At 51.3% G+C, this 519,829-nt stretch overlaps 9 protein-coding genes, 1 long non-coding RNA gene and 1 other non-coding gene across 13 annotated transcripts; 4 read left to right on the top strand and 7 right to left on the bottom strand.

The window, feature by feature from the left end:
- The first annotated feature begins 2,342 nt into the window (after positions 1 to 2,342).
- LOC141984051 (interferon-induced very large GTPase 1-like) lies at positions 2,343 to 9,663 on the top strand. Its single transcript, XM_074946991.1, is given in 7 exon segments — positions 2,343 to 2,834; positions 2,836 to 3,573; positions 3,575 to 4,379; positions 4,382 to 5,139; positions 5,141 to 7,441; positions 7,443 to 7,571; positions 7,573 to 9,663. Coding segments are annotated over 7 exon segments (7,314 nt in total).
- Positions 9,664 to 27,778: 18,115 nt separating this feature from the next.
- LOC141984348 (uncharacterized) lies at positions 27,779 to 30,867 on the bottom strand. Its single transcript, XM_074947336.1, has 4 exons — positions 30,479 to 30,867; positions 30,303 to 30,309; positions 29,044 to 29,194; positions 27,779 to 27,944 (listed from the first exon to the last, which is right to left on the bottom strand). The coding sequence occupies exons 1-4, from the start codon at positions 30,865 to 30,867 to the stop codon at positions 27,811 to 27,813; spliced, it is 681 nt and encodes a 226-aa protein (XP_074803437.1). The 3' UTR covers positions 27,779 to 27,810.
- Positions 30,868 to 31,457: 590 nt separating this feature from the next.
- LOC141983721 (interferon-induced very large GTPase 1-like) lies at positions 31,458 to 64,222 on the top strand. Its single transcript, XM_074946747.1, has 2 exons — positions 31,458 to 31,524; positions 55,901 to 64,222. The coding sequence occupies exon 2, from the start codon at positions 55,960 to 55,962 to the stop codon at positions 63,229 to 63,231; it is 7,272 nt and encodes a 2,423-aa protein (XP_074802848.1). The 5' UTR covers positions 31,458 to 31,524; positions 55,901 to 55,959; the 3' UTR covers positions 63,232 to 64,222.
- Positions 64,223 to 78,105: 13,883 nt separating this feature from the next.
- Positions 78,106 to 247,723, bottom strand: LOC141984047 (exostosin-1-like). Its single transcript, XM_074946986.1, has 11 exons — positions 246,960 to 247,723; positions 95,213 to 95,306; positions 94,911 to 95,018; positions 93,297 to 93,416; positions 88,714 to 88,846; positions 86,457 to 86,575; positions 85,568 to 85,663; positions 83,872 to 83,961; positions 82,429 to 82,589; positions 81,627 to 81,798; positions 78,106 to 79,471 (listed from the first exon to the last, which is right to left on the bottom strand). The coding sequence occupies exons 1-11, from the start codon at positions 247,721 to 247,723 to the stop codon at positions 79,286 to 79,288; spliced, it is 2,043 nt and encodes a 680-aa protein (XP_074803087.1). The 3' UTR covers positions 78,106 to 79,285.
- Positions 247,724 to 265,276: 17,553 nt separating this feature from the next.
- Positions 265,277 to 271,233, bottom strand: LOC141984040 (uncharacterized). Its single transcript, XM_074946982.1, has 3 exons — positions 271,156 to 271,233; positions 267,239 to 267,539; positions 265,277 to 265,575 (listed from the first exon to the last, which is right to left on the bottom strand). The coding sequence occupies exons 1-3, from the start codon at positions 271,231 to 271,233 to the stop codon at positions 265,277 to 265,279; spliced, it is 678 nt and encodes a 225-aa protein (XP_074803083.1).
- Positions 271,234 to 282,815: 11,582 nt separating this feature from the next.
- HADHB (hydroxyacyl-CoA dehydrogenase trifunctional multienzyme complex subunit beta) lies at positions 282,816 to 302,979 on the bottom strand. The gene is made up of 16 exons (XM_074947320.1): positions 302,860 to 302,979; positions 301,358 to 301,432; positions 300,957 to 300,998; positions 297,550 to 297,646; positions 296,291 to 296,335; positions 294,410 to 294,509; positions 292,976 to 293,063; positions 292,144 to 292,331; positions 289,364 to 289,544; positions 288,518 to 288,639; positions 287,170 to 287,249; positions 287,036 to 287,083; positions 286,051 to 286,138; positions 284,997 to 285,071; positions 284,278 to 284,442; positions 282,816 to 283,376 (listed from the first exon to the last, which is right to left on the bottom strand). The coding sequence occupies exons 2-16, from the start codon at positions 301,422 to 301,424 to the stop codon at positions 283,341 to 283,343; spliced, it is 1,422 nt and encodes a 473-aa protein (XP_074803421.1). The 5' UTR covers positions 301,425 to 301,432; positions 302,860 to 302,979; the 3' UTR covers positions 282,816 to 283,340.
- Positions 302,980 to 303,194: 215 nt separating this feature from the next.
- Positions 303,195 to 343,205, top strand: HADHA (hydroxyacyl-CoA dehydrogenase trifunctional multienzyme complex subunit alpha). 2 transcript variants are annotated; one of them, XM_074947318.1, is made up of 21 exons: positions 303,195 to 303,356; positions 305,679 to 305,764; positions 309,271 to 309,312; positions 309,407 to 309,477; positions 310,465 to 310,598; positions 313,833 to 313,971; positions 315,112 to 315,231; positions 315,308 to 315,410; positions 320,650 to 320,772; positions 321,581 to 321,699; positions 322,713 to 322,769; positions 326,381 to 326,490; positions 329,661 to 329,795; positions 331,466 to 331,637; positions 332,486 to 332,572; positions 335,784 to 335,924; positions 337,326 to 337,394; positions 338,921 to 339,116; positions 340,082 to 340,196; positions 340,885 to 341,030; positions 342,690 to 343,205. In XM_074947318.1, the coding sequence occupies exons 1-21, from the start codon at positions 303,199 to 303,201 to the stop codon at positions 342,833 to 342,835; spliced, it is 2,469 nt and encodes an 822-aa protein (XP_074803419.1). In that variant the 5' UTR covers positions 303,195 to 303,198; the 3' UTR covers positions 342,836 to 343,205. The 2 variants fall into 2 exon arrangements, with proteins under 2 accessions (XP_074803419.1, XP_074803420.1); XM_074947319.1 differs by lacking the exon at positions 305,679 to 305,764 and having other exon boundaries at positions 303,230 to 303,356.
- A 5,332-nt stretch (positions 343,206 to 348,537) lies between these two features.
- Positions 348,538 to 385,620, bottom strand: GAREM2 (GRB2 associated regulator of MAPK1 subtype 2). The gene is made up of 6 exons (XM_074946746.1): positions 385,478 to 385,620; positions 373,199 to 373,339; positions 356,137 to 356,267; positions 354,420 to 355,571; positions 351,267 to 351,430; positions 348,538 to 350,234 (listed from the first exon to the last, which is right to left on the bottom strand). The coding sequence occupies exons 1-6, from the start codon at positions 385,587 to 385,589 to the stop codon at positions 349,277 to 349,279; spliced, it is 2,658 nt and encodes an 885-aa protein (XP_074802847.1). The 5' UTR covers positions 385,590 to 385,620; the 3' UTR covers positions 348,538 to 349,276.
- A 26,321-nt stretch (positions 385,621 to 411,941) lies between these two features.
- RAB10 (RAB10, member RAS oncogene family) lies at positions 411,942 to 484,595 on the bottom strand. Its single transcript, XM_074947317.1, has 6 exons — positions 484,385 to 484,595; positions 443,597 to 443,657; positions 430,758 to 430,896; positions 418,344 to 418,433; positions 417,586 to 417,687; positions 411,942 to 416,213 (listed from the first exon to the last, which is right to left on the bottom strand). The coding sequence occupies exons 1-6, from the start codon at positions 484,509 to 484,511 to the stop codon at positions 416,130 to 416,132; spliced, it is 603 nt and encodes a 200-aa protein (XP_074803418.1). The 5' UTR covers positions 484,512 to 484,595; the 3' UTR covers positions 411,942 to 416,129.
- TRNAV-AAC (transfer RNA valine (anticodon AAC)) lies at positions 431,987 to 432,059 on the bottom strand. Its single transcript has one exon. It is a non-coding gene; the product is annotated as a tRNA-Val (tRNA).
- Positions 484,066 to 506,812, top strand: LOC141984340 (uncharacterized). Of its 2 annotated transcripts, none has more exons than XR_012638721.1 (3): positions 484,066 to 484,151; positions 503,979 to 504,170; positions 506,581 to 506,812. It is a non-coding gene; the product is annotated as an uncharacterized LOC141984340 (long non-coding RNA). The 2 variants fall into 2 exon arrangements; XR_012638720.1 differs by lacking the exon at positions 484,066 to 484,151 and adding an exon at positions 487,322 to 488,562.
- The last annotated feature ends 13,017 nt before the right edge of the window (positions 506,813 to 519,829 follow it).

Below are 519,829 nucleotides of genomic sequence, written 5' to 3'. Positions count from 1 at the left end.
TACCCCAAATTCGACCAGGCAAGTCCAATTTAAGCGCTAATCCACTTGTCGGGGTGGAGTAAGAAAATCGATTTTAAGAGCCCTTTAAGTCGAAATAAAGGGCTTCATCGTGTGGACAGCTGCAGGTTTACATCAATTTAACGCTGCTAAATTCGACCTAAACTCCTAGTGTAGACCAGGGCTTAGAGAGTTCAGTGTGGGCTCTCCTTCATGGCCAAGGAGTGTTGCTGGCAGATGTGGGCCCACGGCCCTTACCCTCCCCCCCCCCACAAGAGTTGTTACTGCTGTGAGCATTGCTAGCTCCGTGTGCAGTCATTATTTTCAAGTGAGTGCAAGGACTGAAGTTGTGACTGGCTCCTTCCTGCAGGAGCCAGCGGGGAGGGAAGGCTCCTCGCACCATCCATACTTGGGGCAGCTAGATACCCATGTCATTTTAAAGCAACCATTTTCTCCTAGGAGCAGTTTGTACTTGTGTACCTGGTGAGCTTGCTTGTGCCAGTCTGATTTAAGTAATCCTTAACAATTGTGGACCCAACCCTATAAGATATTCAGTGCCTGCTGAGAGGTCCTGAGGGCTGTGTCCTGCTGAAGTAAGGCAGCAGTGGGGTAGGAGACAAGGAGGCGAGAGGCAGGATTTGGTCCTGCTTTTGAGCCTTGATAGAAACAGAACATGGTTCTATGATTTTCTGCACCTGCAGAAGAAGCTTCCGCTGTCAAAAGCTGCTTTAGCCCTTCAACAAACTCTGGTTCCAGGTGCTTAGATAATGATTTGCAGCCATTGAGTGCTTTGACTTTTTTAAAAACGTAGGCAGCGAACGTACTGTTTAACATAATTTAATTTAAAACTCTGTTTAATATATTGCAGTAAGTTTAGGCCTTAACATATATTGTAATACTTTCAAATATAATTTCACGTTGTTTTATTTTTAAAAAGAAAAATATATTTAAATTAAACACAAAAAAATCCTTAATTTTATTTTATTTTTAAGTCATAATTTTTTATCCACCCTGGCTGTGGCAAAGTGTCACAGAGTAGCTCAGTGATACTCAGTCCGCGGCTTGCGAGCCACATATGGCTATTTGAAGCATCGCCTGCGGCTCTTCAAGGCTCCCTCTGAGAGCATCGTGAACAGCTGATTTGTGGCACTCCTGGAGGGAGCAGGGCTGGATTAATGCAGGGGCTTTAGGGGCTGCAGGCCAGGGCCCTGGGCTAAGGGGGGCCAGCAAAAAGCTCTCCGGGCTGCCAAAAGTCCAGATCTTTTTGCTGGGGCCCCCTTAACCCAGGACTACAGACACTAAAGTCCCTGCATTAATCCAGCTGGCCGGGCGCGGGAGGCGGATCCTCGTGCTGCTGTTCCCCCTAGGGTGACTAGACAGCAAATGTGAAAAATTGGGATGGGGTGGGGGGTAATAGGAGCCTATATTAGAAAAAGACCCAAAAATTAGGACTGTCCCTATAAAATTGGGACATCTGGTCACCCTAGTTCCTCCCCCCACCCCCCCGCTGGCCTGGAGCTGCACGGCAATCAGGGGAAGCTCCGATGCTCCGTCTGCTCACTGTCCTCGCTTGTTGGCACTGCCCCCGCAGAGCCCATCAGTTGGGAATTGCGGCCAATGGGAACTGCGGGGGCGGTGCTTGAAGGCAAGGGCAGTGCATGGAGCCACCTGCCCCCCCCCATGCGCCGACTGCTTCCAGGAGTGGCGGGGGGCCAGAGCAGGCAGGGAGCCTGTCTCAGCCCTGCTGCGCCACCAAACGAGAGCTGCCCAAAGTAAGTACGCTGCATCCCAAGCCCCTGCCCCAGCCCTGAGCCCCATCCTGCACCCTAACTCCTGCCCAGACCCTGCACCCCAACCTCCTGCCCCAGCCCTGAGCCCCCTCCTGCACTCCAAACCCCTTGGCCTCAGCCTGGAGCCCCCTCCTGCACCCCAAAACCCTCATCCCCAAGAGCCCCCCCCAGTTGGAGCCCTCACTCCTCCCACACCACAACCCTCTGCCCCAGCCTAGAGCCCCCTCCTGCATTCTGAATCCCTCATGCAATAAATAAGTTAGCTGAACTTAGTTTTCGTTTTATTGAAAATGTATTTGAAAATTTGGTTATATTTATAGTTATATATTTAATATTAGTGTATGCATGTGTTTGGTGGGGTGGTGCGCAGGGCATACAGAAGTCATGTGGCTCTTTTGGTTAATGGTGGTTGCAAATGTGGCTCCCGAATCACATAACTGTGAATACCACTGGTGTAGCCCATTGTATATTATATAAGGCCAGGAGTGAAGCTGGCGGAGGGAGGGAGGGCCATCTTCATCGGAGTGTGATATTTTTCTACTCCATTTCACAGCCATGTCTATGGGAAAGGAAAAACCCAAGAATTCAGCGCAGGGAGATGCTGCCAAGGATGAACTAGCCAAGAGACTGGAAGCAGTGGGTCTGAGTGCAGAGTACTGGCTGCCTAAACTGCACAAACAACTTGGAGTTACCTCTATCCAAGCCTTGAAACACCTGCGATATGAAGACTTCCTAAAGTTAGACATACAGCACACATGGGAAAAGCAGGCCCTCCAAGAGCTACTTAAGACAGACAGCAAGGCAACAATGACACAGCCGCAGGAGCAGCGCTTGGAGATGCTAAAGAAGAGGCAGGAGCAGGCTAAGTCGGCGCTAAAGGAGCTAAAAGAAATGCAGGAGAAAGGCAGGAGCCGCCCTGAGGAAGCTGTGAGAAAGAAAGAGGAGGAGCTGCGGATAGCTATGGACATAGCCCCACAGTACTGGGCACCATCTGAGAAGCCTTTGAAGGAAGTGATCGAGAATGTGCACAAAGAATTAGACCTTCTGGGAGGAGATGGTGTCCCAGAGTGAGAATCTCCCTGACAAGGACCTTTTGAGATGGGCATCAGGAGGGCTGGCCCTGCAGGGCATTTACAAAACCAACAAGCTTGCAGAGATGGTGGAGAAGCGAGAGCAGCTCATAGACATCCCAGAAGGGTTCGAGCTCCTTGGTCCAGAGCAAGGGTCGTTGTTTGAGAAGGAGTTTTCATCTGCCGAAGCAGAATCCACATTCACAAAGGCCATGGAGAAGCTGGGCTTCAACATTAGCACCGCAGCCAAAGGTGGGTTTGGGGGGTTTAGTGCTGAAACCAGCTCAGATTATGGCAAATCTGAAGAATCCAAAAAAAACCACAGGTCCCGCTCTGAACACACCTACATTTGTACCACCAAGTACCGCTACATCCCACTGGCCTCATGCCACTTCCCAAAGGATCAGCTTCGACTTTCCAGTGCAGCGCTGCAAGAGTTAAAAGAGATCGAGCAGCTTTTGAGTCACACCCCAGAGCCGGACAAGCTCAACATGCTGAAGAGCAGGGGCGGGAGATTCTTCAACCGATTCGGGTCTCATGTAAACCAGGGCCCCCTTCAGCTGGGTGGGATATTCTGGTGGAAAGCGTCTTCTGAGGGATTCCGGGCAGAGCAGCTAGACGAGGTGAAGAAACAAACATCTGATGAACTCAGCAATTATGTTGGGGGCAGCTATAGTGGCTTTGGTTGGAGCGTTGCAGCTGGTGTTACTGCATCAAAAATCAGGTTCTGAAGCCTCGATTCAGGGCACAGATAGAAAACAAATACAAACAGAGATTCAGCTGTTTATGACCCAGACAGGCGGCCCACCTGGAGTGGATTCATTCACAGCATGGAAATCTGGGCTACTGGCCAGTAACAAAACCTGGTCTGTTATTGACAGAGGCTCTCAGCTGATTCCAGTGTGGGACATAATCCTGTCCAATCACAGACAAGATTTTAAAGAGGTTTCTCAAATGAGGAGCAGCCTCAAAAGGGCCTATGAAGCCCTAACAAAGCTAAGTGCAAGTACATTGGTTGGGGAGGAGTTAGCCAGTGCAATGGATGAGGCCAGATCGTTCTTAGAGGACATGAAGTCCTGGGAAGTCACTGCGGATGAAAAACAGCTGGTGACACTGATGAACTTCAAACAGAAGCTGAATGAAAAAACAAGAAATCCTAATGTATGGATCAACATTTGCCTATCAGATAAGGTGCTTCAAGATTTCCTGGAAAAAACAGTTTCACGGTGCAAAGATTTATCTGCCCCAAATGAGAAGTACATCAAATCTTTGCTGCACTGCCTTCTGGGTCCTTCTATCTATTCAGTTAAGAACTTCCCCAAATCTTCTTTCATTATGCAATGGATTTTCCAGTCAGCAGAAGAACAAGCAGGACAGATCTGCAGCTCAGATCTTACAGATTTCATTAAAGTTTTACAACAAATGGAAAGTGACATCAGGGAAGCTACCACTGCCTCGATGAATTCTCCAGCAGCAGAGCATGAAGCACAAAGAAAAGCTACTCTGATTCTCAGTTTATCCTTCATTCATTACTGCAGGCTCTGAGACAGAGAGCTGAGACAGAGACTGAGCTGTTATTACTCTCAGTCGCAGCCAGCGCAGGATACCGGGTGGACAGTCACACTTTTCAGAATCTCCTCGGGTGCTCAGAAATTAACTTCATGTTAAAGGAAATGCAAAGGGCACATCAGAGATATTGGACTCTTAGGGGTCAGGATGTTTCCAGAGCTCAGGCTTTCCTCTTATTGACAGGTCTGACAGTAGCAGCTAAATGTAAAGTTATGGCCCCTGAAGAGAAGAAGAAATATTTGACTTTTATTAAAGATCACATGGGCAACTCGCTGTCACAGAAAGTTACTTTTGTCCTTACAAAGCACAGGGCACTCACTGACTGGAAGGCACTGGAAAGAGACTTGAGTTCCCTTGTAAATGGAAATTTTGAAGCCACAAATGATGATCAGCTGAAGGAGTATATAAAGAAAGATCTAGGAAATGTTTTTCAAGAAATCAAGCAGGTAAATTCATCAATGTCAACATCCAAAGAAGTGCAATCCAGAGACACTAAGACATATGGATTTCCCCAAAATTCAGGGTTTCTAAAATTAATTCAGCGACTTAAACTTGAAAATTACTATCCAAATACAATGGGGATGGCAGACTTCCAGAAAATTCACAAAACATCTTTACATGCCAGGCACCCCTGCAATGAAAGTGAGCTGCCATTTTATTTTTTGGATAAGCTGTTGATGATGGACTATAGGGTAAGATATTTGATTTGCAACGGATGACAGTAAAACAAAACAAGGTATAGCCAATACACTGACCACCAGCGATGATGTGAATGAACCCACAGATAATGTAGATGACATTTTTAATGATGATGAGCAGGAATCTAATGAATCTGCTGAAAGTAATGAGGGTCAGGTGCATCCTATGGACATACAGATGGCAATTTTCCACTGTGCAGATGATTTCATGAGGCAATATATTTCAACAAAGCTTTCTTTATGTCAATTTGCACTTCCACTTTTGGTGCCAAATCCCTGCACTTCACAAATAGAATTCCCTCTTTGGTCCTTTGCCCAAGTTAACAAGAAATGGCAGAGTCACAAGAAATTTCAAAACAGGACTGGGATTAGGAAATGTACAGATAAATTGATTTATCAAGCAGATCTACCAGTGGTGTCCTTCATAAGATTTGGTGCATCTTCTTTTTCTAAATCTCAGCTCTTAAATACACTGTTGAGTAAGCAAAAGCATAATATTTTTTTCCATCGTCACTGTAGAAACAGTAGTAAAAACTGCCTCTTGATGGAAGGTGTTGTAGAAATCGCCTGGTATTGTCCAGGTAGAGATGATGATAGTTTTGGCAATTGCATTGCCTTCACTAATCTTCACGGAGATGCAAGAGAACATAAGCAACAAATCAAATTTTTACAGAAAATAACTTCTGTCAATGTGGTGCTTTTGTCAGATACTGATCGGAATGAAACGGGCACAAAGCTTTTACAAGACCTTCTAAAATCCCCCAAACCTATCATCTTTCTCTGTATTGACAAAGAGAGAACAACAGTTAATAAGTATGAAAAGCGAGTAAAAATAGCTGTTAAGAACCAGAATGAGGCAAAATTAATGGAGGAACTGACCACTGCAATTAAATGTGCTGTAGAAACTTCAAATATTCCTTGTAGTCTTGGTAAATGTGCAGACATTGCTCAAAAGCATGGATTCCGTGTTGACGAAGACAAAAGAGAGTGCATGGAAGGCAAAGAACTGGCACAAAAAGTAATGGGTTTTCTGAAACAGACAAATATTTTAGATATTAAGGACAAATTATTACCTCTCCAAGGAGAGTTGTGGCACAAGTGGTGTAAAAAGGATAAAGAACGTACCCGTTTGCAGGACAATGAGAACATGGGCATTGAACAATACCTAAGCCAAATAAAATCAGAAAAGCATGCACTACGACAGGATCAGTTACAGAGAGCGTTCTCCCTGAATGAGCTAATGACGTCAATACTTTCAGCTCTGACTTTACCTTCCCACAAAACCAAAATGTACTTTTTACAGTGGCTGAAAGTATTTATAGCTGATCTGCCTGCTGATCATCTTCCAGAGCTTCACCAAAAATACCATGATTTATGGTCACAAAACCAAAGAGGAGGAAATAATGACTTGCAAAAACAATTAGAAAAATTATCACATAAAATAAATGAATCGACTTTTGGTCTTGAGCATCTTTTGAGAGAGGTGGGTCAGATTTATGAAGCTTTGGATGCACACCCTGAACAGGATAAATGCTATCATGAACTACCAAAAATTGTAGCTGATTTGATGGTTGAAGGGTACCCTATCGAGCTGCTGGATGGTGACACTTCTTATGTGCCATTGAAGTGGGTTGGAGCCATCTTTGACAAGTTAATTGAGAAATTAGGAGACCAAAAGGTGTTTGTTCTTTCTGTACTTGGCATCCAGAGCACTGGAAAATCAACACTGCTAAATGCCATGTTTGGACTTCAGTTTAATGTCAGTGCAGGGAGGTGCACGAGGGGAGCATTTATGCAACTAGTTAAGGTGGATGATGAGCTCAGAAAAGAGCTGAAGTTTGACTTTATGGTGATTATTGACACTGAAGGGCTGCGGGCAATACAGCTAGAAAACAGATCAGCACTCAGCCATGATAACGAGCTAGCCACTTTTGTCATTGGTCTTGGCAACACAACTTTGATCAATATTTTTGGAGAGAACCCTTCTGAAATGCAAGATATCCTACAGATCGCTGTCCAGGCATTTCTGAGGATGAAACAAGTAAATCTCTCCCCAAGCTGTTTGTTTGTGCATCAAAATGTTGGAGACATAACTGCAAATGAAAAGAATATGGAAGGACGAAGACGCCTTCAGGAAAAATTAGATGAAATGGCAGTTACTGCAGCCCAGCAAGAGTCCAATTATGTTACCTGCTTTAATGACGTTATCCAATTTGATGTGAACACCCACATTCATTACTTTCCTCATCTCTGGGAAGGAGACCCACCGATGGCAGCTCCAAACCCCAGTTACAGCCAAAGAGTGCAGGAACTAAAGAGGGAAAATTCTCATGGCTGCCAAAGAAAAATCTGAACATAGGTTTCTAAAACTGTCAGAATTAAAAACACGCACTCAGGACCTGTGGGAGGCTTTGTTAAATGAGAATTTTGTATTCAGCTTTAAAAATTACACAGGAGATTGTTGTATACAGCAGACTGGAAAACAACTATAACAAATGGACCTGGGAACGGAGACATTTCGTGCTTAATCTGCAGAACAAGCTGAACATCCAAATTCAGAATGGGAGAATCTCCAAAATAGATAAAGTAGATCTTGAAAAAAAAGTTCAAGAAAAATATGATGCCACTGAAAAGGACCTTGAAAGGTATTTTAGGGAAGACAAGGACTGTAACATACTGATTCAATGGGAAAAAAATATTAAAACAAAAATGAACTTTTTCAGACAAGAACTGATTGACAAACTGTGTCAAAAGGGTCAAGAACTTATCAATCTAAAGAATTGTCAAAGTAGTTTTGACCAAAGGAAATCAACTTATAAAGAAGACTTGCTTAGAAAAAGCAAGGAGTTGGCCCAACATTTCAGAGATAAGGAATTGAGTGAAAGGGAACTTAGAGATAGCTTTATCAGAATGTGGAATGAATGGGTTACTGAGGTGTCCCCTGCTGCCCCTCGTGTTGAGGAGCCCAATTTTAATGCTGATATGGAGATTTTCCTTTTCAATCATTTTAGATCAGAACACAATATAAGAAACAGGATTACAATATCCTCTGAATGGACTGTTTTTCCTCTGAACCCTACTGAGCACATCTCAATGAAGAGACGATGGTATATGCTGCGGAAGACTACTAAAGAATGTGATGTTGAGAATTTAAAGACAAGGACAGCACACCTAGAGCAGCATATCTATGAATACATTGAGAACAAAGCGAGAGAGATAATGAATTACAGTTCCAGTTACTTTCATGAAATAGTGGAGTTAATAAGCAGAAAGTTGGAATCTGATTCAGAGGATAACAATTTTACATTAACACCCTCATACAAAGTGGATGTATCTCTATATTTATGCCAAATGGCCACAAGAAAATTTAGAGAGACATTCAAAGCATTCCAGAAATCAGATGATCCAGTCCGGTATCTTGAAAGTAAGAGAGAGGAATTCTTTAGCTCTTTTAAAATTGCCTGCCAAGGAGCAACATCCATCACAACTTTTGCTGATATTTTGTGCAGCAATCTTAAATCTGCTATCTGCCATGCAATCTATGACAAGACTGCCGTTGACATAGCAAATGAGATGAGGTCTCACTATCCAGCCTTCAATGGCAATCGAACCAGACTGGAATTGTTCATGCTGGATTGTCTTTTAGAGCAGGAAAATTTTGAAAAATACCAGGAGTTTATTTATAACCCAAGTTACTATATGGAGGATTTTATCAGACGAGAAGTTGATAGGTATTGTTTAGACAAAAAAAATCCAAAATTGAAAAATTTCTTAAATTTAAATCTTGATTCTCTCCAGACTCTTGTTCTTTTGGCAATTGATGAATCAACTAAAGTTGTTAAAGATAAACATGGCAACGTAGCCTCATGGTTGGATGAATTTTGTACCAGGCTTGGAGATGACATGTACCTTCCCAGAAGCAATCTGACAAGCATTGAACATCAAGAGACAAAAGACATACAATTTCTTAAAGAAGAGGTGAGTAAGTCACTGATCCCTGCCTTAGAACAGCTGAAACAAACATTCTCCGAGATTGATACGGATCCGTTTGTCACAAAACCCCATCAACTCCTATTTGAGCAGCTCAGTGGGTGTTTGAAGCAATGTCCCTTTTGCAAGGCTGTCTGCACGAACACAATTCCTGGTCATGATGGAGATCACAGCACTTCTTGTCATCGTCCTCAGGCCCTGGCTGGCATCCAGTGGGAAGGAACAAATCATCTGGTCACTGACATTTGTACCAGCCTTGTAGCAAGTGACTGCAAGATAGTGCTTGATGGAAAAACAATTCTGTGCAAAAATTATCGAGAAGTAGGACCTGACTATGCAAATTGGGACATCAAACCAGATACCTCACAACTGTCTTATTGGAAATGGTTTGTCAGTCATTTCAGATCTGACTTAGAAAAAATCCATAATGGAAAATTTGAAGGCAAGGGGGCAATCCCGACTGATTGGAATGACTTAAACAAGGACAGAGTATTTGATGAGATGTTGTTAATGCTGACCATCTTTGATGGAAGAATCAATCGGATGTGAGAAATTTATGTTTTGAAAAGGATACTGAAAAATATTTGCAATGAATATTGCTTGAATAGCTTTAAGAAGGAACTTTTTCTATCAAAAATAAAGTGAAGTGTGTTGGAGGGTTTGTCATATTTTACTTAAAAAAAACAAAACACAGTATTTTTTGTAGGGCTCAAGGGAGAAGTTGCTGTGAAACTTTCCAAAAGAAACTTCCTGCTTCATAATAGAAATCACCAGTTCCATCATGCTTTGTTTCACTTGGAGAAGCCATTCCTAAAAATTAATTCAAAGGCAGTGGGTCATCTTTGGTAGCAACAATTGCAAGAACACAGAGAGAGTTCAACAGCAGTAAAGGACTCTCGGGTTACACGGCAAGGACACTTAAACTGAGGACAATACCAAATTGATAAGGTCTTTATTAAAATGAATGAAAGAACAACAAATGCTATGAAACACAGAGTTACAAAGCAATAACACAACTCTGTGACTCCTGATGGTAACATCTCTATTATAGAGAACTACTTGGCCTAACATGCTCACACCCTTCCCCGAAGGCCTGGTAGTAGGAGACGGAGGACCAGCCTTGCGCCTGGCATGCCCGATGAATTTGATGGTCCAGGCTTCCCCAGTTGGTAGGGATTTCATTCGAGTGTTGAGTAGCTAGGCTTTATTGCAAAGCTGAGCTAATAGCTTGATAAAAGATAGGAAAAGCAGGGCGAATGAACGACCCTCTTGCACGGTTGTTGACCCCTTTTATAGGGTCCCGGTACTGCTTAATCCAGGCCCAACCTACCATGCCCAAATCTTATTTCCTCACCCTAATAAATCTTCAGGTACACTCATTCCAGAGCTTAACATATTATGACACATATTCATATGTTTTAATATTATTGATTATCTCACTCCCGAAACCTTTACCTTTGTGACTTCCATGTTCTGCGGTGTACCCTGCGGTTACCAATCTGTTCCAGAGCTATGATAAAACATATTCAGTTCCCCAAAGTCAAGAGGGGCAACCGACAGATAAATGACCGATGCCAAAGGTTACAAATACCCATACTAACTTGCTCTAGTTAATCATACAGGATACAGGCCTGCAGTTTGCGTTACAGCCAACTATGAATTACGAATAACCATGGATAACTCTTATGAGTAACATATACTGGAATTTATAAACAACCCCTGAAAGTATGATTCAGCAATAGTAAGATATAACAAAATAGTATGAATCAACCCAATGAAGAAAACACATTATATAATATAGCAGGGTGGCAAACTGATCTTATGGGCTACAGTGTGACCAGACAAGAGAGCTTATTCTCACAGTGAAGCAGTGTAAAAAGCACCCCAGGTTGGAGAACTAAGGGGACACAGCTGTTTAACAGTCCAGATTGTACCCTGGGTAATGTCACATGCACATTGAGATCAGGTCTGAAAATTTAGACCTATTTGTCTCATCCAAGTTAAAATGGTTGTATAAGAGAGAGAGAGAGGAGAAGAAGAAGAGTACCCCAAAAAGAAAAGGAGTACTTGTGGCACCTTAGAGACTAACCAATTTATTTGAGCATAAGCTTTCGTGAGCTACATAAATTGGTTAGTCTCTAAGGTGCCACAAGTACTCCTTTTCTTTTTGCGAATACAGACTAACACGGCTGCCACTCTGAGTACCCCAAAAGACAGACTTTTGCACAATGATTTCAGAGAGTTCATGCCCTACTGTGCTATACCTGAAAAGCAAACTGAGAAGCAACTTTAACCTTGGACCTGGACCAAATCAGCCTGGCTAACAGTCAAAGAAAACAAGACCTGACCAGCCTCAAGGGAGTAGAGAAGGAAATGCAAGAGCCCATGTGTCAGCCCTCATTCAGAGGCCACTCATCTTAGTGCAGACTGTGATGCTTTAAAAATGATCTCAAATAGCTTTTCTTTTTCTAACTGTTAATTCTGTATTAAGATTTTACTGCAATACATTATGTCATTTATAAGGAATAAACAATTTTTTCTGCAAACACAGTGCTACCTACCATTACCTCACGAATGCAATGATGCATACCTATAAGAGATCAGCAAATAAATGCATGTTCAAAATATTTTAAGAGATGTTGCCTGCTTTTCTTTAAAACAGGCGAGTCCACTGTGGGCTCCAGGGGTGCCATCTGGGGAGGCTGGGAGGGGTTCCTCCCCCCATCCCCGGGTTTCATACCAGAGATCTGCTCCCACTGCACACCCTAGACCCAGACGGAGCTCTTAACTGCAACACAGCTTGAGTGTGATCTGTGATGACTTCTGCACTGCTCCCAGCTTCCACCCTTGGGGCAAGGAGTTTGTTTGTAAACAGAGGCAAGGTGATTAAGATAACCAAAGGCTTGTAATTAAATTAAGGATCAGTAGATGATCCTGAAAGCATTGCCAGGCACTCCAGTTAAAAGATAAGGAAACAAAGGGTAGGAATAAACGGTCAGTTTTCACAATGAAGAGAGGTAAATAGTGGTGTCCCCCAGGAGTCTGTACTGGGACTAGTAGAGTTCAACATATTCACAAAGGAACTGGAAAAGGGGGTAAACAGTGAGGTGGCAAAATTTGCAAATGATACATGTCAAGGTTCCTCCCCCACTCTGAACTCTAGGGTACAGATGTGGGGACCTGCATGAAAAACCTCCTAAGCTTATCTTTACCAGCTTAGGTCAAAACTTCCCCAAGGTACAAAATATTCCACCCTTTTGTCCTTGGATTGGCCGCTACCACCACCAAACAAATACTGGTTACTGGGGAAGAGCTGTTTGGACACGTCTTTCCCCCCAAAATACTTCCCAAAAACCTTGCACCCTACTTCCTGGACAAGGTTTGGTAAAAAGCCTCACCAATTTGCCTAGGTGACTACAGACCCAGACCCTTGGATCTTAAGAACAATGAACAATCCTCCCAACACTTGCACCCTCCCTTTCCTGGGAAATGTTGGATAAAAAGCCTCACCAATTGGCATAGGTGACCACAGACCCAAACCCCTGGATCTGAGAACAATGAAAAAGCATTCAGTTTTCTTACAAGAAGACTTTTAATAAAAATAGAAGTAATTAGAAATAAGAAATCCCCCCTGTAAAATCAGGATGGTAAATACCTTACAGGGTAATTAGATTCAAAACATAGAGAACCCCTCTAGGCAAAAACCTTAAGTTACAAAAAAGATACACAGACAGAAATAGTTATTCTATTCAGCACAATTCTTTTCTCAGCCATTTAAAGAAATCATAATCTAACACATACCTAGCTAGATTACTTACTAAAAGTTCTAAGGCTTCATTCCTGGTCTATCCCCGGCAAAGACAAAATGTAGACAGACACACATACCCTTTGTTTCTCTCCCTCCTACCAGCTTTTGAAAGTATCTTGTCTCCTCATTGGTCATTTTGGTCAGGTGCCAGCGAGGTTACCTTTAGCTTCTTAACCCTTTACAGGTGAGAGGAGATTTCCTCTGGCCAGGAGGGATTTTAAAGGGGTTTACCCTTCCCTTTCTATTTATGACAATACATTACTCAAAATAGTTGAGTCCAGAGCAGACTGCGAAGAGTTACAAAGGGATCTCACAAAATTGGGTGAGTGGACGTCAAAATGGCAGATGAAATTCAATGTTGATAACTGCAAAATAATGGCCATTGGAAAACATAATTCCAACTCTACATATAAAATGATTGGGTCTGAATGAGCTGTTACCACTCAAGAAAGAGATCTTGGAGTCATTGTGGATAGTTCTCTGAAAACATCCACTCAATGTGCAGTGGCAGACAAAAAAGCGAACAGAATATTGGGAATCATTAGGAATGGGATGCCCACATCTTCAATACTGTGTGCATATGTGGTCACCCCATCTCAAAAAAGATATTGGAATATGGAAAAGGTACAGAAAATGGCAATAGAATTATTAGGGGAATGGAATAGTTTCCTTATGAGGAGAGATTAAAGACTGGGACTTTTCAGCTTGGAAAAGAGACGACTAAGGTGGTGTGATGGGTTTGGTCACAGAGACTCCCTTGGGACTGTCACCTGATGTATTGAAATTACCTCTGAGCCCACTTTACCTGCCAGCTTGGGCCTCCAGAACCCTGCCTTGTTGAGCCAGACACGCTAGTCTGCTGTAATACAGACCAAGGGTCTGGGCCATGCCCCCAAAACTGTAGGCTTTTACTGAAAACAGCTGAGCAGGTTACCTGTCTCCAGCACTCAGACACCCAGCTTCCAATGGGATCCAAACCCCAAATAAATCTGTTTTACTCTGTATAAAGCTTATACAGGGTAAATTCATAAATTGTCCACCCTCTATATCACTGATAGAGAGATATGAACAGCTGTTTGTCCCCCCCCCCCCCCCCACAGGTAACAACTCCTTACTCTGGGTTTATTAATAAATAAAAGTTATTTTATTAAGTATAAAAAGTAGGATTTAAGTGGTTTCAAGTAATAACAGACAGAACAAAGTAAGTAACCAAGCAAAATAGAGCAAAAACATGCAAGTCTAAGACTAATACATTAAGAAATTGATTACAGGTAATATCTCACCCTCAGAGATGTTCCAATTAGCTTCTTTCTCAGAAGAAACTCCTTTCTAGTCTGGGCCGAATCCTTTCCCCTGGTACAGTCTTTGTTAGTCCCAGCAGATATCTGAGGTGGTAAGCAGGGGTTTTCTCATGACTGACACCCCCTCTTTGTCCTGCTCCACCCCCCTTTTATAGCTTTGGCACAAGGCAAGAATCTTTTGTCTGTCCCTGGTCCCCACCCCTCCTTCTAAATGAAAAAGTACCAGATTTAAGATGGATTCCAGTATCATGTGACATGATCACATGTCTCTGAGACCTCATTCCCCATGGGCTGGCTCACACTACACAGGAAGGCTTTCAGGTAAATAAGGCCATTTACAATCAATTATCTGGGTCAATGGGAGCCATCAAGTTTCTAAACCACCATTAAAGGCCCACACTTTGCATAAGTACAATAGGACCTCAGAGTTATACTTCATATTTCTAGGTTCAGATACAAGAATGATACATGCATACAAATAGGAGGAATATATTCAGTAGGTTATAACCTTTGTTATGATACCTTACAAGAGACCTTTTGCATAAAGCATATTCCAGTTACATCATATTCACATTCATAACCATATTTCCATAAAACATATGGAGTGCAACATCACAGGGGGGATATGATAGAGGTCTATAAAATCATGACTGGTGTGGAGAAAGTAAATAAGGAAGTGTTATTTACTTCTTCACATAACACAGGAACTAGGGGTCATCCAATGAAATTAACAGGCAGCAGATTTAAAACAAACAAAAGGAAGTGTTTCTTCACAGTCAGCCTGTGGAACTCCTTGCCAGGGGATGTTGTGAAGGCCAAAACTATAACAGGGTTCAACAAAAGAACTAAATAAATTCGTGGAGGATACGTTCATCAATGGCTATTAGTCAGGCTGGGCAGGGATGCAAAACCATGTTCTGCATGTCCCTAGCTTCAGGCAACTGGGGATGGATCACTCGATTACTTATTCTGTTTATTCCCTCTGAAGCACCTGGCATTGGCCATTGTTGGAAGACAGGATACTGGGCTAAATGGACCATTGGTCTTATCCAATATGGCCATTCTGATGTTCTTATATATAACCCAGATGTATCTGCCCCCACTGTAACCCACTAGACCCCACTCCTCTCCCAGAGCAGAGATAGAACCCAGGAGTCCTGATGGGGTCTCTCTCTCTCCACAGAGTTAACAAAGTAAGAATATACATTAAAGTTTTAAACCTAACCAGGGTCCCTTAAATGACTTGCCACAATGGCAGAACATGTTAGTATTAGAGCTGAGTGGGTCTAATATTTTACTTAATTTTCCTTTCTTTTATATAGGAATTAGATACCGTGCTCCTGTCAGATAATTGCTAAGTTATCTGCCAAAAACCTGGAGTTTTCAGGTGCCTAAGTAGTCCTTGGTATCACGGTTAAAGTTGCCTCCCCTACCAAAATCTGAAATGGTGCCCCTTGTTACCTAAATTAAGTCACAGTTTTCTATAAGGTCCATCACAGCCTGTCCACTCTGGCAATATGCATTTCTTCACTAACATAACTAGGAGCAGTGCAATGCAGTATGGTGTATAGTCTGGTTTTCACTTTTCGCATGTTTCATTTTGCTTGTATCACCCAGGGTGTAGTCACAGTGACTTTGCAATCTCTGATTCAAACATGGTGCCCATGTTTGTTTATTTTTCCTTTTAAAATGATTAAATATTGCTCAGTGATTCAATTGAAGTGCATTAACAGTCTCCACAGCACAAAACCAGGGCCAAATGAGTTATCCTTGTGGGTCCTCCTCCAGCTGTCTGAAACCCACCCAGGTATCTCACAACATAAATATGTCACGATGCAATATGGAGCTTGTCTAACAGTACCACAGCGTCACTATACTGTACCTCAGCACAAACCCAACGCACCTCCTGGCTCCCCACACTATGTGTGAGCACACAGCCTCATGAATTTCCCTGGCCACCAGGAACCAGGAGCAGTGTGCACATGGGTGAGCTCAGGTTGTCTGTACAGACTTTGCAAAGCAATTCTGTTCTGTGCCCACTTGCTGTGGCAGTATTCCCCACATACGTTATGCAAAGCACAGCAAGCCATGATAATCCAAACCACATTGGCCACACTGGCATCCAGGCAGGTCTGGATGCATCACAAACGGGCTTTTAGATGACCAAGGGTGCATGCCACCACCATTCTGCAGCTACTCAGTCTATTGAATTCCCTTGTTTTTCAGTCAGCGATGTTGGAGCGAGGCTTCATGAGCCATGGTAAGAGCAGCTATGGCGAGTTCCCCCAACATAAATATCAGCACAGAAACACCATGCGCAGCGTAACAGGGTCAGACTCACCACTGTGGCACCTCCTGCTGGTCACTCTGGGAATTAGCTCAATCCAGTCCCTGTGCACCCTCTTCAAGTGGTGTCTCGCCCACTGTCACACTGCTCTCGCCACCTTCCCTGGATCCACGTCGCTTCTGCACCATGGCATCCTCTTCAGGGCATGGCCCTCCAGCTGTTCCCCAACTCCGTTCTCCCCGTTCCGGGGGAACCAGCAGCCCTTCGCCCAGCCCCACAGTGGCGGACTGCAGCCCATAGTCTAGCTCCTCCCTCAGGGGCAAAGTTCAGTCATTTGCTGGCCACTTCCTTCAGAGGCCAGTGGGGCAAGGGGGGGTGGGCGACAGGACCCAGGCCCGCTCACTACTCTGGGCCCCAACCCAGGGAGCCCTCGAGCAATAGCCACCTACTGCCCTCCTCCACTCCCCTGTCCCGCCTGCCGTCCCTGGGCCACTTCCCCATAGCCCTCGCACCCTCTCTGCCCTTTGTATCAGGGGCCCACTCTGGCTGTTATCAGGCTGGAGCTCCCTCTGGGTCCCCTGACTTTGCCCAGCGCTGTTCTGTCCTTGTGCTCCCTAAGGCAGCCAGTCCTTCTCTCTTGCCCTTCAGGGAGAGGTTGCCTTCTGTTTTGCTGAGCAGACCCTTATATCAGGGCTACGGGGCAACCTGCCTCCTGATTGACTCCTAATAAGCCTGTCCCTGATTAGCTGCGTTCTGCACAGGCTTCCTGCAGCCTGCTCTAACCCCTCCTATGCCAAAGTGGGGCAGCTGCCCCACTACACACCCTCCCCCTTAAGACCACTCTCGGGTGGGGGGGGCTCTATCGCCCCAGCTTTTGCCTCAGCAGGGCCTGGAGGCGGTGCTGCTCCTGCTGCAGGCTCTCCAATCTTTGAAGCAACCTGCTTCTCTCTTCAAGGGTTTGGGTCCCCAGTGTAGCCTGCTCTGCTCTTGTGGGGTGTAACAAAGTGGCCTTTGGCAGGACACTACTGAGAGTATCAATTAAGGACAAATTGCTTAGAGCAGGGAAGTCACAGCCCATGGCTGGGGGTCCTTCACTACTAAGGCGCCAAACAGAGAGGACTTCGGTTTCACCCCACTGGCTAACCAGAAGTCACACAAGCAATTCCCTCAGACACTCCAGTTTTCCAGTATCCCCACCAGCACCGCTCCTTATGGGGATGAATGGTTATGAAAACCAATACCCCAGTAAAAGAAAAATGGTTCTCCCGATCCCAAAGGACCAAGCCCCAGACCCAGGTCAATATACACGTCAGCTCTTACCCACAAATCACGCTGTTGCCAATCCTTTAGAATCTAAAATCTAAAGATTTATTCATAAAAAGAAAGAAATATAGATGAGAGTTAAAATTGGTTAAATGGAATCAAATACATACAGTAATGGCAAAGTTCTTAGTTCAGGCTTGTTTCAGGCCTGATGGGACTATTGCTGATTTAAACCAATCAAGTCTCTGGAGTACAAACATCCCAGCTTGGATGGGTCGTTCAGTCCTTTGCTCAGAGCTTCAGTTTATAGCATGGTCCCTCCAGAGTTCAGAAGCAGGATTAAAGAGAAAATGGAGGGGTTTCCAGGGCCTTTTATATCCTCTGCCATGTGGAAGGACCCCTTTGTTCTTACTGTGGAAAATCACAGCAGCAAGATGGAGTTTGGAGTCACATGGGCAAGTCACATGTCCATGCATGACTCAGTTTGCAGGTAGAGCAGCCATTGCTCACATGCTCCCTTGAATGTTCCCAGGAAGGCTCCTCATATGTGGATTGGAGCCTCCCAAGGTCCATAGTCAGTTAAGTGTTTCTTGACTGGGCACTTACTCAGAATAATCTCTTCTCAAGAGGCTGACCAAATGCTTCAGTGATGCCACTTAGAATCAAACACATTGAGATATAAGTACATAGCCAATATTCGTAACTTCAACTACAAAAATGACACACACATACAGACAGCATCATCATAACCAGCAAATTACAGTATTTTCATAGGCACCTTACTTGACCTCCTTTGTACAAGATTTGGCGCAACTATATGACCTTGGTTGCAACAATGATCTATACGGTCACAATTCATGCCGATAATGTCACACCTCAATTTACTAATTTTGGACTGTCCTTCTATAGATTAGCATATCACTGATCTTAACTTATTATTGCATCCATCAATTCATTACCATGACACTCTTGTTGGTTGTTCCTGTGGTCAGAAATTGGCCTTAAACATCCTATTTTCAGCTGCCCCGTGTTCAGCAGACAGCCTATCCATGCACTCCCCAAGCTTGGCAGGAGATAGTTAAATCTTGCCTTGCTGCTGCCCAGGAGTCTGGTGCCAGGCTTCGTGAGCCAGGGGAAAGGGGTAGCCTGGTTGCCTGAGACTCACAGCTGGCATTGGAACCCTATTAATGCCAATAGGCCAGTCCGGGAGAATCGTTCCTGCTTTCAACCTGTCAAGAGGTGCTGTGTTCCTAAAGATAGAATCATAGAATATCAGGGTTGGAAGGGACCTCAGGAGGTCATCTAGTCCAACCCCCTGCTCAAAGCAGGACCAATCCCCAATTTTTGCCCCAGATCCCTAAATGGCCCCCTCAAGGATTGAACTCACAACCCTGGGTTTAGCAGGCCAATGCTCAAACCACTGAGCTATCCCTCCCCCCAAGGACTTACACATGCCAACCAATGTGTCCGTAAATCATCCCTGGTGATCCACCAACACTTGCACAACAATGGAGAAGCCCCCTCAGAGGCAAGTGGGGGGACAGGATCAGGATGTGCAGCCTGTCTATCACCCCCTGCCCAACCAGGGAAGCCCAGTTCATTGACTCCATCAGTTATTTCCTGCACACTGTCCGGTCACACTGCTCCGCAGCTGGACACGTTTACTGGCCTGGCGCATCTGGCTGACGACCACCTCCTTGTGGCTCTTCCCAGCAGCAAACTGCTTGCCTGCCGCCCGATAGCAATGTGGGGCTGCAAGCTCCCACCTGGCTCTCAGCACCCATTTCCTCACAGTCAGGGCAGCTGCCGTCTCAGTGCCTGGGTGCTGCAGGGCTGGGGTGAGCCTGGCACATAGCTCCAGGGATGTGACCTCCCATGTCCAAAAGTTCTGCTGGTCGGCCTAGTTCTGCATCACACCCCAATGCCACCGCTCAGCGCCTGTTGGTCGGCAAATGCTTGTCGCGGCTGGACAATGTCTTTTGCTGCCCACTCATCCTCGGTACCATGTCTCTGAGCACAGTGGGCTTGCAAATGCAAGAGAATGCCTTGTCCCGGCCTTAAAATGGACCCCAGAGCATTGCTGCTCAGTGCTGCGCCCATGGTTTCAGCAGTGCGGCTGAAAACAGAGCAAATAAGAGTAGATTATGGAATAGTACCACGGGATTTATGGGAATTCGACCCCCTGCAGTCACAAATTCCCTGCAAGGAGTGAGGATATCCCATAATACAAAGCAAAAATTCCCCATAAGGCAGTGCATCAGAAGGTTGCGCAAGGGACACCGGGATAGAAGCCCACAGAGCCACATCTTTTGCTGAGGCGATCCGATGCCATGCGGGCCCACTGCATGCCACAGGCAGCCAGCTGGGAACACATCCTTGTACCAGAGAGGCTGGGAGAGGACACCCCGAGTTCTCAAGTAACTATGTAAACGGATTCCTAAGAGATGGTACAGGAACACACCGACCCTTTGTCATATGAGGATGGGATGACAGGATAATGGGTAAGGATGTTTTGTTCGAACAAGCAGGTCCAAGGATAACAGTGGTAACTGAGCATATCTGGAGTGCAAAACTTGTGTCACAGTTTATAAAAAAGAAAAGTCACAGGAGGGTCACCTGTGCGCAGCCTGTGGGGCATCATCCTGGTGTCCTGAATGAACTGGTAGTGCACACATGTGTGAGCGGAGCTGTAGCTACGAAGCCAGGGCACTGGTACCGTGCTTCGTTGGCAATAAACCTGGCCGAGCATCTTCGCCACCAAACCAAGCCTGAGTAACGTCAGGCTCTGCCGGATTAGCAGTCTGCACGCTCTGCTAGCGCTGATAACACTGGAGCTCCAAGAGGAGAAGCACTGAGCAGCTTAGCAGCCTGGACAGTGTTGCCACAGCAACAACATTCTTCAGCACTTAACAACATCCTGTACCATCCTCTCAGGTCAGGAATGTGCTTCCTTGGTGTTAGCTAATATCTAGTGTGTTGTTATTTTGCCAAGCCAGGGCTTACTTTGATGCAGAGCCTTTGGGTCACACGGTTAGTTATGCCTAGGGCTCCCGCAAGGCCCACACAGGGGACCGAGACAACTGAGGAAGAGTTTGAAGATGCCTTCCAGGCACAGGACTACTGAAGAGAGTTGTATTCTGAGAGCTTCCTAACTGCCCCATAATTCATGCCCCTTGGAATATTCCCATTGCCCTTCCATTGTCTGCGCTCAATTAGTTGAATTCATACAGAATACTTTAGGCCATTAAGGAGTCATGACTACAGAGTAGATGGCTACTCTCAAGGATGCAAAGGAATGTGTTTATGCAGGTGCTGTATTTGCTGACAGATGTCTGAGCCTAGAGGGAGGGCTTTAGAGATAATGAAGTCAGTTATAAGCTGAAACAACTAACTGAGCCGGGGCAAGAAGGCTGGAACGCTTGTTTTGAGTGTTATATTTATGGTATTAAATGAGATCCAGAAGAGGAACAGAAGTGTGATTCGATTGATGTGAGCCAGAAGGTCAACTCAGGCAGCAGCAGAGGATCCCAGCAGGCGAACCACTCCCCATGCCACAGAGCAAGGGGAAAAAACACAAAACTACCTGCCAGTCTGACCTGGGGGGAAAACTCCGTCCCGACCCGAGATCTGGTGATCAGTATCACCCGAACAAGAACCAGCCAGATAGTCAGAAAGAGGATTCTCTGTACCATCTCAGAGCTCTGAGTATATCTAAGACTGCATCAAAGACTCCAAGAGATGGTGAGTCCATCATCTCCCCTGGGAAGCTGTTCCCATGTTTACTCACCTTCACTCTGTTGACCCCTGAGCTGATCGTGGAGGTGCTGTATGTTAGAAGAAAATATAATTTATCTGCTAAGCATGCTTATAGACTAATAATGGAAGCTATTGAAGTTGTAACAGTAAGTAGGAGAACAAATCATTGGGTTATTAGGCTTTGCTACAGTTAAAGGCCCGTTTTATTAGTGCAAGGCCTTGTGGAAGTAGTTATGCTAGAAGCTGTGTTTTAGCTGAGAAAAGTGCAGCAGGGCTAAGACAATACCCAGGTCATAAATTCTGCATTCTCTTTTGGTAAAAGAAACAAATAACCACAAAAAAGTACAGTACGCTGCAGAATTCCACAGGAAGGGAGCTTTTGAAATCTGGTTACTAGGCAGCTAGACTACAAAAACCAGTATGAATTATTAGGAAATGAGTGACATGGGTCATTAACATTAATGATTCGAGGCAAGGTTAGAAACACCTGGAATGCCATATATGGATAATTGCCAGGTATTCGTCTTGTTATGGTTGCCAAAATTGATCAAATATGGCTATGTAGTCTATAAGTTACATAAAGAAAGGGTAGAAAAGATCCAGTCTAGTTCCTCATTTTTCAGGTTCACTGGATTTCAGGTTCTATAAACTTCCTTCTGACAGATTCCACTTACTTTTCCTTCTATCTTTCTTTCCAATGGTCTCAGTAAAGTTGTAAGGCAAGATTGTAAGTATAAGCAATGCAGGAAACCACTTTACTGTGCTGATCTTATCTTTATATTTATGTATATTGACTTTTCTATGATTTCAGTTATACTTGTCTGTATAAACTAAAGATCAAAGTTTCTCTGTGTGTTTCACCGAATTTCATCTTCTCAATTAACTCTAAATAGCCGCCTGAAAAAGAACCTGTCATGTATGACAAGTGCATGTTGCATCCCATGAAATAAACCCATGTGTAATAATTGATCAGGCTACAACTGCTAAGAAAGTGCTTCTTATTTCAAGACTGAATTTCTCTAACTTCAACTTCCAGCCTCTGGATCTTGTTATGCCTTTGTCATCAAGGGTGAAAAGTCCCACCACCATCAGATCTCTCGTCCGTACCATTACGCTGTGATCAAGTTACCTCCTATTAACCTTCTCTTCAATAAGCTGAATCCATTGTACTTCTTCAGCCTCACATCATAAGGCTTGTTTTCCAGCCCCTGGAACATTTTTGTGACCCTCAGTCTCTCCGTAGGCAACTCTGGACAGAGATGAGGGTGCCCCTACTTCAGGATACTCCAAACTGACTTGTTACCCTTTTGTTACGAATTAGTTCAGCACCACTGATATACTTCCTAGGCTGCTCCTGGGACAGTAACAATGCCCTGCCCTATATGCATAGCTCGGGGCAACTGGACACACTGCCATCCACCCCCGATCTCTGGCCAAGACAGGGCCCAGCTGCCTCCAACTTCCACCCAGCCCTCAGCCACCTACTTGGCTACTGCCCCCCAGACACCACCCAATTCCCACAAAGCCCACCCTCCCTACCCCCCATCTTCCTCCCAGACCCTCCCCCTCCCCCAAAATCATTTTCTAATCATTCAGTTTACATGTTTACAGTGAAAAAAAATTAAACAAATAAGTCGTTCACATGTTAATGATTAAAAATAAGAGTTTAATCCCAAAATGTAATGTCTGTTGCAGACAGCCATCCGTTATCCATTACCTGTTTATAATTTAGATATACTATTGTAAATAACATTACAAAATTGCAGATCATAATCAGAATGCAAGTCCTAATCAGGCTAATCCATTAAAATGAGACCAATCTGTGTAATTAGATACCTCCTGTGCAATTAAATAGCTCTACGTTTTTTCATCCATAACTGAGGGAAATATCTGTCTGTTTTGAGTAATGGAAATGAAGCCATACAGTGCCTCTCACAATACTGGGCTTCATGCTGTACTAGCATGACCAGATGTCCTGTTTTTATAGGGACAGTCCCGTTTTTGGGGACTTTTTCTTATATAGGTGCCTATTACCTCCCACCCCTTGTCCCTTTTTTTCACAGTTGCTATCTGGTCACCCTGTGCTGTAGCTACCTCAAATTAGAAACCCCTCTGAAGGCAATGGGATCTCTGGAGAAGACGGTGATAGTCTGGCCCCTTCGAAATCATCCGCTTGGAATGACAAATACTCAACACCGCTCAGAAGTGGAATTTTGCATTGACTTCAGTGGGGCCAGGATTTCACTCAGCATGCCGGCAGGACTGGTCCTATAAACCACCGGAACTTGTGCACTTTTGTTGAAAAACAAATGGAACAATAACTGACAAAAAGAAAAAAAAAGTAATTTTACAAGAGTGAAATTCCATGTTACAGCAACACGACAAATGTGATCATCATCATATCACTAAAAAATCTATTATTTGATTGGTTTCTTTTAAATTGTTGCTGTATTCATTCATACATCTGAAATTTTATCCACATTAAACAGGGATTTAATTGAATTTAAGAGACTGATTTTAGTACATATAAAAGCCCAGTTTTCCAGTGTTTTTCATCACATGAAGATCTGGTAATCAATCTAAATGGATTAAACAAGGTAAATAAGAGTAAAATAATTAAGGACAGCCAACATTTGACTGAGGGGAACTGACTCATTACATGGTATGTGCAAATCACTTTTGAATCCACTATGTCATTCGTAAAAACGGTACATCAGTACTTCACTGGAACTTACAAGGTAGTATATGTAATAAAAATTAATAGTTCGGTTGTGTATATCACTTTTCGTGCACAGAGTTCAAAGCCCTTTATGGAGTTTCATAACCATAATCATTCCCATTTTACATATAGGAAAACTGAGGCAGAAAAGGGGACAGTGACTGGGCCCACACCACTCATTCTGAGGCCTCCCTTTGGAAGTATCTGTTAATGTTTATAACAAGAACAAAGTCAGACTGGGTCAGACCAATGGTCCATCCCGCCCAGTATCCTGTCTTCTGACAGTGGCCAATGCCCGAGAAGAGATTTCTCCATTGTGGTTGGGATACTTAGTAACTATTTTCACTGGACCAGACTGGGGCCCACCCTGCAGGCCCATGCGGAGGCATAAGGGGGCGTAAGGCATCCCCTTACCTCCCCTCTGCAGGCTTATCCATACCATGGGGAGCTGCACAGAGAGCAGGCTCCACGGGGTCCCTATAGCCCCCCACCCTGTGCATCTGAGTCGGAATGTGTGGGGAGGGGGCAAACCCCTGGCTCTGTTCCACGTTTGGGGGGGCTCAGGGCTAGGGCACGGGGTTGGGGCTCGGGGTTGGGGCACAGGCTGACCTCAGGGAGCTCCCAGTCAGCGGTGCAGTGGGGCTAAGGCAGGCTCCCTGCCTGTCCTGGCGCCATGCTGTGCCCTGGAAGCGGCTGCCAGGTCCAGCTCCTAGGCGGGGGGGTGGGGGCCACGGGGCTTCATGTGCTGCTCTCGCCCACAGGCACTGCCCCCCCAACTCCCATTATCCATGGTTCCCAGCCAATGGGAGTGCGGAGCCGGGGCTCAGGGCGGGATCAGCGCATGGAGCCCTGTGGCCCCCTCGCCTAGGAGCTGGACCTGGCACTGGGCTGCGCCAGGGCACAGCCCAGTGCCAGCTCAAGTAGGGACTAGCCTTCCTTAGACCCGCAGCACTGCCGACCGGACTTTTAACGGCCCGGTTGGCGGTGCTGACCAGAGCCACCAGGGTCCCTTTTCGACCAGACGTTCTGGTCAAAAAAGGGACACCTGGCAACCCTACATGACTAATGGATGTTGGAACAGACTCTCAAAATGCCACACCACGAGAAGAACCAAATGCAAAGCAGTCTCCTGTTGTCACAAGAAAGAGCTCTGTTTTAGCCATATTGAGATTCAGCTGATGGCTAGACATCACGAGATGTCTGAGGGACGGGCCAAAATTTTGTTTGGATGGAAGGAGACCGCTCTGGAGTTGGGAGGTAGATCTGTGCGTACGTCTACAGTATGAAATTTGGTCGATTATTTAGAAGTCGATTTCTCAAAACAGATTTTGTACAGTCCCTTCGTGCGTCCCCACTACGCGCTTAAATTCGGCGGTGTGGGTCCACAGTACCGAGGCTAGCGTCGACTCGCAGAGCGGTGCACTGTGGGTAGCTATCCCACAGTTCCCACAGTCTCCGCCGGCCATTGGAATTCTGGGTTGAGCTCCCAGTGCCTGATGGGGCAAGAAATTTGTCGCGGGTGGTTTTGGGTACATGTTGTCAGCCGCCCCTCCCTCCGTGAAAGCTACGGCAGACAATCATTTCGCACCCTTTTCCCTCGATTGCCCGAGCAGATGCCATAGCACGGCAAGCCTGGAGCCCGTTCATCTCACCGCAGCCGTTAAGACATTTTAACCACCTCGCGCATGATCATGCAGTTTGTGCAGAACCAGAACCTGCAAATGCAGGCGAGGAGGCGATGGCAGCTCGATGACGAGAGTGATGAGGACATGGACACAGACTTCTCTCAAGGCACGGGCCCCGGCACTTTGGATGTCCTGGTGGCAATGGGGCGGGCTCATGCCATGGACCGCCGATTCTGGGCCCGGGAAACAAGCACAGACTGGTGGGACCGCATCATGTTGCAGGTCTGGGATGATTCCCAGTGGCTGCAAAACTTTTGCATGCATAAGAGCACATTCATGGAACTTTGTGACTTGCTTTCCCCTGCCCTGAAGCGCAAGGATACCAAGATGAGAGCAGCCCTCACAGTTCAGAAGCGAGTGGCGCTAGCCCTCTGGAAGCTTGCAACGCCAGACAGCTATTGGTCAGTCGGGAATCAATTTGGAGTGGGCAAATCCACTGTAGTGGCAGCTGTGATGCAAGTAGCCAACACAATCATTGAGCAGCTGCTATCAAGGGTGGTGACTCTGGGAAATGTGCAGGTCATAGTGGATGGCTTTGCTGCAATGGGATTCCCCAACTGTGGTGGGGCTATAGACGGAACCCATATCCCTATCTTGGCACCGGACCACCAGGGCAGCCAGTACATAAACCGCAAGGGATACATTTCAACGGTGCTGCAAGCTCTGGTGGATCAAAAGGGACGTTTCACCGACATCAACGTGGGATGGCCGGGAAAGGTTCATGACGTCTTCAGGAACTCGGGGCTGGTTAAACACCTGCAGGAAGGGACTTACTTTCCAGACCAGAAAATTACTGCTGGGGATGTAGAAATGCCTATAATTATCCTTGGGGACCCAGCCTACCCCTTAATGCCCTGGCTCATGAAGCCATACACAGGCAGCCTGGACAGTAGTCAGGAGCTGTTCAGCTATAGGCTGAATGTGCAGAATGGTGGTAGAATGTGCATTTGGACGTTTAAAGGCTTGCTGGTGAAGTTTACTGACTCGCTCCGATTTCAGCGAAACCAATATTCCCATTGTTATTGCTGCTTGCCGTGCACTCCACAATCTCTGTCAGAGTAAGGGGGAGACGTTTATGGCAGGGTGGGAGGTTGAGGCAAATCACCTGGCAGCTGGTTACGCGCAGCCAGACACCAGGGTGAGTAACAGAGCACAGAAGGGCGTGGTGCGCATCAGAGAAGCCTTGAAAATCAGTTTCATGACTGGCCAGGGTACAGTATGACAGTTCTGTTTGCTTTCCCTTGATGAAAACCCGCCTCCTTGGTCCACTCCAATTCATTTTAAGCCTACCGCCCTCCCCCCTTACCGCCCTCCCCACTTCGAGCACTGATTGCAGAGGCAATAAAGTCAAAGTTGTTTTAAAATCATGCATTCTTTATTAACTGATGATGACACAAATAGGGGAATAACTGCCAAGGTAGCCCGGGAGGGGTGGAGGATTAGGGAAGCACCGGGTGGGCTGGTGGATGACTGGAGGGGGGAAGGACAAGGCCACATTGGACTTCAAAGCTTTTTGAATGCCAGCCTTCTGTTGGTCGGGCAGTCCTCTGGGGTGGAGTGGTTGGGTGCCTGGAGCCCCACACCCCGAGTTCTTGGGCATCTGGGTTAGGAGGCTATTGAGCTTGGGTAGGAGGGAGGTTGGTTACACAGGGGCTGCAGTGGCTGTCTGTGCTCCTGCTGCCTTTCCTGCAGCTCCACCAGATGCTGGAACATGTCCGTTTGGTCCCCCAGTAGCCGCAGCATTGCCTCCTCTTGTCGCGCTCCCACCGCCTCTCATCTTGCTCCCGCCACCTATCATCTCAATCATCCCTCCTCTGCTCGCGCTCGCCCCTCCTGTCCTCCCGTTCGTTTGCCGCTTGCCTGGACTGAGATATTGATTATCTCCACACATTTTGCTGAGCTCTTTCAGTGCGGGAGGACTGCATGAGCCCAGTGAACATTTCATCGCGTGTGCGGTTTTTTTGCTGCCTTATCTGTGTGAGCCTCTGGGTCGGGGTTGAAACATTGGCAGCTGTGGGAGGAAAGAAAGGGAGAGTACTATTTAAAGAGATACATTTTACAGAACAACGCGTAGACTCTTTCACGGTGAACAAAACTATTCACAGAACATAGCACATGTGCTTTCGGTACAAGGTCGCATTTTGCATCTTATATTGAATGTCAGCGCCCGCAGGTGTGGTGTGAGAGATCCCACATGCTGGGCCGGCCAACAGATTTCGGCTTGCAGGCAGCCATGGTAAGCCCTTCAACCTCCATAACAGCAGCGCCCTCCTTTCCCATAGCAAGCAAAGCCCGTTGAGCTGGCCATTTAAAAGGAGGTGCTGTGGTTTTTGGATTAACGTGCAGCAGAAACCCAGCTAACCCCCCACATCCTTTTGGACAGACAAGCGCAAACAGCTCAGCTTGAACACCACCCCCCGTCCCCCACCGCGTGGCTGGTATCAGGGAAGATCCCAGCGAGGAGCTCAGCGCCACCTTCACCCCCCCGAACGCTTCCCTTTCTCTAGGATGATCGTTTCATCACCCCCTCTCCCTACCACATGGCTGCTTTCAGGGAAAATCCCAGGGAACAGCTCAGCGCCAACGTCCCCTCCCCCCCAAACACTTGCCTAAATGCAGGGATGATTTCTTTTCAGCCACAGGCAAGCAGCACTTTAGGAAGGGCCACCTCTGAATTAAGGGGACCTTAATTAAATTCCCGTATTTCAACCAGGTCACTATGAATGATATCACTCTCCTGAGGATAACACAGAGAGAGAAAGAACGGATGTTGCTTGAATGCCAGCAAACACCGGGGCCATACGCTGCCAGGCTTTGTTATGAAATGATACCAGAGTACTTGCTACTGGCCTGGCGTGGTGAAGTGTCCTACCATGGAGGACGCAATAAGCCTGCTCTCCCCGGAAACCTTCTGCAAAGGCTTTCAGAGTACCTCCAGGAGACCTTCATGGAGATGTCCCTGGAGGATTTCCGCTCCATCCCCAGACACGTTAACAGAGTTTTCCAGTAGCTGTACTGGCTGCGAATGCATCCCAAGTCCTCCGGGCAAATAAATTATTAACAAACGCTTGCTTTTAAACCACGTATTATATATACAAAGGTACACTCACCAGAGGTGCCTTGGCTGGCATCACAGTCTGGGATACGGCCAGTGGAGGGTTGGGAGGGCACTGGCTGCAGGGTTATAAACAGATCCTGGCTGTTGAGGAGAACGGTCTCTCCGCTTCCCCGCGCAGCGCTATCCTCGTCCTTCTCATCTTCCTTGTGTACCCCTTCTGCCTGTCAGAGTTGGCAGCAACAAGGGCCGGGTTCAGTATCTAGGGGATCCATTCCAATAACACAATGCAAAACCGGCTCAAGCCCCCACCCAGTGACCTGGGACAAATATATACCACCCCCGCTGGGCGCCTCCAAGAGGCAATACTTCCCCTCTCGCAAGCACAGAGTCTGAGTGTAACAAATAGCCTTTTAAAAACAGAGAGAAACAACGTGGCATTATGTTGGGGAAACACCACCAACAGGATTCATAACACAACCCATGAGCAAAAAACCCACCCCAAGCAAATTGGGGCATGTCCTTTCCCTTTAGTTCTTGAGTCCAGCAACCCAAAATCACCCAAAGTCCCAAAAGTCCAACGACCCAAAAGTCTCTGTCAGGTTCAAAAAGCAGCCCCAGAGTTCAAAAGTTTATCTGCAGAGTTTTGCCTCCCAACCTGGGTGGAAATTGGGGGGGCAGTTTTAAGGGACACCTTACGTGGTCCAAAGCTGATGGCCCCACCTCTCCATGGGGCTCCGCTCTGCCAGCCACCCCATGGGCTGCTCTAGGCATCCAACAAACTGCTCTGCTCCCCCCAGCCGCTCTGCTCTGCTCGCTGTCCCGCAAACTGCTCTGCTCCACCAGCCGCTCTGCTTGCCATCCCACAATCTGCTCCCCCATATATCTTCAGACTCCCCCACTACTTAACACAACACTCAGTGATTTCAGCTCTTAGTAAGTTTAGCTCTTTTGTGATTTCAGCTCGTAGTAGGGGAGCCTCAGTGCTGGTGCACCATCAGCCCAAAGTGAATGCAGCTCAGCAGCCTGTAACTAGACTCCTAATGGAATCAAAATTAGCTCTGATATTCCACAGTGAAGAAAGTACAATTAGCATGCAAGGCCCTCACAAGGGGGCCCATGCTACCAAGTATTAACACCTATCCCCAGCCTCTCTCTCAATTCACAGAGTTTTGGAACCCATGTCCCTTGCCTAGCAAGTGCTACTTAGTTGATGGTGAGTCCCTCCATCATAACAAAAGGCCAAGTACAGTTCCACCGTCCTTGATTCCCATAATCAGAGTAATAACAATTTATTCTTCCTGCCCTAATAACAGAGTCACTGGGGATCCCACAGCAGCCAAAGTGACCATTTGGGTAGCTATGGGCTCACGCTAGGCAGGGTGGGTGTGCCTATGCAAATTGAGATCAGCCCCTGAAATTCTTTTCCACAACTTGCCACACCTCACCCCCAAATGTCAGGGTGGAGCTCATCCTGACTCTGCTTACACTTGTCCCCAAATTTCCCATCCCCGTGTACTGAGAGTCCTCCAATGCTGGTGTCCATGGACGCGGATGGGGTAGTGGTGGCAGCCCCCGCTAGAATTGCATTAGGCTCTGCATAGAGCCGGCATGTCTGGGGCTCTGACCTGGAGTGACCGTTTGCCTCTTTGGTTTTTTGGTAGGCTTGCCTGAGCTCTTTAATTTTCACGCAGCACTGCTGCGGTTCCCTGTTGTACCCTCTGTCCATCCCGGCCTTGGAGACTTTGCCATACGTATTGGCATTTCGTCTTTTAGACCGTAGCTCTGCCAGCACGAATTCCTCTCCCCATACAGCGATCAAATCCAGCACCTCCCGTTCAGTCCATGCTGGAGCTCGTCTGCGATTCTGGGACTGCATGGTCTCCTGTGCTGCTGGGCTCTGCGTGGTCACCTGTGCAGGGGAGCTCGCCACGCTGGCTAAACAGGAAATTGAAATTCAAAAGTTCCCGGGGCTCTTCCTGTGTACCTGGCCAGTGCATCTGAGTTGAGAGTGCTGTCCAGAGCAGTCACAATGGAGCACTGTGGGATAGCTCCCAAAGGCCAATACCCTCGAATTGCGTCCTCGCTAACTCAAATTCGACCCAGCGATGTCGATTTCAGCGCTAATCCCCTCGCCAGGGAGGAGTACCGAAATCGATGTTAAGAGCCCTTTACGTTGACAGAAATGACTTCGTTGTGAGGACGGGTGCAGGCTTAAATCGAAATAACGTGGCTAAATTCTAACTAAACTTGTAGTGTAGACCAGGGCTGAGAGAGTGTCCCAGACCCTGCCAGGTTTCACTTTGCTCGCTCCGGTCAGAACTTTGCTTAGCCAACAAGTGACTTTTTTCACTCTTTCTAAAAACTCTGTGATTTACAGGAAATTAGGGGAAGTTATTGGCAAGCTACCAAAACGGAAACTGAAACTGAAACTGTGCTGTATAAATAGCCTTGCAGAGTCACCGGCTTGAGACAGAGGAAAAATCGGAGGAACTGCAGAGCAAAGCAGAGAGCCGGAGAACGCTGGCGACATAAGGTACAGGGCTGGCTTTTAGGGACATAGGAATTCTCACATATTGTGGGCACCCTGCAAGATGTGGGCCCCCAGGCAGGGTTTAGATGAGAACAACGACCCACCCGGTTCAGTCTCCTGTCTCTGACAAAAGAAAAGGAGGACTTGTGGCACCTTAGAGACTAACCGATTTATTTGAGCATGAGCTTTCGTGAGCTACAGCTCACTTCATCAGATGCATAGCTTTTCTTTTTACGAATACAGACTAACACGGCTGTTACTCTGAAACCTGTCTCTGACAGTGGCCAGTCAAACCTGCCACCCCTGCCTCTAGCGTAAATTTCTTCCTAATCCCCAGCAAGGCAGTTAGAGGTTGGCTCATGCCTTGACATAGGAGGGTCTTGTCCCTTCCAAACTTTTGTTTTTAAAATCCCTGCTATTGTAACGCTGGAAGTTCTCATCATCCAGATAATTGTCCAGATCTTTTCTGAGTGCTGCTAAGCTCCTGGGGACAGATCTGTCCTGGGGACAGATGCTTAAAGATGCAGATAGATGCGTAGGGGGATTTTCAACAGCGCCGAGGGTTCTGATTGATCTCTGTGTGTTTTGCAATCTGTTTTTTGCCCATCTTTGTTTTTCCCTACTGCAGGGGTGGTAGGTTTGTAGAAATTTTGGTATTGCCCAGAACCTGCCTCTCCCCAAACTCCGCCCCCCACCTGTGCAAGGCTCTAGGAGGGAGTTTGGGTGGGGGAGGAGGTCTGGGGTGCAGGACCTGGACTGGGGCACGGGATTGGGGTGCAGGAGGAGTGCAGGGTGCAGGCTATGGGAGGCAGTTTGGGGATGGGAGGTGCAGAGGGAGGGGGTGCAGGTTCTGGGAGGTAGTTTGGGGATGGGAGGAGGTGCAGGGGTGAGGGTTGTGGGGTGAGGCAGGGGATGGGTTTGGGGTGTGGCTAGGGATGAGGGGTTTGGGGCATGGGAGGGGATTCAGGGCTAGGGCAGAGGGTTGGGGTGTGGGGTGAGGGCTGTGGGGTGGGGCTGGGGATGAGGTGTTCATGATGCAGGAGGGGGCTCAGGGTTGGGGCAGAGAGTTAGGATGCGGGGGGATGAGGGCTCTGTCTAGGGCTGGGGATGAGGGCTTTGGGGTGTGGGAGGGGCTCAGGGTGAGCGTAGGGGTGTGGGGGGATGAGAGCTTTGTCTGGGGCTGGAGATGAGGGGTTGGGGCAGAGAGTTAGGGTGCGGGGAGGTGAAAGCTCTGGCTGGGGGTCTGGGCTCTGGGGTGGGGCAGGGCTGGGGATGAGTTTGGGGTGCAGGCAGGTTGCCCCGGGACTGGAGCCAGAGAGGAGGACTCCCCGCAGCCCTCTCCCTGCTGGCAGCAGCAAGCTCTGGGGTAGGGGACCCCCTCTTCCCCCCTGCAGCACACTCGCCCCCACCACTGTCACTGCACTTGCTGCTAGGGCCCCTCTCAGGTCCAGGAATCTCCCTCGCCTCCCCCGTGGTGGGTGCCAGAGGATGGGGGGGGGCTGCCATCACACGTGCACCTCCTCCCCTGCTTGCTTCTACCCCTCACTGGAGGTGGGGGATTGGGCTGCCCCTTGCCCAGCGTGGGGCAGGAGAGGTGACTGCGGGCAGGGGGGCAGGGACTGTGCTGGTGGAGGGTCCCGCCGGAAAAGGGAAGGGTCTGAGGGGGAAGGGCAGGGGCAGGGGCAGTCTGGATGGGGGGCACTAGGGCACCTGTGATGGGAGTTGCTGCAGGGAGGCAGCATGGAGCTGCAGGGGAGAGGCAGGGATGCTCTGCTCCGGGGAGGTGTGTGCGGGGGCAGCAAGGGGAGGCCGGTGGCCACATGGGGGGAGGCACGTGGGGGCGGCAGGCGGGGCCGGGGGGGGAAGGCCTGGCCCCGAGCATTAGTGGAGCCGGGCCCCCAGGCACTGAATATTGCTGGAGCCTGGGCACCAGGAGCCCATATAACTTGCCTCCACTGCCCCATTGCACGAATGGTTCTGGGGTGCTGGGGCTTTCCCCACATCAGGCAATGCTTGCCGCAGTGTTATCCACTTTCCTGTTGCTTTGCTGATAATGGGCGGCCTGAGTGAAATTAGAGAAGAAAACTATTAAAATCACCCACGGTGTAGTGTGTAAAAGAGAGCAGTGACCTGGGTTCAACAGCTGACCAGGAGGGCCAATGGGAAGATGAGAGTTCAGAGATGATCTGGTCGGGCAAAGGGGGACACCTGGGCTCAGGAGCAGGCTGTGGGTTCAGGATGGTCATGGTGGGGGACCCCTAGTATCTGAACTGGCTGGTGGGTTCAATGGGGAATGGGGAGCCCACATTCCTGAGCAGGCAGGACTGGAATTGGACCTGGGATCAGGCACAGGACAGTAGCCAAAAGTGAGCAGGGGCCCATGATTTCCCAGGGACAATCCTACAACTAAACCAGGTGTTTGTGGGTTATTCAGCCACTGCGGGGGCTGTACAAAATCTAGTGGATTTTAGGTTGTTTTTATATGAATCAGGATTTCATAGAATCATAGAATATCAGAGTTGGAAGGGACCTCAGGAGCTCATCTAGTCCAACCCTCTGCCCAGAGCAGGACCAGTTCCCAACTAAATCATCCCAGCCAGGGCTTTGTCAAGCCTGACCTTAAAAACCTCTAAGGAAGGAGATTCTACCACCTCCCTAGGTAACGCATTCCAGCGTTTCACCACCCTCTTAGTGAAAAAGTTTTTCCTAATATCCAACCTAAATCTCCCCCACTGCAACTTGAGACCATTACTCCTTGTCCTGTCATCTGCTATCACTGAGAATAGTCTAGATCCACCCTCTTTGGAACCCCCTTTCAGGTAGTTGAAAGCAGCTATCATATCCCCCCTCATTCTTCTCTTCTGTAGACTAAACAATCCCAGATCCCTCAGCCAGTCCTCATAAGTCATGTGTTCCAGACCCCTAATCATTTTTGTTGCCCTTCGCTAGACTCTCTCCAATTTTTCCACATCCTTCTTGTAGTGTGGGGCCCAAAACTGGACACAGTACTCCAGATGAGGCCTCACCAGTGTCGAATAGAGGGGAACGATCACATCCCTCGATCTGCTGGCAGTGCCCCTACTTATACACCCCAAAATGCCATTGGCCTTCTTGGCAACAAGGGCACACTGTTGACTCATATCCAGCTTCTCGTCCACTGTAACCCCTAGGTCCTTTTCCGCAGAACTGCTGCCTAGCCATTCGGTCCCTAGTCTGTAGCGGTGCATGGGATTCTTCTGTCCTAAGTGCAGGACCCTGCACTTATCCTTATTGAACCGCATCAGATTTCTTTTGGCCCAGTCCTCCAATTTGTCTAGGTCCTTCTGTATCCTATCCCTCCCCTCCAGCGTATCTACCACTCCTCCCAGTTTAGTGTCATCCGCAAACTTGCTGAGGGTGCAATCCACACCATCCTCCAGATCATTCATGAAGATATTGAACAAAACCGGCCCCAGGACCGACCCTTGGGGCACTCCGCTAGATACCAGCTGCCAACCTGACATGGAGCCATTGATCGCTACCCGTTGAGCCCGACAATCTAGCCAGCTTTCTATCCACCTTATAGTCCATTCATCCAGCCCATACTTCCCTAACTTGCTGACAAGAATACTGGGGGAGACCGTGTCAAAATTTGATAACAGTTATTTCTGCAGCTTGGATAAGCATCCAGAGCTTGTAAGCTTATCAGACTGTATGGGTCCCCTTCCTCTCCCTGTGAGGTTTGAAATGATCCACTGTCACAAAGACCCCACCCCCAACCCTGGCTGTAGGGATTTCTTAGGGGAGGAGGGCAGATCTGTTCCCTCTGGGTGTCTTCAGGGGGGTCCCCCATGTGCTTTTCCTACAAAGTTTTCTTTGGGCCCCTGGTGTCGTGAGCCGCCCGGCTCTGGAGGAGCCACAAATGTAAAGGAGAATCTCAGTTTCATTTTAAAAATCAAAAAGCAGATCCCTGCAAAGAGCCTTGAAAACATAAAGCAAATAAACCAATGCAGAGCAATCACTGGGGCTGCAAGGAACTCGTAGCTGGACTCCGCTTCAGTGGCAGGCAACGGGGCCCTAGAGATCCCACACACAAACACCCCCTGTACTCACTTTCTGTGGGAAATGAGCTGTGTTCCACCATATGACTGATCTTCCCAAAACCCTCAGGCCAGCTCAGGATACAGCAGTCTGATAATCCCGGACAGGAGTCTGCTAAGCTGCAGTGGGGGATGAGGACAAAAATCATTTTGCAGACCTGCTCACAAAATTGTAAGAGGAACTCTGCCTTCTCTCCCTTGTGTCTGAGCTGATACAAACCCTTTGCTGTCTAAATCCTTCACACTCTGCTCTCCCTTCCTATCTGCTCCTGGCTCTTATCGCATTGCCCCTCCCCTCCACTGTGCCAGCAACGGCAAACTCCATCCCCCATCTGTCCAGTTCTCTAACACCTGTTTCTCCACGCTGCCCCTTCCACACGGCATGCCCTGCCTCACCCTACGGCCCTCTCCTCCTTCAGTGCCCTCCTCAAGACTCACCCAGGCCACAACACCCACAAGAGGCTACTCTGGGCTGGGTTGAGGGGCACTTGGGATAGTTGATAGCAAAAACACAGTTTATATTTTCTGGTGGTCGTGTTTTGTTCCCCCCCGGCCCCCAACACACTTTGTCGATTACTTGTCTCCTTAAACTGGAAGTGGGGCAGAGACAGTGTCTTTGTACGTGTGTGGCGAGCACTTGGCACATCGTGGGCACTGTTGGCAGCGCAACTGGTGCCCAGAATGACTGGTGGGGCTGCAGGCTGCCATTGCCTCCCCCCTTGCAGTTTGGCCCCCTTTTCAAAGTGATGAACTGGGACACTGTGGCTGGGGTGTGGAAGGGAGCCGTTCTGATGGCGATTCAGGGAGGTTGGTGGGAAGCAGCAGTGGAGAGGGTGCGTCTCCCATGCTCTCCATTCTGCCTTCCTTTTCAGAAAGGAAACCTGGGACATGTCACTGTAAAGGGCAGGGGATAACAACAGTAATAATTTAACCCTCTGGGACCCTTTCCCTGTGCTCCCCTGATCCCAGCCTCTCCCTCTCCAATGTCTCTCTACCATCCCATCTCCTCCTACCGTCTCTTCCTCCCTCTCCTCCTGCACCACCAGCTATTCACCCACAGCCTCGTTCACATGACTCCATCCCCTCGGCACTAAACCCTGACCACTCAGCCACCTCCTGCCTACCTCAGAACCACCCAAACGTCATCATTCCCTCTGGCTTGTCACACACACTCACACGTCTCTCGCACAGGCTGAGTCCCCCCCTTTGGCTACCCAATCTCCCCACAGCTCACACCCACCCCTCAGCTCTGAGCCATCTCGCACCCAACTCCTCCAGACAAACTACAACCCCCCCACCCTCCAGGCACAGAAAACCCACCCCCAAGTGCAGAACTCTTCCTCTGCCCACCTGACACCCACCACCACCAAGCTCAGAAACCCCCTACTTGTGCTGGCTCTGGGAAAGCAGGAACCGGGGAGGCGTGGGTCTGTGATCTGAGATAGCCCCACAGAAGCTTGAATTCCTTTTTCTGTGCCTGGTCCTTCATTCACAGAGGTGTCCTGCAGCCTCCAGAGCAGCGGTGTCCAGCACGTTCACCACTAGCCACATGTGGCTAATAGGCTATTGAATTGTGGCTAATGCATGTGATTTTTTTATAATGTGGCTTAATGTGGCTTTTTTATAATGTGGCTAATAAGAAAAATTCAAAACCACAAGTGTGGCTGGCATCAAATTTCTATTGGACGCCGCTGCTCCAGAGGCTGGAACAGCTCCAGAGTCCACCAGGCGCTCCGCAGTGGCAGCAGGGGGTACCCCAACCACACTGTACCCCTGAGCTGATATTGGTGGGACGTAGCCCCATTGTTCCCTAAGGACCAGCTGCCCCTGACCACTGAAATACAAATGACAGCGATGGGGACATCAGTAGTGTCTCCACGGTTAGGGCTGTGTTGAGATTTGCATGAAAATCTGTCTGGTTCACACTTAAATGATTGAATTCTGTCTACAAACTTGGCCCTGTGACTCTTCATAGACCAAATTAATTTTCCATGTAATACTTTTAGAAAAACATTGACAAATGGGTGCAGAGGAAACATTTAAAAATTCTCCTTCTTAAAATTTTACTATTTTCCTACCATTCTGTTGGGATCCTGTACAAAATCAGTCACAGTCTCCACAAACTCCAAATGTCGCACACACTTTGATAACATCTCAGAAATAGGCCACTTCTGCGCTATTAAAATTAAATGCATAAAGAGGTTTCCCCCTTCTTTGGGATTCCAAATGATTCTGAATTTTAACTGACAATAGTTAGGCACACGGGGAGTTGAGAACTGCTTCTTCTGGGGGCATCAGTTGCAGCTCCAGAATTGAAGTGAGTTTTGCACTTAAAGCAGGGATTCATCCTTTTTTAATGTATGAAAAAATACATCATATACGCCCCAAACTCATAGCGTTGACTCTGAGTATAGAATGACTTTTACGAGCATATGCAAGTAAAACAATTAATTCATTTCAATTAAAGTAAATGTTAAAGTGAGTCCTTTAAAGACATTACCACCGTGTGGCAGACACATTTGTCCCTAATGTTCTCAGTAACCAAATAATACTGATTCTTTAAACTTCCCATGTAGTTAAAACTTACTGAAATATTATGCATAAGTTACATCTGAAGATTTTATTTTAGATTTAAGGTCATTTTTTGCTATTATATTTCATAAGTGACATTTTCTCCTTCAGCAGGGGCTGGGGAATAATCTTCATTCCACAAGAATTGCCGTCTTTCAAAATGTCGGCCATCAGTTCTTAATTAGACTGAGGCCGCAGGCTTTCCTAAACAAGGAAAGCCACTGCTGCCATTCACCTGAGCCTCATTCCTCTTCACAACATAGGAAGCTACCATCTTCCCTGAGGGCAACTTGAATTCACTACCCTTGGAAACAGTGGAAGCTGGCAATCATTTTGAAAGAGGGCATCTTAAATGTGTGCAGCCAGTAAGCTCAGTGCCACTGGTAACAATGAGAGATGGCAGCCATTTTGCCCTGGATGCATGGGCTTGCACACAGGACTAAAAATAGCAGAGTAGACATTCCCACTTGGGCTGCAGCCTGGGCTCTGAGACCCAGTGAGCGGGGAGTGGAGGGAAACAGGATGTATGGCTGGGAAAGCCCTGGAACCAGGCATATCATGAAGTAGCTTGGGCTAAGCTTTTAGTGTTTGTTGGTGCACTTTGTCCCAGGGCTTTGATAGAAAGTGGTCAACTCTTCATGAGTTTCTTCAGAGACTTTTTAATGCTTTACCCTGGCAACAGATACATTTTCAGTTATGAAAAATGAAGGCCAAAATTACCATTAATCCGAACGATTTCTAAGCAACTCTTTGCACCACATTACTGAACAGAGAGGACAAGAGGGAGGAGGAGAGCAAGAGTGTGTGGGAGGGGGCAGGGGGTTGCATGAGGGAGTGTAAATTTGGGGTGTACCCTCTGGCTGATTTTTGTGGCTCCAGAGCTGCATAAAGCAGCCACGGCATACTGATTAATCTGGCCCTAAACATTTACATTTTTAAAATGACTTCAAATCATTAGAAATATCGCATGGTAGCATTTGCTTTGAGTTTCTTGTTCAATGTTCATGTAGCACGTTTTTAATTAAAAAACAAGGAAATTCCCAGGCAAAATGCACGTTAAAGGGGATTTAAGATTGAGTGTATGTAACACCAACAGACCCCAGTCGTTGGTGGGCGGGATCGAATCTGGGGCCTCTGGAGCTTAGTGCATGAGCCTCTACCGCATGAGCTAAAAGCCAACTCGCTGTTAGCTAAGGCTGTAGAGGAGACTCATTTAACTCTCTCTCTCTCTCTCTAAGTGGTCTCGGGGCCACTAGATGGGACAGAACACCACACCCAAAAGATGTGTGGGTTACATGTACATTACAGGGATGTTATAATTATCCCCACTATAAACCCAGGAAATTCAGAGTTAAGGTTAAAAGAAATCCAAATAAATTGGGTTATGGAAATGCACAATTTGGGGACCCAAACCACCTTATATTTGCCTTTTAGGGATACAGGGAAAGAAAAATAAAGAAAAAAAAGTCTTTACCAATCAGTTTAATCTCACCTGGGGCCACACACATGGAAATACCTTAATTGAAGCCACGCAGTTATTTCATGGTGTCACTAAAGGACAGAAGGGACCTTGTTTGGGTGCCCTCACTGTGCATGTCCTTACCGCAATAAGTTTGGGTTTCTTCTTAGTGTACTTTAATTATGCATGTGTGACTGGGGTCCTAGTGGGGAGCCAGCTGTGGTCTCTCAATTAGGGTGAACTGCAAAGAATGGGGCAGCCAAACCACAAAAAGCTGGTGGATATTCCAATACTTAGATTTACCAAGACAGCATAAAACAGCTTCTTTATTACTGCGCTGGTTACTCAGAAGTCCAAACAACACAGTTCCCTTAAAGTGATCCAGCCTCAGGCCTCCATCGAGGTACCTAAGTCAAATATGATGAAAATTTCTGTAAATTTTATTTCATCCTATAAAAGAAAAGGTTCCACCAATCCCAAAGAATCGGACATGTCACCTCCCAGGTTAGTGAATGGTTCAGATCTTACCCAAATACACGCTACAGCCAGTTCTTATTAACTAAACTAAAATTGATTAAAAAACAAGAGAGCAAGTGTGGTTAAAAGGTCAATGTACAGACAGACATGAGTTCAATTCACTGAGGTTCAGATTCATAGCAGAGATGGTGAGCGTTGTAGTTACAAAGAGTTCTTTCAGAAATAGTTCATAGGTCATAGTCCAATGTCCAAATCTCATATTCAGGGCGTACCAGCATAACTGGGACCTCAGTCTTGCGACTCAAACTTCCCCTGATGAAGTCTAAGCAGATCTGAGATGACAGAACCGGCACCCAAGGGTCTTTTTAATCAGTGTTCTAGCATCCACTTGACCACACAGTCCTGGTTAAACAATAGGCTTTTGCTTTCTAAACACCACCAGTAATTAGTTACACAAATTAACCTAGGGTAATTTGTCCATTAGGCAGTCTATTACAAACTTCAAAGAGACATATAGACGATGACATTATTTTACCCAAAATTCATCCAAATGTTAATATTCCCTTTTGATCTCTGAATCAGTAGTTATAGTGACAGACAGGAGCTGTCTGTTTAGGGGAGCATCTGAGATACACACAATTAGTATTACTTCTAACAATATAGGTTTGCATTTCAAAGTTCTAGCCTATTTAGCATGAATGGCCCTAATTATCATTCCCAGACCTTTTTAACATGACTTTAAAGGTGGGCTTGGGTCATTCAGACTGCAAACTGTTTAACCCTTTCTAGCCACGGATCACTCCCGCAGTGTGAGACTGGTGTTGAAGGGAGAAATTAGAGCTCCTGGATACACCTTAAGAACCTTCCAACATTGATATGAGCTGTGTTTACATTGAATTCTTTGTAAGGCCAAATTATTGAGGCATGCTTTGGCCCCAGCCAAAAACTTAGTCCAAACTTTGTGAAACACTTTAGTGATTCCAGGGTTTGGTCTATGTGTTGACTTAACATAGCCATTAATGTTCTTCAGAGAGCGCTTAGTCCGGTATTCAGCCATGAAGGCTGTGAGGTGTTGTACCTCTGTTTCCCCTTTTGCGCAGCCTTTCAAGCTTGTAGTAGTTTTTCTGCTGTGGAAAGTTTTAGAAATGTGTCTATGCATCAGCTGTGAAACCTCAACATAATGAGGCTTTTTAACACAAAGTGTGTTCTTGTTGAACCAAACGGCATAGTCACGGGGATTTCTATTATGTACCACTCTTAACATGCTCAAGGGCTTTTCCAAAAGGGCATGCACATTGTACAGTCTTACAGTTTTTAGTATCAGCAACAAGTTAGTTACAATCATAACATCAGGTTTATCACATGTGAACGTTTACAATCATTTTTGTCATGCCAAGCCTTTGTTTAGACAAATCATTCTTTAGGTCACCTTGTTCAATAATCCTTTTGAACCTTTGTAGCTTTTTCTTGAACTCAGGGTCTTCCTTAACATAGACTTTTAGTTTAACCACTTCCTTGGGGTTTTGGTATTTTAGAGTTAACCTGTGGCTTTTATTTGCAAGGTTCAGTGCTTCCCTTTCTCTCTGTCCAGTAGGGTCAAAATCTGAACTCTTTTGTGTAACAGAATCCATAGGCTGGCTGGGTGCGTCCTCTTTGCTAATGACTGTGGCAAGTCTTTCTCCCCCCAGTCAGTCAGGTAATTTGCATCAACACAGACATTAGCTTGTTTACTAGTTTTCAAATCCTCAAGCTTTACCAATTCCAAGGCTGGCCTCTGTCTTAAAGAGATACCATCCATTTTCACTAACAAGCTAGACTCAAAGTTCTGTTGTCCTTCCATTACCAACCTCTGCTTCCACATGGAATCAGATGTCAAGTCCACTAAGAGACTACAAGTCATATCCAAAATATCTAGAAATGAGAGTTTACCTGCCATCCCCTATATTCTCAAGAGATTAACTGCACAACTGTTCACCTGCTCTGCAGATTTAGCTGTCCAGTCTTCCCTCTGAACCTGAGATACAGACTGTATACTCAAAGAATCAACATGGAGACAGTCCTGTCCCAACAACATTGTCTCCCCGACAAGCTGGTTAAGCTTATAGGGATGTTTGAACTCCCTAACAATTTGTGTTCCATCTGAAATCTCTTCAAAGGTATCCACACTAGGTCTTTCTAAAGCAACTTCAGTGGATCTATACACTTCACAAAGACTCTGGCAGTTAGGAACTGGAACAAGTCTCCCAAACAAACTGTTGCTTTCTCTATACAGGTTTCAGAGTGGTAACCATGTTAGTCTGTATCAGCAGAAAGAACGAGGAGGACTTGTGGCACCTTAGAGACTAACAAATTTATTTCAGCATAAGCTTTCGTGGGCTACAGCCCACTTCATCAGATGCATGCAGTGGAAAATACAGGAGGAAGATATAGATATAGATATACAGAGAACATGAAAAAATGGGGGTTGCCATACCAATTCTTTAACGAGACCAGTCAATTAAGGTGAGCTATTATCAGCAGGAGAAAAAAAACGTTTGTAGTGATAATCAGGATGGCCCATTTCCAAGAGTTGACAAGAAGGTGTGAGTAACAGTAGGGGGAAAATTAGCATGGGGAAATAATTTTTAGTTAGTGTAATGACTCATCCACTCCCAGTCTTTATTCAAGCCTAATTTAATGGTATCCAGTTTGCAGATTAATTCCAGTTCTGCTGTTTCTCGTTGGAGTCTGTTTTTGAAGTTTTTTTTTGTTGAATAATTGCGACTTTTAGGTCTGTAATTGAGTGTCCAGGGAGGTTGAAGTGTAGCCCACCTTAATCAATTGGTCTTGTTAAAGAGTTGATGTGGCAACCCCCATTTTTTCATGTTGTGTGTGTGTGTGTGTGTATGTGTGTGTGTGTGTCTATATCTTCCAACTGTGTTTTCCACTGCATGCATCTGATGAAGTGGGCTGTAGCCCATGAAAGCTTATGCTGAAATGAATTTGTTAGTCTCTAAGGTGCCACAAGTACTCCTGTTCTTTCTCTATACAGTGATTCACCCTGAGTTAATTCAATCAAATCACTTCCACACCCATCAGTTGCAGCAAACTGCTTGCAAAAACTACCCTTTCTAGCCATAAAAAGAAAAAAGAAAAGGAGTACTTGTGGCACCTTAGAGACTAACCAGTTTATTTGAGCATGAGCTTTCGTGAGCTACAGCTCACTTCATCCGATGAAGTGAGCTGTAGCTCACGAAAGCTCATGCTCAAATAAACTGGTTAGTCTCTAAGGTGCCACAAGTACTCCTTTTCTTTTTTCTTTTTACGAATACAGACTAACACGGCTGTTACTCTGAAACCTTTCTAGCCATGTGTCACAGCATGTTTAGTATATTAGGTTTGGGGATAATTATAATATGTCTGAAAAATATTTAAACCTAAATTACTGCTTGGTACTCTGTACCTTCGCTCTAGAGGGAACCTGTGCCTTCAGATGTAACCAGTACATGTGGTAACTGTGCATTTCCATACCTTGACATGTTTGGATTTCTTTTAAGTTTAACCTTACCTCTGAATTTTCTGGATCTGTAATGCTTCTTTGGGGATCATTAAAACATCGCTATAATGTTCTTTCTGTTAAATTGTTGCATGGTTTTTAAAAAACAAGGAAATTCCCAGATTAAAATTTCCGATGTGAAAATTAAACATGAAACCAAAGAGTCTGAGAGTGAATGAGACTGAATGCCAAACTGTTCTCAGGAAGATGGTGACCTGGCCACATATGCTGTCAGCACGACTATGTTCCCTGAGAACTGCTCGGCTTCCGTCCCACTGAGAATAAGAGATGGCGGCCATTTTGAAAGGGGTCAGTTTGCCATGGAACTATCTGCAGTACATCATCATTCTTCAACCACGGCTGAAGGGGAAAACTTTACTGTGAAGAATGGTAGCAAAAAATGACCATTAATCCTAAAAAAAAAAAAAAAAACCCCAAACCATCAGATGTAACCACTAGATAAATGATTTTGAACTATCCGGTCAGTTTGAAAGGTCTGCACTATTCTATTATTAAGATGATTTGGGACAAAATAAATGTGGACAAGATGATAGTATAGGAAGGAGGGGTGTAGATTTATTAGGAACTGGGGAAACTTTTGGGAAAGGAGGAGCCTATACAGGAAGGATGGGCTCCACCTAAACCAAAATGGAACCAGATTGCTGGCACTTAACTTTAAAAAGGTCGTAGAACAGTTTTTAAACTAAGGGCTGGGGGAAAGCCGACAGGTGTGTAGGAATATGTGGTTTGGACATCCCTTCGGGGAGGATCTATTAATAGAGAATCTCTATGTCCTAGTGAGGACGAGAGGATGGAAAATGATAAAATACAGGCAGGGTCTGATCAGAAACAGTCAAATGAAAAAGAGTCCCATTCAATTACATGGTGTAGCGGCAGACAGCTAAAAGGAGACAAGATTTTAAAGTGCTCATATACCAATGCTAGAAGTCTAAGTAATAAAATGGGTGAACTAGAGAGCCTCGTATTCAATGAGGATATTGATATAATAGGCATCACAGAAACTTGGTGGAATGAGGATAATCAATGGAACACAGTAATACCAGGGTACAAAATATATCGGAAGGACAGAACAGGTCGTGCTGGCGGGGGAGTGGCACTAGATGTGAAAGAAAGCGTAGGATCAAATGATGTAAAAATCACAAATGAACCAAACTTTACCATGGAATCTCTATGGATAGAAATTCAGTGCTCTAATAATAGGACTATAGCAGTGGGGAGATATTACCGACCACCTGACCAGGATGGCGATAGTGACTGTGAAATGCTCAGGGAGATTAGAGAGGCTATTAAAATAAAAAACTCAATAATAATAATCATGGGGGATTTCAATTATCCCCATGTTGAGCGGGTACATGTCACCTCAGGACGGGATGCAGAGATAAAGTTTCTTGATACCTTAAATGACTGCTTCTTGGAGCAGCTGGTCCTGGAACCCACCAGAGGATTTAGTCCTAAGTGGAGCACAGGATCTGGTCCAAGAAGTGAATATAGCTGGACCGCTTGGTAATAGTGACCATAATATAATTAAATTTAATATCCCTGCGGCAGGAAAAACACCACAGCAGCCCAGCGCTGCAGCATTTAATTTCAGAAAGGGGAACTACACAAAAATGAGGTTAGTTCAATAGAAATTAAAGGTACAGTGCCAAAAGTGAAATCTCTGCAAGCTGCGTGGAAACTTTTTAAAGACACCATAATAGAAGCTCAACATAAATGTATACCCCAAATTAAAAAACACAGTAAGAGAACCAAAAAAGAGCACGTGGCTAAACAACAAAGAAAAAGAAGCAGTGAGAGGCAAAAAGGCATCCTTTAAAAAGTGTTAGTTAAATCCTAGTGAGGAAAATAGAAAGGAGCATAAACACTGGCAAATGAAATGTAAAAATACAATCAGGAAGGCCAAAAAAGAATTTGAAGAACAGCTGGCCAAAGGCTCAAAAAATAATAGCAAATTTTTTTTAAGTACATCAGAAGCAGGAAGCCTGCTACCCAACCAGTGGGGCCACTGGACGATCGAGGTGCTGGTAACTGGTTAAAAGATAGGAAATAAAGGGTAGGTATAAATGGTCATTTTTCAGAATGGAGAGAGGTAAATAGTGGTGTCCCTCAGGGGTCTTTGTTCTGGGACCAGTCCTATTCAACATGTTCATAAATGATCTGCAAAAAGGGCTAAACAGTGAGGTGGCAAAATTTGCAGATGATACAAAATTACTAAAGATGGTTAAAACCCAGGCAGACTGCGAAGAGCTACAAAAGGCTCTCTCAAAACTGGGTGACTGGGCAACAAAATGGCAGATGAAGTTTAATGTTGATAAATGCAAAGTAATGCACATTGGAAAGCATAATCCCAACTATACATATAAAATGATGGGGTCGAAATTAGCTGTTACCACTCAAGAAAGAGATCTTGGAGTCATTGTGGACAGTTCTCTGAAAACATCCACTCAATGTGCAGCAGCCGTCAAAAAAGCTAACAGAATGCTGGGAATAATTAAGAAAGGGAGAGATAATAGGACAGAAAATATCATGTTGCCTCTATAAATCCATGGTACGCCCACATCTTGAATACTGTGTGCAGATGTGGTCACCCCATCTCAAAAAAGAGATATTGGAATTGGAAAAGGTTCAGAAAAGGGCAACAAAAATGATTAGGGGTCTGGAACAGCTTCCGTATGAGGAGAGATTAATAAGACTGGGACTTTTCAGCTTGGAAAAGAGACGGCTAAAGGGAGATATGATTGAGGTTTATAAAATCATGACTGGTGTAGACAAAGTAGATAAGGAAGTGTTGTTTACTACTTCTCATAACACAAGAACTAGGGGTCACCAAATGAAATTAATAGGCAGCAGGTTTAAAACAAACAAAAGGCAGTATTTCTTCACACAATGCACAGTCAACCTGTGGAACTCCTTGGCAGAGGATGTTGTGAAGGCCAAGACCATAACAGGGTTCAAAAAAGAAGTAAATAAATTCATGGAGGATAAGTCCATCAATGGCTATTAGCCAGGATGGACAGGAATGGTGTCCCTAGACTCTGTTTACCAGAAGCTCGGAATGAGCGACAGGGGATGGATCACTTGATGATTCCCTGTTCTGGTCATTCCCTCTGGGGCACCTGGCATTGGCCACTGTCAGAAGACAGGATACTGGGCTAGATGGACCTTTGGTCTGACCCAGTAGGGCCATTCTTATGTTCTTAAATATTATGGCACCTGTGCTAAATTTATTTTAGAAAAACATTTTAAAATCAAATTTAACTCATGAACACATTATTCAATTTACTTGTACTTTTTCAGAAAAATTCATTCTGAACTCAACAAGTGGCATAGCTTTGGAGAGCACACACTGTATGTTTCATACATAATCAAGTGAAGGAATCCCTGCTTTAAGTGCAAATCTGAACTCAGCCCTAACTATGGAACTGTAAGAATCCTGGATTAATTGTAAGTGGTGCCTGTGTACCGCAAAACAATGCATCTGGAAGTGAGGGTGGATGTAGTGTTCATATTTTTTTCACAGTTACAAATTATAAAAACATTATTTGGTTAATGGGAGTTGTCCCTTTAAGAACAAGGTGTGGCAGGCTTACACCATATTTGAAACTGAGAGCAACATGTGGAAGAGTTTGCTGCCTTGTTCGGAGAGTGGGAGAAAACTCTGCTTGTGAGCATCAACATGGTCAGAACTTCATTTACTAGACTTCTCTTTCCAGAAAGCAAGTCCCATTCTCACAGGTGTCACATTAATGGTTATGGAGGCTGTCAGTCTGAATCCAGCTCAGCTCAGCAGGAATTATAAAGGGCTTCCACTTAATGGATGTTTGATAGCCCCTCTACATAACCAGTTTGGTGAGTTCCAGGTCCAGCTCCCATGTCACAAACCCATCGTTATTCTTTGCACTGGACTGTAGCTCTTCAGGGTAGGGTAGGGTCGGTCTCTTACTATGTGTTTGTACCGTGCCTACCACAATGGGGCCACGATCTCAGGTGGCTTTGCTAGCAACACCTTGTTCGGCAGGGGACAAAATTGCTTTAAATTTACAGGTTTCAGAGTGGTAGCCGTGTTAGTCTGTTTCAGCAAAAAGAATGAGGAGTACTTGTGGCATCTTAGAGACTAACAAATTTATTTGGTGCCACAAGTGCTCCTCGTTCTTTTTTTTTTAAATTTACAGCAGTCGGCAGGACGAATTGTCACCCACACTTTGGGAGTGGACAGGGGAAGTTCAAAAGTCAGAAGACAGGCCAAAAAAAACCACAACAAAGAAAACCCCACTAGCTGATCATTTTAAACAGTCATGATTACTGGACCCATCACATGACTTTTTGGGATCTCTCTCATGACCTTTTCATTCTTGTGCCTGGCAGGACAGGGCTGAGCACATTCCCAAATCCCTTTACCCCACGAAAGGAGTTGGGCAGGGCCGGAGATGAGCATCTCTTGCCACAGCAGCTCCCCTCATGTCAAGGTTCCTTCCCCACTCTGAACTCTAGGGTATGGACGTGGGGACCTGCATGAAAGACCCCCTAAGCTTATTCTTACCAGCTTAGGTTAAAAACTTCCCCAAGGTACAAACTTTGCCTTGTCCTTGAACCCTATGCTGCCACCACCAAGCGTCTTACACAAAGACCAGGGAAAGAGCCCACTTGGAGATGTCTTCCCCCAAAATATCCCCCCAAGCCCTACACCCCCTTTCCTGGGGAAGGCTTGATAAGAATCCTCACCACTTTGTACAGGTGAACACACACCCAAACCCTTGGATCTTAAGAACAATGAAAAATCAATTAGGTTCTTAAAAGAAGAATTTTAATTAAAGAAAAGGTAAAAGAATCACCTCTGTAAAATCAGGATGGTAAATACCTTACAGGGTAATCAGATTCAAAACACAGAGAATCCCTCTAGGCAAAACCTTAAGTTACAAAAAGACAGAAAAACAGGAATATACATTCCATCCAGCACAGCTTATTTTGCCAGCCATGAAACAAAAGGAAATCTAACGCATTTCTAGCTGGATTACTTACTAACTAACAGTTGTAAGGCTGCATTCCTGATCTGTTCAAAAGCATCACACAGACAGACGAACCCTTTGTCCCCCTCCCCCTCCAGATTTGAAAGTATCTTGTCTCCTCATTGGTCATTTTGGTCAGGTGCCAGCGAGGTTATCCTAGCTTCTTCACCCTTTACAGGTGAAAGGGTTTTGCCTCTGGCCAGGAGGGATTTTATAGCACTGTATACAGAAAGGTGGTTACCCTTCCCTTTAGAGTTATGACACCTCGCAAAGAGCCTTGTGAAAGTGTCTAGCTGGTCCCACACCTCTCAACTTATTATTTATTTTGGTGACATGGCCGTGCCTGAGGGCCAGCTGAGAAAAGGAACCTAGTGTGCCAGCCACTGAACAAAAGAGTAGAAGACAGTCCCTGCCCCGAAGAGCTAACAAGACCAGCCCTGTGGGAACAGGGCAGAACGTACCAGCACAGTGAAGGGCTGCAAATGTCATTAGTGCCACATTTTTTTAAAATTCTTTGGGTGGAATTTAGAGTTGGGGATTCCCTCCGAGACCTTTTCCACTCAGCTTAATCCAGAACACCTCGTCCAGTTCTGGGAGACACTTCGTCCAGCTCTCTGGGATCCAAACCCTCCGTTCAAATGTGGACTTGTCACTGAGGGTTCTTTTTTTGGGCATTTCATAAAGCTACACCTGAGGTGACCAGGCTCAGGGGTAGGGCAGTGGGTTAGGGTGCACCACAACTCCGAAGTACATCATTATCAATCAGATTAGGCCGAGGTGCCGACTTTCTGATTTGCCAGGGGGATGCTCGATCTCTGCTCTGCTCCACCCCAGGCCCTGTCCCCAATCCATGCTTTCTCCCAAATCCCCACCCCCGCCCCTTCCCACCCCATGCCTCCCCCTCCCCAAAGCGTGCTCCACCCACACTCCTCCCCCAGCGCCTCCTGCACGCTGCTGAACAGCTGATCGCGGCGAGTGCGAGATGCTGGGAGGGAGGGGGAGGAGCTGATCACAGGGGCTGCTGGTGGGTGCTGAGCACCCACCAATTTTTGCCCGTGGGTGCTCCAGTCCCGGAGCACCCATGGAGTCGGCACCTGTGAGATTAGGTACATATTCTAAAACACACCAACACACGCACATTACTTTCCACATTGTATCACATGCTTTATGACTGGCTTCTAATCTTGTGACTCAAGCCCTGTATAGATCACAAGCGGTCCATGAGCTACAAAGTGTGCTAGAATACAAAACTACAGCTGCAAACTTATCACACATTACTCTTCTTCTTACTACTTCTTTAGTAAGGGGGGATATGATGGAGTTACAACGCCAAAAGTGAAATCCCTGTAAGCTGCATGGAAACTTTTTAAAGAGACCATAATAGACGCTCAAATTAAATGTATACCCTAAATTGAAAAACATAGTAAGGACCAAAAAAGAGCCACCGTGGCTAAACAACAAAGTAAAAGAAGCAGTGAGAGGCAAAAAGGCATTCTTCAAAAAGTGGAAGTTAAATCCTATTGAGGAAAATAGAAAGGAGCATAAACTCTGGCAACTGAAGTGTAAAAATATAATTATGTAGGCCAAAAAAGAATTTGAAGAACAGCTAGCCAAAGGCTCAAAAAGTAATAGCAAAATTTTTTTAAGTACATCAGAAGCAGGAAGCCTGCTACACAACCAGTGGGGCCACTGGACGATCGAGGTGCAAAAGGAGCACTCAAGGAAGATAAGTCCATTGCGGAGAAACTAAATGAATTCTTTGCATCAGTCTTCACGGCTGAAGATGTGCGGGAGATTCCTAAACCCGAGTCATTCTTTCTAGGTGACAAATCTGAGGAACTATCCCAGATTGAGGTGTCATTAGAGGTGGTTTTGGAACAAAATTATAAATTAAACAGTAATAAGTCACCATGACCAGATGGTATTTATGCAAGAGATCTAAGGGAACTCAAATGTGAAATTGCAGAACTACTAACTGTGGTATGAAACCTATCAATTAAATCAGCTTCTGTAACAGAAGACAAGGATAGCTAATGTGATGCCAATTTTTTTAAAAAGACTCCAGAGGAGATCCTGGCAATTACAGGCTGGTAAGCCTAACTTCAGGCAAATAAATTGAAACTATAAAAAAGAACAGAATTATCTAATATAGATGAACACCATTTGTTGGGGAAGAGTCAACAGGTTTTCTGTAAAGGGAAATCATGTCTCACCAATCTACTAGAATTCTTTGAGGGAGTCAACAAGCATGTGGACAAGTGGATACAGTGTACTTAGGTTTTCAGAAAGCCTTTGACAAGGTCCCTCACCAAAGGCTCTTAAGCAAAGTAAGCTGTCATGGGATAAAAGGAAAGGTTCTCTTCTGGATCAATAACTGGTTAAAAGATAGGAAACAAAGGATACAAATAAATGGTCAGTGTTTGTGCTCCATCCCCGAAGCACCCAGGGAGTCGGTACCTATGGCTGTTACCACTCAAGAAAGAGATCTTGGAGTCACTGTGGATAGTTCTCTGAAAACATCCACTCAATGTGCAGCGGCAGTCAAAAAAGCGAACAGAATGCTGGGAATGATTAAGAATGGGAGAGATGATCAGACAGAAAATATCATGTTGCCTCTATATAAATCCATGGGACGCCCACATCTTTAATACTGCGCGCAGATGTGGTCGCCCCATCTCAAGAAAAAGATATATTGAAATTGGAAAAGGTTCAGAAAAGGGCAACAAAAATTATTAGGGTTATGGAACGGCTTCTGTATGAGGAAAGATGAATAAGACTGGGACTTTTCAGCTTGGAAAAGAGATGACTAAGGGGGCATGTGATAGAGGTCTATAAAATCCTGACTGGTGTGGAGAAAATAAATAAGGGAGTGTTATTTACTCCTTCTCATAACACAAGAACTAGGGGTCACCAGATGAAATTAATAGGCAGCAGATTGAAAACAAACAAAAGGCAGCATTTCTTCACACATCACACAGTTACCCTGTAGCGGTTTGCCAGAGGATGTTGTGAAGGCCAAGACTGTAACAGGGTTCAAAAAAGAACGAGGTGAGTTCATGGAGGATAGGGCCATCAATGGCTATTAGCCAAGATGGACTGGGATGCAAAACAATGATCTGAAGTGTCCCTACCCTCTGTTTGCCAGAAGCTGGGAATGGGCGACAGGAGATGGATCACTTGATGATTCCCTGTTCTGTTCATTCCCTCTGGGGCACCTGGCACTGGCCACTGTTGGAAGACAGGACACTGGGCTAGGTGGACCATTTGTCCAATGCAGTCTGGCCATTCTTAAATTCTTATTTACTAGCTACGTATTATTTACAAGGCCACTTGTGAATTCACACTTTGTCCATTGTTAACCTCTGTTTCCTTACTTCTGTTTTCTTTCCTTGTTCATCCAAGGCCTCCAGTTAGGAGGAAATTAGCTAGATGAAAGGACACAGGAGTGGAAAGGTGATCCAGAAAGGAGAGGGGGAAGGGAAGTAGGGCTGGGGAGAAGAAGCGGAGTTCATGGAAGGCAGGTGGAGTGAGGCTGAGGTGAAGTGACTGGGAGGGACAGGCTGGAGGGGGTTGGTGCAAGAGACTACCAGTCTGATGACATCACTAGTGTCCGAGGGTGCCTGGTTCAAGACCTGCTAAGGCTCTTGATATGTCTGCACCTGCCAGGTTTAGTTTCTCTGGCTTCCAAGGATTGGCTCCTCCCTGAAATTTTAATTCTCCAGCCTTCATCGCTTGGGAGGGAAGAGAAAGGGGGAGGCACTGCAAAGGACACCCTTGCATGGTTCTGGCTCCAGGGGGTGCTGCGAGAAGGGATGACCCAGCTGGGTCCCATCTTTCCTCCTACCCCTGCAATGCTGCAGGAGTCGGACCTGCTGAGGCGGCTTCTGGGTCTACTCCTAATAATTTGAGAGTTCCTGAAACCACAGGCGCCGGCTTCCTCCTTGTGCAGGGGGTGCTCAATCCCCGCTCCGCCCCAGGCCCAGCCCCTACTCCACCCGTTCCCTCAATCCCCCACCCTCCGCCTCTTCCTGCTCCGCTTCTTGCCACCCAGTTCCGCCTCTTCCCCCAGCGTGTCCCATCCCTGCTCCTTCCCCTCCCTCCAGCAGAACAGCTGATCGCAGTGGGTGGGAGGCGCTGGGATGGGGGGAAGGAGCTGATCGGTGGGGCCGCCGGTGGGTGCTAAGGACCCACTAATGTTTTTGGAGCACCCAACAGAGTCGGTGCCTATGTCTGAAACCACCATGGCACAAAAGGGTGACAATGACCCAAAACAAAGGTCATAAAGTATTTCATGGGAAGCTTTAAATGCAGGATTTGTCCTGTACTGTAGATAATTCTTTCTATTACCTCCATCTGATCCTTCATTTCTGATGGGAGTAATTTGCAGCAGAAGTGAGGGGAAGCCAATGCTGTGTGGAACAAAGGCAGTTTTGGGACTAAAATGAGTCATGTCCAAAGCCACAGTTTACTGGTTTGGTTTTTCTGAACAGTTTCCTCATGACAGGCTTTACTTTTATTATTATTTATTAGCTGTGTTATCGTGGTGCCTAGAGCTTTGGGCATGAGCCAGGGCCCCATTGTGCCAGGCATTGTACAGACAGAGAAAAAAGAGTCCCTGCCCCAAACACCTGACAATCTACGTGGAAGACAAGAGACAACAGATGGGCACCGACAGGCTGCCGTGGGAGCACAAGGAAACACAGACAGGCAGCGGTTTCAGCACACCAGCACCCTACCCGTTGTCACGGTTTTTGTGGGCCTCATGGCAAAGGAGGGTTCTGAAGGAGGCTAGTGAGTTAGGTTTGCTGATGTTTACGGGGAACGCTTCCCAAGTGCGTGGGACAGCATGGGGGAAAGCACAGAGGTATTTCAAAATGTAATAAGTGGGTGACAGAGGCTTACTTCATGGTCAGCTGGGGGTGGGATTCAACCTTTTGATACTGAATGAAAGATGATACTTCTCTCCTGCATTTATTTCAGCACCTTCTATACTTACTGCCCATGTAAACCAGTTTCTGGAATGTCTGTGTTTCCCATGGGACTAGAAGGGAAGAGGGGATGTGAGAAATGTGGAACTTTTTGCACCACACTTGTCCCCAGAGAAGAGAAGGAAAGAATGAAGATGGATACAGAATGAGACACAGCAGAATTTGAGTGCCCTGGAAGGAGGGAATAGAGATTGTGGTCCTTTGTGGAAGACAAGGGGACTGATGGAGGTAGAACTAAGGGGGAAGACAGATGAGGGGTGGCCAAGAAACAGAAGAGAATGGGAAAGTGAAAGAGAAATAGAAACACCAGAGACAAAAATAGGAACATAAAAGACCAAATAGAAATTTGTTGGAGGGAGGGGAGGACGGACACGGGCACGCCAGAAAATAAGAAAGAAAGGACAAGTGAGGAATGAAAGGATGAGCTTCTGGTAAAGGTACTAGCATGGGACTTGAGAGTTCTGGGTTTAATTCCTTGTGTGACCGTGGCAGGGGTGAAAGTAACTTAAAGGACTTACCGGTACACTGGAGTCCCGAGCAGTGGGCAGGGCCTCAAGCGGAAGAGGCGGAATCGTTAAATCCCCAGGCCCTTTAAATCAAGATTCCCTGAACACGCGGTGGACTGGCTTTGAGAACCACTGATTTAAAGGGCCCGGGGATTTAAATCAAGATTTAAAGGGCCCGGGGCTCCGGCTGTGGTAGCAGCGGCCGGAGCCCCGGGCCCTTTAAATCAGTGGTTCTCAAAGCCAGTCCCCCACTTGTTCAGGGAAAGCCCCTGGCGCGCCGGACCGGTTTGTTTACCTGCAGCGTCCGCAGGTTCGGCCAATCGTGGCTCCCACTGGGCGGGGTTTGCTGCTCCAGGCCAATGGGGGCTGCGGGAAGCGACGCGGGCCAAGGGACGAGCTGGCCGCCCTTCCCGCAGCCCCCATTGGCCTGGAGCAGCGAACCGCAGCCAGTGGGAGCCACGATCGGCCGAACCTGTGGATGCGGCAGGTAAACAAACTGGTCCGGCGCGCCAGGGGCTTTCCCTGAACAAGCGGTGGACCGGCCTTGAGAACCACTGCTTGAAATCACAGCCCAGCTCCGCTGCCAGAGCCCTCGGGTAGTGGCAGAGGCCCAGGTCTCTGCCAGTGATTTAAAGGGCCAGGGACTCCCAGCCACCACCACCGCAACGGAGCCTAGGGCCCTTTAAATTCCCGCCGGTACCCCAGGGCTTCAGCAGTAGGGCTCTGGCAGCGATTTAAAGGGCCCAGGGCTCCAGCCACTGCCAGGAGCCCCAGGACCTTTAAATCACTGCCTGAGCCCCGGGGCTCCCGGCCCCGCCGCTACCCAGGGGCTCTGGCTGTGGGGTTCTGGCGGCAATTTAAAGGGCCCGGGGCTCCAACCGCTGTCAGGAGCCCCAGGTCCTTTAAATCACCAACCTGGGGAAGCCAGTACGGTCAATGGTGTACCGGCTCTTGCTGATACGCCATGCCGGACCATACCAGCTTACTTTCACCTCTGGACCTTGGGCAAATCATTTAATCTGTCTGTCCCTGAGTTCCACACACAAGCTCTTATCACACTTGGAACCTGAACTTGCTTAGGGCTTCTAGGTACAGTGTAATACAACTTAATAGGAAAATCAAATGAGGGATGGAGAGAGTACTACTTAAAAAAGGAAGGTAACAAAATAGAATAGTGAATTCTTTAAAAAAAATAAAAGGAAAGTCATTAAAAAGGGAGGAAAGAGGGATAAAATAACCAGAAAAAAGAAAATGGAAGTCTAAGGAAAGATTGCATGTTGGAGAAATTAATAAAACAACAGGCATGGGTAGATAGAGCAAAACTATAGACAATTAAGGACCATAGACTTTGCTGAAGAGTAGGGTGACCAGATAGCAAGTGTGAAAAATCAGGACAGGGGATGGGGGGCAATAGGTGCCTATCTAAGACAAAGCCCAGAATATTGGGACTGTCCCTATAAAATCAGGACATCTGGTCACCCTACTGACAAGGAATGGCCAGTCCACCCTTAGTCCTATGGGGCGAGTGCATAGATAGTGGTTTGGATTAGTGCAGTGTGTATTGGGTTTGGGGGATAGGATAGGGATCGCAATATTTTAATTTTTCCAGGGTGAGCGCTGGTAAAATGTCAGAATACTTCAGTACATCAAGATTCAGGATATGATCTGATGGAGGGTAAATGTTTTCATGAAGAAGTGACAGAAATATGTTCCCTATGTTTAAATCCTTCTCTGCAGAGGAGATAAACCATGATGATCCAGTTCAGGGCGCCCCTGTGAAGGAAACACACACCAAGATGGAAGAACTGGGGCAGAGACTCGATGAAGTGCGACTGAGTACACAGTACTGGCTGCCCAAACTACAAGACAAATTGGGGATTACCTCCGCACATGCTTTGAAACACCTAAGATATGAAGACTACTTAAAGCTGGAGTGTGAAGTAGAGCACCCATGGGAAAAGCAGGCTCTCCGAACCCTACTTAACATAGCAGAGAGCAAGACAACAATGAAGCAGCTGCAGGGGGAGCGCTTGGAGATGCTAAAGAAGAAGCAGGAGCAGGCTAAATTGGCACTTCAGGGATTGAAAGAAATGCAGGAGAAAGGCAGAAGCCGCCACGAGGAAGCTGTAAGAAAGAAAGAGGAGGAGCTGCAGGGAGTTATGGACATAGCCCCAGAGTATTGGGCACCACCTGAGAAGTGTTTGAAGGAAGCGATAGAGAATGTGCACAAAGAATTAGACCTCCTGGAGGAGTCAGTGTCCCAGAGTGAGAATCTCCCTGACAAGGACCTTTTGAGATGGGCATCAGGAGGGCTGGCCCTGCAGGGCATTTACAAAACCAACAAGCTTGCAGAGATGGTGGAGAAGCGAGAGCAGCTCATAGACATCCCAGAAGGGTTTGAGCTCTTTGGTCCACAGCAAGGGCCGTTGTTTGAGAAGAAGGAGTTTTCATCTGCTGAAGCAGAGTCCTCGTTCACCAGGACCATGGAAAATCTGGGTTTCAGCATTAGCGTCACAGCCAAGGGTGGATTTTGGGGGTTTAGTGCTGAAACCAGCACAGATTACAGCAGCTCTTCAGGGTCCGAACAAACCCACAGGTCCCGCTCTGAACACACCTACATTTGCACCACCAAGTACAACTACATCCCACTGGCCTCATGCTACTTCCCCAAGGCTCAGCTTCGACTTTCCAGTGCAGCGCTGCAAGAGTTAAAAGAGATCGAGCAGCTTTTGAGTCACACCCCAGAGCCAGACAAGCTCAACATGCTGAAGAGCAGGGGCGGGAGTTTCTTCAACCGATTTGGGTCTCATGTAAACCAGGGCCCCCTTCACCTGGGTGGGATATTCTGGTGGAAAGCGTCTTCTGAGGGATTCCGGGCAGAGCAGCTGGACGAGGTGAAGAAACAAACATCTGATGCGCTCAGCTCTTATGTTGGGGGCAGCTATAGTGGCTTTGGTTGGAGCGTTGCCGCTGGTGTTACTGCATCAAAATCAGGTTCTGAAGCCTCATTTCAGGGCACAGATAGAAAACAAATCCAAACAGAGACTCAGCTGTTTGTGACCAAGACAGGAGGCCCACCTGGAGTGGATTCACTCACAGCATGGAAATCTGGGCTACTGGCCAGTAACAAAACCTGGAGTGTCATTGACCGAGGCTTTCAGCTAATTCCTGTGTGGGAGATAGTCCTGTCCAATCACAGACAAGATTTTAGTGATGTTCATCAAGTCAGCAGCAGCCTCAGAGATGCCTACGAAGTCCTAACTAACCAAAGCGTCGGTACTTTGTTTGGAGAGGGATTAGTCAGTGCAGTGGATGAGGCCAGATCATTCCTAGAGGAAATGAAGACCTGGGAAGTCACTGGGGATGAAGAACAGCTGGTGACACTGAACAATTTCAAACAAAAGCTGACTGCAAAAACTCAGAACTACAGTACATGGATTAACATTTGCCTGTCGGATAAGGTGCTTCAAGATTTCCTGGAAAATACAGTTTCACTGTGCAAAGATTCGCCTGCACAAAATACTGAATACATCAAATCTCTAGTGCGCTGCCTTCTGGACCCTCATGTCTATTCAGTTAAGAATTTCCCCAAATCTTCCTCCATTATGCAGTGGATCTTTCATGAAGAAAAGAAGCAGCAAAAAAATACCTTTCTCTCTGAATTTGCTGATTTTACTCAAGTCCTACAGGAAATGAAGAATTACATACAGGAAGTTACTTATGACCATATGTCCTCTGCAGCAGCAGTGCAAGTAGCAAAGGTAAAGGCCACCTTAAATGTGAGCTTAGCTTTGTCTTCCTTTCTGCAGGCTCTACGGGAGAGAAAGCAGACAGACATAGAGCTGTTATTGCTCTCCATTGCAGCCAGCGCAGGATACCGGGTGGACAGTCACACTTTTCAGTATCTCCTCGGGTGCCCAGAAATTAACTTCATATTGCAGGAAATGCAAACAGCACAGGAGGAATATTTGACGCTTAGGGCTCAGGATGTTTCCAGAGCTCAGGCTTTCCTGCTGTTGGTGGGTCTGACTGTAACATTTGAATGTAAAGACATGTCTCCAGAGGAAAAGAACAGACGTTTAGCTTTTATGAAACATCAAATGGGAAACTCATTGTCCACTGAAATGTCAAATGTCCTTAAAAAGCACAGTGCATGCAGTGATTGGGACATACTGGAAACAGACCTGAATTGCCTCAAAAATGGGGACTTTGAAGCCACAAATGATGAGTTGAAGAAACAGGGTATAATAAAAGAATTAGAAGGCATCTGCCGAGGAACAAAACCTTCAAATCAACCAAAATCAAAACCTGAAGTGAAATCCAGCAATGTTAAAATGTACGAAGCTATTGAAAACCAAGAGTTTCTCAATTTACTGAAGAGACTTGGACTTGAAAGTTGCTATCCAAGGAAAATGGGGACAGCAGACTTCTATGTCATTTACAAGACCTCTTTACATGACAGCCAGCCCAGCACCGAATGTGAGCTGCCATTTTACTTTTTGCAAAAGCTGTTGATGGTGGACTATCGGGTAAGATACCTCATTTACAAAGATGACATAAAATCTAAACAAGGAACAACAAATACACTGACCACCCTAGAAAATGAGAGTGGATCCTCAGATACATTTGATGACTTTTTTAATGATATCAGTCATGCAACCAATGAATCTGTTACAGATCAAGCACACATACACCCAATGGACATCCAGATGGCAATTTTTCATTGTGCAGATGATTTCATGAGACAATATCTTTCAACAAAGCTCGCTTTCTGCCAGTTTGCACTCCCACTTCTGGTGCCAAATCCTTGTACTTCACAAATAGAATTCCCTCTTTGGTCCCTTAGCCAAGTGACAAAGAGCTGGAAGGGTGCTGAGAAATCAGGAAGGGAGACTAGGTTTAAAAATTATAAAAAATTGATTTATCAGGCAGCTATGCCCATGGTGTCCTTCATACGGATTGGTCATTCTTCTTCTTCAAAATCCCAGATCCTGAATGCTCTGCTAAGTAATCACAAACATGACATCTTTTTCCACCGTCATTGTAAAGGCAGCAGCAAAGATTGTCTCCTGATGAAAGGGGTTGTGGAAATCTTCTGGTATTGTCCAGGTGGGAGAGACGATGACAGATTTGACAACTGCGTCGCATTCACTAATCTGCATGGAGATGCAAGGCAGCATGAACAACAGGTCAAATTTTTACAGGAAATTTCTTCTGTTAATGTGGTTCTCATATCAGATGTTGATCAAAATGATAAGAGAGACATGAAAATTATACATGACCTCTGGAAATCTCAAAAACCTTTGATCTGTCTTTTTGCTGAAAAAGAGAACATTGTTGCTGGCAAATCCAGACAGAACATAAAAATAGCCATCAAAAACAGAAATGAAGCAGAATTAATAGATGAACTGATGACAACAATCAGGGATTTACTAGCAGGTTCAAACATAACTTGCAGTCTTGAGAACAGTGCAAATATTGCTCGTCAGCAAGGTTTTGTCATTGATGAAGATGAAGAAGAGTGCACGAAAGCCAAGACAATGGCACAGTTTCTGATGACGCTCTTGAACAAGACTAATTTATATGAGATAAAGTCAAAACTGTTGCCTCTGCAAGGAGAATTGTGGCACAAGTGGTGTCAAAAGGACAAGGAACTTACCCGCTTGCAGGAGAAAAGAAACAGAAGCATTGAGCAGCACCGGAGCCAAGTTGAGTCAGAAAAGCATGCAATACGAAGCAATCAGTTAAAAAGAGCATTCCCTCTCAATGATCTAATGAAGTCAGTGCTTGAATTTCTCCAGTCACATCCAGAAGCCACCAAAAAATATTTCCTACAGTGGATGAAAGTATTTATGGATGACTTGTCCTCTGATTGCCTTGCAGAACTTCACCAAAAATACCACAGATTGTGGTCTCAAATCCTGGAAATAAAGAAAAAAGGAGAAAATGATGACTCGAAAAATGCTTTGCTAAATAAATTAGAAACACTCTCAAATACGATAATTGATTCTACAATTGGCCTTGAACACATTTTGAGAGAGGTAGCTCAGATTTATGAGGCTCTGGATTCAATAAAACAACAGGATGAATGTTTTCTTGCACTACCTCAGATTGCAGCTGACCTGATGGTTTCAGGTTATCCCATTGAGCTGATGGACGGTGATGCGTCATACGTGCCATTAAAATGGGTTGGAGCAGTTTTGGACAAATTAATTGAGAAGTTAGGAGACGAAAAAGTGTTTGTTCTTTCAGTGCTTGGCACCCAGAGCACTGGAAAGTCAACATTGCTAAATGCCATGTTTGGTCTTCAGTTTAGTGTCAGTTCAGGGAGATGCACCAGAGGAGCATTCATGCAACTGATTAAAGTGGAGGAGAACCTCAAACAGGATTTGAACTTTAGTTATATACTAGTCATTGATACAGAAGGGCTCCGGGCTATGGAGATGGCTAATAAACGGTCATTTAATCATGATAACGAGCTAGCCACCTTCGTTATTGGTATTGGTAATATGACTGTGATAAATATTTTTGGTGAAAACCCTTCCGAAATGCAAGATGTCCTGCAGATCGCTGTCCAGGCATTTCTGAGAATGAAGCAAGTAAAGCTCTCCCCAAGCTGTTTGTTTGTGCACCAGAATGTTGGAGAAATAACTGCAAAAGAACAGAATATGGAAGGACAAAGACGCTTTCAGGAAAAACTAGATGAAATGACTGTTACAGCAGCTCAGCAAGAGTTCTGTGATGTAACTTGCTTTAGTGACGTTATCCGATTTGATGTGAACACCCACATTCATTACTTTGCTCACCTCTGGGAAGGGAACCCACCAATGGCACCTCCAAACCCCAGCTACAGCCAAAATGTGCAGGAACTAAAAAGCAAGATTCTCTTGGCTGCCAAAAAAGAATCTCAGGGCAGTGTTTTAAGGCTGTCAGGTTTAAAAGTCCGCATTAGTGATCTGTGGAATGCTTTGTTAAATGAAAATTTTATTTTCAGCTTCAAGAATACACTGGAGATTGCAACGTACAAGAAGCTAGAAATAATGTTTAGCCAATGGACCTGGCAGTTGAGAAGTCACGTACTAGATTTGCAAATGAGACTTACGAATCGAATTAGGAATGGAGAAGTGCACTCAGTCACCAAAGGAAACCTTGAAGAGCAAATTCAAGGAAATTATGGTGTCATAATGGAGGGCCTAGAAAAGTATTTCAGTGAAGACAAAGACTCTGAAATGTTGATTCAGTGGAAAGGAAGTATTGAACTGAAACTGAGAGATCTGAAAGAGTCACTCATTGTTGAAACTAAGAGGAAGTCTGAAGAACTTATAGAACTAAAGAAGAACCAAAGCAAACTGGATGAAAAGAAGTCAGAATATGAAAATGAGCTTCTGACAAGAAGCAAAGAGTTGGCTCTGTCTTTAAAAGGCCAGGAACTAGGTGAAGCAGAACTGAGAGCGAACTTTAACTCGTTGTGGATCGAGTGGGTGACTGAAGTGGCTTCAAATGCTCCACAGGCTGAAGAGTCTGATATTAATGTTGATGTAGAAAATATCCTTCTAGAGCATTTTAAACAGACTAATTTATTAGGAAAAATTAAGGATTTCCCAAAAAAGAATACGTTTTCTGTTGATTTTTCTAAACATATCAGCATGAAGAAAAAAATGTTCCTTTTCAGGCACAATTTAGATGAATGCGACAAAAGCAACATTCGGCAAGTTACCGATAGCATTAGTCAGGCTGTCAAAGCAAACATAGACAAGAAAGAGCAGCAGAAAATGGATTACAATCGAAGTTACATTCATGAAATATTGCGGGAAGTAAGGCGAGGTACAGAATCATCTGCAGCCAATGACTCAAAATACACATTTAATGATGACTACAAGATAGATTTATCCTTGCATCTGTGTAAAATGGCAGCAGAAAGATTTAAAAACATGCACACAGCATTTAAAAAAGCAAATGATCCAACAATCTATCTGGAAAGTAAGAGAGAAGATTTCTTTAAATGTTTTCAGATTTCCTGTCAAGGAGCCACATCCATCACAACATTTGCTGATTTCTTATGCACCAAGCTTTCTAAAGCTCTCCGCCAGGCAGTCTATGACAAGACTGCCATTAATGTAGCCAATGAGATGCGGTCTAACCATCCTGCCCTCAACGCCAATAGATCCAAACTAGAAATCTATATTCTGAAATCCCTGGCAGAGGAAGAAAACTTTGAGAAATACAGGCAATACATTCATTTCCCAAAGAACTTTTTCGAGAACTTTATCAAGAAGTGTGTTGATGATTATTGTTTAGACAAGAAAGATCAAAGATTGAAGGATTTCTTGGATATTTCCCTTGATCATTTCCAGAATCTTGTTCATGCAGCTATTCGTGACTCAACTAAAGTTGTCAAAGATAGAAGTGGCAATGTATCCTTATGGTTAGATGAATTTTGCAGAAGACTGGGAGATGTCTTAGACCTTCCCAGAAGTGATCTGAAAAGCATTGAACATCAGGAGACGACAGATGTAGAATTTCTTAAGGAAGCAATGAGTAAAGCATTGGATCCTGTGCTAGAAAATCTGAAAAAAGACTTTGCTGTCATTGGCATGGAGCCATTTGAAAAAAAACCACACAAAATATTAGCTGAACAGCTCTGTGGGTGCTGGGAGCAGTGTCCCTTTTGCAAAGCTCTTTGCACAAATACCATATTGAACCATGATGGAGATCACAGTCTTTCTTTCCATCGTCCTCAAGCTACAACTGGCATCCAATGGCATAAAACAAATCATCTAGTTACTGACATTTGTTCAAGTCTTGTCGCAAGTGATTGCTTATTGGTGCTGGGTGAAGACCGTAAAATTCCATACAAGAATTATCGGGATGCAGGACCTCGTCATTCCAAATGGAGCATCACACCTGACACCTCTGTGCAGCCTTACTGGAAATGGTTTGTGTGTCATTTCAGGGCAGAGCTAGAGCGTTGGCACTGTGGGAAATTTGAAGGCAAAGGGGAGATCCCTTCTCAGTGGAAACAAATTACGAAAAAGGATGTCCTCTCTGAGCTGGAAAAGGTGTTCTAAATTAGTCAGAATGAAAGATTCAAAGCCTGATAGCAAATTCATTGTTCTAGTTTGAAAGTGTATGAAACAACTGTGTTTTCAAATATTATTCTTGTATTTTGATTTAGGAAGATAATCATCCAAGGTAAACTATATTTAATCTCTCATAGAACTCAGAGAAACATAAGACTATTCATATCAGTGTACAGTAGTGAAGTTGCCTCATTATAACGTCAGAGCCCTGTAGCTTTCCCAACTACAGTGATACAATTCACCTGCCTGTGTGTTAGCGTATAAAGAAAAAAATTCCCTGCTGTGAGCATCTTATGAAAGATTAACTCACTCAGCAAGAAATAGCCAGATGAAGAGCAAAGAAAGGCATTAGTAAATACCATTTTTATAAAAGGTTATGATCTGATGCCAATTTCCCTGTGAGAATTATCTTTGACTTTAACCCAACGAAAGCAGGATATTAAAAAAAAACCTGGAAGACCTAAAACACAATGGTGGGATGGCATCAGACCTGTCCATTACTGGCAGCCTACTTCAGAACGTGCCAGATTTGGTTCACGACAGAACATCATAGAGGCGCATAACACATTTGGTGGGCTCCATCATGCCCAGACACCACGAGAGCTAACTAAAGTGCAGAGGTATTTAATGTACACTGCCATGTTTGATTTTAAATGCACAGTCTGGGTACAGTTACATTATGGTCAACAGTTTTTTTTAATTTTATAATATTCTGGTATCATAGAATCATAGAAGATTAGGGATGGAAGAGACCTCAGGAGGTCATCTAGTCCAATCCCCTGCTCAAAGCCCAACTAAATCATCCCAGCCAGGGCTTTGGTAAGCCAGGCCTTAAAACCTCTAAGGATGGAGATTCCACCACCTCCCTAGGTAACCCATTCCAGTGCTTCACCACCCTCCAAGTGAAATAGTTTTTCCTAATATCCAACCTGGACCTCCCCCACTGCAACTTGAGACCATTGCTCCTTGTTCTGTATATCTGGATAGAGAAGTACTTTGTATGCAAGAACCATTTACTTTAACATTAAATTCCAATTTTTCGTCATTGAAGTATGGGAGTCTTGTTTATCTAAACTTGTAATAGCTGCAGTTAGCAGAAAGTGTGTGTGTCTATTTGTTGACCCGTGACCCTGCCACATCTTGTGAGTGACTTTACGCTTTGCTATAGGCAGAATGACGTGATAGCGGTATAAAATCGATGGGTGTATATTGCTTATTGGCTTGGAATGTGCATTGGGGCAAGTAGGTGAACATAACTGACCGGTTTATTAAGCTTGCGATGCTTACAGGCCTGATGTATTGGTGTGAGGCCTTGTGGCAGTAGTTATGTTAAAGGTGGAATTTTAGATTAAATGAGAACCGCAGAACACAAATTCTGCCCTCTCATTCTGGGAAGTTAAACAAATGATCATGAAAGGGCCAGTACACGGCAGGGAGTTTTGGGGAGCGTTAGCAACCTGGTTGCTGTGCAGTAACTAGGAAGTTGGACTGCATTCATGTATTGGAATTATTACGAGATTATTAAGAAATGAATGAGCTAGCTTATTAATATTAATGATTAAGTTGTAGTTATGAAAACCCAAAAGGCCACATATGGATAATAGGCAGGTATCAATCTTATCTTATTATGGTCACGGAAGGTGGTCAGTATAGTTATATATCCAATAAGTCACAAAAGGTGGAATATAAAAGATCCTGTTTATTGCCCTGTTTTGGGTTCTCTTGGACTCTTGAACTTGTATCAGCTGGATCTGTGGCCTTCTGAGGTGCTCCGCTAACTGATTCTTCATCCCTGTAATCCTAACTTTTAGATTGTACGTATGAAATGTGTTCATTAGCCCTGCAGCTTGGGGTACATGGGTTGCTTATTTCAACAGGCTTGTGCTGACTAGTAATTTTGTGTAGTACAATTATTTGGTGTCTTTGTAAGGTTATAATTGAACGTAGGCAGCTCTACTGCAGATCACATCAATCCCTTAATGAAAGAGAGGAGCTTCTGGGAGAAACTTCTGCATAGCTCATTTTGGGAAAGAACCTGTGTTAATTGTTAAAACATACGCATGACGCTCAATTAAACATTATCAATGTGAAAAAATGATACCGTGTCATCATTTATTAGGGCTACATAGTCATTCTATACAATTTCTCAACCACATGCTTACAAGATAGACAGAAAGAACCGGAAATATGAAAAGCTGTGTTTAGCTAGAAAGACTATCACTACATTTCTGTCTCATACGTTTTCTTCATTCTCCATAAAAATTACATCCTTGAAATAAAAGAGGTTTATATCAAACGGACCTTACCAAAATCCTAGACCTCAAACTCACTTTTCCATTTAATTACAAATAAAATATCCAAACTGCTCTTCGGAGCTACTGACCGCTAGATAGTAGGAGGCTCACACTCATGACCCATCGGATCTCAGTTGCTAGATCCCAAGACAGCCCCTAACTCGGTCACCCATCGTGCCGATTCCCATCAAATCTATCTGAACACCAAGCAAAGGCAGCCGGCTTGCATGGAATGGCCAAATTCTGAGACATGAGGCGCACCTGCAGCGCGCATTGAAATCAATGGCTGGGAGGCTGCGGTTAATAGGAGTTTGACCCTTGTAAAGTGTAAAGACTCTAATGCACCCTGGCAGTATTTGGCACACGTGGCCGTATTTCCAAGGGGGCTCTGGATGCTCAGCTACACCTACGGCCCTGTGCATGACTCACCATGTCAGGTGACATATCACTGGAAAATGCATCCAGTTATTTTCACAACCTTACTGGTTATAGCCCCTTTCACCAGACCTGGGTCTGTAATGTCCCAAGTCACTACATGTAATTTAAAGGACTACAGGAGAGAAATGCCCCACCTCCTAAAATAGGTATGCGGCAACTCTCCAAAAAGGGCCATCGTTTTGGAGTTTAATGTACCCACCATACACACACCCACATCATGTATCATTTGAAAGCTTATTTTATATATGTTCAGATGTAGTTCTCCTGGTCATCACAAACCAAACTATCTATATTTTTAATCATTGAAGCCCCCACTACTATTACCTGTCTCTTCCTAATAACATGGGCCCCCCCTAATAACATGGCCCCCCCCTCAGTGTGAGGCTACCATGTCATCACCTGCAAGGAGGGTCCAAACTATGGGATCATTTTCCTCCTCTCCAGCGTGATGTTCTCCTTCCCCAAAATGTTCATCCTCCTCAACAGCACAGAGGCTGTTAGACCGGGGGTCGGACCACTGTGGTATACCCTGGAAAGTCTCCTCTATGTACAGTCATTGGCGGCATGTAATGTAGGCTGGTAAACCTCGCGTGGCCGGGGGTGGGGAGGCAGCAGCAGATTTGGGGCCCCCAGAAAAATCTCCTCCTGCCACAGCCCTGGGGGTGGAGGAGCTCTCACTCCCTGCCAAGGCTCCAGCTTGTCCGGTCTCGGGGCCGCAGCGGGGGGCTGGGGGAGGTGAAGGAGCTAGCAGGGGAAGAGGTCTCGGGGGAGAAGAGGCGGAGTGGGGGCGGAATGGGGGCAGGGCCATAGGGGAAGGGGCAGAACGGGGACAGGGCCATGGGTGGAATGGGGGTGGCACTGCAGGGGAAGGGAAGGAATGGGGTGGGGCAATGGCTGGGGCCACAGGTGGAAGGGGTAGAACTGGGGAGGGGCTCCAGACTCGGAGCTCCAGCCAGGGCCAAGAGCTCTGCCGCAGTCCCGGTCGAGGCTGAGAGCCTGACTCTGGCTGGGGCCGAGCTCTCAGCCCCCGCCTCCTGCCCCAACCAAGCTCTCAGCCCCGACCCCCCCACCCCAGCCAGGGCCATGGGAGAGAGGAGCCAAGCTGTCAGGCCTCCACTGAGAGCGGCAAGCGGAGGCATGTCCTCAGCCGGAAAGAGGCAGGGCAGGGGGCCAGCCTCCCCAAGGGGAGCTCCACCCTCCACCCCTGCTCTCTGGCTCCCTTCCCTCCACCAGTTCAGCCCCTCTGCTCTCCAGAGCCTGTAGCTGGTTTCTGAGGGCCAGGAGCGGCTTGCACTGAACCTCATAGAGCAGGTAGTCATACACGCTGCACTGGGTGCAATGAACTGGATTCCCCCCCCACACACACACACACACCCCCCAACTTTGCTGCTGGACTTCTGCCAGAATTCGTTTCAGAGTAGCAGCCGTGTTAGTCTGTATTCGCAAAAAGAAAAGGAGGACTTGTGGCACCTTAGAGACTAACCAATTTATTTGAGCATAAGCTTTCATGAGCCACAGCTCACTTCATCGGATGCATACTGTGGAAACTGCAGAAGACATTATATACACAGAGACCATGAAACAATACCTCCTCCCACCCCACTCTCCTGGTGGTAATAGCTTATCTAAAGTGATCATCAAGTTGGGCCATTTCCAGCACAAATCCAGGTTTTCTCACCCTCCGCCCCCCCGACACACAAACTCACTCTCTTGCTGGTAATAGCCCATGCAAAGTGACCACTCTCCTTACAATGTGTATGAAAATCAAGGTGGGCCATTTCCAGCACAAATCCAGGTTTTCTCACCCCCTCCCCCCCCCAAAACACACACACACACACAAACTCACTCTCCTGCTGGTAATAACCAGAATTCATGTTACTCTTGCTGGTTTTTTGTTTGTTTGGTCTTTGTGTGTGTGTGTTTTACTGGGGGGGGAGCAGTTATTGGCATAAATTTAGACAACGTTTATTAGGAATAGCTGGCTCCCGCTCCTGCTCCCGCTCGAAATTCCCTTGCAAAACTCCCCTGTTTGCTGACCCCCCGGTCACGTCACAGGCGGACTTTTTAACCCCCTGTTCACAATGAGTTAGCCCTGCCCCCTCATCAAGGGATCCTAACGGGATTAGCCATCCACCCCAGGCACCCACTGGCCCTGAGCAACTCCTGCCCTCAGGCACCTCCACCCTCCCCTTCAAAGCCCCTTGATCCCCGCAACCTCCTCTCTCTCCCCAGCCCCAAACCCCCTGCTTCCCCGCCTCCTCTCTGCACCTCCCCACCCCTAAAGCCCCCTGCTCTCCCCTCCAGCTTCTTGTTCTCTATTCTCCCCAATCCCAGCCCCGCCCAGCCCCCTGCTCAGCTCCCTCTGCCTCCCTCGCTCTCCCAGCCCTGCCCCGTGACCCCAGCCGGCCCCTCTCTCCCCTCAGCCGGGCACAAGCACCCCCCCGGCCCCGCTGTGGGGCAGGAAGGGATGTGGGGGGGGGGAGCCGGGCAGCCTGTCTTCAAACGAGGGCATCTCATGGTTCAGGCGTGAGCCTTGAGGTGTCTGAAAAGTGCCAGGCTGTGGGGGCAGTGCCGGCGGGCACGAAGGCAGCGCATGGAGCCTCCCTGGCCACCCATGGGCCTCGGGGCTGCAAGGACCTGGCAGCCGCTTACCGGGAGCTGCAGTAAGTGCCACCGGGACCCCTCACCCGCACCCCAGCCCCTTGCCCCAGCCCAGAGTCCCGTCCTGCACCCCAAACCCCTCATCCCTGGCCCCACCCCAGAGCCCGCACCCCCAGCCGGAGTCCTCATCCTCCTCCCGCACCCCAACCCTCTGCCCCAGCCCTGAGCCCCCTCCTGCACCCCAAACCCCTCATCCCTGGCCCCACCCCAGACCCCACACCCACAGCCAGAGTCCTCATCCTCCTCCCGCACCCCAACCCTCTGCCCCAGCCCTGAGCCCCCTCCTGCACCCCAAACCCCTCATCCCTGGCCCCACCCCAGAGCCCGCACCCCCAGCCAGAGTCCTCATCCTCCTCCCGCACCCCAACCCCCTGCCCCAGCCTGGTGAAAGTGAGTGAGGGTGGGGGAGAGCGAGCAATGGTGGAAGGGGGCAGGGGCAGGGCCTCGGAGAAGGGACGGGGCAGGGGTGTTCAGTTTTCTGCTATTAGAAAGTTGGCGACCCTAGAGCCAGGGGTGAGCTAAAGGAGGGAGCTGTGGGGCTAGAGCTGGGATGGCGGGCACCAGCCGTGCCACAAGTAACACTGGACCCGAGCGCGGTGAGCAGCTGGGGAGACCAAGGGGGGCCCTGAGCAGAGGGCCTGGTGCAAGGAGATGTCACCAGACAAGAGAACTTGCAGGCCGGACTCGGAGGGCGGATGCTGGGGAGAAGGGTCCTGACACCTAGAGCCTGAGGGCATGTGGCCGCCAGAGCAGCGTCTGACATGCAGCGTCACCGCAGTCCAACCAGGGCCTGGAAGGGAGGCTGGGATGTGTGAGGAACAGACTGTGAACTTTCCTTATGCCCCAGTGACAGCCAGTTGTGGTGCCCCCGAGCCCGCAGGGCAGGACTACTTGTTTCCTTTAACCCTCTTCCTTTTTTCCCTTATTTTTCTTACAGTTGCTGTCTAATAAATTGTATTTGGCTTGAACTTAATGTAGAGATCAGTGGGTCAGGGAAGCAGCCGGTGCAGAGAGAGTACCCTGGAGTGGGGCCGCTCTAGTCCCTGTCCTAATTGACCATGACAAGACTGTGTTAAGGAATCTTGGGCCCAGCCTTGTCAGGGTTATGAGGACTCTGCTGCATGGGAAAGCAGAAGGGGAGTCCTTGAGGTCAGGCAAGCCTGTGGGTAAAGGTAGCTGGAGCGAGGACTCAGATTCTTTCATTATCTGATTCCACCGATGTACAGAAGCCAGGAAGATTCCCCATAATAGTGGGACCATTCTCCCACTTACACATGTTAAAACTACACCTTGCCTCATCTATACTAGGATTTTTTTACATGAGTTGGCCTCAAGTTTTTAAAATGCATCTGTTTCCTAGTGAACACAAGCTGCAAGAGGCCTAACAGCAAATGCACTTCCAGTGCCCCAAACCACGGCCTGGTTAGCCAGCGCATCCTTAGTCAAACAGAGGCAAGATAGGAGTGGACCAAAACTAATCCCTTTGTGGGACACAGCTTCTGAGCCAGCTTATCCACCCGAAGCATTTCCCTTTAGGTGCAGAATGGAGTTTTCTTATGTATCCCCTCAGCCAGGTGTTGGCATCAAGAAACAGGGCCAAGGCTGGATATCATGGGTTTCCTTCTGAATAATTGACAGTGGCTTGAGCCCCTACCCAGAAGCCTGGGAAAATTAAATACCCCTCTGGGCACCCTAGATAGGCAATGCTACCCCCTCTCACGCACCAAGGCCACAAAACAAAGAACGTTACTGAGAGAAAAGGGGACGCAGAATAGACTTGAGTAAGCCAGCTATAATAAATAATATCTGTACATACAAATAAGTCATATCCCCCCACGAAGTTATCTTGTCACTAGTCAAACTCAGTCCTCATCCTATCAGTGAGTGTCCAGTCAAACAATTTGTTTCTGAAATAGCCACCTCCCTCCTCTGCTGCACCCCCACTCACTGTTTATCATCCAGGGTTAGCAAAGTCTTGAGTTTGGGCAAGTCAATCTCCAGCCCCTAAGGGAAGTACTGCCTGGGCTGGTGCGGGGAGCTCTTCCACCTGACCCAGCTGATTACAAGTTGTAGTACTGGGCAGGAGACCCTCACCTAATCTACAGGCTTCTGGGGCTTACATAAAGGCATTGCTTTGCAAAATCTTCAGAGAAATCAGTAGCATATAGAGCAGAACCCCTACCACCAGGGATACACGCTCCTGAGAAAAAAACAAACACTCTTTTTCTTTCATTTGTTTTTAATTCCACACTCTGCTGACCAACTATACCAGAGTGTGGTATGGTTAGGGTGACCCCACACCCCAGGCATATTTGGTGCAGTTCTCTTGCCCTTTTGTTACCTGACAGGGTAATGATGTTTGATCACTCCTGAACTCTAAACTTAACTGCATATTGACCAAAATGCCCCAAACTGTCACACATCTGAAATGCAAATGAGGCCCAGCCCTTCAGTCTTTTCCTCCTGCTCAGCAGCAGATGGCAGCAAAGAGCTCCATCCCTCAGGGAGCTTCTGTCAAGCTGGGGTTCTGGGCTGCACTTCTCCCTGTTCACCAACAGGTGTCCATAGTGAGCTCCCTGCTCTCTAGGGTATCTTTCCCCAGGGCTTAGACTTCAATACATTCAAGCAAAAATCTCCCACTGAGCCGGGTTTAAGCTTGTTAAATCTGCTACATAAAGGGGAAAATCCAGGCAGGTCAGGGTTTGCAGGGGGAGGGACTCATTTATACTTTCTATGGCACTCATTGCTGCAGTATCTGAGTGTGCTATATCAAACAGATTGCACAGACGATGAGGTAGGGAAGTATTATCCCCTTTATAGTGATAGGGAAACTGAGGCACAGGAAAGCTGTGGCAGAACCAGGAACAGAACCCAGGTCTCCTGAGCCCCTACGCCAGAGTCTTCACCCCAAATCACTGTTTTTATCACCTCTGGAGACAGCTTGGATGGTGGTGCAGCTAGTTTCCTGCTTTCTCAGCTTCTGTGGGCTGTGCGGAGAGAGCTGGGATTCAGACCCTGTCCTTCAGAGCAGGTGGGCCTCACTCCCATGAGCAAGAGATGCATGGAGGAGGAGACACACATGCATGAAAGATATTAGGAGAAGCCCTCACTGGTTTCTCCACCAAGCAAAGGAGAGCTGCATTAACCCAGCTGGCAGGGGCCTGTAGCTTTAGCATGGCAGGAGCTGGCTTGTAGCCCTACAGCGTGTTACATCTGCCTGCACCATGTGGATCTGGGACATCCTCTCGGAGCCTGTAGGAACAGAGCTAAGCTGGTCTCAGTGCGTACTTTACAGCCAGGCTAAAAATGAACCAACATGGAGTGTCCAGGAGAGGGTAAATCCTGGAGTCCTGACCACTGGCTGCAGATTTTGAAAGGAAATCAGGTCACTAAGCCAGGAGACACTCTAGGTAATGAAGGGACTTCACCTGCAGCTGGGCTAATTATTAATTTCAACCCAGAAGAGAAAATCTAAATCATTTGTTGCTTGCTGGCCACCACATGTCACTGGCTGATCTTCACCCCGCCCCCGCCGCCGCCAGCCTGGGCAGCCTTTCCCCCAACAGACCCTCTCTGGATATTTTCCTCCCCTGATCACTGAGCCCTGAAGGCCCACATGGTTTTCTTCTGTTGGAATTGGGTATCCTTTATGACGTTGCAATGAGGCAGCTCATCAGGAGCCAACTAAACTAGCTAAGAAATAAATGTGTGACTGCAGCCTGCGTCCCTCCCCTCTCAATCCCTGGCATAAATATAGAGTGTGGCCTTTGAATGGTCTCCGTTGGGCTCTGTATTAAAGCAGAAGCAGGCAGAAGGTTTGGGGTACTTCAAGGGAGACTGTAACACACTCCACATAAGGGGCTTCAGGCAAGGAGCTGTGTGTCCTGGGGAGAACTTGTGTCAGGCCTAACGGGCCCCCAGGGTATAAAGCTATTTATCGTATGATTCAAATAGCCCCCCATGCAATAGTCTCTGCAGTGAGAATGAATCAGAGACATTTTTTATACACTGCTGCCATCTACTGGGCATTAACAGAAGTGGCAGAGAAACAGAGTTCTGAAATCTGAGCCCATTTGACAGGAGTCCTACAGCAAACCCTAAAACCTGAGGTCACCAGGTGGTATCCTGAGTTCGGCTGAACCCACACAAAGGCTGCGGAATGAGAAGGGCTGCTGGATACTTGACCCCCGCTGCATGAAAGGCTCTGCCCTCTCCCCGGCTTACTGTGGTGAGTTTTATGTAAGCGACCGTATTTCTCCTCGTATTCTTTATCAGAAGTAACTGGAAGGTCCCTTGTGGAGGCCGCAGTTTGGCTAGCGAGGCCACAGGTAACCATACGCTGCTTTTTAACGGAGCAATGCTGTGTGCCTGTTTCTCCTTTGTAAGGCTACGTAGGCTGGCCTAAGAGAACATCACACCATAATGTTCAACACTTGCTTTTGGTGTTTTAACCAAGTCCCTTTCAGATCAAAGACTGGAGAGAGCTGGGACCACATTCACACCTGTGCGTTCGGATTAATCACCTGCCTGAATTCTCTCAGCGCTTGGGAGCCCCAGTCATGGGCCAGGACCCCAGGGTGCCAGGAGCTGTACAAGCACAGAACAAAGACAGCCCCTGCCCCAAAGAGCTTCCAGGCTAAGACAAGAGCATCCCGACTCCTTGGAGACCGACCTAAAGCACGATAAGTGCACTGGAGATCCTAAAGCACTGGTAACTGGTGATGAGTAAACGTAATGAGAAACCTTGGTGATTCCTGTTGCTCTGTGGTGTAACTGCTCGGCCTCAATCCTGTCTGTGTCAGTCGCTTACAAGACAGTATTGTATTGAGTACCCACCTTGCGCCTCTGAACTCTGCACTTGCTCTATAATGCTGCAGATTAGAGACCTCTGTGGGCCTTTGTGAGTTAATACATTTGTTGACTGGTTAAAAACTGAGTGTTTTGGAAAGTGCCGTTCAAGGTACAAGTAGACCTGGAAAGAACCCGGTATTCAGGTTAACAGCTAGTTCTCCCTGGCCTCAATATAGAGGGGTTACCCTAATTAAATTCCATTCCAATACTGGCTATGCCGCTGGCCCCACTGGGAAAGCTAGTTTGTTAAATTTCAGCTTTAAATCTAACTGGCACAGTGGCAAAGTCATAACGTTGACCCCGCCCCTGCCCTGCCATTCATTCTTATATCAAACACAAGTTATTGGGTTAATATTGTGACACTACACCCCATATTCATTATGGGGGTATAACTATGATATGATTAGGATATAATTGTAGTTAGATGAGGCCCTGAATCATAAACCCTTGTATCAGAGGCCCAGTATGAGGCCTAAGGCCTGAGCTAAAAGTAATGTCAAGACTTTGCTAGCATAAAGCAAAGTTAAACTGTGAGCCAGAGGCTCTGGGAGACAATGGGCTATGGGAGAGTTTAGCCTTCCTGTAACGTTTCAGCTAGCCAGTATTGGCTGCTATGACTCAGCAAGGGCATGCGAACAGACCATGTGACGCTGAACACCATTTTGGGTACCTGTATTTTTCCACAAACTGGGCTGGGAACAGTTTTTGGAACAAGGGGTTCCTGCTACATGTTAAAGCTATACAAGGTGAAGTGTGACATCATCTAGTGGCCTCATTCCCCACACAAGGGCACTCCTGGGAACACCTGAGGAAAGAAGACTGAACTGAGGGAAGTGCTGATCCCAGGCTAAAAGGATTTCTACCCTGTGTATGGAAACCCGGGGGACCGCTTGTATCATCAGCCAAAGTGAGAAATTGCTAATTCACAACCAATCTTTCCGATATTTTAGGATTAGTTTGCAGTTTTGTTTATTAGGTTATCTGCTTTGATCTGTTTGCTATCGCTTATAATCTCTTAAAATCTATCATTTTGTAGTTAATAAACTTGGTTTTTGCTTGATCTAAACCACAGTACCTTTGACTGAAGTGTCTGGGGAAAATCTCAGCTTGGTTAACACAGGCTTGTTGCATATCCCTCCCACATTGAGGGGAAAGCGAACGTTATTAATAAGCTTACATTGTACACATCCCTGTGCAGTGCAAGACGGTATAATTTTGGGTTTATACTCGGGGGGGAGAGGGGGAGGTGAGCCCGGGGAGCTGGGAAATTGCCTGGTGTCTGCTGTTTGCATTCAGGTAGCTCAGTTTGGGGGTGTGGTACCACCTACTGTCAGGCTGGGTGATAACAGGGCCTGTGGAGGCCAGCTGTATCTCCAACTAAGCAGTGTGAAAAAGGGCCAGCCCAGCTAGGAGAATGAAGGAGCACAGCAGTCCCCATAGCTCCCAGCCTGCACCCCGGGTGTGACAACCCATCACAAAGATATTGATTCTAAGGCCAGAAGGAACCACTGTGACCATCTAGCCTGACACACACACACACCCCGCCCCGTATAGCACAGGCCAGAGAATGGCCCTGAATTAATTCCTGGTTGAACCAGAACAGATCTTTTAGAAAAACATCTAATCTTTATTTTAAAATGATCAGTGACGGAGAATCCACCACCAGCTTGGTGTCAGGCTTCATGAGCCAGGGGAGCAAAGGGTGGCCCTGATCCCTGAGACTCCAAGTGGGCTTTGGAACCCATTAATGCCAATAGGCCAGTCTGGGAGAATCGACCCTGCTTTCAACCTGTCGAGAGGTGCTGTGTTCCTAAAGATAAAGCACCATGGACCTTCCCACCCCAGCCAAAGTGTCAGTAGCCTAGCCTCTCTTTGCCAGAAGCTGGGAATGGGCGACAGGGGATGGATCACTTGATGATTCCCTGTTCTGTTCATTCCCTCTGGGGCACCTGGCCTTGGCCACTGTGGGAAGACAGGATACTGGGCTGGATGGACCTTTGGTCTGACCCAGTATGGCTGCTCTTATGCTCTGTTCAGTAAATCATCCCTGGTGCTCCACCAAAGCTTGCTCAACCATGGAGGAGTCCCCCTCAAAGGCAAGTAGGGAAGGAGGCAGGATTGGAATGTGCAGTCCGTCTATCACCCCCTGCCCAGCCAGGGAAGCCCATTTCATTGACTCCATCTATGATTTCCTGCACACTGTCCAGTCACATTGCTGTGCAGCTGGACACGTTTACTGGCCTTGCGCACCTGGATGACAATCACCCTCCTTGTGGCTTTTCCCAGCAGCAAACTCCTTGTCTGCTGCCTGATAGCAATGTGGGGCTGCAAGCTCCCACCTGGCTCTCAGCACCCATTTCCTCACAGTCAGGGCAGCTGCCGTCTCAGTGCCTGGGTGCTGCAGGGCCGGGGCGAGCCTGGCACATAGCTCCAGGGATGTGGCCTCCCATGTCCAAAAGTTCTGCTGGTCGGCCTAGTTCTGCATCACGCCCCAATGCCACCGCTCAGCGCCTGTTGGTCGGCAAATGCTTGTCGCGGCTGGACAATGTCTTTTGCTGCCCACTCATCCTCGGTACCATGTCTCTGAGCACGGTGGGCTTGCAAATACAAGAGAATGCCTTGTCCCGGCCTTAAAATGGACCCCAGAGCATTGCTGCTCAGTGCTTCGTCCATGGTTTCAGCAGTGCGGCTGAAAACAGAGCGAATAAGAGTAGATTATGGAATAGTACCACGGGATTTATGGGAATTCGACCCCACAGTCCCAAATTCCCTGTGAGGAGTGCGGATATCCCACAAGACACAGCCAAAATTCCCCACCAGGTGTCAGAAGGTGGCACAGGGGACACTGGGGTGCCAGCCCACGGAGCCACACGTCTTTTGCACCTTCAATCTGATGCCATGTGAACGCCCTCTGCTGAAATAGCCTTGACAGTAGCCCTCTGTCGGCAGAACTGTTGCCATTTAAACTCTCTAGCATACACAAGGCCTAAATCACACAGCGCCCCTGCTGCTGAGCCATGGGGCCCTGCTCAGGGCTGGTTCCTGCAGCCCTTCACCGGGCAGCTCTGCCTAACTACGGACGGCAGGATCTGGGGCTCAACGGCACAGCTAACCTTCACCAGAACCAAGGAAACGTTCAGCTGGCCCCAAGGGCTCAGCTCCGGCCTGTGAGACTCGTGTCTCTTCCCTGCGCTCGTGGAGGGGCTGGGTGGTTCTCTGACGATTGGGGCAGGGCAAGAACCAGGCTAAACTCTGACGTCACTGCTCTGGCCCGAGTCTGCCACTCCCACGCAGCTTCCAGAGGTTTTCGCTGACCAGGGCAATACGGGGCTGGGGTCAAACACACCGTGGCCGTGCCCTGAACAGAAACCACAGCACAGGCCCCTTGACAAAGTCTCGGTTCAGTTTAATTCAACAAATCCTGATACAAAACGGGCATTTACAGGTGTTCCTAGGAGGGGGTTTTACATCTGAGTCGCTATAAAACGTTCTGATTTTGCTGCTGCACAAGACACATTCGAGCAGAGCGTTGGGGCAGGGCGGGGAGCCCGTCGCCTTTCTCAAAGCCCACCTCCAGCCCCCACCTTTGGCTGAACTGGGGCAGGGAGACAGGGCAGCCGGCACCGTGGGCAGGTGGGAACGAGGACACCTGGAGCCAGCCCCTTGCTACTTCCACCCTGACCTGTGAGGATGGCCAGGTAAGTTGAACTAAGATACTTCGACTTCAGCTACGCTATTTGTGTAGCTGAAGTTGAGCATATTAGTTCAAACCCCCCACCCCAAGCGTAGCTCAGGCCTAAGGCTGGTGTTTCACTCTTTATTTGCCACTAAAGAAGATCATTGGAAGTTACCAATGTGTCCCTACAACACTGAACCCATAGGGAATGAGTACAGATTGCTGTTGCTGCTACCTTGTTGATGGAGCCGGGCCGGACAGAGCTGGTGAGAAGGGGAGGGGCAAGTGGCAAGAGGTTTTCCTCCCCCTCTCCTGCAGGCACCTGCGGCCGATTGCTCTCTGGAGGCCTCAGTTATTTCATTGTAACTAACCTGGCGTCTGGCTCCCAGGGCTCTAGCCTGTACTGTCTGACTCTTCATCAGGCGGCTCCCGGGAGGGAGCAGGTCTCACCCCGGCACCTGCCTCCCCGGCCCTCCGGCTCGGTCTCCTTAGCCCGTTGTCATCTCATCGCTGTGCATGCCGGAGGCGGCTGGAGCAACGCCGCCACTGACCTCTGGGGGTGACGATGAGGAGTTCACGCCGGGACCCTGGCGCACGCAGCAGCACGGGCTCCTCCCTGGCTTCGGGACCGACTCGCCGGCCCATCGCTGCCAGCCAGTGACTCGCTCCCTGAACGATGCCTCTGCAGCCCACCCCCGATACAGGGATAAAGCGGCGATGGGGAGGGTTTACACTGGCCCTCGGAGACCACGTGGGACCCCGCACACCCACCGTGGACCCACACCTGTGCCTTAGTGTCCGAGTACGGTCATGGCAAGCCTGCGCTCCAGGCTCTGAGCGAATGTCTGACAGTTCCTCTCCTCTGCACCTCCCTCTGCCCCCGATGAGCTCTGCAGAGAGCCCCCAACCAGCTCTCCCTGCCCCTGATCCAGATCCCCCCACGGAGGGAGGGGCAGCTCCCTGGAGGAGGAGGAAACGAAGCTGACTCACCACGGCTGGGACGATGGGCCCCGTGGAGCTCCCGGCTTCTCTGCAGCTTATCAGAACCTGCTGGGGGCCTCTCACTTCTCTGCCCCCCTCCTCATGCCTGCTCCCACCCTGCCCCCTCAGCAACCTCGCCCTCCCACGCAGACCCCATTCACCCGCCCGCACGCCTGCAGCTCAGCCACCCTCGCCAGCCCTCCTCCCGTCCGTTCCAGGGGAGATTTAGACGGGAGAGCTGGCTCTGGGCTGAAGATCTGCTGGGGGCTGCCGTGGGATCCCCCATGCCCAGGGGCTGGCGGGATGTAGTGGGGACACCTGTTGGAAGGGGGCAGGAGGGGAGATGTCCCCTCTGCCTAGTCCAGACACAGAACGACCTGCCGGGGCTCCGCAGTCAAGCCCTGAGCTGGTGCAGACACGGAGCGGTGTGACTCTTCTCTACCACCCCTGCGAGCGCGGGGCGGGGGATCTGCTGGGGCTGACACCCCTGGGGCTTTGCTCCCTGCCCCCTTCAGTGCGTGGCAGCCCCTTGTGCCCCACTCAGATCTCTCCCTCTTCCACAGGCACGGCGTGGGGACCACAGGGCAGTGCACTCGGCTCTCCCTCGGATTCCCTGGGCTCCCACGCTCGCCCGGCAGGGAGGCTCGGCCCCTGGCCGCTCTCTGACGGGCCAGACCTGCGGATGGGGACGTCGTTGTGTGCGAAGCACCCAGAGGAAAAGGGCTTTGAGCCCTTGCTGGGCAACCAAGGTAAAAGGCAGCTAAAGATAAAATCAGGGAGTGGCTGAGCGGGCGTCTCGGTGCGGCTCCGTCTGCACTCGCAGCTCGCGGGCCCAGAGAGGAGACACGATTCTTGGCTTGGAAGCGGGATCAAACCAGAACCAATCAGCGACAGGAGCCACGGAGCGAGCAGTCACAGAACTGCCCCTGGACTCTGTGCTCTGCATCCCGAGCCTCCGACTGTCCCCAGAGGTTTAACCCCAGAGCCAGGCCCAGCGGCCGTCTCCCTGCTTGTGCCCCACAGCCAGGCCCTGCCCCTCAGGCCAAGCCTCCGTGGCTCCCAAGAGGGAGTCCCTTCTCTGCAGTCTTCTTTGGGGGGGTCCTCACCCCCTTCTCACTCTCCGTCCGGGGCTTCGGCAGCTCTACAGCCTCTCGATGTCCCGGTACTTCTTGCGCAGGATGGAGACCTGGTCTTTGAAGAGGACGGGGTCCAGCCGCATCTGCGAATGGACGAGGGGCATGAAGCCGAACCAGCTGGCGAAGGAGTTCATACAGGCCTGGCGCTGGGCAAAGTGCTCCGGGTCGGCCCAGTGGGACGTCTTAGAGCCCTGGGGAGGGAAGGTGGGAGAGGGTCCCTGAGCGCAAGAGGCGGGAGGTCACCAACCGTGCTGGAGCTCTGGGACGTCACTCAAACGCCCAGGGCACGGCAGCCTTGCAGGAATGACGGAGCCTGTTAGAGGAAGGGTGGCCCAGTGGGGGGCGCTAGACAGGGCCATAGGTGACCCAGCTTTAATTCCCTGTTCTGGTAAGTCTCTCTGCCTCAGTTTCCCCATGTGCACACAAGGGAGAACAGCACTTTCCTACCTCAGGGGGCTGTGGACAGAGATACAGCAAGGAGCTCAGAGGCTGCGGTGAAGGGGCCAGATACGAATCGTATCTAGACAGATTTCACTGCACAGCTGTACAACGCACTGCCCACCACCCCCATCCCAGACACGGGGAACCAGGTGCAGCCAGGTGAGCTCACCAAGCAAACCAGCACCCGCGCTGGGCACAGAACCCAGGCGTCCTGACGACCAGCCCCAAACACATTCAGCACAATGCAGCCTGCCCCTGTCACCCCAGAAATCGGCCCTTCTGTTCAGCCGCGGGCTGCCTGGGCAGTAGCTAATTCACCGGGTCTGAGAGCAGCACAAGTCGGGAAGGGCCGGGAGCTGAGCTGGCTGAGGCTGTGGCCAGTGTTTTCAGCAGCAGCCTCCGATTTGGGGTGCCCGCTGGAGGCACTTAGGCCTGAGCCTCAGGTTCCGGTGGGTGCTCAGCTCCGCTGAGAATCAGGCCCCTGGTGCCCCCAGCCGGCACCCGGAAATCCGAGGCCGCTTTGGAAAACGTAGCGACATTTCGATGTGCCGCAAGCTCCGGCTCCGCAGCGGGCGGTGCAGGGCCGGGCCGGTGCCGCAAGGGGTCAGTGCAGGGACCCGAAAAGTAACGGCAGCAGGGGAGAGCTGGACTCTGAGCCCCGCGCCAGCCCCAAGCCCCTCCCCACCCAGCGAGGGAATCGCCCTCGTCCCAGGGCGCGCCGGGGCAGGGGCCGGGGCAGGGCTCTCTGCTGCACCAGGGAGGTTCCGGCTGGATCCCCTGCGCCAGTCGCCGGCTCCCCAGGCTGGCACCGGCTGAGGGCCACGCCGCAGTCAGCCTACGGGGGATGCGCACCATGCACCAGTGAACCCTCTGGAGGAACAAGCAAGGCCCTAAGGCCAGAGTCTCAGCGGTATTTGGGCAGCTGGCTCTGACAGGCACCACGGGGAGTTAGGCGCCGGGATACCTTGGAGGGGCTGGGCCTGAGGGACTGCCCAGGGCACTGCATTCACAAAGGGGAGCAGGGCTGCGCTGTGCAGTGGGGAGGGCGGATGGGGATCAAAGCAGGGGGCAATGGAGTGACACCAGGGCCCTCGTGTCCTGACGGAGCTGGGGACCCGCTGGGACAGGGCAGGGGGACATAAGGAAGATGGTGGCTCCGCTCTTCACTTCCATCCCACACGCAGAGGGGCGTGAACAGGGACTCCAGCTCCGAACCCCTCTGGGCACTGGGGACGTCAGGACGTTCCTGTTAACTGCTGGAAATGGCCCACCTTGATTATCACTACAAAAGGTTCCCCCCCGCCCCCCCGCTCTCCTGCTGGTAATAGCTCATCTTAAGTGATCACTCTCCTTACAGTGTGTATGGTAAACACCCATTTTTTCATATTCTCTGGGTATAATAAATCTCCTCACTGTATTTTCCACTGCATGCATCCGATGAAGTGAGCTGTAGCTCACGAAAGCTTATGCTCAAATAAATTGATTAGTCTCTAAGATGCCACAAGTCCTCCTTTTCTTTTTGCAAATACTGACTAACATGGCTGCTACTCTGAAACCTGTCACAATGCAGAGTAGACGTACCCTACTCAGCTCCGGGTTGCTCACTGGCCCTTCCCCAGTGGGACTCTCACTCTTCAATGGCACGCTCACTCCAGGTCTGCTCCCCTGACTGTCCACAGGCTGCCCCCATAGCCCAGCCCAGTTCTTAGTCCTACGACGAAGGGGCCAGATACCGATTCTTAGTCCCCTGACCCTCGCAGCCATCCCCTCCACCTGGGGAGGTGGGTGAGGCCTGGCACAGGGGCAGCTGAGCCCCCGGCCCCCTTGAAGGGCCAGGGCTCTCTGTGCCGAGGGCCGTCCCCAATTCCATGCATTCGAGGCAGTCGGAAGAGGTGGGAAGCCAACCTGCTGCATCATGGTCTCCTTGTACTGCTTCTTCTGGGTGACTTTGATGGGCGGGAGCTTGGTGACTGCGGAAACCAGGAAGTTCATCAGGATGTCCTCGCAGTTGGCCATCTGGTCCACCATGCTGTGCAGGCTGCCCGGCAGGTAGAAGGTGTACAGGTAATGATAGTACCTGCCAAAGGAGAGGGCAAACAGGCAGCATTCAGCGAGTGCCAGCGGGGAGGGAGGGGGTTGTGAGACCCCAGGCCAAACTGGCCCTGGTGGGGCTCCTCCCAAGGCAACAGAGATGCGCCAGCGATGGGTCTGGCCCATCGTCTTACCAAGAGTCATTCTGCCCAGAGATGCTCCTGGAGCTGCTAGCACGAGGGTGCAGCACATCAGGGAGACCTGCTCTGAGCGGGGAGAGAGGCGAGACCCGGCAAAGCCCGTGGCCTGTCTGCACCGGGGCTCCCCGTTAGCTGGGCGGGGGTGGCAATGGAGGGACAAGGCTTGCAAAGGGCGGGAGATTACAGAGAAGGCTCTGCTCTCCGCCAGAGCCCTTGTTCGGGAGAGCTGAGGTTGCAGGGGTGTCCCCGGGGAGCCCCGCTAGCACCCCACTGCTTCGCGGTAGTCTCTCTGTACGTTGGCCCCGCTGTACAGCAGCGCTCGTGGCTGGTGCCTGCAGGAGGCTGCCCGGTGCTCTGCCAGGCAGGGCGAACGTCTGTGCCTTGCCTGGCCAGCGGCACGTCGCACGCAGCCCCCAGCGCCATGGGATTTCCTGCCCGGAGCCGGGTTCCCGGCCGCGTGCACCGCCCCAGCTCACCGGTGGTAGAACGCCGCCCCCGTCAGCACCATGGAGTACTCGTTGGTCCACTTAGAGGTGTAGGCCCACCAGCCTTTGCTGCTGTCCCAGTAATGGCTCCGGGCTGGGTAACCCACGATGCGCTCCGGGAAGCTGCACCACACAGTGAAGGCAAAGTCAACCTGGAGGCCCCGATGGCAGGGGGCAGGTTGGGGGGGAGACGGGAAAGGAACGAAACCAGGATTAACAAGCCAGGCTCGGCACAGCAGCCCCAGCACTGACCCTGCCCCACCGTCCGCGGCTAACACAGCTGCGTCCGCCCGGCCCGCAGTGTCCTGGGCCGAACCTCTGGCTGGGGCTCTGCCTAGCCCTGGGGGGCAGTGGCCTGGGAGCCTCAGCCTGCAGCCCCCCCTCCCCAAGCCGCCACATGGTGCCTCCAGGAGGGCGCCCAGCTCCCCTGCCCAGCTCTCGTGCTGGCTGTGACCGAGTCAGCCTGCCCCGGCTCCCCGGCTACAAATGCAGAAGGGGAAACACTGCACCCCCTGCCCCCTATTTCAGGGACCCGGTGTCTCCCCTTCCCCTGGCACACCCAGAGCCGGATCTGCCCCGTGCCCATGACAGGGACAGTCCCCCTGCCACCCTTGGGGAGGTTTGGTGTCTGTAATTCCCCATCGGGTCCGGGAGAGTGCGGGGGGAAACCTGGCCCGTTCTCTTGTGAACCACACACCAGGCTCTATGAAGAACGCCTGACAGCAGTGCCCAGCACACAGGGCCAGCCAGGGGGCAGCTGGGAACCGGGGCTGCATGGAAGCAGCCACGCACCCAGCGCCAACCTCTCCTGCCCCTGAGGGTCCAGGCTGCGTTATTCACCGAGAACCCAGCCAAACGGCACCGGACCCCAACTCTTCTGCTGGGTAAAAAACAGCTGTGTGACCCCCACGGATGGGCCTGATCCGCACGGCCCGTCCCTGGCACAGCGCCCCCTGCTGGAGCGGAGCCGTTTATGCATGGCCAGAGGAGCCCTGCCGCGATCAGCTTTCATAAGGTCGCCCATCACCACGGCATCAGAGCACTTCTCCGGCCCCTGCTTGGGCATGGAGTTGAAATTTCTGCTTTCCCCAGGCCCAGGCCGTTCCCAAATGCCGTTTCCTTTTGCATCCCAGTGTCTGACCTGCTGTGAGTAGCCGATGACCAGCGTGGGACATGGCCAGGTGCAGCTCGGTCAGCTGCTGTGTGAGTGTCCAGTACACGGCTCTGTCGCTGCACCGCAGGGCCCTCCAGACCTACCCCAGCCCCCCCCGCTCCGCCGGTGCCCCTCCTCCCACCTCTCCCGCTCGACTGAAGCTGCCCCCAGCCAGCCCCTGGGGCTATCCGAGCCCTGGACCCTGCCCCCCCAGCTATGAGATGTGCCCCCGTCCTGCAGGGAGGGACAATGGGGATTATTGGACCCCCCGTTGCCCTCACCTCATTGGTTGATAGGACAGTGTCTTCATCCAGGCTCAGCACGGCGTCCGTCCGGATGAGGTCGTAGGGGAAGAAACGGCTGCTCATGGTCTGTGCAAAGAGAAAGCAATTGAACCCCAGCCAGCCACACCCCCCCCCAGCCACTGTGACCACGCCCCCTAATCCCAGCAAGCCACCCCCAAAACACCGGCCACTGCGACCATGCACCCTCACCCCCAAATCCCAGCCACTGCGACCAAACCCCCTAATCCCAGCAAACCACCCCCCAAACACCAGCCACTGCGACCACACACCCCCAAACTCCAGCCAGTGCGACCATGCACCCCCACACCCAAACCCCAGCAGTGAGACCATGCACCCCCACCCCCAAACCCCAGCCACTGTGACCACACCCCCTAATCCCAGCAAGCCACCTCCCAAACACCAGCCACTGCGACCACACACCCCCAAACTCCGGCCACTGCGACCACGCACCCCCACCCCCAAATCCCAGCCACTGCGACCACACCCCCTAATCCCAGCAAGCCACCCCCCAAACACTAGTCACTGCGACCACACACCCCCAAACCCCAGCCAGTGCGACCACACACCCCCACCCCCAAACCGCAGCCACTGTGACCATGCCCCCTAATCCCAGCAAGCCACCCCCCTAACACCGGCCACTGAGACCACACACCCCCAAACTCCGGCCACTGCGACCACGCACCCCCACCCCCAAACCGCAGCCACTGTGACCACGCCCCCTAATCCCAGCAAGCCACCCCCCAAACACCAGCCACTGCGACCACACACCCCCACCCCCAAATCCCAGCCACTGCGACCACACCCCCTAATCCCAGCAAGCCACCCCCAAACACCGGCCACTGTGACCACACCCCCCACCCCCAAACCCCAGCCACTGCGACCACGCCCCCTAATCCCAGCAAGCCACCCCCCAAACACCGGCCACTGAGACCACACACCCCCAAACTCCGGCCACTGCGACCACGCACCCCCACCCCCAAATCCCAGCCACTGCGACCACACCCCCTAATCCCAGCAAGCCACCCCCAAACACCGGCCACTGTGACCACACACCCCCACCCCCAAACCCCAGCCACTGTGACCACACCCCCTAATCCCCAAGCCACCCCCCAAACACCGGCCACTGCGACCACACACCCCCAAACTCCAGCCAGTGCGACCACACACCCCCACCCCCAAACCCCAGCCAGTGCGACCACACCCCCCCACCCCCAAACCGCAACCGCTGTGACCACGCCCCCTAATCCCAGCAAGCCACCCCCCAGACCCCGGCCACTGCGACCACGCACCCTCACCCCCAAACCCCAGCCACTGTGACCACACCCCCTAATCCCAGCAAGCCACCCCCCAAACACCAGCCACTGCGACCACACACCCCCAAACTCCAGCCAGTGCGACCACACACCCCCACACCCAAACCCCAGCAGTGAGACCATGCACCCCCACCCCCAAACCCCAGCCACTGTGACCACACCCCCTAATCCCAGCAAGCCACCTCCCGAACACCAGCCACTGTGACCACACACCCCCAAACCCCAGCCACTGCAACCACACACCCCTACCCCCAAACCCCAGCCACTGCGACCACGCACCCCCACCCCCAAACCCCAGCCACTGCTCCCCTCCCTGCCCTCCCACCTCCAGCAGTGCCGCAGCCCCGGGGCCCCCCTACCTTGTGTTCCCCTTCCACGACGCTGAAGGGCACAGGGACGGACGGCCACCGGCTCCTCGGGGGCGGGGGCTTCTCGCAGCTCCACAGCACCACGATCTGCAGCAGTGACAGGCGGGGCCGGGTTATGGCCCCGACCAGCCCCAGACTCAGACCTTAGCCAACCGTCAGCCACGGCCAGCCAGCACCACCAGCCTCGGCCACCCCAAGGCCAGAGCCGGGGCTACCATCACGCCGGTCAGCACGGTGCATGGCCCGAATAGAGACGCCCATGGGGACAGCACCTCAGCCAGACCCACCCAGGGCCCTGGAGGGACGGGCCCGGACTGACCCTGCCACCCATCCCCCATCCCCGGAACGGCCTTGACCAAACCCACCGCCCATCCCCCATCCCCGGAACGGCCTTGACCGAACCCACCGCCCAGCCCTCATCCCCGGAACGGCCTTGACCGACACCGCCGCCCATCCCCCATCCCCGGAACAGCCCTGACCGACCCCACCGCCCAGCCCCCATCCCTGGAACGGCCTTGACCGACCCCGCCGCCCATCCCCCATCCCCGGAACGGCCTTGACCAAACCCACCGCCCAGCACCCAGCCCCGGAACGGCCTTGACCAACCTCCATCGCCCATCCCCCATCCCCGGTACGGCCCTGACCGAACCCGCCGCCCATCCCCCATCCCCGGTACGGCCTGGACCCATCCCCTACCACTCAGCCTCCATCCCCGGAACGGCCTGGACTCGCTCCCCGTGGTTTCCTCTCCCAGCCCCACCCTGGGGTGCAGAGGCACAGCTCCCACTGTGGCTGGCCAGGGGCTTGTTCAGGGATCAGACCAGAGGCCCAGGCCCAAGGGACCGGGAGGAGGAGCGTCCCCTGGCAGGTGGGCCCGTACCTGGGTACAATACTTGGACTTGGCCACCGCGAGGATGAGTCTGACGATGGGCTGGGACTGCGAGAGCAGCGGCGACGCGGCCTGGATGACGGCGGTGAACTCCTTGGCTGGGCTGCGCCCTGCAACGACACACGGCCCGGCTCGGACTGGCCCGGGCGCTCTCCGGCCAAGCTGAGGGGCAAGGGGCCCACGGCAGCCAGGAGGGGAAGGGGAACAGCCCAGGCGGGGCCAGCAGCTGGGCAGGGCTGGGGCGGAGATGATGCACAGAGGAGTTCATAGCGCTCTCGGGGCCTGGCCGTGGGGACGGGGAATAGCCAAGGGGGCCGCAGCATTGCTGGCTCTGTGCGCTCAGGAGTCAGCCCCCACAATCAGGAGATTGGCTTCAAAATCCCAAGATTTAAAACAATCCTCAGCGCTGGGCTGGGCTCTGCGCCCCCTGCTCTCTCAGACGGAGGGGTCGGGCTGTCAAGCTCTTCTTTCACCCCCCAGGGCGTCTTTACCAGAGGTCACTCTTTACCAGAGACATCCTTTCTCCCAAGTGTTGGCTGGGCAATGGATGGGTGATAAAAACCAAGTCTGGACCAATCCGACTAAAACACCCTTCCCCTCCCAATCACTCGGCTTTCACTCTCCTGTGATGCCCGTAGAGTTCCAGCTAGACAAGACCTGGCTTTCTAGTGGAAACGAAGCAGGAAAAAAGACTTTCTGGTCTTCTTCATATGTCAGCGGAAAAAGGGAAAATTCATAAAATCTGAAAACAAAACTAACCCCCTCCCAGCAAAGGTCTGATTCTGAAAAGGGAGCATGCCAGGGACTCACTGATGTCCAACAGGAATGTCACTAGTGCCATAGATTTTATGTGGAAGGTGCCCAGATACTAGGGTGATGGGCCACACGATTAAACCGTAAGATAGACACAGTACACAAAAAAGGCAGACCCCCTATTTTTGCCTCCCTTTGATGGGCTGGTTTAGAAATAAGGATGGAAATTTTAAGCGGGATCCTGAAACAAACCAGGAGCCTCCATGCTGGGAATCGGAGAGTGACACCAGGCACATCCTGGGTTTGAACCCAGGACCTTCCGCATCAGACCTCTGCCACTTTAGCTAAAGGAGTAACACCATTCACTGGACCGGCAACTCGAGGGGGATTTGGCGCCACTGTACAAGTTCTAACCCCAACCCCGGGGCTGATGCAGGGTTAGGTGCGGCCGGGAGGTCAGTGTCTCTGCAAAGTGCATCAGTGAGCTGGTGGAAGGGCCGATCTCCACCAGGCGGAGACGCCAGCAAACCCTGCTCTCCAGAGATCCCTGCAGGAAACAATCCCCTCCCGTAAATCCGCAGCCTGCCACCAGCTGAGCAGCCCCCACTCCAGGCGGGGATGGCCAGCAGCTGCAGGGTAGGAAGGGAGATAAAGGGAACAGCAAGAAAGGAATGGTAGGAAGGGGAGCAAGTCAGTATGAAGGGCACCTGGGACAGGGGTAGCAGGGGGGATTGAGGGGCATTAGCAGAGCTGGATGTGGGGAGCCCAGGCCTGGGATAGCAGAGGTTGTGGGCCAGGATTGAGGGGCACTGGCAGAGATGGGGGGAGCCCATGGCTGGGATAACATGGGGGGGCTGCGGGTCAGGAATGAGGGGGCCAGCGGAGCTGTGTATGGGGAGCCCAGGGCTGGGATGACTGGGAGGGCGGCACACGGGGACTGAGGGGGCTGGCAGAGCTGGACACTGTAAAATGGGCCAGATCCATTGGCACCGGCACCACGGGGCCCGTGACCGCCCCTCCCACCCGGCACTCTAGGGTGGGGCTAACTGAGGATTGAGTCTCCAGCCGGCTCCTCCCAAGCCATCAGCGGGAAAAGCCTGTTTGCCACAGGCTGGGCTGGAACAGCAGGTTGCAGGTTCAGGATCCCGGAGCAGCGGCAGAGCTGTGTGCGTGACCCACTGGTCTTCCCCCTCCGATGCCCCGTCCTGACCAGCAGCCCCCCCTTCACCCCGCTATCGCTGTCCTGGCCGCTCCCGAGCGAACCCCACCCGCTGTAACTCACTGCACCAAAGCATGAGGGCACCACGGCCCCTCCAGGAGAAATATCCAGGAACCCTGCATATTCTGCCCAGCCCATGGGCTGTTACTCCGTCGGGAGCTCCCAGCCCAGCCTGGGCGACCAGGGACTCCAGGGCCAGCTCCGACGCCTCGCCGGGCCTGAGGCCCCCCGGGGCCCATTCCCAGAGCCTGGCCCCTCCCCATCGCTGCCACCTACCCAGGGCGCAGTAGTAGAAGGGGAAGTCGGCGAGGCTGGTGGAGAACTGGGGGAGCGTGTAGAGCCCGCCCGGCTGCGCGTTCCACATCACGTGGTTCCTGCTGATGTGCGCCTGGATTCGGTCCTGGATGATCTGAAAACGACGAGGGGACCGGGGGAGCCGCGTTACTGACCCTGGGCTGGGCCCTGCGAGGCTCAGCCGTGGATGCTGCACTGCCCCGGCCTCCGGCCCTGCCCCATATACCCCGGGGTGGGAACCAGCAGGTCGGGCCACACACCACAGCAATCTCTGCTAGCGGCTGGAGGGCTGGGCTCCTGCCCCGCACTGGCTTTGTCTAGGTTAGGAGAAGAGGTGGGTTATGCTGGGGCTAGCGAACACGTGTCACCTGGCCCCAGCACAGCCGCGACCTTTCCCCAGTGTAGACGCAGGTTAACCCCTCTTGTCACCAGTCGACTGGGCAAGGTTGATCCTAGAGGGGTCTAGGCTGGAGGGGAGGCCAGCTGGTGCCGATCACCCGCTGGATGCCAAGGGACCGAGTCGGAGCAGCGAGAGTTGGGGATTCAAGGCCCTGCGGAGAGCTGGCAGCAGGCTCTGTGCTCACCATCGTGCCCCGGGGACCAGACACACACCATGAACAATTCAACGTGCCCCATGGCCCGGGACACCTTACCCAGCGCCGCGGAGGGGAGAGTGTCCGGGGCAGCGGGTGAGGCTCCCATGCCAGGGAGCTAGGCTGGGCTCTGCACTGGAGAGAGGCGTCCCCAGCACCCACCCTAACTCTGCGGGGGTTGGGGGAGCTGCTGCATTGCTCCAAGGCATTGCCCCATAATTCTGGGCTCCCCATGCTTTCATTTCGCTCTAACGGGCCTGCAGATGAGTGGCCACCTCACTGCGCCCCCTGGTGGCTGCGCCTCAGTTTCCCTTCGTGGATCCCGAATAAACTCCCGCTGGGGCGTTTCCAGTCCAACCCAACAGCCAGGCTTAGGGGCTGGTTTATCAACTCAACGACCAAAATGAAACAAACGTCTCCTCTCCAGAGCAAACCTGCTCCGTCTGCATGTCAAAGGGGTTTGTTCAGCCTGCCTTGAGCTCCCCAAGACGGCTCCTGCACTGGGTACCTGAGACTCCTCCAGGCAGCAGCACCCCGGGGCAGCAGATGCTGGGCTGAGCCCCCTCATTTGACGTAACAGGCCCAGGCGTTGTTAACAAGCCCCTCTAGAGGTGGGTCCATGCGGCCGGTGTAGCTGTGCCGAGCCAGCTTTCATTAGCCAGCACGGGCAGCAGCAGCAGGGCAGACGTGGTGGCCTGGGCTAGCCGCCGAGTGCCAGCCCACCTGGGACTGATCTGTACACGTCTGTCTTAGGCACTTCCAAGGCGCCCATCACCATGGTATCTGAGCACCTCCCAGCCCCCTATGAGGCAGGACGGCACTATGATCCCCAGCACATGACTGGGCGAGCGTCACAAGTGGAGTCTGGGGCAAAACCCAGGACGCCTGAGCCCCAGGGGCATGCCCTAACCACTGGGCCAGCCTTCCTCTCTTCCTCGGTGGGCTAAGGGACTTGCTGAGGGTCACACTGGGTGGCTGGGGAGCGGGAATCGAACCCGGGTCTCCCAGATCTCCAAACTGCTGCACAGCCACGGTCAGGCTGGCAGCGAGCGACGGTTACTGCTCACTGGGCCACGCTCGCTTGCGCCACTGGGCCCTTGTCGTCCGCCCAGTTCCGGCTGGCCCCGCTCCCTGTTGTGTCTACATGGAGCTCTGTGGGCCTGGGCCTGCGTCTCTCACTGAAAGGTCTGTACCGCACCCGGCACAAGGCCCCAAGCCCCCACTGAGATCTGCCAGTGCAGGGCCCCAGCCGAGCGGGAGCCGTTATACAGGGCCAAGGGCTCTGATGACATCTTGGTGCAGCCGAGACGAACTAGCCGGGATATGGCCGCATGCCAGAATGAGGAGCCCACCCTGAGGCCTGGGCTTGGGGGCCAGAGGTGGCCCTAGCCTGTGACAGGGTGTACCCATGGCAGCTACCAACTAACCAAGGTCCCCCCACCGCCTGGCCCTCTGTGCCGGTTCCTCAGCCTGTCGTGCGGATCCAGCCTGGCCTCTCCCAGCCCGGCGGTAACACCACGGCCTGGTACCCTGATCTCCCTGGGCACCACGATGCTCCAGGCCGTGAACACACCAGCTGGGTTGGCAGCTGCTGGGGACCTTTTCTGCACTGCTGAGAAGCTGCAAAGTTCCTTCCAAGGGCCACTGAGCCCCCGCAGCGCAGCCCGGGCCCCCAACTGCCCGATGAATGAAGCACAGAAATAACCGGCCTGTAGCAGCCTTCGCACTTCCCGAGGAGCCCTCTCCCCTCCCGCCTCGGACCAGACTGCATCCCAGCGAGCCACCGCCGGCCTCACCCGCCTCTCGCTGGGCCAGGGCGAGCTTGGGAGAGGCACAGAACAGCCCAGCAACTCTTCAGAGAGTGCGGGCTGGGCCCAGGGCACTGCCTCTCTCCTGGTTCTGCCGCTGACCCCAGGCGGCCCTGAGCAAGTCACTCTTTGCCTCGGTTTCCCCACCGGCACAATGGGGATGATGAGGAGGCTTTATTCATTCACGTGTGGCAGCACTTGGGATGGGAGAGGTTAGACAAGGGCCTGGCCTCCTAGTCTCCTTTCAGTGCCCTTGCTGGAGAGAACAGCTGCATTTCTGGTGCACCTCTGTGACGTTATTGACTTGAACTGGGACTGTATAGAACATTGTTGCAACCAAGGTCCTGTAGTGGGACCAAATCTTGTATAAAGGGGGTCAAATAAGGTGTCTGAGACGAGGTTATGGTTTGCTGGTTAGGATTATCCTATCTGTTTGCATGTGTCATTTTTGTATTTAAAGTTATAAGTATTGGCTCTAGACTGTCTGTATTTCAAACTTGTGCTGTGCTTCTGGGGGACACCCCAGACAAGTTGGTGTCAGCTCTGCCTAGTCTGCTGGATGGCCCATTAAGGACCATCAGCTACACAACTGACCCTCTGAGAGAAGGCAGACAAGCCTGGGGACTCAGCCAGGTGTTCAGGGACCTGCCTAGGGACCGAACGCTGAGGTGTTTCCAGGCCATGTGAGGGGCAGCTTGTCCTTGGGACAAAGAAAGAGAGGCCACATGGCAAGAGACTATTAAAAGCTGCTGCAGCTCCTCCATCTGGTCTTCAATCCTGCTTCCTACCTCTGGAGGGACTTGGCTACACTGAAGCTCGGAACCAAGGACTGAATGACCCCTCCCAGCTGGGGATGTTCTCCAGAGACTTGATCTGAACCTGCAGCTTATTCCATCACGGCCCCAAGCCTGAACCAAACACTCTGCCATTGCTGTGTGTCAGTGATTCCATTGAACCCATTCTAGCTCTCATCTCTATCTTTTCCTTTTATGAATAAACCTTTAGATTTTAGATTCTAAAGGATTGGCAACAGCGTGATTTGTGGGTAAGATCTGATTTGTTTATTGACCTGGGTCTGGGGCTTGGTCCTTTGGGATCGAGAGAACCTTTTTTCTTTTACTGGGGTATTGGTTTTCATAACTATTCATCCTCATAACGAGTGGCTCTGGTAGTGATTCTGGGAAACTGGAGTGTCTAAGGGAATTGCTTGTGTGACTTGTGGTTAGCCAGTGGGGTGAGACCAAAGTCTGCTCTGTTGGGCTGGTTTGGTTTGCCTTGGTGTGCACAGAAACCCCAGCCTTGGGCTGTAACTGCCCTGCTTCAAGCAATTTGTCCTAAATTGGCACTCTCAGTGGGGTCCCGCCAGAACCAGCCTTGTTACAACCTTCCAGCCCAGAGGATCCCAATGTGCTTTTCAGGCAGCTTGCACTGCTGGGTGTCTGCCAGAAAATCCACAGCAGGGTCTGAGACCTGGCCACCTCTGTCCTGGCTCCCCAAGGCCCTGCCCGAGCCTCCACACCAGGAGCTATGGAGCGGTGCCCTGGGGCAGGGGCACATGGCTGCATGAACTCCCCTGTACGCAGGTGGTGCCTCCAGGGGTTTGGCGTTACTGCTACACAACCTCATCACCGAAACCTCAGCTTGAGCTGTCCCCTGAGCTTGGCTGCTCTAGAATATTTCCCCGCAGGGATCGCCTAGCCCCCCTCCGAGACACTCGACCCATCTGACAGCCAGGGCTGCAGCTCATAGGAGCCACTTGTTCCGACGGCCAGGATGAGTCAGCAGATGAGCTCTGCACCTCCACACAGGTCACAGATCCTGACCTGGGTGGCAGCTCCCTTGACCCAGCAGCACTGTCAGCACTGCCGACCCCTCTTCCCCTCTGAGAGTAAGCTCAGAGGACGTAGGAGAGATGTAAGCAGCGCCTAGGTCTCGGGCAGACCCTAAATGCCTTCCACCATGCTCCAAGGGGAAGGAGCAAGGTGCCGGGACATCCTCTCCTCCCCGCTGAGCGTCTCGTTCTCCCACTCAAGCCAATATCCTGCCCTCCTCCACGATCCGGTGCACCAACCAGACCCTCTGTCTCCCCCACCAGCCCTTCCCCCATCCTGAGTGAGGGGACAATGTCTGTAACCGAGGAGCCCACAAAGCCGGGAGCACTCGCCTCGAGGGTCGTCAGCACGATTTTCTCTACCGAGGAGAAATAGGTCTCCCACAGGAACTGGGTCTGCTGCCGGAGCGCCAGGACTCTGTCGTGGTCTATGGAGCGGGTTATCGACGGGATCTGGAAGAGAGCCGGGGGAGGGGGGGTGAGGGAAGGTCGCTGGTGGGCTAAGATGACCCCCAGAGCCTCCCCGCAGAGCCAGGGACGGGGCCAGCTGGCCGGGGTCTCTCTTGGGTAAGTGCAGCTCTGGGGACACAGGCTGGTGTGGGGTGGGAGGGCTCAGCAGCCAATGCCCCGAGATGGCTAGGGAATCTGACCCCGGCTTGGGGAGCTGAGCCCTTGAAGATCTGGCCCACAGAGTCGACGATCACACTTTGTACCATTCACTAGGTGGCCGCCCACGACTGGTCTTATTGTGCCCATTTCACAGAGAGGAAAAGGGAGGCCCAGGGTGGGCAGGCGCTGAGCGACCTGAACCTGCCCCATGAGTCAGGGGCGGAGATGGGAACAGGACTATCCAGAGCCATGCCCCAGCCCTGGGTCCTGCTGCCCCAGATACATGCCCCGGCTCCGGCAGCAGGCTGGGTTTGGGGTGGGACAGCCGCCCTGCCCCCTATACTGCTCTCGGACCCCCGCATGGCCTGGGGACGGTGCCACATTCCCAGGAGTTCGGGCTGGAATAGTCGCAGGGGCCTGGCAGGGGCCTGAAGGTGGGGAGGGGTGTCCCCCAAGAGAGGGCCCAGCCGGCCAGTGGGGAGGGGCACAACTTCTAAGCCAATGTAAGGGCAGCATTAATCTGGCTGGCCCAATGCAAGCAGGAGCTTGGCATGTTTCACCTGCATGCAGCTCTGCCGGTGCCCCCCAATCCTGACCCATAGCCCTCTGCTACCCCAGCCCTGGGCTCCCCTCCCCCAGCTCTGCCAGTGCCCCCCAATCCCGACCCACAGCTCCCTGCTGCCCCAGCCCTGGGCTCCCCTTCCCCAGATCTGCCGGTGCCCCCAGTCCCACCTCACAGCCCCCTGCTACCCCAGCCCTGGGCCCCCCTCCCCTATCTCTGCCGGTGCCTCTGGGGCAGAGAGCTCAGAGGGCAGAGCTGGGATTGTAGGACCCCTCTGTGCCTTGGTGCCAAGGAAGCTAGAAGCCAGGCCTGGCTGAGTGCCAGTCACTGAGGTGCCCCGCAGGTCCCCATGATGCTGGTCTGGGTGCAAGCCCAGCCTGGCACTGCCCTTTGGCACCAGAGCCAGGTCTCTTTCCCCCAGGGTTGGGGGGATGCACAGCGCCCAATCCTGCCTCCTTCGCACGCTGCTTCTCACTCCTGCTCTCCTCGGAAAGGGTGGGTCCTGAGGAACGGGCAGCTGGGGGCTGCAGTTGATGGGGGTGCTGGGGGGTTTAGGGCTCCCGCTGCAGGGAGGAAGCGGGGGGAGTCTCATTAGTGCCCCATGCAGCTCGCTGTGGTTCTGGTCCCCACCTCACCCCCCCCGGCCAGACCCCGGCGTCAGGCCCACGGAGCCGTGAGCAGGGGCGGCCTTCCTGCCAAGCGGGGGGGGGGTGTCTCAGAGGGGCCGGGGAGTCAGGCGGCCCCCCCAGGATGTGCAGCGAGCACGTGGCCCCTACCTGGAGGAGGAGTCTCTCGTCCCCAATGATGGCAGCTTTGTTCCAGTCGATGACCTCGGAGAAGGGCAGCTCCCAGCCGTTGCTCAGCAGCACGGGGATGCAGGCGGCCTGCGAAGGGGGGACAGGGCGGGGTGAGCCAGGCAGGGGTGTGCGTCCGTCTGTCCGTCCAGCGGCGGGCGCACACAGCAGCCGGGCCAGACGGCACCACGTTTTGCTGGACGCCACGTGGCTGGGCACCGGGGCGGGGGAGCAGCACAGGGGTGTCGGGCAGAGGAGGAGGCCTGGCACGGGGCCTGGCTTACCTGGAGAGCTTCAAGGAACCGGAAGGACCCCAAGCGCCGGCCCCGCGGCACCAGGCAGAAGCTGGAGTTTTGCATCAGCTCCTGGGAATCGTACCTGCGGGGCGGGGAGACAGGAGTCAGGCGCCGGCTGGAGCTGAGCCCACACGCAGGGGTTTGACGAGCTCGGCCGGTCCCAGCTGGCGTGACTCAGGCAGGGCTCCACGTCCTCGTGCTGCCCCCCCAACCCAGAGCCCTCGCACGCTGCCCCCCCAACCCAGAGCCCTTGCACACTGCCCCTGAACCCAGAGCCTTCGCACACTGCCCCCCAAACCAGAGCCCACGCACACTGCCCCCCCAACCCAGAGTCCTTGCACGCTGCCCCCCCAACCCAGAGCCCTTGCACACTGCCCCTGAACCCAGAGCCTTCACACACTGCCCCCCAACCCAGAGCCCACGCACACTGCCCCCCCAACCCAGAGTCCTTGCACGCTGCCCCCCCAACCCAGAGCCCTCACACACTGCCCCTGAACCCAGAGCCCTCGCACGCTGCCCCCCAACCCAGAGCCCTCGCACACTGCCCCTGAACCCAGAGCCCTCGCACGCTGCCCCCCAACCCAGAGACCTTGCACACTGCCCCTGAACCCAGAGCCCTTGCACGCTGCCCCTGAACCCAGAGCCTTCGCACACTGCTCCCCAACCCAGAGTCCTCGCACGCTGCCCCCCAACCCAGAGCCTTCGCACACTGCCCCCCAACCCAGAGCCCTCGCACGCTGCCCCCCAACCCAGAGACCTCGCACACTGCCCCCCAACCCAGAGCCCTTGCACGCTGCCCCCCCAACCCAGATCCCTCGCACGCTGCCCCCTGAACCGGTCCTTGCACGCTGCCCCCGGAACCCAGAGCATTCGCACGCTGCCCCCCGAACCCAGAGCCCTTGCACGCTGCCCCTGAACCCAGAGCCCTCGCACACTGCCCCCTGAACCCAGAGTTCTTGCACGCTGCCACCCTGCCCTGAGCAAAACACCTGCCCCCTGGAGCCCAGCTCCTCTTACTCCCCAGCCCCACGCAGTGGAGGGGCCATGGGGCCCTGGAGACAGTCCAGGTCTGTTTCTCAACCCTGTCGGGGGAGTTCAACTTGCTTTTCTCCTTCCACCATCAACAAGCAGGGGGGCCGGGGCCCAGCCCTTTACACCTGTGACCCCACAGCCGATGGGTGGGAGAGGCCAGCCAGCCGAGTCAGGCGTTTGGGGCATGATGTCACCAACACGAGGGCAGTGGGGGCCGGAGGTTCCAGGGGACTGGGCTGCAGCTGAGCTAAAGAAGTAACTCCCATCAGCTGGCAGCAATAGTGGGCTGTTACCTCCTACTTGAGCCAGCCCCTGGGTTAGGGTACAACATGCACTGGGCAAGTGCGTTACTCTGAGACCTCATCCAAATTCCCCCCGGCAATGGCAATAACAAGCCGCTTCTCTCTTGGGCCCAGCCCGAGGGAGCGGAGGCAGGAGTCACAGAATGAAGCCCCCTGGCCTGTGTGCCATGCTGGAGGTCAGATGGTTCTCAGCCTTCCCAGACTCCTGTCCCCCTTTCAGGAGGCTGATTTGTCTTGTTTACCCCAAGTTTCACCTCACTTAAAAACAACTTGCTCACAAAATGAGACATACAAATACAAAAGTGTCCCAGCCCACTCGTGCTGACAAATTGCCGACTTCCTCATTTGTCTGTAGAACTTTTAGTTTGTCCTGACTTCCCTCGTGCTTTTTATGTAGCCTATTGTAAAGCTAGGCAAATCTCCAGATGAGTTGATGTGCCCCCGGCCGAGCTCTGCGTGTCCTAGGGGTCCACGTACCCCGGTTGAGAACAGCTGGTCTGGATGATCCTTAAACCCTTCTTGCCTGAAACTCAATGACAGACTTGGCCTGTGTTTTATGGAGCCCCCTGCAGAGGCTTCCCAGGTCCTCTCAGCAAGTCTGCAAAGCCTTGTGTTAGCAACACATGATGCAGCCAGGGCAATTTGGATCCCCCCACCCCATTTATTGTTTGCTAAAGAATATGGGCTCCCAGCACCAATGATACCCTTACTGGCTCAGCAGGGCAGTAGCCCAGGGACTAAAGCCCCTCTGTTCCCATTTGCAGAGACCTGTCCCCCCGTGGGCAGCCTCCGCACTTTGGGCCCCCCGGTAATTCAGCCTTAAGTGGGCTAGAAACATCCCTGGGAATTGGGAGCCCAACCCCACCACTGCCCGCAGGCTGCTTTTCTCCAGGCCCACGAGAGAGGCAGCCGAGTCAGTGAGAGGCGGCCCAGGCTAACTTAACAGTGGACGAGAAGCTGGATATGAGTCAGCAGTGTGCCCTTGTTGCCAAGAAGGCCAATGGCATTTTGGGATGTATAAGTAGGGGCATAGCGAGCAGATCGAGGGACGTGATCGTTCCCCTCTATTCGACATTGGTGAGGCCTCATCTGGAGTTCTGTGTCCAGTTTTGGGCCCCACACTACAAGAAGGATGTGGATAAATTGGAGAGAGTCCAGCGAAGGGCAACAAAAATGATTAGGGGTCTGGAACACATGACTTATGAGGAGAGGCTGAGGGAACTGGGATTGTTTAGTCTGCAGAAGAGAAGAATGAGGGGGGATTTGATAGCTGCTTTCAACTACCTGAGAGGTGGTTCCAGAGAGGATGGTTCTAGACTATTCTCAGTGGTAGAAGAGGACAGGACAAGGAGTAATGGTCTCAAGTTGCAGTGGGGGAGGTTTAGGTTGGATATTAGGAAAAACTTTTTCACTAGGAGGGTGGTGAAACACTGGAATGGGTTCCCTAGGGAGGTGGTGGAATCTCCTTCCTTAGAAGTTTTTAAGGTCAGGCTTGACAAAGCCCTGGCTGGGATGATTTAATTGGGGATAGGTCCTGCTTTGAGCAGGGGTTGGACTAGATGACCTCCTGAGGTCCCTTCCAACCCTGATATTCTATGATTCTATGATTCTATGAACAGCGACTCCCCGATCCCATCGGATAGAGGAGGGTTTCCATAGGCAGTGGGGCGATGCTCAGACAAGAGTCATCTCCCACGCAGGGCCAGCGAGAGAGGGAGCAGGCAGAAGGGTGCAGGTTTGCTAGCCAGGCCACCAGCCACCAGGTGATTGTCTCAGGGTCCTGGGACCTCCCCCCTCCCGGGGTTTGACAGGGCCAGGCTCATCTAATCATGTTTCCAAGGCACTTTAGGACCTTCTGCCCCCCTCAAAACCCTCACCCAACGCTTCCGCAGTTTGGCCCACATTGGCCTCACCATGACTCTTCGACCATCCCTGTGAAGGTCATCACCGAACAGGTCACTGACTCCGTTTGAGTCTAACTGATTTATTTGGGCATAAGCTTTCATGGATAAAAAACCCACTTCTTCAGCTGCATCTGAAGAAGTGGGATTTTTATCCACGAAACCTTATGCCCAAATAAATCTGTTAGTCTTTAAGGTGCCTCTGGACTCCGTGTTGTTTTTGTGGATACAGACTAACACGGCTACCCCCTAATACTTGACTCCATTTCGTACCATTCACGCATCAGTCAGACACAAGTTACGGGGCGCAGCACGCATGTAACCGGGTTAGCACCTCTGGCCTGTGCTCTCCAGGCCGTCAGACCGGAGGATCTAAGGATCCTTTCTGGCCTTTCACTCCAGGAAGGGGTAACGATGATCAAACAGGATGAGCAGCATCCGACTTGAGTCCACCAGAGCTGCATGGCTTTCCCGCAGTCCCCTGAGTCCCGGTGGTTTTGCAGGCAGGAGGCACCCGCGTAATAAATAAATGAATGTTGATGAAAATTCCCCGCGCTTCTGACAGAATTATTAAAACCAGCCTGATGGCTTAATGGGCTGTCACTCACGGGGATGCTGCTGCTTGTCGCTGATATGTCAGCGGCCGCATCGTTACTCTTAGACACGCTCCCTCCAGCAGAGATGCCGACGTGACACTTTAATAGGCTGGCGTGGACGTACAGCACGTCTCCAAGCACTTGTTGGCATTCGCCGCGCGCCCGTGTTCTCCATCCTTCCCCGGCGAGCCAGGGTGTTTTTCTTTTCGACTAAAGGGGATTATGTAAATGGGCATGCAAAGCAGCTGGGGCCGCAGGCGCCCGGGGAGATGCTGGCACAGGGCTTAGTTGGGAAGGTCTGTGGGTCCCTGGGCTCAAGATCAGAGGAGGGGTGATGGTCCTGGCTCTAGGATCAGCTGCCTGTCAGAAATCGACTGGAGTTCCAGCCCCACATTTGGGGCCCCATCCGTAAGGACCCTCTTCCGGAGTCATCAGCAGAGATCGAACACAAGACTGTCAGCACAGGCCCACACCTCTCACCCTGGCACCCCCCATAGGGCGGGCCTGCCCCCTTGCCACACTGTCCCCCAGGGCTGGGACCGCAACCCTCACCTTGCAGCCCCCCGTATGGGGCAGGCGCTTACCCCTCGCCCTGCCACCCCAGCAGGCATGGGCCCAGGGAACATGCCCACGACTGGCGGCTGGCCTGTGCTCTGGAAGGGAGCGCTGGCCCACCTTCTCTGCGGAGAGGAGGCTGTGTAGTCGGGATGGCCTCCACCTCAGCAGAAGGGGGATCAACCTCCCAGGGGCAGACTGGCCAGGGTAGTCAGGAGGGGGTGAAAAGAGAGAATAAATGAGCACGCAGCACAGAAACCGAGAGGGTGAGAAGAAAATCAATCAAGGAACCAAAAGGACCTGCAGCGAAGACATTTGCGGATTGCCTCCATCCCACTGTTAGGAGCCTGGGAACAGACAGGAGGACCTGGCGTTGATCACTTATGCCACTCGTTGGTATCACTGAAACCTGGCAGGACTGAATGTTGAAATCAATGGTTATGACCCACTCAGGGCAAGAGGAGAGGGGCACTGTACGTCACAAATAGCGTTCCCTGTTTCCAAGTCACTGTTAACTCAGGTCACAAGCTTCCGGGGGGGTGAACTGGGGCTCACGCCCAGATCTGGAGCACCAGGCCTGCCTGCCGGCTCAACGGGGAACGAACTCTCGGGAGCAACAGGGACATGGACAAGCAGCCGGAGACGCCAGGGGCAGACGACGGGAATGGAAATCCCCAGGCCAAGCGCTGGAAGCCAGAGTCCGCGTGATCCCTCTAGCCTCATGAGCACGGCCAGGGGGGTCAGACCAAAGGTCCATCTCGCCCAGTGTCCTGTCTGCCGACAGTGGCCAGTGCCGGGTGCCCCAGCGGGAATGAACAGACCAGGGAACCATGGAGTGATCCATCCCACCGTTAGGGGGATTGATTTGTTTCGCAGTCAGGAGTGACAGAAGGTGGGTGGGGCACCAGCACTCGAACTGTGGCCCTGCCCCTACCCCACCCCTTTCCCCCAAGGCCTGGCCCCCATGCCGCCCCTTCCCCTGCGGCCCCACCCCCTTGCTCCTCCCCTTCCCTTCCCCCCTGCTGCTCGCTCTTACAGCCATGGCCCCCCGACCCCAGCTGTTCCGGAGCCCCTGGTTGCAGGAGCCCGGGGGGCTCTAGTCCGGGATCAGCAGCCTTTGGTGCTGCACAGACCCATGGAATAAGAGGCAATGTGATGCGCCACAGGTCATGCAGCGGGTCGGAAGCAGGACCCAGGCAGCCTGAGCCCCATGCTCTAACCACTACCCACAGCTGCCTTCTGATGCAATGAGAACTAACCCGGCCGTCCCAAGAGGGTCTAATGCCACCGAATTTTGAACCCGGAGTCTCTCCCCAGTGCCGCAGTGTAAATATGAACCCTGGGAAGGGGAGCGCTCTCATTCCTCCGAGCTGCGGAAAGCCCCCATCCATCCGGGCCGTGGCCCTGAGCCACCGCAGAAGAGATCGATGGTCCAAGTGCCCCCCACCCGCCCACCCCAGGGACACCAGGTGCTCGCTCTGCGTTCAGCCGAACTGCGCAGGGCTTGTGGGCAGGACCTCGGCCGTTTAAAGGGATGGAGCCCTGATGTCTAAGCTGCTCTCCTCCCTCAACAGCATAGATCCAGCCCCTCGGTGCAGGTGGAGTCTGGGGCACTGTCCGATTCGGCTGCTGGAACCCTGACTCGCCTTTCTGGGGGTGGGGAGGGAGAAAGGCCTAGTCATGGTTAAAATACGGGGGGCCAGGAGTAGAGCTCTATTCCTGGCTCTGCTACTGAGCCACGTACCCGCTGTGCCTCAGTTTCCCCACCTGTAGATGAGGCTAAAGCTGACCTGCTTCCCAAGGGGCGAGGGCCTCCTTCCAGTTGCCCCCCCCCAACCCATTGTCTCCCGAGCGGGGAAAGCATTTGGAGATCCTCAGGCTGATGGGGGCTAACAAAGGGCAGAGGATGGAGTTAACAAGTTCTCGGTGGGGGTTACACGTTGGAGCCCCTGAGGGGTTCTGAATTCAGCGGGGAGAGGGTGTGAGCCCCACTGCCCTGGCTAAATTCCTTCGGATCCTGCCAGTCTCCCACTCCAGCTGTCCAGGCAGCTTCAGTTGCAAACAGGATCCATCTACCCTCCTTGTCCGACTCTTTACACGGCAGCCTCTTTCACAGGTGCTGCGCCCCACCCCAGAGGCGGCTGTATGTCCGTGGCGGGCAGCTGTCTGGGCCGTCTGCAGAGCACTTCGGGACCCCTGAGAGGAGGGCAGTCACTGACTTCCGGCTAGGGCAGAGATAGGGAGCAGCTGAGGGCCGGTCACAGGACAGAGACACAGCGGAGGGCCTCTGTGTATTTCTGGGGCCCCCATCACTGCAGCATGCGAGCGCCCCACCAGCATGAACGAACCTGGCCTCACAGCACCCGGGCAGCAGGGAAATATTCCCCCCTTCAGTCACAGAGGGGAGCCGGGGGCCCAGAGAGACTGACCGCTGTGCCAGGGTCACACAGAGCGGGGGACTGGACCCTCCTGATTCCCAGCCCAGTGCCCTGCCCGCACCGATCCCCGCTGCCGAGAATCCTTGGGAATGGCCTGGCCCTAAGGAAACCCCCTGGGCAGCAGCTGGCCCATGAATGAAATACGACCCCCCGCCAGGCCTATCAGCAGGTAGCCGCACGGCTCGGGGCGTGGGCAGCCTCAGGAGAGCAGCAGGGAGTGGCCCCTGCCAGGTGCTGGAGGTCGCCATGCTGGTGGTGGCGTGTTTTCCCGGGGGGGGTGGGGGGGGGTTGCCATTGTATTGCCTTTAGGACGAGCTCTAGAACACTGTCCCGCCACCCTTAACGTTCCCAACCCCTCCCCTCGGACGGTCAGCCACATCCTGTGTCCCTTTGTCCCCAGTTCTCCTGCTGGGAGGCCGTGCTGCGGTGAACAGCTGCTGCGTTCCACCCCAGAGGTGGCTGCATCACAGGAGCGGGGTCTAGCACTTTCTGGGCAGGTTGGGCCCCGTGGGACAAAGTGTGCCCTGGACCCCCAGGCTGGGATTTCAAAGGGCTGTCGGGGAGCCGGCTGCCTGACTCCCACTGAACAGCAGAGAGATCCAAGCCCCTGCCCCCCTTCCCCCCCGGCTCTATAAGTAGATTAACGCCTGCCTCCTACGGGGAGAATCCCTGGCATGAGCCCACTGGGCACCCCGCTAGGGCCAGGAGTGAACGGGGCAGCTGAGCGAGGAGCCCAGCATTTAGGGCAGATTAGTTAATTGTCGTGCTGCTTGGTGTTAATTACCCAAGGTCCAGGGCGTTTTAGGTTGTCAGAGGGATGCTGGAGGGGAAAGGCTGTACAGTAGTGATGAGAGCTGGCAGAGCGCGGGACAGTGACAGATCACAGCGCTGGCTCGCCTCGCTGCCGGACCCCCACAGGCTGGAGCAGCCCGGGTCCGAAGCGAAGGTGGCTTCCAGGCTCTCCTAACGCGCTTCGATGTATTTACGTCACTGTTTGTCTTCTTTGTGCCCATGTTACTGCATTCCAACCCCTGCCCAGCCCTGTCAGAGTCCCACCCCTTCTTCCCAGGGGCAGGCACCAGCTACAATGGCTGGCAACAGCCCGAACCAAGGCTCTGGTCAACCCAGCCGCGCGGTCCGGGCCCACCTTCCAACACAGGGCTCTGTCCGACCACAGTCCGCAAGCAGGGCCCGATTAACACAGGGGCTTTAGGGGCTGCAGCCTAGGGCCTCGGGCTAAGGGGGTCCCTGCAAAAATAAATCCATAATTATATACGATCCAGTGGTCACCAACCCGCTGATCGCGATCGACTGGTCGACCCTGGAGCCTCTGCCAGTCGATCGCAATCTCTGGGCTGCTAAAAGCCCATCGGCACAGCAGGGCTCAGGCAGGCTGCCTGCATGCCATGGCCCCACGCTGCTCCCGGAAGTGGCCGGCTGCGGGGAAGGAGCTTGCAAGTGCAGACAGCGCACAGAGACACGCTGCCCCGCTCCCCAAGGGGCGCCAGAGAAGTGCCAGCAGCCGGCCACTTCCGGGAGCAGCATGGGGCTATGGCAGGAAGGCAGGCAGCCTGCCTGAACTCTGCTGCGCCGGGAGCCACCTGTGGTAAGCGCCTCCTGGCCGGAGCCTGCACCTTGCTCTCAGCCAGTTAAGGGGCTCCTGGGGGACATTAGCAAGGCAATAACTAGGCCTGATTAGAAGGGAAGAAGAAAAGGCCCTAGACCCACCTGCCCCAGCCCCGGTAACGGAGCCAGCATCCCCTGTGTGGCTCTAATTAGCACCTGAAATACTGTTCCGGCTTTTCAGAGCAAGCTGTGAATTAGCCGCAAGGGGCAGGCAGAGAATCTCCCCCTCCTGTTGCGGGCCGGACGTCGGCTTGACTCAGGCGGGAGCAGTGGGAGGCCAAAGCCAGCTTTCTCTGGGCAGCCCCCGACTTTCCCGTCTCTCCCGGTGGGGTGGCCGCGCCCCACGATTCCAAACCAGCCGAGAAGTGCCGTTGGAAGCCCCTTTCCTCTGAGCCCCAATCTCACCTCTAAGCGGATGAGCTGGCAAGCGGCTCCCGCTACCCACCTGTTTTTTGCCTGTGTAACAAGTAAACAAATTAGTTACATTTTTGACGATCGCATTAGGCCGTTTATGCCACGAAGCATGAACAGCGCATCAATCCATTAAGTCATTAAAAGGCAACAGGCAATTTAAAAGTGTATTATCATTGTACTGGGATGACTTCTGGCAACAGCTGCCGCTGAACCAGAGACCCTATTAAGCAGGGGTGAGTGTAGGGAACATGTGTGCAATGAATTATCCCGTGTAAAAGGAGCTGGACAGTGGGGAAAGGTGCAGGGTGTGTGTGTTAAACACCATGACAGTGGAGTTTGCAGCCCTCTTGGAAAGACTGGGACTGTTTGCTGTAGGGCTGAGACACGATGGAGAGCTACAAATTAATGAATGGCGTAGAGCGGGCAACTCCGGCGCTCCAGTTCAGCCTCTCATAATGAAAGAACAAGGGCATGTGCTGAGAAAGGCAGCAAAACAGGATCAACAGAAATACACACAATACACACATAGCCTCTGGAACTCCCTGCCACAAGACAGGGTCGCGGCCGGGAATCCAGCACGATTTGGGAAAGGACTGGACTGCGGTGAAGGAGAACATCTGGAGTTCCAGCAGAAAGGATTTAAGCAAACCAAAGCTAACCTGTTTGGAAGGGAGACACATCTTCGTGCTTCCAGACACAGGGTTTCCTTTGACTGCCGGGGCATTGCCCCTGGGGGAGGTTATTCCATGATGCTGACTGCAGGGTTCTCACATCTTCCCTGTAAGATGAACCCCCGAGTAGCTGCACCCCACAATCCTCCAGCAAAGAGCAGAGAAATTATCATCCTAGATCAGACCCTTGGCCCACCGACTGCAGCCTCCTGGCCAGTGCGAGACTCTGCAGAGGAAGATGTGATTTGGGTCTGTGGCGGGAGCTGCGTCCACACTGCTGGAGGACAGGGCTTGGAGCGGAGTCCCAGCAGGACTCGGGCTCTGACCCGCCCCCCTAGCAGGGGCCGAGGACCCAGGCTGACCAAGTCAGACTCATTGGTGCGCGGACGGAAGGGACGCCTGGGCTCCAATGTGAGCCAGAACCCGGGCTGAGAGCGCAGTGTAGACGTATCCTTAGCGGGGCTGAGCGCTGTAGATTAGACACAGGGCATCCCTCTCTCTCCCTTTCCCTGTCCGTATCCCTCTGTCACGGAGTGCCCGGGCGATGCTCTGGAACTGCTCCCCATGAAGCCAGGCAGGACTCTGGGGCAGTCGCCTTCCGGTGAGCAGCCTGTCCGCAGGGCAAACAGCTCACACGGCTTCCACCTTCCTGGGTCTGACCGCGGAGCATTCCGCATCCTCTGCCCCTCCGTGTGCTTCCCACAGCGAGACCGCTCAGGCGGGGCTCCTGGGGAAGCCAGAGGGTCCTGCACCCCAACTTCGCAGTCAGACGGGACTCTCAGCCAGCCAGTAAAACAGAGGTTTATTAGACGACAGGAACATGGTCTAAAACAGAGCTTGCAGGTGCAGAGAACAGGACCCCTCAGCTGGGTCCATTTTGGGGGCAGTGAGCCAGACAACCACGTCTGCACTTCACTCCATGTCCCAGCCAGCCCCAAACTGAAACTCCCTCCAGCCCCCCCTCCTCTGGGCTTTGTTCCTTTCCCAGGCCAGGAGGTCACCTGATTCCTTTGTTCTCCAACCCTTTAGCTCTCACCTTGCAGGGGGGAAGGGCCCAGGCCATCATTTGCCAGGAAACAGGGTGTCGGCCATTCTCTGTGTCCAGAGCCCTGCACACACCTGCCCTCTAGGGCTCTGCAGTGATCATACACCCTTACCCCACCACCTAGATACTTAAGAACTGCATAAGGGAAATTGAGGCACCCCCACAATATTCGGAGGAACCATTAAGAACAGTCCCACTTCGTCACACCCTCTCTCTCACCCTTCCCACCTCGTCCAAGAACCATGGGCTCCAGGCTGTGCTCGAACAGGCCGATTGCCTAAAGCTCCCTGCCCAGCCCCACAAGAAGAACAAAGGAGAGTGAGACAAGGGGCAGAGCAGCTCGCAATGATCAGAAACGCCTGCCCAGCCTATGCCCTGAGCTCCCATGGACCTGTCTGGGGATGGTGCAGAGCCCAGCCCGTGCTCCAGCTAGCGTGACCCGCTGCTCAAGTGTGTGTCACTTTCCTATCCTGGGGTGTCTCCACAGAGGCCTTGTCTTCGCTCAGATTTTAACACGACCAACTCATGGGAAGAAACCATCGTTTTTCTTAGTGGGGAACCTATGGCGGATACCAGCCTACTACTGCTGCCCGCGAACAGGGTTACTCCTTCAGCTGAAGTGACAGAGGTTGGCGCTGTGGTGCTCCAAGTCCTGTGTTGAAGGCCTGTTGATGGTCCGTGGGAGGGATTGCTACTCTAGTATCTCCGAGCCCTGCCAAACTCTCTCCCTACTGCGTCCCCGGGTATTTATGCTGGGCACAGCACTGGGTATCTGCCCTCCTCACATGCCAGCTCTAACCCTCCAATGACTCCTCAGCACAGTAAGGGCCGTGCAGGGTGACACTCCACCCCAAAAGCAGCTCTCTCAACTTCCACCACTGTTCGCAGGGGCAGCCCAGAGGCAGGCCTATGCCCCAGGGACTGACTCTGGGGAGGAGACATAGTGCTAGGTGGAACAAACACCAACTGTGGTTCTGCTGGCTGTGTAACATGATAGCTAAGGGTGTCACAGCCCCTCTCGTGGCTAGTCCACTATCGGATAATAGTCTACTACTGCTACCAGCTAAAGGAGTCACTCTTGTAGGCCTGGCGGAGGTCTGTGCCGCGGGGCTGGAGATCCTGCTGACAAACCATTGCCCCAAACGCAGAGATGCTGCTGTGTTAAGGCAGCCTTGAAAAACCCTCCCAGCCTTTGTTCCGATGGGAAATTAATATCCATCTGGCTTTCCATCGCCAGCCCCGGGGAAAGGGCCGGCAAAGACACTTTGTCCTGGGCCTGGCACATTTTCACGCTAGTTTTGCAAGGCTGCTCTGTCCGGCCATACACTGCTGCCCCCGGCTGGACAGACTCAGACCTGCTCACGTATCTGGAGGATTGGCAGGATTCAATTTCTATCGGGGAATGTCTGGACACATGGATTTCCCCCCACATCCACAAACCCACGGCAAAAGATTTCCATCAACACTCATTGAAACGTACAGAGGCAACGTAAGGAAGGGCTGCTGGAGCACTTAGGAGCGTTTGCCCTTCGCACATGTACTTGGTCTGGTTTGATATGGGACGTTGGCAGTTTGCGTTTTAACGGCTAGGAAGCTTTGATTTTTGGAATCTCGCCATCTACTGTCATTAAATAATTAAAATCCACAATTCTGCCAACCTGTGAAACTAAATAGCTATAGAACCAAACCGACCCACAACACCAGCCATCAGAACTGCAACAAAATAAACGGCGAATTCTGTCCACCCGACATCTGTGAGCTCGTCCCCTGGTGGCTGGAGGCGGCTCTGAGAAAGACCTACCACCACTGACTCAGTAGCTAAGGGCAATTCTCTCCCGGTCTCTCCTGGTGAAATCCCGTGTTGCTCAGCACAGAGGAGCAAAGATTTCTTCCATCCCGCCACTCCCTAGGTGTGGAGTCCAACCTGCCACGCCCTTTCCTGGCCTGCCCAGTGGCAGTTCTCCCTTCCTGGCAGCTCTGCATCCTACATGAGTCCCTCTCTGCCTCAGTTTCCCCACGGCAAACATGCACATGCCCTTCCCGCTGTGCTGGCCCACGGCGCTGCTTTCTTCTGAGCGCTGCCCCTGCACAGAGACACCAGTCTTCAGCCTGTCCCAGGGGCAGTGACAGCTGGGGTCCCTTCCAACCCTGATCTTCTAGGATTCTCTGATTGATTCTATGACCCCCTGCTCTGCTGTCCAGGGGGCTCTTTCACAGCCTGGCCCCGGGTGGGGCAGACCTCAGCTGGCGGCTTTAATGCAACAAGTCTCCCAGGTGACGGAGGCGCACTGCCTTGTCTACACTAGGTGTTAACACCTTCCTGACCGCAGTCTAGACCAGGCCAAGGAAAGTGGCCTTTGGCAATGGACCAGGCGGGACAATGGCTCACCTGGGGATTCGAACTCCTGCCCCCGTTTTTCACTGCTGGCCTGGGTCAGAGTGAGTCTCCCTTGAAGTCCAAGGCCACATCCATCCCCCGTGCAGCGCTGCAGGAGTTAAACCCGAGGGAGCAGAGCCCTGGGTTTTCGAGCTACCCACAAGTTGCCCGGTGATAAGGCAGCTCTGTGGTGCATGGCTGCAGACCTGCCTATGCCCCTGCTTCAGCGGCTCTTCCCAGACACCTTCCTGCCCCCAGCCCGGGCTCCACGGAGCGAATTAACCGCGGGCTGGGCCGGCAGGGGCGGAGGCGGCATCAGGCGATTGATCGGGGATATTTTTGTCTCACTCGCCCATTCCTTTCCGACAAGCTGCGGCCTCTCCTGGGGGAAGATTTTGTGCTGCTCTTTTAACATTTGCTTCTGGCTTTTCCTGGAACTAGCGGCCGTGTCGGTAATGAGCCGGCAGGATGGCAGCACGCCATTGGCATGGCAGTTCCGGGCCAGACCCGGCGGCTCAGCGCTTACTGCACTGCTGGCTGGATCGCTGAGTGCAAACGCTGAGGATCTTTGCTTCTGTTGGCTCAGGACGGATTAAACAGGCTGTGTTGTCCAGTGGTCAGAGCACAGGACTGGGGCTCAGGACTCCTGGGTTCTGCTTCTGGCTCTGCAACTGATTCAGTGGCAGGACACATAGGCCAAGACGGACAAGAGTGACTCGTGATGTGGGAGGCTGAGACTTTGTGACACGTTAGAGGTCCAGTTTTCACAGGGCGGGTGCTCAGCACTCACTGAAAATCAGGCCCTTTCCTGGTGTCCCAAGCGGGGCCCCCAAGGCCACTAGTCGCTTTGGATCTGAGAGCTGCTGAAATTGGTGGGAGTGGTGGGTGCCTAGACATGCGCTAGAAGCGCAGATTCTGGGGCTGCCCAATGTGACGAAGTAGGACTGTTCTTAATGTTTCCTCTGAATAGTGTGGGGGTGCCTCAGTTTCCCCTAGGCAGTTCTTAAGTATCTAGGTGGTGGGGTAAGGGTGTATGATCATTGCAGAGCCCTAGAGGGCAGGTGTGTGCAGGGGTCTGGACACAGAGAATGGCCGACACCCTGTTTCCTGGCAACTGATGGCCTGGGCCCTTCCCCCCTGCAAGGTGAGAGCTAAAAGGCTGGAGAACAAAGGAATCCGGTGACCTCCTGGCCCGGGAAAGGAACAATGCCCAGAGGAGGAGGGGCTGGAGGGAGTTTCAGTTTGGGGCTGGCTGGGACATGGAGTGAAGTGCAGACATGGTTGTCTGGCTCACTGACCCCCAAAATGGACCCAGCTGAGGGGTCCTGTTCTCTGCACCTGCAAACTCTGTGTTAGACCATGTTCCTGTTGTCTAATAAACCTCTGTTTTACTGGCTGGCTGAGAGTCACATCTGACGGCGGAGTTGGGGGGCAGGACCCTCTGGCTTCCCCAGGACCCCGCCTGGGCGGACTCGCTGTGGGAAGCGCACGGAGGGACAGAGGATGCTGAATGCTCTGAGGTCAGACCTAGGAAGGTGGAAGCCGTGTGAGCTGTGTGTCCTGCAGACAGGCTGCTCACAGAAAGGCGACTGCCGCAGAGTCCTGCCTGGCTTCATGGGGAGCAGTTCCAGAGCATCGCCCAGGGACTCCGTGACACCGAGACGATGTGGCTGCCACGTGACTGCTATCTGCCTGGCCCAGGCATCCTCTTTTGGGGTCGGACATCTGTGCAGAGACGTGACTGCTACCCTGGGGCTCCAGCAGCCCGGCTGGAGAAACAATCCCTGCAAACTTCGGTGAAAGCTTAGGGAGAAAGGTCAAGCTGAGCTTTGCTGCATTATCACTGATCTCCATGTTAATGAAGCCACAGGCAGGAGGCGTGAGGTGGGAGGGGGTTTGATTGGGACTCTCCACAGTGTGGGGACCCTTCCGGTGCAGGTTGGGAAAGGCCCCTGCGGACACCCGCTCACCAAATCGTATTTACTGGGAATCTCTGGTTAACGGAAACCTCCGAATGAAACTGAAAGACGGGTGCAGCCAGACGCCGGCCGCTGCGGGCACGTCCCCCAGCCACACACTGTGCGACGCCCCTGGGGACATAGCGCACAGTCCCCGAGCTATGATCTGAAAACTTACCCCTACGCAGCTGCTTTGGACTGAGCAGCACCGGGCTCTTCTGAACCACCAAGATCAACCTGGGACAAAAACACCTGCCAGCGCACACTCCAGGCTTGGTCCTGTCCTGCCAAGCCCATTAACAGACGGCCCATGGCCTCTCCATTGGCCCTCTCTCTGTTCCAGGTGGAGCCCGCGGCCCCTGACCAAAGCGGTCCCGTCCCTCAAACTTGGCACAGCTGAGGCGGGACCATCTCTTTCCTGTTGCTGGCAGGTGGAGCTGGCCGTGGGTGGCTGAAATGCCAAACCGCAGCTGTTGGGATTTGAAATCGTAACACTTGGCTTCTTTCTGTTCTCCGCAGCCAGTCGCCTCAGCTTCCCCAGCGGGGCAGTGACAGCCAGCGTGAGGCTGATTTTGTGACAAATGACAGGAGGGTGGGGAAGCGCTGGACTGGGTTCCCTAGGGAAGGGGTGGAATCTCTTTCCTTAGAGGTTTTCAAGGTCCGCCTTGACAAAGCCCTGCTGGGATGATTTCGTTGGGGTTGGTCCTGCTTTGAGCAGGGGGTTGGACTAGATGACCTCCTGAGGTCTCTTCCAACCCTAATCTTCTAGGCTTCTACACCGAAGAGAGATGTGAAAACCAGCCAGCAGAAAGCAAGCACCACTCACGAGCACACTCGCTCAGCCAGCGTTGCTGTGGCCTGAGAACTGACGCTGCAAAGCACCCACCATGCTTCGGCCTGACCACAAGAAGCTGATGGCGAAATCCGGGGGCTTTGCAACTGACCACCAGGCAACTTCTGAGATTCGAGGAGTTCTGACGTGGGCCTCAGGCACCGAGGAACAAAGCCTGCTCTCAGCGCCAGTGGTGGGAAGCCAGAGGGGACCAGCACTGGAGTCCGTGTGGTTCCAGCTAATTCCCAGGTGAATGCAGGGCATCCACTTGGATCTGCCAAAACCGTCATGACCTGGGTCCTGGCTACCTTAGAGCTTGCCTCTTCTTGCACTGGTTCCATCAGCTGCGACTCTCACACCGGGAACCTGGCAGCCCTAGTGCATGTGCGGATGCCAGAGGCCTGTGTTTCCCCAAGGGATTTATACACACAGCGGCACATTTTCAACAGTGCCGAATCCCCACTTTCAGAAGTGGCCCAGGAGCCTGATTCGCATTGCCTTTCCCTGGGGCTTAGGTCACCTAAGCGCCTCTGAAGATACCACCCAGCACCTCTCATCCCTGCCGGGCTCTGCTGCCTGCTAGGGCTGTGCGGACAGGCGGCCCCTTGCAGGAGGTGTGTAGCTTAGCACCTGGGGCTACCCCAGCGGGATGCTGGCTCTGCTGAAGGAGTGAAACGGACAGGCCTGACTCACCTAAGCCCTGCAGTCCCAGTACCCATCATCCGTAGCACTTCCAGTGTGATTCCAGCCATCCACAGCAAAGCACAAAGGGGGGGGGGGGCGCTGTCATGGCTCCCATTTTAAAGGAGGAGGAAACTGAGGCATGCAGCAGGTCAGGGGCAGAAGTGGATCCCAGGGCTCCTGGCTCCCAGGCCAGGCGCTTGCCACCAGGCCCTGACACCCGTGCAAAAAACGAGCAAATTCACCCCCCAAACAAGCCAGGTCCATCTCAAGGCGGATTAGCAGCTAGCTCCACAAACATGCTTCCTAAAGGGGAAAGCGTCTCCCAGAGGAGCTGTGTGATCTCCTGCCCGAAGGAGATTCTATGGACCACAGAGATGAAAGAATAATTTCAAACTCTGAAGAGACCTGGAGGGGAATGGCACGGTCGGGGGCTGGCGGTGAGCGAAAGAGAGCGAGATGTTTTGCCAGTACACAGCTCGGAGGTTTATTTTCCATTCATGCCGGGACTTTCTGGCTGTATTTATCTTTCAGCTCCGACAGTGATCTGGCGACCCGGTATAATGCTGCTGACATTATCCTTTAATTAAAGCACTAAAACACGCAGGAGCTACCATGACAAATCACAGAGAGAGAGAGAGACTCCGGGCAGGGTGTCCGCCCGCCCACGCCAGCCGAGCGAGCCCGGAGCGGGCGGCCCATGCGCCATAGCGTCTCTGTCTGAGAGCAGAGTAAACAGGTGATTGAGGCTGAAGTAAAAGCTAGTGCATAAATAACCAGCGGCTCCAGGGCTGCAATAATCCAGACCTCGTGCTGCTGCTACCTGGCAGCATTCCCAAAGGGCGGCTCGCACCACCCCGAGCTCACAGTGCCCTCCTGCTCTCAGGAGCTGGGCAGCCCGGAGGGTGGGAGGGGACACCCCCGGGGGGTGCAACCCAGGGCGTGGGAGGAGACACCCAGGAGGGCTGGGCAGCCCGGAGGGTGGGAGGGGACACCCCCGGGGGGTGCAGCCCAGGGTGTGGGAGGAGATACCCAGGAGGGCTGGGCAGCCCGGAGGGTGGGAGGGGGCACCCCAGGGGGGCTGTGCAGACCAGAGTGTGGGAGGAAGGGAACCTGCTTTCTTGCCCAAGGACAGACGCGAGCGAAGGGTCCCATTTCCAGGCCCAGCATGGGGCTGGATCGTGCAAAGGCTCGGCTGGGGGCTTGACACTGCGCCACCCAGGAGGCAGAGATGAGACGTGACCAGGAGACCGGCCCCCTGCCCAGTGGGTGCTGGGGGTATCTCAGAGGTGACACGTGCCCAGAGAGGCAGCAGACAGCCCGTACTCAGTGTGCTGGGTTTACACATAAGCCGTGACCATGGCTGCGTGTGGGGCCGTCCTTTGGGATCCGGCCCAGACTCCAAGCTGCAGGGCATCTCCCTTCAGCAACCAGGGAGATGACCAGCTACTCCTGGCCTGATCCCCCACTGACCACTCGGCCTCCCCACAAACCCTAAGCCCGTCCTCCCCTGGAGTGACGCCCAGGCAGGGAACAGGGCTGGGTAGTCACAGCAGGCCTAGGGGTTGGGGGGGGGCCAGAGCCGTGAACTGCGGGCAGTCCAGGGACAGATCCGTGCTGGAGCAGCAGAGGGGCATGGGGGTGAGGCTGGGGAAATGGGGGACATATCGCACGCAGTTGCTTAGAGGAGCCAGAGGAAAGAGAATGATCCAGCCACCCCCCCACCCACCCACCCTACCAGTGCATTCTCTGAAGTTTGCAGGGATCGTTTCTCCAGCTCCAGGCTGAGGCAGGGGGTTGGGGTGTGGGAGTGGGTACGGGCTCTGGGCTGGGGGGGTTGGGGGGGGCAGGTTCTGGGGTGGAGCCAGAAATGTGGGGTTCAGGATGCAGGAGGGGGCTCCAGGCTGGGGCAGGGCGTTGGGAGGTTGTGTATGGGGGGGAGGGCTCCGGCTGGGGGTGCGGGCTCTGGTGTGCGGCTGGGGATGAGGGATTTGGGGTGCAGGAGGGAGCTGGGACGGGGGTTGGGGTGAGGGGGTGAGGGCTCTGGCTGGGGGTGCCGGCTCTGGGGTGGGGCTGGGGAGGAGGAGTTTTAACGGCACCGCTAGCCACGCAGCACCAACACCAGACACGGGGGGCACCGGGCCTGCAGGGACGCACAGGGAAAAGACCCCTACCACAGCCCCAATACCACTTCCTGCGGCCCAGCCCCCCAGCCCCCAGCCCCTCCCTCAGGCATTGCCTCCGCGCTGATGGGGAACAGCCCCCCCTGCAGTGTGTTAGGTGATTTGGAAGCTGCTTCCCCACGGCCCCCAGAGATCGCGGGTGTGACGAAGTGGGACTGTTCTTAATGTTTCCTCCGAATATTGTGGGGGTGCCTCAGTTTCCCCTATGCAGTTCTTAAGTATCTAGGTGGTGGGGTAAGGGTGTATGATCACTGCAGAGCCCTAGAGGGCAGGTGTGTGCAGGGGTCTGGACACAGAGAATGGCCGACACCCTGTTTCCTGGCAACTGATGGCCTGGCCCTTCCCCCCTGCAAGGTGGGAGCTAAAGGGTTGGAGAACAAAGGAATCAGGTGACCTCCTGGCCCGGGAAAGGAACAAAGCCCAGAGGAGGAGGGGCTGGAGGGAGTTTCAGTTTGGGGCTGGCTAGGACATGGAGTGAAGTGCAGACGTGGTTGTCTGGCTCACTGCCCTCCAAAATGGACCCAGCTGAGGGGTCCTGTTCTCTGCACCTGCAAGCTCTGTTTTAGACCATGTTCCTGTCGTCTAATAAACCTCTGTTTTACTGGCTGGCTGAGAGTCCCGTCTGACTGTGAAGTTGGGGTGCAGGACCCTCTGGCTTCCCCAGGAGCCCCGCCTGAGCGGTCTCGCTGTGGGAAGCACACGGACGGGCAGAGGATGTTGAATGCTCCGAGGTCAGACCCAGGAAGGTGGAAGCCGTGTGAGCTGTTTGCCCTGCGGACAGGCTGCTCACCGGAAGGCGACTGCCCCAGAGTCCTGACTGGCTTCATGGGGAGCAGTTCCAGAGCATCGCCCGGGCACTCCGTGACAACTGGTGGCAGCGGTGGGATGTACTGCACCCCGTGGATGGCGCTTCCTGCAGTAAGTGACTGGGGAGCAGTAAAACAAAGGGGGATTGAGGGGGACTAGGCGTGCTGAAGATTCAGAGAGAGACGGTTTCAGGGGGCGGTTAACCCCTAGGATTGTGTGACCAGAGAAAAGGACTTTTGCAGTAACAGGGTCCCCCGGGGGACTGCAGCGAGCGGTCCCAGGGGCGGAGGAGTCTGCAGCTCGACCCTGGCAAAGAGGTGGTGACCTCGAGAAGGGCTGGCACACTAGGGGTTCTCCCTGGAAACCGTGGGGAGCTGCGAGCACACAGGCCTGTGAGTCCACAACAACTTGGGAAGAGCGGAGTGATGGCCTGTCACCGTCTCCTGAAGAAGGACATTGTAACCCTGTGCAAAAAGAGAGGGTTGCGCATTGGAAAGTTCACCAAAGCACAGTTAATCGTGCAGCTGGAGGAGGATGACCGCTCTAAGGGACAGATTCCTGACCCCAAATGGGGCTATAGCAGGATCTGGGAGCAGCTGGAGTGGGAGCCAGGCATCGCCAAGACTCCTGTCCCCGACCAGACGAGGGTCTTCACGATCGGGTTCCCCATCCGGGGATCGGAGATGGAAGGGATTGGAGCTGAGTCCGAGAGAGCTAGAGGACCGTGAGAGACAGCGAGAGCCCGAGAAAGAGCTGCAGAAGCAGCAGCAGCATGAGCTGGCGGTGGGGGAGCGGAGAGGCCTAGGGAACCTCCCCGGGGTGAGTGGGGATAGACCCCGGGGGGCCAGTTCCGCAGGGAACCTTGAGACTAAATTGCTGCCCCTGGTTAAGGAGGGGGGGGATGTGGATGCCACCTCACTGCCTTTGAGCAGGCTGGCGATTTGAACCAGGGGGACCCTGCGGAAAAGCCCCGGTGTCTAGCTCCCTTGCTGGGTCCCAAGGCCACAGACTCCGTCAGCCAGATGGGTGGGGAGGTGGACAGGCTCCCACTCCTGACCCCAACCTATATGTCTGTGTGGAGTTTCCTGGGACCAGGCCCCTCGGACCCCCAGTGGGAGCGGAAGGTGATGGTCAATGGGGAGACATTCCTGGGGTGGCGAGATCCTGGGACAGAGAGAACTGTTGTCAGGCCCTGGGTGGTGCAGCCTCAGAGGTTGAGGGGCTGTGTGAGCTGGGTGAGGGTCCCAGGGACGAAGCCCCTCGCCCTGCCTATGGCCCAGATCCCTGTGCAGACCCAGGAGGGGTGGGGCTGGCTGGTCGTTGGGGTGCTCCAGGACACCAGCTGCGAGACCCTGTTGGGGGGTGACTGTGTCTCTTTGGGACAGGATCCAGGCCCTGCTCCTGTAACGGCCAAGGGTTTGAATTTGAATCCAGGGAACCAATCGGTGGAGAGGGAAATGGTCAGTGAAAATGCAGATGACCTGGCTGGCAGCAGGGAGGAGCCGCTAGGCTCAGGCTACCTGCCTGCCTGTAAGCAGACCCCTGGGGCTGGGTGGGACAGAGAGATGCTCCCTGCGCCCTTGCACTCTGGAGAGGGGGCTCAGGCTGGCTCTGTTGCAGTGAGGAAAGCAGCGAGCTCGCTGCCTACCCCCACTGGCACAGGAAGGGCAGCACTGAACACAGTGGGAGCTGAGACCCCAGCTGAGTGGGGGGAGACACAGGCAGGGCAGGGGATCTGTTGGGAGTGGCAAGGTGCTTGGTAAGGAAAGTTTGGATGAGCCTAGGCAGCCTTGTGAGCTGATGGCTGTGTCTAGTCAACAGTGTGGGAAGGCGAGGAGGGTGGAAGATGAGTGTCCCTGGACCTTACCTGTTAAGCTGGGTGGAGAATTGGGACAGTGAAGGAAACATGCCTGTGTCTGTCAGGGGTGTTGACTTGCCTATGGAGGGAGCTACCCCAGTCTCCAAGCAGTTGTCTGTGACCAGCCTTGTGTGCTGGGACAAGGGGAATGAGATCCCAAGCTGTGTGTCCGGTAAAGGAGAAAGTGTGTCCGGCTCTTCTTGGTCTGTGGAGCAGACAGAAGGGGCCTTGCAGCCTGTGATGGTTGAGCGTCATGCAGTTGTCTCAGAGCTGGTTCTGGATTCAGCTAAAGCCCAGGAAGGGAAGGGTCCTAAGTTTGTGTCTGCTCAGGAGAATGGCCCTGTAACTAGGTCGCATCCAGTTAGTGTCTATGTAAAATCCCAGAGACCAGACAATTCTGGTGCTTGTATTTTGCCTGTTGCTCGTGTGTGGTTGGGAAAGGGTGTCGCAACTCTGTCTAATCAGGGTGAGATCCTAGCCAGGGCACAAGGAGAGCGTGAAGGTGATGTGATTGTGTTACCTATGGAGGGTGTGGAAACCTGTAGCAAGAAGGAAAAGATTCCTGAACTTGTGTGTGGCAAAGGGAAGGAGAAGGCTTCTGACCTTTTATCTAGGAAGTCTGTCAGTTTGCCTGAAAGGGGATTGTGTAGGTATCCGCCGGATGGGCCAGAGGTAATTCTGGATGTAAGGGAGACCCAGAAAGAGTCTGTTGTTGCTCAGGAACGTGTTCCTCTAGAGCAAGCCCTAGGTAAAGAGGGTAAGAGCAGAATTTCTGGGAGGGGTGAATTGTTGCATAGAAAAGCCCTAGGGAAAGGAATCCTCATGGAGTCTTTGCAAGCAGTTTACTGCCACTGAAGGGTGTGAAAGTGATTTAATCAAGAAAGTTTCAGTTCCTAACAGCCAGAAATTTTCTGTTGTGAATGGATCCACTGACTGTCCTGTTGAAAGACCCAGTGGGGATAGCTTTGAGAAGGTCTCAGATGGAGTGAAAGCTGTTAAGAAACTTAAACAGTCCTATAACCAAGTGGCTGTGTTTGGCCAGCTTGTTGGGGAGAAGACCCAATCCAAGTTTGACCCCCTGGGGTTTTGGGGTGGCCAAAGGGCACGGGCCGCAGAAAACTTCCCACATGCGGCCTGCGAGTGCTATTGACCACCCCCGACCTAAGGGAGGGCGTGAAACTGGAAGGGTCTGGTGTAACTCCTACCAAGGAATGGCAGAGACGCTGGGGCATCCATGGGAACATTGATGGCTTCGAACTTCCCCAGGTCACCGGCTAAAGTGACCCCGCTCAGTTCGACCTCGAAGGGGGAGAGATGTGACGAAGTGGGACTGTTCTTAATGTTTCCTCCGAATATTGTGGGGGTGCCTCAGTTTCCCCTATGCAGTTCTTAAGTATCTAGGTGGTGGGGTAAGGGTGTATGATCACTGCAGAGCCCTAGAGGGCAGGTGTGTGCAGGGGTCTGGACACAGAGAATGGCCGACACCCTGTTTCCTGGCAACTGATGGCCTGGGCCCTTCCCCCCTGCAAGGTGAGAGCTAAAGGGTTGGAGAACAAAGGAATCAGGTGACCTCCTGGCCCGGGAAAGGAACAAAGCCCAGAGGAGGAGGGGCTGGAGGGAGTTTCAGTTTGGGGCTGGCTAGGACATGGAGTGAAGTGCAGACGTGGTTGTCTGGCTCACTGCCCTCCAAAATGGACCCAGCTGAGGGGTCCTGTTCTCTGCATCTGCAAGCTCTGTTTTAGACCATGTTCCTGTCATCTAATAAACCTCTGTTTTACTGGCTGGCTGAGAGTCCCGTCTGACTGCGGAGTTGGGGGGCAGGACCCTCTGGCTTCCCCAGGAGCCCCGCCTGAGCGGTCTCGCTGTGGGAAGCACACGGACGGGCAGAGGATGTTGAATGCTCCGAGGTCAGACCCAGGAAGGTGGAAGCCGTGTGAGCTGTTTGCCCTGCGGACAGGCTGCTCACCGGAAGGCGACTGCCCCAGAGTCCTGACTGGCTTCATGGGGAGCAGTTCCAGAGCATCGCCCGGGCACTCCGTGACAGCGGGTACCAGGGCAGACTGGCTCCTTGCTGGGCGAGGGAGCGGACTCTGAGAAAGCCGGACCTAGAGTCCTCGGAGCCGCATCGCTCCCGGGGTATTCGAGAGAGACGTGGGGGCGGGGATGTGACACCTCTCCCTGGACCCAGCTCTGCTGGGGAGAGAGAAAGGCTGTCGAGCGTACACAGAGCCCATCTCTCTCGCCCCAACACAAGCTGGGGCAATAAATGCGAATACCTCACCCGCCTTGTCTCTCTGAGAACTCAGGGCGTTTGCCAAGGGACACGGCCCAGCAGCCGCTCCGGGGGGCAGCCAGGAACCTGCCTGCAGCAGCGTCCCAAGCTGGGTTTGGCACGAGCAGGCCGCCCAGCAGGAAAGCCACCTCCGTTTCGGGCGGCGACACGGCCGCTGGAGTCCCAGACGCACAGGTAAAGGAGCCTGTGTGCAGAGGGGACAGGAGATCGGCTCGGTTAGACTGGGGCTCTGTCAGCGCCGAGGGCTGAGCACACGAGACCCAACCTTCCGGGCTGGGAATCAGAATAATCCCCGGCTTGGTTTGTCCGTTTCAGTGGGGCTCTTCAGCTTTTCTGGAGAGGCCCTGGCAGGCTGGGGGACTCCCAGGGCAGGAGAACCCAACAGCGGAACTGACTAGGAACAGACAGCAACGCTGCTCGGGCCAGCTCCGCCGAGACGAGACGGGTGAAAGCAAGGGAGCTAGATTCCAGGGCCAGATGCTGCTAAGCGCTCGCCGTGCCGGCACGAGCCCCAGTCCCAGTGCACGCTGCCCCGAGGAAAGATTTCCAGAGGGGCTGGGCCCGGCTTTTAATGGGAATTGTGGAGAGCTCAGTCCCGCTGGGAATCAGGCCACTTAGATGCCCAAATCTGGCTTTTGGGGCCTAACTGGGAACGTTGGCGAACATCTCCAGGAGATGCTGGTCGGGACAGCGAGCCGGTGCGATCTCGACCTACCCCGCAGCTGTGCCCTAAAAGCACAGCCTAGGCCTTGCAGCCCTTCCCAGGAAGCCTCCAGGAAAGGTTCCTCATGACACTTGTAATTAGCTAGTCAGTGTCTTGTTACTACATCCCCATAGACCCTGGGCCAGGAACAGCCCCCCCGGGGACCCAGGGGAGGGCTCTGCCACTGACGTGAATGGCAATCCAGAAGGGTGCACGCTCGTGAGTCTAACTGCAGGACTGGGGCCCAAGAGGGTTTCATGCAGCTCCTCTCCTGGGGGCATCTAACCTCATAAAACGACAATGACAGATGGGGGGCTAGGAGGCGGGGAAGGGCAGCTGGGCACAGTGGAGGAGGGGGGCAGGATCCAAACCTGAATCCAGAGCTTCACAATTCTCCCACGACGACGGCCCTGCTTGGCTCCTGCTGGTATGACGGGCTGAACCAAAACCCTGCATCCCAACTCGGCAGGGGTCAGCCCTGCTCTCCTGTGGTAGGAAAGAGGGGTCTGAGTTGGCCGATGCGAGGGGCAGGGGAGCCCTCATTAAACCTCAGGGAGAAGAGAGCTGGGCCACGGGACCCTGGCTCCTTGTACAAACTATCTTGAGCTCTCCTCGACTTTGCTCAGGAGTGAAAGCGCCACTTGGAAAATCTGCTGTTTTCAGCAGACACCGAGACACCGAGAAGCCATTTCACCAGCTCCCACAGAGCCTCTTTAAATAGACCAACGTCCCCTAAGAGGATCTTGCAACATTTTCCTTTTGCTGCCCAGGCCCAGCCTGGCTTTAATTACTGAAAGGACTGGCTTCAAATAGCCCTTCGCAGCCACCCTTCCTGGATCTGCTGAGCTGGATCAAAGCAGCCGCAGGTCTGGGAGCTTCGCGCCCAGGGCGATGGGCAGGCACAGAGCACGTGCCATGCCAGCCTAAGCAGGCAGGACACGCCGTGGCCTGAAGAGCCAGGCTCGGATCCATCTGTCGACCTCCACGATGCCAGGCTCAGCCCCCTTCAGGACCTAGGCCCCCACCTCCCTCACAACTCCTGGCTCCGGCCACTGGCTTGTCCCCTGACCACGACTCCAGCTCTGCCCGCTGGTTCTGCTCCGACCACTAGGCCGTGCTCCTCCAGGCCGGTGCGTGACGCCCCGGGGCCCGGGCTCGACACTGCTCAGAGGCAGCACCGCACGCCGGGACGCAGGGTCTCCGTGCATTTGGCTGCGGTTGAGGTGCCGCCCTGGAGGCACTGGGGACCAGGCGCCCCGTGGGGGCAGGCGCGGGTGACACTGGCAGGCCTGTGGTTCGGCCAGCTGTCAGGTCTGGGGAGCGTTTCCTTTGTCACTGAAAAGGCCCCTTTCCACTCCTTCCAGAGATCAAAGCGCTGCTCTGAGGACTCATCCCTCGGCGTGAAAAGCTGCCGGTCCCATTGGCAGCGGCAGGACCCGTCCACACATTCGGGTGCCTCAGATCCTGATTCCACGCTCTGAAAGTGCCACGTTCAGAGAGCGCCAGGCAGCAGCCCCCGCCCGCTTGAGCCGCCTACAGGCCACCAGTGCTCATTTCCGCCCAGCCCCTGGCGCTCAGACCCTGCTGAATTTCTGAGCCGTTCCTTTCAGAGGTGGGATTTTTCTTCAGCACTCGACAACTCACAGCTGCCCCCCGGGACCCCTCACCTGCCTTCTGGCTCCATTTGGGGTGATACCAGCCACAGGTCGGTCATGGAACCACAGCGGGCTCCGGGTGCGGGGTACAGGCAGGTGCTGGACAGGGAGACTGAGCATCCTCGACACATGACAAGGGGGATCTACGTTTTCTTCTAGGTCGTCGATAAAAGTGTTAAATTGCAAAGGGCCAAGAACCGATCCCTGCGGGACCCCAGTAGAAACACCCACTCCGTGAGGATTCCCCATTTACAGTTACATTGTGAGACCTATCAGTTAGCCAGCTTTTAATCCATTTAATGTGTGCCGTGTTCATTTTACACCATCCTGGTCTTTTAATTTAAATGTCTAAATGTCGTGCGGCACCAAGTCAAATGCCTTACAGCAGTTTGCTACATCAACACTATCGCCTGGATCAATCAAACCTGTCACCCCAGCAACAAAAGATCTCAAGCTAGTTTAAGAGGATCTATCTTCCAGAACCCCGCGCTGACTGACAGGAATTACATTACCCTCCTTTCATTCTTTATTAATCAAGTCCCACTTCCCTCTCGCCACTGTCCCTCAGCATTAGATCTCGCCTGGGGGGTTGGGATGAGCCAGGGCCCGGGCCCCTCAGTGGTAGGACTTGTCTATGGTGTCCTGGAGGCTGGGGTCCCAGTGCCGGAGTTCCCACCCTGTCTGATGAGGAAAGAGTCGCACACCAGACTTTCTTGGCACCAGCAATCACCCTAACAAGGCTCGGTGTCTATTCACAGCCTGCTTCCAAAAGCCATCGCTTGGCACCAACATGGCATCATGCAGCCTGGCCTTAAGTAAACCCCGCCAGCAGGCCCGGGCCAGGCTCAGGAGGCCTGAAACCTGGGCAGGGGGCTCCAGAATCCCCTGCCCTCTGGTCAGAGCTGCCCCGTGCTCTGGCAGGGCCCCGTGTGAGCTGCCAGCAATAGCTGATTTCTTAGCAGCGCTGACATGAATCCCTTCAGTGCTTCTCCACACCAGAGAGTCCCCAACAGGGCAGGGGGCGCAAAGGGCAACCCAGAGATGGCGGAAGCCAGCCCTGAGGGCACCACGTGTGATTTCTCCGTGACTGCTCCGCGAGGAACACCCTGACTGAGCCCCCCTGAGCCTGCCTGCTCCCCACTACTGTATTGCAGGGCCTGCCTGAGACACAAAGCCCATGCTACCCTCTCTCTGCCTTCCAGCCAGGGATCGGCAAGTGCTTTACCCACCCCAGGGAGCTCAGCCCCATGACGCCATACTGCTGAGGCAAAGGGACTTGCCCAAGGTCATGCAGGCACGCAGCGGCGGAGCTGGGAGCAGAACCTGGGACTCTCAGACCCTGCATTCACTCCCGGGCTCTGCCATGCAGGTCCTTGCATGAGTCCTTTAGTCTTACTGTGCCTCATTCCCCCGTTCTGCCTTTCTGTCCTGCCTCTTCAAACTGCACGCTCCACAGGGCACAGACAACCTCGTCCCCCGGTTTTGTGCCTCACCTCCTGGCACAACGGGACCCTGATCTCAGCTGGGGCAGCTAGATCCCACAAGCAGGTGGCGAAGCAGAGGGCTGGTTCAGTCTCACAAAGTGAAACATTCACGAACACCTTCCTCTCCCTGCCTGGTTAGCGTTGGAGGGCATTTGGGGAGCAGGCAGCCCGGGGAGGGGAGGAAATGACCTGACCATGACGGACCCCATGGCGCCTAGACACACACCACAACAAGTCAGACTAGGGCAGATTTGGGACGGCAGGGCAGTGCTCTCAGAGGCTGGTACAGAGCCCTGGTTTGCGTTAGTCCGGAAGGTGTTTCTCCAGTTCGCTTTGTTTGAAATGTTCGTTCCCTCTGGACTTTGCTTCAATGGAGCAGGGCCTCCTGGGGAGCCTGCTGCAGCCGTCAGGAAGACCGGCCGTGCTGCCGAGATTTACAACAGCCGTTTGGCCGGGGTGAAGGAGGCAGAGGCCCCTGACGCTGGCTCAATAAATCCGCGCCCAGCTGCTGCGCGGGGCAGGGGCCAGCTGCCGACGCCGGGAGAAGGAGACGCAAACAGCCTGGCTGCGGCAGCTCGGGGGAAGCTGGGCATGCAGACGCCTCACATTATTAATTGGGCTCAACTCCTTTGGAAGATCAAAGAACAGCAACACCCCCAGCCCCGGGCGAGGTGAAGGGGCAGCAGGACCGACATGGCAGCTGGCAGGTACCAGCAATGGGGTCGCTCCCATACTGCAGTAGGTTGGTCGCGCTGCCAGCTGCTCCCAGGACCCTTTCAAAGGAGACTGGTCAGTTTCAGGTCCGGTCGCTCACGGGCGATTACACCCCAAGGCCCGGAACACGTCCCAAGAATCATAGAATATCAGGGTGGGAAGGGACCTGAGGAGGTCATCTAGTCCCACCCCTGCTCAAAGCAGGACCAACCCCAACTAAATCATCCCAGCCAGGGCGTTGTCAAGCCGGGCCTTAAAAACTTCTAAGGAAGGAGATTCCACCCCCTCCCTAGTGAAACCCATTCCAGTGCTTCACCACCCTCCTAGTGAAAAAGTTTTTCCTAATATCCAACCTAGACCTTCCCCACGGCAACTTGAGACCATTGCTCCTCCATCTGCCCTCTGCCACCTACTGAACTCTGGGACAGTTCAGATCCAGATCCCACCTTCCCAGCACCTCTCCCCCTACACTGGAGCTCAGATCCCCGCTCCGTCTGGATGCAGCATCCCCTCATCCCCCACAACTGCTTCCCTGGCGATGGAGAGGCTCTGTAACCCCCAGGACTCAGCCCAGCGGCAGTCCAAGGGGGCTGCACGAATAGCGGAGCAGCACTGACCAGCTCAGGACTGGCCGCGTGGCTCACCCTGAGGGAAACCAGCCACGGGGCTGGGATCCGGAAACACAATGGCTCCTCCGCTCTCTCATTGTCATTAACACAGGGCTGCCTGGCACTGAGGGCCCCCGGCAAGGTCTTCCCAGGGGCTGCATGTTCGGCTCTGGCTGGATTCTGGACCAGCACCATGGCCGCAGACCGTGCCTCCCGCCAGAGAGATTCTCAGGTTCATCGACTGAAATCCCGCTGCTTGGGGCCGTGAGGGGGCCGACGGCGGGAGAGGGGGCTGGGACTCACAAGGGCATTTACGCTCTGTGCGGCCGTTTGTTCGCCAACCTCCCCGGGTGGGCCCATGAGCCAAGTGCAGACAGAGCCAATAATGGTTTTCATCACATTCTAATATAGCTGCAGGGAGTGAATAAGAAATCTCAGTGAACGCTCTCTTTGCTTGGCGAGATGGCAGCCCAGACCTCCCAGAAAGGAGGAGGCAGGACAATCTGCCCATCAGGCTCCCATTGGAGGCAGGTGGCGAAGGGGGAAACTTTCAGAAAACTCCCCTCCTAGCGAGAGAGAGAGAAAGTAAACGTCTCCAGAACCGACCCTCATCAATTCCTCTCTAGTAGGAGCAGAGCAGGAGAGGGCCCTGCAGCTGCCAGCGTGGCTCCTGCACAGAAATGATCAACGCTGTGTGGCCCGTCTGTCTGAGGATCTCAGCTCACAATACCCCTATTCACATCCCCATTTCGCAGACAGGCAAACTGAGGCACAGAAAGGTGAGGCGGATTTTCCTGCCTCAAGCAACGAGACCAAGGAACAGATGCCAGGAGCCTTGGTGCCTGGTCGTCTGCTCTCCCCACTGCCCTCATGGATCAGAGCTCGGTATGGGGCCTGTGCCCAGCTGGCGTGCTTTCGGGGCTTTAACAGAGCGTGGTCGCTCCTTTAGTTAAACCAGCAGGATTAAATCAAGTCTGCAGTGAGCTGCCCTTTTTTTGGGATCCCACAGGGCCAAGCCCTCCGCAAACAGGCAGAGCGGAGTGGGAAGGGCGAGGCAGAGGAGGCCGTGAGGCAGGGGTCTCAAACTCCATTTACCTCCGGGCCAGTGCCAGTCCTCAAATCCTCCCAGCGGGCCAATAATGTCACTCATGCTGCCAGAACCCGCCCCCCCAAACTCTGCCCCCCACCTGTCTAAGGCTCTGGGAGGGCGTTTGGATGGGGGAGGAGGTCTGGGGTAGGGGATTGGGGTGCAGGCTCTGGGAGGGAGTTTGGGTGTAGAAGGGGTGAGAGGTTGGGCTCCGGGAGGGCGTTTGGGTGGGGGAGGGGGTCTGGGGTGCAGGCTCTGGGCTGGGGAAGGGGGTGGGTTGTGCAGGAGGAGGAGGTGGGGGTGCAGGCTCTGGGAGGGAGTTTGGGGGCGGGAGGGGGGTGTGGGAAGGGGGTGGGGGTTCAGGCTCTGGGAGGGAGTCAGGGGGTGGGAGGGGGGTGTGGGAAGGGGTGGGGGTGCAGGCTCTGGGAGGGAGTCAGGGGGTGGGAGGGGGTGTGGGAAGGGGGTGGGGGTGCAGGCTCTGGGAGGGAGTTTGGGGGTGGGAGGCGGGTGTGGGAAGGGGGTGGGGGTGCAGGCTCTGGGAGGGAGTCAGGGGGTGGGAGGGGGGTGTGGGAAGGGGGTGGGGGTACAGGCTCTGGGAGGGAGTTTGGGGGCAGGAGAGGGGTGTGGGAAGGGGGTGCAGGGAGGGAGTTTGGGGGAGGGAGGGGGTTGTGGAAAGGGGGTGGGGGTGCAGGCTCTGGGAGGGAGTTTGGGGGCGGGAGGGGGGTGTGGGAAGGGGGTGCAGGGAGGAAGTTTGGGGGCAGGAGGGGGGTGTGGGAAGGGGGTGCAGGGAGGGAGTTTGGGGGAGGGAGGAGGTTGTGGAAAGGGGGTGGGGGTGCAGGCTCTGGGAGGGAGTTTGGGGGCAGGAGGGGGGTGTGGGAAGGGGGTGGGGGTGCAGGCTCTGGGAGGGAGTTTGGGGGTGGGAGGGGGATGTGGGACGGGGGTGGGGGTGCAGGCTCTGGGAGGGAGTCAGGGGGTGCGGGTGCAGGGAGGGAGTTTGGGGGCGGGAGGGGGATGTGGGAAGGGGGTGGGGGTTCAGGCTCTGGGAGGGAGTCAGGGGGTGGGAGGGGGGTGTGGGAAGGGGTGGGGGTGCAGGCTCTGGGAGGGAGTCAGGGGGTGGGAGGGGGTGTGGGAAGGGGGTGGGGGTACAGGCTCTGGGAGGGAGTCAGGGGGTGGGAGGGGGGTGTGGGAAGTGGGTGGGGGTGCAGGCTCTGGGAGGGAGTCAGGGGGCGGGAGGGGGTGTGGGAAGGGGGTGGGGGTGCAGGCTCTGGGAGGGAGTCAGGGGGTGCGGCGCTTATCTGGGGCTCCTAGGCGGGGCGTGCTGGGGGGGCCTCCACGCGCTGCTGCCCCCAGGCACTTTCCCTGCAGCTTCCCATTGGCCGCAGGGGCACTTGGGGGCGGGGGGGCAGCCTGCAGGGGCACAGCCCCGCCCCGGGGCCACAGGGAGGGGCTGGCAGACCTGTGGCGCGAGCAGGCAGAGCGGGGCCCCGGGCCATTGTAAATCACCTGGGGAAGGCGTGCCGGGGGCGGGGGGAGCGCCCAGGGGCAGCAGGCGGGGCCAAGGGAGAGACCCGGCCCCAAAATTGCTGGAGCCCCATGGGCCACACTGGGGAGGTTCTCGGGCCGCAGATGGCCCGCGGGCCGGGGGGTTTGAGAGCCCTGGCTTCTAGCATCCGCCCCACAAGCGAGACCAGGTCTGCCCAGCCACACAGGTTTGATCCTCCCCCTCTGCAGAGCTGGTGTTCGCCGCCTTCCTTTCTACTGATCTCCTCGTCACCCAGGGGGAGAACTCCCCGCTCTCCCCCTGCTAAGATGGAAACATCCGCCGGCCGGAAACTAATGGCCCCGTCAGCCCATCAGGGTTCACGAGCGGTTCGAGACCAGGGCGAGTCCTGGATGCTGACGGGCCAGATGGGAGAGAGACAATAAACCTACCTCCAGGGCCTGGGATTGGGAACCAGTCGGGCAGCGCGCTTTGTAATGGGGAGATGCTGCTGCAGGACTACCAGGGGGGAGATCGGGGTAGTGCTGTCTAGTGGTTAGAGCAGGGAACTGGCAGATTCTTGGCTCCCAGCTCCTGTTCCTGGCTGTGCCACTGAGTCACTGTGTGTCTCTGGGCAAGTCACTTAGACCTGCATTTTCAAGTGTCCATGATTTGTGGGTGAGCACTGCAGCTGTCATGGAAATGGGTGGGAGTTTGGGCTGAGTAAGAACTGAGTAAGGATCCCGACATTTGGCCCTTTTACATCCTGGGGTTGATTTTCTCCATCTGTGGGTGCAGTGTCAGGGACAAGGAAGAGATCCAGGGGGACAGTAAGCCCTGGGACCCTGCCCCGGCCTAGGGAGTCTGACCGGAGGCCTAGGGGGTGAAGTAGCCACGGGGAGCAGAGGAATCTCCAGTGGGGAAGCAGAGCTCGGCGAGGAGGTAGAGGGGTGCTTGGCGCAGCAGTTCTCCGTGGCGGCCTCTGGACAGCGTACCCCGCGGGATGTTGTCACCCCGGAACGGGGGAAGGGACTAGGGGACTCTATAGAGACCTGGTCGGGGGGCCAAGGCATGAAGAGGGAGCACCCTGAGTCGTGGAGAGAAAAGGGGGCACAGCCCAAGCACCGGGCGGCAGAGGGCGCCAGGTGGGGCAAGAGCTAATTCTCAGGCCCTGCACTGAGTCTCATAAGAGCTTTGGAGGGTAACAGTATCAGCCACGGCAGAGCCTCCAGCCCCTGCCAGCAGCCTACAGTCAGCCCTGGGGACTGACAAGGCTGGCTGGGAACAGGCACCGCATCCAGGGAGCCCCTGTGCCGGGCTGCAGTCCCGCTGGACTGGGAGGAGGGCTTTGCTCGTCTCCCTTGTGTGAGACTGGCCGGTTTCAGCGGCCTGAATGAGTAGCCGGAGGTAGCACGGGCCACACTGGCTCAAGGTCAGAGGGGCGAAGCCTCTGTCTGCACTCTGGGAAAGCTGCCATTAAAAATTAATTACAGCATAAAAATGTGTTGCTAATTAAGCCGGCACTCCCGGACAAGCAGCTTTTGTGCAGCTGCCAGAGCCTGCCGCCCGCTCTCCTCCCGCCCGGAGCTTCTCGGCTCGAGCGGCCCACGTTCAGCCGTGTTCGGGTGATGATACCTTGCTCCCCAGTTATGGCTTTAACAGCAGTGCTGACGCTGTGCGACCTATTGTTAGTGATCATCCAGCCTCATGCTCCAGGGCATCAGCTGATTGCCACAGGGGTCAGGAAGGAGTTCCTCTCCGTGTACAGCAATGCACCATGGCTGAACACAGCATGGAGAGGGGAAAGTTAGACCACCCTTTAGCTCTCTGAGCATCCCACTGTCAGCAGCCAGGGACAGACACCCGGCATCCTACCCTCCCATTTGGAAGGAGCGGAGAGGATTCAAAGGGGTGATCTGGGGGACAGCAGCCCGCACAGGAGGCTGTGTTTACACACCTGGGCAAAAGGGGGGGATGCAGGGGGCTCTGCCCCCTAACCTGCCCCCTGGGACACAGGAACCATGGGAAGAGAGCGCAGCGGTGCATTCCCCTTGGCTGCAGCATGGCACCCGAACGCAGGGAAATTCCCCGAGTGATGCTATTGCAATCAGTCCATGTTACGTGCATTAAGCCGATAGCAGCCCAGCGACATTATCCGGAAGTTCTGCACACCCCAGGGCCTTTCACGTCTGTGCCTTATGTAGGAGGAAACCTACGACGTCCCGGACTCAGGCTCTGCCTGCAGCTGGCTACAGCACAATTCCTCATAGCTGAAATGCAGGAACTAGCATGGCAGATCACTGGGCCTTCGGGTCAGGTGTCCAGCAGGGAAGAGGAAAACTCCCCCTAAGGCAGTTGGCTGCCACTGGATCACTACTGTCCATGGATGGGAGGAGAGACATTCCTTCCTGGCCTCGAAAACCAGGTCCGTTTGGCCATGAAGCATGAGAGCTGCTTACCCCTTAGCTGGGAGGGTTACACCCGCAGAGCCGCAGACGCCATAATCGGTCAGGAAACTACCAGGGGCCTGTTCAGTGCACGGCAGGACGACCCAGGACGACGGCCGGGTAGCCACGACTCCCTGAGTGCTATGAACCAGCTGCCAGTTTTCACGCCATTTCCAACCCCTCCAGGAGCTCACTTACAAGAACAAGGTGACCTCTGCACAGAGTCACCTGCTCATCTCCACTGATTAGCAGAAATACGTCTTTTAATGATCAGAGCCGCAATCATTTGGCCTGAGGCCCAGATGGTGTCGATCAGCACCGCTGCGTGGGGGCCAACGGCGCTCCCCTTAAGCACCCCCCTGAGGATCGGGCGCACTGGGCTCTAATTTAAATAAACATCTCACTCGGTGTTTTATTTCTGCTGAATTCCTTAGGCTCCCTTCCCTTCCTGATGCCCCGGGGGGGACTCCAGGCCAGGCCACTTTCACCCCCTCTCAGGGAGGTCCCGCTGGCTGGCAGTTGAGCTGGTCTGACACTAATTGGCGCCCGGCGAGGCTTGGCAGAACCTGCTCGCGGAAAAACAATCTGCAGGGCGGGAAGGAGCCGGAGCTGCCTGGCATTTTTGCTGTTGCGTGAGCCGATGGTCTGGAAAAGCGTGAAAGGTTTTCACCTCTCTCCAGGTGCCCCAGCTCTTGTCCTTCTCAGAACAAATTATTCCCTGCTGGGAGCCTGAGTCATCTCAGGCCACTGCTCTACAACCCTCCTTCAGCCCAGAGCAGCCCCAGCTGGTGCCGCACGGTGAAGAGTCAGGCAGGTTCTGTCTCAAGCGGCCGTCCTGGGGAGAGCGACGCCTGGCAAGGGGATGAGTCGTGGGGTACTAACAACCATCCCCCAAAACGCTCAGCACTTCCAGGGCGACTCCGGAGCTGGCAGCTGCAAAGCTAGAGCGCCCCCTTTCTTCCGAGCGTGACGCAAACGTTCGCTAGCTCCTCCGTCCTGCGCAGATCCGCTGGAGGGCCGGAGCCACGGAGCAGAGGTAGCCAGCTGTGTGCTCACCGTGAGCTGGAACGCTCTGGGGAGCAGGGACAAGGGCCGTCGATGACATGCTGAGATGCTCGGAGGTGCCCGGGGGTCTTGGGAGCAAGCTTGAGTTCCCCACTATAGCTCACTTAGCGAGGCCCTATGGACAACACAGTGTTGGGTCCCAGGGCTCAGGGGCACAGAGCCTTTCACCACAAGGTCCCTGGTTCAAAGCTAGCCCAGGTCAGTGGTGACCAAGGGCGGCTCCGTGGCCTGCGCAAAATGAACCAATGGGTCTCACTCTAGTTCTGCTCTGACGGATGAAGGCGTCCCTTGAGGCTTGCCCTGCCCCAACCTGTGCTCAATCCAGTGTTGGGCATACCGGGTCCTTTACCCGTCAGCCTGGCACCTTCCACCACCCGCAAACAGACGTGGGACGTTGTTTCAGAAACACCCAATGGCCCGAAGCTCCTGGCCCAGCCTCGGAGCCAGCAGCCAGGCCCCAGCCATGGTTTGCCATTCACTTAACAACGCTGCTCTGGACGACTCAGGCATGGTAACTGTCCCCTGCATTTAACCAGGACTCTTTAATCGCCTGGGGCTCACTGCTCCGCTCTGGGAAGGATTTAATGCTCCTCTCAGGATGTCGCTGTGTTTATTTGCTATGGCCCATTCCCAAAGACGGATGGTCCCTGCATAAGAGCCAGGCCCTGGAGCCTGTTGCCACTGACTTCGACCACAGCCATGCGGCCAGGGGCCGGTCACACGCAGCCCTCTGAGCGTCCTTCCCAGCTCGGGGCGCATTAGATTCCCTCGGTGGTTTGCGAAGATGGTTCCTGGGGCTGGAAAGGCCATAAAGGATGGAGGAGCAGCACCCCTGCCTCGTCTGCCAGCACTGGGCTGAGTCTCCTGGATGCTGGGAAGGGTCTGGGAAGGAAGTGCCCCGTGGATGCGTCAGGCAGAGCGTGCTGCCAGGCAGTACACGGGGGAAATGAGGGAGACGAGCGGGGAGGCCGGGACACAGCCGGTGGACGCTGCCCAGGGTGCTGAACCCACAGGCCTGTGTAGGGACAAGAGTGCATCCCGAATAACAGAGGGAAACCTTCACCCGGTCTGCAGGCTCCCTCCAGGCAATACAAGGCTTTAGCGCCCCAGAGTGCTCAGCTGGCTTCGGGGACCCCTTCTCAGGGATGCCGCCCCCTTTCTGTTCTGACTTTGCCCCCACGTGTCTGCCAGGCCTGAGACAACGGGGAGTGGTCAGCAGCCAGCGATCATCTGCTCAGAGTAAAACACCTCAGGCCGACGGGTTTGTTCAAGCTGGGAGAGGTCACAGCCTCCTCTCACCTGAGGGAGGGCGGCTGGGAGTCCTGGAAGTCCCCAGGAGGAGAACAAAAGGAGGAGGTGAACTGCAGCGGGAGTCTGTAAAGGGACTCAGAGAGGGGCGGGATGGGGAGCCGTTCTGCACCGGGTTAAGATAAAGGAGGCTCCTGTGGGGGGATGGAGGACCCTGCCAGACGGACAGATGACCTCTGGGGTGGTGTTTTGGCAGAGGGGCGTGTTTAAAGTCCAGGGGAGGCTAAGGGATTGTGCCCAGAGGGGTTAGGCAGCCAGCCAGTGGTTCCAGCACTCGGCGGCGAGGGGCAGACGGAAGGTCTGCACTGTGAGAATGTGCCTATGGACCCGGAGATTGGCAAAGCAGCCGGACTCCATCCCTGCTCCAGGAGCCTGAAACCCCCTGGGGATCCAGAGCCCTCCCAGCAGCCCTAGTGGGGGGCCAGGAAAGGACGCTTGCTGGGACCTCTGCCAAGGGGGACCTAGCTCCTCGGCAAGTCACCAGAGCTTCCATTGGCATAGGGAGAGCCACAGCCCAAAATGGGAATCCCGGCCACACGCCCCCAGCCCTGCCCAAAGAGCAGCCGATTCAGCAACACGCCGCTAATATCCCGAGATCCCCCTGTGATGTTACTGACATAACCTGCAACCACAGTTATAGATTTGCAGCAAATGTGGTACAAAGATTGTCGGGTAAATTGTCCATGGAAAGGTTGTGATTTGCTGATTATGATGATGCTATCTGTGTGCATGCATCATTTTTGTAGTTAAAGTTATAAACATTGGCGGTGTACTTGTGTCTCAATGTGTTCTGATTCTAAGAAGCCTTAGTAAAGCATTTGGTCAGCTTCTTGAGAAAGGAATTTGCAAGTTAAGTGCCCAGTCAAGAAACACTTAACTGACAATAGACCTTGGGAGACTCCAATCCACATAAGAAGTCTTCCTGGGGACCTTCAAGATAGCATGTGAGCAATGGCTGCCACCTGTAAAGAACTGCGTCATGCATGGACATGTGACTTGCCCATGTGACTCCAAACTCCATTTTGCTGTAACTTTCCACAGTAAGAACAAAGAGGGGCTCTTACACCTGGAGGAGACCATAAAAGGCTGAGGTCTTATCTCCATCTGGTCTTCAATCCTGCTTCATACCTCTGGAGGGACTTTGCTACAAACGGAAGCTCTGAACCAAGGACTGAATGACCCCTCCCAGCTGGGGATGTTCTCCAGAGACTTGATCTGAACCTGCCGTTTATTCCATCACGGCCGCAAGCCTGAACCAAGAACTTTGCCATTGCTGTGTGTCAGTGATTCCACTGAACCCATTCTAGCTCTCGTCTGTATCTTTTCCTTTTATGAATAAACCTTTAGATTTTAGATTCTAAAGGATTGGCAACAGCGTGATTTGTGTGTAAGATCTGATTTGTATATTGACCTGGGTCTGGGGCTTGGGCCTTTGGGATCGAGGGAACCTTTTTTCTTTTACTGGGGTATTGGTTTTCATACCCATTCGTCCCCATAACGAGGGGCACTGGTGGGGATACTGGGAAACCGGAGTGTCTGAGGGAATTGCTTGTGTGACTTGTGGTTAGCCAGTGGGGTGAGACCGAAGTCCTCTCTGTCTGGCTGGTTTGGTTTGCCTCGGTGTGCACAGAAACCCCAGCCTTGGGCTGTAACTGCCCTGCTGTAAGCAATTTGTCCTGAATTGGCACTCTCCGTGGGGTCCTGCCAGAACCAGCCTCGTTACACCCCCACGCCGAAATTACATTGTATTAAAATTTCTGCCACTAGCTCCACCAGCCCCCGTCAACCCTGCCGTGCAGCGGCACTCAGGAAAACCAGCCTGCAGACTGGAGATGGTTCGAAGCAGCAGATGCCCCGCCTGGCGTGGCGTGGCTGATGGTGCCAACCGCGGACCTGCCTGGGACGGCCGCTGTGAAGCCAGGCCGTATTCGCTCACGCTGACGGGACGATAGTGGTAAGTCGCAGGGTCAGGCAGCTGCTGGCTCCAGGAGTTATTTGGGTGGGAGATTTCTGTGCCCAGCCCCAGGAACAGCTGGTGAAGAGACAAGAGGCGGCTGCGAATGCAGACGCCAGACTCTGCTAGACGCAAATCGAACAGCCCTTGTGCTGGCACTGCCCCACTCCCGGGAATCAACGGCACAACTCCCACTGACTTCACCAGGAGCAGGCTGAGGCCCTCACGCCGTCTGAGAAGCAGTGGACCCAGCCAGCCTGGCAAGGGAGGGCTGAGCTCCACCTGCTCCCCAGGGGCATGGTTTTCTGATGGTGAGCAGAGGGCCCCGTAGCACGCAGAGTCCACATCCGATTCTGGCTCATGTCGGTTACTCCTTGTGGAAGAGCGGGCAGACAAGCGAGCAGGAGAGAGGGCAGACAAGCGAGCGGGAGAGTGGCCAGAAAAGCGAGCGGGAGAGCAGGCAGACAAGCGAGCAGTACACCGGGCAGACAAGCGAGCAGGAGAGCGGGCAGACAAGCGAGCGGTACAGTGGGCAGACAAGCGAGCGGTACAGTGGGCAGACAAGCGAGCAGGAGAGAGGGCAGACAAGCGAGCAGGATAGCGGGCAGAAAAGCAAGCGGGAGAGCGGGCAGACAAGCGAGCAGGAGTGGGCAGACAAGCAAGCGATACACCGGGCAGACAAGCAAGCAATACACCGGGCAGACAAGCGAGCGGGAGAGTGGGCAGACAAGCGAGCGGGAGAGTGGGCAGACAAGCGAGCAGGAGCTACTGAGATAAAGGACTAGTGGGGAGGATTTGGCTCCTATTTAATTCCAGGAACAAGCCCCCCCCACCCCAGCCTGTACAGCTCTCCATCATTCAGAGCGACCCTCTGTGGGGCGCCATCCCGTTCCCAGCAGGGTAGGTGTCCCTGAAACAAACCCACCATCAGGGCTGGCTTGGGACTGGACGGGCCATGATGACTGATTTCCTCCCCCCACACCCCCGCGGAGCTCGGCCACAGCCAGGGCTCAGGCACGTTGCAAAGGGAGCCGGGGGGGACGGGGATGGGGGGGGACCTGCGCAGCTGGGCTAAGTCCCTAGGGCTGTCAACCGGGCACTAACCACCTCCAAAGATCCTCCAGTGGAGTGGGAGAGAAGGGGCCACCTGGCCTGTCTCGACCCCTCCCAGGGGTAAAGGAGCAGCGGGATCGAGTTCAGAGCCTGGTGCTCGGGAGTGCTGTTCCCAGGTCTCCCCCCAGCTAGGGGAAGACACTTTCTCCCCCGGTGCTGCCATCTCCCCCCCCACCCCACCCCACTAAAGTCCTTCTCATCAAACTCCCATCAGCCTGTCCGCCCACTGAAACCCCTTCCCCGCGCAGGGCTGCCCCGATGCCACCTGGAGCCAGCCGAGCACTCAGGAGCTGGGGCTGCTGGGACCATGTGGGTGCAGGCTGGCTCATCGTGCAGAAGAGTTATCTCCTGGCCACAGCCATCGCGTGTCTTGGTAGCAAAGCCATTGACAGTGGGCAATGGGATCTGGGACTCCGGGCTTCCACCTGGGCCCCTCAGCCCAGACTCTTGCTTCAGCGGAAACCCCTGGAGGGTGATTTTCTCACAGTTTCTGGGAGCTGGGGATACCAATGCCAAGAGAACAAACCTATTGTACTCCGACTCCTGGAGGAGAAGATAGGAAAAGCCCATGGAACCGCTCTGTCCCTCAGCACTCAGGACTGAGCACCTCACAGCATTCAGAAATCTGCCCCACAACATCCCTGGCAGCTAGGGAACGGCGATTCTCACCATTTTCTACTCATGGGAAAACTGAGGCACACAGTGATTCCATGACTCGAGCAAGGACCCACCGGGAGACTGTGTCTGAGCTGGGAATTGAGTCCAGATCTTCTGAGTCCCAGCCCAGTGCCTTTCCCATAGGCCCAGCCTTCCTTTGCTGTTCTTTGAAGAGAGTTTGGCCCAAATTCTGCAGCCAGGATCCTGGATTCCCAGGCTCTGCAGCATGGCAGCCTGGCATCTCTGCAGTGAGACTCGAGAGTTTTATTCCTGCGTGTTGTAGGAAGGTGTTGGCAGCAGGTTTCCAGTGCAGGACCATAGAAATGTCAGGCTGGCTTCAGAAGAGGAGAGAGCTGCCCGATCATAAGAACATAAGAACAGCCAGACTGGGTCGGACCAAAGGTCCATCCAGCCCAGTGTCCTGTCTTCCCACAGTGGCCAATGCCAGGTGCCCCAGAGGGAGTGAACCTAACAGGTAATGATCAAGTGATCTTTCTCCTGCCATCCATCTCCACCCTCTGACAAACAGAGGCTAGGGACACCATTCCTTACCCATACTGGCTAATAGCCATTAATGGACTTAACCTCCATGAATGTATCTAGTTCTCTTTTAAACCCTGTTATAGTCCTAGCCTTCACAACCTCCTCAGGCAAGGAGTTCCACAGGTTGACTGTGCGCTGTGTGAAGAAGAACTTCCTCTTATTTGTTTTAAACCTGCTGCCTATTCATTTCACTTGGTGGCCCCTAGTTCTTATATTATGGGAACAAGTCCTCTGCCAATGCCCCCATTCGCACCACGGGGCCGTCCGCTCCTGCTCCAGAACAGGAAATTACAGAGCTTTGAGTGCCCTCGTCTTCTTTCCTACAACTTTCCATCTCCCTCCCCCCTGCCCTTCATTCCACCACCCCCCAACTCGGGGAGAACTGAGTGTGAAAAGCCGCACGGTCCAAAGGCTCCGAAAGGTAAGGGACAGACCCAGACTCACCCCGAGCTGGGGCCAGAGCCCAGGAGCCCAGAACCCCAGTTCCAACCACCAGAGAACACAGTACTTATAAGCTGCTTGAAACTCTCTGAGGAAACTGGTAAGGAAAGTACCCTCGTTATCTGCACCGGGCTGGGCCCTGGGGGGCGGGCGGGGATATGGAGCACACCCCAGGCAAAGCGTTGCCTCCCTCTGGCATGGCCAATGTAGACAGTCAGAACGGGCGCTGCCGTGTTCCTCGGCAGGGGCCCTGGCAGCTCCCAGCTGCACACGTGCTATTCGAAATCCCTGCAGCGCCCGGGCTCCCTTGCCTGGCTCCGTGTCCTGCGTGCGGTGGAGCAGGCGAGCCAGGATGGAGGGCACAGCCTGACGGGCACGTTTGCAGACGTGCCCGGGGCTGAGATGACAGCCTGTCCAAACACCTGCCAACGTGAGGCCGACGGACGCAGCTAATCCGGAGGAGCCCCGCCAGCCGCCCCCCGCCACGCCAGGGAAGCGCTCGGCTTTGCGGGAGGAGAGCTGCATTTCCCAACGCGGACGCCTGGCTCTGCGGTGTGACTTTCAGCCCCGCTGGGCTCCCAGTGAAGGTGGCAGGGGCTGTGGACGCATAAAGCCCCCGGCGATCAGATCAATTTTATGCGGAGGCCTGAATATGGATTTCAGCGCTACCTTTCAGACACGCGGGTTTGCAAACACCAGCCTCTGCTGCTGCGCCTCAGTTTCCCCATGCATATAAGGGGGACGACCGTCTCTGCTCCTGGGGTCCCATGACCCGAGACCCTTTGGGGAGAGGTTATCCTTATCACTGCTGCTGCTGGGATGGTGGCATCCCAGGGCACACCCTGGCAAGGCTGGCAAACAAACTGCTGCCCCCCTGCCCCCTGCTGCCCCTGCTTCTGTGCTACCGTAGCAGGGCTCAAGCAGAAGGGCATCCAGGCTCAGAGCGGGACAGGAAAAGTCGAATGGGTCCCCTCTCCCTGGTGGCCACAGTTTTCTCCACCACACGGCTGCCTCCTAGCTCCCAAACTGCCTCTGAGTTCCAGGCACTATTTGAGGGAGGCCAGCCAGCGCCGGTTAGGGTTGCCAATTTTGGTTGAACAAATTCCTGGAGGTTTCATCACCTGATGTCATCTTGCAATCCTGGAGGGTTGGCAACCCTAGTGCCTGTGGCACACACAGTCCTGGCCCAGGACCCCACTGTGTCAGGTGCTGTACAAACACAGAGCAGACAGCCCCTGCCCCAGTGACCTGCGGGCGCTGAGGAAGGCTGGGGAGTGGTGGCTTGGTGTTGTCCTAAGGAGGTGACAGTCCAGCCTCAGGGCCTATTTGGGCCCAGTGAATCTCACTCGAACCCTCTTTCCCCGGGAGCCACTTCCCCTTCCCCCCAGAAAGTTTCTGCCAACACAGGTGCCAGCTTCCCCGTGCAATCCCAATGGACCCAATGCTCTGCGAAGGGAGGGGGGGATCCTTCAGCCCCCGGAGCCGGGCTGCGTTGACACTTTGATTGCAATTGCTTATTCAAGCAAGTTAAAAATTAATGGTCTGTTTTACAAGACAGCGCTTCCAACCTTTTATGTGTGTCAAAGGAATAAACAGCCGAACGTGTGCAGGAAAGGTGGGGGAGCTCGGGGGCTCTGCGGCTCCTGGTGGAAGGCAGCCGGGCTCCGGGTGGGGATTTGTGCCTCAAGATGGGGTGTGGAGCAGCCTTGTGTTCAGGCATCCGAGCGGCAGCCAAGCGGCAAGTGACCCACGCCGGGGAAATCTACGGCTGTTGTGTGCAGGGGCCCCGAGTCCCATGTCCCACACACACGAGCAGAGATGGGAAAGAGACCCTCGGCAGGTGCTCTGGTCACATGCCCAGCCCAGCACGGAGGCAGGTCGCTGCTCAGAGTTGCAGACATCAGAGGTTTGTCTCAAAAAAGATACATTTGAATTGGAAAAAATATAGAGAAGAGCAACAAAAATCATTAGGGCTATGGAATGGCTTCCATATGAGGAGAGATTAACAGGTAATGATCAAGTGATCTCTCTCCTGCCATCCATCTCCACCCTCTGACAAACAGAGGTAAGGAATGGTGTCCCTATCCACTGTTTGCCAGAAACTGGGAATGGCGACAGGGGATGGATCACTTGACGATTCCCTGTTCTGTTCATTCCCTCTGGGGCACCTGGCATTGGCCACTGTCGGAGGACAGGGTACTGGGCTGGATGGACCTTTGGTCTGACCCAGTATGGCCGTTCTTATGTTCTTATGTAATAAGACTGGGACTTTTCAGCTTTGAAAAGAGACGACTAAGGGGGGATACAATAGAGGTCTATAAAATCATGTCTGGTGTGGAGAAAGTAACTAAGGAAGTGTTATTTACTCCTTCTCATAATACAAAAACCAGGGGTTAGCCGGGGAAATTAATGGGCAGCAGGTTTAAAAAGAACACCAGGAAGTATTTCTTCACCCAATGCACAGTCAACCTGTGGAACTCCTTGCCAGGGGATGGTGTGAAGGTCACAACTATAACGGGGTTCAAAAAAGAACTAGAGATGTTCCTGGAGGACAGGTCCACCAATGGCTGTTAGCAAGCTGCTCAGGGGCACAACCCCTTGCTCTGGGTGTCCCTAAACCTCTGACTGCCGGAAGCTGAGACTGGATGTCAGAGGACAGATCACTCTATAAATTGCCCTGTTCTGTCACTGCCTCTGACGCACCTGGCACTGGCCACTGTTGGAAAACAGGACACTGGGCTAGAGGGGCCATTGGCCTGACCCAGCCTGGCCATTCTTACTTTCTAAGTTTGAATAAGAATCCCAACATGCAGGTCCCTCTGGTGTGGCCCAGCACGAGCATGGCTTGGCACTGCCAGCGTGCATTCCAACAGAGGATCTCAAAGCACTGCCGAGCTGGGTAAGCAGCACCATCACTGTTTGACAGATGGGGAAACCGAGGCACGGAGCGGGGCAGTGATTTGCCCAAGGACACAGCCCATGGCAGAACCAGGAGTAAGAGCCAGTGCCCTGCGACAACCCCTCTACCCCATCCTGTGGGTGCAGGGATAGCAGGGGCAGCTCAATGGCACTGCAGACATTTGCCATCTTTGCATGACCAGAGCTAGCGAAGGGTCAAACCAGAGCATAAGCCCCGGCATTTGAGCAGTGAGCACGGGGGACTCCCACAGGCTGTCATCAGGCAGAGAGAGGCAGAGGGCTAGATCCTGGGGCCTGGCTGAAACGCCCATGGTGCCATGTCTGCGATGGTGGGGCAGAGCTCGCCTTTGCTCTCCTCTGACCCCAGGACTGCTGCGGGCAGGCCAGTCCCCTGGCGGACACTAGAGCCACCTGAGCGCTGCTCTAATTTGTGCCCTCCGTGAAAGGGCCTAGAGCCTGACTGCTCTCTCCACACGGACAGCCGACCACTCAGGATCCTCTCAAAGGGGCTCCCACTGAGTAACCCACCCACGATCTTGCCTCTCGGGTACTTCTATGGCCCCAGCACCTCCCCGTCCTTATGGTCTTTCTCCTCACAACACCCCTGTGAGGCAGGGCAGGGCTGTCACCCCCTTGCACAGCTGGGAAACCGGCTAAGAAATGGAGGAGCAGGCACTTGGAGCCAGGCCTTCCGAGGAGTGGGGAGCTGCCAAAATCTTAACAACCAGTTCCCTATGAAAAGTTCTGGTGTAAGGGATGTGCCCCAGTATGTATTTTTTGTACCAACAGGGTTACCATATGTCCCTATTTTCCCGGGAGGAATTTTTAAAATTTAAAAATTCCTCCCGGATGGCGATTTAAGAACCAAAAGGCCTGACCTGCCCGGGAAAACACGGGTGTGTGTCGACCCTGCCGAAAGTTCTGTTTTAAAAAGATGGGCCTGGGTCGCTCCTTCCCCATGGGGCTGGGAGTCCAGAGAGGGGAGGAGGGTTAGAGAGGGCCCGCATGGGGGTTGGGGGGCTCTGCCTTGCATGCAGCTGGGGAGCCACTGCCGCCCCACCTCTCCCTGAGCTCCGGCTCTGCTGCCAATGGGAACGGTTCCCGATTCCCGGGTCCTGTCTCTCCCCCCCCGCCCCTTCGCTCCTGTTCCCACCGTGCTCCTGTTCCACGCTTGACCCTGGCCTCTGCTCCAGTTCCCGCCTCCAATCCTCAGTGACCTGTCCTGGCTCCAACCCCGGCCTCTGACTTCTGACCCTGACTCCGGCCGGTGTCTGGTATCTGACCTCGGCTCCGATTCCTGGTTCTGACTCTGGTGCCCACCTTCAGCTTCCTTCCGCAACCTGGACGCCTGCTCCACCCACTAGACCTGAATCATAGAATACCAGGGTTGGAAGGGACCTCAGGAGGTGTGACGATGTGACGCAGCAGGGAGGGGGGAGTGTTGACCTGGGAATGTGCCCTGGGGACGGGAGACCTGAGAGCCTGTCACCTGAGCCAGGAGGGGGAGGGGGAGGTGACACCTCTGCCCAGGAATGTGGATGGAGGCTGCAGCAGGGAACCTGCTCGGTGGGTTTAGTTTCAGGTTTGGGCTGGGTGGAGGAACACAGGGAACCCCAGGGCTGGGGTCTAAGCTCCCTGCTCCCCCAGAAGGACTTCACTGAGGGGTCCTGGGTGTACCCACAAGCTCTGTTTTGGACTGTGTTCCTGTTGTCCAATAAACCTTCTGTTTTACTGGCTGGCTGAGAGTCTCAGTGAATCCCAGGAAGAGGGGTGCAGGGCCTGGACTCCCCCACACTCCGTGACAACTGGTGGCAGTGGTGGGATCTACTGCACCCCGTGAACGGCGCTTCCTGCAGTAAGTGACTGGGGAACAGTAAAACGAAGGGGGATTGACGGGGACCAGGCGTGCTGAAGATTCAGAGAGAGACGGTTTCAGGGGGCGGTTAACCCCTGGGAGTGTGTCACCAGAGAGAAGGACTTTTGCAGTAACAGGGTCCCCCGGGGGATTGCAGCGAGCGGTCCCAGGGGCGGAGGAGTCTGCAGCTCGACCCTGGCAAAGAGGTGGTGACCTCAAGAAGGACTGGCACACTAGGGGCTTTTCCTGGAAACCGTGGACAGCTGCCCGGCCTGCGAGTGGCCAGCCGGGAGATGTACGCTAAACGCCTTAAGAGCGACCTGGTGGAGCTGTGCAGGCAGAGGGGGCTGCGCGTCGGGAGGTCCACCAAGGAACAGCTGATTGCCCAGCTGGAGGAGAGGGATCGCTTGGATGACCCGATCCCTGTCCCTGAGGGAAGCCGCCCGGCGGACGCAGCGTGGGCCCTGGGGCCTGACCAGGCTGGGAGGGGTCAGACTGCTGCCCAGGACACCCCGAGACCCTTCCTACCTATGCCTGGGGGAGGGGTTGTGGGAAGCCCAGCGAATACCGAGGGCCCCCTGACCCCAGCAGCCAGCAGGGTATCCTCCCAGCGGAGCTCCCCATCCCTGGAGCGGATGCGGCTGGAATGGGAGAGGGAGAGGAAAATGAGGGAGCTGGAGGATCATGAAAAACAACGTCAACATGAGGAGAAACAACGTCAACATGAGCAGGCGGAGAAGGAGAAACAACGTCAACATGAGCAGGAGGAGAAGGAGAGGGAGCGTCAGGAGAAGGAGAGGGAGCGTCAGGAGAAGGAGAGGGAACGTCAGGAGAAGGAGAGGGAGCGTCAGGAGAAGGAGAGGGAACGTCAACATGAGCAGCAGGAGAAGGAGAAACAAAGACAGCATGAACTGGAGCTGGCCAGGCTGAGGAGCAGTGGGGCCCCGGCTGCGGTGAGTGAGGGGGGACCCAAGACTGCAAGGAGCTTTGATAAGTGCTTCCTGGCCCAGCGGAAGGAGGGGGAGGACATGGATAGCTTCCTGACGGCCTTTGAGAATGCCTGCGAGCTGCACAGGGTTGACCCTGCAGACAGGCTCCAGTTCCTCACCCCCTTACTGGACCCCAAAGCCGTGGAGGTCTACAGCCGGATGACAGGGGCAGAGGCAGGGGACTATGAACTGTTCAAACAGGCCCTGCTCCGTGAGTTTGGGCTGACCCCCGAGATGTACCGGAGAAGGTTCCGGAGTCAGCGTAAAACGCCTGAGGTCACCTACCTACAACTGGTCAACAGGATGCAGGGATATGCCCGCAAGTGGACAGCGGGGGCCCAAACTAAAGAGGACCTGCTTGACCTGTTTGTACTGGAGCACCTGTATGAACAGTGCCCTTCCGACCTGAGGCTGTGGCTGGTGGACAAAAAGCTCGCGAACCCCCAGCATGCAGGGCAGCTGGCCGACGAGTTTGTGAACAGTCGGTCAGGGGGTAGCCGGGAGGAGTCCCAAAAGAACAGGCCCCCCCCGATGCAGCGAGAGAGTCACCATGGGGCCTCCCAGCGGGGAAATAGGGAGAACCCCCTCCAAAGGGGAACGCCTGGTGTCGGGCCCCTCCGACCCGTTCGAGGGGACCAACGTGACCTGAGCTGCTATCACTGTGGCCAGAGAGGCCACGTACGGGCCCAGTGCCCCGGGCTCAGGGACAAACTGAGCAGACCCAACCTACCCAGGGTTAACTGGGTAGGGACTCAGCTGGACGAGGGGCAGGCGACCCAGGAAAGGGGGGCTACCAGTTTGCCACCTGCTCAGGAGGGAAGAGTACCCCCAGCCAGCCCCGCCAGAGGGCTGGAGGCTCTGGACTCAGGGTGCTCGGTTTACAGGGTGGGTGCGGGGCTGTCCCTCCGGAGAGAGTGCCTTGTTCCCCTGGAGGTGGATGGGAGGAAGGTCAATGGATACTGGGATACGGGCGCGGAGGTGACGCTGGCCCGGCCCGAGGTGGTGGCCCCAGATCGGGTGGTGCCCAACACCTACCTGACCCTGACGGGGGTGGGCGGGACCCCATTTAAGGTGCCCGTGGCAAGGGTACACCTGAAATGGGGGACCAAGGAGGGCCCCAAGGATGTGGGGGTACACCACCATTTGCCCACTGAAGTTTTGATGGGGGGGGACCTAGAGGACTGGCCAAGCGACCCCCAGACCGCCCTGGTTGTGACCCGTAGCCAGAGCCGGCGAGGGGCACTGCGACCTGACCCTGGGGAGGGTACCACACTGGAGGCGCGAGACCCTACTCGGGTGGGGAGGGAGCGCCGAGGGGCACGGCTCAGAGAGGCTGCGGCCTCAGACCTGGCCACGGAGGGGGAACCGGGCCCCATCCCTTCCCCAGCCGCTGAGTTCCAGGCCGAGTTGAGGAAAGATCCCTCCTTGCAGAAGCTCAGGGACCTGGCCGACCTCAGTGAGGGACGGACCATGAGGAGAGGCTGCCAGGAGAGGTTCCTGTGGGAGAAGGGGTTCCTGTACCGAGAATGGGCTCCCCCAGGGGAAGGGGAGTCCTGTGGGATCAGGAGGCAGCTGGTGGTCCCCCAGAAGTACCGCCGCAAGCTCCTGTCCCTGGCCCATGACATCCCCCTCGCAGGGCACCAGGGAATCCGGCGCACCCGGCAGAGGTTGCTACAGAACTTTTACTGGCCCGGGGTCTTTACCACCGTCCGGCAGTATTGCCGATCCTGTGACCCCTGTCAGAGGGTGGGGAAGGCCCGGGACAAGGGGAAAGCGGCGTTGAGACCTTTGCCCATCATAGAGGAGCCTTTCCAGAAGGTGGCCATGGACATCGTGGGGCCTCTCAGCAAGACGACCCGGTCGGGGAAGAAATACATTCTGGTGGTGGTAGATTTCGCCACCCGCTACCCCGAGGCAGTGCCCTTAGCTTCCATTGAAGCAGACACCGTGGCAGATGCGCTCCTGACCATTTTCAGCCGAGTGGGGTTCCCCAGGGAAGTCTTGACAGACCAAGGCTCCAACTTCATGTCGGCCCTGCTCCGGTGCTTGTGGGAGAAATGTGGGGTCCGGCATGACTGGGCCTCAGCGTATCACCCCCAGTCCAATGGGCTGGTGGAGAGGTTTAACGGGACGCTAAAGATGATGCTGAAAACCTTTATGAACCAGCACCCGCAGGATTGGGACAAGTACTTACCTCACCTGCTGTTCGCGTACAGGGAGGTGCCCCAGGAGTCTACCGGATTTTCGCCTTTCGAACTGTTATATGGAAGGAGGGTGAGGGGCCCCCTGGACCTGATGAGAGACGAGTGGGAGGGGAAGGCCACTCCCGATGGAGAGTCAGTGGTGGAGTATGTCCTGACCTTCCGAGAGAGACTGGCTGAACTCATGGGCCTGGCCAGGGAGAATCTGGCCAGAGCCCAGAGGAAGCAGAAGGTCTGGTATGACCGCACGGCGCGGGCCCGTGCCTACGCCACCGGGGATCAGGTGATGGTTCTCATCCCCGTGAGAAAGAACAAACTACAGGCCGCCTGGGAGGGCCCGTTCAAGGTCGTCAAGCAGCTCAATGAGGTAAACTATGTGGTGGAGCTGTCGAACCGGGCCCACCACCGCCGGGTGTACCATGTGAATATGATGAAGCCATATTATGCCAGGGGGAATGTGGTGTTAGCTGGGTGTGGTCAGTGGGAGGAGCAGGGAGATGACCCTTTAGTAGATCTATTCCCTGGGACCAGAGCTGGTTCCCCCCTGGAAACAATCCCCCTCTCGGATCAGCTCACCCCTGCCCAGCAAGCCGAGGTCAGGGGGGTGCTGCATCCGTACCGACAGCTGTTTTCCAACCAGCCTGGACGCACTAATCTGACTGTCCACCGGGTGCAGACAGGGTCGCACCCGCCGATAAGATGCTCCCCCTTCCGAGTCACAGGGAAAACTGCTCAGGACCTGGAAAGAGAGGTCCGGGACATGCTGGCTTTGGGGGTGATCCAGCCATCGGCCAGCCCTTGGGCCTCGCCGGTGGTGCTGGTCCCCAAAAAGGATGGGTCAGTCCGGTTCTGTGTGGACTATCGGAAGCTCAATGCCATCACTGTATCGGATGCCTACCCCATGCCCAGGCCGGACGAGCTCCTAGACAAGCTGGGAGGAGCTCGGTACCTTACCACCATGGACCTTACAAAGGGCTACTGGCAGGTGCCGCTGGATGCAGATGCCCGGCTGAAATCGGCCTTTATCACCCCTCTGGGGCTCTATGAGTTTCTGACCCTGCCTTTCGGCCTCAAGGGAGCGCCGGCCACCTTCCAGCGCCTGGTGGACCAGCTCCTGAGGGGGATGGAGAGTTTTGCCGTGGCGTATATTGACGACATCTGTGTCTTTAGCCAGACCTGGGAGGACCACGTGTCCCAGGTTAGACAAGTGCTGGACCGACTCCAGGGGGCTGGGCTGACTGTCAAAGCGGAGAAGTGCAAGGTGGGGATGGCTGAAGTATCTTACCTGGGCCATCGGGTGGGGAGCGGCCGCCTAAAGCCAGAACCGGCCAAGGTGGAGGTGATCAGAAACTGGCCCGCTCCCCACACCAAAAAGCAGGTCCAAGCCTTTATTGGGATGGCAGGATACTACCGAAGATTTGTGCCCCACTTTAGCGCCATAGCCACCCCCATCACTGAGCTATGCAAGAAGGGGAAGCCAGACAAGGTGGTCTGGACCGAGCAGTGCCAGGAGGCTTTCCGGGCGCTGAAGGAGGCTCTGGTCAGTGGCCCAGTTCTAGCAAACCCAGACTTTGACAAGCCCTTTGTGGTGTTCACCGACGCCTCCGACACGGGACTGGGGGCGGTGTTAATGCAGGAGGATGAAAAGGGGGAGAGACACCCCATCGTGTACCTGAGCAAGAAGTTGCTACCCCGGGAGCGACACTACGCGGCCATCGAGAAGGAGTGCCTGGCCATGGTGTGGGCCCTCAAGAAACTAGAGCCCTATCTCTTCGGGCGACACTTCACCGTGTACACCGACCACTCTCCCCTGACCTGGCTGCACCAGATGAAAGGAGCCAACGCCAAGCTCCTGAGGTGGAGCCTGCTCCTGCAGGATTACGACATGGACATGGTCCACGTGAAGGGAAGTGCCAACCTGATAGCGGATGCGCTGTCCCGGAGAGGGGGCCCCGAACTTCCCCAGGTCACTGGTCACAGTGACCCCGCTCAGTTCAGTCTCGAAGGGGGGAGAGATGTGACGATGTGACGCAGCAGGGAGGGGGGAGTGTTGACCTGGGAATGTGCCCTGGGGACGGGAGACCTGAGAGCCTGTCACCTGAGCCAGGAGGGGGAGGGGGAGGTGACACCTCTGCCCAGGAATGTGGATGGAGGCTGCAGCAGGGAACCTGGTCGGTGGGTTTAGTTTCAGGTTTGGGCTGGGTGGAGGAACACAGGGAACCCCAGGGCTGGGGTCTAAGCTCCCTGCTCCCCCAGAAGGACTTCACTGAGGGGTCCTGGGTGTACCCACAAGCTCTGTTTTGGACTGTGTTCCTGTTGTCCAATAAACCTTCTGTTTTACTGGCTGGCTGAGAGTCTCAGTGAATCCCAGGAAGAGGGGTGCAGGGCCTGGTCATCTAGTCCAACCCCCTGCTCAGAGCAGGACCAATCCCCAATTTTTGCCCTGATCCCAAATGGCCCCCTCAAGGTTTGAACTCACAACCCTGGGTTTAGGAGGCCAATGCTCAAACCACTGAGCTACCCCTCCCCTCCTGCTCTGACTACTAGGCCAGACTGCCTGCGTCCCGGTCCCGGACACTCCCTCTCCTCCGCATGGGGTGGTTCGACAGCTGCTGTTAGGATTCGGCTTTGTTCCCAGGTGGTTAAAGGAGAGGTGAATAAAGCAGGCGAGAGAGGAACAAAGCCAGAGGACGTTTTTTTCCTGCCAGACCCCAGCAATCCAAGCACTGAGAAAACACAACTACAAGGAGGGGTGCAGGAGAGTGAGCAGAGCTGCCAAAGGCAGCAGAAAATGTCAGGGGAGTAAATGACAATCATGCCATTAGGTACCAGCCGACGGAAATGCGAAAATCCTCTCATGGTGCCAGCAGGAAAGGAGACAGCAGGACGCTTCCCTTTGCTGCAGGCCTGTGAGCTGGGCATGTTCCATGGAGAACAGAGAGCCACCCGCTGTGATCTCAAAGGGCCGCCCAAGGAAGGGGGAAGGGGCGCTTTTCCCAGGCTGGGATGAGCCCTGGAGCTCCCGCAAGGCAGTCTCAGCCGCTGATTTGCTTTTGGTTCGTTCCAGCTCGCGAGGGATTTAGCGCTCCCAGGCGCAAGGAACGCCCAGAGCCAGGCAAAGTACCAGCATCCCCCCGGGTGAGATTTTCATGCCCACAGCACCCTCTGAGCATGCCAATCCCAACCCGCAGCACCCCCCTGCTCCTCTAGCTCTGGGACCACCCCCGCCAGCTCTGCCAATGTGCCGAGCTGCAATATCCCCTGCTTGTCCGGCCCTGGGCTCCCCACCCAGCTCTGCTGACGCCCCGCAATCCTGAGCTGCAGTCCTGGGCTTCTCCTAAGCACACGGCAAATCATGTAGAATCACAGTCACTTGTGCGGTGGTCTTGTGATGCCGACAAGATGTGTGTGTGTGTGGGAGGGGGAACTATGCCGAGACCGCAACTCTCCTTTAAACTGACAGCCGGAGACGTGAAAGGGCAAACCCTGACATTTCCTACCTAGTCAATGCTCCAGAGAAAAGAAAGCCGGACAACCACTTAGTGTTCTTCCTAAACCGCTGTGATTGGTGCAAAGTGTTCTCGGGAGCCTGAAAATCTCTTAAAACCGAAAAGAGACATCGGGAACCAGCTTCCCCTCCGGAAGGAGAAGTAATGTGTGGCTGGACCCGCACCCTCTGTCCCAACTTTTCACACTTGCTATCTGATCACCCTAGTCGTGGTGGATTCTCCATCGCTGGCGAGTTTTACATCAGGACTGGCCGTTTGTCTAAGCTCTGCTCTAGGAGTTATTGTGGGACAACTATTAATTATTATTATTATTCTCTGGCCTGGGCTGTACAGGGGGTCAGACTAGGTGACCACAATGGTCCCTGCTGGCCTTGGAACCTAGGAATCTCTGGCTCATCTCTCTCAGCCATGAGCAGTGGGGTAAACATCCCCCCAAGGCACAATGGTTCAAAATGCCACATCAGCGCTTAAAACACCCATCGCTGAGTCACAGGGACGAGCCAGCCAAAAGCAGCAATAAACCAGACTGCTCCAGTTCCCAGCCCCACCTACCCCCGTACAGATACCTCACTGCGGGGAGGCGTGCAAAATGCAGCCAGACTCGGCCAGTGCCCAGACACGGGAGGTGGGAACGGGGGGCCCAGGGCCCAGGCCAAACAAGAGGAGTAACCGGCCGTGGCACGCCGGGGCACTGTTAGGGAGGCGTGCAACGCTGAACTTCCACAGGAGGCGGTGACCTCGCGGGGAACAAAATGGCATCCTCGACACGGGTTCGGGGGCCAGTCGGAAAGGTCCTGCAGCCACAGCCGCTGCTGGCCATGCATTGCATACGTAGCACGCCGCTCAGCGTGAGTGAGGATACGCTAAGATCGAGAGGCATTTTCTACTCCAATGTCTGACGTGTCAGGAAGTGAAAGAAAGATATTGCCTTAATTGTCCATTGCGGGGGCCCCGGTCATAGGTGGCACCTTGGTCTCTCCTGTTCTCTGCCCATCACACACAATAGGGGGGATCTCACTAAACTGGGTGACTGAGGAACAAAACAGCAAATGAAATTCAACACAGATAAGTGCCATGTAATGAACACTGGAAAAAAGAATCCCAGCTACACAGATACGGTTTTAAATTAGCTGGACCCACACGAGAGAGAGATCTTGGAGTCACTGGGGATAGTTCTCTGAAAAGTCCAGCTCAATGCACAGCGGCGGTCAAAAAAGCAAACAGAATGCTGGGAACTGTTAGGAAAGGGATAGATAATAAGACAGACACTATCACAATGCTGCAGTAGAAACCCATGGTATGCCCACACTTTGAATACTGTGTCCGGTTCTGGTTGCCCCGTCTCAGAAAGGATATGGCGGAACTGATCAAGGGTACGGAATGGCTTCCATCTGAGGAGAGACTAAAAAGATGAGGGTTGTTCCGCTTAGAAAAGAGACGACTAAGGAGGGATATGACAGAGGTCTATGAAATCATGAACGATGTGGAAAAAGTGAACAGAGACGTGTTATTTACCCTTTCCCACAATACGAAACGTGGGGGTCACCCAATGAAATTAATAGGCAGCAGGTTTAATACAAACAAGAGGAAGTACTTTTTCCACACAATGCAAAAATTAACCTGAGGAACTCATTGCCATTGGATGTTGTGAAGGCCAAAAGTATAACTGGGTTCAAAAAAGAACTGGATACGTTCCTGGAGGATGGGTCCATCAATGGCTATTAGCTGAGATGGTCAGGGATGCAACCCCATGCTCGGGATGATCCTTAACCTCTGACTACCAGAAGGCAGGAGGGGAAAATGGGGTGGATTACTCCATCTGACCTGTTCTGCATACTCCCCCTGACACTCTGGCACTGGCCAGTCGGAAGACAGGACACTGGGTAGATGGGCCATTGGTCTGACCCAGGATGGCAGCTCTTCTGGTCTTACAATCTAGTAGTTTAGTCTCTTGAGGACTGAAATGCTCTGGTTTAACAGAAATCGTTGGCCTCAACACAGCGGTGACTGGGTGAAGCTCTCTGGCCTGTGATATTCTGGAGATCAGACTAGATCATCTAAGGGTCCCTTCTGCCCTGAAACCCTACGAGGCTGTACAATCCTCCGGTAGGATAGAAGCCACCTCACTGAAAAGTGGGGAGGAAGAACCACGCCTGACCCTGGGAAATGAAGAGTGATGGCAGAGGTGATGGCATTGCACAATAGAGCAACCTGCCCCTGGGTCGGGAATGGACAATGCTCACAGTGTGTGACCAGCTCACGGGGGGTTGGACTGGCCCCCGCCAGATCCCCGAGGGCCCTTCGCAGCACTTGGGTAGCTGTCGTGGGGACAGCGTCACGGATTGGTGTGGGCAGAGCTATGCCCAAGGCCTCTGGGGCAAGGGGGTCGGCCTTCCGCTGCTTCAGCTGTGCAGGACACGAGGACCACCCATGTTCTCTCTCTCTTCCTTTCCGTCCTTCCTCCTCCGCTTCTGGGCTGGTCTGTCCAGCTGCGCACGGACCCTTCGTGCATTTCCAGTTCCACAATGGAAAAATCTCTTTGGTAAATGGGGAAATAAAAGGAGAGACCAGAAAATGCCACAGAACACCAGTCCTTCCTCTTCCCTCATTCACATCCCTCCTCACGTCTGCAGCGAAACCCACAAGCAGTGTGCTCGTCACCACGGCCTGGGGAAACTTGTCCTGAAAGACCCCTTGTGCGTTACGAACCCTCTGAGCCCCCTATGATCTGCGGTGTGTCACGCTGCCCACCATCGTGATCACTGCCCGCCAGCGGCACCATCTCATTTGTCTTCCCCGCCTCTGTCTCAAGTTTTGATTGCCAGCTCCCTGGAGAAGGGACCTTCTCTAACTATTTGCCCAGGATGGTGCCGCGCTGGGAGAGCAGCTCAGCTAAATAAATACTCGTCTTCCAACAAACAGCAAAGCCAAGCCATGTGGGCTGTAAGAAATGAACTCTCAGGGGGTGGAAATGCGGAGAAAATCCATTTGAATTTTCTTTGTCAGCTACCTAGGAATCCCGGATTACCCAGCCGCAGAGATACCGGTGCGATGGAAAATACACGGAAGCCCCAGAGGCAGTCGCTGTTGGACGTCTGGGGTTGGTGGCTTACATGAGAAGAGTTGGGTACCTCAGCCTGAGTCTAATGGACCCATGTCCCCAAGATAAGGCCACTGTCCTGAACTGTTGCTGCATTGGCAGCCCCAACAGAGGGACCAAGGACTGACGGAGCGATGAGACCGAACTCCCTTCGCGCTCCTTCCGTCTGAGGTCGGGGTGAGGGCACGCTGACGCGAGCCATTTCCCATAGGGCCTCATTACACAGCAGATCGTGCTCCTTGGCAGTGAACACAAGCAAAAGCCACTGAGGCCTGGAAAAATGGCCCTGGCAGAGAGCTGTTTGTTGCTGAGAACTTTCTGAAAGCGAACATACATTTGTTCTGCACAAAGTGCCCGGGCTAATGGAAAAGCAAATCAGCAGCTTCCTGGATCATTTGTTCAGCCGCTTCGCTCTGACATTAGAACAAAGTGAATCTGGGATCTGGCTAAGCATACGGCAGTCACGCTCCCCTGCCGATGACAAAGAATGGGCCAAGTGCTGGGTCAGTCTCTGCTTTGCCCATAAACCACCCTAATGAACTCGGGCAAGAGAAACCCCGGCCAAACACAGTGATGCCTATGCTGCTTTGAGATCCAAGGGCTTGCAGGGCGAGAACGAGCCTGCGCTCCCATCCGGCTCTGACAACCAGTGCCCCGCACCCTCCCTGGACAAGGAAAGAATCCAGGATCCTCTTTCAAATAAAGCAGGGGCAGATGTGGCAAAAGCAGACGCTCCCAGAGCTTCTCTGCCCTGACCAACTTCTGGGGGTGAGAGCGGAGCTGGGTCCACACTTGGTCTCTCGGCGATAATCAGTGCCAATTGTGACGCAGATTCCCCTCCGACAGGAACTGCTGTTTGACACCAACCCATTTCTATAACTGGCCAAAATTCGGGAAGGGGGGCACAAGAAATTTCAGAATTTTGCAATTTGCTAAAATATCTCATGAACTGAAGCCCCCCGGAAATTCCATTTCGGAAACAGAAAAACTTGGCATTCGCAAAAGAAGTATGTGAAATTCAGAGAGTAGCGGCCAGGAAACTGACGAGAATGTCAATTTCCAACCGGCTCTGCGCAGGTCGCCAAAGAGAAATCGGAGGGCAAAAGGTTCTGGAAGCCACTAGCCAGCTGTACAGCACCCAGCCCCTCCACAACGCTGCACGGCAACACTCAGCCCTTTACAGCGCCCAAAGTGTAAGAACACAACCCCCCACTGACAGCGGTAATAGGAATGCTTTGGGTTGCTACCGCACAGCAGAGAGAGCTGGTGGTGGAGTATGAATTGATGGACCAAGGGGATTAGTGGCGGAATAGCTTCCGTTTAGCAGCTGGCTGCCTCTGCTGTAACATATTTCACCCCCTCAAGCGCTCTCGCGCTCTGAAACCCGGGATTGCTATTACTGCTTCCACCGGGGACAACAGACGTGGAGAGATGCCTCCGGTGAACCACGCTGCAACCGACTCTGAGCAGCTGTCACTCCCTGGAATGCATTAAATGATCCCGCGCCCCAGAATGGAGAATCACCCGTTAGCTGTCACTTTGCAGTGCTGGGGGTTTCACAGTGAACCAACCATGTCCACTAGCCCTGCAAAAGCCCTGGGAATGCTGCCTTGGACTGTCCCGGGGTCACTGCTGCCTTGTCTATGGAGAACCCCCACTGGGCCAGATTCTGCTCACATTTACACCAGCATAACACTCGTCGTTTCAGTGCAGTTATTCCGGATTGACACTGGTGTCACTGATAGCAGGACTGGCCCCCACATCCCAAGCACAAGTGTCCAGGCCTGCGGAGAAAGGTAAGGCAAGTGCCTTCCTTGCAGTCACATCCTCGGCTGAGTAGCTGGAGGGTGGGGAATAGGCCGTCCACTGGAAGCAGCACCAGACAGGCAGTGATTGGGGGTTGGGATCCGACAGCAGGAAATGGGCTGGTGCTAAGATCATGACACTTGCAAGGACTTCCCTAAGCTCCATGGGTGAATCTGACCCCAGGGCAAAGGGCCAGGCACAAGGTTTTTGCATCAGCCCTGGGCTTAAGTAGGACAGGAGATCATAGGCCTTGCACTGGCTCTGCACAGGGTTTCAATTTCACCCTAACATACAAATGTTATATATATATCTACCAATGTGATATATGCCATCATGTGCCAGCAAAGCCCCTCTGCCATGTACATTGGTCAAACTGGACAGTCTCTACGTAAAAGAATAAATGGACACAAATCAGACATCAAGAATTATAACATTCAAAAACCAGTCGGAGAACACTTCAATCTCTCTGGTCACTCGATTACAGACCTAAAAGTGGCAATTCTTCACAAAAAAACTTCAAAAACAGACTCCAGTGAGAGACGGCTGAATTGGAATTAATTTGCAAACTGGATACAGTTAACTTAGGCTTGAATAGAGACTGGGAGTGGATGGGTCATTACACAAAGTAAAACTGTTTCCCCATGTTTATTTCCCCCCCCCCCCACTGTTCCTCAGACATTCTTGTTAACTGCTGAAAATGGCCCACCTTGATTATCTCTACAAAAGCTTTTCTTCCCCCCCCCCCCCCCCGCCCAGGCTCTCCTGCTGGTAATAGCTCACCTTAAGTGATCACTCTGGTTACAGTGTGTATGGTAACACCCATTGTTTCATGTTCTCTATGTATATAAATCTCCCCGCTCTATTTTCCACTGAATGCATCCGATGAAGTGAGCTGTAGCTCATGAAAGCTTCTGCTCAAATAAATTGGTTAGTCTCTAAGGTGCCACAAGTCCTCCTGTTCTTTATACAAAGCAGAGCATCCCAGTCTCTTGGCTAGTCAGCCGGTCCAGCGAGGGCCCAAACTCTCATGAGGAACTTCTATTTATGGAAACCTACCGGCAGAAGATCACGAGTTTCAAAACCTACCTTTTGGTTTCACTTCCGGATCCTCCTTGGGGAGGTTTACATTTGTGGTTCATTTATTTTAGGATTTAATTTAAAAATAGGTGCAATGTAATGAGGCTTAAAATACCCCTTGGGTAATGCTGGCGATCAGATTATACAGCGGGATTAAAAACCCATTGCGATCTCCTTTCCCCTGATTTAAGGACGTATTTACTGTTCCTAGCAGAGATGGAATCAGATCTCTCTCTCTCTCTCACACACACACTTCTCTTAGGTGGAATTTACATTTGCGGGTGGCAGGAAACAGGGAGGGCTCTGGGAGATGAAATCGAAACTCCTAATTAAGAGTGTTAGGATATAGATATTCAGGCCTGTCTGTAAAGGCCTAGACTCTAAGAATGTAGGTGTATTCTTCTCACTTGGCTAGTTCTAGAGGTATAAAAGAAAGAATCAAAACCACTGTCTGCCAGTGTAAGGGCCTTCTCTTACTGTGACAGTCTGAGGCCCTGTTCTTAGGCTGAGATCTCTGGCTAAGCAGCAGAGGCAGCCATAAGCTGGGAAGCGACTGGTCAGATCCTCACATTCCAGACTAGTCACATTGAAAGAAGGTGCTATTGGGCTGTTAGGATACAATCCTGTCCTGATAATGCCTATCGCCTCCAGAGAAAGGGAATTGCCTAGAAGATGTAAAAGGAAACTTAGTTTAGTAGCATCCTGTCTGGCAAGAACTCACTTATCAATAGCTGGGATGTGAAATCCTCATTTCTGTGGAGAATAGCGGAAGGCTACAGAGCCCCTGGTTTTCCAGCCGCAGCAGAAGCAGCTGATGCTCCGAGGACCACAGAGTTGAAGTGTTTGATGAATGTTTTAAGTAACGCCCGCTCAGCTGCCTGCCGGAGTTCCCGGCGCGGATGAAATATGCACAGAACCTGGGTGCTGCATGTTGCGGATTTCACCCGTCACAAAAGTTGTCACAGCCACAGCATGGCTGTGCGAGGCAGCACATCAGCTGGGGAAAAGCATCTTCGGAGCGGGGCGAAGCGCCCTTTGTCAGGGGCTTTTAGCACCGCTAGGATCCAGGTACTGGAGAAAGCTTTATCACGGGCTGCCTCCGTCAGGACAGGGTTATTCACTAGCGCTGCTAACGCAGCTCTCATAAGGTATCTCTGCTGCACCTCGGAGCCAGAGAAAAGGGGAAACAGCCCTAGCCTCAGAGCCAGCAGCTCCACCCAGCCACGCATTCAGGTTGGCATGTTGGCGCAGCACCAAGGAGAACAGAACCATGGCACCTGCCGACTCTCCCGCCCAGTGCCTCGAGGCTAGGAGGACCCAGGGAACCTTGGGGGAGGTGAGATGGGGAGACACACACTTGCTGGGAAAGAAGAAACATACTCGTAATTTATATTGACAATCAAAGCTCTTGGGAGCCGGGAGGGACAACGGCATCAAGTAGGATTTTGCCCCATTCCGTTCCCTTCCAATCATCCTGAACTACCCATCTTGCAGGGACAATCAGGGTTCACCCCTCCCCCGGGGGAGAACAGGAGGTTTACACCCCCCAAAATGTGGTTTCAAAAGGAGGCTGGAGAGCCATCTCTCTGGGATGGTTTAGACACAACATAGAATCATAGAATATCAGGGTTGGAAGAGACCTCAGGAGGGCATCTAGTCCAACCCCCGGCTCAAAGCAGGACCAATCCCCAATCAAATCATGCCAGTCAGGGCTTTGTCAAATCCTGCATCTTGGCAGGGGGTCAGACTAGATGCCCCTTGCGGTCCCTTCTAGCCCTATGGTTCTATGAATGTGACCCATGGTCTATTTCTGCTTAGATGGTCTCCATGCGTCATGTGAAATCAGCCATGCGCAGCCAGTTATATGGCTGTGGGCATCTGCAGCATGTCTGCCTCATGCTGGGTTAGCCAGAGGAACACCTGCGGAAAGCAAGCCATTTTCCCCAGGGCTGCTCCTCTTCAAACTTCCCCCTAGCCCTGCACACTGGGCTGAACTTCCAAGCTGGCAGTGCAGCGGCCTGCAACTTTCATTATTCTCAGGTTCCTGAGACTGCAGAAGGATTCTGTTATGGATGCAATCCCGCTGAACTCCCAGAGATGATCTTCCCCAGACCTCACACAAAATCACCTTCACAGAGTTCTACATATTCATTCCCGCGGCGCCGCTAGGCAACTACAAGATGCAGAGATCGGCCAGCCTCAAAAACCAACCTGGCTGGAGCAAACTGACATGAAGCCTCTCTGTTGAAGTTTAGGAGCTGCGAGCTGCAGGGCACAGCTCTGCCCTTCACGGCTCCTCGTTCTGGGGGTGGTGCTAAGGTCTGGCGATGTATAAATCCCCAGCTCCTGGAGTCATGTGAATACATGTGTAGATCTGCTTTCATTTAAAAACAAGGACTGTTCTAACTCTGGCGGTTGCTGAGAAAAGCTTGAAAACATGATTCCCCGCAAGGCACAAAAGTCAGAAGGTGAATTGCTTCTAAAATCACACAACTTTTTACCTAATCTCATCATTTGGCGGGCCTGACCCATGGCATTTCGAATGTTTGGGGCCGGAAATGCACTTAAGCAATCACACCCCCTGTGGAGTGCAGTACCCACCATGTAGATAAGCTCTCAGGAAAACTAATCAGAATTAACTTAAGAATGGCCATGTTGGATCAGACCAACAGTTCATCTAGCCCAGTATCCTGTTTTTTGACGGTGGCTAACGCCAGATGCTTCAGAGGGAATGAACAGAACAAGGCAATTGAGTGATCCCTGTCACCCACTCCCAGCTTCTGGCAGTCAGAGGATTAGGGATACCCAGAGCATGGGGTAGCATCCCTGACCATCTTGGCTAATAGCCAGTGACAGACCTATCCTCCATAAACTGACCTAGTTCTTTTTTGAAAGCAGATATATTTTTGGCCTTCACAACATCCTACAGCAAGGAGTTCCACAGGTTGACTTTGTGTTGTGTGAGGATGTACTTCCTTATGTTTGTTTTAAACCTGCTGCCTATTAATTTCATTGGGTGACCCCTGGTTCTCGTGTTATGTGAAAGAGTAAATAACACTTCCTTATTCACTTTCTCCACACCAGTCATGATTTTTTCGACCTCTCTCATATCTCCTCTTAGTCGTCTCTTTTCCAAGCTGAAAAGTCCCAGTCTTCTTAATCTCTGCTCATATGGAAACTGTTCTATTTTTGTTGCCTTTCTCTGTACCTTTTCCAACTCTAATATCTCTTTTTTGAGATGGGGTGACCACATCTGCACGCAGTATTCAAGATGTGAACGTACCATGGATTTATATAGAGGCAACATGATATTTTCTGTCTTATTATCTGTCCCTTTCTTAATGATTCCCAACATTCTGTTCACTTTTTTGACTGCCGCTGCACACTGAGTGGATGTTTTCAGAGAACTGTCCACAATGACGCCAAGATCTCTTTCTTGAGTGGAAACAGCTAATTTATACCCCATCATTTTGTATATATAATTGGGATTATGTTTTCCAGTGTGCATTACTTAGCATTTATCAACTTTGAATTCTTTTTTGGCCTACCTAATTATATTTTTACACTTCAGTTGCCAGAGTTTATGCTCCTTTCTATTTTCCTCAATAGGATTTAACTGCGATCTAGTAACTTCTGTGAGTTGCCGGAAGAAAGCCTCGTCCACCTCATCCCCCTGGTCCGGTGGTCTATAGCAGACTCCCACCACAACATCACCACGACATCATCCTCTGCCCAGTCCGTGCACCCGAGCTGAAGGCCAGCTGGTGAGCCGAAAGCCTCATTTCACACAAAGGAGCATGAATCTCTGGGCTGCTTCTCAGCCCCACCAGCTTGTGCTGATGCTGCCCGCCCGGCCCCACAATGCCGCTCTCCACCAGAGAGCCCAGCACGGTGCCACCGCTTGGATTTCGTTCCCGAGATGCCCTGGAGCTGGCACAGGCCTCCTGCTTCACTGCTCATGGACTACAGCAGCTCACCCGGGTTTGCTTTATCGCCTCCGAAAACCAGGAAACCTCCCGCCTCGGTGCAGGGCACTTTATGAAGCAATAAAATAACTTTCTTCCGTTTCATTCGCCAGGATTCTGAAGGGAGCCGCAATGCGGCACCTCAGACCGAACCGGGGGCTCTCGAAAACCTCCACTCCTTGGGGCGGCTCGTCTACCTGCCTGCCTTGGAGTCGCATCCTCTTGACTGGTGGATCCGCAGCAACGCCCCCCTCCCCTTTCCATCACCAAACCTCCAGGACGAGGCAGCGGCCCCAGAACAAACTGCTGAAGACACTAATCCCAGCACCACGGAGACAGATTTATTTTCAGCAAGGTGGTGGGAAATTAGGGGCCAGATTCTAACCTCAGTGATGCCGGTGTGAACCCAATGGAGTCACTCCTGATTTACACCGGTGGGAGAGCAGTGCTGGAGCATCTGGATTTACAGCAGAGAAGCAGATCTCAGGCAGTCCGGGACACTAGAAATACATCTGGTCTCGTTCTGCGAGTGGTGTGCTTTGGGCTATATTGTCTGTGGATGGCCCGGCACACTGTGGGGACAACTGCTTTAGCAAGAGACAGTTCACGGAAAGAAGAAACATGGCAAGAACCCCATCTGACAGCCGCCAGCTTGGGGGACTGAACCTGCGACCTACAGAACTAAATATGTGACCTGCTGCAGCTTGAGGTAAAGAGCCAGGCTCCCTAGCTGGGCCAATGCGGCACGGGGAGAGAACTGTAACAAACAATTGTGGGTTGACTTTGGTCCATTAACTCCCAGTTCGATCTCACCCAAAAGGAAGCCCGGATGCTTTCCGCATTATGCACAAGCCCCCCTGAGACATGGACAGTAGGATGCATTTTATACATCAAAAATAAGATAAATCTTATCACCCACTACTACAATGTAGCCCCCTCTGAGGTGAAAAGTGGCAGCTGATTCACAGTGTAAAGCAACACTTCCCAACAGCTTAGACAGGAGAGCAAATCCTATATCCAAATGGAACCACTTGAGAGTGCAGCCCTGCCTGCAGCATCCAGGTAAGCCGCAGCTCTGCCGAGACGATGGGATCTGTGGAAGGCAGCGGTGACAGGGAAGCAAGTGCGTGAAACAAGACTGGGTTGGAACATGGCCGAGGCAGGGTGGGAAGCTGAGGTGAGTCAGTCAATCTGTTTGCCCGTCAGCCACTCGAGTACTCCATGACTCCAACAATCACCCCCGGCCCGGGGAACGCCATGGCAAGCAGCAGGCCTAGCTCGCGGCCATGTGGCAGGAGACCTGTGTGTGACTCTCGCTGGCAGGGAGGGGCTCCTCTCAGTGCAGGGAGGGGGTGTGCATAGCCTGGCTCAGCCATGACCCCTGCAGGCGCCTAAAGAGAGCTCACCCAGTTCACAAGGGCTACAAAGACAGAGACCGTGGAACGTGGGCGGGCAGGGCAGGGAAAGCAGAGACCCTCCGGGATGCAGAGTCCGGGGGAAGGAAACGGAGGGTGGGACAGTTTGGCTACTGTGGCCCTGCCCCTTTTTCCCCCGTGCCCCTTACCGAATCTTTCTGCTCTAAAGCTCAGCGGGCTCTGAGGATGCGAGTCCTGCAGGGAGGGAGAGGGACACCCCACGGGCAGCGTCCTCCAGGAGATCTGAGGCGATCTAGCGAATACGGGCGGGATATCAGCCCTGAGCCGACAGAGCGTGAATCCAACCCGTCCCCGAGCCAGTTTACCTCAACCCCACTGCTCCTCAAGCAGGTGTCCACGCCAACACCAATCACCGTACCAGCGAGCCTGCTGGGACCACGTGGCTTCTACTCACTGCCCGCCCCTCCCTGCCTGATCTCCCTTCCTGAGCACTAATGGGAGTAACGAGCAGTGTAAATTACAGGGGCCCGGTGAGGAGAACAGGCCAGACCGAGCCAATTAGCGAGAATGGGACTTAATGGATTGATTGACCTTATCAGCCCAGCATGCGCGCTGAGAATTGGGCCCCTGGGTAATAGCCAGGTGTTTCCCATAATGAGATGTCAGACTTGGACGATGTGCGATTGACGAGGGAGGGAGAGATGCATTTCGTGTGAGAGCTGAGGCAATGGGGATGCAGGACAACTTGAAAGCGACCATCTCGGAGCTGGCAGTTTCCCCAGCTAGTTACTTTAGAGGGTCCCTATAAGCAAACCTGGGATCTGGCTACCCTGGACGCTAAGCCTGGGCCCTGACTCCACACACACTCTGACTTGGGTCAGCTGCACTCAGGACCCAGGACCCTGCTGGGGGTGGGGTGGGGTGTCAGAGCCCACGTCCCACTGGGGATCGGGTCCAAGCTCTGTCATTTTGCAGTGTAGATGCAGGGTGAAGCCACGGACCAGAGTCAGGTCAGCATAGAGCAGCACGGACGCATTAGCATGGCTGTGAGGCCCAGGTTTAGGATGCTGTGTGGATGCTCAGCTGTGGGCTTGGACACGCCGAGGCCATGAACCCGGCTCCCACAGACACGGGTTCCCAGTGCAGCGCAAACACACCCACACCGACCCCCTTTTCCTGCCCAGGGCTGTGAGACCAGAGCTGCGTGCCCTAGGGCAGCAGGGTCTGCTCTCAGCCCCCAAAATCTGCGCTGGCCCCCGACCGACAGCTGAGTGGCCGGTCACGTCCCCCTGGGGAGCTCAGTCCCCACCCCTGGGGAGCACAGAACTGGCCAGGCCCTGAGCTTCAGGAGCACAGCCCAAGAGCGGAAATCCAGCAAGAAAGGCCTCGGGAGTCGCACGGGGATCGTCAAAGGGGGAACTTCCATGGAATCATTTTACATATTTAACGAATAGTCGCAGGTGCCTAACTGGTCCCTGGAAGAATTTCGTGTAGTGCAAGCAAGCTGCTGGGAAGAGAGACTGCCAGAGACATTGCTGGTATTTTCCTACATGTGGCAGGAAAGCCAAGCCATTTTGGAAAGACATTTGGAAGGAGGTTCCAGTTCCCGTCGCAGGAAGCGTCTCGTTCTGGTGCCCGCAGTGGAGAAAAGAAAGGCTTGTAAACAAGCAAGATGCATTCATCTCGCCGCCGATGGGAACCACACTGCTTTTGGTGGATGTTTGCTGTTACCCATATTAACAGCGAGGCTCTCGTTTGCACTTTCAAGCCCCAGAGTTTGTCGTCGTCGTTTTGAAAGAAAGAAATGACAGAATCCAGGCTGTTCGTAAAATGTAAAAATAAGATCAACCCCACACTCTGGGTGTCCCTGAGTCTCTGACGGCCAGAGGCTGGGGCTGGACGACAGGGGATGGATCATGCGGTAATTGCCCTGTTCTGTTCATTCCCTCTGGAGCATCTGACACCGATCACTGTTGGAAGATACTGGGCTGGACAGACCATTGGTCTGACCCAGGGTGGCCGTTCTTATCAGTCTGTTTCCTTTCCATTTTTGTTTGTTAATTAATCTACTAAAAGAGACCAAATTCAAAAAAAAAAAAAAAACCAAGCGAATTTGCTTAGTTTTAGGCTGAAGACCGGCTTTTAGGTTGGTCCTAACCCAGTGGTCCCCACATTTATGTTGCACCCGCTCCTTACTTGTAACATAATCTGGCCACCACCACCACCTCCCCCAACCCCCCAGGAGTGGGGCCAGGAGCTGGAGGCCAAGGCCAGGGCCAGGGTGTACCTGGGGCTGGGGCCGAGAACCGGGCTGCAGTCGGGGGCCAAGGCCGGGCTGGGCCACGGTCGGGGCCAGAAGCCGAAGCTGGGGCTGGAGCCAGAGCAGAGCTGGGAGCAGAGCAGGGCTGGGTGGTGCTGCCTGTCCAGGCCCGACGCACCCCCCTCGAATGTTCCTCCGGGCCCCCCTAGGGGTGCGTGCCCCACAGTTTGGGGACCACTGGCTCATGGAGTCAGACTGGGGGCCAGCAGTTGTTAAAAAATAAACCCCTCTGATAATACTCCCCATGGGGAGTGGGATTCCAGTGTGTGTGCACTGGGGCTGGGGGGGAGGGCAGACGCTACCTACCAGGGCTTCAATCGCGATTGCAACTGTCCAGCTGCCATCAGACCGTAACCCCAGGTGGGCTCTGCTTGGTCCCAGCTGAAGGGCACCTCTTCGCACCTATCTCACCGGGGTAACTGAGGCACATGACAGGCAAAGTGGCTTTTCTAAGGTCATGCAGCCAAGGGTTGATGGCTTCTCCCCAGACCCACGCCCCCCTCCTGCCTGGCCCTCTCTGCCCGCTCCGCAGCGTCCTTGATGCTTGTTTCCCTTCTCCCAGGTCGTCTCTTCCCAGGCTCCTCTGCCCACGTGGCCCAGCTGCCTCCCTCTGGACTCCCCTACAGATGTATCTCCTGGCCGGGGCGGACAGCTCCAGCCCCTAGCGGTTCTGGCCCTGGAGAATGGCCCCATGGTGGCTTCTCCTCCTTGTTTCTAGCTACTTGGACTGGGCTTCAGGCTCTACTTCAGAGAAACAGCTGGAAATGAACCAGAGCGCCAGCAAGAGGTGGCTGGGCAGCTCAGCGCAGGCTGCCAGCGAGTGTCCCATCAAGCAGCGGCTCTCAGTCTGTGGTCCGCGGACCCCTGGGGGTACACAGACTCCATCTAAGGGGTCTGTGAAAGACTTGGACTGAAAACGGACTGAACAGAATTCAACTCTCTATACAGACAACAGATTTCCAAAGAGGTCTGCACCTCCATTTGAAATGTTTTAGAGGGTCCACAAATGAAAAAAGATCGAGGACCACTGCCATAGATCGCCCTTGCTCCACAGAGCAGAACTGGGGAACCACTGATCGTGTCGTGCCCATCACCATGGTATCTGGGTGCCAACCGATTTATACACGTACCATTTATACCGTAAGTGTCAATGCTGGTTTGCAGGGGAATTACATTTCCCTAGGATTTCACACAGCTTCAGCACAGAGCCCGTAGCCCTGAGGTTTGCGTCCATGTCTCATGCTTTAGTTTCGAAGGCGAACGCGCTGCTAACTCCCCGAGCATGCGGACACAGTGTTGAAAGCCATTTTATCCGTGTCTCCCGGGTGCATCCTCTGTGCTGCTGAAGGGTTTGCATTGCATGGAAATCGCTCCCACTGCGCCCCATCCAAATTCTTCTCTGACTCAAAACTGGCACGCAGGTTCAGACTCCTCGGGCACAGGAAAAGCAGAGAGGGACCCTTCCCTTCGCGTTCACCCACTGATCGCCACCCTATTGGTAGCGAGCCTGGCACCATGGCTCGGTGTAAAGCCAGCGTCACTGCTCAGCGTGCTAGGAGGGCACAGTCCACCGAAACGCCACCTCCACCGAAACTCCCAGCTGAGAGAGGCCTCTGCTACCAGGCCCATTCAGTCACCCCGATAGCGAACCCCCCAGCTGTCACAGAGGGGGGACAGCCTCCCGCAAAGCAACCGGAGCAACCACAACTGGCAGACGCCCCGGAACAGACAGCGGAGATGCTGCCTCCCCTTCGAAATACGAAACTCCGATTTAAAAAAATCTATTTATTTATTTATTGTGCCGAGGAACAGATCCTGAAGCGCTGCGCTAGCCAGAGCATCGTTTGCTCCCTGGGTGTTCTGGTAGAGGCGATAGTTACCACAACAACAAACCTGCTGCGATGTCAGACGGACGGCTGGCGACGGCTGGATGACAGGCACAAGGCTGGAAAACGTGGAAGTGATGCGACCGCCGGCGATTTCTACGGCGGCGTCCGTCTGCGCCCACGGGCGGCGGGTGTAATGGGCAAGGGGGGGCGTTGCCTCTCTTAGCACAGCCGTCCCTGCCCCCCGGCCCCTGGGCCCTGGTGCCCCCTCCCGGCTCTGACCCTTCCCCGAGGCTCCCACGGCTGGCTGCTGCTGCCTGGAGTCATCCTCCTCTCCTCTCCTCCACCCCACCTCCTTCCCCCTCGGAGGTCCCGCAGCTGCCGGCTGCGTCTCTCCTCACCCCCGCTCCCCGTGGGGGGGGTGCGTGTGAGAGAGAGAAGGCCAGCGGGGAGTCAGTGGCAGACCGGGGGGGAGGGGCGGGAACAGTGAAGAGGTGACAGGTTTCAGAGGTGCTGATAATAGCTCATCTGAAGTGATCACTCTGGTTACAGTGTGTACGGTAACAGCCATTGTTTCGTGTTCTCTGTGTACATAAATCTCCCCACTGTATTTTCCACTGCAGGCATCCGATGAAGTGAGCTGTAGCTCACGAAAGCTGATGCTCAGATACATTGGTTAGTCTCTAAGGTCCCACAAGTCCTCCTGTTCTTTTAGTGAAGAGGTGAGTGGCGAATCAGCGGTAGGTGGGGGCGGGGCCTGTGGCAGAGTGGGCGGGGCTGTGGGCGGAAGAGGCAGGACAAGGAGCTCGCCTCCCCCAGGGGAAGTTTCACCCACCGCCCACGTTTGCGGCCTGGCCTCTCCACGGGGAGAGAGAGAATCCCATTGCTTATTGCCTGGGTTGAGGCACAGCAATGCAAAGTAACACCTAGCGCTTTCGTCCTGCACTGCCCCGCTCAGAGGGCGTCTTCCTGAAAGAGCCCCGTTACAGGAGAGACACACACTGGTCCTTTACCACCGAGCTGGGGGTTCCTGACCCGGCGCGGCGTGCCCTGCTGCTGAGAATGGAAAGAAAGGCGTAAGGGAACAAAAACATTGCCCCCTAGAATCTTCTGAAGCTCGTGATCCAGTCTCAGTGCGCCATGGAGAGGAACGGCTGGACGGGCAGCCAGCACAGGAAGAGCTGCCAAGGCTTATATCGAGCCTTAAACCCACGTGAGAGCTCTGATCATTGATCCTGAGGACTCAGCAGCTCCACATTAAAAAAAAAACCCAAAAATAAATTTTTAAATTCCCCCTTATTTACCCATCGGATATTTACTTCTTTGGAACTATCCGGCCCTGGTATGTGTCTGGAGACTGGAAGGCTGCCTACAAGGCAGCTGGGTGTGGGTAGGATACACAGCCCTTATTGGAAGCCGTTACTGCGGCTTCTCTGCAGAGTTTGAATTGCTCTCGGCTTTGATTATTGTTATTAAATGCAAGAAGTAATTAAAATTGTTTTGCAAACTCAGCTCCGGCAAACTTCCCTTCCTCGTAACGCCCAGCCAGTCTGCATGCGAAAGGGAGATGCTATTATTTGCTGACATGCTCTCAAATTAAAAATGACTAAGGAGAGCTTGGGAGGGAAATTAAACAAACCAAAGCAAAATCAATGGCACAGGCATCAAACGTGCCCGGGGAAAGCCAGCCCTGCAATGCAGCTTTCAACTGGTGAGCAACAGAACGCAGCGTAAACACAGGGCAACCCCACGCATCGCTAGAGCACTAAGCCTTGGGGATCGACAGCTTCTAGTCACCCCAGAGTCAGGCCAGATTCCCACCGTCTGCGGCTGGAGACCCGTGAAAGGTTAGCAAAGCCGGTAACCAGCCACAATGTAGACACCTGCCCGCTACAAACCAGACAGACCAATTAGGTGCTAACACCTTTTGACCATTCCTGACAAAGGCAGGATTTGAACCAGCAATGACAGAGTATATTGACACTTGGTTTTTGACAGAAGGCACCCAGATGCGGGGCAGTACAAACCCTAACATAACCTGACTCCCCCATTCTGTGCTACATATTCCTTCAGAGCGGGGCTTTCGTCTAGACGTCAGAAGCTTAAAAGGGGACAGTCGCGTGAGTCTGAATCATCTCACGTTTATTACAAAGACCAGCACCGGTAATATGGTCTCTTTCCATTTGGGAAAAAATGTCCACTATTCCAGCACCACACACGGCATCGCTGCTTAATTAGAAGCAGTGGCTAATTATGGGAGCTGTCTAATGTACGAGTCTTGTTGCTCTTGGCATTTGGGTTTTTTGGCTGGTTGATTTTCCATCATTGACAAAAGAAAAAATGAGTTCATAAAAGAAAAGCAATAAAGCCCCGGGTCTGAATCCAACTCCTAGATCCAAAGCACTCCTGATCTTTTGGGTATTCCACTTCCAGATCCTAATGTGTCCCGAGCGAGAATAGCTTGTACACAGCATTTCTGTAACTACTTTCTTTAACGGTGAGGGTGATTATCCACTGGAACAAACTAGCCAGGGAAGTGGCGGATTCTCCATCTCCTGATGTCGTCAAATCAAGCCTGGAGCGCTTCTGGAAGATGTGTGTTAGAAGGGCAGCCCCACCTGAAGCGCCCTCTGCTGGCAGGTCACAGCATGGCAGGCACGTCAACCTCAGTTTCCCTCCTCCAGACACCCCAGAAATAATCCAAAGCATCTTCCCAAGTATCAATACAGCCCTTGTGGGGTTGGTTTATTACAAAACTCCTGTGCCCTTAAATCATAACAAGCCCCACAACCACAGTCCAGAAACTCCCCCCCCAGCATAGCCCAGAGTCATGCAACGTACACCCCGACATCTGATGCTGTGCCCCGGCACTCCGGCACAGCCCCGGCTCTCCTCACCTCGCCCTGGCGCAGCCCTCTGCCCCCCTTGTGCCAGGACCCACCCCAGCCCTTCCCAGCAGGAACCTCCGCAGCCTCTCTGCCCTCACTCCCCATGGCCCTCTGTAACGAGGCTGGTTCTGGTGGGACCCAACTGAGAGTGCCAATTCAGGACAAATTGCTTAAAGCAGAGCAGTTACAGCCCAAGGCTGGGGTTTTTCCACCTCTAAGGCAAACCAAACCAGCCAAACAGAGAAGACTTCGGTCTCACCCCACTGGCTAACCACAAGTCACACAAGCAATTCCCTTGGACACTCCAGTTTCCCAGAATCACCACCCGTGCCACTCGTTATGGGGACAAATGGTTATGAAAACCAATACCCCAGTAAAAGAGAAAAGGTTCTCTCGATCCCAAAGGACCAAGCCCCAGACCCAGGTCAATATACAAGTCAGATCTTACCCAAAATCACGCTGTTGCCAATCCTTTAGAATCTAAAATCTAAAGGTTTATTCATAAAAGGAAAAGATATAGATGAGAGCTAGAGTTGGTTCAATGGAATCAATTACACACCGACCGTGACCAAGTCAGCCCTTAACCTTCTCTTTGCTGAGCTAACTAGATCAAGCTCTTTGAGTCTGTCACTACAAGCCAGGTTTTCCAACCTTTTAATCATTCTCGTGGCTCTTCTCTGACCCCTCTCTAATTTATCAGCATCCTCCTTGAGTTGTGGGCACCCAGGATTCCAGCAGCGGTCGCAGCACCGCTAAATACAGAGGTACCACTCCAGATTCCCCAGCACCGCACTAGGAGCTCGTGTTCCGCTGATTATCCACCACGGCCCCTAGAGCTTTTTCAGATTCAAGGTAAAGAAACGAAAAGGATCTAAGCAAAGAAAATTGTCCCATTAGCCAAGCAACCAGAACATACACCACATATATAAAATACACAGAGGTGGGGACGGGACAGCCAGGTATGTCTCACTTTAGCACATCGAACACCGAGGTTTTTCCAACCCAGCCCCTCAAGTATCAAGACAGAGGCTGCACTACCACATAGGGACCTGGAATTCATCCCTTGGGGCTGGTTCCTACCCATGCACAAGAGAACATGCAGATTAGACAGGATTTTAGCACGAGCCTCTTATAGAGGTGTGCGGATTTTGATTACATGCCTGACTGCAAGAGAGAAAACTGACGGCAATGCATATGAGTGTGTGCGAGGGATGTGACAAGGCGCATGCTTCCAGGCAGTCATTAGCAACATGTGAATGTGGGGAAAGCAGCGCAGCTGCACCACACGAGATCTTCTTTCCTCGCCGGGGAGGAGGTGAGAGTCCCAGCCAAGCTCCAAGAGGAGAGAATCAGGGGCTTGTGTCCACCCGTGAGGATAACTGGGCACCAGGGAGAGCCAAGAATGGATCCAGAAGTAAGCACCCTGGAGACTCAGGGCCCCAGGTGTATTAGGTTTAAGGGGAATATTTGAAACCTGTCGATTTGCACAATTCTTTTAGCCCTCCTTTAGGAGGGTAACATTCACACAACGCATCAGCCGTATCTGAACCCTCGACAGTGTCTCTGAAAGCTGGGAACTGAGCCAGGCCTCACCCCGCTGCTGCAGGGGCAGCACTCTCACGTTGCTGGGGGTCACCATTCGCCGGCCATTCGGGTGACGCGATCCTCGGCTCACAACGAGCCAGTCACGTCGTCACTGCAGTGTCCCGACTGCACCGCCACAGAGCCGAGCGAAGTCTGGGATTCTGGTAACCGTCAGCATTCTAGCCTTGCCGGAGAGGGAACGGTCCTGTGTGCATGGGGACGGGTCCCCATCCGGGAGCGGTTGGGCTCTCACAGGCCCCTGAAGTACATGGGCAATCGCCCTGCACATCAGGCATTAAGGCAGAATTGTTACAGTACCAGGTCGCACCCCTTCCAGGTGCAACCCCTGCCATGGAATTATTCTAGATTTACCGCTGGGGAAATGGGACCAGAATCTGGCCCCTTGTCTTTTTCTCTGTATCTGGGCAGCGTCCCGCACAATTTCTAGCAGTGTCACACACACTAATTATAAGCGGCTGCAAGAAGTGACACCTCTAGTTGCTGTTGCCCCACAGTTTCCATTACGAGACCCTGTTTTCCGTTACTTATAACTCTAAAAGAATCTCAGTTTGCACATGCTCAGAAGAGACTTGTTGGGCAGCTAAAATCTCCAAAGATTCCATCTGCACTGGGCATGCTCCATTTCCTCACAGCTGCTACATGGTGACTGGACTACCCACGGCCATCCCCGTGGAGTGACTGAGCATGCTCCATCCCAGAGCTGCAGGGGCTGGGCAGGACTTTCCCTTCAATTCCTCTGCCCTTTTGCAGGAGGATGCTATGGCACCAGACACAGGAACTGAAAGCAAGGAGACTGTCTCCTGGACTCAAGTTGTTCCCCTGAATGAAGCAGGGGCCCATGTAAAAATTAGCAAGTGATCTTGTAATTTAAGACTTTCAGCACCAAAGCAAAGACCTCTACCAGTACAGCTTAAAGAACTAACTCCATTAGCTGGCAGCAGTAGTAGGCTGGTATCCTCTAGTGGAGACACAGCATATACTTTGCAACGTTACACTTTCACTACCTCTGCTTGAGCTGTTGCTAAACAAAATTTCTCCCTAGCTATTTATATGGCCCCATCACTGCACTGTCTCGGAAGCCTCACAAACATGAGTGAATTTATCCTCACGGCTGCCTGGGAGGTAGGGCAGGACGGTTATCCTATCCCTTTTGTACAGATGGGAAACTGAGAAACTGAGACATTGAGTGACTTTCCCAAAATCACGTTGGAAGTGCCTGGCAGAGCTAGGAACTGAGCCCAGGTCTTCTGAGGCTCAGACTGACGCCATGCCCACCAGCCCATCTTTCCTCCCCAGGGTGGCTCCTCCGCCCCTTTCACCAGCTTTCCAGTTAAGGAATTGCCATGGTGATGTCCCAGTGACAGCGTGGAAGATCTGGCAGTCTCAGCAGCTCTCTCAACCACCCCCCCTTGCAGCCTTCTGCTGCCTTTTTATACGAGAATCCCCCGATTCCTCGTCTTCCCAGGGCTGCCTTAGGCTCTCCATCCCCCGGGCAAGCCACCTGTTCCACGAGCCAACTCACTGGCACATGGAAACAACAGTATGTTCCTTACACCAGAGACTCAGCCAGCTCCTCCTACCAGTCACCCGGGCTGTCAAATGCAGCACAATCTCCTGTACATCTTCTGCCGTGATTAACTATGATTAGAAGAAGGCTTAAGGATGCCCTGGGATTTCCTTAATTTACTACGGTCAATAGCGACTAGGAGAAAGTCTGCTGCAACATTAAGTGACAAAGACAAAAACTTGACTAATTTCTATTGAATGAGACAGCAGGTGAAACAAACAACTAACGCGGGCCGATATGTGCGGATACCCATGAATAGGAACAAGAACAGCATGACAAAGGGAACAGGCTGGGGCACAGAGCACGAAAGGGGAGTTAATAATGGATAGAACTCTGAGAAGGCTGAGGTGGTTAATGCCTATTTTGCATCAGTCTTCACTCCAAAGGTTAATGGTAAAGGTTAATGACCAGGTACTCGACACAATAAATACTAGCAAGGGGGAAGGAACGCAAACCAAACTAGGGAAAGAACAGCTTAAAGAATATTGAGGTAAGTTAGATGTATTCAAGTTGGCAGGGCCTGGTGAAATTCATTCCAGGGTATTTAAGGAACCAGCTGAAGCAATCTCAGAATTGTTAGCAATTAGCTTTGAGAACTCCTGGAGGACGGGTGAGATCCCAGAGAACTGGAGAAGGGCAAACACAGGACCTGTCTTTAAAAACAGGAACAGAGAGAACGTGGGGAATTACAGACCAGGCAGTCTGACTTCAACACCTGGAAAGATACTGGAACAAATTATTAAACAATCAATTTGACTTAAATCAAGGTAATTTAAATCACCAAGTGGAAAGCCTCCATTTAAATCATGGATTTTAATCAACTTTTCCTTTTGTACTTCAGTAATTTTCTAAGAAAGGTGCATTCTCCCTGATTGATAGAACTATTAAAACATATCGATTTACAACTAAATAAAGACTTTACACTCGATGTGGTACATCTCTTTGCTACCTAGGAGCGTACACTATAACTATACACACTTATTAAATCAAGTAGATAGCTTTATATTTTCAGATTTGACCTATTAGTACCTGGACTGCTGTGTTCAAACCAAAAGCTCAGAGTGGTACCGTCATGGTACCAGAGAAACAGGTCAAAACTGGCGGGACTGAATCTTAGCTGAGGTACAGAGGGGTTTAGCTTCTAAACAACCCTGTTATAAACAGAGGTGATTCTGAGGGTGTAGCTTTGAAGCACACCTCCTGGGTAAGGTGAACCTGCTGCAAGATAAGAAAGCAGCTGGAAGTTAAGGGTCTATCACAGGGGTGGGTGGGTGAGGTTCTGCAGCCTGCAATGTGCAGGAGATCAGGCTAAATGATCACGATGGTCCCTTCTGGCCTTAGTCTATGAGTCTATGCGCCTCCCGAAAGAAGTGGTATGTGTGTCTCCTTTTCACATTGTTCCACTTTACCTGGAATAATAAATTGGCTATGCATGGTTAGCTGGGCTCTTGCACGTTCTTAATGACAAACCGCAAGTGGAGGATGTGACGAAGTGGGACTGTTCTTAATGTTTCCTCTGAATATTGGGGGGGTGCCGCAGTTTCCCCTATGCAGTTCTTAAGTATCTAGGTGGGGGTATAAGGCTGTACGATCATTGCAGAGCCCTAGAGGGCAGGTGTGTGCAGGGGTCTGGACACAGAGAATGGCCGACACCCTGTTTCCTAGCAACTGATGGCCTGGGCCCTTCCGCCCTGCGAGGTGAGAGCTAAAGGGCTGGAGAACAAAGGAATCAGGTGCCCTCCTGGCCCGGGAAAGGGACAAAGCCCAGAGGAGTGGGGGCTGGAGGGAGTTTCAGTTTGGGGCTGGCTGCGGACATGGAGTGAAGTACAGACGTTGTTGTCTGGCTCACTGCCCCCAAAATGGACCCAGCTGAGGGATCCGGTTCTCTGCACCTACAAGCTCTGTTTTAGACCATGTTCCTGTCGTCTAATAAACCTTCTGTTTTACTGCTGGCTGAGAGTCCCGTCTGACTGCGAAGTTGGGGGGCAGGATCCTCTGGCTTCCCCAGGAGCCCCGCCTGAGCAGACTCGCTGTGGGAAGCTCACGGAGGGGCAGAGGAGGCTGAATGCTCCGAGGTCAGACCCAGGAAGGTGGAGCCGGGTGAGCTGTGTGTCCTGCAGACAGGCTGCTCACAGCAAGGAGACTTCCCCAGAGTCCTGACTGGCTTCATGGGGAGCAGTTCCAGAGCATCGCCTGAGGACTCCGTGACAGAGTCAAACTCTGTTGGTTACACTTTTAGCAATACCCCTTCCTAACCTGTTTTAAATTTAGTTCGGCGGAGGCTTTGTGCCTGGATTTGGGCTCCCCGTGATGTTAACCAGGCTGTTGAAAGCCCTGTTAATACCACCGGGACTCTCTTGTGGCACTGGCTTTGAGCTGTTATGGCAGGCATCACTAGGGGGTGCTGTTACATGCAGACTTCCAAGTTCTTTGCCAGCTTTTTTTTTTTGTCTTGGAAGAAATGCCAGCATCGCTGTTGGGTTGATGATGCAACATTCTCCATGGAGGAAGCTGTTGCAAGCAGCTAGAGGGTTTGTTCTCTTCTAGAGACAGTTCTTGGTGCAGAGTTGCTTCCTGGGAGCCAGTCATTGGCACGTGGGCTGAGATTTCTGGATAAGGGGATTATCTGCATGTGGTTTGTGACCACTTGTGTTCCAGGACTAGAGCATGTGTGTAAATGAAGCACGTTACACTTAGAATATACCCACACTCTCCATCACTCCACTGGGAAACAGACCTGCAAGGCCTCGAACATCTGCTAGTACTCGGCAGAGGATGAACACTGGCGTCAGTAAGAGGACGCTGGTTTCAGAAGAAGATGCAACAGATTCCTTGCTCCTCTCTCAAACCACCTCCATCTTCGCCATCTTTCCACTCAGGAAACATTCAGACCAAAGTGTCTTAATTTGCTGTTAACTTGAAAAAAATCAAGGAGCCCTGCTGCCTGCAATATGCGAGAGAGCAGATCATCAAGTTGGCCTCTGTCCCAGGGTGCATTTGCAGCTCTGGCTTTCTCATTTGTTTAGCACGCCATGGCGAATGCGCTGAACAGCTCACTACACAGAAGGGCTTGTTCTGCCAGCGAAGCAGCAGGGTTTGCAGCAGTTAGCTAAGCAATATTTCATGCTTTGAGAACTGCATATGGAACACCTGATACTTTTAGGCCAAGAATAATGGGGAAAGCAGAAGGCACAGCTGTGCTTACACAATCTCTTTTTTTAAAAATTTGAATACACAATAAATATCACTGGAACCGCAAGTCCGCAGAACAGGGGCCTGTTCCAAGCAAACATCTCGGAGCTTCAGCAATGCCCATTCACCCGAAAGCTCTTTGTTACACAAGCTACCCTCCAACCCTAGCGCTTCCCTCAGGGAGGGGGCAGGCGCCCCACCTCTTCCAGGTCGAAGCCGGTGCGGCAGATACACTGATGACTGGGAAGCACTGTTCATCAAAGGCAGGCTTGTGTCTTGTGTTGCCTTTGATAAGCTCTACCCGGAGCACGATCAGTTATGTCCTTCTGCTCTGCCTTAGTACTTTTTTCAGCCGTCTCCCGTTTGCCTTTCCACGGTTTTAATCAGGACGCCCGCTGCTCCCAGCCTAGTTAGGGCCACAGGTATCCCCCAGAACGCCAAAGGAACAAGTGACTGAGGGCTCGGGTGGTAAGAGGGGAAATGGAGGTCTGAGAGCTTTGTAGGCCAGCAGAGCCCCAAGCAAGACCACTGTATTTTAGAGCCCTGCGTGGGACTGGTTTTTAATCCCGCTCCCGTCTCCCCCCCACAATACCCACTGCCACCCGCTCCCTCCCACATCAGCCATAGAGCCTGCAAATCCCACAAGAGAGAGACATTCCCCTATGTTACTAAAACCAAACCACCTAAAAGTCAGTTTATATAGATATAGAAATGATAGAGAGAGAGAGACGGAATTCAGACAAGTTTTACTACTAAAAGAATAAGACAAACCTTGCTTAACCCATGTAAAATAATACTTGAACTGCTGTCATAATAGACATCAAATCTCTTTCTATCCCTCGCTTAAATTTAAGTATTAAAACCTTTCTTTTTTTAAAAAGAAACGTGCTTTACACTGCTGAAATTCTATTTAGGACAAACTGACAAGCCATTTAGTGTTTTCCCGAAAATTCCCACAGTTCGGTTTTTCTGCCCCCCCAATCCTGCCCCTAACAAAGTACATTTTATCCCGCTCCCGCTGCTAATGGCAGTGGGTCCTGCGGGACCCAGGGGATCCCAGTCCTGCTGCAGAGCAGGTTGCAAGCCCCACCACGTTTCTAGCATGATTTTCAGCAGCCAAAAATGGCAGTGCTGGGTTTTCCCAGCCAAGGAAAGGTGCCATTAGGAGCCCTTCCTTTCCCGTCACACCCGCAGGCAACGCTAGGACTGTATGAGCACTGGGAGCCGGAGGTCAGCAGCTTGATCCTGGGGTGTTTGTGCTCTTTGACAGAAGGGAAGGTCTGCAGTGTAGACATAGCCTGAGGGTATGTCTACACTACCCGCCGGATCGGCAGGCAGCGATCAATCCAGCGGGGATCGACTTATCGCGTCTAGTCTAGACACGATAAATTAACCGCCGAGTGCTCTCCCGCCGACTCCTGGACTCCATCGCCGCGAGAGGTGCAGGAGGAGTCGACAGGGGAGCGGCAGCAGTCGACTCACCGCGGTGGAGACACCGCGGTGAGTCGATCTAAGTACGTCGACTTCAGCTACGTTATTCACGTAGCTGAAGTTGCATAACTTAGATCAATCCCCCCACCTAGTGTAGACATAGCCCAAGTGGTCTGTAGTGTAGACGTGGCCCAAGTGGTCTGTAGTGTAGACAAAGGCTAAGTGGATACAACAAGCAGACAGGGAGAGAACATGTGAACTGCGATCAGATATTTAGGACGAGTGGAATACGAAGCAGCCACAGCTCACCCGCTGCCGAGCTGTTGAGTGTTTTGCGGGTGGGTTATGAGGAGAGATTTAAAGGAGGGTGTCGCAGCCTTGTGGATTTTTACACTAAATTCCTCAATGCGTAAGGGGCAGAACTGGGCTTTCTGGAAGATGCTTTAGTTAAACATAAGACATTGGGCTCAATACAGGGGTAACTGGATGAAATGTTATGACCTGAGCTATATGGGAGGTCAGAGGGGACGATCTAATGGTCACATCTCGCCTTAACATCTATGCAGCTAAGCATGGGAGAAAGCACAAAGGTGCTTGTTGGAAAAACTGACAACTGGGCTGGCATCAAGGCAAATCAGAGATGGGAATCCATGGCTTGATGGGCCATAAGCAGTGAGCAGGTCTAGGCCATGAAGGGCCTTGGAAGTGAAGACAAGTTGTTTGTGCCTGATGCAGGGGAGAAGGGGGAAGCAATGCAGGGATGCAAAGGGGGGTGCTGTGGTCAGAGCAGTAAGCCATGGAGAGGAGTTTTGCAGCAGTGCTTGGACAGGACTGTATGAATTATAATAATAATGCTAATTGATTTCCAGGGGACTCTTGCTCCACAGAGCGGGTTCGATAGCACGCCGCAATGGCTTCCAGCCTCTCTCTTCTTCACTTGTCGCTTCCTTCCCCATGCAGGCCGGCAGCCAGCTGGCTTCCCTCCTATGAACCGAGGAGTCTGGTTTGAGGCCACGGTACTGTCCATCTGTCCATTCGAGAGGGCATCTAGCTGATCTGTGTATGGACCCAATTCCCTGGGCATGCGGACTGAGTTTGGGTTGGGCCATGAAGAGTGGAACCCTGGTTGCTAGGCAATGACCATTCCACTTCTTGTTTGTGGCCATTGGGAAGGTCCGTATTTTTCCTCCGCGCCCGGTCTTCTGCACCCCGCTCTAGCTGTCTGGGGAAGCCCCGGAAAACTCTACTTTGAATCCTTGGTTTTCTGTGATCATTGTTGCTATTATTTTACAGCACCCAAACTGCGCTAGATGCATCACAGAAGATGCAGAAAATCCCCAGCCCTATGAGCCTACAGTCAAAGTTCTGGACGGGACCACCGAGGGAGAGGAAGGGGTGTGAAAGGATGAAGGACACAGCAACTTGGTCACCTGGTAACTCAGCGTAGTCAAGAGAAACCCGCTCGTGTGTGGTTAATGGGGCAGGCACCCCGGCACCTCTGGTAAGCCAGGGCGTTTGAGATATCAGCATATGAGGGGATCTGGCTGGCTCCGAGACCGAAACCCACGGCCATCAGAGGGCTGTCCTGTGGCACAGAGTATGCAAAATGAACTGGCAGTCTCAACGCCTGTTCTTAATGAACAGGTCTACCCCAAAACCCGCAGCCGTGTGACAGCCGAGTTGGTACCCTTAGCATCTTCTCCTAGCACCCTGGGCTCCCTTAGCACTCGCTCAGGGGTTTCAGTGCCCGTGGGCCAGCTCGGAGTCGACGGGCAGTTCTCAGGCAAGGCACCTGGGCTCTCGTGAGCCTACCCACCAACCTACCTAGTTGTCCGGCTTTCCTCCCGGAAAGTAGAACAGGCCCAGGAAGGAAGGAGAGAGACTGGCAGGAGCTGGAGAGTCAGAGCAGGAGAGATCTCTCATCTGGCTCCCCGCTTCTTGGCTGAGAGAGCTGAGGGTTGGCTGCTTGTGAATGCAGAACTGCACCAGTCTGTAAGGGTGGTGGGGGAACACCGTCAATACCTGCACAAGGCGTTGGACCAGGTGGTCTCCCAGAGACAAGGAGTGCTGACGTCCTGTCACAAAAGGTCACCGTGGGTCAGGCCGATGGCCTGTCTAGCCCAGTGTCCTGTCTTCTGACAGTGGCCGGTGCCAGGTGCTTCAGGGAGAATGAACAGAACAGGGCAGCTATCGAGTGATCCAGGCCCGGTCACGCACCCAATGCATTGGGGGGGCCAGGTCTCCGAAACAGAAGAGCACAAGAGCAAAGCAAGAGAGGGTAGGAGACACGCTGTTATTGATGGTACCCAGAATCCTGCATTCCTGCCTCTCACCACACAGCCCCCATTCAGCATTTGAAGATCCCGCGAGAGGTCACAAGTTAATAGTAACAAGCCAGGCTCTCTCTGCGTTAGAAAAGTAACTTCTGTGCTGGGCCCCAAACTAGGATCTCTTCCACAGTGGTGTAAATTTCATCTGTGGGGCCAAGAGAAGCCATGGGCAAATCTCACCCGGCAAAGAACACTGGAGAGAGGCGATGGCAGGAAATTAATCACTGTCCCTTCCTATCAGCGCCATCGTGGCCAGGATGGCACCATGGCCCTCCACCTCTGTCTCACGTCGAGTCCCCCAAAGGGTCTTGTCAACACAGTCTCTCACTCCAGCCTCACAGTGAGACACTGCCGATTGGCACCTTTTGCTGAAACCTAATTACACCAGAACAGGAGCACATGCTGTGAGGCCTGGTGGATCTCACTTTGACCCTGTAAAATTGGCCATTATCTTTGAAAACTCGTGGCGAACGGGGGAAGTCCCGGATGACTGGAAAAAGGCTAATGTAGTGCCAATCTTTAAAAAAGGGAAGAAGGAGGATCCTGGGAACTACAGGCCGGTCAGCCTCACCTCAGTCCCTGGAAAAATCATGGAGCAGGTCCTCAAAGAATCAATCCTGAAGCACTTACATGAGAGGAAAGTGATCAGGAACAGTCAGCATGGATTCACCAAGGGAAGGTCATGCCTGACTAATCTAATCGCCTTTTATGATGAGATTACTGGTTCTGTGGATGAAGGGAAAGCAGTGGATGTATTGTTTCTTGACTTTAGCAAAGCTTTTGACACGGTCTCCCACAGTATTCTTGTCAGCAAGTTAAAGAAGTATGGGCTGGATGAATGCACTATAAGGTGGGTAGAAAGCTGGCTAGATTGTCGGGCTCAACGGGTAGTGATAAATGGCTCCATGTCTAGTTGGCAGCCGGTGTCAAGTGGAGTGCCCCAGGGGTCGGTCCTGGGGCCGGTTTTGTTCAATATCTTCATAAATGATCTGGAGGATGGTGTGGATTGCACTCTCAGCAAATTTGCAGATGATACTAAACTGGGAGGAGTGGTAGATACGCTGGAGGGGAGGGATAGGATACAGAAGGACCTAGACAAATTGGAGGATTGGGCCAAAAGAAATCTGATGAGGTTCAATAAGGATAAGTGCAGGGTCCTGCACTTAGGATGGAAGAATCCAATGCACCGCTACAGACTAGGGACCGAATGGCTAGGCAGCAGTTCTGCGGAAAAGGACCTAGGGGTGACAGTGGACGAGAAGCTGGATATGAGTCAACAGTGTGCCCTTGTTGCCAAGAAGGCCAATGGCATTTTGGGATGTATAAGTAGGGGCATAGCCAGCAGATCGAGGGATGTGATCGTTCCCCTCTATTCATAGAATCATAGAATCATAGAATATCAGGGTTGGAAGGGACCCCAGAAGGTCATCTAGTCCAACCCCCTGCTCGAAGCAGGACCAATTCCCAGTTAAATCATCCCAGCCAGGGCTTTGTCAAGCCTGACCTTAAAAACCTCTAAGGAAGGAGATTCTACCACCTCCCTAGGTAACGCATTCCAGTGTTTCACCACCCTCTTAGTGAAAAAGTTTTTCCTAATATCCAATCTAAACCTCCCCCATTGCAACTTGAGACCATTACTCCTCGTTCTGTCATCTGCTACCATTGAGAACAGTCTAGAGCCATCCTCTTTGGAACCCCCTTTCAGGTAGTTGAAAGCAGCTATCAAATCCCCCCTCATTCTTCTCTTCTGCAGACTAAACAATCCCAGCTCCCTCAGCCTCTCCTCATAAGTCATGTGCTCTAGACCCCTAATCATTTTTGTTGCCCTTCGCTGGACTCTCTCCAATTTATCCACATCCTTCTTGTAGTGTGGGGCCCAAAACTGGACACAGTACTCCAGATGAGGCCTCACCAGTGTCGAAGGGTTTCTTCAGGTATGTTGGCAACAAGAAGAAAGCCAAGGAAAGTGTGGGCCCCTTACTGAATGAGGGAGGCAACCTAGTGACAGAGGATGTGGAAAAAGCTAATGTACTCAATGCTTTTTTTGCCTCTGTTTTCACTAACAAGGTCAGCTCCCAGACTGCTGCGCTGGGCATCACAGAATGGGGAAGAGATGGCCAGCCCTCTGTGGAGATAGAGGTGGTTAGGGACTATTTAGAAAAGCTGGACGTGCACAAGTCCATGGGGCCGGACGAGTTACATCCGAGAGTGCTGAAGGAATTGGCGGCTGTGATTGCAGAGCCCTTGGCCATTATCTTTGAAAACTCGTGGCGAACGGGGGAAGTCCCGGATGACTGGAAAAAGGCTAATGTAGTGCCAATCTTTAAAAAAGGGAAGAAGGAGGATCCTGGGAACTACAGGCCGGTCAGCCTCACCTCAGTCCCTGGAAAAATCATGGAGCAGGTCCTCAAAGAATCAATCCTGAAGCACTTACATGAGAGGAAAGTGATCAGGAACAGTCAGCATGGATTCACCAAGGGAAGGTCATGCCTGACTAATCTAATCGCCTTTTATGATGAGATTACTGGTTCTGTGGATGAAGGGAAAGCAGTGGATGTATTGTTTGTTTGTATTGGACTAGATGACCTTCTGGGGTCCCTTCCAACCCTGATATTCTATGATTCTATGAATTCAATCAGGAGAAGAGAGAAGAAAAAGAGAGGGAGATGTGGAAGCTAATGAGCGCCAGGGACAAGTGCTCAATACAGTGTAACAAACTAGAAGCTCTGGGATCCACTTCTTGAAGCCCCGACTAAAAACAATCATTCTTTCACTATCAAAATGCAAGGTGGGGACATTTCATTATAAGGCAGGACCAGCTCTTCTGACAGAGCCGATCACGGCCAAGTGCTGGAAGGGGAAGTACGGGACAAGGATTGGAGAACAGAAAGGTCATGTTTATAGAAGGCAGGATACAGGAAAACACCAAGTCCAGCTCCTGCTCGGGGAGCAATTTCATTTTAATGAGGCCTCCCACCGCTACGCTGTCTGTACTGTGACCTTATCACAGCTCAGACGCTAAGCGAGTTAGGCCTGGTCAGTAATTGGAAGAACACCCACAGCGCTGCAAGAAGCAGTGTCTCCGATTCAATAGGGGGCATTCCTCTCCTCCCCCCCCCCACCCGGGCTAGCCAACAATTGCACCCACATCTGCGATAGAAGCACACCAGGCTGCTGGAGAGATCACGTCCCAGGACACGGGAACAAGCAAGACCCTTATCACGTAGGGCAATGAAAGATCCCACTTTTGGCAAGAGGAGAGGTGCAAAGCCCCTTGGAGAGAGGAGAGGAACATCCGCCACAGACGTCAGACTCGTCAGTTAGAGGATTTTGGGAAGGTGCTGAAATACCATGGTGATGGGCACAGTATAGGGACCTAGACAGAACAGAAAAATAAAGAGAGAGTCCCAGCAGGGTTTGAAACACTTACCCAACTCCTCCTAGCCCTGCTGAAAATCCCAGAGACTAGCCACACCCTCAAGCCACCCAGGCTGTGCTGTCTAGCACACGCTGTATTCACTGGTGACATTAACATTTTATTTCACCCTTTACATGTCATTTAAACCGCTGGCACTCGGCTAACAGAAAAAAAGCAATTCTTAGCGCTATTATAGGACTGATTTTACAGGTGTACATTAACTGATGTTTTTGCCAAATAGTTCTGGAGCAGCTCCAGCACTGTTTCAAAGCGGCTAAAAAGGATTTGGTGGAGAAAGCGTCAGATGAAGAGCGGTTATGCTTGTTGATTAACATGGACCCAGTTCTGTAACAGGGGAAAAGGGTGAATAAGCTGACAGTGAAACAAGCTAGCTTCTCTTTACATAGCTGGTTTTAAAGAGGTCACGTCTTTCTGGTTTTCCCTGGGCTTTCTTTGGTGGCTTGTAAGTTACTCATTCTGGGGCACTCTGGAAGAGGTGCTATTAAGGTTACTCCAGTTTACGGTTTTCGACGGTTTGTACCTGTGCCCAGAGCACAGGACAGGGCCACTTCAGGAAAAATTCAAAAGAACTGGCTTGAAATATGGAAAGAATCACTCGGCTTTTATTTATTTAGTAATACGTGAGAAATGTTCTGGCCACCCTGAGAACTGGTCTAGCAGCCTCGGCTGTGAAGGACCTACATTGGGCCTGGAGCCAAAAGAATCATAGAATCATAGGACTGGAAGGGACCTCAAGAGGTCATCCAGTCCAGTCCCCTGCACTCAGGGCAGGACTAAGGATTATCTAGGCCATCCCTGGCAGGTGTTTGTCTAACCTGCTCTTAAAAACCTCCAGTGATGGAGATTCCACAACCTCCCTGGGCAATTTATTCCAGTGCTGAACCACCCTGACTGTTAGGAAGGGGCAGCTACGCACAAAGGCACAGATTCATCAAATCTTCACATCCAATCCTTTTGTATGGATCTGAAACATGGACGTTGCTTAAGCCGTCAGGAGGCTGGAGGCATTTCATATGCACTGCCAGCAGTAGCTACTGGCTATAAGATGGTTTGACTTTATCTGCAATAGGGATGTATCATGGAGAACTGGCCTCGAGAGGCCTGAAGTCATCATTGGCCACCACTGGCTGGCCCTTCCTGGGCATGCTGCCCACCCCGGAGACAAAGTCCCCATGCACCGAGTGCTGAAGATCAGGCTGAAGGTCAGGAGGGGACACTGGACTGGCGGTGGTCACGTGGGCGCCTGCGATTAACCTGGCTGCACTAGATCAGTAATAAACCTCTGTGGCTCTTTGACTACGTCTACACTAGTCTGCAATTAAACACCCGCGGCTGGCCCGTGCCAGTTGACTCGGGTTCATGGGGCTCAGGCTAATGGACCAAGTGCGAGCTCCGGGACCCTTCCCCCCCATGGGGTCTTGGAGTCCAGGCTCCAGCCTGAGCCCGAATGTCTACACTGCAGTTAAACAGCCCTGCAGCCCCAGGCCCACAAGCCTGAGTCCGCTGGCGCAGGCCAGCTGGGAGTGTTGAACTGCAGCTAGACACACCTGGAATAAAGCCACACAGTGTGGTCCTGGACGCTCAGCGCTATGGCTCTCCGCTGTCCAGGCATATTGTTGTTTGCTGGGGAAGAAGATAAGAAGAGCGGGCAGAGTCAATCCATCCGTCACCACACGCATGTTTAAGAAAAAAAGCGCGAATGGCAAGGTTCGCAGATGCACTATCCCAACTGGATTTGCGACCCTTGGCTTTGCTGGCTGTCGCAGGTACTTTAGCCACTCGGGGTGCGTCTACACAGCCTGGGCGGGCAGGCAGACATGCACTACCTCAGCTCCGGCTAGCATGCTAAAAATCACAGCGTGGCTACGGCATTGCACCGGCGAGCTGCCCAGTGCAAACCCACTAGACCCCTGGACACACACATGGGCGGCTAGCCCTTGGCTTCGCAGGCACGCTGCTATTTTTAGCACGCTCGCTTGGGCAGAGCTAGCCCACGTCTGTCCAGCTGTGCTGGGAAGGAACCCTCCCATCTGCTGTGTAGACATGCCATGGCAGCTGGCAGCTGCGGGAAGTATTATTTTAACCACGGAGGGAGCGTTCACAGTCCCACCCTCTCCCAGCCTTGACCAGAGACACACTGAAACGGATGAGAAAATGCAGCAGTTCAAAATTTCAATAGAAGGGCTCTCAAGCTGCCGGGGTGAACTCAAGCATTTTGCCATTCGCACCAATGGGGCCAGGATTTCACCCCAAATGTGTCCCCTAAATCCCAGCATTGGGGGCCTCATCCAAAGCCCATTGAAGCCAACGGGATTCTTTCTGCTGATTTTGGTGGGCCTCTGGAATCAGGCAGTTCATGCGCTCAAATCACGACAGCAACGAGGGTCACACAAGAACCTCAGCAGGGGAGCTTGAGATGGAAAGCGTCACGGAGACCAGGCTGGAGTTCCAGGGGCTCTGCTCCCTTAGCTGGGATAAATCAGGAGAGAGCGAGAACTTCCCAATTTTTCGGCAGTACCTAGGTCCAAAGAGGGCACCTATTCAGCGGGCGGGTTTTGTGCAGGCTGTGAAATGACGAGGTCTGTGCAAGCCCATTAAAGGATAAACATAAGCGCTCGGTTTCTTTGGGGCAATAACACAGATTCCTCCCGGCGTCGGTCCTGCAGGAGGGCGGCACAGAACAGCGGCAGATGGCGCGTTGGCACTCAGGCGGTGTAGTTATAATTATCAGGGGAAGGTGCAAACAAATCAGTGTTTACGGACATGGGATTTACTCAGTTGCAGCGTTCTCCTTATTCCAGCTGCCAATGCCGGGTGTCCACCCGCCTGTTGTGCTATATCGGTGCAACTCACCTCTGCAATGCAAGTAATTAAACTGCTTTCCTTCGGTTTCCGTGGCAGCTACATGGGCACAAGGGCACTGTGGCTGCAGCTCTCTTCCCATGCAACTGCAGGGCTCCTCAGCCTGTCTTAGTACGGCACAAGGGGGCCTCTGGGCCCTACTGTGATAGAAATAAGGTGTCACCGCTGTTGGATGCAGAGGTTACTCGCTTTGCCGCTGCTCGCTTCCATCTCCGTGCAGCTCTACAATCCTCTCCGACCTGTTCTTCAGCAGCTCCCTGGTAACGAGCCAGCCTGAAGCTCGGCAAGGCAGCGCCGCGGTTGGTTAAAGCTCCACGTGGCTTTAGGCCCCAGGGCAAAGCGGCACCTTGTACAATGCTCCCTCCTGCCTCTGGGCTTTGGTGCGGCTCAGCCACAGGGCTAACAGCTCTGCCAGCCCTGCCGTAACCCGTACGCGGAGAATGGACACACCACCGAGGAGAGATGTTAACTCGCTCAGCAGGGGCCGGATGCTACGGTGAGGAGGGAGGTGTGAAATCTACACAACAGATTTCACGGGGCGGCCCCTGGCTCTGGTTTAGGGGCAGTGCCTGGGCACAGCACCCAGGAAATGTAAACGAGCCCCTTGGGCTGACTGCTCCTGGGGACGGACGTGGGGAACGGGTGGGGGTGATGCTCGGAGGACTGAAGGCAACTCAATCCCTCAAGCTCCCTTTTCCTCTTAGCTGGGTTATACTGATCCACCCTCACCCCGCCAGGGCACAGTAACCCCCCTCCTGCCCCCGCAGCTCCAACAGGGGAGAGCAGGGCCAGACCACCCTTCCCTGGGGAATAACGCCTGTCGGGAGAGGGAAGCTTGGACCCAGCCGGCTTCCACCTCTTCTCCCCAGCCCCGTTGTGGAGCAGTCCACCAGAACAGTGCAGCACTGAGTCAGCCCACACTCCTCGGCGGGCCTGCTGGGAAGGCTCTGACTCCAGCCGGCACACAGGGCTGGGCAGGGTCCTGGGCAAGGGCTGCACTAGGCCTCTGCCCACCAAGGACCCACACCTGCCTGCTGCTAACCCAGCCGTGCCCCCGGAGCTGCCGCAGGCTGCGTGCCGCGGGCTCCGTTCACGATCGAATTGAGCCACGTTGTATTTGGACGAATTGCTCTCGGAGCCGCTCTGCCCAGGCGAGGGGCGTTCGCCGCAGCCTTGTGCATGGGGATGTGGGGTCACAATACCGGCGCTGGTCCAGATCTGGGGAAAACTGGGGCAAGAGGAGGCAGAATTACAGACTCCACCCCTCGGTAAGGGGAATACTGGGCCCAGACCGTCCCGCCGCATGAGGAGCCCCAGGGAAAGGCCTGCCCCAAACACGCCACGGAGCCGGTACCCCCACATCGGCTCTGGCCCTTGCTGGCCACTCAAGGTCCCTAGACAGCTCCTTTGGAGTCATGACAGGAGCCCTGGACCCTCCACATGCCCTGGGTGGGGGGCTGAGGGACCTGAGAGAAGCCCCCAGCCCATGTCTCGGCCCCCCAGAGTGCACAACCCCGGGGCAGGTGGAGGGTCTGGGGCTCCCCATAGGGGCTTGTGGTCCCTGGGTGGCTCTTCCCATGGCCCAGCTCTGGCTTCCAGCCTGGCCGGGGGCAGGGCCTCAAGGGGATGAGGAGGAGCAGGGGGTGGGGCCTCATGGTGAAGGGGGCTACGACCCACCTCAGCCCCCACTGGGAAGAGGCTGGCACCGCCAGCAGGGGCTCTCCTTTGTGGTGGGGGAGCTGATCACCGTATCAGCTCCGCACCTACCCGAGGCTACCATGCCCATGTTAAAAAGTGGGGAGGCCATGGCCCTCTGGCCTCCCAGTTCCGGTACCCCTGAGTCACAATGCCAGGGATACGCCCCCCCGTCCATGGCAGCCCCAGGGTGGGGTCTCCAAGGAAAAGGTAAGCCCAGGGACCCTGGCTCTGTTACCCTTTGCAAGGAACTTCCATGGGGTGGGAGGAGGAATGAGCAGCATTCCTGGAGTGCCACCCCTCCAGGATCCCGTGCTGCAGAGACCCCCAGGCCTCCCTTGGCTGGAGAAGGTGAGATCTATGCAAGGGTGTCCCTTCTACGGGTGAAGCATGAGCCAGCCCTGTGCACCTTCTTCCCATGGAGGATTAAGAAGAATTTCCTGCAAGCTGCCTGTGCCCGCGATCTCTCCCGACGCAGCACGCGGAGGAGACGGCCCTTTGACGGGAACTGATGGGCTTTTTACGTAAAGGTAAGTTCGAGGCTGTTAACAAAGCACCCTCCCTGCTCCTGCTATCGGCTACAAATTAATAGAGCATTAAACACGTGCTGAATAAATGACCCAGCAAGGCTGCAGGCACTTTGTGGAGGCCGTTCAATTACAGGAGAATCGATGGCCGTGTCGCAGCGCGCTGACAGCCTGGTGGATTTTCAATTGCAGAGCGGAAAGATCCCAGGTCAGAACTATAGATCATTCCCCGGCGCCTGAGCCAGGAGGAGGGGCCGCCCCAGGCCTCTGGCCATCAGCTCAAGGGACTGCTCGAAGAGCACGGCAGATTACCTGCCTTGCAGCGTACAGAAGAAACTAGCAGATCAGCTCAAAGACACAGCCTGGGCAGATGTGCTCCACGGCCACTGGGCCTTCAGAGAGCAACCAGGGCGGTCTAGGGCTAGACTGTCCTTTTAAAGACAGTGGGGCGCTGTTGCGGGGCATTTCAAAGCCATCCCACCCCAAAGGCAGCTCTGGAAGGGGTGATCTCCGGCCCCCGGCCCCAACTCTGTGATTTTGGGGCCGAAATATTTCCCTTCGAAGGGACGTGGTTCCATGAGAAACCCTGTCGCAACGTATTCAGCAATCCATTGTCCAGGTTTGTGGATACACTTCTAGCTGCTGTTTCTGGAGCCCAGCACTGGGCAGGAGTTTAACCGGAAAGCTGCCAATCGGTGCCCACGTAGGGAAAACTGTGCGCGTGGTGGGGCTTGTGTATGCCGCGGTCATGAGCACGGCGGATGACAACCGTTCCGTGGCACGGCAGCTAACAAAGTTTCCACGTTTCTTTTTGTTCTGCGATGGAAAGCAAGGGGAAGCTTACAAACGTTTGGGTGAGAACACGTGCACGCAGGGGGACGAGGCCTGGGTTCAAGGCCCTGGTCTGTCTGATTCAGATCGCTCCAGATCTCTTTGTCTCACACACACACACACACACACTCTCTCTCTCCTCTTCCCTGGCTCCCTCCACAAAAATTTCAGGGAGACAGCTCCATTTCAACACAACAGCGTATTTCAGCAAAACTGCTTTTCTGCAAAAACGCTCCAACCTGCTCTCGTCACAAAATGTACGGCCCCTATGAGCTCTGCGGTTCCTTTCCAGAAGGCGCTGCGGGGTGCGGGGCGTTTTGAGATAACTGATGCAGGAAGTGTTTTTATTTTGGGTCAAAGTCAAAGCTGTCGTGGCGTGATCACATGTGCATTTCTGCGCACTGGGCTAGAGTCGCCGCACCTGCCTGAGTTCTCAGGAGGAGGGAAAGGGGAGGCATTTCCTTGAGCTTAGCACGACTGCGTGACCAGTCTCAGGTGCAAAGAACAGCAGCCCAGAAGCTGTTGTATCTCGCACCAGCTGTCAATAGTCTCCAAGGGCATGGCCATGACAGCAACCAGGAAGCAGGCAGACTGGCACGACAGCAGCTCTGAGGAAACTGAGGGTTCCTCGAGGTAGCGCCGTAGCGGGGAATCCGCAAGTGGCCAGATCTGCTGGTTTTAGGGCTGCTCTGGCCCACAAGAGCAGCAGAAAGCAGATGGGAAGGTCTGGAGAATCAGGGCCAAGGTGTTTATACCTAGCTAGTGGGCGAGGTAAGATTTCAGATTTCCTTAATGATTCGTTTCCTTGCTTACAGACGCTTGGATTTCGTAAATGAGGTGGCAAGTGTAAGGACCCTTAGCAACCTTCACTGGTGTTGTGCATGAGAAAAGGACGACACACGGTTATTAGATGTTCAGTACAGGGAAGGAAGCCTGGGAACTCGGCCTACATCTCCTGCACTCCAGCCTCACACAACATAGAGATGGGCAAGCTCTGGGAACTTGGACAGAGCGGCAGCCCATGGCCGCACCTCCCTCGAGGTGGGCCCGCTCTGGAGTTAACAGAGGTCATGCAGTGCGTATCAAGGGGAAACCGCATGTCGAGAGGGGCCCCCGCTGAGGTATGCTAGACTGAGAATGGGACAGATGTGAGTCATGCTTCAAGCCTTGTAGAGTTAGTGCCAGATATAAGAACTAAGGCCTGGTCTTCACTACCCGGTTAGGTCGACGTAAGCTGCCTTGCATCCACCTAGCTGTGGAAGTGAAGTGTCTTCACTTCAGTTTGGCTCCCGCCGATGCATGTGCCTCTCCAAGCCGATTTAGTCACACCACCTCCCCGAGCGGCGTAGAGTCACGGTCAACGTAGTGAGGTCGACGCAGTGTCAGTGTAGACAGCTGCTTACATCAACCGTGACTGGTTTTTAGGAGCCGTCCCACAATGCCCCCACTGACAATACAATCGATACAAGCGCTCCTGGTGAGGACACGCACCATGGACGCCAGGCGCCCAGTGTGCGCGCTCACACATGATAGAACAACTGCGGTGACCAAAGGCTGACATAAGGTAGGTCGACACAATATTGCAGCGTAACACGGCCTTAGTCGTGGTGCTCCTGGAGGGGAAGAGCAGAGCTCACTTCAGTTCTGGGACACAAAATTTATCTAACAAACCAAAAAAGTGATGGAATTTCTTTTAAAAATACTTGAATTTTGTCTTCCCCAATAAATAGTTACTTCCATGGTGTTTGGGCCAAATTCGGTTCTTGATCGTGCCAGATTTGCGTTTGGGAAGGAATGAACACCAGGCCGACTGGCAGGGACTTGGGGCAGGGGGGTTCACCTTTTTGTAACACATGGGACATGGCTTGCCTGCTGGAATCATCTGGGTACGTGTCACCTACTCAATTCACTGCCACTGCAGGGGCCTTAGTCTCTGCCATTCTCTGCCTGCAGCTCACACCAGTTGAGCCGCCTGAGGGCTGAAACGCTTTGGCTCATCTGAAGTCACTGGGCTCAGCGGAGGGTGGAATGCAATGGCCTGTGATTTGCAGGTGGTCGGATGTGATGTTCTAATGGCCCTTCTGGCCTTAAATACTATGGCACTGAGACAGATGTGAATCTGGAGTAATCCCAGTGCTGTCAGTGCAGGAGCGATGGAAGGTCCCTAAAAGTGTGGGGGGGTCACCGGAGTCCGAACCGTGGCCCCACCCTGTCACGGAGTGTGGGGGAGTCCAGGCCCTGCACCCCTCTTCCTGGGATTCACTGAGACTCTCAGCCAGCCAGTAAAACAGAAGGTTTATTGGACAACAGGAACACAGTCCAAAACAGAGCTTGTGGGTACACCCAGGACCCCTCAGTGAAGTCCTTCTGGGGGAGCAGGGAGCTTAGACCCCAGCCCTGGGGTTCCCTGTGTTCCTCCACCCAGCCCCAAACTGAAAACTAAACCCACCGAGCAGGTTCCCTGCTGCAGCCTCCATCCACATTCCTGGGCAGAGGTGTCACCTCCCCCTCCCCCTCCTGGCTCAGGTGACAGGCTCTCAGGTCTCCCGTCCCCAGGGCACATTCCCAGGTCAACACTCCCCCCTCCCTGCTGCGTCACATCGTCACACACCCCCCATGCTGACCATTCCCCCGAGGCCCCGCCCTGGCCCCGCCCCTTCCCCCAAGGCCCCCTCCCGCAGCACCTCTTCCCCTCAAGACCCCGCCCCCGCTCACTCGTCCCTGCCCCCTCTCCCCCCGTCGTCCACACTTACAGCCAGTAAAAAGGGCTGGGGGCCATGGCCCCCTGGCCCCTCCTGTTCCAGCACCCCTGTGTCAGTGCAGTTACTCTACATTTACACCAATGTCTTTAAAATAATGCGTGAAAAGTCTGAAAACAACTAATTTATTCGTATAGCCATTCTTAAGTAATAAGTTTAACAGAAAGGAATATGAGCTATGAAATTACCCACATGCATTCACATTGCATGAAGTCTAGTGGAAATATTTGTGACTGAGGAACACAATACAATTAACGGTTGTTCTAAATCGGAGTCATGCACCCCAGGACATACACCAATTCTAAACTATCTGGAATGATCAGAGCAGAGAAAATGACACATTCATTTCCAATTGCACCCATTCTAGAATTATCGTAGTGATAACACTTGAGATCCGTTTGGAATTAAGATCCAGGCATCAGACGTGAGGTTAAAAGAATTGGGATTAGATTTCTATGAATGTTTTAAAACCATTAGTGATCTCAGTAAAACTAACTCAATACAAAGGGCTGCCAAGCAGAACAGAAATGAATGCACAGTCGGGAGCAGTTCTGCAGAGCCCCCTCTCCGGGCAGGGCGGAGATGGAGCACTGACTGAACAGGTCTTCTCTAGCTTTAACTTCCACCAAAGGGCAGGCGTTAAGGGAAACCGTTATTGCTTGAACTGTAAAATGCAAAGCCACACGGGGCTGTAGGAGGACTGCAAGAATGTTCAGAGACCTGAGAATCATTCCTGATCGGATCAGTAGAGTACTTAACGCTGACCTCACTGTAGAGCCCATAATATTCCCCATGGAATAGATTTGTACAAATAAGAACGGAGCAAAAATCAGAACCACTAAAAAGTCATCAGAGACTAAGCTACCTTGGACAGAGAGAGGCGCCTCTAGGCAAATGCCAGCTTCAGTGTTTTTACCCCCCTACAACATGCGTTCTCTGCTCATGGGCCAGTCATGTAAAGATGCCAGATTTACTGCAAAAAATCTTCCAGTCACTGCAGCAGAGCCACTGCAGGGAAGAGGTCCTCATGGTCTCTCAAGTTCACACCTGAGAGTTGCCCATTGAGATCCTCTGCTATTTTAACTCATTAGTGATTCTCTTATCCCCGGTACAGTAGCTCTCAACTGGGGGTTTTAAAGTCACATACTCCATCAGCCCTCAGCCCAGCTGAGCGGCCCCAAAACCCAATTTGCTGTACCAAATCCCCTGGCATGTTTATATTTATTAGGCTTTCTCCCTGGCTTCCCCTTCATGCATACACAACTTTGCTGGCTATGCATGTTTTTTTATCCCACAATGCCTTCCTCCAACTTACACCCTGCTGAATTGCATAGGAAGAGTGTTACTGGGGCACTGTGCCAAGCCAAACCCATTCAGAGTGATCAATAACTAGGGCTATAGTGTGCTGGCATAGCACTTCCCTAAAGTCAAAGTGTGAGTCATGCCCATCTACTGGATAATCCACATAGACAAGATCAGCAGCAATCCTACAGTTGAGGAAGAAGGCCATATTGGTTAAAAAACCAAACTGGTTTAGAGGGGAAGTGAAGGCAGCTATAAAAAAATAAAAAATAATATATAACAAAGGGAAGAAAGGGGAAGTTGACAGCAATTCATATAAATCAGAAGCTAGGAATTGTAGAAAATTGACAAGGGAAGTAAAGAGACACACGGCGGAATCTATAGAGGCTCAACTTAAATGTATACCCCAAATTAAAAAACATAGTAAGAGAACCAAAAAAGAGCCACCGTGCTTAAACAACAAAGTAAAAGAAGCAGTGAGAGGCAAAAGGGCATCCTTTAAAAACTGGAAGTTAAATCCTAGTGAGGAAAATAGAAAAGATCATAAACACTGGCAAATGAAGTGTAAAAATACAATTAGGAAGGCCAAAAAAGAATTTGAGGAACAGCTAACCAAAGACTCAAAAAGTAATAGCAAATTTTTTTTAAGTACATCAGAAGCAGGAAACCTGCTAAACAACCAGTGGGGCCACTGGATGATCGAGATGCTAAAGGAGCACTCAAGGATGATAAGGCCATTGCGGAGAAACTAAATGAATTCTTTGCATCAGTCTTCACGGCTGAGGATGTGATGGAGAGTCCCAAACCTGAGCCATTCTTTATGGGTGACAGATCTGAGGAACTGTCCCAGATTGAGGTATCATTAGAGAAGGTTTAGAAATGAATTGATAAATTAAAGAGCAATAAGTCACCAGGACCAGATGGGATTCACCCAGGAGTTCTGAAGGAACTCAAATGTGAAATTGCAGAACTACTAACTGTAGTCTCTAACCTATCATTTAAATCAGCTTCTGTACCAGATGACTGGAGGATAGCTAATGTGACACCAATTTTTAAAAAGGGCTCCAGCGGTGATCCCAGCCATTACAGGCCTGTAACCCTGACTTCAGTACTGGGCAAACTCGTTGAAACCATAATAAAGAACAATATTGTCAGACGCATAGATGAACATAATTTGTTAAGGAAGATTCAACATGGTTTTAGTAAAGGGAAATCACGCCTCACCAATCTACTAGAATTCTTTGAGGGGGTCAACAAGCATGTGGACCAAGGGGATCCAGTGGATATAGTGTACTTAGATTTTAGGAAAGCCTTTGACAAGGTCCCTCACCAAAGGCTCTTCCGCAAAGTAAGCTGCCATGAGATAAGAGGGAAGGTCCTCTCATGGATTGGTAACTGGTTGAAAGATAGGAAACAAAGGGTACGTATAAATGGTCAGTTTTCAGAATGGAGAGAGGTAAATAGTGGTGTCCCCCAGGAGTCTTTGTTCTGGGACCAGTCCTATTCAACATGTTCATAAATGATCTGGAAAAAGGGCTAAACAGTGAGGTGGCAAAATTTGCAGATGATACAAAATTACTAAAGATGGTTAAAACCCAGGCAGACTGCGAAGAGCTACAAAAGGACCTCCCAAAACTGGGTGACTGGTCAACAAAATGGCAGATGAAATTTAATGTTGATAAATGCAAAGGAATGCACACTGGAAAGCATAATCCAAACTATACATATAAAATGATGGGGTCTAAATGAGCTGTTACCACTCAAGAAAGAGATCTTGGAGTCATTGTGGATAGTTCTCTGAAAACATCCACTCAATGTGCAGCGGCAGTCAAAAAAGTGAACAGAATGCTGGGAATAATTAAGAAAAGGATAGATAATAGGACAGAAATCCATGGTACGCCCACATCTTGAATACTGCGTGCAGATGTGGTCGCCCCATCTCAAAAAAGAGATATTGGAATTGGAAAAGGTTCAGAAAAGGGCAACAAAAATGATTAGGGGTATGGAACGGCTTCCGTATGAGGAGAGATTAATAAGACTGAGACTTTTCAGCTTGGAAAAGAGACGGCTAAGGGGAGATATGATTGAGGTTTATAAAATCATGACTGATGTAGAGAAAGTAGATAAGGAAGTGTTGTTTACTACTTCCCCTAACACAAGAACTAGGGGTCATCAAATGAAATTAATAGGCAGCAGGTTTAAAACAAATAAAAGGAAGTATTTCTTCACACAACACACAGCCAACCTGTGGAACTCCTTGCCAGAGGATGTGGTAAAGGCCAAGACAATAACAGGGTTAAAAAAAGAACTAGATAAATTCATGGAGGATAGGTCCATCAATGGCTATTAGCCAGGATGGGCAGGAATGGTGTCCCTAGCCTCTGTTTGCCAGGAGCTGGGAATGAGCGATAGGGGATGGATCACTCAATAATTGCCCTGTTCTGTTCATTCCCTCTGGGGCACCTGGCATTGGCCACTGTTGGAAGACAGGATACTGGGCTAGATGGATCATTAGGCTGACCCAACAGGGCCATTCTTCTGTTCTTAAGTATATAAGGCACAAAAAGAATCCTAACAAAGGTATCAATCCATTACTAGGTGGACATAATAGAATTATCAACAATAATGAAGAAAAGGCAGAAGTGTTCAATAGATATTTCTTTTCTGTATTTGGGGAAAAAACAGATGATGTATTCATACCATAGGATAACACTCTTTTTATTCCACTAGTTCTCAGGAGTATGTTAAACAGCATCTACAAAAGTTATACATTTTTAAATCAGCAGGTCCAGGTAACTTCCCCAGAGAGTTCTAAAACAGCTGGCCGAGTGGCTCACTGGACCATGAATGTTGCTTTTTCGACAGGTCTTGGAACACTGGGGAAATTCCAGAAGACTGGAAGAAAGCTAATGTTTTGCCAACATTTAAAAAGAATAAACAGGATGACCCCAGTAATTATAGGCCTGTCACTCCGACATCCATCTCGGGCAAGATAAAGAAGCAGCTGATACAGAACGCTATAAATAAAGAATTAAAGGACTGTAATATAATTAATGCCAATCAACATGGGGTTATGCAAAATAGATCCCATCAAATTAACTTGATAGCTTTTTTGATGAAATTACAAATTTGGTAGGTAAAGGTAATAGTCTTGATGTAATACACTTAGACTTCTGTAAGTATGTTTGACTTGGTGCCGCCTGACATTTTGATTAAAAACTAGAATATCGAATTAACATGGCACACGTTCAATGGAATTAAAGCTGGCAAACAGGTGCAGCAAACTCACACACACACACACACCAAACAAAAACCCAGCAAGAGCAAAACTAACACAGGCAGAAGTCCAGCAGCAGAGCAGGGGCTATCCAGTTTATTGCACTAAAGGCCGCATATATGATTACCTGCCCTGTGGGCAGGTAGCATATGTGTGCACTCAGTGCAAAGAACTCATGGCCCTCAGAGACTGAGCATGGGCCCTTGAGACCAGAGTGGCTGAATGGGGGGAGGTAAGAGAGACAGAGCAGTACACAGAGGAGACTTTCTGGGACACGGCAGCATGGTCCCACCCCCAGTCTGACAGCCTCTGTGCTGTTGAGGAGGATGAAAGTCTTGGGGAAGGAGAACACCAAGCTGAAGCAGAAGGAAATGATCCCATAGTTGGGACCTTCCTTCCAGGTGATGTCATAGAATCCTAGAATATCAGGGTTGGAAGGGACCTCAGGAGGTCATCTAGTCCAACCCCCTGCTCAAAGCAGGACCAATCCCCAATTTTACCCCAGATCCCTAAGTGGCCCCCGCAAGGACTGAACTCACAACCCTGGGTTTAGCAGGCCAATGCTCAAACCACTGAGCTATCCCTCCCCGCCTCTCGCCCTGAGGATACCCCTCCGGGGGAAGGAACCCCTGTTATTAGGAGGAGGCAGGTAATAGGAATGGGGGATTTGATCATTAGAAATATAGATCGTTCAGGTTTCAGAGTAACAGCCGTGTTAGTCTGTATTCGCAAAAAGAAAAGGAGTACTTGTGGCACCTTAGAGACTAGAGGTTTTCTCCCCCCCCCCCTTGCTGGTGGTGGCTCGTCTTGGGTGATCACTCTCCTTGCAGTGTGTGTGATAACACCCATTTTTTCATGTTCTGTGTGTATATAAATCTCCTCACTGTATTTTCCACTGAATGCATCCGATGAAGTGAGCTGTAGCTCACGAAAGCTTAGGCTCAAATAAATTGGTTAGTCTCTAAGGTGCCACAAGTACTCCTTTTCTTTTTATAGATAGTTCAGTTTGTGATGACCGAGAGAACCATACCATATCATAATGCCACTATATAAAGCTACAGGACACCCACACCTTGAATACTGCAAGCAGTTCTGGTCACCCCATCTCAAAAAAAGATATATTAGAACTGGAAAAGGTACAGAGAAGGGCAACAAAACTGATGAGGGGTATGGAACAGCTTCCATACGAGGAGAGATTGAAGAGACCAAGACAATAACAGGGTTCAAAAAAGAGGCAGATAAGTTCATGGAGGCTAGGTCCACCAATGGCTATTAGCCAAAATGGGCAGGGATGCAACCCCATGCTCTGAGCATCCCTAGCCTCTGTTTGCCAGAAGCTGGGAATGGACGACAGGGGATGGATTGCTTGATGACTGCCTGTTGTGTTCATTCCCTCTGAAGCATCTATGGCCACTTCTGGTGTCTTCCATTCAAGAAAGACGTTGATAAATTGGAGAGGGTTCAGAGAATAGTCACGAGAATGACTAAAGGAATAAAAAACATGACTTACAGTAATAGATTGTTAACCTATATTGACTCAAGGTGCTCAAAGAGACGGTTAAGGGGTGACATGATCACAATTTATAAGTACCCAGATGGGGAACAGACATTTGGTAAGGGGCTCTTCAGTCTAGCAGAAAAGGGTCTAACACAATCCAATGGCTGGACATTGAAGCTACACAAATTCAGACTGGAAATAAGGTGTAAATTTTTAATGGTGAGAATAATTAACCATTGCATCGTGGTGGATTCTGACCACTGACATGTTTTTCAATCACGACTGGATGCTTTTCTAAAAGCTCTGCTCTAGGAATTATTTTGGGGCAGTTCTCTGGCCTGTGCTATCCAGGAGCTCAGACCAGGAGTACAACCTTTCTGGCCTCGGACTCTGTGAATCTACTGCTGCCAGCTGATGGAGCTATTCCTTTAGCCCAAGCAGCAGGAGGTCTCTGCTTTGGTGCTGAAGGTCACAGGATCAAACTCGGATGACAACTCCTGGTGCAGGTCATTACACTGAGTTACTATACAAGTAATCATGTGACACCTCCAGGATGTGCCAATCCATTTTACGATTGCTCGGCTGTGACGTATCTTATCTTGTTGCTTTATTACTCTTTGGGTACCAGCAAACTCAGCTGCGACTATTGCAACTGCTAACCCGTCAGGACTGAGACACGTCTCCGACTGCATTTTTCTTTACATCAAGCATGGCAGGTTGTTTAAATATAAAATTGCCTTGGGACCTTTAAAACCAGCAGGAAACAATGCCAGGGGCTCACTCAGTTCCATTTACAGGTTTGAAAAATTGCACTAAACAAGGATCAATGAGTGATTTACTCACTCTGAACCGATGGAAAGCAGAGAGTTTTCATGCTTGGAGATGACAAAAAAACAGAACTAAACGAAGTGGCCAGCCAGCATATTATCAAATTTTCCATAACAATTCACCTCTGGCCTGAGAACAAGCCTGTCACACCTTAGCGCAGAGGGTAATCCTCCTGGGAAAGTTATAACCACCTGAGAACCGGGGCTTAAAGTGAAATGGCCTCCTCAGTCAGAACTCTTCACACTGTGTGCAGCCTACATGGAAAGCGCCGCTGCCATTCAGTGATGGATCAGAGGGCCTGGTTTTTCTAGTTACAGACTTGGAAGGAAGGCGTCATTCCCGCAAAGCACAGTTTTCATTCTAGTTTACAGGTGAAAACAGGCTTTGCGTTTCTAAGTAATAGAACAAACATTCGTTAAAACCACTGCTTTCCGTCGACTCTCTCCCCTGACAAAATGGTGATTTTTGCAGGTAGAGCAGAAAAATAATTCTCCGTGATCCAAGTTAAACAGCCTCCTTCAGCCTATGAGAGAGACAAGGTGGGGGAGTGAATATCTTTTATTGGACCAGCTTCTGTTGGTGAAAGAGACGAGCTTTCGAACTCCGGAGAGATCTTCCTTGGGGCTGGGAAAGATGCTCAAAGTATCACAGCTAAATACAAGACAGAACAGATTGTTAAGCTTAAGAAGATGATAAGTTGCAAGAAACCATTCCAAATTAGGTGGGCAATTAATACCCCTACAGTCCCAACACAAAGGAGAGCTAGTGGGTTACAGATTGTTGTAAGGAGACATGAAACTGGTGTCTACTGAGTCCACAATTTTGGGTGTCTAGCAGAGTTTTCAGTTTAAGCTTCCAGGCTCGTCTTTTGAAGGTGTTGTGCAGGTTTCCTTCCTTCCTTCCTAAGCCATCAGCTTAAACGTAACAGGGAACTAGTGCACATTCAGAAATCACCGAGTAATACTGGAACTCTAATTGCATTCATTGGTCCCTATTGTATTCAAGTGATGCTCATGGCTCAGAATTCTTCACCAGGCCAAAAGGCTGCCAGCTGCCACCCCATTAATCTGACTGCAGCATGCCTTGATTGGCGTTCCCCAGGGAAGGCCTTCTGTCAGATTCTCTATCCCAGTGGGAAGCAGATGATCCACTTTGGTCTACGACCTGCTCAGATCTCAAGCTAAACAGGGCTGGGCCTGGTTAGTACTTGGATGAGAGACCTCCCACGAAAACTTAGGGATGCTGCATGGAGTGGTAGGTGGGACTGGTTGCAGAGGCACGACTGAAATGATCCTCCAGCTGAGTGTGGTGGGCACCGGGCTGCTAAACATGCTGTTTTCTATTTGATACATAAAACCTAGGTCCTGACAACTCATGGTAATTAAACATCCCCCGGCCCTTGCCACAAGGGTAGAGGTGCAAAGCCTGGCTCCGAATTGCAAACCAAATGACACTCTTCCCGCCGGAGAGGGCATTCTGCACTTCTTGACCTTAGCTATTGGTGGGCATCATTAAACAGTTACTGCATCCCACCACTGCAGAGGGAGGTGAAATGACTCTTACAGTTACGCAAGACCCAACCGAGGCATGACCGAGTCTCTGCTGCCCGTTTCCAGGGGCACAGTCACATTCCAGGTGCCCCACGTGCTACCTAGGGCACCCAGGGGCTGGGGAATAGCATCATGCAGACGCTGAGTAAGGAGTCAGGAAAGAACTGCCCATGGTCCAAGTGATGCCCTCAGGGGGGACCCACAGACACGCTGCCACCCCTAAGCGTCCCCCTGGAGTGACCAGCTCCTGTTCCACTGGACACTCACAGCGATCACAGTTCCACTGCTTCCAAAGAAACATCATCCCAATCTCAGTGACACCTCAGGTCACCGCTCCGTTCCCCACACAGCACTTAGATACATTTACAGTGAAATCACAGATCGGTGTGTTTCACGAAGCACAGAGATTCTACGTGATAGCAAGCAGAAGAATAGAAAACAAATGGTTACATATAAAATCACAACACGCATTCCAGAGACTAGACTTAATTAACAAGATACTCTGGGGTCTAATAAAGTTTGCTCACCAGCGCGATACAGACTGGCTCGCCGTGACCCCACTTTCAGGAGACATAACACGCCGTCAGCTTGTCTAGGGGAAGCGAGGGGCATGCACATCCATGGACCTTTTACACCTCCTTCATCACTGGCATTTGGCCCAAAGACACCCCAGGGGAGATTTCCCAGAGTGCCTCAGGGACCGCTGGGAAAGGGAGGTGCCAAGCCTTCTCTCAATCAGCAGCACCAGCTGAGGGCGGGGGGGGGGGGGCAGCCTTTCCAGAATGTTCTAAGAAAAGGAGTCTTTGTGGCACCTTAGAGACTAACCAATTTATTTGAGCATAAGCTTTTGTGAGCTACAGCTCACTTCATCTGATGCATAAAAGTGGAAAATGCAGTGAGGATGTTTTTATACACACAGACCATGAAAAAATGGGTGTTTATCACTTCAAAAGGTTTTCTCCCCCCATCCCACTCTCCTGCTGGCAGTAGCTTATCTAAAGTGATCACTCTCCTTACAATGTGTATGATAATCAAGGTGGGCCATTTCCAGCACAAATCCAGGGTTTAACAAGAACGTCTGAGGAATGGGGGGCGGGGTTTGGAAAAAACAAGGTGAAATAGGTTACCTTGCATAATGACTTAGCCACTCCCAGTCTCTATTCAAGCCTAAGTTAATTGTATCAAATTTGCAAATGAATTCCAATTCAGCAGTCTCTCACTGGACTCTGGTTTTGAAGTTTTTCTGTTGTAATATTGCAACTTTCATGTCTGTAATCGCGTGACCAGAGAGATTGAAGTGTTCTCCGACTGGTTTATGAATGTTATAATTCTTGACATCTGATTTGCGTCCATTTATTCTTTTACGTAGAGACTGTCCAGTTTGACCAATGTACATGGCAGAGGGGCATTGCTGGCACATGATGGCATATATCACATTGGTGGATGTGCAGGTGAATGAGCCTCTGATAGTGTGGCTGATGTTATTAGGCCCTATGATGGTGTCCCCTGAATAGATATGTGGGCACAGTTGGCAACGGGCTTTGTTGAAAGGATAGGTTCCTGGGTTAGTGGTTCTGTTGTGTGGTATGTGGTTGCTGGTGAGTATTTGCTTCAGGTTGGGGGGCTGTCTGTAGGCAAAGACTGGCCTGTCTCCCAAGATCTGTGAGAGTGATGGGTCATCCTTCAGGATAGGTTGTAGATCCTTAATAATGCGTTGGAGAGGTTTTAGTTGGGGGCTGAAGGTGACGGCTAGTGGCGTTCTGTTATTTTCTTTGTTAGACCTGTCCTGTAGTAGGTGGCTTCTGGGTACTCTTCTGGCTCTATCAATCTGTTTCCTCACTTCAGCAGGTGGATATTGTTGTTGTAAGAATGCTTGATAGAGATCTTGTAGGTGTTTGTCTCTGTCTGAGCGGTTGGAGCAAATGCGGCTGTATCATAGAGCTTGGCTGTAGACGATGGATCGTGTGGTGTGGTCAGGGTGAAAGCTGGAGGCATGTAGGTAGGAATAGCGGTCAGTAGGTTTCCGGTATAGGGAGGTGTTTATGTGACCATCGTTTATTAGCACCGTAGTGTCCAGGAAGTGGATCTCTTGTGTGGACTGGTCCAGGCTGAGGTTGATGGTGGGATGGAAATTGTTGAAATCATGGTGGAATTCCTCAAGGGCTTCTGAGACCCACGGCAAAGTCTGAGCAAAGTGCTTGACACCAGTGGCTCTCGACCTTTCCCAACTACTGTGCCCCTTTCAGGAGGCTGATTAGCCTTGCGGATCCCCACATTTCACCTCACTTAAAAACGACCTGCTTACAAAATCCGACATAAAAACACAAAAGTGTCCCAGCCCACTGTTGCTGACTTTCCCATTTTCCCCATATAATTATAAAATACATCAACTGCAATATAACTCTTGTACTTACATTTCAGGTTACAGTACCCAGAGCAGTACAAACAAGTCATTGTCTGTGTAAGCAGAGTCAGGATGAGCTCCACCCTGACATCTGGTGGTGAGGTGTGGCAAGTTGTGGAAAAGAACTTCAGGGGCTGATCTCATTTGCATAGGCACACCCACCCTGCCTAGCGTGAGCCCATAGCTGCCCAAATGGTCACTTTGGCTGCTGTGGGATCCCCAGTGTCTCTGTTATTGGGGCAGGAAGAATAAATTGTTATTACCCTGATTATGGGAATCAAGGACAGTGGAACTGTACTTGGCCTTTTGTTATGATGGGGGGGGGACTCGCCATCAACTAAGTAGCACTCGCTAGGCAAGGGACATGGGTTCCAAAACTCAGTGAACTGAGAGAGGTTGGGGACAGGTATTAATATCTGGTGGTATGGGCCCCCAGGTGAGGGCCTTACATGCTAATTGCACTTCCTCCTCTGAGTGTTGTGTTAAATAGAGCAGGAGCCTGGAGATATATTGCAGAGCAGTTTGTAGCATGGCTGGAGTGGCTCATGGGGGTGGCTGGCAGAGTGGAGCGATTTGTGGGATGGCTGGTGGAGCAGAGCCCCATGGAGAGGTGGGGCAATTGGCTTTGGACCATGTAAGGTGCCCCTTAACTCTCCACCCAGGTTGGGAGGTAAAACTCTGCAGATAAACTTTTGAACTCTGGTGCTGCACTGACCAGGGACAGAGACTTTTGGGTTGTTGGACTTTGGGGACTTTGGGTGACTTTGCGGGACTCAAGAACCAAAGGGAAAGGACACACCCCAATTTGCTTGGGGTGGGTTTTTTGCTCATAGGTTTTATTATGAATCCTGTTGGTGGTGTTTCCCCAACATAATGCCACATGGTTTCTCTCTGTTATTGAAAGGCTTTTGTTACACTCAGACTCTGTGCTTGCGGGAGGGGAAGTATTGCCTCTTGGAGGCGCCCAGCGGGGGTGGTATATATTTGTCCAAGGTCACTAGGTCAGGGCTTGAGCCAGTTTTGCATTGTCTTATTGGAATGGAACCCCTAGATCCTGAACCCGGCCCTTGTTGCTGCCAACTCTGCTGGGCAGAAGGGTTACATCTGTATGAAATGTTAGTTTGTACTGACTTCGCTAGTGCTTTTTATGTAGCCTGTTGTAAAGCTAGGCAAATCTCTAGACAAGTGGATGTACCCCTGGAAGAGCTCCGTGCACCCCCTGAGGTATGCGTACCCCTGGTTGAGAACTGCTGCTCTATAACAATGATTTGCTGCCTAAGGGACAGTGCTCTGGGGCTCTCCCCGGTCTGTCCCACTCCCATCTAAAGGCCCTGTGTTGCAGTTGGACAGTGCTCCATTCCCGGCCTATCAACTGCGCTCACAGGGAACGCCGCCAAGTGTCACAAGGACCCAGAGCACACGGCTTTCTAAGCGCCCCTAGCTAGAGGCAATGCAAGACTGATGTCGCTGCAGGACCTTGGGACAGTATGATCGGGCTGTTCGGCCCCACTCTGACAACTAAAGCTGCGTTTATGGATGACCTTCACCAGAGCAGTTCAAAGCAGCCAGAGGGAACCGGCGAATCCGGCCACAAAGTTCTATACAGCTGCTAAGTAACAGTACCAGTCAGAGGAATACTAACTGATCTGGGGTGTTATCTGCAGGACCAGAGAGGGGGGAGGGAGGGAGGACCCCCACATACACACATACACACACACCCCATTTTTCATTGGAAGGTTCTCACCAGCACCATAAACAAACACCAAGCTCAGGGCACCATGAGGCTGAGCAGAAGATGAACGAGCAGCCTTAACGCCAAAGCTACTATCTGGCAGAGATTTAAATTGGGCCCTTCGTAAGATTTTCCTGCCATTTCACCGCCCTGATATTTTGGTACATTTTCTCAAATGCCACCGAGCCAAAAGGCCTTTCTCCAAGCAGCGGGGTCATCCCAGGGTGCCCAAATAAGACGCAAAGGTTTTTATTATAAAGTCTCCACAGTGGATTCTAAAACATGCAAGCGAGTAAGTTTCGAAAACAGAAATTCCCCCTTTAAAGGTTGTTTACAGCAGAGCAGATGATGGAATTACAGCCCATAAAAATAACAGATGTGACACAGACAACGAATACGGAACACCGTCATTAACCGTGTGAGGTATTTCTGCAGCCCTCAGCACGTCTTCTATGAGAAATGCCGGTAAACTGTAAATCTTGATCAAACGGGAGTGCTGACATTTCATTTTTGGTCATCCCTACGCTCATTTATCTTTTCCCTGTTTCTTACCCCTATCACACACGGGCAGCTAATCATTAAATGAAAATGGGTTAAAGTGCAATCCCGTTATGGGTAATGTAGAGCGGCTGTAACAGATTCACACTCCTTGCCTGCCAGTGCTGGGACTGTCAGAAAAGGCCCGCGCAAGAAGATGTTTGATTTCCTGGCCATCCCGTAACACCCTGCGTCTGGCTGCTGGTGACCCGTCTGCAACATGCCACGCTCTGACCCCGAAGGGCATGCAGTCTGCACCCGAATACAACTAGGTCAGAAGCGAGCTGAGGAGAGGAAACGTACAAATCCTCCTAAAGGGCGAGCATGTAAAATCCAATAACTCATTAGCTCTGCGTGGCAGAGCGATTGGGTTCGGCGAGTATTATTCCTTCAAGCTGAGTTCAAAGGCAAACACTATATCGATAAATTATTAAAGATTTTCTAAAGCCAGCCTTCAGAAAACCAATTAGCAGTGAGTTACATTCTATTTCAAAGCGTACAGGGATAGCCCCCGGCTGGGTTTAATATCCTTTCTTGCAGAACTGGTGCAGAACCAAAACTAGTCTCACAGGTTCCTTGTGCATTTTACTGCTGAATGGAAAATAAGTAAGTAAATAAATAAAAAAAAGCCCAACAAATGAAGTTCAGCTTTTTCCTGAAAGACTTGATTGGCCATTTTCGGCTGAGCAGAATGGACGTGCTTCGTGAAAATCCATGTCACCTGAAATACAACTGGAAGAGCAGGAAGGTGCTCCAGATTTATTTTCCCTGAGAAAAATACACAAAGTGACTGGGTTGGGATCCATGAAAGCATAGCTCACACATTTGTTAAATGCTTTTTCTGGCACTGCTGTTAAAGCAACAAACAGGGAACTAACGCACTCGCTTTTAATTTTAAAAAATACAGTTTGATGACCAAGTCCTTATGTGGGCACACAGAGCCAGCACAGCCCCAAGGAGTGGGCACAATTCTACACACCAACGCACATGGGGGGCACCCACTGAACATTGCAACGCCCAGTTCCACAGATGCACAGGGCATCGCCACACCATAGACTAAGGCCAGATGGGCCCAGCGTGATCATCTAGTCTTACCTCCTGCACATTGCAGGCCACAGAACCTCACCTGCCCACTCCTGTGATAGGCCCACAACCTCTGGCTGAGTCACTGATGTCCTCAAATCATGATTTAAAGACTTCAAGTTACACAGAATCCACCATTTACACTAGTTTAAACCTACAAGTGACCCATGCCCCATGCTGCAGGGGAAGGCAAAAGAACCAACAACGCAGAGTCTCTACCATTAGACCCAGGGGGAAATTCCTTCTTGACCCCAAATTAGTGATCAATTAGACCCTGAGCATGTGGACAAGACCCTGGGAAAGAATTCACTGTAACAACTCAGAGCTCGACCCATCTAGTGTCCCATCACTGAGCCGTTGGGGACATTTGCTGCTAGCAGTTGCAGAGTGGTTACATGCCATCATAGGCAGTCCCATCGTACCATCCTCTCCATGAACTCATCAAGCTCAGTCTTGAATCCAGTTCGGTGTTTTGCCCCTCACTGCTCCCTTTGGGAGGCTGTTCGAGAACTTCACTCCTCTGGTGGTTAGAAACCTTCGCCTAATCTCAAGCCTAGACTTGTTGATGGCCAGTTTATAGCCATTTGTTCTTGTGTCCACATTGGCGCTTAGCTTAACTCCTCGCCCTCCTGGGTATTTACCCCTCTGATGGATTCATAGAGAGCAGTCGTATCTCCCCTCAGCCTTCATTTGGTTAGGCTAAACAAGCCAAGCTCTTTGAGTCTCCTCTCATGAAGTAGGTTCTCCATTCCTCAGATCATCCTAGTAGCCCTTCTCTGCACCTACTCCAGTCTGAGTTCATCTTTCTTACACATGGCTAGGACCCTACCAAATTCACGTCCACTTTGGTCAATTTCATAGTCACAGGATTTTTTAAATCGTAAATTTCAAGGGGGAGAATCACAAGGCTATTGTAGGGGGGCTGCGGTATTACTACCCTTCCTTCTGTGCGGCTGCCTTCAGAGCTGGGCAGTCGGAGGGCGGCTGCTGGCCGGGCACCCACCTCTGAAGGCAGCGCCACGGCCAGCAGCAGCGCAGAAGTAAGGGTGGCAACACCAGACCATGGAATCATAGAGGATCAGGGCTGGAAGGGACCTCAGGAGGTCTCTAGTCCCACCCCCTGCTCAAAGCAGGACCGATCCCCAACGAAATCGTGCCATGCCATGCTCACTTCTGCACTGCAGCTGGCGTCAGTCAGCGCTGCCTTCAGAGCTGGGCTCCCAGCCAGCAGCTGCTGCTCTCCAGCTGCTCGGCTCTGCCTTCAGGGCAACCCACAGGGGAAAGAGACAATCCAGGGGGAGCAAGGGAAGGGGCAGACACTAGCCAGGTTGAAGCAATACTGAACAGCAGGGGAAGGAGGAGAGGGTACAAGACCTGCTTACGCTCTGAGGGAACTGAAACAACGTGGGAGAAGAATAGCAATATGGCCTTGATTCTGCTCTCCTGACGTCAGCAGAAAACAGGAATAAGGACGCTGAAGTCACTGCAGCTGTATTGGTGGAAGTTCAGAGGCAGGCCACGACTGAGCCTGGCCCTTGCTTTTGACCCCTCTGGGCTCATGTCTTTTATCGTAGAATCATAGCAACGTAGGGCTGGAAGGGACCTGAGAAGTCATCAAGTCCAGCCTCCTGCGTTGTGGCAGGACCAGGGAAACCTACACCCGCCCCGACAGGTGTTTGTCCAGCTGTTCTGAAAATCCTCCAGTGACGAGGATTCCACAGCCTTTCGTGGAAGCCAGTTCCAGAGCTTAACTCCCCTTGGAGTTAGAACGCTTTCCCAAATATCTAACCTGCATCTCCTTTGCCACAGGTTAAGCCCCTGGCTTCTCGTCCTACTGCCAATGGACATGGAGAACAATTGATCGCTGTCGTCTTTATAGAAGCCCTTACACGTATTTGAAGGCTGTTATCCATTCCCCCCCACTCAGTTGTCTTTTCTTAGAACTAAACATGCCCTATTTATTTAACCTTTCCTCATAGATCAGGTTTTCGAAACTTGATCAGTTTTTGTTGCTCTACTCTGGACTCTCTCCAATTTGTCCACATCTTTCATAAAGTGTGGCACCTGGAACTGGACACAGTACTTCAGATGTGGCTCACCAGTGCCGAATAGAACAGGACAATTACCTTACATAGGACACTTTTGAGACACTTCCCTGATGCTGGAATATTTGCAGGTCTCCCAAGGTCAAATGCCCCTTATTTAGGGACATCTTGGAGCTTGTGTGTCTTTGGTATTAATAGGAGCTCTGTAATCCCAGGTGTTAGCTCAGTTTGCAAAATGCAACAGAAACCTGCACAGAAGAGCAAACAGCAGCATTGGCAAAGCCCAGCTGTGTATCACGGGAACCTGTTTCTGCTCTCACACACACAATATAAATCAGGAATTACTCCATGGATTTCTACAGAGGAAGCTGGATCAGCATGAAGCTCTAAGCAACCAGCTAAGAAGGGGAGGAGCTTCATATACAATAATGTTCATATGCACCATAGACGCATCTCTCATTGGCAGGTATCACAGAATGTGGCCCAGATGGAAAAGATCATCCAAATAAGACACTCACTGTAGCTCTAGGGCCTGCTTAATCCTTTTGGGCTCCTCCTCTAGGATGCTGGCGGCAGGAGACTGGTTTGCAAGTCCATGAAAGCGTTACAGATCCATCGCTCCCCTCAAGAAGCAGACAATTAGTCTGACAATGCTGCACACGACACAGGCTACACCTCCCGCGAGAAGGCTGTAGCTCCCCAGGAACACACCACAGGAAATGAGCCATGAAATGTGATGTTCGAGTTATGTTCAAAGCCTGTGCCACATGTCCCTGATGAGACTTTCCAGTCAACGGAGCCTGCCCTCGGGGAACCCGAGTCCCATTGTTCCAGAGACAAGTCATTATTGCACATCTCGGTCCAGGCTGAAGTGGAAGCAGGGTCTGAACAAATGCTTCCCTGACAGCTAACTGGGAGGGGGAGAGACTTGGGTGCATTTATGTAAATACAATTTGCTCCTGCTCTGCTTATATATTCAGCAGATTCAGCAGTGCTAAAGTGATCAACTTTGGCTGGTGTTGGGTACAAATGACCTTAGTACTGAATCCAGGGGTAGTGAAATTTGGTTGCGAATGTTGTAATTATTGTAGGAATACAGGAAAGCAGGATTGTGCTTAACCTGTCCCAAATGAGGGGACCACCTTCAGCTGAAAGAACGTTGTTAAGCCAGGGGCTCGAATGTCAGAGCCCTGTGAAAGTAAGAGTGGTGGGAGCAGGTATACCAGCCAGAAGGCTGCACATGCTCAAGGGTCCTCCCTAGACTGGTTTAACCTGTTCCTCCCCACTGTTCAAAGAATAGAGCTAAACAGGCTTCATTAGGAGCCTCTTTGTTATTTTATTTACTCCATCAGAGCTGAAACCAGTTGTGGTAGGATGGTGTTTCAGCCATGCCTGCCCAGAGCTGAAATCACCTGAGATGGGGCAGTGTCTCTGCCCAGCTGGCAAAGAGCTGAAAATCACTAAGAGACTGATGTGCAGGGGGCACAGCAGAGAGGCAGAAGGCGACTGACACTTGGCTGGTGTGGTGGAGAGGCGCAATGAGAGCAGTGAGTAGGCAGCCAGCAGGGCAGTGGTGAGAGCAGTGAGCAGGTGGACAGGGGAAGCAGCGAGCAGGCAGCCGGCAGGAGCAGCCGGCAAGCAGCTGGCAGGGTGGCACTCTGCAGATGCACCCCTGAACTCTGGGTCTGCACTGACCAAGGACAGCAACTGTGAGTGGGGTGCAGAGAAGGGTCGGGCACGTGAAAGGGACTTTTGGGTTGCTGGACGTAAGAACCTGAGGGGAAAAGGACACTGCCCAGTCTACCTAGGGGGTGGGTTTTTTAAGCGTGGTTTATGTTTATGAACCCTGGTTTCAGTGTGTTCTCAAATTAACGCCGAGTTACCTCCCTCCTTTAATTAAACGTTTCTTTTCAGACTCCATGCTTGTGAGTGGGGACGTATTGCCTCGCAGAGGTGCCCAGGGGTGGTGTGTAAATTTCCCAGGTTACTGTGTGGGGGCTCGAGCCGGTTCTGTGTTGTATCAATGGAAAGGAACCCGGAGCCATTGAACCCGGCCCTGTTTGAGGCTGGGTCCAGCTAGCAGAAGGGTTCCAGAAGGAAGAGGTTGTGGAACCATCTGGGTTGTTTTCTGGGGCAGCAGCCGTTGTCTGGTAGCCTGAAGTACTCTGCAGCCAAGGAATCTGCAATACCTTCAGATCAAGACGAAGACAAGGTCCACCTGCTTGAAACTGATCACAGTACCTCTTCCCGCAACGATCAAATCAAAAACCAAAACCCCAGTGTGCTCCAGTCTGGGATTTCCTGGTCATCAGCAATAAATCATCCGTACCAATGGGCTAATAAGCACATACCCTCTGGCCTGCTGCTGCAAGGATATAAATCTTCCTTGCTATCTACAGTATCTTAGTGGCAACTTTAGGGTATAACTGTTATGCACAGCAATATTTCATCTGCGAACCAGAAGAGTTCAAAGGTTTTAAAAAGCCCCCCTGCAATTCCAGCCCCTGTAACTCCAAATCCAGAACCACTGTTAAAAACATCCATCTTAGGGTCTGTCTGCACTGCAGCTGGAAGGTGCGATTTCCGGGTGGAACAGATGTACCCGCACTTGCTCTGATCCAGCTAGCGTGCTAACGATAGTCGTCAGCCACGGCAGCCGGACGGGCTCAATGCCAGAGCATGTAGTGAGGGTTGTAGCTGGGGCGGTTTGCCCATCCTACTGCTCACACTGCTGCAGCTACACGTCTGGTTTTAGCCCGCTGTAGCGGGGCGGTCACCCAGCTCCAGCTCAGAAGGGGTTAAAACAGCCCTGGGAAAGGGCTGCCCCTGGGAGCCAATAGGCTAGGCTGATTGGGGAAGCGGCCACAGCTGGGGCCACGCCCCAATCAGGCCACAGCTGGCCCTACAAAACGGCTGTGGGCCAGGAGCTCAGGCAGACTCTCTCTCTAGCTTTTGAGAGAGAAGGACTGGCTGCCTGGGAGAAAAGGGTACCTGGAGTGGAGCAGGGCTGGGGAAGACCAGATGAGCTGGGGAGCTCCAGGCTGGAAACCCCGCCGGCCGCAGGCCTTGCTAAAGGCCAGGAAAGGTACTGGGGCTACAGAGGTGCAGCCTGGGAATAGGCAGAGGCCACTGGTCCAACCCCCTTGCCGATGATGAGTGGTTTCCAGACTGCAGTCCACCCCCGTGAGCAGGGGCGAGATGGTGACTGGCAGTAGCCACAGAGGCAAGGTGGGGATAGAGGGTTGGGGGTTCCCCTGGGTGGCGAGACCCAGATTGTGGGTTACTGCTGGGGGCAGAACCCTGATGTAGAGGGGCACTGGGGTCTGGGAGGGACACGGGGGCCAGCAGCAAGCGAGACACCGTCCTGCAGAGGGCGCTCTGGGCTGGAAGAGCTAGTTCCCAGGATGACCAGCAGGAGGCACCGTGCCGGTGAGTCATCACCGGGCCACACATGCTAATTCAATCAGAGCTAGGTGGGTGCATCGACCTGAGGTGGGAGTTACACTTCCAGCTCCAGCATAAATATACCCTGAGTCCAGTGCTTGATTCGTGCCAGGGCTGAGCCCCGGCGGTTCAGAGCCCCAGCGCCTCTGGGCCCTGGCACCTCGGGGCCCGGCGTGTCAGTTACGAAAGTAAACACATTGCTTGAGCCCCAGCGCCCCCTTTCATTCCAAGTTCAGCCCTGCCTGAGTCACACCTAATGCACTCTGCGATCGCTGATGGCCACGGGCCGAGAACAAGCTCTTTTGAACACTTATCTTTCAAGTCTCCTACCACAGGTCCTGGCCCAGTTTTCTATAGTCTCCAGAGCCTCCACCGTTGCTTTCTTATCGCACCCACCACCTCCCACAACAAAGTCAAACTTTAGGAGCCACTTCTAAGCCTCAACTCAGCTGCCCCTCCCAGCGCCTTCAAAGGGCATGTCAGGAACTCACCACACTGGTGTTTTAAAACTGGGGGTGTCACAAGCTGGCTGGCTGGCTCTTTAAGGGGGGGTGGACCCACCCACTATTTTGTCAGATTGGCTACATTCCCCCCTCTCCCCCACTGGTACTGATCAGCTGGGTGACTTCTTCAAAAAGGGCTGAGAACTCAGTTGGAGAGCGGGCCAACAGAGAGCAGGCAGGCAGGCCTCTGGGACAGGAGATTGGGAGGGAATTTCAGGGACGAACCCTGGCGGTCAGGGCTCTGTCCCAGAGACACTGAATGGTAACCCCAAAGGGCCTTGGAACTGAGCCCACCGGGTGGTCTGAAGAGAAGCCCAAGAGGGGAGAAAGTACTTCTGATTTTGTTTAGACTTCTGTAACCCCAAAAGGGGACTGAACTCAGAGTGACCCAGATGGAGGTCTGAGCCACAGAAAACCGTGAGGAGGAGGAAACTGAGGCAGGGAGTACCTGCAGCACCACACTCCACCAGGAGGGGGCACTGCAGGGCAGTTGCGCTCCCGTGATGAGTGGGAAGGCTCAGTAAATCTGGAGGGGAAAAACAACTCCTCTTTATTCATTTTCTAACCTCACCTGTGACCATAACGACCATGCCAGGAAAGCACACTCAGAGCTCAATCTGGGAGTGTCGTCGAACGAAACACCCGGTATTCACAGTGCCGAGCCCACCGTTTCTCCAATGCAGCCACCAGGGGTTCCCTGTGGCCAAGGCAGTTTCCTGGGCAGTTGCCGGGGCGGGGGGGGGAGAGAAGCATCAGCCCTTCCCCTTCCTCCCTGTTGCTCCTGCAGCCTCTCTGGAGACACAGGTGAGACACACAACGCCTAAGGTGAGGAGGTGGGGGGGGGGTGAGCGGCGGGCGGGGGGGAGCCTGGTGGGGGGAGTAAGGAGACGAGCGGTGAGGAGGCAGGCGGGCGGGGGGGTCTGGCTGCAAGCGGGGGAGTGAGGAGGTGAGCAGTGAGCCACCAGCGAGCGGGGTTCTTGCAGCAGGCAGGGGGGTGAGGAGGCGAGCAGCGTGCGCACGGACAGCGGGTGGAGCCCCCCTTTGGGGAGGCTAGCCCCCGACTCCACCCACACACACCCCAGCAGCCGGAGCCCCGAGAGCCCCTGCCCCACCTGCAGCTGGAGCCACAAACCCCCCACCCAGAGAAGCCCCGAGCCCCTCCCCCACCTCGGCCGGAGGAGCCCTGGGCTGGCCGAAGCCCCAAGCCCTCCGCCTGCCCAGAAGAGCCCCGGGCTGGCCACAGCTGTGCCTCCCCTCCCCAGACCAAGCCGCCCAGAGATGTTTTTCGTCATTATTTGGACTTCTGTTATGTCAAAGCATTTTTAAATTTACTTCAGAATTGTTGTACAGACAACCACTTTTACCAAAAAAGCAAAAGAATCCATAATAAAAAAGACAAGACCGTGCAAAGCACTTGATCTGTGTTTCTATTCTGTTAGATCCAGGAAAGAATAGAGAGAACTGTGCATGACTTTTATTATTGAGTCTGCAAAAAAACCCAGAACCTTACGTTAATAAATTACCATGAAAAGAGGGACTCTCTGCCTGAAACAGAGGCCACAAGTTCCCCGAGCGACGACCCAGCGACAAAAAGATAGGGTGAATCGGGCTTTATCAACCTGCACTCTGCCTGCTCCTCCAGGGCTGCAGTCAGGCATTACAGTGCAGAAACGCCCCCAGTCCCCCAGGAGTCTGAACACGAATGAATGTGGGTTTGTTAAGTACTAAACAACTGAAATAAGGATGGCAAGAAGAGCAGGTGGCATGCCCCACGGTGTTTCTACTGAATCTTCCAGGCAGACCCCAGTTTCTCTCTCCCCTTCCGTCCCAGGAAGTCCAAAGGGTTTTCTCCTCCCCACTGAAGAGAGCTGTCAAGGGTTTCTCTTGCAGCTGAGCTCAGATGATGCCGCAAAGCTGCCCTCCCCCCGCTAGCTATTCTGGGACCCCAGAAGTAGACTGTCTACGCGCAAGCCATGCAGTTTACACCACAGACAGAGCTGTGCACATCAGTGCTGGTGAGCCCTGCACCATCCCAGGATCACCACCAATACCTGGAGCCAGTACTCGCTGGTCACATTTATAAGGGGACAGGAAACCCAGGAAAATGAGGACTGTATGAAGCCTGGGTACTACGACTCTAAGTCTTATATCCAGGCTGATGGAGCTTGGTGCAGATATCAACTTAGTTTAGAAAACACTGGTCCAGCGGGACTCTAGACTACAAGTGACTTTTCTGTTTCATCAAACAAACCAGGGAAGCGTAAATCTCAGAACATTGCTCTGCACGGGCCCAAAGAGCAGACAGAAGCCTTGGAAAGCTCTCACTTCAGACCCTCTGCTAACTGCTGACTCACTGAGAATTTCCACACCAGTGGGGGGGGGGGGGGCAGATGTGAGCCCAAAAGGCTCTGAAGAGAAATGAAGACAGAGCTCCTGGGTGCTGACCAGTACGTGGGTTCAATCGCTGTAGGACTGCAGTGGGCATTGCAAAGCAAAAGACGTGACAATGACTTTCTGCTACAGGCACAGACAAGTAAGAAGCACCTCGTAAATCAACAGACGCTAAGAAGGAACATCTTACTTCTGCTGCTGCAATAACACTGTTAGAAGCACAAGCGTCTACCTGGACTTGTTTGTAGCAAGGACCTGGTAGTTGATCCATATAAGATCTTGTATATGCCTGATTCCTCTGGTTTCCCTTTGGGCTAGAAAGTACAGAGAATAAGCTCCCAGCCCTATTTGGGATTCTGGGAGCGGGACCACTGCTTTTCAATCTACCTAATGCTGTACTGAGAGTCACAGTGCTTCCCATTATTGGATGTCTTTTGAAATAGGATATAAGCATCCTTTGAGTAGGAAAGGCTCCAGAAAATAACCTGTCCCGATGGGCAGTGCCCGTTTGTTGTCAGCGTTCTGTTCCCATTGCTTTATGCAGGAAAGCGACCACTGAACGGAAGCAGGAAATCAGTCTCAAAAGTTCTCTCTGGGCTGATGGGAAGAATGGAAAGGAAATGGATTCTCTCTCTCACAAACACATGTCCCCCCACCTGTCCCGTCTAGTGAATAGTTACTGGAATAGCTTCTGATGCACCTGGATTTGTAAAGAAAACCATCTGGAAATATTTTCCCTGAGAAAATCTTGGCTCGGTGAAGTGTGGGTGCCAAGGCATTGCTTCCCGGCTCTCCGAGAGAACTACTCACTGAGCACCCATTTCTTTAAGAATGGCACCCAGCTGCTGCCCCAACAGCTTATGACCCTGGAAGGACAAAGCCATCCATCTCTGCTTCAATGCTAAATCCCCAGTCCAGGGTTTGAGGCACAACGTATGACTTGGTACTCCATTAATAGGGGTGCTCTGGGATAAGATAGAGAACTTCGGTTGCTGTATCACTTAAGATGACAACATCTAGGGGATCGAGTTAAGAGAGGTTTTAGACTTTCTTTTTTTAACCTTGGAGCCTTTAGTAACCTCCCTGAGCCGAGATACAATCAACCAAGCTTTCCAGGTGCTGCGCCCCACTCCTGAGGGCCATCCCGAGGGACCGTCTACAGCCTTCAGGGGATCTGAGAGGCTTTGGAATCAGGGGAGCGTCAAGATTGTCTAATTTTTCCCCTATATTTATGTGACTAGAAAGAGCTTTTGTAGTGCTCAAAAGGGAACGTCAGGGTTAGACTTACTTACCTGTGCCCTCTCCCTGTAAGAACTGAAGGTCTGCTGAGGTGCTGACAAGAGACAACTCTAGCCGCAGCAGAGCTGGATGTGCTCTGAAAGGCCAGAGCAGCAATGGGGCTTGTGCAAGCTGTGTCAGCCTGGGTGGGTTTGTTTTTTCTACGCTAAGCTTAATAAAACTCCAGTTTTAAAACCGTCCCTGTTCTGGTAATGTAACGTTGGCGAGCCAGGCAGGAGAGGCTGAATTGCAATGATCCAATGTCTTCAAAGGACAAACCTACCTAGAAGCTGCTGCAGACTGCTCCAGCAAAAGCTGCCGGGGAAGATTTAACTGTTTGCAAGAAGTAAGCTGCCAGGGACACACCTTAGAAAGCTTGACGGATTACTGGAAATCGAAGATGGGCTTGATCTTAAAGCTGCCAGTGGAACTCAAATCCCTGACAAACGGTGGATTGAAGTCCAGTTCCAATTAGACAAAGAGAATGGCATCTGGACTGCTCCTGTGCTGCTGAGTCCACACAAATTGGGGAACTTGATCATTGACCCCAGTGGCATTGAGGTGATACTCAAACACCATGGCTGCATTCACGGGATGAGGCACCAGCACCTAACCTCATTAATCATATGAAACGTGTATTTCCTCATGTTGGCATGGCAAAAGTGGAAGCTCATGTGAAATTCATCAGAACAATTCAGACAGCCTGGGCATGCTTAAAGTGCAGAGAAGGGATGCAATTGTCCCCCAAGGAAAAACCACCAGTGTAATATGTTGGGCTCACGCAGGCCAGGACACTGAAAGTTTAACAGCAATATTTGAGCCAGATGCCGCTGCTCAGTGGCCTGAAGGTTTAGATATAAAAAAAGCACTTTGTCAAAATACCTAAAGGATCATCTTGCCAGAGAAACATACCTATGAGTACCCATCAGAACATGACATCATTTTGAAAGGATGCACTGTGCAGGGAAATTTGCAGCAGATTAAATCTGAAATTCCAGTGGATACTCAGCAAATAAAATCCACACAGATGGCATCAGTGTCAACAGAGAGAGACGGTCGCACCAAGGATCAAGGACTGAGGGCTGGTTTACACTGGGAACTTACATCAGCATCTCGACATCTCTCTGGTGTGTGAAAAATCCACACCCCTGAGAGACGCAGCTGTACCGACCTGTAGACCGCGCGAGGTCGACGGAAGAATTCGTCCCTCAACCTAGCTATTACCTCTCCGGGAGGTGGATTGCCTATGCTGACGGAAGAACCCCTCCCGTCGGCGTAGATAGCGTCTACACTCAAGTGCTACAGCTGTGCCACTTTAGCGGTTTCAGTGTAGACATACCCTAAGCCAGGGGTAGGCAACCTGCGGCACGCGAGCTGATTTTGAGTGGCACTCACACTGCCTGGGTCCTGGCCACCAGTCCGGGGGGGCTCTGCATTTTACTTTGATTTTAAATGAAGCTTCTTAAAACATTTTTAAAACCTTATTTACTTTTACATACGACAATAGTTTAGTTATATATTAAAGACTTATAGAAAGAGACCTTCTAAAAATGTTAAAATGTATGACTGGCACGCGAAACCTTAAATTAGAGTGAACAAATGAAGACTCGGCCCACCACTTCTGAAAGGTTGCCGACTCCTGCCCTAAGTCAACAAAGTAGAGAACGGCCTTGAAGCATTGAGACCTGTTTGAACCAGCAGTAAACCTGAGCCATTTATCAAAAACGCAAAGGAAAATGGCCCAGCAAATGCTGAAACAGGAGACCAAAGCTTTCTTCAGAGATGATGGAGGCTTGGGACAGATCTCTAGTCTGCAAATGCATATCAAGTTACATGATCTGCAGCCTGTGCAGAAAACTTACATCTCAGGGACTCATCCACCATATAGAGAGATAAAGGAAAGTCTGCAAGGTCTCCTAAACAGGGGAAGGGGTCACAGAGATCCTATTCCTCACCAGTGGTATGTGTCTAGAAGAGAGATAGTAGTCTGTGTAGACGATCAGGAATTGAATTAAAACATGATAATACTTAGTTCTGCCATGAGTGCAGGGGACTGGACTAGATGACCTCTTGAGGTCCCTTCCAGTCCCATGATTCTACTATACCAAAAAGACAACCCATCCCTCGAATCCAAGATGTTCTGAATGGGTTAGGATGGGAATCTTGGTTCTCTGTCTTAGATCCAGGGAAGGACTACCACCAAGGTTTCATGACTGAACAAAGGCGTCACCTCACAACCTTCATCATTCCATGAGGTCTATATGAATGGGTTAGAATCCCATTCACTTTAACAAACGCACCTGCTGCCTTCCAGCAGCATATGGAAGAGCACCTGGCAGAGGTGGACAGTACCCTACCTGGATGATGTCCTTGTGTGCAGAGGAACTTTGGAAGAACACGTGGAGAATGTAGGGAGAACATTGCAACAGTTACAGATGCTTGGAATTAATCCGAAAGCTTCTAAAATGTGACCTCTTTGAGAGACAGACAGACAGACATTACTTGGGAATGACGGAGTCTGCTGAAGGTTATGAGATGTATCCAGTGGATACTATGGCTGTTCATGCTCTTGCACAGAAACCAACCAGAGGAGAACTTTGCAAGCTGCTAGGCTTCTTCATCTACTATCGAGGGTACGTTCAAGAATTTTCCCAAATCGCAAAGCCCTTGTACAACTTCATTTTGCAAGGAAACATCAAATGCACAACTCCAAAACGGGGAATACCTGGCTAGGTGGAAGTACTGCTGAAAAGGATCTGAGGGTTACAGTGGATCGCAAACTGAACTGGAATTATCAATATGATGCAGCTGCAAAAAAGGCAGCATGTGAATCCTTAAAAATAAACCAAGACAGAAGCAGCTCAGGTCTTCCAAGGTGCAGAGAAAGGTATCTAGGGAGTGGGAAGTGCACAAAACCTGTCCCAGAGTGGCAGCTGTACCCACACTGGAGCTCTGGAGGGAATTGCAAAACTGCTGTAAAAGAAAAAAAATAGAAACATTTATCTAACATTTACCTTCATAATAACCATTCTGATGGGCAGCTTCAGACTGAATAGCGAAAGGGGGGGAACCAGCAGCAGAAATGAAATTTCTCTCTACAGACTGAAGGGCAGCTAGACAATCTTTCCAGCCTCAGGCGTGGAGAGATTGCTAGGCATTGTTAATGACCTGCTCGAGGAAAACAAACAGGACTTGTTTTCCCAGAACGTGGAGATCATTATTTCTGCCGGTCTGAGCCATCTACCTTTATATTGCTCTCCGCCAGGAAGACATGACAATCTGCAGATGAACAATTCCAAGCTTAGGTAGAATTGTGAAAACTAAACCTGAGTAGTGAGTCAAGGGACCAAACGAGAGTACCCGAAACCAGGGGGATCAAGCCACGCAGTGTTTGGTTAAAACAAACAGGAACAGAGAGGAGGCGAGCGTGAAGAGAGAGGACAGCACGGAAAGCGTTAAACATACCGAACCGGGGAAGTTATGACCGAAAGAGATTCCCAGGAGGGCGTGGGAAATGCCTTGTTACCATGACCCAGAACATTCCAAAGAGAAATAGGAGCAAGCAGAAGACCAGAGGACAAATGGAGAACAGCAGGTGTGCTCTCCCAGGGAGCATTAGGACTCGGTAACTGAGAGCAGATCCAGAGCTCCTGAGGAGAACAGAGTGGTTTTTACCAGCAATTCTACAAATACTGTGCATCCCCAGAGACAAAAGGGGTGATTGTGTCAGCTTCTGAAATGAGACAGAAAAATGGCAGGAGGGAGAAAAGGAAAAGGGAAGACAGCACAGGAGATACAAGGCAAGCTCCTAGGGCAATGGAATCATAGGGCAGGTGATTGGGACAAAAGGCCCACGGAGTACAGCGGCAGAAATACTGGTGAAACCGATCACAGCAGACATGAGAGGGATGCGAATACTGAGCGCAGGAATTCCTCAGGCGACGTTCTTCCAAATGGGAAAGGAGCGAGGAGAGGCCTGCACTGATGTAGGGTGTCCGCAGTGGAAATTGCCTTGAGCAGAGGCCTATCTGCATGGGGTTGAGCGCTCTCAGGACCAGGGCTGGTGGAATGACCTCCAGGGAAAGGACAACCTGATCCCTAAGCAGCTCCCCATCCCCCTGAGCCTGGGCTGTGCTCCTACCCCCCAACCTCCATCAGTCACAGGGTTCCACACTGGTGCCAGCTCCACCCAAAAGAAGAGAACGTCTGTCCCGTCACAGCCAGATGGGGGAGTTACATTTTAGGATTCAGAACTAGGGTTGCCAACTCTGACTGAAGCTATTCTGGGAGATTTTTTTCCCCCCAACATGACGTAATGTCATTTTCTTGAACTATCCTATTAAAATCTCCTGGATTGCTTTCAGTAGTCGCCGAGAGATCAATGCCAATTGTGGGACACTCCAGGCCAATCCTGGAGGGTTGGCAAAGCTTTGAATCAGAACGAAGAGTCAGGAGGCCAGCGTGGAGCAGATGCTCAGCTGGTGTCAATGGGGCTGTGGCAGCTGACACCAGCTGCAGACTTGCCCCTTGGGTTCCGTGCCGGGATCTGACACAAAAGTCTCACGAGACCTTCAGCACAAGGTGCAACGTTTAAGGGTTTTTTCAACCCAGGAAGTAGAAAGGTATCTACTTCAGGGGCAACTTATCACGTACCTAAAGCCCACTGACATCTTGATTAAAGGGCTTAGTTTTTTAAATTCAGACAATTCAAGCAACCAAGAACGCCCAGGCTTCTGCTAAAACTTTGAAGAAAACGTGCCATCAAAAATTGTTTTTAAAAATGTTACCAGTGTGGCTGTACAATAGCCATCATAGTCAACATTTGTAAACATTTTTACCGATGTCATTTGGGGAGAGGCCATTTCATCGGTCACGCAATGCAGAAATAAAGTTTGCCTTTCTTCCTAGCCGTTACTTTTAAACTGTGTTATCAATTCCTGGTTGGCACAAAAACTAAATGGACGGCTAGCAAGAGCCTGCGAGAGAGGGTGGCCGCAAGAACCTCATAACAAGCATAAAGAAATGAATACCTTGTATTGATCTCACTTAGCAGCAGACCGTGGTCTCACAATCCGCAGGGAACTTAGAGACACGGCCACCACCCCAGTCACAGACACCTGGATTGCTAGCCCACAGGGTCGTAACGAAGGGAAAAAAGGCTTAAAGGACACTGAACAACCAAGAAGTGGGATAATTGTCGTTTTCACTGCAGTAGCATCTGAAGGCCCAAGTCAGGATCCAGGCGCTGTTGTATTAGGCGCTATGCGGACACAGAGTAAGGCGGACTCTATCTAAAGAGCTTTCAGTCGAATGTAAGGTAACACACAAGTGTGAGACCAAAAGGAAGGAAGCAGGGAGGAAAGGAGGCAAAGGAGAAGACTAACAAGTTTGCATAGAGCTCAGATGCTGTGGTGATGAGTGTCATCTGAGAAGCTCTGGAGAATGGAAAAGACTAATAACGGGCCCAAGGCGATAGTCCCAGATCATCTGGGGATTCATGGGACTGGCCCGTGAGCTGTGGAGCTTGCACGGGTTGACAGAGAAGAGCCCCAAACAGTAGCTTGTTTTGCTGGTGCTTATGGGGAGTGCTCCTGGGCAGCGTGTGGCTGCAATTTCAACATACCTAGGCATCTCTAGGCTACCGCAGCCAAGGATAAAAGATATCGGGTGTAGTTCGGATATAGAAGGGAAAGAGAAGTTTCAATTAATGTTGTAACACAGGGTCTATGGGTCTCGGGCCTATAACACCATTAGCTTAGCCAAACAAGGCCTTAGGCCTTGATAGCAACTCACGGCAGCCTAACTGAGGAGTGACCCTATTTCACAAGATTAAGCACGTCCAGTAACAGAAGTGTTTACAAGCTGATGTTTGGGAAATATATATTGCAATGCACCACTTAAAGCTGATGAGGATATTTTGGGGATTTATGCAGACGTAGGGCATCAGCAACGTGCTAACCACAGGTTGTTAGGGTGACCGAGGGCCGTAAATGTTACCGAGCAAGGGGAACGAGTGAGTTCGCCTGTGAAAAACGGGGCACGCCAGACTCGGATACACCAGTCCATCCATTAGGGTATGCCATGCACAGAACTTTTCTTAACAATTACGCCGGTCTATGTTTTCTTGGCAGCTCAGGTCAGCATCTATTTCTTAATGGAGGGCGGTGACTTCTTACACTCCGAGCCAAGGGAGGCAGCTGGATTCAGCGCAGGGCTGGAAGCCAGAGACTCCTGAGGGCTGTGCTCCACCACTGACTAGCTCTGTGGCCGTGGAGAACTCACTTAGGCCTCCAGTTTTACGAGCGAGCTCTAATTAGGGGCACCCACTGGACGTGGCTAAGGCAAGATTTTCATATGGGCCGAGCGCCCACAACTCTGTGTGGGGACTTCCAAAGAGCTGACTCTCCCAGGGTTGTGTTAGTAGAAATCTGTACAACACTTTAAAAGAGCTAGAGTTACCCGCAGCCTGTGTGCTACTGCGGCAGCAAGCTCCGAGGGCGCAGAAGCTCTCCGCTACGGGCGGGCAGGCAGCTAGCTCCCCGGGGGAGTGGGGAGGAAGATGTGTATGCACTGGTATTCAGCCACTCGGTTTGCATTTGAAGGCTGCTACAGGGGGTCTGGCACAGAGGTGCTGGAACGAGGAGGGCTGCCGCACCCCCTGCCTTGAAGTGGTTTCCATTATTTTGGGGGTTGACAGTTTGGTTCAATGGCTCTCAGCACTCCCACTATGAAAATTGTTCCAGCACCCCTGGTCTAGCAGCCTTAAAAACTGAAAGAGGCAAGTCAAAACCTTGGCAAGCCCTCTAACGTATACTCGGTTCCCCACCCGCACCCCTGCCATCTAGCGTTTTCATGTTGAACTGTGGGGGAGGGAGGGGTTCACTGCACAATCGGGGTATCTACCCTGCAGCTGGAGGTGTAATTTCCAGCCTGCCTTGACGTACACATGCTGGCTTTGACTGAGCGAGCGCACCAGAAACAGCAGCGTCGCCACCACGGACTAGCTGCCAGAGTACGATCCCCCCCAAGATCGGCCGCCCACATCACCGTGGCTACATTGCCATCCTTAGCGTGTCAGCTCAGTGAAAACTCGCGCATGAAAACTCCCCGAGCTGGAAATGCCACGTCCAGCTGCAGCACGCACACCCCCTCTGGGTCTTGCTGTGCAGAGCCCCTCGCGCTGCAGCTTGCGACTGTCAGCGGCATGCACTTTCAGTGCTAAAAATCATCATCACTATTATTCTGAACTGTAGCCTCCTCGATTTTCAGTACTCTGTCATCCAAAGGGTGAAGCAACCTTGGTTTGCCTGGAGTGCATGGAGCTTCTGCGCTAACGAAAGACTGTAGAGACAGAAAAACCTTACTAGGTCGTCTTTTCCACCCAGCCAAGGCAAGAATGTTCCCTGTGGTATATTTACCAGCTCTTCCTCCAAGCTAATTTAAATTAAGCACAAGCTTTCAGACAGGCCAGACAGTCTAGAGACCTCTTCATTTAGAAGTGGAGACTGAAACATGTGGAGTTCTCGTAGGAAAAATGAGATGAAGATATGAGAACAGGAACCTGGAAAAACCTGTATAAAACTATGCTTTCTGAACCAGATCCTCGTGGTAAAAACAAAACCACAGCAGGCTGGGATTTGCAGAGTTTGAAAAAACACAGTACCAGCACCCTTCTATTTCTTGTAGACTCTAGGGGTATTGGATCTGGGGAGATGTAGGATCTGTACGAGCGGCACAGACAGATCTGAGTCCCCATGTGAAGCTACTAACCCAATGCAAAAAAGACTTCAGAAACCTGACTTGAAAGCATGTTGCTACTTTCTCTTACAAGCCAAGTTGGTCCCAATGGGCCTGACTCACCAGTATGTTACTCCAGTTTTACCCCATTCCACTGATTTCAACAGAGCTAGACCCACGTAAAATTGGAGTAATGCTCCAGTGAATTACATCCAACAATGTCTCTACAGAATGTGTGACCTGCCACAATGTAGGGTCTGAGTTACTTGTACGACCCACACTTTGAATTCAATTGTATTAAATGCAGTTTCCTTAGGAAACCGGAGAATGGAAAGGCTCAACAAAAAATACTTTGTAACTGTTCTATGTATTTTATAAATATATGCTGTACTGGAAAACCAATCCATTGGTATCCCAGTAATGTACACCGCACTAGGGACTCTTTGATTTGCTTCAATGCTGATTTTACCATTTATATCTTGCTCTGCATAGCTGACCCTGCTGTGTTCAATAGTCAGATGCAAAGGCAAAAACAAAAAGGTAAATTCAGGCTATAGATTACAGAAATCAATCAAAAGAATTGTGCAGAACTGCCTAATCCCAAAATTCAGCGTTACCCCTTTTGTGCTTCATTTGAGACACCAAACTTGGTTAGGCATAAAAGCAAAGCATAAAGATTGCTTCTCTAAGAGCCTACAAGATGTGTCCTGATTCTGTTAAACGAGATCTACCTTTCCCGCCTTCAGCATGACTCACTATCTCCGTATTATTATGGGTTAATCGGACCAGTGCTCTGGAGCAGTGTAGACTGGGGAAAGGTGCATCTTTCTCGTACTGTAACGAGAGTGATCAGGTAAGGTGAGCTATTACCAGCAGGAGAGTGGGAGGGGGAACCTTGATTATCACTACAAAAGGTTCCCTCCCCCCCACTCCCCGCTCTCCTGATCACTCTCGTTACAGTGTGTATGGTAACAGTCATTGTTTCATGTTCTCTGTGTATATAAATCTCCCCACTGTATCTTCCACTGAATGCATCAGATGAAGTGAGCTGTAGCTCACGAAAGCTTATGCTCAAATAAATTGGTTAGTCTCTAAGGTGCCACAAGTCCTCCTTTTCTTTTTGCAAATACAGACTAACACGGCTGCTACTCGGAAACATCTCTAATTCAGGAACCTCAGGAAGAGGCAGCTGAGGAAACCCCATGGGAGCTTTCACCTTCTTCCAAAGAGGAGACTACCTGAGACGAGAAGACAACCTAGTGCTTTTGTCCCCACAGGCAGAGGACCACATGCCGTATATGATTCTGTTGAACATCTTCTGTTTTCATTTGATGGAAGTAGGTGGTATGGAAAATCTACTTAATTTGTTGTTCCCCAGCCAGTAAGATGAATTAGCGCTTCCTCCCTGTACCATTTCAGCAAGCTATTAAGGTCAATTATTGTGACATCCCTTTACATGACTGAGAGTGAATTAAGCTACCATTATCTGCAGCTGTTATTAAAATAAATGAACGGATACAATTTACATTTCTGCTGACAAACGCTGCCCATAAATTCAGCCTACAAAGTTCTATTTATTTACTAAAATTTAGGCTGATGAAAGACCTAAGTGAATTGCTTCACATCTAAATTACGTTATGGTTTATTTGCCTTGGATACTGGGATGGTTTTAATATGCTTTTATGCTAAACAAGGCCGGTGTTTTAAACCCCAGGAAGGCAAATAGCTAGAAAACATAAAACATGCAGAGTCACAGATCCATTCCCTAGGAAGCCCTGCACACTGATGTAACACTCTGGGACACACACTGAGTGGCTGCGTTTGGATTCTGAATACATTAGTCCACACACAGGAGCCAGGAATCTTAATTTCCATTAGCAATGGATGCTCCTGGTGTTAAAGCAAAGTGCATACAATAAACTATAATCTCTGGAGATCTCAGGTTTGACATTTGAAAGACAAGGTGGGTGAAAACATTTTTTATTGGATCGACTCCTGTTGGTGAGAGACACAAGCTTTTGAGCTTACACAGAGCTCTTCTTCAGGCCTGGCGTTTCATTTTCATCCCACTCTGTAACTGCTGTTTTCTCCACAAAGATCTGACGATTTAACAGCAATCAGACGGAAGGAGGAGCACAGCGTTCTTGTAAAATTACACAGAAAGCAAAAGTAATAACTAAGGTTTCAAGGGTCATGGAAGGGGCAGCGCAGCCCTGGTTACACTCTGGTGCTCCAGCTCTACGCTCTGGGTATCTGGAACAGGAGATGGGACGTTTGGAAATGGTCCTTGAGCAGCACCACAAATCCCTCAGTTCTGCTAGCAGAGCAGGTGTGGCAGGAAGGACCGATAAGATAACAGGTTTAACTTCTATTTTTAAACACTTCATATGAATAGAAAATAAGCCACATTTGAAACCGACACTTGGGTGCTTTCGTAAATGTTACCCTGAGCCTTTATTCTTGGAAAGGATCATTTGACAGATAATTGCGGACCGGTGAGGTCTACTAGACGCTCAGTGGATGGGTACGGTGAAACTGCCTGAAGCCGTTGTAAAGCAACCTCGCTGCTGAATGAGGACGGCTTCCTTTTGACACAACGCGGTTTGGATGTCCATCTGCCCTTTCAGAAAGTACCAGAGGAGCCACCTAGATGGATGATTGAGGAGGAGGAGAGGGAGGAAGAAGGGAGGAGCCGGCTTGCCAGTCAGAGGGCAGAGCTACACTCCCAGCTGGAGATGTGAATTCCAGCCCAAGCAGACATCCCTACAAGAGCTCTGGCTGAGCCAGCCTGCTGCAAAGAGCAATGTAGTACAGATGACAGGAGAGGCAAGCCACATGAGTACATAGGTAGGGTCTCCGACGTGTACTCAGGGCGGCTAGCCGCTCGCACCAGCATGGCTACGCTTCTATTTTTAGCAAGCAAGCGGGAATGTGTCTCCTCAAGCTGGAAATTGCATCTCCAGCTCAAAGCACAGACGAGAGAGAGTTCCCCACTTCCTTTTTCTTCTTTCCCGTGTCCATTCTTTCCCATTTCCTTTTGCCCCAGCATGGGACTGCTCTAATTGTGCCAAGTGGTTTGAATGAAAGAGGGAAACACTAATTAAATGGGGAAAGAATTTATACTTGCGGTTTTAATCTCACCTGCCTAATAAAAATACTAAAAGGTTTTAAGAGCAAGATGTGCTGAGTTTAACATACAGGAAAAGCCACAATGTAAATCCAATTTCAGACCCAGTAAAGCATGGCCGACTGGCACCATGGCGTGGCCCCAAATTCATGTTCTCCCACGAGAAGGTGAATCCTCTTTGCCAAGGTCCCCAAGGGATGGAAGACGCTTCCAACTAAATGGATTCTACACTGAAAGAAAGAAAATCTGAACTCCACACCCGTAGAGACAGGGGAAGGAGAAAGCACTAATTACAGACTGCCAGGTCGGGAGGAGGATTGTAATCAGGATGTTGACGACAATCATCTTTCTATCAAGTTTCTTAGATAAATATCTTTCCTCTTTCCCCTGGGTCTTTAATGTAAATGACAGAGGTCAGGAGGGATGACATTTGGGAGACAGAGAAAGGTGAGTGAAAGCGACTGCTGTGTGCATGAGGCACAGTCTCTCTCCTACGTCATCGACTGGTCTTGAAATAGGATAATTGCACCATGACAAAACAATGGCTGAGTATGGCCAGAGGTCACATTAGGCCCTGGACAACGAGCACTCCCCAACTGATTCAGGCCCTCAATGTCCGTATCACAGCTGCTCTTAGCATGGGGACGGAGGCTCCCCTCAGTCAACCAGCGTTCTCATGCAAAGCAGGTACTCCATCCTAGAGACGTGTATGTCAAGGAACCACACATGCAGAGGAACACGTCACCAGCTCAGCTTCGAATGTTTCCTTCGATTTATTTCTTTCACCATATTCACCTCTGCAGGCACCTGATGATGATGGGGGGAGGGATCGCTCAGTGGTTTGAGCATTGGCCTGCTAAACCCAGGACTGTGAGTTCAATCCTTGAGGGGGCCATTTAGGGATCTGGGGCAAAAATTGGGGATTGGTCCTGCTTTGAGCAGGGGGTTGGACTAGATGACCTCCTGAAGTCCCTTCCATAGATATTCTATGCTCCTGAGGAGAGCAATGCCGTAACAGCATTTCAAGTGAAGTTCTAAGTTCTGTATTTGTCACATCACAGATGAGCTGAATTACTGCTGCTTAGCAAGAGCTCACGGAAAGCAAACCAACCCTGGTTCATCCCCTGAGCAACGGACTGACAGACCTGCCCAAGAATCATAGAATCATAGAATATCAGGGTTGGAAGGGACCTCAGGAGGTCATCTAGTCCAACCCCTGCTCAAAGTAGGACCAATCCCCAACTAAATCATCCCAGCCAGGGCTTTGTCAAGCCTGACCTTAGATATTTTTAAGGAGATTTCACCACCTCCCTAGGTAACGCATTCCAGTGTTTCACCACCCTCCTAGTGAAAAAGCTTTTCCTAATATCCAACCTAAACCTCCCCCACTGCAACTTGAGACCATTACTCCCTGTTCTGTCATCAGCTACCACTGAGAACAGTCTAGATCCATCCTCTTTGGAACCCCCTTTCAGGTAGTTGAAAGCAGCTATCAAATCCCCCCTCACTCTTCTCTTCCGCGGACTAAACAACCCCAGTTCCCTCAGCCTCTCCTCATAAGTCATGTGTTCCAGTCCCCTAATCACTTTTGTTGCCCTCCGCTGGACTCTTTCCAATTTTTCCACATCCTTCTTGTAGTGTGGGGCCCAAAACTGGACACAGTACTCCAGATGAGGCCTCACCAATGTCGAATAGAGGGGGACAATCACGTCCCTCGATCTGCTGACAATGCCCCTACATATACATCCCAAAATGCCATTGGCCTTCTTGGCTACAAAGGCACACTGTTGACTCATATCCAGCTTCTCGTCCACTGTAACCCCTAGGTCATAGAATCATAGAATATCAGGGTTGGAAGGGACCTCAGGAGGTCATCTAGTCCAACCCCCTGCTCAAAGCAGGACCAATCCCCAATTAAATCATCCCAGCCAGGGCTTTGTCAAGGTCCTTTTCTGCTGAACTGCTGCCGAGCCATTCGGTCCCTAGTCTGTAGCAGTGCATGGGATTCTTCCATCCTAAGTGCAGGACTCTGCACTTGTCCTTGTTGAACCTCAGATTTCTTTTGGCCCAATCCTCTAATTTGTCTAGGGCCCTCTGTTTCCTATCCCTAGCGCCTTCTGCAGTTCCTTGTTTGAAGTGACTCATTCTGCACCCACCACTCTCCTGCTGGCTTGGAGAAAGAGGAGAATTAGTACTCAGCTCCCTGTCCCATTGAGAGATGAAGCATTGTTGACCTGCTTTCCATGGCATCTGCCAGTTCTACCTCTCAGCTGTTCCAAGTCCCATTCTCTGGAGCCTTAGCTCACCTTGTCAAAGAGACAAACTCCCAGCTGTAGTCTGAGTATCTCAGAGCACAAGTAGGCCCTTATTCCACAGAGACGTATGCACAAGCTTAGCTCTACTTGTGTGCATGGCCCTGCTGAACTCAATGGGACTACTCACACGCGGAAGCCTTTGAAGGATCAGTGCCTTAGTTAGCTAAAGTTAAAGGACCAGATCAGAGGCGACACACAGGGGGAGGAGCATGCAGGGTCACGTGCCTCCCAGATTTGCTGCTTGGCTTGGACTGAGCATGTTCAGTAACATCTGCTGAAACCACTGCCCTATCCCCCATGATCGGCAGGTCCGGGTCATCTCTGGATCAGATTCTAGCTAAAGCATTTACATAGCACCCCTTCACATATTCTCTGGCCATCTCCGGCTTCAGTGGCATTGCTCCAGCTTTACACCAGCGTTACAGAGATCAGAATCTGGCCCAGAACACATACCTAGCAATCAAGTCTCATGGGGAAACGTGTATGATGATATATTGTCATATTAATTTAAAAGTACATGATGAGGTAATTAAAGATCATGGTAAATTCATAGATTCCAAGGCCAGAAGGGACCATTCTGATCAACCAGTCCAACCTCCTATGTAGGACGTAGAATCATACGGGGACCCAGCAACGGTTTCTGATGCAACCTTCACTTGAGCATTTTCTGAATTTTGAGCCAACTTAAAGGTTTTCCTGAGGTACCTTGGAAGCTCTGGACATGTCATCAGCACTAAGGACAGCGCATCACCCTGACAGGCACAGAAAGCAAGGGGCTTGATTTACCCCAGGAGAAGGCACATCTTTCAGGTGCCCTGGCCTCAACTACATTCTGGGAAGCACAGCGAATTCTAGGTAGCCCAATGGAGCGGGAACTCTGGACAACCTACCCCACAGTGACTCAACTGCTAAAGGTCTGTTGGCCACATACCAATGGCAGGAATGAATCTAGCCCAATAAGTTTAGGAGAGCTGGCATACAAGAAAGAGGTAACTTTTATCAGATGGTGTGGCTGAAAAATAAACCCAATTAGCACGGTCATAGCCCTACGAAACAGGGCTAATAGCTTCATATTCCCTCCAATTCCTCAAACGTGTTTTGATGCTTTTTGAACCCATGTGAATGCTGCAACATTTCTTGGTTTGGATGCATCTTGATTCACTTTCGCTTGTGTGCCACGGAACACCCACAAGCGTTCTAAGGAATTAAGTTGAAGGGTTTGGGGTGTTTTTTTTTTTTTTTACAGAACATCTGCAATTAAGTATCAAAATGCTTTCAGTTTCTTAGAAGCATAATCACAACAATCTAAAAATAAGCACTTGAACAACTTAGCCAATTATTTAATTGACAAAGGACTTCATCCGATACAGCAGGAAATTTGCTAGGAAACATGCTGCACTCATTAAAACTGTCACCATCCATAAAGCCTGAAACATGTAACGCCTTCTCCCACCTCTAACGCTGACAATAACAGCCACAAAAGACGAAGAAAGTTGTTTCTACCTTTTATCATCCCCCTGACAATTCCCCATGCCTGACAGAAGCCTGAATGGCAGCATGAAATCTCACAAATGTCAGAAACCCCCGTGAGTTCAGTTACACAACTTGTCATCAGGAAAATGCTGATTTTCCCCCCTTGGGCAGAACGGGGATAAGCGCAGGTATTACCATACATTAGGATACACTACGCTACTCTTAAAATGCTTCACTGCAGCTTAATTTCTTAGCTTTGGCTCCACTGCCTTCAGCAAATGGAACCTCGTTCTTAAAACTTTAAAAGCAACCAACTTTAGAATGCCACAGTTATCGTTATCCTTTTAGGCTGTTTTGTAGATCAAACAACACTGTGTAAGAGACAGATCTTGCGTTTAACTAAACCCTTTAACTCCTCAATAGCTACTTGGCTTCTTTTAGAACTGAGCATAATAAAAATGCTCCATCCCATCTCCTCATTATCCGAAAACGAAGCCATTTTTATAAACCATAATTGTGCCTGTCTTGTTTTGCTTAATGAAAATTATTTTAAATATATTGAAACAGCCTTAATTACACGGTCACAACAAAACTACAGCATACATTAGTGAGCGGTATTGTGCACCGAAAGAGAAAAACCCTGCCAAGGGTTCATTTAAGGGTCAGATTCTCAGACGATCTCTGTTTTTGCATCTGCATTTTGAGATGCAATGGAAGTAATTGCACATCCACGTGGCTTTACCTGCACCGGAAAATAGCGGGTGCAAAAAAGAAGGCGGGGCTAAAACTTTCCCCCTAAGACTGTCTCCCCCACCAGCCTTTTTTCTGAAAAGCACCCCACTGGTGCCTCACTGTGACACTTCACGAATGGCAAGAGTCGAACAAGCATAGTGCAGAGCGGGCCCAAGGCAGCCACCAGCAATTTACTCAGTGCCACCTGCTCCTACTCAGGGCAGCTCTGCCCGGCAATCTCCACTGGCACTTCCACTGTTGCTGCCACGAGCAGCTCTCTCAGGCCAGCTTAGACAGGGTCTTGGAATTTTATGGACATCTCAGACCCTGATCTTAGCTCCTCTCTTTCTGTAAAACACCCATTAGTGGCAAAATTCCCTTCCCCACCACACTCTGCAGTTGCCTCTTGCTTGATTAGTTGCATCTGATTCAAACTTTTGTGCTGCAGTATTTTACAATTTTTTTTGTTAACTGGTTACAATTCCCGCTGCACACACAATGCCACTCAAATGACTCAGGGAGAGCAGGTGTGAGAAAATTCCTGCCATACGGTTTGTCACTATAAAAAAAGGCATATTTGCCTAATTTAATGGGAAGGGAGGACTAGCACCTGACAGGCATCCATCCTATAGCTTGTGGGAGCCTGGGAACACATACAGACACGGGGTGGGGAGGAGAGAAATTCTAGAAAATGGTCTTACAGACAGTCTCCAAAAACAATGAGCATCACTCTTAAAATGACACTTGTCTCCCCAGTTGCAAAAGCATTAAACCTGAACCAGCATCTGCTTAGAGGCCGGCCAGCTAGCCAAGCCGACAGGGTTTGATATTTTGTGGGGCAGGAGTGGGATCTGTGTGCTGGTGAAAGGTACCAAATTGCTTCATTTTTCTGTTGTATCAATCTACAGAGACGACGCCTAGAACTGGTGCAAGCAAGAGCAGCACAAATATCTCCCATCCTGCCCTATCACCTCTGACCCGAAGGGACCACCTGGAGCCAGTCAATGAGCTCGCATTCCAGACCCAGTCAGCCCTTGGCCTCTACGATGAGTCTGCACTAGGACCACACAAATTAATAATAATGGTCACACGTGACACAGATGCCACTAGCAGCTGTACTGAGAACATCGATTCTTTCTACATCCACCTCTAACTAACTGTCGGATAGTAACAATCCGCAGCCAACACTGGATTAGTCCAGATTCAAACCAGTAACTTCAAACTGAAAGGCTTCACTATCACCAATTACAGATCCTCAAAACCAGTGATCCTCACACCTCAGTGGTTCAGGAACCAAATTAGCGATCGACATTACCAAAAGAGCCCCAGGAGCGTGAATTCATTCCTTCGTTTACTACAGTACTATCTAGTCATATTTAAACAGTATGGTGGGAAATATTTAGTTTAATTCTCACCGCGAAATGACCAAGTGTTATTATTTTATCAACTACAACTGGTTGACGACATAGAAGAAGCATCCTGATTGGTTAATAATTCAATCACACCGTGTTTTAATATCTTGTGCTGCAAAGAGCCGCAGGAGAGCCACTTGCGTTAAAGAGCCACTTGCGGCTCGCACAGCTCAGTCTGAGTATCGCTGCTCTAAACCATTGCAGGGTGAAATTCACACCATGCAGAGGGCCAGCAAACCAATTACGCACCACTCAATCGCACCGTAAGTCCTTTAAGGAGAATGCATGTAAGCTTTCAGTATGGGCATGTCAGCATGTGTAAGCCACCACGCCATGCAGTGTGACATCAACTTCCAACAATTTCAGTCACAAAAAAATCTCCTTCTCTCTTATTACTTTGGCACCTGATCATTAGCATCTAGTGCAGTACTCTGATGGGTCTGCACGGCAGGTCAGCATAAACAGAGCCTGCCAAGTTCTCCAGTAATGCGGGACAGAGACCTTGAGACTCAATTATAATTCCATCACACGCAGAAAGTGAACACTGGGTGCAACATTTCAGTGTATCCCCTTTTAAATAGGTTTCAGAGTAGCAGCCATGTTCGTCTGTATCCGTAAAAAGAAAAGGAGGACTTGTGGCACCTTAGAGTCTCTAAGGTGCCACAAGTACTCCTTCCCTTTTAAATATGAACCCTTCTGCCCAAAGAAACTTTAAAACATTATTTAGCACATGCCCACACACCTTATGAGATCGTTGCTAAGCAAGGTGGTGAGCAATCAACTCCACTGATTTAGCACCTCTCAGGAGATAATCATTGCTTATAATACAATTTGCAGTAAAGATTCAAACTTAAGGGCAAGGTGGCTTGGTGGATTATTGAACCCGTCTTTCAAGTCTAACTCATACCTAATAATTTTGTAAAATGAATGTCAGGAAATGGCTCCATCATGTTTTGTCTGGTCAAAAAGACAGTGCGATGTTAACATTTAAAGGTCACCTAACTCACTTAGATTTGTTATAGATCCAGTTGCCTTTTGCTGGTGTCTCAAAAGCCAGAGAATATTTGAAAGGGAGTCTGTGTTAGAGACTTTTCTGTCACTGCAGGCTGATGTCAGGCTATCAGTAGTCACTGATGTCACCTCTCCTCAATAACCTCTTGCCCATCCAAATAACTCCAGGGCAGGACCAGTGCAAAATTTTTGCACCAGCATTTACCACTACCCTTTCTTAAAAACAAATGGAAAATACTGAAGTAAAGAAAAACAAAGTCAAGCACAAAGCATCGTTGGGAAGGGAAGGAGGGAAACATAAATCAGCATTTGCCAAGGGGAAAAGATCAAAACCAAGGAGTGCTACAAACAAGTTAAACAGAGAAGGGGGAAATGGGCTACTTACCAGCAGTAACTCTTCTTCTCCGAGAGTACGGGCTCCACAGAGCCATATTTCAAGTGTCGTGGCTGGCCACGGAATCATTTTTGAGCAAGAAGTGGCAGCTGGGAGTGGGGGTAGGGGGGACACTCACACCTGTTCCCTGATCCTCACACTCCATAGACTGAGGGTAGAAACGCCCCATTTACTCTACCAGCCTCCGAGTTCCTTTCCATCCGCAGAAACCCTGTGAGTAGCTGGCCTCCAAAGTAGAGGGGAGCAGTGAGTGCGACTCTGTGGAGACAACTGATTCAGAGAGCGAGAGCACCTCCCGGTGAGTAACCCTGTTCCTTCCTTCCTGACAGTCTTCATCAAGCCCCAGGGTAGGACACTAGCGAACAGTGACCTCCCTGAAGAGGCGGGCTGAGGAACTCCTCTAGCTGAACAGCGAGTGAAGAACTAGCCCTCCTAGACCCAGCGTCTGGCCTTGATGCAGAGTCGAGAAGACAGTAATTCACAAATTCCACGTAGCAACCCTACGAGGTACAATGTGTACACATGCCATTAAAGCCGAGTTGAGCAAGCACTGAGGCAGTCAAGCACCAAGGTACAAGCTAGCTCAGACCACCAGCAGATGCACAGTTGTAGCCACTGAGATGGCCCTGAGATGACTTGACCCTTAGATTTTCCTTCAAAGGCCATAAATAGTCTGTTTAACTCTCTAAATGGTCCGGGTCCATCTAGGTAGCAGCTAACAGCTCTTAACATCCAGAATATGAAACCTCGCCTCCCCAGAACAGTTATGGGGCCTTGGGGAAAAATCACAAGCGGTGGTATACACTGTCGGAAGTGAAAGTCTGATATACATTGGGTAAGAAATCTGGGGTGAGGCTGAAATACCTCCTAGTCTTTGTGAAATATGCTGGATTAGCCATTAGTTCCTAAAACTTGAGACCCTCCTAGCTGGCGTAATGACCATGAAGAATGAGACGTTTAGCCTAGAGATGGTTTAGAGGCCACGATCTGTCCTGAGAGCCAAAGAGTTCCAGGATGGAAGAGGACAAGCTGAACCCATTAAGGAAAGACATGGGGGAGGGGGAACTGTTTGGTTTTGCTGTCAAGAGAGGAAGCATCAAGTCCTAAATTTGCTGCATCAAGTCCTAAATTCCCACGGTAACTGGAGGGAAAGTGTTCTAAATTTAGAACTACTATCTGTACGAATGTAAAACTGGAAACATTCCCAGGGCCTCATTGGCAGGTGGAGGAAGAATTCTAAACTTTCCCGTTACTAGTTCTTGGCACGGCCGAGACATCAAACAATGAATATAATCATCAGGCATTAACCTTCCTGACTGACGGAGAAATACCAGAATTTCAATCATCTTATAGGAGCCCCAGATAGCTGTGGAAGCTCAGTAAGGTTCTGCTAATGAAAAATGCTTCACATTTTCATCCACGATAGGAAAAAATAAAATCATTTCAGAAAAACACGATTACAAGCTGTAGCTCAATTGGATCAAATTGAAATCAGGGGTTTTAATCCATGTAGCAACATTCATATGCAAACCATATGCTGTTATTTCTGCATTTTTAAAACCAGTGTTAGCTCTATAGACAGCAGAGACTCTACAAATGCAGTCGTTACATTAATGACATTCTGTCTTGGCCATATGGAATTTTAAAACAAGCTTTCCAGCAGACTGGGAGGACAGGATACACTCCATCCCTGCTAGATCATCCATCCCAGTGACCAAAGGTTAGGGCCATCCGATGGCTGCTCAATGGCCTACTTGAAATGAACGGATATTCTCAGTCCAGTTCTTAGCTGACAAGCATCCACGCACCAACCTGCAGAGGCTCACGTTACGTGGCAGTGCCCCTTGTCAGAAGACTCCAAAGAGGTGCCCAGAACTGACTAGGCATGGAAACCAAATCCCCCCTCAGCCCTCCCAGGTCGGGGCTGCCAGCTACTGAGGATGAGGCCATGTGAGGTGAAGTTTGCATTTCCAGTGTCTGTGCTGTACCTCTTCCATGAGCAGAAGGCTTCAGTCTCTTATGATTTCTCAATCCAGCACCTTTCACCACCACTAAATTCAACTGTAAAGTTGTTGGTGCATTTAAGGTTAAATAATAACAACCCTGCCTTTCCGGCTTGGCTGCACACAATTTGTCCACTGATGGAAGTAAACTAGTTTAGAAAACTATTTAGGTTAAATCAGTCCAACCCCCCCCCCCCCCCCCGTGTGGACACACTTAAACTGATTTAAGAGCATCCACACAAAGAACTGCACCAGTTTAACTATATCAGTTTAAAGTCACACTTTTTAATTGGGGCATCTTTGTGTTTAGACCAGGCCTTCTAACTATCTTAGGTGCTTATCTGGCCCGATCACTGTACTATCTGAGCGCTTCACAATATTTAATGAATTTATCGTCACAACACCCCTATTAGGCAGGCAGTGCTATTATCCCCATTGTACAGATGGGAAACTGAGGCACACAGCGGCCAAAGTCACAGTGTAGGTAAAATGGAAATTTTCTTCCCTCCCAAAAATTGATAACCAAAAAAAAAAAAAAAGACTCCCACTTCTGAGACCTTCTTATACTTTAACTTGATTATAAAAGAGCACGATTATATGGTAAATTGTTAGCTTGGAAAAAGTTCATAATAAAATGTGGATACTGATATTTTAAGCTCAGCAATAACTACGTGTATGCACTAAGGTTTTTCCTGACAGAGCTCATTCTTAACATGCAAAAAAGACCGGCATTAAAAATTGTTTACCGAGTTAACACAATTGTTTACCCAGAGTAACTGCCATTTACCAAGCCCATAAACACAGGTTAAATCTCTCATTGTGTGTTCAGCCAGCCCGCTAGGAAAGCTTCAAAGGACGAAGGACTTATGCAGAATGCCACCAATTACCAAACCAGTTACCTGATGGCACGGTAGGCCTGAAGGGGAATTCCCTAAGAGACAAGTGGGGTACAAGATCTCATGCTCCATCAATGCCATGAGACAGCATGAGACACGGATACTTAAAATGGCGATCATACCTTGTGCTCATAGAGGGCTTTATATTTCAAAGCACTTGTTCAAATATTCACTAATGAACTGAGCAATGGTCACAAGAAGAATTTTTCAAAACAAAAGTATTACTCAACGGTAGTTGCCAAATGCCTTTCTAAGGAGCGATCTAGGAACATTTGCCTGTCTAACAAATACATGTAAGAGCATTTTTCTTCTTTGTGCAAGTGGGGTGCATCTGAAAAGGCAACAGGATTCAAAAGTCTGATGGATCGCAAGAAATCCAGATACCTGGGGTTGTAGAACTTCAGAGTTACGAACTCCAGAGTTACGAACTGATCGGTCAACCCCACCCCCCGTTTGGAACCGGAAGCACGCAATCATGCAGCAGTAGAGACGCACACACACACACACACGAGCAAATACAGTGCAGTGCTGTGTTAAATATAAACTACGAACAAAATAAAGGGAAAGTTTAAAAACAAGGATTTGACAAGGGAAGGAAACTGTCTCTGTGCTTGTTTCATTTAAATTCAGATGGTTTAAAAGCAGCATTTTTCTTCTGCACAGTAAAGTTTCAAAGTTGAATTAAGTCACTGTTCAGCTGTAAACTTTTGAAAGAACAGAATTATGGACATTTCAGAGTAATGAACTGTGACGAAGTGGGACTGTTCTTAATGTTTCCTCTGAATAGTGTGGCGTGCCTCAGTTTCCCCTATGCAGTTCTTAAGTATCTAGGGGGTGGGGTAAAGGTGTATGATCACTGCAGAGCCCTAGAGGGCAGGTGTGTGCAGGGGTCTGGACACAGAGAATGGCCGACACCCTGTTTCCTGGCAACTGATGGCCTGGGCCCTTCCCCCCTGCAAGGTGAGAGCTAAAGGGTTGAAGAACAAAGGAATCCGGTGACCTCCTGGCCCGGGAAAGGGACAAAGCCCAGAGGAGGAGGGGCGGGAGAGAGTCAGTTTGGGGGCTGGCTGGGGACATGGAGTGAAGTGCAGACGTGGTTGTCTGGCTCACTGCCCCCAAAATGGACCCAGCTGAGGGGTCTGGTTCTCTGCACCTACAAGCTCTGTTTTAGACCATGTTCCTGTCATCTAATAAACCTCTGTTTTACTGCTGGCTGAGAGTCACGTCTGACTGCGGAGTTGGGGGGCAGGACCCTCTGGCTTCCCCAGGACCCGGCCTGGGGGGACTCCTGTGGGAAGCGCATGGAGGGGCAGAGGAGGCTGAATGCTCCGAGGTCAGACCCAGGAAGGTGGAAGCTGTGTGAGCTGTGTGTCCTGAAGACAGGCTGCTCACAGAAAGGAGACTTCCCCAGAGCCTGCCTGGCTTCATGGGGAGCAGTTCCAGAGCATCGCCCAGGGACTCCGTGACATGAACAACCTCCATTCAAGAGGTGTTCGTAACGCCGAGGTTCTCCTACACATCTCCGATGGTTTTACTAGTGGATCTCTTTCCTCTTCCAGGACATCTTCTCCACAAGAACAGCCTTTCTATCATTCCAGGTGTCCTACAGTAAATAAGACCTACGCTTGGAATGCAATTTTCAATCACAGATGTAATGAAAGCCCCAGGTACAGAATTTATTGTTAAGTGCTCACCTTCAAAGGACCGTAGGCTTTTCAGCAACAGAACCAGTATTATTAGAAACAGATTGGTCTTGTTTCAATATATATTCATGTGCAAGAATGGCTCCATCTTTAACAGGGTTTAATTTTTCCACACTGGAAAACCAATTGTTGAACTCTAAAAAATACACTTACAATAAGGTTGAAGATGCACACAGTGAGAGGACATGGGTAGCATTTTTTGAATGCTTGCCTGTAGTGGGGCAGTTACCCCCCTCCTGAAAGAAAAGAAGACTAGGCTGATTGGGGAAGCAGCCACAGCTGGGGCCAGGCCCCAATCAGGCCACACCTGGCCCTGTTATAAGGGCCCAGGGAGGGGCTGGGAAGAGTCTCTCTCTCTCTCTCCGGAGAGAGATGAACCTAGCTGCCTGGGAGCAAGGTACCTGAAGCGGAGCAGTGCTGGGGAAGGGCAAAGCTGAGTTGGGGAGCTCCAGCCTGGTAAACTCCCAGGCTGGAGGCCTTGGTGAAGGCCTACGAAAGGTACTGGGGCAGCCCGAGAACAGGCAAAGGCAGCAGGTCCTACCCCCTTGCCAGTGATGAGTGGCCATTACAGACTGCAGTCTGCCCCAGGGAGAGGGGGCTAGATGATGACTGGCAGTAGCCACTGAGGCAAGGTGGGGTTAGAGAGTTGGGGGTTCCCCTGGGATGGGAGATCTAGAGCATGGGGGTACTGCTGCGGCAGAACCCTGAGGTAAAGGGGCACCGGGGTCTGGGAGGGACATGGGGCCTGAAGCAGGTGAGACACCAGCAAAAAGGAGGTGCTCTGAGGCTGGAAAGAGCTAATTCCCAGATGACCAGCAGGAGGCGCCATGCCGGTGTGACGATGTGACGCAGCAGGGAGGGGGGAGTGTTGACCTGGGAATGTGCCCTGGGGACGGGAGACCTGAGAGCCTGTCACCTGAGCCAGGAGGGGGAGGAGGAGGTAACACCTCTGCCCAGGAATGTGGATGGAGGCTGCAGCAGGGAACCTGCTCGGTGGGTTTAGTTTCAGTTTGGGGCTGGGTGGAGGAACACAGGGAACCCCAGGGCTGGGGTCTAAGCTCCCTGCTTCCCCAGAAGGACTTCACTGAGGGGTCCTGGGTGTCCCCACAAGCTCTGTTTTGGACTGTGTTCCTGTTGTCCAATAAACCTTCGGTTTTACTGGCTGGCTGAGAGTCTCAGTGAATCCCAGGAAGAGGGGTGCAGGGCCTGGACTCCCCCACACTCCGTGACAACTGGTGGCAGCGGTGGGATCTACTGCACCCCGTGAACGGCGCTTCCTGCAGTAAGTGACTGGGGAACAGTAAAACGAAGGGGGATTGACGGGGACCAGACGTGCTGAAGATTCAGAGAGAGACGGTTTCAGGGGGCGGTTAACCCCTGGGAGTGTGTCACCAGAGAGAAGGACTTTTGCAGTAACAGGGTCCCCCGGGGGATTGCAGCGAGCGGTCCCAGGGGCGGAGGAGTCTGCAGCTCGACCCTGGCAAAGAGGTGGTGACCTCAAGAAGGACTGGCACACTAGGGGCTTTTCCTGGAAACCGTGGACAGCTGCCCGGCCTGCGAGTGGCCAGCCGGGAGATGTACGCTAAATGCCTTAAGAGCGACCTGGTGGAGCTGTGCAGGCAGAGGGGGCTGCGCGTCGGGAGGTCCACCAAGGAACAGCTGATTGCCCAGCTGGAGGAGAGGGATCGCTTGGATGACCCGATCCCTGTCCCTGAGGGAAGCCGCCCGGCGGACGCAGCGTGGGCCCTGGGGCCTGACCAGGCTGGGAGGGGTCAGACTGCTGCCCAGGACACCCCGAGACCCTTCCTACCTATGCCTGGGGGAGGGGTTGTGGGAAGCCCAGCGAATACCGAGGGCCCCCTGACCCCAGCAGCCAGCAGGGGATCCTCCCAGCGGAGCTCCCCATCCCTGGAGCGGATGCGGCTGGAATGGGAGAGGGAGAGGAAAATGAGGGAGCTGGAGGATCATGAAAAACAACGTCAACATGAGGAGAAACAACGTCAACATGAGCAGGAGGAGAAGGAGAAACAACGTCAACATGAGCGTCAGGAGAAGGAGAGGGAGCGTCAGGAGAAGGAGAGGGAGCGTCAACATGAGCAGCAGGAGAAGGAGAAACAAAGACAGCATGAACTGGAGCTGGCCAGGCTGAGGAGCAGTGGGGCCCCGGCTGCGGTGAGTGAGGGGGGACCCAAGACTGCAAGGAGCTTTGATAAGTGCTTCCTGGCCCAGCGGAAGGAGGGGGAGGACATGGATAGCTTCCTGACGGCCTTTGAGAATGCCTGCGAGCTGCACAGGGTTGACCCTGCAGACAGGCTCCAGTTCCTCACCCCCTTACTGGACCCCAAAGCCGTGGAGGTCTACAGCCGGATGACAGGGGCAGAGGCAGGGGACTATGAACTGTTCAAACAGGCCCTGCTCCGTGAGTTTGGGCTGACCCCCGAGATGTACCGGAGAAGGTTCCGGGGTCAGCGTAAAACGCCTGAGGTCACCTACCTACAACTGGTCAACAGGATGCAGGGATATGCCCGCAAGTGGACAGCGGGGGCCCAAACTAAAGAGGACCTGCTTGACCTGTTTGTACTGGAGCACCTGTATGAACAGTGCCCTTCCGACCTGAGGCTGTGGCTGGTGGACAAAAAGCTCGCGAACCCCCAGCATGCAGGGCAGCTGGCCGACGAGTTTGTGAACAGTCGGTCAGGGGGTAGCCGGGAGGAGTCCCAAAAGAACAGGCCCCCCCCCGATGCAGAGAGAGAGTCACCATGGGGCCTCCCAGCGGGGAAATAGGGAGAACCCCCTCCAAAGGGGAACGCCTGGTGTCGGGCCCCTCCGACCCGTTCGAGGGGACCAACGTGACCTGAGCTGCTATCACTGTGGCCAGAGAGGCCACGTACGGGCCCAGTGCCCCGGGCTCCGGGACAAACTGAGCAGACCCAACCTACCCAGGGTTAACTGGGTAGGGACTCAGCTGGACGAGGGGCAGGCGACCCAGGAAAGGGGGGCTACCAGTTTGCCACCTGCTCAGGAGGGAAGAGTACCCCCAGCCAGCCCCGCCAGAGGGCTGGAGGCTCTGGACTCAGGGTGCTCGGTTTACAGGGTGGGTGCGGGGCTGTCCCTCCGGAGAGAGTGCCTTGTTCCCCTGGAGGTGGATGGGAGGAAGGTCAATGGATACTGGGATACGGGCGCGGAGGTGACGCTGGCCCGGCCCGAGGTGGTGGCCCCAGATCGGGTGGTGCCCAACACCTACCTGACCCTGACGGGGGTGGGCGGGACCCCATTTAAGGTGCCCGTGGCAAGGGTACACCTGAAATGGGGGACCAAGGAGGGCCCCAAGGATGTGGGGGTACACCACCATTTGCCCACTGAAGTTTTGATGGGGGGAGACCTAGAGGACTGGCCAAGCGACCCCCAGACCGCCCTGGTTGTGACCCGTAGCCAGAGCCGGCGAGGGGCACTGCGACCTGACCCTGGGGAGGGTACCACACTGGAGGCGCGAGACCCTACTCGGGTGGGGAGGGAGCGCCGAGGGGCACGGCTCAGAGAGGCTGCGGCCTCAGACCTGGCCACGGAGGGGGAACCGGGCCCCATCCCTTCCCCAGCCGCTGAGTTCCAGGCCGAGTTGAGGAAAGATCCCTCCTTGCAGAAGCTCAGGGACCTGGCCGACCTCAGTGAGGGACGGACCGTGAGGAGAGGCTGCCAGGAGAGGTTCCTGTGGGAGAAGGGGTTCCTGTACTGAGAATGGGCTCCCCCAGGGGAAGGGGAGTCCTGTGGGATCAGGAGGCAGCTGGTGGTCCCCCAGAAGTACCGCCGCAAGCTCCTGTCCCTGGCCCATGACATCCCCCTCGCAGGGCACCAAGGAATCCGGCGCACCCGGCAGAGGTTGCTACAGAACTTTTACTGGCCCGGGGTCTTTACCACCGTCCGGCAGTATTGCCGATCCTGTGACCCCTGTCAGAGGGTGGGGAAGGCCCGGGACAAGGGGAAAGCGGCGTTGAGACCTTTGCCCATCATAGAGGAGCCTTTCCAGAAGGTGGCCATGGACATCGTGGGGCCTCTCAGCAAGACGACCCGGTCGGGGAAGAAATACATTCTGGTGGTGGTAGATTTCGCCACCCGCTACCCCGAGGCAGTGCCCTTAGCTTCCATTGAAGCAGACACCGTGGCAGATGCGCTCCTGACCATTTTCAGCCGAGTGGGGTTCCCCAGGGAAGTCTTGACAGACCAAGGCTCCAACTTCATGTTGGCCCTGCTCCGGTGCTTGTGGGAGAAATGTGGGGTCCGGCATGACTGGGCCTCAGCGTATCACCCCCAGTCCAATGGGCTGGTGGAGAGGTTTAACGGGACGCTAAAGATGATGCTGAAAACCTTTATGAACCAGCACCCGCAGGATTGGGACAAGTACTTACCTCACCTGCTGTTCGCGTACAGGGAGGTGCCCCAGGAGTCTACCGGATTTTCGCCTTTCGAACTGTTATATGGAAGGAGGGTGAGGGGCCCCCTGGACCTGATGAGAGACGAGTGGGAGGGGAAGGCCACTCCCGATGGAGAGTCAGTGGTGGAGTATGTCCTGACCTTCCGAGAGAGACTGGCTGAACTCATGGGCCTGGCCAGGGAGAATCTGGCCAGAGCCCAGAGGAAGCAGAAGGTCTGGTATGACCGCACGGCGCGGGCCCGTGCCTACGCCACCGGGGATCAGGTGATGGTTCTCATCCCCGTGAGAAAGAACAAACTACAGGCCGCCTGGGAGGGCCCGTTCAAGGTCGTCAAGCAGCTCAATGAGGTAAACTATGTGGTGGAGCTGTCGAACCGGGCCCACCACCGCCGGGTGTACCATGTGAATATGATGAAGCCATATTATGCCAGGGGGAATGTGGTGTTAGCTGTGTGTGGTCAGTGGGAGGAGCAGGGAGATGACCCTTTAGTAGATCTATTCCCTGGGACCAGAGCTGGTTCCCCCCTGGAAACAATCCCCCTCTCGGATCAGCTCACCCCTGCCCAGCAAGCTGAGGTCGGGGGGTGCTGCATCCGTACCGACAGCTGTTTTCCAACCAGCCTGGACGCACTAATCTGACTGTCCACCGGGTGCAGACAGGGTCGCACCCGCCGATAAGATGCTCCCCCTTCCGAGTCACAGGGAAAACTGCTCAGGACCTGGAAAGAGAGGTCCGGGACATGCTGGCTTTGGGGATGATCCAGCCATCGGCCAGCCCTTGGGCCTCGCCGGTGGTGCTGGTCCCCAAAAAGGATGGGTCAGTCCGGTTCTGTGTGGACTATCGGAAGCTCAATGCCATCACTGTATCGGATGCCTACCCCATGCCCAGGCCGGACGAGCTCCTAGACAAGCTGGGAGGAGCTCGGTACCTCACCACCATGGACCTTACAAAGGGCTACTGGCAAGTGCCGCTGGATGCAGATGCCCGGCTGAAATCGGCCTTTATCACCCCTCTGGGGCTCTATGAGTTTCTGACCCTGCCTTTCGGCCTCAAGGGAGCGCCGGCCACCTTCCAGCGCCTGGTGGACCAGCTCCTGAGGGGGATGGAGAGTTTTGCCGTGGCGTATATTGACGACATCTGTGTCTTTAGCCAGACCTGGGAGGACCACGTGTCCCAGGTTAGACAAGTGCTGGACCGACTCCAGGGGGCTGGGCTGACTGTCAAAGCGGAGAAGTGCAAGGTGGGGATGGCTGAAGTATCTTACCTGGGCCATCGGGTGGGGAGCGGCCGCCTAAAGCCGGAACCGGCCAAGGTGGAGGTGATCAGAGACTGGCCCGCTCCCCACACCAAAAAGCAGGTCCAAGCCTTTATTGGGATGGCAGGATACTACCGAAGATTTGTGCCCCACTTTAGCGCCATAGCCACCCCCATCATTGAGCTATGCAAGAAGGGGAAGCCAGACAAGGTGGTCTGGACTGAGCAGTGCCAGGAGGCTTTCCGGGCGCTGAAGGAGGCTCTGGTCAGTGGCCCAAGTTCTAGCAAACCCAGACTTTGACAAGCCCTTTGTGGTGTTCACCGACGCCTCTGACACGGGACTGGGGGCGGTGTTAATGGAGGAGGATGAAAAGGGGGAGAGACACCCCATCGTGTACCTGAGCAAGAAGTTGCTACCCCGGGAGCAACACTACGCGGCCATCGAGAAGGAGTGCCTGGCCATGGTGTGGGCCCTCAAGAAACTAGAGCCCTATCTCTTCGGGCGACACTTCACCGTCTACACCGACCACTCTCCCCTGACCTGGCTGCACCAGATGAAAGGAGCCAACGCCAAGCTCCTGAGGTGGAGCCTGCTCCTGCAGGATTACGACATGGACGTGGTCCACGTGAAGGGAAGTGCCAACCTGATAGCGGATGCGCTGTCCCGGAGAGGGGGCCCCGAACTTCCCCAGGTCACTGGTCACAGTGACCCCGCTCAGTTCAGTCTCGAAGGGGGGAGAGATGTGACGATGTGACGCAGCAGGGAGGGGGGAGTGTTGACCTGGGAATGTGCCCTGGGGACGGGAGACCTGAGAGCCTGTCACCTGAGCCAGGAGGGGGAGGAGGAGGTAACACCTCTGCCCAGGAATGTGGATGGAGGCTGCAGCAGGGAACCTGCTCGGTGGGTTTAGTTTCAGTTTGGGGCTGGGTGGAGGAACACAGGGAACCCCAGGGCTGGGGTCTAAGCTCCCTGCTTCCCCAGAAGGACTTCACTGAGGGGTCCTGGGTGTCCCCACAAGCTCTGTTTTGGACTGTGTTCCTGTTGTCCAATAAACCTTCGGTTTTACTGGCTGGCTGAGAGTCTCAGTGAATCCCAGGAAGAGGGGTGCAGGGCCTGGACTCCCCCACACTCCGTGACAGCCGGTGAGTCTCAACTCTTCTACAATGCCCAATCTTGTTACTAGGAAAAAAAAATTCTTGTTTTCAGGCAAGTATCTGTATCGCCCCCTCCATACTTTTGTTCCATCTTCATTTCCATGTGTCTCATTTTATTGATAAGAGCAGGTAAAAAGTTAGCCATCCACATTATTTATCAAACTGGCTTTCTGAATTTATAATGGAAAATGTACTATAGAACTGTAATATATATGTACCCAATTTTGCAATCCATTCCTGTTTAAGGCAAATAGGAAACATGTCCACAGCTTTACATATACTAAAAATCAACCTATGAACCTTTATTCTCACCAGACGTGGGAACAACTGGCAAGTCATTTCAAACTCTTCCTAAAGCTATTATTGCCTAGAGTCGCTCTCCTTTTAAGAAGCACAAATTCAGACTGAGTCCTCAACAACAAACAATAAACACTTACTTATTTTCCCCTAAAAAAATATATGTATAATTTCTATCTGTACCCAACTATAAAATAACTGAAAGAATAATTGTCTTTCTGATTTCCATTCAATATAAAATACCAAGTTCATATTTAAAACTATTCAGGAAAAACACTACTATTTAAAGACACTTTTAAAAATTATTGTTGCTAAATGACACCCCCACTTGCTCCAGAGAAATGGGTCTCAAAATCATCACATAAAGAAACTCAAGAAACAGTCAGACATGTCAGTATGCTCACAATATGAATCTACGCACCTAACTTTATCCACATTACTAAACTCGAACACAAGCACCACTAGACAACATGCATATAGTGCATGGACAGTGTCAGCTAGAGAAGGAGAAGTTACTTACTGAAGGCTTGATCCTGCAGTGAGCTCTGAATGGCCAGGTCTCACCACGTGACAGAACTCATTGCAGGATAGGGAACTAACTGATCATCTTTATGCGCGTTGCCCTCATAGACCCCCCACTTTGGGAGACAAACATCTTGCCTCAAGTCCAGGGCCATTTACCAGCAGTGACTGTTGCAGTCATGAGCTACAGCTTACAGAATTTCACATGAGACTACAAAGGATCCCTTGGTGGCACAGTCAGGGACACACTTGTGACCACAAGAAAGCAAGTTGTCCTTTAGTGCGTTAGTGACGGGGTCTGCACTCCTTCCCAGGCCAACTTCTCCAAGGGACCCAAGAGATGGGGCATCAGGCTCAGAAACCGTCCAGAGCCAAAGCCAAGGACTTTGGGTCCATAAGGATGGAGAGGGACAGGGAGATGTTGGATCTATGGGATACAAAGCCCTATCACTACGCAAGTAAGATACAGGACAAAACCCCTCTGTGACACTAAATGCTGATCTGGCACCAATAGCGTACTTGGCTCAGGCCTGTGGGTTTAGAGAGAACTGAAAGCTTCCGGGTACCAGGAGCCTTGAACCTGTTTTGAGAGGATTCCCCAGTTGGGCTCATGTGCCCTTTATCAGCTCCCTTTAGCTATAGGGTCCTGCTGGGGACACAAAGGACTTCTCAGAGGGGAACTACTCTAGATCTCATTGGCAGGCTTTATCCTCCAGTGCCTTTGCAACATAGGCAGAGCAAGGGCTAGCGACTTATCCAGTGGTGAACTGGAGCTGGTTCGCGGGAACCGGTTGTTAAATTTAGAAGTCCTTACAACCTGCCAAAAGTGGCACCTTAGGTGCCGACTCCGTGGGCGCTCTGCGGCTCGAGCACCCATAGGGAAAATTTTGGTGGGTGCAGAGCACCCACCAGCAGCTCCCCACCCGGCCCCAGCTCACCTCTGCTCTGCCTCCACCCCTAAACGGGTTGCCCCGCTCTGCTTCTCTGTGGGCCCCCCCCCCCCCCGGCTTCCTGCGAATCAGCTGTTCGCGTGGGAAGCCTAGGAAGGCTGAGAAGCAGGCGGTGGCTTCCCACTCAGGCCCAGGGAGGCGGAGCAGAGCTGAGCTGGGGCAGGGGGCGCATGAGGAGGGCCACCCATGCCGCAGCAGGTAACCTGGGGGGGGGCGCAGGGGAACCGCTCCCGGCCCCAGCTCACCTCTGCCACCCTCAGCCTGAGTGTGAAGCTGCTGCCTGCTTCTCAGCCCTCCCCGGCTTCCCACGCCAACAGCTGATTCGCGGGAAGCTGGGGGGGGGGGGGGGAGGGTGGCACATTCCGGGGAGGAGGCGGAGCAGAGGTGAGCTGGGGCAAGGAGCTGCTGATGGGGGCTCTGCACCCATCAAATTTTCCCTGTGGGGGCTCCAGCGCCTAAAGCGCCACTTTTGAGGTGATCAGTGGCGGGAGCAGCCACTCCCCCCCAGCTATGCTACCCTGCCCCTAGGAGCCAGAGGGACCTGCCGGATGCTTCCCGGGAGCCGCCCCAGGTAAGCACCACCAGGACTCCCCACCTTGCCCCCTGGCAGGTCCCTCTGGCTCTTAGGGGCAGGGCGGGGTGGGCACCCACTACCGTGGCCCATGAGACTGTGACGAAGTGGGACTGTTCTTAATGTTTCCTCTGAATAGTGTGGGGGTGCCTCAGTTTCCCCTATGAAGTTCTTAAGTATCTAGGTGGTGCGATAAGGGTGTATGATCATTGCAGAGCCCTAGAGGGCAGGTGTGTGCAGGAGTCTGGACACAGAGAATGGCCGACACCCTGTTTCCTGGCAACTGATGGCCTGGGCCCTTCCCCCCTGCGAGGTGAGAGCTAAAGGGTTGGAGAACAAAGGAATCAGGTGACCTCCTGGCCCGGGAAAGGAACAAAGCCCAGAGGAGGAGGGGCTGGAGGGAGTTTCAGTTTGGGGCTGGCTGGGACATGGAGTGAAGGGCAGACATGGTTGTCTGGCTCACTGCCCCCCAAAATGGACCCAGCTGAGGGGTCCTGTTCTCTGCACCTGCAAGCTCTGTGTTAGACCATGTTCCTGTCGTCTAATAAACCTCTGTTTTACTCGCTCACTGAGAGTCACATCTGACTGCAAAGTTGGGGTGCAGGACCCTCTGGCTTCCCCAGGAGCCCCACCTGGGTGGACTCGCTGTGGGAAGCACACGGAGGGGCAGAGGATGCTGAATGCTCCGAGGTCAGACCCAGGAAGGTGGAAGCTGTGTGAGCTGTGTGTCCTGAAGACGGGCTGCTCACCGAAAGGCGACTGCCCCAGAGTCCTGACTGGCTTCATGGGGAGCAGTTCCAGAGCATCACCCGGGGACTCCGTGACAGAGACCCTCCTGCCCGGTTCTGGGGGCAGTCAGAGGACAGGGGTCCCGGGGGGGGGGGGCGGCATCAAGGAACACGGGGGGGTTGGATGGGGCAGGAGTCCCAGGGGGGCGGGCCACTACCCCCTCGTGGGGTGAGGAGGGAACCGGTTGTTCAGATTTTGGCAGCTCATCACTGGGCGTATCCCTCTCCAACCCAGCAGAGGCAGCTAGACCTCCGGTTCCTCCACTGAGAGCGGCATTACAGGACTCCCAAAGCTCGAGTCTGACTCCCAGCGCTCCCCCATACCTGAGACCAGGCTCTGGCAGCCTAATAAACGGCACCAGAGACACCTGACGCTACAAACCACAATTAAACAACACCAGTGCTAGCAGACATGAAAAGTACCTTCAGCAAAGGCCAGTGCAGGACAATCCCGAGCCAGGAGGGGTCGGGCAGTGGAAAGGAATCGATGCGTTTGGGAACCACGCACCCTTTACAGGCATGCAGAGCTCATTGCTCCACTGGCCACTGCTAGCAACCAGGCCACAGATTGCAGCCAGCGGCAGAAAGCCTCTGTGAGGGGAAGTTCTCAAAGAACCACATAATTAGATGACTATTAAAAAAACCCACAAGTGCTCTCAATGTTATTTGCAAGCAACTTTTTGCAAGGACAAGAGCTCTGATCCTTTTACAGCTAACTCTACCTTTGGATATAGCTATAAAGCATTAGACACAGACTGCGTAGACGCTGTGTGTGGCTGTAGACAGACACACTACACAGATCACACTAGAAATTCCGTTTGAATATTCTTTGACCTCTAACCGTTCCCTCTCCCCACCAGTCAGCTTTCTTGATTCCTTTTAAATTTGCCAACACACAGCAGGAGTTTACCAGGGAAATTATCACCAGAGACCACTCAATGAACTAGAAAACTCAACAGGATGGGACACTAAGCATAGAGAGTCTCTACTTTGTAAATTAACACAAATATCAGTGTATCTGTTTAATTCAATGCAATTTCTTTAGACAGCTCTGATGTCAACTTTAGATTCAAACTCAAATCAAAGAACTGCCTAAAGCTCCTGGGTCTCTCATACTAGCGTGTTCGGGAGAGCTTGGCTTTCCAGGTTTATCAGCGCTCCCTTTTAGACATAATGCACCCAGAGAACTTTGAATCTAATAGCGTCCTTCCCTCTCCCCGCAACTCCGGGTTGAGCTTTAACTGAATTTGCGTTGTTGGGGCTTAGAAGCACTGGATCATCGCCACTGTCAGCCATGCAGCTGATCAGGAGAAAAATAACACCTCCCGAAGTGCTCCTTTCACAGGTTTGTTTTCTCAGCCTGCCATGCTCCAAGCCTCCAAGAACACCACCTCGCCTGAGCTGCAAAGAGAAGTGACAGAAATGCCTCACCTGTCTGCAATGGGGGGCATTTAGCAAGATGTTAAACACGATTTTCCCTTGGGGTGGACAAGTCCTGTGGTGTTACAAATAGGTTAGTGGGCAGTGGGATGGAACAATTTTTACAGAGAGGGGCTGAGAGCCACTGAACAAACCTGTGAACCCTGGATAGGATGGCAACCACTTCAAGCCACAGGGTGCGGCAGCCACCCCGGTTCCAGCCCCCTTGCAAGCGGGTGATTGTTAACCATGACTAAACTTAACTTAATAGCGTTTTAAACACAGCTACCCCAAGCTAACCCGTGTTTAAACACCACTTGCCCCATCTACAGAAGCTGCTAAAATGGGCTTAACATGGTGGGGGCTGGTTAAACCTGGTCTGTCAACAACCCTGGCCCGGTGGAGTCCAGGGGGAGCAAATGCCCAGCCAGGCAGAAGGGCCTGCAGGCTTCAGACCAGAAGCCGGTTAGTCTGTTTCAGCAAAAACAAGGAGGAGTCCTTGTAGCACCTTAGAGACGAACACACATTTATCTGAGCATAAGCTTTGGCGGGCTAAACCCCAGCTCTGGAGGGAATTTTAGCCCACCCAAGCTTGTGCCCAAATAAAGGTGTGAGTCTCGAAGGCGCCACGAGGGCTCCTCGTTGCTTGGGCCAGCAGGGAGCGACTCCCCGACGTGGGGAAGCGCGAAGTCGGCGGGGAGCTCGGAGAAAGCCGCCCCGTCCCCGAAGCGCAGCGCAGCGCAGCGCGGGCGGTCCGGCCGGGCAGGGGGCGCTCACCGGGCGTAGTCGGCGGCGGGGCGGTCGCAGCGGGCGCCCGGGCCGGGCCGGCAGGCGGTGAGCAGCAGCAGGTCGCGGCCGTTGTGCAGGTGGCGGGTCTCGGCGCCGAGGCCGCTCGGGGAGCGCTGGCCCTTGAAGACCAGCAGGTAGCGGCGGGGCGCGGGGAAGGGGCCGGCCCGGGCGCCGCCCCGCTGCGGGAGCCGGCGCGGGAAGAGCGGCAGCGAGACATCGAAGCGGGGCCGGAAGCCGGGCGCCCCCAGGCCGGCCCGGGCCAGCAGCGCCTGGCCCGGCTCGAAGCCCAGCGGCCCGTCGCGGTGGAGGCTGAAGAGCAGGTGGTTGCGGCCGCCGTTCCAGTGGGGCGGGCGGGCCGGGGCGTCGGGGCTCCGCGGGTCGCGCTCCAGCGGGAGCACCAAGAGGCAGGCGCGGCCGGGCTCGGGCGTGTAGAAGCGGGAGCCCCGCAGGCTGCGCAGCACCCGGCGCTGGGGCTCCGAGAGGCGGCCGCGGGCCGGGTAGACGTAGACGCCGAAGCCGTGGCGCCGGCAGCGGCTGAAGTCGAAGCAGGTCTCCATGCGGCAGCGCCCGCCCGCCGGCCCCGCGCCGCCCCGCGCCCGCCGCCCCGCCGCCAGGGCGCTGCCCCGGCGCGGCTCCGGCTCCGGCTCCGGCGGGGAGGCGGCTGCCGCCCGCCGGCGCCCCGGCCGCAGGTAGAGCCCCGCCAGCAGGCAGGCGGCCAGCCCCGCCAGCAGGTACCGGCCCCTGGCCTGCATGGGGCCGCCGCTCCCGGCCGGGCTGGCTCAGCGGCGCGCCCCTGCGGGGAGCCGGGTCCCCTGCGCCGCCCGGCTCATCGCCCCGGAGCCGGGGGTCCCGCTGCCTCGGCTCCGCGTCTGGCCCCGCGTCCGTGCCGGAGAGGAGTGAGCCCTGCCCCCGCCTCCCGCGGGGGGTCCCGGGCGCCGGCGGCTCCTCCCTCCTGCCCGCGGCTGGATCCCGGCTGCACGGCGAGCCCCCGGGAGTCGGGGCAGGGGGACCCGCCCGCCCCCTTGTCCGGGGGCCAGGCTCAGCCCGGGCACTGGGGGGTCCCCGCCCGCTGCCCGCACCGGTCTGGGGAGGAAGGGGCGTCAGTGGTCCCTCGGTCTGCCGGGCCGGGAGGGGGATCCCAGAGCCACACAGCCTAGGGGGGGTTTCTCTCCCAAGGGAGCCCTAGGCGGGCAGATCCTACCGGAGCCGCATTCACATCCCACAGCCTAGCTCGGGGGCAGGGGAGCCATCTTCCTCCCCCCACTAATCCCCCCTCTGCCCGTCCTCCTCCCCTCCCCCTTCTCTGCCCGTCCTCTTCTTTCTCCTCCCTCCCCCCTCCCCGTCCCCCCGCTGTAAAACAAGGCTGACACTGGAGACTTGGGCTTCTAGAGGCAGCCCGGCTTCTTCCCCATCCCTGGAGGGACCATGGGGAGGGGGGCTCTGTGCAGCAATGATCCTTCTATGGCCAAGAAAGGGGGTGGGAAGATTAAAGGCCGCAGGGGGCAGCTATTTGTAGGGAGAAAGAGGGCTCCCCTCCTTGGATCTGTTGTGGGGTTCACAGCTCACTCCTGTCCTGCGAGGTGTGGATCAGCCCTCCTCGCCCATAAGGAGGGGAAAACGTTCTTCATACGGAACTTACCCTGCGCAGGTGGGGCAAGTGGGTACAAGGAGGAAGGCCGTGCCCCGCACGTGCACCCCGTCCCTCAGGAGCCCTGTGGATTAGGATGCTGTGGGCCTGGCTAGTAGTCTGCTGCCGCAGCAGGACATTGCAGCTGGCCGGGGCACCTGGCAGTAGGTTCTGGCAGAGGCATTTGTCGCACTTTTCACTAGCAGGTGTGAATAGTACAAGTGTGGGGGGTGACAGTCAGCTTGCTCTTTGCTGGTGATTTGACCCAGAGCCGAAGCGTGAGCCTCACTCTTGCCAGCTCCTGTGGTATTTGGTGTTCTTCTTAAAGCCCCACTTCCTGCAGGCAAATGATTTCCTTAGGATCTCAGCTTTTGTTTTTTGTTTTGTTTTTTTTTAAAGTTTTTAGCCTTGTGTTGTTGTAGCGAAAAGCCTGAAAACGCAAACTACTCCGAGGGCGCCGAAACCAGAAGTCAAAGAAAAAGAACCCAGCAGCTGTTGTTTCTGGAAAATAATATCATGACTTAGACCAGTCGTGATTTTGGGGGGCCAGATTCTTAAAGGCATCTAAAGATGGTAGGTGTTGATCTCATGCTCTGTAGGCCGGTCTCATGACTCTTTGAACCCGTGGGGTTGGCAGTGCTAACGGGCTGAGTGCTCTGTAGGAGAGCTGTACCTGTCTCTCATACATCCTCTGTGGATCCCCAGCTAGAGGGTGCTTGCCCTCCCCCTGGCTACACACGCTTCTCCAGTGGCTCTTATGACATTGCACCTGCATTTCCATTCCCTTCTGTTCAAGTTCTTGTACCATACCCACCCAGTTCCTTGGTTTCTGAGCTTCTCACCCGAGCACCCCGCCAGCACTCCAGGAGCAAGGTCACAGCTGGTCCCTTTAATTTTTTGCTTGTTTAGTCAGGTCGCTGTTTTCGAGCAGGTGGAAGGAGCCAGTCGCTCTAGCTGAGAGAATAACACTGTCTCTTCTTCAGCCCTCACAGAGGAATAATATTTATCGTCCCTTCGACGCTGAAAATATCTCAAAAATCACCCAAAGACTCTACTCTGTAAAAAGAAAGAATGCCAGCTGTCTGGTGGCCAGTCAGAGGGCTCCGTTCAGCTAATGAATGGCCAACGTGTGACATCTTCCAGTCATTAAACACCAATGGAGACTCAGTGGCGTGACAATTAGTTGCCTCTCGTTATTCCCAGTACTGTTACAATTATTATGTCTGAAGTAGAACGGTTTTGCCATGAGCAGCGCAAAGTGCAGCTCCGGTCACGTCTTTTGGACAGCTCGGCAGGGGAAGACAAACTGAGCCATGTCAGGAATTCAGGAGAGGGGCCCCGTTTTATTCTGTGGTGGTAAAAGTCACACTTGCACAGACACACATTTTCACAACAGTCAATGTGAGATGAACGCAGCTTTGGAGCAGGCCGGTGCTGGAAGGATGCAGTGCAATGCAATCAGTCCTAAACATCACCTGGATCACATGCCTAGAAGTGCCAGGTTAGTCCCTTTGTCCTGAGAAGGGAAAGCACATTTACTTCACCGCCATGGCATGAGACAAGCCTGGTGGATTTTGGTGGGTATTATAAAAACGAATGCTGCTTTATTTAGCTTTTGTTTTTCATCTCCACCAAAATGCTTCTAGGTGAAGAGTGTCTGTGGGTCAAAATGAGCATCCTCAAGCATAAATCCATCTCCCCTGGAGCTCCTGTTTGTCACTGGGATCCTATGCTGCAGCTGGAACTCTTCTGTCTCCCATTTCCGTGACAGCAAGCCCACCTCTGCAATGTCACCTCTGTACACCATAGTCTTGTCTCCACCTCTCCTATCGGGAAGTGCATTTTGAGACGTGAATGTAAGACAAGACTATGAAAATGAAAATCCAGAGGCATTTAGGGGAAAAGGTGGCTTTCCAAATGGTTGTACTGTAACAATAATTGCAAGGTTTTCAGCTAAACAAAGAAAATACAGAAGATTGAAACAAGCATTCATTTAACCAATGAAGAGCCAACAGAGTAATTTAATAATGCTATGCCCTTCTCTCACTTCTCATCTAAGGATCTCAAAGGACCTTACCAACTTCCATGAAATAAACCTCCTGATGCCTATGAGATAGGTATTCCTACCCTCATTTTTACAGATGGGGTAGGTAAATTGAGGCATGGGGGTGGGGGAAGTTAACTGATTCACTGACAGTGTCTCACATAACATCTGTGGAAGTTGCAAGACTAGAATCCAGTCGTCCTGCCTCAAAGTCAGCTGCCTGTAACCATGGCAAAAATTCACTACTATGCACTGTTGGCTAGGGAGACCCAATGCAAATTGCTGAACCCTGCAAGTTCAAATGTGAAGTAAATTCAGGTAGCAATGAGAAGGCATGATATGTGCTCTGATCACTTAACTGGCAACCAATTTGGTATTTATTCTAATAATTCGTAGTAAATTGTCTGAAGTATATTTAGTAAAAGTAATGAACGCTTTAGTGATATGAAACCTCACCTCCGCATTCTGCTATTAAGTCTTTTTCTGAGAAACAGGACTGCCTTGGGAAGGGGGATTAGTATTACCCAAGTAGCAAGGTCCTTCTACCCTTTTTTATTAGTTTCTGATTGACAGTCCCTTTTAGCAAAGGTATTTCCTTTCTCAGTGGATCCCCAAAGCAGTATTTTTAGTTATTTCAGTGGCAATGCATGGCTGTACAATGTAGATGCACCTTAAAGAAGGTGCACAGTTATATATAATTTCCGTGTTGTTGTTTAGACAATCATCTCACAACTAAAACACACTGTGTAATATTTGACTAAGAACTTGAATTGCCCATGCAAATATTTGACTGTCCTACAACAACATAATAAAAATACTTTTCTCTAGCAGTTTTTCCCCCCAATAAGCTTTGAGAGGCAGGTTGTAGGCAGCTATAAGCGAAGAGGAAACTTGAGGGCCTCCTAATAAGAAGTTTGAGTGGAATGGGAGCTAAAGTCTGGGTGGATAAACAGAGGTAAGTGGTTCCTTTTGAAGGAAAAAAGGACATTCTGAAAGTCCTTAGCAAAATCCTTTCAGCAGTTTCCTGTTCCCGATCTAGCAGACGCTAACAGCTTCCGACACAGGAAGACACCCCCTCTAAGTAAGAAATAATAACAGAAGAAACCTTGGTCCTGTTTATGAACAAAGACCAAAAGGGGAACATGGGGGCAGAATGGAAACTCGTTTCCATTGCGGAAGGGCTCAGGCAATGGTGTAAATTGCTGAGAGAAATCAAGGGCACCGGACTGGATAGAGCGGGAAGGGTTAGAAGAGAGACCAGACAGGATAGATATGAAGGGGATGGGAAAACGTGGCTTTAAGGAAGACTAGAAGATGTAGGAAAAATACGGACTCCTAGCAGAGCCATTTGACCTACAACAGGACACGGTGGAAGAGAAAAGCCCTGCGAAGATCAGCAGCCCAACCATGAGCAAGGGGCAAGCACTGATGGGGAGCCACCAGAAAAAGCACGAGAAGGTTAGTGATGCTTCGTGCCATCTGCATTTGAGGAATCTGAGCTGAGATGTCCAATATTAATTCAATAAGCCTCAAGAATCGATGCAGGAAAAGTCGGGAGGTAGGTACACTTTTGTTAGGCTCATTTTATGGATGAGTAAACTCATGCACTGATCAGCAACTTTTCCAAGTCATTGTGCTCTTGGGCAACTCGTGATGGTGCTGTACCACGGGGGTTTCTCCAATTGAAAGACAAGCCTTGCAGATAGGTTACCAAAAGGGAAATTCTGCCTGACAGCCCAACCAGCTCTGAGAATGAGAGCTGGTCCACTCCTTCGCTATGAATAATAATTGTTGTGGATTTTGGCTCCTTTGGGTCAAATAATTATTTGGAAATAAAACTTCATTATTTGAGCAGCTCTGCCGAGAACAGCAGAAAGTGCACCGTGGCTACCCCTGCGGGCAGTCGTGGTGCGGAATGTGTTAAACGGGGGTAACCCTGCCCAGCAGCCTGCCGGTGTCGGCGCACTGCATCCGCTCACCACTTAATGCTTTTCTGCAGCCCTTCCTTTCCCTGGAGAGGGTTAGAATGACGCAGCCTGATGTGAGGGCTCACACACCGCCGCACACCCCACTCATGCAGCACCGATTAGCTTATTTGATTTTGGAACCTGGCCCCATTACCATGGGGGCCCTGCTCCACTTGTGAATGTCCTCTTGTCCATACACCTCCAGGGGCACGTGGGAATTGCCATACCAGAAAAGACCCATAAGCAGTCTGTTCTTTTATCCTATCTGTTCTAGTGGTCAGGGCTAGATAATTCAGGGTGAATATGGGTCCAGTTTTGGGCCCCACACTACAAGAAGGATGTGGATAAATTGGAGAGAGTCCAGCGAAGGGCAACAAAAATGATTAGGGGTCTGGAACACATGACTTCTGAGGAGAGGCTGAGGGAACTGGGATTGTTTAGTCTGCAGAAGAGAAGAATGAGGGGGGATTTGATAGCTACTTTCAACTACCTGAGAGGTGGTTCCAGAGAGGATGGTTCTAGACTATTCTCAGTGGTAGAAGATGACAGGACAAGGAGTAATGGTCTCAAGTTGCAGTGGGGGAGGTTTAGGTTGGATATTAGGAAAAACTTTTTCACCAAGAGGGTGGTGAAACACTGGAATGTGTTACCTAGGGAGGTGGTAGAATCTCCTTCCTTGGAAGTTTTTAAGGTCAGGCTTGACCAAGCCCTGGCTGGGATGATTTAATTGGGGATTGGTCCTGCTTTGAGCAGGGGGTTGGACTAGATGACCTCCTGAGGTCCCTTCCAACCCTGATATTCTATGATTCTATGGGGCGGAGGGGGAGCAAATATACCTAATTGTGCAATTCTGTATTATTGGGAGAGGATGCTGTTCTTGACCCAAGCCAGTTATCATTTTATGTCTTAAAATACAAGGACTGATAGCCCTTGTAATATTATTTGCTTCAATACCCTGTAGCAGTGAGTTCCACAAGCTAATTGTTTGTTGTGTTAACTAATATTTCTATTATCAATTTTCACTTTGTGTTTCACTGTGGAGTGCAGTACCTTCTATTCTAGGGCCCAACTGGCCTTCTGTATAACATCAATTATTTCTTTACAAATAGTTTTAATCATTTTAATGTCTCCTTGGGTGTTTTCAATGTAGATCTTCATTTATCTCTTGTAAATACTGCACGTGGGTCTTAGAGGGACTCTTGTAACATTGTTTGCATGACTTGTGGTGATCTACGGATTAGAAACAAGGTTCCTTCAACAGGCATTTCATGTGGGGGGGGGAGGAGAGATTTCTTACTACTTGGGAATATAGACCGCATGCAACAACATGAGTAGCAATAGCCGCAATGCATCAGGCGAGGTATTTCCAGTAGAGATGATGAGGTGTTAGTACCGTTATACAAGGCACTGGTGAGACCTCCCCTGGAATACTGTGTGCAGTTCTGGTCTCCCATTTTAAGAAGGATGAATTCAAACTGGAACAGGTACAGAGAAGGGCTACTAGGATGGTCCGAGGAATGGAAAACCTGTCTTATGAAAGGAGCCTCAAGGAGCTTGGCTTGTTGAGCCTAACTAAAAGAAGGTTGAGGGGAGATATGATTGCTCTCTATAAATATATCAGAGGGATAAATACCGGAGCAGGAGAGGAATTATTTAAGCTCAGTACCAATGTGGACACAAGAACAAATGGATATAAACTGGCCACCAGGAAATTTAGACTAGAAATTAGACGAAGGTTTCTAACCATCAGAGGAGTGAAGTTCTGGAACAGCCTTACAAGGGAAGCAGTGGGGGCAAAAGACCTATCTGACTTCAAGATTAAGCTCAATAAGTTTATGGAGGAGATGATATGATGGGATAACGTCATTTTGGCAATTAATTGATCTTTGACTATTAGTGGTAAATAGGCCCAATGGCCTGGGATGGGATCTTAGATGGGGTAGGATCTGAGTTACTACAGAAAATTCTTTCCTGCGTGTCTGGCTGGTGAGACTTAAACACAAAAAAGAGGCTTACAAGAAGTGGAAGATTGGACAAATGACCAGGGAAGAGTATAAAAATATTGCTCGGGCATGCAGGAGTGAAATCAGGAAGGCCAAATCACACCTGGAGTTGCAGCTAGCAAGAGAAGTTAAGAGTAACAAGAAGGGTTTCTTCAGGTATGTTAGCAACAAGAAGAAAGTCAAGGATAGTGTGGGCCCCTTACTGAATGAGGGAGGCAACCTAGTGACAGAGGATGTGGAAAAGGCTGAAGTACTCAATGCTTTTTTTGCCTCTGTCTTCACGAACAAGGTCAGCTCCCAGACTACTGCACTGGGCAGCACAGCATGGGGAGGAGGTGACCAGCCCTCTGTGGGGAAAGAAGTGGTTCGGGACTATTTAGAAAATCTGGATGAGCACAAGTCCATGGGGCCGGATGCGCTGCATCCGAGAGTGCTAAAGGAATTGGCGGCTGTGATTGCAGAGCCATTGGCCATTATCTTTGAAAACTCATGGCGATCGGGGGAAGTCCCAGACAACTGGAAAAAGGCTAATGTAGTGCCCATCTTTAAAAAAGGGACGGAGGAGGATACTGGGAACTACAGGCCAGTCAGCCTCACCTCAGTCCCTGGAAAAATCATGGAGCAGGTCCTCAAGGAATCAATTCTGAAGCACTTAGAGGAGAGGAAAGTGATCAGGAACAGTCAGCATGGATTCACCAAGGGCAAGTCATGCCTGACTAATCTATGACAAGATAACTGGCTCTGTGGATGAGGGGAAAGCGGTGGACATGTTGTTCCTTGACTTTAGCAAAGCTTTTGACATGGTCTCCCACAGTATTCTTGCCAGCAAGTTAAAGAAGTATGGGCTGGATGAATGGACTATAAGGTGGATAGAAAAGCTGGCTAGATTGTCGGGCTCAACTGGTAGTGATCAATGGCTCCATGTCTAGTTGGCAGCCAGTATCAAGTGGAGTGCCCCAAGGGTCGGTCCTCGGGCCGGTTTTGTTCAATATCTTCATTAATGATCTGGAAGATGGTGTGGATTGCACCCTCAGCAAGTTTGCAGATGACACTAAACTGGGAGGAGAGGTAGATATGCTGGAGTGTAGGGATAGGATACAGAGGGACCTAGACAAATTGGAGGATTGGGCCAAAAGAAATCTGATGAGGTTCAACAAGGACAAGTGCAGAGTCCTGCACTTAGGATGGAAGAATCCCTTGCACAGCTACAGACTAGGGACCGAATGGCTCGGCAGTAATTCTGCAGAAAAGGACCTAGGGGTTACAGTGGACGAGAAGCTGGATATGAGTCAGCAGTGTGCCCTTGTTGCCAAGAAGGCCAATGGCATTTTGGGATGTATATGTAGGGGCATTGCCAGCAGATCGAGGGACGTGATCGTTCCCCTCTATTCGACATTGGTGAGGCCTCATCTGGAGTACTGTGTCCAGTGTTGGGCCCCACACTACAAGAAGGATGTGGAAAAATTGGAAAGAGTCCAGTGGAGGGCAACAAAAATGATTAGGGGACTGGAGCACATGACTTATGAGGAGAGGCTGAGGGAACTGGGATTGTTTAGTCTGCAGAAGAGAAGAATGAGGGGGGATTTGATAGCTGCTTTCAACAACCTGAAAGGGGGTTCCAGAGAGGATGGCTCTAGATTGTTCTCAGTGGTAGTGGATAACAGAATGAGGAGTGATGGTCTCAAGTTGCAGTGGGGGAGGTTTAGGTTGGATATTAGGAAAAGCTTTTTCACTAGGAGGGTGGTGAAACACTGGAATGCATTACCTAGGGAGGTGGTGAAATCTCCTTAAAAATATCTAAGGTCAGGCTTGACAAAGCCCTGGCTGGGATGATTTAGTTGGGGTTGGTCCTGCTTTGAGCAGGGGATTGGACTAGATGACATCCTGAGCTCCCTTCCAACCCTGATATTCTGTGATTCTATGACATGCTCAGGGTTTAGCTGATCGCCATATTTGCGATCGGGAAGGAATTTTCCCTCAGGGCAGATTGGAAGAGGCCCTGGGGTTTTTTTGCCTTCTTCTGCAGCGTGGGGCACAGGTCACTTGCTGGAGGATTCTCTGCACCTTGAAGTCTTTAAACCATGATTTGAGGACTTCAATAGCTCAGACATAAGTTAGGGGTTTGTTACAGGAGTTGGTGGGTGAGACTCTGTGGCCTGCGTTGTGCAGAAGGTCAGACTAGGCGATCATAGTGGTCCCTTCTGACCTTAAAGTCTATGATTCTATGAATTTATCTTGAATCCTGGAAGCTCTTGGGTTAAATATTAAATTAAAAATCTAAGCAGCTTCTGTTTCTTATAACTATAAATTGAAAATACATACTTGGTGGTGAGAGAGCTGCTTTTATAGATCTTACCGTCCTAAAATTTGTTTTAAATTACCCCTGCCCGTTGTAAACGCTTGCCATAATTTGTCATCCTGAGCTTGTTACCGACCCCAACTAGACTGAGAGCAGAGTCTGAATCCCAGGCCCTTTGGTACTGAAAGCACAAGCCTCTGCCACTTGAGCTGAAAGTCTACGAGCCCTAATTAGCCCAGAGCAAGCTCCTTATACAAACCACCCACCCGAGGGGGACAGAGATCCATCCTGCGCTATCAATGGGGCACATTCTCACACCAGTTTTACAGCAGGGCAATTCCACCGAATCCAGCGGAGTTGCTCTTGGTTTATACTGGCGTAGGTGTGATCAGAATCAAACCCTCTGCCATACAAATGCAATGTAGGGCAACGCGATCATTGAAATCACTTCTCGTAGGCGCAGGCTCTGCAGAAGTCAGTTTATTGTTTTATTAGTTTGACAGATCATATCCGTGTTTATTTTTTTGCATTTTTCTATTTGTAATTTATTTAAATTTTCACAGTTGCAGGAAATGGGGGGGAAGATCAGATGATAATTATTTAATGACAGCAGATGGTGAGATTCATAAAGATAAAGCTTTATAGCTGTTAAAACACACATTGACGTCGTCACATGTCAACATATACCAGGTAACTAGCCTGAAATCAAACTATTAATTTCTCAAGCAGAATTTGTCTGTCTTTGCCCTGTATGAACATTTTGATAATTATTGATGGAAATATTTTGTCATCAGTTCATGTGTGTCTGCTGAAATCGACATGTACTGATTAAAAACCCTAAACCCAACCCCTACCCCAACCCCAACCCTTCAAAAGTGACAGTAACTCGGCTCCAGTTAACACAGCCAGGCTGTGGGGGATGAGGGCAAATGGAGTGTCCGGAATATGTTCCTTGCCTCATAGCTTGGAGCTTCAACCTGAAGGGCTGAAATTTACTGGGGCTGCTTCAGTGTAAATGAGGAGTAACTTCAGCTCAGTCAGCGAAGTCACTAGGAGTCTCATGCTGCTCTGTCCTATCGGAAATAATTGTTTGCATGTAACAGCCCCATTACACGAGCAATCACTGGGAGCAGGATAAATACATATTCATGGAGATTGAACAGCTGCAGATCTCTAGATCACTAAATAGGCTTCCATAAGTGGTGTGTATTTAATAGGCACATGACAATTACCCCGTTAATCCCAGGCCCTGGCTTGCAGCAGCCCTCCCCTGATATCCCCCTCCACAAACTCAGCTTTCTGAAGCAGAGGAATAGCCCTTCTCAAACGCCCCCTCTCTATGACAGGGCCTCAGCTCCATCTGGATTGGCTGTGGGACAGCAGCTCACAGACTTCTTCCGTAGCAGGTTGGAAAGCAGGACTCCCGTTCCCAAAGCATGCGGCAGGAGCAAGTAGGCATGCAGATAAACACCATCATTTCCATCAGTACAAGTGAGCACAGGGGCCAGCTAGAAATCGTGGCTTGTGCCTGTGTAAAAGGCTTGGGGAAAGCACTGTGCTAATGCCAGGTGTGCCATATCTTTCCCCTTTCCCGTACCTCAGCTTACTTCTCTGCTGGGGTACAGATCACAGTCTAGTCTTGGTAGGACTTTGCGATACATAGAGAGAGAGAGACAGTGTTAGATCTCTGCTAGGGGAGTGACACCATCTCTAAAAGAAAACGTAGACAATCTTTGTATACGAACGCCGAACAGTTGTTTCAAGCCCCTTGAAACAACTGTGACTCTGGTCAGTAACTATCCCTTTCAGATACCACTGACAGGGCATTGTCCCCACGTTTTAATACTTGTTACTTCTGCAAGTCGAATACAATGTGTAATTCTGAGTATGTACAAACGTACGCTCCCCTAGGGCTCCTCTCTGGGAGGATTTCCCCCTCTCAGGGGAATGGCATCCAGTCTCCCAGCAGGACACGTGGGGTCCTTATGTTGGGAAATAAGTGACTGTCCCCCAGTCTCTACCAAGCTCCCCTGGGGTCTCTGAAAGGACATACCACAATTTGCACAGCCTGCAGAAAGGCTAATCCCCCTTTTCTTCTCCAGTGGGCCAGGGTGGGAGGCAGCCTGCAGTCTAAATCCAACAAAACTGGCAAAGTGCCTGGCACACAGTGCTTGCAGCTGACCCCGCTGGTCCTTGCACTCATCTACCACTGAGTCCTTCAATCGTCTTGTTCCCACTCCGCCTATTTATAAACTCCTCTCCCACCCCTTGAGTTCCCCTTGGTTCCTGTGAGGGACTGGACTAGGCCCAGAGACCCCTGCTGGAGGCCTCAGGGTCCTGCCACACACTTCCCGGGGAACGTAGTGGAGAGGTCCTCCAAGCAGGCTAGAGTGGCTGCAGGGGAAGCAGCCAATCAGAGAGGCTGCAGGGAGCAGCCAATCAGGGCCCAGGAGGGCCCTAATAAAAGGAGCTGCAGGGCCACAGAGGCAGCTCCTTGCTGGAGTCAGTGGTGTGCGGCTGGTGCTTCTGGCTGGCCAAAGGGACCTGCAGCACCACGGACAGCTCAGCGTTAGTAGGGACCGCAGAAGAGCTTCTGGCTGGCTGCTGGACCTGAACTTAGAAGAGCCCTGAGCTAAGGTTAAGGCGGCTGGGTGGTGGAAAAGCGGCCCAGGGAACTGAAGGCAGGTTTGCTAGAGGACCCGATGGTGCACAGCTGCTATTCTTAGGGTCTCTGGGCTGGGACCCGGAGTAGTTGGTGGGCCTGGATTCCCCCTCCTCCCCTTAGGCTACTGGGGAAGGGCCTACAACTGGACAGGAGTAAACCCCTATCCCCAAGGGGACTGAACTGTCAAGTGGCCCAGCTGGAGAGCTGGGGCCAAAACAGACTAAGTGGGCAAAGCCATTGCCCCAAAGAAGGAAGCCCTGGGGGGTTTAGCCCGGTACCGGGGTTGGGACTGTTTAAACACCACGGACACACCTGACCAGAAGGAGGAGCTCGTGAGAGGTGGGTGCCACATCGTTACAATTCCACTCTCAGACAGCCATGCTGCCCAGGTCCTACCAGACTGCTTGCCCATAATGGAAATCACCCACATAGCTCCAAACAGATAAGTATGTCCAGAGCCTGCCATACCCAATGACTGGCACATCCAGCCGTCACTTTACTCCTATCGAGCAAGTCTGCAGTCACAGAATTCTCCCAAAACAAAAACTGTCTCCTTCCCAAATGCCCAATGCTTCTTCCTGTATTTACACCCTAAATGCTGCAATGCAAACACATGGGTCATGCTTGCAAATAAACACAATCACTTTCACACATGCAACTGAAGCTAGAAACCAGGTGTTTCCTTGTTCTAGCTCATCTATCTAAGCTATTGTCCCCAATTGCACATGCAATGTACCCCCTTTCTGCTAAAACCTCCGGGACAAGCTTTTAACCTCACAACTGCGCACAACTCACTGGCCTTGTGTGTGTGTGTGGCCACTGCCCTCTGCAGGATGGAATCAGAACTGGCAAACTGTGCAGCATAAGTAAGGCTAAGACTATGTCACAAAACCTGTGACTTCCAGAGACCTCCATGACGTTTTCTGCTTTGGCGGTGAGGCTGGAGCTGTCAGCCGGAGGGGGCCCCCATGGCTCTGAGCCGGCCGCACCAGAGCTCCCAACCATCGCGGGCAGCAGGAGGCCTCTGGAGCTCAGTGCCGTGATCAGGGGCCCCACAGCTCCCATGGCCCCGGAGCTCTGAGCTGCCATGGGCACCTGGAGGACCCCAGAGCTGCAGCAGCGGTAGGTACTGGACCCCCCCCCCCCTTTTGTCACAGTTATTTTTAGTAAAAGTCAGGGACGGGTTGTCACGGAGTCCCTGGGCGATGCTCTGGAACTGCTCACCACGAAGCCAGTCAGGACTCTGGGGAAGTCTCCTTTCTTTGCGCAGCCTGTCTTCAGGACACACAGCTCATCCGGCTTCCACCTTCCTGGGTCTGACCTCAGAGCATTCAGCATCCTCTGCCCCTCCGTGCGCTTCCCACAGCGAGTCCGACCAGGCGGGGCTCCTGGGGAAGCCAGAGGGTCCTGCCCCCCAACTCCGCAGTCAGACGTGACTCTCAGCCAGCCAGTAAAACGGAAGGTTTATTAGCTTTGTTCCTTTCCTGGGCCAGGAGGGCACCTGATTCCTTTGTTCTCCAACCCTTTAGCTCTCACCTTGCAGGGGGGAAGGGCCCAGGCCATCAGTTGCCAGGAAACAGGGTGTCGGCCATTCTCTGTGTCCAGACTCCTGCACACTCCTGCCCTCTAGGGCTCTGCAATGATCATACACCCTTACCCCACCCCCTAGATACTTAAGAACTGCCTAGGGGAAACTGAGGCACCCCCACACTGTTCAGAGGAAACATTAAGAACAGTCCCACTTCGTCACATGGGTCATGGGCAACAAACAGAAATTCACAGAAGTCGGTGACTTTTACTAAAAATAACTGTGACAAAATCTGCACCTTAATCATAAGCCCTCTACTAATGTAAGTGGCGGGCTTGGGCTCAGTGCTTAATTTTTGCTGTTACGCTTGGCAGTTCGTGGCCCCGGCACCTCTGCCGTGTCAGTTAGGAAAGTAAAAAAAAAAAAAAAAAAAATTGCTCCAGCCCCGGCACCTCTTTCGTTACACATTAAACTGCTGGGGCTGTTGGAGCCGGAGGATCCCAGTTCTAGCCCCACTGTTGCTGTGAAATCCTGCAAGGCCATGGCACGGAGCGACGACAGAACCGCAGCATTCCTAGATGTCCCTGGATCTGTTACCCTCGTGTAACTGATGCCAGGTCCAAAATGCAAATTACCTTGGAAACGAAACCAAGATTCCCTCCTTAGCCCCTCAGGTCTACTTTCTTCTGCCTTGCCCCTCTCCTGGAGTTTAAAACACAAGGTTAGGAGAGCCAGGACACCCTGGGGGTATGTCTACACTGCAAGTAAACATGTCCGGCTGACCCATGTCAGCTGACTCAGGCTCATGGGGGCTCGGGGTGCCAGGCTATAAAATTGCAGTGTAGACATTGGGGCTGGGGCTGGAGCCCAGGCTCTGGGACCCTCCCCCCTCGCAGGGTCCCAGAGCTGGGGCTCCAGCCTGAGCCCAGTGACTACAGCCCCAAAGCCTGACCCCCAGCCAGCTGCCATGCTCCAGCTGTGGGTGTTTAACTGCAGTGTAGACAGGCCCGTTTGCATTTCCAAACCCAGATGCTGCTGTGGCTTAAATGAGCTATTGCTTGGCGTGTGAGGCAGCATCTAGCCACTGACCATTTGCTACGTGAGCACCAGCGGCTGCCTTGTCTGGCTAGCTGCCTCTGTGACCCCCAGCAGCATCCTGTCTGAGCCGCTCAGGAAGCATCCTCACCCGCATCTTACAACTGGGAACTGGGGCACAGAGCAATGACGGGGCAGAGGCATCCTGATTCCACTAGTGGGCAGTGGATCACACTAGCCTGCTCGTTACCATATTACACTGCGGTCTGTATTTTGCTTGAACTGATGGACCTACCCCTGGCCCAGATCCTGCCCCATGTGCAGCCTTGCCAAAGCGAATGGAGTGGGGCATGTATGTGGCAGCAGATCCTGTCAAACATACAGGTCATCGAAAGCCTGGTGGTGATTGTGCACCAGTTGGGGGTGCTCATCCAGGCCTGCTCCTGCACTGGCCAGGAAAGGGGTGTCCCGAGGGAGCTAACCGGCCTCTTTGGTCTGCAAGAAGCGATCTGTTCCAGGAGGAGAAGCTCCCAGAGAGCACGTGCAGAGAGCCTGGGATGGAGCAAAATACAAGCAATCTCCCCTAGATAGTGCTGCCCAAAATCCCAGCATCCCCCTGAGCATCGAGCCAGAGGGCTGTGGTATCCGCTCTGACCTTGACCGCCCCATTGCAAGGTCCCATGTGCTACCCCCAGCTGTCCTTCCTCAAACCCCACTCCGGTTGTGGGGATCCTGTGGCATTGTCACATGGGCACAGGTGGGAATTCTGGTGTCAGGCTAAATTCCAACGCAGTTTGCCTCCAGCAGCTAACACATACACACCCCCGCCGCTTCCAAATGGATGCGGCTTCGTCTTCAGTGTCTATCCTAAACTGTGCTGCGTTGCTGTGGGTGGTTAAACAGCTGCTGTGTTGCGCCCCAGAAGGGGCTGCATTTCACTGCTGTGAGATGGGCTGTAAAGCGCTTGGGGGCTCTGCGGTGGGAGGGAAGACACCACTCCTATAACGCTCTCCTCCCCACAGAGCATGGAGCGGCTAGCTGCGCCGATAGCATTCCCCCGCCAGCCCGGAGTCCATCCGAACCTGGGGCAATGTAACGCGCTGTGTGCGTGCCCCGCTGCCAGCTATGGGACAGGATCAGAACTGTGTGTCACAGACACTGTACTGCTAGCCCCCGGAGAGTCTCGTGGTGCTCGAGTGGCGGACAGGCCCCACAGAGAGGCCGTGAGGATGTGGGTTCTGGCCCAGCTGTTGCTGCCATGTTCTGAACAGCCGTGGTGCGAAGTGTGGGTGCATCAGGAAATGCTGGTGGGTGAGGATTCGCGGGGAAGCACCCAGCCTCTGGCCATGCTACTTGAGCCTTAGACCATGATCCCTGGACTCCGAGGCTTTCACGAGCCATGGGAAAGCTCAGTGCAAAGTGCTGGGAAAGGAGAAGAACGGGCTGCCGGGCGGCGTGGCAAGAACTGGTCGCTAGCCCCTGGGAAAGGTTAACGTGGCACTTTGATGAACGAGGCCTCGCTGAGAGTCATTATTGTTAATGAACTTTCCTGACACTTTAATACACAAAGTAATGAATGTACCAATTAGCTGCTGAGCTCTTGATAATTCCCTGTTCTGTTCATTCCCTCTGGGGCACGTGGCACTGGCCACTGTCGGAAGACAGGATACTGGGCTAGATGGACCTTTGGTCTGACCCCGTCTGGCCGTTTTTATGAGCTCATTGTATAGCTGGGGAGAGGCGCGCGGCCCCGCTGATCCCAGCCCCATGTTCGTACATGTGGAGGGAGACGCCTTAGCATGGGCTGGCTGCAATGGGCCCGCAGGGCTGCAGGACCTGATTCCACTGTCGGTGACACGGGGGGGCACGTTTCCAGCTGTGTGACGTGGGGCAGCGTCTGGCCTCTGGCCTGTGACTTTGTTGAGTTAGCAAATACTGCAGGGGTGGCAGCAGCCTCAGAGACTGTAAGGCCAGAAGGGCCCAGCGTGATCATCTGACCTGACCTCCTGCACATTTCAGGCCACAGAACCTCACCCACCCACTCCTGTAACAGGCCCATCTCCGCTGAGTTCCCTCCCGGGAGGAGGTGAGAGCTGGGCCAATCCTGGATCCCCTGGCGCGAGGGATGGGCTGCTCTTTCCCCCAGGGGATTCCAGTCATGCAGGTGCCCTGATCCAGATCATAGCCCTGGCACCCTGGGCAGTGTGTCATTTGTGCTGGGGCTTGCCAGCGTTGAGCCCTGGCACCTCTGGGCTTGACTCGTCAGTTACTGGTGTGGGCAGCAGGAGGCTCATGCTAGCTGCAGAGCACCCCTGGGGCTGCAGCCGCTTTGCCCACAAGCTCCAGCATGACCAGCTTGCCCCTGTGCAAGGCCAGCAGGACGCTGAGCCTGCCTGATGCCCAGCGGGTGCAGCTGTAGCTAAATCAGCACAAGCTGAGCTCCTGCGTCCTGGGCAGTGAGTCCTTCGGGGCCAGGGACACCACCCCCCAGCCGTGCTTCCAGCAGTGCCGTTGCCCCCCTGGGAGCCCAAGAGGGGCAGAGACTCCCCAGTGCTGGCAGTGACCGGGGAGGTGACCGTGCAGCTGGTGCACAGTGCAGGGCAGGGGCAGCTGGGCACCGGGGCAGGAGGGAAGCTCCGGGAGGTGGTCCTGGCATTGCTGGCAGGGCGCCGCTCGGGGAGGTGGAACAGGTGCACAGAGCAGTCAGAGAGGAGCACACAAGATGCACCAGGCTGCCGCAGCCCCCAGCAGCAGCCATGCTTGGTGTGGGGCGGAGGGGCGCTGCCCGGTCCCCTCTCCTCCCACAGGTGACCCACATCAGGAAGAGGTGAGAGCTGGACCCGAGGGGTGGGGTGTTCTTCCCCCGCCAGGGGATCCAGGCTGGGAGCAGAGCTATTTGGGTTCAGATGTGGGGGCCCGTAGCCCCTTTGTACAGGAATGATGGGTTGGGCGGGGCAGGAAATTCACACACACACACACACACATCGAGAGGGCGATGGGAATGGGGCCGTAGGTGGAAAACCAGGAGCAGCCAAAGGGAGGAGAAGGTTTCAAGGTGAGCGTGGTCCATGGTGGTGAAGGCGGCTGCCGGGTCGAGGAGGATGGAGGACAGGTTCTCGGCTATAGCGAGGAAGAGGTCACTGGAGACTGGGGAGGGCAGTGTCAGTGGACTGCGGCCGTGCTGGAGCCGGGGGGCGCAGGATGGGGTTGGAGGAGAGGAACTTCGGACGGTGATGGTAGACAGCGCTCGATGAGCTTCGAGCTGGAAGGGAGATGGGGCCGTTGGTGGAGAGGCCAGTGGGGTCCGGGTGGGGTGGGTATCCCTTAGACAGGAGGGAGTGGAGCACGTTTGTGTGGTGCGGGCTCCGAGCCAGAGGAGTGAGGTTCAGGAGACGAGCAGGGGGAGGGATGAGGGAGATCAGGAGCTGGGACGGGCCTGGGGCAAGCAGAGGGGTTAGAGGCGAACAGGTGAGGCAGGTGAGGCGCCCCTTGTGAGTAGCAGCCCAGCCCGGCCCGGCCTTCTGGGGTCACTTTCCACTTCCCAGGGCCCTGTCTGCTGGGAGAGGCAGGGCCACGGAGCAGGAGGCGACGGCGCCACCTACTGGCACACGCGGCTGTTCACAGGACCCTGGCAAGCTTCTCTTTAAATTCTTTTTATTAAAATAGCATTAGTGGTTTGTAACGGCCCCTTAGAGGCCGGCCGTTTCCAAAGCAAACCTGGTTGTTACATGTACACGCTTGGTATTGTAGGGTCACCCAGGAGGGCTGGAGAGAGCGCAGTGGTTTCATAGAATCATAGAAGGTCAGGGTTGGAAAAGACCTCAGGAAGTCATCTAGTCCAACCCCCTGCTCAAAGCAGGACCAATCCCCAACAAAATCATCCCAGCCAGGGCTTTGTCAAGCCGGACCTTAAAAACCTCTAAGGAAGGAAATTCCACCACCTCCCTAGGTAACGCATTCCAGTGTTTCACCACCCTCCTAGTGAAAAAGGTTTCAGAGAACAGCCGTGTTAGTCTGTATTCGCAAAAAGAAAAGGAGGACTTGTGGCACCTTAGAGACTAACCAATTTATTTGAGCATGAGCTTTCGTGAGCTACAGCTCACTTCATCGGATGCATTCAGTGGAAACTGCAGAAGACATTATATACACAGAGACCATGAAACAATACCTCCTCCCACCCCACTCTCCTGCTGGTAATAGCTTATATAGCATTATATAGATCCCATGTGCCCCTGGAGAGGCTGCAGCTCCTAGCATGCCTTGATGCTGTGTCGTCCTCTGCAGCCCTGGAGCGTGTACAGCCGGAGAGCAAAGGGCACCTAATGCAGGCAGTGTCTGAGTCCCCTCCAGCGCTCCTGCCATTGCTAACAGGCAACAGCCTGGGCTCTGATCCCAGCTGCCTCATGGTCCTTAGGTAGCCCAGCCGAGCCCTCCGTCCCGGGGACATGACACCACCCCAGTGCCAGGCCACGCATTGAGCCGCTGCTCCTGTCCTGCTCCGCCGGGGCTCGGCTCCTGTGCCCACGGGGCCGCAGACTCGGCTCGTCACTCTGGGGAGAACAAATCCTGCTGCAACGCCACCCAGGCTGTAACCACTGGGGCTGAGGAGGGGCCTCAGGGAGAACCTGCAGTGAGGCTGAGAGCAGGGCACCCCGGGCACAGGCCAGCCAGCCCTGGCACCTCCCCAGCTCAGGGCTATCAGGGTTTTTCCTGAGACGGGCCTGCCAGGAGCTGGGCACAGCCGGCTCTGCCAGCGTCCCCCGCGCACTGCTACGGAGCTAGGCCTCCATGGCGGGGGCAGGGATGGGGACTGTGTGAGAGGTCTCATCTCGCTGGGGCCTTTCCAGGCTCTGGGGGGCCTGCTTCCCCTCACCCACGGCCACTGCCCCCGAGGGCTGGGCTCAGCCCCCCCTCCTCCACAGGGGGACCCCTCCATAGTGCTGGGGTTCAGAGCCCCCCTGCAGGGGAGCCCCTCTCATCAGTGCTGGGGCTCAGACCTCCATCTCCTGCAGGGAGAGCCTCTCCTGTCAGTGCTGGGGCCGAGACCCCCACTGCCTGCAGGGCGGACCCCCCCGCCCCCCGCAAGGGGAGCCCCTCACCATCAGCGATGTCCAGGAGCTCCTGCACCTCCTGCTGTATGCGCAGCTGCAGCGCCTCCTGCAGGAGCTGCCGGCGCAGGCACCCGGGCGCAACTCCCATCCTCTGCAGCGTCCCCTCCGTCAGCCTCAGCAGCGCCCTCCCCGAGATGGCGTGGCTGCGGGCCGCCTGCACCAGTGGGCCCTGCGCCCCCAACGCCCCGCTGCTCAGCCAGGCGCACACCTCGGGCACCGTCCACTGGGCCACCGGCTTCCTGCCCCCGGCCAGCCCGTGGCCCAGGGGCGCTCGGGCCCCCTCTGAGTCCTGCAAAGCACCAGGGAGGGGGTTAGTGCCGTGGGCAGGGACGGGGCCTGCGGGCCGTGACCTCCACATGCCGGAGGGGGATTGGGCACCACACCCCACAGGCTGCGCTCCCCAAGGACACCCCCCAGCCCTGTCCCTTCAGCCCCAGGGTCAAGGAAAGGCTCCTCCATGGCCTGAGCCGGCCCCAGATCTCTCACCCCACCCCCGATCTGGCCTTCCTGTGACTCTTCCCTCCCCACAGCCAACCCCAGTGTCCCCAGGCTACCCACCCGACCCAGCCCTAGCGCGCAGCCCCATAATCCTACCCCCTAGCTGGCCCCCTCTGGAATCTCCCAACCCCTCCTCCCCAGAATCTCCCTGGCCCTCCAGCGGCTGGGCCCCATTCCCATTCCCCCAAGGGGGCTCCCTTGTGCCAGCCTGTCCATGGGTCTCTGGCCAGGGACCACTGCTCACCAGGTCTCTGCCCGTGATGCCCTGGGAGAAGTCAACTGCCCTGGCTCTGCCGTGCTGCCCTTCACATGGGGGGAGCCCATCAAGGGCCTCTAAACTTCCCCCCCCCCCACTCACGGTCTCAGCGAAGGGGGAACCCACGGGCTGTGCCTCTGTGCCATTGTGGGCCCAGCTCTCCATGTGGGGCAGCGGAGACGGGGCCACTTCTGGCCAGACCTGAAACGTGCCAGCCAGTTAACTGGGGAGGCTCTGGGTCGCCAGCCAGACCCCCACAAGGACTGCCAGCCAGACCCCCCACCCCGAGCCACTGGCAGGACCCCACCCCCCAGCAGGACTCCTGGCCAAGAGCTGCCAGCAGGTCCCTCCCTCGGAGCTGCCAGCGACCCCCCATCAGAAGAACCGGCTGGTCTGATATTCAGCCCACTTTTCAGGGTCACTTCCAGATTCAGCACCAGCCCTCAGGGAAATGACAGGCCGCGCCACCCTGGTGCTGATGCGCCCTAGCATAACAGCACTGCAGCTCAGCAAGCTGGCACCACATCGCCAGAGCCCCCCGTTGGCACGAGCCCCCAGACAGGGCATGCCCTGGCACCGCATCACCCTGGCACAACCATGTGGGGACCAGATGTGGGGACGCTGGGGCATGACCGAGCAGCCCATCACCCTCTGTCCTGCCTGTCACTGGGATGGGAGAGCGTGGCAGTGCCATGTCAGTAGGAGGTGCCAGACTGGCGTCCCTGGGTAGCAGGGGGGAAAGATTTCCCCTCGCCCTGGCCTCCCTGCCCACCTGGATGTAAGAGCTGAGCCCGGGAGTGAGGGATCAAGGCCCTCCACATTTCCTTCATGTCAGGGAGCTGGGATCCCCCCCCCCCCCGATGAGCCTGGCACAGGTGCCCAGACAGACAAAGAGCTGGCTGGCAGGCAGGGGCTGGGTAAGGACCTTGCTGGCACAGCCCTGTCCGGCTGGGGCACGGAGCAGGCCGGCCGATCCCACAGCAGGCTGGGCCGTGTCTCGCCCTTGCTGAGCCAGCAATCAGCAATCAAAGCAGCCCTCACCCGCTGCGTGGCACCGGGCGGGCATGCTGCCAGGAGTGGGGAGGACACCGCTGGAAGGAGCTGCTCACCTGTCCGGTTTGCAGGCGGGGGCCTCTCCGGCAGCGGGGAGTGAGGGAGCCGCCAAGGTGCACGCCCCGGGGTGGGCTGTCCCGGCCGGCTGGCCGCACTTTGCTCAGGGGCTGGGCATTACCCGGGCTCTGCCCTGCCAAGGCTCTGCCCCGGGAGAGGCCCCCATGCCCCAGCTCTCCTGGGCCCTGTGCAGTGTCTGAACACACCTGGGAAATGACATCAGCTCCCTGGCTCGCCACCGCCTCCCCCGGCCCTCCCTGCCCCACCCCAGCAGGCCCAGACAGGACGCCCAGCTGGGCCAGGGGCTCCTGCTCTGGGGGCGGGCAGCAGGGCCATGCTGGGTGCCCAGCGGGGGCCCCCCTCCCCACAGCTGTACAGCCCTCCAGTCCCCTCCCCCGCGTGCACTCTGCAGCAGCCCAGCCCCAGGGCTCTCCCCCCTTGGAACCCACCCCCCACTGCTGCTTCCCTGTTACAGCCAGCAGGGCCCCAGCAGAGCCCCACCCGCCCCTTGCTCACCCCCTCACAGCCCCTCACTCTCCCAACCTCTCTCCCCACCCTGTGACAGCCCCACGTCCCTCGCTCACTCCCCTCACTGCCCCTCGCTCCCTGAAAGCCCCACAGCCCCACCGCCCCTTGCTCACCCCCTCACAGCCCCTCACTCTCCCAACCTCTCTCCCCACCCCGCGACAGCCCCACGTCCCTCGCTCACTCCCCTCACTCCCTGACAGCCCCACAGCCCCACCGCCCCTTGCTCACCCCCCTCACAGCCCCTCACTCTCCCAACCTCTCTCCCCACCGCGCGACAGCCCCACGTCCCTCGCTCACTCCCCTCACTGCCCCTCGCTCCCTGACAGCCCCACAGCCCCACCGCCCCTTGGTCACCCCCCTCACAGCCCCTCGCTCCGTGTCCCTCTCCCCTCACCCCTGCCCGACAGCCCCACGTCCCTCGCTCACTCCCCTCACTGCCCCTCGCTCCCTGACAGCCCCACAGCCCCACCGCCTCTTGCTCACCCGCCCCTTGCTCACCCGCTCCATGTCCCTCTCCCCTCATCCCTGCCCGACAGCCCCACGTCCCTCGCTCCCACATCCTTCTCCCCCAATCCCCAACTGTGACGAAGTGGGACTGTTCTTAATGGTTCCTCCGAATATTGTGGGGGTGCCTCAATTTCCCTTATGCAGTTCTTAAGTATCTAGGTGGTGGGGTAAGGGTGTATGATCACTGCAGAGCCCTAGAGGGCAGGTGTGTGCAGGGGTCTGGACACAGAGAATGGCCGACACCCTGTTTCCTGGCAACTGATGGCCTGGACCCTTCCCCCCTGCAAGGTGAGAGCTAAAGGGTTGGAGAACAAAGGAATCAGGTGCCCTCCTGGCCTGGGAAAGGAACAAAGCCCAGAGGAGGGGGGGCTGGAGGGAGTTTCAGTTTGGGGCTGGCTAGGACATGGAGTGAAGGGCAGACGTGGTTGTCTGGCTCACTGCCCTCCAAAATGGACCCAGCTGAGGGGTCCTGTTCTCTGCACCTGCAAGCTCTGTTTTAGACCATGTTCCTGTCGTCTAATAAACCTCTGTTTTACTGGCTGGCTGAGAGTCCCGTCTGACTGCGAAGTTGGGGTGCAGGACCCTCTGGCTTCCCCAGGAGCCCCACCTGGGTGGACTCGCTGTGGGAAGCACACGGAGGGGCAGAGGAGGCTGAATGCTCCGAGGTCAGACCCAGGAAGGTGGAAGCCGTGTGAGCTGTTTGCCCTGCGGACAGGCTGCTCACCGGAAGGCGACTGCCCCAGAGTCCTGACTGGCTTCATGGGGAGCAGTTCCAGAGCATCGCCCGGGCACTCCGTGACACCAACAGCCCCTCATTCCCCCCCCCCAGGCAGCCCCACTGCCTCGCACTCCACCAACCCTCTCCCCACCCCCGACAGCCCCACCGCCTCTCGCTCACTTCCCGCACAGCCCCTCGCTCCGTGTCCCTCTCCCCCTGACAGCCCCGCAGCTCCTCTCCCCACACCCCCTCACAGCCCCTCGTTCCCCCACTCCCTCAACCAGTTACCAGTAATGAACAGACTCCCACGAATCCTGATTCGCCCGGGAAGTTGTTTGCACTGCTAACGTGGGCAGCTGCTTTCATGTTACAGTCTCAGTGGGGCTTGGAATCTGAGCTGGGGCAACCTTGGACGGGGCACCCCCTGGTGGCAGCACCACAGCACGGCTGGGCCGCTTGCCTCAGTTTCCCCTCTCCAGTGCTTTAAAAGACTCCAGCTCACATTCATTAATGGCCAATCTCACCCCTCCCCGGGACTGGTTTGGTGTCCCACACAATGTAAATGGCCCTTACGCGCCCAACCCACAGGTCATACAGAGCCCTGTGGGCTGTTCTTTCCAGGCTTCGCTGGCCCTTTCCTAGGGGTTGACAGGCTCCCAGGTCTTTCTGGGTTCACAGGCGTCTCCCGGGACACCCTCCCTGCTCTCCTCTGAGCTCTGCACACCTGATGTACAGGGAAGGGAACACCTGCCCCCATCAGCTGTACCTGGTTAATGACCAGGCCTGGCTGGCCCCAGGCCAGACCTGGCCCCCCAGTCCCACAGAGGAAGAGATGATTCACCCCTGGTTCCCAACAGCAGCTCACCCCGATCTCTGTGTAAACCGACCCCTGCGGCGTATCCTGTTTGCATCTTGGACTCGCCCCAAGGAAATTTGCACTTCTGAGCCAGATGTCTCAGCCCCAGCTCCCCAGAGGCCATTCTGCCAGGGGAGCCCCACCGCAGACTCATGATGGGCTGCTCTGGCATCCCGCTGCCCTGCCTTCTGGTCCTGGGCCCCAGCCTCCAGCTCCACACGCAGGAAACCCTCGGAGACGCTCCAGCCGCGGTGAGTTCCGCCCTTCTTCTGAGCTCCAGGATCCTCCCCCTCCCCAGGAATCGGGCCCGTCCATAGACCACAGCAGACAGAGAAGCTGGCTGGGGGGCAGGGGGCGCGCCCGACTAGCAATCAGTATTTAAACATCTAGAAAAGTGCCGTGTGCTCTGCCCTTTGGAGAAGTGGGGAAGATGCAGCACGGCACCGCGCACTGAGCCCTGGGCTGAGACTGGCAACGGCACCCCCAGAGGGCAGGGGGTGATGGGAAGGCTGGGATGGCCCCCAACAGCCCTGAGGGTGCCTTTGCCAGCCAACAGGGCTCAGGAGCGAGGGAGCCTGTTGCCTCCGGGTCACCAGTTCACATCTAGTCCAGGGGCCACAACTCGGTCCCGTCGGCTGGGCATGCGGAGGCCTGTGCCGGGGAGGTCAGGGCGCTCACTTCCGTCCCCACTGGAAAAGCCTCGTTTCACAGAAGGGAAACTGAGGCAGGTGCCACATCGGGGTCAGAGCATAGGAACTCCTGGCACCCAGTCCCATACCTGGGGTGCTTTTCACAGAGGAATCCTGGTTACTTCCCCTGGCACATTTTTGGTTTCCTCTATGTCGGGACAGGCTGGATGATGTGAGAGAGGCCTCAGGTACCGGACGGAGCAGAAGCTGCTTCCATCAGGACCGGCTTGGAAATGCCTGGCACCTTGGGGCTAGCCCAGGCCTGTCCCTTTAAGCCCCACAGGTGCTCTGGGTTTCGCCAGGGACCGAGTTTCCCAAGCAGATGAGGTCCTCACCCTCCCCGCAGCTGGAACTGACACATGGAAATGATCGCGGAGAGGATGTTTGCTCCCCAGGGTTTGCACAGCTTGGACGCTGTGTCCTCAGGAGACAGAGCCAGCCTGGCGCCGGGTGTGGTCTGGGAAGGCTCTCTGCTGACGGGCCATTGGCCTCACGTGGGGGTTGCTGGGCCCAGATCTGCTCCAATCTCCTGCCAGCCAGGTCCCTCCATTCTCCTGCCAGCCAGCAGCATGGGCCGTGCACAGAAGCTGCATCAGGATCACCTGATCTTGCCTCCCCTGGCCCTCAAGCCACATAGCACAGGTGTGCCTCTGTGACGAGGTGACTCAGCAGGGAGGGGGGAGTGTTGACCTGGGAATGTGCCCTGGGGAGGGGAGACCTGAGAGCCTGTCACCTGAGCCAGGAGGGGGAGGGGGAGGTGACACCTCTGCCCAGGAATGTGAAGACAGGCTGCAGAAGGGAGCCTGCTCGGTGGGTTTAGTTTCAGTTTGGGGCTGGGTGGAGGAACGCAGGGAACCCCAGGGCTGGGGTCTGAGCTCCCTGCTCCCCCAGAAGGACTTGACTCAGGGGTCCTGGTTGTACCCACAACCTCTGTTTTGGACTGTGTTCCTGTTGTCCAATAAACCTTCTGTTTTACTGGCTGGCTGAGAGTCTCAGTGAATCCCTGGAAGAGGGGTGCAGGGCCCGGACTCCCCCACACTCCGTGACAGCCGCATGCACTGTACTTACAGCTGGAGCACCCATGGGAAAAACGAGTGGGTGCCACCGGCAGCCTTGCAGATCGGCTCCTCCCCCTCCCCCCAGCACCTCCCGCCTGCCGCGATCACCTGCTCAGCGGCGTGCAGGGGGTGCTTACAGGACGGTGGAGGAGCAGGGGCAGGAAGAGGCGGGGTGGGGACTTGGGGGGAGGAGGGGAATGGTGGGGAGGCCAGGGTGGAGCTGGGATTGAGGACCCCCTGGGAAGTTGGTGCCTCTGCCTACACGCTGCACACTCAGACCCCGTATAGCCAAGTGCCGCACCCACGCAGTAGGGTCACGAGCCGCGTGCACCCGGTTTGCAACATCCACGTGACACACACACGGTGCCGGATCACCGTGCCCACACGTGCACCCTCCGTCCTCCGACACACAGCTGCAGCAGTGCCACGCTGGGCGGGCACCTGGGCCAATGGCCCGTCGGCACAGAGCCTTCCCAGACCACGCCCGGTGGGACAGCGTCAGGGAGGAGACAGGGTGCATCTGGTTAGGGAGCGCCCTACTCAAGATCCAAGGGGGGGGAGGTCTCTCTAGAGTGTGTCTATGGCCCCTGCATGGCCTGGTGGCTGGTCTTCCGTGTATTTCTCCAGGGAGGCAGGTGCTGGGGGACTCGCACAGGGCATCTGGCAGAGACAGGAAGTGCCCTGGCTTTGCTATGTCCCTGGTTAATGTGCTAACAGCTGGGCCACCCGATCCTGTGCCCCAGGCCGTCTGCTACACACTGCAAGCCCCACGGGGGGCTGAGGTCCCATGCCCAGGCCAGGGTATCCTTGCTCCACAGGGCCGGTGCCGTGTGACAGTGCACCAGGGCTGGGGTGGGGAAAACCGGGCACCGCCGGGCATCCCGCGCGCCGTGGGGGGGAGCAGAGGCCTCGGGGCAGCGCCCAGCCCCGCACCCAGCCCCCTGCCCAGACAGGTTCGCTCTGGTGTTTCAGGCCTGCTCAGCAGCACTGCCTACATAACGCTGGTGCCGCTCACCCCAGGGACGATGGACGCTGCCCAGGCCACTTGCGGCCTCTGCGGGCAACATCACGGCCCTTGACGTCAGCACTGGTGAGTGGCACGCGGGTCCCCAGCGATGGGCAAGGTCCCTCTCAACCCACACACCCAGCGCCTCTCTCTAACCCCTGCCCCCCAAACTGCCTGACCCGCATCAATCCCCCCAGACCACCTGGCCCGCGTGTGTCCATCCCCCACAGACTGGGCGAGGCATGTCCATCCCGCTCCACCAGCACCTGACTGGCATCCTCCCCTCCCCCCGGAACATCTGACCCCCGGCCATCCCCCCAGGCCACCGGACCCGTTTCCATCTGCCCCCCCAACTCCCCACGGCCTGACCTGCACCCATCCCCTGCTGACGCTCGACTGCCTGCCCCAAGCCCTCACAGCCAGAGCCAAGTTTCCTGGGGGAGGGGGTCTCCCGAGTGCACATGGGCCTGGCTGGGGCCCGGCTGGCAGCCCCGCGGGACGCCCCATGGTTGGCAGCAGTAGCAGAGGGGTCTCTGGAGTGCTCCCGAAAGCCTCTGGCTGGCTCGGCGGCCCCTGGGGGGACCTCAGAGCGGGCACCGAGCCGAGCAGGCTCCCAGCCCGTCCTCGCGGTCTCCTCTCTGCCAGGCTACGAGTGGAACAGCCTCCTCTGCGGCCAGGACGCCACCTGCGGGGTCCTCCTCCTCTCCCCCGGCAGCTGTCTCCGCTGGACAGCCGAGAGTACCGGACACTGACAGCCACCGCACCCCAGCACCACCGGCAAGCTGCCCCTGGCCCCCGGCCCTGTGCCCGAGCCCTGTCCCAGGGCCAGGTGCCATGAGACGCTTGAGGTGGTGGGTGAAATGATCCCTGCAAGTCAGGACTCCTGGGTTCCTATCTGGCTTTGCCAGCCCAGGGGAGGGTTGACTGATGTGGGGGGTCTCAGGCCCAATTCTGCCCGTGGAACAAGTGGGGGGCCCAAGAAATGAGGCACCCAAGCCAGTGCCATGCTGGCAAGGGATCTGCTCACCCTCCTGTCCCTTTCTGGCTCTCACAGTGCCCACCTGCCTCGCTGCGAGCATGGGAGGCTTCCCGGAAGCGCTCCGAGATGCTGGCTTGTGGGTGCGCTGGGCTGGGCTCCGGGAGCCTGACAGCTCCCAGGCATCCTGCCAGTGTATCTGAAGGCTGCTGTCAGCCCCTAGTCCATGGAGAAGGGCCCTGCTTTGGGCTCGCCCGATGGGCGGTGCCTGGAGCGGGCTGCTGTCGGCACCCTGGGCCCGATCCCGTGCCTCTCATTTCAGGCACTGCAAGCCCAACGTCGGGCCCCCAGCTAAACCCAGCAGGGGGCGACCTCACCATCTCCTTCAGCCTGGGGGCGGGGGCCTCCGCCGTGACATGGTACCGGCTCAGCCCCGGCGGGAGCTCGGCGAGGGAGAGCCACAATGGGACACAGACGATGCTGGTAACGACCAGCTCAGCTGCCGTCCTGAGAGTCCGCTCCACCTCCGTGGGCTGGGCAGGTACTCCCCCTTCCTTCTCCCCCCGACGCCCCAGTGGTAGGAGCAGTGCAGCCAGCAGGGGACTGAAGTTCCCAGGCAGTTCTCACCCAGACCGGCTGCTCTCCCAGGCCACCCTTGGGCAGGGCAATCCGGTGACCGGCGCGATCTAGCTGTAACCCCTCCAGGGGGTGCATTAACTCCTGGGCAGCAGACTGACCCTTCCACCCCGTCCCCGGTCCCTCTCTCTGTGAGCCGCTCCGAGACGGACAAGCTTGACCCTTGCATTGGTTGGTCGCCGTGCCACTGAGTCAGCATGAGTCACCGCGAAGGGGTGTCACTCGGGGATCATGTGGGGGATTTCACACTGGCGCCGGGGGCCAGCTCTGAAACCCCACATCCTGGTGCTGCACAGGTGGTGTGAGCTCCACCCACCAACCCTCATCTGGAGGGACACCCCGCCCCCCATGTGATGGGAGGGGAACTCAGTCCCCTTGCTGGGGCATCCAGCTCGGCTGGGTTTCCTCCTGGGTCCATTTGGCAGCAGGGTCTGTTGCTGCTGCAGTGAAGGCTGCTCAGTAACGTAAGGTCACCTCTGTCCTATGTCCGGGGGCTGTGCAGGTTTTCCCCCTCCAAGGCCGATAGGGAGTAGTTGATCAGACCTGGCCTCTGGAGGAAATCTGTCACTCCGCATTGTGGACATCAGCATGGGAAGTCTCTCTCTCAGGCTCTCCCCTGCTTGCCGTCGCTCGTCTCTGGGGTTGGACGGGGCTTTGTAGCTCCATGGTTCCACCGTCCGGTCACTGTCAGGCGAGAGCCTGCCTGGGTTATGCTCACAGCACTGGGTGAGACACCCACTAGCGCTCGCTCTGCATGGGAGTCCCCAGCAGTCCAGCTTGCTGCTGGCACAGACCTGTCCTTCCTGCCCTTATTCGTTGTGCTTTAGGAAGGGCTGATGCCTTCTGACAGCTGGATTTTTATCTGGGTTGGGGTCCCCCTGTATTTCCCATTACTCCCCTTTGAAAGCCTTCCCCCCCCCCATGCCCACAAGCCCTGCATCATGGCCTCTCTCCCACTGAGCCGGGGCTTACTGCTGTGCCCTCCAGATGCCATCACGGCTGCTCTGAGCGCTGGCTGTGGTGGGCGTTCAGATTTTCCTCTTCCCTCCTCTGGGGCCTGGCCTCCTGCCTTTGGTGACCCAGCGAGTGAGGCACCAGGCTGATGTATCAAACGGGACTGACCTCCGCAGGGCAGGAGGAAGGGGCATGAGACAGCTGCGTTTTGGCCATCAACAGGTGACAGTGAGCTTAAAGTTTAGGGACCAAGTTCCCAGGCTCCACACAAGGGCCCTGCCTGTTTGCATGGAAGCGCCAGGCTCCTGTGAGCAGCTGGCTCTTGGCCAGACTGTGCTTTCGGCTGCGCAGACGTGATGTGAGCCTGATGGATCTTCCTCTCTTTGCTCACAGAGAACAAGTGAATAAAGCAGCCTGAGGCCTGTGCATGTGAGTATATGTCTGCTTGGGAGCTCCCTGGGCTTGGACTGAGCTGTCCCATGCTGCAGGGTCATACCCAGCACTTCCTTACGGCCCCATAGTATTTCTGGCCTGTTGGAGGAGGAAAACCTTCCCCACTGTGACCCGATGCAGCACTGTGCGTTTCTCTCCCGCACTGGGAGTCGGCAGGCAGCCTGGAACAAGTGCTGCAAGAGCAGCCACGTGCCTGCCTTCGTCTGCCTGGGCTGGGGGCCGGGGTAGGAGCTACCCATCCGTCCTACAAAGCAGAGCAGCGTTTGGAAAGGGAAGTGGGGGATGCCAGGGTTCATTTGCTCAAACCGCTCGCAGGGCGTGTGTGCAGTGACCAGAACAAACACAAGCCAGCTCTCTGGGGTGGTGTAGACACAACAAAGGCTGCAGCTTGGCAGGGGGTTGGACTAGATGGCCTTTGCGGTCCCTTCTAGGTCTGGATTCTAGTCTAGGATTCCAACCAGCGCCTGACACACAATGCCGGCCGCCAGCACCCAACTCATCGGTTCCTGGCCATGCCAAGGGAGGGGGGAAACAACCAGGGGAGCAGGTGCAGGAAGGAGAGAACCCAGTGCACAGGCAGCTGATCTAATAGGCCATGCAGCCTGGAGGGAATACCACTGCTGAAGTGCCCTGGCCTGCACCTGGTTGCACCTACGAACCCAGAGCCGCCCTGGACCCGGCTGACTGTGGGTCTGTGCGTCCTGCAGCTAGGCCCAGCTCAGGCAGTGGTCGCTCTGATCAAGCTAGCACACTAAAAATAGCAGTGTGGCCGCCTAGGTGGGGGCTCGGCTTAGCCACCCTGGTACAACCCCACCTGAGAGCCTAGGCTTGTGCTCGGACGGCTCGCTCAAGCCGCCATGGCCACACTGCTTGTTAGCACTCTAGCCCACTCACAGCCAGCACCTGGGCTTCTACCAGACTGGGAATCACAGCTCCAGCTTCCCGGGAGATGGCATCTCCCACAACAGCGAGGCAGGGATGTGAAATCCCTCAGGTGCATGACGCATAGAGCGCCAAGGGCTTTCATGCAGCCCCTTTCCTCTGAGGATCTCCAAGCACTGCACATCATGCAACCAAGTGGTAAGAGCACGAACCCTCAAAAAGCTCATTCTGCTCCCCTGCCAGCCCCCAACATTTAGCCCATTAGCAAAGCCCCATCTGACTTGGCGCATGACCTGGGCCACGCTACACCCCCCTAGAGTCTGTACACCCCCCATCTGCACACCAGATATCACAAAACCTCCCTCGCAGGGGGCACTGAGAGAGGTGATTCATATGTGCAAGGTGCTCTGAGATCCGCGGCTGAAAGGCAGCAAACTATATTGGCGACACACCATCATTGGCTGGGAGGATTGGGGCCCGCTCCCCAAATTGCCAAGTGAATGCCCCCACCACATTAAAGAGCCCAATTCTCAGCATTATGGGAATGATTCATTCCTGTTACATAAAGGCAATGCCTGGTTTGAGACCCTCAGCTACTCAGCCATGGTACAAAAGTCACTCCTGTTTGCCAGCAGTCAGCGCTGAGTACTTGAGTATGTACTGATGGATGGTTACAGGCAGGAAAGTGATTCCTGGCTTTTCTCCTGTCCCTTTCTTTTGGGTGCTGTCTACACTAGGAAATACTGGACCCTTAGTTCTCCATGCTTACAGTGTCCCTCATTGTAGCTGTAAGTGCAGACCTTGCAGCAGCTCAGAGAACAGGGGAACAAATAACCTGCATTCTCTCAGTGTCTCCAAGTCAGACCTGGTTAGTTCACCCCTGCAGAGCAAACCAGTGCTCACTGCACAGATCCGTGTGCTGATTTTGTGGAGACATGAGCAGTTCAAGGATTTTTAAGGGGACAAGAAAGGGTTTGGAGAAGCCAGTCCAGGGTATCTCTCTACACAATGACATCCAGTCAGTCCCCAGTAGCATGCCTGGTAAAAGTACCACCCAGAGGAGGCTTCCACTGATGTATACATTGGAAAAACTTATACCAAAGCTATTGAGAGAATTAACATTAATAGGGAGTTGTCATGCATCCGTCTCCTGTTACTTTACAGAAGCGAATGCTTTTGGGAAGAGTAGTTCACTGTGTGTGTAGTTGTCTCTTTTAGGGTAATTAAAAAACTTTGACACAGTCTACTACTACAGGGGACCTTGTTATGCAGTAATTTTTAAAGCCATTTTTCTTGTTTCACAACCCGCCTACCCGACCTCCATGTTGAAAGTGTAGCCTGTGCGTGTAAGCGGCCTGCAGCACTTTGCTGATTATGTAGTTTGATAAACATCAGCTGCCTTATTAATAAAATGGCTTTAATCTTTTAAAAACAGCTTCTAATTATCGCTTTTCTAAATATTTTTCTACTTGGCAGGTTTTTGAAGACAAAAGCGGCTTTCAACTGACTGAGATTCTTCCATATGTTTCTCTTCTTTTCTGCATCATAAAAGCATTTACAGCTTCCGCTGCTGCAGGGCAGGGATGGGGAGACTAAATCTGTAGCTTCATTTTTTACCATGTTTTAGTCCCTTAAAAAAAAAAAATCAATTCTAAGCTGAAGTTGCAAAGATGTTTTACATTTTAAATCCATGCAACCTGCTGCAGCGAGGACACCGTGAAGAACGGCAGCCATCAGCAAAAAGCCAAAATAAAACTTCAGCAAAGGAGCGAATTCCTGTCCATATTTGAATGTATCTCGTAAAAAGAGGATGCTCATAAAATATTGAAGTAGTGTAGCAGCTTGGGTGTGCTGGCGGAAGAGAATAGCTGATAAAGAGTGTGTAGTTTAAATACGAGGCTATAAATACCAGCTTCTGCCTGTTAAATGTCAAGGTGAAGAATGACATTAAAAGTTAAGTAGTGAGAGGACACAGGTGGAACAAATACAAGTATTCCTGAGACCAGTACAACAGCTCAAGATGCTCAAGGAGCAGAGGTTAGCAGCAGCATGCTCCAGTGGATAATACGGCACCAGACCTAGTTTCTAATCCTGGTTCTGTGACCGACCTGCAGTGCAACGTTGATCAAGTCCCCTCTCCAGGCACTCTGTCTTGTCTATTTAGTTCATATGCCCTTTGGGAGCAGGACCAACCATGCTCTTACAGTGTTTGTACAGAGACTGGCAGAGTGGGGGCCTACTTGTATTTGGGCCTCTAGGTATTACTGTAACACAAATCTAATCAAGAACCGTTTAGGAAGGGTAGCCACTGTGACAGCAGATAGTCAAAAGTACTCAGTGCTGTTCATCCACAGCGTTGAGCAGTGGACAAGTAACATGCACCTGCTCTGATGAACAGAGAAAGTGTAGCAGTAAGAGGAGAGTGACTGGCCAAAGGTCACCCAGCAATTCAGCGGCAGAGCTGGGAAAACCACCCGATGACCCAAGCCCTGTGTCCTGGACAACACTGCCTCTCCAGCGCAGCAATTGCCAGCTCTATGGAGAAAGCTGGGGGACCCTTCCCTGGTCTTTAACGAAGTTGTGCCACCTTACAGCCAGAGTTAACTTGACTAACGCCAGCTAGGAGGTTTTAATACCAGCTTTTTAGCAGAGAGAGGAGAAATCCCTTGACTGAAAACACAAATGGATACGTAGCCTCCCAGCATTTACAGCTTGCAGAGGTTCCTATTTTAATCACAGCTGGTTCCTGTGAATGACCCTCCCCTTTTGGTTAGTGATGTCACTGTTGAACTGGTTTTGGAGCCCCCTAAATTCATTCATCTAGAAGGACCCCAAGGAGCGAGCATTTCTGCAGTACATACTCATATACCCTAACCCAAGATTCAGTATAAGTGTTCAAACATTGGGTGATGTTTTCATGGCGCTCTGGGGCTACATCCCCTCCCACTAGGGAACGCAGCTAACGTGGGGTTTATACTAGAGCTGGAATTGCTGGCTGTGGCAGTTCTGCTTGTTTAACCCCCCGTGTCTAAATCCAGATTTAGGGAGCTGAATACGTAGCCCAAGTTTCAGCCACGCTACGCTCCCACTGGAGTTGACAGGAGTTGTGCATCCCCTCTAAGCATCCATGGCGTAGACGTCTAACGTGGCCAGGCGAGCTAGGGACTGACGCTGCACCTGTCAACCTCCTATCACAGTGGGAGGGGACAGTCTGGTTAATAATTTACCAGCAATTAGCTTAACACAGCAGGTTACCTGCCCACCACTTCCATAAGTAAGTTAATTTAACCATAAAATGTAACGGACACTCACGATAAATTTCAGACAAGCAGCGTAGGGAACAGACCTTGGCTCCCCAGCACAGGAACACCGCTCCTTTATACACAGTCTTGGTCGCCCTCGGATGCAGCCTTCCCAGTGCTCGTGGAGCAGCAGCATTATTCATGTCTGATGCGTAAAGGTGAGCCAAAACTACGGCCATTTTGTGACTAGTATTTTAATAACCACTGGTAAACTCTGCCCTTAACCTCAGTTTCCGCCTCCAGTAATCCCATGCATTATGTATTCAAAGTAAGACCTGCCGCGCCCCTTTCCTTTATACAAGGAAACTAGGGAAAATGTCATTGTTTAGTCAAAACTGTTTTAGAAAAGTCTGTGCCCTCACAGTTGCAAACGGAACAAGCCCTGTTCTGTTTAATGACCTGAGAATTTTAAGCATAAGACAGAAAAAACCAAGCCCAAAGTTACAGGTTGATGGGACACATGCAGCGTAGTTCTAGCCATGTCAGTCCCAGCATATTGGAGAGACACGGTGGGGGAGACCACATCTTTTACTGGACCGAGTTTTGTTGCTGCTGAGAGTGACAAGCTTTAGAGCCACACAGGTCTGGGAAAGGTACTCCCAGCGGCCCAGCAAAATCCAGAGTGGAACAGATTATTGTCTGAAGAAGAGCTCTGTGGGGCTGAAAGCTTGTCTCTCTTACCAACAGAAATAGGCTGATGTGAGATGAATCCTCCCATAACCCTGGTTTGGAGAGCGCCGCTCATCTGCATGGCTGACAGCAGACAATGTAACCAAGAAACAATTTGATACTGAATTCAAATTCTTACATCGCTCCTATTTTTTTCCTTCATGGTTCAATGTACTGCAGACTTTTGTATTAAAACATGGAACTAAGCTGCCCTGGGGGAAGCTGGATAGGGACAGTTTCATATAAACATATTCAGTTTCTTTCTTAGCGTTTGATTCTGGAGCACAATTCTGCAGCACAGTGTGGATTCTGGGGCAAATTGTGTGGAGCCCTTTACTCCTATTTTCAAGAGCCCAGAATAGCCTGGTGATGGCTCCAAGCAGACAAGCCTCAGAGTACGTAGTGCTTGAAACCATCAGTGTCAGTGTAAATAAATCAAGGGAAGACAAAAAAAAACCTGCCCAGTCTTCAACTTCTTCTCTGGTTTATTAAGGCTGACAAGTATCTCAAGCAGTTATAGTGACTTCCCAATGCGGTTTGTACTCTGCACCATCCTTTAGAAACACCACCTCATCCAACTCAGATTGCATCTCCTCTTTAATAAGCCACATCCCTAACTGGGCAGTTGAGCCTAAGAGGCTGTAGATGGACACACTAAATACTTGGCAATTCTCTGTTTTAAAACAACTCTTCACATTCCCAGACTGCATTACTCATTTCTTCCATAAGACAAACCCTGTTTATAAAGAGTTACCGTGAAGTTCTGGTTAACTGCAGGACCCCTGACAGGCCTAAGAGCCACGCTAACTGTTTGGTGGTGTATTCGACAGAGCGTTAATTTGTTCCAGATCACTGACGGGGTAACGAGAAGATATTTACAAAGGCCACCAGAAATCCTTTTCAAGAAGGATCACAGATATGTTATTAGTGCATTGAAATGGCATTGCCTGGCACAGGACAGGTCCAATTCCATTCAGCAGTTCCTTGTCCTCTTACTGCGGGTAAAGTTCCACAATCATTGCATGGCCCTGAAATGGAGAAGCAAAGCATGGTTACTTTAGTCTGAAAGGCACTATCTGTAGTAAACATACAAGCCACCAGAAGAGCTTCATTTCCAAAGGATGTTAGTCATATTGTAGGAACTGGAAGAGATTAACAGCAGGCGTTTACTCAGTGGCAGCACGCCACAGACATCGGTTGGATTATCTGGTGCCGTTCCTGAAGCTCTGCACGAGGCAATACTTTCCTTTCAGGGGATGGGATTAGAAAGTATGCCGCAGGCTACTCAGGAGCGTCCTCCTCGCCCAAATTAGAATGATTACGCAGCTCCACAGAGAGTCTCAGCTAGCCCTCTTTAGATTGGTTTACTGAGGATAGGACTGGTCTGGCTGTGACCTCTCAAGTTACTGAGAAACCCAATCTATTGCTGCTAACCACAACTGCCTAACAACAATAGGTGTAATACTTCTCTAGAGCTTTCCAAGTACCACTGGAAAGCAGGTGGTATCTGGCTTTTTCAGACAGAGGTTCTTGTTCCTTACACGGGGAGATGGAACCTAACAAGCCAGACTTCAGTAAGATCCTCAGGGTTCATGAGATAGTGAAAACCACCACCGCCAAAACCACAGCAGAGTAAAGAAGGGTGTTTGAATCATTCCTCCCTTTCATCCTATATCAACAGGGACATGGAGCACCGGCCACCAAATCACGGTCACTCTCAGACAGCACTGAAATGCTGCAAAAGCAAGCCTGGCTGGCTCCTTAGCCCAGCTGCCTGGACAATATTAAGGCCACCTGATGGTAACAAACTTCAAAGCCGCACTGATGTCCGACGTACACAAGACAGGACTTCTTGGTACCAAGAGGAAGAGAGGAATTCTTGCCCTTCCCAGCAGAGGTCACAATGCTAGCAAGCCTATGCAGCGTTACCTGTCCTCCCGCAGCGCAGGCAGCTACCACACCGTACTGCCCTCCTTCCTTCTTCAGCCTGTGAGCCGCAGTCATTACTAACCGGCAGCCAGTGGCACCAAAAGGGTGCCCCAGAGACAGGGAGCCACCCCACTTATTGAACTTCTCCAGAGGCGGGGCTCCAACCTGCAAGAACAAACCAAAGGAACAGGTTTGCCAACCTCTGCCTCCAAGGAGCCTGTCCCGCTCCCTCCGAGTCCTTCCCGCCGCATATGATCAGTCCCTGATCTCCATGTTGGGTCATGTGAAGAGACCTACTAGGCCAGCTAGTCTCTGCTGCTGGCGCGCTCCCTAGAGTTTACATTTGTGTTTCACTGAAATGTAAGCAAATGCGAGGCTTTATGGTGATAGGACGCCATCTACAGCCAGTTAGCTGCGAGAGGACAGTGGTTTCATCTCACCTATCATTTCTACTGAGAAACGTTAGCCGCACAGCTCTAGGGTCTTTGCCTTCTCTTTGTGCTGAAGTGCCAGAGGTCACGTCAGAGTAGCTACAGCTCCTCAAACTAGGAAGAACTGAACCAAATTATTGATTTTTAGGAAACTGAGAATTTCTCCCTTGTATAAACATAATACAGGCCTTAGAACTGCTATGCCGTTCTGATATGTTTTTACAGCAAGGAATTAAAATTACAAAAGCAACACTGACCTTAAAACCTGCTTCCTCATTATGTCCTTACCTTAGACTTTCTGCCCATGTAGTTTTGTGCAAACCAATCCGAATCCATAGCTTTGAAGTTAGCCAAAATCTGCCCCTAGAAGGGAGAGGGGAAAGACTCAAGGACTACAGCAGACATAGAATGAAGTACAGTAAAAGCTGTGTTATCCAGCCTGATACCAACTGGAAAGTTCTATAAACCAGCATTTCTAATCTTCATAGAAAGTCCAGTTTATAGTCTGGCTGGCGCCTGCCTGGCTCCACATGGCTCCCCAGAAGCGGCAACATGTCCCTGCTGCTCCTAGATAGAGGCTCAGCAGGCGGCTCTGCGCACTGCCTCCGCCCACAGGTGCCGCCCCCGCAGCTCCTATTGGCCGTGGTTCCCAGCCAATGGGAGCTGCGGAGCCAGCGTTCGGGGCAGGGGCAGCACCGCCTGCCACGCCTCCGACTAGGAGTGGCAGGGACAGGTCGCTGCTTGTGGGGAGCTGCCCAAGGTGAGTGCCCTCCCCTCTCCTGGATCCGGCACCCTGAAACCCCAACCCCCTGCCTTGAGCCCCCTCCTGCACCCAAACTCCCTCCCTCTTAGTTAAGTAGCATTTTTCACTTACCGGCACCCCCCATTCCCAACTATCCCAACATGCCAGATAGAAAAGCTTTTACTGTATATGGTGGAGCACGAACAAGTTAGGAGTATCTTAGTTTCCTAAAACTAGTCAGTGATCAAGAAGGATCAACACAGCTGGTTGTACACAAAGGGCTCAAAGGAGCATCATTTGCATGAGCCTTGTCCCAGCCAGATGACACCTTAGAGAAAAATGTTGCCTCTGATTAGCTGAATAAGCTGTCTGCACAGAGCACCTCAGCACAGACTAACTGTTCATGTACAAACTCATAGCGTGCACATAGAAAACCCTCCACCCGATGAAGGAAACCGAGTAACAGAGCTCTTTCCACTCCTGATATAAAACCAGAGGAAATATCCTTGCTATAGATCTTACGCAGGAGAACCCAGATCTGCAACCCAAGACACATTGGTGTGTTACCTCTTCCATGCATGTTCCTGTGCAGATACTTACAGCAAAAGCTTCGTGAAATTCAAACACATCAATATCGGCCATTGTTAGACCAGCCCTCTCCAACACCTTGGGAGTACCATACGTTGGCCTAAAGAGTCAGAAAAGCAAGTGACATTAATGCATGTATTCCATGGACTCCTCCCCGCTTCCTTCACTACGATCCCTATTACATCCTCCTCGCTCTCAAAATGGAGCTGCAGCGTTTAAGATGCCAAACAAGTAAGCGCTCACGAAGCTTTCAGCCTCTCCCACTTAAACTGATGTACAACCCAAAAGTCACTACCACCCCATACAGAGATGCGTTAGGCAGGTGAAGATGAGCATTTCACCCCATTTCTAAAGTTAATTGACCTCTTTTGGTTTCGTGTGCAAGTCTGGCAAGTCCAGACATCAAATCCAATTAGCTGGATTTTAATCACATCAAATTCTCCAAGTCTTGAGATGTATGCTAACATCAACACTAATGAATCATCGAATTGTAGGACTGGAAAGGACCTTGAGAGGTCATCTAGTCCAGCCCCCTGCACTCAAGGCAGGACTAAGTATTAGATCATCCCTGACAGGTGTTTGTCTAACCTGCTTTAAAAATCTGTGATGGAGATTCCACAACCTCCCTGGGCAATTTATTCCAGTGCAAAGTCTTGTGACTTGTTTCTTGGATGGCTATGGCAGCTTAATACTGCCACATGTATCAATAACCTGCGGCAACACCGTGCCATACACATGCCTGAGTACCCATATAACTGTATTACTGTAATCCCCGCCTCAGCTCTTCCCTATTCTTAGTCACCTCCATTTGTTGCATCATGTCATGTACTCAGACTTTTCTCAGTGCTTTGAGGCAGGGCCCAGATCTTTGTCTGGCTGTGACGCGCCTAACTAAACGCTCACACATTCTACAGGAAGTGAAGCATTTAGTGATAGTAACTGATAATGTCCAGCAATGCTAAGTGTTTGACTGTGCTGTCCATAAGCCATGACCTACCCCAGCAGGAGCTGGTCCTTTGGATCCTGGGACACGTACACAAAATCCCTGCACAAGAAAAGCACCATTAGTACCAGAACAGAAAACAAAAGCAAGACCAGCTTTCAGAAACCAGATGGAACGGTTCCTTCTACCTTAGGTAGGCCTTTGGTTTATATCCCATCGCCAGAGCCTTCTCCTCAGACATTATCAGAACTGCTGAAGCACCATCCGTCTGAAACAGCCAGACAAACTCAGTTAGGCAATTACTCACAGAGCACCCACACCATGCAAAGGCGGCAAGTCTCTAAGTGTTTGTACAGGGCCCCGGTTGCTGTAGCAGACACTATCATAGTACAAACAAACAAAATACACAAGAGTGTAAATACAAATGCTGCTCTATAAACTTATCTGTAACCATCCACCAGAAAGTTACATTACAAGTCACACGTATCTGCTTCTAATCCATTAGGCTGTGGAACGGACAAGCTCCCAAGAAAACCGGTAGAAGCCCCAACACTTGGGATAAAGAACTAGGTAAAATACACCGTAGGGAGCACTGCAGCACTGGTTGAGGCAGATGGATAAGACGACCTATGAGTGGGCTGGCCAAACCAGTACGGCTGCTGTGATAGCCATAGCATACACAGATGCGGCTCTTTAGTAAATTCATTTTTGGCAGAATGGTGGCCGGTGAATTTTGCGCGTGGGTGCCATTTTGGCAACTACAGTGCTTGCATAGTCTGAGTTTCACAGCACTGTAATTGGTTCATGTTTGCAAAACTAAACACTAATATTTTACAGCACAGTGTCCTTGATGCATCGATTGTATGCGGTCTCAACAGGAGAATGTGTTCCCAAGTTAACCCTCAGCTCTGCTGTATGCAGTGTCCCTTACATGCCAATATTTCAAGCGGGGTCAGTCCTAAAGTACTATCGGACCCCAGCAAGTTCCCGGGAACTCCAGGCAGAAAACGCTGTTGTTACTTGTGAAGCCCCAGCGTTACTTGTAGCACAAAGAAAGGAGCAGTTATTGCAAAACGTGAACAGGATCTAAACACGAGAGCACCTCCTCTGTGCTGCACATGGGGACAGGACACAGACCTCGTGCATTCTGGGGGAGACTTTCAAAGGCATAAAGGGCAGTTTGAATGAAGTCGGGTGCCTAAGTCACTGGGAATTGGGTGTGTAACTCCCATTTGTGCCTTGGGAAATCTTCCCCTGTCCTCTTCTGAGGGCAAGTATAACGAAGCCAACAGGTAAAACAGCCTCAAGTGTTTACAACGAACCTTTTGTTTTTATTTCGGGGGTTTGCTAAATTAAAAGTTGTTTAAGAGAAAATGCAAGTGTCACTTTGCAACTTAAAGTGGATGACATTATAGAAAAGCCAACGAAGTCACAGTAGCGTTAACGTCACAGAAATGTAGTCTAGGTAGCTGCAATAGGTAGAAAAATAGACCAGTCTCACATATTGCTACCCAAATGGATGGCGGTGTACGTTACCAGGAAGGAGGAGTTGGCAGCTGTGACAGTCCCATAAGGTTTGACAAAAGCAGCTTTCAGTTTACCCATCTGCTCCATTGAAGAAGGACGGACTCCATTATCTCTGATGACTGTATCTTTGCCTGTTAAAACACAGCATTAACTTCAGAAGGAAGCCACAAGTCCTCCTTTTCTTTCTAGAAGGAAGTGGGTATCATACCCCACTTTGCAGAAAAGAACTCGAGAGAGAGCGAGTAAGAGCGAGAGAAAGTTCTATTTTCCATGGAAAAAGGAATGCAAGGAAAGAAGGGAGGTGTCATTCATTTTATTTGATTTCTTGCCAAAACAGTTTAGTGTTAAGGGAACAGGTCTTGAGTATTGAAAAAATTCTGCTTCTTTCAAATTGATGATTTTCTGAAATGAGCTTTCTAAGGAGCACAGCTGGCATGTGCTTCATCACACTGGCACTTTTACTAGGCTTGTTTTTAAACTGGACTTGTGATTCCTTGCAAAAACACGCTTCCCTGTGGTGTACCTTGTTGCTTGTTAAGTCTTTGATACAAGGAGCAGGAGGATTCCTCACCTGTGATCTGCCCCGTACTAAGGCAATAATCACCAAATAAGCAGGGATATGGAGTAGGGTGCTTCAAGATTTAGATCACAGACTCAGCAAGGACACATGCTCCTGGATCACTACTTTCTTGTGCAGGGACAGGTTGTAAATTAAAGGTTTTAAATAGACTTGACACTGCTGAGGAGTGAAAGTGTGCTGAGAGATACAGAACTCCATGACCTGGGCCCTGGCCACTTTCCCTTATAAAGGGAGTGGCACTATTTTGGGTCAGCATTAGAACACACGGCTTTTACCTGGCACTTTGAAGGGTATCACATCAGTGAGCAGCCCCTCATCCTGGGCTTTCCTGGCCAAAGTGTGGGAACGGAGGGCGTACTCATCTTGTTCTACACGGGAGACAGCAAAGGCAGCAGCCAACCGGTCTGCTGAGTGTCCCATGGTCTCACTGGTAGAAAACTCTGCTACCGCTGGGAGCTAGAAGAAAAGGAAGCACAAGGTAAGCATATGTAAATACCATCTGTTCCAATGGTGGTTGTGGGCACCAAACTATACTACACCACTGGAATTTAATACTTGGTTACGTTTCACACATGTAAATCCTTGAAGTCCTCCATTTATAAAACAGAGCGATTAACTTTACACAAATAATGAACATTATCCTACTAAGATCCACTAAGATCAAATAAACTAGAGGAATCCCCATTTCTGAACCACAGGAATGCCCAAACTTTGACCGAGTAAAGGCCACTTGCCAGGGGCTTGAGGACTGGTCCCAAGTTGCATACAATGAGGAAGGTAGCAGCTGGCCTTGTATTTAATATAGAGCTGCAGACCAGAGAGACTACAGGCCCCAAAATGAAGCGAGGCCAGGCTGCTCAGAGCAATGCATGCTGGGGCCTGCAGCCTCCGTAGCCCACACCTCCATAGGAAGTAGTATGCTACACAAGTGGGCCAAATTCAAGTCATCCCTTATTTAGGATTTAGTCCTCCTCCATCCTGAGAAAACGGATGACAGCTTCATTCACACACGTGAGCCAAGACTCCCACGCTGCTGGATGTGCTATTTTTAGGGCCCTTCATTTTCAGTTTTTATTTTAATTTTTCCCAGGAATTTATCAGAGTTTATTACCACAACACCACAAACAGGGGAAAATCAGTGCAAAAAACAATTCATAATTTTTCTGGGTAAATATCGGGGTTTGTTTTGGTGGACGGAAAGACGGGGAAGAAAGTATTCAGTGGATTAATGCTTTGAATTTCGTTCAATGCGGTTTGCTGCAGAACTACAACAGCACTCAAAACACGCCACCTCAGAGTTAAGAAAACAATACCTCTCTAATCCCCAAATAAAAGTTTTCATCTGAATAAACAGTTTACTGTTGTAGACTTAGAGTTATTAGCCTGTAAATATTTACATTTAATAACTGAGTCACACCATTTGCAGTGCATTTACTCAACTTCATCCTTTTCTCCTGTTTTTGTTTTTTTAAAAACTTTCAAATACTTCCTTGTGTTCGGAAACGTATTTTGAGACTGATTTTCGTTTTCTTCCCATTTTAGTGGGTCAAATCTTTAAACCGTTATCTGCTAACAGCTTGAAATGCGTACATGGTGGTGTGAGATTCATCCGTACGTTCAGACGCACATGCACTTCAGAGCTTGCGTGCGTGCCTGTTTATTGTGTATCTTCTAGACTAATACAGAGCCGTACTTCAACAGGCAGCTTTGCATATATACACAGACTAATGTATCATCATAATACGTATATCTCATGCCATGTATTGTATTTTCCTAATAAAAAGTTATTTTTATCTATTTGAATGATACAAAAGTAGGGTGAAAAAAATCAGAAAAAGATTGAATAATATTTTTTGTAAAACCCGAGAATTTTTCAGTAAAAATTGGTTTAAACTGCAAACGAAAGGGCTTAGCTATTTTCCCGTTCTGGGAGTCTGCAGCATTCAAACCTGGGTCTCTTATCTCTCAACTGCACTTTGAGTCTCTGCACTTGTACCATTAAATGAAGATAAAGGATTCTCTATTACTAGTATGTGCGCAAAAATAGCCTCTCTGGTGAGGACAGAACTGCAGGAGCCTTCAAATCATTCACTGTGAATAAAACCCTTTTCCACCACTTTACAAGTCACCTTTTCTCCGACCATGAGAGCAGGTGGAGGGGCTCCCTTTACATCACAAAGTGGAGAGAACACTATCTAAATGGGCAGGCTGTCCTTTCTCACCTATTACGAAAGCATTCAGTATCCTGCAGGATTGGGCTCTGGAGAATAAATGGATTTTGTATTTAGGAGGTGTCAGTCAGATGCACAATCCCATCAACAGCGGGAGGGGAATGCTTTCCTCTGTATTCAGTGTGTTGAAAATGCACCCAACGTGTCACTACTAGCTTGAAGAGCAATTCACTTTGTCCCTCAAACTCCAGGTTCTAAGAGTTTCCGAAGGTCAAGACGAACTGCACGGTATTTAGGCTGGTAGGGTAAGTGTCACCGTTACACATTTTAATGTCTTCAGTAAGCCTTCTATGCTACAGTTCAGTGAGTTGGGAAAAGAGGTATTTTGAAGTTTAAATTGGTGAAGCTCACTAAGTGCTAGCCTGACTGTCAGGGAACCATGTAGGCAAAAGCCATACGTAGTTCCTCAAAAAGAAAAGGAGTACTTGTGGCACCTTAGAGACTAACAAATTTATTTGAGCACAAGCTTATGCTCAAATAAATTGGTTAGTCTCTAAGGTGCCACAAGTACTCCTTTTCTTTTTGCGAATACAGACTAACACGGCTGCTACTCTGAAACCTGTAGTTCCTCAAAGAATTTTAGGAGCTATGCTAATTCATTGAAATCTCAGCCTACACCTAGGCAGGTGGCATGATGCAGAAGAACCACAGTCTACACCCCCAATTAACCGTCACCATGTTGAATTCTCCACAGGGGCAAAATTATATTCCTTTCCCCTAGAGTGTGTGTTATTTTACAAGTGGCTATCAAATGGCAAACTACAAAGGAGGACAGAATTGAGAACCCTAGACGCCTACTGAGAGACGGAAAGGAGGAGATTTACCTCTGGGGCAAAGTAATCAGGACGGATTTTAACAACCAGTGCCAGTCTCTGGCCCAAGGTCTTGGCCCTGTTAAGGGAGAGCAAAGTCTTCCTCATCTTCCTGCTGTGACGAATTGGAACATCCGACATTAACTCCACACCACCAGCTACCACCACATCACACTGGCCAGATGCAATCAGACCGACACCTACAGGAAGCGATGGAGAAGATCAGAAGCGTGGGTGGAGTTCTTTAAAAGAAGCTGAAATACTTTCACTTACTGAAGAGAAGCAACAACTAATCAAGGATTTCTCAGGAGCAGATGCAACCAACAGAAACATCTCTAATCAAAGTTTTTCACAAAATGAAACTCCAAAAAACCTTTGTTTCAGGTCTACTGAAATGTTTCATTTCTATAAATTCAAAACTTTTTTTTTTCTGATTTTGACAAAATAAACAATATTCTAAATATTCTCCTGTGTTCTGTAATTTTGCTTCTACTTCCCACTATTTTCATGCAAGAAATTGAGGCAACAATATCGCTCAATTTGGGGTAGAAACCTGGATCTTCAATTTTTGCTCAATTTGGGCTACACTGAAGGTGATGTTAGCATAAAAGGCTACAACTTTGTCAAGTTCAGGTCTTTACCTTTCAGTTTGAAGGCCTGGAACACGTACTTCAAAAATCTCTGCTAAATTTTACTGAACCAGTGGTTCAATAGAGGCCCCCCATCTAAGCCTCCTCCAGACACTTAACTGTGTTCATTAAGATGTGCAGGTAGGACCGGGGAAGAGAAGACAGGCTGCTAATGCCATCTTCTAATCTACTACCTGTTCTTTCAGCCAACATACCTGTGGTCATAGCTTGGTTTGAAGAGATGCAAGCCATAGTGACTGTGTGGGCTGGAGTTTTATCCGAGAAGCCAGCTCCCAAGGCAGCCTATGGGCAACACAAAATAATGATTAAAAAACCCCACCAGCTCGACCTCGCAGTGCGTGCTTCTTGAAACATTAAATGCCAGACATCTTTGCAGAATTTAAGTTGCACACGTGTCAAGTTTCCACCTACACAGCTGAGGTAGGGCATTCTGCACGCGTTCACTATGAGGAATTTTCCTTCTATTGCAAGCAGAGAGCTGGTCTGCTGCCTGTCTCTCAAAGCTCTTTATCAAACTACACAGGCAACCATCGGCAGACCTTAAATGAACAGACAAATTCCTCTTACGCAACACAGCACTGTATTTCTGAAAACTTTTGCTTCACCCTGTCATCTATTATTTATAGATGCAAGAAAATGAATGTAACTTTGTTTGAGAACTTGAATACACTGCAGTAGAATACAAGCTGTAATTTACATACAACTGAACATTAAATGTTTGCGGCAGACCAAGCTTTCCTGAAAGTAAGGATGTATAATGGGAATGACAACAAGCTTTAACAGAGCAGGGAGTGGAGGCCTGTGTCACAAAAGAATAACTATTCTGGAGTACGTGTTGCCATAAGACGACACACCTTAACTGACACATGGCCAACTAGTTTAAAGTTCAAACCTTCTCTGGAAGTTAAAATTAAACCAGTCTCAGCTGACTGACAGGAGGTCAAAGAAAACACTTGCACATACCAAAATAAACTGCTGATTGAATCTGAGCAGCACTGGTAATAACAAGCGCGTTAGGAGAAATTAAGTTTTAGGTGGGATCCTTTTTGGTGGAATGGCACTGACTGCTGTGCAGAACACCAGCTGAGGTTTCAGAAGCTAGGCTGATTAGAGCAGAATCATGTCTAATGTTATGGAGATGGCTTTACAGTACCAGATCTCTACACTCTTTTCCCTGTATTATATATAGTCACTTCTCTCTTTACATCTGCCACCAGGAAAAGCAGCTAAGCTGGCACTCTCCAGAGCACTCAAATGCTGCATCTTGGTTCGACCAGCTTTATTTTTCAAAAAATATTGTAGTGTTATCAAGTATTTCTGGCAAACCAGAGCTTGATCCCAAGTGGACAGTTCAAGCAGAATGATTAATCATCCCTTACCAGGGTCCTGCTTTTCTGGTAATCCCCCGGGAGGGATTTCACAGTGCACACTATTAGAAATGACAGGGTAGATTTATGATTTTAACAGGATGGGAGCGCCATTTAATTACTTGAAGCACAACACAGTGTGACTGGCATATTTTCCCAATCCACAAGGAGCAGTGATGAACTGATTCTTTCATAGGGGTTAGTTCACTCAGGTTAGCTGTTTAAACCAGCTTTACAGAATACCTGCTTCATTTAACCCACCTCTCTAGCAACATTGCTTGTTTTCACCTCCTGGATAACTGTGCCATAAACAATGTAATCAACAACTTCCTTCGGGACGTTGGTCCGGTTCAGCAACCCTCTGAGAGAAGAAGTCAGACAAGAAAATCTGCACTAACGAATAAAGTGGTAACTTTGCCAAGGTCCCCAGGCACCCAATTTCAAAAGCTAACCTGCAAAACAGGGACAACAGCGAGCATGCTTCCCTAATTCAGAGTTGAGGTTGAATATATAGCTGCCCACAGAAAGAGCTGTGATCATCAAGTGGAAATGGATTCAAAATAAAACAGGGAAACTCCACTTCTTCTTCAATAACAGTCGTCCCCATCCCCCCAATGCTCAAGTGGTTACTACCTCTCTTCCTCAGCTTGGGGCAGCCTCAAGTCAAAACTCGGGGAGAGAAGAGGGAGTCAGATGTCAAGCCAGGCTACCCCTCAGTGTCTGAACACCTACTGCTTCTACAGGGATACACAGAAGACAAGCAGCAATTTTTTCATATTTCCATAGAAAATACTGTGTACAAATGCTCCAGGATATCCATACAAACAAGCCTATACACCTCTGCACCCCATTGCAGGGATATATATATAAAACTAAAATAAACACAAATTTGAATTCTGACTTCCTCAAACCATCATGTAAAAGGTAAGAGTAAACATGATGCAGGTAGAGGTCCCTATGGCAACTTACTAATGCTACTACCAAATCCAAGTGCCCAGTGCACACCACTTAACATCAGCCTGCAGTCCGTGAATATAAAGTGCACTGTTTGCACGCTGCCAGTCAATCAGACTGACTATCTGAATGCGGGTTCCAAAGAGGATGGAGCTAGGCTGTTCGGTCATCTGCCACCACTGAGAACAAGGAGCAATGGTCTCAAGTTGCAGTGCGGGAGGTCTTGATTGGATAATAGGAAACACTATTTCACTAGGCAGGTGGTGAAGCACTGGAATGGGTAACCTCTGGAGGGGGTGGAATCTCCATCCTTAGAGGTTTTTAAGGCCTGGCTCGACAAAGCCCTGGCTGGGATGATTTAGTTGGTGTTGGTCCTGCTTTGAGCAGGGGATTGGACTAGATGACCTCCGGAGGACTCTTCCAACCCTAATACTCTATGAATCTCTCCTCTGGCTCCCCCTTGGCTACTGCATCAACCTCACAGCCAAGGCTTGGCATGACTCCAACCTAGCCTTCATCTCGGACCTCAACTCTTTCAGCAGCATGTTCCCACTGCCCATCAACAATGCCAGCCTTGACAAACTCCTCCCCCCATGCCCCAAATTCCTGCCTTCACACCTTCTTCCACGCTGCCCCCAGAGGTAAGTAAGGAATGACCTCCCAAGGTGCCAGAACCCCATCTTCCCTCGTTCAAATCCCTCCTAGTGACCCTCCTTTCCCACAGGACATGCAAACACTGTCAAACTGTAGGCTGGAGAAGGCATCAGAGAGAAGAGGGATGAAATGAGAGAGGAGAAACACACACACTACTAAGGTAGCTTTCCCTGGGTCTCAGTCACTGTCCCAATTTGCTCACCGTTCATTTTTCGTATTATACAGCGCCAAACACATTCAATAGTAGATCATTTGAAGCAGAGTTGGCCAGGAAGATGACACAACGTCCCCCTACCATGCACTTAGACAGTGCCTTCCTTCTCAGTAGTATCACCATTTTGCACATAAGTAACCTGAGGTACAGTGGTGAAATGACTTGTCCTTGGTCACATAGTTGAGTGACAAAGCAGGGAATACAACCTAGGAACCCTGGTTCCCAGCATTATTATCAGCACTAAATCAACCTCCCAGCACAAAACCCCAGGGCCAGCTAGCTTTCTGAGCTCCTCTTCCACTCAATTCTTGTTTACTCACTGCAGCGAGGCTCTGGCCAAGTCATGCGGCATCAGATCTGCATATCTGGAAGTTAAGACAGATAGATTTACAAAATAATCCCTGAAGTTATTTTATCACACCATTCAGAGTATATATTAATAGACCAGACACAGTATGGCAACGGATGAGCAATCATGGAGCCTCTTCACTTAAAAATGGCCATTTCACAGCCTTGGTTTGTGGAGACAAAGGTGTCTATATGTGAAAAATCAACGTACAACTGCTGTATTAAGGAAAATCCTGAAACAAGATATAGCAACAGCAAAAGTCGAAACTCCATCCCCTGTTTACCGTAGGGAAGCGTTAATAATGACCCTGATTCAGCTACGAAGTTAATGGCATTAAGTAACAGGTTTCTAACAATCATCTGATGTAGTTTTTCACTCCTGCTGCTGCTACTGGACTATGCCTGGGTCCTGGAAGCAGTTTTCAATCATAGGCGCAGTAACGTGAATGGCATGTGAAGACAGATCTGTTGGGCTGAACGTTACTTACTGTGAACAGTGGTCATATGTCAAGCCTAGAGAACCAAACATCCCAACCCAGCCCTTACACATCCCAATATACACAGGGTTTTCTTTGTATTATTTAGTAATTCATCCTCAGTTCTCATCAGAATATATTCTCTCCTTTCCCGAGCCAGACTGTCACACTGACTATGCCAGTTTCCTTACAGTTATTACAAAGAAGAGAGGAACCACTAGATCACCTCTGCCTAACATAAGGACCACATGGTTGCAGCTACAGCCTTAGTTGATTGCAATCTTTTAGCTGGTGCTAATCCCTGTCAAGGAACAGTGGAGTTTCAAGATCTGTATTCTAACTCTTGGGGAAAATCAGATAACTTTGGAATGCCCAACCCCTTCAAGTTTGTAATATGTAGCAGGGCTCACATATAGTTTCACCTGTATAACAGCAACCAGTGACCTTGTCAAGATTAAAAACACAATACAAGAAGGAAGGGACCAAAACAAACCACCAAGATGATCAACCCAGTAAAGATCAGAAAAACAAGTTGTTAAACTCTTTGCAGGTATTACATTCATTACTCTTTCCTATTAGGAGTAAGAGTAGCTACAAATGTCCGAACACTGAGCAAGCCAACATCAGGCACTGCATGAAGTGAAAGCAGTTAGAGCAGTACAAATATACCAAGCCCAATGTTTTCCTTTCTGATTCTCCCTGAATCTTTCTATACGATTAACCAAAGCAAAGAGGTATTTTCTTTTCATACTTACGAGGTGCCAGACTGTAAAAATGGAATGCGGACCCCATCGACCACAACAATATTCTTCACACCATTTTTGGCTAAGGTTTTCTTACTCTTGGGCTGGACTGTGAAGAAAATATTTAAACAGCTGTTGGCTAGAATCTGAACAAGTCTGCAGCAAGATTTTATTTAAAAAATAAATACTACTAGAAAGATCGGGTAATGTTCTTCGGTGGTTAAGTCCTACATCAAGTAACTAGGAATCCTGGATTGAATTCTTGTCTCCCCCATGGCATGCAGCCTGATCCTGGGCAAGTCACTTTACTTTGCTGTATCCCAGTTTCCTCATCTGTAAAGTGATTCATTGAAGAGCATGCAGTGAGCCAACAGCAGAGTTGGGAACAAGACATCCAATTCCTGACTCCCGTTCCCAGTTAGCACTAGGGTACTGTGGCAACAGGGTGCCTTTGAAATGCTGGATCACAGTAATCAGAAACAAAAGACACCTACTTGAACACCAAATTCAGCCTTTACCTCCCATCCCTTAGAGTAAGATATTGCAATACAGTAACATCCGACTGATCACTGCCAGGGGGCATTCTGGACTTGGTTCTAGAAATATACAACTAACAAAAAGACACAATGGGTCACATTTCTAGTGCAATCAGGGCTTAAGAGTCTCATGATTTGTTAAAACAACAATATGAAGTGGCTGCATTTAGAAGACCGAGAAGGGCCATGGGATGTAAAAGCTGCTTAAATCCAGCTAAGCATGAGAGCTTAAGCAAGTGAAAGTGCAAGTATGAAGATTCTGCCTAGTACTTATGTTATTATAAGTGGATTATTTGAGTAAAGCCAAGGGCAAGCATGGGCTATTTCCCAAATCAGAGTCACTAGGCCCAAAATGGTTCAGGGGACCACAGACACTGAGGATTAAAACAATCAACAGCTAAATGAAGCAGCACTTGAGAACCCCGGCAGCCATTTTTAGTATCTAACTGCATATACCCACATTAAAGCCTAAGCCCCTTACTCTGTGCCACCAACTGGACCTTATACCCAATACCACAAGTCTTTTCTGGCCAGGGACATCTCTTGGTAGGCAGGAGGGCCTACCAAGCCTAGGCCATTACAGTTTATCCCGTTTTTGTATGGGTCCTCCAAGCTAGGACACCATCTCATCCATTATGGTCTGAGCTTTGGTTCAAGTCTTCTTCTGGGCTGTGGTGAGTCTTTTCTATTGCTTTTCTGCAGCTGTCACTAACAACCTAGTGGGATTCTTAGGGTCCATAGGGCTGCCTACACAAAGACCATCCTACCTCCCAGTACCAGAGCCAGACAAGCTCCGTCAGTTCCCAACCCTAAGGAAGGATGTCTCTCACTTTCTGAATTTCCCTCTGGTTAGATGAGGAAAACCCATTAAAAGTCAGTTTCGCTGTCAGGTTCCCAATGCTGCAATGGAGTTGCAAAAACTCCAGAGGAAGCTTTGTTTTAAAGTCCCAATATATTTCCATTGGTCTTAGGTTTTATAAAATGAACCAAATATTAACTGACCTCCTCTCTTGAATTGTGCACGTTGAGTTCTTCTCCCCTCACCTTTTTTCACATTTTCCACATTCATAGAATCATAGAATATCAGGGTTGGAAGGGACCCCAGAAGGTCATCTAGTCCAACCCCCTGCTCGAAGCAGGACCAATTCCCAGTTAAATCATCCCAGCCAGGGCTTTGTCAAGCCTGACCTTAAAAACCTCTAAGGAAGGAGATTCTACCACCTCCCTAGGTAACGCATTCCAGTGTTTCACCACCCTCTTAGTGAAAAAGTTTTTCCTAATATCCAATCTAAACCTCCCCCATTGCAACTTGAGACCATTACTCCTCGTTCTGTCATCTGCTACCATTGAGAACAGTCTAGAGCCATCCTCTTTGGAACCCCCTTTCAGGTAGTTGAAAGCAGCTATCAAATCCCCCCTCATTCTTCTCTTCCGCAGACTAAACAATCCCAGCTCCCTCAGCCTCTCTTCATAAGTCATGTGCTCTAGACCCCTAATCATTTTTGTTGCCCTTTGCTGGACTCTCTCCAATTTATCCACATCCTTCTTGTAGTGTGGGGCCCAAAATTGGACACAGTACTCCAGATGAGGCCTCACCAGTGTCGAATAGAGGGGAACAATCACGTCCCTCGATCTGCTCGCTATGCCCCTACTTATACATCCCAAAATGCCATTGGCCTTCTTGGCAACAAGGGCACACTGTTGACTCATATCCAGCTTCTCGTCCACTGTCACCCCTAGGTCCTTTTCTGCAGAACTGCTGCCTAGCCATTCGGTCCCTAGTCTGTAGCGGTGCATTGGATTCTTCCATCCTAAGTGCAGGACCCTGCACTTATCCTTATTGAACCTCATCAGATTTCTTTTGGCCCAATCCTCCAATTTGTCTAGGTCCTTCTGTATCCTATCCCTCCCCTCCAGCATATCTACCACTCCTCCCAGTTTAGTATCATGCGCAAATTTGCTGAGAGTGCAATCCACACCATCCTCCAGATCATTTATGAAGATATTGAACAAAACCGGCCCCAGGACCGACCCCTGGGGCACTCCACTTGACACCGGCTGCCAACTAGACATGGAGCCATTGATCACTACCCATTGAGCCCGACAATCTATATCAATAGGATATGGACTATCTTGACATAGCAGGATATATAAACTCTACCGAACATTAGGATGTATCAGATATCAAGGTGTGTCATGCCATTTTATAGTTGCCTGCTACCAACTCTGATAGTCTGCAGCCAATGGTAGGATTTGCACTCCATATCTTCTCAACAAAAGTTGGGACTCATCTCTGACACATTAGAAACATGTGAGATGCAAGGTGTTAGTTTTTAAGACTATTTTAAACACTGACATTTGCTATATGTTGGGAATCGGGAGCCATATCGAATAGCCAAAGAATTAAAGGAATAAGTACACAAATCAGAGACATTAGTTTTGTTTGTCCTCATAAGAAAGGGACTGACAGAAAAGGAATTTTTATCCAGTCTAAAAATAAGGAAGTCCTACAGTCTGAAGGATTGGAGTTTTGTTATTAAAAAAAGGAAAGTCAGGGAACAATTCTTTACAAAGCAACCTCATTGCATAAAGATTAGATTCTCTTTAATAAGGCAATGTAAGATGAGCACCCTTGCTTTATGAAATATGCTTATGTAGAAGAGAAAAATCAGATATTTAGTAGATTTGTTCTTTTCACAGACCAGCTTTGATGTACTGGAAAAATATTTTGGCAACATATTCCTATGTTCATAGTTTTAGAAATGTACTCCGAAAAAAAAAGGAAGATTACACTGTGTTTCTGTATCTGTCTGGGATAGGTGCAGGGATGGGGAGGCACCTTGCAAATTTAATCTTTCAGCAGTGAGATTTTTAGCTCTTTACCTGCAGCATGTGACAGAGGGGAGCAGCTGAAGAATCTTGCAGCTGAAACACAAAACACAGAGGCAAAACAATTACTGACAAAAAAAAATTACCTATAATACTTTAAAATGTGCTACAATAGTAGGAAAAATTTAGACAAGTAATCTATGGTAAGTGCACGTTTAGAGAAAAAAATTGTGTACATTGTGTACAACCAGTTTGTGGGTTTTTCACAGCAACAGGAGAGAAAAACACTTTAAAAATAGGAAAAGTGGTTGTAAAAAAAATCACAGTGTCAAGGAGACTTGGGTGCAGTTGGCACACCTGAATCTACTTTTAACCACTTTTTAAAAACAGCTAAATTGACAGTGTCCTTTTACATGGCATCAACTTAATTTTTTAATAACGGGAAGAAGACTTACAGAATCTGACAGCCCATGTGGAGGTAGCAGGGAGGCTTCTGATAGCAAGGCTCAACATGGAAGTCATTTTGAAATCTAAAGCAGCAGAGGAGGGGAAAGACAACAGTTAGTTTGTTCAGAAGTTTCAGGATGGGCAAGCTACCCCCTTCACACACAGCCAAAGAAAATGGAGATACAGAAGATCCATCAAGGTCAACCTAGTGTCCAGTGGGGGAGGGACTGTCTTGTTGTGGTGGGCTTGTACTGTGCCTAACACTGGAGCTTTAGGTGCGATTGCAAAACAAGTCAATCATAATCATGCCTCTTTTAAGATCAGGGCGGTTCAGTATGTTGCACGGTGTTCTGGGCAGACCCATTTTAAAATGCCCCCCCCGCCCCCTCTTGCTGTTGGTTTGTTCATCCAGGCACTTCATCCCTTCCCGGATTAGTCACAAACAACCCCCGCCCAGTGCGGTGCCTCCTCCCGGAATCCGATCGGTGCAGATGCACGGGCCAGGCAGGACGAGCTGGGGCCGCTGCCCCCTGAGCTCAGCTCCCTGCACCCGTCCTGGGGATCAGCTCCGGGGCAGGAGCACAGGCCACCTGCGCTGCCCAACCCCTGCCCGCAGCTTCCCCCGGCCAGAGAACCCAGCTCTGCCGCCGGCCCCCACCCCTCGCAGCCCGCCACCCTCCTGCAACCAGCCCCCCCCCGCCTCTTCCAGCCAGGACCACCGCCTCCTTCAGCAAGCCCCCCGCAGCCACCCCCTCCCCCCGAGCCGAGCCCAACCCCCAGCCACAGGCCTCCCAAGCTGCTGTCACCGCCCCCCCTTCCCGCCCCCGAGCCCAACCCCCCGCCACAGGCCTCCCAAGCTGCTGCCACCGCCCCCCCTTCCCGCCCCCGAGCCCAACCCACCACCACAGGCCTCCCAAGCTGCTGCCACCGCCCCCCCTTCCCGCCCCCGAGCCCAACCCGCCGCCACAGGCCTCCCAAGCTGCTGCCACCGCCCCCCCTTCCCGCCCCCGAGCCCAACCCCCCGCCACAGGCCTCCCAAGCTGCTGCCACCGCCCCCCCTTCCCGCCCCCGAGCCCAACCCGCCGCCACAGGCCTCCCAAGCTGCTGCCACCGCCCCCCCTTCCCGCCCCCGAGCCCAACCCACCACCACAGGCCTCCCAAGCTGCTGTCATTGCCCCCCCTTCCCGCCCCCGAGCCCAACCCGCCGCCACAGGCCTCCCAAGCTGCTGCCACCGCCCCCCCTTCCCGCCCCCGAGCCCAACCCCCCCGCCACAGGCCTCCCAAGCTGCTGTCATTGCCCCCCCTTCCCGCCCCCGAGCCCAACCCGCCGCCACAGGCCTCCCAAGCTGCTGCCACCGCCCCCCCTTCCTGCCCCCGAGCCCAACCCCCCACCACAGGCCTCCCAAGCTGCTGTCACCGCCCCCGGGGATCCCGGAGCTCCCCCCGCCCAGCGGGTCCCCGGGCGCCCCGTGCGAGGGAGGCGGGGGCTGGGCCTCGCGCCGGGTCCCACCTCAGGGCTCGGGCGCCACCGCTCCCGCCGCGCTGCGCTGGCAGCTCCCTTCTCCCGAACGACGCCCGAGAGCCGCCCCGTCCCTCCCGGCCGCGCCCCGGCTCAGGAAAGACCCCTCCTGCCCCCCCCCATAGCTACCCGCGGCACTGCCTGATGGGAGCCCGCTCCTCCCCCCGTCTGTCTGACCCCCTCGCCCCACCCCACCCCACCCCTCGCCTCCGATGTAACGGGCAGAGGGACGGTTTGGGTGCCTAGTGAGGGGGGCGGGCCAGGGTTCGGGCTCGGCTTGGGGGGTGAGTGAATCAGGCAACGCCAAGGGCAGCCTCGAAGGACCGGCGTATGAAAAGCCCCCGCTCCACCCCCGGGCGGGACCTGGCGCCGCTCCTCTCATTCGACCTCCCTGAGCAAGATGGCGGCGGCGGTGCGGGCGATCGGGAGCCTGACGCGCTTCACGGCAGCTGCCAAGTACTGTCCGCCCCGCCGCGCCGGCCTCGCAGGTGAGGGGCCGCCCGGGGGCAGCCGCGTTTCCCGGGGGGCCAAGTCCCGCTCTCGGGGGTGGGGAGCTGGGGCTGCACCTCTGCCGGGGGGGGGGCAAGTCCCGCTCTCGGGGGTGGGGAGCTGGGGCTGCACCTCTGCCGGGGGGGGGCAAGTCCCGCTCTCGGGGGTGGGGGGGTGGGGCTGCACCTCTGCCGGGGGGGGGGGCGGGGCGGCAAGTCCCGCTCTCGGGGGTGGGGGGGTGGGGAGCTGGGGCTGCACCTCTGCGGGGGGGGGGGGCGGCAAGTCCCGCTCGGGGGGGTGGGGAGCTGGGGCTGCACCTTTGCCGGGGGGGGGGCGGCAAGTCCCGCTCTCGGGGGTGGGGAGCTGGGGCTGCGGCTGCACCTCTGCCGGGGGGGGGGGGCGGCAAGTCCCGCTCTCGGGGGTGGGAGGGGGGGGCTGCACCTCTGCCGGGGGGGGGCAAGTCCCGCTCTTGGGGGTGGGGGGGTGGGGAGCTGGGGCTGCACCTCTGCCGGGGGGGGGGCAAGTCCCGCTCTCGGGGGTGGGGTGGGGGAGCTGGGGCTGCACCTCTGCCGGGGTGGGGGGGCAAGTCCCGCTCTCGGGGGTGGGGGCTGGGGCTGCACCTCTGCCGAGGGGGGGCAAGTCCTGCTCTCGGGGGCGGCGGGGGGAGAGCTGGGGCTGCACCTCTGCCGGGGTGGAGCTGGGGCTGTGCCTTTGCGGGGGGGGGGGGCAAGGCTTGCTCTTTGGGGGGGCAGGGTTGGGCCCACACTTCTGTCTGGTTGGGGTTATGGTGGGGCAAGGCCTGCTGTATGGGGTGGGGGCTGTGCCTCCCCCGGGGCGTTCCCGGCACGTGGTGGGGCCCCCGTTGCCTGCCCCCAGGCTCCCTGTGCCCATGGGGAGGCCGCTGTCTGCAGTGTCTGGGCAAGGAGTCAGTGCTGCCCTGCGGGAGGGAAGGGCAGGGCTCTGTTTAATGTGGAGTGTGGGGCTTGGTCTGCATTGCTTGTTCGAATCCTGCTGCTGTAGGGGCCAGGCAGCATCTATTGACCCCCTGGGGCTGCCTGGGTCCTGGCACTGACCAGTCCTGCCCGGAAAAGGGGGAGCAGGCCTGAGTGTTCCCAACTGACAGGTCTTGGGATCCTCTCCGGCACCTTCCAACCACTCTAGAAGTGTCGCACTCCCCAATATCTGGACCTTACTGAGTTTTAAATCTGCAGCATGGGGGACTCTGAAGTTATAATACACCTCCACTGTTCTTTTTCCCAATGACCTGCTTCACACTGGGGCTTTGGGTGGTGATGGGTTTTAATGAATAGATTAATTTGGTTTAAGATAAATTACAGTTAATGGGCTCTATTCAGGAGTGTGGCTGTCTCAGGGAACTGGGATTCTAATATAAAACCTGTCCCCTGGATTAAGAGCCCACTGAATTTCGCAGAAACCAGCGAACTACAATTGGATCTCAGTTAATTGGGGTGGCTACTGATTTATGCTAGCTTAGTCTCTGATGCATAACTTGCCTAAATCAATAGTCACAGGAACTAATTATTCTGATCATATTTCGCTGGTTTGTGAAATTCAGTGGGTTCTTAATCCAGTGAACCAGTCTTTACATTAGAATCCATCACCCCAGTTGTTATTCGTTTGTTCTCTTCCTGTTACTCTCAGCAGAGGTGCCCAAGACACTGATCTACACCTATTCCTGGAGGGGCTTTCTCCATGTTAGGGTGGAGGGTCATTGGAGGCAGGGTTTCCTTCTGTAAATACACAGATAGTCTGAAGGGAGCTGGGTTCCCATATGAGTTTAGGATTGTAACTTTGTCAAAATGATACATGATCATACAAGCCATGGAGGGGGAGAGCTAAAAAAGGACATGGCACTTTTAATTGCCAGAGGCCTCTCTCTGTCTTTTTAGTTTCTTGTTTTCAGGATTCTCGCTGTGGCTGATAATCTCCTCCCTTAAAAATAGGTGGTGTTTGGACTCCCCTATTCATCATAGTTGAAAGCAGTCTGCCTGGAATAGCCTTGTGTTCTTCACACACCCTAAATCGGTGTTCGCCAAACTGCGGCGGGAGGGGGAGGGCAGGACTTCCACTGGCAGGGCAAAGACTGAGCACAAGAGCAGCACATGAGGAAAGTTACATGATCTTGGAGCCACCCCTATTGCAGACAGATTCCCACAGCTGCTAGTAAAACAGGCAGCTCATTGAAAGTCTTCTATCTTGCATCTCGTGTGGCACCTAGTTCAGCTCACAGGTGTAGGGTGGAAATGTGGGCAACAGCCTGCCATCCCAAGCTTCTCTCTTTCTGCTCCCTTGATGCTCAGCCTAGTTCCAGATCACAAGAGGCCTGGCCCTATGGAGCCACCTGTGGATGCTGTTGTCCCCACCTCAAGCAGCATGCAATCTCCTGGTGAGTCGGGGGGGTAGGGAGGGGAGTACAGGAAAAGAGATCAAAGTAAATAAAATGGTTAGGAGAAAATGAGGCAGCAAATGGTGTGGGGGGTATCATCCATATTCCAATTCATCGAAAGGGATAGTCCACCAAACAGTGGGAGACACTCCCCTAAATAAAAGTTCTGGTGAGCTCAGCACTGTCCTAATACTACTTTGCCCTTATAGTCCTCTCTGTCCAGTGGTTTACAAGGTGGGTAATTTCTCTGCCTCAATATCCCCATCTATAAAAATCCAGTTATGTTCTGCAAAATAATAGCCCTACATAGTTGTGCATCGATCATTTTACAAGTAAATTGGTGTTTCTTCTGGTATCAAAGTGCCTAAGTCCGGCTGGATATTTTCCTCCTTATTCATTCTCACCAGGAGTGAGTCTTGGTCAAATTCTGCCTTCAGTGACTCGTGTGCATCCCCTTTGTGAAGCTGAAATTCATTAATCTCTGTAAAACTTTGCACTCTCCATTATAGGATATCAAGAGTTTTACGGAGGTAGAAATCAATTCCCCTCCACAGTTTGTTTTTTTTGTGGTTTTAAAAAAAGAAAGCTATTGCAAAACCAAACAGTGTTGGAAGTTTTTTTACTAAATTCTTTTTGGCATTGAAGCAGTTCTTAACAAACCTTTCTTTTCCTGCAGTGTTGGAAATCTAGTAAAAGATGGAATTGACTAGAAATGGTCAAAAGAAATGAAACTGACTAATCTCTTTTCATTGTCCAAGCAGGGTTGAAGAATACATCTAGATTTAAGTCTTTCAGTTCCACGATAATTTTGACAATTATATAAGGAATTAAAAAAAAACTAGAGGCCTGCTGGTGTTCCTTTAGAAAGTGCAAGAGGATTTTATCTATAACCTTGATTTGTACAAATTCATGCTGCTAGTTGTAAATGATTTGCAGTTTAAAGTAGCAATGCTGTTACTGTAAACTGCCTCTAAGCTACATTTTACTGTGGTTGAGTTTTAAGCCTGGTTATCGCTTTCCACAAGCGTTCTGGCCTCTGCAACTTTGTAAAGACACATTTTCCAGGATAACAGATATCAAAAGTATTTCACTGCTTTTGCGTAGCTATTTAGGTGTCTTGCGATAATGATAGTGACAAGGTCCCTGCTGCAGAGAGCTTGCAGTCTAAATAGACAATGTGGCGGAGGAAGGGGGAGTGGATATAGTGAAGTTTAGCATGTTTTGTTCCAGATTCTTGGTATCTTTTTAGCTTTGTGTACGTTTAGTATGTTTTGCTGAAACTTCTTAAAAATGGTTGTAGAGAGCTTCCCAGAAAGTGTTTAAGGGGAACTTAAGAGAAGAAGCAAAGGCATGTTAGACCACGGAACTGGGAGGGGGCTAATTCAGCCAATCAGTTACTTGCATAACTTCATGAAATAAGAGATTCTCTATTTTTAAAAAGGTAGCCCTATTAGGTGAAGTTTAGGACACTGTCAACATATCCAATTGCAAACCCTTACTCTGCATATAAAAATGCATCTGTTAGTGACCCATGTCACGCTCCCCAGACTTTCCGATCTGGCTATGACTCTAGTGCAGACTCTTGGGGGTGAGGGGAAGGGGTTGGGGAAGCTACCGGTCCTGGTCTTGTAATTTAGTCTCCATTGTTCATCTCATTTCTCCCTCTTGCTGCCCCTGTTAGTGTGGTGCAACCCAGGGGCTAAATTGAGCAAGTTCTACAAGGCAGCACACTACTGCCCTTTATCACCGGACTGTGGCCTGCAAAAGCCACACTATGAAATGCTGCGTTTTACTCCAAATGACAAGATGGATCATTTTGTGCTGGGGCCTCTAGTCTCAAGTTGCTGCATCCATTACAAAGACGCGGGCAATGTGAGCGCTACATTTGGCTGGCTGGCCTTTCAATTACCGAAGCCTAGGCACTCCCGAGGCTAGAATCTTAAGGCTATCAAAGATTTCACACAGGGTTTGTAATCTGGGCCTCAGACTTGGTCAAAAATCCTCTTAAAAATAGTCTTGAAATCAAAACCAGGAGACTAATTTCTTAAGATGTTGCCGAGAATACATCACTCCCACCATTTCAGAAAGGAATCGAAATGTGACGCACTTTTTCCATTCTCCCACAGCAGTTTACCTTGAGCCTGGGCATGATGACATGTAGGACAAAGGTCACTCCCTCCCTTCAGAGGAGACGACCATTTAGAAATATAGGGGAAAGTGCATGGAGCAGCTCCAAGCCAAGATGACATGGCTGTGGGGGAGGGGATAAGTACTTATTTGTGAAGCAAAGTGCAGGATGGCTGATTAATCATTGTCTGACCCCACTGGCTGGTTGGAGATTCATCCCACCATACTTATTCCCTTTCCTGGATTTCCCAGATTGTTTTGCCTTTGGGATAGGGATGGTCTGCCTCCTGGGTTGGCACCCTGGAAATAAACCAGTGTGGTATCCTGTAATCTAATGGCTGGTTGCTGCCAACGTACCAGTTTGAAGAGCAGCATTTTTGGTGGTTTGACTCTCAATAGCTCATAGCAGTGGCTCCCACAGACGTGGGAAAAGCAGTTGTTCCCTGCTGTAGCTAGGGGCAGCCCAGTGTTGCATTGGAAGAAGCTTTTGTCCAAGGTGAAGGTCACTTGAACAGAAGTGCGAGGGATTTTAGAGTAACAATAGGGATAACTGGAGGCAAAAATGTAAGATGCTAGCTTCAGGGGGCAGGAAAGGGGGTTCTCTTGCTGAGGTTCTGAAGGTCAAAGCTTAAATGTCCCTTTTCACTTATTCCGACTTGTGGGGCCCTCTGACTGCACTCGAAGAGGGCAAGTTTATCTAAAGATTGGCACATGCAATTGTCAGGGGTAGTGACTGAGCTATTTTGTTAGCATTGAGGGCAGGGGGAGAGAAGAAACATGTATTTGTGGGAGCGTCATATGTAGCTTGTCACGCATTCCTTGTAGATTAGACTAATCCCCCCAGGGAAGTAGTGGAAGCCTTCGTCCATATGATATTTAGGACTGTGCTGGAGAATTCATTCTGCTAGGGCAGGTCTGCCATAGCTGAGGAGAAATTTCTAATGTCTGATTTCTGGGCTTGGAACTCTCCAGAATGCACCATGTCCTGGAATCTCTGTAGTCTGAGATGGCTCTTCAGCTTGCTACACATGAACAAACAGATGTTTGCCTTTGCGGTCAGCATGCATAGTTCAACACTCCATTCCACTTGCAGCATCCATGGTTAATACCAAGCTCTATAGGCCTCTTGTGTTGGTATTCATGATGCTGGAAAGTCACCAGTACGAGGTCTGTGGCACGAAGGTCATACAAACAGTGGCCTGCATGACTTCTATGCTCTTACTGAAGAATCTTTGTAGAAGCTATTGACTGTTTGATATGTGGGTGGGGGAGGAACTAAAAATCTCACTCAGTGGCTGCCTTGAGGACAATCTAACTTAAATGTGGCTGCACTAGTTTTTTGGGAAAGCCTGTAACTCCTGTGAACTTCTCTTCCTTAGGTTACGCCTGCCGGAATGTTGCCAGCTCCTCTTCTCTTCAAGGTAAGTGTAAAGAGACTGACTATGGTTTGTGACCTTTTCTGTGAAAATCCAGTAAGAACATAAGTCTGAGAGATATTTTGCCTCTTGTTTACAGCTAGAACTCATGTTAACTATGATGTCAAAGGAGATGTTGCAGTTGTACGTTTCAACTCGCCAGATTCAAAGGTATTGCTTTAATCCCCTATGATTACTAGACATTCCTTTTTCAAAAAGGATAAAGTGAGAACAGAAGTAATAGTTCAGAGAAGGCATTGAAAATTATTAGAGGATACACGGTTTAGGTTGGAGGGGACACAATCTATAACAAGCTATAACAAATGAGAAGGTATGTCAGGTGCCCCTTTTAATCTTTTCTACAAGAGTAAGGGGGTATCTGCTGAAATTGAAGGGAAATGCATTTAAAGCTAACCAAGGGAAATTTCTGTACACAGTAAACTAACCAGCGGAATTCATTGCCACAAGATCTCATTGAGTCCAAGAGCTTACTAGGTTTCAAAACAGATAATCCATTTTTATGTATAATGAAGAACATCCATAGCTATAATATATAGAGCTTAACCGTTTAAAGGGGTCATAAATCCTGATACTCTAGATCACAAACCAACCACTGACTGACGAGTTTTAGGAGGGAACTTCCCCTATGGGCAGGTTATTTCATAATAGCACGTTGTGAGGTTTCGTCTTCGAGGCACCTGGTACTGGCAAGGGTCAAGGACAGGCCCCTGAACTAGATGAATCACTGCAGTCTGCTGTGCAATTCCTGTGTTCCTGTGGCACAGACTCAAGGTATCAGACTTTATAGCAGAACTCTGCCCTGAGTAATTTGGCTGAATACAGCATTATAATTGTACCAGGCGATAGGCTTTCCCTGCTGTCCCGGGAAATTCCCAAGCTATGTATCCTCTGCCCTGCATGAAGTAAGTATATGAAGGTGTCGAACAAGAGGGAGTTACTTGCTCTGGGGAATTTGAAGGAGGGGAAGTAGACTTTTCGATTCCTGCCTGCCACTAAGCTTTGGCTTTTTATAGCGGTTCTTTCTTTTCCCTTGAAGTCTTTTTTGAAAGTGGGGAAACAAAGGCATGCGCTCCATGAGGGGCTGAACTCTGCCTCTGTCTTTATTCTGTATTTACAGTGTTCATTTGTTGTCTGCAGGTCAACACTTTGTCCAAACAACTGCAATCAGAGTTCACAGAGGTAATGAACGAAATCTGGGCCAATGAGGCTGTCAAAAGTGCTGTCCTAATCTCTGCAAAGCCAGGCTGCTTCATTGCTGGGGCTGATATCAAGTAAGTGTTGGGGAGTAAAAGCCACCTGCTGACTGGTGCTTTGTCCACATTGTCTTTGTTAGCGGACAGGACTATTCTCTTATGATCTGGGATCCTGTGTGACATGAGCTTGCTATCTGTGCTTCCTCAATAGTGAGGCAGCAGTCTGATCACCAAATCTATCCCTGTGTATCTTGACAGAGGTTTGCTTAGCAGGACCTGGAGCTGAGATAGCTTGGAATGGTGGATTCCCCATCACTGACAATTTTTTGGATGTCTTTCTAAAAGATCTGTTCTAGGAATTATTTAGGGGAAGTTCTCCGGCCTGTGCTATGCAGGAGGTCAGACTAGGTGATCACAGTGGTCCCTTCTGGCCTTGGAATTTATGGATCATGGCTGGTCAGTGCGGCCCACTAAACTCTAACACATTGCCAGCACTTCCCTGAATGCAGAGGTGCGTTCATGGGGGTGGAAAAACAGTTTCCCAACTGATTACCATGAGCCAAACAGCCTAGCTAGCTTGAGCATTGTATGCTGGGATATGAGCCACACATCAAAGGAAGGTATGTGCTGTAGGCCTGAGGTTCCTTGCATTGGCAAGCTGCTGCTTTTTGCTTACGCAGCGTTTTGGACCTCCCTGCTGTCGGGATGTTTAAACACAAACTGCACACTGGCTTGCTGGTCTGAGGGTTAACAGTGAACTCTGGTTTGCTCTCTGCTAAACTCCGTCTGCTCAGTTGTTAGCACATCTCGACTTCAGAGTGACGTGGGAGACTTCTTTCCATACCCAAGGTTTCATATTGTGGGTTCTCTGGAAATAGCAGTGTAACAATGCTGCCTGTGGTGGGACACTTCTCGGAGTATCAATTCAGGACAAATTACTTAGAGCAGGGCAGTTACAGCTGGGTTCTTTTTGTTTTTTTTTCTATTAAGGCAAATGGAACCAGCCAGACAGAGAGGACTTCGATCTCACCCCACTGGCTAACCACAAGTCACACAAGCAATTCCCTTAGACACTCCAGTTTCCCAGTATCCCCACCAGCGCCACTCGTTATGGGGACGAATGGTTATGAAAACCAATACCCCAGTAAAAGAGAAAAGGTTCTCTCGATCCCAAAGGACCAGACCCAGGTCAATATACAAATCAGATCTTACCCACAAATCACGCTGTTGCCAATCTTTTAGAATCTAAAATCTAAAGGTTTATTCATAAAAGGAAAAGATATAGATGAGAGCTAGAATTGGTTAAATGGAATCAATGACATACAGTAATGGCAAAGTTCTTGGTTCAGGCTTGTAGCAGGGGTGGAATAAACGGCAGGTTCAGATCAAGTCTCTGGAGTACATCCACAGCTGGGATGGGTCATTCAGTCTTTTGTTCAGAGCTTCAGTTTGTAGCAAAGTCCCTCCAGAGGTAAGAAGCAGGATTGAAGGCAAGGTGAAGGTGCTGCAGCAGCCTTTTATAGTCTCTTGCTATGTGGCCTCTCTTTCTTTGTTCCAAAGACAAGCTGTCCAGCATATGGCATGAAAAAAACCTTAGGGTTTGGCTACACTTGCGAGTTAGAGCGCATTAAAGCAGCCCCGGGCACCCTAGCTCACTCCCCGTCCACACTGGCAAGGCACGTAGCACGCTTTGACTCCATGGCTAGAGCGCTCCTGGTACTCCACCTCGGCGAGAAGATTAACGCATGTTGTGCCTTGACTGAAATGCCCGGGCATCAGTGTGAATGAGGGGTTGCATTATTGCGCTCTGATCAGCCTCCGGAAACATCCCATAATCCCCTTAAGTCAAGTGGCCACTCTTCTCTTTGTTTTGAACTCACTGTAGGAATGCGGATATGCCTTTTGAAAGCTCCAATTCTGACAGCCAGCTGCTAATCTGCTCCGAGACAAAGCAACCATTACTGTGGAATGCCCTGTGAGGGAGGGGGAGGGGGGTCTACTACTGTCTAAACTTACAAGACAGTATGCTGACATGCTCTCAGGCCCCCCAAAAAGCTACTCTCTCTCCCCACACATACACACAACACACTCCCTGTCACACTCCACTCCACCCCACCCCCCATTTGAAAAGCACGTTGTAGCCACTTGCATGCTGGGATAGCGACCACAATGCACTGCTCTCCGTGGCTGTTGCAAGAGCTGCTAATGTGGCCACACCCGTGCGCTTGTAGCTGTCAGTGTGGACAGGCTGCAACGCTTTCCCTACTGCGCTCTATGAAGGCTGGTTTAACTCAAAGCGCTCTACATCTGCAAGTGTAGCCATGCCCTCAGAGTTCTGGCCATAGGCAGGTCCCTGTATACCTTGCTGAGTCAAAAGGCGTATCTGCCTTTTCTCAGTGGGTCAGCTGTACAGCTGATGGTCCTTAATGGGCCATCAAGCAGGCTAGGCAGCGCTGACACCAAATTGTCTGGGGTGTCACCCAGAAGCATAGCACAAGTTTGAAATACAGACAGTCTAGAGCCAATACTTATAACTTTAAATACAAAAATGGTACATGCCCAGAGACAGCATAATCCTAACCAGCCAACCATAACCTCGTCTGAGACACCTTATTTGACCCCCTTTATATAAGATTTGGTGCCACTACAGGACCTTGGTTGCAACAATGATCTATACAGTCCCAGTTCATGTCAATAACGTCACAAGCAGCTACTTGGCCAGGGGGCAGCTGTAATCTCTGTGCCCTTCAACAGCTCACTGATCTCCTTGCCCACCCTGGGAAGGGAAGAGACTCTCTATAAAATATGCCTTGGAGGAGGAGGAGACCAGCCAGAGCGAGTATTTTATTTTTATTTTTTGAAAAAAGATAGGTTGAATTCAAAGGCTTCCTTTAGCCTCAGCATGAAGATCCTGCTCTCCTGGCCCTTGCTGGCTGCAGTGTCTGTTCCAAAGGACACTAACCGGCTAGCCGTTTCAAATTGGCTGAGTGTGTGAGATCAGAGTGCTGCTTTACAAATTATCCTACTCTCCTCCACCCTCCTGAAGAGGCAAGTGTTTGCAAAGCCTTTTGTGAGCTCTTTTCCCCCCTGCATTTGATCTGCAGACACTCTCTAATGCAGTGATTCAGCCCACCAGTCTTAGCAGACTTCCTGCATTGCTTGGCCCTGTAGGGCTAGGGGGTTATACTGATCCTGCATCTCTCTTAATAAAGCTGTGTGGGGTAGGAAGCCGTGCCTGAAGCACTCCCCACTTCACTGACGCTGTCTCCACACTGCTATGCACGTCTGATCCGTCTTTCTACCTTGCTGCAGTATGATCGAATCCTGCAAGACCATTCAGGAAGTGACGCAGCTTTCTCAGGAAGGACAGAAGATGTTTGAGAAACTTGAAAAATCTCCAAAGCCTATAGTTGCTGCCATCAGTGGCTCCTGCCTGGGAGGAGGACTAGAGGTACTGTAGGGAGTTTCAGGGCTGCAGGGCAGATGCTGCAGAGGTCTCTGGGCTACTTGGGAGAATTCAGTTCCATTCTTAAGAATATAGAAATGGGATTTCAGGCCTCATGGCAGCCGGCAAACCTGCTGAATTCTGTTTATGGTAAATGACCTGTTTTGTTGCATTTGAGGTCTCTGGCACAGTCATCCTTCTGCTTAGCTTGTGAGACAATCCGATCTAAGTGCAGGGATGGACCAGGCCAGTATTTGGATGGGAGGCCTGCAGGGAGAATACCAGAGCTGCCACAAGAGACATTGGTGTCTTGACAGATGTCCCTCTGTCCCCGTGTTGATCCGCTACCTTAGCACTAGAGGGCATGTTACTGCAGTTGAGAGACACAGTTCAGGTCCTGACCACTTGTGTTCCTTTATAGGCCCTTGTTAGAGTGGGGGGTGTAAAATGGGTCTCTTGGCCAGATCCCACCTTGAGTAATTGTAGCCATCCTATCTACAGTTCCCTTCTAATTTCAGATGGGTACAGTGTTACTTCCTAGTCTGAACTGTTTAGTGTTATGTGCTGTCAAATAGCTACTGCATGCCCCTAGTGAGGATAGGAAGGTGAGAGGATCTTGTCTCGGAGCGTGGTAGGCAGTAAGTAGTTAGCCTGAAAGTTGTAAACTACAAAGCTCTTCTGGTGTCTCTGGATGAAAGGCATTGTTCAAATGCAAGATTGTTATTGCTAGGAATGAAATCTCAAGGCTCATGTGTTGCTTCCCTCGGCCTGTCTCTGTGCTATCTAGACCTCACCGATCTCGTGAAGAGTCTGGGCTTGGTGTCAGCATGGGGGTAAATGCCATCTTCAGAGCCACAGGGTTAATCTGTAAATAAGATTATGCTCTGATTGCACTTAATGAGATTAGCCAGTTAGAACCAGGTGCTTTTTAAAGGACCCTGATTGGGGTGCAGCAGGGATCTGTGTGACCACATATGACCCAATGTCCATCCCCAGAGCTGGAGGAGACAAAGGAGGAGTCCCAGGCAGTTCTGCTCACGTAGAGGGTGGCCATGGGGTGTATTGATGGGCCCTGGAATTTTCCGCAGTGAGATGTTCTGGAAGTGCAAGCAATTCTATTGGATATATTTTTGTCTCCTGTCCAAGGTTGCTGTCTCCTGCCAATACAGAATAGCTACCAAGGACAAGAAGACAGTATTGGGCACACCCGAGGTGTTACTGGGTCTACTGCCAGGTGCAGGGGGCACTCAGAGGCTGCCAAAGATGGTAAGTTAAGAGGATGTGCAGTTCCTTTCCTTCACATCGCTATCTCCAGATCTGACGCCCTCTGTCTGCCTTCCAGGTGGGACTTCCTGCTGCCTTTGATATGATGCTGACTGGGAAGAACATCCGAGCTGACAGAGCAAAGAGGATGGGGCTGGTTGACCAATTGGTTGATCCACTAGGTCAGTGGCTAAGACTCAAGAATTGTCTTAAAACTACTTAAGGGACTAATCTGTTGCCCTTTGGATTAATTCCTCCAATTTGATTAAATGGGTAGAGAAGTCCTTGATGCTGTCATTCATCTAATGGGATATAGGGTTTATCATCTGGGCCGGATGCTTGTTTCCAGAATCTCAGCTTTTGGGGAGGGAACAGGAATTGCAATGCAGTGTATTCAGGGTGCAGAGCATATGTTTTACATAAGCCAAATGAATTTGTCAAGGTTAGAATTTAGAGTGGATCTGTTGCCCTTTTTGTGAGCAGATAAATTTGGATAAGACCTGCATTCTTCATTGATCATGTCTTACTAATTGAGCACATCAAGTGATAAATCCATGGTACGCCCACATCTTGAATATTACATGCAGATGTGGTCGCCCAATCTCAAAGATATATATTGGAAATGTTCAGAAAAGGACAACAAAAATGGATATGGAACAGCTTCTGTATGAGGAGATATTAATAAAATTGGGACTTTGCAGCTTGGAAAAGAGACTACTAAGGGGAGGGATATGGTAGAAGTCTATAAAATCATGACTAGTGTGGAGAAAGTAACTAAGAACGTGTTGTTTACTCCTTCTCAAAACACAAAAACCTAGGGGTCACCAAATGAAATTAATAGGCAGCAGATTTAAAACAAATATAAGGCCGTATTTCTTCACACAATGCAGAGTCAACCTGTGGAACTCTCTGCCAGAGGATGTTGTGAAGGCCACAACTATAACAGGGGTCAAAAAAGCACTAGATAAGTTAATGGAGGACCGGTCCATCAATGGCTATTAGCCAGGATGGGCAGGGATGATGTTCTGAGCCTCTGTTTGCCAGAAGCTGGGAATGGGTGATAGGGGATGGATCACTTGATGATTCCCTGTTCTGTTCATTCCCTCTGGGGCACCTGGCACTGGCCACTGTCAGAAGACAGGACACTGGGCTAGATGGACCTCTGACCCAGTATGGCTGTTCTTATTAAAGGTAATGGATATCCCAAGGCCTGGATTTCAGGGCAGTATCTGTGCTCTGCATAATGATAGGTGATCTGCTGTTTCTCCAGTGACAGGAGAACCCCAGAGCTTTGGGCACTCAAAATTGCTAATTCACTTTCAGTTAGAAGGGGAAAATATCTTGCAAATTGCAGTCATGATCTGAAGTGCTAAATCTGTTGATCTCTGCTATTCCTGCACTGAGGGACCTTTATTGGCCGGTGGCTTATTGGAGAGGGGAAGCTTTAGCCCGAAAGGTGAAAACTCAAGAAAGCTTTTGTTGGATCATATTAAAGAAGTTCTGTATTAAAATCACAAATGAGTTTGATTCCCCATAGTTTAAATTCCAGGGTATTACTAATTAAGAGGTCTCTTGGTTTTTGGTACTGTTTCTCTCCCTCTGTGTGTGAAACTTGCAAGCTGCTAATTGTGTTAGTACATTCTAAGACAGAGTCTGTTCTCCAAGCAATTCACAGAGAGAGAGACTCAAAGCAATACTCTGTAACAACAGAAACAGCACCCAGAGACTCCCCGCCCTTTTGTTGTATTAACAATTGTGATTAAAATAGAGATAGAGGATGTATGTGGATGGATGCTTGGTGTGGATAATAACTGAATGATCAGGGAGGTGCCAGCCTAAGAATCCAGTGTCCATCGGCTGAAGAAGGCGTCAAGTGGAAATAACCAGAGGACCCCCGGCGGGCAGACTGAAATCCACCCAACAGCCTCAAGAATGGGAGAACCAAAGAACAAGATAACAACATCTAGCAGCACGGAGCCGTCAGGAATGTGCCATCTGCTGATTGATTCAGCAACAGGATGATGAAGCAATTCCCACAGACTGGCCTAGGAAGAAATTCCTATAAAAAGAGACTCTAAAAAGTGAGAACTTTGGGGTCTGATTCTGCAAACCAACTTCCAGGAGCATCAGATGAGCATCTGACAAGGCCCTGCTCCCTCCTCATGTCCAGGCCACCTGGCCAGTGGCTTGGCATGAGCAACTTTAAGGCTGGTAACTATGATAACAACCTTGCAGAACCTGTGTGTGTGTATGAATGAATGTGTGAATAAATATGAGATTGAATGGAATGTTATAGCTGTAACTAACTGCTTACTATGATTCTTTCTGAATTCACAATAAATGTGGTATTTTGCCTTTTTCCCTTTAATAAGATCCTGCTGGTTTTTAATTTATTGGTACAACACTTTAAACATCTGAAAATGGGGCTTAGAATGGAAATTATTGTGCACTATTAAGTTCTGGCAGCTGATCCTGCCATAATAGTCAATTACTGTGCTTGTTTCCTTGGGCCAACACCTGCTGAAGGGAGTGTGTAGGCCTTTTAAACTCTCAACTGAAAATGCTGTCTTCCTGTTCTCCAAAAGTGCAATGGATAAGACCCTTGCTTCTTTATCTTGCATCTCTCCATCTTGTCTGGATTAACACGGTCAGCTTTCTTCTAATTCGGTAAATTGACATTTAGAAGTGCCCCAGCATGTCCGTGAGTTTGATGTAAACCCTTTATGGTCACTTACCCAGCATAGCGCTGCACTTCAAAAAGGAGCAAATATTCCTTGCTGTACCTTGGAATCATCTTGGCTTATTATGAAAGTGCCATGAATTTTGAGCAACATAGTTAAGCCAACCTGATCCCCAGTGTTGACAGCACGAGAGCAACGGAAGAATTCTTCCATCGACCTAGCTACTGCCTCTCGAGGAGGTGGATTACCTACGCCAACAGGAGACTCTCCCCTTCGTGTCAGTAGTGTCTATGTGGAAGCACTACAGTAGTGCCACTGTAGCATTTCAAGTGTGGACAAGCCCTCCGAATGTCACCGCTAAATGCAAGGTAGGAGAGGATGGGATGGATTGTTTAGCATAAGTAGTTAACCCCCATTGAAAGGGACTATTCGAGGTGAAGTGGGCAGTTAATGCCTCTGCAGTCATAGGATAAATAGTGGGTTACAGATCGATGTAATAAGCCATAAATCGAGTGTCTTTAAGGGCAAGTCTACACTGAACGTGCTGCATTGGCATAGCTGCGTCGATGCAGCTGCGCCACTGTAGTGCTTGAGTGAAGATGCTCCGACACTGACGGGCGAGAGCTGCTCCTGCCAGCGTAGTCACTCCACCTCCACAAGAGATGATCGCTAGGTCAACAAGAGAAGCTGTCGTGTTGACATAGTGCTGTCGACATGGGAGGTTAACGTCGACATGGCTGTCGCTCAGGCGTGTGGATTTTCACACCTCGAGCGACGTGGTTATACCGACATAGGTCTGTCGTGTAGACCTGGCCTAAATCCACGATTTTCAGTGTCTCTCAAAGTTTTGAATGTAAACTCCCAGGCTCACCTTTTGAAGGTGTTGTGCAGGTTTCCTTTGAGGATGAAGACTGAGAGGTCAGATATGGAGTGATCACTTTGTAAAAAGTGTTCACCCCGGGTGGTGAGGTGTGCTTGTCCTTGTGTTTTGTGTGAGTTCGTTCAGGAGCATAGTGATTGTCTGGTTTCACGCACGTAGCTGCTGTTGGGCGTTTAGTGCACTGGATGAGGTACATCGCATGTTGTGATAGGCCTGTGTAAGTAAGACCCATGGATCCTGAAAGTTGTTGGGCGTGAGTATTGATCAATTATAATGGTGCAGATATGCCTACAGGTTTGGCAATTCTTATGGTAGGGTCTTGTGCTGCTTTGAGCTGGGGTGCCCTGGTCTGTGGAGAGCTTGCTTCTGATGGTGAGGTTAGGGGTTTTTTTAAAGAGAGGGTTTGGGATAGATTTCTTTCAGGATGTGGTCCCCATGGAGTCTGGGTTGTAATAACTTAATGATACCTCGTATGGGTTCCAGAGTTGGAGGGGGAGAGGTGGTCAGAAGGGTTCCCCCCCCCCCCCCCCCCGCGCGCACACATATTGAAGCAGGTTCTCTTGGGGTATCTGGGTGGCCTGTTCCTTGGTGTAGTCTACTTCTCGGGTGGAGTGTCCTTGTTTGAAGGTGGTTTTAAGCTTGTTAAGATGCATATTCCAGACTTTCTCCTTGGAGCTTATTCTGTGGTATCTCAGTGCCCGGCTGTAGATAACAGATTTCTTTGGGTGTCTGGGGTGGCTACTGGATCAGTGAAGGTAAGTCTGGTAATCACTGGGTTTCTTGAATGTAGTTGTCTGTAGGGTTCCATTGCTGAAGCTGATCATGGTGTCTAGGAAGTTGATGCTGGTTTGGGAGTGTTCCAGAGAATTGGATGGATGGATGGGTGGTGGTTGTTGAAGTTGTGATAGAAATCTACGAGGGAGGTTAGGTAATCTGTCCAGAGGATGAAAATATCATCAATGTATCTCGGGTACATCATTGGTTTTGTGATGTGTTTTTTTTTCCAGAAATTCTTCCTCAAGGTGACCCATGCACCCCCATGCTGGGGGTTGGACTAGATGACCTCCTGAGGTCCCTTCAAACCCTGATATTCTATTCTATTCTATTCTATTCTATTCTATGCAGAGGTGTACATATTGGGAAGCCATCCTAGTACTCGGGGTTGTTCCCAGGGTTTGGACAAAGTGTTTTGTTGTTGAATGTAAAATTATGATAGGTGAGGCTGACATGGATTAGTTGAAAAGGTTTGGGGTGGAGATCTGAGTGTTGCCCATTGTCTTGTAGCTATTCGAGGCAGACGACGATGCTGTCACTGTGAGGGATGTTGGTGTCTAGGGAGATGACATCCATGGTACAATGTGTTAACTACTTATGCTAAACAGTTTGTTCCATCTCATATTTAGCTGTGACACTCTGGTTACCTTTCCCAGACCTGAAGAAGAGCTCTGCGGAGCTTGAAGATCCAACAAAATATATTACCTCACCCACCTTGGGTCTCCAATATCCTGGGACCAGTCCGGCTACAAAGCTGCATCCAGCAATGGCTAATATACTCACTGCCTAGTCCTGTAAGGTTGTTAGCCCACCCGCACTGGCGTTACTCAGAAAATGCCATAATATTGAAGCTAAATTACAGCTTTATGCCTTCCTTAAAAGCTGTTTGCTTAACTCTTTGGTACTTGATTTCTCTATCAGATAAAACAGTTCTGTGGGCTGGGGTGGAGCTATAGAGATCAGCAGAGGTGTGTCCACTTTGGCCTGATCTTTACAGGGAGAGCTGTTTCTAACAAAATACCTCCCCATCATGTAATCCTGCAGGCTGCATTCCCCCTCTCTGACCCATCCTTTCTGTGTTCCCAGGACCAGGCACCAAAAGTCCAGAAGAACGAACAATTGAGTACCTGGAGGAGGTAGCGATTGGCTTTGCCAGAGGACTAGCCGATAAGACAGTGTCCCCCAAAAGGGAAAAAGGACTGGTCCAGAGTAAGTGCATGCGATACAGGCAACAAAGCTTAACTTAGAGACTTCTTAGTGGGTTAATTCAATTCTGCCTCTAGAGGCATGATTTTGAAATCCTCAAGAAATCCCTCATGAATTAAATTGGCCTAGTTTTAGACAGCAGTAGCCATACTGTGGCAACCCCATGAACTGGCAGGATTGCTGGTCTCCGAATAGGAGCAAAGCGGGCTGCACTTCAGAACGAAGGTGCATTGGCAGAGCTGTGTGGAAGGGCCCCTGACAGGAGTAGTAGGAAGTGGGGAGTTGGGACCAAGGTACATTGATGGAACTTCTGCCGTAGTTGCCCGCAGTGTCCACTGGCTAGACTGGGGCAAGTGCCACGTTTTGCATCCCAACTTGTGCACTGAATGCGGCTTTGATCCCCTTTAGAAAAGCACTTTCACAAGTGGGTAATGGTTATAATCCTTATTTAATGGAGTTTGAGGAAGCCACTACATCTCGCTATGAAGTCCTGCTCCACTGAAGTCAATTGGCGTTCTTGCCTTTGATTTCCATAGGAGCAGCCTTCGGCTCTCCGTGGAATTTATCACCTTGGAATGGATGGTAAGAAAGTTCCACTGTCTAAATGGTCAGCCCTCTAATCAGATCTGTGCTAGCCATATTTAGTAACAGGATTTAAGGTGAGCACCTCTCTTCTCCTTCCATAGAAAGTTAGCGAGTCAGAGCTGCAGCATCCACACTGGTCACTGTAGCTGACTAGCTAGTGTCCATGTAAGGGCTGGACTTGGGCATATGCCAGATCACTGAAGTGTTGCCTTGTGTCCTCTTGCAGAACTGACAGACTATGCCCTGTCTGTTCCCTTTGTGAGGCAGCAGATCTACAAAACAGTGGAGAAAAGGGTGCAGCAGCAGACAAAAGGACTCTATCCTTCTCCCCTGAAAATCATTGAGGTAACCCCCACCCTGAGTCACATGACACGAATGTCTCATCTGGGTGAGATCAGTGAGCTCACTGGGGCAAGGATTGTTTGTACAGCACCTTGCACAACAGGGTCCTGGTTCATGACTGGTGCTCCTGGGGGCTAGAATAATACAAATGCCCTACGCAGAGAGAGATTTTTCTTCCCCTTGCTCTTAATCAAGCCATAAATCGCTGTGAGGATTTGGCTACGTGGCTATCAAGTGTCTGTCCGTTTAGTGGCATGAGCAGCTTGTGCATCGGATTCAGTGGAATTCACAAGTGTTTCCAAAAGGAAACACATCCCTGTTCAAATACAAGCTTGCCAATATTCTGGTGGGGGGGGGGGACGGACGCCAGAACCGCAGTAAAGGGAAGGAGGATAGATAAGAGAGAATACGCTTCCTCCATGAAACCTTCAACTGCAGCCCTTTTACCATTCTCACCCCATCTCTAGCTAGATAACTTGATTATAGATCCTTTGGAGCACTGATAGTATGTTTGTACAAGACCAAGCACACAGTAAAAATATCAAGTGCCCAAGTGATTTAGGCACCTAAATACCATTGAGCCAACTGAATTTAGGCTCCTAAATCACTTAGATGCATCTGAAAACTTTGCCTACAATGTCCTCTTATTTTAAAACTTTCTGTAGCTGAGACTTCTTGCGGGGAGCCGCTTTAAGCTGCTCCTGTTTACTCATGAGTGTCAGTTTGCCTATCCCATGTTGTGCACAAGCCTACTGAAGTAATTCCAGATTCTAGGCTCTCGGTGCGCGAATTAAACTGATGGCAACTTGAGTGTCCCCACCGTTGATATCTACACTATGACTATGTTGCTGTGAGCTTGTTTTGAACTCTTGCGCATCTGTTCCATATTATTCTAAGAGAATCTCGTGACTGGAACTGGCCAGGAAGGGCTCTTCCTGAGGCTAAATATATTGTCCGTGAAAAGAGAACATTATGCATGAAATGGCCCATTTTCACTGTGTCTCTTCTGCATGTAGGTTGTAAAGACTGGCCTGGAGCAGGGGAATGAAGCCGGTTACCTCGCTGAATCCCAGGTAAGCATACTGTGGACCTCTTGTTTTATTCTTAAGCTGCCTGTTTGCCTCAAGCTTGCTTTCAGCCTTGCACAAGGGAATGCTCTTACAGGGACAGCCCAGGAGGGGGTAGTGTTGGGCACCCATCCTGTGACCCTGTGCTGCTGTTCTGTGTGGAATTGGGTCTGTATCTTCCATCTCCGCACATATGTGCACGTTTTAAGATAATGTGAGATAATGTAGTCAAATATTCACAAGTCTGGATAAAGTGTCCCCTATTCCTGGGTCATAAAGACTCTGGTCTGCTAGTAAAGTAGGCAAGTGCTTCATAATGAGATCACAGCCAGAGACAGAAGTGGGGGCATGAAACACAGGAACTGCCATACCAGATCAGGGCAGTGGTCTGTCTTGTCCAGTATCTGTCTGACCGTGGCCAGTACCAGATGCTTCAAAGGAGATCGCAAGAAACCCCCAGTGGGCATTTATAGAATAACTTCCCAAAAATAAGCTTCTTCCTAGTCCCCGTCAGGGGTTGGCTCCTGCCTTGTGGCAGAAGGGCTTACCTCCCTTAGGCTGTCTTAGCTAATACAAATGTCTAATCCTATTTAGTACACTGTGATGCTTTTGGCCTCTGCCATGTGGCAGTGGGTTCCACAGGTTGGTTGTGTATCATGTGAAGTATTTTCTTTGACGTTTTAACATTGTCATTTCACTTTCACTGACTGTCCCCTAATTCTTGGAGTATGAGAAACTATAAATAAGCACAGCACGTATCTACTCAGCACCGTTTGTTGTTTTGTATTCCTCTAGCATGTCTCCTTGGTCCTTTTCTAAACCATTCGAATCCTAGTCTCATGTGGAAGTCTTTCCCCACCTGTCTCTGACCTCTCTATTTCTGTTACAAAACACAGTAACAGGCTAACCTGAACGAAGCATAGTGTTCTGGGCAATGGGATAGCACTCGCTTGTATAATGGCTTTATAATTTCGTTATTTTCTGTTCCGTTCCTTCTACATCCTAACACTGTTTCCTTTTTTGATTGCTACTTTGCATTGGGCAGGTGGTTTTATAGAGCTGTCCACAGTGAAACCCAGATCTTTTCCCTGAATAGTTCCAGAACTCAGTAACGTGAATGAGCAATTCAAATTATTCCTTCCAACAACTGTTCCTGTGTACCTTGTCAGTGCTGAATTTCCTCTGCCATGTTGTCCATTCACCTAGGTTGGGTACATCCGTCATTCTTTATTCTTGACTAACCCACTTAATTTGTCATCTGCACGTTTTTCTGTCTCGCTGTTAATCCCATTTTCCAGGTCATGAATATTTAACATCTGCCCTAGTACAGACCCTTGGGGTATCCCATTGTTAACCTTTTGCCATAATGAAAACTGGCCACTTTTGCTCTTTGTCTCAGCCAGTTTTCGATCTGGGTCAGAACTTTACCCTGCACCTTCCCATGGCTACTTGGTTTCCTTAATAGCTTCAGGAGGGGCTCTATCAAAGTCTCTTTGAAAGTCCAAATTATTCAGTTCTCTGTTTTGTGGACATGCTCAACAAATCTTAATAGATTAGTTTCAGAGTGGTAGCCGTGTTAGTCTGTATCAGCAAAAAGAACGAGGAGGACTTGTGGTATCTTAGAGACTAACACATTTATTTGAGCATAAGCTTTCGTGGGCTAAAACCCACTTCATCGGATGCATGCAGCGGAAAATACAGTAGGAAGATATAGAGATATAACACACACACAACATGAAGAAATGGGTGTTGCCATACCCACTATAACGAGAGTGATCATTTAAGGTGAGCTATATAATCCACTCCATGCATCCGATGAAGTGGGTTTTAGCCCATGAAAGCTTGTGCTCAAATAAATTTTAGTCTCTAAGGTACCACAAGTACTCCTGTTCTTTTTGCTAATAGATTAGTGAGACCCGGGTTTCCTTTGTAGAAGTCGTGCTGGCTAGTCCCATATCCTGTTTTCCTGGGGGTGTTTTTTGTAATCACTTCAACCTGGGTACCTGGTACTGAAGTATGGCTCATATCCTAAATCCCAGGAGCTCCTGTGCCTTTTTTGACCCTCCAGTCCTCTGACACAGTAGCTGTTCTGGAAGGTTTCTCTTCCTGCAGGACTCCTGGGTGTACCTTTCTGTTCCTGGTGACACAGCCCTCCTAAATGTGAGATGGTGCTGGAACAAACTCTTCTTGTGCTTTGATCTGACAGTTCCTTAACTGAAAAAGCAGTCCAGGGTAGATTGTCCCAACATCCTCTGAAGAGTGGTGTGAGGAAATCACTCCGCTTATCAGCAATAGCTTTATATTTGATTACTCCTCTTTGCCCCCTAAGAGTAGGTAGACTTGCAGATTCTCTTACTGGCTTCCTGTTTCTAATATGCTTAAAGACTTTTTTTTTTTTTTTTTTGGTCTCTGGCTTTTTGCCCTTCACAGTGAATTTTACACATTGCCACATTGTGCACTGTGTTGATTTCCCTGGAGTTGGATTTCCGCTTGAGTAACACCAGGAGCTTTGCTGTTTAACCAGACTGACATTTCTTGTCCTCCTGCTTCCTTGTTTCATTAAATAACAACGCCTGAGAGGTTATTCCGACCAAAGCCTGGGGAGCTGGCTCACCAGCTTCTCCAAACCACTGACTTCAGAGCAGACACAGGCTGCTAGATAAGAGTAGAAACTGGTTTACAAAGGGATGTAACTTGTTGCTTCAAGTGCATAAAGCCTTTGAGAGTAGGATCCTTATTGTGGTGTTTCCCAGGATGATCTTCCAGTTACTTCAGGAACCACAGGGAGCAGGAAGGAGCCTGATCCACAGGGAGTATGATTCGGAGCCTGCCCTTCCATGAGCATATACCATCCCCCAGTGGCAGAGCAGCTCCTAATGCAGCTGGCCACAGGAGTAGCTCAGGCAGCAGCCTGTGGACTGCTCTCCTGGCACTTGGCTACACAGCCCAAGTGTATGTGAGCCACAAGCAGATGCCCCTCTGTGAGCAGCGTGCAGGGAATGGAGGAAGAATTACAAAGTGAGCAGAAAGCAACAACTGAAGACATGGGGTGGAGGAATAAAGCAGGAGAGGAAACAGACTGAAATCAAGTCCCCAGCAGGCACCCTCGTTCATCACAAAGGAGGCACTGTCAGACAAAAGATGAGAATGAGAGAAGTTCTGTGGTCTGCAAAAGGCCAGATTAGACTATCAGTGGCTCCTTTTGGCTGTATAATCTCTGAACATTGTGCCAAGGGGTGGAGGACGTGCTCTTCAGAAGCCATAGATAATGCTAACTACAGGAAACCATATCATTGAAAGAGCAGTCTTCTGCTTGTTCTTTTGGCAGCCCCAAGTAGGGGGAGGCCACTGGAACTTGATGGGTCACCACAGAGGCTCTAGTGTTCTGTGGCTCTCAGGAGGTCACAGAAATCCCTTGCTCCTTTCTCCCTCTGGAGGTTTGGCTATTCTGTACTCTCACTGTGGGTGGCAATACTCTGCCTGCTTGCACAGCTCTAGAATGTCTGCACTGTTCTGGAATGTAAGCATATTTTTTTGCCCTGTTGTACATGCTAAAAATGCTGGAATGGTTAAATCCAGAGGCCAAAACATCTGACTTCCTTTCCCACTTCATTCAGAAATTCGGTGAACTTGCAATGACTGCAGAATCCAAGGCATTGATGGGCCTCTACCATGGGCAGGTGCAGTGCAAGAAGAACAAGTTTGGGGCACCAAAACAAGAGGTCAAGTAAGTTAAACACAGACTAGTTACAAGATAGTAGTCAGAGCAGTAAAGAGAATCTTAGACCTATTCATATGCATCTAGCCATTAGGGTCTGACATGCAAGCCGGTTCTGTTCAGCTGTGTGGCAAAAAAGCAATTCCAGTGTCCTCTGGAAGGTCTGACTTCGCACCAGCACATAGTCTCCCCACTTGATGATACATTTTTCTAGGTGAGCCTTGGCTGGGTTACTGCTGTCAGATAGAAATGTGTTCAGACTGGTGATCTGCCTTGAGGTTAACCAGCATTCCTACTAGAAACTTTGTCTTCCCAGGGATTGTCTGCTGCTTGAATTGCGTTGACTCTGACAAAGATAACGAAATTCACACACAGATTCTTGTAACTTGCTTTTGTTTAATGTGTGCCTCCGGCTGCCTATTGGGTCAACTTTAGGCTGACCCCCTGCCCTAGACTCTGGGATTGAGGAGGATCCTTGGGATGATGCTGTCTGTCATGTTGTCTGGAGTGGCTTACAACGGTGAGTGCCAGCCTCAAGGCAGTCTCAAGAAACAGGGCATGGACCCCAAACTGGTCGTGTTGTATACTTAAATTTCACCAACTGAGTAACAAATGTGAACATCTCAGACGCTAGAACGGCCTTAATAGCAAGCCACAGACAGTCCCCTTGAATATTCCCGTCTGTCTTGCCACCCAGGCAAGCTTGACTTGGTGATAGATGGTCCCTTAGACCAGAAATCACAGCAATATTCACAGGTTACTCCCAGGCCCAAAGGACCAGTCACTTACCCCAGGTCACTTGTACTCTGATCTCAAACCAAAGACAACGCTTGCAGCCAGTCCTGTAACAAACTAAAGGTTTATTAACTAGGAAAAAGAAAATTATTTACAAGGTTAAAGCAGGTAAACATACACACATGAATGAGGTCCAATCTTAAGTTCAAAAGGTAGAAGACGCTTCTATAATACGCAAGCTTTTATGTCCTTTAGGGCTAACCCAAGCCAAGCGGATTGGGGATCTCTTGCTTGTGTTGAGGAATCATTGCCCTTCAGAGTCCAGACAGCATAAAGAGACCAATTTCTCCTTAATAGACATTTTTATTCCCTTCCCCCAGTGTTCGAGATGGGATGTGGGCTCGTGCTGGTTACCTCCTCAGTGGTGTGGGAGAAGCAATTGACAGAGTTCTCTGTCCACAATGGCTTGTCTAGTGTCTGTAGACCTTTTTTTTGGAGGGGGAGAGAATAACGCCTCTTGTAGTAAACTGCTTGGTAATGCTTCTCCCCTGTTAAGACTGTCAATTCCCCCCAACCATTTTTATAGTACAGAGCAAAATTTAAACATTATCTTATCACATGGGATACAGATGGAAATGGGATTGGTAGAATGCATGTATTAGCATTCCATGAAGTCTAAACACATTCTTATAACTCTATATTTTTAACAATGCTAGCGCAGGTGAGCCAGACTGTAGAGCCCCACCTGGGACTAGCGTAGAGTCCAGCAGCCGCACTGGGATCGCATGGGACCTGCTGCCGTAATAGCGGGAGAAGGATTTTAAAAGTCCTGCACAGACTCTGCCAAACTGGTTCCCAGCGATGCACTTGTCAGTGTTCAGTGAGGCCTGGGGGCCTTGGCAGGAGCTGGTACCTTGGCTGCCAGCCTCACACTCCCCTGCAGTTTGCAGGTCGTTTCCCTGAGTGCTCCTTTAGCACTTTCATTAGCCAGTGGCCCCATTGATGTTTGGCAGGCTTCCTGCTTCTGATGTACTTCAATATTGTTGGTTGGTTGGTTTTTTTGGTTTTTTGGCCTGCCTAATTATACTTTTCCACTTGACTTGCCAGAGTTTGTTCCCTTTTATTTTCCTCAGTAAGATTTGACTTCCAATTGTTAAAGGGAGTCTTTTTGCCTCTAACTGCTCTGTTTAGCCATGGTGGCATTTTTTTGGTCCTCTGGTGTTGGTTTTTTTTCCAATTCGGGGTATACATTTAGTTTGAGCCTGTTACGGTGTGTTTAAGTCGTTTCCATGCAGCTTGCAGGCATTTCATTCTTGTGACTGTTCCTTCTTGTTTCCAGGTAATAACCCTCATCTTTGTATAGTTCCCCTTCTTGAAGCTAATTGCTATTGTGGAGAGTTTCTTTGGTATTTTTCTCCCACCCCCCGCCATGGGTGTTAAATTTAATTACATTATGGTCGCTGTTACCAAGCGGTCCAGCAATATTCACCCCTTGGGTCAGATCCTGTGCTCCACTTACAATTAAATCAAGAATTGCCTCTCCCCTCGGGGTTCCAGGACTAGCTGCTCCAAGAAGCCATCATTAATGGTGGCTAGAGATGACTCTGTTTTGCACGGGCATGTTGGGCATCGTGACGGAGTATTGTGTAATAGCGTGGGGGACTGTGGTCCACAAGGGTCGCACGCAGGATGAATATACCAGGGGTGCTGGCTGCATCTTGCATAGACATGTTGCCTGGGGAGGTCGGACCAATTAAATACACCATGTGACCTTAAAAACAAGAGTTTGATTCTTGCACACTAAGGCATGGCCCAGCTGGGAGGAATGAGTGATCTCTTGCTGAGCAGCCCTCAAATCAGCTGGTAACATAACTGCAGGAGCTGCAGCCCTGAGGCATGCGTCTCTTTTAAGAGCCACTCTCTCTCTCATTCTGGATTCTTGTGTGGATTCCTAGGTGTCTTTAGCTTATGGCATGTATCAGGCAGTAGTTACAGTGAGGACATGACTGACTGTGGCATCATCTAAAGAATTTGCAGGGACAAATGTGCAGCAGTCTGGCATACACGGCTTAGGAGATCTGAATGCCAAAGGGCCTTCCAGTCACTAGGAGGATGCTGAATGGACAGCAGCCCTCAGAGCAATCACTGCAAGGCTTCCTCCTATTACACTGCAGAGAGGTTTTTGGGGGTGTCTTTGTTTAGGGAGAGAAAATCAAGACTGCAGGTAATTCTCTCTAGTGTAGAATAGCAAAGCAGTGTTCGTTCCCTGCACCTGGAACGGCTTCTGACAAGAAACCCCATCAGCATTAGGCAGATCCTTGCAATATGCATGCTCCCCAGTCAGGCAATACTCAAGCATAGGATTTACCTCTGGGGGTTAATTGTTTGTCATGCGTCTAACAAATAAGTGCAGATTGCTAATGTGTTTTCCCCTTTTGCTGCAGGAACCTTGCTGTGCTGGGAGCAGGGCTGATGGGAGCTGGGATTGCCCAGGTGTCTGTGGATAAGGGGCTGACGACCATTCTGAAGGACACAACGCTGCAAGGACTAGGCAGGGGACAGCAGCAGGTCTTCAAAGGGTATGTTAGCTACAAAGAAGCAGGGCTGGATTGGATGGTGCCTCCTTTGTGCCAAAAAACCTGAGGAAACCTTGTGGTACCTTTAGAGACTAACAGATTTATTTGGGCATAAGCTTTCATGGGCTAGAACCCACTTCATCAGATGTATGAAGTAAAAGATACAGGAGCAGGTATAAATACATGAAAGGATGTGGGTTACTTAACCAAGGGTTAGGTCAGTCTAATGAGATAAGTCAATTAACAGTAGTATACCAAGGGAGGAGAAATAACTTTTGAAGTGGTAAGAGAGTGGCCCATTACAGACAGTTGACAAGAACGTGTGAGTAACAGTAGGGGGAAATTAGTATGGAGGAAATTAAGTTTAGGTTTTGTAATGAGCCAGCCACTCCCAATCTTTATTCAGGCCTAATCTGGTGGTATCTAGTTTGCAAATTAATTCCAGTTCTGCAGCTTCACGCTGGAGTCTGTTTTTGAAGTTTTTTTGGTTGAAGAATGGCTCCTGTATCTTTTACTCAATGCATCTGATGAAATGGGTTCTAGCCCACAAAAGCTTGTGCCCAAATAAATGTGTTAGTCTCTAAGCGGCCACAAGGATTCCTCATTTTTTTTGCTGATACAGACTAACACGGCTGCCCCTGAAACCTGTCCTGTGTGCCAAGTACTTCTGTCTTTGCAAACTGAGTAGGGATGATTGGCACATCCACTCCCTGGGAGCCTGCTGCGTGTGAAGGGGCCTCTTCTGTCACTGTGGCAGAGTGGGATGTTTGCTTCTGTAAACTACCCCACGTGGTGCAAGAACACTGCTATTTCTGGGGGTGTGACTGGACAAAGGAGTTAAAAGGCTGCTTTGCTCGAGCATCACACATGCTGCCCTGATCATGCCTTGGCATTCGTGCTTCCCCGGACATGTTCCTTGTGCCTGGCCCGGGCTCTAGGCTGTAGCACTGAATGTAAACAACCATGTAGAGGCCAGTACCCTGGTGGGGCTTTTCAGGTGGGGGCAGTGAGAACCGTGGGTGAGACTGACCTACCCCAACAGGGCACTTTGCCGAATATGGGCTGCGCCATGTGTCTCCACTGGCAGGGGAGGAGTATGGGCTTGTCCCCCTTAGTCCCCTTGTCCCCATCAGCTTTCCCTGTGACCCACAGGCCTGTTGCTTTCTGGAGGGAGTTAGTTAGCAGGTACTTGTTCTGAGTCACTGCCCCCAAAGCCCCCTCCCACTGCTGCCAGGGGAGGTTTCGCTTTGTGCAGCTAGGGAGAGCTCAGCTATTCCCTGGAGCAAATCTGGGCTGCCCAGCGTGTTAAGGAGTGAGGGGCTATAAAGCCTTGTTTCTGGTTCCTCCTCCTCCTTCCCATGTGCCCCTGGAGGCTACAGACATGATGCTCACCCTCCCAAGCATTAGGATGAGGACGCAAGCATTAGGTTTGCCCCCCAAGCACCGCTGTTTGCATCAGGGGGGCACTTGCCAGCCCTCCAGGTTGCCAGAGGAGCATCCCTCTAACAGCCAATAGACAAGCCAGTGATCCTGGGCTGGATCTGATGCAGGTGTGAAAGGGCCCCCCGCTGGCTGGGAGGGAGGGAGGGATTGATGGCCAGGGTATGCTGTGCAGTGTTAGTGCTCGTCCTCGGGCCGCGGGCCCTGCTCTGACCAAGCTCCTCCTCCTCCAGGCTGAATGACAAAGTGAAGAAAAAGAGCCTGACCCCTTTTGAAAGGGACATGATTCTCAGTAATATGACAGGGCAGCTGGATTACAAGGGCTTCAACAAGGCCGACATGGTGATTGAAGCTGTGTTTGAGGACCTCAGCATCAAGCACAAAGTGCTGAAGGAGGTGGAAGCGGTGAGTTTTCCCATCTCCAAACAGCTTCCAACCAGCCTGTGGTACGTGTGCGGCAGAGCCTGCTCCACCCTCTTCATATTCCTACCAAGGCTGCTCTGTATGATGCCATTCATGCTGCCTGGAGGAGGTTACTCTTAACTATCTAACCTCTGTGCAGGGGAGTGCTGCCGGGAACAGTCTCCCTGTCCTGTCTCACCAGTTCTCTTGGCAGGATTGTGCCTGCTGTTGTCTGGCTTTCCACCTCCTTCTGGGAGTTGCTGAAAAGTCTCTTAATTCTTTCTTGGGGGTTTGAAATGCAAATGGGGCATCTCAACTACCCCATCGCTCCTTAATCCCTTGTTTACCACCTCATACAAACTTGCTGCTTCCCCACTTGTTGTTCATTGCCACCAGACTAATGGGCTTCAGCGAATTACTCTATTTGTGTTAAAGGAACTGGTCTCTGTTCCTGCATGGTGCCATTGCAGTGGCATCTGATCACCTGATTGGGGTGTGTTGGCAGAGCCTTGTGGGCCCAGGACTGGAATAGTTTCGTTGAATTGCAGGCACAATGCATTTGGAGAAGGAAGTCTGGTGTTGGCAGTCCTGGCTCAGGGCTGGAAGCGAGATCTGGCTTTGCCAATGACTTGGAGTTGCTGACCATCTCTGGCTTCAGTTTCCATATCTGTAAAACTATCTTATCAAATGGGGTGTTGTGAGGCTCCATTCGTCTTAAAGAGCTTTCAGATCCTTTGGGGCAGGGTGCTAGAAATGCACAGTGGTACTAGGAGTCCTGAGAAGACGGCTGATGCCTCGAGTCCAAACTGCCTGCCACAGAGTGTTTATGGGGCCTGTTCTTGTTTCCCTAGGTGGTCCCTCCTCACTGTGTCTTTGCCAGTAACACATCTGCTCTCCCAATCGGTCAAATTGCTGCTGCTAGCAAAAGGCCGGAAAAGGTGAGTACCAGAGTCCCTCCCGCAGTTCAAAGGTGGCGGCTTGGGACAGAGCTGTGACTGCCCATGGGACGTGTCTTCCGGTCTGGGTTTGCTGCTGGAGACAGGCAGTCATGGAAAGCAGGCGGGAAGGCTCATTCCACGTTTGGAACATGGAACAACGCACCGTGAGCTCCCAAGGGCAGTGCTTTGCGTTACCTTTTTCTGCCAGCCTGTGGGATACTGGCAAGGGAGGAGTGGGGAGCTGACTTTTTGTGTGTTGGTGAGGCAGGTACTGGAATGCTGCATCCAGTTCTGGTGTCAACACTTGAGAACCTGTGTTGGAAAGTCGGAGAGGGGTTTAAAAAGAGCCACAAAACTGATTTGAGGGTGGGGAAAAATGCCTTAATGTGACTTTGATAAGCTAAATGGATTGACTCTAAGACTGTGGTGACTTGCTTAGTGTGTAAGTACCCTCACAGGGAGAAAATACCAGATACTAAAGGGCCATTTAAGAACATAATATAAAAAGAGCCACACTGGGCCAGACCAAAGGTCCACCTAGCCCAGTATCCTGTCTTCTGACAGTGACCAATGCCAGGTGCTTCAGGGGGAATGAACAGAACAGGGCAATTGAGTGATCCATCCCCTGTTGTCAGTCCCAGCTTCTGGCAATCAGAGGCTTAGGGACACCTGGAGCATGGGGTTGCATCCCTGACCATCTTGGCTAATTGATGGACCTATCCTCCAGGAACTTATCGAGTTCTTTTTTGAATTCAGTTACACTTTTGACATTCACAACATCCTGGGCAATGAATTCCACAGGTTGACTATGGGTTGCATGAAGAAGCACTTCCTTTTGCTTGTTTTAAAGGCTGCTGCCTGTTAATTTCATTGGGTGATCCCTGGTTCTTGTGTTTTGTGAAGGGGTAAATAACACTTTGCATCTGTGACTCCTATTTGTAAATATTCCCAGTGGCTGGTGATGGGACACTAGATGGGGAGGGCTTGCAGTTACCACAGAGAATTATTTCCCATGTGCTTATAGTCTAACTGATTGCCACATTTGGGGCTGGGAAGGAATTTTCTCCCAAGTCAGATTGGCAGACATTCTATGGGGATTTTCACCTTCCTCTGCAGCCTGGGACATGGATCACTTGCTGGTTTGAACTAGAGTAAGCGGTGAATTCTCTGTTCCTTGAAGTCTTTAAAACAAACTTTGAGGGCTTCCATAACCTCTGGCTGAGTTACTAGGCCTATTACAGGAGTGGGTGGGTGAGGTTCTGTGGCCTGCGATGTGCAGGAGGTCAGACCAGATGATCACAATGGTACCTTCTGGCCAGAAGCCCTGAGTCTGGCCATCAGGGTTGAGCTAACGTTTGATACGCCGGATTCTCTCTCTAACAGTCTTCACTCCAGTAGAACTAGGTGTCTTCTGCTGCATTAAGGTGTTGTCTGAGTGGCATCCTAGTGTCTGTCACTACCTGCTCCTTTGGGGGCAGGAGGAGTTAACCAGCAGGCACTCCTTCACGGGAAGCAGTTCTCACCAGCTAAGCTCGCTCTAACATGCTAATGGCAAGGACTCTCCTTCCCCTAGTAGTGAGTTGGGGAACCTGCCTGGGGACCCCAGGAGCAGTAGGGTGGAGGAGGTGCAGAGCACCTGGTACCATAGTGCATAGTGTTAGCAGGGGTTTCCATGATGAGAGCAGGCGCTGCTATTGCGGGGGGGGGGCAATAGGGATGGTGGGAGAAAGGAGCCCTTGCTGGATTGGAGGCAAGAGCACGCTCTGACGGCATCTATTGACTGTGGTCCAAGGACTAAAGTGATGAGCTGTTTAAATCTAACTGGCTCAAATGGTTTCCGCCGGTTCCCTTGCCTCCCGTGGGGCTCACGCTCCTGTCCGAGCAATGGAGGTTCCCATTACGTTGGGCCAGGTCACAAGGATGTTACTCAGTCAGTGGTAGCGGGCTCACCAGCTCAGCCCGTTGCCGATCTGGGGACATGGTAAGGGATGTTCCCCTCAAGTATGAAGAGTAATTCCTCTCCTGGAGTCTCAGCTATACTTACCACAGTAACAGCTCATCTGAAATGCAGATTGTTCCTTCAAACTTGCAGATGAGCTTCCGCCCCCTTCCTCTTGCTGGATAAATTGCCCGTGTAATGATGCTTTATGGAGAACCAATAGGAAATCAGTTCACTAATTAACACACTGTAATTAGTGTTGCAGTCTGCAGCTTTCATATAAGGTGCCTCTGTCTTAGGCAGATGTTGGTGCTAAGTGTAGCTTCCAGTGGGCATGAAGGTGACATCTTGATTACATGACTGCATTAGTCAAATAGGCCTCAGAACAGAATTATCTAAACTTAAACGATGTTCCTGTGGGAGGGTTGTACTTACCTCTAATTAGCGTCTGGAAAGGAACCGATTTGTATTTAAATTCAGATCATCACTGTAGCAACTACAGAAAACAGTGTCTACAGCACAGGGAATTCACTCAGCATCTGGTGGTTCTTTATAACCACTGCTGTCGTGCTTTTTCCAAAGCACTGAATAGACATTAGTCCCCTCACCTGTCTCCCCCAGTGAGATGGTAGGTATGTACATAGCCTTGCTTTACAGAGGGGAAGGTAGCAGAGAGGTCATGTGACTTGCCCAATGGCTGAGCTGAGATTAGAGTACAGAGGATAGGTCCATCAGTGGCTATTAGTAGGGCCCTACCAAATTCACATCCATTTTGGTCAATTTCACAGTCATAAGATTTTAAAAATTGTAAGTTTCATGATTTCAGCTATTTAAATCTGAAATTTCAAGGTGTTGTAATTGTAAGGTCCTGACCCAAAAAGGAGTTGTGGGGGGGGGTTTGCAGTACTGCTACCCTTGTTTCTGCGCGGCTGCTGGCGGTGGTGCTGTCTTCAGAGCTGGGCAGCTGGAGAGCGGCAGCTGCTGGCCGGGAGCCCAGCTCTGAAGGCAGAGCCGCTATCATCAGCAGCACAGAAGAATGGTTTTCATGGTATGGTATTGCCACCCTGACTTCTGGTTCAGTTCCCTAGTACAGACCTGCTTGTGATTCCCCCTTCAGAGCTGGTAACAGGCTTGCTGTCAGGTAAGAGACCCCTCTGAGCATCTGCCTGATTCCAAAAGTGTCTGTCAGCCATCAAGCTGTGTCCAAAGAGCTGAAAAGCCCAGTCTGTGCCTTGCTTTCTGTATGCTAAGCCCTTATGCCCTTCCTGGCAGGTGATCGGCATGCACTACTTCTCCCCAGTGGACAAGATGCAGCTGCTAGAAATTATCACCACGGACAAGACCTCCCAGGACACAGTTGCCTCTGCTGTAGCTGTCGGCCTCAAGCAAGGGAAGATCATCATTGTAGTCAAGGTAAAGTACTCTTGCTCGAGATCCTGGCAGGTCCTGAAACCACTGACACTGCCCGAGATGGCAGGTGGATGAACCAAGAGGTTAAACAGGAGCATTGAAAGTCTTTTGGGCTTCTAGGTGCGGGAGAGGTTTGAGTTTCTCCACTTCTAAAGGTCAAGGCTCTCAGGAACTGGACTAGGCTGGTATTAAAGCAGCAGGTCTGAGATGCACTGGAGCTGTTCACTAGTGTGGAGAACCCAAATGTGGAGGGTGGGGGGAACTAGAGTAGAGGAGGGGCACACACCCTCCCAGCCACCCCCTTTGCGGCAGCCATGACAGTCTGGGTAGGTTGGGGAAGAGTGTTCCATTTTTCCTGCTCTTGGAGGGCTAGGGCCTTCAGATGTATCAAATGCCTCGCTGGAGGCTGCTACCAAAAGTGGGACCCTGAGCAGGGACCGGTGCCTGGGTCAAAATCTCGCTGCCACTCCTCGCCCCAAGAGCTGCAGGCAGGATGGGTTCGCTTCTGTCAGGAGGTTACCGTGGGCAGCAAGGCCCTGCTCTAGCTTCTTAGGACAAAAACGTCCCTGGCCTCAAGGCTGAGGAAAGTGGGAGTAGATCTGGACTAAAGGGGATGAGGTAGAGCCTGGCGCAGTGGCAGAGAGATGGGGATGAGTTGCACGGAAGAGGAAACCGTGCCATGACCTGTGGGGAGAGGGCAGTGAAGCCAGAGACGGAGTGTGCTGGCACCAACCTGGACAACCTGGTTAAGGGACTCCTAAATGACTGACCGTGCCCTCGAATCCAAATACCGCTGTTGTTCCTTTGAATTACAGGGGTGGCTTTCCTAGGGTGTGACCTGGGTAGTAGGCTTAGTCTGGGACTAGCAAGAGTTGGATACATTTGTCAAACCCTGGGCCTTGTCACTCCCACTTCCATTTGAGTAGAGGGCTGGGACTTGTCTGCATTTAGAGGTAATGCTCTGCCTTGACCATTAGTCTCTGCAGAACACTCCACCTTTTCGCTGAGTGAGTGTTAATCTTCTTCCCCTGCCTGCTGCCGCTGGGGCAGCTAATGTGCTAGGTCACACCCCTGCCCCCGGCCCAGACCTGTGAATTCCACCCCTGTTGAGCGCTGTGGAGCTGGGCCCGTGACTCAGCCAGGTCGAGGGGGTCTCTGGAACTTAGCAGGAAGCAGATGTGTGAGGAGCTTCCCACATTCCTGTGTCTTCCACTCAGGCCAAAACAAACCATTCTAGGAGTTGATTATAGAGCACTGAAAATCCTGGACAATGCAGTGTCTGCATCCTAGGGCTCTGAAATCTAGCTCGGGAAGCAGTTCTTGCAGTTTAAGTAGGCAGGGAGTCCTTGGTCTTGCAGGGCTTCTGACGCTAACCTACCTTGCTGTCCCGTGTGCCTCTCCCAGGATGGACCAGGTTTCTACACCACCAGATGTCTGGGGCCAATGCTGGCCGAAGTGGTCAGAGTTCTCCAGGTGTGTATTGGAATCGAGTGTGCTGCCGGAAAGCACCAGGGTGCAGAGAAGCTGCCAAATGTTAAAGTAGATGAGATTCTCCTGCTTCTCCCTACAAAGTCAGGCTGGCCCAGAGCCCAGCCATGTCCTAGAAGGGTGTATGTAGAGAAACTGTCCTCACCGGGTCTCCTGGACTGGGCAGACCACTACAGCCCCAGTGCTGCTAGAAGACAGGACTCCATGGGTGCCTCCTCACCCCCCAGGTGGATGAGGTTTGGGAGGATGAGACTGTGCCCACCAAACAACAGATCCCAGCCAGCCAAGCGGCTTGTGGGATTGTTATAAAGAGGAAGTGGGGAAGGAAGGAAAGAGGTACGTCATTACTGTCTTATGATCTTGTCCTCGGGTATCGAGTTCAGACCCAAAGCTTGACCTTTGATCATCTGAGTGTGCTTCATTTCCATGACCCCGTGCCTGGCCGGGGGGCTGGGTTATTGCCTGAACGTGAGTCCAGCCGCAGGGATCTCCTACCCAAGAGCCCGCAGGCAGCTCAGGTGGTGAACTTGTGTAGAATGTTTGGTAGCTCCCAAGCTGCTGTCCCCCCCAGTACGTTAACCAGGGATTTGCCTGGAAAAGAAGTGGTGGAACTTGCCCACCTGCAGCCCCTCTGAGCCCTGACCCGGTGGTATCGTCTGCTGTTAAACTTCACACGTGAAAGAGCAAGTCACTTAGCCGCTTCCCCACCTATCCGATAGGGACAGCTGCCGCTCGGGGCGGGGTTGAGAGTTAATGCAGACCTCGCAAAGCACTTTGAACTCATTGGCTGGAAGAGCTTAGTGAAGGACAGTGTTATACAGCAAGGGGGCAGAATTGTCCTTAGCACAGGCAGGAGGAATGGAGTGGCAGAAATGGCTTCTGAATGGAGCAAGGGTTTGAGTTGGGAGAGTAGCAGGTTCTAATCTCATCTCTATCACTGCCTTGATAGACGGCCTTGGCAAGCTGTTTATCTTTTGCCTCAGTTTCCCCATTGGTGTAATAGGGGGATGCTTGCCGATCTGTGTGAAGCCTGGAGATCACTGGATGGAACAAAAGTGCAAAGGTCTTTATGAAGGTTTAGGAGCCTACACTTGGGGCATAAGTTCTCTGGGGCTGGGACAGGCATCTTAGCACAATGGGGGCAGAGTTCAGGACACGGGCTCCTCGGTGCTCCATTGATCCAGGAAAGTACAGTGCTGTGCCACCCGGGCTATTGGGTGACACCTGGAGGCACCCCCCCCCCCCCAAAGGAATCTTCTGCCTGGCTGCCATTGGGAGCAGCCTTGCGGCTGGCCGTCCCCAGCTATTGACAAACCTCCTTGGCTTGTGCTGTTCCTGGTTCCTTACACCATTTGCCCAGCTCCCTCGCAGGGTGTTTAAGGCAATGGCCAGCAGCTGTGATGTACCAGCAGGGTCTAGGCCTGCACTGTCACTGGGGCCCGTGTGTGGCAGGGCTCTGCATATCCACAGGCCGGGGTGCTCATAGGGCTTCCCCCTCTCCGTCCCTGCAGGAAGGCGCTGACCCCAAGAAAGTGGATGCCCTTTCCACAGGGTTCGGCTTTCCCGTGGGTGCCGCCACCCTGATCGACGAAGTGGGCGTGGACGTGGCTGCACACGTGGCAGAGGATCTCGGCAAGGCCTTTGGCCCGCGTTTTGGGGGCGGGAATGTCGAGCTGTTCAAGTGCATGCTAGAGAAAGGCTTCTTAGGTGAGTGGCCCCAGAATGCTTGAGCTGGGCTGTCTGGTGCCAGCCCCTCCTCCCTCTTGGTCCCTGGGCTGGGCTCCCGGCAACCGCCTCACGCTTGTGCTCGAGCCCACAGAAGCTGTTCCCTGGGATGCAGCGTTCCCTGCTGAATGGCGCTTGAGCCCTTCCAAGTCCTGGCCTGATGAGACCAGTTAGATCGGCTGCTCCTGGGCGGGGGCAGGAGGGGCTGCAGCTCCAGCCACCCCACTGACATGGTAGAGCGACCTAGAGCCGTGTGAGATGCAACTGTGACAAAGCCATTGCTGGCCACTAGAGGCCACTGTTCCTCAGAGATGTGCCCCAGGGGTGCCTGTTCCCTGCAGGCTGCTCAGCCCACGAAGGAGTGTTGCATGCTGGGACCTGTAGTCCGTGCGGGCTACATCTTTGTATTAAGGATGAAGACAGCTGCATTGTAGATATGGGCTGCGATTGGGTCACTCTGGTCTTAATTTTGGATCGTCTCCTGACCACAGCAGGCCCCTGCTCTTAAGCATTGATGAGATGCAAACTCTGGGCAGGATCTGCTGTTGGGAGAGCCATGGACGCCAGTCGCGCCGCCTCTCCTCTGCCCCAAAGCATCTCCAAGACTCAGACCAGTGGAGACTGGCAGCCCTGGCTGCTTCTTGGCAAGGCCAAGCAGATGTGTCTGACCACCCCTCCTCTGATCGCCTTCCCCTTCCCTCTGTACATGAACTGTTCCCCTGACTCCAGGGGGCTGAGAGCCAGACGGCCTCCTCCCTTCACTGCAGTACCGGGAAGCTGTTCCCAGGTGCCATTTGAGCTTGGGGGTAGCCTCTCGTCCCACAGGTACCTGCTGCTTGTGCCGGCAGAGAAGCACGTACCAGCTTAGCAGTCCGTATGCAGCCCAGGGGATCAGTGGCAGTTGGGGGGCAGCTCAGCCAGTGACTGACATTCCCCCTCCCCGGCAGGCCGCAAGGCAGGAAAGGGTTTCTACGTGTACCAGCAAGGCGTGAAGAACAGGAGCGTGAACTCTGGCATGGATGAGATCTTGGCGCAGTTCAAGGTGCCCTCCAGGCTCGAGGTGTAAGTAGATGGTGTCTGAACCCAAAAGGGTTGGGTGGGGGGTGGCTCTGGGCACCCCAGCCTCTCCCAGCACTGGCAAGTCTTCTGTCACCTGCTGCTGACAGCCCTCTGGGATCTGGCACTGGTCCCTCTGAGACTGGCTGATCTCCAGTTTAATTGGCCGTCCCTCACCTGTGGGGTGCTGGGGGGTCACTGGCGGCTGCTGGTGGCACAGAACACTGGGGGTCTTCCTTGGGAATGCCAGCTGCCTCGGGGGGGTGGGGACTGTAGGACAATCGACACTGGTACCGCACCTTGGGAGAAGGCCCCCCCCCCCCCCCAACAGGGCTTGTTGGTGCTAGTCAAGGGGGGGGATCCGTATGGTCCCTTGGCCCTCCAGCTAGGATCAGCTACACTCTGAAATCGGATCTGTCATATGGCCTGACATGTCTCCTTTCGCTGCCCCAGCGTGGGGCCTGACAGATCACTGCCTTATCGTTGGGGACCCAGGCTGAGTATCGGACTGGTCCTGCTGCCTCCTCCGGTCAAAAGACAGGTCCTAATGCCGCTCAACAAGCTGTGGCTGCCTCTGGCCCTGTCCCCACCCCCTGTGCACTCTTGGCTGGTTCTCGAGGCCTGGGCCCCAGGCTGCCCCTCCCGCTTTGCCCAGTGGCTGCTCTGTGGTCTGAGTAACACTGCTCTGTTCCAGCTGCTCCGACGAGGACATCCAGCTGCGCTTGGTGACGCGGTTTGTGAACGAGGCGGCTATGTGCCTGCAGGAAGGGATCCTGAGTGACCCAGTGGAAGGAGACATAGGAGCTGTGTTTGGCCTGGGCTTCCCGCCGTGTCTGGGAGGTGAGTGGCTTCCCCCGGCCGTACGGAAGAGGCTGCCTGACGGAGCAGGGAACGGGACTCAGCGGAACTGGCAGGAAAGCTGGGTCCACACGCGGAGCACTTTGGTATAGCAGCAGTGGTATCGCTGCACCAGCAAAGCCGTACGCGGAGTCCTGGCCTAAGGCTTAGTCTGCACTGCGAGCTGTGGGGACTAGAAGTGCATCTAATCTCCCGCCCTAGCCAGGGTGTCTGCTGGCAGAACGCTTGATCTGGAAGCAGCTGCCCACGGAAGAGTGTTTGTCGGCTTAGCGCCCTTCAGGGAGGTGGCGTAGCTATCCTGGCCAGAGAACTCCTCCGCGGTCTCCACCGGGGGCTCTGCCAGCATAGCTACGCCGGCCAAGACTCCGGAGTGCAGCCAGGACCCGAGTCACAAGTGAGTTGAACGTGGTACCCGTCTGCATTCACCCTCCAGGGAGCGGAGTCCGGCACTCTTGAGAGTGAAGCCGTGCATGGAGCGTGTGGTCTACAAGCCCCTCACTTGAGCACTGAACTAGTCTTCCGAGAAGTCGCCATGGACGCGGCGTGTGCATGGCGAGTGTCCAGCGGGGCATGGGGCAGCGTGGCTTGCCGGCTCAGCATAGTTGGCTAGAATACCATCACGCTGCACCTCCCGAAGCATGCTGGGGCTGGGCAGGGGGCTCCCGAAACCAGAGCTCAGGTTCTCGGTCACGGCTGCAGATACAAGGGACTTCAGTCATATCGCTTAAACTGCCCCGAGGGCCAAGCTCTGCAGTCCCATGCTGTCGCCTGCAAACACAGGGCGTGTCTGGGGGTGAGCCTGCAGCTGCTGTTAATATGGAATTCCAGACACAGCTGGGCTTGGCCCACAGCCTATGGCCCAGTCTAGCTATTCCCCCTGGCTCATGCGGTTCAAACACTACCCCACCCCTTAAATCCTAGGGTACATCCCCTGGCCTTGGGGGGCCCCCGCAGCTCAGCGAGGAGGTTGCTGATGTAGCTGGGCGTGAGGGTCCAGGTCTGCTCTGCACACAGCGAAGACCCTCCCTGTCAGTGGGGTCAAGTGCTGGCAGCAGGTGTCTTTGCTTCCCTTCCAGCTGGGTGTCACGGCTGAGCACAGCTGGACAGTTGGCTCCAGTGTGCAGCAGTTTGCTCCTTGAAAACATCCCTGGCCTGGATTGCAAACATTAAAAGGCCCCTGAGCACAGCAGGGATTGTCCTAAAAGTAACAGTGGCAGCAGCTTTTACATCCATTTCTGCTGGCACCGTTGCACGTAACCACCTGAGGGGGGCCCCACACCACCACCCCGGAACTGCCTAGCCAGCCAGGCAGCGCAGGATGCAGGGGCTTGCCTTCCCCTGCTGCTGCCTAGCCCCTCGCCAGCCGCTCAGCCAACCTCACTGTGCTCTGTGTGGGCAGGATTGCTGTGCTGAGCCGGAGCAAGGCCTGAATTCTCTTCTGGCCTGTACCTGGGGAGCCTGCTCCCCCATACACAGCAGAGCTCAGCCTGAAATCCAGGGGTGTTTCCTCTGCACACAGATGGGAGGCTTGAGTCCAGTGTGTTTGCCTGTCTCCCGGGTTGGGCACAGCTCTCCTGCAGGCTCTCGAGTGGTGCCCTCTCGCACAGTCCCCCCCACTGACTTAGCCCGTGTTCTGTGCAGGTCCTTTCAGATACACAGACTCGGTTGGAGCCAAGCAGCTGGTGGACAAGCTGCGGAAGTATGAGGCCGTCTACGGAAACCAGTTCACGCCATGCCAGCTGCTTCTGGATCACGCCAACGACCCGAGCAAGAAATTCCACCACTGAACGTGTCCACGGGCCTCCAGCCATAGATGCACTCGCAGCTAGAGCCTGGGGAGAGCCTGCTCCAGCCAAAGCTCCATTCTGTCCGTTCCTCTCTAAGCACCGGGGCTGGGGGGCAGTGAACTCTGGAGGTTTGTAGCCCTTTAAGTGCCTTAGCAGCTTCTCAGGCACTCTCCCACCCATCCCTGGCTGGTTGGATGTTGTGCCTCCCGTTTGAAGATGGAAGAAGGGTTTTTGTGTTCAGTCAACCCAGTGCACCGTGCCCTCCAGAGCCTCCGTCCAGCAGGCGTTAGTCCCATGGCCGTGCCCAGGACAGCTGCTCCCCACCACGGTTCATGGCAAATGTTTAACAATAAACCACAGGTCTCTTGTTTCTGGCCTCTGCCTGCTTAATCCTGTCTCAGGCCCTCACATGCAGAGGGGTGGAGCCTCACGGGGTTGAGGGAAATAAAGCACTCGGTGACTGCTCCAGCGTGTCCCCCTGTCTGGGGCAACCTGCTTTCTCCAGCGGTTTGCTGAGCTGTGCGAAACTGGTGTTAATGGAGATGGGGGGGGAACAGCCTATTCTGTCACCTCGGGTGTCAGTCAATAGTTCAGAGCCTCCAGCTCCCAGCTGCCCTGACCCACTAGGGTTAGAGTGGCAGCTGGAGCCTCCTGTAATTGCAAATCCATCCCTTGAAGGCCAGGAAGGCTGCCATGGGCAGAACTAATTTAAACTAAAAGGCTTTAAATCTCTGTGCACCTGTCACTGATAGCGCCCCCCCCCCCCCCCCAATAGATTAGCCCCAGCAGCATGTGGTGCTTGGACTTCCTTTGCCTGCTGCAGCTACCTCCGTCCTCAGTGGTGGCTGTTTGGATGGCCCCACCCCCACCCCCCCCAGCAGGTGACTCTTGTGCCTCTGGCTCTGATCAGTTATGGGGGTGAAAACAGGGAGCTGGGAGCCCCCCTGGAGTTCACCCCTGCCCTTGTGTCCCCTGGAGCCTCCCACCTGCCCTTTAAGAAAATGTTTCCTCTTGCTCTAAAAGTTTCCTCAGTTCAGGTCTGGCCACCTGCCCTAGTTCGAGCCCCTGCTCCAGGCCTGGCAGGTGCTGCCCAGCTCCAGACAGTGTTTCCCTTCCCCAGGCAGGGGCGGCCCTCTTGGATTTCCATGGGACTCCGCTGTATGTCCCAGCTCTGCCCCATGCAGGGGCCAGGGGCTCTCCTCTCCAGCTGCCTGCCTTGTTCCAGCAGCTCCAAGCTGTTCCAGCACCATGGCCAGGGGCTCGGCTCTGCCTAGGCAGCCTGTTAAACAGGTCTCGGGTGTGGCCTGTGTTGCTCACAGCTGCCAGCCTGGAGCCAGCTCATGTGGGAACCTAGGCAGCCTATGGCCCGTGAGCTCATTTTCAGTGGCACTCACACTGTCCGGCTCACGGCCACCGGTCACGGGGGCTCCACTACTGGCCTGGCATACTGTCCCCCTGCCAGCTGGGGTTCCGGCCACCGACGCTGTTCAGCCTGTTGCTGGGCCCAGGTCCCGGCCACCGGTCCGGGGGCCTCCGGTGCCAGTCTGAGCTTCTATCTGCCCACCCACTACCAGTCCCGGCCACTGGTCCAGGGGACTCTGCTGCTGGCTTGGGGTACCGGCTGCTGGCCATCTGCTAGCCGGGGTCCTGGCCGCTGGCCCTGCTCAGCCCGCTGCCAGCCCTGGCTCATGGCCACTGGTCCGGGAGGCCCTGCTGCTGGCCTGGGGTACTGACCGCCAGCCCCCTCCCAGCCGGGGTCCTGGCCGCCGGTCTGGGGCTCTGCAGCTGCCCCCAGCTATGGCCCTCTGGCTGCAGCCTGGGGCAGTGAGGGGTGCAGCTCAGTATGGGTCACATGGATTCTTATTACTGGCATGCAAAACCCTAAATTAGAGTGAATAAATGAAGACTCAGCACACCGCTTCAGAAAGGTGGCCGACCCCTGGCCTAGATCCATAGGCCATGGGGCTATAGGCTCCCCTCCGCGCTGTGCAGATCTCACCCCAGAGGGGTAGGACCAGTCACTCCAGTAGCATCCGGCCAGTGGCTGCCTTGACCCACATGTTTGCAAGAGGTGGTGTTCAGCTCTCCCGCAAGGGACACCAGGAGCCTTGCTTCTGCTGCAGAGACCTGCGTGCTCCCTGTTCGGGGAGTATCATCTCGTCTACACTGCTGCCTCAAAGCTTTGGCCGACACCTACTGCTGGAGCTTGACCTGCCCCATGCCGAGGGCACCTTTCTCTTCCCTCCACTCAGGTCTAGGCAGCAGGGGCCTGTCTTCTCTAGGCCTTTCCCCCTTTGCTGGGGCCGGTTAGTAATGGGCATTTGACTGCTCCATGGGCTCACTCAGCTTAGCCTGGACCGCTGTCATCCCAGGGGGTTCAGAGTGTGGGGCAGGAGGTCTAGCCCTACCTCTCAGCTTGGGTCACACCCATCCCCAGTTGGGTGGGACATTGCAAGTCCCACTCCCAGGCTGAATGACTCCAGGACAGCATTTGTCCCAGATTCCCTGTAGCACTGCTCTGTGCCTGGCCAGGGGTGGTACCAGCCTTGGGGCAGGAGGCTGAGGGCCTGAGCCCCATTTCCCATTAGCGTGCCCCCCCCCACCCCCAGCCCCTTCCTCGTGAGGCCCTGGCCAGGCTGGAAGGCTGTGGTAAGACCCGGCCAGGGAGCCACTGTGGGGAGTCCTGGGCCCTTCACCTGCCCTGGGTGGTGCACTCCAGGGGCCAGGAACATGGGTGGTGGGCTGCTCTCAAGCCCCCTACCCAGGGCAGGTGGAAGGTCTAGGGCTCCCCACAGCAGCCTGGGTTCCCTGAGTCAGTCTCTTGTCCCGCTGCGCCTTCCCCCAGCTACAGGCCCAATCAGCGCCCCCCCCACCCCTCCCATGGAATCTTTCTGCCCCCAGCTGCCTGCCACGGCCTCGTCCTGGCTCCTTGGCTGCGTTGGCCGTGGCTGGAGCTGCCCTGGGCGTGGAAGCTGAAGCAATCTCATCCCGGGGGGCATCTGTTGTCGCTGGGTGCTTGGGGGGAGCCATGAACGGGGGTGGGGGGTGTGCACGAGGGGCTCTCCCCTGCCCGCTTCAGCCCTCTGCCCCTTGCAACTGACCAGTGCAGTGGGTTACAATTCAGACTCTAAGTTTCCCTTTCTCCCCCTAGCCAGCTGTCAGCAGGGCTGCCTGGAGCCCTGGCCAGCACACGGCCCTGGAGAGCTGTACTGATCCTGGGCCCGTGGCCCGGAACAGCCCCAGCGAGCGGCCTGGTGCGTGGAGATCTGACCTCAGCCATCACCCTGCAGCGTCGCAACCACCCGTGGGGAGCCTGGCTCTGTTCCACGGCAGCCTCGGGGGAACAGGGGGGTCTGAGGGCCAGGCCTGCCCCCAGAGGAGCTGCTGAGGGTCCAGGCTGCTCCACTTCACCCTCCCCGTGCTCCAAGTGCTGGTTTCACGCCCACTCCTGCACTAGCAGAACCCGCCTCGGCCTCCGCAGGGCGCAGCTCACGAGTGCTGAAAAGGAAGAGCAGGGCTGGGTTGCTGGAGTGGCGCATCCCCAGCTGCGCGCGTAGGGCCTGTGCGGAGGGGCGCGGGGATCCGGCCCCAGCTGCGAGCGTAGGGCCCGTGCGGAGGGGCGCAGGGATCCGACCCCAGCTGCGAGCGTAGGGCCCAGGGATCTGTCCACAGCTGCAAGCATAGGGCCCGTGCGGAGGGGCGCGGGGATCCGACCCCAGCTGCGAGCGTAGGGCCTGTGCGGTGGGGCGCAGGCATCCGGCCCCAGCCCCTCCTGTGCAGTGGGGCAGGGATCAGGCCCTACTGGCCCAGGGTGAAGGCTGGAAGCAGCAGCGCCATCCTCCCTCCTCTGGATGGGGCAGCGGGCATGCAGCTGCCCCCCAACCAGCTTCTTTCATCCATCCCAGCTCCCAGGCCCTCCCGCCCCTGCAAACAGCCGTTCCCGTGGGCCGGGGCTGCCTTTTAAAATCTTTATTTCACTAATCCACAAGGATTAAGTTAAACCAGCAGAACCAAACCCAAGCCCGGCCACGCCCGGTGGGGCTGAGAGCGCGGCGCTAGCCGGTGTTAACCCGAACGAGGGGCGAGCGTCCGAGCGCCTGAACTGAGCCAGCCGGAGCCAAGCTCCTTGAGGGGGCCGGGGGGGCGAGCAGCCGCAGGCCGCTGAATACCCCAGCCCCTGTGGCAGGCGAGTTAAACCCCCCAGCAGTTAACGACGAGCGAGCGGCAGGCCCTGCACCGGGGCTGAGGGCGGGGCGGGCCGTGTCCTCTTAGTTCAAGTCCTGGGGTGGGTGGCAGGCTAGAGACGCGGCTCGGATGCTGGCGCCGGGGCTCGGACGCTGTCCCAAAGGCCACGCTGGTTTGCAGCCACGTGCTGGGGGCTTGTCCCGAGCAGAAGGTGCTAGCAGTATCTCCGGGCACCCCAATAGCTGCCAGGCGGCTGCTGGGGCGGGGGCCCTGCCATGTGCCCTGTACGTGCCCCGAGGCACGATGACCCCCACGGGCAGGGGCAGCTGCACGGTGGGGGGAGGGGAGGCTGGGGGGCAATGGGAATGGCTGGGTAAGAAGCATGGTGCCTGCACCACTGCCCCCCAGTCCTGCCCGGTGCTGCGGGCTCGGGCGCCCCAGCCAGCAGGAGAGAGGCCTTGCACCGGTCGCTCAGGCCCAGGAAGCTGCCGTGGCTGAGATGCCCGGGGAGCGGCAGCAGGAACCACCGGCTCCCTAGCCTGGTGAGGCCGCAGGAGCCCACAGGTGCCAGTCCCGGCCCGGGAGCAGAGACCTGACCAGCCGCTCGGGGCTAGAGGGGGGAATCCGAGTCCCTCCCTTAGCCCCCGTGGGGAGAGCGTGGGAATCTCTCCTGCCCCTCGTGCTCTGAGGTCCCTGAGCAGTAGCTGGGGCACGGCTCTTGGCTGCCGCGCTCTGCAGGGCCAAGCACCCCTCCTCCTGCCTGAGCTGCGGTGCCAGCCGGCAGGGGGCAGAGTGAAAAGCTCGGACTCAAATGCCCCAGCCCAGCCTGCAGTGCTGCCCGCGGGCACGGCCTGCCCCTTGCCACGGAGCCCGGCGGGGGCTGGGCTGCATACCGGTCCTTGGGGGCAATGAACGGGCAGTAACCCAGCCACTCAGGGAGCTTCCTGCAGCCAAGCAGGAGCACAGGCAGGCCCCTGCCCCTGCGGGGGGACGAGGTGGGAGAGGTAGCCCACCAAACTCACAAGGAAATGAATTGCAGCGAACTCTGCTAAGGCAGCAGGGAGGCCCCGCTGTTAAATGCAGGCGGGCCTGGGGCTCGGGCACGCGTCTCTGTTCAGCTGTCCAGGGCAAGGCTTGGCCCCGCCGCTGCGTCTGGGCTGGGCCCCGTGCTTGGGGCCGGGAGGGGGTGAGCCGGCATATACAGCCTAGCACTCCAAACCCCAGCCCTGCACGCTGACAGGGCAGGTCCTGGCTAGGGCTGTGTTAGCCCTTCTGGGGTGCAGTGTGCCCCAGTCCCCCAGCCAGCCAGCTCTCAGCACTGCCCCCAGCCCTCTGTGCCCACAGCCAGACCCGTCATTGCTCCCGGGTCCCCCTCCAGGCTGACGCCTTGCCTAGCCCTGCTGCCCACTCGCGCTCCGCTCCTCCAGGGGGGTGGGGGGGCAGCCACCCACTAAGGCCCAGCACCCGCTGCCTCAAGGCCCTACTGGGCACACAGGGGGCGACACTGAATCGGGGGGTGGGGGGGATTTAGGGGATGCAGCGCCCCCAGGAGGCTGTCATGGCACATGCTGACTAGAGGGAGGCTCAGGGCAGAGAGGGAGGATGGCAGCATGATATCAGGGTGGGGTGGGGGGAGGAGGCCCTGGGATCCACCCCCGCCTCCGAGCATAGGGGTAATGGGTTGTGTGGATCAAGCAATGGGGTGGAAGGGAACGAGGCCCCAGGGGAACCAGGCCAGCTGCAGCTGACAGCAAAGCTCCTCGTGGTCCAGAGCCGGGGGCCCCGTCCCATGACAGGTCTGGGTGCTCGGGGCCCCAGTGCCAGTGGGCTGCTCCCAGGCCCCTCGGCAGGGCTGTGCACACTGGAGGCCCCACATCTGTACACGTGGGCCTGGCCCCCATGGACTGGGTCATTGTGCAGGGCCCCACCCCGACGAGCCAGGTCTAGCCACAGAGCCCATCGTAGGCAATGGGTCATTGTGTGGGGGCCCACCCCAACCCCACAGGCTGCATCCACCAGCCAGGCCCCACAACCACAGGCCAGGCTCACAAGCTGGGCCCCATGTCCACGGGCCAGGCCCACGAGCAGGGCCCCAAGTCCACGGGCCGAGCCCACCAGCCAGGTCCCACGTCCACGGGCCGAGCCCACCAGCCGGGTCCCATGTCCACGGGCCGAGCCCACCAGCAGGGGCCCACATCCACGGGCCGAGCCCACCAGCCAGGCCCCACGTCCACATGCCACGAGCCAGGCCTCGCACTAGATCTTGGGTCGCCAGCCCTTGATGAACTGCATGATCTTCTTGACCTGCAGCTTGGTGAGGCGGAAGTCGTCGGCGAGGATCTCCTCGGGGAGCTGGACGAAGATGCTGCCGTCGATGCGCTCGCGGGCGAAGAAGCTCACCACGTCCTCGGAGAGGCCGATGAAGCGCAGGCACCGGGACACCTCCTCCACGGAGAGCGCCGCCAGGTCGGCGGGGGGCTGCCAGGCCGAGCCGTCGCCGTTCAGCCGGGGCGCGCCGGGCACGTGGCTGGCGCTCTCGCCCGGGCCGCTGCGCGGGGCCGACGCCGGCGGCACCTCAATGACGCCCTGCGTGAGGTAGACGTGGGTGACGCCGCCCTCGGCCCCGCGCACGATGGTGGGCGAGAGCGGCGCCGTGCTGCGGATCACGAGGCTCTCCGTCTCCAGGCTCTTGGGGGGCCGGGGAGGGGGGGCGGGGCAGGCGCCGCCTGCCCCCCCCCAGCCCTCCTGGCTGTAGCAGCACTCCGACTCGGGGGAGGTGCTCTCGAAGGGGTCGAAGGTCTCCGGCGTGGGCGCAGAGGGGGGCTTCTGCCAGTCCAGGGCCTCCAGCCACTCGGTGGAGGAGGAGGGGCTGGGCGAGTAGGCGGGGTTGGCGAAGGGGTTCAGGGCCCCGAAAGGGGCGAAGCGTTTCTGGGGGTGGGGGGCCTTGAGGCGGGGGCAGCTGTGGTAGGTCTTGATGGGGGCGTCGCCCCCCAGGAGGGGCGTGGAGCGCCCGCTGGCCACGCTGGGGCCCGTGTCGGCGTAGGCCCAGGGGTCTGACCAGGACGTCTGGCTGGGCTGGGTGCTGGGCGGCTGGGTCCCCGGCAGCTGGCGGCCGGCAGAGTCCCCGGCCTTGCAGTCGCCCCAGGTGCAGGGGTAGCAGTAGAGGGAGTAGGAGTCCGGGGAGGGCGAGCAGCTCCCGCTCCGCGTCCCTGACCTGCCGGGAAGAGAGAAAGGGTCAGGCAGGGCGCAGCCGGCGGCTGCTCCAGCTACAACGGGCCTAACACAGCGCCCGGATCTGCACCCCCAGAGCGTTGGGTCCACAGCCTGGATCGGGTCCCGACCCGTCCTAGCACCTGGCTGGGTGGAAATCGACTGGGCTACCTCACGGCTGGGGCATCTGCCACCATCCCCTTGGCAGGGAGCGAGGGAGACAGCAGAGCGTTGCTGGCAAACCGCCCCGGGGCCTGGATGGACAGACTGACCGTGGGGGCTGGGTAAGCCGAATCTCTCCAGCTCGGCTACAGATCCAGGAAAGGGCTAAGGCCAGCCCCACGTCCCCTAGACGTTGCAGGTTGCTGAGGCTGCAGGGATTGAGAGAAGGGCCAGGCCCAGCGAGATCTAGGGGGCTGTGGGGGCATCTCCCCAGGTAGGGATAAGAGCCCCCCAGGCCCAGAGAGGGTCACAGCTGGACTGGATGGAGCGCCGGGGTGGGAACAGTCCTTCCCCAGCCCCACAGGATGGCACCTGGGAGGTCCAGTCGATGCCTCATTTATCGGAGTCTATGGTCCTGCCTTCATGTGATTGGCTTCCCCACGCATGGGCGGGGCCTCCTGGGGTGAGGGTGGGGCTATAGGAGAAGGTAACCCCTCCCCCTCGATCAAGAGCATCTCATGCTTGTATGTTACTTGGGCCTGCCTCCCCCCTCCCACCCGCCTTTCCCAAAGCCCTTCCCCAATTCCAGGCGGTGCTCCTGCCCCCGGTCACCGAAACGCAGCCACCGCTGGGCTGGAAGGCGCAGCAGGAGGCTCAGAGCTGGGGCAGTAGAGGGGAGATGTAGGCGGGGGCGACCCAGGCTGGAATGTGGCCAGGACACAGGCTCTGACGCCCCTGTGAAAAGGGCCAAGGGCGTCGCTGACCAGGCCTCGAGAAAGCTGCCACTTCCAGCCACAGTCACCGCCCTGGGCGCTGCCTCGCCGCCTCCCGTCCCGCCCCGGGGACTACCTCCCCCGGCGCGACCCCCACTCACGCGTCGTGGAGCCCGGCCGAGTAGTACGAGACGCTGGGACTGGGCGAGTGTGCCGGCTGGAGCTTTGGGAAGCGCAGGGGGACGGGTGGGCTGGAGGCGGCGTGGGGCCGGCTGCCCCGGGGCGGGACAGGGGGGGCGTTCAGCAGGCGGCATTCCTCCTTCACCTGGAAAACACGAGGAGCTGGGGCTAGAGACCGCAGAGAGCAGCATGGACTCTTCCGCCCGAGCCCTGGGCGCCCGTTAGTGCTCGGACCCCTGCCCTGAATGCCCCCCCCATGCAACAGTAGAATGCCCCCCGTCCCCCAGGGCCCTGCCTTGCTTGGCTTCTTGGTGCCAGGCTGCCAGGTTTGTTACCACTAAGATACCGGCACCAGGAAGGAATCCCCCCGGAGGATAGCCGGGCTTTGGGAAGTGATGGTGCCTTCCGGACTGGTCCTGCTCGTGCATCCTTCCAGCCCACGGGCCGCAGGGAGGGAGAGGGCAGGAACTTTCTCTGGGCTTCTCGGCTCAGGTCTGGGCACGGCCCTTTTCCTGCGGTGTCCCCAGCTGTGGCAAAGCGCTCACAGGCGGGGCGGGGGCAGTAGATGTGCGGGGACGGCGCTGGCACAGCCCGCCTGCCACCCCGGCATAACGGCAGGGCCCTGCCTCTCCCTTCGGGTGCCTGTCCACGGAGCGGGTTCTTCCCAGCGCGAGGAGCCCCCCTGGGAGTGCGGCCGAGCTGGAGCAGCCCCTGGGTTCCCTTCACTGGGACCAGGGAGATGGAGATGCACAATAGGCCAGATCCTGCCCCAAGACTGAAAAACTGGGCCCCACGGGCACAAGAGAGCCAGGCTCTGGATTCCCATCTCACCCCAAAGACACCCCCCATGCCCCAGCCAATCACACACCCAGCCTCGGTGTGATGAAGTGGGACTGTTCTTAATGTTTCCTCTGAATAGTGTGGGGGTGCCTCAGTTTCCCCTAGGCAGTTCTTAAGTATCTAGGGGGTGGGGTAAGGGTGTATGGTCGTTGCAGAGCCCTAGAGGGCAGGTATGTGCAGGGGTCTGGACACAGAGAATGGCCGACACCCTGTTTCCTGGCAACTGATGGCCTAGGCCCTTCCCCCCTGCAAGGTGAGAGCTAAAGGGCTGGAGAACAAAGGAATCAGGTGCCCTCCTGGCCGGGAAAGGGACAAAGCCCAGAGGAGGAGGGGCTGGAGGGAGTTTCAGTTTGGGGCTGGCCGGGACATGGAGTGAAGGGCAGACGTGGTTGTCTGGCTCACTGCCCCCAAAAATGGACCCAGCTGAGGGGTCCTGTTCTCTGCATCTACAAGCTCTGTGTTAGACCATGTTCCTGTCGTCTAATAAACCTCTGTGTTACTGGCTGGCTGAGAGTCACGTCTGACTGCGAAGTTGGGGTGCAGGACCCTCTGGCTTCCCCAGGACCCCGCCTGAGCGGACTCGCTGTGGGAAGCGTACGGAGGGGCAGAGGATGCTGAATGCTCCGAGGTCAGACCCAGGAAGGTGGAAGCCGTGTGAGCTGTGTGTCCTGCAGACAGGCTGGTCACAGAAAGGCGACTGCCCCAGAGTCCTGCCTGGCTTCATGGGGAGCAGTTCCAGAGCATCGCCCAGGGACTCCGTGACACACGGCCCCTGCACACGGCCAGTAATCATAGAAACAGGGGAGGTCAGAGTAACCTACTGGCAATAGGGGCGGTTTCCTGGCCTCCCCCAGGGGCTGGTCCACTGCAGGATAGCAGCTTACTACTGCTACCAGCTGTCGGATTTATTCTTTTCCCCCAACTGGCGGAGGTGATGGAGGTCCTCAATTCAAACCCTGCTGACAATCCAGGAGGGGGTCATTCCTCCAGCATCTCTTAGCACCTGGGCAATAACCTTAGAACCCCACCGGCTTATTACCCCAATCCGGGCCCAGGACCCCAGTGCGCTCGGAGCTGTACAGACCCAGGCCCTGCCCCAAAGAGATTACAATCTAAGACGATCCTCTGCTTGCTGGCCCTGGGAAATGTGGCTGCTCTCCCCCAGCCTGTCTGCTCCCCTGGAGACCGGCAGCCAAGCGGATCTCACCGCAGCCCCCCAGAGCCTCAGTTCATTCGCAGTGTGTGCCAGCAGCAAACTGGGCTGGGGGTGCTACCATCACCGCAATGAATCCCCCCCTACCAAAGAGCCACCAGCCAAGGGCCTGGAAGCGGGAGCAGGCTCAGCCGAGGCAGTGATGGAGAGAGAGCCAGAGCCAGGCGCTTCCCAGCCCAGCTGTGCCGGCTTGAGTGTCCGGGATGCCCAGAAGAGCTCAGTCCGCCGGGCATTGAGCCCTTTAGAGCCCCGGGCTCTGAGTGCTGAGCCCAGCCCCACGGGCCCCCCCATGCCCAGCCCAGTTGGCTTCTCCCCAGCTCGCAGGGACGGGAGCAGGGGTCCCCGGGGCTCGGTGGAGAGCACGAACCCAGAGTCAGGCACGGGCCCCTGCCACCAGCTAGCGGTGCCAGGGCGTTCCCAGCCACGAGTCACAGCCACCACCCCTGGGCTGCTCTGCCCTGAGCCTGGAGGCCCAGGGAGCAAACCTGCAGCTGGCAGAAGTGAGGGCACATCGGCCTACGCAGGGGCACGAGGCCAGCCAGGCCTTCACCCTCTCCCCCGTCCTTAAAACACAGGTCTGCTGTGACAGCCTTTGAGCCCCTGCTCCCCCCTTGTACATATCCACAGGATCTCATTGCTCCCACCCCCACTTCTCCCCAGCGCGGGGGCTGACCTAGCAGAAAATCACCATGGGTGCGCGCCCTGCTGGCAGAAGTCACGTGCGGCTGCCTGGCCCCGGGTCCGCTTGGCTGAGAGCTCATTAGGCCGAGGCTCGTGTCTGGAGTCAGCAACTGGGTGCAGGGAAGATGCACAGACTGACGGACAATTTCACCCAGCCTAGGGTGCCCGAGGCCGGGCAGGGCTCCCGGGTCCCTCCCTGGCTCTGCGGCTGCCTTGCTGGGGGAGCCTGGCTGAGCTGCACAACCCGGTTCTGTGTCTAGTGCGGGGATGGTGGGTGTGGGTGCTGAGGGGGCCCTTCCCATGGGGTGTTGGGGGCGCCCAGAGACCCAGGTACTGGGGCCGAAGGCCGTCATCTGCTCACGGAGGTGGCAGAACTCTGACAGCCAAAGGGATCGCTTACCGCTTCGGATTTGGGTGGGACGGGAGGCGGCGTCTCGCCCCCGGGCTCCTCCCCGCGCAGGGCGGGGCGGTGGGGGGAGCCCAGTGGAGAGGAGGCGGCGAAGGACATGAGGTCGCGCTGCCCTTTGTTGGCGCTGCCCAGCCCCGGCGGGTTGCCGCTGGGCTCCGAGAAGTCATCCGGGTTCTGGCTGGCCCAGAGCTCCTCGTAGGGGATCTCCACCGGCTCCTGAGTCCTGAACTCGGGCTCGGCCCAATCGGGCGTCACGTACTCCCGCTCCGAGTCGGGGAGCTCAGGCGGGGCCGAGCGCTCACGGCGGGGCAGGAGCAGCTGCGGGGCCTGCCCGCCCGGCACTGCCAGGGGCTCCTCGGGGGCGTGGGCCGAGCCCCCGCTGTAGATGCAGAGCGAGAGGCGCTGGAAGGCCGGAGCCAGCTCCTCGTGGGCACAGCCCTGCAGGCAGAGGCGGATGCGCCGGGGGCTGGCGCACTCCTCCGACAGGTCGGGCTTGGCCTCCCGCACGGCTTTGGAGTACTCGTCGGGGTCGAAGCGCTCCTGGCAGAGGGCGGCGCTGTCCCGCAGCAGCTTCTCCAGCTGGGGGTCGCCCCAGAGCAGCCCCTGGGGCAGGGCGAAGCGGGGCATGTCGCTCAGCAGCAGGAAGTGGAAGGGCACCACGGCCTCCTGGCGCAGGATGCAGCTGAGCACCACCGTCTTGGAGATGATGCTGAGCAGCTTGTAGCAGTGGCCCTCGCGGATGGCGTGCAGGTCGTAGGGGTTGCGCGAGGGCCGGCCGGGCACCGCCACGTTGACGGGCAGCCGCACCTTCTCGATGATGCTGCGGATGGTGTGCTCGCCCTCCCGCATCTGCAGCTCCAGCGGGCTGCGGGTGCTGAAGCAGCCCTTGCACTGGAAGGGCAGGCTGAGGCTCTCGTTGGTGCGGTGGTTCATGCAGATCAGGCAGGGCACCTTGCCCTTGGCCGGCTTGCTGCCCAGCGGGCTCCCCTTGCCCAGCTTGCGCAGGAGGGTGGGGAGGCGCCACTTCTCCTTCGCCGCCTTGGCACACAGGATCTCGGCCTGGCCCATCAGCGTCAGCTCGTCGCCCGCCTGCAGCGTGAAGTTGTAGACCTCGCTGTCCTCGCTGAACTCCCCGGACACCACCTGGCGGGGGGACACATGGGCACCGGGGTTAACAGGGCCGGAAGTGGGGGCATGAGAACTGGGAAGCACAGGGGCACCAAAGGGTTAATGGGGCCAGCGATGCAGCTGGCACTGGGGGACATGGGGGGGTGGGAAGCACTTGGGCCCTGGGGGGCGAATGGGGCCAGAGAAATGGCTGGTACTGCGGGCCGTGAGGGGGGCCACAGGGCTGGGAAGCACACAGGCCCCAAAGGGTGAATGGGGCTGTAGGGGCCCAAGAAGGGACCAGCCAAGTCTGTGGCTCAGACGAGCGTTTTGGGTCCCATGGGACAGGACACCAAATGCCCAGGACTCTCCAGTCATCTGCGCCGGACCAGGCACCTGCCTTGAGCAGAGCGGGCCGAGGCCGCGGCTCCCCGGTGCCAGGATCCCAGCGCTGCTCCCTGCAGGCCTCCTGCGCACCTGGCCCCGACCAGAGCCCGCTGGCTGCCTGGGCCCCGGGCGGATCCCAGGGACCTGCTCCCAGCCAGCCCAGCGCCGGGGGCCTGCTGGCGGGCAGTGGGCCGAGCACTGGCATGGCGCTGACCTTCACGCTGAAGGTGATGGCCTCCATGACGAAGACGCGGTCCGGGAAGCTGCTGGCCACCTCCTCCACGCTGTTGAAATACTGAACGGGTTCGCGCACGTCCCGGTCTTGGTCCAGCAGCTTAAACTTCCCTGCAACAGCCCAGCCCATAACCCCAGTTAATGGAAAGAGACCCAGCCCCGTGCAGCCCTGCAAGCCCTAGCCCCCTCCCCTGGGTCCCAGCTCCACCACTGCGTGTGTCTGACCCAGTGGCCACCAGGCAGCGCGGGAGCATCACCTGCCGCTCAGATCCCCACCTGGGGAGCTCATGTTTGCACATGGACAATGCAAGCCCAGGGCGTGCATGCGAAGCCAGCCCCAGAGGGGTCCCAGGGGGTGGCCAAGGGGCCCCGTCCATGAGAAACACCAGCAGGCAGCGCTGAGCACCCCTGCACCCACCACCTTCCCAGGTGGGGTCCCCTCAGTGCAAATATTGGGGGTTCCTGCCCCAGGCTTTATTCACGGGGTCGCCCCAGGTCTCCCTCCCTCCTCAGGCTGCAGGGGTACAGAGGCCAGTAAAGCAGGGTGTCGTCATTCGGAGGGGGCCCAACACCCCACCAGGGCTCAACGGCTGGTGCCCTCGGGATCTGCAGGACCCACGCTCACTGCAATAGCGGCGCAGAGGGTGCCCGGGAAGATGCGAGGCGGGTGCATTCACTGATGGGGAAGTGCCCTTTGGGAGCATGTTCCCGGGCCGGCCCTCGCACGATCCCCCCTGCTGGTACAGCCCCGGGCTGGGAGGACACGACACAGCTTGTCCAGAGCTGCAGAGAGATGACGGGAGAAGAGGAACAGTCCAGCCCCCGTCAGCAGGCACCAGGTGAACACCCACAGCTGGGAGGGGGGTGAAGGTCCCAGACTAACAGGGCCTATGGGGTAGGGCAGGGCCATGGGGCCAAACCCATCGCTTGGGTAGCTCCACTGACCTCAGAGAGGATGGCGAATTTGGCCCATGATTTATATCCCTATCCCAGCAAAGCCCACTGACTCCCGCCCAGCCCTTTCCCTCTCCTCCCAGGGACCCTCCTGGCCATAGGGAAGGGGGCAGACAGAGAAGAGGCCAGCTGGCTTACGGGAAAGCCACCTCCCCGCCCCCGGCATGGCGTGGGGAGAGAGCAGGAAATCCCCGAGCAGAGGGAGGGCCGGCTGGATCAATGGGCCACGGCCAAGCACTTCCTGCTCAGCAAAGGCTGCAGCGCGGGCAACGTCCCGGGGGCTCACTGAGCACAGGCCTGAGGTCAACCCCCTCCCGCAGGCGGGCACGGGAATACACAGCCATTGCCAACAGGGGGCAATGGGACACCGCTCCAGCCCCCTTAACCCCTCAGTGCCCATGTGCCTCCCAGGCCCCCATGCCCCCCAGTGCCACATGATCAGCGGGTGCGGAGGGGGGTTGCTAAAGTTATTCCTCTGATTAGCTGAGGCACTTTCTAATGAGTTAACACCCGTCCTCCAGGAGAGCCGCTGAGATCCAGGCATTTAGGGGCAGCCCGGGGCCTGTGCCGGAGCAGAGGGGCACTTGCAGCTCTGGTGACGGCACTAAGTAAGGGAGGATGGCGTGTTCCCCACACGCACACTTCCAATCCGCCTGGCTGGCTACACAGAACCGAGACGCAGCCCCCCCAGGCCCAGCACGTGGCTCCGTGCCGACCACAACCCGGAGCAGCGCCGAGGGAAGCTGACACTCAGTCCCAGCGGATCCGTCACTCTCCAGCATCACCGCTGGTGCCAGCCCGGCAGCTGGCTCTCAACCCCTCCGAGCCAATCGGAATTCATCTGGGCCCAGAGTTTGCCAGGCCTCTGGGCGGAAGTGGGACTTCACCTCGGCCTGGTATAGGCCCCTTTGCCCCCTCACCCTCTGCGAATATCCCTGGGCACCTACTGGCTCCATAAGCTGGTTTCTTGTGGGGCTTATTTGGCCCAGAACTCTTTGTGCAATGATGGCAAAAAATTAAGCCCTGTTACTTCTTCACGACTGGTCAAATAAACCACAGAGGATGGTTTCCCTTTCCTGATTGGACAAGTGTGCAAGAACTTCCAGCATATATACTTGTGTGTGTGTGTGTAACATACACACATACCTCACCAAAGCACAGCTGAGTAGCTTGCTTCTCTGGCAGCAGTAGTAGGCTGTTATCCTCAGTACCGAGGCACTAACTTCCTTAGCTGGCAGCAGTAGTACATGATGCAGGAATGCCATTATCTGGCAGCAGTAGTAGGCTGTTATCCTCAGCATTGAAGCTCAGCAGAGTAACTCCCTCAGCTGGCAGCAGTAGTGGGCTGTTACCCTTGTTGTGGAGCAGCCACTAGAGGGCAGATACAGCACTCACTTTACCAGTGTGTTACACATACAAGTTAGAGACATGGGGGATCCATCGTAGCCCTTACTCATGATGACTACATCAACAAAGCTAGCAGAGAACTCTGTGACACCCCCTGCTATAAAGAACTCACCGAAGACCCCACATCACAATTCACACAGGAATTTAGAATTACCGTCAAATCCTTCTCCAGACAACTCCAAGAAAAACTACAACCTCATCCCCCATGAAGCCACCCCAGGGACCCTCCAAGATACATACGCAAGGGAACCCCAGCAGACCCATCATATCTGGCCATGGCATTCTTACTGAACAGGACTCTGAGAAACCATCCTCAAACTACTCACCACACAGAGGGCCAAGTTCCTCCAGGACACAACCAACTTCCTCCAGAAACTCTAAAACATTAACAAACTCCCTCAGAACACCTCCTTGCCACCATGGATATCACCTCCCTATACACCAACATCCTTCATCGCTGCCTGCCTCAAATATCTGCAAGACAATGGACAAAGCTCGGAAATCCATCCCACACCCATCGCTAAACTTACTCATTTCATCCTCACCCACAAAAGTGTCACATTTAACAACAAACACTTTGTCCAAACCATGGGTACAGGGATGGCTCCTCAATATTCCATCCTCTTCATGGGCCACCTTGAGGAAGAAGTTCTGTAAAAATGCACAACAAAACCAACAATGTACCCTGAGATACATCAATGGTATTTTCATCCTCTGGACAGACGACCCAAACTCCCTCACAGGCTTCCACCACAACTTCAGCAACCCCCACCCCTCCATCAGACTCTTCCTAGAACACTCCCGCACCAGCATCAAGTGCTTGGGCACCACAATCAGCTTCAGCAATGGAACCCTACAAATGATTGTATACAAGAAACCCCTGGATCACCACACTTACCTCCACAGATCCAGTAGCCAACCCAAACACACCAAGGAATCTGCTATCTACAGCCAGGCACTCAGATACCAAAGAACATGCTCCGAGGAGAAAGTCCAGGCTACACATCTTAACGCAACCAAAATGGCCTTCTCCAAACAAGGACACTCCACCAGAGAAGTAGATCGGATCATGGAATGGGCCATCCAAATACGTTGAGGGAACTTGCTTCAGTACGGAAATAAACCCCCCTGTGACTACACACCTCTAGTTGTCACCTACCACTGCACACTAGAACCCAAACGGGATATCATCATACAGTTACAACCCATACTCAATGGGGACTACAGCCTGAAAGAAATCTTTCTTGAGCCACTTCTTTGGGCTTCAAACAACCCCTCAACCTCGCCAAACTCATCCTTCGAAGCAAGCCCCCCACAGACCAGGACCCACCAACTCAAAGCAGCACCAGACCCTGCCAGAACAACAAATGCAAATCCTGCAGACATATCGCCATGGATACAATGATCAACACCCCCTGTAACACACCTTTCAAGATCTATGGGCCGTACGCATGCCCATCACAATACGTGGTGTACCACAACCAGTGCATCAAATGTCCCAACAACATCTCTCTGAGTGAAACCAGAGAAACATTATGTTTTCAAGTGAACTCATGCAGAAAAATGACAAAAGACAACAACACCCCATCACCTGTGGGCGAACTTTCCACAAAGCGATTGCTCCATATTTGACCTCTCAGTGCTCATCCTCAAAGGACACCTGCACAACACCTTCAAAAGATGAGCCTGGGAGCTTAAACTCATAGCTGCTGGACACTAAACACCACAGACTTCGCAGAAACACTGGTTTCAAGGCTCATTACACACCCTGCTGCCTGCTAACCCACATTTGCCCACTTCATTTTAAGTGGTCTCCTGCAGCATGTGTGCACCACTTGTGCTTAACAGTCTGTCCCACCTTGTGTTTAGCTCAGACACTCTGAAGAAGACCCTGTGGAGGTCAAAAGCATGTCCCTTCTACCAGGAGAAGTTGGTCCAGTAAAAGATATCACCTCACCCACCGTGTCTCGCTCACATCCTGGGACCGACACGGCTGCAGCAACGCTGCCGACAACACATACAGGTGGATAATCTGGGTTCCCCATGACCCTGCAGCCTTAGCGTTCGCTTCCCGCGGCTTCTTGGGCCAGTTAAGCTCAATCGCGCCTGGGGAGCAAAGAGGAAGCAGGGCTCTAACCCAGGGAGGAATATTCTTGGGCAATGTTGGGCATCACACACCAGCACCAGGCCTCTGCTAGGGCTGCCCCAACTCTGTGTCCTGGGCTGGGACCTCCTGGAGTTCATGTGAACCCAAGGAGAGCCCATGCCCCCCGCCCCCCAGCCTAGAGGAGAGCCAACAGGGGAGCAGCTCGGCCACACGGCAGCTCCTGGCTCTCTACTGCCCACTGTGATGACACGGATGGAGGGGAAGCAGCGGGGGGTAGGGTGGGTCCCATGGCGGCAGAGACGGGGTCTGCGCAGGCCGGAGGGAGATCAAGACGAGGGAGGGCTGACCCCATGGGTCAGTGCAGAAGTGCGACAAAGGGGATCCGTGCCCTTCAGGATTGGGCCCAGAAAGCTTGGGGTTTCTCTGACTCCCTCCCTCCACTTTAGCATCTCCTCTACCATCACCCTCGCCCTCCGGCCCCCTCCAGAGCGTGGTCACGTAGCCCAGCCCCAGCCCCGCAACTCCTGCCGCTCCCAGGATGAAATGCCAAATGCCAACCAGTTCCCGGTCTCCCACGCCAGGGCTCCCTCACCCGCTCGCTCTGCATGGCTCAGCAGCGGGTGACTGGCAGGAAACGCGCTGCCCAGAGGGGGGAGGCTCCCGGGCGGGCAGCAGGCCCAGCCGTGCCATCTGGGAACCTTCGCTGCCCGGCAACCAGCCCCGAGTCGAGACCGTTTTTTCCTGACCCTGGACAGCCGAGATCTGCGCCCCAGCCCCTAACACGCTGGTTCAGTGGGAGGACGGACAGACAGACCTCACCTCCCCCCAGCGCCTGAAGGGCTTCCCAGGGGTCTCTTTGGTTTGCAACCTTGGCGAGGCCTGGGGCTGTCTGCTCACGGCAGAGCCAGGAATGGGCACACTGTGGGGGGGCGGGGAGACACACGCGGGGGGGGTCCTTCCCCCGCCGAGGCAGCAGCGTTAGCTCCCGCTCCCAGACACCCTCGGCTTCCCTCCCTGGCGGTTTCCAACATCCCATTGCCATGGAAACTGCTCGCAGGCGGCTCCGTTCCCAAGCCTGCCACCCCCGGCGCAGCACCCCGACGGGCTGTGTGGGGGGGTCCCTGTGCCCTGCCTTGGCCTGCTCCGCTCCCTCCCCACGCTGCCCCCTCTAACAGAGCCCAGAGCCCTGGCCCCGGGGGCGGCTGACGGGCAGAGCCCCTCTGGCACCGCATTGCCCCTGAGCCCGTCAGCCACCGGTCACCCAGCACCGCTGCCAGCCACGCGCGAGAGCAACCGCCCCTCGTCTGGCATGTGTATGGGGGGATCGCGGCTGGGGGGGCTGGAGCCACCAGAAGGGGGCCTCCCTCCCTGCCAGCCCTTGCCCCCATCTTCACACCCGCTCCTGAGTCCATGATCCACCTCCCAAGGGAAGCAGCCAGCGCCACCACCCGGGTCTGGTCCCCTCTGGTGTCCAGGCCAGGATCCCAGAGACCCACAGATGGGCCTTCCCCACCCGTAGGGGGAACGCACATAAACACACAGGTGCTGGGTTTCCCATAGAGGGTCAGGAACGAACCGTGCTGGGGGAGCAGGGCTCGCATGCCGGGGATAGACGGTGGGGATGGGGTGGAGGGTGACAGCTGGGGCCGAGCTCCTGCTGGGATGTGCGGACCATACTGGCCAAGGGGAGAGACCGATCCCCACCCCCGGGTTCTGACCCTCTCCCGCCGGGCTCTGCTGGTTACCGACGAGCTCCAAGCCCTGGCCGAGTTGCAGCCCACCCACCTTGCGCAGATTCAGAGGTCCCAGCCTGGCCCAGCTAAGCTGGAACATCCCCAGGGCTGGGAAGGTTAATGTCTGGCTGATGGTCCCAGCCTTTCTCTGCCGGGGGCTGGGTTCAAATCCCGGTTTAGTCACACGTGGAATGAGTTTGCTGGTCTCAGTGAATGTGGGTACACAGAGGAGTCCTGACTCGCACATGTGGGTCTGGGCCACCGGCCCACGGCGTCGGCTCCCCAGCACCAGGCACGCCTGCTAGAGGCATCAGGCTGTTTTCTGAAATACAGTCATCAAACCCCTCGGGGATCTATTCTTTGGGGTAAACTCCTGCCTGCCCCAAAGTGCTGCAGGCCCCGTCCCAGCCCCGTCCCCTCCACTAGCACCAGAGCGGGGGGGAGACCGGTTATTAATGATTCTCATGCAATCACAGCCAATGTCCGTCCATTGGCTGGAACCAATTACCAGCCAGCTGGTTTGCGCTCGGCCTTGTTTTAAAATGGGTCCTCCCTCGTGGGCACAGAAAACAACCTCCATGTGCAGCAGAGGAAGGGGGGTTTCCCCCGGGGTTAAAGGGAGGAAGAGGGGGAGGGTGTTGTGGGCTAAATTGTCTTGCAATTAAAATCTTTTCTATATGTGGATTCAGCTTTGGTCTCTAAGAGACACGACTGACCCAGAGAGGCAGAATGGTTTGCAGGGATCTGAGCTTAGCCCGTCCCCCTGGAGACCCAAACACAAGAGCAGCATCAGGCCATGGTACCAGCAAGTCACAGGGAGGATAAACCCGGCATGAAACTGACCAGCCCAGAGTCACTGCCCCAGAAGAAGTGAAATGCAAAATGTAAACAACTGGCCTCCGTGGGGATCCGGCAAAGATTCTGGGCTGGCTGCGGCCCCTCACCTCTCTCCCTGCCCGGGGACTGCGACAGCTGCTGCATGCACCACCAACCCAGAGGGACAGGGCCCAGGCAGGTGAGGCAGGTGGCCTGCGGGAGTGAGCGGCTGGCTGGGGAGCTGGGGAGTCACAGACCCTCCCAGCTTGCGTTACCCGCTGACCCCTCCCCACTCAGGGGCCTGGGCAACACCTTGCCCTAGTGAATGCTGCGGGCGTGGAGCCGGTGTATGTCCAGGGAGATGCTGCATGGGGCTAATGTGGTTGCAGACGTCACTTGGGAGGAGCGGGGGTCAAAGGCACTCTGCATCGGCCTAGCCCTGCTCCCACTGAAGTCAAGAGTAAAAGGCCCATAGTTCATGGTGACCAGTTAAGCTAAGGCTGAGTGACCCTGCCTGGCCCCAGCACCACGGCTAGGGCGAGCACCTGGCTCTGTGATGCGCCATTGGGCAGATCGGAAACCCCATAACCCGGAGCAAACCCGGCTGGCCCCAGGCCAAGGTAACAGCTGCGCCATCCGCTCCTAGGTCATATGTCACAGCCTGCCCCCAGGGTCAGTCCCACACAGAAGCCGCGAAACAAAACCCGCGGGCCGCTGGCTCTGTTTGCGAGGATGCCCCCCACCAGATTGCCAGGAATCACACGCACCTGCCCCGTCACTAATGGGAAAGCAAGGGCTGGCTCTGCCATGGGAGCAATGAGATCTCCGCAGGAGGGGCTGCTCTGGGCATGGCGCGATCAGGAACATAACACACAAGAACATCAGAATGGCCAGACTGGGTCAGACCACAGATCCATGTAGCCCAGTGTCATGTCTTCCGACAGGGGCCAGTGCCAGGTGCCCCAGAGGGAATGAACAGAACAGGGAATCATCCAGTGATCCATCCCCTGTCGCCCATTCCCAGCTTCTGGCAAACAGAGGCTAGGGACACCATCCCTGCCCAGCCTGGCTAATAGCCATTGATGGACCAACCTTCCATGAATTTATCTAGTTCTTTTTTGAACCCTGTTATAGTCTTGGCCTTCACAACATCCTCTGGCAAGGAGTTCCACAGGTTGACTGTGTGTTGTGTGAAGAAATACTTCCTTTTGTTTGTTTTCAACCTGCTGCCTAGTAATTTAATTAATTTAATTGGGTGACCCCTAGTTCTTGTGTTATGAGAAGGGGTAAATAACACTTTCTTATTCACTTTCTCCACACCAGTCATGATTTTATAGACCTCTATCTTATCTTCCTTAAATTGTCTCTTTTCCAAGCTGAAATGTCCCAGTCTTATTAATCTCTCCTCATACGGAAGCTGTTCCAGGGCCCTAATCATTTTTGTTGCCCTTTTCTGAACCTTTTCCAATTCCAATATATCTTTTTTGAGAAGGGGCGACCACATCTGCACGCAGTATTCAAGCTGTGGGCGTACTATGGTTTTATATAGAGGCAATATGATATTTTCTGCCGTCTTATCTATTGCTTTCTTAATGATTCCCAACGTTCCCACTCAAGCATGGAGGGTGGAGAGCGCCAGGCAGGGTGTGTTGGATCAGCCGATTACCCCCAGTGTAAGAGAGGTGTATGGGAGTGTGTGTGTGTGTCACCTCTCCCTGTGTGTGCGGGGGAGGAGGGGTATCACCCCTCCCTGTGTGAACCCTAAAGCCTTAAAGATAAATGAAATGAAATAAATAAAATGAATCCAACTACACAGGGTTTCTTTTTAACAGGGGCTCAGTCAACTTGATGTTAATTTGAACATTTGTCCTGCCTAGTTCTGATTGGTTGCTGTTGAACTCACTTGCATACGACTAATTTTGCCAGGTGTCCTGTATTCAGCATAGGGAAATACGGTCACCCTAGTTTCAGAGAACTCTCCACAGTGACTCCAAGATCTCTCTCTTGAGTGGTAACAGCTAGTTTCGACCCCATCATTTTACATGTAGAGTTGGGATTACGTTTTCCAATGTGCATTACTTTGCATTGATCAACACTGAATTTCATCTGCCACTTTTTTGCCCAGTGACCCGGTTCAGTGAGATCCCTTTGTAGCTCTTCGCAGTCTGCCTGGGACTTAACTATCTTGAGAAGTTTTTTATCGTCTGCAAATTATTTTGCTACGTCGCACTCTGCGCTGCCATGAACTTTCACTGCGACAGCAAGATGCGCCAAGGTGGGAGGAGTCAAAATAAGTGGGTGGGGCCTTTTGGGAGAGTGGGAGTGGCCACCTATGTGAAGGAACGCCGGCATTTTCCTCATAGCCAAGGGTGGAAAGCGCTCAGAAACTCAGGCGCTGGATTTGCACGTTTGAGGAATGATGAATTATTGACGAGCTCCTTCGGCTGCTTTACTCTCCTTTGCCTACAAACCAAGCCCCTCTGGGATGCATTTGATTAGCGAACGTTTTCATTGTTGTTACTTTCCCAGCGTCCTTTGCAGCAGAGTGTCACGCCGGGAGCTCCACCGCGAAAAGAACCCCCACAACAGGGTGGGGAAGAGAAGAGAAAAGGCCAAACTGAGCTGTCCTAAATGTTATAAAGTTACCCCAATCCTACAAACAACATGTTACGCCAACCCCCTTACAAGCCCCAATAACTTCTCTGAGAAGAGACCCCTTTCATATATCGCCCACAACCCCAAGTCAATAGAAAACAGCTGTCAAATCTGCCTATAAAATGACCAGTGATCCCCCAGGATTTTCTCCTCTGTCCTGAAAGGAAGAAGAGGGACAGGTGAGGTTTTTACCTGGCTAGACTGAGTTCACTAGCAAAGGGTGAGTGTTCAGACTTGGAGCAGCACGTGCAGTTGAGATTACACGTCTGACAGAGGAGAACACCACGAGCCCAAAGGAATCTGAGGGACTGAAGAGAAGAACCCTCCAGAGGCGAGGTTCGCGTTCCAAGGCCCAGCGAGGTCTGATGCACCTCGTCACCTACTCCTCTAGTGCCTGGACCACGCAGGAAGACAAGCTTCTGCTACCAAGCCAGCCCTGGAGTTCAAGCAGTTGACAGGCCTGCCTTTAGCACTGAAGGTCCCAGGTTCAAACCCTTCTGCTGACCCACGTGAGGAGCCCTCGTAAGGGCAAAGGATGGGCAGTCAGAAGCACCCCAGGTCTAATCCCTGCTCTGACACCGACTCGCTGGGTGACCTTGGGCAAGGCTCCAATTCAGCCTCAGTTTCTCCTTCTGTAAATCGGGGGAATGATACTGACCGGCCGGCCTCCCGAGGGACAGAGCCAGAACCACATGTCAGCGAAGGGGCTGGAGAGGGCAAACCCCTCTGTGCTACGACATGCCCTGATAAGGGGTAACAGTTCGGTCTCCTCGCACTGGCTAATCAGCCTCCTCCTGGTTGCAAGCCACGTGGTTTAAATGCAGGGGAAGGGAACGCTTTTTTCTGCCCAAGTCCCATCCTGACAGCTGGGCTCAGCAGCATTGCTGGGGCTGACCTGGGGGTACATCTGGGGTTGCTGTGGGGTGGGCAGGCCGGGACTCGTCTCTCTGGAATCCCCTTGCCTTGATCTGCCAGGCCCCAAGTGCAGCCTGTCAGCTCGGCCGGGCACTGTGACCGCCGGCTCTTTCTGCGCTCCCGTTGGCTGACAGCGGCGAGCGCCGGTCAATGCGTTTGAATGATGAGACCCACGCTGCGAGGCTGTGAGAAGCGCTTCCCAGGCACTGAGCAAATCAATCAGATCAATAAAGACGGACGTTAGTGAGAAGGGGCTGGAGGCCGGGCCGTAGCTGGAAGCACAAACGCCCCCACCCCCGCTCTCATGCGTGCAGATGGAAGGCGAGCACGTCCCACGTGCACAATGGGATGGGAGTGGTTCCAGGTGCACCAAGGGGTGTCCTTTTCACACCTGCAAAGAATCCTGTTCCCTTGTGCTTTGGCCCCTTGAGCCGTGCACAGAAGTGGCCAGCTGGAAGGTGCGTGCATGTGTCACCAGTGAATATAGGGTACTTGGACTTTCAGAAAGCGTCTGACAAGGTCCCTCACCAAAGGCTCTAAAGCAAAGTAAGCTGTCATGGGATAAGAGGGAAGGTCTTCTCATGGATTGGTAACTGGTTAAAAGATAGGAAACAAAGGGTAGGAATAAATGGTCAGTTTTCAGAATGGAGAGAGGTAAATAGTGGTGTCCCCCAGGGGTCTGTTCTGGGACCAGTCCTATTCCACATATTCATAAATGATCTGGAAAAAGGGGTAAACAGTGAGGTGGCAAAATTTGCAGATGATACAAAACTACTCAAGATAGTTAAGTCCCAGGCAGACTGTGAAGAGCTACAAAAAAATCTCACAAAACTGGGTGACTGGGCAACAAAATGGCAGACGAAATTCAATGTTGATAAATGCAAAGTAACGCACATTGGAAAACATAATCCCAACTATACATATAAAATGATGGGATCTAAATTAGCTGTTACCACTCATGAAAGAGATCTTGGAGTCATTGGGGATACTTCTCTGAAAACATCATGGCAGGGTGTGACGAAGTGGGACTGTTCTTAATGTTTTCTCTGCATATTGTGGGGGGTGCCTCAGTTTCCCCTAGGCAGTTCTTAAGTATCTAGGGGGTGGGATAAAGGTGTATGATCGTTGCAGAGCCCTAGAGGGCAGGTGTGTGCAGGGGTCTGGACACAGAGAATGGCCAACACCCCGTTTCCTGGCAACTGATGGCCTGGGCCCTTCCCCCCTGCAAGGTGAGAGCTAAAGGGTTGGAGAACAAAGGAATCTGGTGCCCTCCTGGCCCGGGAAAGGGACAAAGCCCAGAGGTGGAGGGGCTGGAGGGAGTTTCAGTTTGGGGCTGGCTGGGGATGAGGAGTGAAGTGCAGACGTGGTTGTCTGGCTCACTGCCCCCAAAATGGACCCAGCTGAGGGGTCCTGTTCTCTGCACCTACAAGCTCTGGTTTAGACCATGTTCCTGTCGTCTAATAAACCTCTGTTTTACTGGCTGGCTGAGCGTCACGTCTGACTGCGGAGTTGGGGGGCAGGACCCTCTGGCTTCCCCAGGACCCCGCCTGGGCGGACTCGCTGTGGGAAGCGCACAGTGGGGCAGAGGATGCTGAATGCTCCGAGGTCAGACCCAGGAAGGCGGAAGCCGTGTGAGCTGTTTGCCCTGCACATGCTGGCACATGATTGGGCCGGGGGGGAGTTATAAACATGGGGAAATAGTTTTACTTTGTGTAATGACCCATCCACTCCCAGAGTCCTGACTGGCTTCGTAGGGAGCAGTTCCAGAGCATCGCCCGGGGACCCCGTGACACAGGGCAACGGTTCATCCGAGAGTCTGGGGGTCCCAAGTTCTCAGCAGTTACAGAGCACACGCCTCGCTGGGCCCCACCTCGCACACAGGGGAGCAGACCCCTGCCCAGTGTCAGCCGGTGAGTTCCCGGCAAGGCGTGGAACGGAACCCACCCTAGCGTCCCGCCCACGGCGCGCGTGCAGAGAGAGCGTCTGGACTGAAACCCTCAGCCCTGCTCTTGTGTGGCATGTGCGGCTCGGTAACGTAGCTTCCCGGAGACGTGCAGCATCTGATGGGGCTGAGCTGGCGTCCCTGGAGCCTGGATCCTGCTATCGCTGCGTTTGGCATAAACCCAGGAGCTCCCTGGAGTCTCCAGTTTCACCCCAGAGTGGCAGAGATCAGCGGTCGGCTCCGTAACGGCACCATGGCCTGCCCTCTGGGTGTCACCCCCGCCCCGGGGTGTGTGAGACTCAGATCTCTTCCAAAGGAGAGCGGCTCCAAGTGCCTGGACCAGGGGACGCCTGCCGAGGTCCGAGCCACGCTCCATGCAAGGGAACGGGAGAGAGCAAGGGGCGCCCTTTTTCCGCAGAGCCGTCCCACTCCCACCCACCGGCGCAGAGTAACAGGCCCGCTGCCCTGCCGGCAGAAACATTGCAGATCTACGGGCCAAGGCCCCGCCATCACCCCAGCACATGTGGTGCCCCAGAGCCTCCCGCTCCATCCCTGGAGCTTGGCCCCCTAGGACCAGCTGGGCAGCTGGGGTCAATCAGGGCGCAGAGTTGTGCTGAGTGGCCCCCGCTGAGGACTGGGCGCTGCACAGACACGGAACGAAACGCTGGTCGCCACCCGCAAAGCGCTGGCAAGCGAAGACAAGTGCCAGGTTGTTACAGACCAAGGCAGGACAACGCGGGCCGGACGGAGGCGCGTGGTCTCGGCTCACCGCCTGCCCTGCCCATCGTGCCATGCTCTGTAGACGTCGTTGGCAAAGGAGAGGCCTCAGGAGAGGTGTGAAGGGGGACAGTGAGGGGGCTCCTCCCACATCTGGGTCTAGCCCCGCCCACAGCTGCTCTCTCCCGACCCCAGCCATGCCCCAGGAGTGTCGCTTGCTGTCGACTTTTACTCAGCCCTGGAGAGATCAGCTCAGGGACCACGTGCCTGGTCGGGGCACCCGGGGGGCAGCATGTGTCCCCAAGGCTCCCTCCGGGGCCCAGACTCAGAGCAGTGTCCTCTAATGTCGGTGACGCTGCCCCACTTCCCCGAGTTCTGCAGTGGGTGTGGCCGTCGCCAGCGCTGTTAGCTCACCAGGTACGGTGACACGGGCGGGGCCACAGCCTGGCACGCAGTAATTACGTTCACTGAGGGAAGGCAGAGAGTGACATGCCTAGGGATTTTAGCTGCCCGGGGAGTGGCGAAGGAGACTGGGGAGCACTGGACCAATGCAGGCGGTTGGCTAGTACTGAAGTGATGAGGGAGGCTGCAGGTTTGAAATAAGGGGTGCCAGCAGAGTTGGGGGGACGTCCAGGACTGGAACGGCAGAGATGCAGCCAGTTATGGGGAGGGGTATTGGGACAGCCCAAGACTGGACTAGCAGGGGGGAAGCTGTGGGTCAGGAGGGGCATCGGCTGACCTCTGGAGGGCTGGGGAGGTAGCAGGGGGATGTGCATCAGGGGCATAAATAGATCTGGGGGAGCCCATGATTGGGAAAGCAGGAGGCAGGAGTGAGGGGCATCAGCTGAGCTGGGAGTTGATGCGGGGAACCCCAGGCTGGGCTAGCAGGGGCTGTGGGTTAGGACTGAGGGGCACCGGAAGAGCTGTGGCGGAGCCCAGGGCTGGGGTAGTGGGGAGAGGGGTTGGAGTGGGACTGAGGGGCACTGGTAGAGCTGGGGGGAGCCCAGGGCTGGGATAGCCAGGGGGCTGCAGGTCAGGACTGAGGGGCACCGGCAGAGCTGGGGGGAGCCCAGGGCTGGGATAGCCGGGGGGCTGCAGGTCGGGACTGAGGGGCATCGGCAGAGCTGTTGTGGACCCCAGGGTTGGGCTAGCTGGGGGCTGCGGGTCGGGACTGAGGGGCGTTAGTTCTGTCGGGGTGGGGGGTCACCCACTCCCACTCGGCCTGGCCCAAGCTAGTGACCGTCACAAACACATAACCTGACCAGGCAAACAATCCTATCAGCCTTTGCAGGGTGCAGGAGCCCAGCCCCGTGGGGCTCCCCCAGGAGGCGCCATGGGCCCCTGGGCTGCGGCTGGGCCCGGTTTGGAGCCGCTGACGCTGTCCCACGAATGAGCCCAGTAAAGCCGGTTAACACGTTTCTCGGGCTCCCCCTCCCCGCGTCTCCTGCTGGAACCGGTGATTACCCCTCCCCCTCCCCCGCCCCCCGCCTCCATGTCCCATTATTTATTTATCAGCAGGACTCATTACCAAGGGGGATGCACTTAGTGCGGGCATTAGGGCGCTCGCCACAGCGGCTGCAGTGATCTCAGCGCCGAAGCGTGCCCCCCCCAAACACACCATCTGGCCAAGGAGCGGAGCCGCGCACCGGCATGGCGCCGACTTTCCTGTACGACCCCTGACCTCTGACTCACCTGGGCTCCCCCCCAGGTTCCCCTTCGCCCATCACGGTGCCGCTGGTTCCTCTCTGAGCTCCACAGGTCCCCTCCGGGAAGTCCCGGGGCTCCACCGACCCATGCGAAGCCCCCAGGGCTGCAGCCACCACTCAGCTTGTGATGGGCTCAGCCCCTGGGGCACTGCCACTCCCCGAGGGGCCACACTCAGCCCCGGCGGAAGCAGGGAAAGCTGCACGCAGGAGAAAGGGAGCTGCAGCCCCTCGCTTGGAATTGGGAGCCGGCTCGAAGGACTCAGCCGGGAGAACGAAGTCCAACTAGTCCTGGAGCCTGCCCCGGACATGAAGGGACGTTCAGGGTTAATACTAGGACGGCACAGGAGGGAAACAATGGAAGGGGAGAAAGAGACTGAAGAACCAAGCGGGGTGGGGGTCCCCCAGTCGGCCTCCCCCAACCTGGGCTCCTGCATCCAGCTCTGGGTGTCGCATGGTTCACACGAGCCCCAAATGCAGACAGAGAGACTTGTTCCCAGCTTGATCCCCCAGCTGGCAAGTCCACTGCCCCAGGGAATTGGGCTGCTCCACACGGACGTGCCCATGTGCAGGGCGACCAGCCCTGGCATGGAGCGGCAGTGGGGCGCAGAAACCGTTAGCATCACAAGCTCTCACTTTGCATGCACGGGCTTTCCTGGGCCTGCTCGACGACCAGGGCCTCGGCGGAGAAACATACGATCCGGGTCTCTCCCGAGCAGGCTGAATTCAAAGGAATAACGCGGGTGACATTGCACCCTTGGGTATTTTCCTCTAACGCCTCCGGCTGTGCTCGGGTGAGTGGGCAGCACGAGATGCCAATCCCCTGCCCTGGTTTCATGGGCGAGCTCACAGCTGCAGCTCACACCTGGGCAAACTGAGGCAAAGACAGGGTAAGATCACTCCAGGAACCCAGCAGTCCTTGCTCCCCTCTAGCTTGGTCCTGCCCCATCTCTGTCATGCCGCACCTTGGGCTGGCCAATTGTCCACGTGCACCCGACCGTTCCGCTTGTCTCTGGTTTGTCCCCTGGCCGGTACCAAGACAAAACTGGAATGGTTCTGTCAGGTATGGGGCAGGGGACACCACTTTGAAGAGCGCCCCACCCTGCCCGTACGGTGCATGCAAGGTCACGCCGGCAGGGGCAGGGTCTCGCTGTTCCCAGAGTGCCAGAACGTCTGGTGTTCTGGGGGTGCAGGAGCATCCCAGCAGCCAGGGATGTGCCAGGTTGTGCCCAGGGCATTACACCAAAGCCCACCTGCTCGAGTGCAAATCCCAGGGACATGGAGGGGCCAGTTGAGCTGGGACCCTCGCCCGAGAGCCCCAAGCTGGGGTCAAACCTGAGCGTTCCCAGCTGCGCCCCATAAGGGAGGAAACCAGGAGAGAGAGATGAGGGCAGAGAAATGTGGCCGTGGGATGTTAAAGGGATCCCAGATCAAACATAGCTGTGGTCATCCTCCAGCAGTGGTGAGAACGAGATGCCATCAGATCCCGTCCCGGAGCCCACAGAGCCACCGCCATGTCCCGGAGCCCCCGGAGCCACCACCACGTCCCTGAGCCCCCGGAGCCGCCACCACCACGTCCCGGAGCCCCCGGAGCCGCCACCACCACGTCCCGGAGCCCCTGGAGCCACTGCCACGTCCTTGAGCCCCAAGAGCCATCGTCACGTCCTGGAGCCCCTGACGCCGCCATGTCACCTGAGCCCCCGGAGCCACCGCCACATCCCTGAGCCCCCGGAGCCACCGCCACATCCCTGAGCCCCTGATGCCGACACATCACCTGAGCCCTGGAGTCACCGCCATGTGCCTCCCTAGCTCCCGGCAATGCTGCCGTGCCCCTGCTGAACTCCTAGAGATGGTGCCACGATCCCGACCCCCAGAGACACCACCACGCCCAACAGCCAGATGCCATGTGCCACCTCCCCCCGCCCCCAGTGGCTGGGCACTGCCCCAGCACGCTTCTGGGAAACCGCAGGTTACTTTGCCCCACAGAAGCAGGGGCGCTGGGCTGGCTGAGCACTGTCTCCTGGGCTGCCCCACGGAGCTCGGACACCGCCTGGGAGAGAGGCCCCAGCCCCTCCCCCCGATGGCCCCGGTACCTGGGTACTGCAGCGGGATGTCGATCTTGGGCCCAATGACGTAGTGCCCCTCCTCCAGGCTGTGAGCCGTCACCGTGGTCCACTGGCGGCAGGAGTGAATGAGGAGCACGTCCTGGTCACTCACCCCCTCCACGTACTCTCCTGCAATGGGGACAGAGAGCCCTGAGCACCGGGCCAGCCTGATCCCTCCCCCCATCACCTCCCCCACCACCCTGCACCTCCTACGCAGCCAGCCCTGAGCACCCCGGCCAGCCTGATCCCCCCCCCATCACCTCCCCCAGCACCCTGCACCTCCTACGCAGCCAGCCCTGAGCACCCCGGCCAGCCTGATCGCCCCCACATCACCTGCCCCCACACCCTGCACCTCCTACACAGCCAGCCCTGAGCACCCCGGCCAGCCTGATCCCCCCCCATCACCTCCCCCAGCACCCTGCACCTCCTATGCAGCCAGTCCTGAGCACCCCGGCCAGCCTGATCCCCCCCCCATCACCTGCCCCAGCACCCTGCACCTCCTACGCAGCCAGCCCTGAGCACCCCGGCCAGCCTGATTCCCCCCCATCACCTGCCCCCGCACCCTGCACCTCCTACACAGCCAGCCCTGAGCACCCTGGCCAGCCTGATCCCCCCCATCACCTCCCCCAGCACCCTGCACCTCCTACGCAGCCAGCCCTGAGCACCCCGGCCAGCCTGATCCCCCCCATCACCTGCCCCCGCACCCTGCACCTCCTACGCAGCCAGCCCTGAGCACCCTGGCCAGCCTGATCCCCCCCATCACCTCCCCCAGCACCCTGCACCTCCTACGCAGCCAGCCCTGAGCACCCCGGCCAGCCTGATCCCCCCCCCCATCACCTTCCCCAGCACCCTGCACCTCCTACGCAGCCAGCCCTGAGCACCCCGGCCAGCCTGATCCCCCCCATCACCTCCCCCAGCACCCTGCACCTCCTACGCAGCCAGCCCTGAGCACCCTGGCCAGCCTGATCACCTCCCCTACACCTCTCTGCGCCTGAGCACTGTTCTCTGGCCTGGGCCTTCCAGGATCTCTGCTGCGTTACGGCTTCTCATTTGAGCTAAATTGTTGTTTGGTCACCTGCCCTTTTATGAAAATTGTCACTTTTATTTACAGTTTGTCACTTTCCCCAGCCTGGCCGGAGCCTGCCAACTCTTCCACATGGACGACAGCACGAGCAGCCTGGTGACTGCAAAGTGAGCAGCCCCCTGGGTCACCAGCTGCCGGGCCTGGGGACGGGGGGGCGGGGGGGTCCCCTTTACCCTGCTCTTCAAACCAGAACGTTGTGCGTGAAATGGTGATTTCAACATAATCGTTCCATCAGCTGCCAGGAGGAGCCCAACGCCATCTTTAAAACGGGGGGCAGGCGGGACTGTGAAAACCCCAGGGCTGGTCCCAAATACTCACTCCCCGGGGAGGAAGAAATATGATTCCCCGACACTGAACAGGGGAGGCAGATGGGATCTCAAACACCCAGCCCAAAAGCCATTTTTGCCCAGACGAATTTCCCACTCAGCTCAGTCCCCTGTAACTCCTGATTGCGGCTGCGGCCTGGGCCGCGTGTTGCACCCGGGGACCGGTGCGGGCGCGTGGCTCGCGGGCCTCTCTCTACGTCGATCGATCGCCGGTGAACTGGGGCTATTAGGGGATGCCGGAGCAGGGAGAGCGAGTCCTCCCTTCCCGCAGACCTGCCTGGAGCTGCCCCTTCGACGAGGCCGTTTCGGGGAATATTCCCCCCGCCAATCTCGGCGGATGAGCAGGTCTCCGCTGCCAAGAGTGGCAAGTTGCCCTGGCAACGCCTCTTTGTTCCGATTAAATAGCCGAAGCAGCAGCCGCAAAGCCCAGCTGGAGCGACAACTTTATTGATACCAAATCCCGCCGCCGAGCGCTTCCACAGCTCCGCCGGGCAAGCAGAGCTGGGGCCAGGGGGGCAGAGCCGCCGACTCCCACGGCGCGGCCCCCTACTGAGCCATCCCCCCATTGCAGCACAGCGCCCCCTCGCGCCGCACTGGGGCATGGGGCTCAGCACCGACACCGGGGGGAGAGCGCCCCCTACTGAGCCATCCCCCCCATTGCAGCACAGAGCCCCCTCGCGCCGCACTGGGGCATTGGGCTCAGCACTGACACCGGGGGTAGAGCGCCCCCTACTGAGCCCCCTGAACTTCCCCCTGCAGCACAGCGCCCCCTCGCGCCGCACTGGGGCATTGGGCTCAGCACTGACACCGGGGGAAGAGCACCCCCTACTGAGCCATCCCCCCCATTGCAGCACAGAGCCCCCTCGCGCCGCACTGGGGCATTGGGCTCAGCACTGACACCGGGGGGGAGAGCGCCCCCTACTGAGCCATCCCCCCCATTGCAGCACAGCGCCCCCTCGCGCCGCACTGGGGCATTGGGCTCAGCACTGACACCGGGGGAAGAGCGCCCCCTACTGAGCCATCCCCCCCATTGCAGCACAGAGCCCCCTCGCGCCGCACTGGGGCATTGGGCTCAGCACTGACACCGGGGGGGAGAGCGCCCCCTACTGAGCCATCCCCCCCATTGCAGCACAGCGCCCCCTCGCGCCGCACTGGGGCATTGGGCTCAGCACTGACACCGGGGGAAGAGCGCCCCCTACTGAGCCATCCCCCCCATTGCAGCACAGCGCCCCCTCGCGCCGCACTGGGGCATTGGGCTCAGCACTGACACCGGGGGAAGAGCGCCCCCTACTGAGCCATCCCCCCCATTGCAGCACAGAGCCCCCTCGCGCCGCACTGGGGCATTGGGCTCAGCACTGACACCAGGGGGAGAGCGCCCCCTACTGAGCCATCCCCCCCATTGCAGCACAGAGCCCCCTCGCGCCGCACTGGGGCATTGGGCTCAGCACTGACACCAGGGGGAGAGCGCCCCCTACTGAGCCATCCCCCCCATTGCAGCACAGAGCCCCCTTGCGCCGCACTGGGGCATTGGGCTCAGCACTGACACCGGGGGGGAGAGCGCCCCCTACTGAGCCATCCCCCCCATTGCAGCACAGCGCCCCCTCGCGCCGCACTGGGGCATTGGCTCTGTATCTACGCCGAGAGGAGACTGCGCTCTCACTTGCACTGCCGGCATTTTCTGCAGAGTCAGGTTTGTCCAGCCCCAGGGCTGACGCGACCCAGATCTCAAGCCCAGTTGGGTGGAAGAGCCCAAAGCCTGAAGCAGGGGCTCGGAAAAAGGGTGAGAAATCAAGCAGGCCTGAGAAAATGTGTCCCTGCGGCTTTGTGTGTGCGCACAAACACACACACACACACACACAGCAAGTGCGAGGTGAAGCCGGGGACGTCAGCGGCACATCTTGAAAAGCATGCAGGCTCCACTGTGCAGCTCGCAGTTGGTGCAGACAATGCTGCTATCGTGAGTCAATATTGTCAGGGCCACCCCCATTCACTGGGCCCAAAGCTGAGCTAAGTTTTCTCTCCATCCTCTCCAAGGTCCTTAGCTGGGCCCCGTCCCCTCAGGACCTCCCAATCATTAACATATTTATCTCCCACCCTGTAAAGCAGGGTGGTGCAGATACTGAATGGAAGCCCAGGGAGAGTAAGTGACGTGACCAAGGTCCTACAGGAAGCCTGTGCCAGAGGAGGGACTTGAAGCAGGTCTCTGGTGTCCTCAGTGCAGACCCTAATCACTGCACTTCTGGAGCAGCTCAGGTAACCCTGACTGGAAGAGACCCAGTTACTGACAAAGACATCTGGGAATGAGCCTGCCCTCCCCCTGCCCCCGGCCTGGGAAAACACAGCCCACGCCTCCCCCCACCAGGGATGTTGGGACCATCCTGCCACTGCTGGAATGAGGGGGCACCTTAACAGTAAGCAAAAGATCCCCCTGCCCCGACCCTGGGGCAGATGGACTAGATGGGACCTAACAGGTCTTCCTCTCCCGAAGGACTGCGGCTTCTCAAGCGTGTGTGTGTCCGTCCAGCCTGCTGTCTTCCTGCTCTCAATACACCAACTGCACCAACACCCGAGTTGTGCTCTCTGGGGAGTGGCTGGGACACACTCGGGGTCAGGAATCCGTCTTTCCCCCGATCACGAGTGACACAGCAGAGGCGATCGACGCTGGGAGACTCGTCCCCACGTCGCCTTTTCCCCGCACTGACGCTGGTCTGATTTAAAACCTCAGCAGGCAACTCATTTGGGAACAAAGGGGCAGAACTCAGCGTGGTTCACCCAGGGCTCCACCCACCCCCCTTTTCTCCCCACCTTCCCATCCTCTGCTCTGCTCTGAGCCATTGGCTGTCTGGTCCATGGCCTCCCAAAGCGCCCGTCGGGACCAGCGTCTGGGATGCCAGGGCCGCGGCTCTCCAAGCAGCCTGTGCCAGGGGCGGGCGGCCGGCAGGGAGCCCTCCCTGAATGTTGTTCTGCGAACCTCAGCAACAGTTACTAGGGAAAAGCTGCAAAGGTCCAAGGACTTGAAATCCAACCGGCCCCTTCTGGCAGCTGCTGGCAAGCGGGCCTGGGCCGCAAAGACAGCCCCTTTGTGTGGCTGCTGCTGCTGCCCGGAGAGAGATCGCACACGGAAAGCCATCGCAACTGTGTGCTCTGGCTGGCTGTGCGCGGTGGGTGCCGGGGCTCACACGGCCCAGCCTGCTCAAGGACACGCAGCCGGGGGCGACGGGGACGTCGAGGTGCGCGTTCTAGGTGCCTTGCAAGCAGACAGCTCCTGAGAAGTTGAGGGAGACCAGGAAGAGCTACAGGAAAGAGCTGGGGCTGGAGGGGCTGCGTCCTGGGGAGGGAGAATGGCTAATTGGGGGAAGAGACCTTAGTGGCGTGCTAGGAGCCTACGAGTATTTGGAGGGTGTAGCACCCCGGAGCGAGGGGGATACCTTGGGTGCTACACAGGTGGGAAAGGGGCAGGTGTAGTGGGATGAAGCTGAGTTACTCGGTCCAGACTGGCTCACCCAGGACCCCAAGCAGCACTGCTCCTAGTCCAGGATTGCCTTACAGATAGTCCTAGATTTTAAAGCAAATCCCCCAAAGCTGCCTCCTCAGTACATCTAAGGATATTGATCTGTTACTGGGTGTGAAGCCTTTCCTTAGGCAGACTCCCAGCTCCGGAGCCGGGACACTTCAGGCCACCTCCCCTCCCTGGTGCTGCTCCGAGAAGCTGGACCGCAGCAGCCCCAGCCCCCGCCTTCCAAGAGGAAGTGGAAATCGATCCAGCAATAAACTGGTAACATGACAGTTTGTAACACAGGCAGAGCCTCCATAATTAGCTCATCCCTGAGCACCTGGGGCCCGCAGGAATTCCTGTCGAGTGGCCGACAGCCAGCCTGGAAAGGGGAGGGATACAACCCCATCCTTCTACTGCAGGGGTGGCCAACCTGGGCCTGAGAAGGAGCCAGAATTTACCAATGTACTTTGCCAAAGAGCCACAGTAATACATCAGCAGCCCCCCACATCCGCTACTCCCCTCTAGCCCCCAGTGCCTCCCACCCACCGGCACCCCGCCGATCAGCGCCTCCCCCTCCCTCCCTGCACCAACTGATCAGCTGTTTTGCAGCGTGCAGGAGGCTCTGGGGGGGATGGGGGAGGAGCGAGGGCACGGCCGGCTCAGGGGAGGGCCGGGAAGGGGTGGAGTGGGGGCAGGACCTGGGGCACAGCCAGGGGTTCAGCCGTGAGCACCCCCCGGCACACTGGGAAGTTGGCACCTGTAGCTCCAGCCCCGGAGTCGGTGCCTGTACAAGGAGCCGCATGTTAATGTCTGAAGAGCCGCATGGGGCTCCGGAGCCGCAGGTTGCCCCCCTGGTCTACTGCAAAGAGCGCACGCCCCTCACGCTAGCCATGGTACAGCGTTTGTCCTGCCTGCAGGCTGCAGCCACTAGAGGGCAATACCGTCACCCGTGCACGAGTTAGTTGTGTATGACCCCAGCGGGGTTTACATCTAAAGGTTAATGGTGCTGGGGACAAGAACCCTGTAAAACCCACCTACCTTCCCCCTCGTAGGGCCTGATCAAAAGCTGACTGGCCTCAATGGGGGGCTTTCCAGTGAACTACGGAGCAGGCCCTTTGGGCCCAGCCTGTCCCAGGGCCGAGTGCCCCCAGAGGCTGCTCTGCACCTTGCAGGATCCAAAAGAAGGGAACTCTGGCCTTGCCCCTCCGTGCCCGATTGCGGGCCAGCATTTGGAGTGAGTTCCAGTCAGCCGCGCCTGTGGAAACCCTCCAGAGACAGCCAGGCTGCCCAGAGAGTCGAGAGGGAAGGGGACAGGGCTGCCCTGTCATGGTGCTGCAGGCCCTCCCTGCCTCAACTTCCTCCTCTGAGGTGGGACCCGCCCCCCCCAGGCTTCCCCACACAGGGTGGAGTCTGTGCCAGCACTTAGCCCCCCCAGCCAAGTCAATAACTAACATTTAACCCTTTCCAGGATAACAGAAGTCCAAACAAACCAAGAGTTTGTTTGCCCCCTTGGGCTCCTCTTTAGCCCGCCTCCCGGGCACCCTTTAACTCTCCCCACTCGGGGGCAGAGCGCTGACTCCCAGCTGACTTCCTGGGCGTGCCCGCCTTCTGCCAGCCCCGCTTGCTCTGCGCCGGGCCTCTCCCACACCAAGGCCTGGGCCACTCTTCCAGTTTAGATCGATGTGGCTGCAGTGCTCAGGGGTATGAAACCCGCACCCCGCGATGCCGCCCTCGCCCCCAGGGTAGACAGGGCTCGGTCAGTGGACGAACACTTCTGCCGATCAAGCTACCGCCTCTTAGCTGCTGGGTTACTTACAGTGACGGAAACACCCTGCCGGCGCTGTCGGAAACTTCCACACAACGGTGCCAGAGCAGCGGAGCCCGGCGCGCCCATAGCATACGCATGGCCTGAGTCTTCACAGCTGTTTGGGAGGCCCCAGTTTTCAGGCTGCCACCGGACCCCAATTAGTCCAGCCCCCTTAGGCTGGGAGACAGGGGCGCTGGAACGGGGGGGCTTTACCCTCCCACTTTTTACCGGCCGTAAGGGCGAGTGATGGGGGGAGGGGAGGAGAGGAGCGAGTGGGGAGGGGCTTGGTGGGAAGAGGTGGGGCGGGGTCTTGGGGAAAAGGGCAGTGCAGGGGCGGGGTCTTGAGGGGCAGTGCAGCACCGCGTGGTGCGGGCACGGTCACCCGTGGCACTCCCCACAAACTTTTCGGGTGCTTCCGCCTCTCCTGCTGAGAGAAAGCTAATTATGGCCCAGGTGGGGCTGAGCAAACAGAGCTGGCAAGCCCCAGAGCTCCTGGCCCTTAAAGAGGCAGGCTAGCCCATTCCACAGCGTGTGAAGGAGCAGGAGGCCAATCGGGGCAGAGCAGGTCCCTGAGGACATACCCCTCAGCAATGGAGCGATGTCAATGTAAATGTGAAGTGTAGGCCGGGTCCTAGTTTGGGAGAGGAACGGCAGGAGAGCTAATAACTGACGACATCAAGAAGGCCGAGGCGTTTAATGTCTTTAGTCTTCACTCAAAAGGTTAATAGTAACCAGATATTCAACACAATTAATATTAATGAGAAGGGGAAGGAAGGAAGCTAAACTGGGGAAAGATCAGGTTAAAGGAGATGTAGATACAGTCAAAATGGATTCAAGTCAGCAGGGCCTGATGAAATTCATCCCAGGGTACTAAAGAAAGTAGCTGAAGCAATCTCGGAACCATGTGCAATTATCTTTGAGAACTGCTGAAGGACGGGTGAGGTCCCAGAGAACTGGAGAAGGGCAAACACAGGACCTGTCTTTAAAAACAGGAACAAAGAGGATCTGGGGAATTACAGACCAGGCAGCCTAACTCCTATACCTGGAAAGATACTGGAACAAATTTTAAACAATCCATTTGTAAGCACCTGGACAATAACTGGGTGATAAGGATCATCCATCATGGATTTGCCAAGTACAAATCATGCCAAATCAACCTAATTTCCTTCTTTGACAGGGTTACTGGCCTAGTGGCTGGGGGAAGCAGTAGATGTGATAGATCTTGATTTTAGTGAGGCTTTTCACACTGTCCCACATGACATTCTCATGAGCAAGCTAGGGAAACGTGGGCTAGATGATATTACTGTAAGGTGGGTGCACAACTGGTTGACCGGACTCAAAGAGTAGTTATCACTGGTTCCAGGCCCGTTGACAGCAATTCTGGGCCCCAGGGCAGAACAGTCAATGGGCCCCCGTGCACAGATGCTGACATTTGGGCGGTGCTGGGCGCACTCTTCCGGCACGGCCAGGGCTTCCACATGCCCGCTCGGTAGGGTGCCAACTGTCTAATCGCACAAATCCAAAGACCCTTGCCTCGCTTATTGCCCTGCCCCTTCCCTGAAACCACGCCCCTGCCCCTTCTCTGAGGCCCCGCCCCCTGCTCATGCCATCCCCCTTCCCTCCGTTGCTCACTCTCACTCACTTTCACCAGGCTGGGGCGGGGGGTTAGGGTGTGGGAGGGGGTAAGGGGTCAGGCTCTGGGAGGGAGTTTGGGTGTGGGATGTGGGCTCTGGGAGGGAGTTTGGGAGCAGGCTCTAGGCTAGGGCAAGGGTTTGGGGTGCAGGAGGGGAGTGGGGGTAGGTGCTTACCTCGGGCGGCTCCTGAAAGCGACTGGCTCACCCCTCTGGCAGCGGCTCCCAGGCGGGGGGCCCAAAGGGTCTCCACATGCCGCTGGCCGCAGGCACTGCCCCCGCAGCTCCCATTGGCGGCAGGACATGCCAGCCGCTTCCGGGAGTGGCACGGAGTGCGGGCGGACAAGAAGCCTGCCTTAACCCCACTGCACTCCTGGCAGCAGCAGCCGGGGACCCCCGGGCCCTTTTAAATTGCCCGGGCCCCTGGGCAATTGGTTCCCTGTCCACCTGGGAGATCGTATCTAGTGGGGTTCCACAGGGGTCAGTCCTGGGCTCAGCACTAGTCAATATTTTCATTAATGACTGGACAATGGAGTGCAGAGCACACACATCAAATTTGCAGATGACGCCAAGTTGGGAGGGGCTGCAAGCACTCTGGAGGACAGGGTTAGAATTCGAAATGACCTCGACAAACTGGACCATTGGTCTGAAATCGACCTGATGAAATTCAGTAAAGACAAATGCAAAGTACTACACTTAGGAAGGAAAAATCAAAACAAAATGGGGAACAACTGGCTAGGCAGTAACACCGCTGAACAGGATCTGGGGATTACAGTGGATCACAAATTGAATATGAGCCAGCAATGTGATGCAGTTGCAATAAAGGCTAATAGCATTCTGGGGTGTATTGTCAGGAGTGGCGTATGTAAGACATGGGAGGTAATTTGTCCTGCTCTACTCAGCACTGGGGAGGCCTCAGCTGGAGCCCTATGTCCAGTTCTGGGCCCTACACATTAGGAAAGATGTGGACAAATTGGAGCGAGTCCGGAGAAGAGAAACAAAACTAACAAAAGCTCTAGAAAACCTGCCCCCTGAGGAAAGGTTTAAAAAATGGGGCATGTGTAGTGCTGAGAAAGGAAGTCTAAGGGGGATCCTGATAAGTCTTCAGATACGTTAAGGGCTGTCATAAAAAGCATCTGACGAAGTGGTTTTTTACCCATGAAAGCTTATGCCCAAATAAATCTGTTAGTCTTTAAGGTGCCACCGGACTCCACGTTGTTTTTGTGGATACAGACTAACACGGCTACCCCCTGATATAAAAAGGATGACAATCAATTGTTCTCCATGTCCACTGAAGGAAGCACAAGAAGAAATGAGCTTAATCTGAAGCAAGGGAGATTTTCGTTAGATAGAAGAAAAAACTTTCTAAGTATAAAGTTAGCTAAGCCCTGGCATCCTCTTCCTAGGGAGGTTGTGGGATCCCCATCACTGGAGGTGTTTAAGAACAGGTTGGACAGACGCCTGTCAGGGCTGGTCTAGGTTTACTTGGCCCTGCCTCAGCACGGGGGCTGGACTAGATGACCTCTCGAGGTCCCTTCCAGCCCCACACTTCTAGGATTCTACAACTCTGCTTGCAAAACCTTTATTACAGGCACTTACAAACGGGAAGGAACAAGCCCTGCTCTTGTCTCAGATTCCAGGTGGGGTTTGTAGGCCTGGCGCCAGGAAGAAACACCCACAGCTTCTTACTTGTAACCCGAGCGCGTCTGACACAAAGCGTGCGGCCCCACAGCACCGTTGCCGGGTCACTTTCAGAGGAGCACATGTCACATGTAAGAACTCCAGGCTTTTGTCCAGCTGAGTTTGAATTTGGCAGTTAATAAAATTCCAGCCAAACAACAGAGTTCTGGTACCCGGCGTCTAACTCATCAGCTAGAGAGATGGGCACTATAATCCCGGCTCTTTGAGGGGGAAGCTCAGCTGAAAGTTTGCCTTAGTGCAGCCATGGTTCTTGTAAGCCTCGGGGGACTGGATTCCCCTTATGTGGACCAGAGAAGAGGGCAAGCTGCCTCAACTCCCACTCAAGCATGCTATGCCAGACAGGACAATTCCCCAGAGCTCAGCGGCACAGCTGTGATCCCAGGCAGCCGCTGGGCCTAGTGAGGAACATCCCAGCCCAGGGACTTTCACTGTAACTAAATCTCATGCAGACTTGAGCTCTGGGATGAAAACATGTATAGCCGTGAAACTAGGACCAGTGGGGGTGGGGCCTGGGCCAGAGCACAGGGAAGAAAACCCTAGACAAGCCTCAAAGCTCAGCAGGGACATGCTGGATTCACCTGTCTCCAACTTCCATTGCTCCAGCCAAGCGACGTCCCCTGGGAGTGGGAGATGGGGGCTAACCCTGAGAATTTAGGAGCTGGAAAAGCCCCACTGGACCACCCAGCCCATCCCACCCCCGCTCAAGCAGGTCACATTGCTCCTATGAGTCTCTTCTCCAGGGCTCAGCTCAATTAAGCTTTAAGTGATGGAGCGAGGGGGCTCGCACCATGTCGCTGAACACTCCGTTCCATAGGAGATCATTCCTGGGCTCCAGCCTGAAATCCCCTTGGCTTATTTCCTTCTCCATTCTCCTAGCTCCAATCCCTCAGAGCCGGCTGGCCGTCCCTCCTCTGCCCCATAGACTGGTGGGGATTGTTTATTACCGACTGGCATCTGCGCCCGCCCCCTAGGCTCTCCCGAGGTTCTCAGACAAAAGGGACACAAGCTATTATCCGGAGCTGGCTTTAGAGGCAAGTCAGTCACAAGGAAAAAGAAAACCTGGCAGCCAAGTGCTCTACAGAGGAGAAACCCAACAGCCCCACCACCCGCTCTGCCCCTCAGCAGCCCCTCCCCGGGCTGGCAAAGAAAGGGGCTTGGAAAACTCCTGCCCATTATTGTCAGCGATGCTGCCTTGTATGAAACTTTATCTGCTCTGTACATTTCTCGAAGGTCTCTGCACGAGCCAGTCTGAGCCGAGCTCCTCCGAGCTGCACAGTCCCGGGGCTAGTTCTGCACACGGACACGCATGCACAACACACAGGGAAACACGCATGGCCGGGGGCACACACCCACGCCAGAGCCCCGCAGCCACCCTGGAAACTCACACAGCCTACAAAGCTGCGGCCACAGGATGGGTTTGGGCTGGAAGTTGCTCTTTGGCCGAGGAACATGGGACAAGACAGCCCAGGGACCCAGCCAGCCCCTGTCCTGTCCCTGGCTAGGGCTCCTAGTGGCTGTGGCAGTGCAAGTAAATAATAATACTGTAGGTCCTGCATTGCTGGGGGCGGGATTGGGACTCCCCTCCGCCCAGACAAGGGGAGTTTCCAGAGCCCCCCGTTTCCAGATGTCCCCTCCACCCAGGAGAGCACCCTCTGGTGCTCTGAGCTGCTCTGGGGGAGCCCCGCAGGCAGGACTGGGGCTGGCCATGCCCGGCTGCTCCGGGGCCCCGGGAAGCTGGGGGGCGAGGTGTCTGCGCTCCGGGGCCAGAGTCTTTCGCTTCCCCGGGCAGAGCCCCGGCCCCATTCACACGGGCAGGACCGGCCCCTGCCATTAGCATTCAGGGCAGCGCCTGCTGCTGGCACAGCCCCCTTCTCCCGGCCCGCCCGCAGCACCCCAGCCGGGCAGCCAGCCACGGCCCCCGCCCGGGGCTGTGCCCCCACCCCGGCCCCCAGGAGCCGGGCAGGGGGCGCAGCAACCACCCCCAGCGCTTCCCATGGAGCGGGGCGGGGACAGTCAGGGGGGTCGGGGTCAGGAGAGAGGGCTGGGGGGTGGGAGAAGATGGCAGGGGGCGGGGGGAGTTCTTCTTCTTTGTAAATTTCCCCAGTGAAATCTCCTAGAAACTTTGCCGCGACGCTGGCCCCGATCCGGCCCCCGGGCCCCGGCCCGCCCCTCACCTGGCCCCGATCCGGCCCCCGGCCCCCGGGCCCCGGCCCGCCCCTCACCTGGCCCCAGGCGCACCAGCGTGGGCAGGCGGCACTTGCTGACGATCACATCCAGGGGCAGCGCCCCCGAGCTCCAGCTGATCTGGGCGAGCCCGGCGGCCAGTTTCTCCATCGCTCTCCGGCAGCCGCATCGCCCCTGGCCGGGCTCAGGCGCGGGGGCCCCGGGGGGCGGCCGGGCTGGGCGCCGGCGGCAGCAGCCCGGCCGGGCGCAGCATCAGCACCAGGGCGGCGGGGGGGGCTCCGGGGCCGCGGCTCCCGCCCTCACCGCGCGGGGTCCGGGCTCCGGCTGCAACCCGAGCGCGAGCGGCCCGCCCCCAGCCCCGCCCCCCATGCCCCCCCGGGCTCCGCCCCCAGCCCGAGGACTCCCCTGCCCCCCCCCGCGCCTCTCCAGCCCCCGCCCAAGGACTCCCCTGCCCCCGCCCCCGCCCCCCCTCCAACCCCCAGCCCTGCCCATCTCCTCTTCCCAACCCACCCCTGTCCACCCCGTCTGGGGATTCTCCCCCCCAACACAGCCCCTGCCCCCCCCCGAGAGTATTCCCCCCCCGCGCCCCTCCAGCCTCCAGCCCAAGGACTCCCCTGACCCCCCTCCAGCCCCCAGCCCTGCCCATCTCCTCTTCCCAACCCACCCCTGTCCACCCCCTCTGGGGATTCTCCCCCCCAAAACAGCCCCTCCCCTGGAGAGTATTTTCTTCTCCCCCCTCTTTTCTTCTCTTTTTCTTCTCTTCTCCCCCCTCACCTGGAGAGTGTTCCCCCCCCCACGCCCCTCCAGCCCCCACCCAAGGACTCCCCTTTCCCCCCCCCCGTACAGCCCCCAGCCCTGCCCATCTCCTCTTCCCAACCCATCCATCTCCATCTCCTCTTCCCAACCCATCCATCTCCACACCGTCTGGGGATTCTCCCCCCCAACTCAGCCCCTGTCTCTCCCCCGCCCCCATGCCTGGGCACTCTCCAATCCTCTCCTTGTTCTGCTGCAGGCTCAGCTCTGCCCTGTGGGCCAGCCCAGCCTGGTACCCGAACCGGGACACCCACCCCGGCCCCTGCTGGATGAGGGGTCACAAACCAGGGACCCGCGGGCCCGCGGGACTGAGCCCTAGCCGGGGGAAGAGAGGGGGTCGGGGGCTCCCGCCAGCCCAGGGCACACTCCCTGGCTTGGTGCAGGAGCCGGAGCAGCCTCTGCCACTGGCCTGGCAACCAGGGACGGAGGCACAGCGCGTTCTCCACAATGGCTCCCTGGGTGCGCCTTTAGCGCCTCCATCATCCAGTGGCCCCACGGGTTGTCTGGCCGCTTCCTGCTTCTGATGTACTGTAAAAAATCGCTGTTAGTTTTTCTGTCTTTTGCTACTTGCACTTCAAATTCTTTTTTGGCCTCCTTAGTTATACTTTTACACAAGGCTTGCCGGAGTTTATCCTTTCTGTATCCCCAGCAGGATTTGAGTTTCAATTTTTAAAAGATGCCTTTTTATCTCGAACTGCCTCTTTTATTCTCTTTAACTGCGATGGCATTTTTTTGGTCATCATAGAATCATAGAAGATCAGGGTTGGAAGAGACCTCAGGAGGTCACCTAGTCCCACCCCCTGCTCAAAGCAGGACCGATCCCCAACTAAATCATCCCAGCCAGGGTTTTGTCAAGCCGGGCCTTAAAAACCTCGAAGGATGGAGATTCCACCCCCTCCCTAGGGAACCCATTCCAGTGCTTCACCACCCTCCTAGTGAAATAATGTTTCCTACTGTCCAACCTAGACCTCCCCCACTGCAACTTGAGACCATTACTCCTTGTTCTGTCGTCTGCCACCACTGAGAACAGTCTAGATCCATCCTCTTTGGAACCCCCTTTCAGGTAGTTGAAAGCAGCTATCAAATCCCCCCTCATTCTTCTCTTCTGAAGACTAAACATCCCCAGTTCCCTCAGCCTCTCCTCATGAGTCATGTGCCCCAGACCCTGATCATTTTCGTTGTCCTTCGCTGGACTCTCTCCAATTTGTCCACATCCTTTCTGTAGTGGGGGGCCCAAAACTGGACTCAATACTCCAGATGAGGCCTCACCAGTGCTGAATAGAGGGGAATGATCACGTCCCTCAATCTGCTGGCAATGCTCCTACTTATACAGCCCAATATGGCATTGGCCTTCTTGGCAATAAGGGCACACTGCTGACTCATATCCAGCTTCTCGTCCACTAATCCCCAGGTCCTTTTCTGCAGAACTGCTGCTTAGCCAGTCAGTCCCCAGCCTGTAGCAGTGCATGGGATTCTTCTTTCCTAAGTGCAGGACTCTGCACTTGTCCTTGTTGAACCTCATCAGATTTCTTTTATCCCAATCCTCCAATTTGTCTAGGTCACTCTGGACACTACCCCTACCCTCCAGCATATCTACCTCTCCCCCCAGCTTAGTGTCATCTGTGAACTTGCTGAGGGTGCAATCCAGCCCATCATCCGGATCTTTAATAAAGATGTTGAACAAAACAAGCCCCAGGACCGATCCCTGGGGCACTCCACTTGATACCAGCTGCCAACTAGACATTGAGATGTTGATCACTACCTGTTGAGCCTGACAATCTGGCCAGCTTTCTATCCACCTTATAGTCCATTCATCCAGCCCATACTTCTTTAACTTGCTGGCAAGAATACTGTCGGAGACCGTATCAAAAGCTTTGCTAAAGTCAAGTTATATCACATCCACTGCTTTTCCCATATCCACAGAGCCAGTTATCTCATCCTAGAAGGCAATCAGGTTGGTCAGGCATGACTTGCCCTGGGTGAATCCATGCTGACTGTTCCTGATCACCTTCCTCTCCTCCAAAATCGATTCCTTGAGGACCTGCTCCATGATTTTGCCAGGGACTGGAGTGAGGCTGACTGATCTGTAGTTCCCTGGGTTCTTTCTTCCCTTTTTAAAATATGAGTGCAATATTTGCCTTTTTCAAATCACCCGGGACTTCCCCCGATCGCCACAAATTTTCAAAGATAATAGCCAATGACTCTGCAGTCACATCCGCCAACTCCCTCAGCACCCTCGGATGCATTAGATCTGGGCCCATGGACTTGTGCATGTCCAGCTTTTCTAAATAGTCCTTAACATGTTCTTTCACCACTGAGGGCTGGTCACCTCCTCCCCACACTGTGCTGCCCAGTGCAGCAGTCTCAGAGCTGGCCTAGTCTGTGAAGACCGAGGCAAAAAAAGCATTGAGTACTTCAGCTTTTTCCACATCCTCTGTCACTATGTCCGGTTTAAAAACATCCTACTGTTTTTAAAAAGTGTCCATGCAGCTTGCAGGTGTTTCACTCTGTGACTGTTCCTTTTCATTTCCATTTAACTAGCCGCCTCCTTTTCGTGTAGTTCCCCTTTTTGAAGTTAAATGCTACTGTGGTGGGTCTCTTTAGTATTCCCCCCCCGCAGGGATGTTAAATGTAATTATATTATGGTTTCTGTTACTGAGCAGTTCAGCCATATTCACTTCTTGGACTAGATCCTGTGCTCCACTTAGGACTAAATCAAGAATTGCCTCTCCTCTTGTGGGTTCCAGGACTAGCTACTCCAAGAAGCCGTCATTAATGGTGGTGTAAGAACGGCCATACTGGGACAGACCAAAGGTCCATCTAACCCAGTATCACATCTTCCGACAGTGGCCAATGCCAGGTGCCCCAGAAGGAATGAACAGAACAGGGAATCATCAAGTGATCCATCCCCTGTCGCCCATTCCCAGCTTCTGGCAAACAGAGGCTAGGAACACCATCCCTGCCCATCCTGGCTAATAGCCATCGATGGACCTGTCCTCAATAAATTTATCTAGTTCTTTTTTCAACCCTGTTATAGTTTTGGTCTTCACAACATCCTCTGGCAAGGAGTTCCACAGGTTGAGTGAAGAAATACTTCCTTTTGTTTGTTTTAAACCTGCTGCCTATTAATTTTATTGGTTTCAAGTAACAGCCGTGTTAGTCTGTATTCGCAAAAAGAAAAGGAGTACTTGTGGCACCTTAGAGACAAACCAATTTATTTGAGCATGAGCTTTCGTGAGCTACAGCTCACTTCATCGGATGAAGTGAGCTGTAGCTCACGAAAGCTCATGCTCAAATAAATTGGTTAGTCTCTAAGGTGCCACAAGTACTCCTTTTAATTTTATTGGGTGACCCTAGTTCTTGTGTTATGAGAAGGAGTAAATAACACTTCCTTAGTTACTTTCTCCACAACAGTCATGATTTTATAGACCTCTATCATAACCCCCCTTAGTCGTCTCTTTTCCAAGCTATAAAGTCCCAGTCTTATTAATCTCTCCTCATATGGAACCCATTCCATACCCCTAATCATTTTTGTTGTCCTTATCTGTACCTTTTCCAATTCCAATATCTCTTTTTTGACATGGTGCGACCACATCTGCACGCTGTATTCAAGATGTGGGCATACCAGGGATTTATATAGAGGCAACATGATATTTTCTGTCTTATTATCTATCCCTTTCCTAATGATTCCCAACACTGTGTTTGCTTTTTTGACCGCCACTGCACCTTGAGTGGATGTTTTCAGAGAACTGTCCACAATGACTCCAAGATCTCTTTCTTGAGTGGTAACAGTTAATTCAGACCCCATCATTTTCTGTGTCTAGTTGGGATTTTGTTTCCAATGTGCATCACTTTGCATTGATCAACATTTATCTGTGGGGACAGCATTGCAGTGGAAGACAACGCCCAGTAGCAGTGAGGTTCCTTGCTTCTCGGTGACATTACCAAGTGCTGAACTCACAAAGAACTGGGCTAAGTGGCAGACGCTCAGGGCATTGCATTGCATCCGTGGCAGCAATGGCCACAAAGACAGCGGGTAGCAGCAGAAGCCTTGCTTTACCCCTGCCCCTGGGTGGGAGGTGAACCCACATGAAGGCACCCCTGGCTTCTGGGCCTTTGCTGATTTCACACAGCCAGCTGTGAGAGGGATGCAGCAGAAGAAAAGGGGAGTGGTGTGTTAAAAGGACATTCCTCTGTCAGAATTTCACACCACAATGTGGGAAATTGAGTCAAGGGACACTGCCCACCCTTCTGTGGGGCGGGAGTTGATTTATGGTTACGTGCTTTGGAATCATTGCTGCGGTGTTCACCCAAATCAAGGCTGGGTCCCCTTTCCCTGTTATTAACTATTTCCTATTGGTAGTCCCAGATGCAGAGCTGGCTAGGGGGGAGTATTGCCCCTCAGAGGGGCCCGGGGTTATTGGATGGGGCTCGAGCCAGTTCTGTATTGTAATGTTAAAGGAACCCCTAGACATCGAACCCAGCCCTTGGGGCCGCTCACACCACCTGGCAGCAGGGTTACAAGTGGCCCGAGTGAGGCAAGAACTCCAAAACGCCAGTTCCACCCCAGTCTGGCTCGTGCTGGGGCCCTGATCAAGTTACAGTGCTTGTCTGCAGGGTCAGATGGGGAGAATACCTACCTGCCTCCCAGGGCTCTTGGGAAGCTTCATAGCTGTATGACTGGGACAAACTTTGCTCTGGCTAATGTGGCACAAACATCAGTGGATTTTTCTGATGTAAGCAGGGCAGAAGTTGATGTCCTCTGTACCGCGGCACATAGAGGAGAATTATTGGCAACATCAGCCGCAGAGAACCAGCTGCATGCAGGGGCTCTGACGCTGCACCTGTCACCCTCCCCCCGCCGGTGAGTGTATGTTACAGGTCTCTTTCTGAGCCCATCCACAGAGGTTTGGAATTGCTGCAGCGAGCAGGTGAGGAGCCTCTCATCTGGAGCCCAAGCTATGGCAGCTCATGCCTCCAGCTCTGGAGGTCCCTGGTTCAATCCCCAGCTTTCCTTGAATGCCTGTTGTAAGACACAGACTGGGCTGTTTCAGCCACTCTGTGGGATGACCAAGCGTAGGGGAGTTTGCAGACGGACAGATGTCTGAGTCCTGATGCTGTGTGGAAATCCCACCCCCCAGGCCCTGAACACTACAGGGTGTTGGAGTCTTTTCCCTCCCGCTGGCCACTTCAGATCTAGTCCCGTAGTCGCTGGGAGTCATTCCCTGCCGCAGGGCTCACGTTGAGGACCTGAGTGACCCTCTGCTGAGGCAGCCCATTACGGGGCAGTTAGTGCCCTGCGGGATGGTGGTTTCGTGGTGCATACACTTGCCCCTGGGCTCTGAGCAGAGACCATCCGAGCACTTCACGCAGGCCCCTGAGAAGCCAGCAGTGGGAATAACTTTTGGTTCCTGTCAACCCGGGCTGGATTCACAATGGCAACCGAGCAGAGATGAGGTTTGGTAGCACATCACCAGACCTCTGGGCCCAACCAGCCACCCAGGGCATGAGTCTGCCTAACTTCAGGGCATGGACTCTCCACTCTTCCAGGTTTCTGGGGAAGAGAGTGGGCTGGCGAAGGGGGGTGGGGAGGCTCGTTGGTGTGTGATTCCATGGGGAGATTTGTGAATGGTTTTATTGGACTGATTTTAAGAAATCAAAAGTAATTGATTAATGAGTAGCTCACCCCTCTCCAAGGAGGCAGGGGACTGGACTAGCTGACCTCTTGAGGTCCCTTCCAGCCCTATGATTCTATGATCCTGCCCAGGAGCAGGCACAGAGATAAGGATAAAGGCAGAGACTTGGCTCTCACTGCAATCCTGCAAGGCAGCTGGCTGAGTAGCTCTCCGCCATCCCCGAAACCCTGGTTCCCCTGGGTGTATTTCCCCTTGGCTGGCAGCCCAGAGGAGCTCAGCCGTCTGTGGCATACCCCTCCCCCTCCATTAGAGCCGGATTGGATTTCCGGACCATAATGGACACTTCCCCCGCTCACGGCTTCTAAGGCCGAGGAAGAGATTAGCTTTTCCCCAGAGAACGACACATTCTGTGTGACAGACGGAGGCCTGGTGCTGCCCATAAGCTCAGGGGAGGATGGCATCTTGGCACCGGTCTGTGACTCACCCTTCCAAGCTAGGGGCATGCTGAGCCAGGCCCTGGCAGCCGCTGGTAACGGGCTCTGGGACGCCTCCGTTACTCCTGGTTGTGCCCCATGTCCAAGCTGCTGAGAACAAATACAGACAGACAAAAGCTTGGCCCTGCTCGGTGTCTTCCAGCCAGCAGGTCCTCAGAACACGGGCCAGGCTGTGCAGTGGCACCCAGCAGCTCCAGGTGCCATGGCTAGGCAGGAAGTGAGAAGAATCAGAAAGGCAGGATGCAACTGTAATGCAGGATGCAATGACCAGAGGTGGACAAATGGAAGAATCTTGGTTTGACATCTCATGCAAAAGAGGCACAGCGCCTCCTAGGGGTGTTGGTTCACTACTGTCTGGGAAGGAAAAGATCCATCATCACGTCCTGCAGCACCCAGGTTTTCCTGGAAGGTCTCGGAACGTTGCCCAGACCCAACTCTGGGAGCACGGAGAAGATCACGGCCCAAGGTGGGACAACGGCAGGCCCATACACCTGTACATGGACAAGCTATTTTCTGTCCTGCTGTGCATGTTTCCAGCAGGCTTGCCCGTGAAATGCGGCTGCTCTGATCTCTCTTGCGGGTGAAGCCATCCAAGCGCAGAGCCCAGACACACGGTGCAGTTTGCAGTGCTGCAGGTGGCAGTTAGACCCCTCGTGTTTTGACGCATGAGCAGAAGGTACTCGATATGGCCGCGGCCACCCTAGCAGACGGCGTAGCAGTGCAGCAGCGGAGGTCACCACCGGCCGACTTCCAAAGGTGCTCTCCTGGAATTCAAGAAATAGCATTAAATCCAGGTTCTGCAGCCCCTCAGGTGAAGCTGGGGAGGGCTCAGGTCCGGGCTCTGGGCACAACCGCATGCTGACTGCGGAGGGAGGAGAACAGTGAAGGCAGCATTGTCAAACCCGGGGGCCGAACGCTGCCACATTCCAGATTCAGACCTTTAAACGCGGGGCCTGGTTTTCAGAGGCCCTGAGCAATGACGGCTGCCCCTGAAGTCAGCGGGAGCAGCAGGTTCTCAGCCTGCCCGAAAGGTCAGCCCGTGTGACCGAGGTGCCTAAACGCAGAGCTAGGAGCCTGACCTGCCCGAGCGGTGTCTCAGCGTGTGTAGCGACGGCCGTGCTTCGAGATGCGCGTCCCTGCGGGCGCTCCACTACCAGGGCGCAGGTGCCTCTCGAGCCCTCGATCGGAGGGTTTCAGTGTCCGTTCGGCCCGCGCACCGAGGGGAGACAGGCCCACTCGGGCGAACCACCCTCGGCTGCTTCTCCATCCAAACGGCCAGCAAAGAACAGTGCGAAGCCGGGGGGAGGAAACGGGTCATGGAGCAAGCGTAGGCGGCCACGTCTCGATGAACCCCAGTTCTGCACAAGGCCAGTAACGCTTTTTCTCTGAGTAGCGCCCCGGGGGTGCTCTGCCCCCAGACCGCCTCCCCCCTCCAGGGAAGAGGTAGCTTTGGAACGGAGTCCAAGACTGAGGAGCCTACAGCAGCACCCGGCACCGCACCAGCTGTGACGGCCCAGAGCGAGGCGCAGCGTTTACAACGAGCATGCGGCCCACGGAGCGGCTCCGCACGGCTCGGACACTGCAACGTGCCCGAGGAAAGCTGTGGCCGTTGCCTGTGATCTGGCAGAGTGCGCGATTCTCCTGGGCGAGGTGCAGCGCCAGCTGCGTCGTAGCAAGCGACGATACACCCGGAGAGCCACCTCGAAAGTCTGGGTGTGGCCCCCTCAGATCTCTCTGCGAGGGAGACGGTCTAGGTGATCTCCGAACTTGCTTGGCTGTTTTAGCTCGATGAAAAGCCACTGCCCGTCTCACAGCTAACGTAGGGAAGGAGGTCTCCCACTGAGACGTATCTGGTGTAGAGGAAAACACTGGTCGATGAATAGATGATTAAGAGAAAAATCCAACAGGTAAGAATTTCTTGAGGTAAGAATTTAGGGTGCAGCCAAAACGAGACTTTATCCTTGAAAAATACCTCAAATGTGGGGCTGGTCGGCCACCCAGGCCCCAGTCTCCCCAACCCTGTGGGCTGACGTGATAGCTACTAGAAAGACCATCTTCATAGATAAGTGAAGAAAGGAGCCAGTTACGATAGGTTCAAACAGAGGTCCCATGAGGTAACTAAATTCCAGGTTGAAATCCCAAGAAGGAGTAGGATCCTTAACCTGGGGTAGAAGTTCCCTAAACCCTTAAAAAATCTTGAGGGCATAGGGTGAGCGAATATGGAAAACCCTTCTGGTGGGGGATGAAATGCAGATATCGCAGCCCGATGAACCTGAACAGAGCTAATTAATAACCTGATTTCTTTGAGTCCAGCAGCTAATCCAAGAAGGTTGAGAGTGAAGAGGAGTCAGGCACAATATGGTGACACCAGTGGTTGAACCGTTTCCATGTCTTAAGGTAAGTAATTTGAGTTGACTCCCTTCTATACCTGTTGTACTCCTGTTGGGCAGGTGGATTCTAACCTAGAAGCCATGCTTGAAGGTGGAGGACCCCTAGCTTGGGGTGAAGCAAGCAACCTGCGTCCTGGGAGAGGAGATGAGGGGCGGTTGGAAGCTTGAACGCTGGTTGGATGCGCAGGTGAAGCAGCTAAGGGTGCCAAGCCTGTCCTGGACAGGTCGGTACTAAACCCTGGCCTTGTCCTGTCTGAGCTTGTTCATCACTCTTCGTATTAGCGATGTTGGAGGGCATGCATAGAACAGGCCCCTCATCCAGGGAAGGGGAAAAACGCCCCTCAAAGAGTGGTGACCGAGGCCTCTTCTTGCGCAGGATAAGGGGCACTTCTTGTTGCTGAACGTGGCAAATAGATCCACCCATGGAAGTCCCCACCTTTGGACTATCCTGTGAAGAAGTTGAGAGCCCCATTCCCATTCATGTTCCTGGGAGACATGCCTGCGAGGCAGATCAGCGGTGACATTCTGGACTCCAGAAGGGTAAATGGCTGAGATCTGAATCTGATGGGCTATATACCAGTTCCATAACTTTACAGCATTGGTGCCCGGGGAGGGGCCCAGGCAAGCCACGTTGTCTGTCATCATCCTGATGGATTTGCGAGTGGTGAGAGAGAGGAACGGAAGGCAGGCCTCCCTGGCTACACTGAGTTCCAACAGGTTGTTATGGAGACAGGTTTCCTGAGGTGACCATCTGTCCTGAGTTGTGAGGGTACCGAGGTGTGCTCCCACCCGAACAGTGATGTGTCCTTTATCACAGATACTGTGGGAGCTGGGCAGATGAAAGGGAGGCCCACGCAGACATTGAGTTGATTTTTCTGCTTCATCCAGAGGCCAGGGTCAAATAGGAGCTGGAGGGGTGGCCTCCTTCTCTGCCCTAATCTCCTGTTCTTCAAAGGTCTCTCCATGTTGGGGGCTTGATGGAGGAGACTTTTGGTACAATGGAGCCGAAGTTCTGGCAAATTGCTGCCGATAAGCTGCCCCAGGATCCCAGTATGGCCGGGGGCGGGCCCATATGGGAGAGGGGGTGGCATCCAGGACTGATCCCACCACCCCTGTTGTGGGCGAGGATCCTTGTTGAGTACAGATTCCTGTACAGGTGTGAAGGGGAACTCCGCACTGATAAAGAGACTTGATTGAATCTCTCCTTCATCTGCCTCAATGTCCTCCAAAGAGGGGCGGGAGGTAGTAGAAAGAGGCAGATAATCCTGCGGAGCTGGGAAACCATGGTAATTCAGAGATTAGGGTCCCAGCCCAGAGCATTGTTTGGATCCCGTAAGCCGCGGGGACTCTGGTTTGATTAACACTGACAAGTCCCCGGAGCCGCAGAATGCCTGTTGGTGGGTTGGTACCGACGCAGCCACTGAGGGGGACGATACCATTGATCTGGCGTGCGTAGGCGCCAGGGCTGAAGGAGTCTGGTGCTCTGGTTTGTTGGTACCGACGGTACCAAGTGAGAAGGCACCGATGGTCAATCTGATGCAGATGGTGTCAGTCTAGCGGCATGCATAGAATCATAGAATCATAGAATATCAGGGTTGGAAGGACCTCAGGAGGTCATCTAGTCCAACCCCCTGCTCAAAGCAGGACCAATCCCCAATTAAATCATCCCAGCCAGGGCTTTGTCAAGCCTGACCTTAAAAACTTCTAAGGAAGGAGATTCTACCACCTCCCTCGGTAACGCATTCCAGTGTTTCACCACCCTCCTAGTGAAAAAGTTTTTCCTAATATCCAACCTAAACCTCCCCCACTGCAACTTGAGACCATTACTCCTTGTCCTGTCATCTTCTACCACTGAGAATAGTCTAGAGCCATCCTCTCTGGAACCACCTCTCAGGTAGTTGAAAGCAGCTATCAAATCCCCCCTCATTCTTCTCTTCTGCAGACTAAACAATCCCAGTTCCCTCAGCCTCTCCTCATAAGTCATGTGTTCCAGACCCCTAATCATTTTTGTTGCCCTTCGCTGGACTCTCTCCAATTTATCCACACCCTTCTTGTAGCGTGGGGCCCAAAACTGGACACAGTACTCCAGAAGAGGCCTCACCAATGTCGAATAGAGGGGAACGATCACGTCCCTCTATCTGCTCGCTATGCCCCTACTTATACATCCCAAAATGCCATTGGCCTTCTTGGCAACAAGGGCACACTGTTGACTCATATCCAGCTTCTCGTCCACTGTCACCCCTAGGTCCTTTTCCGCAGAACTGCTGCCTAGCCATTCGGTCCCTAGCCTGTAGCGGTGCATTGGATTCTTCCATCCTAAGTGCAGGACCCTGCACTTATCCTTGTTGAACCTCATCAGATTTCTTTTGGCCCAATCCTCCAATTTGTCTAGGTCCCTCTGTATCCTATCCCTACCTGCCACCGTATCTACCACTCCTCCTAGTTTAGTATCATCCGCAAATTTGCTGAGGGTGCAATCCACACCATCCTCCAGATCATTTATGAAGATATTGAACAAAACCGGCCCCAGGACCGACCCCTGGGGCACTCCACTTGATACCGGCTGCCAACTAGACATGGAGCCATTGATCACTACCCATTGAGCCCGACAATCTAGCCAACTTTCTACCCACCTTATAGTGCATTCATCCAGCCCATACTTCTTTAACTTGCTGACAAGAATACTGTGGGAGACCGTGTCAAAAGCTTTGCTAAAGTCAAGAAATAATACATCCACTGCTTTCCCTTCATCCACAGAACCAGTAATCTCATCATAGAAGGCGATTAGATTAGTCAGGCATGACCTTCCCTTGGTGAATCCATGCTGACTGTTCCTGATCACTTTCCTCTCATGTAAGTGCTTCAGGATAGATTCCTTGAGGACCTGCTCCATGATTTTTCCGGGGACTGAGGTGAGGCTGACTGGCCTGTAGTTCCCAGGATCCTCCTTCTTCCCTTTTTTAAAGATGGGCACTACATTAGCCTTTTTCCAGTCATCCGGGACTTCCCCCGTTCGCCACGAGTTTTCAAAGATAATGGCCAATGGCTCTGCAATCACAGCCGCCAACTCCTTTAGCACTCTCGGATGCAACACATCCGGCCCCATGGACTTGTGCACATCCAGCTTTTCTAAATAGTCCCTAACCACCTCTTTCTCCACAGAGGGCTGGCCACCTACTCCCCATGCTGTGTTGCCCAGTGCAGCAGCCTGGGAGCTGACCTTGTTCGTGAAGACAGAGGCAAAAAAAGCATTGAGTACATCAGCTTTTTCCACATCCTCTGTCACTAGGTTGCCTCCCTCATTCAGTAAGGTCAGCTCCCTTTTAGGGGAGACCTTGTCCGAGGGCGAAGGGGCGCAGGGTCTGTCAGATGTACAGGAAGGGGTCTCCGGGCCTGACTCGGAAGCAGGTCAAAGGGAGCGCATCTTTATCAGAAGCCTCAGTTTGGCTTCCCGATTCTTCCAAGCTCTAGATTTCAGAGCTAGGCAAAAGTCACACTCCAGGGAGATCCGGGACTCTCCCAAGTGACGGATACGCTTTGAGGGGCTGTCGCTGGCCGGGATAGCCACCCCACACGAGAGGCAGTGTGCGAGACCCGGCCTTGCCCAGCCAGGCCAGAGAAGCTCCCTGGAAAAGGGGAGGGGGAAAGGAGAGGGGGAAAACCCAAACCTCTCACGGCCATCTAACGAATTCTACCCTAACAACAACCAGACACTAAACCAGCTGCGGGACACCTGAGGCAGGCGCGAGGCGGCCGCGCTAGGGCGCCGTCGCAGGCCAGGGCGGTAGCGAAGGAACGGAGGGCGGTTCGCCCGCGCAGCTCTATGTACCCTCGGCGTGCGGCACAGGGCCCGTGGGCAGGCCCCACGGAGGCCGCGAATGGAAAATCTCCGCGAGAGGCGCGTGTGCCCCTGAAGGGCCGCACCCGTAGGGACGCCAGGCAAAGCAGCAGCCACGTTTGACAAGGGGGGACTGGCCCACAAGGGGAGCAGGCCCTTGGGGCTCTCGCCGGTCCGGCGGCCTCGGGCTTAGCTGACCATACGTTGGAGTGCAGAGCCCTCTGCTGGTGGACGGGTGTCATGCCCATCGCTGACTCAGGGGGAGCAGAAACTCAGCCCAGACTGGTGGGGCAGGTGCTCAAGGCAGGGTGAGCAGGAGACACGGACCGGGGAGAACAAAGAGCTAAAAAAACAAGGGGGCAGAGAGAAATTCTCGGTCGGCCTCGGGAGCAGGAAGCCAGCGGGATGGCTCGATCCGGGGTGTAGAGGGGACAAGGACAGAGGCTGAGGAACGGAGACTGGCCAGCGGAGGGGGCTGGGTGGCAGGGCTGGGAGCCTTGTGCTCAGCCCACCCAAGCGTGGCTCTGTGGCTGTGGGTCTGCGCCGCTCCCCGCAGCGCTGTGTCCAGGTCCAGGCGACCCCGAACACCCACCAGCCGATGCTCTGGCGGGAACATGGTGGGAGGGAGGGTGCAGCTCCCAGGCAATGACACCCTCCCCCAGTGTGCTCCCCCTTTGCCGCTAGGGAAATGCCCTCAAGGGAGCTGGCAGGGCAGCATGGTGATAGACGCGTCTCCTGGAGCTGGGCGCTGCTCCCTCTTTCACCCTTCTTTGCTCCCATCTCTATCGTCCTCTCCCTTTTTCGGGCTCTCTTCCCCCTCCCTCAGTCACGCCATCCTCTTTTCCTTCAGTTTCCCTGCTCTCCTCTCTGACCCTTCCCCAAGCATCCCTGGCCTGGGCCCCACACCCTCCCGTCCCTTTACACACCGGGTCTCACACCAGGGTCCCCTCTGCCTGCCCTCCAGGGTCTCCCCACACTCCTCTCCACCCTGCCCCTCACCCCAGAGCTCCCTGAGGCAGTGGGGACTTGGCTGCTCCTGGGTTCAGAGCGGGGGAGGCTGTCTTGAGTGCCCTGGCGAGAGGCCTGGGGTGAGGGGCAGGGTGCGCCTGTTGCGGGGTGGGGTCCCCCTGCCCACCACTAGGGGTGTGAGATGGGCACGGCGGGCTGGTACGTCTACCCCTGAGTTAGACTCAAAGGCCAGAAGGGACCATCATTATCATCTAGCCTGACCTCCTGCACATCGCAGGCCGCAGAACCTCACCCCCCCACCCCTGTTATAGACCCACAACCTCTGGCTGAGTCACTGATGTCCTCAGATCATGGCTTCAAGACTTCAAGTTACAGAGAATCCACCATTGACACGAGTTCAGACCTGCAAGTGACCCGTGCCCCATGCTGCAGTGCATGGGTGACCAGCGACCCAGCCGTTGTGGGAGGCTAGGCCCCGGCCCTTCCCTTTGTGCCCAAGGCCCCACTCCTCCCCTTCTGCCCTCCCGTCCCCCTCCGCCCCCGTCCCCTGCAGGAACCCAGAGCACCCCCACCGTGGCCCCCAGGCAGCAGGGCTGCAGTGCCCCCAGCCCCCGTGCAGCACGGCCCCAGCCAGCCCTGCGGGAGGCAGGCCACCCAGCCCCAGCCAGCCAGGGCAGAGCTCTGGAAACCGCGGAGGGGGCCAGGCCTGGGGGCGGAGCGTGGGCAGGGGCACGCTAGGCTGTTTGGCAAGGCACAGCCTCCCCCTGCCTACGATACCCGCCGCCCATGTGGCAGAGGAAGGTGAGACACCCCAGGGGCTCTGCCAGTCTGACCTGTGGGAGAATTCCTTCCCAATCCCAAACCTGGCCATCAGTTAGACCCTGCGTACGTGGGCAAGACCCGCCAGCCAGACACCTAGGAAGGAATGTATCGTGGTAACTCAGAGCCCTCCCCACCTAGTGTCCCATCACCGGCAATGGGGGATATTTGCTGGTAGCAGTCGCAGATCAGCTACACGCCATTGTAGGCAGCCCCCTCATACCCTCCCCTCCATGAACTGATCACGGTCCGTCTGGAAGCCAGTTTGGGGTCTTCCCCCACGGCTCCCCTTGGGAGGCTGTTCCAGAGCTCCACTCCGCGGATGGTTAGAAACCTTCATCCAATTTCAAGCCTAAATTGCTGATGGCCGGTTTATAACCACGTGTTCTTGTGTCCACATTGGCGCTTAACGTAACTCCTCCCCGTCCCGGGTATTCCTCCCTCTGACGGCTTCATAGCGAGCAGTCGTATCTCCCCTCAGCCGTCGCTTGGTTAGTTGCTCCCGCAGCTGCGTTGGGAGCCGGTGGGACGGGGCCTTTGGGCTTTGCCTGCGGTCCCTGGCAGCGCCCCCTGCTGTTCCATTGGGAGACTAATCTCCCCACCTGCCCCCACCAGGGAACGAGCCGAGTCCTAGCACCCATTGTCCTGGGGCGATCGCCAGTAGCCCTGGTGTGGCCAGGACTAGCCCGCAGGAGTGGGTGGTATGAGGAGACCCATGACGCCGTCCCGGCTCCAGCTCAGCAGACAGCAGCTGCCGACTCGCCCGCTCTCTGCGGCGTTGTTTAGCCGCACGCACTCTCCTGCCGCTAGCAGGCACATTTTTGCCCTCATTGAAGATGGCCACCGCTGCCCAGGACTTTCAGTGGAACTGAAGCCACAGGCTGCCCTCAGTGAAGATGGGTGCGCTTTCCCACAGGCCGTGCAGCATGCAGAAGTGAGGCTGGCCCTGGTAAAGATGGCTGCCATCTCCCGCCAGCAAGCAAGGGGGGGCTCTCTGGTTAGGAAAGCAGATAGGAAACCAGGATGCGGAATGGGGCCTGAGGAGAGACGGGGGAGAAGGCCGGGACTGGTAGAAAATGTAGGGAGCGGGAAAGCGGAAGGGGCCCCAGGGAGCATGGGAGCCTGGGGGCAGAGACAAGGGGAGCAGGGAGCGAGGAGGGAGCATGTGAGGGGTAGGAAGCTGTGAGGACATGGGGAGTGGTGGGAGAAGTCAGTGTTCCCGTTCTATTGCCATTCTCAGGATATTTGGTGCTTTTCTTAAAGCCCCAGAGCCTGGAATCAGGTTGTTACCTGAGACTCCCGGCTCTCAGTAAAGAGTTGTTTCTATCCCTGAGCATTGTAGAGAAAAGTCTGAAAACATAATCCCTGCGTACCGTAAGAGCCTGGAAATGTAACTCCTCATGTGACCCTAAAAGTGAAAACATGACCCCTTGTGTGACCTCAAAAGCCAGAAACATGATGCTCATGTGACCCCCAAAAGGTGAAAACATGACCACCCCCCATGTGACCAAAAGACAGGGAGCATGACCCTAAAAAGTGAGACTGTGACATCTGTGTTACCTGAAAGGCTGGAAATCTGACCCTAAAGGGTGAAAATGTGACCCCAAGTAACCCAAATGGACAGAAATGTGACCCTATGTGACCACTAGGCTGGAAACGTGACCCCATGTGACCCAAAAGGCTCAGAATCCAGAGGTCAAAGAAAAAGAACCAAATTCTCATGATTTTCAAGCCTGTCTTGTGATTTTTGAACACTGGGGGTTGGCCGCAACTGGGGACATGAGTGGATCCCGGAAACCAGGCTTGGCTGGCTTTGGATGGGGATCGAAGGGCAGCTCCCCAACCCCAGGGTTAGCAGAGGGAACCTGGAGACCCGCTCAGAGAAGCCAGTGGGGCAGCTCCTCCCAGATGTGGATTAATGGTTGATTTCTGAATAACCTGCTACCAAAGCTGGTTGGAAAATGGCTCCTTTTGGGGACGGAAGGAAAATACCCACTTTTTGGCAAAACCTTTAAAACCAAAATGCTACAGTTCAGAACTGCTGCCATGATGACTCATGCACCCATTCTTCTCTCTCAGTGGGGCACCCTGGTTAGACTACGTCTCCCATGATGCAGCACCACTTCCCCTCAGGGTGAGTCCCTGGCCATGAAGCATCCTGGGAGATGCAGTCTGGAGGGGGAGCCCGGCCCATAGAGGAGAATGGGACATGAGGAAACCAAACTAGAATTCCCACGAGGACCTGTAGCAGGATAGCTGAATGGAAATGGTTTGTTTTTCAGCTGTTTGGTTTTTTAAGTAAAAAAAAATCAAAATTTGTAATGAAAAACACTTTCTGGGAAACATTTTGTGGCGTTGAAAACTCAATTTACTGTTGAAAACCAGTTTCTGCAGAAGATTTTTGACCAGCACTAGCAAATAGACTCAGAAAGGGCATAACGCCACATGGGTAGACAGTACAACTAAAGGCCTCGATCCTGCAGTTGCATCTCCACGGGCAGAGCCTTGCACCCCTATAGAATCACTGGGCTTCATGAAGACTCCAGGATCCATGCAGGAGGATCCAACTGCGGGATCATAGCCTAAAAGGCCCTGGGGGCTGTCACAGAGTGAGGAGTTCTAACTTTCAGTGTGTGGATTTTAAGGACAGGGCCCCTCGAAATGAAAAACACTTGAGGAGAATGTAAAGGATTAAAAGGTAGAACTCAGAACGTGGCTGAGGGAGCAGCCAGTCCTCACCGTTCTCAACAAGGCCCAGCCAGAGTTTGCACACTCAGAATAGAAAAGCTCTTGGCTCAGACGGGTGTGCGTAGAACAGGCCTTCAATGAGTCACAGCCTGCAGGCAGTTTTTGTGCTTGCGGTATAATCCTCGCCCGGCACCAGACAGCAGCTAAAGCACCCAACACACTCGCGCGACACATCAGGACCCTACGGCTGGGCTTGGAAGGTTTGGATTTTTATCCGTGAAAGTTGGTAAACGTTGATCTCACGCCACACACACACACACACAGACTGAAGACAAAATATTTTGCGTTGATAATAACTGAAATTTACGGATAGGCAATGTGTTTGAACGGTTAGAAAGCGATACCTGTTTGAATCTCAGCCTCTGTCATTAAATCACTATTGTCTGACCAGCTCAATAATTTCCTACAGCTGTGAAAATGTGACTTGATCTTTCTACAGCATACTTCAAATCCATAATTTTGCACTACTGTGAAAATGTAAACCAATAAAAATTGGGAAAAATGCTTAAAACATCAACATTATCCCTCAAAATTATCAAAAATTATATTAAAAAAATTAAATTGGATGGTCATGCCTACATGTAGTTTTAACTTAGTGCAATAATAACATGTACCACGAGAGGGCACCGACATGTTTCAAAGCCACAACCCCGAGTCTAAACACCTGCAGGACTCAAGACTGACTGTTTGAATGAGGGAGATTTTAGAAGCCTTGCACCGAAGCCTTTGAAATGGCCTGTCCTCTGACAGTGGCCAATGCCCTGTGCCCCAGAGGGACTGAACAGAACAGGGAATCATCAAGTGATCCATCCCCTGTCGCCCATTCCCAGCTTCTGGCAAACAGGCTAGGGCCACCATCCCTGCCCAGCCTGGCTAATAGCCATTGATGGATCTGTCCTCCATGAACTTATCTAGTTCTTTTTTTGAACCCTGTTATGGTTTTGGCCTTCACAACATCCTCTGGCAAGGAGTTCCACAGGTTGACTGTGTTGTGCGTGAAGAAATACTTCCTTTTGTTTGTTTTAAACCTGCTGCCTATTAATTTCAGGTGGTGACCCCCAGTTCTTGTGTTATGAGAGGGAATAAATAACACTTCCTTATTTACTTTCTCCACACCAGTCATGATTTTATAGACTTCTATTATATAGACCTTAGTCATCTCTTTTCCAAGCTGAAAAGTCCCAGTCTTAATCTCTCCTCATATGGCAGCTGTTCCATACCCCTAATCATTTTTGTTGCCCTTTTCTGAACCTTTTCCAATTCCAATACATCAGAACTGCACGCAGTATTCTAGGTGGGGGCGTACCATGGATTTATATAGTGGCATTATCCTTTTCCTAATGGTTCCTTACGTTCTGTTAGCTTTTGTGACTGCGACTGCAATCAATGTGCTGTCCACAGTGACTGCAAGATCTCTCTCCTGAGTTGTAACAGCTAATTTAGAGCCCCTCATTTTGTAGTATACTTGGGATTTTATTTCCAATGTGCAATACTTTGCACTTGTCAACCCTGAATTTCAGCTGCCATTTTGTTGACCAGTCACCCAGTTCTGTGAGATCCCTTTGTAACCCTTCGCAGTCTGCTTTGGACTTCCAACTATCTTAAGTAATTTTGTATCATCTGCAAAGTTTGCCACCTCACTGTTTGTCCCTTTTTCCAAATCATTTTTGAATGTGTTGAACAGCACCGGGCCCAGCACAGATCCTCAGAGGACCCCACCACTTACGTATCTCCATTGTGAAAACTGAAATGTTTTTTTCTACCCTTTGTTTCCTGTCTTTGAACCAGTTACTGATCCATGAGAGGGCCTTTCCTCTTACCCCGTTGCTGCTTATTTGCTTAAGAGCCTTTGGTGAGGGACCTTGTCAAAGGTTTTCTAAAAGTCCAGGTACACTAAATACACTGGATCACTCTTGTCCACATGCTTGTTGACTCCCTCAAAGAATTCTAAATAGATTGGTGAGACATGATTTCCCTTTACAAAAGCTGCGTTGACTCTTCCCCAACTAATTGTGTTCATCCATGTGTCTGATAATTCTGTTCTGTACTATAGTTTCAAACAATTTGCCTAGTTAGGCTAGCATCATCAGGGGAAGAAGAGAAATGTGGTGTTGGAGGAGCTTCCTCTTCCTGTTCTTCCTCCTCCCTCGGTACCAGGGGAGGTTCAGTGTCTGGTGGGTGAGAAACCGATGGAGAAGGGAGAGGTGTAGGTCTCCGGCTTTGCATTATGGCAGGTTTCCCACATTGTGCCCTGTACATGGCCCAAGGATCCCAATATGGTGGGAGTGGAACATGTGGTTGCATCCATGGTGGTTCACACCAGGATTGTGGTGCAGATGGGGATTGTGAATAGTGAGGAGATGTAGATGAAGTGCACGACTTGATGTCGAAGGAGAGAGGCATTCCCCTGAGCAGCCAGCAGGTGGAGCTGAAGACTTGGGTAGCACCAAGGACTTGCCCTCTGCTGAGGACTGGATCGGTGCCGAGGACTTGCCCTGTGTTGACAGCTTTGGTGGTGCCAAAAGGGACGCGAATGCCAGTGTTTTTGTGGGTGCCATAGCTCCGAAGTCAGTCTGTCTCTGTCTCCAGAGCTGAGAGGCAGTGCTGAGAGCTGTAGGTCTGCCTAGTTAGAGTCTTTGGACCGTGGTTTTGTGCCGGTGCCAGAGGTATTCGGACGGGCCGTGGAGCCATGTACCTTGCTGGAGGGATGTAGAGGTGATTGACCTCACAGGGGATGGTGTTTGGCGGGCTGTGCCTTGGAGTGTGTGGAGGAAGCCTGTTTCTTCTCATCCGCGTGAGACTCTCTTAGAGGGATGTGGAGAACGAGAATCGGCAGACGGCCTGGCAGAGTGTGAAGGCCGCACGGGGGGAGTCCAGGCCTGCGTCTGATGCTAGACTCAGTGATTTCCCCATGAGGAGAAGTCTTAGCCGAATGTCCTGGTCTTTTCTGGCCCTGGCAGTCAAGTCGTGGCAGTGGGAACACTTTTGTGGGACATGTCCCTCTCCCAGACAGCAAGTGCACTGCAGGTGGCCGTCCATTACAGGGGTGGCAGTCTGGCAGGAGATCCAGGCATAAGGGTGAGGGAAAAAGCTTCCTGTGTGGGAAGGGTGGGAAGCGAGGAAACAGAAACCTATGCTATGAAATAGCAGTAAAGATAAAGCAAAAACAGGTTTTTTTTTGACAGAGGAAAGAAGTCCCAACTACACTAAAACTGACAGGCACGGCCCTATCTGCTGAGGGAAGAGGAGAAGCGGGCTCTGCTGTGGATTCTGTCGCAGACCAAAGGTGGGAGTGGAGGAACTGCGGGGTGCTTGGCCCGCACAGCACTACATATACGTCCCACTCACAGTGCGAGGGAGGGGAGGTGCACATGTGCGGTCCGACGGGCACCGCTGATGTAGATCTCTGATCCCAGACACAGGGGGCGCTGCCGCACCTACCGTGGACCACCCACGGAGACATTGTTCGAAGAAGAGCCAGGTGCTACCCACCTATTACCGGAAGGGCTTTATGCTGCGTTGCATTGATGCCTCAGTACCACAGGCAGACTCTTGTCACATCAGGACTGAACGCGCTCACTCTCCTGCAAATTAAAGAGGCCGGTCAGTAGAAGACTTGCTGGCTTGTTTAATGGTGGTTACATTTACACCTGCCACAGGTTTGCAAACTATTTTGTATCCCAGCCCTTCAGTCGTCACTTAGCTGAGCAACACCAGCCTCGAATGCCGAACAATGCATGGGCCTGTACTGCTGTCGTACCATCCTCCTGACACGCCTGCGCTACTGTTTGCTCCCACCGGTCCATTTATCGGATGCAGTCTGGCTTGCCTGGCTCTCACACCTGTTGAACAGCAGTGTCGTCGTTCTTCCTCAGTGTGTTAGATCCCACTGATCTAAGCTTCATCCAGCGGTTCTCAAACTGTGGGTCGGGACCCCCAAGTGGGTTGAGACCCTGTTTTAATGGGGTCACCAGGGCTGGCATTAGAGTTGCTGCATCCTGGGGCTGAAACCAAAAGCCTGAGCCCCACGATCCAGGGCTGAAGCCCTAAGCATTAGCTTTGCCCCGCCCTGGGGGGGCAGGGCTTGGGTCCCCCTGCCTGAGGTGGAGGGGCTTGACCTTCGGTCCCCCTTCCTGGGGCCATATAGTAATTTTTTTTGTCAGAAGGCGGTCACGGTGAAATGAAGTTTGAGAAACCCTGGTTAATCTAATTGTATTCTGTCTGCTTTTCACATTAAAGCCTGCCCCTTATTTCTAAGGCCTTCCTGGCATTCAATGTACTTCCCACTCCAGTCTTACACACATTTCAAAATGCAGCAGCTTGGCCCCCAGCTTCCAGATGAGACAGGAATAATTAACGAATGTAGATAAAAATGAGGAGCAATGCTGTTCATCTGGGCTCCTGAGTTCGCTCCCAACTTCCTACACAGCTCCTCATGGCCACAATACAGGCTAGAGCAGGGGTGCCAAAATCCAGGCTGGTCGCTGTGTCCTCCTGGGCTGCACAGCCTCTGACTCCACACCCTCACTTCCAGCATGGACGTTTCCAGCCTTCCCTGGTGCTATGAATACCCTGAAAACGTAGATCTGGTGCACAGTGATAGTGCATGGCCTTCCTGGGGACCCAGGTGTGAGTCCTCCTCCACCCCACTCTCACTGAGTGGACAAAACACTTGAAACAGCAGCACCAACTGCCTCCTTGCTGATAGTCTGAGGTGGGGGAGGTAGGGCAGGAGATGCAGCAGGGAGTGAGGAGGAAGAGAAACAGAGGGCGAAACAGTGCTGGTCCTACTCTGAGTGAGCGATGCTGGATGTGACAGTCAGGCTCTCTGCTAGGTTTGATTCCTGGGCAAATCCCCCATTGACATCCATGAGTGAGCAGCTGTGGCCTCTGGGACCATGAAGCCCGAAGCCCCATTGCCACAATTCGGAACGGAACTCAGCCCTCTCCCCCAACCGAGTTTGACATCCTCAGTCCAAGAGGACGAGCACGTGGTGGGGATTCAGGATGCCCCGTGTTCTGAACCTGCCACAAAACAGGGCTGCAGTGCGGCATGCACCTTAGGCTTGCTTCCACTCGCTTCCTTTCCTCCAGGCATGGCTCGTGTTCACCACCCTGGCATCACAGCACCAAGGCTACGTCTACACTTACAACGCTACAGCGGCCCAGCTGCAGGTGCCTTCCTGTGCCACTTCAGTGTCGACGCTCCAGCGAGGGTACGTAATCCGTCGCTGTACCTAATCCACCTGCCCGAGAAGCGGCAGCTAGGTTAATGGAAGAATTCTCCCATCAACCTAGTACTGCTTACACTGGGGGTTAGATCTCTCGGGGAGGGGGGGATTTTTCACACTCCTGAGAGATGTAGCTATACCGAAGTAACTTTTCAGTGCAGACCAGTCTTCAGTCCACTCGTGGAGCTTTCCCTAGCGTTCAGTAGACCAACCTTGGTCTACACTGAAACTTTACATCAGCTTAGCGACGTCTCTTCTGTCGACCTAGCTGCCACTTCTCGGGGAGATGGAGAGCAGAACCCTTCCCCACGGGCACTGTCGACACTGAAGCGGTACAACAGTGCAGTGCAGCCCCATTTTAAACATAGACAGCCCACGGCCTTCAGTGCAGGAGACTGGACTAGGAGATCTATCAAGAGCCCTACTTTTCTCTGACTCTCTAGATCTGGCAAGATAGCGTAAGGCTTTAACAGCTCAAGAGGAAGTCAGCAGGGAAAGTCAGCTTACCCTGGTCCTGCCTGTCCACACAGGAGAAGAAAGGGTCGTTAATCACAGTGGTGGTTGTGATCGATAAGCAGCAGGAGTCACCTTCACGCATAGCATCGCTGGCTATTGGTGCCCTCTGAACGCTTCACATGTAATATATGGCCCTTCATGATGACTGAAGGCAGGTCTCTTCTCAGAGCAGTGTACACAGCACACACCAAAAGGAGCCAAGGACATCCTGTTTGCCTTTTATCAATGCTAGGTTTGGATCAGGACTGTTCTACCTGTAAAACCGCCCACAGGACTGGTTCATGAACTTTGTGGTAAGCTTAGGGATTTCCTTCCCCAGTTCTCATGATGTTCCACAGCATATTTTATCATCCTTCTCATAAAGCACATCCTGGGCCACAGATAAGTTATTTCAGATGTGGGAACCCTAAACCAGATTTTTTCATGAAGTTGATGGATTTCCGTATGAAGTGGAGTGCAATGCAGTGCAAAACCTAAACAGGATCCTGTGCCTGAGCTGGGCTGTCACTTAAAAACATCTTCAACTAGTTGACGGGCAAAAAAAATCACCCTTTGCAATCTGCATGTGTTCTTTAGTAACTGAAGGTAGAACAGAAAGAAACTATTAGAAACCTTGCATTAGTAGAATACTTTAGTAGAAATGTGTGCAGCAGATAAGCGCTTTTAACAGATTTGGGAACACAGAATCACAGAAATGTAGCTCTGGAAGGGTGCTTGAGGTCATCTAGTCTCCCCACCCCCCGCATGCTGAGATTGGACCAAGTGTACCTAGACCATCCCCGACACGTGTTTGTCTAACTGGTTCTTAAAAGCCTCCAATGATGGGGATCCCACAACTTCCACTGGTGACCTGTTCCAGTACTTAACTATCCTCATAGTCAGAAAGTGTTTCCTTGTACCTAACCTAATCTCTTGCTGCAGATTACTTCTTATCCTACTGAGAACAATTGATCACTGTCTTCCTTATAATAGCCCTTAACCTATTTGAAGACTTCCAGTCCCCCATTAGACATGGTCTACACTGTGGGGTGGGGAGAAAAATCAATCGAAGTGATGTAACTTCAGCTACATGAATAACATAGCTGAAGTCGACGTACTTAGATCTACTCACCGCGGTGTTTTCACTGCAGTGAAATCGACTGCTGATGCTTCCCTGTCGACGAGCAAGCACTCAGCGGTCGATTTAACGTGTCTATACTAGACATGATAGATAATCGACCCCCACTGGATCGATCGCTGCGCACCGATCCGGCAGGTAGCATAGACAAGCCCTTAGTCTTCTTTTCTCAAGAAGAAACGCCCAGGGTTTTTTGTTTTGAACTTTTCTTCATAGGTCAGGTTTTCTAAACCTATCATTTTTGCTGCTCCTCGGGACTCTTTTAAAAGGTGGTGCCTAACGCTGGACAGAATACCCCAGATGAGTACAGCTGAACAATCACCAATCGTGGCTTATGCAACACTCCTGTTAATGCACCCCAGCTGATTAGCCTTTTCTGCCACTGCAGCATACATTTGGCTCACATTCAACACGTGCAACGCTTCCCACGTTCATGTTCTATGTCGCACTTCCTTTGCACAAGCCTGGCAGGAAACGGGACTTCTTGCTAGTCTCTCACTGACCAAGGTCAGTCCCATTCAGAGAGTAAGGGACTGATGATTTTCTTGGTGTTAATTTTGTGGTATTAGGATTTTAATAGTAATTCTAATCATGAGCTGCAAGGAGCAGAGAATGATGTGAACCTTCGCTGTCCTTATCCACTGTCCGTTCTGGTGCTTACCACACATGTGCATTCACAAGATTGAGGCTTGTAAAATGTGAGCTCAAGCGCTTAGGGGGCAGTCTGAATCTATGCTTTTTAAAAAAAGCAATTGGGCTCAACTTTTACCTCCATCACCTTTCCTGTACTGAAAAGTTAAAACATCCATTAACAGTTATGCCATTGTAAACTCAACTCTTGCTTAAAGTTCTAGATCTGAGAGCTATAAGCACTTCACAACAGCTTGTGCTGTGCAGGCCCAGAAGGGCAAGTGGTCCCTTATGTACCAAATCGAGTTATAATAGCAGCAATAAGACATCAGCCGTGAATTTCAGGATGGTGATTGCATTTCTTCAGCTGCCCAAATCTCCTGACCAGATGAAGTGCGCCAGTCAACAACCACGGCTTGTCAGCTCATCGCTAAAGGACACCAAGGAGGACAAAAAGAAAAGGAGGACTTGTGGCACCTTAGAGACTAACCAATTTATTTGAGCATAAGCTTTCGTGAGCTACAGCTCACTTCATCGGTTGCATACTGTGGAAACTGCAGAAGACATTATATACACAGAGACCATGAAACAATACCTCCTCCCACCCCACTCTCCTGCTGGTAATAGCCCATCCAAAGTGACCACTCTCCTTACAAGAGTGGTCACTTTGGATGGGCTATTACCAGCAGGAGAGTGAGTTTGTGTGTGTGTGTGGGGGGGGGGGGCGCAGAGGTGAGAAAACCTGGATTTGTGCTGGAAATGGCCCAACTTGATCATCATACACCTTGTAAGGAGAGTGATCACTTTAGACAAGCTATTACCAGCAGGAGAGTGGGGTGGGAGGAGGTATTGTTTCATGGTCTCTGTGTATATAATGTCTTCTGCAGTTTCCACAGTATACAACCGATGAAGTGAGCTGTAGCTCACGAAAGCTTATGCTCAAATAAATTGGTTAGTCTCTAAGGTGCCACAAGTCCTCCTGTTCTTTTTGCAGATACAGACTAACACGGCTGTTACTCTGAAACAAGTAGGACAAAACTGCATTGGTGGCGATTTTGCTGCTACAGATAGCTATATGCATCCCTTCCTGTGCCAATACAGGATTGGGTAACATTACTTCTTCCTGCAACAAGGGACTAGGGTGCAGTCAGTATGCACCCCACTGTCTGCTAAAAAACTCGTATCTCAGCCCACTCACCCACAGAGTAGGCAAAACAAGGTCTTAAGAAACCTTTACTAGGACCTACCACATAACAAATACAAGTTTAGAAAAGCTGATTTTATTTGTTCTTGGTAAAAGCAAGAATGGGATAGAGAATGATGGTTTATGTTATACAATTTGATGCAGTACAGGGTATAAAGGAATGTGTTTTAAATAAAAAGCCAATAAGTGTGGAACAGCAATGTATTTATTCCTATGCTTACCATTTATTTTTGTTTAACCTTTTAGATATTCTAGACATTATAATCAAGGCTGGATGTTTCTTCACAGCCATGACTTCCAGAGCAAGAAGCTTGGCTTTTAGTATTATCAGACTTTGAGGTCTCTGTTGCATGGCGATCCTGCTACTCAGAGTACGGGCTATTTTGTTTGCTTTAAAAACATTAAGATGTTTTTAAACAATTGTAAAATAGATACAAGTTAAATTGGTAATGGAAACTGAAAATTACAACTCTTGCCATGTCAAAAAGGTAGCAGTCACTATTTCTCCGATAGCTTATTACATTCAAGACATCTTCACTGGCATTAGTTCATAGCATGCAGCTGACCTAAATACACATCCGGTTAATTAAATCTTAGCACAGACAGCGCTAGTTCAGGCCACGGCACATTTCAGAATCCAGATGACTCCATCACTGCATGAAAAAAGCACATGGTAGCTCCTTTTAGGCTGTTTGTTTTCTACACAGGCCTTCGGAGTCATTCAACACACAAGGGGAAGGATGTTTCTTCTAAGTATCAGTGCAAGAATTGCTAGAAAGCAGTAATATAAAATTACTGCAAATATTTCAGTGGAATTCGCACTAAGTTACAACTATTTTAGAAAGCGGGATTCTTCAGCATAGTGGATAGACTCCAGGAGATATTGCCCAGCTACGGTTACTTTCAGTCAAACTGATTGATATGGCCGTGAAAAAAGCTAATGCAGTCTTGGGATGCATCAGGAGAGGTATTTCCAGTAGGGATAAAGAGGTTTTAGTACCGTTACACAAGGCACTGGTGAGACCTCTCCTGGAATACTGTGTGCAGTTCCGGTCTCCCATGTTTAAGAAGGATGAATTCAAACTGGAACAGGTACATAGAAGGGCGACTAGGATGATCCGAGGAATGGAAAACTTGTCTTATGAAAGGAGACTCAAGAAGCTTGGCTTGTTTAGCCTAACTAAAAGAAGGTTGAGGGGAGATATGATTGCTCTCTATAAATATATCAGAGGGATAAATACCGGAGCAGGAGAGGAATTATTTAAGCTCAGTACCAATGTGGACACAAGAACAAATGGATATAAACTGGCCACCAGGAAGTTTAGACTTGAAATTAGACAAAGGTTTCTAACCATCAGAGGAGTGAAGTTTTGGAATAGCCTTCCAAGGGAAGCAGTGGGGGCAAAAGATCTATCTGGCTTTAAGATTAAACTCGATAAGTTTATGGAGGAGATGGTATGATGGGATAACATGGTTTTGGTAGTTAAATATTCATGGTAAATAGGCCCAATGGCCTGTGATGGGATATTAGATGGGGTGGGATCTGAGTTACCCAGGAAAGAATTTTCTGTAGTATCTGGCTGGTGAATCTTGCCCATATGCTCAGGGTTAGCTGATCGCCATATTTGGGGTCGGGAAGGAATTTTCCTCCAGGGCAGATAGGAAGAGGCCCTGGAGGTTTTTCGCCTTCCTCTGTAGCATGGGGCATGGGTCACTTGCTGGAGGATTCTCTGCTCCTTGAAGTCTTTAAACCACGATTTGAGGACTTCAATAGCTCAGACATAGGTGAGAGGTTTTTCGCAGGAGTGGTGGGTGAAATTCTGTGGCCTGTGTTGTGCAGGAGGTCAGACTAGATGATCATAATGGTCCCTTCTGACCTAAATATTTATGAATCTATGAATTGTTTCTTTGGCAGATGCATTTACAGTGGATGCTTTCCCCCTCTTTTCAAACCAACACGGAGTGTCTTGTACTCCACAAGTAAATGAAAGCCAAGCCGCACAGTTGGAAATCATGTTTTTATATGAACAGAAATAGACCATCTAGAAATATTTCAGTTTATTTAACTTGTTAAGTAGAATATGAAACTGAATTTGTAGCTAGTTGTATCAGAGAGTGGACTGTTCTCTAACTGCTCGGTGTTTAATGAACACAGCTTCTACAAAGGATCCCAACAGACTTACAGAGGTGGGGTTAAGTCCCATTAAGCAAATAAAGACCCCATGTTTTAAACAGACCATACAAAAATTGATGTATACTCCATTTTCCCTTTTTTGATAACGTTAGAAAGTGCAAATTTAACAAAAAGGTAGCCATATTCTGTCTATTTACAATGCTGATCAATATGCTTAATACGTGAGAAACAAAAACAGTGTCAATTTATCACCTAGAGCCCCAGTTTCTTGCCTTTTCCCCAGCAGCCACTCAACTGGGCAGGGTTAATGAGTACAGAGGAGAGAAACTGCCAGAACAGAGAGGATGAGGGAGACATATCAGTAAAGTTACTAAACTGATAGCAGGTCAAAACAAGAATCTGAACGTTAAAAGACTCATTTCATTAAAGTCAAGTCAGGGTCATTTGCTGATTTCACTATTTAGTGGAGGAAGATCAAGCAACCAAGTGCACAAAAGGTCAGGCCAAGCCAGTCAGATTCAGAAAAGCAGATTTGGGGGGGTTCTACTAGAAACTTTCATGTGCTCTTTGCTGGAGAATCCTCCTTCACTGTTTATATGCAAGCCAGCTGGATGTTAAAATGCTCTCCTTAACAAGGCACCTAATTGTACATGAGCAGTCTAAATTAGCCTGGGGTCCTTCAACGCTCTTCTCCACTAGAAATGGATGAAGCCATTCAATAGTTCAGCACAGGTGTCTTTTTGGGAAAATAGCAAAGCTAGCATACCCTGATCTACAGATGAAGCATGAAAGCAAAGCAGAAAAGCAAGTTAAATACCCATGGGGGTACAAAAACACAGGGATACCAATTCTACCTCCCTGCATGAGTCACCTGCTGTTTTCCAACAGGATTAAATGATGAGCTCAAGAATGACCACGATGAAGAACAAAGTAAAAATTCTTTATGACAACAAATTAACACCGGAAAAAGTGGAAATTGTAGGGGAAGCAATAATTCAACACAACTGCCAACTTTTGTTTTTTGTTTTTAAAAGACTAGTTTACTTAACCTTTTGCTAGGCTACCAAATGCCCTGTTCGAGCAGCTAATAGAGACTTTAAGTTCATATTAACTGTTGTCAGTTTGGGAACTGCATGTTATATTCACACACACAGAAAGACAACCAACCACATCACCCTCCATCAAAAACTAGTGCATGCAAATACCTGATCCATATCATAAAACCCATAGGCTATGCAGGAGGACAGAGGGGGGAGATACTAGTGAACGGACATTGGCTAGAGGGAAATTAGTAGGCATAACATTTTACCTTGAAAGCTAAATTAGTGCTTTGTATTAACTTTGGCAAACATACCAGGTTGCCATCTTTTAATTAACACATGACACCATGAAGAAAAGCAAATAAAAGCAGCATGCAGGCAAAAGGAAAAGTTGCCAGTGAGAAAAATGGCAGCAGCAACAGTTCTGAATGGCCAGGTCACCATAAAGGAGACTCAGCAGATAAATTTAAGATATTTGCACCATCCTTTGTCCTCTATTCACTACACCAACAATCACAGTAAAGCAACCACAAAAGAGTTTAATATTTTAAAATGGTCACGTTTGGATGGTACGTCTCCTGCACATGCTTCCACCAGAAAAAAAAAAGTCCCTTTCCACATAAGGCACAGGACAAAATAAACCCCATTTACATACTCAAGGCGAAAATGAGTTTTTTTTCCTGGCTTTTTTTGCTGATGCATGTCTATAGAATATGGTGACTCAAGCACATTATCCATAACAGAAAATTCCACTGTTGTACAAATTAAAGTGTTAATTCTAACTTTTATTCTTATACAATTTGCAGAATAGAGTTGAAATGATTGCTATAAGTTTTAATGTCAAGAATGGGACTATAATACAACCAAAATGTAGTGGTGAGTTGAGCAGATACATTAAAAAAAAGTCACAGACATGATTTTTCTATACATTTTGTTGAGAAAATTATAGTCAGCAAGCTGTCCTAAATGGAAGAACAAAGGGAGGCTGGAGCTTTGTTAAGATGAGGAATGAAACATTCATTTAAAGGTTAAAAGTGGGCAGAGTGGTTTATTTTGCAGCGAGAAAAAACAAAAGGGGTGGTGGATGGCGATTGGTGATCTAGGAGAACGTTCAGCAACACTTGTTCTTCCAGCCTGTCACCCCTCCTCCACTGCTGATATCTACATTTTCACTGTTGGGCTCTTTTACAGGGGTCTGCAATGAAACAAGCCAAAGACACGCTAATTACATTCTGAAGAGATGCAAACATTCAGCACTGAAGAGAGAGAAGCATGCAAAAGGACAATGTTTATTTTGGTGATAACATGCCCATAAATTAGATGTGGTTCTAAACCCGCACAGAACTTTGTGGAGATTTGGAGTCAAACTTTGTAGCTGAGCTGAACCAGTCCTACCATATCTGAAACCCATCATTTCCGGAATTTGGAACAAACTTCGCAGTTTGGGCCCACCACTAAAATAAACCTAAATTTGCTTCTAGACGTTGCTGTTGGGACTTATACTGGGGCTTTGCTTGTCCTACCAACAAGTCACATAATACATTAAGGAGCCATTCAGGCAATTATCTTAGAACAGATTTAGCTGGGAGGTTGAGTATCACCTATGTGGACTGTTCTAAAAATTCTTTGGTGTCAGAATAATCTACATACAGAGAAGGGCTCTTTTAGTGTGTTTTGGTAGGCAACTTAGACAAGTTGCCTCTTGTTTGGCTACCATTTAGGCAAGTCAGTCTCCCCAGCAGCTAAGACTTAATATTTTTAGCATAAGCAGTTTGCTCAGATCACACAAAACCACTTACAACAGAAACATATCTGCTCTACGTTTTCAGTTCTTTCTTGGGCAGTTATCTACCACAGGGTTCCACCCCCCAAATCACGTGCACTTTTTTAAAAAAAACACCGTCTTACGCATTTGGCTTGCTTTCCAGTTTTCAGTAACAAGTCTGGTGATTGGAACATATTTTCTGTGAAGTACTTGCATGTCCAGTCAGGAGTTTGCTTTTAAGTTGCTTTGTAAGCCAAATTCTGAGACAGTAAGACACCCATGTTTGCTTGCATCATGCGATGCAAACTTGGTTAGACCTCACTGAAACTTTAAGCTCAAGTGGTTTTGCTCAGATGCTAACTTCTATTTTCAGCTGCTTAGAACCTGATCTAAGTGATCCATTAGCATGTTGATGTATTACAGGATAGCAGCTATGTTTCTTTCTTTTTCTCCTTTACCACAATACCCCTCCAGAGCTACAAAAATATCCCCAGTTTCAGACTGAGACAAATCTAGAATGGCTAAGTGTCTTTCCCAAAATAATGTTAGCATTTAACGGTTCCTATTTCCCAGCAATGCCTGATTTATTGCAATAAAGGTGCAATCTAAGACAAAATGAAGCATCCAAAGTTCCCCTGATTGTATAGCACGTCTGCAAAACTTGTAGATTCTCGTTTTACAATTGGAATCTACACCACTTCAGCTAAATTCTCAGGTCTTGCTAGTTTTGATTTGTATTTGATATTTTAAGTGATGTTGGCTTTTTCAATAAGCAGTCGAGAAAAATTCCGTGGGCACTTACCTTTCGAAGAATATCTTCTGCTAATGTGAGGAATGCCTTCTCAATGTTTATATTTGCTTTTGCACTAGTTTCGAAAAACCTAATACCATGCTCCCTCGCAATCTAAACCAAAAGAGGCAAGAAGATTAGCATTAGAAAGCCTTACATGCACAGTTTATACATTGGTGCTCAATGACAACTATGGTTAGTAACCAGTTTGCTGTAGCAGGTGTAATTTGTTTCAGTACAACAGACAGGAGTGCAAGGATTACTAGTCAGTCAAACTGAGATGATACTGGTAAAACAGTCTAATGCTTGGTGAGGACAAAACAGTTTTACTGAGGTACACAGAAGTAGGTATTCAGACATGATGAATTACAAACAGTTACAAAATCTAATACATGCCACCAACCTACATCATATGGTATAAATGACTGAAGCAAAAGGATTTGCAGAAGAATGTTAGAAACTAAACAGAGGAAACAGACTGACTAGCTGAGTTCGCATTACTGGCAGACTAGCCTAAACGGTAGATGTTCACAATACAACTCCAGAAAAGATTTTCCTGGGTTTACAAGTCATTAGCAAGTCCAATATTAGTCATATTACTCTTTGACAGGTCTTACAATGGAGTTTAAGTTCTCTAGTAATATAACCCCTGAAACAGCTTCAGTTTTATAATGGCTGTTTGGCTGATTCCATACTTTTCACCTTTGCACACTGGGGAAGGTCTCAGTGACACGCTTTTCTTTGCGAACCAGTTCTTGCTTGACACTCACCTGATCTCCTTTTGCTTTAGGTACAACTCTCTTTTCTTCCATGTCACACTTGTTTCCTAACAGCATCCTCTCCACATCTTCATTGGCATGCTAAAACAGGAACAAGAAATAGCTCGTTATATATGTTTTCACATCATCTGCTAAAAGATAACATGCACATATCTTGTTCACCTTTGTATAAACTCGTCTTTTTGGCATTCTGGTTCAATTTATATAGAAGTGGATGGCCCATCATCTTTGGTGGAGCTTGGCAGGACTGTGCTAAGCAGCATGTTCCCTAAGGGAAGCTCTGCACAAAAGAACCCATACTCTGAAAGTGGGATATGGCAGAAAAAGCCTACAACTTTAAGGCAAGCCCGCCACCTCCAGCAGAAGTCAATTTTTCCCTGGTCTCTCTCTGCCTGTAGTCTGTGATTAGAAAAGCCTCCTTTCATAAAAAGGACCAAATGGTGTTTGGCAGTCTGCATTCTTCTAGTTAAAGACATTAACCTACTGAATGCTTAAGTTACACTCAGTTACCCAAGGAAACAATCAACTTCCTGCCCAACTAAGAAGATTTAATGTCTGCTGGCTTAGAACATTTAGTCCTGTTTTCATAAAGGCCAAAACACTAAGGACAGATAAAAGACTGGTTGCCAACACAGGGGTTGCCAACACAGATAACCAAATTTTCATGCACTGGAATCAATGATTTTGATGTAACTTTCTCAGGATATGTCTGCACTATGGAGAAAATACTGGCTATACCTGCCTAGCCCCATGGTATAGATGCAGCCTACACTGAGAGAAGGGGTTTTTCTGTCACTGTAGAAATACTATCTCCCTGAATTAAGTTAGCCCTCTCCTGTTGGCATAGCTGTACTGGTCAGGGACATTTTTTTCCCCCCCACACCCCTGATGCCAACAATATCCCAGTGTAGATCAGGCCTAAGCATTTCTAGACTCCCTTGCACATTGTTATGGTGCAGACAGTACCTTGTTTAAGAACTGTGTTTAAAAAAGGTCAACCACTGCAAAGCTAAATAGCTGAGTGGTTAGCAGGTAATGCCTCCAGCTAAGTTCTAACAGCTCTTCTTGAGTTATTTGGTAGGGTGATCGTGTAGATATAGGGCTGGGTGAACAGTTCAATTATCCAAACCCAATCTGTAAAAAAGCATTTAGTTTCCATTCAGCAGCTAGAAACCCATTTACATGGTGATCTTGGAATACTTTGACAAAATGAACACACTAAAATGGGAAATCTGGCACTGGAGATTGAGTACAGTGGATGGATCTTGTTCTTTAGCATTGTCTGAGAAAAGGAAATGAGAATTTTAGCATCACTGAATCTGAAGAGCACAATGAATATGTTAATCTTATTCTAGGTGTCAGCTTTGTATCTCATACTGGTCTGCGTGTACTGACATGCACACAAGCTGCTCATCTGAATCCTGCTTCATAGGGTGGGTGCTGGTTTCACTACAACCCTGTTATGTGGCACAAGGGCAGCAAGAAAAGAAAAATGAAATGTTACACCATTGCTCAAACTGCAAATAAAAATATAGAAACGGATGTGCAGAAAAGGAGTTTTATAATGCACAACATATTAAACTGACTGCTTTACTGGATGTCTAGGGAGCAATTTCAAAGCCTACAATATCGAATATGAGAGCACTTTTCTGGCCAGTCTGACAAGACAATTACCTGTTCATCTGGAACAGAAGAGAGCCTTAAAACATTTGTTCATTAACATCTGCTTACAAAGGAAGCCCTCCCTACTTACACTACAGTAACCAATAATTGTGACAAACTGCTCTCTCTGGAAGTCCTCATGGACCAATAGAACAAAGCATCAGTTAGTGCAGAATTTGTAATCTGAATTTACTTCTGTTTCAACAGTCTTAAGGAATACTCCCTTAGAATGGATGGTAAGTAGGATTAGTAGATATTTATTACCATAAATAACTAACAAACCAAAAGTCTACATAATCTGGTTTTCCTGCCTAAAGTAGTGGCCCAAACAAGTTGTTTCACAAGGAGGCCTGCCTGACCAGGATCAACTCAGTTTTGGATTTTTTGGAAGAGTACTTAGATGGCAAGAAGGAAAGATCAAAGAAACATGCACTGAAAATACTGACCGTTGAGAGACAGTGCTATTTGTCATACAGTGCTTACACAACAGACATCTTTGAAGTACAACCAGACTCCACCGTACAATACCAGCATGGATTCACCAAGGGAAGGTCATGCCTGACTAATCTAATCGCCTTCTATGAAGAGATTACTGGTTCTGTGGATGAAGGGAAAGCAGTGGATGTTTTGTTTCTTGACTTTAGCAAAGCTTTTGACACGGTCTCCCACAGTATTCTTGTCAGCAAGTTAAGGAAGTATGGGCTGGATGAATGCACTATAAGGTGGGTAGAAAGCTGGCTAGATTGTCGGGCTCAACGGGTAGTGATCAATGGCTCCATGTCTAGTTGGCAGCCGGTGTCAAGTGGAGTGCCCCAGGGGTCGGTCCTGGGGCCGGTTTTGTTCAATATCTTCATAAATGATCTGGAGGATGGTGTGGATTGCACTCTCAGCAAATTTGCGGATGATACTAAACTAGGAGGAGTGGTAGATACGGTGGCGGGTAGGGATAGGATACAGAGGGACCTAGACAAATTGGAGGATTGGGCCCAAAGAAATCTGATGAGATTCAATAAGGATAAGTGCAGGGTCCTTCACTTAGGACGGAAGAACCCAATGCACAGCTACAGACTAGGGACCGAATGGCTAGGCAGCAGTTCTGCGGAAAAGGACCTAGGGGTGACAGTGGACGAGAAGCTGGATATGAGTCAGCAGTGTGCCCTTGTTGCCAAGAAGGCCAATGGCATTTTGGGATGTATAAGTAGGGGCATAGCCAGCAGATCGAGGGACGTGATCGTTCCCCTCTATTCAACATTGGTGAGGCCTCATCTGGAGTACTGTGTCCAGTTTTGGGCCCCACACTACAAGAAGGATGTGGATAAATTGGAGAGAGTCCAGCGAAGGGCAACAAAAATGATTAGGGGTCTGGAACACATGACTTATGAGGAGAGGCTGAGGGAACTGGGATTGTTTAGTCTGCAGAAGAGAAGAATGAGGGGGGATTTGATAGCTACTTTCAACTACCTGAGAGGTGGTTCCAGAGAGGATGGTTCTAGACTATTCTCAGTGGTAGCAGATGACAGGACAAGGAATAATGGTCTCAAGTTGCAGTGGGGGAGGTTTAGGTTGGATATTAGGAAAAACTTTTTCACTAGGAGGGTGGTGAAACACTGGAATGCGTTACCTAGGGAAGTGGTAGAATCTCCTTCCTTAGAAGTTTTTAAGGTCAGGCTTGACAAAGCCCTAGCTGGGATGATTTAATTGGGGATTGGTCCTGCTTTGAGCAGGGGGTTGGACTAGATGACCTCCTGAGGTCCCTTCCAACCCTGATATTCTGTGATTCTATGATACCAGAGACTTAGATAAACTAACTTCTACTAACCAAGGTGAAAAACATGTGCACCGTGCCACCTTGCTTTTTGGAAGGCACAAGTTAGTCTGTCATGTACTTTATGTGCTAACTTAAGAACATAAGAATGGCCATACTGGGTCAGCCAAAGGTCCATCCAGCCCAGTATCCCGTCTGCTGACAGTGGCCAATGCCAGGTGCCCCAGAGGGAGTGAACCTAACAGGTAATGATAAAGTGATCTCTCTCCTGCCACCCATCTCCACCCTCTGACAAACAGAGGCTAGGGACACCATTCCTTACCCATCCTGGCTAATAGCCATTAATGGACTTAACCTCCATGAATGTATCCAGTTTTCTTTTAAACCCTGCTATAATCCTAGCCTTCACAACCCCCTCAGGCAACGAATTCCACAGGTTGACTCTGCGCTGTGTGAAGAACTTCCTTTTATTTGTTTTAAACCCTGCTGCCCATTAATTTCATTTGGTGGCCCCTGGTTCTTACATTATGGGAACAAGTAAATAACTTTTCCTTATTCACTTTCTCCACATCACTCATGATTTTATAGACCTCTACCATATCCCCCTTTAGTCTCCTCTTATCCAAGCTGAAAAGTCCTAGCCTCTAATCTCTCCTCATATGGGACCTTAAATTTAATAATTTAAGTTAATTGATTCCATCTCACTTTTTTCTTACACTTTTTCATTTCCCAGTTTCTCCATCACTCTCTTCTCTTATAATCAGGGCTTATGTATCCCACAATTCCATGACTATGAAATTTGCTGCACTCTTGCCACAACTGTGTTACAGAATGTAAGCTCTAGTTTAAAAATTTACTTTTCTAGTGCTCATTGAGAGAAAAACCTTGAAAGCATTAACTGTTTAAACCAAAGTATTGTTATCTTCTTGAGTCGGCAGACCATCTGAAGCGTCAACTGCCTCATTTGTTTCATCTGGGAATTAACTATGAAACTGAAGACAGGAATGAAGTAGTTAAACCATATAAAGGCCATGTCTACACAACAAAGTTTTGCCACCGCAAATTACACTGGCACACAGTCACTACAGGTAGTTTATTGCTTGTGGGCATGCATACTTGGCTCCTTGCAGTGGTGCTACATGTACTCACCAGAAGTGTGTGTGTTGATGGAGCGCAATGCATCATGGTTAGGTATCCATGTGTACAACCTGCCACCATTCAGTGTGATGTCTTTTGGGTAGTTTTGGCAATGCATGGTGCAGGAGGACGGAGTCACGCAGTGGTGACTGGGACCAACTTCCCATATCTCTATCCATAGAATATCAGGGTTGGAAGGGACCTCAGGAGGTCATCTAGTCCAACCCCCTGCTCAAAGCAGGACCAATCCCCAATTACATCATCCCAGCCAGGGCTTGGTCAAGCCTGACCTTAAAAACTTCTAAGGAAGAAGATTCTACCACCTCCCTAGGTAACGCATTCCAGTGTTTCACCACCCTCCTAGTGAAAAAGTTTTTCCTAATATCCAACCTAAACCTCCCCCACTGCAACTTGAGACCATTACTCCTTGTCCTGTCATCTTCTACCACTGAGAATAGTCTAGAACCATCCTCTTTGGAACCACCTCTCAGGTAGTTGAAAGCAGCTATCAAATCCCCCCTCATTCTTCTCTTCTGCAGACTAAACAATCCCAGTTCCCTCAGCCTCTCCTCATAAGTCATGTGTTCCAGTCCCCTAATCATATTTGTTGCCCTCCACTGGACTCTCTCCAATTTATCCACATCCTTCTTGTAGTGTGGGGCCCAAAACTGGACACAGTACTCCAGATGAGGCCTCAACAATGTCGAACAGAGGGGAACGATCACGTCCCTCGATCTGCTGGCTATGCCCCTACTTATACATCCCAAAATGTCATTGGCCTTCTTGGCAACAAGGGCACACTGCTGACTCATATCCAGCTTCTCGTCCACTGTCACCCCTAGGTCCTTTTCCGCAGAACTGCTGCCTAGCCATTCGGTCCCTAGCCTGTAGCGGTGCTTTGGATTCTTCCGTCCTAAGTGCAGGACCCTGCACTTATCCTTACTGAACCTCAGATTTCTTTGGGCCCAATCCTCCAATTTGTCTAGGGCCCTCTGTATCCTATCCCTACCTGCCACCGTATCTACCACTCCTCCTAGTTTAGTATCATCCGCAAATTTGCTGAGAGTGCAATCCACACCATCCTCCAGATCATTTATGAAGATACTGAACAAAACCGGCCCCAGGACCGACCCTTGGGACACTCCACTTGATACTGGCTGCCATCTAGACATGGAGCCATTGATCACTACCCGTTGAGCCTGACAATCTAGCCAACTTTCTACCCACCTTATAGTGCATTCATCCAGCCCACACTACTTTAACTTGCTGACAAGAATACTGTGGGAGACCGTGTCAAAAGCTCTGCTAAAGTCAAGAAACAATACATCCACTGCTTTCCCTTCATCCACAGAACCAGTAATCATAGAAGGCGATTAGATCAGTCAGGCATGACCTTCCCTTGGTGAATCCATGCTGACTGTTCCTGATCACTTTCCTCTCGTGTAAGTGCTTCAGGATTGATTCCTTGAGGACCTGCTCCATGATTTTTCCGGGGACTGAGGTGAGGCTGACTGGCCTGTAGTTCCCCGGATCCTCCTTCTTCCCTTTTTTAAAGATGGGCACTACATTAGCCTTTTTCCAGTCATCCGGGACTTCCCCCGATCGCCGTGAGTTTTCAAAGATAATGGCCAATGGCTCTGCAATCACAGCCGCCAACTCCTTTAGCGCTCTCAGATGCAACGCATCCGGCCCCATGGACTTGTGCACGTCCAGCTTTTCTAAATAGTCCCTAACCACCTCTTTCTCCACAGAGGGCTGGCCACCTACTCCCCATGCTGTGTTGCCCAGCGCAGCAGTCTGGGAGCTGACCTTGTTCGTGAAGACAGAGGCAAAAAAAGCATTGAGTACATTAGCTTTTTCCACATCCTCTGTCACTAGCTTGCCTCCCTCATTCAGTACGGGGCCCACACTTTCCTTGGCTTTCTTCTTGTTGCCAACATACCTGAAGAAACCCTTCTTGTTACTCTTGACATCTCTTGCTAGCTGCAGCTCCAGGTGCGATTTGGCCCTCCTGATTTCATTCCTACGTGCCCGAGCAACATTTTTATACTCTTCCCTAGTCATTTGTCCAATCTTCCACTTCTTGTAAGCTTCTTTTTTATGTTTAAGATCCGCAAGGATTTCACTGTTAATCCAAGCTGGTCGCCTGCCATATTTACTATTCTTTCGACACATCGGGATGGTTTGTCCCTGTAACCTCAATAGGGATTCTTTGAAATACAGCCAGCTCTCCTGGACTCCTTTCCCCCTCGTGTTATTCCCCCAGGGGATCCTACCCATCAGTTCCCTGAGGGAGTCGAAGTCTGCTTTCCTGAAGTCCGGGGTCCGTATTCTGCTGCTTACCTTTCTTTCCTGTGTCAGGATCCTGAACTCGACCAACTCATGGTCACTGCCTCCCAGATTCCCATCCACTTTTGTGTCCCCTACTAATTCTTCCCGGTTTGTAAGCAGCAGGTCAAGAAAAGCTCTCCCCCTAGTTGGCTCCTCCAGCACTTGCACCAGGAAATTGTCCCCTATATTTTCCAAAAACTTCCTGGATTGTCTGTGCACCGCTGTATTGCTCTCCCAGCAGATATCAGGATGATTAAAGTCGCCCATAGGAACCAGGGCGTGTGATCTAGTAGCTTCTGCGAGTTGCCGGAAGAAAGCCTCATCCACCTCATCCCCCTGGTCCGGTGGTCTATAGCAGACTCCCACCACTACATCACTCTTGTTCCTCACACTTCTAAACTTAATCCAGAGACACTCAGGTTTTTCTGCAGTTTCATATCGGAGCTCTGAGCAGTCATACTGCTCCCTTACATTCAGTGCTACTCCCCCACCTTTTCTGCCCTGCCTGTCCTTCCTGAACAGTTTATAACCATCCATGACAGTACTCCAGTCATGTGAGTTATCCCACCAAGTCTGTTATTCCAATCACGTCATAATTCCTTGCCTTCACCAGGACCTCCAGTTCTCCCTGCTTGTTTCCAAGGCTTTGTGCATTTGTATATAGGCACTTGAGATAACCTGCTGATCGCCCCTCATTCTCAGTATGAGGTAGGAACCCTCCCCTCACAGACGTTCCTGCCTGTGAAATCCCATGATTTTTGTGCCTATTTTCAAATTTCCCATGAACCCAAGCAGGACTTGTCATTGTTCGCCATCTCTGACAAACAGCTGGCCCAGCGCAGCACTATTGTCATGAGCATTGCAAGCACTGGACGCGTGTTCTTCTGGTGTTTGCAGAGCCACAAGAACCACTGCAGAGAATATTACTATTTCCATGTCAGTTTGCTATGGGACATAATGAGAATCAATTCAAAGTTGTTGATGGCATTCATGGAACAGCTGCAGACAGTAGAGCGCTGCTTCTGGGCCTGAGAAATGAGCACTGACTGGTGAGATTGCATCATAATGCACGTTTAGGATGACAAGCAGTTGCTGCAGAACTTCCATATCCACGAATGAGACCTTGTGCATCTGTGTGCCGAGCTCGCCCCAGCCATTCAACCTGTGGGGCATCAAACAGAGCTGCACTGACAGTGGAGAAGCAAGTGATGATCATGCTGTGGAAACTGGCAACGCTGGACTGCTACTGGTCAATGGGAAAATCCACTGTAGGAGCCATCATCATCTCTTGCTGAGCAGGACTGTGACTCCCTGCAATGTGCAGGACATAGCGGATGGCTTTGCAGCTATGGTGTTCCCAAACTGTGGTTGTGCAACACATACATGCCTATTTTGGCCCCAGAGCACATCAACAGAAAGGACTACTTCTCCATGGTTATGCAAGTGCTGGTGGATCACTGTGAATGCTTCACTCACATCCATGTTGGCTGTTCAGAAAAGGTGCATGACATCTTTAAGAATCCAAGACTGTTCAGAAAGCTACAAGCAGAGACCTTCTTTTCCAAGTAGTGGATTACCAATAGCGATGTTGAAATGCCAGTAGCGATCCTGGGGGATCCAGCCAACCCCATAACTCCTCTGGCTCACGAAACTGTACACCAGCCACCTCAACAGCACTAAGGAAAGATTCAACTACAAGCTCAGCAGGTGCAGAATGATAGATGGATGTACTTTTGGTAGATTGAAAGGGTGCTGGCATTGTTTAGTCATCAGAATCTCAGTGTGAAAGATATCCCAACGATTACAGCTGCCTGTTGCGTCCTGCATAATATTTGTAAAGCAAAGGGGGAAGTTGCCATAGGGTAGAGGTAGAGCAGCTGTCTGTCAAGTTTGAACAGCCAAACACAAGAGCTATCAGACGAGCTCAACGAGGAGCTATATAGGTTAGGGAGGCTTTGAAAGAGCACTAACAGCAAGTCACAGTACTGTGCTGTGGTGTACTGTGCTCAACCTGGTGCAGCAGTATGGGGGTCTGTTAGGAACTGTAAGGTGCTTGCTGCACATCTGTGCATATATCACTGACAGTGCAGTTAATAATGTAGGTGTTTGCTGTACATTTATGATGACTACACTGTTTGGCACTGATCCTATGGGTTGAGTGTGTACGAGACCATCACTTTCATTGCCAGTGGGCATTATACACCAGGTGTTTTAAACCAATAAAGATTAATAACTTTAAAAACAAAAGTTATTCACTTATGAAACAGTTCCCAACAATCTGAAGAACATAAATGTAAACACATTTTAACTTAAAATTTAGGAACCTAAACAAACAGGAGGAAGGCACACTGATATGCATTGCAGCTGCATACGCATCAACTGTGGCTCTCACAGATCCATATAGGTGAAGCTGTGGTTGTCCATTCTTTCCCCTGGTTTGGGATGGCAGGAGCAGGCATGTGGGCACTGAGGCCATGTGGAATACTGGGGTGGGGGAGAGAAAAGCTATGCTGCAGTTCTACACTGACTGCAATGGCAGTCGAGCCTGGGATTGTTGAACCTGGAGGTCCACAAGAGTTTGCAGCTTCTGCGCTTGCTGACATAGAAGCTCCATTATGTCCTGGTGCATCTCTCTCTTTTCCTGTGCCTCTCTCCTGTCTGCCCCTTCCTTCTCCATACGATCTGCAATATTCACCCTCTAGGACCTCTGTTCAACATCTGATGCAGCACTGGCTTGCAGGATCTTGCAGATCGTGTCCTCCCACATGCTCTTTTTTCCCCCTCCTCACTGGGTTAGTCATTCTACTGGTGTGCAGGGCATACCCATCAAGACTACAATGGTCATACCTACAGACAAAACTGAGGTACCACTGTCAACACAAAAGGAAGAAAAAGTGAAACTTAAGATTCAGAACTCCCCACTCCCTCGCTTCCTTCAAGTGTCAAACAAGACATGCTGATTGGCTTTCTGCTTTGGAATGCTTGTTCACAGTGCCACAGCACCAGCCATGGTGAGCATGGCCCACCTGGGGTGAGGCAAACAAGGAGGGAATTACTCAGTTGCACGAAACTGAGTACAGGGCACTGGCACCCATTTTCCACAGGTTGTGGTGGCTTTAGCAGATATCACACTGGAGGCAGATAGAGCACAGCTGCTGCTGGCATCCCAAAGCCACCCAGCCCCATATGCTGCTAGCCTGTTTATGGCAATAGTGCCTGCCGAAGTTATTGCTGAATGACATGGAAAAGCGTCCTATCATCGAGGAAGAAATAAAGCTACCATCCCTAGACCCCTTTGGAAGAAGATTTCAGGGTACCTCCATGGAACTTTCATCAAGATCTCTCAGGATTCAATGGACATCCCTGTGTACATAAACTGCTCTGCACAGCCTCCTCAGCCTGACTCTAGAGCACAATGAAAGCAGATAGCAACTCTACCTCTTTGTTGTACCTCTGAATAAATTAATGAAAAGTCAATGGCTGTGTCCTACTAAGATGCGGGTGCCATCACTGTAATGGGAAATTTACTTACACACTTATCCAAGGTTCTCTCTCATTTCAGGCTTGCCTGTGGTTGACTGCAGGGACTGACTGGAATCAAAAATAGGTCCTGGCTCTTGGCACAGCTGGGATCCCCCCACCCCCAGTCACCTGTCCCACACAGTCATCCTCCTCGCTGTTCATGGTAGGGGCCTGTGACCCTGGTTCCTCAGAGGAATCCAGGATAGTCTGTGGGGTGGTGGTGGGATCTTTGCCAAGTGGCAGGTCTGCTGCTTGGCACCAGATTGATCGCTGGCCTCCCAGGCCTTCTGGTACTTTTGCCACGCTCCTAGGCTTTCACACAGCACTGCTGCTGGTCCCTGTCATAATACTTCTCCTGCATACTCTGAGCAATCTGCTCACAGATGTTGATGTTTCTACAGCTGGTTCAGCGCTGCCCCTAGACAGCCTATTTTCCCCACAGGCCCAGGAGAACCAATTTCTGTCTATTCCAAGCCAAAGCAGGTCTGGAGCATGCAGCTGGCAGGATCAGCTAGGCAGTTACATAAAACAATGGAGAGCAGACAGAGGTGTGCTGAGCAAGATGGACAACCAAGAAAAGCCATTTCAAAAATGTGAAGGGATTTTAAGGGGGGAGGCTTCTGGTTCATGTGACCCCTGGTCAATGGAGTTCACAACTGTGACCAGGTCTGTCAAGCATTGCGGGACAGCTGCTGTAAGACTGTTAGGGTTGACAAAAAACAATGCATCTACACTCATGCAGCACTACTCCGTGTATGTCAACTATGGCTCAATGCCACGCAGGGAGCTGGTGTTACTATGTCGACATAACAAGGTACTTATATCAGTGGGAGAGAAATTTAAGTGTAGTCGTGTGCACAACTAGGTCAACGCAAGGCAGCTTATTTTGACCTAACTTTGTAGTGTAGACCAGACCTTACAGACTGATCATTTCAACAGAAACTCAGCTAACATACTTTCACAAGTCCTTCTGCTTCCTAAGGTGCCAAAACCCATCTGTGCCAAGAATTCCCATCTGAGCTGTTAACGCCTCCTGGCAACTTCTATGAAGCAGCAGTCATTCACACATACAATTCCACAGCTGATTAAATGGACCTTGCCTCAAATTTTAGGTTCAGCTGGCTGAAACGTATACAGGGCTTACCTACAATGGATCATATTGCATATTCTCCTACACTGTCTTTAGTGCCCATTTCTTCTTGCCTCTCTGCCCATCCAACTCTTCCTCACCCTTCCCCACCAGCTATAATGAGGGCAGAGTGGCATTACATAACAGGCATCATTAAGCCCTGAAGGGAATTTGCCATCCAGAAGTAGTATGAAACACTGTCAAGAATGTGCTCAGTTCCTACAAAAATGAACTTGACATTTAAGTGATCTTTCCTTCTTTGCAAAACACATTTAGCTTCCATGAGAGAGAAACCTATAAATATGTAATCTGCACTAAGACAGGTACATTTCACCAAGTAATGTTAAAGTATAGAAATTACTGTTATTTTTGTATCGTGGTTCTTACTGCAACAGCTGCTACCATGGCAGGCCACGTGTGTTGGTAACTGCTCTTAACATTAGAGCCTGTTTACTGGAGAAAGGCACATACCCTCACCCGATCTCTTGAATGCAGAAAAGAGCCCTAACTTTTTTTGTTTTTTTTTTTAAATAAACTTTAGAAGTTTGTTAGCATTAGAATTTTAACTCTTAACATGTGTTTCAGGTAGCAACATTGCTAGTCAAAGTTCTGACCATCAACAAATTCTCTATCTCCTGGAGCAGAGGTATGGCATATGCAAACCAGCCTGACACTCCATCATCACTACCCTCATCTGTCTCCTTGATGGTAAGGGCTACTATGGTAGCATATTTGCAAGGGAGAAACAGCTAGTCTCAAGATACTCAGTTCTGCAGGGTCTACTTTCAGCATCATGTTGGACATGTAATATAGCAGGCACAGTTAGAGCAGAGGACAGGATCTCATTGGCACTGCTCACCTCATCTATGTTTCTGAGCCATTTGCTGATGTTTTCAAAGCTTTTGCCATTAGTGATGTCATACACTAGCATAATTCCCATGGCGCCTCTGTAGTAAGAGGTGGTGATGGTGTGAAACCGCTCCTGTCCTGCTGTGTCCCTGTGAATAGCAAGCAAAATAGTCAGTATTTAAAACCCAAAATGTTTATACATTAGAGGCACATTCTAGATAAGAGTGGGGACATCTATGTTAGACAAACAGAGATAAGAACTAAAGCACATTTATTGCCATATCTGAAATAGCATGGAAACCTGCAGAATTTTCAATGACATTCATTGGTTGGTACTGTTTAAGCACCCATTTAGGCAGATTAAACCCCCTCCCCGCCCCCCCCCCCCCTTCCTCAGAGGCAGCCACACGTCCAGCAGTCTTATCAGAAAGAAGTGTGGCACAAAGACAGAAGAAATGCCTTGAAGCTCACAAGGGGACAGCAAGACTGGATTTAAAAAAAAACAACACATTTTTTCCCATGCCACTAAGCTAGCCACAAAGTTCATTAAAAGAACCAAAAAAAGACAAAAAAAAAAAAGACATGCAGGTACAGTTAAACAGCCCAAGAACCTAAAAGGCAGTAGCTGAAGTTACTAATGACCAGAATAGTAAGTTACACCAGTTATTTTTGTAGCTTATGATTTCAGACCATAATCAAATCTCTTTCCAAATCATACAAAAAAACCCACTGCTAACATTACATTTCTTGTTGGCTTTCACAACGATTGATCAACATAAAAGTTAGATCTGAATTATATAAAGTGAGGCATTAGCAGCAGTAGAGATTCTTGTAAGCTGTGTTGAGTAATTTAGTTCAAAAAATAGAATAAAGACCTCTACGATTACAATACTGTGACCCGAAGAACCTCTTGATGCCAACCATTTCCCCTTGTTTTTTCCATCCCCCCCCCCCGACGTTCTTGTTAAACCCTGGATTTGTGCTGGAAATGGCCCACCTTGATTATCATACACATTGTAAGGAGAGTGGTCACTTTAGACCAGCTATTACCAGCAGGAGAGTGGGGTGGGGGGAGGTATTTTTTCATGCTTTGTGTGTATAAAAAGATCTTCTACACTTTCCACAGTATGCATCCGATGAAGTGAGCTGTAGCTCACGAAAGCTTATGCTCAAATAATTTGGTTAGTCTCTAAGGTGCCACAAGTACTCCTTTTCTTTTTAGAGAAAGAAACAGTGACCTGTTTCCGCCTGGTTTTGAACCGGGGACCTTTCGCGTGTTAGGCAAACGTGATAGCCACTACACTATGGAAACCCAACTTGAACAGGGCTTTTCTTTTGCCACAGTCTTTGCTAACTACACCGGAATGTTTTCTCTAGCTACAGAAGCTACCTAATGCAATGTCTATATCTATGGCCCTCCTGCTCACAAAGCGGTCATGCCCCTGCCCAAGGCTGACACAGCACAGAGTTCATGTGACAGCAACCTGGCTCGGGCAGGATCACTAGCGAGGCATGATACTTTTGCTGGTAAGCAAACAGCAATTCTTTCCTGCCCTCTGCCACTGAATGCCTCCATGCATTAAATTGTGCCCTATCAGTGCAGGAGGACTGCATGAGCTCTGAAAACATGTCATCGCGTGTGCGTTTTTTTCGCCTTCTAATCTGCGATAACCTCAGGGACGGAGATGATAGGGGGAGCGTAAAAACATTCTATGCTCTACGATTTTGTGGGGACTGCATGGACACCTGTGCTGCTGAGTTCACCATGCTGACCAAACAGAAAATTAAATTCAAAAGTTCCCAGGGTCTTTCCTGTGTACCCGGCTAGTGCATCGGAGTTCAAAGTGCTGTCCAGAGCAGTCACAATGGAGCACTCTGGGATAGCTCCTGGAGGCCAATACCATCGAATTGCATCCACACTACCCCAAATTCGACCCGGCGATGTTGATTTTAGCGCTAATCCCCTCATCAGGGAGGAATACAGAAATAGATTTTAAAAGCCCTAACGCTGCTAAATTCGACCGAAACTCGTACTGTAGACCAGGGCTAAGGCCTTGTAGCTAATGGCAGATCACTCAGCATGATGCCTTAAGTCAGAGTCCACCAGACAGGAAAATGGGAGACATTTATCTCCCATTGTAAGAGATAAAATGATCAGCCAGGGAGTCTATTTGCATACTGAGTCAAACACTGATGAAGAGATTGTGGAGACTTCAGGTGGGAAATTAGCAGGAAGAGGTGGCAGGGGGTGGGGTGGGGAACAGACTCTGTTTTAGAGGTGAAGAACAAAGCATTGGTCTGGTACATCTAGGAGTGCAAAAAGACATCCTGGAACTCTTCATGGGGGGGGGGGGGGGGGGAAGGAGGGGAAAGGAAGCTGCCAGCTGGCTGGGATTCATGAAAGGGTCTCAGCCATCCTGGTTGAAAAATAAGACTTTGGGGTCAGCTGTTCCTTACTCAATAAGACAGCATCTTGTTAGTTGCGTTTAGGCTCTACAATGAGTTATGATTTTATATGTAAACATTTATTTCCAATATTTCTGTTTTCTATCATATGTATCACTACTCTGTAAAATAAACTTAATTGCTTTCTCTATAAATAGATTTAAGACCTGTGTTCTGAGATTTAACTAGTAAGCTGTAGGGTACTGTTCCTTTGGGAATAGTGGGTCTGGTAATTCTGTGAGCGTCTAGTGGATATGGGGCTGGGCACCACAGGGGGCAAAGGATGTGGGGTTGGAGAGCGCCAATTGCTAACCTGCACGAGGGACAGTGGAGCTGGGGTGGGCTGAGAAGGGAGTGCTTATGTTGTCTGTGGCTGGGAGAATAAGGGAGCTGACACCTGGCAAGCGCAGACAAGACTTGCTCATGCTCAGGGCAGGTGGTAGCGAGGTACCCCACAACCATGGGTACCCCTAGGAAGCATCACAAAAACAGAATCTGTGAACTAGAAAAACAACGTTCCTTAAAGATTTCCAAATCTTGATAAGAACTTGAATACTGATAAAACCAGTCAGTCTGACAAGACAATATAGTTCAAGAAACGAAGCAGAGTCACCACCTGTGGATGAAATGATCCATTCAGCATAGTCAGAAAAATTGTCAATTGATGACAATGACTAACCAGTCAACCAAGCTGCAATGAAAAGACCCTCCTTTCCCCTAAGCAGTTACAAGGTAATGATCATGCAGGTAATGGTTCAACATGCTGAGTCAAGGAGTTAAATTTAAGGATTTAAGTCTATTTTTTTTTTAAAAGTGGTATTCAAGTCAGGCTGAGGTTCTGTAAAAGCCAAATAGAAATTTTGTGCTTTCAATTTCTAATGAACTAAATTATAAACACTAGGGGGCTGGTTTGTTTCAACATCACTACTAACAGGGTCTTATTTGACTTCTCCAAAACTGTTATAGGTAAAATATTGACAATTAAGGCCCTGATCTTACCAACTTACATGAATAATCTTATTGACTTTAATGGGACTTCTCATGCATTTAAAGTTAAAATCACATTTGAGGAATTTTTGTTTTGAAGCAACAAAAACTGACACCAAATTTTAGTCCCTAATGCTGCAGTGTTAACGGAAAGTTTAAATTTTCAGTACATTATTAGTGCAAACCCTTACACGTGTGTTAAAATTTTTTTTAACAGAAGCTTAAAGTTATGCTCCTAAACTCTTAAGCATTTAAGACGTGGGATTTTTCAAGGGCACTTAAGTGACTTTGGAGCACAAGCCCCACTGACTTTTGGATAAAACTATTTAGTTATAGTTAATTATAGAAATTTGTGAAGGGATATTAAGCCTCATGCTTCAAGGCATTAACCTCTCTTAAGGTATGTCTTCTCAGCTGTTATCTGAGCTCTTATCCAGGGTTTAGTCCAACTCCCCCCACCCCCCCATCCAAATAGACTTTTGACCTAGATTTGGAGGTGCTTTAAGCTCAGGCTAGCTTATGTGACTGGAGGTATAGGTTAGAACTCAGGCTTGGGGCTTAACTTAGGTTGGAACCTGCCCACTTTTTACTTGTCTCCTGACTGCAAAGTTGCCTGGGTGCTGATGTTCCTCCAATGTGCTTCCCACAATTTCATCTGGAGGGCAGACAACTGGTTGGGAAAGAATCCCAGTGTCTCAATACAAAAAAAAAAAAACATTGGATATGCCCCCAGACACACAAGTGAGAATGCAGAAACAGTAACATGGCTAGGGCTTTGTTGTGGAGATGCTTGCACCCAAGCTATGCTAACATGGGTATCAAATCCCATGGTTAACTATCCAGTAAAGAAATCCTCAGAGGCCATCTAATCTGCCCTCCACATTACCCCACATGTTCCTGCTATGGGGTTCTTACAGCTTCTTATGAAGCATTTGGTGCTGACCACTCAGACATTTTAGCTTTTCTTGTCCTGGAGGAAGTTCAATATAGCTGTAGGTGCCACTTCCTGCAAGTAAAGCATGGGCTATTTGCAATGAGAACACAATGGAGGACCTAAACTTTTCTTTCAGCATAGCCCAATCTTTTTATATGTGAAGCTTAGTAGAAAAAAGTTTAAGTAAAATCTGAAAATTCTAACTGGAAGCTATAGAAATAAGCAGAAAAACATCCAAGTTTAGCAACAGAAAACTGCATTCACGAGTTTTGAAAAAGCTGGCCGAGAGGCTTGCTGGACAATTAACGATGATTTTCAATAAGTGTTTGAATACCAGGGAAGTTCCTGAAGAGTGGAAGAAAGCTAAGCTGTGCCAATACTTAAAAAGGGTAAACAAGCTGACCTGGGTAATTATAAGCCTATCAATTTGACATTAGTCCCAAGCAAGGTAATGGAGTGGCTCATATGGGACTTGATTAATGAAGAATTAAAGGAGAGCAATATAATTAATGCCAGTCAAGATGGGCTGATGAAAAATTGATCCTAAACTGATTTTTTTTAAAAAAAAAATGAGATTACAAGTTTGGATGATAAAGATAATAGCACGGATGTGATCTAACAGACTTCTGTAAGGCGTCTGACTTGGTATTGCACATTTTGATTAAAAATCAGAATATATAAAATTAGCATAGCATACATTAAACAGATTAAAAGCTGGTTAAAGGAGAGTCAAAATGTAACTAAACTAGGAGTCATTGATTTGGGATGTTTCCAGTAGGGTTCTGCAGGGATCAGTTCTTGGCCCTACACTATTTAACATTATCAATGATCTGGAAGAAAACCAAATCGATAAAGTTTGTAGATGATACAAAAGTTAGGGGAGTGTTAAATAATGGAGGACTGATCACGGAGACAGAGCAATCTGGATCGCTTGATAAATGGGACTCAACCAAACTATACATTTTAATAAAGCTAAATGTACAAATCTAGGAACAAAGAACATAGGCCATACTTACACAATGATGAGGGACTCTATCCTAGGAAGCAGTGATTCTGAAAGATTTGGGGCGTAGTGGTGGATAATTAGCTGAACATGAGCTTCCAGTGCTATACATTGGCCAAAAAGGGTTAACATGTTCCTTGTATGCATAAATGAGAGTAGCGCATAGGAATAAGGAGGTTATATTATCTCTGTATTTGGCACTGGTCTGACCTCTAATGGAATACTGTGTGCATTTCTGGTGATCACAATTCAAGAAGGATTCTGATAATTGGAAAGGATTCAAAGAAGAGTCATGAGAATGATTAAAAGATTAGAAAAACATGCCTTATATAGCAAGAGACTCAAGGAGCTTAATCTATTTAGCTGAACAAAGTAGTTAGGGATATTTGACCAGTCTATAAGTACTTATAGAGAGAACAAATATTTGATAATTGGCTCTTCAATCTAGGAGACTAAAGGTAAAACAATCTAATGCCTAGACAAATTCAGGCTGCATTTAAGGCATAAATTTTGAATAGTAGAACTAACTATCCACTGGAACAATTTACCAAGACTCATGTTGGATTCTCCACCACTTGCATTTTTAAATCAAGACTGGATTTTTAAGAGATGTTCTAGGAATTATTTTGGGGAAGTTCTATGGCTGTGTTATACAGAAGGTCAGTTAAGAGGATCACAGTGATCTCTTCTGGCCTGGAATCAATGAAAACAAAAAACAAAACAAAGAAAACCTATGAAACAGGGCAAAATTAAAGAACTAGTAACATGTATATAAAACTGGTTTAAATTAAAGAATGAGTATCAACTGATTTTTATAAAGACTAAATTATGGTGGTTAAAATCATTTATTAGGGCTGTCAAACAATTAAAAAAATAATTGTAATTAATCATGAGATTTAAAAAAATACTCAATATTAACTGCAGTTTTAATCGCACTGTTAAATAGAATACCAATTTAAAATTATAAACATTTGTGGAAGTTTTTCTACATTTTCAAATATATTGATTTCAATTACAACACAGAATACAAAGTGTAGGGTGTTCACTTTATATTTTTTATTACAAATTACATAGGCCGCTGATTTTGTTTCATTTTGTTTCATCAAATCTGGTTTTTCTTCATCTGGATTTTTCAGAAAAAAACATGGGTTTTCAAGATGGGAGAAAATCCTGCTCCAGATGATTACTTGGATCAAGACCCCTTTGCTGTTTCCATCTTATTTTACAAAAATGTACAATATCGATACTACACAACCCCTTTGGTTGTATTTATCTTTAATAAAGGTAGTTTTCCTTCCTGACATTTTTTTTAAAATTAAGATTCCATATTCCCCTTTTCTTCTCCAGAGTATACAGCAGATGTGCAATTTTCAGGCGATTTGAGGAATTTCATTCCACTGGTTGAAGGCACAAGCCTATATTTTCCCAAACTTATTTTAACAAACTCATTCTTAAAAAACAAGTGATGTTCTATAAGAAAGTTGAATATCTGCTTCTACTTGGGAGTTAGTGCTGCCACTAGCAAGTGCTCTGGCCAACTGAGTCACTAAGTAGCACTCTTTAAAAAACTGCTTCCTGCCTGATGAAACATCTTTCTTATCACAAAAGGGTTGTCACTGTTAGTGGAAGACATGAAAGCCTAGACCTACAGCAAGTGGTCATATCTTATTTCAACTCTTAATACAGCATTATTTCATAGATTACACTTAATTGAAAATTTGTTTCTATCTAGTAGGAGTGGAAGGTACACAAATGCTAAATGTCTTCTCTCTCCCTAATAAAGATGCTCATGTGTGCAACTGATCCCCCTTTCTCCCTCCAATCAGCCTCTCCTCTGACCCTGAGGTGTTCCATTGGAGAAGGGAAGCTAAGGCCTGATCTGTAGTTTTTGTACTGATGCAATTATTCTGGTTAGGGGTGTGATTTTATCACTGTAGTTATACTGGTGCAACCCCTACTGGTATAAAAAGGTGCCTTAAGCTGGCATAACTGCCCCCACATTAAGGGATTGCAGTGGTATAGTTAAAACAGTACAACTTGTGTTTAGATAAGTCACATTCCAGTGACTACATGCCCTGCTTAGCAGCTGTTGTGTTGGGAGTGGGACACAAGTCTGTAAATAAATAATGTAACTAAGTACAGATAGGCGTTTAAATGCAGGATATGGCAATTAAATATAGTTGTGTTATATAAAGAGATTTCTCTCAACCAAACGTATTACAGCAGCAGTCACCACTGGTAGGAGATATATTAACCTGGAAAGAAACTCATTTTTATAGACAGCATCAAAACAAAGTCCTAAATAAAGCAGGGAATATCACGGGAACCCAATCCATTAAAAAAAATAGCTTATCCTTTGATTTTGATCCTTTCTTGTTGTGTCTTTTCAAATTAGATCATAAACCTTTTGAGGCAGGGACTGTGTGTTTGTACAATACTGTGACATTATTGACATGAACTGACTGTATAGATCATTGTTGCAACCAAAGTCCTATAGTTGCACAAATCTTTTACAAAGGAGGTCAAGTAAGGTGTCTACAGAAAGGCTGTAATTTGCTGGTTATGATTATGCTGTCTGTATGTGTGTATCATTTTTGTATTTGAAGTTATGTATATTGGCTATGTACTTGTATCTCAATGTGTTTGATTCTAAGTGGTCTCAGTGAAGCATTTGGTCAGCTTCTTGAGAAAGGACTATTCTCAGTAAGTGCCCAATCAAGAAACACTTAACTGACAATGGACTTTGGGAGACGCCAATCCACATCTGAACTTTCCTGGGAAAGTTCAAACGTAAAAAATGGCATCAGCTTGCAAAAAGCTGAATCATTCACGGACATGTGACTTGCCCAGGTGGCTACAAACTATCTTGTTGCTGTGATTTTGCACAGAAGAACAAAGGGGTTTTTGCCCACAAGAGAGAATATAAAAGGCCCTGGAAACCCCTCCATTTTGTCTTCAGCTGGCTCAAGAGACAGCCCCTCCACCCCAAAGAGATGCATGAAAGAATGTGGAACAAAGGACTAACTACGGGGGTGAGAGTGATTGCTGGACCCAGGCCATAAACCACAACGTTGGTCTGAAAAGGATTGGGCCCAGACTAGGAAGGAGTCTAGTCTGTGAAAGAAGCTTATTGGGACATCTCTGAGGGTGAGATTTACCTGTATTCAGTTTCCTACTGTATTAGGCTTAGACTTGCGTGTTTTTGTTTTACTTTGCTTGGTAACTTACTTTGTACCACTTAAATCCTACTTTTTATAATTAATAAAGTGACTTATTAATTAACCCAGAGTAAGCGATTAACACCTCGGGGAGCAAACAGCTGTGCATATCTCTGTGTTATAGAGAGTGGACAATTTTTGAGTTTACCCTGTATAAGCTTTATATAGAGTAAAACAGATTAATTTGGGGTTTGGATCCCACTGGGAGCTGGGTGTCTGGGTTCACAAGACAGGAGCACTTGCTAAACAGTTTTCAGTTAAGTCTGCAGCTTTGGGGGCATAGGTCAGACCCTGGGTCTCGGCTGCAGCAGATTAGCATATCTGGCTCAACAAGGTAGGGTTCTGGAGGCCCAAACTGGCAGAGAAAACGGGCTCAGAGGTAGTCTCAGCACATCAGGTAACAGTCCCAAGGGGTCCCTGTGACTGAACCCGTCAAATGTATAATACAGAGAGTCCAGTCCTGATTGGGACCTTTAGGTGCTAGAACTAATAATAATGCCAAATCCCAGCATAGTGATCTAAGCCACTAAATCAGACTGCTTGGAGTTTTGTCCTGTCTTTTTTTAAAGATCTCTAGATCTAGACTTTCCACCTCTGCAAATATTACTCCACATTCTTTCACCTCTTATCTGCCAAAAGGTTTCCCCCCCACTCCCCTCCAAGACATCCTGAATCTTTAAGAACAGTCATCCCATTACTTTGTTATATCCCCTCGTTCTATTTTTTAGAAGTGTAGCTGTCCCTTTCTAGAGGCTCTTCATTGTCAAGAGGGTTGACTCTGCAACAGCTTTTAGAACCTACTTCTTTAACTGAGGCAACAAAAGCTCATGATTTTAGATCCAAAGATCCCCAGGGTGTAATCATAACCAGCATTCACAATTCTTTTCCTTAAGTCAATATCCTTGCCAAGGTTCCTTCCCCACTCTGAACTCTAGGGTACAGATGTGGGGACCTGCATGAAAACCTCCTAAGCTTACTTTTACCAGCTTAGGTTAAAACTTCCCCAAGGTACAAACTATTTTACCCTTTGCCCTTGGACTTCCACTGCCACCACCAAACTTTATCTGGGTTTATTGGGAAAATGTTGTTTGGAAATGTCTTCCCCCCAAAATCCTCCCAACCCTTGCACCCCACTTCCTGGGGAAGGTTTGGTAAAAATCCTCACCAATTTGCATAGGTGACCACAGACCCAAACCCTTGGATCTTAGAACAATCAAAAAAGCATTCAGTTCTTAAAAAGACACATTTTAATAGAAGAAACAGTAAAAAGAATCACCTCTGTAAAATCAGGATGGTAAATACCTTACAGGGTAATTAGATTCAAAACACAGAGAATCCCTCTAGGCAAAACCTTAAGTTACAAAAAGACACACAGAGAGGAATATTCATTCTATTCAGCACAGCTTATTTTCTCAGCCATTTAAAGAAATCATAATCTAACGCATATCTAGCTAGATTACTTACTAAGTTCTAAGACTCCATTCCTGTTCTGTCCCCGGCCAAAGCATCACACAGACAGACACAGACCCTTTGTTTTTCTCCCTCCTCCCAGCTTTTGAAAGTATCTTGTCTCCTCATTGGTCATTTTGGTCAGGTGCCAGCGAGGTTTTCCTAGCTTCTTAACCCTTTACAGGTGAGAGGATTTTTCCTCTGGCCAGGAGGGATTTTAAAGGGGTTTACCCTTCCCTTTATATTTATGACAATCCTCAAGAACCTTATTTTTTGTTGCTCCACTCTAAACTCCCTCCAGCCTATGTACAGTCAAGTGTCCAAAGATGAATGAAGTCTCATTAGCATAGAGGAACCACTCCTCATTGCTCCCTGTAGACGCGTGAATGCACACAACCTAAAAAGTTTGGCTTTTATTGCATTACAATATTGAAAACCCATGGCTAGTCTGCAGGCCAACATTTCTGTGTCTCTTTCAGCATTACTGTTTCATAGTCTTCTCTCCCCTCAGTCAGTGTCTTGAATTTCCCTGTGATGTATTATCTGGCATTCTTCCAAGTTGCATTCCATTTTCTGTCCGTAGTTTTTAATCTCATTAAGTCACCTTGATACTTCAGTTCACAACTCTTCCCCATTTTACTATCTGCAAACTTAAAGTCCTGTTTATACACTTTGCATTCGTTAGATTCTGCTATAGTGAGCAGCTTTACAAATTGAACCTTGTTAGACACCTTCCCCTCCACAATATTCTTTTTATTGTTAGCTTGTTTTCCAACTCTTTCCAATCCAAGTGATAATGCCCTCACTGAAACCACTCATTTAGATTTGCTTTTGACTAGAGATGCTCAAGTAATTCAACAGAGATTAGTGTTTCTTCATCCACTAGCTTTGTATTTCTATCTGAAAAGGCAATCAACTTTGCCTGGTATAATCTGTTCTTTATAACAACTGTTGCTTATTGCTAGTGACCCTGTTATCCTGTATATGTTCAGAGGTATTCCTAGAAAATAGACTTTTTTTAGACAAAATGCTGGAGAAGACGTGGTGCGTACAAGGAGGTGGTAATGTTCAGGATACAAAGTACCTTAATTAGCAGGGTCATGTTTGTTGGGTTTACATATGGTGCAATAAATGTTAAATGGACTGAATTTCTAGAAGTTCTTCCCAACATAGACACTTCCCTCTGTCTAGAACACAAGAAGCAGGCCAATACCTTGAACCTGAAAAGTGCTGTATGTGCCAACTTCAGTCATCAAAATGATATCTTTATAGCAACCCTATAAGGTAAGTAACTGCTTTCACTTTGTCTCAGGAAATGCAAAGAAAAATGTACACTCCATACTTTGGTGCAAAGTCTGTTACAGCTTACACAGAAGTAGCAGACAGCAGCTGCGAAAAGGAAACAAGGTTCGCTCTAAAACAACGGTACACAGACAAAAATTCAGCAACGAATTAAAATGCCTCTGCTAAAGCAACAAGTGGAAGTGAAGTCTTAGGCTCCCTCCCTCTCCTCACCCATCTTACATGCATTAATCCTGCACGGTGCATCCGTTTTGACCCAGTCTGGAGTTGGTTAGGGCTGCATCAGTTTCATATGTTTATGCTCTTGCTGAGAAAGTCCTTTGTCGTAGGAGCAATACAGGCATGGAGGGGAACATTAAACAAGAATATGAAAGTAAAAGGCCATTACCCTGCTCTGCAGAATTACCAAATTCTTCTTGAGCCTGTACTACAGAGCGGGGAAGTGGGCAGATTAATCGGAAGTTAGACAACCAAAGGAGCAGAGTGCACCTGGCTGAGAAAAGGGAATCCAAGCAAACTGACCAGAGAAGGCTGCCCCTAGACCCCACATAAACTATCATCTTTCTCCCATCCTATTTTTTAGGAGAGCGACTACATATGAAAGAACCATCAGTTAGGGTCATAATAGTGGACAGGGGAAAGCTGCTTCCTGAGGAAGTGGGGTGGTTTTTTTTTAAAAAATTAGTTCGCTTTACATGGGAGTTTGTATTAAACAGTAAGCTCACCAGCCAATTAAGTATTTAGGCTTTCCATGTCTTATGGTAAGATATTGTGTAGGAGGCCAAACATAAAAATTATACAGACATCTTACAAATTCTTGGTGATGCAGACGTCTGCAGGTATTACCAGAATTACTGATTTATAGTGTCCCGAGTCATGGCCTTATTTGAGCTACACAAATTTAAGTTAAAAATACAAGCCAAGTCAGCATACTATAAACAGTTCATTGTTGAAGAATCAGTTTTAAACACTTCCCACAAAACCTTGGACTATCAGCAGTCCCAGTTTTCAAACTTTCAGAGGAGAGTTGCCAATAACCTGTAAATGAAATGCAGCTACTGTCCCTATTGAAATGCATTAAGCTTTTAACAAAATTAAGGTATAGTTTCCTTCAGTATTTCAGAAAAGTAATACCAATTAGTACTGTGCAACTGTCCTAACCTGGGCAAAGTTTTAATCACTTCATCTTTCCGTTTCTAACTCTGCTGTCATATCCTTTAAGAAAATTCCAAAAACCTATTGATAAACCTCCATCACTGTATCAGAAATACACAATGCATTCATGACATTAAACTCAAGATCGGGAAAGTACCCAGATGGGAATCTCTACTAATTTTAATGTTCTCCTCCCATTTTCTGAAAAAAGTTTAAGCAACAATGCATATGGATAGTCACATAAGGCAATTCATCTTGACAGGACTGGAAAGCATTACGTAGTTTAGCAGAGCTAAACTATCTTAGGAACCATATCGTAATTATGTTGGCACTACAAGTTCTAGAATGTCACTTACCATATCTGAAGCTTGATCTTCTTTCCTTGTAATTCAACTGTTTTGATCTTGAAGTCTATACCTACAAAACAATAAAGGAAAAAAGCTTTAGCAATACTTCTAAAAACAGTTCCACATTTGGACAGAGTTGTCAGAATTGCTCTAGGAAGAGGGAGCAGGTTTAACTAATGCGACAGGGAAGAGGAGAGGACAATGGAGACTTTTCTACACTTGAGATCCACCAGTACTGCTTGACTAGTAGCTGCACTGGTAGGAGCTTCTTAGTATATACAAGACTCCAGAGAATGGTGTAGCTATATCAATTTTAAAACGCTGCTTGAAGGTGGCATAACATTTTTTGAAAGTGATCAGCAAAGGATTTAAAAAGATTTGGCTTGTGCTTATGATTTATGAAGGCAGACTGAGTTTTCATATTAGAAATATTCTGATTTTGCTGGAGAACTTCTGGGAGGTCTTGGGATGTTGGAGTTTTATAACACCTTAACTAAAATACCCAAGAAATATTGCATTAAACAAAGGCTTCCTTTATTCAAAAGGCTAATAATTCAAGTCATGCAGGTGTTAACAGCTTTTAAACAATAAAAGGAATTTTAGTCAATTGCACACTTTCACTTGTGAGATCACCATTTCACTAGTTCTGCAGGTTAATATCTAACCTAGTCAGAACCTGAGTTTCTAAAGTAAAACAGATCTGAAACTTTAAAACCAAGAGCTATTACATAAAATATCAAAGCTATAGAATAAAGACAAGCTTATTTTTCTTTGCTGGTCATATTCAAAGTAACCCACTCACTTCTTGTTACAATTATAAGGCCTTCACATTTGTTACAAGGTTGGCCTAAAAAGCATCGTCTTGTCTAGACTACTGCTTTCACTGTTTCTTTAACTTATAGAATTCTCCACTGCAGTCTCTGGGCACTGACTAGTATTAGAAATATGGATGATTTAACTTTTGAAACTGTTGATACAAGTTACTATGTAGCACTGGATATTTATGTCATTGCAAAAAACAAAAGTACATCACAAAGTCATTTTGTACACATTCCACTGCAGTTATTCATTTTATATGACAAGCATATACTTCTGGACTTTCAGCTAGTCACAATCCAATACAAGTGATCTCCTCTGGAATGGCTTTGGAAACCTGACACTGATTTAATGGAGCCTTGGGTAAAACACTTCTGTTAGGAATAGCACAGGTCATCTTCAGCAGTAAAGTGGGAAGAGTTGGGGGGGGGGGGGCGCAGTTTTGTTTTTCTTAAAATAGCAACTAGAACTGAAAACTGATTCACAGAGATTAAGTTATGGCAAAGGCATGAGTATTTAGAATTACACTTGGTTGTCAAAACTGACATGTTTGGCAGAGAAACCTAGTCACACTGAAGACTCCAATCTTGCTTGGTGATTATGTTCATATTCTACCATTAGAGGAAAGCATTCAGACCAAGTCGATACTGGTCAATAAAGTTATTCAGCATGAACACTGAATTGGGAGTACTGAAAAAAATGCATAGTTTCAAGGTTGCCAAAAAAACCCACCACACCACATCACACATTCCCCAGAAAGTTTCAGATATATCAGGTTCAGCCTGTCTGCATATGAAGGCAGACATTTAAGGGAGAAGAGCCAGAGACTTCAAAATGCAGTAGGGACTTTTCCACTGCTAGTGAATTTGATGTGGAAGGCTCTCAGACTTCCCACGGCCTATTATTCTAGTATAAAACATGACTGCTTAAGTTTAGGATTAGATTAAGTTTAGGATTATACTTGTGGCTCTCCCTGAAACGAAAATAAGGAATGGGGGCAAAAAGTGAAATAAAAAAATTAAAGAGCGAAACTAAGTGCATTCAAATCCATGATATCTGTTTGACATTTCATACCGTGTGGGAAAGCTCCAGGACTAGATGCACCGGAAGTCTGATCCAGTAGGCCAATTCCTCTGACACTGATATGGCAGTTGATTAAAAAAAAACCCCATACCCAAAAGACTATTTTGCTCAAAAGAAAATTTCTAAACTAAAATTGCAGCCCAAAAAAGTCATACAAGATTCAGGTCGTAACAATTGTTTTTTTCCCACATTTCAGTTTACAATTATGGAAATCTAAACTCATCTTGACAAGAAACCTGGCAGTTCAAGAAGCAGACGTATTTCACTGAAGTACATATTTAGTTGCTACAAATTATCTTTCACTCCCTATTGCTCTCAAAGATGGTATGCTGGAACAGATTTTATCTTTTAAGCATCAATATTGGATGACAAGAAGAATCATTGTCAGTGTTGGCACAAGCTGGCATGGATCAACAGTATTTTTAGATCATCTCCTATGGATGGTAGGGCAGCCACATTCAGAATTTCTTCATGCACAGAACGAGTTTTTGCTCCAACAGTCTCTCACTATGAAGTTACATTAATACCCATACATTCCATGCTACTGGTGTTCAGAAACTTGAGCTGTGACACTGACCTCTCATGCAGTACTTTGATACATTTATTCAAACGTTCTTCATGAGCCCAAAAAAAAAAAAAAAGCAAGAAACCAGAAGTTCCACTTGCAATTCCCAACAAGAGGATCTTAGCACTCCTTGTACCTGGCTTTCTGTGAATGTTCATGTTCCGTGCTGCCATTACAAGTTAAGTTACACTACTAAAAATCATCAAAATGTCCCAAAAGATTAGCAGACATGCTGTGCATGTTACATGCACTCCATTATACACCACCTGCTGAGTTAAGCAACTAGCACAGGGGTGGGCCAACCTGTGGCTCTGGAGCCACATGTGGCTCTTCAGACATTAATATGCGTCTCCCTTCATAGGCACTGACTCCAGGGCGAGTCAGGCGCCAACTTTCCAAGTGCTGGGGGTGCTCACTGCTCAACCCTTGGCTCTGCCACAGGCCTCCCCCCCTTTTTTGCCCCCTCCCCTGAGCCTGCAGTGCCCTTGCTCCTACATGCCATGAAATAGCTGACTGGGAGGTGCGGGGAGGGAGGGGGATGTGCTGATCAGCAGGGCTGCCGGTGGGTGGGAGATGCTGTGAGCGGGGGCTGCTGACGTATTACTGTGGCTCTTTGGCAATGTACATTGGTAAATTCTGGCTCCTTCTCAGGCTCAGGTTGGCCACCCCTGAACTAGAACGTTTGTTGTTGGTTCCTTACAAATTAGTACTGCCTATCAAAACCTTATCAAAAATAATCTGTTTTAGAATTTGATATCCCTGAAACATGTTCCAAAAGAATACGGCTTTGAGATTAACTTCACCTGGTTGCTCAAATTTTACCATGTTGGAGAAGTAGAAAAGCGATCAAGTACACTCTGATCTTGGGCATCAGCCATTTCAAAAGAACTGAAATGGCTTGTGTGTGTTTTTTTGTTTTTTTAAAAAGGTTGAGAACAATCCACACTTTGGATACATAGTAACTTAAGACCGTATTACAATATTCACTACATAGCCACTGAGATCACAGTAGGAATGTATTTTAGGTTTGTTTCTGGGTAGGAATGTAGAAATGAGTTATCCAGAGTGCTGTTACACATCAGCAGATAAAAGATATTACCCAGGCAAAAAGGGCCACCTATCTTGTTATACTGCTTTTGTGTCTAACAATTCAGTGTCACCGGTTTTCCAACCTGAAGACTAGTAGAATTTGACAAGAGACAAGGCTTCTAGATTGAGACATGTAGCCTCTTAGAAATAAATGGAATACATTTTAAGTGTTCTGCTTTTTCACTGCAAAGATCAAAATTTGCAAGAGTCTGTAACTTATCATTTGTCCCAATACTTACTCTGTGTCCAGTAACTCATTTTAAAGTCTGGTCTACAGAAGCAGATCCTCTAGGAAAAGCCAAGTAGTCGCCGACTCCCTGAGGAAGGCTAAACCATTCCAAAGTGGAGGAGAAGCAAACTAATTCTGGTAGTGGAGAAGTTCCCATATTACTGACAACAGCACCATAACAAGAACTCAGATACTTATAAAAGGGCACAGTATAAGACCCGGACAGTAGCAATCTGGCGAGAGCACACATTTGAGGCCCTTTCCTCTCCCCACTTTTGGATGTTTTAGTCCTTTCCTCAAACATTAGAAAGAAGCTTGAACCACTGGCAATCATGGGCTAACACTGCAACAGAAGTATTTTTCTACCACCAATTACAGCTTCAAAGATTAAGTTTATCAAGAAATGGACAGTGTGTGCATTTGTTTTGGCTTTGTTACAGTTTGAAAGTAGAAATAGCAGTCAGACTATGTGCAGCATAAACACCTTAGAGTTAAAAAGCCTTTGAGACAGATTTCAGCTACCCATATTTTTTCGGAAGGTCTTAGTATGTTAAGAGAATACAAGGCTAAAGTGTATACACATCTCAATGGACCTGTATATCCCATTTTTAACCCCCGCATATTTGCTGTAGACTCTTTATAGAGAGCATTCTGGCGTATCTGAAGTGCAATGTACAGATTTCTTTTAAAAAAACCAAAACCCCACTAAAATCACATCTCCTCAAGTTTTAGCAATTTCAAACAATATGCTGGATAAGTGACTGAGGCAGACTCATGAAAAGTTGCCACAGGTTTTAGGTTCCAGATTTCTGCAGAGTCATAATCAGGGTGAAAATCAGTTTAAAAATGCAACACAGGGTGAGCTGCATGTAGACTGGGATAGATGTGCTGAATTTAAGTCTGTTTCATAGCTATCTACACTAACTGAAGAAAAAACAAAATTAGTGTTTTAGTACTGACAGCTATGGACATACCAGAGAGGCAGTGGGATCTATTTAACTGATATTTAATTTAGGTTTAAGTTCTACTGTGTATCAGTTTAGCAGAAACAGCTAACTAGTGCTTCCAAAACTCCAAACTTCCTCCACATGTCTCCATGCTAGAAGCCAAATGTCTCCTACCCATTTGCTGAAACTCCCAGCTTTTCCTTCCATCCAGCAATTTCTGATGCAGTTATGCACAGTCATAGAATCATAGACTATCAGGGTTGGAAGGGACCCCAGAAGGTCATCTAGTCCAACCCCCTGCTCGAAGCAGGACCAATTCCCAGTTAAATCATCCCAGCCAGGGCTTTGTCAAGCCTGACCTTAAAAACCTCTAAGGAAGGAGATTCTACCACCTCCCTAGGTAACGCATTCCAGTGTTTCACCACCCTCTTAGTGAAAAAGTTTTTCCTAATATCCAATCTAAACCTCCCCCATTGCAACTTGAGACCATTACTCCTCGTTCTGTCATCTGCTACCATTGAGAACAGTCTAGAGCCATCCTCTTTGGAACCCCCTTTCAGGTAGTTGAAAGCAGCTATCAAATCCCCCCTCATTCTTCTCTTCCGCAGACTAAACAATCCCAGCTCCCTCAGCCTCTCCTCATAAGTTATGTGCTCTAGACCCCTAATCATTTTTGTTGCCCTTCGCTGGACTCTCTCCAATTTATCCACATCCTTCTTGTAGTGTGGGGCCCAAAACTGGACACAGTACTCCAGATGAGGCCTCACCAGTGTCGAATAGAGGGGAACGATCACGTCCCTCGATCTGCTCGCTATGCCCCTACTTATACATCCCAAAATGCCATTGGCCTTCTTGGCAACAAGGGCACACTGCCGACTCATATCCAGCTTCTCGTCCACTGTCACCCCTAGGTCCTTTTCCGCAGAACTGCTGCCTAGCCATTCGGTCCCTAGTCTGTAGCGGTGCATTGGATTCTTCCATCCTAAGTGTAGGACCCTGCACTTATCCTTATCCAGTCAATACAATCTCTGTGGTGTATAAAACTGGAAGTGGAGACCATATCAAACAAATCAACCACCGTGTTTATAGTTAACTTCACAATTCAGACACTTCTAGAAAAATCTAGATGAGTTGCCACTAAATTTCACTGTGCTGCACCAGGATGCCACAGATTAAAAGGGAACCAACTCCACCATTTAGGTAGAACTACATGGGCCTCAGGATGCTGTCAAGGCCTATTTGAGATTTAATTCACCTGAATATATTGGCCTTCGGTTGTAAAACTGAAGTCACAAACTGGCCTGTGGCTGGAGAACAGCATGCCAACAGTTTCCCCTTGAAGATTCCGCTACCTTTGGAAAAGGCTGCATCTGATAGAGGAATTCTGCTTCAGGAAGGTCTCATGGAACAGTTCACTAAGCCCTGGTCTACACTAGGAGTTCAGGTCGAATTTAGCAGCATTAAATCGATTTAACCTTTCACCTGTCCACACGACAAAGCCCTTTTTTTTTTTTTTTTTTTTTTTTTTGACTTAAAGGGCTCTTAAAATCGATTTCCTTACTTCACCCCCAACAAGGGGATTAGCTCTGAAATCAGTCTTGCCGGGTCCAATTTGGGGTACTGTGGCCGCAATTAGACAGTATTGGCCTTTGGGAGCTATCCCAGAGTTCTCCATTGTGACTGCTCTGGACAGCACTCTCAACTCAGATGCACTGGCCAAGTAGACAGGAAAAGGCCCGCAAACTTTTGAATTTCAATTTCCTGTTTGGCCAGCTACAGGTGAGTGCAGAGCTCACCATCATGGTCACCTCTGCTGGAGTCCCAGAATCGCAAAAGAGCTCCAGCATGGACCGAATAGGAGGTACGGGATCTGATCACTGTTTGGGGAGAGGAATCCGTGCTATCAGAACTACGTTCCAGTTTTCGAAATGCCAAAAAACATTTGTCAAAATCTCCCAGGGCATGAAGGACAGAGGCCATAACAGGGACTCGAAGTGCCGCATGAAACTTAAGGAGCTGAGGCAAGCCTACCAGAAAACCAGAGAAGCAAATGGCCGCTCCGGGTCAGAGCCCCAAACATGCCGCTTTATGATGAGCTGCATGACATTTTAGGGGGTTCAGCCACCACCACCCCAGCCGTGTTGTTTGACTCCTTCAATGGAGATGGAGGCAAGACGGAAGCAGGTTTTGGGGACGAGGAAGATGATGATGATGAGGTTGTAGATAGCTCACAGCAAGCAAGCGGAGAAACCGGTTTTCCCGACAGCCAGGAACTGTTTCTCACCCTGGACCTGGAGCCAGTACCCCCCGAACCTACCCAAGGCTGCCTCCCGGACCGCCAGATGGAGAAAGGACCTCTGGTGAGCGTACCTTTTAAAATAGTATACATGGTTTAAAAGTGAGCATGTTTAATGATTAATTTGCCCTGGCATTCGCGGCTCTCCTGGATGTACTCCAAAAGCCTTTGCAAAAAGTTTCTGGGGAGGGCAGCCTTATTCCATCCACCATGGTAGGACACTTTACCACTCCAGGCCAGTAGCACATACTCGGGAATCATTGCAGAACAAAGCATTGCAGTGTATGTTTGCTGGCGTTCAAACATCCGTTCTTTATCTCTGTGTTATCCTCAGGAGAGTGATATCATTCATGGTCACCTGGTTGAAATAGGGTGCTTTTCTTAAGGGGACATTCAGAGGTGCCCGTTCCTGCTGGGCTGTTTGCCTGTGGCTGAACAGAAATGTTCCCCGCTGTTAGCCACGGGGAGAGGGGCAGGCAAAATGCGACCTTGGAACGAAAGCACATGTGCCATGTATGTAACGTTAACAGCAAGGTTTACCATGAAAGAGAGCGTACCCACTGTTCTATAAAATGTGTCTTTTTAAATACCACTGTCCCTTTTTTCCTCCACCAGCTGCATGTGTTTCAAGGATCACAGGATCTTCTCCTTCCCAGAGGCTAGTGAAGATTAGAAGGCGAAAAAAACGCACTCACGATGCAATGTTCTGAGCTCATGCTGTCCTCCCACACTGACAGAGCACAGACAAACGTGAGGAGGCAGACAATGTCAGAGTGCAGAAAAGGACAAAATGACCGGGAGGAGAGGTGGCAGGCTGAAGCTGAAAGGTGGCAGCAGCGTGATGAGAGGAGGCAGGATCCAATGCTGAGGCTGCTGGAGGATAAAATTAATATGCTCCAGCATATGCTTGAGCTGCAGGAAAGGCAGCTGGAGCACAGACTGCTGCTACAGCCTCTGTGTAACCAACCACCCTCCTCCCCAAGTTCCATAGCCTCCACACCCAGATGCCTAAGAACACCGGGGGGGGGGGGGGTGGAGGGGGGGCGCCGCCTCCGGCCACCCAGCCACTCCACCCCAGAGGATTGCCCAAGCAACAGAAGGCTAGCATTCAATAAAATTTTAAACGTTTGAAGTGCTGTGTGGCCTTGTCCTTCCCTCCTCCACCACCCCTCCCAGGCTACTTTGGCAGTTATCCCCCTATTTGTGTGATAAATTAAGACAGAATGCATGAATGTGAACCAACAATGACTTTATTGACTCTGCAAGCGGTGCTCGAAGGGAGGAGGGGAGGGTGGTTAGCTTACAGGGAAGTAGAGTGAACCAAGGGGTGGGGGGTTTCATCAAGGAGAAACAAACAGAACTGTCACACTAGCCTGGCCAGTCATGAAACTGGTTTTCAAAGCTACTCTGATGCGCACCGCGCCCTCCTGTGCTCTAACCGCCCTGGTGTCTGGCTGCTCGTAACCAGCAGCCAGGCCATTCGCCTCAACCTCCCACCCCGCCATAAACGTCTCCCCCTTGCTCTCACAGATATTGTGGAGTGCACAGCAAGCAGTAACAGTGGGAATATTGGTTTCGCTGAGATCTAACCGAGTCAGTAAACTGCGCCAGCGCGCTTTTAAAAGTCCAAATGCACATTCTACCACCATTCTGCACTTGCTCAGCCTGTAGTTGGACAGCTCCTGACTACTGTCCAGGCTGCCTGTGTATGGCTTCATGAGCCATGGCATTAAGGGGTAGACTGGGTCCCCAAGGATAACTATAGGCATTTCAACATCCCCAACGGTTATTTTCTGGTCTGGGAATAAAGTCCCTTCCTGCAGCTTTTGAAACAGACCAGAGTTCCTGAAGATGGGAGTGTCATGTACCTTTCCCGGCCATCCCACGTTGATGTCGGTGAAACGTCCCTTGTGATCCACCAGTGCTTACAGCACTATTGAAAAGTACCCCTTGCGGTTTATGTACTCGCCGGCTTGGTGCTCCGGTGCCAAGATAGGGATATGGGTTCCGCCTATGGCCACACCACACAGTTAGGGAATCCCATTGCAGCAAAGCCATCCACTATGACCTGCACATTTCCCAGGGTCACTACCCTTGATATCAGCAGATCTTTGATTGTGTTGGCTACTTGCATCACAGCAGCCCCCACAGTAGATTTGCCCACTCCAAATTGATTCCCAACTGACCGGTAGCTGTCTGGCGTTGCAAGCTTCCACAGGGCTATTGCCACTCGCTTCTCAACTGTGAGGACTGCTCTCATCTTGGTATTCATGCGCTTCAGGGCAGGGGAAAGCAAGTCACAAAGTTCCATGAAAGTGCCCTTACGCATGCGAAAGTTTCGCAGCCACTGGGAATCGTCCCAGACCTGCAGCACTATGCGGTCCCACCAGTCTGTGCTTGTTTCCCGGGCCCAGAATCGGTGTTCCACCGCATGAACCTGCCCCATTAGCACCATGATGCCCGCATTGCCAGGGCCCGTGCTTTGAGAGAAATCTGTGTCCATGTCCTCATCACTCTCGTCACCGCGCTGACGTCGCCTACTTGCCCGGTTTTGCTTTGCCAGGTTCTGGAGCTGCATATACTGCTAGATAATGCGCGTGGTGTTTAATGTGCTCCTAATTGCCAAAGTGATCTGAGCGGGCTCCATGCTTGCCGTGGTATGGCGTCTGCACAGAAAAAAGGTGCGGAACGACTGTCTGCCATTGCACTGAGGGAGGGAGGGCCTGACGACATGTACTCAGAACCACCCGCAACAATGTTTTTTGCCCCATCAGGCATTGGGATCTCAACCCAGAATTCCAATGGGCAGCGGAGACTGCGGGAACTATGGGATAGCTACCCACAGTGCAACACTCCAGAACTCTACGCTCGTCTTGGTACTGTGGAAGCACTCCGCTGAGTTAATGTACTTAGAGCATTTTGCGTGGGGACACACACAATCAACTGTATAAACGATTTCTAAAAAACTACTTCTATAAATTCGACCTAATTTCATAGTGTAGACATACCCTCAGAAAGCACTCCACTGCTAGTCACCAAGTTGTTACGTACTTGGGAATGCCTTTTCCAAGAATATCTTGTGCTGAACTTTGTGTGGAATATTTTAAACATTTACTGTTAACTAAAAAACCCAATCTAAAAATGATAGTCCAGGATTCTGAACTGCAGCTTCATCAAGGGCATTAACTTCGCTTTATTTCACCTTTGAAGAAGAGCAAATGACTAAGAAACAGAATTACAACCTAAATCCGTTTGTGCTAAGAATGGCACAAGTCAGAAAAATCAATGGTTTTCTGACAGAGCTGCTAGACAGAACTCTGGGCAATATGTTTGTTATTTAATTCAACAAGTATCTGCAGGTATAGTACTGAAAGCAACTAAACCAGGATAGGACAACTTCATATATTGTTTGAATTCAGTTACATTTTTTTAAATTTATCTTATCAGTGTTTACCCACACTTTAAGCACATCTCATACAAGACAAAGCATTAAGGTCAAAAAATTTAACAATTTGAAAATGAAGTGACAATATTTAGGCAGAGCATGCTATCTTAATTCTGTCCTACAGTCTGACTGATCACATGTAGTCCATCACATGCTGTTCTCCCACAGAACACCCAATTCATTCATTCCAGGTTGGATAACCAAAATATTTGTCACCCTCACTGTAATGTGTGGCCCCATAACTCCTTCACCACCCAACCTGTGATCTTTTCTGCAAGATCTAAAACTGACTGCACAAGAGGCAGAATTAAGCTGCCCATGGAAACTTAATTTAGCTATTTTCTTAAGTTAAAGTGGTTTGCTTTGAAACCTTCATTATTTTCATGTAGTTTTTTGGATGGAATTCTACACTGACAATTGACTTCCGGAAACGTAAGGACTGAACAGCTTCTAAACCACTGAAAGCCTGATACAAGACCAGAACCCAAAAACACAGTAAGCAGTTAGTCTTTGAGATACATTATCTGCTCTTTACTAAAGCTATATTGTATTTGTGCCTTAGTTCAAAAAGGGAGCAGAAACCTGTTGACAAGAAGCATCAAAGCATAAGTTCTACTACAGATATCCCAGACAGTGGGTGTCGCCCCAAAAGCAGGAGGCAAGAATCCTGCATGTTATGAGGAATTCCTCTATTCCCATATGCTGGAAAGGTCCATGAGAACCTAAAGTGAAAGTCACCTCAGCAACTCAACCCCTTGCAAGCAGAACAAGATGCAGTCAGTCCCAGAATGAAATAGAGGAGAAGTGCTAGTCTCACCCATCTCTTAAGGCGAGAAGCTACTGGATGATGTCAGACAACTGTACTCTACAGGCTGGGGAGTGCTGGGTGAATAATTAGGAGTGAGCCAAAAATCTTCAGGCACATATCAAATCTCCTGGGAAAGTGACTGAGAACACTCAGCTATCTCCATCTTGGGAAAAATAATTCCCATTAAAAAAAAAAAAGTAGCTTATAACAGAGTCTCTCCCCAATTCCCTCCCCCAAATGCAAAGGATGTTATATTTATGATCTAAAAATGAGAATCCTCAAATCTGGTTATAATCTTGACATCCACAGGAAATCCTGTTGGCATAAAAGAGTATATACAGTGTTCTTAGAGGGTGGATAAAAATCAATTTTTTTTTTTTTAAATTAAACAAATTGGATTTTTTGATAAAATGCTTTGAGGGAAAAACCTGTTGAAACATAGTTTTAATTAACATACATTATAGCTCAAAGATATCTCATCATGGAATAGGGATTATACATTCTATAGTATGAGACAATATATTTATGTAATGTTTCAGAAAAGTTTTGTAAAAGAGTTCCAATAGTTCATGGATTAGGGACCCAATCTTATGGGGTTCCACGGGCTTCTGTATAGATTTAGGTTAATATTCCTATCTACCAAATGGGACTCATTGCTTAGTCCAGAAGATACCAGAGATGCTTAATTTTGCAGTTCTCAAACTGTAGATTTGTGTCTCCAGAGATAACAACAAAAAAAAAAAATTTAATTAACAGACCTCAACCCTATTGTCCCTTTGCAAATTTGTGTACAGAGTCAATCCCTTACCTTTCTCTAAAAGTGCAAAAAGTTTCAAAAAGTTCAATGACTAGAAGATTGTTGGGGGTGGGGGAACAGAATAGATCTGGACAAGGAGAAGTCTTAAGATAAATGTGAGAAGGGAGGGACAGGCAGAAGAATCAAGTGTGAAACTGTTTGAGCGGCATATTTCAGAAGTCTTGAGGTCTCTCAGTGTAGCCTTCATTGATTCGAGATTGACCATACCATTCTCTCACTAGAAGGGAAAACCTATAATGGCAGCAGGCCATAAGAGACACCCAGTTTGGGAACATTTTAATGAAGTTCCTCCAGCTGTTGGTTACACAGGCATGCACTGTTTGCATTTTGCACACAACAAAGAAATGCAAGGCCTGACTGCCCGAATGAAACAACATCATGAGAAGCGTTCCTTCTCAGAAGGAATCTGCGTTGAAGATGATGAAAGGAACATATCTGAAAATGCAGGATCTTCAGGTTAGTAAACTTTTTTATTTCAAACTTCTTTCTTAAGGACTGCCTGTCTTCCTTTTGGACTATTCTTGAATTCTCATGTTTGAGCAAATAATATAGTTGTTACTCTATGGTACTATCATTTCAGATGCAGCGTGATAAAAAACAAACAGCTGAAACAGGCAGATCTTCCTTTTACAATTTCACCTTTCAATTAGTACTGAGTGTCAGTGAATGCAATGAGTAATACTAAATGAGCAGTATGGGAATAATAATTAAATATCTGCATAGACTTATTTTGTTTAGGAGAATGGATCCTCAACATACTGGATTCGGAAGACTATACGCCTTCAAGGTCACCATCATTTTCTATAGTTTCAGAGTTATCTGCCAATGATAGTGTTTCAGTCACATAGCCACAGTGTATCACCTATAGCAAAAAAACCTCCATCAAGAAACAACCATTGATACGTTTGTGAGAAGAACCAGCAGATTACAAAAAGAGGTAATTGATGAAAAAATTGCCCAGTTTGTTTATGCAACAAACTCTCCTTTCCGTATGATTGAGAACCCACACTTCATTAACATGGTTCAGTCATTAAGATCAGGATACAGTCCACCCAGCAGAGCAAATATTGCAGACAAATTGCTGGATAAAGTGTATGAAAGAGAAATTGAGCAGTGTGCAAAAGGTCTAGAGGATAAAATTATTAACTTGAGTCTTGATGGATGGAACAATGTCCACAATGATCCTGTTGTGTGTGCGCTTGTGTGACAGAAGAATGTAAATGTCTTCCTTACAGAAACAATTGATACATCAGGAAATGCACACACAGAATACTTACAAGTAGCAGCAGTAAAAGCTGTAACTGAAACAAATTCAAATGTCTAGTACGCAGCTTGGTCACAGACAATGCTGCAAATGTATCCAAGATGAGAAGAAATTTAGAAAATAGTGAAGAGAGTCCCAAGCTAACAACATACGGTTGCAGTGCTCATTTGATGCACCTCCTAGCCAAAGACTTCAGTGTTCCAGAAATAAAGGCTAACGTTGTTGAAATTACAAAATACTTCCATAACAACCACTTTGTAGCAGCTACTCTGAAAAAAGTGGAAGGAACCAAGCTAACTCTCCCACAAGACGTGCAATGGAACTCAGTAGTGGACTGTTTTGAGCACTATATCAAGGCCTGGCCTAATCTGATGAGTTTGTGAACAAAATCGTGAAATAGATGGCACTGTCACAGCCAAAGTTCTCAACATTGGGCTTAAGAGAAATGTCGGACACATGCTGAGGACCCTGAAGCCTATTTCTGTTGCCTTGAACACAATGCAAGGAAATAGCTGTTTTATTGCTGATGCTGCTGAAATTTGGAAGGAACTGAGTGAGATCTTAAAAAGAGAAATATGCCATGACAGTTAAATTACAAGCATTTAAAAAAAAAAAAAAGACACAAATGGGACAAGCACTAGCTCCAGCTCATTTTCTTGCAAATATTCTCAATACCTGGTACCAGGGTCAAACCTTAACTGCTGAAGAAGAGGAGCTGGCTATGACATGGACATCCAGCAATCATCCCTCCATAACACCAACTATAATAAACTTCAGAGCGAAGGGTGAACTATTCAAGAAATGTGTTTGTGGATGATGTTTTAAAAGAAAGTCACTTAAGCACTTGGATTCAGAGAGACTGTTGAAGTGATATCTTACTTTCAACAGCAGTAACTTCTTCTGCTGGGGTAGAAAGAATATTTTCTTCATTTGGACTAATTCATTCTAATTTGAGAAATCATTTGGGACCTGAAAAAAGCAGGAAAGCTTGTTTTTCTTTTCCAGATTATGAACAAACAGGAAAAAGAAGGTGAAGACGACTGAGTTAGCTGCAGAAGCCAAAATTTTAAGTTTCTCATGTTGACCTGGCTGACAGTCGATTTAAATTTTTTGTTTTTTTAACACATTTCATTTAACTATTTTAAGTTAACAATTTTAACAAAAACAAACCTGATTTTAAAAAACTTGAAAGTTTAACTAAATTCAAATGCTTGTTTTGTTAAAATATTCTATGTTTGCTGTTGAAGAAAAAAAAATCCATAATACAGAAGGTGGTGGTTTTTAAGGCCCAGCTTGACAAAGTCTTGGCTGGGATGATTTAGCTGGTGTTGGTCCTGCTTTGAGCAGGGGACTGGACTAGATGACCTCCTGAGGTCATTCTAGGATAATACAGTATGGCAAGAAAATCTCCCAAATATTAAATGATTAACCTGTCGAATTGGAGATATTTATGAAGTCATTGGGAGGTAAACTATCTGCTTCAATTACCTTTCGTAACTGAAATAACCAATCATTCATTTTCTGATATAGCTGTAAAACTAATCTGAAGAGTTTGCAAAATAAATCACTTAAAAATGTACAGTGTACACCTTCTAAAAAATGAAACCTACATCTCCGAGTTGTGAAGAATATGTATTAAGGTTACAACCACCAACAAGAATTCACTTTTATGTAGAAATCCATGATTAAATAGAGTCTTCTTGACTAGGGATTTAAATCAAATTGATTTAATTTGACACATTTCAGAAATACTGGAATAATTTTGCTTGCTTTCCACTATTTGTATCATTTGCAGTAGTGTAGCAATTTGAGTCATGTATTTATTCCATAGGGCCTGTAAGTGTTCCTCCCCAGAGATACTGATTTAAATCAAATCCACCCTGGTGTCTTATTCCAGCAAATGCAGGTAGAGATTTCATAGACTACAAGTTCTTTGAGGCAGGAACCTAGCCATCTTACTTGTCTGTAAAGCATCATGTATGCTGTTGGTACTGTACAATTAATCCTAAAAAGCTCTGTGATTATCAATCAGCTACTTTTGGAGTAGAACATCTTCTGGAACAATATTCTATGGTAAGGCTTGTCTACATGGGTGGAAAAGCCTGAAGTAGCTGGTGTGCACTAGTTACTCTGCATCATCTCCCAATGTGGGCACACACTTACTACGCACTAAGAGTACCTTGTGTGCATTAGTGTTATGTGCTTTGGAAGTGTACTAAGCTTAACTGCCTGAGGGCACTCTTAGGACACTGTAAGACTGTCCACACAGGGAGTTAGTGCAGAGTAGTTAGTGCATTTTAAATTCACTCGTCTACATGGGGAAAAAAATCACTGTGCAGAAACCTTAGCAAATAGGCTTGGACTGGGAGTCCTATAGTTTTGGTTATTCTCAACTCTCCACCTGACTAGCTCTTAACTCAGACATATCCTTAAGCCTCTGAGCTTCAGTTTCACTTGTGGGAACTGAGGCCAATGCTACTAGATCTTCCTAAAGTATTTAGTTCTCTAGATGAAACCGTGCTAATAAAGGTATAAGCATTTGAAGCCAACAGGTGAATTTGAACAGACAGCACTGCAATTAAAAAATCTATAAAGATAGTTGACTAGCTGGGTTTTCCTGAGAGTCTTATTGGATAAATAGCAAGATGTTATCAGCACCTTCTTTGACATCTCATTCAAACGATGGCCTCTCCAATAAGTCAGTGCCCTTATTCTGAACCACTGGGTCTAGGAGCCACAGCGTCACCTACCAAATCAAACTACTTCCTGCAACACTTTGGAGATTCCTCTCAAATTAGAGAAGCATGGTAAACTGTGCAGCCTTCCACCAAGAGAACTGCCTGCATTTCCATTGTCGGCGCTCCAAACTGATTTGTTTAAATGATTGATCTGTGCTGAGAACCCCTCAAAGGGTAGGGGAAAAAAATGCCAACCACCAGATGTCGCCTGATTTGTTAAAATCTTTAACCTGTCCCAAAATGTGAAACTAGGGAGAAAAGAGGGATCCCAAGGGATTCATCCAGGTCTTTAATTTACAAATGAATAGTGGCTGAAGGCCAGTGTGTGCGTTAGTGCCCTAAGGGCTAGCATGCTAGTTGGTTGACACTTCCTCACATTCTAAGACAAGGCTTCCCAAATGTTTTCATAGAATAGATAACCTGCTGGAGAAGTCTTATGTATTACCTCACTTCCAAACCACCTACACATCACAGGACACACAGAAATGCCACACCATGATCAAAATGTCTCAGTAATCTGGAGTCTTTAGTGGGCTACTAATTTTAGTCAATGAAAATGGGCAGGAAAGTCTTTAGTGTTTTCTGAATATCTAGGAATCCATCAAGGAAAATAATTTGAGAAAAACCTCCATAAGGTGTAAGCTTCCTAAAAACAGAGCTGCCTGTATCTCTTATGAGAAATGCTCCTTGCTTATCAGGGATTGCCAGTATATGGGGGGAATTGCCTTTTGTCCCCACAGGAAGTTCAGATTGAGTTACTGCAGACTCATTTGCATGCTTCAGATCATTCTGATATCGTCCAGGATTGAATCCTAGATTTGAAAGACTTGCCAAGAAAGCCATTTCCTACACATTTCAGAAATACGGGAATGATTTTGCTTACTTTCCACTATTTATATCATTTGCAGTAATGTAGCAATTTGAGTCATGTATTTATTCCATGGAGCCTGTAAGTGTTCCTCCCCAGAGATACTGTGCGGATATTCTAAACAGAGCTGTCAGTGGCCCCTACAGATTAAGGACTTGTCTACACGGACACTTTACAGTGCCTCAACTTACGCCATCCCGAGCGGTGCGTTTTTTCACACCCCGAGCGAGGAAGTTTCAGCGCTGTAAAGTGCCAGTGTAGACAGTGCACGAGCGCTGGGAGATATTCCCCTCATGGAGGTGGAGGTGCTGTGACTACATAAGCCACATTACAGTGCTGTTGCCAGTGAAGATGTGCCCTAAGAATGCCTAATACTTCTCAATAAAAGCTCGTTTGCAGTTGCTTATAATATAAAAAAATAAAAAAAAACTTTGCCAGACTTTAACCATTTTGAGACACCCTGGAAGCGAGGGACGCAGTTAAACTTTGTTTGCTTTTTTAAAAACAGGTGGCAGCTAAGTTTAAGCAACTTGCTTAACATTGACACAGGAACTGGGTGGCAGAGACAAAAATCCCATTCTCCAGGAAAGCACCTTTATATGCCCCCCATTACTGTAGTATTGAGCACATCACACATCTGACATTGCAAAAACATAGCAGAAATCAATTGGTAATTTGCCATTAAAAAAAAGTGTAAGATTTGAACTTCACAAGTTGAAATTGATAGTATAAAATTTTGCAGTGTAGCATGAAGTGAGTAGTTGAAAGAAATACTTCACTCTGGTTACACCCCACCTCCATACTGAAATTATTAAAACAAAAAACTTTTAATAAGAAACTTGATGCAATGTCTTCTCACGCATGTATACCACAAGTGTAACAGCACAAAATGGAATTTGGCTCTCATGACACTAATTAAAATGAGAATTTTCCCCTCACACGTGACTTTTCCAAAGTTCTGTTGCACACCTGTTGGGAATCATAGAATTCTTTAGGACTAGAAGGGACCTTGAAAGGTCTCTTGTACTCAAGGCAGGACAAAAGTATTTTCTAGACCAGTGGTCCTGAAACTGTGGGTCATGCCCCCATGGGGGGGGGGGCACAGCAGGGGGCAGAGGAATGTTCAGAGGGCATGGTGGGACCCAAGCCAGCCCCCATGGGGGGGGTGGGAACACCACCCACCCAGCTCTGCCTCAGCCTCAGCCCTGCCCCCAGTCAAGGCCCTGGCTCCTGGTCCCAGACAGATTACATTACGCGTACAGGGAGATGCAACAAAAAAAAGATGGGGAATCATTGTTCTAGACCAGAGCAGGTTAGACAATGATGGAGATTCCACAACCTCCCTGAGCAATTTATTCTAGTGCTTAACTACCCTGACAGTTAGGAAGTTTTTCCTAATGTCCAACCTAAACCACCCTTGCAGCAATTTAAGCCCATTGCTTCCTGTCCTATCCTCAGAGGTTACAAGGAAACAATTTTTCCTTGTAACAACCTTTTATGTACTTGAAAACTGTTCTGTTCTTTCTCCAGACTAAACAAATCCAATTTTTTTCCCCCTCCCAATCTTCCCTCAGAGGTCATGTTTTCTAGACCTTTAATTATTTTTGTTGCTATTCTCCGAACTCTCTCCAGTTTGTCCATATCTTTCCTGAAATGTGGCACATAGAAATGGACACATTACTACAGCTGAAGCCTAATCAGTGTGGAGTAGAGCAGAAGAATTACTTCTCGGGTCTTGCTTACAACACTCCTACTAATACATCCCAGAATGATGTTTGCTTTTTTGCAACAGTACATTACACTGTTGACTCAGTTAGCTTGTGATCCACTATGACCCCCAGATCTCTTTCTGCAGTATTCCTTTCTAGGCAGTCATTTCCCATTTTGTATGTGTGCACCTGATTGTTCTTAAGGGGTATACTTTGCATTTGTCCTTATTTTCTTCAGACCATTTCTCCAGTCTGTCCAGATAATTTTGAATTTTAATTCTATCGTCCAAAGCACTTGCAAACCCTCACAATTTGCTATTATCTGCAAGCTTTATAAAAAAAAAGTGTACTCTATGCCAGCTACTACACTTTATTAAAAAAACAGAATAAAAAGTCATTTAGCACTTCTGCCATTTTCACATTTTCTGTTAGTTACCCTTTCCCTCATTGACTAACCAGCCTACCATGTCCTTGGTTCTCCTCTTGCTCCGAATATAATGTTTTCTTGTTACCCTTTATGTCTCTATCTTGTGTAATCTCATTTTGTGCCTTGGTCTTTCTAATTTTGTCCCTACATACTTGTACTACTTGTTTATATTCATCCTTTGTAATATGACCTTTTCCCACTCTGTAGGACTCTTTTGCATTTCAGATCATTGAAGATCTCCTGGTTAAGCCAGGGTGGTCTCTTGCCAGGCTTCCTATCTATCTTAGAGTGGGACAGTTTGCTCTTGTGCCCTTAAAAATGTCTCACTGAAAAACTGCCAGCTCTCTTGAACTGTTTTTCCCCTTTGACTTGCTTCCCATGGAATCTTACCTACCAATTCCCTGAGTTTGCTAAAATCTGCCTTCTTGAAACCCATTTTTTATTGTGTTGTTTTCCCTCCTACCATTCCTTAGAATCATGAACTTTTTCATGATCACTTTCACCCAAGCTACCTTCAGCTTTCAAAATCTCAACCTGTTCTTCTCTATTTGTCAAACACCCTCTCCCCTAGTAGCTTTCGCCACCTTCTGAAATAAAAAACAATGGTCTCCAATACATTCCAAGAACTTATTGGATAATCTGTGCCCTGCTGTGTTATTTTCCCAACAGATGTCTGTGTGGTTGAAGACCCCCATCACCGCCCTAGAAAACAGCCTAGTGCTCACACCAGCTAATGGAGTTACTTTAGATAACGGTCATGGGCTCAAACACTGCTAACTACTCACAAGGATCACTACACTGCTGGAATGGATCATTTCTGAGGAAATCTGAAGTTATTTTAATACATGACCAATCTGGCTTTATTTCTGAGGGTACATGATTAAACAAGTATCGGGGGGTAGCTGTCTTAGTCTGTATCCACAAAAACAACAAGGAGTCTAATCACGTGGCACCTTAAAGACTAACAGATGTGATGTTTTACCCACAAAAGCTTATACCCAAATAAATCTGTTAGCCTTTAAGGTGCCACATGATTATACAGTCATTTTAAAATACATTGTTTCAAGCTTGTGAAACAAAATAGTAAATAAATAAAGTTAGAGGTTTGCTTCTTATGTGAAGTGTGGAACGCTTTCCACAAGAGGAACTAAACCTGACCTTCATGGCTTTAAACCCATTTCATTAGAGGAATGCCCTATAAAGACACTTTATGACTTGCTGAGAAAGCACTATAAAAGGACATTTACCTTTGAAGGATATTGCTAAGTGAGCTGCCAGCAAAAGCACAAGCAGACAGCTGAAAGTATTCAGTTTCTTCTAGTTAAGATGAGTCATGAACAAGAGCTACTCTGGCTAAGTTTTAAAAGTATTCCTTGATATACTGATGCAGTGTTTAAATTTGAAAAGGTAAATCCTCAAAGACCTTAACAGTAAACATTTCCCACCATGCATTTCCAAACAAAGACAAGTTTTAAACAATCTGTTTTAATTGCATCACAGCCATAACTGGCTTGCTGCAAAGCCATTTTCAAAAGTAACATTAACTGTCATTGCAGACACCAATTAATAGCATGCAACACTTCGAAGTACAGACCATTACAAGCAAGTGTTCCATGCAATGATGGTAGTTTCATGTGGATGGAAGCCATCTGAATAGTTATTTCTCCTCTGCATTGGAGAAATATTTCATCTAGTGTTTTAATGTTTACGGTACAAGAATGCTCTAGTTTATTCCAAATTCTATTCAGTTTTCATCCCAGATACTGTACCACCTGATACTTTTCAGAGTAGCAGCCGTGTTAGTCTGTATTCGCAAAAAGAAAAGGAGTACTTGTGGCACCTTAGAGACTAATTTATTTGAGCATAAGCTTTCGTGAGCTACAGCTCACTTCATCGGATGCATACTGTGGAAAATAGAGAATATGAGACAATGGCTGTTACCATATACACTGTAAGGAGAGTGATCACTTAAGGTGAGCTATTACCGGCGGGGGGGGAGGAGGAGGAGGAGACGGGACCTTTTGTAGTGATGATCAAGGTGGGCCATTTCCAGCAGTTGACAAGAACGTCTGAGGAACAGTGGAGGGTGCAGGGGGGAACAAACATGGGGAAACACTTTTACTTTGTGTAATGACCTATCCACTCCCAGTCTTTATACACCATCAGAGGCTCGTTCACCTGCACATCTACCAATGTGATAGATGCCATCATGTGCCAGCAATGCCCCTCTGCCACGTACATTGGTCAAACTGGACAGTCTCTACGTAAAAGAATAAATGGACACAAATCAGGCGTCCAGAATTAACACATTCAAAAACCAGTCGGAGAACACTTCAGTCTCTTTGGTCACTCGATTACAGACCTAAAAGTGGCAATTCTTCAACAAAAAAACTTCAGAAACAGACTCCAACGAGAGACTGCTGAATTGGAATTAATTTGCAAACTGAATACAATTAACTTAGGCTTGTATAAAGACTGGGAGTGGATGGGTCATTACATAAAGTAAAACTTTCCCCATGTTTGTTCCCCCCCGCACCCCCCACTGATCCTCAAACATTCTTGTCAACTGCTGAAAATGGCCCACCTTGATTATCACTACCTTATAATCACACCTTGATTATCTATTCCCCTCCCCCCTCGCTGGTAATAGCTCACCTTAAGTGATCACTCTCGTTACAGTGTGTAGGGTAACACCCATTGTTTCATGTTCTCTATGTATATAAATCTCCCCACTGTATTTTCCACTGAATGCTCACGAAAGCTTATGCTCAAATAAATTGGTTAGTCCCTAAGGTGCCACAAGTACTCCTTTTCTTTTTGCAAATACAGACTAACACGGCTGCTACTCTGAAACCTGTCATTAAGGCCAAGAGTATTCACTAACTTGGGGTGACCAATCTGAGATGCCAAAGGACTTGACATTTCAAAATACTTATTATATAGCACTTTTGTATGTTCGGAGCACAGCTCCCATTGACTTCAGTTGACACTGGAAATGGTCAATTCCGCAAATCAGACCCCAGAGTCCCAAGTCAGGCTCTAGAAAGCAAGGAACACAGTTCATAACCAACTTGAAAAGTCTGATTTAAGTCAGTGGCTCTCAACCTTTCCAGATGACTGTACCACCCTTTCAGGAGTCTGGTTGGTCTTGCATACCTTTCCAACTTCCATGACAAATGAAGCGGGGTCCTATGGAAAGTTTCACTATACAACCCTGATTCATCCCCAGATCAGGTTCATCCTGTGCACTGAATGAGGCTGGGATCCTGGTGGGTGGGGAATAGTATGATCATGTAATTAAGACTACCATAACATATACACAAGGGGCCAAATTAAGGTTGCAAAGGCAACTCAAGTTTTGACATTTCCCAACTACTGAATGGACCCATCGGGATGTCTTTTGAATAGGACCATACATTTTGAATCACCCCCCATACATGCCTGCTGTTTTACCCCTCAATTCTGTGACAGGGAAGCCAGCTTCACCACCTCTTGGAGCAGCACTGCTCAGTCAGCAAATGTTAGGTGGAACAGGGCTGATGCACTGACTCACGGGACAAGTTTTACCCAACCTGTATTGGGGATAAAAAGGTTTGAGAACCATTGTTAGAGGGATGGGAATAGAGAGATGTTTGCTATATTGAAGTCCCGCAGGCTATCTGCCCTATTTGACCAAAATTCCTAGAATCTCCTGAATCTTTTCCCGGTAGAAGACTGTTTAAAAACTAAGTTACCTGAAAACTACAGTTAAAACGCTACTTAGTAAGCGGACTTAACAGGTAGTTATCTGAAGTTTCCTGCTGACACCACCTACCCAACCCAGTCAGCTCTATAAAAGAAGTGCATAGTTTCTTCACTGTTGAAACTAATTCATTCAGGAAAATCAAATCCTAGTCATTTTGGTATTCAAGAGATTAAGCCATACATTAAAGCTCCCAAAAACAAGACAGATGATAAAGGAATAAAGCAAGTATTTTCTGTCGTAACTGCTTTCAATAGTGGAGAAAGAAAAATCTCCATTGTCCAGTAAGGTGGGAAAACTAAGAAGAGCTCCTGACAAGAAAAAGCCTGTTGAAATTGCTAAAACAGCATGTAATTTTTCCCTAAATGAGCTCATTAATTCCTTGACTGCTGTTTCTTCTGTCCCCCTCCCCAAATGGGCTTCCATTTTCTAAAATTGACATTTCTACTTCCCTACATTGGAAATAAATGCAGGGCAGTAAATCTCTTAATGTATGTTTTGAAGTTGGTTTCACGTGAGGCAGCCATGTCACAACAGAGGGCTCCTGACAAGGAGAGGACAGATTGGAACCATTCCTAAAAATGACTGTAGGGAAGAGTCTGGAATCCAATAAATAGAACAGACTCATTTAGTTCAGGCCTCTTATTGCCTTTACCAGTTTTACTGGATCAATTGTAACTAAATGTTCATACGCTTACAACACCGATTTTACCAAAATTAGAGAACGTTAGTTTTCATGTGCCTCTCAAGGCACCTAATATACAAGTTGAACTGGTTAACCAAAAGAGTGAATATGGCACACAATATGAAAGTAACTTAACAGAATTAATGCTTTTGGCAGAGCACAGAAAATATCTGTTGCTGCTACCTACACTAACACTAATTCTGGCCTCAGGATACAAGCCAAATATAAAATGAAAGTTATTTGTGAGAGGGTACCCTAGCTAGTTTAAGTCACCTAGACTGACAGCGTAGCTTAAAAAAAAGTATTCAACTTGTTTGCCTTAGTAACAGCAACATTGCCAACACAGCAATCACCATAATTTGAAGATTAACAGATTTTTTTTAAAAACACACTTAATGTTCATTACTCCTTTGAAGCTTAATATCAAAGCTTGTTTCCTTACCAGCTTGAACTGCAGCAGCACAGTGTTGTATATAGTTGCCCCAACTGCTGTATTGCTAACCTACGTTTTCATTTATGACAGCAGTAAGTCAGTGGAGAAATGACCATACAGCCTTCATGATGCACAGTACATTTACTTTAGGACATAAGCATTAGAGAAATCATAATACAACAGTCTACACTTGCTTAAGCTTACCAGGTGTCCCCTACAATTTCACTTATGGAGACCCTGGCAGGACCCAGTCCTTCAAACCTCTCAGCAAAATTTGCCCTCTTGGTTAATGGTTCATGTCAGACCATTGGATCAAAATGAACACCCTTCAGACAGTTCAGGCCGATTGACACTTTAAATACAATTTTGCGGTCTTTGTTGCACGGCCTCCTGAAACAGTGGTTAGCCCTCTGAGTCATCTTCAGTGCACGCATTATGCTTTTCCGGGACGATGGGTATAAACACCCTCCCCATAAAAAGACAAAGTGGGGGAACTATAGTAGGAAGAGAGCCTGAGAGAGAAGGCCTTGCATCAGAGGCCTGAGCTGAAGTAGTGGGCAGGCTTTGCTGATATAAAGCAAAGTTAGCAAGTCAGGCTGAGCAAATGTCAGGCTCTCTTCCTACTACACACACACTTAAAGCTGTCTTTTAGACTTCCTTAGAGGAGGGTACCTATGGGGGAATTTTACGCCACTGTGCACATGCATAATTAATGTGGCACGCAGAATTCCCCCCAACACACAGAAAATACATTCTGCCGACTTACTCCTTTTGCCCACCAGGGGCCGCTATGGTTCCACAACAGAGAGCAGCCACTCCCAGGCAGGAGCAGCCCCATCTACAGATAGGGAAGAGAAAGAAGCTGCCTTCCTCACAGCGCCCTGCCTGCGGGGCTAGGTCAGGAAGCACGGGATTGGGGGGGTGGGGGGAGGTACAGATAGCATGGGGCACATGGGAATGCTGGTGGATCACAGAGCCACATGGGGACAGGAAGGAGGAGGAGGTGGAGGAGGATACTGGGCCACATGAGGATGGGGGGAGAGTGTGGCTGAGTGGGGGTGCAGAGCACCATGGGGGAGGGGACAGATGTGCCTGGCTGAATGAGAGAGGCTAGAGGTCAGCCAGGGTCTGCATGGTGGAGGATTCATAACAATCCCACCCCATCCAAAAAAAACCTGTTCCATACTTCCCCCACCCACAACCAACCACCCTCCAAGTTCACACCCAGGCTCCTTCCCAGCAACTACTCCCCTCTCCCTCAGCTCCTCTGTTACCCCCAACTTCCCCAAGCCTTTGGTGTCAAAAAACATTTCCTGAATCTTTGTCTGTATTGTTACAGGCATAATTGCTGACAGGTATTTTGAAATAAATTATCAAAATAATTGAAACTGGTGTGATTATATTGTGTTGTTCTGGCAAATAAAATATGCAGAATTTTGAAGTATTGTGCACAGAATTGTTAAGCTTTTGTTGCAGAAGTCCCCCAGTAGTAAGGAGGAACATGTGCAAACAGAAACACTACTTACTGCTAGAGAACCTGAACAATGTCTATTTTGCTTTAGTTATACGTAAGGCTCCATGTTTGTCATGGAGGTCACAGATTCCGTGACTTTCCATGACCTCTGTGACTTCTGCATCAGCCTGGTGTGGCTGGCCCCGGGAGTTGCCTGAGCAGCCCCATAGCCAGTTGCACGTGCTGCTGTGGGGGCAGTCTCAGGTCCCCAGCAGCAGGTGGGTTTTTTGGGGTGGAGGGGCACCTCAGGGCTGGGGATTGGGGTCCGGGGCAGTGCTTACCTGTGGGGAGCTCCCCGGAAGGGCAACAGGAACTCTCATCCCATAGCTCCTAGCTCCATGTGCTGCCTCTGCCTGCAGGCACCGCCCCTGCATCTCCCATTGGCTGTGGTTCCCAGGCAATGAGAGATGCAGAACCGGGGCTTGGGAAGGAGTGAAGGCAGCACGTGGAGCTAGGTAAGGAGCCTGCCCCAGCCCCGCTGGCCCCCTCCCCAGCACCCCCCCGGGCCGTGTCCACCCCCAAGGTTTAGGCATATGTAGTAGATGTCACGGACAGGTCACTGGCAGTAAACAAAATTTCACAGCCCATGACCTGTCCATGACTTTTACTATAAATACCTGTGACTAAAACATAGCCTAAGTTATAAGTAGTAGGTTTTGGGGTATTTTTTTTTTTTAATTGTTTAGATTGTAGGCCTTCCTTCTCTAGATTAGGGTCCAAGATTGATTTTGTGGCCTATTCAACATTTTTGAGGACATTTGCAGTATTAGAGCAAGGCATTTCTAGTTAAAAGCAAGATCTGAACTTTCAAATATAGGCCTCAAAGAATGAACGGCAGCGTCTAGGTGTTAAAGGCAGCATATTGCACTTTGACCAGAAATAAATGGATATGAATCTCAGTCATAGCATTAATCTTTAAAGCACGGGAAGGTGCACATGTATGTGCCACACTGACTAGAAAAGCCATAGAGAGTTTACAGAAACTGATACACAGTTAAATGCATGTGGAAGAATATCCTTAATGTAGAAGTTATACCGGCATCCAGTACAGAGGGTCTGAACATAGTCTCAAAGGCATGTTGAATATTCAGTTGGTGGTCTTGTATAAACAATTAGCTATGGTACAGAGTATCCTCTCAAGCTTTTGTAAGGCAGTGATAGTTTTTCAGCATCATGAGTTGATATCCCCTGATTTGACAGGCCAATCAGGGCAAGAAGCTGAAGTGAGAGTCAGTCCACTATTCTCTACTGATTTCTGGAAAATGTTGATAGCTGAAACATTAGATTAAGTAGGTAAACACTAGAGAGTTACATACACTTACAGAAGTAAAGTACTGCTTTAAAGCAATGCATCTGGTTTTCCAGTAGGCTAAATTACAGCATTGCTATTTCATTCCGCGTCAAAACCCATTAACTTAACAGTGCAGAAAACCCAATGTTATTTCTAGTCAGAGGGACTCAAATTTGCTACTCACTGATAGGAACCATGCAGTTTTGAGTACTCCTAGTTCCCTCTACCACCTCCACCAACAAGATAAATCCACAGCATGGCATGGCTAGATAAGCATTTCACAGACCTTTTTGCATCACCCAGGATCAGGGTTTTGGAAAAATCCAGAAGACCTAAGCAGATGTGGTGATGAGAAACTTCAGACCATAGATATCAAGAGAAATTGCTCCCTCAAAATTTTACTCCTCCCAAAAGAGAAGCTTAAAAGAACCCTGCTTCAAGACTTGCTCTTGAGCCTGCCAGCACACCCCAAGCAGTATTGGTACGTCTACACTACCCACAATGAATCGATCCTCAATTGCTCTGCCGTCGACTCTTGAACTCCACCGCGGCAAGAGGCGGAAGCAGAGTCGACGGGGGAGCAGCGGCAGTCGACCCCACGCCGTGAGGACACGAGGTAAGTCGACCTAAGATACATCATAGCTGAAGTTGCGTATCTTAGGTCGATCCCCCCAGTGTAGACCAGGCTTAAGACTGACAATGGGGTATGTCTTCACTCTAGAATTAAATCACAAACTCCTCTTAAATTAGCCTGGTCACACTGCAAAACATTTAACTATAGAGTGGTTGTGTTCTCAACTGATAATTTGTGCTAACTCGAGCTGCAGCCTTTACCTGACAAGCCAACCAACTCCAGTTAAAAAGCACCACACAAGTCAAAGTGTTTGTTTGTGGGGTCAGGACTCAAGTCGGGGCAACATTCTAGGTAATTCTGCCAGGACGCCTCATGGAACCAAGGTCCTTGGCAAGATTCCATCTCAGTATCTGGATCCAATGAGGCAAAGCTCCAAATCTCACCCAGAGGGGTGCCCATTTAGGAGCACAATAGATTTTATCAGTGGTGAAGGCAGTCCTGCAAAGTCAACTTGGAGGATCCACTGAAGCTGCAGTGAGTTCAGTGTACTCCATGTCTCATGCTTTCCTTATCAGTTTTATTCCCCCTGCCTCATAAGGGGTTATTTTGCTAGCCTTTTCTTTTAGTTGCAGAAATTACCCAGGCCTCTGAAGAGCAAGATGGCTATTTCAAACATCTACTGATGATGGATTCCCTAAGTCTGCATTGTGTTGTGACAATTATATTCAATACTATTGTACTATAAAAAAGTGCAGAGTAAGATCTTTATGAAAGCTGGTGACAGGTGATGAATACAATTGATAAATGGATACTTGCTGTTTCATGCTTTGAAGTATAACCAAACAAAGGGAGAAACACGTTCTCCACCAGACAGGAGGGAAGGTGCTATTTCCCCCATCTCTAATGGGAATTAGGTATTGTAAAACCAAAGCAATAGAAGTCATGAGTCAATAGGAGACGGGGTGTCAACAAGCAAAGAAAAACCATGGGGTCATCCAGACTCTAGAGACAAAATAATTACTTTTGGGAAATAAGCAGAATAAAGAGCCATCTTATAATCCATCACTTAGGGGACAAAAGAATCACCCCCCTCTGCTTCTGAACTGATGCTCCTGCCTGAGCTATTAGAGATGCTGGTAGCTCGAAATAAGTGAGAAAGCTGGTTAAGCAAAGATTGTAACTATCGGTGAAGATACTACCTATGCTGATGGGAAGGGCTCTCCCATTGGCACAGGTACTCGACCTCCCTGAAGCGTGGTAATTCTCCTGTCCACGTAGTGCTACCAACACTGGGGGTTAGGTCAGTTTAACTGCATCCCAGGAAGGGGTGAAGGGGATTTTTTCACACCTGAGTAGCAGTTATACTGACCTAATTTTGTAGTGTAGACCAGGCCTTAGTCACTAACCATACTTATTCTTTTCCTCTTGCTTAGTATCACTTGAATCTTATATTAAAATAAGGTGTGCATCCTCAGTTGAGGCAACAGGCTGCAATTTCTTTGCAAACAGCAGATCTGGTTAATTTCTGTGAGTGTCCAATGCGGGGGACTGGACACTACAGAAGGGGAACTTGAACACTGAATGTTGCCTGCAAGGCAGGGTTTAGGCTAGAAGCATCTGCTGGTGAAGCAGACAGACTGGCATGGCACGGAGCTGTCACAAAGTTTAAGCTCCTGCAGAGTTCACTCTTGCCTCTCTGCCTTAGCAACAGTGACTTATGGTTTTGGCTCCCTGAGGAGGCATCACCGGTCTAGTACTGATTTAGGAGATCTGCTTATTGAAGTTGTGCCCAGTTTAAGCAACACAAGTCTCATCTCATCTGCTTAGTCGCAGCTGGAACAGATGATCCAGCATAATTAACTAGAATCTTTGATTGGTCTCAAAATATCAGGAGCCATGGATATTCATAAAAGTCAAGGAATCCTTCAAGTAAAAACTTCAGCTTTAACCATGACCTTTAAAGACAGAAAAGTTACTCACTGAGGGCAACTATTAAGAGACTTCTATTTAAAACATGAATTGTTAAAAAGTGAACACCCTGTTGCACTCAACGAAAGGCGCATCTATGCATTATTGTTATGGTAGTTAATACATGTTGCCTAATTTCTATTCAAGCCAATAAAAACCATATTGTTGGGGAAAAGGAAGGTCACATCTTTATTCAAGAGACTACTGATGCTCAAAATAAAGCAGTGTAAAACAGGAGTTGCTAAGCAATGCAAACCAAGAAACTAAAGAAATATACATTTTTATATTAGCACCAAATCTATTTGAGCATTGTGACGGTGCTGCCTGTGGGAGCCAGCTGAGGTCACTCAATCAGGGTGAACTGCAAACAGAATGGTGCAAATAAACCCCAAATGCTGGTGGATATTCCAATACTTAGATTCACCAAGCCAGCCAAAACAGCTTCTATAGTACCTCACTGGTTACTCAGACATCCAAATAATGCAGTTCCCTTAAAGTACCCAGCCTCAGGCCTCCATTCAGAGGCACACGTCAAACATATGATGATAAATTCTGAAAATCTCATTTCATCATATAAAAGAAAAGGTTCTCCTGACCCCAAAGGACCAAGCCCCAGACCTAGGTCAAATAATAACTTAGATCTTACCCCAAATACACGCTTACAGTCAATTCTTATTAACTAAACTAAAATCTATTTAAAAAGGAGAGAGTGATCGTTAAAAGATCAATATACATACAGACTTGAATTCAATTCCTGAGGTTCAGATACATAGCAGAGATGAGCTTGTAGTTGCCAAAAGTCCTTTTAGAAATAGTCCATAGGTTATAGTCCAATGTCCATATTCAGAGTGACTCCAGTCAGTGACTGGGGATCTCAATCCTTATGGCTTAAGGTTTCCCCCTCTTGAAACCCAAAGCAGATCTGAGATGAAGAAGGATCGTGTCCCAAGGCTTTTATACATTTCCTGCAGCCTTTTGGCCTGACAAAACAATAGGCTTAACTTTCCTTCTTCCAAACATCATGGCAATTAGCACAGGATAATTTATCCATTAAACAGTTCAGACACAGGTTATCACAACCTTCAAAGAGACAGACAATAATATTTCACTCAAGTATCTTCCTAAATGTTAATATTCCTTTTTTGATCTTTGAATCAAAGCTATAGCCCTAGACAAGACTTGTTTGCTTACATCACAAGATCTGAGCACACATCTACTCTTCTCTCTCTCTAACAATACAGGCTTGCATTTCAAAGCTCTATTCATTTACACTTCTTCCTAACCAGTCTCTAAAGTTTGGCGATGGGTCAGGTCAGTCTGTGAGTTAACTAACTCTTTCTGGCCCTGTCACCTTCCTATGAGATATTATATTACACTCATACCATCACAAGCATCTCATGAAGTGATGCCCAATTACGAAATTATTCCCTAGTCCCATGCACACGTCACCAAATTGGATTTCAAAGGAAGGATTTAAGAAGGATAAGGATATCAGATGTTGTCCAACAGCTGCAGCCTAGATGGGTCTGAAACATCATCCTTCATTGTTTCTTATAATTGAAGTCTTCTGGCCTCTTGAATGAAGTGGAGGATCTTTAGCATAAAAGTGGACACGTCCCTAAAGAAAAGGGCAAACACCAGGTCCACCAGAAGGCCAACAGGCACCACTCAACCTTGGCACAGAAGCACTACATTATCTTTCATTTCAATACCTGTCTTCTTCGGAGGGCTTGCACCCTCCTTTCCAGAAACCTCAACTACAGCTCCATAACTTAATTTCGTAAGCTTGTGACTTGACATGTTGCTTCAAGAGGCTTGGTGCAGTCTGCATTTTGTCTATCTCACCCTCCACCATTTGGGAATGATTTGATTAGTCTCTGATTGCATGGGCTGAAATCACGTAGTGACTGCTAAAGGTTATTTAGTAGGGAATACACAGTATGTTTCCATTCCATTAACAAGGCTGTGAAACATTTATTTCAGGAAAAAATGAAAAAGTGGATTTTCAGTGTGTTCCCCTAGGGAATCTGCACAAACAATGTATTTGTCTAAAAGCCTGGTGGGATGGGGAGAAGAAGAACTGAAGGAGGAATTAGTGATTGCAGAAAGGTTGAAGTCAACTGCAGTGATGTTTTGATAGGAGTAGGAGGAATCATGAACTATTATGAGGGTTTGGTTTGCTACCATCTAGGATCTTCTGCCAAGTGTGCATCCGACATCATCTAAGACTGGCTAGTTCATCTCATTGTTCGGTCATCACTGTTTCTCATACTAACTATAGTAAATGTGAAAGTTGCTGATCAATATTGTGGACAGGTGACCAGTGTTCATCTGACCAAGTGCAGAAAGAGAGTTTTCTTCAGATTCATTATCATATGTACTATTGAAAGTTGGTTTACTGCAGCAGGAAAGCAGAAGAGTTAGACTCTAAGACATTTACCACCAAAACACCATTAAAAATGACAATTTAAATTGCTGTTCCAGACCTTCCAGAAACTTTAGCAAGAATGCCATTCAGAAGCACTCTGATCATGACATGCAAAGACATACCAGAGATCAGTTGATAATTTGCCACTAAAAAGAAAGGTGTAAGATTTGAACTTCACAGGTTACAAAATTTTATACTATCAATTTCAGTGTAGCACAAACTGAGCAGTTGAAAGAAACACTTTACTCTGATTACACCCCTTCAGACAGATCTAAACAGGTCCACTGCAAGATACTGCTAGTGAAGAAACAAGAGGAAAATCCACCGACAGCAATGTATGTTGGCTGGCCATACAGCCACTAGAAAAATCTCAATAAAAGGATACAAGCATGCACACAGAGAAAGATGCATTCCTACCTACTGCTATCTACCGGAGAAGAAAATAGAAGTTGCTGCAGTCATTTAAGAAAAACGTGAAAGCATGACAAAAGGATGTTTGCCTTTTACTCAGAGAAAAAGATCAGTAATTGATGTGGAATCATTGTAGAGTTCTGACATTGTCGTCAGCATGCTATTTAAACTTAAATATGTACCAAGCTCTATTCCAGAGACAACCCTCACTCATATCAGTAACATTAAGACAAAAGGTCTCTGCCTCCTCCACATGCATAATTTTATAGAATAGGGACTGAAGTTATTGGACCACACAGCCCTTAACTTCAGCTATGACCCCTGTCACAATGGATGCATGTGTGTGGTCCCAATAGACCCAGCTTTTTTAGAAGGTTTCTGAAGCTCAAGGCTTGGGCCCAGAGTGTCCTTGATACCAAGGCTGACACACTTCCCACACTCTTGGCCAAAGGCAGATTTTAATATTGAAGAAACTCCTTGTGCCAGATGGGTACACCGCAAAAATCAGATACCGCCTAGCAGCATTTTTCCCCCCATGCCAATCAATGCTTTGGCATATGGAGGTTCCAGAACCTGCATCCCTTTCCCAGGTCTTCTTTCTAGAAGTAGACCCTTCTTCTGAACTGGAATGGGCTACAGAAAGGCTGATACGTGTTTTGGTGATACCAGTGCTGGGTTCACTTGCTTCGATATCTTCAGAACTGGCTGTTAATCCGAAGGCAGAACAAGGGTCCTGGATTGTAAGGCCTCCATCACAGGCACGTCCTAATGGTATGGACCCCAAGACGTTGGTGCTTAGGTCTGAGCACTGGTCAGGGCAGCAAGCCCCCCAAAGCAAGTAGAGGGACTCAAAACACTGCTTAGACCAGGTCTTTCAAATCTAGATCAGCCTTAGTACTCCCAGTGCCAACAAAGATCAAGCTAGTTTAACTACACAGTAGGTTAAATTATTTCTGTTATCTAACTCACTCACTACTAAGTGGGCAGGGGAGGATAGTGGGGGAGAAACACAAGTAAGCTCTTCAGGCATGAAAAGAAAAGGTCCCTACATCTGTGGCTAAATACACAAAGGAAACATGTAACACGAAACTACAGACCCATGACAACTAGGGACATAAATATTGTTTTTAAAAATTAACCATGATTAAAATTATATCGTTTAACCAGTTAACCACTGGGGCCAGGGCCACTCTGGCCAGGGCTGCTCCGGCTGATGCAGCTGGGGTTAACTGTTAGGGTGGGTTGTTAACCGGTAAGACTAATGCTTACTGGTTAACTCTACTATTTTACATCCTTAATGGCAACCTCTACTCCAAGTTTCTCCGCACAAAGGAAGGGTTCTTGCAGCACCAGGCTCTTCTTTCCCCCACCCTGAACAGGAGCCATCCAGTCAGTCTTTAATAGGGTTTACTAGATGCTCCTTTAGCTTGCCACTTAAGTTTACTGAAAGCTAGATAGTTCATAAATATTAGGCTCTAATTTCAAGTAATAACTACTCTAAAAAACACTGAGGTGAGGAGCCCAAGCTCCTCATTATGCCTATTACAAAACACCACAAATTATTTTCAAGCCTAGAGCAGGGGTGTCAAACTTACAGCCTACATGACATTTGGAATACCCAGAATCTGAGTTTTTTGTTTTTCAAATAGAGTCTTAGCCCTCATGGCTGCTGAGAGCCTTCAAGATGTGAACTGGATATAACAGTGATATCTGTTGTGGATACAGACTAACACGGCTGCTACTCTGAAACCAGTGATATCTGACTAGGTCTGCAGAGAGCCTGAAACACCTCAGAGCTGTGAGCTCTCCTGTGGGAGGTCAACCTGATAGAGCCCAACAACTGCCGAATGACAATGTTTACTATGGGTTTCAAAGTAGCAGCGTGTTAGTCTGTATTCGCAAAAAGAAAAGGAGTACTTGTGCCACCTTAGAGACTAACATTTATTTGAGCATAAGCTTTCGTGAGCTACCGCTCACTTCATCGGATGCATTCAGTGGAAATGCACTGAATGCATCCGATGAAGTGAGCGGTAGCTCACGAAAGCTTACGCTCAAATAAATGTTAGTCTCTAAGGTGGCACAAGTACTCCTTTTCTTTTTGCAATGTTTACTGTATAATTTAAATGGACGGAATGGAGATAAGGCAGGTTGGAACTGCTGCAGGGAGGGAAATCAAGAGAACAGGGGATACTCAAAGATATCAAAAAGCGGGATAAAAGGATGAGGAAGGAAACAGCAGTGGGCCTAAAGGGAAGCAGGTTATCCTCATAACAAGGCACTGAACAAATCAGACACAGTTACTAAATAAAGGCCATATTCTCCACCATCCATCTCTGTGAAAGCCTCCTACAGAAATCAGTGGGCATTCCACTGTGCCTTGTGGATAGCATGCAAGTCTTCAATTTGTAACTTGGGCCATGGACCATAACAAAAGAGAATACAGCCCTCTCCTCTGCATGAATTTGATACCCCTGACCTAAAGAGCATGAGGAATTAACAGAGTCATTAGCAACTGGAGAGATGAGATAGTCTACAATCAACAGAAGGCAACTGAATTCAGAGTGGCAGGCTTAGGGGTTTGTCTACACAGGGAACTATGGCATCATAACACGTGCAGTTACTTTGTAACAAGACTCTTTACTCTGGAAGTTATGTCAGTATAGCTACAAAGTGATGTACTTACTAGCAGTCATACTGTTGAAGTTTCCTTGTGGACAAACCTTAAGAGATGCTCCTTCCCATGAGCTCAGCGTCATTTGAGTATGGTTAGCAAATGTGGATTTGTTTGACTGAAACTAAGAGGTGGAAGCTGAACGAGCATGTTAGTATGAAAGGGCAGATACAAGGTCAGTAAACCTCAAACTGGGGACGCGTGTTCCAATGGTACTTAAATTTCCAGACCCTGGGGACAATTTACTGTTTCCCAAAATTCAGAGCAATCTCCATATGAAACTGCTCAACTACAATCAAAATGAAGTTATCACTGGTTCCTTCCTTCACCCCAGTTCTTCATGGGGCCCTTCCCTCACAAGTGCTTAGAGCCACGATGGGGATGAGACACCTAAGACGGGGGGGGGGGGGGGGAAATCATTATGCTAGTTTGATTTTGATATCCAGGACTCATTTTGTCTAGATACAAATTCTGACCAAAGCTTAGCTTGACACCAAAGAAGATGCTTGACAATTTTGGAATGGACCTTAAAGCAAGCTACTTGTTTAGTTTTCACTCAGTATCTTCTATGAAAAAACAAGTACTCCATACTCATAAAATACAGCTACTTCAAGGAGTACAGATTAAAGAATGGTGTTATGTGGAGTACAATTTTGTACACTGCCTAATGCTTTAGCTTTGGAACAATCAGTACTATGATTTAGTTTTCCTGGTGTAGTTTAATACATGTTTACCTCTATCATCACTTAAACTGGAGATATGGTTTCTTAAGATAACTAGAGCCTTTTAAGAAACTCCCCTTACTACAAATAATGCAGAGAGGAAGAAGAGAACATTAAGGGAAGCATTTTCATTAAGATCCATGATAAAAATATTTGTTAGTCTGGATAAAATTGAGAGGCACTCAGAAGGGGATACTTATGCTTGCTTGCATTAGCATCAAATTATTAAAATCAAGGGTTTTCCCCAGATCTAGTTTATTATTTGTTTATGTGCAGTTTGCTAATGCAAAAATAATAATAATAAAAAACACCTGGTCAGTTTCACTGACAGGTTCTCATGCACCAGAATAACTGTTTCAATTCAATTTAGACATCTAAGCACAAATTTTGTATGTTACATTCTGTGAAACACTGACATCCTTCCAAAATTGGCATGAAAGCATAACCACCCAGACATAAGATCTATTTGCCCATGATATAAACACGTTTTACTCCCTGAACCCAAGCAGTTTTTCACTAAGTGCAAGCAGAAATTTCCAAGGTTGTTTTGCAATATGACACTAATTTGACTGTATGTAAATATACTCCGTACAAACATACTCCCAAATATTAATTTCTTTCAACTTCCACCCTGACTGAACAAAGCTGTCTGCACTGGGCTATTTTTGGGGGTTGGGAGATGGTTGGTGAGCTAATAAAACTATTGTGCCATTAGTTCAGTGCCACCAGTAGCAGCAATAATGGAAGTGCTAACATAGAAAGTGGTTTAAATTTTAAACATCTTTTTAATCTTGCTCTGAATAAGTCTACACTATATGATGGCTTACCACACCAGAGATCACCATCACCACCACTTCATGTACACCAATCATGGCTATTCCTCACAGAGCTGATCCAATAGTAGCAATAGTGGGGAATTTGGGGAAACAATGGAGACAAAACCAAAGTTACCAGGAGACTTATAGTTAAAGTCAAAATAGTAATCTCTGCACTAAAGAATACAGGACGGTTAAAAAAAAAAAGTGTGCTTTATGACAGATTTTTACCCCTCCCATAGGGTATTCACAGCCTACTTTAAATAAGTCCCAAAGCTTTTGAAGATAGATTCCCTGCTCTATTCAGGGAGGTTATGACGACCTAGGGATTCTGCAGGAGAGCTTATTTATAGCACTTCTAGCCATGGTAATAAAGTCTTTCACATATACACAAAAGTTCAACTAATGTTTCAAGAATGAACTAGATTGAGTGCTTTGTAGTTGGTTGCTAAAAGCAATAAAGTATACCAAATTATAGTCAGTTAGCTACCGGCAACCATGTTTCATCCACTCTTAAATATGATAAGGCTCTGATATAATTTAAGTAGGTAAATAAGCTATAGTTCACCTTACTAAATCGATACAAACTGGGAATGCACTTGTTACTTCCTTATTGAACCATGTCAAAGGCTGCATCTGCACTGAGCTTTGCTGAAAGTCTCCCACCATTGCTACAGAACTGGTACAGCACCTCTCATGCTACCAGCAGAAGTTCTCACATAGAGGCTGACATCATCATAACCACCATGTCATATAGATCTGTCAAACACTTGTGGGCTCCACACCAGTATTATACCAATGGAGAAGATTTTCAGAGAGTCTTTAGTGCAGGCAAGGCCTAGGATCTACAATTGAAAGTGTTAGTGCGTGATAATCCATTTTCAGACAGATTACTCAGCCATTTTATACGTCAACACAATTCACCCTTCAGAGTAGCGCTTGGGCAAGTGCAAGACGACCAATGTTTTAATGCACCTTAGGTTTTTCCATAGTATGGGTGGGCCACATCTTAAGAGGAGTTGCATGGTCCACTCCTACTCTATTTGCATTCATTCAAAGTGCATCCCTTTCATGATTTCATAACAATCAAGCAGTAAATAAAAGTTTCCTAGATGGAAAATGTATTTTCAGCCATCTGTACACAATTTAGCAGTCAGAAGCCAGCACTATGTAACAAGACAGCTTTTCACAAGCCATTAGCAACTATTCTACAGACCAATTTGAGAATCTCACATGGTCATAAAGGAAGTTCTGAATGACAAATTAAAAAAACCTGGATTATTAGTTCACATTAGCTTTGAGACCACACATCAATTCATTGGAGTTGGACTTTGTTCTAAAAATCACTGTTCTATGCATTCCAGGAGCACAAATTAGATACATAGTGTAGGATTTTCAGAAGCACCCAAGTGATAGGAACACGTGTCCTATTAACTTCCAATGGGATCTATGCTTCTCAGTCTGCACAATTGCTATGTTCTGGAAAATCCTGTCCGTAGACTCTAGATGTGCCTAAGTCACTCCAGGCAAAATTAAAAATCCCATCCATGGACTCTAGAACATAGCTATGGTGTAGACCAGGGGTGGGCAAACTTTTTGGCCCAAGGGCCACATCTGGGTATGGAAATTGTATGGCAGGCTCATGAAATTGAGGGTTGGCTCAATGGGTGGGCTCCAGCTGGGGACACGCGCTCTGGGGTGGGGCTGAGGGGTTGCGAGTGCAGGAGGGTGCTCCAGGCTGGGACAGAGGGCGGGAGGGGGATGAGGGCTGGGGTATGGTAGAGCATCAGGCTCTGGGCAGCTCTTACCTCAAGCAGCTCCCAGAAATAGCGGCATGTCCCCCCTCCGGCTCCTAGACGGAGATGTGTCCAGGCAGCTCTGCATGCTGCCTTGTCTGCAGGCACCACCCCTGCAGCTCCCATTGGCTGCGGTTCCCAGACAATGGGAGCTGCAGGGGCAGTGCTTGGGGCAGGGGCAGGGGCAGTGTGCGGAATCCCCTAGCTGCCCCTATGTGTAGGAGCCGGAGAGGGTGGGACATGCTGCTGCTTCTGGGAGCCGTGCAAAGTGGGGCAAGATGCCGACCTTGCTCCCCGTCTGGAGCAAGCCCTGGACCCCGCTTCCTGGCGGGCGCTCGAGGGCCAAATTAAAACGTCTGGAGGGCCAGATGTGGCCCCCGGGCCATAGTTTGCCCACTCCTGGTGTAGACAGAAGCACAAGAGAGCCCAACACTATTAATCTCCAGTACCTCAAAACTGACAATTTGCTTCCAAGGATAAACTTTTGCCTATACTCAAGCTACTCATAAGGCTTCGACCAATTTAGAATCTCATTTATAAATGCCTAAACATTGTGTTAATAATGCATATTCTCTGTGGCATGACTAGGACAGTATCACCACTACATATCACCAATTCCTTAAATTGAACATTAAAGGGCTTGAACTTGAAACACAGACTAAACAAAACTCCACTTTCCACCACCAGGGAAAGCAACCAATGCTTATTCCAATGTAAACTCAGACAAATGCATATCAAGTGACAAATATGGGTTTAATAATTAAATTATGACCCGTGTAATGAAATAAAACACAGCATTGAACAATTCTACTTTCCTTGGATGAGGTGTTATGAAAGTTTGAGTGGGAACATGGGCTATAAAAATAAAGCAGCTAAGAGCTTCAGGCCAAGACAATTGAGTTGCTGCCTAACCACCATGTACATCTCAACTATCTGTAGCTACTTAGCAATCTTAAATACCAAATATACCTTCCTAAATTACACAAACTTCAGTGATTAAGAAAGCACCATTTCTTGTGGGACTTTTAGGGCCACACCTGAGCTTTGATTGATTAGAGATATAGCAGACTTAACAACATAACACAGAACAGTGGTGCCTAACTACACTTATAGCTACCACTATTGATACTTCATGTTTGTATGACTGGTACTATATGCTTCCCTGGCCTAGAAGAGCAGCAGTGCTGCCAGTCACTCAAGTCTGCACACTAAGCCCTACAGAGCTTAATCCAATCCAATCCAAACATCAGTCTCATTTCCAAGACTGAACCTCTGAATCAATTAACTTCTGCTGCATGTGGTATGCATCTGTATATGCTGCCTGCAAGTAAGCACTGGCAGATACAGTAGCGGTCCTGTTAAGTTGGTACAGCTGATCAAAGAGGATCACGCATTCAGCCCAAGACAGTACGTGCAGTTGATGATCACGGGAAAGAAAAAAAAATTCCATAATGAAACCTGTTTAATGGGAAGCGTCTTGAGGTCAAGATCTGGTCAAGAGCACAGCGAGATGGGGAGGGAAGATCTCAGAACACACCTCTTTTCCTTAACAATGGATATGAAAGCCATTTTGAGGGAGGGTTTGCACACTCAGATATAGGGATAGGGTTACTCCTGGGGGAATTCTGCACCAATTAAACATTCTGCAAAATCTGTATATTTTGTCAAAACAACACAATAAAAATCACATCAGTTTCAATTATTTTGGTAATGTATTTCAAAATACCTGTCAGAAGCGTGGTCTGTACCAATACAGACAACAATAGATTGAGGAAATGTTGCCCCACCGCGCCCAGGACTGGAATTTGTAATTTCCACCAAAGGAGCATTTAAGTGGAAACTACAAATTCATCAGGAAAAAAACAGAATTCTGCAGGGAACATTATTTATGTGCAAATTCTGCATTGCGCAGTGGCACAGAACTCTCCTGGAAGGAACAGTGTGTGCTGCTGACAGGACTTCCAGGGGGCTCACCCACTAACAACAGAGTGAGGGTGGCATCATAGACAAACAGTGGGTCTCCCCAGAATTCACCTAGTCTTACCAGCCACTAGTGGAAAGGATGTTGGGGGTGAGAGAGAGTGTGCTGGGTTCCCAGGGGGGTAAGGAGATTTCCAAAGGTTATTCACAGATGCTGGAGATGAAGCTGGCACTGGGATGCACATAAGGAAATGTAATCACCCCTGGGAGGGGAGTGGGCCAAGTCTCTCTGGAAGCACGCTCCAACGGTGGAGTTTAACGAAGGATCTCACCCGAATAACGATGGCAGGAAACATAACGGGGCAAACCAATTGACAGTGGCAAGATGTGTGCGGTTGGGGTGGAGGGGAGACGTGATCACGTCAACGGGGCAGGGTGCCTTGAGGACAGAAGGCTCCGCTGCTCGCTCACGGGTGGCAGAGATGAATGTGGGGGTCGGTGTCCCAATCACTCCCTAGCAGGCGAGGCAGGGCGGGTGGGGGTCGGTGCGGCAGGCCCCGCTCACCCACCGAGGGCCAAGGAGACGAAGGGGAGGATGCAGCCTCCCTCTCCCCGCGCCCCGGCAGGCGGAGATGATGGGGGAGGGGACGGGAGGGGGGTCCCCCCCGTCCCTCCCCGAGGGCGGAGATGATGGAGGAGGGGACGGGAGGGGGCCCCGCTCACTCACCGATGGTGGAGATGAAGGTGGTGTTGAAGGCATCGTCGGAGAAGCGGAAGAGCACGCAGGTCTTGCCGACCCCGGAGTCCCCGATCAGCAGCAGCTTGAAGAGCAGGTCGTACGTTTTCTTCGCCATGGGGAGCGCGGCCGCCGCCCGCTGCGGGCTCCCCCGTCCCTGCCTGGGCCGCTCTCACTCAGGGGCCCCGCGGGCCTGTGCAGCAGGGAGCCGGGGCGGCCCGGCAGGGCGGCGGCCCGGCGGCCGGTGGGGGAGGGGGCGGCCGGGGCGGCACAAAATGGCTTCCCTGGCGGGGCTGCCCCTGCCCTGCGCGGCGGGGGGCGGACGCTCCTCGCGCTCTCAGGCCGGGCAGGCGGCGGCGGCGGCGGCTCCCGCGCTGCTCACGGGGACGCTGCTCCGACGGCTGCCCCTGGCCGCATTCCCTCCGCGCCCGGCTCCGGCGCCCGCGGACTCCCAGTCCCAGGAAGGCGGCGGCGGCTCCCCTCAGTCTCCTCAGGCTGCGCGCGCCGCTCGTTAAACGCACAGGCCGCGAGGCGAGGGGCAGGGCGACGTGCGCGCCGCTGCCCTCTGCGGGGCCGACGCAAAGCCAAGGCCGCGGAGGGGCGGGGCCCTAAGCTGGCGCTCCCCCGAGCCGGGAAAGAGAGCGGCGCGCGCCGCCGCCGGATACCTAGGACGGGGTGACGCAAGCACTCTCTTTGTCGGCGTGGGAAGCGGGGCCGCGCTCGTTCGCGGAGGGAGGGGGCGGAGCCTTGGGCGAGGCCGCGCTCCCCCCCCCTTCCCTCACCGTGCCTCTCCTCCGGCTAGCGCCGCCGCGCAGCGGGCGTGGCCCGAGGAAGTCCCTCCCCCGGCCTCTGATTGGCGTTCACCGCAAAGACGGCGGAGCTGATTGGCACGCATCGGTAATCCATCGTAGAGGTGGGCGGGTTGCGTGCGAGCGGGGACAGGATGATGTCAGCGTGGCGCAGGCGCGGGGAGGCCTGCGGGCGCCCGCCCCCTCCCCCCAGCCTGAGGGGCTGCGTGGGACTGAGGGAGGCCGCGGCCCGCCCTTTCCCCGGCCGCCCCCTGGTGCTGGTGGCTCGTAGCCCGGGCCTGGCCTGTGGCGGGCTGCCTGAGCCCCGCTCTGAGCGGCCTGGGCCTGCACTGGGCCCGTGGGACGGGACGAAGCCTTGTGTGTGACCCGTGGCATTTGGGGGCGGGGGGGTGAGGGCTTTGAACTGACCCCTGCCCTGGGGCTGGGGCTCGGGCTCAAAGTCTCCCCCCGACCCCTGCGCCTGCTCTTGGCCCCGTTACCTGTGTCCTGGGGCAGCCCGAGGGGACCAAAAGTGGGGCAAAGTCACGGCACCTGCATCCCGCCATCTAGAAGGGAACCTGACGGGCAATGAGTCCGCGAAGCAAATGGCCGTGCAGAGACGGGCAAGAAACCCTTCGCCCTGCGGCACGTGGCAGGCGCTGGGGGGACTTGGCAAGAGAAAAGCTTGTTAGGACTTTGAACTGAAGTTACCACAAAACAGTCCAGAACTGGAATATTTTGAGATTAACCGAGAGCCTAATCAAGACTCATCAGTGCAAGGTCATATAGGTTAGGGGAGCTGCCCGTCTGCAAAATGATTGCCCAGTGGCATGTGCTTCCAAAGCACTGGTGAAAACTGCTGAACTGGGCTCAGATTGAAAGAGAGATGCTGGCGCTTGTTTCTGATTGTGAACAGTTTCATAAATGCATTTACAAGTAGAAATCAGTCATGGTAGAAACAGATTGGAAGCCTCTGTCCATCGTTTCATAGACGAGCCAGTTGTGATCAGCTCAATAGAACGTATCCAAAATAGTTCCTAGGCAAGATCTTTTTGTAAAACATCCAATCTTTATTTAAAAATTGTCAGTGATGGAGAATCCATCACAACCCCTGGTAAATTGTTCCAGTGGTTAATTACCCTCACTGTTAAAAATGTAGGTCTTATTTCCAGAAAACCATTGTGCAAAGAACCCTATAGACTTCAAGGACTGATAGTGAAATTGCACAAGTACATAGCACCTCAGAGTTAAGAACACCAGAATTACAAAGTGACCAGTCAACCACATATCTTATTTGGAACCAGAATTATGCAATCAGGTAGCGGCAGAGACCAAAAAAAGGCAAATGCAGTACAGTACTGTGTTAAATGTAAACTAAAAAAAAAGGGAAAGTTTTTTAAAAATTGGCAAGGTAAGGAAACTGTTTCTCAGCTTGTTTCATTTAAATTAAGATGGTTAAAACCAGCATTTTTCTTCTGCATAGTAAAGTTTGAAAGCGGTATTAAGTCAGGTTCAGGTGTAAACTTTTGATAGAACCACCGTAATGTTTTGTTCAGAGTTACGAACATTTCAGTTACGAACAGCCTCCATTCCTAAAGTGTTTGTAATTCTGAAGTTCTATTGTACTTGTTAAATGAGAAACTTAGTTCAGAGAGGGAGCTTCTTATTACAGCAGACATGTTTTTAAAAGTTTCCATAAATAGTGAAAGTCAGCACTGCAGGAATAGGAGTTTGAAGGAAATCTGACTCAAGCACTGCCAATTTCTGAAACAAAATTTGACAAGCTCTGAGAAGAAACACAAGTGACGCAACCTCCCAACAGCTTGATGGATGGCCAACCGAAAAAGCCCACGTTCCTCCAGCATAAAAACATGCCGTGACTATGGTTATAAACTGCTGCATATGATGAGATTCTGTGCAAAGGACTTTGTCTCATAATAATACCCATTACAAGGGCAGAATTGCTAAGAATAATCCACAGTGTGCATCTGGGTTTTGCAAAGTATAAACACAGAGTCCAAGATATCCTATTCTGGCCATTGAAGTGTGGAATCTACAATAAATACAGAACCTGATCATCCACGGCTGGAATCATGAGATTGACTTAAAATTGTGATATTTGAAAAATAGTAAATTTGGGGTTCCTTTTGACAGATGTCCAAGAACATAAACAGCTGAAAGGCATTTTCCAGGCCATGGCAAAACAAAACTGTGAGATCTACATCAGCTCCCTAGCTGACAAAGCAGAGGACGACCTAACGAACGACAATCTGCATCTTGCCTACAGAGCTATCATGCACCTGACTGGACCCAGAAACAGCCTTCTAACATCCTCATGCTTTTAGAATGGGTTTTCCATCTCTCCAGGACCTTGTGTCTCAAGCAGGGAGAGCCGTCTGATTACAGAATAGCATGCTGAACAACAGACCTGCTGACGACTGTCTAGAGCTATGTGACCTGTCAAGCCACTGCAGATCTAGGGATGAACACTGATCCTTTGTCACTCGAAGAAGTACGAAAGACCATCTAAAAGTAATGTAATGGGTGTGCTGCTGGACCTGATGGTATTCCATTTGAGCTGCTCAAGGGTGCTGTGGAACCAGTGAGCATCAGCCTGCCTGCATCAACTGTTCTTAAAAGTGTGGGCATCAAAGTGCCAGCAGAATGGAAAGATGGCATCATAATGTCCCCGTACAATGGCAGAGGATCTCACAGTGAGTGTGCCAACCACAGGTCAGTCTCATTGCTGATCCCTGAAAAGGTGTTTGGTCACATCCTGCTTGGTAGGATGCAGCAGCTCTTTAACAGACATCATTGTCTACAGCAATCAGGATTCACTGTAGAGCAGTAAACAATGGACACTGTCCACACCCTCTGTCTTCTGGTTGAGCTGCACCGAGAATGTAACTGCCCCGTTCATGTGTCGATGCAGTTTCCATGTATCGACATCAGTACAGCTTTTGATTCAGTCAACAGGTCAGCACTTTGGCTCTGACTCAAAGGAGTTGGTGTTCCAGATTTCTGCTGTCTGATGCATGAGTACAGGTGCAAGAGTGTATATTGGTTCATAGCTTTCACCACATTTCTACACAATGTCAGGTGTGTGGCAGGGATACATTCTTGCACCCCACACTATTCTGTTGAGCTGTTTACTGAATATTAGGACTTCTTGCTCCACGTGTTGGAATCAAGCTTGGTCAAGAAGTGGCCACCAACCAAGATCACACCAACGATGCTGCCTTGCTTGTGGAGAAGTCAGAGAATTTCAGTCCCACCATCCAAGGTCTCCCAGACACTGCCCTCACCATGGAGTTGAACATCTCCTGCCAGAAGACCAAGGCCCAGAACCTCAGAGCTGGGTGACCAGAGCACCCGGTGCAGGTGGGTTGAGTACAGTGGAGAGCCTTGATGAATTCATCTACCTAGGCTGCAAAGAGAGTTCAAACAATTGTGGCAAATTGGACATTCTTTGATGAATACATCTTGCCACTTCCTGAATGAAGTCCATGTCTTGCTTATGGATGCGAAAATGTCTTTGTGCTAAGGCAAAGTTCAGAATTTATCAAACTTACGTATTACGTGTATTGCTATACGGGTCAGAAACCTGGACCCTCTTACAGGCAGACGTGGAGTGGTTAGAGGCATTCCATATGTGTTGTCAGCACCAAATCCTGAGCATAAAGTGGTTTGACTTTGTGCAAAATGTCACGATCTTAAACATTTCTGGCCTTCCTTCAGTCGCTCATTATATTCAAAAGCAGCGTTGCATGCTCTTCAGCCACGTTGCCAGAATGGACAAAAACACCCCAGCACACCATGCTCTCAAACTTTCCATTGACATTCAAAGAGGTGCACACCCTGACCCAACTTGCCACTGCCACGAGGCCACCCCAAAGATTTGTGGATTTACAGGACTGAGCCTGGTCACTCTGGCTGGTGCAACAGTCCTTAGTAGGCTGTTTGGTTATTTTATTTCCATTCTGATTTCTGAGCTTTGAGGGTGCACTCTAGGTCACATTTTCAAGTTTTTCTCCACAACTAAAAGGACTAGAAACTTACTTTAAAAAAAAAAAAAAGCTAAGATTTTCAAAAATCACTTGTTTCTGGGAGCTTTAAGCTAAACACCAAATATTGTGAGAATTGGCAGCCGCACATACAGTTTGTTTTAGCAATTCTCTGTGATATATCAGCTCAAGCACCACATGCCAAGTCCTTATGCACAATCAAATGGGTTAGCAGAAAAGTCAGCACAAATAACAAAGAACTTAATAGAAAAAAATGGTAGATGCCAGGGATCCATGTGTCGCATTGTTAGTACATCACAATAGTCCTCACAATGCTTTATTAGGATCAGCTGTTCAGAGATTTATGGGCAGAAGATTAAAACCTTGGTGCCAACATCCAACAAGCTTCTTAAGCCAAAGACCGTTAACCTTAAAGTAGTTAAAGATTTATTTGCCAGGTTACTGGAATGGAAGAAATGCTATGAAAAGAATGCCAAACAACCCATTGCAAGTGAGAGAGAATGTTAGATTTCAAACAGAAGATGCCATGTGCCCCAACGTTATAAGTTATAACCATCCATGAGTGGGCCAGTCCTATAGGAGAAACAGACATCTGATCAAAACCAAGGACATCACTAGCTGTTTCTAGAATGCTATTTACAGTGTTCCTGTGCTGACAGAAGCAACACGTGCCTACCCAGTCACTGCAATGAAAAAACACCGGGACCAGCAAACATAGGCTACAGGTGTCAGGTCCACCTCATGAACTAACAGGCCAGTGCAGAAGGAACTGCTTTGTAATCAGGAAGTGGATGTGTGATCAGAAAACCCTGGAGTTAGTTCAGTAATAGTAGATATTGACAGATGTCCAGTAAGAAACAGAGTAATTCTCTCATCTGGCAGGATGGTTCAGGTAGCTACTCTGACCTCCATACTGAATGTCTCCATGTGTTTTATTAATTTGCTATATTGATTTGTGGTTGTTCTCAGCTGATGTTATGTTTCATTTGCGTTTGGTATTTTTTAAGGGAAGGTATTACAGTAACTACTGGAGTCAGTCCATACGGATTCCTGTCCCATGACAGAATTATAACCTTTTGGAACCTGGGCCCTTCTCATGTGTCTGGAGCCAGATCAGTTGTCACGTTTGTTATGCCCACTTCACCTGTGTGCTCTATCCCCATTGCCTTACCAAACAGCTCAGTTCAAACTGCTTCACCCAAATGCTCAATTCCTAGTGCCACACCCAATGGCCAAATCCCCACTGTCCACCGTACCTATGTGCCTAATGCGGATAGCCTAGCCGTGGGGGGAGAAGGGGGGAATTTCACACTGTCACTCCCAACTCTCATCCCCAGCTGTCACTTTGAGCTGCCACAGAACTTTCTAGAACCTTCTGTCCAATTCTTCCTAACATCACCTGCAGCTAGCTCCCTGCTCACAAATGCTCCAGAAGCTTTTGGCAGTTTCCAGTTGCGACGTACAAGCCCTTCCCTGGTTAATGAGACATCACCAAAACACTCTGCATGTTGTCTGAATAGCAGAGGAAAGGTAATTAATGCCACTGCATATGCATCCTCATTACATTTCCACTTACCTGGCCCATGCTGCGATATTCTTAGAACACCCTGGTCTTTCTGCACCTTCCGACCAGGAGAACAGCTCCATAGCAACACTGCACACCAATTTACAGAATACAAACCATGGGTATGGCTATAGACTCAGATGCCGTACTCCAGTTTTTTTTCTGCTTGGAACTTAAAAATCAAGTTATTCCCAAGATTTAGTAACATGTTTTGAGATCCATTTGAATGAAAGATGCTATATAAATTCAAGGTTGTTTTAATTTCTGAGGAAGGTAGAGACTGAAGGAAGTAATGAAAGACAGGATGGAGACCAATTTAAAAACACAAGAATGGTGGCCTGCACTGGCTTTCCATCTTCATAAAATATTTGTGTATGTTTTGGCATTGCTTCACCATCCTTTCCAACCAACCCTAAAAGTTGCCAAATGCTACCAGTGTTTTACTAGAGGGATATTTTATCAATGGCAAAATAAGCCAGCACTTGGATGATGCAAGAACACCCATTGCAAACTCCAATATGATTTTCACCTTATTCTTTTTATTTGGAAAACACTTTCTGCAGCAACCTTACCACGGTATGCCATCAGCTTCAAACAGGCCTGGCAATGGTGAAAATCCACAGGGAATAAAGGGCCATTTGATGTATTTGAATGTTGACCCGGAATTTGCAACAGACACAATAAAGCCTGTGTTCCTTGGAAATAGAGAGAGACTATCTAATTTAGTTTGCTGTGTAGATACCAAGGTGATGTTCTTATATGATAGGTGCTAAGTGCTGATTAAATAGTTTAAACTGAAGTAAAAGAAGATTTGCCAGTCAAATAGAGGCAGGAAGGGCCCAACAAAGGTCATACAGCGTCCAACTGGAGTTTGACAAAGGGTCTCAGTTTCCTAAGCCCATATTTCTGCACAGTCATCTCACTATGATTTCTGAAGAGGAAGTTCCTGAGGCAGATGGTTCAGCAAAGCTCTCCCTGGTGACAAGCATCTTGTTGGAACATGTTTTAGGAGTTTTCTGTGCTCCACATCTGCCAATTCAGAAATCTCTAGGTTGGATGACAAGAGCAGCCTGGAAGAATAACATGGATTTTTCCCCTGGATTGGAGACTTCAGGGACTTCATGTTCCCATGTATCTTGATGACTGGATGTATCTGTATGGTCATCCCCATTCAAGACATTCAGATGCTTTATCTGCAGATGAAAATCTCTGCCCCAGTTGCAGCATTACTTATGGTAATATCAGGTCATGTTACCACAAGCTGCCTGCAAGTGAAGGAAGAAGCTTAGCATTGTTATCATTAGTGCTTTGCAGAGCCAGTCACTGCCTTGTTTTCACCATGGAGGGAGAGTGAACTAGTGATTAGAGCAAGAGACTAAGAAACACTACTTCTAGCCCAGCCTCTGACCTCTGGGCAAGTTACAGTACAGCCTCTCTGAGCCTGTATAAAACGGATGCGTACCTACCTCACAGAGATAGTATGAGGCTTAATTATTTATTGTTTGTAAAGCACTTTGAAGTCCTTAGATGAAAGGATCAGTATAAGTGCATATTAATTATCATTAACTATTAATAGTTACCTGAAAATAGGGTGCTAAAATTTAACCTCAGAACTATGTAGTAAAACTAAAGATTCTTAGGGTGCCTGGAATAATTAGCATTGAAGGGATGGTAGGTACTGATGGCGAAAAGAATCAAGTCCTGGCAATGGCCTAAACTTCATTCAATAATGAAAGCAGCTTGGGGAGTGGGAGAAAGTGGGGTAGGGAGGGAATTCATCTTAAGCGCCTTGTTTATGTTATGCTTTTAAAAATTGGGTTCTGCCTCTTTAAATTGCATCTTGCTGGTAGAGTGAATTAAATCCCGTAATCTCTTTTAGCAGCGATGCTGACTAGTTTCCTTGCAGACATTGCTCACATCTGCATTGAAACCCAGATCCAAGATGAAAGCCAGGAGCTTCCCATCTGCTTTTACATAGCCTGCCTTGTGTTTTAGCCCCCAACCATGAGAGAAGCAGGGTGAGGAGAGAAACAATAGAGTGCCTTCCAGCTGCAGTTGCTTCACATTGTCTCTTGCCAAGGGTTACACTTGCAAGACTAATTGGACTGTGAAATATAGAACAACTTGGAGGGTTATCAGCAGGAAGGTTGACTACTGACCCACTTACTCCCAGTGATGGATTGGTGTTCATGGTGTAGGAAAAAACCATTAGATTGCTTTTATATTCTGAAGCCTCAGTGGTTTCATTCCACAGGTAAGGAAGTAGCCATGTAAGGATGCACAGAGGGATTGTACTTAAGGGATTGACAATAAAAAGAGGCACCACAAACGGTGTCATTCATCATGCCACTTTAAGCCTTGAAGATCATTTTGACAGTGGGTGGTTTCCTCTAATTACATATCTGTGGGTGGTTAAAAAGTTGAAGCTCTGTGCTCCAACAGAGTTGGCTTCCTATTGAAAGACATCATCTAATTATAGGAAATCAACTGCCTGCAAACGGATCCATCATAAATCCAGGTTCTACTTTAATCTGCATTATTATTAAATAGGGCTGAGTTTGCCTCTCTGATATCTCTCCATCCTGAGTAGGGGAACTTTGTTTCTGTGATAAGAAAATTCCTCTGGGCACCATTGAACATTATGTTCTAGGACCACAACTTTCTTCCTCCAGAACTTTGCTGTTTGTTTAGCAGAAGTCAGACTCACGTTAGTGAGCATACACAGGGCAGGTCTGTATCTATAAATGCTGAGAACATCACAACAAAAGGAGCCCCCAAAAGAGACCACCTAGAGCAGAACCACCCAAACTTTCTCCAGCCGAGGGTATTGTATTGACAACTTGTCAGAAACTTCAGGGCCATAACTAATTTGCAGGTAATGGTACTGATTGCTGCTGTCCTGCTCTTTAACATGAAGGTGTGGCTTGCAGGGACAGATTCCAACAGGGAATGTTCTATCTTGATCTAAGTAGCCAGATGGGGCTCCAGAATGGCTAAGACCTGGACACACGTGTCTCCCTCACCTCAGCCTGCTTGTTTGTCTTGTCTTTTAGAATGTAAGTTTTTTGGAGCAGAAACTGTCATTTCTGATATGTTTGTACAGCACATAGCGAAGTGAGGCTTTGACATATTATTAACAGTGTTTGTTAATGTTACCATCCATGCTCATGGTGGCTGTTTGACATCGCAGGACTTCCAGACAGCACAGCGATAAATTTGCTGATATATACCTGTGCCCTGTCTATACTAGTGCTTCACTGTTGATACGAAATATTAAGAAAGGGCTCAGTGTAGACAAAGGCCATTGTTTCAGCACAAAACCCCATCACAGGAGAAACCAAAGAAGGAAACATTTAAAGGCGAATTGAACAGCTGGTATTTAGTAGCTATCTTCCCCTCTGTGGTCTCAGTGTGTCTCTGAGGATTCGTGAAGAACACGAGTCCCATCTTCAAAGGGAATCGTAAATCCTCCAAGAGTTTAAAGTCACTCTCTCATAACACAGGAGAGTCTTACTATCTCATAAACAGTGCAAAGTAGAATAAACTTTTCTTGGACTTTTCTGCAAGCAGATCCCAAAATGTTTTGTAATAAACAGTCAGGGTTTATCTTGAGCGGGTTTTAGAGGTGTGTGTTGGTAGAAGGTGCTAGCTAGTATGTTCTAACTAACATTCTAAAACTCAAGTATAGTTTTTAACCTATCGTCAGCTCAACCACTCTTAGCACGTTAAAGCCTAAATTAGTGTTTTAGAACATTAGTTAGAACATGCTAGCTAGTACCTGCTAACAAGGCACCTTTAAATTCTAGTCAAGATAAAACCATTGATAAATGCTAAATTATTCAAACATGTTGCAGATCAGTTTGATTGAGTGGCCCAGTGCTGTGCCCAAGGTGCAGGTTCTATGGGAATTCCAGCCATGCAGTGAGAGTAGGATATCGGACTGGAGAGCCAAGAGGAACAGTGCCCTTAAAGGTGCCTGTTTTACGCACATTTCTCTCATCTGCTCATGCTGAAATCAGAGCCTAGACACTGACCGAATGCTGGCCTCTTCTCTCCATGTGTGGCCTGATTTCAGAGGAGCTGAGTAAGCTGGCAGCCCACCTCTGTACAGACTGAGGCTGCACCAGGTTAACACAGCATGGGGGTTATATTGGATCTGTGGCTATGCACTCACCCAGCGACTTATTCTCCCTTCTTTGTCTTTGTCAAGGAGCATGCCAGCCATTAGTACTCTAATAAGGAATCCTATCCGTTAATCCTGTGGTTCCCAAACTTGTTCTGCCGCTTGTGCAGAGAAAGCCCCTGGTGGGCCGAGCCGGTTTGTTTACCTGCCGCGTCCGCAGGTTTGGCCGTTCGCGGCTCCCAGTGGTTGCAGTTCGCTGCTCTAGGCCAACGGGAGCTGCTGGAAGCTTGTTCTTGCACAAGCGGTGGAACAAGTTTGGGAACCACTGCATTAATCAAATCTTGTCTGAAAAACGCCCAAGTCACATGATGATACCTATCAGCCTGTTACCAGCAGTGAGATAACCGTCTTCCTTTCCAGCCTGTGTGATTAATCTTCTCCTTTGTTCCCTGAATTGCATTCTTTCCATTCACAGATGGCTGATGTCATCCTTTTAAGAAAGTGAGACGTCCTTGGGAGAGCATTGCATATATTGAGCCGATGGCAATTTGGTTCGGACCCCAAATGTAGATTTTTATTAAGTGCTTTTTTGCAAAACCCAAGGAAGGTTGTTTGAAGGAGGAAGTAGGTGTCGGTGTCCAGTCTGAGGCGAGGGCGTCAGGAGGAGGAGGAGAAGTTCAGGAAGATAGTTGCAGACAGATAGAGTAGCTGGACAAAGGTAAGGAGAAGGGCATGAGGGCTATTTCCCTTCAGAGGGAAACATCTCATAACTGATCTGCTGAAGCCCCACAGGGAGGATCCTGCAAACTGCCTGGACCTGGGATTTGACACGGTTTATAAGACACCGTCTGCCCCTTTGTAGTTTCAGAGGAGAAATTCCACCCCCCATACAAGCTAGTTTACAACAATGATGTGAAAGGAGAAAGCACATGAGCTACGGTACAGAATCAATCACTGATGACATGTAGCTGCATGTCCTGCCCTTCCCCCTCCCAGGCAGACGGCTTAGACTCACAAACCTTTTCTCTTCCACAAGGAGTGGAGGGGTGATCTCTGCCTGCTGTCAATAAATGTATAATATGCACCGTGAGCCCCTTGGGGCAGGGTTCCTATCTAAGAGGAAAGTACACAACCTTTCTGGGCAGACGGAGATGGAAAGATAATCCAAAACCAGCTTGACATTTAACCACACCCCATGTTGGGAACAACCCCCTTCAGTCCCAGGCAGTGTTAAGGATAGGAGGGGGGTCTATTGTTTTCTGCAGAAATGAAAGCAACATCGTATTTGCATGTCCCCCTGACTCCCTGTCAATTCTGGCCCCTCTGTTGTCCCCCCTTCCCTGGCTATGCCCCCACATCTGTGGTGAGTGCAGCTGCCAGGAAGTAGGACTAACCAAACATGCCCACTCTAGTATCTGAGGAAGCACAGCTCTGCACTGTATCACCGTGGATATGGAGGCCATGAAGATAGCAATGGGTGAACGTCCAAAGAATTGGAGCTTTGGGCCAAATGACTCTCTGGACTTGGTCCAAATTCTCTCAGCCTCTTGGATTTGTAAAATACCTGCTGGAAGAGGTTCTCTTGTGAGATGCCCAGGACTTCCTGCTGCTGGTTGGCTGGAAATGCTACTTGAGGGGCCTTTCCCACTATTCCAGGACTTCTGCTTCCTCTGAAAGTGCAGGCGAGGAGAAGTGCTGGGCATCATGTTACCATAAAGATACTGGCACGTTGGGCGTGGGGTGGGGACTTGCCTACAAGGAGAGAAGAAAAGAGCTAGACCTGTATAGTTTTGCTAAGAGACAGGTAAGCAGAGACAAAGGCCAGTGTTTCAGCCCAGGAGTACTATAGTTAGGGTTCTATCCATTGAAGCCCATAGTCTATGGGAGCTGCCTGTCCTTTGCCTGGGAATGCAGGAATTGCCAGATTGGACCAGACAATTGGTCAATCTAGTCCAGTCTCCTGCCTCCAATAGTGGCCAGCACCGGATGCTGCAGCAGGAAGCCTTGGGATATCCTGGTTGCTTTATGCCCTGAAGCATGAAGGTTTATGTCACTTGAAAGCTCTGGTTTGTTGAGTTAATATTTACTCTGATAACTCTGGGTACTCTTGTTACTCAGACAAGCAAGCAATCCATTTTTGGATCCTGCTAAGAGCGCCTTTAAGAACCAGGCCACTTTCTTTCAGATGCTTTTGCAGGTATGGTAACGGTACCCAGGCTAACTATCTGCAGGGCGTAACCCCCGAGGAAGGAGAAGAGTCACGTCTGTGGTGCACTGGGGGAGAATTAGGAGGAATGGGAGGACTCTGAGCAAAGGGAAAATGTAAACTGAATAATAAACTACAGACCCTGACGCTCAGTCTAAACTGTGGAATCCTTTCTCATGGGACCTGGTGGAGGCCACAGGGCTAGGCTCATTTAAGTCTCCACCGAACAAAAAGAGAATGGACTGTACAGAAGCAGAAGATTGTAGGAAACTATCCTGCACTGCCTTCCACTGCGGGGATTGGGGGGAATGTGTGGATGGGACCTAGGGCTGGGAAAGCCCTTTTACCTTCTATGAATCTGTGAATAGGAAAATTAAAGGGAGGGGAGAGAGAAATGAATGGAGTTTTAGCAACGGGTCTTTATTTGATAAGGTCCATTTCCCCTCCCCCGTGGGGTTTTACAAAGGAGTATGAGATCTAGGAATAAAATAGCTGCTTGAAGAATCGGAAAGTGCCAAGCAGGGTGAATCTTGAAAGCAGCCCTTGTCTTCCCAGCAGCGCCGGGTGCATGGTTCTGACGTAGGAGTGAGGGAGCTTGGACGTAGGGAGGCCAAGCCAAGGTCAATGGTGGAATGCAGAGGCTGGTAAATCTGGCTGCTGAAGGACACAGGGCAGTGGGGTACAGAGGACAGGAAGAAGTAAGAGGGAAATAAAAAGGCTGTTTAATAATTGAGCAGCTGGGACACCCAATCCAGCCTGCCTTTCCCGTGTCATCACAAACCGTCTGTGCAGCTCTGTGCTCCAAGCTGTAAAGATGACCTCGTTCTTTTCCTAGCAATGAGCCCTTGGGTTTCTTGCTCTCTAAACGACACCCTGGAATGGAGTGGATAGCATGTCACCCTCAGGGGGCTGAAACCCAATCCCCACGGCAGGGTGGAGCCGGCCATCAGTCACCCCCAGAGGCTGCTCTGCTCCTTTAGCTGGAGGAAGGGGGCTGCTGTGGTTGGAGGCTGCAGGGGATGCTGGAGACAGGATGCAAAGGCCAGTGAATCAGGAAACTCCTTGGGGGTGCCCGAGTGGAAGTTTGCTACAATCAGCTTTCAGTGCAGACACAGCTGCAAGCTGGCAAGGGAAGAAGAGAGACCTGAGTCGGAGCTGAAGTGTCTGTCTGGGGGCTGCAGACCATGCTGTGGTGACAGTAACATGAGGAAGAAAAGAAAGGGAAAGAAGAGGATGGGGAAATGTCCCTCACAGACCATTGAAAAATAAGATGCCCATTGCTGTTAGACACTGTACCCACCTCAGTGTGCCGTCCTGGAGGAGCACACTACACGCTGGATAATAATACTCAGCCTCTACAGCTTCCAGAAAGTTGTAGAATGGAGGAGAGGCCTCACTACCCCTGCTTGGGGTGGGTATCATCAGACCCATTTTACAGATGGGAAAAATGAGTCACAGAGAAGTTAAGGGACTTGCCCAACGTCCCACAAAAAGCTAGGAACATATCTCAGGACCCCTGATCTCTCCCTCCTGTGCTTTGACCCTGACACCACATTGTTCACTCTGCTTGTGTGTTACTCCCCTTCTGTCCCCCGGGGCTGGCTAGTCTATTTAGACAATATGATCTCACTCTTTTCTTGTGCTCCCCCCAGCTGTCTGTCTGCACCTGGTGTCTCTTTTCTTATATTTCCATTGGCAGCTGTTTGGCGCAGGGGCTGTCTTTGTGTGCTCTGTTTGTCCAGCGCCTGGCACAATGGGGTCCTGCTGCATGACTGTCTCCTAGGGGCTACTCTTCTGTTGATGATCACTCCCAGCTGGAGGCCACTCACACTCTGCATCCCCTTACACTCAGCTGTGTCATTGCTTTTTAGTGAATTCGCACCTTATGAAAGGTGCCAGCTGGTTTGATCCTGGTGAGGTTGGTTGGAGACCCCAAAAGAAATATCAAGGGGAGGTGGTCCCCAAAACCATAAGGAGCCGCTAAATGAAAAAAATAGACAGGAGTGAGAGCACGAGGTCAGTACAAGGGATCCTGAGTGGGAGGCCAAGCAGAGAACTCCAGACAATGCCCACTGCTCCAAGAAGGAATCCAAGGAGTCGGTGGATGCTGGACAGAGGAACTCTAAGGAGAAATGAACAAACAAGTGATGGGAAATATGCCCCAGAGTCATAGAAACTGCCCCCATCTAGCAACCTCCTCCTGGGCTGAATGATGGCCATCTCAGCCAGTGCCAGGAGAGGAGCCTGACAGGGAGATTCTGGGACTTTGCAGGGCCACAGGTAGGGAGCGCATAAGTGAAAAGGTGCAGGAAGAAATGCAGCCAGAACCTCAACAAGAGGTTTGAGAGAAAGCAGGAGAGGGGCTGGAACCTGGCATATTGCTAGTGGGGGTGCACCGTTTGGCAGTCCGGGACACAGATTCCTCGTGAGAGGTACAACAGGAGCAGCTGGCTTAGCTTCCAGAACTCTGCCCCACCACTGTGCAAGGGCTGGGAGACAGTGCAGTGTCCATGGCATCCCTGCCAGGCTGCCTGGCAGCCATGGTGGTTCTGTGATGGACGTCTGTCCACTGGAAAGCTGACGGTGACCCTCAACTCATTTCCAAGAGACCCCTCCACAGCCCTTCAGACAGGACCGACTTTCAGTGACTACCAGCACTGTCTGCCCAGATTCTTACCATTCACTGGGCTAGCTGGGCACCTTCACGATTCTTGCTCATTTCACAGGGCCAGGACCCATGACTTTTAGCATTGTAAGCAACTGGAGCTCTGAGTCACACAGTTCTCTGAAGATTCAAACTGCTGACCTAGAGGCAAAGGGCTCCATGTCTCAGTCTCCACACCCACCCGCCTAACCCTCTCCCAACCCGCATCAATTCAGCAATCTGCTTCTAACCCATGATTCACAATCAAACCCCATAGAGTGCCAGTGTGAACTCACGGCATTGTCACGTTGCCACCCTCCAAGCTGTGGCTCCCGCAACCACACAAACACACACACACACACACACCCCACTTTGCACTGGATGAACTACATATTCAAATAGGAAATGTAGCCGCTTTTTCATGCCCTGACCATGAGCTGGGCTGTTGGTGGTTTGGTTTTTTTTTTTCCCCTTTCTTCTCCCAGGCAGCAAAATGACAGACGCCCTGAAAAACAGCCTTTGTTCAAAGGAAAGTGGAGACATTTCCATTGTATTCTCCCATCTAACAGGATAAAATATCAGCTGGTTGGACAGAAATAATCGGTCCGGGAACAGAGCCTCCGCACAGCTGATATCTTGCCTTTGGGTAGACGGGGTTATTCCTGTACCGTTTGCAGTCAGTGCCAAACCCCCAGAGATGTGAGTTCAAGGCATTAAATTCAGATCAAGAGCTGGTGTTTGAATCTCTAGGAGTTAGGCAGGTTTGGAGAAGAGGGTGGGGCTGGCCCCCCATCATGACCAGAACTCTCCTACTTTCACAGCGGTTTCTGTTCCTCATGCATCCTGGGTTCTTTGATCCAGACCAGCTTGTGCCTCAGCTTAGTGACCTGGTTGCCCCTCTGACTCTGGACTGCCAGAGGAGGCTGCCGTGTTCTGGAGCCCATTCCCTCCCCTCTTCCTTCCTGTTGCATCCTCCTTCTCCTCCCCTAGCCAGACACTCACCATCCTTCCCCTGACCCACTCACTGCTGCCTGTGTCCTGGGAACAGTTTTCAAGACGTTCCTTTTTTTGAATGGAGCATCAGGAAATATGACGGTGCCAGGGAACAGCAACTGCCGGCATGTGCCTGCAACCCTGAGCAGCACTCCGCTCTGCTGCTCTTATTCAGACATTCGGAAATTTTTGAAGCCAGAAAGGGACCATTGTGCTTGTCTAGTTTGATGACACAGGCCAGAGAACTTCTCTGAATTAATTCCTGCTTCAAGTCCAGTAGCTACAACTGAACTAGAGCCGAGCTTTTAGACAAACATCTAGTCTTGCTTTTAAAACAGCCCGTGATGGAGAATCCACCACAGCCCTTGGTAAGTCGTTCCAATGGTTAATTAGTCTCACTGTCAAAAATTTGCACCTTGTTTCCATTCTGCATTTGTCTAGCTTCAACTTCCAGCCATTGGATCGTGCTATACTGTGGTCTGCTAGATGGAAGAGCCTCTATTATCTGATTTCTGCTCCCCACGTAGGTACTTATAGTCTGTGATCAAGTCACCCCTTAACCTTCTCTTTGCTAAGCTAAACCGATTGAAGTCCATGAGTCTCTCACTATCAGGCAAGTTTCTAATCCTTTAATCAATCTCGTGCCTCTTCTCTGACCCGTCTCCAATTTATCAACATCCTTCTTGAATTGTGGCCACCAGAACTGGACACAGGATCCCAGCAGTGGTTGCACCAGGGCCAAATACAGAAGTAATTTAACCTCCCTACTCTTGCCTGTATTCCTGCCTTTGCCCACAACGTCGCACTGGGAGTTCATGTTCAGATTGCCACGCTGTCTGGAGTGACTCACAACTGTGAGTGCCAGCCTCAGGGCAGACTGTCAGAAACAGGGCAGATATCCCAAGTGGGTGGTGTGGTCTAGAATTCACCAAGGCAATAACATGTGAACTCCTGGATCACTAGACCAGTCTTACCAGGGAGTCACAGACAGTCCCCTTAGACTCTCCAGCCCTTCTTTATTTACCACCCAGACAAACTGGACTTTGTGATAATGGTCACTTAAACCAAAAATCACATCACATCCGGTTTCTCCGAGTCCCAAGAGACCAGTCACTTATCCCAGATCAACTGGTACTCCAGACCTTACACCAAAGACAACGCCGGTAGCCAGTTCTATAGTAAACTAACTGAAGGTTTATTAGCTAAGAAAAATTAATTGTGAGGCTAAAGCAGATAGAATATATGCACAGGTGAGTCACAGTTTGTAACGCCAAATGGCGGCTGTGATGTAATAAACTGTCAGTTTCCCAAAAGTCTTTTCAGAGTACCCTGGAGATCTCAGCTTTGCATCTGGTACATTTCCCTGTGAGAGTGTGAACAGTTCAGAAATACACTATCTTTATTTGTCTAGAAATCCATATTTATAGTTTCTTCACACAGAAAACAACCTGACAGCATCTCTACCCAAGCACCCATGTGGGCTTTTCCTTTGATGACAATGAGTGAAGAATGCACTTTTGACCTCCAACCATCATACATAATGGCCACTTGCTTTGAAATTAGCATGTTCTGTTAAAGTCCTTCATGAGCATTTCACAAGATATACACAATGTCAATGTTTGCTATTACATTACTATAGGAACAGATAAGCGAAACAATACAAGTAACATTCCACCAGTTTTCCTGAAGTTTAAACACCTGAATACACTCTTACGTTTACACTCATTTTGATCTATGCTAATACACAAGTGAATTGACCTGAATACACTCTAGTATGACCTGGTCACCCAGCGTCACACAGCTGATTATCCATCATGACCTCCCAAATCTTTTTTCAGAGTCATTGCTTCCCAGGATAGAGGCCCCCAGCCTGTAAGTATGGCCTGTGCAAGTGGGGGAATGGTCCCGCTATTGTGGGGAACTTTCCTGGCGTCTGTATAACCCCGTTGAAATCTGGTAGCGAAAGGATCTGAGTTAGCTCCCTTTACCTGGAGGCCTGCCTGACCTTGAGGACTCCCCTTCTGCTCTCCCATGCAGCAGAGTTCTCGTAACCCCGACAAGGCGGGGCCCAGATTTCCTGGGCGGCTTAACCCCCAGCCTTGTCATGGTCACTTAGGCCAGGGGCTAGGGTGGCCCCACTCTGGGGTGTTCTCTCCGCACCAGCTGCTTCTCTGACCTACTGATCACTTCGTTAAGTTCAAACCAAACACAACTTATGAAACAGCAACTGTAAGAAAATAAGGGAAAATGGAAAAGGTTAAAGGAACAAGGGACCCGCCCCATGGGCGCAGGTAACACCGCAAATAGCTGTCTCTGGGACGTGAGGGAAGTTCTCAGCCTGTTCCTCACATGTCCCAGGCCTCCCTCCCAGTCTCTGGCTGGGCTATGGTGACGCCACGGGTCAGACACTGCTCTGATGGTGGCCAATCGCCCTCAGGCTCTGGTGGCAGGACCCTTCTCCCCAGAATCGCTCCCCACGTGTGGGTTGTGTCCCCACCCGGAGCCCCGCCTGCAAGGCCACTTGTCTGGTGATGTCTCCCTGCGCTGGGCCCTCTGCCCCGTCACTCTCCTCAGCTGCTCAGCACACTTGGCTCTGGTGTTACTGTGGCCCAGCTTGTGTCTGCTACCCTGGCTTTGGCCCGTGGCTCCCCACTGTAGCTCAGCCCTGGCTCCTCATCGATGAAGCCTGTCTGCACTGCTCCGGCTCTGGGCTGCTCCAGCTCCCACTCCTCTGGCTCCAGCCCAGCTCTGATTCCTCTGGCTCAGCGCTGCAGCTCTGCCTCCAGCGCAGCTTGGGCTGCTGCTCTCACCTTAGCTCTGCCCTTCTCCTGCCTCAGGCAGCAGCTCACATGGAGGACAGGCCACCAGGCTCCTGGCTCCCTCATTGGCCTGCCTGCCCTGTCAATCTGGCTGACTTGGAGTGTTGGCCTCTCCCCATTAGCCCTGGGGACTGTCAGTCTCAGGATCCTGATTTATCTTTGACCCCTCTCCTTTCTCCTGGTATTGGGAAAGGACCAACCAAAAACCCCACTAAATTTCAGTGAGGGGCCAGCAGCCCCCTTACACCTGCATTCTTTGTACCTAGATCTATGGGCCTCGTGAAACACATATTGTTTGCTTATGCCCAGCTTGCTAAGTGATCCAGATCGCGCCGCATCCGTGGCCTGTCCTCTGTGATGTTTGCTCCCAATCTTTGGGCCAGCTGCAGTCTTTATCAGTGATGATTTTATGCTTTTTTCCAGGACATTGAAAAAATGTTACTGTCCCGTGAACTGAGACAAACCCTCTCGACGTAATGCTCCTGAACTCCAGCACCTGTGCTCTGTGGGTCAGGCTCGTCTCTAACACGCACAAGCCAGCCAGTTAGGGGAATGGAGGAGGGAGAGGTGACAGCCTCTGCAGCAGGCCTCTCCCTTGCAGCCTGATGCTCTGGGGTGAGTCTCTGATCACTCCTCCTCAGATCTATAGGGACAGGAAACGTTCCCAGGTTGCGGGTCGCCACCACCCCCAATGTTACTGTGTGACCGCTGCTCCCCTGGTCTGCTGCCATCTCCCCAACGAGGCCGTCCAAGAGGAACTGGGGCTGGATGTGTCTGGCTAGTCCCGGCTGCAACCTTGGGATCACTTCCTGGAACCTGCATGAGTAACACAGGCAATGTCCAAGGCCGTGGACTATATGCTATAAGTTGTATGAGCCCCCCAACCTCCGTGTAGAAGCAGTGATGTTGGTAGACAGGTGCTATGCCCATCGAGCAAGGGGAGGAAGTGATACCAGTTTGAGACACCTTTATACCAGTATAGATGTGTCCGCAGGAGGGTTTGTACCAGTATCACAACATTGCTTACAAACAAAATCACTCTCCTAACTGAACTAGTTCAACCAGTACAACCGCGGTGTGCAGAGCAGGCTGAGGCAGGATCATCCGGAGGGTTTTTCCTTCTGCGGCAGACCCGCTGCTTGGGGAAAAGCAGGTTTCCGCGCCCACAGCAAGGCTCATTTCCCTGCGTGTTTGGGTTCAGTACTGGGCATTTGTGGAACTGAGGAGGGCAAAGGGGCCAGGGAGCTGGGACTGGCTCCTTGGGGAGGATGCTCCTCTGTTAGTGGCATGGCACAAAACAGCCAGCTCCTTCCCTTGTGGCCAAGGGGCGTACATGCCCACTGGTGCCAGCCGCCCATGGGCCTCGGAGCATCTTGGCATCAGAGCTCCCAAACTGCAGGAGCAGAGAGGGAGGCTGATTCAAACGGATAGTCCTGAGCAGGCCTGTCTCAAAACCAGCTGCTGTCATCCTCCTCTTGGGGAAACAGCTCTCACGCTGGGAAGGGAACGAGGTGCGCCCCCCCGGCCTCCCCATGGACAGGTGTAATGAGGCTGGTTCTGGCGTGACCCAACTGAGAGTGCCAATTCAGGACAAATTGCTTAAAGCAGGGCAGTTACAGCCCATGGCTGGGGTTTTTCCACCTCTAAGGCAAACCAAACCAGCCAGACAGAGAAGACTTTGGTCTCACCCCACTGGCTAACCACAAGTCACACAAGCAATTCCCTTAGACACTCCAGTTTCCCAGTATCCCCACCAGCGCCACTCGTTATGGGGATGAATAGGTATGAAAACCAGTACCCCAGTAAAAGAAAAAAGGTTCCCTCGATCCCAAAGGACCAAACCCAAGACCCAGGTCAATATACAAATCAGATCGTACCCACAAATCACACTGTTGCCAATCCATTAGAATCTAAAATCTAAAGGTTTATTCATAAAAGGAAAAGATACAGATGAGAGCTAGAGTTGGTTCAATGGAATCAATGACACACAGCAATGGGAAAGTTCTTGGTTCAGGCTTGCAGTCATGATGGAATAAACGGCAGGTTCAGATCAAGTCTCTGGAGAACATCCCCAGCTGGGAGGGGTCATTCAGTCCTTCCTTTAAAGCTTCAGCGTAGCCAAGTCTCTCCAGAGGGAAGAAGCAGGACTGAAGACAAGATGGAGGAGCTGCAGTAGCTTTTTATAGTCTCTTGCCGTGTGGCGTCTCTTTCTTTGTCCCAAGGACAAGCTGCCCCTCACATGGCCTGGAAACACCTCAGAGTTCTGTCCCTAGGCAGGTCCCTGCACACCTGGCTGAGTCCCCAGGCGTGTCTGCCTTCTCTCAATGGGTCAGTTGTACAGCTGATGGTCCTTAATGGGCCATCCAGCAGGCTAGGCAGAGCTGACACCAACTTGTCTGGGGTGTCACCCAGAAGCAGAGCACAAGTTTGAAATACAGACAGTCTAGAGCAAATGCTTATAACTTTAAAAACAAAAATGATACATGCATCCAGATAGCATAATCCTAACCAGCCAACCATAACCTTGTCTTAGACACCCTATTTGACCCCCTTTGTACAAGATTTGGTGCCACTACAGGAACTTGGTTGCAACAATGATCTATACGGTCCCAGATTATGTCAATAACTTCACAACAGGACCACTGTCTTTGGAATGATTGGCTGCTGGGGCTCAAGTTTAAAACCTCTGAGTGCAGCTTTGCCAGCTCCCATTCCTCTCCCCATGCCCCACCCACAGCCAACGGCACCAGCTGGGAGAAGGGGGAGCGTGACCCGGAGGCTCGTTAGTGAAAGGTTCCATGTGTGTCGCTGGCAGATCAGGTGCCAGCTTGTGCCACGGCCCCTAGGTCTCAACTGAACACTGGCAAATCCCTAGCTGGCCTCAGTCTGGCTCACCTGTGTGTTAGTGCTGTCAAAAGAGGTGTTAGCATTATAAAAATGGGTTTAATGTTTAGGCTTTGTGAAATGCTCATAAATTACTGCATGTGTTAATCTCACTTATAATATCTGTGTCCCGTGTGATAAGGGAGTATCTCAGGGATACAGGAGAGAAGAGAGACAGGAGAGAAGCATTAACTAGCGTGAAATAGTAGTCACCAACAGGAGGTATTATCTCCCACCCAACCTAGAAGGCCCATCAACACCAGACGAACCACTGTGGAATGCCGGAGGACCAAAGACTTTGCTGATTGCTCCCTCCCCACCATGAACCTCTCCCAACAGCTGAATTTTCAACTTGAAGCAGAATGGGCGAAGAAAGGAGAATCCCTGACAAGGAGGAACTGTATCTTTTATGCTGCTGGACTCTGAGGAGCTAGGATTACTAAGCATAAGTAAAAGATCCCCAGTGCTTGGCCTAAAGGACATACAGAGCTTGCTTATAGAAGCTTCCATTACTTTTTGAAACTTAAGTCTGTAACTCATTTATGTGTGTATGTTCTTCAGCCTTGTAAATAACTCTTTTATTTCCTTTTCCTAGTTAATAAAATCTTTAGATAATTTATAGGATTGGCTACAAGCATTATGTAAGGGCCTTTGGGACTGGGAGTAACCTGAATATTGCTGTGATTTTTGGTGTAAGGCACCGTCTATCACAAAGGCAAGCTTGCTTAGTTGACAAGATAGATCGGTGTACCCAAGGGGACTGTCTATGACTCCACAGTTAGGCTGTTATAGTGCCTGGGGCCTTTACACTTGATACTTGGTTGGGGAAATGTAAGTGTAGAACTCACAGCCAATTTGGGGTTTGTGCCCTGGTTCTTAACAGTCTGCCCTGAGGTTGGTACCCCTGCTCTTGAGCCACTGCAGGACAGCTTGACACCATGTTCTTTGCAAACAACTCTCACTTCAGACCTGACAAACTCACTCCACCAAACACATCTGACAGGATATTTATCCATAAAGCATGACATGTATGGTATCTATAGAAAGCTCTTAACTTTTCAAGATTCATAATCATTGTGAGATGTATGTATGGGTAATATTTAAAGAATAATGTATTTATATTAAAAGTACGCTTTATGGACTTGGACTAAAAATGAGTCATTAGGGGATAACGTGTCCCCGTGATCACCCATTCAGTCAGGAGGGAGCTGTCGACCCGACCTGTTTAGCAGGCAATGCGATGGAAGGCTTAATTGTTTAGCCTTGCTCAATCCTGAGACTTTCAGTGGGAAAATATCAGAGGCAACAGCAAATAACTGAAACCACTTGGAGGTAGAAAAGAAACATTAGAACAGACAGGGGGTCACCCTGTCTGTGGATAAGGACAAGAGCCTGTTTCAGGATCCTACAGAGGAGGGAGAAGCATGCTGCATCCGTACGCTGAGGAGACACCTTGAGGAGCCAGGTGTTCTCATGAAAAATTGGATCCTGGTTCCTGTGAAGCCAGCCAGCACTGCAACAGACTGAACTTTGGGGAGAAAACCTCCTTTACTAGCTAGGAGAGGGAACAGTTCATAAGTGTAGACCAGGGGTAGGCAACCTATCGCACACATGCCAAAGGCAGCATGTGAGCTGATTTTCAGTGGCACTCACACTGCCTGGGTCCTGGCCACTGGTCCTGGGGGCTCCACTGCTGGCCTGGGGTACTGGCCACCGGCCCCCTGCCGGCCGGGGGTTCTGTCCGCCAGCCCCGCTCAGCCTGCTGCTGGCCCTGGGGGCTCTGCTGCTGGCCTGGGGTACTGGCCACCGGCCCCCTGCCAGCCGGGGGTTCCGTCCGCCAGCCCCGCTCAGCCCGCTGCCGGCCCCAGGAGGCTACCGGTCCGGGGGGGCTCTGCTGCCGGCCTGGGGTCCTGGCCGGCAGCCCGGGGCTCTGCAGCCACCCCCATCTGTGGCCCACTGGCACCAGCTGGGGCAGTGAGGGGTGCAGACAGGGGCAAGAGGGGGCGCAGCTCAGCACCCCCACCTTAAAAATTGTTCCAGTGCCACTGTGCTGGGATATTTTTAAGTCCTGATTTGCTGCTGACAACACTCTCACGCCACGTGGAACAGCGCGCTGCGCTTGACGTTGAGATTAGAATGTACGTGCAAGGACGGGAATCAGAATTTTCTGACAGATTTCAAGATTTCCAGCAATTTGGCCCAATGCTTTCTTTTCTAATTTAACCTGAAAAGTTCAACGAAAGCGACTTTATTTCAGTGGATGGGTGTTGAAGATTTCGAAATGCAGCTCATTCAGTTAAAGAGCTCAGAATTGTGGGCATCAAAGTTTGGAGATCTGCAGAGTGCATGTGAAGCTACCGAGAGAGATCATGGGGCCTCTATTCTGACCTGCTGGACGACCCTGCCAGTGAAATTTAACTGTCTGAAGAAAATTGCGTTTGCAATGCTTTCAGCATTTGGATCCACATACCTGTGTGAACAGGTATTTTCACACATGAAATCTGTCCTCTGTCCCTCTCGGAGCCGGTTAACAACTGATCACTCAGAAGCCTGGGTGCAGCTTAAAGTATCCAAATACGTTCCAGACATTGGAAAAAACTCAGCAAGGAAAAGCAAGGGCAAGGATCACACTGAACTGATATCAGAGTAGCAGCCGTGTTAGTCTGTATTCGCAAAAAGAAAAGGAGGACTTGTGGCACCTTAGCGACTAACCAATTTATTTGAGCATAAGCTTTCGTGAGCTAACTGAATGCATCCAATGAAGTGAGCTGTAGCTCACGAAAGCTTATGCTCAAATAAATTGGTTAGTCTCTAAGGTGCCACAAGTCCTCCTGTTCTTTTTATTGAACTGATAAGATCTGCATTTTAATTTTAAATGAAGCTTCTTAAACATTTTAAAAGCCTTATTTACTTTACATACAACAATCGTTTAGTTATATATTATAGACTTATAGCAAGAGACCTTCTAAAAACATTAAAATGTATGACTGGCACGCGAACCCTTAAATTAGAGTGAATGAACGGAGACTCGGCTCACCACTTCTGAAAGGCTGCCGACCCCTGGTCTAGACCCAGGTTTGCATTTTATTATTTTGTAGTGTAACCATGTTTCCATCACGCGCTCTTGTTGCTAGTAGAATCTCTAGCTTTTCTGAAATGAACCTTCTTTTGATTTATTGTTAGTGCTCACATGTGCGGGGTGATTTAAGATAAAACTGGTAAATGGGGGCACACTGCTCCTTGAGGGGCCCAGGATCTGGGATTTCTGCGAGTAGCCAGTGTCGGGGGCTGGGTGTCACAGGGGACCAATTTAAAGGGACTGGGAATAGGGAGGCACCTACTGTTAACTTGCAAGGCGAAGACAGGGCTGGCCTAGCCCAGAGTAGAGTGACCGAGGAGCTGAAAGGCTGGTTTTGGGGACACCCAGCAAGACTCCCTCATGCTGGAGGCACACAGGGAGCCCTGAGACTGGTAGCCATTGGTGCATGGTGCCTGTCAGCGGGGTATATGGCCAGGGATGCTTGCCATGTAAGGAGGAGAGGCCCTGGATGGGACCCACCTCCGTATAGCAGCAGAAGACCCTTCATTCCTCATGGCCCAAGAAGGTCGGTCGCTCCAGGGAACAGGGCTGCAGGTGTGAGTCGCAGACAGCCTGTGCTGACGGGGAGTCCCTTGTTAGAAGTATCCACAGCTGGGCACAGGGGGACTGTGAGAGCCAGTTGGGGACTTGCCTGCTGGGATCTCATGAGTCATCCAGGGACCCATCCAGCGAGTGCTGGGAAGGAAGCAGCCTGTGATTGTGACATGTCAGTTCCAATGACGTAGGGAGGGTCAGGCAGAGATCTTGAAGCGACACTTACGCGATTAGGAAAGTGGTTTAAGGGCCTGCACGGTCGGGAGCTTTGTCCTTCCCGTTCCGTGCACAGGGCCAGCTGGAGAGGAGGGACTTCCGGGGCTCCCTGTGTGGGTAAGAAGCTGGTACATAGAGAAAGGGGTTGCACTGATTAAAACTGGGGTCATCTGAGGGCAGGGGAAGCCTATACAGACAGGAACCAGATCCTGGCACAGAACGGTCACAAGGCTTGGGGGGGCCGAGGGGGAGTTATTTAAATGAGGAACTGGGGGAGCCGCACTCCGATGAGACAAAGCTGTCAGGCCGGGGTGTGACAATACAGGCCTCCAGGAGGGACGACAGGAGAGCGATTCCAGCTGGACTGGAAGAAGGACAGGATGAGATCACAGAGGTGGATTCCAAAAGGGGAACAAGGTATCGCTCTGGGGAGTTAAACAAGAACAGGGCTGCAGCAAAACCAGAAGCTACCCTAGACTGGATACCAAGGGAGGGAACTTCCAAGCAGAGAGCTGCACGGCAATGCCTGACCAGGGAACGGTTCAGCACACGAGGCAACACTGATGGTCTAAAATAAATCCATGGGATACTGGGGTGCCTGGTTACAAGCTGTTCAGGAAGGACAAATTAGGTCATAGACGAGGGGTGAGAGCACCACACCTGAGAGCTTCCACAGGATCCACTTTCTGACCAGAGAGGACCATACAGCAGAACCTAGATGGATACAAATCCCGGTGATACGAGTAGGGTTATATTCATAGCCTCTAGGTCATGAAACGGCTATTGAATGAACAACACTGAGGGAGATCAAAGAGGAAACTAGGTTGAACAAAGCAATCATTGAAGACTTCTACCCGCAAATGTCACCTCAGGACAAAGGTTAGTGAAGCAATTTCCTGACGTCTTCAATGAGTTCTTCTTGGAACAGCTAGTTCTAGGCGATGCAAGTGGAGAGCTATTCTCAGCGCCGTCCTGCGCAACACAAAGGAATTGGGTCAAGTAAAACCTGCAGTTGCACCATGAACAGTGACCACAATGTATTCAGTTCCTCATTCTCTCGGGAGGGATTGTACCAAAAACTAGCAGGGCCACTACCATTAGGTGAGGGTGGGGGCCCTAAAAGAAGAGGAAGCTAGTCAGATGCAGCCGAAAGTCATGGAAGAGAGGAAACTAACATCCTTGGGCTCCACATGGGGGCTGCGTAGTGACCCAGTGTTTCAGGCTGCATGCTCAGCCCTGAAGGGAAAAGGACGCAGGAGGGAAGAAATTCGATGCCAAGTGTCATGCGGCTGAGCCAGAGAGGCCTCCCGGAGAAAACGGAGATCCGGTCAGAGTGAGGCCAGTGGAGAGGAGTGTAACAACTGCAGGGCGAGTGGGAGTTTCGAGGGCTAAGAGGGACTTGGAAGAGCAAACAAGTCAGAGGTTTAAAAACCAAACAAGCATCTCAGGAGCGGGCAGACTGGGAGAGCAGCGGGGTCGGCTGGATCCGCTCGCGATGACGGTGTATAAGGACACTGCCAAGAAGTTAGATCACTCCTTGGTATGAGTTTTTGCAACCAAAGGGGCTCGTGGGACACTGACCCTAGCCCTGCTCTTTCCAGGTGAAAGGACCAGGGTGCGATGGGGACCAGTCTCACTCTTGGCATTAAATGGGCACTCTTGCCCATTTAATGTGTCACCCCAGGCAGCCCCCTCCAGCACCTGAGCCCTGGGGCTGCCATTGGCTGAGTGATCGGATACCGAGCTCCTATGACCGGCATATTGTCCCTTTCGCCTACAGATCCTTACTGGGGGCCGTGGAGGTGTGACCCACACACCTCCTGGCTATGGTGCTCTGTCCCATGTAGTGCCACCGAGAGATTCATGAGTCTGCTCTACAGCCTTAGCTAACGGCTACGTGGCTTTCGGCTCATGCGGTAGAGGCTCATGCATTTAGCTCCAGAGGTCCCAGGTTCGATCCCGCCCGATGACGACCGGGGTCTGGTGGTGTTACAGAGGAAGTGAGCTCAGCAGCACTGTCTCTCCCCCTTCCCATGGCAGTGCAATGGCCCCTCCTGGGGCTCAGCAAATGGGGGGGAATGGAGGGGCAGGGATGCACCAGTGTGTGGCATGGGAGGGGGAGGCAGGCCCTGTCCATGTATCATCCCCCCTCTACTCCCAAAGGAAATCCCCACTGCAGCCAATGCTGCCTGAGCTCGCTTTGAGCCACGTCGCCATGGGTGGGGGCATGCAGGGGGCTGAGAGCCTGTCCCGCGATTCACGTGGAGCTCAGGGGACTGGACAGTTTTAGAAGCAAAGCCCCTCCCCCGTCGTGTGAGCCCAGAGAGCTGCTTTCTGCCAGCACTGAACAAGGAGCTTTGTCTGAATAAGGAACGCAGGAGGAGCCCTGAACCTGCTCTGTTTCTCTGCAGAGCTTCTGCCCAGAGCCTTTCCCAGCTTCCCGCCCGCCGGTGCTGGGCACAAAGGAGCCATGTGCTGCGTGCATCCTCTCCCCCTGGAGGGAGCCGCAGGCTGCGTGCAGGCAGCCCCCACTCCAGCTCTGTGGGCCGGCCGGCCGGAGGCTTCGTGGCGCCCTGGGAGCGTAGCTTGCTGCTCTTCTTGCTGTTATTCCGGGGTGACCTTGGTGCCAGTGGCAGGGAAGGGCTGATAAGGCTGGCAGGGCGTGGAGACACTGTGAAAGCATTCCAGACCGCAGGCCTGGCAACACCCTTTGCTCAGCCAGGCTGTATCTCCCTTGCCTAGGCAGCGTCAGCAGTGCCCGTGCATGGGATGGGACGGGAACAAGCCCCCTGTGAGGACGGGGCTCGTGCCCTAACCTGGCCTGGTCCCAGGCCTCTGGCAGGGAAGCTGCCTGTGTCCTAGCCCCAGTGAGTGCGCCAGGCTTTTACCCCTAGGCTGACTATAACAGCCCAGATTCCTCAGCACTTAGCAAGCCTTCACTGTGCCTTCCCCCTCCCTCTAAGCCACAGGACACAGATCAGAGCTTCTGCAGAAAGGCAGGCCAGCTTTGTGGTTAGGGCACAGGACGGAGACCCGGGTCCAATTCCCAGCTGCGCCACAGACTCCCTGTGGGACCTTGGGTGAGTCGCTTTCTCTCTCAGCAGCTCAGCCTCCCAGCTGTAACATGGGTTAACGACCCTGCCTTGCTCTGCCTGGAAGCTCTTTGGGGTGGCGGACTGGCTCGCACTCTCTGTCCAGTCCCTTGGCAATGCTGCAGCACAAATAACGCCCATTTTCCCGGGGACGCACACGGGCACAGAGAGGCAAAGCAGTTTGCCCGAGGCCGCAGGGGGGCGAGACAAAGCCAGGGTTAGATCCCAGCAGGCTCTGGCTCCAAAGCTCCTGCTGTGGCCACTAGACTGCCCAGCTCGGCTATTACAGGGGATTTTCGGGGCACAAGACCCTCTATACCTAGACACCAGGAGTGGGTCTCACCTGGTCCATCCCCAGTGGGGCAGAATCGCCCCCGACGTATTATCCTCCCGGGCCTTCAGCCAGGCTAGGTTTGATGGTCCATGCCGGGGGCTCGCACCTCTTCCCGGAACAGACTGATCCACAGCCCGACAGACAGGCCTAGATCGGGGCTTTGTGGTGGCACGTTTCCCTCCCGCAGTGCACCCCAGTTAACCCCGAGGCACGCCCTGGCTCCTGTAGTGACGGGGGTGTGCACAGAGCTGGTCCCATAGACACGTGGCCCTTTGGCCCACAGGACTGGACCTTTAAGATGTACGTTTTTCATAGCCAGGGTACGAGGTCGTCTTTAGTCTCCCCTCCAAGCAACAGATCCGTCCCCTGCCCGGCCCCATCCTCTGGTGGGAAGGGTAATGGGCCTCCGGAGCTCTGCTCTGCCTGTCACACAACCCTGTGCTGGCACCGCAGGCCTGTCTTTGGGCCAGGCCCTCTGCACCCCCACCCAGCCAGGGGGAACGGCACCCATCCCTGCCTTGGTTGTGACTCCCCCAGGTTAGAGCTGCACAGCTGAATGGGCAGCAGCCGGCACAGGGAGTGTGGGGGGAACCAGGGCCTGGCCTGCCCTGCTTCTTAGAACGGGGGCAGTGACCAAGACAGGAGAGAGTCAGCGCCCCCAGGAGCGGCCGGCCAGCAGCCAGAATGGTTCTCCGACAGCTCGGCTCTGGGAATGACCGTGGGGCAGCTCTCTGGCCTGTGTGATGGGGGGCGGGGGGGTACTAGATGATCCATGTGGCCCCCTTCTGGCTTTGGGATCTAGGACTCAATGAACCTTCAGGGCCTCACATCCGTTACGAACAACCCGCCCGTGGAACCCCAGCACCAGCCGCAGCTGAAACCACCCCACCCAGCTGAGGGGGTCGGACTGAAGATCTGGACCCGTCGGTGGCGCCGGAAGGACGGCAAAAGTGGGGCAGGGGAGAGGGAGCAACCGGCCCATATTTGAGTGGCGCTGCACCCCCCTGCTCCAGCTCACCAGGGTGCTCACCCCTCCGTCAGGGCGGCAGAGAAGGGCCATCACACCACCTGGCTCCAGTCAGAGGCCAAGGGATGGGTGTTGTGCTCCTGCCAAGTTCAGGTTCCCAAAAGTGGAGGGGCCTGGCCCCCTCTTTAGAAAGGGGGAGGTCCATGGCCCCTTGGCCCCCTGTCTCCAGCACTCAGGACAGGTTTAACCCTCAACTGGACCAGTCCCGTGGCCCACGTGGTGCCATCTCCGAGCCCTGCACACAGCACGGCCGCCCTGTGCAGAGTTAAAGGGCTAGAGCTGGCCAGACTGGTTCGGCTGGAGCAAGGAGTGGCTCCGAGGGAGCTGGAAGGCTCTCGGGCTAGGAACAGCATGTTCAGGCAAGCTCCCCTCCCCCTGCAGCGCGGTCTGCCCTGGTGCGTGGGGCTACCTCTCCCCAGGACACAGTCTCTAGCTCTGTGGGCCCTGGGCATCTCTGCTGACTCTGCCAACGGCCCCAGCTGTCCTGGTGTTTGTGGGACATGGACACCTGCCCAGGGAGTAGATGGAGACCCACTGACTGATTTAACAACCCTGCTTTGCCCCTGTCTAGCACCCCCCCTCCAGTGACCCCCGAGTGCTCCTGCCCCATTGCTGAGCCTCATGCCCCCCTGCAATGCACACCTGGGCTGAGAGCAGGCGGACAAAAGCCCCAAACTGGGCCATGCAGCAGTGAAATCAGACCTGGTGCTTCCCACCAGGCTTGTGTTTCACAAACAATCCTGTTGGCTCCCTCCCAGTAGCAAGCCTCTGCGTGAGTCAGGACCCCACCCCGCCCTGTGACTCAGGGCTATTTAACCCAGCAACCTGCAGCGACTGAAAGCATCCGATTCTGCAGCCCCAGCACACTTCCCTGCAGCAGAGTCTGCTTTGGCAAGCGTGTGAGCGAAGCCCTGCCATGCCCCACTCAGCAGCAGCAAGCTGCCGAGGTGCACGACAGTTACAGAATGGGGCGAGGCCAAGCAGCCGCCCTGAGCTTGGACCCACGGCTGGGGGTGACGATATCCTTCCAACAACCACTGAAGCTGTGGAGTGAGTCCAGGAGTCCCCCAGGGCTAAATTCTTAGAGCTGAGTCAATGAAAATTGCACCAAGGGAACCGGGGACAAAACTGTTCCCTTACAACAATTACGACGTCCCAGATCGCTCATCTGGCGAAACCAAGCTTAATCCTGAATAACGTTGATGAGTGAATGAAGAGGAGAAAGCTGTGATCTGCTGGAGAATGATTCGCAAGCAGAAGAGAGGTGAGAATCCATCAAATAAATTATTCTGTTCACACCTCCTTGGAATGAAGAGGTCAATAGCGTCTCCTGCTGACAGGTGGGGAAACTGAGGCACAGAGCGGCAAACTGACTCACCCAAAGTCACAACCAGAGGTGGGTTAGACGTCTAGAGTTCCTGGCTCCCAGTCCTGTGCTCAGGCCACTCCTTGCTCCCAAGGTGCCTGAGCCAAACCCCAATGAAAGGACCTCTACTGACTTCAGGGCACTTTGGAGGAGGCCCATGGCGAGGAATTTAGGCCTGACTGCTTCATGGATGGGTGACCCACTGGCAGCTGGAAGGCTGGAAGGCTGGGGAGTGAATGGAGGAGAGAAGGGTGCATTAAGGTTCTGTGATGCAGGATGGGAGAGAGTCCTGCAGCACTCTGGCCAGGAATTGCCAGGCAGGTTGATCGGGGGCATAGGGCCAATGGAGCTGCTGGCATCCAGGAGGCCTGCAGGAGAAAATGAGTCTGGAGGAGCTTCAAGCAGCACAGGAGAGCTGGGAGGGACCCGCCCTTTGGAAGCAGAGATGTGGAGGGGTGAGGAGCAGGGACAGAGCCCTCCGCGTTCCCAGGACAGAGCCATGGTCTGACACAGTCTGGAGAGCAGAACCCAGCAGCTCCGGCTGGAGGACCCAGGGAGCAGCAGCTGCAGTGGCGTTTAGCCTCACATCAATACGCAGCAAGGATGCCCAATCTCACCCTCTCCGAAATGCAAGGCCGCAAGCCAGCAGCAAAACACAGCCACTTTGGGAGACGCGCAATGCTCCTTCTCTGGGTAACGATGCCCCTGGTGCAGCTGGGTGCATTGGCGATCCCTGGGGGTTATTGCAATAGCGTATTTCCGCTGTGCCAGACGCTCAGTGCTGCCCGGAGAGCGTGCAGCGCTTCTGCAGCGAGCAGGGTCACCGAATGCCACAAAGAGGAGCCATCAGAAGCTATCTGTGGGAAAGAAAAAGCTCGTCTCAGTCAATCAACATGGGTTGCTGGAAACCAGATCTTGTCAAGCGAATTCGATGCCTTTTTTTTTTGCTATTTGTCATCACTGACAATGTTTAAATCAAGACTGGAGTGTAACAGGGTCCTCGGTGGGCTGGATGGCCTAGTAGTTAGCGTCCACTCAGTCATGGGGCAGTGGCAGGGGAGCCCAGCTCCACCAGGCTCCGACCTGGGGCCCTAGGAGGGTCGGCAGCATTAGACCTCTGGGGGAAGGACCCTCTGAGTTACCTTCCATGGGTCACTTCCTCCCACTGCTTCCCTCGGCTTCTGACCCCAGAGAAGGAAACCAAACGGTCAGCCCCAGCCAGGCTCGCCACGCAGTCCTGGTACTCCAGGGAGGCGTCTCTCGCCTCTTTTGGCAGGAGCCTGCAGGGTCGGTCTGGACTCCTCTCCGGCGGTGGTGCAAGTGGAATCCATTTCTTACCAGTACAGGGGAGGCCCACAGGGGGCACGTGACCTCCTCACCAGACCCTCCGTGTGACTGCTCCCTGCCCCGCCCCCAGCCCAGGGCCCCCACGCTCTCCCCGGACCCTCCCCATGATCCACCCCCCATTACCTGGGGAGGGAGAAGGGTTCTGTCCTCCTCCTGCTGCGCCTCCGGAACCGCAGTGGGGAAAGGAGCAGACTGTGAGGGTACTGGGCGGCCCCACGCCTGCATCCTGTCCTCCGGCGGGGCTGTACCGCCCCCATCCCTGTCCCGCGGCGGGGCTGTACCACCCCCATCCCTGTCCCGCGGCGGGGCTGTACCGCCCCCATCCCTGTCCCCCGGCGGGGCTGTACCGCCCCCATCTCTGTCCCGCGGCGGGGCTGTACCGCCCCCATCCCTTTCCCGCGGCGGGGCTGTACCACCCCCATCCCTGTCCCGCGGCGGGGCTGTACCGCCCCCATCCCTGTCCCCCGGCGGGGCTGTACCGCCCCCATCTCTGTCCCGCGGCGGGGCTGTACCGCCCCCATCCCTGTCCCGCGGCGGGGCTGTACCGCCCCCATCCTGTCCCGCGGCGGGGCTGTACCGCCCCCATCCCTGTCCCCCGGCGGGGCTGTACCGCCCCCATCCCTGTCCCGCGGCGGGGCTGTACCGCCCCCATCCCTGTCCCGCGGCGGGGCTGTACCGCCCCCATCCCTGTCCTCCAGCGGGGCTGTACCGCCCCCATCCCTGTCCCCCGGCGGGGCTGTACCGCCCCCATCCCTGTCCCGCGGCGGGGCTGTACCGCCCCCATCCCTGTCCTCCAGCGGGGCTATACCGCCCCCATCCTGTCCCGTGGGGGGGCTGCACCGCCCCCATCCTGTCCCGTGGGGGGGCTGTACCGCCCCCATCCCTGTCCTCCAGCGGGGCTGTACCGCCCCCATCCCTGTCCCGCGGCGGGGCTGTACCACCCCCAATCCTGTCCTCCGGCGGGGCTGTACCACCCCCAATCCTGTCCCGCGGCGGGGCTGTACCGCCCCCATCCTGTCCCGTGGGGGGGCTGTACCGCCCCCATCCCTGTCCTCCAGCGGGGCTGTACCGCCCCCATCCCTGTCCCATGGTGGGGCTGTACCGCCCCCATCCCTGTCCCGTGGCGGGGCTGTACCGCCCCCATCCCTGTCCCATGGTGGGGCTGTACCGCCCCCATCCTGTCCCGCGGTGGGGCTGTACCACCCCCATCCCTGTCCTCCAGCGGGGCTGTACCGCCCCCATCCCTGTCCCGCGGCGGGGCTGTACCGCCCCCATCCTGTCCCGCGGTGGGGCTGTACCGCCCCCATCCCTGTCCCGCGGCGGGGCTGTACCGCCCCCATCCCTGTCCCCCGGCGGGGCTGTACCGCCCCCATCCCTGTCCCCCGGCGGGGCTGTACTGCCCCCATCCTGTCCCGCGGCGGGGCTGTACCGCCCCCATCCCTGTCCTCCAGCGGGGCTGTACCGCCCCCATCCCTGTCCCCCGGCGGGGCTGTACCGCCCCCATCCTGTCCCGCGGCGGGGCTGTACCGCCCCCATCCCTGTCCTCCAGCGGGGCTGTACCGCCCCCATCCCTGTCCCCCGGCGGGGCTGTACCGCCCCCATCCCTGTCCTCCGGCGGGGCTGTACCGCCCCCATCCTGTCCCGCGGCGGGGCTGTACCGCCCCCATCCCTGTCCTCCAGCGGGGCTGTACCGCCCCCATCCCTGTCCCGCGGCGGGGCTGTACCGCCCCCATCCCTGTCCCATGGTGGGGCTGTACCGCCCCCATCCCTGTCCTCCGGCGGGGCTGTACCGCCCCCATCCCTGTCCCCCGGCGGGACTGTACCGCCCCCATCCTGTCCCGCGGCGGAGCTGTACCGCCCCCATCCCTGTCCTCCAGCGGGGCTGTACCGCCCCCATCCCTGTCCCCCGGCGGGGCTGTACCGCCCCCATCCTGTCCCGCGGTGGGGCTGTACCGCCCCCATCCCTGTCCTCCGGCGGGGCTGTACCGCCTCCAGTCCTGTCCCGCGGCGGGGCTGTACCGCCCCCATCCCTGTCCTCCGGCGGGGCTGTACCGCCTCCAGTCCTGTCCCGCGGCGGGGCTGTACCGCCCCATCCTGTCCCGCGGCAGGGCTGTACCGCCCCCATCCTGTCCCGCGGCAGGGCTGTACTGCCCCCATCCTGTCCCGTGGGGGGGGCTGTACCGCCCTCCAGTCCTGTCCCGCGGCGGGGCTGGCTGCTGTACAGACGGAGGAGACCCTGCGTGGAAGGGCTGGGGGTGGTACAGCTGCGGCACCCTGGATCCCATCCAGCAGTCACCTGGCACCAGGGCAGAGCAGGAATGTAACAGGCCTCTAGCCGCCATGGCCAGGAGGCTGCGAGTTGCCTTCTGCATCTG

The sequence above is a fragment of the Natator depressus genome, chromosome 3 (genome assembly GCF_965152275.1).
Source record: "Natator depressus isolate rNatDep1 chromosome 3, rNatDep2.hap1, whole genome shotgun sequence".
NCBI classification, from domain to species: domain Eukaryota; kingdom Metazoa; phylum Chordata; order Testudines; family Cheloniidae; genus Natator; species Natator depressus.
Note: the sequence above shows the minus strand (reverse complement) of the source record. Positions and strands in the feature narration are given on the sequence as shown.

Coding starts and splice junctions, on each gene's coding strand:
- RAB10 (XM_074947317.1), bottom strand. CDS start 484,511: ATGGCGAAGAAAACGTACGACCTGCTCTTCAAGCTGCTGCTGATCGGG. Junction 418,434..430,757: donor GGCTCAGAAACATAGATGAG/GTGAGCAGTGCC, acceptor TTCCTGTTTTAG/CATGCCAATGAAGATGTGGA. Junction 416,214..417,585: donor CAGAAGATATTCTTCGAAAG/GTAAGTGCCCAC, acceptor GTTTCATTGCAG/ACCCCTGTAAAAGAGCCCAA.
- LOC141984040 (XM_074946982.1), bottom strand. CDS start 271,233: ATGAAAGCAGCTGCCCACGTTAGCAGTGCAAACAACTTCCCGGGCGAA. Junction 267,540..271,155: donor TGGGAGTCTGTTCATTACTG/GTAACTGGTTGA, acceptor GGTGCTTTGCAG/GACTCAGAGGGGGCCCGAGC. Junction 265,576..267,238: donor GCTCCTGGACATCGCTGATG/GTGAGGGGCTCC, acceptor TGCTTGCCCCAG/GCCCGTCCCAGCTCCTGATC.
- LOC141984047 (XM_074946986.1), bottom strand. CDS start 247,723: ATGCAGGCCAGGGGCCGGTACCTGCTGGCGGGGCTGGCCGCCTGCCTG. Junction 95,307..246,959: donor CCCGCCGCCGACTACGCCCG/GTGAGCGCCCCC, acceptor CCCGCCCCGCAG/GTACGATTCCCAGGAGCTGA. Junction 93,417..94,910: donor ACGAGAGACTCCTCCTCCAG/GTAGGGGCCACG, acceptor GCTCTCTTCCAG/ATCCCGTCGATAACCCGCTC.
- LOC141984348 (XM_074947336.1), bottom strand. CDS start 30,867: ATGCAGTCCCAGAATCGCAGACGAGCTCCAGCATGGACTGAACGGGAG. Junction 27,945..29,043: donor TGCCAGCCAAGGCACCTCTG/GTGAGTGTACCT, acceptor TTCCTCCCACAG/CTGCCAATGTTTCAACCCCG.
- LOC141983721 (XM_074946747.1), top strand. CDS start 55,960: ATGGAAGAACTGGGGCAGAGACTCGATGAAGTGCGACTGAGTACACAG.
- HADHB (XM_074947320.1), bottom strand. CDS start 301,424: ATGACTTCCATGTTGAGCCTTGCTATCAGAAGCCTCCCTGCTACCTCC. Junction 289,545..292,143: donor CTGATTACTTTGCCCCAGAG/GTAAATCTCCTC, acceptor CTTTTCTTCTAG/CTCCCAGCGGTAGCAGAGTT. Junction 287,250..288,517: donor CTGCCAACTCCTCCTTCCTG/GTAACGTACACC, acceptor TGGCTGTTTCAG/ACGGATGGTGCTTCAGCAGT.
- HADHA (XM_074947318.1), top strand. CDS start 303,199: ATGAAAAGCCCCCGCTCCACCCCCGGGCGGGACCTGGCGCCGCTCCTC. Junction 309,478..310,464: donor TCAACTCGCCAGATTCAAAG/GTATTGCTTTAA, acceptor TGTTGTCTGCAG/GTCAACACTTTGTCCAAACA. Junction 315,411..320,649: donor CCAATTGGTTGATCCACTAG/GTCAGTGGCTAA, acceptor CTGTGTTCCCAG/GACCAGGCACCAAAAGTCCA.
- GAREM2 (XM_074946746.1), bottom strand. CDS start 385,589: ATGGAGAAACTGGCCGCCGGGCTCGCCCAGATCAGCTGGAGCTCGGGG. Junction 355,572..356,136: donor CCATCACCTTCAGCGTGAAG/GTCAGCGCCATG, acceptor TCCCCCCGCCAG/GTGGTGTCCGGGGAGTTCAG. Junction 350,235..351,266: donor TCGGCCGGGCTCCACGACGC/GTGAGTGGGGGT, acceptor TCTTCCCGGCAG/GTCAGGGACGCGGAGCGGGA.